This window comes from Peromyscus leucopus, chromosome 14 (assembly GCF_004664715.2).
Source record: "Peromyscus leucopus breed LL Stock chromosome 14, UCI_PerLeu_2.1, whole genome shotgun sequence".
In the NCBI taxonomy this organism is placed as follows: domain Eukaryota; kingdom Metazoa; phylum Chordata; class Mammalia; order Rodentia; family Cricetidae; genus Peromyscus; species Peromyscus leucopus.
In genome coordinates this window covers 26,187,000-26,634,683 of record NC_051075.1, presented here as the reverse complement: position 1 = coordinate 26,634,683, position 447,684 = coordinate 26,187,000, and the positions used below count along the sequence as shown (strand labels likewise).

The 447,684-nt window shown below is 38.8% G+C and overlaps 3 protein-coding genes, 1 long non-coding RNA gene and 2 pseudogenes across 9 annotated transcripts in view; 5 read left to right on the top strand and 1 right to left on the bottom strand.

Annotated features, from left to right (window-relative positions):
* The first annotated feature begins 17,061 nt into the window (after nt 1-17,061).
* Nucleotides 17,062-22,532, top strand: Foxa1 (forkhead box A1). Its single transcript, XM_028869774.2, has 2 exons — nt 17,062-17,504; nt 19,831-22,532. The coding sequence occupies exons 1-2, from the start codon at nt 17,433-17,435 to the stop codon at nt 21,160-21,162; spliced, it is 1,404 nt and encodes a 467-aa protein (XP_028725607.1). The 5' UTR covers nt 17,062-17,432; the 3' UTR covers nt 21,163-22,532.
* Nucleotides 22,533-42,121: 19,589 nt separating this feature from the next.
* LOC114693389 lies at nt 42,122-43,469 on the top strand (annotated as a pseudogene).
* A 5,191-nt stretch (nt 43,470-48,660) lies between these two features.
* On the bottom strand, nt 48,661-351,678 carry Mipol1 (mirror-image polydactyly 1). 6 transcript variants are annotated; one of them, XM_028869754.2, is made up of 11 exons: nt 273,342-273,421; nt 271,619-271,764; nt 271,324-271,459; nt 269,964-270,069; nt 254,219-254,348; nt 246,100-246,133; nt 245,670-245,840; nt 191,212-191,319; nt 150,045-150,139; nt 100,618-100,848; nt 48,661-49,600 (listed from the first exon to the last, which is right to left on the bottom strand). In XM_028869754.2, the coding sequence occupies exons 2-11, from the start codon at nt 271,636-271,638 to the stop codon at nt 49,495-49,497; spliced, it is 1,137 nt and encodes a 378-aa protein (XP_028725587.1). In that variant the 5' UTR covers nt 271,639-271,764; nt 273,342-273,421; the 3' UTR covers nt 48,661-49,494. The 6 variants fall into 6 exon arrangements, with proteins under 6 accessions (XP_028725587.1, XP_028725586.1, XP_028725580.1 ...); XM_028869747.2 differs by lacking the exon at nt 271,619-271,764 and adding an exon at nt 351,578-351,678 and having other exon boundaries at nt 48,674-49,600; nt 273,342-273,551; XM_028869748.2 differs by lacking the exon at nt 271,619-271,764 and adding an exon at nt 351,578-351,675 and having other exon boundaries at nt 48,674-49,600; nt 273,342-273,546.
* Nucleotides 351,679-351,840: 162 nt separating this feature from the next.
* Nucleotides 351,841-357,069, top strand: LOC119089053. The gene is made up of 4 exons (XR_005092900.1): nt 351,841-352,205; nt 355,770-355,869; nt 356,000-356,126; nt 356,964-357,069. It is a non-coding gene; the product is annotated as an uncharacterized LOC119089053 (long non-coding RNA).
* Nucleotides 357,070-378,445: 21,376 nt separating this feature from the next.
* Nucleotides 378,446-379,389, top strand: LOC114693412 (annotated as a pseudogene).
* A 3,715-nt stretch (nt 379,390-383,104) lies between these two features.
* Nucleotides 383,105-447,684, top strand: part of Slc25a21 (solute carrier family 25 member 21) — a 482,333-nt gene continuing 417,753 nt past the window's right edge. The window contains exon 1 of the mRNA XM_028869746.2: nt 383,105-383,265. Coding sequence (XP_028725579.1) covers nt 383,199-383,265 — 67 coding nt within the window. The 5' untranslated portion in view covers nt 383,105-383,198. The remainder of the gene's footprint in view (nt 383,266-447,684) is intronic.

The window sequence follows — 447,684 nt, the reverse complement described above, 5'->3', positions numbered from 1 at the left end:
AGTTGAACTCTGAGGCATGTGACTCAAGTTTCCGGAACTCACAGAATAATCTTAAATTTGCAACATTCAGTTTTTCTGATGTGATCCATGAAGCGACGATTGGCCTTATCTATTAAAGTTGAATGTACACATATTAATATCCAGCAACCCTGCTAGGAAGAGCAAGAAACACATAGAGAGTGTAAATTGTAAACATTTATATTTGAATTTTTTTTTTTTTAAACCTAGCCATCTTGTCTATATGGCTAAAAACTGAAACCAACCCAAATGCTCATCAAAAGGAAAATCCACAAAATAATAACCATAAAACACAATGCTTATACCAAGGAGATGAATCAAGCTCTCCCCCTTTGGGAACAGCAACACAGCAATCTCTCACACCTGCAACACTGGTCAACGAAGCTAGATACAGAAGCTAGATAGCCCATGTTGTCTGAATCCATCACATAGGGTTCAAATCCCAGATCAGGATAAACTATGGCACGTACAGATACACCCTCAGAGTACATATGACAAATAAACATGTCAAAGTGCTCTCCCTCGGAAGTCCACACAGTAGTCGTGCTGGCTAGTTTTCTGTCAACTTGACACCAGCGGGGAGTCACTGGAGAGGAAGGAGCCTCAACTGAGAAAATGACTCCGAGAGAGAGGCTGCAGGCAAGCCTGTAGGGCATTTTCTTAACTGAAAATGATTAATGGGGGAGGGTGTCCCCTGGGCTGGTGGTCCTGGGTTCTCTAAGAAAGCAGGCTGAGCAAGCCATGATGAGCAGGCCAGTAAGCAGCACCCCTCTATGGCCTCTCCATCAGCTCCTGCCTTCAGGTTCTGGCCATTTTGAGTTCCTGTCCTGACTTCTTTCCTTTCCGTAATGAACAGTGATGTGGAAGAGTAAAGCAAAATAAACCCCTTTCCTCCTCAAGTGGCTTTGGCCATGATGTTTCATCACAGCAATAGAAACCTTAACTAACACAGTAGTCATCTAGGGAAAGGGAGAGTGATGTTGATTAAGTACTTTGGGGAGGGCTGGGTTTGTAATGTTCTGTTTCTAACCTAGTTGGTAGCTAATTGGGTTTTGTGAGTGTGATAAGTCCGCAATTGCATTCTGTTTCCTCACTTACTTTTAAAGGAAGGGAAAAAAAGAAAAACCAATTTAGCATTAGTATAAATTGAAGTGCTTTTTTTTAGCACCTGGCACTTAGACTCTCAAATGTGTATTACCTACCACTCTGCTTCTACCAACCCACCCATCACAAATACTCAATGACTTCAAAGTCATCACAGATGGTCACTTCTTAAGGTCCTCTATGAAGCTCCAGACATGGGGAGGAGACAACATAAAGTGGTCCAGATGCTTGTGAGAGAAGAATGCTCTATCCTCTACAACTACGTGAGGCCAGAAACAACCCAATTGTGCAAGTATGACTCTGGCTTCTCAGGACTTGGGAGAGAAACTACCATTTCATAAAAGCAGGCAGGGTTTCTTCACCCTCATCTCTAAGATGGAGATAAGTGTAGCTCTTCACAGTTGATGGTGTCTGGTAGGAGAGATTCAGTTTTCATTAACAGGCTGACCACTGGATGTTTGACATGCTCCAGTGAGTATGGGGGCAACACAAATTGGACTGGTGGGTTTTATTTGTTTGTCTACTTTGTTTTTCTGTGGGGGGACTGCAGGAGTGGGAGGGTGGACCTGGGAGGAATGGGAAGCAAGTGTGATTGGGGTGCATTGTAGGAAATTCCCAAAGAATTAACAAAATCGTATGGTGGGGCCGGGAACGAGGCAGGTAATACTTTTACCCTGCAGGTTTATTTCACTCCCTCACAGGGTACCTTCCAAAATGATTGCTGAATGCTCACAAATGAGAAGCATTCTGCAGAAAGCGCCTCACCATCCCTGCAGTTGCATCGCATTGGTCATGTGACTCCAAATGCTCCGTGAACGCTATGTGAGCATGGCTGTACCATACGTGCAGATGCAGCCTCATTAGGACAACAGTAAATTTCTTTTCTGTGCTTACCATCTCAGCTTTCACAGCTCCCAAGTACTCAGGTGTTCACGCCACAAGAAAATACAACCCATGAGCTAAGTAGTATTATTTTCATTGAATAAGTAAGGTGGTGGTGTTCAAAAAGACAAGAATTTCACTGGAAGTCTTTAGGTGGTCCTATGGTAGGAACCTCTATTCCAAGTCCTGCTTTTACCAAAACAAAAACAGAAAGGAAAGTAGCGGGTTTGTTATTTAATCTTACTTCCTTTTCTATTGCTGTGAAAAGGCATCACAACCAAGGCAACTTATAAAAGAAAGCGTTTGATTAGGGGCTTGCTTACAGTTTCAGAGGGTGAGTCCATGACCATCACCCTGGGAGCATGGTGACAGGCAAGCGGTCATGGCACTGGAGCTGTAGCTGAGAGCTTATGTCTTATCCACAAGTTGGAGGCAGAGAGAGAGGGAGAGAGAGGGAGAGAGAGGGAGAGAGAGGGAGAGGGAGAGAGAGAGAGAGAGAGGGGGGGGGGGGTTTGAGTCAGGCCTGGACTTTTGAAGCCTCAAAGCTCACCTTCAGTGACATACCTCCTCCAACAAGGCCATACCTCCTAATCCTTCCCAAAATAGTTCTACCAACTAGGGACCAAGCATTCAAATATATGAGCCTGTGGGGACCATTTTCATTTAAACAACCACACTGATGTTAGTCACTGATCTAAAGTCTAAAGCCATTTCATATTCATTTTGCATTTTCATACTAAAATGCTAATAACCATGGGATTATCTTAAAGAGATGGAATTTGACTCTGAAGAGCAGAATAAAATTACTCAAGCATTCATTGAAATTCTATGATATAACCAGATCCTTGCTACTCACCAGTGTCTACCTACTAGTTCTTTTGTTATTTGCTTTTGGAATCACGTCTGGTTCATACACAGGAAGCCATGGGAGACTCACTATAACATCTCAGTTTCTATAATTCCAAAGTGTCACAACAGAATGGTATTCAAATTCAGTTCTCTGAGTAGAGGACTCAAGGTTTTTCATAATTAGAGCCTGCCCAAAGGTTCAAAGATTTGGAAAATAGAGGTATGTCTTTACTTTATATTCTGGACAAAAATTATTTCAAACTGGATGAAAGATTTTTGAATTGTGTAATGAAGACTTATAAGCATAGAACCACAGAAGTCATGCGGTTCTAATTCTATGTACTTAAAATAAACAAAAAATATGATGCAATTAAGAACCTGGTGAAAATCTGTAACACTTACGGCAGACATGAAATCACAGATGAGGACTTGAGGTGTAGCTCAGTGACAGAGCATTTATCTAGCATGTACAAGTTCCAGGGTTAATTTCCAGCATCATAAAATAGCCCTGTAGATGAGAAATAGACGGAGGCTCAATTTTTTTTTCAAAGCTAAAATAGTTGGGAACAGGCCATTCCACAACGAAGAAATACTGTGGCCAGTAGAAGCATATCCAACCCTAATAAACAGACATAGAAATGAAAACAGTGATTGCAAATGTTACCATCCAAATTTCAGTTAGTAGTGGAGTGTGTACGGGTTAGTATTGATCATCAACTTCACAGGAGCTAGATCAACAAGGAAGAAGGCCTCTGGACACGTCTGTGGAAGGTCGTCTAGATTAGGTTCACTGTAGGTGGCGTCATTCTGGACTGCAGAGGCAATGTGACCAGCCAGCCTCCTGCCCCTGCCACAGTGCCTTCTGCTGCCATTTCCCTACCATAATGGAATGTACCAAATTGTGAGATGGAATAAGTCCTTCCTTCCTTCCTTCCTTCCTTCCTTCCTTCCTTCCTTCCTTCCTTCATTCATTCATTCATTCAATTGCTTCTTGTCAGGTATTTTCTCACAGTAACAAGCAAAGTGCTAATACAGAGTACATGTGTAAGGGAACAGGATGACCCAGAGATTTTTAAGAGCACACTGCTAGATGTCAGGGGACAACATACCTTAAAGCCCTAATTACTTAAGTATCTTCTAACTCAGAAATTGCACCTTTATGACCCTTTTCAAAGTAGAGATGTACAAATTTTTTTAATATTGAAGGTTTTTTTCTTTTTGGTTTGTTGTTTATTTTTCAGATGGACTCTTGCTAGTTGCACAGACTGGCTTGAACCAACTCATAATCTCAAGTAAGCCTCCTATTAGCTACAGCTCTCCATGAGTCTAAAGCTGTGAGCCATCATGATTGCTGTGGAACATTGCTTTAATCATTAGTAAGCAAAACTATTGCCTTAAATCTAATACCATTGACCGGGCGGTGATGGTGCATGCCTTTAATCCCAGCACTTGGGAGGCATAGCCAGGTGGATCTCTGTGAGTTCGAGGCCAGCCTGGTCTACAGAGTGAGACCCAGGAAAGGTGCAAAGCTACACAGAGAAACCCTGTCTCAAAAAATAAAAAATAAAAAATAAATACCATTGGGACTAGAGAGATGGCTCAGCAGTTAAGAGTACTTGTTCTTGCAGAAGGCCTAGGCTTGGTTTGTGAACCAATATGTGGTTTGGTTCCCAGTGCCCACATATTGGTTCACAACAATCCATAACTCCAGGTTCTGAGAATCTGATGTCTTCTGACCCCTGTGGGTATGAAGCTGCACATGCTGCATATGATACATGCAGGCAAAAATAATCATACACATCAAGTAAAATAAATGCAAGTGTTTTTAAATTTAGTATTCTTAATGTCTAGTATGGTGTCAAATACACAGAATTCTCATTAATGGTTGCACCCAGATAATATCACCAACCTAGTATTAGTTAATACTGAATTGTTATCAAGTCATTGTAGCTAGAGTTTTTCTCTCCGCGTCCTGCCAAGCCCCGGCAGTCCCATAGCCCACTTATAAAATAAACATACAGACACTTATATTATTTAAACTGCTTGGCCATTAGCTCAGCCCTACCATTGTCTAGCTCTTACTCTTATACTCAGCCCATTTCTGTTGATCTACATGTCGCCACATGTTCCATGGCTTTACCTGCTGCCTTTACATGATGCTCCCTGGACGGCAGGCTGGTGTCTCCTCCTTCCTGCCTTCCTGTTCTCTCAATTCTCCTCTCTGCTAGTCCCGCCTATGCTTCCTGCCTGGCTACTGGCCAATCAGTGTTTTATTTATCAATCAATCATCCACAGCACTTTCCCTTTTTCTTCTTTTTTAAAAAGGAAGGTTTTAACTTTAACATAGTAAGAGCTGGGTGGTGGTGGCACACGCCTTAAATCCCAGCACTTGAGAGGCAGAGGCAAGCAGATCTCTGTGAGTTCAAGGCCAGCCTGGACTACAGAGTGAGTTCCAAGAAGGTGCAAAGCTACACAGAGAAGCCCTGTCTCGGAAAAACAAAAACAAAAACAAAAAAAAACCAAACAAACAAAACCATAGTAAAATTACATATAACAAAACAATTATCAAGCAAGAATTACAGTTATAATATTAAAGAAGATATTCTGTCTATCTTATATTTGTGATTCTAAGGTTTTATATCTAACTTATCTTTTAACATAACTGAGGAAATTATAACTATCTAGTATTCAACTACATCAAAGACCCCAGAAGGATATACTATTACCTGAGAAACGGAAGAAGGATTTAAGTAACTTTCCGGAGTCTTGTAGGGTAGACAGAGACAGCTGGTAGCCTGGACAGTCACCTAGTGTTCCTTTGTAAAGTTGGGGCATCTGTCTTAAGCCTACAGACGTAGAGTCTCTCAGTCATTTTTCTCTGTGTCCTGCAGAATGTCTGGCAGTTTTCTCTGTGAAGCAGGAACCTGAAGGACCATTTCACCAAGCAAAGTTCAGTGGTCACCTTCCTATGGGTCCTGCATGTCCAGTTGATCAAGCAGTCCAGGCAAGAAGAGTTTCTTGTCCAAATCGCTATTTTTGCCATATGGAGTGTCTTTGATGTCCATCCTCCTCTCTGAAGTAAATAGGTGCTGCCAGGAGCAGACATGTCTCATTGTCCAGAAAGTCTAAATTTTTAAAACATTTTAAATGCCATATTCTATAGGTCTTTGAAGTGTTTGAAGATTACCTACCTAGTTGAATTATATCTATGTATACCTGGAAAACAACATGACTATAAGTTTGACTATCATAGAAGACTAATTATTAATCTGTATTTCTTAATTATCTATTACAATTTAAATGAGTTACATAAACATAATACCTCAAAAGAGAATAGAAATATATATACAGTATAACAAAATTAAGTTTAAACTTGTATCAATAAACTAAAATCCATAGCAATGTAAAGATTTTAAACAAGTTGCTCTTTAAAAGTAGATTCAATAATCTACCCTTTCATCCTATCACATCTATATCAAGTCACAGGCCTGAAGAGAATTGAACTCTAAATAAAACTAAATATTGTGGAAATGAAGAAGCCAAAGATGCTCTTTCTCAATATATAAATGAGCATCTCCTATAAGCTGGACCTAGTTCATGGTTTGGTTACATTAATACAACTTTGCAGAAGCCTCAAGCCTTGCTTTACAGCAAGGTCAATTTAGCTAAGGTCAAAACAGTCTTGGATAATATTAATATTTGGTTTGGGCTTTAATTGTTTTAGCAATGATATCAAATACATTTCACCAAATTAAAGGGATGAGTATAAAGCAGATTGTTTCCAAATTTGCTCCAATGCTAAACCCAGAGGCAGCCTTGCCTTCAAGAGCACAGTCACCCTAGACACCCCCATGCCTGCCCCTCCACCTCAAGACTGAAAAGAAACAGATCGAAACTGTGTGAGTCACAATATTTAAAGGATGACACAGGACATAACTGAAGACTGGTTCTTCTCTCTCTTCAGATCTCCAGAGGAAACAATGGCCTGCTTTAAAGAAAAAGTAGGGTTGGAATAAAGAGAGTTCAAATAATTATTTGCACAACCATGGGTAGAATTAGAGAAGGTCATCCATGTCTAAAAACACTGAACGGGTATCACATTGGGATTTAGCAGAGCCTGGTGTGAGCAAGAGTGCAAGAGAGACTGCCCAGGAGGGAGAGGACTGAAAGGCAAAGCCAGGGAAGTGAGGGGAGAAACAGGAACTCTCACCTCTCTGCTCTTTCCCCAAATTTCTGTACCATTGCCCTACATCAGCCAAATCCAACGGGGAACCCCAAAGTCAGGAAAGCTACACAACATAGCCCATTACCTTCCTGGGAGTCACATCCAGAAGAATCTTTGTCCAAATGTTTCCTATATTGTTATTACCCTCCCCCATGGAAATGTACGTGCGGTGAGGGGATTTCCCCTCCCTAAGGGCCACCCTCGCACAGACTGCCTCCAGTCTTCTCCAGCAATACTGGTCACCCCTCTTACCCTGTGGTGACCTCATAGGCCAGTCTTTCCCCAGGCCCTGAACTCTGAGGTGGTTCTAACAAACTCAGCTTGTAGAGTTCAGGAACAGACCTCAGGAAGCCAGCCTATTCTTCCCCGGGGTGTCTCAGAAGTCTGGCGCCGGGTCTGATCTCAGTGTTCTTAGGTGAGATAAAAATAGCAAGCACAGAGCAGAAAGAAAACTCTGAGTAAAGCGACCCATTGAAAAGAAAAGATACAAATAAGCAGGTGTACTTGGCTGAGAATTAAGGATTTATTTTTCTTGGAGGTAGGGGCTGACATTTAGCATTCCACTTACATTTCAGTCCTCCAAAGGGGCTTTGCTGAGATGGGTGCCAAGCATGGTATAGCACTAGAGATTTTGCTGAGTGTGAGGTCAGAACCATTCTTTTTCTGAAGGTAGGTATGTAAGACAGTCGTACCGGCTTTGTAGCCTAAACATTGAGCTTTGAGAACCAATGCCTGGTTTGTGCTTAGAAAAACTAACAGCTCTCTCCCAAGTAAGCTGTAAAAACAGACGCTGCATTTAGCCAGCGATCATTGCCTCAGACTTCTGTGTACCAGCCCACTTTCTGGTACTCACCTCCCCCCATACCAACCCAAGAAAAATTAATAAACTTTGGAGATGTGCTGTTTTTCTGTTCTCCGGTGACGGAGATATTTTATCTGTCCCCGTTCCTGATTACCCGATGAAGCAGAAGTCAAAAACTTATGAGAGCCTTCACACAGAACACAGAGCCCTCCTAGCCCACCCAAGCACAGCCTGATATCTGTGTGACATGATTCCTGAAAGGCCCTCCATCCACAACTGAACTCCAGACCTTCCAAATTCCCTCAGTAGGAGGGGTTAATCATTCATGAATCTTCACCCAGCAGCAGAATCTCTGCCTGAGGAAACCCTCTTGTGTCTTGTTCTTTCCACACAGTGTATTGTTTTTCTTAATTAAGCTTTAGGACCCCACTAAGCCTTTGGTACACACAAGGTAATATTTATAATCTTTAGTATTTGAAGGATCCACCATGAGTCCAGTATTCCTGCTTCATTTCAGATGGACTTACATTCCTAGAAAGAAACCTCTTTTTTTTTTTTTTTTTTTAAAGGGAATTTAAATCAAATAGTCTCAAAGACGGCAAATAAAGATACCTTGCTATAATGACATCTTGGGTTTTGGGGATTTTAGAAACTAGCTAAGCGATACTTCTCTAGATGAATAGTAAATGGTTCCTTCTCACTCTGCCCACGGGGAGGGAAGTGGAATGAGCTAAGTAACAGGACCTAATCAATGATGTTCTCACTCAGTTCTCCCTATATTCAGGTGCTGGGGGAACCTTCAGTAAGATCAACCGGGCTTCTCTTCCATTAGCCTTCTTCTCTTTTAGAGGTGCCCCCTGAATCTCAGCCCCATTCAGGCTTTCTCCAGGGCTTACAACAGCCCAGGCGACCTTGAGATTGAGGAAGGAAGCATGCTGACACTCCCAACATCTGTCATTGATCCTGGGCTGGGACAACAATCTTCAGAACCCAGGGCAGCCAAAGCAGGGCCCTTTCTGAATGGGAGTGGAGGGAAGGGAACATGTGTTCCTCTTGCCTAGCTGGGTTCTGCACACCACAGTAGGAGATGCATAGTTGCCCATCATATCTTCATACCTTCAACCTCTTTCTTCCACAGGGTCCCTGGCAACTTGAGAAAGAGGGAGTTCCAGGTAAGATTCAGGAGACACTGAGGACCTCCTGCCCTGTCCCTACATAAGAAAGCCACTGGGGTGGCCAGCAGGGACAGCCCAGGCTGGTCACCACAAACAGAATACATGGAAGGAGAAGGAGAGATCTCCCTAGATGGTAAGCCCACATCATCTGCCTCACATCCCAGCATCCCATCCTCTCTGTGTACCTGAACCTCTGTGATGCTCTCTTCCCACCTTTCGTGGCCAGTTTCTTCTGCTGTCAGCTGGTAGGAAACGAACTCTAATATGCTGATTTTGACATTGAGAAAAGAAGGCTCACGGGGAGCCAGCGTCCTGCAGAATCTACATTGGAACCCTCAAACCGTCTCTTGTTGCAGTGACCAGCTTTGAAGACGGTGACAGTGACAAGCAGGAAGCATTTTGCCCAGAATTTACCAGGAGAGGTGGACCACAAAGCTAACTGTTCAGCAGGAAGGAAGGAAAGCTTCGGGTACCAATACTTCCAGGTAACATCCCTTTCCGCAACAACAGTCGCAACAGATGATCCCTCCCAGGTTCATAAGGGTCCCTCATTCCTGGAACAGAAACTAGTCTGTCTCTATCATGCCAGTCCCTCAACTCAGGCTTTGTTCCCTCCCACACACTGCCAAATCCAGGCCCGGTGACCAAGATCACCGTTGGGAGGAGGAGAGTACTGCCTGAGCATCTCTCTGCGTTCCTGCTGCAGACTTGAGACAGGCTGCAGACTTGAGACAGTGGCAGGGGCACGCCCCCCCCCCCCCCCATCCAGACTGCATCCCTGTACAGGCTCCTCAGACTCAGTCCGAGTGTCCTCTCCTGCTCAGTTCCTCCTTAGTCTCCCATGAGGGCGACCTGCTTTATCCCCATTCCAGCACCTGCAGGGGTTTTAGAAGGCCCAGAGCCAGTGTAAACTGACCTTCAACCCCATCACTGGGCTTTATTTATTGAAACCACTTCTCTTGGCAGGGGGTGTTGGGGGTGGTCATGGGGAGGTCAGAGGGGAGCTAAGATTCACAATAGAAGGTATTTTTTTGGCTTGGTGAGAGGAGGCAATGGGGTAAGGAGAGTGCAATCCACCCAGGCGACTGCACCTGGGAGACAAATTTACATCAGACTTGCTGGATCCTATCCCCCAATATATGGGGAATCTGGCTCTACCCAAGTTTCAAGGGGCTCTTCTTTGACTGAGCAGCACAAGATGCCTGGTAGGGATGGAGGGACCCAGGACACCAGATGTGGCTAGGGGAGTCGAAGCATCCTCAGAAGAGTCCAGAAGAGGAGATGGCCCCGCTTCTTCTCATAATGACTCTCCAAAGGCCTATTTCCATAGCAAATAAAATTTGGGGAGGGAAAATTAACTTGGGGACTCTCTGGTTGTACATCAAAAATACTCCACGGGTGTTAGACTGTTGTTTCTTTAGGAGAAGTCACTAAGAGATGATGGATGGAAGGCAGTACTTTGTAGTCTACAGGTGGAATGATGGGGGAGGCCAATGTCTGGTAGTTCCTGCTCCCTCCGCCAAGGCTCACTGAGAAGTAGGAAGAGAGAGGCTCTAGAAGGTGTGTGTCACTAGCACCCCAGACAGCAGTCAGTGCAGGGTGGAACCCAGCAAGCAGCCTGCAAGCTCTATCTAGACCCAGTGTCCCCTCAGCCTCCTCGGAACTCTGTTGCCAGATTTTTCCTCCTCACTGCGTGGGCTCGGCTTGATTTATGTGCCAGTTTAAACACATTGTTTGAAACCCGGCATTTCCTGTAATGCCCTGAGTAAAACCTTTTGCTTGATGGGAAATTGATGGGGTTTAACTTTTAATCAATACCTTCCATTGATACATGCTGCTGCCACTGCATTTTCATGGTGAGGAGAGATGAAATATTTGCTTGGTTCATACAGTGACAGACCTACATCAGCAATACGTGGGTATGATTCTCTCCACGTCCAGAGAGCTAGAAGAGGGGAGCATTTCAATGTGGTGTTATCTGGTGGTTTATTTTGAGACCCATGTAGAGCAGGTCCAAGAGCTAGAGGTCTGAAGAGCTCCCTCCTATCCATTCTGGATCCCTTTTCTAAATTCAAGAATCTCTCCCTGCCTGAAGCCAGCCGGGCCAGCCTCAGGACTTATCAATTCTGCTCCAGGCACTACTTAGGAAGGAGAACTTCAGTAGTTCCTGCCTTCTGGGATCTGCTAGACCACTGAGGGGCCATAAACAGGAGAGAAGGGGACTAGGACAATTTGTTGCACAGGAATGTTAAGAACCTACTTCCACCTATAATGGCCCCAACTGTGGCCAGACACACCCTTATTCGGATCCAGGAACGCCATGGAACCCAAATCACACCATTCGGGAAGCGCCCCAAGTCCCTGCAGATCTCACTAGCATCCCACCCAAGCAAATGGCTCCCAGGGCGCCTCTTCCTATACTTCTCTGTTTAGAAACAAACCTGCTACAAGATGAGCTAAGTGTTGCTCTGTGACCCAAAAGACAAAGAAAGATTTTAAAGCGACAAATAACTGTGTCACGGTGATATTCAAACAGCTCTAGTGTAGCTACTGGAAACAGTCGAGGTGGCCGCCCCAAATTGCCCACCAATCAAACTTTAATTTTTGACAAAGAGTGTAAGCCCCCCCCCCCCAGTCATGTCAGTAATTTAGTCTCAAAACTAGAGAAGGGGGATCAGGACACGAATGGGAAAAAGACATGCTCTTTATTGTTTTTGTAAATGTAGGATGCGATTCATTTGATTGTTTCAAAATCATCCGTTATATAGAACTATGTAAATGTGAGGATAATCGCATTTGAATAAGCAAAATTAAACCACCAGAGGGGACTAAGGGATGTGGGAAAGTTCCTGGGTGTGTGGAAAGTGGGGGGGGGGGCTCCTGTGGATTGGAGGGGGTGCAGAGCAAGCGAGGGGAAGCTTCATTCTTGGCCACTTTCTGCCCTTGGGGTAAGGATTGCGTTTAAGCCGCTACCCTCAATGCAAAAGATGAAATTCGTTGACTTTTCAGAGCCCTCAGCTTCCGGGCTGCTTCCAGTTAAGGTGGGCGTTTGTCCTGTGAAGGGTCAACCCCCCACTCTGACCAACCCTCCCCCAGCTCCTGAGCCCCTGGGCACCTGCAGAAAACGCTGGGAACTCAAAGCGCCCCACCCCACCCCACCCCAGTCTGTGGCACACAGTAGGACACTCGGCCCTCAGAGATCTCACATGGAAAAACTTGATTTTCTAACTCTTTATGTGCAATGAGCATTCTCCATGCTTCCTTTAGAAGCCTCTCTCTCTGTCTCTCTCTGTCTCTGTCTCTCTCTCTCTCTCTCTCTCTCTCTCTCTCTCTCTCTCTCTCTAATTAAAGGAACGTCCAAGGCCAGTGTGCCCCACCCACCCCTTCCCTGAGGGGCTGGCTTAGGAAAACGGAACTGGCTGGAACTTAGCAGGTCTTCCAGCTAGCTCAGCTGATGGGTATGAATAAAGTAGTAGCTAACGTTCAGGGCAAGTATTGCAACAGGACCATGGGGATCGAGGTGCAGCGGGGGTGGGGTGGGGGTTGGAGCGGGGGAGGTACAGGAGCGGAACAGTGGATGCTCCTGGAGGGATGGAGGTGACATTTTTCTCCAGGGACGGTGGGGACACTTAACTTTTCCTTCCAAGGCTGTGGATTGCCCAGAGAGGCAAGTGTTCCTTCCCAACACTTCTCATTTGAATACATGAAAATGTGAGTTGATCTTGGCAAGGTGAAGCTCTCTCACGGCCAGACTGACGGTTTTGTCGCCCGCGGGCGAGGCCAGGTGGGGAGCAGCTCCGGCTCAGACATCCGGCTGCGGACGAGCCTGGATCACGGACTCCCGGGACTTTCTGAAACCTGGCGGCAACTCAAGGAGCAAGACAACGGACAAACTCAATGCCTGGTTTTGTTTTTAGCAAAATAAGCGAAAGCCCTGAATACGCATACGTGTAGCGCAAAGGCACACCTGGACAGGTGTGCAGTCCAGAGCAGTAGGGGATCTGGTGTAGAACTGGCCAGACAAGGCCTGTCAGGTGGCCCCAGGACTCCCACCTACTGGAGATTGGAGGTCATGCTTGCAACTGATTCCTTAATGAGGATTTAATGGCGGAAGAAAGAGTAAAAGGGAAATGTGAGGGCCGAAAGAAAGGGAAAAGAGAAGCAGGGATAGAACAGGACCCCGAACGCTTGCCCTGAGCATCAGGCTGGTTTGGGTAGTAGTGACCCCCCCTGGCCGGGGTGGCCGGGCCACGAGTGACTAGGGCTAGCTGCTGAAGGCACCCGGGCGACCTCCCCAGCCTTGCGCACCTCGAACCCTCAGGGCAATGCACAAGCAAGTACAAGGGGGATGCTTCTAGCGTAGCCCTGCTGGGTGCAGCCCTAAGCTGGTCCCAGTCGGAGTCGGCTTTGAACCCAGTTAAAGACCGCAGGTCTTAGTTGCTTCGCGTCTAATTCCCCCTCGGCAGGAGGAGGACTTAAGCTTCTTATCTGGTGGGGGAGTGGGGCCTGCGGAGGAACTCGGACCACCCGGCACCGGCACCGAGCGAGCGTGGCTGGGGCCACCGCGCGGCCTTGACCTGGCGACAGTCCTGAGATGGGAGGTAGGTAGGGTCAGCCGGGAAAGGGGGGTAGACTAGGGAGATCCAGAGGGAGAGCCCTCAAGAGACTCCAGCGGGAGCACCACAGACGAGGTTACGGCTCAAAGTCCGCCCACCACTCAGTTCCGCCACACAGCAAAGGTCAGGAGCATCAAAGGCACCAGCTGGTCCCAAGACAGGGTCCTGTGCCCTTTTTTCCTCCTTTCATCCCATATCCTCTGCGTCCTTCTGTGCCGTGAATAGCTGCCAGGTCAATCTGGGAAGGGTGGGCTAAAGCAGACAACTTGGTCAGGGGACCTTGTGCCGTCGTCGACCTGGCACTGAGCTGGCCCCAAGAGCTTAGTAGGATCAGCTTCCGGGAATGACAGAGCTGCTTCCTCTTTTCAAACAGATTCAAGTAACAACTATAGCCCACCATCCTGGCCGCCCTGGCTTTGCCGCTTTAGGGTACCGGGGCGTCCTACGCTGTGGCCTACAGTCCTCACCCTGGCAAGTTCCAGCCTGGGGCATGGCAGAGGAGTCCCTTGTGGCTCACTTCTTGTGAGTTCTCTCAGTTCCCTGGAGCTGAAGGCAGGTTTACTTGCCGGGTTTTGATAAGGCATAAAGGCTTATTTGTGGAAAGATGTTAGAAATGAACAAGGTTAAGGGGGCTGGGAGTCCTTATCTGGGTGCCAACTCGCCAGCAACCTAAGAGAAGACAACAGCCAGGTCCCTCCTCCCCCCTCCACCGTGAGTGAGTGCGTGCGTGTGTGTGTGTGTGTGTGTGTGTGTGTGTGTGTGTGTGTGTGAAGGACTTGTAAAGAAGTAACTCTACTCTTTCACTTTTAAACCTGAGGGAAACCGGCCTATGAGAAGTAATCCAACTACTGCTTTTCCTTCTACGTGGCTTCAGACCGTCGACTCAGAATCAAAACTCCTGGCTGCCTGACGCCTTCTCTAGTTCAATCCAGTCTAGCCTGGCGGTGTTCCGAGAACGTACACACAGGAGGCGCTGTTTGCAGTAACTGGGTCTCGGACCCTAGACCACCAGGATCAAGGCTTTAACCCCGGCAGAATTCCACTCTGTACCACCACTCTTGGATTTTGAAGGTGCTTGCGAAAAATTTCACTGTGGTTTCACTCTAGGAAAGGCCCCCTTCTCCTTTTAAGTAGCCTCGTGGATTTGCAAAACAGACGGAAAGAAAGAACATGTGATATTTTAATCAACCCCCTTCCACGTGACAAGGTAGCGTCCTCCCCCGCCCCCGCGCCCCCCCCCTCAGGCATCAGCTTTTTATGCTCTGTATGAAGCCTTTACTAAGTTGTTACTAGCCACAGGAAATGTAAGTCACTCTAGGTGTTGTAGAAGATCCAAGAAGGCAACAGAGAACCAGTCACGGAGGAACAAGGAAGCGCCTGGCCCTGGAAGTCCCCAGGACCAGACTGAGGAAGCCCAGCATCCGTGTGCTTTATAAACCAAGGTCCTGCTGATGGTGGGAACTTTCCACAAAAGAATTACTTTCTGACACACATCCATAGACACACATTGACATAACTGTGGGGGTGACTTCCAGTCACAGGAGCAGGCTAGGCTAGGAGAGGGTGGCCTCCTCTGCTGAGTTCTAGGTAGATTCAATTCCACTCTCATGCCTTTGCTTACAACGTGATGTCTACACACACACACACACACACACACACACACACACACACACACACACACTTTTTGTTCAAAAAGGAATTGTAATCCAATGCTTTTATCTTTTTTTATTTCCTTAACTACACATCTTCACCTTCTCTGCTCCCCTGCTGATTTAAAAGATTTGTTTGGTTCAAGGATTTAACGTGATTCTCTTGCCAGATTTCAAGAAAGAAAGATTTAAAAGAACAAAGCACGGGGTGGTGGGGGGTGGGTATCTATTTGGAAGACAAGTAAAAACGCATTCCTTCAAATGAGATTAATTACCTTTAAAAAAAAAAACTTGGCAAAACAAGAATATTTTAGTCTCTTGATCACTTTAGAGTTTATTTCATTGCTTCTAAAGGAAATCTAGTAAAATCTACAGCCTGGCGCAACACACGGAGGACCACACAGTCACATTCCCTTAGAAACGTACTCGGTCGAGATACACGTTCCCCAACACATTCAGTCAGTCGCTCAGAAGTAGGCAGCTTCTCCGAACCTATCACAAACTGTCGACCCAAATCGAATCTCTTTGATTAGTCTCTTTCCGCAGGACAAGAGGACAAGCCACTACCTGGGAAGAACTGGTAGGAGGCAAAAAGGCTTTGAGTGGGGGTGAATTTTCCACAGTCGTCCCGGACCTTTTGATAGCCTGATACCCTCGCCCCTCTCCTCCAGGTTAGAGACCGGGCACTACTGTGGGCTGACTCTAGCTTCAGGCTGGTACCTCCTCTAGCGTGGCAGATGCGTTCCGGCACCCCAAGCCCTTACGCTCCCTGTTGACGCCGGTGTTTAGGGAGATGTCCCCTCCCCCTGACCTTTCTCTATCAGAAACCAGACGGTCGCCTCCAGCTCGGTCCCGGAGGCTGCAGAAGGGGGGTTGGAGGGAGGAGGAGCCCGGCCGAGAGAGAGGCAGGCCCTATCACACAAACATCTGCTCTCAGTTTCTTCCTCTTTCTGATCGCTGCAGATGACAAGGGGAGTGGAGTGGACTGAGGCGGAAAAAGAAAAAAAAAGTTATGTCATAAAAATATAAAACGGTGCTGTGACTCACCTGCTCTTAGCCGCAGGTACGAGTTTCGTGGCAGCGCCTCCGTTCTGCTAGCCAGGAGCCCAGGTCGGCCTAACGTCACCTGCTCGGCTGACTCAGATGACTGGGTTTCTAGTGACGAGGCAAAAGTGGGGCTTTTTTTCCCTTTACAAGCCCAAAGCCTGGGAAGTGGGAGCGAGGGGGGGGGGGCATCTCTCAGGGTTGAACTTTGGGTCAAGAATCGGGGTGGGGGAGCCAAGGAGCCCAGGGACCCAGAACCGAGTCGCAGTCAGGTCCAGAGGGTTAGTGAGCGCCTCTGGGAGGGAACTCGGGGTCATTCAGCGAGCATGGTCCCTGCGCTGGAGATCTGACGCCAGCGCCCGGGTCCTTCTCCCGCAGCTCTGCTGGGTCTAGAGCCCTGGCCTGTCCTCCAGGCACCGCCTATTTTTTTTTTTTTTTTTCCTTTTCCAAAGGGGGTCACACACACACACACACAGAGAGACCCAACCCGCCCCATTTTTCCTCTTTCCCTAGCCTCGGGGCTTAAACCAATTACACTGCTTTGTAAACAAAGTGAGGGCCAGGTTTGGGTGGGGGGGAGGGGGCTGGCGGGAGGGGCGCGGGGGGCGTGCGGCGCTGGCGCGGCGGGGCGGGAGGCGCGGCGGCCGGACTGGCGGGCGGCCGCCTCGCAGGTGCACCTCGGGCTTTGTAGGTGCGAGCGTCTTTGTGCGGCGGACAAATGGGGAGAGGACGAGGAGGTGGGCACTCGGGCGACGTAAGATCCACATCAGCTCAACTGCACTCGCTGCGCACAGGCCGCCCGCTCACTTCCCGCGGAGGCGCTGCCGGGCGCCGCGCTTCGCGGCCGCCTCCCGTCCCCGGCGCTGCCCCCTCCCGCCGCGCCGCCGCCGCCGCCGCCGCGCACGCCGCGCCCCGCAGCGCCCGGCTTCCTCCTCGCTGGGGTGGCGCTGGGCCCTCGAGCGCACCGGTGACCGCAGCGGCTCCGCGCCCCTCCCCCGCCGCGCGCAGCGCACCCGCCCGTCGCTCCGCACTGGGTTGGATGGTCGCGTCGGTCGGGGTGGCTCCAGGATGTTAGGGACTGTGAAGATGGAAGGGCATGAGAGCAGCGACTGGAACAGCTACTACGCGGACACGCAGGAGGTGAGAGGCGGGCAGGCGGCGGGGCGTCCCCAGAGTCGGTGTCCGGGGAGACCCCGGCGAGGTGGGCTCCTGCGGGGACTAGGGCGAGCGGGCTGGGGGGCGGCTCGACCAAGGCGCGGCTCCCAGTGTGGCCCCCCCTGCCCGGGTTTCCTTGCCAGCCCGCTGCCCGCTGGGTGCTGGCGCTTGAAGCGAGCAGAGAGTCTTAGGAAACTCTGGGCTTTGAAAACACCCGCTCCGGGAAGCACTTGCCTTTGCCCCGCGGAGAGCGGGAGCCGGAGCCTGGCCCCGGGAGCCGCGGGGGTGGCGGGCGGGCTCCCGCCGGAGTTAAAAGCAACTCCGAGAGTTGGTGTTCGCTTACTGGGCGGCCTCTCGGTCCCGCCAGTTAATTCGCCGACGTCCTTGGATAAAAACGATCTGCCGCGGAAGTTTGGCTTCTTCATGACGAACGATTTCTAAATTTTATAAAACTTATTCTTCAAAAGCCCCGTTTGCAGAAAAGTGTGACCGTTCCTCTCTAGGACCGCTGGGTGGCGCTAGTGCGAACCGAATCATTTTCCAGAACTCAGGGCCAAGAACCTGTTTCTCTTCATTGTCCCCTTGGAGGCATGTTCACGGGGTTTATTTTACATTGTGCACAAAAGCATTGCAAGGAAAATCAGGTACAGGCAGGGCCACTACCTATTAAAAATACTTTTCTAGAAACAGTTGCCGATTACCTACAAAAGTTTAATTTACCGTTATCGAAAACTCTTACTGAGAAAGCCTCGTGCGATCTTGGGGAGAGAGCTAGAAAATAAACCCCAAAGTAAAAAGTACTTTTTAAGATCTATACAGAATCTGAAAACCCCTTCATGACAGTGTATTTATTCGTCTCTGTGTTTATTTGGGAACCATGCCTTTTGGAATCTTCATATTTAAGTCTACCCATCTCTTAGGTTTTCAGAGGGAGTTACATTTGCTGATGAACATAAATTTAAGAACATCAATACTGTGTGTTAGATTACCAGAAACTCAGTTATATGTCAGGGCTCTGTATTCCCTAACCACCTAGTTGTTCTCTGGATTGCTAATGACGAGGATGCCATTTGCTGATGATTTTAATAGGAGCTCAGGCCACTTTCAGGGGTTTAATTTTGAGGCAGTCACCTCGGCCCACCAGAGAAGATCCCTATGGAAAGAGCTTTCTTACATCTCAAAGCTGGGAGTTAGAAAGCAGAATAGCGTTGAGAGAAAGTAAGTAGAGTTTGACTTGGGAATTTAAAATTATCCCAAACTACTCATGTAGTTTCAAAGCCCGGGCTTTGATATGAGCTGCAGCAAGTATCAGTTATAGGGTGTGTGTGTGTGTGTGTGTGTGTGTGTGTGTGTGTGTGTGTGTAAATTGTGTTACCAAATATTTCAGTTGTTAGAGGACTGCAAATAGGTAACAGACTTAATGCAAGGTTTTTTTAGTAGCTCCCAGAGCTGTACATGTAGCCACGTTAAAATTAAATATAGGTACCGCGTTGTCCTGCTGTGCACCTTATTTTTAATTTTGTTTTTCCAGAATTTTATTTAACTTGTGAGTTTTCTTCTTTTAAAATGTTAACATTGTTACAAGAGGTGAAAAAGCAATACTTCTAAGCATAATAACATAATAGCTAGCTTTGGCTCCAGCTCCTAAGACAAAGCCAGTTTCTGGGAGATGAGTAATTGGGATAGGGGATCATATGGGAATACAGGCGATTTACTGTATGGGTGGGAGTTTAACAGCAGCCAGCCCCATGCCTACTGCTGTGCGGCCAGAGGTGCCTGCCAGACCTCGGCAGTGTGGGCGCCTAGCTGGTGCCCCGTTTCATTCATCATCCAGCAGGCCCGTGTGGAACCTACATCACCGTAGGTGGTGAAGAAGCTCAGACATGAATTCTATTTTCTATTTTCGGAGTTTCAAAACTGGTTTGGCCCAAAGGCAGTGTGTCTAGGCTGGTCTGGGGGGGGGGTGAATACTTTGGGTATAGCCTGCCGTGGATGAAATCGAAGGGGGACCTTAGAAGCCAGCCCCTGATCCAGGCATGTAAGGCGATTACACATCTTCCCGGGGACATATTTTCTGTGAGCACTAATCTTTCCTGCCTGCAGCGCTAGGATTTCCCCCCTGCGGTGTAAGCCATCTTTGCGTGGGGAGGGACGGGCGTCGAACAGTTTGCCCTGGCTAGGGAGTTCCCGGGCTTTGCAAAAAAAAACGCTGTTCACTCGCCCCCGGGGCTCGCCCCATGGCCAGCCAAACTCCAGGGCACACGACTAACCCCGCCCTTCGGGGCCTCTTCCCTGGCTGTCTCCGCTCCAGGCCTACTCCTCTGTCCCGGTCAGCAACATGAACTCCGGCCTGGGCTCCATGAACTCCATGAACACTTACATGACCATGAACACCATGACCACGAGCGGCAACATGACACCGGCTTCCTTCAACATGTCCTACGCCAACCCGGGCCTCGGGGCCGGCCTGAGTCCCGGGGCTGTGGCCGGTATGCCCGGGGGCTCTGCAGGAACCATGAACAGCATGACGGCAGGCGTCACGGCCATGGGCGCAGCGCTGAGCCCGGGAGGCATGGGCTCCATGGGCGCGCAGCCCGCCGCCTCTATGAACGGCCTGGGCCCCTACGCGGCCGCCATGAACCCGTGCATGAGCCCCATGGCGTACGCGCCGTCCAACCTGGGCCGCAGCCGCGCGGGGGGCGGCGGCGACGCCAAGACGTTCAAGCGCAGCTACCCGCACGCCAAGCCGCCCTACTCCTACATCTCGCTCATCACCATGGCCATCCAGCAGGCGCCCAGCAAGATGCTCACGCTGAGCGAGATCTACCAGTGGATCATGGACCTCTTCCCCTACTACCGTCAAAACCAGCAGCGCTGGCAGAACTCCATCCGCCACTCGCTGTCTTTCAACGACTGTTTCGTCAAGGTGGCGCGGTCCCCGGACAAGCCCGGCAAGGGCTCCTACTGGACGCTGCACCCGGACTCCGGCAACATGTTCGAGAACGGTTGCTACCTGCGCCGTCAAAAGCGCTTCAAGTGTGAGAAGCAGCCCGGGGCCGGAGGCGGGAGCGGGGGCGCCGGCTCCAAGGGTGGCCCCGAAAGCCGCAAGGACCCCTCCGGCGGCCCAGGGAACCCCGCCGAGTCGCCCCTTCACCGGGGTGTGCACGGGAAGGCTAGCCAGCTAGAGGGCGCGCCGGCCCCCGGGCCCGCCGCCAGCCCCCAGACTCTGGACCACAGCGGGGCCACGGCGACAGGGGGCGCTTCGGAGTTGAAGTCTCCAGCCTCTTCCTCGGCGCCCCCCATAAGCTCCGGGCCAGGGGCGCTGGCATCGGTACCCCCCTCTCACCCGGCGCACGGCCTGGCGCCCCACGAATCGCAGCTGCACCTGAAAGGGGACCCCCACTACTCTTTTAACCACCCGTTCTCCATCAACAACCTCATGTCCTCCTCCGAGCAACAGCATAAGCTGGACTTCAAGGCCTACGAGCAGGCACTGCAGTACTCTACCTACGGTGCCGCCTTGCCCGCCAGCCTGCCCCTGGGCAGCGCCTCGGTGGCCACCAGGAGCCCCATCGAGCCCTCAGCCCTGGAGCCGGCCTACTACCAAGGTGTGTATTCCAGACCCGTGCTAAATACTTCCTAGCTCCCAGGACTTGGGGGTTTGTCTGCATGGCCGACCTGGTGGTAGCAGGAGAGAAAAACAAAAAACCAACAGCAAACAAAACCACACACGCCAAACCAACCACATAATAAAATCCCAACTATTTTTTATTTTTCGTGCACACTTCTCCCCGGTGCAAAGGACTGTTACTTTATTATTGTATTCAACACTCGTTGTGTGTATTATTACAAAAACAACCGACTCCATACCAACCAATCTTTTTCCCCCCTGCGGAAGTTTAATGATCCATAAATGTATATATAGAAAATCTTCCTCCTTTGCCCTCTCGCCCTTTCGCTCTCTCCCCTGTGGACACATTCTAGTCTGTGCAGGGCTTATTTAAAAAAAAGAAAATGGTCAAGTTTGTAAACTATTTGTTCGTGCTTTTTTGTTTTGTTTTGTTTTGTTGTTGTTGCCCCTCCTTATCTAAGCCCACCACACGAGTTTACAGGTCTGTGGCAATACTCTTAACTCAGTAAACATGGAAATGGAACAGGAATAAACAGAGCAGGGCCTCTTGAGAAGGCTGGAAGACAGTACTGCCATTATGCAGTGAGGTATCAGCGGGTTCCACATCAGAGCCATCTCTGTTCAGCTTACGTTTCTGATGCACTCAGATAATGGACGTCTTTAAATGAAATACATATATATTGTCTGTGGACTTAGTCATGTTCACATATGAAGACCTCCGTCCACTTTTGCATAACATGTAGAGGTAATAGGTAGGTGATAGACATACTACATTTTCAAACATTGCCTGACCGAGTTACAAGGATCCCCTCCACACTTGTCCTCTCTACCCACGTATGACCCTGAGAACCAATCCCCCCCTAACTCTGCTCCTTGCTCTGCGGAGTGCCATGGTCATGTCATTCTGAGGTCACATGTATAAAATTAGCTTTTGTGTATGTATACCATTTAAAGGATTTTTTTCCCAGGGGAAAAAAAGGAAGTATCATATTATTGAGGAGAGAGAAATGATAAGAAATGCATTTCCAAATTTTGTCCGACGTTCCCAAATCCCAAATGTGGCCATTTTAGTTGTTGCATCCAGTGTTCATGCACTTTCATAGTTGGACATAGTGTCAGTTTTAGACAAACGGGTTCATTATCATTCCTCTTTGCTTTCTCAATGTTAATTTATTGCATGGTTTATTCTTTTTCTTTACAGCTGAAATTGCTTTAATTGATGGTTAAAATGACAATTTTAAAAATGTTAATTTTTATCCATGTGATTGTAATTAAGATATTTTGATTTAAATAACAAGAATAATATGAGATTTTAATCTGTGGAATATGTTCCCAATCATTTGCAGTTAAGGAATTTAAATAAATCAAATGTTAACAACAAAGAATTTCTGTCATTTTTCCTTCATTTAAAATCCAAAAATAGATCTTTAATTAAAATCCAAAATAGATCTTCGGAATAGGGCATTTTTCAGATTCTGGAATTTAATATAAAAGACCAACAGGGATAAAATCTAAAATAAGATGGTTTCATCTACAGCTTAAATGAATTGTATAACTAGTAAAATGTAGTGAAAGAAATTCAATTAAAGTAGGTAGATAACCTGACACTATTCCAAGAACTGAGGTTTTAAAAATTCTTTATTCCCAGTAATGTTTACTTCAGTTTTTGTGTGGGGATGGGGCATGGGGGTTTTAACCCTCTTGTGTCTCTTTTTAAGTTTTTTCCTCGTTTGAAATTAAATTATTAATCCCCTATTTTTTCTAACTCAAGAAGTATCTGAATGAGAAAAAAATAGCAGCGGCGGCTGCTAAAATTAAGTTATCTATCACAGGCTCTGAACCCTCCTGTGAAAAGAGAAACAAAACTCAGCTATCGTGGTAGGTTTGGAGAGCGAGGAGGAGAGCAGTTAATTCATTCCTGCGGCGGGATGGGGGGGGGGGAGCTTTGTGAGTATTTCAGGGTAGCTGCTGTTTTGCGTTTTGTGAAGATATTTTTAAAATATTGTTTCCAAGAACTTAAACCTGATGGTTTGTTTGCCTTGTAAGAAGCTTTGAAATGCAACTTCACACCCCGTAGTTGCTTGAGATCACAAAATCATTAATCTCCTTTGATAGTAGGCTCACTTTCCAGTCCACCTATTTCTTTGTAAGACGCGTTCGGATTGACACCGACAATAAACAGCACCAGCCCAAGCCGAGGCTGGCCTGCCTGAGCTCTTGTGTGTGAACTGCATCCTCACCAGGGCTTGAACTTGGACAGCCTTTGCTTTGATCGCGGCCCTCCACAGTACAGACAAGATAAAAAGAGCCGTGCCAGTCGCTCAATTATCGCGTAATTACCTCCCCAGATGAGAGAAGGGGTGCCACGTAGCACTTGAGAAAAATCCAGAAATCCCTGCTCTGCTCTCTGCTAGCCATGAAAGGAGGAGGGAAGAGAAATTGCTGGCGTGAGTAATTTCAAAACTCAATTCGAAGAGTCCTCTAAAGGACCATCAAGCATACCCCCAAAGACGAGAAGGCTCAACAGTTACACACATAACGGGTAAACAAATGCGGGCACATTCAAACTCTTATGCAAAATAAACGCGTGATCTTCGGCCTGGGCCTTTCTCAGGCTGCCCCGAAATGAAGTCTGACTTTTGTGCAGTCCCTTCCTCCCCCAGGTTTGTGTCGGCCTCCGTTCTGGCTCCTTGACGCTCCGCAGGGTTTTCTGGGTTTGCGGGGACGGGGGTGCCTGTGGTCCTGGCCGCTCGAGTGACGGGGGATGCGGGATGAGGGAATGGAGAGCAGCGGCTCGGGCTAGGTTCCTGGGTTCCTGCGTCCCGCGCGGGCTGCTGCTCACCCGGTTCTGCGTCTACGCTCTCTGCCACCCCGGGACCACGCGCGCCTCCGGACGCAGGCGGGCTGGGGGCCCCGGGACAGATGGTTGCTGGGGACGAGGGGGCAGAGCGGACCTCGCAAGCATCCCGAGGTGACAAATGCAGTTAGTTCTTCATTGTTTGGGCATTTTCCCCTCCTACGAATAAATCTTCTCTTGAGCCACAGACCTAAAAGTCAACAAAGGAGGCCGGGCGCCGGGTCTCTCTCTGGCCCACCCCGCGGCCAGCCTGGCCGAGCCGCTCCCGCTGCGTAATCCCTTCCTCGGAAACCCGAACACACAAACGCCGGCCCGCCGACCGGGGTGCCGCGCCCGGGCCAGGAAGAAAACATCTGTGCTTCCAGGGGCGCGCAGGGACCTTCCCGAGACCGTCGCCTGCAAGCGACCTCGGCATCCTCCGCCTCCGTCCGGCTTTGGTCCCCGGGCCCCTGATTTCTCCACCGATGCTCCGGTGGCCAGAAAGGGGACGCACAGGGTGCAGTCCACTCCCGGAGCCCAGATTTTTAGGAATTTTGCTCGGTGTGGGGGAGGGGCCGGAAGCCCGGGTAGCAAAGAAGGAAAAAGCTTCCAACTGACCCAAGTGGAAAGCTCCAGGGGCCCTCTGATCCCTCCACCACGCCGCGGAGCAAACAGTAACGTAGAAACGCGTTTGGGGAGAGAGAGTGCACAGCGTCAGTGATTACTTTTCACCTCATGTTTGGAAGCTCAACTCTGAAACCTTTTTAAAACGCGATTGGAAAAAAAATAAAGCAAAAAGCCCGAGATAGATAAGGAAGTTCTGTCTATTCAGAGAAACTGAACAACTCTGAAGCATTCCCAAGCAGACGGCCGTTCTGATTTCTGGGAGATCGGCTGGGACCACATTAAATCTCAAAGACAAAATTCAGTTTCTATTGTCCCTTCGTGGCCCTCTGCACGGCAGAATAGACCGAAGGGGAATAATATGCAATGAAAACGAGCCTGTGCTAGTGAAGTCTTAACTTATGCTCTCTTTTTTCAGAAGGTGGATTTCACTGAAACTGTTAAACATTTTTCCTTGAGTCTAACCGTTTTGAACGAGCCACTACAGAAGAGGATGCCAAGAATGACAAAATTATAAAATTCTGTTGTTTTGTCATTTAAAATATTGATCTTAGTTCCATGAAAATGCTTATTAAGTTTCTTTAAAAAAAAAAAAAACTGCCGTGATCAATAGAAATTCTTTTCCTTGCAGACGAAAGTAGGAGACCTGTAGCCCAAATTAATTAACCTTTCCTCAAGATCAATTGGTGTTCTGTTGATTTAGCAGTAATATCATAGAACATTTAGCTATAATGTATTTTAATGTGACACTTCAATATGTCAAGAAGAAAAAAACCTCATTAAAAAATAAAATTGCTTGAATTGTGTGGTATGTATTTAATAAAGTTTTTAAAATTGCCTTTAAAATTAACTGCCTGTATTGTGGCTGTGTTTTGCAACTAAATGCAGCTAAGAGAATGCCCTCTCGATTCGAGATAATTGGGTGCAAAAAGAGATTATTATAAGCCACCCTGACCTAAATAGGTAATCAAATTATGCTGAAATTTGGGTATAAAAATTACCCAAATTGAAAGAGTAATTAAACCTCAAAAGAGTCTCGTGAGACTCAGAATGGAAGGGTGAAGTAGCACAGCATCCCTAGAACCGATCTGCTGCGGAGAGAGGAGGGTTTTTTTTAAAAAAGTAGCCACGTTAGCAAGTTTTATTTCTACCTACGGTTACTATTTCGTGTGTCTAAACACATTTAACAACGGATTTCTTTAAAGCGTTGCCTTCCAAATTGTTAAGTTTGGGACGTAATGGGTTCCATTGGCGATTCTCTCTCTCTCTCTCTCTCTCTCTCTCTCTCTCTCTCTCTCTCTCTCTCTCCCAGGCCAGCTCCATTCACTAAACTTTGCACAGCTGGGGTTGCAAGCCCTCACCCCCGCCCCCTATTCTCCGGCCCTTTTAGGACGCCTTCTGGGACCGGAGAATACCTAAGAAGTTCAGTCGTCACCTATAAAACACTTAAAAACTTGTCGGGGAGAGGTGGGGGTGGGGGGCGGAGTTCGTTCCTACTGCCTTTCTTCCTCACATCTCCAAACACGATGGCCGCGATTCTTACAACACACCATCTCAAGAGTGTGTAACGCTCACTTTCCCCCTGCAGCCCCCCCCCGACCCCCGCCCGAGCCAAGGCTCACAGATGCCACCTCGGGACACTTGGGAGTTCGAGAAAACTCTAAGTCAGCTTGGAATTCAGACACAGGATACCGACACTGTCCCTTAAAATCCGGGAAGTTTGAAAGGGCTGTGTGTGCTCTGGACTTTAGAACCCAGGTGAGATGCTAGTCTGTTGAAATCCGGCTCAGAACCCGGCCAGGGACACACTGCGCGGGGGAAACCTGATTCAAAGTTCTGCTGGGTGAGGTAGCCTTCTGCTTTCCCAGAGTGCTCTTAAGGATTACATCAGGTGCTCCCAACCCCTGAAGCTCAGAGAAACCACCTGGAAACCACCCCTCCACGGCAAGGCATTGGGGGGTCGGGGGGAGGATAGGGAACAATGAATTAACCAGAATCCTCCTAGGCTATTCCCCCTCTCCTCTGAAGTTGCTTCTCTAATCTCGACCCCAAGCTAAGATTTTCTTTTTCCTTCTTTCTTTCCCTTTCTCTGACCCCAAGGAGTTGCTTTTTAAAACACCAACTTAATAGGAAAATGTAAGGGTCTCTGTGGAGGTTTGTTTCGTTTGTAGATGTAATTTTAAGAGTCCTTTTCGCACGAGGGAGGAAGTAGATGCCTGGTATGGTCTGTACTTCCCAACACTAATTTTCTCTGCACTGACTAGGTGTCTGGGACGTTTAGGGGAACGTTTGTCTAGCTCTGGGTTCCACCTGGGACTCTGAGCTTCGTTCCTGGGAGGCCAGCTGTGAACTCCAACCCCATCGCCCCTGAGCCCAGCTGTGAGCCCTGGCGCCTGCCCTGTCCTCCCAAGTTTTCATCAGGTGGAGGCCGCTCCGATCTGCTGGCCTGGCCTGCACAGAGCGGTGAAGTGGGCAGGGCATTGTCCAGGTTTCCCGGCCTCTCCCCGGAGTCACACGGCCTTCTGCCGACACGCGTTCCCTTTGTGCTATGCCCGGCTAATATATTAATGGGGCGGATAACCCGGATCCTTCGGGGAGAAGGGAGGAGGTCCGTGACGGGGAGGGCCCTGGAAGGAGCCGCAGGGTTACGGTGGCCAACTCTGCGACCCAAGAGTTGTTCCGAGGAGGTCTGGGGTGGAAGGGTGAGCTCATGGGTCCAGGTGGGGCAAGTTCCCTTGGGGCAATGAAAATAAATGGCCGCAACAAGTTTTTTGTTTTTTGTTTTTTTTACAAAAGGTGACCCCAGTGCCCTGGATGCGTGAGACATTTGCAGCCCGCACACTCCTGGGGCGAGTGTCTGCCAGGAACGGCCGCTGCGTGCAGGGCGTGCAGCCCCAGTCCCCCGTGGGAACCCCTCAGCTGTCCCTTTTTGAGGTGCACGCTTTCTCATTCAGACTGGAGTTCGGGGTTCAGGAAGCAGGACTCCAATCAGCCGGGCCTGCTGCCCTCACTGAGACCCCGAAGGGTGGGTCTGTCCCCTGGAAGTTACCCTCCTCCGGGAACCCCTCTGCTACCCCACCAAATCCGTGGGGGGCACTAGGGTCTCAGCCCTGGGCAGGCCCCAGGGTCCCCGCCTCTGGGTGCTGGCCTTGGGTCCAGCCCCAGGCCCTGAGCCTCCTTCCCGCCAGGCCCACGGTCCCGCCCGCCAGACGGTGCCCGGGTGCCCTGAGACATATGCTGCCCGCAGGCCGTGCGGCCCGACGTGGTGCTCATTGCTGAGATGGTTCTCAGCCCATCAAAAGCCCGGGCTTTCTTCAGCCTTATGGGCCGCGAGGTGAACAACAATGCCCGGGCCCCTTCACTTCAAAAGCAGCGATCAGGGGGAAGGCTCCCCCAGAGAATTTTTTTCTTCTTCTTCTCCTCAGCCTTTCATTTCTAGTTTTTAAAAAAAAAGGCACCAGCAACTCCAGGGTCCGGGCAAGCCTAATGCCCTTTGATGGGGATTGAATTCATTATCTCCAATAACACAATTGTGCTTGGCCAACGAAAAGAGCAAAGCAGGGCTCTAGCCCGCCCGAGGGGCCCGGCCAGGCGGGGCGGGACAGCCAGGCGAGATCCGAGGGACCCGACCCGCACTGGGGCGCGGTCCCACCCCGCCAGTCCAGGCTGTGGCACCCCGGGGCGGGGTCGGGGCTCGGCGACGCTGCAGGACCCAGAGCGGGCAGAGGTGGGGCGGGCCCCGCAGTGCTGTGTTTACTCTGCTCCTTCTCGGCCTCCCGAGGCCACCAGCCAGCTCCAGGCATCCGGGGCGCGCCGGGCAGGGGGCCACCCAGTGGCTCCGGCTCCAAGCACCCAGCTCCCGTGGTCCTGACCGCGCCCCTCCACCCCAGAGCCCTGAGCACGCAGCCAGCCTCCCTGCCCTCTACTGAGGATCTCCTCATTGGCTTTCATGCTAGCCATCCGGGAAAGGACGCCCTGGCTGCTGGGCGGGGTGGCTGAACCCCGTGTCCCGCAGTAGACTGGAAAAGTCTGGGTTTTCTGCAAGCACTACCTCCTTGGGACACTGCCCACAACCTGTGCAGGCGCCCGCTACTCCAAGGTTCTGCTGCGGTCCCTGCTCCCTTCAGCTCTCTCCACCACTGGTTTACTTTTTTGAAGTTAAAACAGGCATCATCAATGACTGGCCGGGTGTGTGTGTGTGTGTGTGTGTGTGTGTGTGTGTGTGTGTGTGTGTGTGTGTGTATGAGAGACAGAGAGACAGAGACAGACAGAGACAGACAGAGAGACACAGACAGAGAGAGAGAGACAGAGAGAGAGACACCGACTTTGAATCCCCATCGTTTGGTTAGCTTGGTGTCTAATACACCAGTTGTGGTCATGACTGAGCTTCCAACAGGAACCCATTCTCCCAATTGGGGAAATACGTTAAAGTTTTAATTCAGTTAGATAAAGAATAATTAAAAACAGAACATAAGGTGCTTTTAAGCAACAATACTTTGTGGTGCGGATGGGTCATTTCTCACCAATTAACCATGGCTATCTCAACCTTCAAGCAAACCACAGCTAGTAGATGTACTGAGGAGTGTCCATGAGGTCCTTACATCTTCAGGTCAGTACCCACAGCAAGGAAGTAGGAAACATAGACCTGCCAGTTTGGGGTAAACTTTAAAAAGTGTGTCAGATTGAAGGCTTCCAGCTAGGCATCAGTCTCATCAGGAGACACCGGGTTCCTGTTATTTAATTGCTTTCCACATGGAGAAATCTACATAAATATAATTTTGTGAACCTCACACTACCCTTCAGTTTTTAGGTCTAACCACTTGGAGAAGAGAAGAAAAAATTTTTGTTGTTGTAGATAAAACTTAAAAGAAGCCAGTTTCTCCTTTTTTTTTTCCCTTTTGGTCCCCATAGAGTACATTACAACTCTTAAAACATTTAAACTCTTAAAACTACATTAAAACATTAACTGTCGTAGAGTGGAGTCTTTATACTTTTCATTTACTTCAAAAATAAGCCAAGTATCTACCTTGACGATACTCTGTGTATTTAATGAAGAAGCATATGGAAAATTCTCTCTCCAGCTCATGATCCTTCCGATTCAGCCTTCCTAGGGCATGGATCACAAGTACGCACTGTACACCTAGCTTAAGTTCTATTTTCTACCTGAGTTTTAAACTCCAGATATTAGAGGTTATAAAGAAAAAGTGACTTCTGGACACTTACCCTCCTTTTTTATTAACTTATTAAAGCTAGGTTTGAATCCTGGTGAGGGCTCATTTGCATGTAGTGCAGATGACTCCTTCGATCACCTTTAATAAACTGTCTTTGCAACACAGAGTGGAGGTTTAATCTTTGCCTTGAATCCTGGCATCTATTTTGCACGTGTGGGAGACCGCTGCGCTCCTTCCACAGAGGCAACAGGACAGCTCTGTGGTTTTCCCACATAAACAATCTGTCTAGTGCCAGAGCACACATCCAGGATTATGTGACTTCAGGTGAGCCAGCCATCACAGGATGGAAGAATTACTAAACAAAAGATATTCCAATTTCTATGTAGATGTCTTTGGCCATGGAATGGGATTAAGCCGGGAGAAGACGAAACATTTCAGTAAAGATGAGAATTTAGTCTTATGGGAAGTGCAGCCCCAAAGCACACTCCAGCCTGGAAGAAAAAAAACAACAACCAATTACAGGGCTATAGATACAGTAACAGGAAGCCCTTCTGTCTTCAGTTCACTCATCCTGTAAGGTCACTTCCTCCGAATGTTTGCAAAGCTGATCTAAATGGCCAGGATGGATGACTCGCACCTCTTGAGTTCATGTGTGTGATTAAACAGCTCACATTTATGGTGTAGAACATTTCTGCCAACTGATCCCCACCCCTCCTCCATATTAAAGAGAAATTGGCTGGTATTTTACGTGTGCCTCTTTTGAGTGTTCATTTTTATTGTCTCAAACTTGTTTCAGGCACCTGAAAGCTTGTCTACAGCTACTTACCCAGACAACTGAAGTGCACTTTCTTTAGTACCCACCTAAGGTTGATCTAGACAAGCATCCTCCTGGGGGGGACACCCATGAGGTAGACAAGCATGGGTTTCCCGTTCTTTATACTGACAAGGGGAAAATGAAGTAAAATTTCAATTCCTTCAAGTAGCAACAATATTCAATAATATATTCAACACCAAGAGATGCAGTCCCTTTATGAGTTAAACCATCCAAAGCTAGGTCATGCAGCCTATATACTTTTAAGGGAATGTTTGTACTGACCAGTCATTGGATGTCTGTCCTTTCTTCCCTACTCTCTCTCTCTTTTCCTTCCTTCCCTCCCTCCTTCCTTTCTTCTCTCTCTGTCTCTCTGTGTCTATCTTTCTTTCTCCCTCTCTCTCTGTCTCCCTTTGTCTTTGTCTCTGTCTCTCTCTCTCTCTCTGATGCAGTGTCTTCTTAGTTATAAGAAATTATAAGAAGTAAATTGTAGAAGCCACTCAGAGCACTGGTTCATTTAGAAGAAATATTGTCTTTTGTGCTGGGCGCATTTCACAGTATTTGTTACTATGGCTCAGAAATATGTGTGGTTTCTCAGACATAGTTTTATACAGTAAGTATTTCAAGGCAGTCCTTTAGTTCTTGAGAGGGATAAGACTTCTGCATATGGAAACTGGAACTGGGAAGATATACTATGACCTGGAGTCCTAGACTCAGAACCGGACTTTGGGTCCCCAACACATGGAAAGACTCACTTTTCTGCATAGTGGTAACCAATGGGCCATAGCAGACCAAGGATTAACTCTTCAGGCTACACCTGACTCTTGAGTTGCAACATCTCTGCTGAGTCAGGCCAGTAGAGAGGCAATGCTTGTTTCATCTAATAGTTCACAGTGATAGTTATAGTCATAACAACACTAGACTAAGTTGTAGAGGAAATTAGGAATACTGAGAAACGATCTCCATTACATTCTGTTCACCTAGTTCATCCTATATAGTAGAATAGGTGAGAGATTAAATTGAAATTACAGTCAAAGTGAAAGGTTGTGAGGCCTCTGATGACTCAAAGGACAGCATTAAGAAGCTGTAGAATAATATATAAGAATGCAAAGATACTAGCTTCCTCGAGGCAGCTGCTGAGTCCTAAGAGGGGCCAGTCCTACCCAATTCTTGATTACACCATGTAAAGGGAACTGTGAAGCACTATTAAATTCCCTGTATGCCAACCACAATTTTAAAGATATTTTTAAAGCCTTCTAAGATAAAGTAAGGTAACCCCACTCCTCCAGCCACTAGCATCTGTATTTGATGTATATTTTAAGGTATTGTATTTTTGAGATGAGGTCTCACTATATAGCTCAGGCTGTCCTCAAACCCAGAATTCTCCCACCTCACACATGCAAGTACTGGGATTATAGACATCTATCACCATGTCTAACCTCACTCAAACAATGGTGCTGTTTGTGTAATAAGCTGAGATTTTAAGAATAAGACAACTTGGGGCTGGAGAAGGCTCAGGAATAAAGAGCACTTGTTCTTGAAGAAGACCAGGGTTTGGTTCCTAGCACCCACATGGTACACAAATATACATCCAGGCAAACACTAAAACATATAAATAAAAATATTCTAAAGAAAGAGAAAGCACAACATGACTTTGATGGAGTAGAACAGAGCCCTCTCTTTAGGGCATCCTCAGCAACCAAGAGGAGAATTGGGCATTAGCAAAGCATCCCTTGAGATACAGGCAGCCAGGGGCTTGAAATATAAAAATGGTTGAACTTTATGAGGCTCTTCTCAGCTACACTCATGATCTGGTAAACTGGATTTGCAAAAAGGGGTAGCAAACAGCAATTACTGTACTGTGATTAAAAATAATGAAGTATTTTTAAGCTCAGGAGTAACTTGTTTTTAAAAGGAACAGAGCATAGAGAAAGGTGAGGGTCAGAAAGAGGAGGCCCTGAGCAAGGAAGTCCCACAGCAAAGACATCAGAAGGTATTCAGCCTCCAACAGCCTCCCAGGCCAGGGGACAGACCCAGGGAGTGAAAGATGGCACAGACGCAAATTAGTGGTGGGGGAGAGCTAGTCAGTGTGTTGAGGAAGGGCCTGGCGGCTGCGTGAAAAGATTTGGTGTCGTCATAGCAACCGGCTCAGCCCTGCTCCCCCTGAAGCCCATTCAGCTCTGAGCTGCCGGAACACGTTTTTAATTAAAGCGTATAAAAGTTGTTTTGTAAGGACTTCTCCTCATCCGATAGATTTCAAAATGGTTAATCAGGCTTCATCTCCTTTTGATGCTCCAAGAGCATGGGCTATGGCATGCACAGAAGAATGCTGCTGCTGCTGCTGCTGCTGCTGCTGCTGCTGCTGCTGCTGCTGAGTGAGTTGTCTCTTCGTCACACCTAATGCCAGGAATGAGCCAAGTATCTAGCAATTTAGACACATGCAAACAGAATTCCAGAAGACGGGGGAGCCCACTTTTTTTTTCTGGTGGTGAATGGGACTGTTGGTTTCCTTTGCTCTGGCTATGGAAGGATTCTGTCTTCCAGATGGGTATTGTCCCTTACTGATGGCTCTGGAAAATGGCATTTTCCCCCCTCTGAGAGATGCAGTTCAAAAGCCAAAATAAGGTTAAAAATTATTTGTATTAAATAATATTTAACCCAGCATAAGTATTTCAAGAAAAAGATTTGCGCTTGCACCACCCATAAAAGGATGGCGACATACTCCATTTTTCAGAGACGAAAAGGATGCCCTGGCCTGAATCCTTGGCAAGTTCATGACACACAGCGAAAGTGACACTTTGTAATTTAATACAGTGGGTGACTTAGAAGAAGACAGCATCTTCTGTGGAGGCACCAAACAATGTCTTAGCTGATAGAAACCTTTGGTTAGGATACTGTTTCTAACCTCACTGATAAAAAGATGCTTTCACCAGTGGTCTGTCCCTCCAGTTTCCCTGTTTGAACTTGCTATTTCTACTACAATACAAGCTCCATAAAATCTGGGTGGAGGAGTCCTGTCTCCTCTTCAGGGGCAACTCATCCAACAAATGATTTTTCTAAAGACCAGTACTAGATGAGGCCACTCAGTAACCACAGAGGACTCAGGGAAAAAAAAAAAAAAAAAAAAAAAAAAAAAAAACACTTTGTAATCTTTTGTGTAGGCCCAGATAAGAACAAGGTACCCTGGAAAACCATACAAAAAAGTAAACATCCCACCACCCCGAAGAATAACAATTTGTTGCAAATTATAGTCTTAGTTTCATTTTTGGTTTTTCTTTCCCAAGTTAAGGTTTTTGGAGATACCCAACTACTGCTTCCAACTCAAAGTTTCCGTTCTGAACTTTCCACCAATCACCTCCCACAAACCTCAATCCTGTATTGACACCTTCAATGGAAATGCCCGGTTTCCTTGGTGTGTAGTCTCTCTTATTTTCAACAAGCCATGAAACCAACACACTCAACTGTCAGTGGATCCCTGCTAGGGGACACGGGCAAAGTTTTTGCTCTTTTGTTTCATGGCTTGTGCTACCACAGAGCTAGCTGACAGTCCAGACTCGTGTTTTTGTTTTTTTTTTTTTTTTTTTTAAATAAGAGCTCCCAATTTATTTTTATACTTGTCTACATGGTATTTGATGGACAATCCGCATAAAGGCGTTTTTCAATAACAAGGCTCCCCTCCTCAGTTTTCACATATTTTATTCTCTTAGTCATTCAAAAATTGAAAATCGTTTTCACCCTTGAGTCACTGCTCATATATCTGCTATTAATTAGTGTGTCCTTGTCAACATTTCCCATTACCCCACCTACAACCTCACCTTAATTACTATTTGAAAGGCCACAGTTTTGGACCACAGTGCTGTTCACTATTAAAAGAGCCTCCAGCTCTTATCAGGGCTGGCACACCATTTTCTAGCCTAATAATCAGAATGAAAGCTTTCAGTGAATACAAGCAAGGCCTACGCTCTCGAGACTGAAGTTTCCACAGGAATCTGTGAGTAAGTAGCAAGAGTTCCCTCCATAGAGAAGAAAAATGCCCTTGGATGCTGCAGCATAAGACGAGAATGTATGTGTCTCTCCAAGATCACAAGACTTGTTAGAACTACACGGTGAGGTATCCTTAGAAGTTTCTAGGTATGGTTAGGAACGAAACCATGACTGCTAAAGGATAGTTAGCCCGGGGATGTCTGCCACAGATAAAGCATTTCTGTTAAGTTGGAGGATCGCATCGTTACTTTAAGCGTGTGTGAGAGACAGCCTCTCCACATCTACAGAGGGTAGAATGAGGTGCAAAGGGTAGAAATTAGTGGATCACACGATGCAATCCACAGGAAGCCAAAGGCTGAGTAGTTACTTCAGGAAATAGTGGACATCTCAACACCAAACAAATATTCAGATGAACATTTCCCTCAAGGTTTCTGCATTATTTCTTTTTATCCCATCAATTGCCTTTCTTTTCTTTTCGTTTTGTTTTTAAAACAGGGTTTCAATGTGTAACAGCCCTGGCTGTCCTAGAACTTGCTCTGTAGACCAGGCTGGCCTCAGACTCACAGAGATCGGCCTACCTCTCTATCTCCAGTGCTGGGATTAAAGGCATGTGCCACCATGCCTGACTTCTATCCACTGATTTTTAATTGCCATGGATGTTTGTTTTGAATAATATATTCTTTTTATTTCGTGTATTGCATTTTTTTTGACAAGTCAACACTCACTTGTCTTACCTCATTCTTTTCCCCAAGCAAAGCTCATTCCTTCTTGTATTATCATGATTCCAATGGAGCCCTGGGCATTAAATCCCAGGTTGTTGGTGGCTTTTTATTCGTAGAACTTAAAAGATGCTATGTCTTACTTCTGGTTTCTGTTTCCTCTGATAAGTCAGCTGATAGCCTCGCTCTTGCTCGTCTGGATTTGTATCCTTAAGTTTTTTTCCCCTCTTATTCAAGTTGCTGGTACTCTCAATATTTTTTTCATCTCTGGATCCAGTTCTGTTGACTATTTATTTCATTTTTTGCATGGACTTTTCCCCTTTTAGTGTATTCCCACTTCTTAAAACATTAAATGATGCATGCTATATATAATGAAAATTAAAGCCTGAGGTAAATAACCCGGATATGAACTCTCCTCTTTCTATCAGGCTCTTAGTTTGGAATGTTGGTCAATTTTGTCAGTATTTGAGGTGAATGGGTTTTTATTGTTGCCCTAGTAATTTTCAGTGCACAGCACACTTGAAATTCCTCCAGTGGTGGCCTGGACTGCCACTATGTGCTTAGTGTGAGGTCTGGAATGTTGAAGAAATTTTTCCTCAGTTTCCCAGCCCCTCCCTCAGATTCTAGCAGGTTCTCCAGGACAACAGAGTAGGAGTTTGTTTTCATGTTTTTACCCCTCCCACAACAGTAATGGATGTTACCAGGTGCTGGGTGAAAGCTTACTGATGGGGAATAGGAAAGGCGCCCATCAGCACTCTGGCTTGCATCACAGTCTGAAGCAGGTGGTGCTACACATCGGTCCTTGAGTGACAAATACTCTCTCCTCTCCAGAGCAGGGTCCAGGACACACATGGCCTCCCTGCCCCTCCCTAAACTCTAGAGACTCATGTATTCACACTTATTGCTGAGAGCTGTTTGGCTAGGATGTGTTTTTCTGTGTTTCCTAGTTTCTTGAGTCCGTGGCATATCTTTCATCGGTTTTGGAAATTTTCTAGGTAGTATCACTTCACATACAGAGGCTAGCTCAGATTTTTCTGAATGCCAACTCCAACCACACAGTAATAATAACCACACACAATAAACCTTCTATCACACCCCACATGTGTTTGATGTTTCATAGATTTTTTCCCCCATTCTCTTTCTTCTCTTTGACTGACTGGCACCAGTGGCCTCTCTCTCAGTTCCTGAGGCCACTTTTCAACTGGACTTTTCGATCTGGACTGAAACGGTCTATTGAAGTCCGCTTCCTCGTTGTTATTGTTATTGACACAGGCTCAAGCTGGCCTCAAACTCACGTTCCTTTTGTCTGCACCTCTCAAATGCCGAGATGAAGGCTGTCCACCATAATGTCTAAGGCCAGACATAGTAGATCTCCTGGAGCTGACGTTACAAGCAGATGTCTGACACCAAGCGTGGGGCTAGGAACCGAATTTAAGTCTTCTGCAAGAGCTGTACACGCACTCTCAAGTGTTGATCCATCTCTCTAGCCCTGAGATAGATAGAGTTGTGAGGTGAGATATAGAGTATCACTGGCTGGCCTCAAATTCTCTATGTACCTGAGAAAGGTTCTGAACTCCTAATCTTCCTGCTTCTATCTCCCAAGTGCTGGTATTACAGTGTGCAGCACTTACGCTCTGAATCGAACCCAGGGCCTCAGGCACAGTAGACAAGTACTGTACTTACTGGGCTACATCCTCAGGCCTTGATCCCCCCCCCCTTTTTTGAGTTCTAAGGTTTCCAGAAAAGTCTGTATCTGATAATTACAATATCTGTATCTATTTTTGTATCTCTTATTTTCTCTTGACTTTTAGCAGAGAAATTTATTTCCTGGCATTCTTGGATGTTTTTAGTTGAATGAAAAATATTGACTGTGGAAAAACAGTAGATTTTTAGGGGATGTTGTCTAAAGAGATTTAAACTTGCTGTGAATGAGTTTGAGACACTTACCTTGCAGTTAAGGCTGGCCTAGTTATAATTAATTTAGCCTTCCTCGCGGAGCATGGCTATTCCAAGATCTAAATAAATGCTGCATTTCTCTTTGACAAGACTTTCAATTTTCATCTCCTTTGCCTCATGGGACTAGCAACTACTTTCTTAGCCTTTTCTTTCTTGGTGTTTGTTTCTCTGAGCTTTGTGAGGTGTCTTAGCTTTTCAGGGACCAGCCAGTGGTCTAGAAACAAAAACGATACAGGAAACATTGGTAACCCTCTATAATAATTTTAGTGTTTCCACCTCATGCTATAGTTGCTGGATTTAACCCGGAACTCCGTTTTTGGTAGACCCAGCCTAGAGATTGCTACATACTAAAGAATGGTACACAACCCAATCCTTGACTCAGCAAATACCCCAGTGGGCGATCACAGCCGAAGACTCACCTCAGTGTGTCTTTGGCCTCTCTTGGGAACTCCTTGTCCCAGACACTTCAGGCTTTGTTGTATTCTACTCTGTGTGGTGTCTGAGTTTTACAGCCGTTCTCCAAGGCTGAGTCACGCTGAGTCTGCAAATGTGTTACCACCAGCCACAAAAAGCAGCTCCGTGTTCTATTCTCAAGGCACCAATTCTTGGCTATTTCTATGAAGTCCTCTTAACAACTTTGTATTCAAGCTTAAAATGCACTTTTTAAAAATCCATATTTTATGTATTTGTATATATTCAAGGTCACAGTTATGATAATATTTTATTTTTCTGTAAACTTTGGTTAATTATTTATTAAAGACCATCTGGCAATATATTGTTACACTAGAGGAGTTTAAGATCCTGGTACTATTTAATCTGGTATAATTGTGTTCCCTAAAGGACAGACAACCACGTATTTATATCGTCACTTGAGGAAACACTCACACGTACAGTGCAGCTCACTGCACAGTCCAAGTCTACAGTTTAGACAATGTTAAAAATGCAGGATCTCCAAAGATCATGGGAGCTCACGGAGGTTGAGGCAGCATCCACAGGATTGCACAGGTCTGTACCAGGTCCTCTACACACATACTATGGCTTCCAGTTCAGTGTTGTCATGGGATTTCTGAGTGTTTAAATGAAGGGGTCTCTGGTTCTTGTGCCGTCTCTTGGGCTCTTTCCTTTTTGTGTTTGTTTGCTTGTCTTGCCCAACTCCAATGTGATCATTTTTGTTTTATCATATTGTATTATATTCCCATAGAAGCCTGTTTGTCTTCTAATGAGAGACAGAAAGGGAGTGGAGCTGGATGGAAGGGGAGGTGGGGAGGAACTGGGAGGAGAAGAGGGAGAACTGTAATCAGGAGATGTGTGAGGGGAAAAAAATCTGTCTTCAATAAAAGGGAAAAAAGGAGGCGTCTCACAGAAAGGAAAAAGTTCGATAAATATGCATTTGAGTCAAATTAGGATAGTAGATGAAAGTAGATGGGAAATAACCTAGATATGATATAGTATCAGAACTCCTCTGCAAATGAGTTTTAGAGAGGTGGATAAACCCGCTGTTGAGAGCCGGGGGGGGGGGGGGGCGGCGGAGGGAATAGAATGTTCTAGAGGTGAGACAGGATGTTTTTAATTAATTCTATTTATTTATTTTGTATATATATGCGTGTGATTGTGCGTACATGCATGGATATCAGGAGTCTATATTCTCTTTCCACCATGTGCGTTCCAGGAATTTAACCAAGTTATCAGGGCTGGTGACAAAGCACCCTTGCTCACTGAGCCATCTCACCGGCCAGAGAGACGTTTTAGGATGAAGATTGCTGGCAAATATTAAGACATCGCTGGAAGATTAGAGAAGATGTAGAAGTATGCTGGTGTTAAACTTTTCCTATGTCTCCCGAGAGAGCAGAAGATGGAGAAGCAGTGTGTAACAGGATTCTGTGTTTAAAGGTGACACTTGTAGCGGGGACTGAAAACTCAAGCCACTGGAGCTTAGGGGATCATTTTGAGGAGGAAGCTGTCATACAGCCACCAGGTACTGGGGGCGCTTGATGAGAGAGACTGTGAAACTAGAAGATGTGAAAAGGAGGAAAGCAGAACTGGGAAACAAAGGCATGTATAATGCAAAGGTGCAGCTAAAACCCTTCTTCCGGGGATAAGCTCCTGCTGAAAGGATTCGTGTCCCTGACGTTGTGTAAATGGAAAGCAATTATTCACTAACACCCAGGAGAAAAAGAGGAAGCATGGCTACCATCGGCGTGCAATTGTACTATGCAATATGAAATTCCTTATTAAATCTTCTCAGAACAGTTAGAAAGTAATTTCCCCTGGAAAATTGTCTCTATCCACTCTCTCAATTTCTACCTTCACCTCTTGGCTCACTGCATCTGGCTTTTGTCTGTCATTTCAGCAGGAATCATCCTGATGAAAGTTACCAAGAACTCCTTTATTGAAACCCCGCAGGATCTCCGCTTGAACACCATCTCCTTGGGGAAGCCTTCCTTAAGCTTAGAGCACAGTAAGATCCCATCTCACTTGTTCTGCAAAGACCATCCCACTGCACGACAACTATTTACAGCTATTACTCATTCAGGACTGGATGGTATGAGGAGAGACGCTGTCTTATTTAACTTTGTATCACTAGCATCAGGTGTGCTACTGACTTAATTATTATCCATTGGTAATATGCCGGTGGTGATCTGAATGAGGCTGGCCCCCATAGGCTCATATATTTGAATACTTGGTCCCTGGATGGTGGAAGTGTTTAGAAAGGATTAGGAGGTGTGGCCTTGTTGGAGGAGGTGCATCATTGGGGCTGGGTTTTGAAGTTTCCAAAGACTCATATGATACCTAGCCCTTTCTCTCTACTTCCTATTCTTGGATCGAGATGCAACTCTCAGTTTTTCCTGCCACCTTGCCTTTGCTCTGCCATCATGGATTTTAACTATCTGAAACCATAAATCCAATGAAATACTTTCTTTTATAGGCTGCCTTGGTCATGGTGTTATTCCATAGCAATAGATGTAACTAAGAAAATTCCCCCATTACCTCTTTCTTTTAATCCTTTCTGCAAGAAATACACAAAAAATAAAACATTTCTAAATATAACAAAAACAAAAGCTGTTCAAAATATGAACAGAATAGACATTTCCTCCAAGAACATCCTTTTTTCTTATACTGTACATAAATTATTTTGTAACAAATGATTAATATATCGGTTAAGTCCTAGATGCTTTAAGGTTGGTTTTCTTATCTTCTAGTTTCTCCCACCACCACAGCTCAGCAACCAACTTTTTTTTTTAGGGGGGGTGGTTCTTTTTCAAGACATGTTCTCACTATGTAGCCCTGGTTATTCCAGAACTCACTATGTAGACCAGGATGGCCTCTACCTCACAGAGGTCAGCTTGGCTCTGCTTTATGAGTGCTGGGGTTAAAGGCAGGTGTACACCACTATGCCCAGCTCCAAACTTCTTATGATTCTGTCGTATTGTGTTCTTATTAGCTAAACACTAGGTTTGACTTTGTTATTTTATGTGACTCCTCAGAAGTTAAGAAACATATAAGTAGCAATTAAAATAAATACCTCATACAAATACTTTGGCTTATAGTTTTACCTAATGTGGCTTTATTTAGCAATGCCCCTCATGATCAGTAAGTAGTCTGGCATAGTCTAACTGGTTTGCACATCTTTGCATACTGGGATCTCAACAGGTGAGGACAACTTATCTACATTTTTCTGAACACACTCGTATGTACTTTTATTTCTTTTTCTATGGTGCTGTGATTGGACTCAGGGCTCTGTGCATGCGGGGGATTACTTTGCCACTGAACTCTACACCCTATACTCTGGATCTTAGTTTTTATTTGCCTGTTTCGTAACTACAGTTTTGCAAACACTGTAGCATTTACTAAGGTGATGCTCATGGCATTTGGAATCACCTTTGGTTCTTTCTGTCTCATTTATTTCTCTATTTCAGCAATTGCCAAACTGTTTTCTTCTCACATCTACAAAGCCCATCCTTCATCCCTTTAGTTTTGTTTGATATTTATCTTTTCACCCTTCCGCTTATAAACCCAGGACCTTGTATATGCTAGGCAAGCACTCTACCATGGAGATACTTCCTTAGCCCTTAATTTCTTTCTTGAGACAGGGATTTGCTAAGTAGCCCAGGCTGCCCTTGAGCTAATAATCCTCCTGCTCTGGCTGCTAGAGCTGTGGTTATAGGTGTGCTCCATCATAGCTGGCTTATTCTAATAGTTGTGTTATTACAAAATGCTCTTAATGCCATTTATTATTGAAACATTACTGAATGATATAATATAGATAAGCATCTTCATATGCTGGAAAGACAGTCACTGAAATTATTCTTAGAAAGATTTTAGAGCAGTGACGCAATAAAAGATATAAGGACATTCTTTTTTAAGCAAGTTTGTAGCTATGCGGTGGTGGTGCACACCTTTAATCCCAGCACTCAGGAGGCAGAGCCAGGTGGATCTCTGTGAGTTCGAGGCCATCCTGGTCTGCACAGAGAAATCCAGGACAGGCACCAAAACTACACAGAGAAACTGTGTCTTGAAACCCCCCCCTCAAAAAAAAAAGAAAGGAAGTTTGTATTAAATACATACCCAATGACATGCAAAGTTGAAGAAAACCAGTGAGAGTCTAAGAGGTAAATGTATACAAATTGTTAACTTATTGTTCCATGTGAATATATAATTTCCATGAAGAAACCTGTTCTACATTGTGAATTTAAATAACAACAACAGTATATAATCAATAACTGACAAGTAGTAGAGATAGTCTTCAATGACAGACATATAAAGAGTTGATTGGGATGGGCACAAACCAATAGCTTGTCCAATCTCTGATTCTTTCCTGCCTCAGTTTCCTCATTGTGCTTCCCAGAAGCTAGCAGAGAACTAAGCAAAGATGTTTGAACATATCCAGGTAACAGAAGATGAAAATGATGAGTCCCATGAAATATCATCAAAGACCATGGAACAGTATTGCTGTCCACTGTTGCAGCCCCGTTTTCAGGGCATGTGGCCTGCATGACAGGAATCCAGTTTCTCAGTGTATGAATGGTGTCTGGCTGGTGGAAGGAAATCTGCATCCCCCAATGTTGACTGGGGAAATCTGGTCTAGATTGTCAACTACCCAGAAGGTAACAAAAGGGAAATGGAGAGGAAAGGTGTTTCTTCAGCAGCGAAAGTAGAAGTAACCAGAAAACATCTGATTTAAGAGTGCCAGATCTCCCATGGCTAACAACCAAATAGGATCTTACAGACTATGCAGGTGCTTTGGAGATCATCCTGTGGTGCAGGACTAGGGAGATCTTAAAACTGGAAGGGTTTGACTTCTTTCAGTTTATGCAATATGAAACCCAACTGAAAACAATGCTATCAGGACATTGGCTAGAGAGCCGATGGTGTGTCTGCAAAGCCCCGATGAGCCCCTGAGGAGCAGAAAGTTGTTTGTGGGACGTTATTTAGAAGACACAGTGGCCAAAGGGCTTCGGCAGCTCTCCTGTCAGCATGGGAAAGTCGTGGATGTCTGCTGTTGTTCCCAAACCACTCAGGGCTTTGGCTTTGGCTGTGTTTACAAATGATAAGGTTGCCCAGTCTCTTTGTAGAGAGGATTTGATCGTTAAAGGAACCAGTGTGCAGTTATTCAACGCTGAACCTAAGCACAATAGCAGTAGACAGAAAGAAGTGGAAGACTGGGTGGAAATCCAGGAGGCTTTGGGAAGTCAGGGTGGGTTGGGTAACACTAGAAGGGGTGGAGCTGGCTTGGGAAATAGCCAGGGTGGTGGTACGGGTGGAGAGGTGAACTTTGGAATCCTTATCATTAATCCATTAAACCAAATTAATGATGGTTGCAGCCCCGGAGGTACCGCAGAGCAGTTGGGGTATGGTAGGCATTTTAGCTTGCCAGCAGAACCAGTCAGACTCAGAGCCAGGGCAGCACACTGATGGAGCCAAATCAGGGTTTGGGTTCTGGAGACAACTCCCACAGTGGTTATAATCACGAGGCCCCTTTCGGTTGGGGACAGCGTCAAATGCAGGGTCAGGCAGGGGTTGCAGTGGAGTTTTGGCTCAAACATGGATTCTACATCCTCTGGCTGGGGAATGTAGGCAGTGGGCTTCGGTTGGTTGGTAAGTTGGCTGGTTGGTTAGAAATGGTGAGAATTAATTTTTTCTAAGCCTGTGATAAGTATACTGTAAAATAATCTGTGCTAAGTATTTTCCAACTTGCTTCTTCAGTGTGGAGTACATTCAGCAGCATTTTTGACATTTTTCTTCAGAAAAAGGGGAAAAGCTGAAGGAATTTTGTAAGTTACGTTACACAGGGGGGCTAGAAGATTGAGTGGCTGAAAGTGAACCGCTGTCTGCCTGACCGGAAGAGACCCGACGCTTGCAGCTGACCTCAGGTCCCCCCCCCCCATGCTCTACCATCGGACTTGGGAATTCCTTGCAGGTTTGGAGTAGGAAGCATTGCTTAGAACTGGATTCTCTCCTCTTTATTTTAATTGAAACCCATCCTATGGATTTTCCTCTTGGGAATCTCTCCTTTCGGAAGAGATTGTGTTTGGTTCTACTAGCCTTGTGTAACTCATACCTTCTTTCATATACTAAAGTACAACATGAAGACTTCATTTAATTTCCGCAGTCCCTCTCATTTCAAATGCTTGTGGAAGAAGCGCTCCATGGAAAGGCGTGCTGTAAATACTCTGCCAGATAGCTCCCTCTGTCTACATGCCTCCTCACCAAAGAATCCATCATCACACAGCACAGGCTGTGTCTTCAATGGTGGCATTCCACTACTCTTTTTGAAAAACACAATATTTATTTATTCTTCTCTCATATATTACATCCTTCCTGAAGTTCCCCGTCCCTCCTCTCTCCCCTACCCCCTTCCCCCACACCCCCACCCCCATCCACTGGTCCTCTATTTCCCTTCAGAAAAGAGCAGGCCTCTCAGGGATAGCAACCAAACAAGGCGTAACAAGATACAATAAGGCTAGGCACATGCCCTCACATCAAGGCTGCATGAGACAATGCAGTAGGAGGAAAAGGGTCTCAAAAGCAGGCAGAAGAGTCAGACACAGCTCCCACTCCCACTGTTAGGACTTCCACAAGAACACCAAGCTACCCAACCATACCATATATGCAGAGGACCCAGGATGGACCCACGCAGGCTCCATGATGGTTGTTCCAGTCTCTGTGAGCCCCTATGAGACCTGGTTAATTGGTTCTGTGATCCACTACTCTATTTAACGGAGTCACGTCAACGCTATGCACACAAGGCTGTGATATGGAATGAGGAGGCTGTTCGAACTTTTGAAAGCTGCTGTGGGATTGATGGTGGTGCCCAGGCCTGAAAGGCTAGTACGAGCAAGCAAAGGAGAGAGTGCATGCAGAAACTTGATGATGCAAAAGATATATGTGCATGTTTGAGTGACAAGCACGCTAATACATTTGACGGGATGTGTTTGCCACTCAGGCCTGTGGCTTTGGTGAAAGAGAGTGCAGAGAGCAATCACAGCAGATAACGTACGGATGTTTTTTTGGCATCAAACGACATGCACATCTGTTGGAAGATTTTGAATTTTGTTCTTAGAAAACCCACTTTGGTTGCATGTGGTAAATGAAATGATCCTTGTACCCATTCCCCCTCGCCCCCACACCCTGGCAACTGCTGTCAATGCCGTGTGGTGTGTGTTTTCCATCACTGGTCTGGAAGTGTGGAAACCTGAACTGAAGCTGATGGGCTCATGACATGAAATAAGCTCCGGCTGGACTTTACAGAAGAACTTGGAAGCAGAGTTCGCCACCAGTGAGCTCAGGTTGTCTCAGAAGAGGGTGGGGGTGTTCATGGCTGTTAGCTGTGCACACAAATGCTGTTTGCTACAGTTCTCCGTCCTGGGCTTGTATGCTTTTCATAAAAGCTGTCATTGTTGGATATTCTTAAACTGGTTTTAATAAAGAAAATTGGCCGGAGCTGAGCTATGGTGGCCTTGGGTGGGGAACAATGATACTCTGATTTGGTATTACTTGGATCATTACACATTTTCTAAATGTATTAGGTACACATTCTATTTTTAACTTTCTCTCCTTTCCAAATTAAAAAAAAAAAAAGACTACCAACCTAATTTCAGCATTACCATTTAAATGAAATATATGATAATAAGGCATCTGGTCAAATGAATTTATAGATGTTTTGTTCATATTTTTTGCTAAGAAAATTTCATATTAATAACATTGAAGATAGCTATTTTGACAGGGACATAATATACACATACTTATAGTCATTTTTTTTCTAGAATAAATGACTGTCTAAACTTACATTAGAATTTGGTTTGTGATTTTTCTTTAGTATAACAAAAGTCAAGAAAGGAAAATGATTTGGATGCTTGCAGGCTTAGTGGTAGACGTTAGCAATATTAAGGAAACTAATCATTAACCTAAGCAGTATTTGTTGAAACCAAAATAGTTTCCTTACCATTTCTAAACAACTACGGAGGGTCAGCAGAGATGGAGCTTTTGATTTGGAGGATGGTTGTGGTATCTACGATGCCAGAGGCATGGGAAGCACCATAAAGGCTTTGCAAACAGTGAGGACTCAATAGCCGGCCTTTCAAATTGCACCTCTCTCTGCTTTCACTGTTAAAAAAGCTCTGTGCCTTCTGATATAATTTTTTTACATTTAATTTTCTCTTCTTTTAACAAACGTATGAACTACGCATGTATTACAATATTTGCCAGCATCTTGGAAAAGGTATACATTTTGGCGAAATAAGGACATTCTTAAATTCTTTTCCCCTTCTTCTCTTGGCTGTGCTGAGAATCAACCCAAGGGCATGCAAATGCTAGGAAAGCACTCTGCCACCGACCTGTGCCCCCCACTCCTAAAACAGCCTTCATAGCATACCTTAAAATAACAAAATGAGCCACGAAGGTGAATGAAGTGTTCAAGCATTTGTGCAACTTCAAGAACTTCACAATCAGTACTCCATAAAATGACTGACTTTTAAAGGGCAATTTTCACAATTATCTTAACTTCTCTTTTAAGGATAAACTTTAAACTCAGAGAAAGCAGTGTGGTTTGGTATTGGGAGAGTTTGAAAAAAAGAAAGAAAGAAAACCCACAAAGCAAAAGTAGCTGCATTTAGATAAGGGAGAGAAGGGTGGGACACGGAAACAATACACCAAAGTGCTTTTCTTTCACAGATCTTGGTTCAAATGAAGGTTAAATTCCAGAGGATGTGTTTTCCCCATGTGGAGCCTTAAAGGACATGCCTTTGTTTCCACCTTCCCAGAGACGATATATGCTAACACAAACAAGGCATTTCATAATAAATTTAACTTTTATAGAGTGACTAATGCCTTGTGAAGATAAGTCAGACTCTCAGTCACCTGTGCTTAATCTGGGCCGAAGAAATGATGCCAAGGACGCGCTGACAAACTCTTCCTTAGGGAAGGATGACAGCAAGCTGCCGGGGAGCCGCGAGATGCTTGGGTTTGAGCCTTTTTGGAATGCTTCTCCCTCACGGCGGCAGGCGAGCACAGTTTAGCGTTTATGTACTTTGGAAGGACAAAGAGGTTAGGTGAGCCTGCCAAAGTCTGAACCTGTTTCTGGGAACCGGTTAGTAGGTCAACTGTTATAAATTTAAGAGAAACTGAAAAGCAGTGATGGATACTGGAAACGGGGCCCACACATGGCTGTGTGGAGCCTTCACACTGTTTCCACCAGATCCCAGGTGAGATGACAGGAAGCCAGGGTCTCTCTCTAGCTCCAGACAGCCAGGTGTGGGTAGGGGCTTGAGGGGGCCATGAGATAGTGTGGAAAAAGAAAAGCTTTCCCTGCTAGGAATAGTCCACTGTTAACAGAAATAGAAATCTTTAGAATTTTGTTTGGGGGTCTCCCTGTAACAATAACTTATTAATCTGTTAACCTTCTCAAAGAAACACAAATCATGTATGTATGTATGTATGTGAATAGTGCCTTTCCTTTTTTTTTCTTTTTATCACATTATTATTCATTAACCAGAGGCATAATTCCTAAGTCTCCCATCTAGAGAAAAACAAGGTAATTTCACTCATTAAACATACACATCTTTTTTCCATCTATAAAACCTGTCAACTTCAATTGAAGAGGTCAAAATTAGTCTTATGGCAACTGGAGAGAAAGGTCAAATGGCATATTGTATCAAACATATGTGCGTATACATTAGGTAATATTTAACTTATTTTTTAAAGTTATAAATTCATCTTTGACAGGAGACTTAGGACATTTATTTAAAACTTAAAGTAAAACGGGAGCTTTTTCACTCATGAAAAAAAAAAGAGAAGTTATCAACGTAGAATAGACATATCATAGAATCAATATAAACTTGACTTTAGGTTGTATTTAAAAAAAAAAAAACTTCTGAAATACCTCTTTAGTTTTCAATCATTAACAAAGATTCTAGGGGGAATTAAGTTATTTCAGGTTATCCCACGGTACTTATTCCTTAGTGTGCCTAATTCCTTCTTGGGCTCTGGGTTAAATAAGAAGCTTCGATGCTCGCCTTCCTCTTGTTATGTTAGCCACTGACTGGTAGAAGAGAACTTTGCTGACCCTGACGGCCAAACGATAAGAACGCAGTTTCTCGGCTCACGCTGTGTCACATCAAGTTTCAAAAATTAATTAGCTTTTCGGAAAAAAACACCACAAGGGGGCAGGTGAACCCAGGCTAGCTCCTAGGTAAGAGGGTCCCAGTATCAAAGAACTTTGGTCAAAGAAGGTGGGGGATAGAATACACTGAAAATTAGAAAGAACTCTAAAGACATATTTCTTCATGAACATAGGCATTCGATTTCACACATGTAAAACTTTATTTAAAATTTACCCAAAGACATTACTTACAATATACCAAGAATACAAATGAAAGAGACCAAAGCATCATAAAACTGTCACACATAGAAAGGGCTTACTATGTTTAAGAAGGCCATTTGGCTACCTGCAGAGGACAATTACGTGAGAAGAAATGCACTTCAAGGCAACCTTAATATTGAATAATTCCATAAAGCAAAAGCAAAAATTTAAGAACTGTAACAGTATTTCCCCATCTGATTATTAAGGATTTAATTTCAGGCAATTTAAGAAAGATAAAAACTTCTAATGACAAAGGTTATTTAGAGTCTGTTTTGATTTTCATTTAGAAGTTAACATTAGCCTACCAATAGAAGGCAAAAATTGCCTCCTTGAAAGTAAGTCTCTTCTATAAATATTTTTAAGTTCACACAAGATATTCCCCATGACTGGACCTGCCTGGACTGAGTCTATCAGGTCGATCCCAGTCCTCGGGGGAGACCTTGATCTGGAGGAGGTGGGAATGGGAGGTGTGCTGGGGGGAAGGGGAGGGGGGCAGGAAGGGAGAGAACAAGGGAATCTGTGGCTATTATGTAGAACTGAATAGTATTGTAAAATAAAAAAAAAAAATTAAAAAAAAAGATATTCCCTATGAAAACCCGAATGATAATATTGTCTACAGCCAACCCATGTACACACCTACTGGGTAAAACACCCAGAATTAATACCATTTGGCAAATATGGAAATTACTGTCAGCCTTCCTTTAATATCTCTAAGACAATGTATTCAGTTACATGATACAGATCATAGACACTATTTTCTTTACAACAATTAACAAAATGAAAGGCAGAGATTGGAACAGGAAAGGGAAGTTCTCGGAGTTTCCCTCTTACTAGTAGTTTTTATTTAGTTTCTCACATCAGTTAGAGTCTTGAATGTCACTTCTGCAGCAGCTTCTCTTACTAATGATGTCACTTTCTTATTAAGACTTCTTCGGTAACTTTCTATAGTAACCATGTAAAAGTCAAGTCTTTGGTTAGAAATCTATTGTTGATGAGGTTATCCCATAACAGACTTTAGGGTAAGCTACAAATCTGCAGAACAGCAGACTCTAGGTTGAATATCCATTCTATAATATAACAATAATTTTGGTTTGATGGTTGGCCTCATAGGGCTTAACAATCAAACTATAAAGCATATTTTTTCAAGCAAAGCTTTGGATTAGAATATTAGTATTATTATTAATATATTCAAATGTTAGTCTCTATTCTCACGTCACTGAAGCACAAGTCATTTCTCTCACATACACTCATTGTTCTCTGTGTGGATAGATGTGCATATGAACAGATGCACACATACATGATATAGTCTTGTGCATACAAACATATACACATACATACATACATACATACATACATAACCCATGATGCAGTCCATCGATGGTATTTTAGAGTATTCTTTCTCTTGTTTTCACTCTGTGAATTAACCTTCTTTTCTTGGTCGTCTTCATACACATTGTCACTTCAAGGACATGAAAGTGGCTTCTGGAAGGCCTGAAAGAAAAATAATGCTTTGACTTGTCAGTTTGAGAAGTTGGGTGGCTTTTAAAAGCTGCCCAGCCCAGGGTTATTGCACACAGTAGACATTCAATAAATATTTGTTGATTTGATTTAGTCTAGGCTAAATAACCAAGTAACTGACTCTTTTTGTCATCCAATGTGTCATGGTTGAGCCTGTGTACAAATGTATTTATAAATAAATATTAATGGTCATAGTCATTGAAGATGTCCTAGAGAGGGGAACAATGTTGATCTGCAGTCTCCAGGGAATAGCAATGACTGGGATCATGTTCACAACATGCCCTGAGTAGTTATAACAGATAAAAGACATCATGAGGTCTCACTAACTTAAGCGCTGAGAAGCTGCCTGTAAACTGGGTTTGCTCCAGAGCTCTTAAGTCAATCACATTTTGATGTGTTACATTTAATTTTTTTTAAAATGAAATATTTTGATTATAAAATTTACTGAGGATACATAAATCATACAATGTTTTCTTTGGTATCTTTTCCAATGCTCTAGTCACCAAAAAAATGTTTACATATGTTTCCAGTGATAACTTAAAGGCCTTCAGGACAGGGAAAGAGAATTTCTCCCAAACTTGATGTGTACCACTGGACTGGAGGTAAGCTGTCCACTCCTGTCATTTAAAATAGCATATTGATTTATTTCCTTCTCTGGATCGCAAACAGTAAAAGTCAGTGGTGAGCATTCAACATGTTAAATTTTGGCTCAAAGGGAATTTACAACAGCAAGCCTTCCAATGAAATCTGTCAAAACATTAACCACGAGGACACAGCTTTCAGCTCTTAGCAGCAGCAGACAGGGAGGCAGTGTGGCTGACAACCTTTTCCCAGCTTTGAAAATGTCTGCTAGTGGCACACGATCAAATTCTTACATGTTCTTATTTTACCCAAATGTGAGACTTGTAAAAGAAGATGATATGTTTTACACACGTTTCCAAAGAGATGGGAGATCCTAGAATTAAAGAGATAATTCTAAGTGAAAAATAATTAGCTAAGAGAACATTAGATGTCTAACCCAAAAGCTAGAAATCCATAATGCTCTCTTGTCTGATGAACTCCAAGTTGAGAATGGATACAGTCAGTCTCTTAACGTTTTTTGCTACCTTAAGGCAAATATGATTCCCTTGGCCGTGTGCCAGCATGTGGATACTCTTTGTTAAGATAATTTTAATTTTTCACATGGTAAACAATGGCGGCATTGTTTGCTCTTCCTTGATGAGTAAAGAAGCAACATTTCCTAGAAAATTACAAACAGAACACTCCTGAAATGAATCACTCAGCAGGCAGTCACTCATAATCAGGATGGCTAACTTTGCAATGTACACAGTGGAAACAATTTCAGAACACACACTCTACTGAGAAGTTAGATACAGTTAGGACATATTTATGAGAAGAAAATACTTTTAAAACAACTTAAAGTTTCCAGTGTGGTGATGTCATAGCCACACAAAGTAATATTCTATGCTTCAATGTTTCAGAAAGCCTTTGACACAACGGACCTGCTTCTGCGGAACAGCACATACCCTAAGCCTGAGGATCTTTAACATGTTCTATGGTGGCAACTGGTGGAGACTAATTAGAGACGTAAAATTAGTAACTAAATATTCATCTTTGGAATTATAGCTTGGGGAGCAATATTCATGCTCCTCCATCCTCTCAAATATCGGCAAATGCAGCTCAGGGCTTGAAAGAATAACACATAACTAGAAACCGAAGAAAGCACATAACCCAATCCATAGTTGCAAAAACCTCAGGTATTTCTAGGGAATTGAGTGACTTTGGAACTGAAAGCAGATGCAGCAACACAGGAAGGAGCTAAGGACACCACATTGACTGATATCTGGATTTTATTCACCAGCTATTGCTAAGTTTGGATGTACTTGGTTCTGGAAAGAGATTTAGCTACTGCTCTTCTTCAGCGATGATGTAACTGGACTGCTCAGTAGTGTGGAAACTTTGTAAGAACTTTTAGAGTCAGCAAAAGGAAGCCATGGCTTCACTTCATCAGGGTAGGTTTTCAAACTTCTGATTGTTTGGACCACATTTTAACATCTACACAAGAAATCCTGGCTTAAAACAAACCAACTAAACAAAAGCCCCAAACAATAGCATCATTAGCAGCAACAAAACCTTTCAGTAGTCTTTTACTTGAAATGGACGTAGTCACCAAAAAAAAAAACCAAAAAACAAAAAACAAAAAACAAAAACCCGACAAGCTTCAGGCAGGCACTGGCTCTGATCTGTCCCAGTGCTAGACAAGCTGATGTGATAAATCTATTTTTACCATAACTGTAGACAAAGATATTGAATTTTAATCTTTCAACGTGTTTTTTTTTCCTTAGAGATGCTCATCATTCGAATGGTTCAAAAACTATTGCCAATTGAAAATTCAGGTTTTGTTGTTGAAGAAGAATGATTATCCATCAAGTATTTACCTGAGCAATGAAATGAACAAGAACGAAGCCTGACCCCCAGAAGCTTGCCTTCTAATGGGAGACAGCACAGGAATACTCAGGAGAGAGAAAACTTAATAACCACCTCAATAGAGAGCTGCAGACAGCGCCACCAGGCACACAGAACAGAAAGAAACTTGGCTGTGGGGGTGGGCTAATTAGGGAATGCTTCTTGTAGGAGGTGGCATGTAAGCGTTCTTGAAGGATGAATCAGATTTAAACAAATGAAAGCAGATTTCATTGAGTAAAGGATTAAAATGGTAAATGAATTAAATAATCAAAGTACAGCATAGGAACTCACTGGAAATATGGGCTTGGAACACAGGCTCTACCTTATTAATTTCCTCGCCACCCACATGAAAATAAACCTAGAAGGGCAGGTCTATGGATGGCCTAGACAGCTGACTCATAAGAAGACCCAATATAACAGGACCAGATAATTGTCTTAAAATTTAGACAACAATATTTGTGATATTTAAACTTTCAGCCTATAATAAATGTTTGTACAGTCTCTATAAAAGCAGGAATAACGTGATTATTCTTGGAGCTTTAAATGAAAGGCAATTTCTGACCTTCAAAAACAGTTCTATTGGCAAACGAAATTATATATTCTCATTCCTCATGACTGTTCTTTATGAAATGACCACGTTTAAAATGCAAAAAACATCTTATTTTTTGCAAAGTGACAAAACGATGAAGTAACATGGCCCTACATATTGATTAGTAATTAGTACACATTTAACTGAAGTACGATTCTTCAAAGCAGAAGCATTGTTGTGTTTGATGTCAAACTATTACTGAAACTTTCCAAGCATACTTGGATTTCTCAGCACTGTCTTTAGAACTAAGGTACGAATTACAGAAGATACTGTCTTTCCTTTTTCAATCACTTAGATTTTAGACTCAAAATATGCTTGGAAGCAAAATGAAGCCCAGAGATTTTCAACCCAGCACTTGTTCTTAGCACGTCCATGTGTGCATAATCCACATGGGTCTGAGACATTCTTTGTGACATGGTCAAGAGAATCTCTAAGCAACTAAAAAACATTGGTGGCGAAGGAAAGTGCCACATGAGACAATATACATGCCTGTTGTACCTCTCAGTTCTCACCTCTCAAATATTATGTAATCTTGGTTTCTGCATTTTATCTGAGTCTCTGTGAAAACAGTCACACACTTTGAAGCTTCTGCTAGCGTAGATGAAGTTTTGGAATGAAACTCACTTCCCAAGTTTTTCACTTTTTTTTTTTAAAAGATACATCTTGGTAAGTCAATTTTCATATGTATTTTGAAGACTTTTTATGGAGTGGCTGGACTGGGCAGGCAAGAACATCTAGATGCCATAAAGACAGATAAACCGTATAGTTGTAGCTGTAAAACCAGAACTGCTGGTGGCTGCTGGCTTCTAAGTCTTTCCTGATTAGAGCCAGTGTTAAAGTTCGTTAGCTGGAGCTTAACAACACAATGGCTGAAGGAACGGAGTTGCCACACAAGTGTTTAAATTCCACGCCGGATCCCTAGCTACAACAGAGAGGAAAGTTCAAACAACAAAAACAGAGTTGCAAGGTCTGACTTGCGTGTCATGGATACTCCTAACTCATCACCAGGCTGCTCTTGTGCAGGGCAACCAGACCCTCCCCAGCAACACGGCTAATTGAATAAGGATTTCGAAGCTTTTGGCTACCGATAAGCCAAAGTGGCACATGGCTCATAACTCAAACATTTCATTTTAGGCAGCTGTTATTTTTCCTTGCCAGGGCTAATTTGGACTCTTCAATCACTCTCTGTTCTTTAATGAAAAATTGTTTGTAGTTATTGGTGGAGACAGAGAGCTACAGTTATTGTTCTTGGAAGGTAAATAATTATTGCTCATTTTACTCATGTATACAAGTGATACTAAGTTCAGGGCATTAGCAGTACGACTCTCTCTCTCTCTCTCTCTCTCTCTCTCTCTCTCTCTCTCTCTCTCCCTCCCCTCCCCTCTCTCTTTCTCTCAAATCCAGACTATTGCTTCCCATTATGATTTACTTAGTCCCTCCTACAGTAAACTAAAAATATTGGGACAGAAAACAAAAATTATATTTTCTAATCCACCAATAACATAGTAGTAAAGAACATTTAAAGTCCTCACTCTAAGAAGAAGCAGGAATCCCAAGTGATAAGTAAAACCCAAAGGGTAGCTGTTAATGGGGTAAAGTTGAGTCTTGCTTATTATGTTATCAGGGCACAGGAGACAAAGCCTGGGACCTGCACAAAGATAGACATTTAGAATCCAAGCTATGAATGGGGACAAAAGAATATTTGCCCTACAAAATTTATGATTACAAATTAGCCTCCATGTGGATTTTTGACAAAATTAGTACCGTCTAAGTGACCCAATACATTTCAAATCAAGCTTTAGAAGTGACCCAAGGTTAACATCTGTCTCTAAGTGTCTGGGCAGGAACCTGCTGTTAACACAGCTCTTGACACAAAGCACAGAGAATAGTCACAAGTTCAAGCTCATATTAAAGAATCACCAAACACTCCAGGCCACAGGCGAAGTAACTGTAGGCAGGAGTCACAGCACAAACAGCATGAATACTTGAGGTACTCAAATGATGGGAAAACAAGTATTGAATGCATGCTGCAAAACATAGGACAACAAGGATAAAAAAAATGAGATAGCTAGACTATAAAAATTACCAAGAGGATTTGGAACTGAACAGATTGTAACTTCCAGAAATGAAAATTATAATAACACCAATTATAGACTCATTGGATTTCTGCTTCCAATCAGGACAGTCTGTGGGAGACTCACGCTCCTGCCAAGAACAACTGGAAATGCTGGTTAAACTAACGAGTATTTGCTTCAAAGTCTCAGAGAAGGGCTGAGACAAAGACAACTCAAGGGGCTGGCTAAGGCTGGGAAGGAGAGCTCAACTGTGTGGCAAACAGATGATCTGTGGTCACTTTCCCTGGAGCTCAGTGGCGGTTCTGTGAAGACTGGCTGATACCCGCTAGGAGGGACAGTAAGGCCAGTGGGGCCCCTGGAACATTCTAGACCTCAAGATGGATGCTTACACCTTTTCTAGAAACCCAGTAAAGCTAAATTCAGCAGAATTCCTAAGCGGCAGATATACAAAGGTAAAATGGAATTAAGTAAAGGAGTCTCAACCAAGATATGGCTTCCATAACATAAAGCCCCAGAGAACTACACCAAAGAGGAAAACAAAGTGTTAGAACTTTACTCAGACTGCAACCCAGTCTCAAGCTAGTGCCAAGCTTGCCTGTTTTAGGATGGTTGGCTTCTGCTTAGTCTTCTCAGTAAAGGACAAGCCCTCTCTATAGGAAGACCATGTCATCTGGAGATTCAAGATGTCTGTCACTGAATCAAAAATTAATAGGCATGCCAAGAGAAAAAAAATAGACGATAGAAAATAGACTCATAGGTAATTCGGATATTGGAGTTGGTACATTTGGATTTATAGTGATTCCATTTATATATTTATATTCACACACACGTGCTTGGTGACAAGTTCCCCTACCCCCTGAGCCTTCTTTCTGGCCCCCGTTTGGGTTTTAAAGTCACGATGACTAGTAAATTAAAAAAAAAAAAGATAGGCAAAGGGGAACAGCCAACAGGCCATCGAAGAATGCAAAAGCATACAATCTGAAGTTAAGGATTCCACAGATGGCTTTATAGCAGAAGGAAGAAATAAAACACATTTTTAAACCAGTTCTCTTTCCCCGTGGTGCAAACAAGAACGGGAGAATCTGCAGATGCCACCATGTCTGAAGTATCCTGGGAGGAAGGGGCATGCCTCTTCACCCTAAAACTCTGTTTCTAGCAGTTTGTGTCTTCGTGGGCAGCAGGCAGCAAAGGAGACATCTTTGGACGGCCGGAAGCCGAGAGTAAGTACAGGGCCAGCATGGCCCGTTTCCATTCTTCTTTTTTTTTTTTTCAAGGCAAATCGCCTCAAAAATAATTGCCCCCCCCATGCATGACACTGCTCAGGTGGCCAAGGAGCTGAGACTGGATAGGCCACGGGCATAGGAGAAAACTAAACACTGCCATTCTGCTAGAGGAACAGAGCAATAAAATGACTCCCAATGGCATTCTACTATACCCATAGATAAGAGAAAAAGAATGGTCCAGGTGGAAATAATGTATATATTATTGCTGTTGTATATGCATGAGAAGTAAATGTAGCAACAAGGCCTTGATGAAGCAGCCTTATTTTTTAAAGGTAATAATATCACAGTTTAGACAATACTGCTTCATAGAATCTTTATTCCAGACTCCTACTGTCCTGTGATGTGTGTGTGGCCTAAGTTCATGACACAGTGTTAATTACACAGTCTCTTTATTGCTGTTCTATCATGAGTCAGTACTCCAGCACAGCAGAAGTACTGCTTGCAGGTTTCTGCATCATCATCATTATTGGTATTACTATTATTATTAATCGTTATTCCTAATTTTTCCTGAGACGGGGTATAAATATGTCTTTGTACTTGAATTCTCCTGCCTCAACTTGTTGCATGCCAAGATTGCAGGCCTGAGCCATTATGCCCAGCAAATCTTTTAATTAATTAATCTTTTAATTAATTAATGTACTGCTTTACGTTTTTGTACAGGTATGTATTGCATGCTGAGAATATTCTCTGCACCCTCACCGTCCTCTTCCTCACCCATTCGCCTCCCATTGTTTCCCTCAGACAGATTATTTTCATCTCTCTGTCTCTCTCTCTCATACACGGTTTCATGTATCTATATAAAATCAATCATTTGTTTCAGAGACTGGCTTAATTCACTTAATACAACTACCTCCAGTTTCAGCCAGTTTTATTTTCAAATGTCTTAACTTCGTTCTTCTTTATGGCTCAAAAATTCCACCGTGTATATATGCCCTATTTCCTTTATCTATTCCTTATCCAATGTTGGTTTTGTAGCTCAACCATTGTGAATAGTGCTGCAATAAACACTGACGTGCAAGTGTCTGAAATGTTGACTTGGAGTCCCTGGGTAAATGTCCAGAAGTAGTATAGCTGGGTCATATGGAAGATGTATTTGGAGAAATCCCCATACTGATTTCCAAACTGGCTGGACTAGTTTAACATTCCATCAGCAATGTACATCCTCACCAGCATTTTTTTTAATTCCTTCTTCCTCCCTCCTCTGCCTCTTGTTTGTGTGTGTGTGCACTTTCGTGTGTACCCACCCTTGGAGGCATGTGGGAAGGCCAGAGGCTAACATCAAACTGCCTGACTCATTCATTTCCCTCCCTTTAAAGATGGTTTGTCTTTGAGTCAAGTTCTGTCACTGAACCTACAGATCGTTGTTTAGTTAGGCTGACTGGACAGTGAGTGTGCAAGGATCTTCCTGTGCCCATGTCACTCCAGGTGCACTCTGGGGTGGACTTCTGAACTCAGGTCCTCACGCTTGTGTGTGAACACTTTACCTACTGAGCCATCTCCCCAAACCTTGTTTTCCTAGCGACTGCCCTTTTGACTGAGGTGAGAGGGAATCTCCACAGCTTTAATTTGGATTTCTCTGGTGGCTAGTGAAGATGAACGTTTTCTTCATGTTTACTGGCCACTTGTATTTCACGTTTGATGCAAACACACACACACACACACACACACACACACACACACACACACACACACACACCAAGACAACCCTCCCATCTCCATGCTGGGATTTTGTCTGGTTTACTTTGCACAGGTCTTATGTATATCACTAGGATTTCAAATGTGCAACTGCCATACTGTGTTCTGGAAGATACTGTTTCCTTGTAAGCCATCCACCACCTCTGGCTCTCACAATCTTTCTGTAACAATCCCAGAGCCTTGGGAGGAGGGAGTGTGATACACTCATTAATAACATACTGCAGTCTCTTATTCTCTGCACCTTGACTGAGAGATGCAACAATCTATGGGTATATTGGTAAGTCATTAGAAGTGATTTTAATACTGTCTCCATTTAGCAGAATAGTAGTAGGTGCTTGCCTGGGGACTCTGGCCTGTCTAGATAATGATGTCAGATATAGATTTCATGTTATGGAGTGGGCCTTAAATCCAATCAGAGATGGTTGGTTATGCCCATGCCATTTGTGCCATTATTACACAGGTTGTTTGTTACTATACCTCTCAGAATTCATATCTGGATAAGGCTGATGATCACTTTTTTCTTCCAGTGGTTTGCATAGCACTTTCAAGTACTCTGAAAGCTAGTCAGTAAGGATGAAACCTCCAGGTCAGCACCAGCTTGATTTCTCCATGTTCTATGACTCAAGTATGTGGTATCTTCGGCAATAAAATCTTACATCCGAGTTCTTGAGGTTAATCAAGAACATTTGCAATAGTCTGTATTTTTTTTGGGGATGCCTATGGGATTTCACTGTCCAGTAACTCCAAAAGAGGTAGCACTGGGCTTTTTACTTGCCAGCCCATAATATACAGTAGGGACATCATTGTTCTGTTCTATGTAACTGCATTTAAACTCAGTGTGGAGGTTCCTCAGAAAGTTAGAAATAGATCTACTGCATGACATTGGGCTTTTCTCCATCTTATGAAGGTAATATTTCTCTTTAATATTTTATTACCATAACTTATTTTATATTTGAATAGTTTTTTTCTTCCTAAGAGTTCTAGTGACTTAGTAGGTATGCCTGGAAATTTACCTTCCATCTCCATTGCCATATTTTGTAGCAGAAACAGTGAAAACAAGTTTTTTTTGTTTTTTGTTTTTTTTTTTTTTTTGGTTTTTCTGAGACAGGGTTTCTCTGTGTAGCTTTGCGCCTTTCCTGGAGCTCACTTGGCAGCCCAGGCTGGCCTCGAACTCATAGAGATCCGCCTGGCTCTGCCTCCCGAGTGCTGGGATTAAAGGCGTGCACCACCACCGCCCGGCCACACTTTTTTTTTTTTTTATTTGTTAAATTTCATTTATTTTACATCCCAACCCCAGTTTCCCCTACCTCCTATCCTCCCATTCCCTCCTCCTTCCTCCCTTTCCTCCGCTGTCCCCCGGTCCACTCCTCCTCTGTTTCTGTTCAGGAAGGGGCAGCCTCCCATGGGTGTCAAAGCATGGCATATCAACTTGAGGTATGATTAAGCTCCTCCCCTTGTATTAAGGCTGAGCAAGGCAACACAAAAGCCAGCCAAAGTATTAAGGACAGTCCCTGCTCCCACTGCTAGGAGTCCCACAAGCAGACCAAACTACACAACTGTCATATCTATGCAGAGGGTCTAGGTTGGTCCCATGCAGGCTCCCTAGTTGTCCAGACTCTGTGAACTCCTATGAACACAGGTTAGTTGTTTCTGTGGGTTCCCTTGTGATGGCCTTGCCTCCCCTCCTGGCTCATACAATCCTTCCCGCCTTCTCTTCAACAGGATTCCCTGAGCTTGGCCCAGGGCTTGGCTTTGGGTCTCTGTATCTGTTTCCACAAGTTCCTGAATGTAGACTCTCTGATGACAATTGGGGTAGTCACCAGTCTGATCACAGGAGATGGCCAGTTCAGACTACACATCCACTGTTGCTAGGAGTCTTTGCTGGGGTCATCTAAGTAAGCAATTCTTTAAATAATTTATTCTTATTTTATGTACATTGGTGTTTTGCCTGCATGCACGTCTGTGTGAGGGTGTCAGATCTTGGAGTTACAGACAGTTGTAAGCTGCTATATGGGTGCTGGGAATTGAACCTGGGTCCTCTGGAAGAGCAGTCAGTGCTCTTAACTGCTGAGCCATCTCTCCAGCCCCTAGAAAGCAAGTTTTAAAGAAAAAGATGCATAAAAATGCATATACACTTATACACTGATCACAGATTTTGCCAAAGGAAAGGTACAAAATGCTACACAAAGAACCAAACTAGACACTTGACAGGGGCAACTCAAGAACAAAACTCTTGGCCCACAGAAGAGCTGCTGGGAGCCGCTGGCATGGTGGAAGAGGCCTGCCCTGGGATCTCAGGCACCATGGGAGCCCTGCCCATGCAGCAGCTGCAGAGAGACTTTCTGAGTGCAGTAGAACTTCAGATCCAAACAGTTTTGAGAGGCTCGTAGGGTTCCTAATACATTCGCTCATATCAACTTTTATCTTTATTAAGGAAATAATAAATAGTTTGATAGCAACTTGATCTTCTTCACTGCAATATAATTCATAATGTACATCTAGTACAATGTCTTCATTGCACACTTATAAATTTGATTAAGATCAACATGTAGGAGCTGTATTGAAACATGTAGGATTTGAGATAGGAGATTTTTATGTGAATAAAAAGTAAATACAAGTTTTACATCCTTGAGTTGGTGCATTAAAATATATCCTTGTTAATAATTGGATAATTAAACTAGTGGCTTCCAAAGCACCAGCATATTCTGAAAAGACATTAGAAAACAACAGAATCAAGAGAGCAAGTGCATTAAGGCTTCTGCAAAGGATTCTCATTAGTAAAAATCATTTTAATGATTCTTAAAAACACACATTTATCATTGTCAAACTCTCTTTATGAAACCCTACATTAAAAACAACTTCAACCTTTATGAATTTAAACTCACACTGAAGAACACAGTGAAAGAGAAAAAGCTTTTCAGAGAGGGCTGTTTCAGTAAAAGGATTACAAAACATTTGGTAACTTGAGATGCTAGTTTGGAACGTACGCTACTAGTTCAAGCTTCGACTCAACAAATGTTTAAAATATTTGAGTTTTAGAACAGTGCCAAAATAAATCACATCTTTTCTAGAGATGACATATTTAGTTAAGCATGGGCAATATAAATCTTTCAACCATTTCATGTATTTGTTTAAAAACCCCAGAAACCACATGCACTTCCAATAAAACATGCACAAGATGCTGAACTCGCCAGAGCCTAACAACTGACTTACAAATCAGTTTTAAAGAGGCGAATGTGCTTTTGTGTGTGTCTGTGGTTATGTATGCAATGTGCAAATACAGGGTTAGCTGTGAACGAGTTACCAAGAACACACTGTTTTATGTGAAAAATCAGTGTATCATTCAAATCACATGGAAGATGATTGAACATCTGTCACAGTTATTTCACCACAGAATGCCAGATGTGTAATCACCATGTGAAGGTGGCAATATCAAGAAGTTATTATGATCTCTAAAAACTGTGCACAAGGGTATTTCTATGTAACCCTTTTCATACTAAAGCTACAAGCCTCTTTTAAACCTGTTTTTATTTTGGGTGTGTGAAATGAAAACTCTATGAGTAAGTGACCCAATAAGAAGATTCTTCAGTTTATTTGGTTAATGAAATACAAAAAACAGAAGCTTAAAATATGTATTTCATGAAGTAATTTTTTTTTACTATTTTAATTACCTTAAACACAATGGCTCATTTATCAAAATCAAAGTTATTATATATTAATCACTGATTTTGTTGTAGTGCTTATATGTTGCTTGTAACCCATTACTTTGCCTATAGCTGTTTTTTTTTTTTAATCAAATATGTGCTCTACAAAGCAGAGTGCGCATGGAAATATACTCTACCATTCTATAACACTGCAGTGTTAGGTGTTTGGAACAGTCCACATTAGAAACAGTTCAGAATAACTCCTGCCTATGTTTAAGTGAGACCAAGTACATGCAAAGATGAGAATAACATCAAGGGATTTATGTGTGTAGTTCAAAACACAGAAAGAGATGCATATAATTTTTTAGATTACTAGAGAATTCCTGCATAAGTGTAAATAGGAAACCGAACAATAGTAGCAGAGATTACAGAAGTTAAAAATGTATCTTTTGAGACGTCACTTCTAATGGCTGCCCTATTTATTTTGTATTTATGGTTGTGTGTGTGCCTACTTGAGTTGTATGTGTCTTGTGTGCATACTGGTGCTCATGGAGGTCAGAGGGTGTTGGATCCCCCAGACTGGAGTTATAGGTAGTTATGAGGCACCTGACTTGGGTGCTGGGAATTAACCTTGGGTTTTCTGCAAGGGCAGTAAGCCATCCGATCACCAAGACATCTCTCTAGTGGCAGACACTGACACCTTTGCTATGCTCCAGTGGACGGCCTTCCATGAAAAGTTGCATGGGCAGCACAAATGAGGTTGCTGGGTTATTAAATTAAAAAGAAAACAAGATCCAAAGTTGGAGCAGGTAGGGATGTTGGGAAGATCTGGGAAGAGTTAGTGGTAAATGTGATTAATGGGAAATGAACAAGAATTAACAAATAATTGAAAATAAAAATATTTACCATACTATTTCTTACAGAGAGGCGGAGAGCCCTATAATTTAAGGGGGGTCAGTCCTGAGACCTCAGTCCTCAGAGCTTCCAAGAGGCTCTTCATTTGCTTCCTCATCAGAATCAATGTAATAACAATCACCAGAAAAACAATAAAAACCAATGCTAAAATCTGTAGAGCAATTATCATGTGGCTACTGGTAGAGTCAAAGAAAAAAAAAGATGTGAAATGATGATTTTGCAGATCAAGTGTTACGACCAAGAGTAGTCTTTTCTTTAAAGTCTTGCTTACTTTAAGAAGGGAGCTCCCATGTTCCTATAGGAACAGATATGGTAATGCCTAAAGCGGAAAACACTGTGGAGAGTGGCGTTCTCGGCAGTTGCCCGGCTTCTCAGGAATTGGCATCTTGGTGTTCAGTGGTTAGTCCTTTGTAAAAAACAGCGATGAGGTGGAAGACTGCTGCTGGGCATTCTCAAGTGTGCAAAATCAAGACAGAAGTTGTCTGGGCTGGCGTTGAATGCCTTGGGACACCTGTGCTGAAGAATAGTGGGTGTCGGAATTGTTCTCTGGGTTTCATTTTTTTAGTATCTTGCTCTGTACAACTGTCCAGGAACCGGTTGCTCTAAGTGACGTTTGGAAGTTGTAAAATGTTTTTATTTCACCATGTGTGTTCTAAGATTTCAGAGTAAATAACTTAAGGAAAGCGTCTGTTTCTCAAGACCAAACTGAACATTCAGCTTTACCTGTGATTACGTTAAGAGCAGTCGGGAATGGCTTTTTTCTTTACTTACCTGTATCCCCGGGTAACTTAGGAGATGCTGTGTCTTCACACAGGGCGTTGTTACGGAGCCCAAGGAAGCGACTCCAGCACTAGCTTCTGTGACTAAGTGGTTACTGGTCTATCAGAGACTGTGACACTCTGTGACCATGGAACAGATGCAGTTAGCTTACTTTTAATGCCTGCTATCATTTATCTTCTAATTCTCATAGTTTAAAAATCACTAAGAGCGTGAGTGAATTTCAAATTTGAATGCAGTGAGATGATTCTAATTATCCGTTAGCCTCATTTTACAGATTTAGTAAGGAGGAAACAGTATATCAGTGTTCTGTTTCATATTTCATTTATGACAGACAAAGGGCTTCAGAATATTCTACAGTTAAAATATACATAAAAAGGATAATTTCCAATAGCACATGGAAGAATGGTATAGCCTATCATTCTGAATATATTTATCCTGAAAACAGGAAACGATAAATAATTTAGCTCATTCTTACAGATGAATTAGGAACTTAGAAAAGTTTCTGCCTATAAAATTTTTACTAATTCAATATTTTTTGCTTGTTTCATCCTGTTCCAGGAATGGCCTTTTCAGCTATCCAATCTGTAAAACTGACAATATCCTCCACAAATATTCATAACATCTATGATGAGAAGTGGCTTATGTCTTAAATAAATTCAAAAGTGGAAACTTGAACCAAATTGCAAGAATGCTTTTTTCTAAGTCCTCATATTTGGACACTATACTTTTTGTATAATTATCTATTAGGTTCTCTTCTACCACACCAAAAATCATAATCTAAAAAATAGTAAGAATGCTAACAGGTTTGATGTCTTCTTGCCTTTTAGGCTAGACATACTGACTGGCACATGCTAATTTTCAAGCCCAAAGTGTCCCAGACTATGAGCAGAAACTTGGTTATTTCTACAGCTTAAGTGACGCTCAGATAATCACCCATACTCAACATTAAAAAAATACCAATAATATGTATACAGAAGTGCATATTAATAACCTTTTTATTGTAAACAGTGTATATTATCTATAGTGAATCAAGTGCACATTAATAATCTTTTTATTGAAAACAGTGTATATTACCTATAGTGAAACAAAACCATGCCTTGATGACTGCCATCTTAATGTACTATTAAAGCAAATTATACACTTAACTCATGGCATCTATACTTAATATTCTTCCATATTAAGAACAAAAGCTGCACACATACATTGAAGGTAGGCTACATTCTCTCATGTCTGAACTTCTCCCATCAGTTAAGAAATATACTCTATACTGAAAACGCATTTATTTGAAGTTGTGACCTAACACAGTGGATTAAGGCTTAGACAATATTTACTTTACTGCACTTCGATTCAGAAAGGGCCATATGCGAGGGTACGATCCTGACCGACTTCACACATTTTTATAGTACACCGGCAGAAAGAATCACATTAAAGGCACAAATATAAAATAGCTACAAAACAAGCTGCGGCGTTATAATTGGTAAAAGCCCATAGTTAATATATTTGGATAAATAGTTGAAGTCAGCAGCAAAGTGGTTAAACATTTGTGATTTGATTTTATCTCAGCTTGGAATGTGGTTGGAGTGTCCCACTTCTAACAACTGTTTGCTAAGTTAAGGCTTTTAGTGTTTACACAGTGTTGAATGAAGCAGCCTGGCCACCAGATGTGATTGCTTGCCCCAGACTGGGTGTTTTTCAGTCAGATCACTGTCCTCACAGCCCCTGTTCCAACCTTCTTCCTCAGGACATCCACCAGTCTTTCTAACCTAAGGACAGGCAGGGGAAAGAGAAAAAGAAAAAGAAAAGTGCAATTATTATGGAGAATATTCTGGCTGCAGTGAAGAGTACGTGCTTGTGACCAGCTCATCCCGGTAGTCATGTTAAGAAACAAGCATTGCTGTGAGTGAGAGACACACAGAGTGCTAAGAATCTGAGGTTAAAAAAAAACAGTACAGCATGAATTTTAACTCAGATTCTTGATTATGTTAGTTAGATGTCACACAAAATATACACACCACTCATCTGAATACATTTATCTACTTGCAGAAAAGTTGTGGATGAATTATCTACTAAAGACAAGATGGCCTGTCAAACAAAGAGCAGCCTCAAGCAGGTATCTGTAAGAGAACCACGTCTTTCAGTACAGACATCTAAGCAGACTGAGGTGTGTTCCTTAGCTAAATACATGGTGCATTAGTTGGTATACAGCACAGCTCTTGCACAGCAAATCACATTCTTTTTCACAGTCAGCTGATTAAAATAAAGACATGAAAGTTTTAATGTTCTAGTAGCATGGGAATAAAACATACACATGATTTGACACTGATACAATCAGACTTCCAGTGCTATATATTTTTTTAAAGTTCCTATTCTGAGTAGTACACACTAGGAGTTACCTATATACATGCTTTTTGGGTTGATTAAAAACCTGATAATTAAACTGACAACCACCTAATGTTCAGATGTGGATTCTGTAGTGTTCTTGGGCTATTATATGGAGAAAAAGCATACTCCTGTGGACCAGTCAACTCTGCTTAACAAAAGATGATGAAGTCAGAACAGTAGCTCAGTTTTTTCCTTTCCTTTTCTTTATTAGAAGCACAAAACCTCAGCCAAACCTCTCTCTTGATGTCATAGACAGAAAAACCTTCTTTATAAACGAGAACCAATGATCTTGTGTTTCCTCCACAGAGACCAGTGATCAACAGTCGTTTTTGCTCCCCTGTGCCTCATTTATATGGCCCTTCACAAATAAACAAAGCACAGAGCAAGACGCTAAAGACTGAGAACGCAGTAAGGGATGGACAATCAACTGCATGCAGCATTGGAAACCAGAGCACGTTTAGTGGATGACTACACATAGCAGGAATCCTGCTATCAGTGATGAGGGCCATGACACAAACACCCAGGAACCTGGGAGTCTTGGGTTAGAAATGTAGCTATGGTCTCAAGAGTGAAATGTAAATCTTACTCGTTTATTATTATATGTTTTTTTTTCAGCTGTATAAATTAAATGTGGATAAGGTAGAGCCACTAGAAACAGTCTAGGGGTACAAATACCTGACTTAGGCCGGGCAGTGGTGGTAGTGCTCGCCTTTAATCCCAGCACTCGGGAGGCAGAGCCAGGAGGATCTCTGTGAGTTTGAGGCCAGCCTGGTCTACAGAGTGAATTCCAGGAAAGGCACAAAGCTACACAGAGAAAATCTGTCTCAAAAAAAACCAAACAACAACAACAAAAACACCTGACTTAGACAATTCATGGAAAAATCCATTGCATTCACAGATTAGCCTGTTTTCATTGGACATTGCCAAGTGGTGAAATGGACCTACATGACAAACTCCGAAGATTTCAATTGATGGGAGTACATAAATCTTTTAAGGCAAAGCTTTATTAACTTGAATTGTGGAAGGGGGTATACCAGTTCTAGTGTGAATTAAAAATACTAAAAGTTTGTTGTTAAAATCGAGTTATGACTTAAATTAACTTCTTTTGGGGCTATATTAGGATCAAATCCAGGGTTTTGTGCACTCTAGGCAAGTGCTATATCACTGAACTAAAAGCCAAGGCCTTGAACCAACTCATAACAAATATATTCCAGGAGAAATCTTAGCAAATCATTAATAATATTTCAGGCCATTACTAACATAAAATATTGTTTTTCAGTTAATGAAATACATCCCAGCCTCATATCATTCATAATACTAAGTAGTAAGAAAAGTTCCTTATAAAAATGAAAGTAAGTCCTATGATGTATTATAATTACTATTACTATAAAACCAGACTCAGTAGGATACCAAATTGCTTGAACAAATCTATGCAGTACTTCTTTTTGGCTTTTTCTTTACAGATAACGTGTCTTACTTTTCTTCCCTCTTTATATATTTGGATATCTTGCTAAGGTAAGAGGTTAGGAGGAAATACTTAAATATCATGTTTTGCAATGTCTACCATATTTCAACAACTAGTACATCAACCACATTCTCAGCTTATCCAGGTTAAATAGTTTATGAAAATTTGATCTCAAAAATGAGAAAAATGTCACCTATTCCATTTTGTAAGAATGCTCTGACTTCTGAAACACAATGAAGCTCCTATTTCTTCTGTGGGGATGGAATACACCTGCCAATCCGAGGCTGTGCCAACAGGAAGGTTGGCATGTATGCTCAACATCTTACAGGATTTGCCTGTAGGCTAGTCTTTACCACCCTATTTTAAAAAATATCATGCAGCTCACTAAAATAGGCCCCAACTGTTTTGTATTAACCAATAACATATTCATGAGGGTTTCATGGGATAGGAAAGGGCTATAGTGGGGACTAGGAATTTTGAATCTGAAGTAACTGAAGGACTGACTGATCAAAACTCTCAGACTGGCTGTGAGGCAAATGGTGATAAATCTGGGCCTTCTTTCCTTGTTTTTATCTTAAAGACATTTCCGTTAATGTTTAGGTTACCAGAATCCTATAAATTTCAGATCACATGGTAATGGATAATCTGTTTTAGTAGGGTCATTATACCCGTTTCCTAGGTCAAATTAAAAAAGAATTTGCTGGCATATTTAACTTCTTTTAGCAAGCACACTTTGCAAAAAAGCAAATTCATGCTAATTCATTTAGAAAATAATACATGGCTAAAATCTATTATTTGTTTTAATGGAATTTCTATATAACTTGAAGACTAAATTTATAACCATTTTGGTAGAAATCCTATTTTTCCAATTGAGAATTTAATCTTTTCTTTGTAGTTATATAATTACATATGCACTATAATGAAATTAACTTTTGCATAAGATAAAAATCTGTAAGTTATTTGGCATTTTTATGTGTTTTGCTCCCATGTTTCACTATGAAGGAGTCCTGTGATATATTTTATATGTACGTAATAGTAAATGAGGAATGCCTCTGTGCCAAGAAGTCTTGAGAGGACATTTGTTCATGAATTTAATGTTCACTATGACTCTACAGAGAAGATATTATAATCAGACAGTGGAAACAAAGGCTACTGAAGGGAACTGATCAGTGCCTTGCAGCTAGCGGGTTTTGGAGTTGGGATGTAATGCTGGGCCTGACGACTGAAGTCCCTCATCTCTCCAACGTATTATGTTTGAAAAAATTACCAAAGCCCTCCCTTCTGCGTTCTGTCCGCATTGCTGTGGGATTGAATTACTATTATTAACTGGAAGTTGATTGCAACGGGATAGAGAAGAAAAGCAGAACAATTCCTCAAAATTAACTGACTTGTATCCACATAAATAGCTTGCACACAGGGGTCACTTCCCCCCTTCAGTACTAGGTTTGAGGCCAGCGAAAGCAAGGCAAATGCTCTGCAAGTGGAATACATCCCAGATTCTTTCACTTTTGAATTTAAGATGGAGTCTCACGAGTTGCTCAAGTTGGCCTCGAACTCATTCTGAAAGACCAGATACAGTAAGAATTCTTGTACTCTCATATTAATTAATATGGAAATTATGTCTAAAGTGGGACTCAAGCTAAGCCTAGTGGCACCAGCCTATAATTACAACAACTCACGAGGCTATGATTTCTGTGGTTTCTGACATTCCTAGAAGATACAATTTCACAGTAAACTCCCCGATCCTCTGGCTCTTACTAAATTTCTCTTACTATTATGACTATTTTTCTTATATTAGACTTTTAAATGGTGATCTAATTTAATTACCTCTGCTTTACGTGTGCGTGTGCGTGTACATGCATGCATGTGTGTGGAGGCTAGAGGTTGACATTGAGGTCTTCCTCCATTTTTTTCACCCTATTTTTTGAGACAAGGTCCCTCACTGAACCTGGAGCTCATTGATTCATTTAAGGTATAGAGACTGGCCAGAGATTACCTTCACCTATAGATAAGATGGCTCCTTATCCTGAAGAATATCAGTGAGTTCTACAATCTGAATGGCGTTGAACTTTAAAATTAAAAATGGCTAACACTGTAAATTTTAGAAGTTTTACCCCAATAAAAGTATCAGTGTTGGAGAGATGTCTCTGTGCTTAGGAACACTTGCTCTTGCAGTGGACCCAAGTTCAGCCCTCAGCACCTCAAATGGCTCACAACCAATGAACCTCTAGTTCCAGGGGACCTCATGCCCTCTTCTGGCACAAGCCGGCACATGCACATATACAATAAATAAACAATGAATTTAAACCATCATAGATTTGAAGGCCTTAATGAGAGCTGCATCAATGCAGATGGGAACATGGTGGATGACTGGAAAGAGATGTGAACATAGGCTCAAAAGTACTCAGTGACTTTGGAGGGAGTGAGAGTAGAGCAGGAGAGGCGAGAAGGTTAACTCCAGGTATCTAGTACTGGCGACTAGGTAAACAGTAATGTTCTGAGGCAATGTAGAGGAAATACCAGATTTCTGCTAGGAGTTCTCCCTGTGAAGATTAGTTATGTTAGATATTTGTAAATATTAGGGATTGGTGAGACACGTATGTGGGGATGTTAAGCAAAGGCTTGGATACAAGTTTGTGATGAAGATTGACTTCTGTTTAGTCAACAAATATCTTATGAGCGATTAGGAGCACGGTGAGAAAGATCACCTCATCAACACATCATTGGTGAATGTTCTATAGTGAGAGATTAAGCATAGCCATCAAATAGCATCTAGTTTGATATAGAAGTAGAGGGCAGGTCTGCAAAGGTTACTGTGGAATGCTTGAAGTAGTATTAAAAAATAAGAATAAAACAATCACCACAAAAACGGTGGAGTGGGAAGTGAGCAAGGGTGGCATATTAGTTGGGGTGACTATTGCTGTGATGAAACACCATGACCAAAATCAACTTGGAGGAGGAAACTTGGGGAGGAAAGGGTTTATTTAGCTAACACGTCTACATCATTGTTTATCATCAATGGAAGTCAGGACAGGAACTCAAATAGGGAAGGAACTTGGATGCAGGCAGGCCCTCTCCCATCAATCACTAAGAAAATGCCTTACAGTCTGATGATCTTATGGAGGCGTTTTCTCAATTAAGGTTCCCTCGTTTCAGATAACTCTACCTTGCGACAAGCTGACTTAGATTAGCTAGCGCTGATTGGCATTCCAGACAGAGGAAATAACATACGAAGGTCTAGAGATAGGAAAAACTTGGTGTGTAATAAGTACTACCAGAGGTATGGTTTGTCAGGATGATGGACTACGAGGTGGAAGACAGAAGGGCATGAGATCAACCAGGCAGGTCATGGGTAGGGTCTATTCTAGTATCCAATGAATGAAAAAGTCTAGAGCAGCTATTCTCAACCCTTTGGGGTCAAATAACCTTTTCACAGGGGTCTCATATCAGATATCCTACATATCAGATATTTACATTATGATGCATAACAGTGGCAAAATTACAGTTCTAAAGTAGCAACAAAATAATTTTATGGTTGCAGGTTACCACAACATGAGGAACTGTATTAAACGCCTGCAGCATTAGGAAAGTTGAGAACCACTGTTCTAGAGGAAGAAATAAGAAAAGGAAAGGAGGGACTGGAAGGGGGATAATCCAAGATGAAGCCAGTATACAAAATAAAAATTTGAAAAGAATTTGAGAAAGAGAGAAGTAAAACATGACATGCTGTCACAGAATAAAGTGTGAGTACTTCAAGAAGGGAGTAATTAACAGAGTGAGGTGATGGTTTAAAGAAAGTTGAAGTAGCCTAGCATGGTGGGTAGCACACACCTTTAATCTCAGCACTTGGAAGGCAGAGGTATGTGAATCTCAATGAGTTCAAGACCACCTTAGTCTACATAGCAAGTTCCAGGCCAGCCAACGCTACATAGTGAGACCCTGTCTCAAAACAACAACACACAAACACACACATACAAACAGGGTGGAAATGGAAGATGACTATTTATTTGACAGAGAAAATGTCAATCATTTGGGTATCGTTTTCAATGGTTGTCCAAGCAGGATAAAGCATAACCAGAATATTAAAAAACTGAAAAGCAAAGACAGGCTTTTATATTAAAGCTCACCCAGCAAGTAAAGAGCATTGTAGCCACTAGGGGATGTCTTAAAAAGAAGATGGGAATATATCTACGGATCATGGAAAAGGAGACCATGGGAAGATTTAAAAAATCGAAGGGAGAAAGAAGACAGGTCTCAGAGGGTGGTGTCACAGCAGGATTTGTAGGTTAATCTCTGGAAAAATGACTAGACAAGTTTTCCTTGGGGACTAACAGGAAAGAGTTGAGGCGGAAACAGCTGTGGACAATTTTGTAGGTGTGGAGGAAGATAATTGTCAGAAATCATGGCAGCTAGATTCAGTTTTCCCCATGGAGCAGGAGACACAGATTTCTGATGAAAACACAGAGGGGAAACTCTGGGAAAGAACAATAAGGGTTTAATGGAATAAGTGGGGAAATGACCATGGCTATGTAACAGGATTGCTATGTGAAGACCCATCTCTATGTGGTTAGAGACGACAGTTTTGTAGAAGACACTGGCCATTATATTAGTATAACTTTCATTTCTCCATCAGCTATGCATGTTGTGAGTGGAAGTGGGAAAGGAAAATTATGTGAATAGTTCAGATTATGACTTATATGACTTAGAAAGGCATGAGTATAAGGAGACTCAAGTGTCTTGGGAAGAAAGTGACTCAACCTAGAATCCATATTATCTAAAGAAAGCAAGTCTATAAAGTCTTGTTAGTCTAGGGAAAAATGGAGGGGCCAAGTAACTGGTGTCTGAATTTGTGTTGAGACTAAAAAGCAAGAGTAGTTGGAATAGACTGTGATAACTGTCAGAGAAGCAATGTTGCTCTCAGGATCTTTTAGAGGTAGAAAATTTCTGAGCAATGACAATATCTAGAAGGGACAAAAGAATAAGGCATGTTATTCATGTACCAAAGATTCTCAGCATACACACAAGAGGTGAAGTAGAGAGTAAGACATTAAATTGAGTATCTGAAATCCACATCAAGTGGTCAGTATTGATTAGGGACTCAGTAAAAATCACTGAGGGAAAGAGAGGAACAGACAGTGAGAGAGGGAGATGCTGTCAACCCAAGAAGGATTTTGTTTTTTAATGGATACAAAAGAGATAAAAGTATTAATAGGGAAGCAAAAGAATTCTCTCTCTCTCTGTCTCTCTGTCTCTCTCTCTTTCTCTTCTGTGTGTGTGTGTGTGTGTGTGTGTGTGTGTGTGTGTGTGTGTGTGTGTGTTTGCATGCATGAAGAGGCAAGGTTCATCTCAGCTATTGCTTCTTAGGAGTCAGCCTTCTTTCTAAAGACAGTATCTGTCAATAGGATCTGGGGCTTGCCAATTAGTCTAGGTTGGCTGGCCATTGAGTTCCAGAGGTCTTCCCGTTTTTCTTTGCCTGACCAGCACTAGGACTAAATGCATGCACCACAAGGTTCAACTTTTTGTATGGGCTGTCAAATGAGAAAAGACGTCAGAACACTCACATTTGAAGTGAAAAGGCGGGAGTGGACGCAGGTGCAAAAGTGGGCGGAGAAACCAGAGTGAATGAAGAGGAAACAAGGAGACAAAAGTAGTGAAAATTGGGAAGCTGAATACTAACTGCATGGCCACAAACTTATTTTCTGTTCGGGAGAAAAGCTGCCTCCTTGCAACTTCCCTACCCGTATTAAATCACCTGATTGATTTCCTATGTAAAGTATTGTCAAAATGTTGGCGAGTTCTCAAGCCTTCACCACGTTTCATTTTTTCCAGTCTAAAGGTTGCCCTCAAATGGCTTTATTAAAGTTAATAGATGGCTCACATTATTGACTCTCCTCTGCATGTTCATTATCATGCCTCACGTTTTAAAACATACCCAGCCTATACAATCATAGTTTGACCACTACAAAAAGAAACTGCAATGTCTGTCTCCCTAGAACTGCATGTTTATTCCTATTTATCACAGTCGTTTCCATTACTGGCTTAAATGGAGCCTAGAGGCAAAGCATTAACCCATTAATACTCCAGCCTACCTGGTGAACAAAGCCACGCCTCCACTCTGGACACATACAGTTTTCGTGTATGTGCGCTTTCTGGAGCTGGATGCTTCCTAAGTTGCCCTATTTTGACTTGAAATCACAATGAGGCCTAGTACAGCTCAAACTCTCAATCTTCCTGGATGCTGGGATTATAGGCACGCATATGATGATGTTCAGCTACAATGATTATTGTTGTATCAGCTATTTCCTGCTGTATAATAACCTCAAAGTCACTGCCTTGAAACAAAAGCTACTTTGAATTATGTCCATTTGAGGTGGGAAGTAGGCAGTTTGTCTGTGAGCCTTGCCTAAAATTACTCATGCAGCTAGGGGACCAGGCTTGACGCTTGGTCTGCTTTATCGACAGCACCCTCTCTTCCTTCTTCTCTCCTCTTTGTGGTGTGACACACACCCGTGTGCTCCCATGGGGAAGTGTCTGTGGAGGTCAGGGGTTGCTGCCAGCGTGTGCTCCACCATCGCTTCCCCACTTCACTGTTGGAGATTGGGGCTCTCACTGAGGCTGGAACGCACGGTTATCAACCAGGCTGGCCGGTCAGCAAGCCTTCAGGATCAACCCTCCACTGCCCAACACTGAGATGCCAGGCATGCACACCCCCCTGAAGGTTCCCTGTGGTGATATTGTGTTCCCCAAAATATTGTGCACCCTAATAAACTTATCTGGGGTCAGAGAACAGAACAGCCACTAGATATAGAGGCCAGAAAATGGTGGCACTCACACCTTTAATCCTAGCCTTCTGGAGGCAGAGATCCGCCTGGATCTCTGTGAGTTCAAAGCCTCACTGGAAACAGCCAGGCATGGTGACTTACACCTTTAATCCCAGGAAGTGATGTCAGAAAGCAGGAAAACCAGGAACTAGAGCTGGGTAAGCTTTTAGACTTTTGAGCAGCAGTTCAGCTGAGATCCATTTGGATGAGGACTCAGAGGCTTCCAGTCTGAGGAAACAGGATCAGCTGAGGAACTGGCAAGGTGAAGTGGCTGTGGCTTGTTCTGCTTCTCTGATCTTCCGGCATTCACACCAATACCTGGCTCCAGGTTTGTTTTTATTAATAAGACCTGCTAACAATTCATGCTACAGTTCCCCATCAAGGAAATCATTTTTATTGTGTTAATGCAGCAATGACCCATTGCGTAACTGAAATATAAGTGACTGAAAAAGCTTGTTCCACAATATTATAGTCTGGGCATTTGTTTGTACTCCCCTTATTGCCCATTATTCCAGTTGTTGGGTTGTTTTTGCCTTCTTCTTCTCTGTTAGGAAGCACAGGGCTAATATTTAGTTGTGGTTAACTTGCCCATAAACAGAAACAACAAGCAACGTACTTCAACAAAACATAACATTATTAGCTTTGACTTAAAATTATTTCTAAATAAATAATCTAAGTGAAGTATATATAATTTTGTAACCTCTACTATTCCTCATCACAAGATAATTTTATAGAAATAAAGCTTTCAATAATATTATGACTCTAGAATAATTTGAGGTCATGCTTTCCCTATATTTCACACACATGTGTGTCTCTATGTGTGTGCATGCACCAAGGTGTGTGTGTGTGTGTGTGTGTGTGTGTGTGTGTGTAGGGAAGAGGACAACTTTGTGAGTTGGTTACTTGGTTTTCTCCTCCCTCCTTTCTGTGGGCTCTAGGGATAGAACTAGGTTGTCAGGCTTCATGGCAAAAACCTTCTCCCTGCTGAGGTCACTTGCTAGCTCTAAGTTCTTATTCCTAAGTGGCTCTTCTCACTTGTTCTACACAGGTTTGTAGGGATGTTCACTGTACATATGTGTCATATGAAACCTTGTCATAATTCAAAATTGTCTGCTAAGTTGGACCATAAAGCAGTTCTCAGCCACAGAAAGTTGAGACCTGTTTAGCTGCCTATTATTCCTTTTTCATGTGGCCGTAAGATTTTTAAACATGGACAAGAACTATGCTAGATAGGAAAATATTGAGAAAGTGGCAAGAAAGCTATGTTCAGACTTCACAATTCCTGGGTCAATTTATTTAACAGGCTTTAGTTAGCTTCACTTTTAGATATAAAGTAATTCTGAGACATCGGCCCCACAATGACGCTAAATAAGAAAGGTGGATTTGAGATTAAACTCACCACAGAGAAAGCAGCACATGCACCTTCAGCAGCGCTGTCGTAGACAGGGGACATTCCTTAATTAACACCACGAATTCCCAAAGTGGACAGGGCTCCAGAGGCTACCCGCCCACTATTTTATATACAAAATAGCATTCCCTTGTTTTGTTTTTTGTTCTTTTTGAGACAGAGTCTCACTATGCAGCCCTGGCTATGCCGACCAGGCTGGCTTCAGATTCAGAGATCCACTTGCCTCTCTCTCCCGAGTGCTGGGATTAAGGTGAACACTGCTACAACTGGCTAACATTAAGTATTTCTATTTAAACTTAAACAAACTAGAGCCTCACCAAGCAATCATAATATAAATTACTATCTACTTAGATGAGTAATAAACATAATATTAGACACATCGCAATAGAACCTGGAGAGGATTAAAGCTCTACCTGCATTTATCTACTATCTCTAGAGTAACTGAATTTCAACCTTTGGATCTTCGAACAGAAACTCTTGTGATTTACCCCGGAATGAATTTTGTAAGTGAGGTGTCTAGATTGCTAACTAGCCTCCCGTTAGTCTATGGAAACAGTAACGTAGTACGCGATACCATTAGGAAAGTACTTAATAGAAGATAATGGAGTTATTTTGCTTAAGCTCCTAACTTAACATCAGAAAGTGACTGAGATAATGGAATGAATATCAGGGACATTTATTGGGCTCTTTTGTCTATCAGAGGATATGTGAACCATACTTAAGATTCCCATGGAAACCTAGCATTAGTAACAAGCCTCTGAAGCCCCTCCAAGGGAGGGGCAATGCGTGTATATTCTGTTCATTTCATGCTTACTTGGCAGAATAGGCTTTCAAAACTCATTAGGGTATTATTTATGAATAATAATTATGTTACACACATGCTGGGACTAAGGAGTAATTTTACTTACTTTCTAAATTTTAATGTCACAGATTAAAATTTTGATAATGAGCCCTTAAGTTGGCTTTAAAGCAAAAGAAAGTAAAGCATTTCACAGGCATGTTAGCATATCCTGCTCATTATCTTAGTAGTTAGAAGGCCGAGGCAGGAGGATTTCAAGTTCAATGACAGTCTTGTCTACATGGTTTGGTCCTGTCTGAGCAACAAACAATAGACAAAGAACTTAGTCAGTCACTCAATGCAAAGACATGTCGTAAATGTCTTAAGTAGTCAAAGCCTTTGAAGAATGTCATCAAGTGACAGAACAGTCATTTAAAAGAACACAGGTCAGCAGGATGAAGTTAGAAGAAGCTTTACCCCAAGAGCTAAACCAAGGTTTGTCTTTTTATATCAGGAAGCATGTGGCTAATGTGATAACAATGACGTACAGATGCTAAAAAACAGTTCTTCAGTTTAATTCCAGATTTATTCAGAGATAGAGACAGAGAAAAGAAGAGGGAGGAGGATGAGAAAGAAGAGGTAGCATGTTTTAAAAGAGAGACTGGAGTTTAAAAAAAGAACAGGCAAACATGAGACAGTAGGAGAAGCAAACTGGCAATCATTTGAACTATTTCACTAAAATTTTTTATATTTCTAAGAAGAGAAACAAGACATGCCACTGTTGCTTTTTAAAAGGGGATGATGATTGGTTCCCCCTTTTGTTCTTTATCCTAGCTTTTGTGTTTTGCCTTTACATTGCAGCTTCTGGAAGACCCACATAGACATCTGTGCAAGTTACAACTGACAGCATATAGAAAATGTTTAATTCTTTTTTAAAATACATGTGCAGGTGTATAAGTGTATGTGTGTAAGTGTGTGTGTGTGTGTGTGTGTGTTTGCCCCTGTGTGGGCATATGTGTGCACACACATGCAGAGGATAGAGGTTGCTATGGAGTAAAGTTTTTCTCATCACTCTATACATTGAGTCAGGGTCTCTCCCTGGAACACAAAGTTCCCAGATTCTGGTAGTCTAACTAGATAGCCACTAAGCCATTTATGTGCGTGCTAGGGATCTGAAATCTGATCCTCACACTCTTGTGTGGCAAGCCTTTTACCTGCTGAGATGTTTCTCTAGCTGAAAAGCTTTTTTGGTATGAAATGGACTATTTGTTGGTTGTACCAGTGTCTTATTTAAAACATCACAGCTTCATTATATTCAAAATATTTTTGTTAAAAATGCTTATTATATCATTCCATGGAGAACTGACCCTTGGCTTCAAGGGAAGCATACAGTAAATAGGATGACAAAAAAGCTTATTCATTACAGTTTGAAATATTTACAGATACTGATTCTTTCTGGAAGTTTAAAATTCCATGTCACTAGACTTAAATATTCAGTTCAGTCCTAAACTTTTTATACAAAGAGATCCATTTTTTTTAAAACATCAAAATTTAGTGAAGCATAATAACCACAACAAGGCAGATTGTTCTGAAATGTTAAGGTGCATATTTAATAGAGTATATACCTTTTAACTAGAATTCCAAAATACACATATTAAAGGAAAATGTTAGAAAGGTCTATACTGCGTGTGCTGAAAATGGATCAACTTTATAGTTTCATTCATCTCAAAATAGTGGGTATCCCAAGAACATACTACACACTGTATGTGTGTGTGCTTTATAAGAAAGAATTGTGGCAGCATATAAATACTAGCATTTCTGAGTTTTCTAAGTTATGTCCCTCCTGATTTTTGACTTTTATATGCCACTTGTAAATGTAATTTCCATTCTTTAATATCCATTCACTTCACTGCTAATACTTTTTCAGCACCATAGGTGACTTGAAATTAAATCACATACATCTTTCTTTTATGCATTAAAGTGTTAGTATTAAGGATTAATGGGCTTTGCTCTCAGTACTTAGATTATTCTTTGGTGGTTGGTGGCATGACAATGTATTAACTCTTTCAAGCTAAGACACTATTTACTAAACTTTGTGAGAATGAGGATCTTAATTATGGAATATACTAATGTTCACAATCATTCAGTGGGAGATTTATTCATATATATGTGTTTTTTTTTCCTTTTGACTTTTTTTGAGACTTAGATCACTGGTACCAGTAACAATACATAGAGATCATTAGATTGTAGAAACTTCCTTCATATTGGCAACAGAGAAAGCCTCATATATTTACAACCATTATGATTTACAGAATGTTAGAGGGACATTTTAAAATTATTCTTAATTATGCGCACATGAATGTAGTGCCTATGGAGGCCAGAGGCAAAGGATTTCCTTGGACCTGGACTTAGACACAAACTCAGGACGTCCACATGAACCTTTTACGTTCTTAACCTTTGAACCATCTCTCCAGCCCCCTGGGAAGGACATTTTATAAAGGCCATTACAAACTATTGTTATTATTCTTTAGGTTTTTGAGACAGGACCTCTCTCACTTTTCAGGCTGGCCTTGAATTCAGAGATCGACCAGCCCCTGCTGCCCCAGAGCTGGGATTAAAAGTGTACACTACCACATCTGGCAAAACATATTCTTTTATCTTAACAAGAATAATTCTTAACTAGGTACAAAGAAGATGATTTGAACTTGTCTCCTGATAGAAATCCTTAGGGATTTTCTAATACTTTATAAAGTATAATGCATGAACACTATAATTTATTGTTTTTTTCCTTAGCAATCTAAGTTCAGGCTTAGACAATATGGAATGTCTGCCTCTTCAGGTATGTGTTTGTTTCCTAAATGATGAAGAAATGGTGTCTTGAGTGAGTCACCTAGACAGCATCAATGAACAGAGGCTATAAATCTCTGCTAACAGTGCATTTGTGTCCTGTGCCTTTGAAATAGAATAATTAGTAAATTTCCCGCTATCAACTGTCTCTTTCTAAACTTTTAACTGTTCACACTGCAGCATGGTTCAGCCACTTCCTCCCAATATGAATGACATCAGCTAGGAGCTGATCTGCTGTTTGCCCAGCAGAGGAGTTACATATTGCCTTTTGAAGAATGACAACTCACGCTGCAGCCTTACATCTGGCCTGTCTTTGAATGGCTTGAGATGCAGCTCTAAAGCATAAGCTTTATGATTCAGAACAACTTTGGACATTCTGACTTTTTGCACTAAACTCCACGGAGAGTTTAATTATGTGGGAAGTGGGGTTATATAATCTAAATTGCTATCATTCTAGACAAACTCTCATGGGTATTTCTATTATTCCCTGAGAAGAATCTTTTGAAGCCTTTCCCTTCTTTGGCTGTTCAGTTTCTGGAAGCCAATTTTGATGAATTTTATATCTGCCACCTGGCAGTACTGTTCTCAAACTTAATATTTTTTCTCATAAGTTTATAAGTTAGGGTTACACAGAAAGAAAATGAAATTAGATCTTCGCACTGAACTAAAGACACTCTATTAATGGCACAGTGTTCTTCCTATCCTTCAGGGAGAGGATCTTAAAACCCTGATTTCTTTACCCTGCACATCTTTTGGGTCACTAAGTCGTATTTCCTCTGTAGTGCTTCTAATATCAATCTTTTTCTCTCGTTCTTACTACTTCTAGTCCATGCCAGAACATCATCTGTCTTCTTACACTGTACTGCTACAATCACTTCTTAGCTGGTACTTTTACTTCTAACACCAACCCGTTTTAGCTAATTTTCCAATAAAGAATAGGCTGATGTTCCTCGATCACTATGATTATCTATAATTGTAATTACATAATCATTAAAAAAGCCTCTAGAATGGTTGTTACTCCTATGACATGGAACTCAGTTCATTTGCATACTTTGAAAACTCTGGGTGATTCAGCCGAGCCTTGTCATTCCACAGGAACCTCTGTCTGGACTTTTCTGAGGTTATATCCAGACTTGGATCTCACATTATTCATATCACCACCTCTGTCCTTTCTTTTCTACTGATCCACACTCCATCTACTCCATAAGGTACATTTGCTCTCCTTGAAGGCTTTATTCTCCTGTTATCTATGTTGAAGACACAAAAGGACACTTATCACCAGCGTACTCTATGAAGTAATGAATGAATGAGGTGGAAGATATAGTATAATATGTAGATATAAGATTCTAGATTCTCTTTAACTCATTGATTTTACTTGCAGGAACTTGTGTTTTCTCCAAATATTTAGTACAGTGTGTTCAATGTAGTAGTATGTAGAAAAAAATCTCCTAAGTATTAATGTTATAAACTGTAAGCAAAGGAAATATGTCACACTTTAATAAAGCTCACAAAATTTAATACAATGATAGTACATGACATGATTTTTGTGTATGTACATGTGTATGCAGGTGCTGTCATCTGTGAGTGTACTTGTGGAGGTCAAAGGTCAACACTGGTTGTCATCCCCTATCACTATCTTATTTTTTACTTTAAATTTTATTTATTTTTAAATTTTATATGTATGGGGCTGGAGAGATAGCTCAGTCATTAAAGGCTGGGCTCACAACCAAAAATTTTATGTGTATGGATGTTTTTATGTGTGCATGTATGTATGTATGTGTACCACTTGTGTGCCCAGTGCTCATGGATCCCAGAAGAGGGTACTGTGTTCTCTGAAACAGGTTGCGAACTGCCATGTACATGCTGGTAACTGAAACCAACTTCTGAACAAGAGCAACAAGTGTTATTAAACACAGTGCCATTTCTCCAGCCCCTCTACTTTTTTCTATAGGATCTCTCACTAAACCTAGGTCTTACTGTCTAAGCTAGGCTATATATATATATATATATATATATATATATATATATATATATATGTATATGTGTGTGTGTATGCATTATTGCTATATATATGTAGGCAGTGAATGTATAGATAGTTTGAATATTTCCTCAGTACTTGTACCATGTAATAAGTAAATCCAAACTACTTATGAATATTAATGTGCATATATTACAGATTTTATAAATTAGGTCATTCTTATCATAGAAAGTATAATTTGTTTCAAAGGAGAATCAATATAAAAAATTGTCTATTTACTAAATAAAATTTTACTATTATTTAGTAAAAAGTTACATATACTGACTACAATGCCTTTTTCATATACACATCATTATAGGTTAAGTCACAATTGGTTTATAAAGTTGTATGTATTATATGAAATATTTTATAAAAAGGTGAAGCTGCTTAGCTATTTTAAGTGTTTCTAAATTTAACATTTATTGCTTTAGTGGTTTGAATGTTTAAATAAAAAATTGGTCTATCAATAAGATAATTAATGGGTGTATGGGTGGAGGTATAGTTCAGGATGAAGTGCTTGTCTAGTAGTCAAAAAGAGTACTGGTTTTGATACTTGCCACTAAAAAAAACCAAAAAACCAAAGTCCAAACTAACAAAACCCCCTTACAAACAAAAAATTAAAACACCCCTTCCCAAGTATTTACTATTTCCATAATAGTCAAGATAAATACAATGCTATAACTACTAATATAGACAACGAGAGAGCACATAAAAGAGAAACACACAGTCTCCTTTTCCTCTCTTCCTATCCTTGCTGAACTCACTACAGGTTTGGGTTGTTATCTTCCTGACAGACAGAATGAGGCTTCCAAGTCTCATTCAAAGTAACTGTTTGTCTACAAGATTTGTTTTTTTTTTTTTTTTTTTTTTTTTTTTTTTTTTTTTTTTTTTGAGACAGGGTTTCTCTGTGTAGCTTTGCACCTTTCCTGGATCTTGCTCTGTAGCCCAGGCTGGCCTCGAACTCACAGAGATCCGCCTGGCTCTGCCTCCTGAGTGCTGGGATTAAAGGCGTGCACCACCACCACCACCACCACCACCACCACCACCACCACCACCCGGCTAAGATTTATATCAACTCCATGTACTGTGTAGGTTTTACATTTCTATTTCCAAATAGCTAGACATTTATTTATTTATTTTATTTTAATTTTTATTTTATGTGCATCAGTGTTTTGCCATGGGTGTCAGGTCCCCTGGAACTGGAGCTACAGACAGTTGTCAGCTGCCATGTGGGTGCTGGGAATTGAACCTGGGTCCTTTGGAAGAGCAGTCAGTGCTCTTAACCACTGAGCTATTCCAGCCCCCATAGCTAGACATTTTACCAGAAAAATAAATTGAGGGCTATATGGTACAAAAAAGGAAGAACTGATAGTTATTCCAATAATAATGAAGGCCCCACAGCTGAGCATTTACAGCTGTCAAATCTCTTTGCACTGACTCCACACTGCCTTTTACAGCCAGGCCGATCCTCAGGTACCATTCTTAACCTGACACACTGAACCGGCCACATCTGGCATCACAGGGTTCAGCTCTTTCATTGTGTCTTGATCTTGTTTGTTTTATCCATTAAAGATATTTGCTTTGGAAGAGACAACTCACGGCTGAAGAACTATGACTAAAGAGCTTATTTGCCAAGAGAAACCAATCTGAATTTGCATTAAAGTATGAGAACAGTTATCTATTTGACTTCTAATTAATAAAAGTGATTTGGTAAAGAAGGAAGTACACAAAGCTCATGTTTACAAAATAGCCTAAGGCTTTTAAAAAGTAAGATTAAGTAATAAGAATACATCTTAAATAAGCAATGTAAATTGGTCTCAGTTACCTTAAATTACTATAATTCAACAAATATGTCTAACAACTGTAACAGAAAAGCAACTCTATTTAACACATATACACCACCACCACCACCATGACCACTATGACCACCATGATCACCACCACCACCATGACCACCACCACCACCACCAACTACAACACCAACACTAACACCACCAACAAAACCAAGGGATAGCTGAAGAGATTGTTTAGCAGTTAAAAAGTACAAACTGTTCTTGAAGAGAACCCAGTTCCCTGCAACCAGGTAGGGTGGCTCATAACTGACTATAATTCCAGCTCCAAGGGACTGGATTCCCTCCTTGGTTTCTGTAGGCACCTGCACTCATATGTATATATTCCTCTCACTATATATAGATATATACACATAATTTAAAAAATATTAAAAACCAAGGAAATGCTAATAGGTGTATAATGAAATCATTTACTAATAAAGAGTTCTAACAAATCAATAACAATTGATTCACAGTTCAATAGAAAAATGTGAAAAGGTCATCAACAGGAATTCACATAAAAAACAAAAATAGTAAAAAACAAAAACAAAAACAAAAACCCAAACAAAAACTCATAAAATTGCCAAACCTTGTTTTTTTAAGAGATGCATATTACATTGAGACAAATTTTAACCTATAGAGTTGGAAGGTTTAACAATTTACTAAATAGGGATGGAGGCTTGGGGGAAGAAGTTTTCTCTTAGATAAGTTGTTTCCATAAATTTTCAAGAGAGCAGTTTCATAATACTTCTTTTGACCCTTAAGACTTCCATTTCTTAGAATCTATTCCACAGATCTTTCATCAGAAATATAAAATACGTTTGGGCATGGCTGCTCATTTCCAGAATCATCTATAGTAGTAAATTTAAAAATACCTAATTATTTTCTCATAGAACTTGCTTTCTCATTTACAAATGGTATATGTATAGGGTGATATTTAATTCTGGTGCTAGGACTGAACTCATGGCATTCAGTATGCTGAGCATGCACTGTATTCATGAAGTATACTGTCAGCTATCAAATAGTTCCAGAGTCAATACAATCACAAGACATCTTTTTGGATTCAAGTGTTCATATATAGTTTGCCTATAACTGCTCAGAGAGAGAGAAATTTGCACAGTACACTAAGGGATTACTGACGTGTAGGTCATAGAATGTACTGAGCATACTTGGTAAACTAGAAAAACAAGCCCTGTGTTTGGCATCCTATAGCAGCAAGAGGTAGAAGATTTCAGGTCACGATCAGAAAGTTAGCCATACTCCTAAGTCCAGTAACAAAAATCATTAGGTTTTATAATAATATACTTTGTACATGGTACACTGAATGCATTTTTTCATTATGACATGGCTACAAGCCTTTGGGGGCCAAGAAGTAGAATGTGAAGGTTTGAAAGAAAATGGCCCCGAAAGAGAGTGTCAAAAATGGAAGATGTGGCCTTGTTGGGGTAGGTATAGTCTTGTTGGAGAAAGTGTGCCACTGTAGAGGTGGGCTTTGAGGTCTCATATATGCTCAAGCCATGCCCAGTGAGTCAGACTGCTGTCTGTTGCCTGCAAGATGTAGGACTCTCAGCTGCTTCTCTAGCACCATATTTACCTGCATGTCTCCAAGTTCCACCAGGATGATAATGTACTGAACCTCTGAACTCTAAGAAAGCCACTCCATTAAATGTTTTCCTTATGAGTTGCCATGGTCATGGTGTCTCTTCACAGCAATAGAAACCCTAACTAAGATAGAGGGACTGGGGTGTTGCTGTAATAGGCCTGACCATGTTTTTGTTTGGAGGAATTTGGACTTTGGTACTTTGGGCTGGGAAAGCAGTAGAATGGTTTAAGCACTGCTTACTGGGCCACAGTAGTAGGAACATGGAAGACAGTGGTGCTAAGAATTATCTGAACTGTAGGGGCCTGGATCAGGAAGTTCCAAAGGAGAACTTTAGTATATTCCTTAGAGATCATTCGAGTGATACTTTGGTGAAGTAACTGGCTGTCTTTTGCCCTTGTCCAAAGAGTCTGCCTGAGGTTGAAGTGAAGAGTTCTGGATTAATTCCATTGGCAGAGGAAATCTCAAAACAGCCCAGTTTAGACTCTGTCATGTGATTATTAGTGGTATGTCTAATGAAGATTTATAATGAAAAGGAGCAAGCTAAGCAGGGTAAATTATAAAACATGAAAAAAGAATAAAGGGGCACCAGGAAGTGGAATGGAGCTAAATCCTGTGTTCAAGGAGATAAATGGATTAAGAATCGGAATAAAGGGAGTGGTGACCTCAGGGTAAGATCTCACCTAGCTAAGTTTTCAATTTGTGCAAAGGGATTAAAGAAAGCTTAGAGCCAGGTGTGGGTGATGTGCACCTTTAATTCCAGCACTCTGAAGGCAGAGGCTGGCAGATCTCTGAGTCTGAGGTCCACCTGGTCTACAGAGCAAGTTCCAGAACAGCCAAGATTAGGCAGTGAAAGAAACCATGGAAAACAGAAAGCTGGTGAAGATATAATTGAACCAGGGGGGCATGTTCCAGCTCCAACAAGCAGTAGAACTTGGCAGCTTTGGCCATGTGGTTCAGGCTTTAGAGTCAAGGATTGAATAAGGAAAGCCACGGAGGCCAGGCATGTATCAGGGATGTCCCTGCATGGAGGCTTAGAGAGGCCATTTCATGGAGCTGTAAAGGTGAAGCCTGGATTGCCTTGGAGACCACAGGATGCTGGAGAGCCATGGGACACCTGCCAAGGAAAGCTGCTAACAAGCAGTTGAACCAGCGCAAGAGAAAGAAGTGTGTTGCAGTCAACAAAGTTGAAAGGAATTAGAGATCTGAAGAACATTTTAATATCAGACACAGAGATACAGATTTTGGAGTTTGCCCAGCTGATTTTTGGTCTTGCTTTGGTCCAGTATTTCCTCACTTTCTCTCTTGAAATGGTAGTACATATCCTGTGTCATTATATGTTGGAAGTATGTGGTCTATTTTTTTAAATTTTGATTTCATTGGGGTTTACAATTAAGAGATTATACAAATCTCAGAAGAGACTTTTAATTTTAACCTTTTAAATAAATTTGAGACTATTATAGAATATGAGGACTTTTTAAGTTTGACTGAATGCATTTTTATATTATGATATGGCTATAAACCTTTGGGTGTCAGTGAATGAAATGTGGTTTGAAATAAAATGGCTCCCAAAAGGAGAGGCACTACTGGGAGGTGTGGCCTTGTTGGAGTAGGTGCAGTCTTATTGGAGGAAGTGTGTCACTGTGGAGGCTGGCTTTGAGGTCTCATATATGCTTAAGTCACACCCAGCAAGTCAGACCACTTCCTGTTGCCTGCAAGATGTAGGACTCTCAGTTACTTCTCTAGCACCATGTCTGTCTGCATGCCACCATGTCCCACCATGATGATAATGGACTAAACCTCTGAAATGTAAGCCACCCCAATGAAATGTTTTCCTTATAAGAGTTACCATGCTCATAGTATCTCTTCATAGCAATAGAAATCCTAAGACAGTGGCCTTTATATTTTGTTAACCAACAGTATACCTAACTGGATGTAAGGCCTGCTCAACGATTTAGCTTTTCCTACATACCTGAAGACAACCTCATAGATCTAGTGAATATTAGCAACTGTATTTAAAATGTTATAAAGCAACCAATGTAAATTATCTTCTTTTCGTATGCCGAGGCAAAAGAGGTGTTTGAAACACTACCTAGAGATTCATATACTGCTATTAAAGAGATTCAGGCGTCAGGATGGCTGAGGAGTGTTGGCGAAATACTGCTAAGGTTTTTGATCATTTTAAAGCCAGAAAAGTTTCAATTAATGATGGAGGAGGCAAAACACTGATTTTCATACTGTCAAGTGAAATGCAGCAAGCTGGAGCAACTGGTTAGTTTTATTAAGGTATCTTATTAAGATGGCTTATTAAGCTCCTCACCATTGTTTTCAGAGGGCTTTAGACTGATACCAAACTTTAAAATGTAGGATTCTTTCCTTCCTAACTTTCATAAAAGTCATATATAATTAGCACTGAATGAAATTTTCTAATGTCAACATTTCAAATTTTGATTAACAGGGAATACAAATCAACCTTATTCAAGTTTAATTCAAAAGACTAGCAACATCCTTTGGGAGACTAGTAGAGATAATATATCAATGCAACTTCAAATTTCAGACTAAGCCACAGGCCTACAAAGTAAAGTAATATTCAACTTATTAAGCTGGCATGGTGACAGGCATTTTCTCTGCTGGATTTAACTTTGATTCATAAAACCATACATCCTCAAATTGAAATGAACATTTAGGGTCTAGAATGCAATTAGGATCCTTGCATTGATATATATGTTGTCTGATTTACATAGAGTCTAAAAGATGATCATAACAAAGATAAAGCAATAGTTGACAAACAAAACTGGTACAGGTACCAACCAGAATGTAGGTAGTAGTAAGTTTTCTGCTCAGCATGCATTAGAAAGTCTTGTCAAATTTTAAAGGCCAGGAAGAACCATTGATCCATCAGACCTGATCCACTGTATTTAATAACATGCAACATCATTCACTAGAAATCACAGTAAGGTAGGCTAACTCAGGAGGTTATTGCTTATTACTATTTTTGAGTAAAGATGAATTAGGTCTTTTCAGACCCCCAACAGCTGTGCTGCTTCTTCTACAGGGCTGGAACTTGTTAGGGCTGGAACTATGCCAAAGTGAATGAGACAGTGACTCCATCTTAGGGTGTAAAGAGATGCAAAACATTTCTTGCTAAACAAGACATTTTAATAAGATATTTTTAAAAGTCAAAATTAGCCGGGCAGTGGTGGCGTACGCCTTTAATCCCAGCACTCGGGAGGTAGAGGCAGGTGGATCTCTATGAGTTCGAGGCCAGCCTGGACTACCAAGTGAGTCCCAGGAAAGGCGCAAAGCTACACAGAGAAACCCTGTCTCGAACCCCCCCCCAAAAAAAAAAGTCAAAATTAATTTAAACCTCCACAATAAACACCAAATTTTACCTTGCAGATGTGCCTAACCATTAAACTTTGCAGAATGACATTACCACACAATAAAGTCACCAAAATTTTGTAAATCACCCCTTCTAGTGTTTAAATGAAGTTTATGATTTTGTGTCAGAGCTGTATTTACAAACATACAAAACATACTGAAGCTGCAGGTTGCCTGAGGCTACAGCTTAGGCATGCCTAGATACTCTAATACTGATACAGTTTCCAAGATGAAACTTTACATTGCAGTGAGTATCTTTGAAACACTAATTTTGATGAAGGTTGAGGGGGTTAGTTCTATGGATAGGGAATAAAGCTCAATGGCAGAGCACTCCATGTCTGAGCACACAGGTTCCACCCCCAGCACCACAAAAATCATACAAATAATGCCAAGCAAATCCCAAACCACATAGAATACTTAATTCACAAACATATTCATAGTACATTTTAAGAAGAAATCCCTAATTATTTTTGAAAGATACTTAATATTATAAATTTCCACGTGCTTTATTTCTGGGGATCAGGGTCTCACTATGTACTCCTGCCTCAGCCTTCCAAACACTGGGACTGCAGACCTATGCTAACCAACTCCAAAGTAACTTCCCACTAACTGCCTGGCTTACTGATTGTCTTTGCTTAGATTAATCTTACTGCAGGTTAGAAAATTCTGCATCCTACCTCCAATTAATGACTGGTATTTTTCTGTACAAAAGAAGTTTTCTTTTTAGTAACCATCTTTCTTTTCTCAGTGTCTTTTGTAGGCTATAAGATGTAAGAGTTCAACATCCTATAACTATAGTTCCCTCTCAAAAACAAATATTGTTCCAAATCTGTCAAGATTATGTCCCTCTCAATACAAGAGCATATATAAATGAAGCATAATTTGACTTCAAGCACACATGATAACCATGCTCACCTATACTTTCATTGATTCACAGTTATATTCTCAGTTTCTTTTATTGGGAAATCATTATAAGAAACTAAAATTTGGGCTACATCCATCTATGGTTGTAAAGGATCTTAGTATATAGAGCTTAGAAAAATATTTTTAATCATGAGTTCATATTGATAGTTCTAGGTCAAATTTAATGTTGTATCTTTTTCCTAATGTCCTTTATTTTTTTACAGTTAAAACCTTCCTATCTAATAATAATATTATTATTTACTGCTTACTTGATCAATCCAAAATAGAAAAAAAAAATGTTTCAAAATTTGATACCAACTATGAACAAGACTGTAAAGTTTATGTTTTCTTTTCATTCCTTTTGGACCTTAGGATATATACCCACAAGGATATGCAGAGTGTGAGGACCAAAAGTTCTTCAGGACTGGTGTGATGACTCAGAGGGGAGAGGTGTCTGCTGTGCAAGCCTGGCGACCTGAGTTTGTACCAACACCCACATAAAGGTAGAAGGAAAGAGACTCCCCAGAGTTGTTCTCTAATCTCCACATGTGTGCCAAGCATGTGTGCCTATCCTCATCATGTACTCATGCAAAACAATAAACAATTAAGAATAAAAAACAAGCCGGGCGGTGGTGGCGCACGCCTTTAATCCCAGCACTTGGGAGGCAGAGCCAGGTGGATCTCTGCGAGTTCAAGGCCAACCTGGGCTACCAAGTGAGTCCCAGGAAAGGTGCAAAGCTACACAGAGAAACCCTGTCTCGAAAAACCAAAAAAAAAAAAAAAAAAAAAAAGAATAAAAAACACTTCAGCTTATTACTTTCTCTTTGTAAGAATCTTATTAGTTTGATATTATAGTTACATATATTTATTGCTATTTTAGTTTATTTTTATGTTTGACTTTTTCTCTTACACATGTGATTTAGTTTCTGAGTATGCACAACACTGATATGGTTCTAACATTAAAAGAGTGGCAATATTTTCATTGGTTTCTGGTTACTCCTCCTATTCCCAATTATTCCAGTGTAAGTAATTTGTTTTTTTAAGTTAGCAATATGTCCTGGAAGCTACTCAGACTCAGTTTATAGACATCATTCTTATTCTTTTAATAGTTGCACTGTATTCTGCTATGAGAATTATATCATAGTTTATTCAGCTACTCTATTATTTAGGTTGTTTTTGCTTGCTACTAATGGTAGTAATTTTTGAGTTATTTTGTATTTATGGAGGTATATATTCAGGGTAGAGCCCCGGAACTAATTTTCCTCAAAGGTTAAGTGCACATGTCATTTACTGCCAAATCCTTCTCTTTGGGGTTCTGTTTTATTACTTTGCATTCTCACAAGTAATATATAAAAATGTATATAACTTTTAACTTTCACTTTCCAAGATTTATGCTTAAAAACAATCTCCTCTCTAAAGGCTAAAACATTATTATTTTATTATTTTTTCTGGATCCAAAGATGGAATTTTGAAGTTTAACATCTATATCATGGTTTGAAGGCATTCAATGACTTATATTTATAGAGCATAATTTTCTTCATTAAACTTCTATGCATATGAATATCTGATCCTTACAGCTATGCTTTGAAGTACAGCCAGAAGGTCCACCTTCCAGATGAGAATGCCGAGAGGTGACAGGGTGTTACCTGTGTTACTCAGCATGCCCAGGGCAAGCCAGGGTCCTGTCAGTCCACTGACGCCTCTATTAGATGTGAAGCTGCATTCCCTTTAACTTGTACGTCTAGTTTATCATGTATTCCTGTAACTGCTACATAAAAGACTTAGTGACCTATAGATAGTTATATCTAGTTCACAAATAGAAATAAGAAAAATAATGCTGAGTTAGGTTTACATTTTCAGCTTATTTTAGATAAATCTTCCATTGTTTGGGTTTAATTCAAGAACTTTCCAAATTTAAGACTATGCAAATCTAGTAACAAAGTTATCCCTGACAAAAATAGATAATATTTTAATATAAAGTGAGATTCTATTATATACATGCAAGTAACAAGTTAAATATGATAGATTATTCTTTATTATATAAAAATGCTCAATTTTTGAGATTTTATAATGTCAAGTGAAAATAAGCAAAAATATAATTTCAAGACTGGGTCAGCGTTTTAAGGCCTCTTATGTACTAAACAACGTCTCTTTTATATTCCCCGAAAAGGTAAGGCAGAGTTCTATTCATGTACAAAAATGTTTGACCTACTGCTTTAATAATACTGAATCATCCCCGTCAAATGGCAATATATCTATCTACTGAGTAAGCTTCATAAAAATATTAACAGATGACACTAGTCAGCACTGTAAACTGAGTCCTCAAATGGAAGTCATGAGATCAATGAGCATAAATATAAGCCCTAATTTTGTCTTATTTTCATAATGTAAACTATTCAACACAAAGTACAATCTATATGTTAAAGAGGGCATTCCTTTTTGAATTTGAAAAATAAAGACATTCGTTCCACATGTAATAGGGACTCTTTTTATCCTTTTTTTGGAGACACTGACCTGTATACAGCATCTAAAACTTAACACCACATCTTTACATTATTAAATCTTTGTTTTGATCTATTAGTATTCACCAAAGTGCCATTTTCTAAAACCGCCCACTGAATAGCCACGGCTGGAGGTAACCATCTGCAGCTTTAGCGTCTGCCTTTGAGTCAATGAAAAGAGCTTTGTGCTGTCATTGCCAAGTTTGCCTCTTGCGGTCATTAGGCATTCCCCTCAGATCGCATCAATGAAGCCGTGCTCTCTTACGCCCACGTGTTAAATTCTCTTCTCCTCATGGTTTCCTTTGCCAGTTCTACTCAAGAAGGACTACTGGGTCTTAGCCACATTCTTCTCACAGCTGTGTTAAAAAAGAGCACCAGAAAGTCTTCCTAAAACCCATATGTGTATCTGGTCAGTTCTCTGTCTGAGGGTCACCTCACACTGTGGTGTGATTATACGGAGATTCATTCTTGTTCTTGAACTGTGCCTCCCATCACTCGGGAAAGATTAGGTCTCTGACAGTCGGGAGTGGAGAACTTGGAAGGCGAATGTGAAAACACAGAACTCAACTTAAAAGGCAGATCAACTTAAAGATGTTTGAAAATATTAAATGTTGTCTGTTATTTTTATATATCTTATAAATGATAACATAAAGAGAAATCACGTATGTTTATGCATGCTTTCAGAATACTTCAAGAGAAAAAGTAAAATGTCACAATGTTCTAGAAACTATTACCAGTTTGTATATTTACCAAAATATTAAAATCATTAAGTTCTAAAATACCATTTACTGTGATTTTTTTGAATCTTAAAATTTTATTTCTAGTTAGCTGTTTATACAGAAACATTTGATAAAGCAATATAAAAGTTTCTTCATTTTACTTTAGGAACAGATGGGAAATCTGCCTCTGTTGAGTTTAAGAATATATAACAATTGGGGCTGGAGAGATGGTTTGGCGGTCAAGAATTCCCAACACGTAGGTAAGAAAACCATAAAATTCAGCTGGCATTCTATACAGTACTGTTAGAAATGTTTTGTTTTTTAATAAAAAGGATCAAGAATGAAAGTTAGGCATATAATGTGTTCCTGACTTCACCATCGAAGTTACACTGAAGCAGTAAAGACTTTTCTCTTTCTATGGATTTATTGGGAATATCTCTGTCCCAAAGGGAAGCCGTGGTTTACTCCCGAATGTTAGAATTCGAGTGAAACAGCAGCTTACCTGTGGGTTCAACTGAGTTCATATGGAAATTTTCAATGAGTGGTTAGGTATATCAGATTTTCCATGAGCCTTTATTATAGACAAACTAAACTTTGACTATGTAAAGTTTTAGACATTCTCTATACTGCTAACATATAGTATATCCAAATCATGTGTTTAAAGTAAAGGAAGCAAAGGGGAAATTCTGAGAGTTATAGCAAATGTATATGATCCATTATACCAAGCATATTAAATATAATACAGCATCATCGAAACAGGAATGATGTAGAATTAAAATCTAATTTCTACAACAGCTTCATTCCCCTCTATAGTGATTAATTTTATTAAGTAATCTTTTCCTAGAAAATTTAAAACATTTTATACATATTACTTCTATCAGCTATTAAACCAGGCTCAAGTAAGATTTTTAGTTTTATAGAAGTACACAGGAACAATGAATCCCACTTAAAGTTAAACAGTAGAAGGGTTCTGGCTGCATATAAGAACTGAATTAAAGAAGATGATGCTAGGTAGAACTTACATCCACATGTACATGTTAATGTGAAGGTCACACTTGATCCTAGGTATAAAAACTCCTGTTCCATTTTTTCTGCCTATCAACTTCTAGTCAAAACGTACATGATTATTCAAGTAGATTCTGTAATTGCCCTAGGTGACAAGTCTTGCCTCTGGCTTTTTTAAATCACTCTGGTACTAAGATTAATGAAAGAAAGAAAGAAAGAGAAAAAGAAAGAAAGAGAAAGAAAGAAAGAGGGAGAAAGAAAGACAAATGCATGCATGTGCAGATCTCTTATTTTTCAGTCTTTTGATCTTTTCTCTTTTATTCCTTTCTATTGTGCTTTCCTGACACATGTTTATCTATTTTAGCATGCAGAAATGCATATGAGCTCAATTCTAATAGACATTTCTGCATACTACTGGAACCAGCTTCAAAATGAAGGAGCAGATCAAATGTCAGGAGCAGCGCTCTAAGTCAGCTTTTTAGCCCCTGCTTTCACTCCTGTTGACTCTTTCTGAGGGCTAACTATAATGGGTCTGTCTGTCTTAGGCGGGACAGGACAGAGTCTTGGATTCAGTGAGCTGCTTTCTTACTTTTATTCCACTGGACTCTAATTCTGGGTTAGGAGCCAATCCTAATAAACCCACATTAATCCTTGCATAGTATAAAGCAGAGAGCCAGAGAATTAAAATTATGTTTCTTCTTCATGTTAAAGTCAAGAATTCCCTAAAGATTAAACTGTGGCCGGAACTCTTTAGTTAAAGAAAATAAATGAATGCAATTAAACATCTGTAGAGAATGTATATATTTCTGTACATAATGAAATTAGATCTAAAGAATTTTACTTTATTTACTTGTATGAGGAAGGTGCTCCAGCAGAAAAATATATACTGGAATTGATCATTTTAATAAAACATATACTTGTTTTACAGAGAACAAGACTGGTATGTTTGGTAAGTTAAATATGTACTCAGGTAATTTGAAAACAGGTTTTCGCCTCACAAATGCAGAATCTCACAATGTACAAAACCACACCATGTGTCTCAGATGAGAGACAGTGTATTTAGATGCTCTGCAGCATCTTGCTGTGACTTAGGAGTCATCTGAGCCCATTTCCCACATGCAAAGGACAGAAAAGTTGAATCTAATGAGATACAGACTTAGAAGGTGCTGATCTGGGTGAGAATTTGAAAAGACTGTCACTGAGGGATGCATCCTGCCAGAAAAGTTCTGAATCTCAAACACTAAACACATTTGAAGAACTACTTTAAAACTAACATCTTCTAGACTATTATCTGTGCTAGTGCATCAAAGGCAACTTTAAACATTATTTTAAATATTAATTTACACTGTATGATGAGTTGAGAATTTGTAAAATTTATTCTTTGATTCAATTCATGAGCATTCACAGTATTAATACATGTCTAATGCTGCCATGGAATTAAAATAGCCCTACCAGGAATTTATGAGAAACATATCACAGGTAAAGTTGACAAGGAAACATTGGGTTGAAGAGACCATGGAATTAAAAAAAATGTTCTCAGAGACTTTTCACATTAAGCTACTTACAAATATTTTTACATAACTATTTTTCCTTGTGGTCCAAACCAAACTCTGGAGTAAGTAGCCAAAGGAAAACACGTAGTGGAGTCATCTGATGGCAACAGCAGGCTTTCCGTTTTCCTTTTAAATCAAGAAACTGTGGAAATGCTCAGCTCCCCTTCCCAGCACCAGAGCCATCTCTCCCGCTTTATAATTCAACCTGCAAACAGATTAAGCAGCCGAGCTTGTGGAAAGCATGTTTGCTCTATGCTAAGAACCCTTGTGTGACACTATGGTGACTCCCTGACACTCTGAAGGGAACTGCACACAGCTCTTACTCATCAGCAGGGAAACCAGGCTGAGAATTCACGAGTCCTTTGTAACACCAACTTCTTCATAGAAATCAGTATTTGGCTAAGAGGCAGGAAAGACTTTGTTAGCTTTGCATGTTTTCTTTTCTTTTTCCTGTCAATATCACTCAAAAAAGGCTGTATGCTGTTTTCTAAGACAACTTTAAAAATCTATCAACTGAAATATTTTATCCTAATCTTTGATATTTTGATAACCCTATAAAAATTTAAATGACAAGAAATCATGTAAATTTTAAGCAATTGATTCTTTTTTTAAAGAAAAGGATGAAAAGAAAATTCTGAAGAGCTCATTTCCTTGAAAATACGTTTAAATGTTTAAAAAACATTCTTACATCCATTTGTCTGATTTACTTATCATATAGTTACAGCCCATGAGAGAGTCGCATTGCTATAAATCTGGTTTACAGGACAGACACTCTATGACAAAAACTATCTGAATGTAAAAATTCAGATCTCTGAGAGACAGTCTCACTTTATTATCCTGACTGTCATAACTTTTAAGTACATAAAGCTTAGGCAGGCTACGTAGAGCAAAATTTATTTTCTAAAAATTTTTTGAAATTTTGCTTTGGGCCACAAGAAGCATATGTCTGTAGACAGAATATAAAATGCTGTATACAGCATCTCTGAGTCTTAAATCCTCGTGATAAAAGAATCTTCTGTAATGGTATGTCTATTTTTCTCTTTAGTAAACAGAGAATAGAGGTGGTCCTTAGAAAAAACTATTAAAAGATCTTTTTATCACAAAGTTTCTGTGTTCTTCACGTGCTGTTTAGTTCTCTATACCTCCACAAACCTCTTCTCTGTACCACCTACCTATCGGAAACAATCTAAAGGCAAAATCATTGGGCGGTATCCATCAGATCTGCACACATTTAAAAACTGAGGCATTATATATTCAGCAAAAATCCACAGAAATATAGCGGGCTTCACCCAAAGAAATGGCTTTTCAGTTCTGGATTTTTGTATTTTAAAACTTATTTATGTTTATTTATGTGTATATGTGTATATCTCTGTGTCATGTGTATGACATAACCGTTCAGGTGTCTGCAAACTTCAGAAGAGAGTGTCAGATCTCATGGTGCTAAGTGACAGGTGGTTGTGAGCTGCCTGACATGGGAGCTGGATCTGAACTCAGGTCCTCTGGAAGAGCAGCCAGTGCTCTTAACCACTGAACCATCTACCTGCTTTGAAATTTTAGATTTTATGACAACTGGGCCAGGAACTATTTTTGGACAATGAGGTCTAACATTCATTGACTTTTTTAAAAATAAGTATTTATAGGTCATATCAAGCATGGTAATTCTATATAATTTTTCTTTCCAGAAATACTTTTAAACTTTATAAATTTCAGAAAATATTAAACTTTTTATAACTGAAAGAAAATAAAAGATAAAATTTAAATTCTTTAACAAAACTATGATCTTTCTTCACTATTAATGATGATATTAGGTCTTAAATGTAATTAAAATTGATAGAAATGGTTGGTTAGCATAAAAATTATGATTTAGTCACCAGATCCCAGCTTTTGGGGGAGTTGTGAGCAATAATGAAGGTCTCCTCCCTTCTATAAATGCACTGGGTTGGGAGAAGATTTTTATCTAGGGCCTAAAGCAATCAGAGCACACACGAAACTGCTCCATATGCTCCTGACCTGGCCAGCAATTGACTTTATTCCATTGTTCTCTCCAGTCCATTGTTAGGCTCTTCTGTTGGTGAGCACTTGTGGAATGCCTGCTTTATGGATAGCATCTGGGCAAGATTTTGGATATGGCATATGAAAATGCTGTATGCGTCTTGGGAAATTTCGGGGAGAGTAGAGTGAAAAAACATTCAAAATTATTATAACACTGAAATGACTAAAGGCTGCTAATAAGGGCACAGATTAAGAATGATGAAATGATGATGATGAAATAGAAAAAAAACCGCTCTTTTAAGATTATTTATTTATGTGTGTTGAGTGTTTTGCCTGCATGTATGTCTATGTACCATGTATGTGCCTAGTGCAGCAGAGGTCAGAGGGTGATGGGGATCTTGGGACTAGAATTACAGGTGGTTGAAAGCTGCTGTGTGTGGGAGATGAACCAAGGTCCTTCTGCAAGAAGAAATGTTCTTAACCACCGAGACACCTCTCCGGCCTAAAAGAGAAAGCTTAAAAACACCTGTCCCAGGAGGAAATAGTGTTAGAACAATGAGGAAGGCCCACATTTGGCTTCAGATGTCATGCTAAATTGTTTGCACTTTAACTTGTAGGGAGTGAAGGATACCTGAGAAATTCTTAATAGGGAAATAATATTATCTTACTTGTGTTTAAAGCACTTCATTGTGATGGTAGAAAGAAAGGCAAACTTGAGGGTACTCAAGGCAGGAAGGCTGGTTCTATGATTATTGCCACGGTCTGAGTGAAGGAATGACGAGGAGCTGAAGCGATGTGGTTAGTTAATAAAGGTGGGGTGGAGAGAATCAGGAGAGATGTAGGTGGCAGACGCTGGCGCCAAAAGGAGTGCAAAGGGTAAAAAGAGGGAAAGAGCAGGGACAGTGCCGGAACTGCTTAAGTCTATAAGCTGAGACAGAAAGCCAAGGAGAACGCGGAAGACTTGATTTGCAGGAGAGGAAACAGTATCCCGGGGAGATGAGCTGGATCTCATGAGGGCGGTGAGCACAGACACACTGATCTGGAAGTTACTGAGGAGGTGGTAGTGGTTGAAGTTATAGAAATAGATGTGTTTCTGGTAAATTTCATAGCTGTAATCTTAAAATAAACCATTATTTAGGGTTAAAGGTATACTATATTACCCCCCCCAATGGAGTAGAAACAGGTAGACAAGTATCAGAAAATGAAAATGGAATTATATAACCCCCTCCCAATGACATCAGGAAGGAATGGTATGGTATTAAAGATAAGGAGAGTTCAAATACTACAAATATTCTAAGAATTGGCTGTATTTGTAAATGTAGTGCTTACTAATCTTAGTAAGTCCTAAAATAATATTATATGATCATACATACCTTAGTATTTATATATTTCTAAGATTTTAAACACAGGCTTTCCCAACATTCATTTGACACTCAATAGATAAGATGCATCATGTAGAGTTTTAGGACTTATATGCCATAAGAACTTATATGACCAAACAATATATAGTCTAGTAGGAAAGACACATAATCATATAAAATCTATAGCTCAATAACCATATTTGGGCATATTGTAGACTGGAAGGTTTTCTAATACATTTAAAAAGAACCCCAAATACTATTGTAATATGAAGAACAGAGAGATTTTTTTCTTTCTAGGGAGATAATGATAGCTTTGTAGAGAAGATGCAATTAAACTGGTCTTGTTATATTGATGGATATGATGTTATTAATAATGTAATATTTTTAATAGTTCTGGCACTGCACTAGGTATTTATGTTACACAATTTATTCTTTACAAGAAAATAGTCCGTGAAGCCAGAATTATTGTCTAACCTCAACTAGGAACTTTTTCTTATGGGGTAAGTAATGTGCCGCAAATCTCCTAGGCAATTAGTAAGAAAGTCAGGCTTGAACTCCAGAACTATTTGATTTAACACTGAGCCCATTTTTTTTCTATGCTCAGTGCTGCACTGACTCTCATAGGATGGACAATGTTCCTCAGGAGGCTGGCAGGGAAGGCAAAGGGCTCTAAGTAGAGAGGTCAACATTTGCAAAGGCATTTGGTCTTGAAAAGGCAGAGCCCTTCTGAGGAATGAGAAAGACTGCAGTACAGAGGGAGACGACAAGAGGAGGGAATATGTAACACGCATTGTTTAACAGCTCTGCACGTCTCATTTCATCCAGTTCCTACAACACTGCTGAGGAAGGCAGGTCACTGTGACCATTAGCATGAAGTTTCAAAATGAACTCCAAGTACACACCCACTCATTTTTAATCCAAAGACTAAGTTCTGAAGTCACTATGTTACATTGCTCATCATAAATGCACATCTATACTTTTATCATGGTTGTACATCAGTTGTTTAATAAGAATATGGTTAATATGTGCCATGGGCTTTGGAATTAGGAAATGACTGTTCATCTTAAAAAGAACAGTTTTAGCCAGTACCAACAATGTAATGGACAGCAGAGGAATATACAGGTATTGCAAAATGAAAGATGATTATTGGTCATCTATTCAAGAAATTTGGTTGTGAAGGGAGAAGAGACCTCTTTCATTCAAATTTTACATTGCATATTTACATATTTTCAAAGAATTTGCCTCAGTGAGAAATTAGACTGTATAGAGCATACTAAGCCCATCCCACATAGTTCTAATCGCTCTCTTTTCAGAGGATAACCTTCCTAAAATGCCCAAGAATGCAGACTGATGTTCATGTAAGCATGATGAAGATACACACTGCCTAATTTGTAGCTAAGAAAATAAATAGAATATGTAAAAGAAATCCTGATAATACTTCAAATATGTCTTGTTGGAAATCAGAATAAAAGATTTGAGAAGTAATTTCAACATTTAGCTCTTATAAATGTCATGTTGTACTTAAAATGATCCCAGACTGGTAGCATTCCATTAAATGTGTAAAATAAAGATGACATAAGTTTGTGCATAAAACTACCCATTTTAATATATTATCTGAGAATGATGATCTTTCTCCTTTCTGGCATTCAAAAAAAAAATCTTTCTTTTAAAACATGTTAGCTGGTAAGATTTTTTTAAAATTGGTATTTCCAACATTTTTTTGAAACCTAACTGATCTCAAGGAACCATTGTTTTAGGGAATTTTAGTCATGTAGCAGTAAAGTACTTATACATTAAAAAACTTTTAAATTTATAATTATTTGTAGACTGTACAAACAGAAGTAAATCATATCATGACATCTAAGCTATTGATTGTGATTTACAATAAAATATATAATATATATATTACCCATTTATATATCACAACCTTCTTAGCTTGTTAATGCACATTGAGAATAACTAGATATATAGTGTCTGACTGACTTTGAATCTAATCTTTAAACATATAATGCACAGGACTTAATCAAAAGCTTCAAGATCCCCTGGTAATAAAGTTTAAAGTGTACAGTCCCCAAACCATTCCAAAATAGCTTTGTCCAGATTCAACCAAGTTTGGGTTATCAATTTAAATATAGTTACAGAGACGCTGGAGAAATGGTTGAGATGACTTATATCAACTAGGAAGTAAAAGGAAGTAACAATCCTTGTACATATGACTTAATATTGAAAACAAACAAGATGAGGGAAAAAAAACTGTGTTGGCAACAAGAGGTGATTAAATTTGTGAATTATGATGTGATGCTGTTCACCATACAAAAGGATGGGTTGACAAGCCCTAGTCCATAAAGCTTCCTCAGAAAACGCTGCTCCAATATTCAAGTTCCATAAATTAATAATGGATGTCTTTGCTTGGGAAAGTGTTAACATTCTGTGCACTGTTATAAGGACTGGTTGATTATGCAGATTTGTTTAAATTTTAATAAAAATGCAAAGAACTATCAAAATAAACAAATATAATTATGCACACTGAAGGCTGCACCGAATACTTCTAAAGAACAACACAAGAAAATTAATTTCTCTGTACTGGGTTTAGTGCAGCTAGAGGCCTAAGCGAACAAGGTCCCAGAAGAGCTCAATTCCAGGAACATGATAGGGAAGCTCAGTGAGTGCAGATGGTGGCAATATGACTGTCTTTGCAAATAACATCTCAAGGTGGAGTGTGTGATGATTCATAGTCTCCATGGATTCATCAAGGTCACTTATTATATACAATTTATCCCAAATATTATGGTAACAATAAGTCCCCCCAAATAGTTTTTTTGATATCAAAAAGGATGTGATATATAACCTAAAAGCTCATTTTGTTTACTTTTCCCTAAAGTATCAGTATTTTGAACAAAAACTAGGTATTGTTTAGTTTCCAAAGGAAAGTTGTTTTCCTTTGTTTTTGTTTTAAATGTTGCATGCTTTTATTCACTTACTTCTGAACTTTTTCATTGGCTGCTTGGGAGACCTCTACAGCACACTGAAGCTGTAATTCCATGTTGGCTTGCTGAGTCAGAGCATGTTCAAGTTGGGTGGCCAGTTCTTCGTTCTGCTGCTGAGTGATGGAAACAACACTCTCTCTGTTTTTCAAGGCTTCTTCATAGGTACTAAGGGCATGGTTAAACTGCTCCTTCAAGTTTTCTTCTTGAGATAATGATTTGTGTAAACTGAGAAAATATAAAAATACAAATATAAATATGTAGGCTGACAGTTCAACAATTTTAATAAAAAAAAAATCTTCATTTGAAGTCCCCACTTCTAAAAATCAATATAGAAATACTTAAATGGGGAAGTGTAAATAGTTTTTTTTAATAACATATTATTGTAATTGATCATTGTTCTGTAACTCTGCTACTAGGCCAAAAGCTAGGCAGACAACTGATTATCTGTGCTATCAAAGCACACAGAAAGATGCTGTAAAATGTTAATTTAATTATGCCAGTGTAAATATTACATTCAATTTTCTTTTAAAGGAATAGCACAGAACTAGAAAATAAAGTATCTCTAGGTAAATAAAAAGTATAATAAGCTGACAGCAAAGACGTGAGAAGAGAATGGACCCCAGTTTGGGAGATCCAGGGCCTATCAGAGCACTTAATGAGAATGAATGAGGTTTGTGCAAATACCCATCGGCCTTATACAGACGCACAGTGGAAATATGAATGAAGGTAAAATCACCAGTCAGATGACATGTATTCAGATATATATTTTTATGGTTAATGAATCTTGTGATAAATACACCTACTCATTAAGTGATATGGAGAAAGAGCATATAAATTAAGACTAAATGAATGCAGAAGAAAACGCAGACAAATAGAATCCTAAAATGCTAAAGGTCAGATCTTTGATATGTCATTACACCCACCACCTGAGGTTATTTTGAAATGGCACCAAGCACCTCACTCAATTAAATAAAGACATTTTGAAAATATAAATATTTAATAAGGGAAATTTAAAATCCACACAGGAGATGTTCTTTTTTTATTAAATAAAATCATTCCAGTATATGCATGCAAAGGAAATGCCGACTGGAGTGTTGGAAGTACAACCACTGAGCTATATGACACAAATTGACAATATGAATGAAAGCAATATAATTCTTAAAGCTGCAAAAAGCTAGACAGAGAACTTCAGCACTGGCCTAACACTGGTCTGACACTTCATCTAAAATTGTTCAGATGAAGTGATTATAAATTTCTTCTTTTCAAGTTACAGATAAGCCTTTATAGTCTCCTCACCATGGGGTAGGTATCACGTAGAAACAAAGACAGTTGACATATCAAAAGAAATCATATCAGGATTTAAATTAATCCCTAACAGTAGAGACTGTTGCTAAACTCTGGTCAATTGGTTATCCCGTGTAAAATTAGAGTGACGTGCAGATGGCTATGTGATTGGACTCTTTACATCCTAGCTCAAAAAAGCTACTCATTCAAATTGCCTCACAAACACCCAGCTTCCATCAATGTTGTTAAGCAGAAGCAGTAGCTACAGTTCTCTTTTAAAAGTTACATCACTAATATCCTGCAAAGGCATCTCATGTGTTCTGAAATAAAAAAATCTCTAAAAACAACCAATTGTGTATCTTAACTCACTAAACCTGCAAACAACCTTTGTGAATAGCTGCCTTTACTGTCTCTGTTTTTTGAGTGAAGACAATGAAACAAAGAGAGGCAGGTAATTTAATCAAGCTCATCCCCCTAGCAGAATGGACATTTGAACCCCAGTCTCCCCTCACTCCCAAGCCCAGCTGGAACACTCACACCGCTGTGCTTGAACATCTACAGAGCTCTCATTTCTATTTCAACCTTCAGCCAGTTTCTGGAACAGGAAGCTTTTCCTTCCCAGGGCAATGGCTGGCACAGCTTTCCCTCTGTGCAGCTCCTACTCAGTAGGGAAGTTTCAGTCTAAATTCTGCTTCCTCTGACAGTCTATGAGACTTTTCACACTGAATGGTTCTTATTTGTTAGTTCGTTGACAGTTTCATTAAAGCACGCAACATATTCTGATGGCTCTCTAACACACCTCCGATTTTCATCCTATCTGTATCAACCTCATTTTCTCTGACCTCTTTTCCAGATGCAAGGCCACCAAAAAAAATTTTGTTTTTGTTTTGTGACCCATTTCATTTAATCAGGGCCACCTGGTGGGGTCACTTGTGGGCACACAACTGAAGTCAGAGGCTCCCCCTCTCTGTGCCCAGAAGTGAGTGGCTACCACCCATTATTGTGCAGATCCAGTGCTGTGGATATTTGTATGCTGTGGATATCTGTATGCTGTGAATGTGTTGCTCTGACTGGTTAATAAATAAAGTGCTGATTGGCCAGTAGCCAGGCAGGAAGTATAGGTGGACAAAGAGAGAGGAGAATTCTGGGAAGTGGAAGGCTGAGTCAGGAGATGCTGTTAGCTGCCGCCGCCATGAGAAACAAGATGTAAGGATACCGGTAAGCCACGAGCCACGTGGCAAGGTATAGATTTATAGAAATGGGTTAATTTAAGATATAGGAACTAGATAGCAAGAAGCCTGCCACGGCCAAAAAGTTTATAAGTAACTATAATGTGCTTTCCCCCTTATTTTGTAGTTTACTTCTCATTGACAATACACTAATATTCCATTATTAATTGTATGGTCAAGTTTAGGTAAACATTAATTTTTTTGGGGGGGAGGGTTTCGAGACAGAGTTTCTCTGTGTAGTTTTGGTGCCTGTCCTGGATCTCGCTCTGTAGACCAGGCTGGCCTCAAACTCACAGAGATCCACCTGGCTCTGTCTCCCGAGTGCTGGGATTAAAGGCGTGCGCCACCACCGCCCAGCAGTAAATGTTAATTTTAAGGTTTACTTTATTTTATGAGAAGTACATATTCATTAAGAACTTAAAAAAATAAATGATTATTCTTCTAAGGAATTCTCCTATATGAACCCAAAGTAGGGAGAGCAACAAGTAAGGAGACTATATTCTCAGCATATGGATGTTTATAAACATCTTAGTGCTTTTTGTCTTATAGTTCTCTACCCTACATGGACATCAGGACCCCACTGTCTGGCTTTCTTCAAGCAATCCTATTGATTATAACCTCCTTCAAAAGTTATTTATTTTCAGATGCATTTTTCAGCATAGCAGAAGCATTACAACTTAATGGCCTTTAAATAGTATAGAAATAAACTGAGTTGTAGTGAGAAGAAATGATAGACAAGCAGAAGAGTCATTGAATCACTCACAGATATTCAAAGCACGTGACCAATGTCACACAGGATTGTAACTTTTCCTACTTTCTATGAAGGCAATGAAATACAATAAATAAATCGTCAAGTCATGTTTCAGTTTTGAAATTATATAAGCTTAATGATTTAAAGTTCTCAAGTATAGAAAATGAGACTTTAAAACATTACTAAGTGGGAGAGCCGGTCCTGACGTCAGAGGAGTGGGGGAGCTGCCCCTGCCCGCCACCGCCATCAGCTGCAACACCGGGGAGCGCAGGCCCTGTACTTCAGGTGGGCAGCACAACACAGCCAATCCTGTTGGCCGCGGTGTGGGTGAGCCAGCCCCGAGGTTGTGAGCACGGGCGAGCTGTCCCCATTACTCATCTGTCATGTGCCAGCACAGGTCAGGGAGACATACCTTCCCGCCCCTGTCCATCAGTGCCTGGGGCAGGTGGGAGAGCTGGCCCTGGGGTCAGAAGGGTGGAAGAGCTGCCCCTGCCTGCCACCAGCTGCGACTCTCCGGAGAGCAGGCCCTGCACCTCACCTGGGCAGCCCAATAGTGCCAACCCTGTGGGTGGAGCTGGAGGTGAGCCAGCCCTGCAGTTGTGAGCATGGGAGAACTGCCCCCGTTACTCATCTTTATGTGGCAGTGTGGGTGGTGGTGGTGGTGGGGCTGCCCCCCTCTGCCCATCAACACCTGAGGCAGGTGGGAAAGCTGGCCATGCCTTCCACCTGCTACAACACGTAGGAGCGCAGGCCCTGTACCTCAGGTGGGCAGCACAATAGAGCCAACCCTATTGGCGGTGTGGGTGAGCCAGCCCCGATACTGTGAGCATGGAAGAGCTGTCCCCATTATTCACCTGTCATGTGGGTGCACGGGCAGGAGAGAGATGCTGTCCCTCCCTCCTTTCCCATCAATGCCTGAGGCAGGTGGGAGAGCTGGCCTTGAGGTCCTAAGAGCGGGAGAGCTGTCCCTGCCCATCTGCTGCAGCACTCAGGAGAGTGGCCCCTACACCATGCTTGGGCAACACAGTAGAGCTGACTCTGAAGGTGTAGGTGTGGGAGATTCAACCCTGAAGAAGTGAAAGCAGAACTGGCCCCACCCCCTGCTCATTGCTGCAAAACGTGTAACTTGTCAAGGCAATGCAGGAGAGTTCATCCTGATGGTGAGGACAAAGGAGAGCTGGTGGGCAGACCAAGCCTGCTACTACCCAGGCCCAGAAACCAGGGTTATGGGTCAGCCCACACCAATATCCACCCCATCTGTGACCTGCTGGAGCACATGAAGGGACTGGTCCTGCAGACCCAAAGCTGCAGGATCTCTACAACCCAGGGCAACAGCAGGATGTCCAAGAAGAGACCCAGTGAGGGCCCAGCATCGATAGTGTAATAGAAACCAGAAGCCTGGAACCAGACCAATGACTCTTTGCAGTGAACACTTGCAAGTAAAGACATATGGACAAAAGAGTTGACTTCAGGACTCACTGTGTCACAGGGCCGCTTCCATGACAAGATTCCCCTCCCTACTTTTTTCTTTTTTCTCTTAAATTTTATTTGGGGTGGGGGGTGGGCTGCAAGGGCAGAGGGGTGGAAACAGAGGGACAGGAAATGAACGGGACCAAGATGCATGATGTGAAAGACACTAAGAATAAATTTTTAAAAAGTTTAAAAAATTACTAACTGTAATAGTTAATCTCAACTGTCATCTTCTCAAGATTTAGAATTATGTAGAAGACAAATTTCTGGACTTGTCTGCAGAGGTGTTTCCAGGAATATTTAACTGAAGTTGATCATCTTGAATGTAGGGAATGTAGGCAGCCATACCATACCCGTGCCCTCCTACCTGGCTTCTCTCAGCAATGAGAAGAGTAAATAGTACTCTTTTACGTTACTAAATTTTAATTCATAAGGCTTTGAAATATCTCCCAATTACTACCTTAAATACAGCGGAGGATCAAGACAGAAAAAGTCACTCAGTGGGCACTTCTCTAATAAGTGGCATGCAAAAGACTTTTTTATTTTTTTTTTTGACACAGAAGTTTGCTGTGTTTTAGACTAGTCTAGAATTTGCTATATAGTCCAGGTTGTCTGCGAACTTGCAGTTCTCCCCGGCCTGGGTTTATAGTTATGTGCTACAATGCCTTGCTGGAAAACCCTGCCCCTAAGCCCACCTTCAGTGACCTAGCAGCAGCAGGCTCTGTCATCATCATGCGACAAAATGCGACACATTTCCACTGTCACCACGAGTTGCATATTCTTACTATGTGCTCACGCTACCCTTATAAAAAGCCAGGGCCTCTCCACTCTTGCTAGGAGTCTTAGTTGGGGTCATCCTTGTGGATTCCTGGGAGTTTCCTTGGCATTGCCACCAGGTTTTTCCCTGACCCCATACTGGCTCCATCAAGATTATCTCTTTTGTTGCTCTCCCTCTCAGTCCCTCCCCCAGTTTGACCATCCCAATCCCTCATGCCCCCCCTCAGTTTACCCAGGAGATCTCACCTATTTCCCCACAGAGACAGCTGACCCAAGCTCATGGTAGCTCATGGACCCTAGACTGACAGCTAGGGAGCCTGCATGGGACCGACCTTGGCCCTCTGCATGTGGGTGACAGTTATGTAGCTTGGTCTGTTTGTGGGGCCCCTAGCAGTGGGACCAAGATCTGTCCCTGGCACATGAGTTGGCTTTTTGAACCTATTTCCTATGGTGGGATGCCTTGCACAGCAGGGAAGAGCTTGGCCCTGCCTCAACTTGTTATGACCTGCTTTGTTGACTCCCATGGGAGGCCTTACCTTTTCTGAGGAGTGGATGGGGGTGGGGAGACAGGAGGTGGGGGGGGGGAGGGAATGGGAAGAGAGGAGGGAGAGGAAACTGTCATTGTCACGTAAAATAAATTAATTTTAAAAAAAGGGCAGATACTTCTCTTTGAGCCCTATTGCCCCTTCCACCTCACTCAGAGGCAGCCTCTGCACACCCTCCCTCTCCCAATAAACCCATTGAATGAGATCTGTTGTATGGCATAATCTTTGTAGCATACCTTGGCCTAGATGCGCCAAGGTATTCTGCCACTAAATCTTAACACTCCTGGCTTCAACATCCTTTCTGTAGTGCTTTTTCTCTGTTCAGATGTTTCCTGGTTGTCTCTGTCCACAGCCCTATAATTTTCCTGAACTCTGACTCAGTACTGTTTCAGCTTAAAGTATTTGGTACTAACAGGCCCATGACCACACAACAGCATGCATTTTCATGAAATGTATGTTTACTTCAACTGGTATGCTCATCTGCTTGTCAAACTCTCAGCTGTAATGTCACACATGGGTTCAGCTGAGGTACTTGTCCATTTGCAATTTTTTTTCATTTACACCACATTTTGATGCTACTTTTCTGATGTCCTCTCTTTTCTCCATGGTGCATTATTCAAGTCCTAAGGAGAACATCTCACTTACTGCCCTACAACACACACTTAACTCTTCAGTTTGGGCTTCATTTATCTTGCAGTAACCGCTTAGTAAATGGTATGATCTATATAAACTGTTTAATTGGATAAATTGTTAGTTATCATTATGTGGCGCAATGTTATTCATTAAGTGGTGCTGTTTATCGTGTAAGAAAAGCTATGTGGCACAACAAAACTCACTAAAAGAGTTTATTGAGAGAAGGAACAGAAGGGAATGTGCTTAGGCCTATGGAAGTGGTTGTGCAAGGAGAGAGAGGAAGAAGAGTGGGAAGGAGTCTGTGACCTGCTTTTTATGAATTCCCCTCCACACATGCACATATGAGCTTACATAGCTATGCCACACACGAACATGTATTACATGATCATGCTGTGCACACATTATGTGATCATTCAGTACACGGATTATGTAGGATGTAAAGCCCTGGAATGACTAAACATCTTGCTTGACTACTGATCATGTAGCTGGGGGAATGGCCAGGGACTTCAACATAAATAGTTTGGGCTTACAATTTAGAGGTAAGGTAATATAGACTAGTAGATCCTTTGTTTAAATCTTTGTGTGAGTGCATGCAGGGTATGTATCTATGTATGTATGACAAGGGTGTGTATAAAGCATGTGTTCATTTTTATGGATGCTAGGGTATGTGTGGAGGTCAGAGGACAACTTCAAATGACTGTCCATACTTTCCCCCTTGTTTGAGACAGGGTCCCTTTGTCATTCACCACTGTGTAAGACAGGCCAGCTGGTCTTTGCTTCTCTGCTTCTCAGACTGCCAAAGAAGCACTGGTGTGCTGCTGCACCCAGCTTTGTGCAGGCTCTGGGAATTCAAATTCAGGTTCTTGAGCATACGCAGCAAGTACTTCACGCACTAAAGCACCTCCTCAGTGCAACAAGCACCTCTTGACTTGGACTGATTTAGTCCCCCCAAGGTCATTTTGCAGTGTCCAAAGACATTTCTAATTGTCAAAACCATAGCCGTGGAACAACCATTTAGTGGGAAAAAGGCCAGAGATGCTGCTAAACAGCAAAGTACAGCTCCTGGTAGCAGTTACCCATCTATTACTCCAGAGTGCTGAGTGTGATGTAGAAGAAATGATGCTGGCTTGTACTGTACAGAAGACAAAGGGTAAGTTTTAGTCTTGATTCTACAGTGTAACCCTGAGAAAATACCTTTTTCTCTGAATATTAACAAAACAATGAGAAAAATCTTGAGTTCAAAGGATCTTGAAGGGTAAAAATTCTTAGCACAAGTCCTGGCCAAGAAAAGGCATTCTTATCTGTGAAATTTTTATATGATTTCTATCTAGTTGACTTTGTAAAACATATTATGCAATACTAAGATATTTTGTAAACACTCTGTTGAAAACAATTTCTTGTTGCTACAGGTTTTTCATGAATTGGGAGAAGTAAACCAGTTTCCTCAACTTTTATTTGGCTACTGATAACATCCTTAAATAATTCTTTAAAAAAAAAAAAAAAAAGGAGGCAGGCTTAGCTTGTTTTACAGAGTAAATAAAACCAAAGCAAAGTATGAGAAACAAAGTGTGTGCTGACTTGCTGAGGGAGAGTGTTTGCCTTTACTTTCTGGTTAATTGCATTAATTATTTTTCCAAGGTCCTTTCAAGAAAACAATAGCTTATTTTACTTATTTTTGAGGAAATTAGCTTGTTCTTCAAGAGGCTTTAATTCTGACTAACATACAGAGGGAAGAACATCTATTCCGCGTGGTTAAGCTTGTGGACCAAGAGGCTTCGTGAGTAAATAAGGCAGCCTGGTGACATCATTGCTGTTCCCCCTTTGTCACAGCTGCTTTAATTTAAAGAAACACAATTATCTCTGAGGGAATATTTTTGTGTTACAGTGTAAGACAATTAATACTTTCTACTACCCAAAAACAACCAAATGGTACAGAATAACTCAACAGCACTGAACACCAGAATATACATAATACTCACAGATACACATAGCAGTAAGACACACATTACTTTCCAGCATTCCCAGAACATACACCATAATAGACAATATCCTGGACCACAAAACAAATTTAAGAAATTCAAAAGATTTAAAGCCAGATATAGTTTATTTTCTAACAAAAATGGAATGAAATCAGACATTAGTAACAGAAAGTTAATGTTACTCTAGGTTCTATTTATTATTTATTTTTTTCCTTTATTTTTATTCTTTGTGTATGTGTTTTTTGCCTGCATACATGCAGTGCCTGTGGAGGCTAGAAGAAGGCATTCATTCCCTGGAACTGGAGTTACAGGTGGTTGTGAGCCGCCATGTAGGTGCTAGGAATTGAACTGGAATTCTCTGGAAGAACAGCCACTGAACTATATTTCCAGCCCCATCACTCTAGGTTTTACAAGTTAACAGGAAAGTCACCAAATACCTGGAAACTAAACAATATATGTCTAAATAACCTCTGAACGAAACAGAAATTTCCAAGAGAAATTAAACAACACACAGAAGTTACTGGTAACAAGAGTGCAGCACACAGAAATTTGTGGGACAAAGCTCAAACAGTGCTGAGAACAAAAGTTATTGCATTCAATGCACACATTAGGAAAAACTCAGCACGCTAACCTTCCTCCTCAAGAACCTTAAACTAAAACAGTAAAACAAATGCAAAGCCACGTGGAAGGGAGTAACCAAAGCACAGAAAGCAGGCAGAAGACACCTATCACCAATGCAAGGAGATATGAAAAGATGAGAATTTACTAAGAGCAAGAACACACACCACACACAAAAGTGGCAACTTTGAAAAAGTAGGGTATTTCTCTAAAAATATTTGGCCTTTTTCCCATTCAATTACTTCATTTGAGAACAATGAGATCTCCTATCTCTGGAAATATCAAATATTTAATGCAGTGTTTTTAATTGTAGTTATCACATTATTTAAACTATATTCAGAATTAATTAATCCAGATTATCCATCTGAAAAGTCACATCCTTCATAACCATCACTCTATCTCCTGCTAAGTTCAGATTTTAAGATTCCAGTTGTAAATAATAGTATGCTGTATTATCTGTTTGTATCTAGCTTACTTCATGTACTGTAATGTCCTCTACATTCATTCATGTTGTCATCTATAAATTGAGCCATTTTACAAAACAGAACAATATCCTATTGCACATGTGTAGCACATTTTCTTTATTTATCTGCCAACCGACAGACAGTTATTTCCACTTTTTTTCTAGTTTATTTTTATTTTCGTTACCTCCATGTTGTTTTCTACAGTGGCTATAAATTACAATCCCACCCACCAACAGGTTCTGAGAAGTTGGCTCTTCTGCACATCCTTACCAGTGGTTGAGATCTTCACTCTTTCTGGAAATAATAGCCATTCAAGACATCACTTACCAACACAGTGTAGTCATTTATAGACTAACTTTAGCAACACCAGATCATACATTCTTCGCAAGCTTAGGTGAAACGTTTGCCAAGGTATATTATAGTATGAGCCATAAAACATATCTTAGCAAAATTAAAAGAACAGAGGTCATAAGATATGCTCCTAAGCCATTATGAGATTAAAATTAAAATTAATATACAAACAGGGCTGGAAAATATTTGGAAATTAGGACAACAAAACTCTGAATGCATATGGGCCAAAGGAGGGAAAAATGGAACAAAGTAAAAAATGAAAACACAATTTACCAAATTTCATGGGACACAGAAAAGTAGTGATGTGTATGCAAAAGTTTAAAAGAAAGGATGCTGATGAGCTAAATGAAGCCCAGTTAGGCTAGTATGAAGACACTGTTGAACTGTGGGTAGAGATAAGCTATGTAACGAATTTGGTCATGACATGTTTACTGAAAGATTTTGAAGGGAGGCTACTGAGATTTGCTTTAAGATTCTGCTTTGGTTATGGGGTCTTCTATAGGGCTAACCACGTTCCCACTACTTATTGGATAACATGTTTCTCTAACAGGTAAGCTTTAGCTTGTTCTTCTGAATGGAACAACTTTGGAATCTCAGCTGAATGAGATAGGAACATGCTAGAGTCCAAATCTACAACATAGAATAAAGTTCAGGAACTCATTTTTAGTTATTGGCACCAGAATACCCATGAGCATTTTTGTTGTTACACATCGGGATTCAGATTTACTAACTTCTCCAGATATTACAGTTTGGCCTAAGAGAGGATTTCTTTAGGATCCAGTTAGGAAGTCTTATTTAGCTCTATGGTTGCTGCCTTCATATCCATTTCATTTCAAGGGGCTGCAATCTGCTCTGTGCCCAATGTGTTACTGAATTTGCTAAACATTAAGACACTTTCCAAGCCTTATCTCTTTTACCTATCTGAAGCCAATTCTTCCTGGAAATGCATTCTTTCCCCACTTTGCAAGTCAATTCATGCTGGTTTCTGTTTACTTTCCCAAAGCTTCCCAGGCTCCTTGAGATGCTTCTCCTCCTCTACTTAGCCTTTGACTGTTGGTGCCTTCTCTTCTTCCCCATCTCTCTCCTATCAGCTCATTCTCACTCTTCCAGTTAGTCATCTATAACATGGCAAATTCCTCTCTGGTAAAGATGGCTGCATTGAGCACCAGATCTGCACAAATACCTTGAAGACATTGCCAACTGACTATTCTGTAAATAACTACCACATGATGTCTGGATGTGAACTCATGACCTCATTGCATACCCTTCTCAGAAGAGCTTTTTCTTCCTGTCATTTTCTACAGCACAGCCATATTTCCGTCCTTCAAACTCCAAACCAATGTGTCATCTTTAATATGTATCTCTCAAGTTACAATCTAATCAGTTATGCTGATTTACACTTAAATCCTCCCTTCACCTTTCAATTGCTTTCCCTTTTTGTCACTGCTACCTTTACATAGAATGTCTGTATAATTTTTGTAAGTGGATTACCACAATGGTTTTTCATTCCTTTCCTTGAGTGAATTTTCTAAAGCCAAGAGAGTAGTGTATACCTCCTGGATTACTCCTCAGCTCAGTTCTCATCATGCAACTATTTATCCATAAAACTTCAGTCAGGATGAGTATCTTTCAATTTCCTTAGAACCCTGAGCCCATTCTGCTTATACATGCCCCCATCTCACCTTGTATATGAGTTTCCTCAAGAAATATAACTTAAGGGCTAGAGAGATGGCTCAGCGGTTAAAAGTGCTTACTGTGTCATGAGGGATCCCATGTTTAGATCCTAGCACCTACATCAAGGGGCCGGCTAGGTGACTTTCTTATGTGATTTCAAACTGAATAGATAGTATGTATTCAGGGAAAAAAATCTCCAAAAACAAATGCCCCCCTCTATTTTAACCACTAGATATTAATCTACTACCCAAAAGTGTTTTTAGTCAATATCTATGGAATAAGTGAACTAATTCCTGATTCTCACCCCAGATCACACAGTTCTTAATTTTTGTGTCTTAATGGTTGATGAGAATCTTTGTGAAGTGTCTAAACCCTTCACATTTATTTTATACTCAGTAAGCAATATGGATTACAGGTTGGTTGCTCTGTGAGCACTAAGAGAAACCCAGGGCCTAAGATTTCAAAAACTTAAATGAAATCAAGAAAATGACACATTGAAAACCTTTTATGAGTTAGATTACCCTGGAAGACTGAGTGGGCCATTGATACAGTGTCATTGCTGGACTTCAGCAGTTTTCCGCAGTGCGGGGAACAAGCAAGCACTTTCGAAGCCTGCCTGTGGCTCGGTGTGTATTTGCTCGTTGTGAAATAATTTTTGAAGGGGTTAGTCACTGGATATTTATTGAACAGCTACACACACAGAAGTATAAAGAATAATAGCAATTAAAACAGATAAAAATCATTTATTTTTGGGGTGCTAGGAACTGAACGCAGAGCCTCCATAATGGGAAGTACGAACTCCATCGTTGAGGTACACCCACATTCCTTACCTTACAGAAGTTTCACTCACCATTTTATCTGGTACTTGGCAGAATGCTTACTAAATACCTGAAAATCAGTTAAACCCTGTTTCCTAAGGGCTGTATTCCATCTGACTCATTCTGTATTTTCTGGTGTGTGGATGGCAGTCTGTGGGAGATAAGGCATGCACGGCAGACCCCACAGAGGTGGAAGAAGGGAGGCTGAGACGTGATTTTCCTGGGGGAGGGGAACCTCAATTTTTCTCTCATTTTCCTTTATTTCTCCCATTTTATAATATTTTCACAGAAGTTTATATAATGTGCAAAATATTAGCTAGTGAGACTGAAAGCTGGTCTCTTCCAACAGATCAGAGAATGAAAGAAACAATCTTTTATTTATTTATTTTTTTTAAATATAAATTTACCTGTGGTGATTACAAAGAAACGGCTAGTTGTCATACCCAGACGGTCTCTGATTTTAGCAAATGGCACACGAGAAGTCTATGCCCTTTACTGAAAAGAAAATTAACTTCTTTTCCATTGTATTTTCAATGTATTCTTCTGTATAACTCTGGAAACTGAGACCTGACAAGGTGAGCCGAGCTTCTTGCAGACTGACTTATCTCCATGTTTTAAGGGATTATAAAGATAAAACTGAGGCTATTGTTTCTTTTAGAGCTGAGGCACCAGGCAGAGCAATTCACTGAGGTTTCTTCAAAGGGAAACACTTGCATATCACCAGTCTGATAACACTAAAACAGGACTCACAACACGCTTGTAAGTATCTGAATTCTTTAAAAAAAAAAAATTCAGCTAATCATCGGGATGAATGCCATTTACTTTTGTTTGGCTCTCCAGGGAATACTGTTTACTTTGCTTTAAAATTTATGTGAGTCATTTGGTTATATGCCTTTTTTAATTAGCTTGAAGGAAGCAATCACTGGAGAGAAAGCGGAAATCAATTCTGATCCGATATTGATAGCTACTGTGCTGTAAACTGTGTGTCCTTTCTAATTAAATGTAAACATGTTCGGTTCTAAGGTCCAGCGGCAGTGACAACGGTCACTAGGCAGGATTGCTCAAGCGCTGCTCAACTGATTGGCCTGCCCTTTCTTCCCTCCAGAGCCGTGTTTGTGCAATCACTGGTGGGGGAATGCTCGTGCTAACTGACTTTTTTTTAGGTCGTCTTCAGAGAAAAGGCTTGACAAGAATGTAGAGCACCCTGTGATACTTAAAGTTACTTATTAACTCTGTCCTTCTGATAGCTAATCAATGGCATTGCGGAGAGTCAAATTCGGTGCACTAAACCGCCCCCTTGCCTAAAGCCAAGTCTTGGTAAATATTTAATGGCTGTAAAGGTGTTTTGCTAGTTATCAAACTGATATGTTAAAGGACTCTTAAAAGCAACTTTATCTTTCCTTCCCTTCCATAAATAATTTGTTCAGCAATATAGTGTGTAGGTGTAAAAGCATTTGGATGACTGCATTTTTAGTATCTCCTTCAGAAAAAGACCCCATGAGAATTAATATAAAGGGATGTTCATTTAAATTATATACAACCCTATCGCACAAACAGAAGGGGGGGGGGAAGCACCCAACTTCTCTTTTGGTAGCATGCCAACTCAAAAAGGGAAAACAATCGGCCCTTCCCTTTACTGAGCACACAGCAGCCTGTTGAAAACCTGCTGCCCAGCTGTTCTCATAAGGCAATGGTACACCATTGCTGATCCTACAGAACTGAGACACACTCTGTAAAGCTGGGAGACACCAGGTTTTATCATTTTCTTGTTCAATATGGCAAAGGTTCAGTTTTACATCTTTATATTTTCAAATGCCCTCCAAATTTTGTGCGCCCTTATTTTAATGATTCTGGTTGGTTAGGCAGAGAGAGAGAGAGAGAGAACAAAACAAAACAACTACCAAAAAAAAAAAAAACGCCAAAAATTTCATTTTTTAAATAAGAAGAAATTTTATCAATTTAAATATTTTTAGACTACTTGGCAATTGACTAGATATTTTTTAGAAATGTGGCTGATTTCTTTAAACTTATACTCATTTCAGACATAGATTTAAAGGATGTTTAATACAACTAACAAATACTGACCTGAATTTTAATAGTCTAACTATAGAAAGTCCAAGAATTATCTTCCTAAGTATTAAATAAGAACTAGTAACTCATTATATTGAATTAATGACATTTCAAAATATACCCACATCAAAGGGTTAAGAATGGGGCTGGAGATATGGCTCAGCACTTGCTGTTCTTGCAAAGGACATGAGTTCGATTCCCAGCACCCACACGGTGGTTCACAATCATCCATAACTCCAGTTACAGAGGATCTGATACCCCTTTTCTGGCCTCCACCAGCACCAGGCATGCTTGAGGTGCACAGACATACAAGCAGGCCAAACACCCATACATATAAAATAAATAAATGAAAAAATTCAAAAGGGTTACCACTGAAAAGAAAAAAATGTATTAGAATAAACAGGTTACATTTTAGAATGAAAAAAAAAATAGTACAAATGTGCTGGATTTCAGGTGGCAACATGAGACTTAACAATCCTGACTGACCTGTTTACTTTACTTGCTCTCAGGTGGATGAGAGGAAGGTATCTATCTGCATATGGACAGTGTATGGAAGAGAAATGACTTCATCATCGGTGATGCATAGAGTGAGTTTGAGAGATGTCATCAAAAGTTCATGTGCTGTGAATTCTCCCTAAGACTCCACCAAAGGATTATTTAATAGTATTGTATACGTCAATAAAATAAAGAATTATGCACCAGTCTTAAAATGATTTCATTTTTTGTACATTGCTGATCTGAAAATATCAAAGTTTGGAAAAAAAGGAATATGGGTATAAATACTTCACATCTCCTATTTGTGGTTTGTGTCTCTTAAAGACACATCTACAGTGATTTTTATCTCTGAATGCTATAAAATATAAATGTGTTTTTTAATTCTCAAATGTTGTACAGTGATGAAGTCCCAATAAGAACTAAAGGCAGGCCAGCAGGTACATGCCTAGGGCTTCAATATAAAATAGCCACGAAAGCCAGCTGGAATAAGTTCAAAATATGATCAGGTTGCACAGGCAACCAATTAACCATGTAAATGGAAAAATATGAACTGAGTATCCTGCCAGTGAAAGAGATGAACACCTTAACAGGAAATTAAAAGTGTTTTTTCCAGGCTATGAGTCACAGTTGTACATATGTGCAAAGACAAAGAAAATTTGCCATATTGAATTAAGGGTATTTTATCAGCAAGATGAGTACTGAAACTGGAAAATACGGCATGGTGCTATAGGTGATTTGGCTCTAAGCCCTCTTTAGTATGTTTCCTCTCAGGAACTGGCTTCAGAAATTGCATAAAACAGGCACAGAAATCTATAGGTGTACACAGGAGGAACACCTAACCCAGACTGAGTGGGAGATTACAGAGGACTTCAATGAAGACATGATGTCTTGGCTGAGGGTGGAAAAGTAAGAATTCATCAAATAAGGAAAAATGAGGTATTCAAACTAAAGCAGGGCATGCATATTGTCATGGAGGTGTGAGAAATCTATTGCTAACAACTTGTAACTTTCACGGTCTTCCAAATTTGGTTATTTCTAAGGCACTTTAAATCAGTGGTTCTCAACCTATGGGCCTCAACCACTTGGGGGGCTGCATATCAGATATTTACATTATAATTTACAGCAGTAGCAAATTACAATTATGAAGTAGCAACAACATAATTTTATGGTTAGAGGTCACCACAACATGAGGAATTGTATTAAAGGGTCGAAGTGTCAGGAAGGTTGAGAACCACTGCACTAGATACTTACAAGTAGGCGAGGGAAGATTTCTTAGAAACAGAAGTGCCCTCATATCTCTAATACCAAGAAAAATCTCATCTCAGAGTTGCTGGGAAGTCTCTGGTTGAGGACATGGCATTCTCACTGACTCAGGGAGTAGCTGCAGCATACTTTCTAAACTAGTTAGTGCTAGATACTGAGCTAGGTGCTTCAGTTAAGGACAGCATGGAATAGATGAATGTGGATACTCTTGCAGAACTTAAGACTAAAGCTCACCCAGCTTTAGGAACGACCCAGATGGCAGATGCAGGTCCAGAACAAGAGGCCCTGACTGCCCACCAGTGTTCTGACAAGGCTCCAAGACACAAATTCTTTGAGTTTAAAAACTAATGTATTATTTCAAATTTTATACTACTATGGTGAGTCTTCTTTAAAAATTATTCATTGTCTGGAATAAACAGCATATCAACAAAATAAATTCTTTCATTTATAAATATATTTAAAAAGTATTAGTTGTAATTTTCAAAAAGTACTAAAATTATCTGCTTAAAAAAAACTTTAAGTAACATTGTTTTTCATAGTCCTCTGAGAGAAAATGTTAGGATGAGCCCAATTTTTTTGGTATTAAGAAAAGGCATGAGCCGGGCAGTGGTGGCACATGCCTTTAATCCCAGAGGCAGAGGCAGAGGCAGGTGGATCTCTGTGAGTTTGAGGCCAGCCTGGGCTATAGAGTGAGTTCCAGGAATGGCACAAAGCTACACAGAGAAACCCTGTCTCAGAAAACCAAACCAGCCAACCAACCAAACAAACAAACCCCCTCCAAAAAAAAAAAAAAAAAAAAAAAAAAAAGGGAAAAGAAAAAGAAAAAGAAAGAAAAGGCATGAAACCACAACATGAGATTTTTGTTGTCCTTTAATATTTCTACCTGTTTTGGTAATTACTTGCTATAAGAAATTATATTCAGGAGTGAAAAACACAACTACTATATATCTCTTCAAAACAACAAAACAATCTAAAAGACAAATTTAATTTAAATGTAACAGGGAATTTAATGTGATTTGGGGCAGATTGTTTTACCTTATAATATCTTACTGTAGCAAAAAAAATTAGGTCATTTCAATAAGCAACACTTAATTTTCTTTATGTGAGAAATCCTGTTATAATATGCTTGTTTTCTTTTGCAGAGGTCCAACCATCCTTTTGTATTGAGCTTAGCCACAATTTAGTATGAAAATGATCCAAGACTAAATTTCTTTTTCATCTGGAGAAATTATGGGCAGATATAATCCAGTAACACTTATTTAGGTTGGGAAATGTGTATATAATCTTGCTTACCATTAAAGAAAATGTCTGTTATTTGAAAGATAGATTGAATATGGAAGTAATATAACAGGAATTGAGTTTGGTTGTGTAAGGAGCTAAACTGGTAAACATCTTACTTATTTTATTTACTGTGTTTGTCCTTTTAAAATGTATGAGTTCAGAAATAAACTACAAATATTAACATAGAAGATATGGAGTTTCTTCTACACGTTCTTTATGAGGCAAAAATTCTTTAAAATGTCATCAGCTTTCTTAGTTTCATAGTTTATTAAAATACACTGAGTAACAGAATATGGGATAAATTTATTCTTCTGAAAAAATACAGAGAAATAAAATAAATTCAGTTTGGTAAATACAAATATACAATTTTGAGGTATTATTTCATCATAATGAAACCGAATTTTAGTGAAGTCATGGAATTTTCATGAAGTATCACCAACTTTCCAGAAATTCATGAATTATAATGTTTTATTGAACTATCATAGTCAAGGGATGATCATATGGCTGCACAGGCTGAAGGAAAAGATTCCTGCCTGAAGAAACTTAGAAGACACTTATATTATCAATGAAATGAAGGAAGACCAGGAAATATTACTGAGAGGGGAAAAGGAATATGAAGTTTTGTAGTCAAAATCTTTGTTCTTCCATTTAATATCTATGTGGTTTGGGGCAGATTATTTGACTGAAATTTCGATTGTTCAATAGTTGTTTATTTCACATAGTTATGCAGAGAAAATTACATTAGGAATATGAAACAAACCTGCCAAATAGAGTGCTACATGAATGTCAGCAAACACTACCATTACTCTTACTGTGGTGGACTACCTAAAAGGACTATAGAGAGGACTGAAGAGCCACTCCAAGGCTAAGAGGAAGGTTGACCTTAGAGAAGATCAAACTTGGGGAGTATACTGAAGCCTGAAGGAAGGGATCTGGAATCACGGCCATAGTCCAGGTGAGGGGCATGTGGGTCATGAGCAGAGCTGGCAACAAGCACAAGGATCTGCTTCATGGGCAAGCAGACATTGATTTGGGGGCAGCTGGATGACATACTGTGAAAATATCCTATATTGTTTACTCTAAGTCACGGCTAACTAGACTCACATTGCAGATTCTGATCAACGGCAGTTTGCAAACCTCAGGAGCTTAAGGATAGTATCCCTTTGAAACAAGATTTCTCATATCACAAACTTTAAAAAAGTCTAGGAATCTGGCCATATAAAAGATCCAGGAAAAAATGGAGTTATTATTAAATAGTGTGAACAATTAGATAACATTAAATAGCCAAGACATTTTCAATAACTTAAAGATAGTTTGCACATGTAAAGAATATTGCTTTAATTCTAATTCATTTTGCACCACTAACAAACCATGCCACTTTGTCTAACATTGTTTTACTTTTCTAGGTATGATTCTAAACCTGTAAGTAGTAAAAGGTAACAGTAAATGTCATTTTAATGCCTTTTTGATACTTATATCCATTATATGCAATGTGTACAATAATCTTCATAAGTATTTATTAAGAGAGATGAACAACTGGGGGATTTAGAGAAAGCCACCAACTGCTTTTTTCTTTTTTTATCTTTTAAACCATTTAAATTAAAACAATTCAGGCTACTAATTGCCTAACAAGAGGCAAGTGCTTATTACTTTTATACATAAGAGACAAAGAACATAGACAACAACACAAGACAATCAAATGTCTAAGGAAGCTTTTGGAATGTGTTAAACACAAGAGTTTTAATATTGTATGCACAATTTCATAATAAAGATCATCAGATGGAAATTTTCTTTCATTGGTTAATAGAATGTACATGCTAACACTTACTTTCCAACCCATTGCAGCTGCTTCTTAATACCACTGCCTGTTTTCTGAGAGGCAAGCCCATAGAAGGCCATTTAGCCTAAAACCTAAGGACTAAGGCTTACGGAAGAAAGAATGAACATCCTGCTACTTGACATTAATCACATTAACTGAGAGCACCTAGCAGACGGCTCTGGCATTACTCCTAACTGGAAGACACTGAAACTAAAGCATAGGGCTTTAAAGTTAATGGAATTGCACAACTGAAACACTCTATGTCAACTTGATAATATGCCCCTAAGTTATTGTTCATGGATAGTGCCATTTCTGTTTAGTCAAGAGTTAAAGCATGGACAGTAATTCCCTATTTTCACAATATTCTTTCTGACAATAAAGATAACAACTATGAGAACAGTTTTTAGCTGGTTAAACCTGATATACTGGTTTTGTTAATAAAAAAAATTCATGACAATTAATGAAGTAGATCTATTAAAGACAGTCCTCCAAAGCAGTACAGCTGCCACACCTACAAATGAACTCTTCATGACCTATATTATTCAGAAAGAACTGTAGTAACTTGCACTAAAATCTGTTACTCACAAAAGCTTCAAGTAAAAGCATTACTCAGAAGCTGGCAAGACACTTCAAGTCGAGAATACTTGATATGGCCACCTTTCATGAAGCTTTCACTTGCTACTCATGTTGATTTCAGCAACACATGCTTTTCTACCAAATTAAAGTTTACTAAATACAAATCTAAAATCATATTTTAGATAATTATAACTTGGCTTAGTTCCAGATTTCATATTTTGGTATTCAGTTGCAATGAAAAGAGAGATTGCTGAGTGGTCATACCTCTTTTTCTTCATGTCAAGTTCTTTCATTTGTTTGCTTGTTTTTTTTGAGACAGAGTTTCTCTGTGTAGCCCTGGCTGTCCTGAAACTTGCTTTGTAAACCAGGTTGTCATAGTACTCACAGACATCCATCTGCCTCTGAGTGTTGGGATTAAAGGCATACACCACCATGCCTGGCTTAATCTCATGTTTTTAACAGTGAAGCAGTAAGCAAAGAGAAAAGACAGAAGAACCTCTGGGTTCTGTACAACTTGCTTGAAATGTTTTGACAAATACAAATCAGTGGGACATTTATTTTATACAGTTTCTTCCTGGAAAACAATCCTGTGTCATAGAAAAGTCATGCTTTGCTTTTAAAGTTCTCTGGGTATCAATAATTACATTTCTACCATATTTATTTTGTTTTATTTAATTCTATGACTTCACTGAACTATAGTCAAATTAGTTTTTGTGAATATGAATCAGAATCCATAGAGTTAAGTTTATTGTTTAAGAATGACAGAACAACCCCCAAAGGATGTTAATTTACTGCTCATAAGGGAGTGGAATGCTGCAGAATATTCCTTTACACTGTGTGAAGATGTGTCACTGTGCCTGGTTTAATAAAGACCTGAATGGCTAATAGCTAGGCAGGAAGAGGTTAGGTGGGACTTCCAGAGACAGAGCTGACTCTGGAAAGAAAGGCAGAGCCACCAGCCAGAGATGGAGAGGTGGCAGAAGGTGCAAAATGGAAGAGAGGTAACAGCACGTTGCAAAACACAGATTAAAAAATATGGGTTAATTTAGGTTATAAGAGCTAGTTGAGACAAACCTAAGCTAAAGGCCAAGCTTTCATAATTAATAAGAAGTCTCTGTGTCATTATTTGGGAGCTGGCTGGCAGGATAGAGAAAGATTCATTAAATATGGCACCCAATATGGGCCTCAGATATCCAAACACAAGGACTGAGAAAGCTAAGAAAAGTTCTGGACAAGGAGCCAGATGTGGATTCCTAGTCCTGCAGTCTCTCAGGTGGGCCAATGCTCAGCAGTGTACAGAGACATGGCTCCCAACCGTTGCCCGTGGGCTGGAACCAACTTGTGTTAATGCAGATATATATGTTATCTTTAAAAGTTAATGTGTTTTCAGAAAAGAGGACCAGACACCAACAAAGACAAGTATCCCAGGTGATCCAGCCTCTCAGAATGCCTCTGTTGCTGTTTCCTCAAAATTTTGCATTCAGAACAACTGCAAAGCTACTAGCTGAGATGATCCAGTCTCACAAACTACTCCAGCTAAGACTTCAGATAAGCTCTACACTTTCCCATCACACAGAGACTAAACAAAAAATAATACAGCTAGCTCTCCTATGGCTTGACTATCATCCTAAATTTCTCAAAGTCTTCTAAAGATTCCATCACCCCTAGAAAACAGGTAACAGCCTAGAGAAAATGATGCCTACATTCACAAGACATGGGATGGGTAGTTTTGGTCATCCAATGGATTATGGATGTTTATCATTATTTAGGGGGTATGGTTATAAGCTGTTGTTGGCTATGGTCAGGAAAAAGGCTAAACAAAGGAGATTAGATTCAGGGATCTCTTTCTGAAGGGAAAAGGGGGTACAGTATAGAAATGATGGGATAGAAGGATAGATTATTGAGTCTACATTTGAACAACCACCAGTCTTAAATATTTTACATTGGAATGGATTTTTATATATTTACACAAATTTAAGGCTATTTTTCTAATACTGCATATATGTTACTACTCTTGTTTAAACTATTGTACATATGCAGCTCACTTAAAAATGTAATGTAAAGTTTTAGTCCTTGAAAACTATTTAGGATAATAAAAAAAAAAGACAGGTTAGTAGTTAGTCATCTATAACAATCAAACTTATAGTCATGTTAGGTATGTTTCAAGGTCAAACAGATAGATTTTAAATAGATGGTCTTTGAACACTTCTAAGACCTAAAGAATATGGCATTTAAAATGTCTTAATAACATTCAAGGATTTTCATGACAGTAAGGCATATCTGATCCCGCCAGCACCAACTTACTTTAAAAGAGGATGACAGGCATCAAAAAAACTCCATAGGGAGTTTGCTTTCATTTGTGGCAAAGTTAGCCACTGGGAAAAGAAACTGCCTTTGCCTCAACTGCTGGCAGTATGCTGTCCAAATTGGATAAGCAGGGCATTAAAGATGACAACTGTCAAACTTTGCCAAGACAAGGTATGATAGATAGTCCTTCAAAATTTGTGCTTCACAGAAAAGTCTGTCAGATATTCTATGCCCATAGGCAGAAGAAGGATGCCCCAATGTTGCAGAAGAACCTTGGTGTGACTACACAGCCAGATTTCTGTCATTTCTTCATTTTGGAAGTTGATTCTTGTTTAATCAGGTAATATTATATCCTTCTTGCATCTTTGATGGGGTTGAAGACTAGATAGTTATAGTTTTACAGTTTTCCTTGTTACCAAATTCAGAAAAGAAACTTACATAAGAGATGTAAAGTTTATGAAGTTAAAAAACACAAAAGCTTAAGTTGTTTATCTAAGAAGATGTTTTAAGGTCTAAAAAGGGATTTTTTAGGATGGTAATATAAGTTATGATAGAAAGTGGCTTAGGTATAAAATTTTGAACTCACTAAGACAGGATAGATGATATGGCACTTTCTCCGAATTTGCTAAATACAAATCAACTGGACATTGTGACTGTAATTCTTACCTGATAATTACCCTTATTGTTTATAGTTAGAGTTAAAACCTTTCCCTTTTATTTAGACATAAAAGAGGGAAATTTTACTGAATATTCCTTTACACTATGTGAAGATATGGCACTGTGACTGGTTTAATAAAGAGCTGAATGGCCAATACCTAAGCAGGAAAAGGTTAGGCAGGACTTCTGGGGACAGAGAGGACTCTGGGGAAAAGGAAGGAGGTGTTGCCAGCCAGAAACAGAGGGGAGACAGGAGGTTCAAGATGGAAGAGTGGTATATGCCATGTGACAGAACATAGATTTAAAAATATGGGTTAATTTACGTTATAAGAGCTAATTGAGACAAGCCTAACCTAAAGGCCAAGCTTCATAATTAATAAGAAGTCTCTGTGTCATTATTTGGGAGCTAACTGGTGGGATAGAAAAAGACTTGTTATAGTGGAAGATTTTGAATAGTTTCTTCTAAATCAAAAATACTTTGCTATATTTGAAACTATTATTCATTTTTAAAATAAAGCTATTTGCAAATACTCTGATATACACAAAAAGCAGAAATATTTATCTAGGGCACTTATATAAGCATCTAATAGCTGCTCCCCTCCTCATCTATAACTTTTAATTTAACACATATACCAATGTGAAAGACAATGTAAAGAAGTGATGCAGGGGCAGCAATAGGTAAATGAGGAGAAGCAGCTGTTTCCAGGGGTTAGATAAGTACATAGTACATGGCATGTTTATTTATTTATTTATTTTTAGAAATTCTTTAAAAAAATCTCCTTGTATTTTTTTTTAAAGATTTATTCATTTATTATGTGTACAGTGTTCTGCCTGCATGTATGCCTGCAGGCCAGAAGAGGGCACCAGACCTCATTACAGATGGTTGTGAGCCACCATGTTGTTGCTGGGAATTGAACTCAGGACCTTTAGAAGAACAGCTAGTGCTCTTAACTGCTGAGCTATCTCTCCAGCCCCCAAAAGGCAGGTTTATTAAGTCACTAAGATTTAAGTTTATTAAGATTACCCTTGGGAAGAGCTGCCAAGAACTCTATAGAAAATATTCTGATGAGTAAATATTCTGTAAATTTCAAAAATTAGAATAATTTGAGTAAAAGAAACACATTGTATTTCTATATTTGTTACTTAATTAGCTTGTGGATAGTTCTATTAAGTAGCGTAGTGGATTCTTAGGTAATATACAAGTTTGACAGGGTAAAAAGCTTCTGAAGTTCAGACCCTGTCATACATTTATACTAAATCAGATGTTATAAAATGCATTCAAGTTACTTAGGGTAGAAAATGTATATATTAAGTATAAGAGAAGTTGAGTTATGCATAATAGAAAAATTAATAGACCTATAAAGATAGGGGAGATATTATGTTGATTATATAAAATCAGATGCTATAAAAGAGAGCTACAAAATAAAGAGCAATTTTAGAGCATAAAAATAATAATTACTAAGTTAAAAGTTAGAGTACTTGATTATACAACTATTCATGCTGCACATATTATTTCAAATATAATGATAAACATTGAAATAAAATTGAAGACATTTTTAAGAGCACACACCAGAACTTAAAGGATTTTAACATATTAAGAAAAGATATTAATCTGTCTATGAGTTACAACTTTTGGCAATTAGGAAACCAGAAAGAAACATCAAGGGTAAAAGGGAGGGGGGCTTACAAATAATCTTAAGGAATATTGTTCAGGGATGAAAGGAGAGAATCTTCAAGTTGAAATAATCTTTAAGAACAGATCACAATAAATGAAAGAAGCATATTCCCAGACATCTTAAGAGATTTCAGAACACCAAGGTGAAATAAATTTAATATCTTCCATGAGAAAAAGTCTACAAAGGTAAATTGATTTGAATCATTGTAGAATCAGTTCAGTGTAGAATCAGCAGGAAAAGAAGAAGAGTAATATCTTAAAAGTTGTGAAAGGGATGTAATATTCAAATTAGAGTTATATATTCAGAAGCTCTGGAAGTTACTTAAGGAAGAAAGGAAGAACGAAGAAGACACAGAATCCTAGAAATGGCGACATCAACCCAGACGAGAGGAAGGAGATATCAAGGATGACAAATGTACAAGCCCACAGAGCAGGCTAGAGCTTCAGACCACAGCTAGAGCACAGGGTGGGAACGCTGAAATAATAAACAGCGAGATCCCAGCATTTAAAGGCAGTATTGTATAAGAGGTGCATGGCTGTACAGAGGCAAAGACAAATATAGGATGATTTCCAGTACTTGATGGAGTGTCAAAAATCTTTTTGTCTTGTTCCAAAGAACATTCTGTTTGGCAACGGGCTGACAAATTCAATCCAAAGGAAGACTACTGTAATTCTAGAATACTACCTGGTGAGACAGTCTCAATAGCACTGTTCCTTAGATTTCAAACCACAGCAGTGACTTGCATGTGCATTCTCCACAGGTCTGCATTTCATCACTGTTTATACTGAGAAATACAGCATTCTGAAACACAGTCTGGGTGTCTGTATGCCTTTTCAAGTATTTTGTTAATTGTTTGTAGATTTTCAAAATATGTCTTCCATTTTTAGTGGTGAAATCTACTGCACAAATTACAAACAGGGAAACTAATATAAAAATTGAAGAAGCTATCGATTCTTAGAATGTCTTTAACATGACAAAAATTGCAGCAACCTGTCTGATCAAGTACCACACATGGAATGTGTAAACTATTCCATGGGCAACAGAAAGAAGAATGTAATCTTGCCGCCATTTCCTCCTTTTTTAGCATAAACCCGAAATTGTTTTTTAAGGTTGTAAAAACTTTTTAAGGTTGTAAAAACTGACTAAGGAATTTGAAGTCATCCTCAAAAAAATATAAAAATAAATACCTCAAGAGTTTAAATATAAAGACAAACTGGAATGTGTCTCCATAGAATGTAAATGCATTCATTATATACTCATTTACAAATACTAAGTCCCCATATACACGCAAGAGTAAGTAGAATATTGATTCTGAAATTCCAGATTCCATATCTTTTAGTATGGTTTGAAGGACTCTAAGAAGGTTGCAAACTTACCCCCTCTCTTTACTCTCTTTGTGAACCCACTACAGATATTAAAAGATGGCAGCATAACAACATTACTTTTACTGTAAGGATTTATGAGCTACTAAAAAGTTAAGGGATAAAGTGGATGCTGTTAATGCTAACAGTATAGAGTTTGGCCCTTTGTAAGGAAGACTAGCAGGCATGGGAGTTACAGACAACTGGGGCCTAGCTGGGGTTTTCTTTCAGGTGCTCTGCTTGAATGTCTGAAGAGAATCACTTTGTTTCTGTTTGCTAGCTGTTCTGTTTTCTCCCCCATAAGAGAAGAATTCAAAAGTACAGAACCCCAAGAGGATTATTTTTATGAAATCAGTCATCAAAAGTTTTAACCTATGTCAATGGCCTATGTTGACTATGTCAATGGCCAAGTAGTCATTTGACCTCTTTTCTTCAGCTATCAACACCAATCTGTTGAAAAGATAGGTACCAATATTCTTTAAGTTCTTCGAGCAAAATAAAGTCACATTATATCTATTTTATTAGAAAACAGAGAGCTCACTGGAATTAAAGTATTAGAATAAATGAATAAATCATGTTGACTCTAGCTACCAGTGGGAGTAAAATGCAAATCAGTAACACCAACAAATTGTACTGAATCATCCACAGACTCGGATCAGTGTTCTGCCTCTGCTTTCTCTATTTAAGTATAACATGTTTTTATTCTCGTAGCTTGTAAGACATATGAATACAGCTGCACAAAGACATATTTGCAAAACTGTTCTGCATTTCAGCACCAGGAGAGCGCATTTGGAAGCTGTGACGAGAAGAGCTAATGGACTGATGGTGAAAGGAGGAAATGTGTCTACCTAGCACCTTTTAAAAGCTAAATCGTAATTTTCAGTTACATCAAACTGTGAGAAGCTTCCTTCGCTGAGATAGTAGCCAGAAACCAGGAGGGAGGGTAGCCAACTATTCATTACACAAACAGCTATTAACATGCATTTTCAGCCAGATACTATATTAGGTTCAGAAATCAAAAGTTCAGTGAAAAGTCCTAATCAAAGATGTTTTCCTGACAGATCTGTGAAGCTACGGCTGAGGTTATTACTTTGCATATAATTACCCAGTTGTTCTATTACTATTTCTTGAATAGTAGACTTCTGCATACAAATTGCACTGCCTTTTTTTGAAAGTATTACCAAACTGATTATATGTGTTGGATTCTCAATTCTGTTCCAATAACATGAATATCTGTCTTCTTACCAACTCCAGTGTCTTGACTAATGCCTGAGTATACTATATCTTGCAATCTGTAGTCTACTTTTCCTAACTGCTTCCTTTATCAAATTGCTTTGATAATTTTTTGGCAGTCACCTGCATTTTCATATAAATTTTCCCATTAGCCTATATTTCTACAAATAAAGTGGATGTAGATTTTTGCCTGAATCATGTGGAGTCTGGAGTCCATAGATAAGTTTGTACACAGTTGCTGTCTTGGTCACACAGAATCTTCCTTTATGGACCCTTCACAATTGCTGCCAGAACCTTTCTGTATTTTTTCAGTGTAGAGTGTTAAGTCAGTAAGATGGAATTTTATTTATTTATTTTTGTCCTTCTTTTGCTTTGAGACTTAAATCTAAATATTAAAATTTCATTTTTTTGTCTATTGCTAGCAGGTAAAAATAGTTAGCTTTCTTTTTTTGATCTGAATTAACTTATTCTAGTAGCATTAAAAAATACCTCATTATTCTCTAATGCAACTGTTCTGTTTATGAATAAAAGTGAATTTCCCTTCCATTTCCTACTCAAGAAATTATAACTTTTTATCAAACAGGGAAGTGGTGAGCTGTCTATCAACACCCCTTTCTCGTTCTTATAAAAAGTTGTTGAGACTTTTACATTAATGATGATAGCTGTGACCTTCCCCCTAGACATTTTTTTTTTATCATTTTTATCAAGCAACTGGGCAGGTTCTGAATTTTCTCCTGTGCTTTTTCTGCATTCTTTTCACTCCTTACTCTGTTAACAGTTGGAATTTACACTTATTTTCAAATGTTAAAGCACTGCCATGATGCTGTATCAGTTTTATGTATTGTTGTATTTGCTTTCTAGTCTGGGTAGAAAGTTCCAGAGCTTCTATTCACGAAGGGTATCAGCTTGTAGTTTTTGTTTTTGTTATGCTCTTGAATAGTTTTCAAAATTATTTCACCAACTGAGTTGACAAAATTCCCTACCCTATTTTCTGAAAACATTACAACTATTTTTAATCTTCCTTAAGTGGTTGACAAAACTCACTGTAACACACCTGGGACTGGAATTTCTTTGATGAGTATTTTCTGAGTTCAATCTTTGCAGCAAATGGTGCTGCTCAGGGTCTCCCTTTTATAATTTTTATTGTTTTTTTAACATACAAAGAAATGGATTTCGTTGGGAAACTTTCATATAGATGTTCTTTATCCTTAGTTGACCTCCAACTCCACCTGTCCTAGATCCCCCACTCTTGCTGCTAGCTTTCTCCCCACAAACTGTACCTTCTCTTTTTGTGACCCACACATCCCATCAACCTCTCTTGTGCACCATTCCTCTCCCTTTAGGCCTCTCCTCTTATAGCATTCTTTCTACTTTCATGTTTTACACACACACACACACACACACACACACACACACACACACACACACACTTAATTTATGTGTAGTTTCTGTAGTTAAGAAAAAGCACATGGTATTTTTCTTTTTTTGAGTCTGACTTATTTCACTTAACATAATATTCTCTAGTTCCTTCCATTTTCTGCAGTTTTTATTTTATTCAGTGACTGTACAGCTGAATAAAATTCCACTGTATGTATATATATATATCGCATTTTCTGTACCTATTCATCTGTTAAGGGACCTCTAGGATGATTCCCTATCTTGGCTATTGTGAACAGTACAGCTTTAAATAGATGTCCATGTGCAAACATCTCTGTAGTATGCTGACTTAGAATCCTTTGAATATATGACACCCAGGACTGAGTATAGCAGGGTCATATATAGGGATTCTATTTTTAGTTTTTGTGAGCAACTCTACTCCATACTGGCTCCCACAGTTTACATTCCCACCAGTACTGTATAAGGAGCACCCCCACCCCCACATCCTTGTCAGTGTTTGTTGTTATCTATTTTCTTGTTGATAGCCATTCTGACTGGACTGAGGTAGAGTATCAATGTAGTTTTAATTTTCACTTCCTTGATGACTAAGGATGTTGAACACTTTTTCAAACATTTGATGGATATTACATTGAATCATTGTTAGAGTTAGTATAGACTATCGACTTGAAGGATCTACAAAACAAGCCTTTAGCGATGCAGGTGAAGGATTATCTTGATTAGGTCATTGAAGTGGGAAGACCCACCCTAAAAGTAGGTGATTCTATCCCCTGAGGTCTTGCTGAGGTGACTTCCCTGCCAGGATAGACTATATCCTCCATCTGTGAACAAACAAACTCTTTCTCCCATAAGGTGCTTTTGCTGGGCATTTTGTCACAGCCCCAAGAAAGTGACTGATACAATGGTCTAATGACTAAACATAGTTTTTTGTTTTTTTTTTTAAACTTTATTTTATGTGCACTGGTGTTTTTTGCCATGGGTGTCAGGTCCCCTGGAACTGGAGTTACAGACAGATGTGAGCTGTCATGTGGGTGCTGGGAATTGAACCCAGGTCCTCTGGTAGAGCAGGCAGTGCTCTTAACCACTGAGCCATCTCTCCAGCCCCAACAGACAGCTCTTAAAGAAAGAACTTACTTTCTTTCCTTCTTTCCTTCTTCCCTCCCTCCCTCCCCTGTCTCTCTAGCTATGGACTTATTTCTTAGCTCTAGTCAGACTCTTTCACTAGCCTAGATGTCAGTCTTCACACCACTACCACACGGTTTTGATAAATGTGATCACTATCTCTGTAGTGAGTTTTGAAAGCAACTAGTATAACTTTGTCTGCTTTGTCTTTCTAGAGACCATTTTTAAAAGTAGAATTTCTAAAAGACAAAGAAATAACAAAACACTTGGTCTTTTTAAATCCTTTCAATTTAGAATTATTTAATGATTAGCTTTTAGTTTCCACAACCAAGTTTCTGGGAGTCTGGTAGGAATCACACTAAATCTTTAGATCAACTTAGGGATTCTACTATCTTCTTTTTCACTAATACAGATGTTTCACTGGTTTCTAATTTTGAGGTATGTCTGATGATAATATAAATGCTGTTTTTGAAATTACAGATGATTTCTACAGTTTTTATGCTGAAAATCTACCACCTTTTTTTTTTTATTAATTTGATGAAGATTTTTTTCCTGAATTTATTAGGGTTTCTGCTTATGATTGTGCCATCTGTGAATACTGAGGGTTTTAATTCTTTTCCAGTCACCCAAACTTTAATGGGCTTTTTGTTCTCAAATTCCCTGACTATGACCTCTAGTATATATGTAGCAAGGGAGGAAATCCTTGTCTTGTGTGTGATTTTAAGAGGAAAATGCCCAAGGCTCTCCTCATCAAGTGTGATGGTTACTGTGGTTTTTAGAAATGTTTCTCCCCACCCAGGCCTGGGTCACATTTTAACCTAGTCTGCTGAGTGGTTTGTTTCTGCACACAGTTTATCAAATCTTTTTCCTATATCTTCTAAGATGACCACATAAGTTTTATTCTTTGTTCTATTTAAGTTATGTATGTGGTTACTTTTTTGCATTTTCTATTATAATTTAAAAATAAGTATTGCTTAGAAGAAAAAAAATTTCAAAATACATACTTTGCACAAAATAGTTATATTATACTTATATTTATATTATTTTTCTTTCAAATACCAATTTTAATCTATTTTTCAATATCACATTAATAATAAATATCATATGATAGCTAATAAAAGGAAAATATGAAGAATGAAATGAATGATATAAGTTCTGAAATAATTTATGTTGTGGGATATTTGTACACTGTGCAAAAATGTATTGCTGTGATTGGTATAATTAAAAAGCTGAATGGCCAATGGCTAGGCAGGAAGTATAGGTGGGACTTCAGGGCAGAGAGAGGACTCTGGGAAGAAGAAGGCAGAGTTGCCAGCCAGATGCTGAGGAAGCAGCATGGGCAATGCAGAGATGAGGTAATGAGCCATGCAACAGAACATAGATGAAAATAAATGGGTCAATTTAAGTTATAAGAGCTAAGGCCGAGCTTTCATAATTAATAAATAATAAGTCTCTGTGTTGTTATTTGGGAGCTGGTAGCCCAAAGGAAAATCTGACTACAAATCATATATATATATATATATATATATATATATATATATATATATGCATAATCAAGGTTCCTACTTCCTCCCCCACTAATGATATGGAGGAATAAAGAAGATAAGTTGAAAACTTCAATCAGTTGTTAGCTACACCATGAGGATGTACCAAGAAGAATTAACCATGGAAAATTTAAAATATTAGAAACTCTTCCTAGAAACAATTATAAAATGACATTACATAACATATGAAATTTACTTTTAAATAATTCAAGAGTACAGAGGTCTGTGTGCCAATGGGTGGATGGAATGGGACTATCCGAGGGTTGATCGTTTCAGGGGAGATAATGAGTCTGTGTGAGTTTCATTCTGCCTGCTTTAGAATACACTCAAAATTACTCATGAAGAGCGCTTTGCTACTGTTGTTGAGCTGAGAATGGAAGCCAGGGCTGTGTGCATAGTAGGCAAGCACTGTACTTTTGGATTATACTCCCAGACATTCTCAAGCTGTTCAAAATTCACTTACTTTAAAAAAATTCCATTTTTATAAATTACAGGAAAATTTGGGTTAAAGACTTAAGCAATTCATCCCATGTTCCCAAAGCACCCAAGGAAGTACAGGCTTAAAAACTAAATGTTGGCACTAGAATTTCTGTGAATTCCTCTTAATTCCATGATGTGGTACAATATGCTCATTACAACCTCTTCACTTTTGCTTAAACTCAGCTTCCGGAACATAACGTTCTCTCTTAGAATCCTACTCAGTCATGTCTTAATTCCCAAACATCCCATGAAACTTCCTCTATTCCAGAGGAAAATGATCTCTCCCTTCTGCGGCTTGAGGATGTCCACTAACATCATTTAATAGTATGTGGTATTATTTGCTATTTTGAATACACCTTTTTCTTTCTGCATCATTCCAACTTCCTTGAGGATAGTGATTGCATATTGTCCTGTGACACTCACCTGTCCAAAGGCTCCTGGAGTCCTCTGCCCTTAAAAAATCATTCAGAACTGATGGGCTATTTGGTTAATGATTACTTCTTAATATGGTTACTGTTTTGTTAGTAATTGTGCTAGAACACTGATAAATCAACAAAGTAATACTATAACCTACTAATAAAAATAAAGTATTATGAGTGTGTAGATAAAATTACTGTCAGGACCAGTATTTCCTTTCTGTAGCTTGACACATGATATAACACTAGAGCTTAAAAGTTCTCAAAAGAATATTCAGGGGAAGTCTATTTATAAATCCAGACACCGACTGCGGTTATAATTTGTACAGTTTAGTTGAACACAGACAAAGACGGCTAAACTCCAAAGCAGGTCATGTTCTTTTAATGGTTTAACCCGTCTTTAAGGTCTTAGTGGTATGTTTTGTGCAATAAACATAACAAACAGAGCCAAATCAGGAAGATAGTGCTGAACTACCAGTTTTGTCTCAGGACTAATAAGAAGGAGGTACAGATAGGAAATGCTGTATAGTAGGAACCGTGAATGTCCAGGTTATCAGACAGATTACATAATAGTTATGCTTTTATCCTGGCCGTGATGGGACCTAAGCCATTTGTAAATGGGATGATATCTCACAAGGATGCAGAAGGGATAGTACCAGATAATTCTTGTACCAAACTATAAGATACAGAATAGTAGGAATTGGAAATATCAGTGGTGAAACCCATGAAAATCTTTTGATAGATTGAAAAGAATAAAAATTACTAAACTGACAATTTTCAACAGATTTCTGAGTATTAAAGTATTCCTGTGTAAAAAAAAATAACTCATGAGAATAAATTGTGAATCACAAAAAGCTAAATCTGAGTTCAGGACACCATTTTGATAAAATCTGTATCTTTTTGGCTTAAAAACTGCTCATTCTGGCTGGGTGGTGGTGGCACAGGCCTTTAATCCCAGCACCTGGGCAGAAGCAGGCAGATCTCTGAGTTCGAGGGCAGCCTGGTCTACAGAGTGAGTTTTAGGACAGCCAGGGCTACACAGAGAAACCCTGTCTCAAAAAACAAAATAAAACAAATAAATAAAATGCTCATTCTGATGAACTAATTCACTTATTTTTAAATAGCCTAGAAAGTATCTGCTTTCATTATGATGTTAAACAATTGTTTTTGATGATTTTCCTTCTTCTCTTCTATTGCTGTGACATCCTTGTAACTTTCTTTCCATCCCATGAAATGTGTATGTGTGTGCGTGTGCGCGCGAGTGTGTGCTGCAATGTGCTGACTTGTGTGCGTGTGTGAAGGTTAATGTTTGTGTGTTTCTCTGTCATTCTTCACTTTAGTTTTGAGCTAGACTCTCTCTCTGTTTTGGCCAGCATGGCTGGCCAGCAAGTCCCTGGGATCTCTGCCTGGCCCAGGGCTGGGGTTCCAGATCCACAACAAGGCATCTTGCTTTTTCACACGGGTTCTGAGGTTCTAAAATCAGGTTTACACTGTGAGCAAGCATTTTACCAAGTGAACATCTCTCTAGACTCATGGATCTTAAAGTGATTTACAATGAGAAAAAAAACAACAAAAACAACAACAAAAGACCAATTCCAGTAAAAATTTGTTTCCAAAGATTCAGTAATTCTACACTCTTGTCATAATATTACATTCAGACTCAAAAATAGTAAAAGACCAAACAGAACAAAACAAAAACACCCCTCCAGCTGTGAATTGATAGATTTTCAAGGAAAAGTTAACAATGATAATCTACATTCGATGGCAGGACCATGATCATAGCTCACTTCCTGGGTCTACACTCAGGTACTGCAGATGCATTTTCATTTGATTATTCTTTACAATGGGGCAGGATAACTAGAATTCTTATTTTACATTTCAGGAAATTGAGGCTTTGAGAGGTTAATTAATTGTCAAAGGTCATTTTCTAGAAAGAACATACACCATCTGTCTTACTGTAGTGTTAGTTCCGGATTAAAGCATTATACCATATGAAAAGAATGAATGCAAAACAACATTTTTTACCAATAAAAAGACGAGCAAACATCAACAAACATCAGCAGGCCCTGATGCTGTCTCCACAGCAGTCTAAGGTTAGAAGTGGACAGCATCCAAGAACATAGCAATTTTTACCCTGTCTCATATAATTGATGTTTTAGGAAAAATTGTTGTTCAAAATAGCTAACCAAGTGAGAGAGTAACTAGATTTTTCATGAATTAAAGTAAATTATTCAGACTAATATAGAATAAAACCAAATTTATAAATGCCTATGCTTCTGAACTTCCTGACTGTTTTACAGAGCAATTGGATGTTGTATGTTTGTTATTTCAGTCAGAACCAGGAAGTTTTAAAAACCATTTGAGTAAATGACTGGTATTTTATTAGTAGAATACTAATAGACATGAATCCTTATAAACACAAAAGGAAGAAGACATAAGGTAAATCATCTAAAACTTAAAAACATGATAGTAGGTTAAATCACAATAAATTTAAAAGTTTCATATCTTAGGTTTGGAATTTCAAGTGGAGCAAAATAACTTTTAATTTACCTGACTTAACATGATCTTTTTTTTTTTTTTGTTTGTTTGTTTGTAATTATGGGGTAACAATTATATCCATTTTGGCTAATGAGCTTTTGCTAACATCATTGTTAACTCTGTAGAGAAAGTACGATATAAAGAGAAAAACTCTATTTCATATGTAATTGAACCTGGAACATTTACACATTTAAATGTCTAACTGCAGGTAAACATTCATCCTTCTGGGAGACGATCCATGTAAAAGTGCCCCATGGCAAAACAACAGTGCAAAATCCCGGACGCCTGGCAGCACTGTGAGTCCTGCCTGGTATTACTGGACCATCACCTGCATCCTTAGTCAATATTGACTTAGCTCTTTATGATAGCAGTGGCATTAAAAAGTTTATACACACTAAGGGTAGCTTAAAGATGTCAGTTTATTATATCTTGTACTGTGTGCTACCCTTGTGACTCACTGCTTTTGAAATTAATACTCAAAATGTTCTTTAACAATTCCAATTATTAACTATCGTTTCCATTTGTCAAATATTTTAACTAGTTAATAAACATTTTAGTGCACTTATTTGTGTACACATGTTCTATAAATAAAACATAAATGAAATATTTATATTTCACATATGCTAAAACTCTAACTGTACTAAGTGAAGTTTTCCAAGGGAGAGAGGAATTGCATGTTTTCACTGTCATTTCTGGTCATAGCTCATGCTCATAGGATTGAACTTTTCATATTATTATTATTATTATCATTATTATCATTATTATTGGTTTTTCAAGACAGGGTTTCTCTGTGTAATTCTGGCTGTCTTGGAACTCACTCTGTAGTCCAGGCTGGCCTCGAACTCAAAGCTTCACCTGACTCTGCCTCACAAGTGCTGAGATTAAAGGCGTGCGGCACCATTCTTGGCTTGGAGCACTTTTCAAAAAGGCACCCTCTTCTCTAATCTGCATACTGGATGGAACAAGTTGTGATAGTTTCGCTAAATAGGCTTCTAACCTATTTATAAACTCCTTTATGATACAAATGGAAAATGGATTCTTACTTGTAAATTCATTCTGGTATATACAGTGGGGGTTTAAAACTTCATCACATTGTTAATATGAACTGTATAAAATCAGTGTAAAAAATAAGAAAGTGAAAGAAAAATATTGTGTAATATAGATAATGCTATTCTTCTTTAATAAAGAATTTTTGTAAACAAAATGGCACACTCTTCCTGTGCATGTGTTTATATGTATGTATGTATGTATACATGTGTTCACTGTGTGTGTCTTCATATTCAGTTGTGTGACTGTAAGCATGTGTATGCCATGACAGGTGCGCAGAGGTCATAGGTCAATCTTGGGTATAGGTCTTTACCTTCCATCTTGTTTAAGACAGGTGCTCTCTCTCTTCTCCTTCTCTCTCCCTCCTTCCATCTCTGCCTCCCTCTCTTGCTGCCCCTCTCTCCTGTTTTCAGGCTAGCAAGCACAGACCTCCAGGAGATTGGCAGGTCTTTGCTCCCATTTCCCTGTGAAAGTACTGAGATTACAGATATGCATCTGATTTAACGTGGCTCTGGGGATGCAAACTGAGGTCTTCATGCTTGCAGGAAAAGCATTTTAACACACCGCACCATCACCTTAGCCCTCCCTTACATTTTTCCTCATTATAAGGATTCATATTAATAAAACCCACTTTCATAGGTACTTATTTCTGTGCAGGTTATTTGTGGATAGTAATAATTTCTGAAGACTAACAAGAATCAGTGTCTTATAAGCCCATTTTTATAATTTTTTTTAATGAAAGCACTTCACTCAAATAAAAATTCAGTTCATTAGGGTAAGATGTAAAAGTTAAATATCCTTCCTATTATTTACCATACATTTCATAGGAAGTCTGTAGCCCCAGCTTCACTTCCAAGGCCACCATCTAGTCATTCCCTAAGCTCATACACATTTATCTCCCTCCCTAAAGTATGTTCAGCATCAAAGATGCACCAAAGATGCAATTCATCTATGGCAGAATATCACAATGAACAAAATAAAAAAGGTTTTTCTTGGAGAACTTACTCTAGAACAGTGAACAAAGACTATATAATCTTTGTGTCAGGGAGGCATGATCTCAAAAAAAAGAAGAGGGCAATAGCTAAAAGAGGGATGCCATGAGGGTCCAGGCTACTTCAGACAGTGTGGTCAGGAATAATTAAAGTTGAACAAAACAAACAAGCCAACTGCAGTCATCTTCTGGGTGAACTGAAACCAGAGAAAGCATGCTTAGAAATGTCTGTGATCACAGCCAAGTGTGGCTGGAGTGAGCCAAGAGTGGAAACATTAAGAACGAAGCTATAGAGATAACTAGTGGTCAGTGACTGTTCAAAAAGTCCTTTCCTATGTCAATGAGTTTGAACCTATCTCCCACTTTCTCTTCCATCAGATTCAGGGTATCTTGTGTTATGTTTAGGTCTTAATATACTTGGTGATGAGTTTTGTGTATGAAGCTAGATATGCATCAATTTCCATTCTTCTATGTGCAGTCATCCAGTTTGACCAGTACTATTTACTGAAGAATATGTCTTTTCTCCAGTGTGTATTTTTGGCTTCTTCTTAAAAACTCAGGGGTCCATTGGTCTGTGGAGTTATGTCTGGGTCTTCAATTCTATAATCATTGTCATTCAGAAGGCAAATTGTTAGACACATCATGTCCGTTTATCAAAGCAACAGCAGCAGATTGGTGACTAGGGCCTGTGACCTCCCAGCCATTAATTTTTGGCTGCGTTTATGATTCCAGATGTAATACCTTTTTATAATACTAGTTTATAATACCTTCCTTCCTGTCTAGGCACCAAATCCAAAAGTGAAGTAGTTGCTCACACCCATTGTAGGCTTGCACTATTACAGCAGTGGGAAATACTGTTTTGCCTCATTGGTATTGCTGCATAGAACCACATAACACTGTTAGGGCCCTTATCCCTCAGCAGTACCTGCTGGCATTAGGAAAGCTAGCCAGCAGTAGGAAGCTCCCTTCTTCTGTTTATCTTTAGCAATAAGGTCTTATCATCTAGATCTGGTGGCACCCAACATCAGTGGCCAATGGCTATATTGCTTTGGGACTCCTGGAGGCTTCCTGACCAAGAACTTGCAGGGAGGTAGTCTACTCCTGCCACTGAATATTTTCATTTAATGGCCGGTGGCTCCCAGGAGCAGGTTTACCCACTCATATAAAACACCCAGATCTTTAGTCAATGCCACTCGAGTTACTGCTGTGCTTCAGAATTGATTGCAATTGAAATCAGGAGAGACAGTAAAGCAGGTTCCTTCACATGGTGTAAGAAAGTCTTTTCTAATCAGACCTTACCGAGGAAGACGAAGTCCCTTGGGAAGAAGAAAACAGGCCTCTCAGGACTTAGACTGCAGTATGAGCTTTCTCCTGGTTTCAGCCTGGCTGGCTTCCCTGCAGGCTTCCAGCTCCAGGCTTCCCAGCTCCTGCAGTTGCTTGAGCCACTTCCCTTCAGTAAGTCGCTTTCCTTTCACAAGCACAGTCTTCTTTCTCCTTCCTGGAGGACACTGACAAATATACCAAGCCCCCATTCTAAGCTCCTTGTTCTGTTAGCACTCTAGCTTTTATTTTGTCAACAAATTTTATATATTTTTAACAATGTGAAGACTCGGCAAGCATTCTGGGGAATGATTCTAATTAGTCTTTTAGTAAACAGTGTTATCCTGAACACTGAACAGTCTTATTTTCTAAGACTTCTTAAAATTCCAAATTTCAAGAAAGGTTAAAAACCAAAGAATTTTGGATGATATTTTTCAAATCTGAACATTGTAAGCTCAAGAAAAAAGAGAAACCTTGACAATGGACTAGATTCATGTTATATTCAATAATTTAATTCATAAATTTTATAGTTGAACTGTCATATTTTTGCACAGATAACTACGGTATAGAGAAACTTATGAAGAAATTTTCAATCTAGTGTTAAATCTGAGTTTTTACTTATTGACACATATGTACAGAAGGCTTTCTATAATATAACGAACACAAGTACTAGTAGGGAAATTAACACACACATACACACAATTATGACACTGAGAAGCATAAAGCATATATTTAAGAGATACACTGTGAATAAATATCACAGGAGTTGTAAACAGAATAAAATCACTTCTGCTAGAAAAGAGCAGAAAAATATTAACAGGAGGGTTAGTATTTAAACTCAGTAAAAAATAACTGTATAGTGAAGGCTCAGTGAGAATAAGATAAGTAGAAGAATTAGTCAAGAATAAAGAGCTGATATAAGGAAAATATCACACTGGGAAAGCATTTGTTGTACCTATGAAGCATATTGTAAACAATTCATTTTAAGAGTGCATTTAGTAGGCAATTCCATACAACGCATTTTTTTTAAAACTATCTATTACATGGTAGGCAGCATGTCAGTAAAACAAATGCAATGTCACTGTCAAAAAGTAAATTTCTGGAGAGATGGGTCAATAGTTAAGAGCATTGCCTCATCTTCTAGAGAACCTGCGTTCAATTCCCAGCACCCATGGTGTCTCAAACTGTCTGCAACTTGAGTCCCAGGGAATCTAACCCCCCCTCTGACTTCCGTGAGCACTTTGTACAGACAAACATTCAGGCAAAGACATATACAGATAAAATAAATAAGATGTCAAAAAATTATATGATAATCTCAAAAAATAATTAGAAAAAGAAAACATGGAAACTTAAATCAAAAGCAGAGTTGGTGAAATTCATGTATATTAGGTAAAATAGTGTAGGACTTACTGTGTATATAATATACTATTGCTAAATACTACTGATGGCTGAGCCGGAGGTTGAAAAGAATGTTTCAACAATATAGAAGGGAACAAGGAGTGAAGGCAATGGAAAAGTAACAAGAAATACTTGAACAGGAAATTTCTCATGCCATCCATGGTAGAATGAAAACATGACTGGGACTGCAGGATGAGATCTAGCAAGACAGATATTTAAATTTTAAAAAATATATAAATTAACCATTGCCCACTGCAAGTAGCTACTTCCATCTGGCGAAAGCCATTAGAATCTGTAACTTTTGGGTGCTCATCCCTAAAAAGGAATATATCTTTTCCTCTCTGAGAAGATAGAACATTGAAGAAGATGGAGTAGAAAGGATGTAAAAGTCAGTGTCTGGGGAAGCATGCTGTGAAAAGTTGTCTTCTAGATGTGAAGGGCTCTTGTACTTATGAACCCATAGCAACAGTGGCTATGTGCACAAGGCTGGGTCCATCAACATTTCATTATGGAAGGGAAGCATCTCCAAGGGCTCTGCCCCTCCCCAAGGAGCTATTGGCAATTAATGATTGCTAGGATGTGAGAAATCATATTCGTCAATGGCAACCTCTGGTTGCTATGGAACAATCTTCTTGTACATTGTGAATATGTATTACTCTGATTGGTTAATAAAGAGCTGACTGGCCAATAGCTGGGCAGGTAGAGGTTAGGCAAGACTTGTTGACAAAAACAGAGAGTGGGAAACAAGGCGATGGAGAGAGGCAAGATGAACACACTGAGCTGAAAAAAAGGGTACTGCCATGTGGTAAAGCATAGATAAGAAATATGGGTTAATTTAAGACGTAAGAGCTAGTTAGTGACAACCTAAGCTATCAGCTGAGCATTTATATTAATAAGTCTCTGTGTGGTTATTTGGGATCTGGCTAGCAGTCCCTATGAAAAACTCTGCTTACACATGGCACCCACTGTTGGGCAACATATTTCCACATAAAACCTGAGGAAGTTTAAGAAAAGGTTCCAAATACACAAAAGCAGAGCCAAACATGGCTTCCTAGTCTCACACTCTCATGCCAGCCACAGTAAAGCAATGTGTCTCCCAGGAACCTGAGGGATGGAGCTAGCCATTAGCCACAATGTGCTAGTGCTATGCACTAAGCTGAGCCACACCTACGGCTGACATAGCAGTTTAAGATTTATCTCACATGATCAGAGAAAATACAGATATTCAGTAAAGACAGACCCAGATGGCAGAAACCTGTAAACAGGTTACAGCGTGTTTAAAAATATACATTAGGTTTGAGAAGGAGAAAGATCTATGCAGTCACAGAATAAAAATATTGCTTAACAATAATAAAGTCTTTTAAAAAAGGAGTAAAGTAATATAAAAATGCCATGTAAAGATGGAAAATACACAGGGAATCTGGATCCCATATGTTATTGTGTTGTCTTTAAATTTTTTGATTGCTAATGAATGAGCAATAGCTGCTAAGACACATTGGATCATGGAGGCTGCTGGATTAACCCAACCTGTATATTTTAAAAAATCTTGACTTCAAAATGGAAGTCAAAAGATATGTTGCTTTGGGAAAAAGGTTATACTTTTGTTCCCAAAGAAAATGAAAGCCTGTGGATTCATCCAAGATTGGAAATGATCAGGTTTTGATTCAGGATGACCCCTTGAAAATCCTGAATACAGACATAAAGAAATAAACCTAGAAAAATGACAAAACACATGACATATATTTTGCCTGCTCAAACATAAAACAAAAAAAAATCATCTTTGGCTAACTTGTGTACAACACACAGTCTATACTTGTATTAATGCAGATATGTATGCAGATGTAAACCTTTAAAAGTTTATGTATTTTCAGAGCAAGGGGACCAGACACCAATAAAAATGGATGCCCCAGGTGATCCAAAGTCCCAGAGTACCTCTATTGCAGTTTCCTCAGAGTTTTGCATACAAAACAGCCTTACAAACTACTCCAGCTATGACTTAACCATTATCCTGATTTCCTTAAGATTCATCCAAATGTTCAGCACCCATAGACAACAGGAAACAGTCTAGAGAAAACAATGACCATATTCCCAAAAGATGGATTATGAATGTTTGTCTTTGTTTAGGGGGGTGGTTGAAAGTTGTTACTGGTCATGGTCAAGAAAATACCATTCAAATGAGGTTAGATTCTGGAATCTCTTTCTGAAAAGAAAATAGGGGGACATAGAAATGATAGGAAAAAAGGGTAGATTGTTGAATATACTTTAATCTTAAAAGCAATTATTAGTTTCAAACTAGTTTACATTGGTATGGATTTTAGTTTATTGATACAAATTTAAAGTTATTTTTGTTATACTGTATGTATGTTTCTACCCTTGTTTGGATGTTGTACTTATACAACTCATTTAAAGATGGAATGTATAATTAAGAAATACAGGTTTGTAGTCATCTATAATAAAAAAATTATAGTCATATTATGTATATTTTCAAAGTTAAACAGCTATATTTAGAAGAAAATACTCCAAAGAACTACAGAATATGGCACTTAAAATGTTTTAATAACATAAGGCTTTTGTCAATAGTGAGACACATCTCCTCCTGGCAGTACCAATTTGCTTAAAAAAAAAAAAGAGATGAGCATCAAAGAACCTCTGTATGGAGCTTGCTTTCTTTATGGCAAAATCTAACTATTTGGGCAAAGAAACTGCCCTTGCCTCAATTGCTGACAGTATACTGTGGATCAGCAGGACACAAAAGAAAGTGACTGACAAACTTTACCAAGACATGGTAGGACAATCCTTCAAAAAACTCTACTTCTCAAAAATGTCTGTCAGATATACTATATGCCAAATATGCCTATGGGCCAAATATGGTTGTCCCAACATTACAGAACTTTGGGTGACTGTCCAGGCACCCAGATGTCCCTGTCATTAAGTAACATTACACCCTTCTGGGATCTTTGATGGAGTTAAAGATGAAACAACTAGACTTAAAGTTTTCTTTAGTTATGATAAAAGGTAAATTAGGTACAAAACTTCAAACTCACAAAGATAAGAGAGATAATAGAGTATTTTCTCTAAATTTGCCAAATACAAATGAACTCAATATTGTAACTGTAGTTCATATTGACCAGTGTTTTTGCTATATATAGATTTACTATGTTACAGTTAAAATATTACTTATTAATTAGACAAAAAAGGAAGAAATGCTGCAGAACAATCTTTTTGTACACTGTGAATATGTATTACTCTCCTTGGTTAATAAAGAGCTGACTGGGAGTTACAGACAAAAAGACACTTCAGGGAAGAAGGAGGGTGGAGTCACCAGGATATATGGACAGAAGCAAGATGAACATGCCATGCTGAAAAACAGGTACGATAAATAAGCTTCTGAAATCCTAGTTTCCTGGTGACAAACAAGAGGACCCAATTCATGTCTAGATGCTTTATTTTTCCTTCCTTTAACTGAAGAGGAATAGAGAGAAGCACTATAACATCTATAAGCACCGAAACTTAGGCCTGCCTTCCCTGAATCTAAGAGGCTCTTATTACTATGATGGCTCTTAAGCTGAGGAATGCTGCGCTGCAGGTTCACGACAGGAACATCATTACTGAGCACAGGTCCAATCCCTGCAAGTTTAAGATTCTTCCCCGATGAAACTGTTTAGACTCATACTAACTAAGCTGTTGGAAATAGATGGAGAATTTGCACAGCAATAACTAGGTTCAAATACTACACCCATGGTATCTTTATTTTCAGATCTTCCCTCTTTGGCAGCTCCTGGCTTTAGTGGAAGAGCTACCAGATCCACTGGCAAGTTTAGCGTCCTCACTGCCCCCTACCTTTATCTCTGCCAAAGGGAAGCAGGGCCAGTCTTCCCAGCATTTAAATGTTCTAAATCTCCAAATAAAAATCTCAAAAATAGATTTCTATACAAATAAAAGTCATGCTTATAGTTCCAGAAACTCTCCTCTGAACCTAAACAAAGCAAATGATTTTAAGGAAAAAAAAAAACCAAAAAAACAAAAACAAAAAAAAACAAAAAAACAAAAAAACCTTCAAGAAGTGAGTGTCACTATTTGGTAAAAGTAGGAACAAAGGATAATAAAGGTCATAGACAATTTTTACCTGCACTAAAACTAATGACTGTTCTTTCTCCAGTGTTGCTGTGCAGAGTTAGAAGCAGAAGCGGGCTTTGTGGCACACACTCCTGAGCTGCATTCTGACTTCTGGCTCTAGCCAAGTACCCTGGCTCTAAAGTTTTGTAACACGTTTTCCCAAAGGTCAAAAATTTCCTTTGAAATGAATATATATATATATATATATACACATATATGTATATATATTCATACACAATATATATTTGTCTGTGTAAATGTAAATTTATCTGAACAGCTGAAGAGGTATTTTTCTTTAAGCCTGGCTAGACACAATTAATAATTTATGAGATCTATCTGGCTATGCATCTCTCTGGAAAGTACAGGACTAGTATAAGCTTTATCCCACGAGAATTGAACTTTTCCTTTTCTTCTGTAACATAAGAAGCTTTGAGAAGTCGGATTCCTTATGAATCAGCTGCATTTCACATATGGACTTGTTAGCACCATCTATTTAAGTGTGTAAGAAATATTACTCACTTTCCTTAAATAAATTAAAATTAATTAATTCAGATTTAATTAAGTTAAATTAATGAAATTAAATCAGACTTCAATAGTCCAGAAAATTTAAACTTGGCTGTTTTAAGGAATTTCTTCTTTTTAAACGTGTAGAGCTCAGGAATGTTGCCCTTATGTCATTTAGAATAAGTGTCTGAATATCCTTGCAGAAAATTCTCTGTACAATTTTTTAAATTATGTTAAAAAACAAAGTCACAATTTTAACAGTTTTGAAGTGTTTGATTCATTGGCAGTAAGGAATACACAATGTTGCACCACTTTCCTTACTAGTATACGATTTCCAATTCTCCAGCCCCCTCTAGCCACGGATAAACCATATTCTGATTTCACTTACTTCCTGAGGGAAATGTAGAGATTTCATAATAGTTCCTTCGAGATGAGGAGAAAGGGCTTACACTAGATCACAAACACTGAGTATCTTCTTCCCCTGAATGACACTAGTCATTGAAGATTTTTTCCGTAAAGAATCAGGAGTCCTTCCTTCCTCGCCACAGTGTCAGGCTCTGTGCTCCACACCCTTCCTCTCTTCCTAGGCAGGAGTGGCAGGAACCGCACTGTTTTGTACTTTAATTTTGTCACTCCATATCAGGGCAGAGGTGAAGTAAAGAAGGAAGGGAGACAAAAGTGTGTTGCTTTATTTTGGACAATACTTTATATGTGTGCATGGTACAGTGTGTGTGTGTGTGTGTGTGTGTGTGTGTGTGTGTGCGCGCGCGCGCGCACATGTGAAAGTCTGGAGATAAAATCCAAATCCTCTTAGGCAGCCATTCAAATATACTAATACTTGTGTAACCACCATGTTTTGAATGACAAGCATGTACACTTTTGTTTTATAATCTGATGCTGTTTTTGAGAAAAAGTCCATTCAGTGGTGCCCCGAGGAGGTCAGAATTCTTCAACATGACCCCCTTCTCAGTCTTTCTCGTGAACTGCTGTGTGCAGTTCAGAAAAGGCATCATCCATCCCATGGTATAATGCACAGCACATGGGGACACTGTCATGTGCTGTTTAAACTTGCTGAAAGCAGACTCTGAGAGTGAGAAGGGCCCTCCTGTCCTAGACCCTGGCATGTTATTCCAAGTATCTCCCCAAATGTCCTCCACATACTCTTTTCTGGGACAGGCTGGGCTGCTAACTCTGTAGGAGGGAAGAAACAGAATCGGCAAAGCAGCCCACGAGTATTGTCCTTGCGAACAGCTGGAAGGTGACTCACTTCCAAAGATGTTACTGCTGCTTATCTCCTATATAAAAGTATCTGAAGTGGGAAGGCAAAGACAGCAGCTGAGCTGTGAGAAGCTCATTCATGGAGACAAATCTCAACTGTGAGGTCCAGCTGACTGCCTCAGTTTGCCCAGTATTTCTGCTGGGTGTTTGGAGGCCCCCAGTCTGATTGCTCTCTCAGCCAGGCTACCCCAGTCATCACTGCTGAATGTGGTAAATTCCGATTTGATAATATGTTGCTACTACCTGCTGCTTCAATGATGCTTACTATTTATCCCTTTACTTTTGATCGCTATATATGTAATAAACTTACTAATTCCAGACAGAAATCATAGCTCACATAGAACATTCTCTAGACTGGCCTTGCAGAACACATGGTCCAATCTGCTATCAATCAAACATCACAGAGCAATGACAGTTCAGTATGACCACAGTCAAAGACTAAAGGCAGAAATGGTTTCCTTAGGTAATGACTTGATAGCTTTGGAACTGCAGTCCACTCATGCTGTACTGGGTGAGAAGCAGCCTTTCCCCAGGCAGAGCTGATATGAAGTTACTGAGAATGCCCAGAAGACATTTGTGCAGCTGTTTACTCTTCACCTGTTCTAGCTGGACCTGCATGCACCACAGGTAAATCGCCATGCTCCCAGATGCTCACTCAGTTCCAGCTGTTGCAACATCAATACTCTACACTTTTAGTGCTCTCTATCCAGAAGGTATCATGTACCTTGAGATCTATTGCTGCTCTCACAGTCTGTGTTCATATCCTCCATCTTCTGGGCTAGCCTCATCTACTCAAGTTCCAGATCCTGTAGTTCCTTCTGTAGAGCCTTTCCCTCCTAACCTATGATAATGTGGTCTCTAGACAGTCTGAATTATCTATTCTGGAACAGTGAGTTGGGCATCCAGATGTTTTAACATACTGTTTATATACTCATCAGTCAGCAGGTGGTCCATATCTTTATGTACAGAGAAAATGCCTAACATGTCTGCAGAGCTCTCTGGATACTTCAGTGTTCCCATGGAGGCAACTTCACCAAGCAGGATAAAGTTGTTAGCACTTCCATTGGGCATCCTGGCATTGCCAGAAGCTTTCCGTGATATGTCATTGGTGTGGAGAGGCCACTGTTCTTGGGTTCTCCTGGCACCCACAGACTGAGCTATTTTGATGGATTGTTCAGGGGCTGGCTGTAGCACTGGCACATGAAGTAAACAGAAGACATCATAGAGATCTTCACTCTTGAGTCTGAAGTCTCAGTATTTTCTGGCTTCCCAGTTGCTTCTCATTTGACACCTTTTCTTCCTAGCATAGTGATACTTTTAGAAGTCACATCCTAACTTCTATTTATATGAATTTGTCTATTTTTTAGGTATCTTTTAAAAAAAATTTATAATTAATTTAATTTTACATATCAGCCACAGATTCCTCTGTCCTCCCTTCTCTCACCCCCACCCCGCCCTCCCCCCTAATCCACCCCCGATTTCCATCTCCTCCAGGGCAAGGACTCCCCTGGGGATTCAGCTCAGCCTGGTAGAGTCAGTAGAGGCAGGTCCAGTCCCCTCCTCCCTTCACCCAGGCTGAGCAAAGTGTCCCAGCATAGGCCCTAGGTTCCAAAAAGCCAGCTCATGCGCTAAGGACAGGCCTGGGGGCCTCCTAAATAGTTTAAGCTAATCAATTGTCTCACTTATCCAGAGGGCCTGATCCAGTTCCATGGGGACTCCTCAGCTATTGGTTCATAGTTCATGTGTTTCCACTAGTTTGGCTATTTGTCCCTGTGCTTTTTCCAATCATGGTCTCAATATCTCTTGCTCATACAGTCCCTCCTCTCTCTCACCAATTGGACTCCTGGAGCTCCGCCTGGAGCTTGGCGGTGGATCTTTGCATCTGCTTCCATCAGTCACTGGATGAGCGTTCTATCATGACAGTTAGGGTGTGTCTTTAAGGTAGTAACTGTTAACTCTGTTTAGAAGAGCTTACATGACTCTTAGACTTGGTAGAGTCTAAGATGGTTCTTTTAAACGCTGATCTAGTCCTTTTTACTTTCTGTTTGTCTGTGTGTCTGTGTGTGTGCCTGCAATGATGCACTTGCACAGTTGTGCCGGTGACCTGGGAGCTCAGAAGAGGATGTCACAGTGTTTGGAACTGGAGTTACAGGCCGTTGTAAGTTGTTCATTGTGGGTACTAGAAACTAAACCAGGGTTTATTATTGACTAGCTAAATTGATTCCAATGATAGCTACAGTTAAGAAAGTACAAACCCATACAAACACTGTAATATTCATTTTGCTATTCAAACAACAAAAAAATGGGATAGCAAGGTTTTTTGTTTTTTGTTTTTTTTACCATTAGGGTTTGTCTACCTGTACATACACTCTCCCTAGACACTGACCACAAGTGGAGAAGCAAATTAACCGCCCCCACACATGTGGCATCTTACAAATGTGGTACTTTTCTGTAGGTGCTGAAAAAAAGTACTATAAACCGGATGGTTATGGACACAAGAAGACTGAAATCACATGTCATGTGGGCTATTCTCTCTGTGCCAACTGTTCATCTTCCCAGACAAACTTAGTGTTTGCATTTTGGTGGCAATCTTTTGCATCATTTCTGTTACATGGCTGTCCTCTGCCTGTGTATCTTCACGATGTATTTCCTCAGTGTCTACCAGACTCAGTATATAAGTTTCCTCTTTCCTATAAAAATGCCTGTCATAGTGGATTAAGGCTCACCCAAATGACCACATTTTGACTAGTTTCCCTCCGTAATGACCACATTTCAAATAAGCTCACATTAAGAAGTTATGAAAGTTCAGCCTAGTTTTACAATTCAAACACAAAAATAACCAGCTAATGCAGATGTCATTGATACTTCTTCAAAGCAGGGTTTCTCCACCCCCCCCCCCGGGAAGATATTAGAATTCTGTTTACATGAACTGTCAATGCAGGTAACAAACACAATGCTTGAGACATCTGTGCTGTCAAAAATGACTGGTGTTTTATTCCCTAGCACTTGCAATTATATCCAGGTAGCACCCATGAACATTATTAATAAGAAGTTGCAGTTATTAATATATGCACTGCTAGGTTTGCTGCTACTTCATACATTAGTAATAAAGCGTATATATCATGATGCAATATTTTTATAATAGCAATTAATTAAAACTTATTTTGATTTAATTATATTTTAGGCATTTAACAATGTTAGTCTGAGAAAAATCCAATTAAAGTTTAACCCAGAGCCTCAATGGCTTTTCACACTTCAGACTTAAGGTAACTTTAGACTTAGCAGTCAAGAATTAAACAGGACATTATACATCAAACAATTTCTTTTACCACTGTCCATCATGAAAATACAGTATTTTAGATTTAACTCAAAATATTTCTCTCATATACCCCACAGAAACCTGAAACAAAGTATCATAAAACAATTATTTATCCTTAAAATATAGTATACTTTATTTATAACTAGTTCTAGAATAGAAATGAAATAATTTTGTTAAGCATTTTTAGTGACATTTCCATAGAAATTTCTCATGGCGTATCGTAAAAAGTGAAAGCTCATATTATATACATACATTTTGTATACATACATGTCTATCTACTTATATATCTATTTACACACATGCATGCACACATACCCATATATATGCACACACATAATTTTAGAGGTGACATTTAGATGAGCAAATACTTCAACTAACCAGGCTTTACTTAGACAACTGATTATTTAATGAGTTATGTAAATTTAATAGTATAAACTGAAATGTTACCAAATGTAGGAATGAAAGGTAAAAAATAAATATTCTAGGTAATTTAAATGCTATAAAATGCTTTAAATCCCCAGAGTTTAATCTAATTGAGAAGTTTCTTCAGCCACAATTACAGTATCAGGTACAGGAGTTTCTCAAACAATATTTACTTGAACTGAAGTATAAAATGTTTTACCTGTAGTAAACTCGTAATGTCTGTATTTCTTCTTCCAGCCTTTTGTACTGTTCAACTGCAGTTTCTCTGGCTTGCTGCATTGACAGTAATTTTGCCTGCAAATATTAGTTTTGGCATGTTAAAACACAGGATGAAGTGTGAATATGAGTTAAGTCCTTGTTAGTTTAAAATTCTAGCCATATTTTTAGCAATCACAGTTCTCCACAAAAATAGTAGAAATATATGGGTAATACATATACTAAAGATAAAATTTAGTAAATGCTTAGTAAACTTGGCTAGTTACTAAGCTTCAATCTTATTTTATCTGTATTATCAGATATGCCCTTCTGCAATGTTTAACTTTAGACACAGAATTGAGAATGTGGAACATGGGTTCAGAGAAGTGTCTAGAGTAGAGATAAGCACAATGGGCATTTCAGATACAAATTTAATGTGACTCCAATGCCTGATCTCACTAGATTTTCTTTTAACTTTATTAACAGTAAAACTCAGAAAATTCTAAGTATGTTGTCAAGCCATCTTTAATACACAAAACTATGACCTGATTCTTACAGATATAAGTTAACCTTTTCAATTCCTTTTCTTCAAGGGAAAATTTTTCCCTAAAAAGTAGATTGATGGCAGCTTTCATAGCTAGATATACTTTGCTCAAGGATATTATCTTAACATATAGGCAACTAAGTCTACAAAATATTAAATTGAGTTTATTCTAACTGATAAACCATCATCATCATACATCTTAGCAGGATCAGTGGCGTTTTCATGTATGCATATCTTGTGCGATGTTTGGAACAAGGTAAACTTTTCTATATCTTTTAGATTTATAAGTATTTTGTGGCATAAACTTTTAAGGTATTTTCTCCTAGCTTTTTTCAGTGAATTGTTATCTGTATTTTTATTTTGGTAGGGTTCAAAGTTGTAATTTTAAAATAATTTTCCATCTTCCCACCATCATTTCCACAAGTTTTAAGAAATGTTAAAAAGAGTTTAACATTACTTTAAAAATAAGGTATTAGTAAGTCAAGTTTTAGTATTATTTATTCAAAGTTCAATTTGCATGAAAATACTATGTTTCAGTTTAAATAGTCTTTGACAGTGAACATGCAATTGTTTCAAACCTTGAAAACTACACTGTCAATAATAAAAGTAATTTAAATTCTGGAGTTTTAGCATTTTGTTGAATGCATATGATTCAGTGGAATTAGTTTCTTGCATAAGAATGCAGTAAATAAGAAAAATAATAAAAACACAATTATGAGAAAATTAATTAGTGTAATGAAAATGAACACTGGATAATATAACTTTTCTATTTTAATAATGGAAAATTATAAAAGCATGCAGCAGTCTGGATATTTGCATATAAGCTTAGGAACAAGATATTAGTTTGTTTTCTATCTGGGCTAAAGAATTCTAACAGATTTATTCTGTAATTAAATTTAAGAAGTTTGAATGGTTGTTTTAGCCTTATGTATTCCATAACTATAGGGAAGATATCCCTGCAAACTAGGAAAAAACATTCAAAATAAACTCATTTCTGTTTAAAAAATTTTGTTTTTACTTATATCCTTATATATATGTTTTACCATTTATATTTTTGTACCTTTTCTACTTATAGTCTTATTTTTAGGTCAAATTTCATGAAAGTGAAACATATGACATCAAGTAAGAATACACACAGATTTTAGCAATTAGGATTATGAGTTATAATTTCCAGAAAGTTAAACTCAATGATTTCAAACATATTATACGTGTTTTTATGAGGCAGAGTAAGAACTCTTGGTAAGGTTGTTCTGTAACACATAGTGCAGCCCGTGTCTTGAACTTGAGGCAATCTTCTCTTCAGTTTTTCCATGCTGCCACTACAGGCATGAGCCACCACATCTGGTCGCTTTTGTAAACTCTGACCAATATATGTGGTCATGTGACCAGCATCACACTCAATATATAAAGTATTCCCATTACCTCCAAATGTCTCATTGCACACCAATGCGGTCACTAGCCTCCTTTTATACTTAGCCTCTGTCCCTATATCTTTGCCTTCTTAGATTATATAAAAGACATATAGCCATTAATTCTAGCTTATTTTACTTAATATACTTTGAGATTAATCTACATTATTGCATGTTCCAGTAGTTCATTCCTTTATAATCAGTGAACAATGCTACACCAAGAACCATGATGTGACTATCTATTCACCAACTGATTGATGTTTTACTTTTGTTTTAGAAGTCATTAATACAACCGCTCTAAATATCTGCATATATGTCATTTTTCTTGAGTAACTGCCTAGAAGCAGAATTTCTGGGTCCTATGGTGTGTATATTTATATAATCTGTGAAGAAATCACAACACTTGGTGATTTCACTGAAACAATCTTAGAAGGATGTTAGCTGTTAAATTCCTGTTATGGGATGAGATGGTGCCAAGTGTTGGAAGACACTATGCAGTCTATCCTTTCAAACTATCTATAGGATAATCCCCCTTATTTCCAGAGGAAACAATGAATCAAATCATCATTAGGTAACAGAATTACTGACAACCAGATTCATCATAATGCATTTTCCACATTGTGTCCCTTTATAATACCTGACATAATAATAATAAAGATTGGTAGCCTAGTGCTAATGTATATACCTGTTTTGGGTGCTGTGGTTGAAACAGGACAGCCATTTACTATATTAGAAAAGAAATACACTGTTTTAGTAAGTCTTTTCTAGCAATTTAGAATGGTAGACAAAGGCAGGATTATACTGTTCACAGAACTGAACAATATTTACTGTTGCTATTGTGGATAACAATCTTTATCTTACTTTAAAATCTTTTTATGTTTGGTTTCAATGTGTTTTTAATAGTTATAGTCTGAAATAGTTCAGCCTTCCTTTGGTATTACCAAGATCATTAATGCAAACCTCTTTTCATGACAGAGCAGAGGCAGTTGATTGTCTTCATGATATCTACTAAATAAAGGAGTATGATGTACAAATTAAATTGAGTCAGGATGCAGATTTGGGAAGCATCTGAGAGGTAACACAGTCCTCTGTTTTCATGATAAGGAAATTGTTGCTATTGCAAACATTTGGAACTTGTCCAAGGTTTCACAGCTAATTAAAAAGAAAGCTGAAACTAGAATACAAATATTCATAAAGCATTGTTTATTTTACATTACAAGACCACATTTTAATATGACATAATTTAAGAGTATGTTAATTTTTAAAATAATCATTTTTACAGAATAACCATAAATATACTGAACTCTGTTATAACTATGAAAATATCTCAAGACATCTTCTCGTGTGTCTTTAAAGATGAGTCTAGATGACTGTTCAAGCAATGACTATAGTCAGCTAGGATTTGAGCTCTCAAACTTGCAAGCAGATTAAAAACTTAGTAGATAACATGTAACTAAAATGCTGGCAAAAAATAGCCTAAAAATTAAAAACCTTTATCAAAATGATAAAACTGAGACTTCATTTACATCTCTCTCTCTTTCTCTCCCTTTCAGATACAGAATTTGTTTGCTCACTACATTGTGTAATGCTCTTTAGAGCATTTTTAGTGGTTATATTTTACCCTCATGTCATGCCTTTTGATTTACCAAAATGGAGACAACTGAGTCAGTCCTTCATGTAAAGAGAATAATATATGCACTGTTCAATGATCTATGAGGTGATCTGACATCAGAGAGAAAATAGGCAATTGTGGTAGAAACAGAAACTATAGTATTAATAACTGAAGTTGATTCTTGAGCTGGAAGCACAATTCATAGAACTGAGATAGAAAATCTAGAGAAGGGTATGCTAGAAGCACAGCCTGGTAAGGTCTGTGGAACCAGGGACCTGGGAGGCATCCTGGCTCCCTACTTGCAAGCTGTCTCAGTAGGCAACCTAATATTCCACTTTTTTCACCTCAAGGTGCTAATACTAATAAAATATAATAAAACCAATGAAATACATAAACTAGTAGCCAGCACATAGAAAATGCTTTAATGATCTATCATTGAATAAATAGTAGGAAAAAAAGTCAAATCACGAACTTGGTGAGTTAGGTGTTGAGTAGGTAGTAAATATCCACTAGACAGATGAAGAAAATAAATTTTCAGCATCACTCTGTTTTATAAGCTTAACATCTTTTGACTTAGACCAAAAGATGTTATGTCTCTGTGAAGCTGTTTGAGTTTTCTTATGATCTGAATTATCTCTACCAAGAAAACCACTGTGGACCAAGATCATACATACACACCATTTATTAATTATGTGCAATATATTAAGAATTTTAAAGAAGAAAAAGACAGCCTTGCTTTCTCAGGCACATTTTGCTCTATCCCCTTTCTTGGCTATACAGATTCTGTGCAGTGCACAGGACTCAATATTATGAAGTTTATAAAAGACTTAAAGTATAAGATGTTATTGAATTTGACATGGTAGGAAATTGAATGCTTTTGTTGAAGGGATAAATGTTATTTCTATTATTTTGGAAGTGAGGAAAATAAGAGAGAATAGCATTATTAACTGTGTGGATACTTTAGTAACAAGAAAAAGGATATAGAAAGAAATCCAAGTTTTCCAAATCATCATAATATGTTATAATTTTATACATACCCACAACAAAATGAAAATACTGCACAGCAAACAATGTTCTATGAAGTCATTTACTTATTTCTTATAATGCACCATAATGGTAGCTTCTATTACCATTTCACAAATGAGAAGATTGCTATGTAACTTACAGAATGTCAGCTGGCTACTAAGTGGTGGAACAAGAATATGAATTCAGTATTCTGTGGCGATTATTGTGTACCCCAATAAAGCTTGCCAGAGGATAAGAGGACAGAGCCAGCCACTAGATTAGAAACAGAGCCAGACAGTGGTGGCATATACCTTTAATCCTAGTACTTGGGAAGTACACATGCCTTAAATGGTTGGGCAGAGAAAGGCATATAAGGCCTGAAGAAACAGGAACTAGAAGCCTTTTCGGCTGAAGAAGCTCATTTGGCTAGAGGCCTATCGGCTGAGGCTTTTTCAGGCTGAGGAGTTTGGTGAGGTAATAGGTAGTGGCTGTGGCCTGCTCTGCTTCTCCGATCTTTCAGCTTTTACCCCAATATCTGGCTCTGTTTATTTATTTATTTATTTATTTATTTATTTATTTATTTATTTATTTATTTATTTTTTAATTAAAAGACCATCTTAGATTCAAACAACAGTACTCTGGGTTCCAAAGTCCCCTACTCCTCTTAACCACTATGCTCTAAACATTAGGCAAAATTTGGTGCTTTAAAAATCAGGTGTTTAAATGCATAGTTGTGGAGATCAAGCCCATAAATACATCTGTAGACGAATTTCTAAACAGTTTTATTAAATAAGAAACACAGAGCCAAATACAGAGGTGCAAGCCATAGAGACCAGAGCAATAGCCGCCAACTAACCTTAGCTCACCACCTCACCATAGCTTCCCAAGAAAGTGTCTTCCTGTTTAACCTGAGCCTTTATTGCCTTCCTGTTCTGCCTTCTCATTGGCTCTAAGCCCAGCCACCTCACTTCCTCGTCACTGCCTGTCCACACAGACCTCCAGGTCTCTATGGTTGGTACTGGGATTAAAGGCATGGTCACCACGATTGCCTGTGTCCTTGAACACACAGAGACTCTGCCTGCCATGTGATCAGATTAAGGGCGTGGGCTACTCCCGCCTGACTTGTGTTTATGGCTGACTATGATCTCTGGTCCCTAGGCAAGCTTTGTTTATTAACATACAAATAAAATATCACCACATATATCTACAAAGGCACTCCTGAAACTAACACTCAGGGAACATTGTGGAAGGGCCGAAAAGAGGAAAAGAACCAGAGGACCAGGGAGTTTTCTGTGAGATTGTCTCCTAGATATGTCAGAAGCGATACACATAAAGTCTCCCCAACATGACTGCCCATATGTGAACTGAACAAGGTGACAGCCATGGGCATGCCAATGGGGAACCAGGAAAATCCCAAGAGGCCTCAACCCCGCAGCAACAACTACAGGCAACTAAGGAGTGCTGAGAGTGGGAGGTGGTCTTACACAGGGAAGCCCGAACCAACTGGTTATCAACACCCAACGGTCAGCTCTGAAAAATACACACAAGTAGTGTTATACAGACTGAGCAGGTTATCACGGTATCTTTAGGAACGCATATGCATATACATAAATGCATATAACAACAAATAATGAAAAAGAGGCCATGAATTTGAAAGAGCTGTAAGGAGGGGTATATGGGAGCGTTTGGAAGAAAGAAAGGTGGAAATGATATTATTATAATCTCAAAAATAAAATAATTAAAATATGATCTTAATGATAATAAATTATATGACATAAGCGTACCTAAAGAAAGTGGAATACTTGAACAAGATTATAAGGCATTTGTGATTTTTTTTTATTCTTAAGGAACTTTTTTATTCATTTTACATACCAACCACAGATCCCCCTCTCTTCCCTCTTCCTGCCTCTCTAGCCTATCCCCCATACCCCCAAATCATCCCCCATTCCCTCTTCCAACAAGGTATGGCCTCCCACAGGAAGTCAGCACAGCCTGGTACATTCAGCAGAGGCAGGTCCAAGCCCCTCCCCCTACATCAAGGCTGTGCAAGGTGTCCCACCATAGGTAGTGGGCTCCAAAAAGGCAGTTCATGCACCAGAGATGGATTGTGATCCTATTGCCAGGGAGGCCCTTTACGCAGATCAAGCTACACAATTGTCTCACTGATGCAGAGGGCCTAGTCTAGTCCCATGGAGGCTCCTCAGCTGTTGGTCTAAAGTTCATGAGTTCCCATTAGTTGGGTTTAGTTGTCTCTGTAGGTTTCCCCATCATGATCTTGATGCCCCTTGCTCATACAATCCCTCTTCTCACTCTTCAACTGGACTCCTGGAGCTCCGCTTGGTACTTGGCTGTGGATCGCTGCATCTGTTGCCGTCAGTTACTGGATGAAGGCTCTATGATGACAGTTAGGGTACTCACTGATCTGATTACTGGGGTAGATCAGTTCAGGCACACTCTCCACTACTGCTAGTAGTCTAAGCTGGGGTCATCTTTGTGGATTCCTGGGAACTTCCCTAGCACCAGGTTTCTCCCTATCCCCATGATGTCTCCCTCTATCAAGGTATCTTTTTCATTTGAAGGTATTTCTTCCACTCCATCCCTGTTCCAGCTCGACCATCTCATTCCCTTATGTTCTCAATCCCCATCCCCTACCCTCTATTGCCCCCCCCTCATTCCCAGTTTACTCATGGAGATCTCATCTACTTCTTTCCTTTTCCCAGGGCAATTCATGTGTCCCTCTTAGGGTCCTCCTTGTTAGCTAGCTTCTCTGGAGCTGTAGGTTGTAGTCTGGTAATCCTTTGATTTACATCTAGTATCCACTTATGAGTGAGTACATACCATGTTTGTCTTTCTGAGTCTGGTTTACCTCATTCAGGATGATATTTTCTAGTTCTATCCATTTGTCTGCAAATTTCATGATGTCATTGTTTTTCTCTGCTGAGTAGTACTCCATTGTGTATATGTACCACATTTTCTTTATCCATTCTTCTTTATCCAGTTGAGGGGCATCTAGGTTATTTTAATTCACTTAACATTAGCCCACTCTACTTCCATCCATGTCTTCAGAGATCACAGGAACATATGACTGAGTAGTATTCCATTATGTATATTTACCACTTTTTATTTATTCACTCATTGGCTGATAGATATTACACATGTTTTCATGTCTTAGCTATTGCGGGTAATATCACAAAGGTGTGGGAGTGCAGATGTCTGTGACACAATGACTTCATTCCCTTTGGATACACACCCAGAAGACTGCTAGATCATGTGGCAGTTTTGTTTTTAAACTATGAGGAACCTCTACCCTGTATTTTGCACCAGTTACACTGATTTATAGTCCTGTCAGCAGTGTTCAAAGTACTTTTTCTACACACCCTTAGTGCTCATCATCCTCTGCATTTTGGATAACGTATTCTCAGCATGTATCTGATCACCAGTGATGTTGAACATCTACTGCTGATGCTTGTCTTCACTGCCAATATCTATTGCCTACTTTCCTATCAGGCTGTTTTATTAAGTGGAGTTTATTATATTTCAGATATTATTCACTTGTTCAGATGTGTAGTTTGCCTTTTAGTTTTAGTGTGGGAATTTTGTTTTTAAGCTATAAGAAATTTAAAACGTTTTGTTTTTAACCACGTATGTGCATGTTAATTCATCCTGTGAAGGGTATGTCTCTTCCTTGTATCTTTTAGATTTAATGAATCCTACTTCACGAAATACTAATTCTGGCCTTATGTTTGTTGATAATTAGACATTAGCTACATGTTTGGCCCCTGAGGCTTCTTGGCTATCCTTCTAAAAGTTATTCTTACTGACATGTACAAAATTACTGAAAATTCAGTTTCACATATAATCTAGTTATCATTTAATATGATTTGATATATAACTTGTTTACCACTCTAGTTGGTGGCATGACAGTGTGGCACTAAAAATGGCGCAGACTAAAGTCTCATGCAATAGCCAACTTTATTTGGAGTATCAGACAATTTATACTCTGAGGGTTAAGAAGAGTCACCTGAGTAAATTGTACAATCATAAGGACAAGCCACACATGACAAAAACATGTTTTTCCATAGAGGCATATAAACAAATAACAGTAGCCAGTTGAAATGAATAATCTAAAATGAACTCACTCCTATCTACTACACCTGGGAGAGACACAAAAGCACATGCCAAGAACAATTCCATGTTTTTTGAGGAAACTGAGGTCACAAGACATTTGTCTTATTGGAGTGTTCTCACAAGCACTCAAAATTCTCACAGGACTCCATTCTTAGACTGTGTTCTGACAATGATCCTCAGTGAATGTCTATTAAATAAATGAATTTTGTTCTAACCACAGCACCTATTCTTGAGGTTAATTTCCTCAAGAAAAGAATAGAATAGTGTTTTTTTAAAAAAAGCATGAGCCAGAGTGTGGGTTCCTAGGCTGGGAGTGTAGCTTAGTGGTAGAGTGAATGCTTAGCATGTAGGTTCCCAACAAAGCCTATTGTCTTCTCTCATGTCAGGATACATTCCTTTCACTAAGCTCTGGGGTGCCACCTAAGAACATGAGCACACAGAGAAAATTAAAGTCTTATTTAAACTCAAGAAGCAAACATTTCCCCAAATGACAATGTAGTCTCTTCTACATTTCAGTCATAAACATTTCTCTACATGTAGTACCTTTCTATTTAGTTAGACACTTAACCAGTAGAATTTTGTTTATTTGTTCAGGATCGTGTATGTTTTTGCATTACATCTCTTATACACTTCATCACCTGAACACCTGCTGAACTAAAATAGTCTTGCCAGCAAAAAAAAAAAAAAAAAATTGAAATTATGCAATCTGCAATTCAGTCCATGGCAAGCACCTGGGTAGAATTTCTTTTATACTTTTCAACACCAATTACTGAACAGCCTGCATAGAAATATTGCCAACTGAAAAAGCTATAGAAGCAGGGGTAACCAGGTGAACATGACTATCACCTTAGCTCAGGACCTTCCAGATTCTTACAATAAGAATCATAATCACTGTCGTGTAACTCACCAGAACATTCTCAAATTCACAAAGGGGTTGAAGGGAAAAATCAACCTGATTATGTGATTGTGTGATCTCTAATAAATATATACCTCATATTATTCAGACAGCTTATATATATGTATATATATTATGCATTACAGTTAAACATAAAATGGCTACTAAATTTTTGATATATAATTAATAAAAATTATAAAATATAAATATAAAGCTCTATTGTCAAGGCTATATTAACTCTATATTGTACTGAACCAAACCACAATTAAGGGTATTAAAGCATTAAGGTAACATACATTAATTTATAGTCCTTTTGTCTGTGAAATAGTTTTATTCTGGTGTTAAGGTCCAAGCCTACAAATCTTCTAGTCACTCATTGTAACGAACAACAAGACATCCCCAAAGCTTTCTGATTTCAATACAACTTAAAAAAAAAAATCAACTCATATTTTAAAGAATAGTAGGTAAAGCAAGATTTTGCAGATAAACTAATAGGTTTTCTTTCTAACTTCAAGTTGACATAAAGGTATTAAACTAAGTAAGCTGATGTTTTTAGGAGATAGCAACTTGTAGAGAAGGAGAGAGGGCTCGCTGCAGCTGACCTTATGCTAGTCAACATGTGCAATAGTTTAAAGAGAAATTCAGCATCTCAGTATGGAAATTGCTTTGGAGTTGTGCATGTGAAGGCAGAAAAGAATTCTATCTCTCCCCGTCTCCTTTTGGATGCTCACACAGCAGCACAGCCCAGGGCACGCTGCTGCGGATTTTAACTGTTCTATGGAACTACTCAAAATGCTTTTGATCCATTTTATCTTCTAAGTTAGCAAAGAAATGTTGCAATAAGAAACACCAACAAAGATCTGGAAAAGTTAAGCTCTGGATTACCATATTGTGTGCTCCTGCCATTCAATGCTTCATACAAAGGCAGTGGTGTTCAAAGTAAGAAAAAAAAATGTAAGAAGAGAAAAAAGGGAAACTGGTCTCAGAAAGTGCAAAGCACCAAGTAAATAATATTCTTCTACATCACTTCTTTTTCACAGATTGGATGTTAAAAGAGTTGCAGCAATTAGGCTTTTGTTAATTACCAGCTGTTGAAACAGATGTGTTGACGATCCTTATTAGTTAACAGCTGGGTGAGAAGAACAATTGATGCCCCCTAAAACCAACAGCCAGCTGCTCTTCAGTAATTATCTTCAATTAATAATACAGGTGATAACAGCAAAAAGCTCCCGTCTCTCTCTTTCAATAACTTTTGCAGATTCAATAACCGTGGCTTTATCATTACACAGTAATAGATAATACATTTATTACAATAAGTTAAGGTCGATATATTGGAGTTGCATTAACTCCACGGTAGTTTCCATTATGCAATTTCTGTAGAAGGAATCAGACAAGTGCTAAAAGTAGAAAGCAGACATTCTGTAGGCTTTTATTTATCATATTTCAAATGTCACTGCCAACTTACTTCTCCAGCACTAACAATAATAGCTAAGCACTTAAGTTCTTTGAAAAAGAGAAGCATAGCTAAAATCTGTTCTTTTTGATTTGCAGGTGTTTTCACCATCATGTTTTATATTCAGTTTCCTGAAGCAATATATTTCCTCTTGGTACGCCTAAATATCAGTGTGTTGTTCCCTGGCTTATATTTCCTAGGTGACTGGTAGAAGCAGTTTTACCAAACTGAAGATTTTATCTCAGAGCAGTAAACACCTCATGTATACAAAGCGATCAGAAAAACAAACAAGCAAGCAAGAAACCAAGAAACACACTTCAGTTTTGTAGACATCACCTTATGACATATAACATCCCAGTTTCTAATTGTAATATGAAAAGAAACATACCAATAAGTTACACCAGTAATATCACAATGATTATATAATTTACAACTACACTTTCTATTTCCTGCATTTTAGATGTTTATATTAAAACCTCACTTACTAGAAATGTAAGGCAATGATGTAAAGAAGCCAGGCAAACCATCTCAGTGCTATGAAGGTGTCTACACGAATTTACAACCATATCTATTCACTAATTAGAGACCACTTAAAGACACTGCCTTTCTGAAAACGAGGATTAGAGCTGGCTGAACACCCCTCTTTCACAAGCCTCCCTTGTGGCTCTCTTGGGTCATCACAAGCAGCTTGTTCTTCCAGAATTAAATAGAAAAGCCTGCTGATTATCAGTCCTGAGTGCCCCAGTTAGGCATCAGGACGATTAATAGAGACAGAAACTTTAAATAACATGTAAATAAATCATTCTAGCACAAGTGGCTGTACCAAAAAAAGTGAACAAGGACAAACTTTCTGAAGTAATATTATTTAGGCTGTCACCACTTGGGTTACATGGATGTCTGCCATAAAAATCATTATATAAAAACTCTCACCACATTCTATATAATTGTGGCTCCTAAAGTGAAATTGTAATACTTGTATAATTACAAATAGAGAGAAGTGGACATAGAAAAAGTTATCAATTTCTGTAAAAGTAACTTTGCAGAATACTCAATAATAAGTTTCTGTAATTAAAGGGAATCACCTAATATGTGGAAGCTAATAAAATACATTACTAGAAAAGCAAACTATTAATTTTGCTTAAAAATCTCTATTATTTTACTATTTTTCAGTTCTAAGTAAAGAGCTAATTTCTCCGCACGGTAGCAGGCAGAACAGCTCGGTGTTTTCTGCCCTGACACTGGGTAGCCAACGCTTTCCTTCCCATTGGCCAGAATACTGCAGCAGAACCCAGGTGAAGGAGCAGCCAGCCATGCCTCTCTAGTTTGTGGATGAACAGGTGTGGTCACCACTCATCAAACCCTCACTCCAACCATGAAGAGCTTCTCCTGGAGTAGAGTGTGGCACTCATCATATTCCAGATGATTCACTGAGCAGTAAAACAGTGAAACCTACTCTGAAGCCACAGTTCCTAAGTCCACTCCTGTTTAAAATCACCCGGAAGTATATGCCCTTTCTTGTCTACTAAACATGGACATCAGTACATATGTAGCAAACATCTGGCTATGACATGATTGTTCTAAAGGCTTCTTCTTAAAAAAAAAAAAAAAAAAGGATTAGGTCTAACGCAGACCAGTACCCAGGTATTCCTAGGTGCTTTTCATAACAATTTCAATGTTTTTCAGCATAAGAATTTAACTGCATGCTTTACCATCCTGAGATGGTCACCTGTATTTTCTCATTCATAATATACATCCCAAATGCTCAGCATGCCTTTCCCAACTTGGCTCACTGTCAAACTCATAAACGTCTCATTGCTAGGTCTCACACACCTTTTTTTCAACGCATCACCTTCTGCATAAATTTAGTTTTATCTGCATTTTTCCTCCTTCTTTTAAGCACACCACCTTTCTCCATGAAGCCGATATTCTCTTAATTTATACTTCTTGAGCCTATTCGTATCAGATGGACAGGTTCCCTTAGCATGGCTGCAAACTAGCATATCTGCAATAGTGATAAGAAAACAAATAGCACATCACTGGGCAGATTAGTTCTTCCACTATGGCAGGATCATTAACTGCATAGGAAAGCTTTCCAAGATCAAACAGGACCCAGTAGAGCTCACACAATCAGGGAAAAATGAGCTCCATTCTGATGCTTCCTTCTCTATTATCCTGACTTTTAAAAGTTGTATTTGTTTTACTTCTATAACAAATACTCCCCTCTTTTAGACCATCACACAGACTCCACAGGGAATTAGCTTTGGAACCACAAAGTGACCACTGAGCTTTGACTATCCATGCCAATCAGTTCCAGTCTTTGTATTTTCAAATACCAACCATGCATCTTACTTACACTGTAAAGTTAGCATTTTCTACAAAACTCACTCGTCTTCATTAATCAAACCCAGGTCTTAATGTCACTGCCTTTGCAAGTAATATCATAGTTTTCCCCAGCACCCAGTCTTAAAAACTTAAAAGTACCTTAAACATCTCCTTCATTAATCGTGTTCAGTAAGTCAACTCTTGCTACTTGACCTCAAGCTTCTCACTATTATTGTTTAGTTATTACTACCATTGTTGTTCAGAGAAGTCCCAATCTTCAACATTTCACTCACAGAATTCATTAACAGCCTCCAGTATTTCCTGCCTTCCTATGCCTGTATAATTAATTCATTGAAATTAAAATGGTTACATTTTCTTTGTCCAATCCACATCACCATGTCATACATCTTTAGGTTAAAATCTTTAGAGCTTATTAACTTTTTGCTTCACAAAAAATAATCTTTGTGGAATTTTCAAAAGCCTGTGCTATAATATCAGAGTTGTCTACAGGGTGACGAACTGTTACAGTTCAGTTTCTGTTACTGTGATAAAACACTCGGACCAAAAGTAACTTGGGAAGAAAGGGCTTATTTAGCTTGCACTTCCAGGTCCATCAGAGCAGGAACTGCAAAACCTTTGGGCGCAAAAGATGCAAGAATGCTGCTGGCTTGCTAGTAGGCTCTTGCTCAGCTAGCTTTCTTAGACAGTCTAAGAGTGCCTGCTCAGGGAAAGGTTCTGCTCACATAGTCCTGGGCCCTCCTATATCATTTAGCAAGACATTCCCCTACAGATTGCCCAGAAGCCAGGCAAAGCTGAGTGATTCCTTAATTGAGGATTCTCCACTCAGATGACTCTAGGCTATGTCAAGTTCATAGATAAAGGCAATCTAGGACACTGACATTCTTGGAACTCAACTAAAGGATGGAAATGTTCCAACTTTGGCGATGGGTCCAGAAGCATAAATCTGTGTAGTGGTCCAAAACAGAGCTTAAAAACACCAATTTTACTATCTGATGACAGAGATTATTCACTTTATGAAGTGCATCTTTTCTCCCTGAGAACCAACCACGATGATCCCTGTTAACAATCACAGTTGGTAGTTTAAAATAATGAATCATTCATTATAGTATCACTCCAAATATTCACCTTAAGGGAATTATAAATGTATAAATTAACAATCTGATTTTTGACCTTCTTTATTAACACTGTAGATGTGACTGACTATGCTTTCTAAGAGTTCAGAGCATGAGAATGATGACAGCCACATAATTCAATTATATCCAAAATGAAGGAGGGATGCAGTACATACTCAACTTGGATTTGGGGAAACAAATAAGCAAAGTGGAGCATCTTACGCAGTATGAGAAAAGAATTTGGCATTGCGCATTCCATGAGGTGACATGACAGCACATACGGAGCCTCACTCTCACACGCTGTAGTGAGACTGGCAAGTATCTCGACATCAATTCTTTTCTTTCCTTTTTTTTTGGGGGGGGGGTGAGCTCCCAAAAGTATACCACTAACACTAGCGACTAAATTAGGTTTTCCTTGAGTAAAGTTACAATACATTTACTTAGAGACTGCAACGGAAAGGGCTTTTTGAATGAACAAAAGGAAATTTTGTTAAGAGCTCTGTTGACCTTTAGCAGTATAGAGCTGATTATTTTTGCACTGAGTAATAATTATGCTGTCTATGGGCTCTCAAGTTGCAGACCAAGTTATAGCAATAAAAATGTTCTCTCTATTTATGAAGTACTTGCTTTCAAAAACTGCGACTACAAATACTCTTGCTGATAACTATGGAGGTTTTAATAAATTAGTAAAAATGACAAACAAATCAAAACAACAAAAGCCTCCAAAACTGTTGATACCTTCTCCAAATCTATACTAGAATGTTCTCAATTATTTGGAATTTTTGATGACAATACCAATGTAAGGTATTGTCTATCAGTTTCTATCCAGCCTATAAATTTCTCATTGAACTAAGTTAAAAGCTCTCATCTGCTCAATGTCTTGTATACTCCATACACAGTATTTGGCAAGTGGTGTGATTTGCTAATGTGTAATACTGAGGTTTCAATAATGGAGGTTTATAGTTACTTTTCAATTTCCAGGAATACATACACACAAAATTACTTAGTAAGGTTTTCTACTTTGTAGAAATGGAGGTAGGTAGACTTCTTAGATATACGCCTAGCAGGGTCATATGGTTAGCTTTAATTACCAACTTGACATCACCTACAGTCATCTGGGAAGGGCGTCTCAATTACTGCTTCTTGCTTACATTGGGCTGGCCTGTGAATATGTCCACAGGGAACCGCCTTAATTAAGTTAATTGATAAGTGAAGACCCAGTCCAGTGTGAGGGGCACCATCCTCTAGGCAGGAGCAGTACTGATTTGTGTAAGCATGGAGAAATCTAGCTGAGCACAAACAAGCAAACAAGTGAACATGAATGTATTCATCTCAATCTGTTCCTTTCCATGGGTGTGACATATCTCCTGTCATCCTATCGTCCCTGCTGTGTTGGATTGTAACCTGGAACTATATGCCAAAGACATCCCTTTCTGCCCCAAGTTGCTTTTTCTCAAGGTATTTTAACACAGGAACAGAAAGGAAGCGTGAACACTAATGTTGACCATGCAAGATATCAAAAGTTTGTCTTGTTCTAAAGTCAAATATTTCAAAGTATGAGAACAGAAAGAATATCCCTTTTATACCAAGAATATTTGAACATATGTTACAGCTTTATATGCTTTTCTCTAAATGTGCATGATGAGTACAGATGAAGCCATATGGAATGTATGAGAAGGACCATATAAATTGCAGTCTGTAACAAATACTCATACTGTTGAAAAACAAAGCCCTCATTTTTTAGAGAAAGTAAGACTGTTAGAAACTAAAGAAAAAGTCAAGAGCAAAGCAGAGCATAATAATTTACTAGAGTTGCTCCTCAATGTCATTAATTGGGAGGACTAAGACAATAAGAACTTATTCTCTTAGATTTCCAAAAGCAAGGTCTTGGCAGGGTTGGCCATATGTAGAAGCTTGGAGGCAAACTCTGTCCCAGGTCTCTCTCATGGCTTCTGGTAGTTACCAAGAATCTAAGGCTATCCTTTGGCTGTCAGAATCATCACTCCACCTCTGCTTCCATTGTGTAATGGTTTTCCTCCCTATGCTTTGTGTGTCTATTTTTAAATATTCTTCTTCTTTATTACAATTTAGTGTGTGTGTGTGTGTGTGTGTGTGTGTGTGTGTGTGTGTGTGTACATTGACACAGTGTGCATGTGGAAGTCATAGGACAACTTCTGTAGAGTTGGGTCTCTCCATCTTTATGTGGGTTCTGTGATCAATCTCAGGTTGTCAGTGTTTGTAGCAAGGTTACACTTATCTGTGAGTATATAGATAAATGTTTATACATTATTATTTGAGATTATGTTGGTTTAGTAAATTAGTAATTGTAGATTCTCCTCTGATAGCCACGACTTCACTAGCACTGTGTAGTTAGCTAGACTTCTAGTACCAGGCATGGTTTCCCTTTTGTTGAGAGGGTCTCAAGTCCAATTAGAGAGCCATTGGTTGCTACCAAGGTAAAAGCCACTAATGCATCCTCAAAGTTATCATGCAAAGTGGCCACAGATGTGGTTCATATAGCTATGCAAGGCTGTTGGTTACCTCCCTTCTTTGGAAGTCTGACTGGTGGCTTCTGGTACCATAAAAGTTAGTCCTCAGGGAGGGAGCATTCAGGTCAGTTTCAGCTCAGGGGTCTCTGGGCCTTGTTTCTGATGTGCCTGTTGTCTTCAGCAATAGGTAAAATTACTACTCCAACTGGCTATGTGTATGAATACATATCCCTCACGAGTTGTCTTTAGTCAACATTTCTTAGACTGATTGGTACATCTTTGGTTAGTGCCACACTTCAACTACCACCCCCTTTCTACAAATTGTCCATGTATCAAAAACCCTAGAATTTTGTTTATATTATTTAAATTTCTCATTACTTCCCCAAAGTGCGGATTTCTCCTATTGAGCTCATTCTAAACCTGTATATGTTAAATTAAACAAAAAATCTTTATGAGCATTTTATTAAATTTTCTTAAGATTTTGGTGTGCATAGATATGTGCATATATGTGGGGAGGGGCAGGTTTGTGGAGGTCAGAGAACAAATTGTAGGAATCAGTTCTCTACTTCTACCACATGGTTCCTGGAATTGAAATTGGCATGTCAGGTTTGGCCTTAGGCACCTTTACCAGCTGAGGCCAGGCTCCAATAAAAAAATTTTCTCTTCCTCTTCCTAAAGGACTTGCGACTTGTTTCTGAGATATGCTGTTTTCCTGGGTTTCTTACGACCTCTCCCGTGATGAGGCCTTTCATCACCTCTATACCAGTGTTGGAATAACACAGGCGTCGGTCCTCTTCTTCAGCTATATTCTTCTGTTAAACAACACAGAGCTATTGCTCGTAAGTAGATATGCCGACAGGAATGTGAACTCCCTGGACTGGCCTTATCTCCAGAACTCCAAACTTGTATACCTAACTTTCACCATGCTATGACTTCTTACAAGTCCAATGGTTGCACTAACATGTTCTGAAAAAGTCAGGTATATTATACTTCTTCTAAATTTCCCCAATTCAACTACTACCTTTTCTAAGCCAAAGATAAAACATTCATTCTTGACTCTCTTCTCTCAAGGTGCCCCCAGAAACTTCTCCACAAACGCTGTCAGCATCGCTACTGTATCCACCCACACAAGGCAGAACTACTTTCTCTGTCCATAAGAACCCGAGCCCCACCGACGTCTCACCTACTCTCAGCTGTCTAATTTAAACCACTATCATCTCTTGCCTAAAACAATAACCTCCCAGCAATCATCCCTACTTCAATTCTTAGCTCTCTGCAATTCTATTACACACAATAGCCAGGGATTTACAGTTTTTATCGATAGTTTCTGTTGTGGAATGTTCCTTTACACTGTGTGAAGATATGTCACTGTGATCGGTTTAATAAAAAGCTAAATGGCCAATAGCTAGGCAGGAGGTATAGTAGGGACTTCTGGGCACAGAGAGCTCCGGCTCTCTCTCTGTTTGCCAGCCAAACACACAGAGAGAGCAATACATGCAGGAGGAGAGGTCACATGGCATTGTGTAGATGAATAGAGATGGGTTGGTTTTAAGTCATAAGAACTAGAGGGACAATCCTAAGTTATAGGCCAATCTTTCATAATTAAGAATGTCTCCATGTGATTACTGGGGATAGAAAATAATTTTGTCGTACTCTGTGCCAGTGTATAGTTCCAGATATATCCAGTATGGGCTTATTTGTTCTGTCTCCTCCTCTTCTTCTTCTAGTTAAACAATGTTTGGGATTTCTCTAGAAACTCTCTCTGCCTCAGTTACAGCCTAACTTTAGGGACAGAGCATGATTAATCTTAGCCTGTCCCTATACATGGCTATCCCAATCATTTTAAAGAAAAGTGAGCAAGCCTATATGTTCTTATATATATAGCTGTCTCATCCAAATTAGCAACACTCCCCTCTGGGTTTTCTGTTTTAATTTTGATGAGTAAGTTGGCCCTTCCTTCCTGATTTAAAGTGAGAAGTGGGAAAGTCCTGTACACTTCAACTTCCCATACAACCTGGAAAGTAAGTCAGTATGTAGAAGAGAGCACATAGAGACCAGGAACAGAAGAAAGCATTTGGAGTTCTAAGTATGACTCCCCTGAAGTTAAAGACAACCACCACGACATACACAGCATGGATGAATCTTAAGTTCTACCAAAAGAGGCCAGATTACACAGGACATGATTGCAGTTATAGGATATTTTGGAAACATGCAATTTATTCATAGCTACCAAAAGCAGGCCAGGGATTACTCAATGTTAGAGGTGGAGGCACTGATAAACTGCAAAGCAGCATGAAAGAGCTTGTTGGGCTAGTAGAAAGGCTATGTTTATTATGGTGATACACACCTGTCAAAGTGTATTGAGGTACACCCCCACACACCATATATATATATATATATATGTATATATATATATATATATATAACTTATTACATGTTAGCTATACTTAAATAAAGTAGAGTGAAATAAAATCAAACAAACAAGAAGTCAGTCATCCCATGGGTTCTGTTATAGAACCTGTGTGAGTACCATAATGTTCAAGTGTCTTATATGAAATGGTGTTGTATTTGCATATCACCTATACACATCTTTCTTACACCTTAAATCACCTTTAAATTATTAGTAATATTCAAAACACTGTAAAAGCTATGTAAACAGCAGATGATATTGTTTAGGAAATAACAAGATTTAAAACTCTGTACATGTTCAGAAACAATGCAAAAGGTCTAAGTACATTCTCAGCCTGTACTTGAATTGGTCTATAATTGCTGAACCCAGGGAGGACTAACTATCCTGAAGATATTTCTTCTGGCTCTAGCTATAAGCAAATTATTAATAAAAATTTTACAAGCAAATGTATCAATACACTTTCAAAAAATAATAAAAACAGGAGGAACTGAGTTCAGATCTCCTGCACCCATATAAATTCTAGGCATGGTGGCTTGGGTCTGCAAATACCAGTAATGGGGGAACAGAGACAAGCTGGTCTCTGGAGATCACTAGCAAACTAATTTAGGTGAAACCAGTCTTGGAGAGCTCCAGGCTCAGGGAGAGACCCTGTCTCAAAAAAGGATGGAGAGCAGTAGAAGCAGACACTGATATGGATAAAAAGCCTTGGAAGATAGACATGCCGGTAAGCACATTTGTTGATACATATATATACACATATACAAATGCAAAATACATTACATAAAATCTATGTTCTAAACACAAGACCGATAGCCTCAAGGGGAAGCAAAGAGGATGCACATGCATACAGAACTAGGTTGCTAAACAGGGAAGTTAATAATGTTTCAGACAGATAGACACACTATGCACTTTGTTGGGGGAATTCTGGCTCTTACGTAACACACCAGCTCCACAGCAGTGCCTGGGGAAGTCATCACTAGGACAGAGCTGACACACCCACTGGAAACATGGCATCAGGTTCCATGGCCAAGTGAAGCAATCTCAGTTTCTGGAAATGAGCATGCTAACAGCTCTAAAATGACCTTTTCTCTCCTTTACTTCCTCATATGGGCACTTCATGAAAAAATGGAGTATCTTAAATAAATTTGTTCTTTTAAAAACATTTTTATTACATTTTATTTATATAATGGTGTATGTGTGTGTGTGTGTGTGTGTGTGTGTGTGTGTATACATACATGTCATGGTGCACATGGAGAGGTCAGAGGACAACTTATAGGAATCAGTTTTCTCTTTCTACCATGTGGAGTCTGACCGTCAAATTCAGGGTTGTCAGTCAGGGTTGGTGGCTAGCTACTTAAGCTCCCAAGACATCTCAGCCCAAGTGACTTTTTTGTTCTTGGAGCTTCAAGAATTCAAACAGTACTGGTCCATATTATACAATACCTATGCAAATCCTTGTTGATGATTGTTACTTGTTACATGGACAATTATGCATGCAAGGTGATTTATTGGTTCTTCTGTGCTAAAAGTCTTAGTATTTTTTTTTTACTAGTTTCTTTTATACTTCAGAAACAATTTCAATTTCCATTCACACAGATTCCACTTTCTCATCATACATATTATTGCATTTTACAGGTCTTTTACTGTACTATCTGTATCCAGAGTATTCCACACAATACTGATACTTACAACAAATTATTTAATTTTAAATGAACTATTATTTTGCAGCATTATAAAATTACATTAATAAAATTTACTTTAAAGTAACATATTAGCTATTTTGGTAATTGCATATTACTAGAAAAACAAAATAACTATAATTTGTTTTTCAAATCCACTTGAGATACTTAGATTAGAGCAAATACACACATATACATATACACATACATATACACACACAGCCACCATGGAATATGGACTATATTGTTAAAATACTATTTATCTTTATGATGAAAAGGTCAAATTACAACTGTCTGGGAAACAGAAGGGATTAGTTGAAGGCAGGAGGACTAAGAGGAGGTAGTATGTGTGAGGATAAAATGCTCAAATAACTTACAGGATAACCTTGTATAATAAACAAAATAAAATATTATCTTTAATGTTAATAAAGTCAATTACTGCTTTGTACTATCATTTAATACCTAACATGGTGATTTGTACTAAGCCCTTAATCAATTCAGTATTTGATTCGCTGGTTTCTCTGATCTAACACATTAATAACCTTCTAAATTATTGTCTAAGGAATTAACAGTGCTCTAAAAAATGATGACTCAGAACTACTGGAGTTCTAAACCCGGGTTTATGGATGGGCTTGGGTAGAGAATAATCTCTGGAAGCTATAGACAAATCTCTTCTTTCCCTGTCTGTCTTCCTCTGTTTCTGTCTCTGTTGTAGTAAGAGCACATAACTTTTGCACTGGCTATTTAAACTAGCTTTAGCGCAAAAAATATTAAGGAAGATCACCATGAATATGGAGAAGTAAAGATCAATTTCTTATCAAAAGACAAAATCATTAAAACGCTAATCAGGCTTTCCAGTAACTACGTCAGAGCTAATGTTTCTGCTGCAGTCAGAAGTGTAGCAGTAATGTATCACAGAATGCACACTATCAACTGACCATTGGAATAAGGATCTGGATTTAGAAATAAACAAATAAAATCATATTTATGTAACTGAAATGTCATAGCCAAGAACATCTCAAAGTGAGACAAATAAAGATTGATATAACATACAGGTGTCATGTAATTGATGAAAGATATATAAAATATTTACTTCAAAATCACATGTCTAAAATTAGTAAACACTGGCCAAACTAGAGATAGTTAAAGCACCAACTATTTTTCAAGGTATTAGGAAGCCACAAGGGAAAATCACACTGGTAGATTTATAAAATAGCTTTTTAAATACTATCAAAATCCTGTCAACACATAATAGAAAGCAAAAACCCCTTTAAAGGCTTAAAACTTACAAAATAATTAAATACATTTATATCACACTATTGTCCACCATACCACAATATTGGGCCATGCAATATTCTTGCATTTCTCACTGCAAAAAAGTGTTTGAATTTTTCAACAAATTTCTTTCAGTTGTTAAAGACACTGTTAGCACATGGTGTAAGTGAACCGTGCTTCACCAACTTTACCTAGTCAGTGAACAAAAGGCAAAATGACTGAGAAGATATTTAAAAACAAATGGCTCGTCTACAGTATAATGCGTAGATGAAATAAATCCTGTGCCCTCTTTCATGCTTACGTAACTATGCAGGGATAGAATGTATAAAATCCAAAAGGAACTAACTTCTGGCACAGCGAGGAAAGCGGAAAGTCGCGGGCGTTTTTCCCCCCTGCACTGTGAAAATGCAGCTAACAGGAACGCCTGGGCGTCCCTTTCTCAGGCCACTTTAAGGCCGAGTCTGAAAAGCTGGAAAGTAAACACAGGTGTTTTAAACTGGAGCTGCTGTCACGGACAACCGCAAACACTCTGAACGCTGATGTGGCAACGCCTCTTTCCCGCCCTCTGTGTTTTTAAAGCAATGCCCGAAAAGAAAATGTCAAATGTTTCACCTTTCAACACCTCGGAATAAGAAAGAGCTTAAAGTATTGTTTCACAAATCTCTAGTAAATAGATCATTCTATTCTGTAGTTTTAAATGTAACCAATTAAATATTAATTATATGAAATAAAAATTCTTAAAGTATTGCTACTCTCAAACTTACACTACTTTCGACCCCGTTTTATAGTCATTTCTCTAGTTTCTATGAGCAAAAACTTTGAGTGACATTTGGACTGCTTATTGTGTCATAATTTTTACGGAAAACTTCTGATGTTTTTCCTTGTGAGGGTCAGCACACAAATCAAATATTAAGGGCCATAGAAAAATTCAGAGCTTCAACTGAAATAGGTAATATCTGAGAAAAGTATGTTCTATGCACGCCTAATATTGGAGTACAAAGGATTACTTATGAAGAAAAACAGAAAATAAAGTAATTCCCCAACTTACTACAGAACAAGGGGTTCACATTCTCAAACGGGGTCAACTTTCTAACATGGAAATGTCAGCTTAGTCATTATAGTTTTATAAAAGAGCCCCCAAAAGGCGGCATAGAATTCACTGGCAATTGATGAGTTACCACGAGCTAATGAATATAGAAATAAAGCAGAATGGATTCTTCCATAATCATCAAGAAAACGGATTCTGTTGAGAGAATCTGAGTATTTATCATCTCCCAAATTAATCTTGCAAGTTACTTGGGGGGGGGGCTTTAGAGCTAACCCCAGAATTTCATAAATAATTCTCTTGTGCAATTTATACCAGAACTGTTCTACAACGTTCCTGTACTTGATTATTTGTAACAAGACAGGAGTTTCTCAATGCTCCAAGACTCTGAGAGAAAAAGCAGGAACAAAATTAAAAAAGGGGAAAAAAAAAGAGTAAGAGCTTAATCAGGGTCTACATTTCTGGAAAATTTCCTTGATACATTTTAAAACTTCTGTTCTTTTTAAAGATGTGAAGAACTGATTGATACCTGAGCTGCATGATTCTGAGAAGTAATTAACAATAAATGAGATCTGAAATCAAATAAACTTTACCATTGTGTTCAGATCCACCATGTATTGCCTCATCTCACATTTGAAGGGCATTAGATAGCATTAAGAGACAAATAATGTGAACATCAAGAAATTGAGAGTTAAGTTTGGCCGTTCTTAACGGAGTCCACTGTACGCTGCTGGTATTATAACACACACATGATACCTTCAGGCACAAAGGAGCAAGGGAAGGGCAGTGTGTCAGCCTTAGAAGTTAATTTCCTTGCTTTTGTTGGTTTATATTACCATCTAATATTACGTAAACAATCCGTTTCTAGGCAATTTATTTTTTTCCTCTGCCATGATGAGCTAAATATCTTTCAGCATATAAAAATCCAGTTTAAGACCAACAAAGGGGATGCCAATTAAAAATAAAACTCACAGAAATAGAAGATACACAACATTTGCTTAACTGGACGATTGCTATTTCTTACATTTTAACAAAGTCTCAAAAGGTGAAAGTGAAATTAAAAGAACAGAAATTATTAGTAATAGATAATCTACCTTAGAATGTTGTGAGGCTGTTAATATTCTTTTTTCATTTTTCAAAAAATCAAGAACCACCTAAAAATTTATTGATCTAGATAAAACTCAAAATAGTAGATAAAACAAAGTAGACTGAAAACCTTTAGATGTAGATTCACAAAGAGGCATTTCAGAGCTAAAACCTGACCATCCAGCAACAGAGCAAAAATACGGTGGAGAAATACACTTTTCTGTATCACTTTGATAATTAACTTTGTTAGCCTCTTAAACTAATAAAATGCAGTCACAGCAATGTTTAAAGTGAACACTATGTAACAATATCCTATTAAATGATAGCTTGTAGGAAGAAGGGTAGAATGTCTGACACCTCTTGGGAGCAAAACATCAAAACAATTCTAGACATAAAAACAGCAAGTACCAAAATGAAGTGAAGAAGGTTCATCTAAATAACCATGAGCCTCAAACGGCACCGGGAACAGTGCACTGTGTTATACTAGGAACACTTCCACGGAATGTAAAGCTACGGTGTATGACTGTGAATTATTAAGGAAGTAGAAATAAAAGATCCTATATACCACAGATCCAAGTGTAATTGTGTAAGATTCAAAGCTGAAAACAGAAGGCAAAGCTACAAGTTACCTAAACTCTCCAAAGCTGCAATTTATCAGAAACATTTTTAAAAGAATCCTGAAATATAGTCTAATAATATAGTTAATAGGAACTGAAGAACAAAAATGTTAGTAATATGCTTTTGTATCAAAAGTTAAAGATAAGCAATAAATTATTGGGTCTTAAAAAAAATCTGTATGAGTCAGTAGACAAGAGTGATTTTCCAAGATGCCTTTTTTTGTTTCAGTTAAAATTAAAATCCATGCTGTCTAATCCTTGGAGTCACTTTGTAATTAAGGGGATTTGATGAGAGACCAGGCACTGAATTAATGATAAAATTTAATATCTGTTTTAATGCATCAACATAACAGAAAAACTAACCAACACTGAACAACACAATAAAGTCATTTTGTGCTAGTTGGCATACTCCAGCTATGTCAATTATGAAGGTTAGTTTTTTTTCAAATTAAGTGTACACACTAAAGTTCTGCAGATATACTGCATCAGCAAATCAACTTTCATCTCAACATACTAAAAGAATAGAGATATGTTTGTTACTGAAAATCTCTCTAGTAAATGCATTTACATTTATTGAAAAATTTTAAATAATCTCTAATAAAGAATTCTGTATTATGTCTCAAATTAGAAATTTTTAAAAAAATCTATTTAATAATCTAAGACTTTTAAAATATATTTTAGTTTGGAAACAGTATATAATGTTTTTAAATCCATCAAATTAACTTCATTGTGTTTTAGACAACCATTGGGACTTTGCACTGTACTTTTTAAAGCATTACCATGCATACAACACAAGAGACAATTTAACATATCACTGTCCCCAGTCATTGGGGCACAAGTTGGTGTGGAATTTGGTTACCGCAAACAGCTACAACTTCCAGAGAATAAATACTCATTTGATCAGCTTCAAGTATCTCCATCCACCTTTGTTCTAAAATACCATGAGAGCATCAAAATCACACAAAATGAATAATGTTATCAAATACTAACATTGATCTATAGAGAAATCAGGTCAAAAATACATACATTGTTGGTATCTTTTTAAAACAAAAATCCATTGCTCTAAAAGAAAGTTGGGGCAATAATTCCCCCCACTTCATTTTTCAAACACAGTCTGTATTGGGCACATTTTCACAATTAGAGTAAGTATTGCAATTCAGAAGGCTTTGGTTCAGGCTTAGGCTTATTATTATGAAAATAGACGATGACTGTAATCCATACTTCTGAAGAGCACCTGTGATGTCTACTTATGAAGTAACAACCATAAACTGGACCTCTACTAGGAATTATTTTCACAATGACCCAGGCACTGTCTCCAGCAGAATATCACAGGCACCTACTCTTCCACATCTCTGTCAATGCAATACCAAAAGTCCTTAGATCAGGAAAAGAGGAGATAACAGAAGTGTTAGTGCCAGCAGGCACAGCAGATCTTCTCACATATTCCACACCTTTAGGTCAGCACTCACTGTCTTTACCTCCAGTCTGGTCAAAGACAGAGAACTGAACACACACAGGTAGGTATAAGATGGACACAGGAAGTAGGGAAATAGGTTTAGGTGATATATGGGGAGTGCCGTCCAAAGACTAGGCAATACAAAGACTGAACCAGGGTTCCAGAGCCTAACCAAAGCCGATTCACAGAACATATTGGCCTGGTGTGATTGAAATCCACGTCCTACTACAAATGTATGCCTTCATTCCTGAAAAAAGTATTGTATTCTATAAAACAGGTAACCATTTCTGTAGGAAAATTTACAATGTAATTTTTATATTTCCACTACTACTTACCAAAATAAAATATTAAATTCTACCAAATAATGGTATGAAATTCAAATCAGAAAAACAGCAAACAATTCCTGGCCAGTTCAGAATAATTAAATGGATCACAAGTACTGCATTTGTGTCATCACAGAGGGTTTCCACTGGAACTCAGGGTTGATTTTGTGACAGAGGTTACAGTTCACAAGAGGTTTAGCTGTACCTCATGGTTTTTTAGTTTTGATCACCTTGATGAATCTACATAGGTTTTTGATGATTTGGCTGTACCTGGTGCTACAATCCATGGAGCTAGTCTTCAATACAATTGTTCATTTCAGAGAACCCACAGTAAGCACTGTTGCAGCATTTCCCACACTGTATCCAGAGACTGTAAACCTGCTCCAGCTGGGAGTCTTACTAGTAATGAGGAAAAAAATTTATTCTGTGAAATGTTGTTTGTTTTTGCTCTTTTGGGGAGGAGAACAGCACCCAGCTCCCAAATAAATCACACACAGAGGCTTATTCTTAATTATAAATGCCTGGCCTTAGCTTAGCCTGTTTCTTGCCAACTTGTCTTAACTTTAAATTATTCTATCTACCTTTTGCCTCTGGGCTTTTACCTTCCTCTATTTCTGTATACCTCTCATTATTTCTTACTCTGTGGCTTGCTGTGTAGCTGGGTGGCTGACGCCTAGGCCCTCTTCCTTCTCTGGCTACTTTCTCTTCTTTCTAGATTTCTCCTCCTATTTATACTCTCTGTCTGCCAGCCCTGCCTATCCTTTCTCCTGCCTTGCTATTGGCCATTCATTTCTTTATTAGACCATCAGGTGTTTTGGACAGGCACAGTAACACAGCTTCACAGAGTTAAACAAATGCAACATGAACAAAAGTAACACACCTTAAAACAATATTCCCCAGCAGTGGAATATAAAGTTGGACATGGGAACAGAATGATGTTAGGAACCAGAACCATGGAAGATTTCCACCTCACTTGCTCAGACAAAAACATTTTTATATGTTTTGGCTCCTTTATCTTTTTTTGTAATTATTTTCAATTAATACTGTTTTCATAAAATATATTTTGGTTTTGTCTTTCTCTTCCCCCAACTCCTCCCAAATCTTCTCCACCTCCCTATTCACCAAATTTTATGTTCTGTTTCTCTCTCAAAAAATCAAATACAAAAGAAGAATGTGACAAGAAACAGAACACACACACACACACACACACACACACACACACACACCCTCAAAAACACAAAATAAAAATCAACACAAACAAGTAAAAGACCAATAAGACACAAACATGCCAAAACAAAGCAAAATGAAACAAGAAGTCCAGAAAAATATCAAGGAGTTAATTTTTTGTTGGCCAAGAGTGTGGATGACTCATTCAGTGAGACTTCCTTAAAGACAACTATTTTCCCTCTTTGTTATTGGGTATCAGTTGCAGATAGCTTCGTGGTTGGGGGTGGGACCCCATGTCCACTTCCTGGACTCAATGCTGGTCCTTCATTTGGCTTGAACCTGGGTAGGCCTCTTGCCTGCTGCCAAGGTCTCTGTGAGTCCATATGTGTATCAGTCCTAGCACGTCTCTGGAGTCATCCTCCTTTCTTTCCCTTTCTATCTGGCTGTTCAATAACTTCAGGTGGCTCAGGCCTGTTAGAGTGTATATGTCCCCGAGCCTATCTTGTGATTATTGGGTTCCCTATTAGTTTTCTAATTCAAATTTTTGCAGGAAGAATCTGGCTATCTATTTTTTCCAAACAAGGTCAACATCCCTGGCTAGCTTTGGGCTAAGCATCATATTCTAATAGCTGGGAGGATGAATAAATGAATTTGAGTAGGTGATATAAAAGACCCTGCATTTTCTCTCTCTCTTTTTTTTTTTTTGTTTTTCGAGACAGGGTTTCTCCGTGTAGCTTTGGTGTAGTTTGTAGTTTTTTCTTTCTTTTTTTTCTTTTTTAGTTTCTGGAGCTGAAATCAGAAGCAGTAGATGAATATACAAATTGGCATTTTTTATTACAACATTATGGAATAAAGTGACCTTCTAAAGCTATATTCTTTACTAAAAATGTGAAAAATCTTTTGTTTGATAAATATAGCTTAATATTTATATATAAAATACTGTTCATAGTAGTATCCAAGACTACAAAATTGTAATCAACCTATTATTCTATTATATAAAAAGAATTAAAATTAGGTATATTTATGCATTGCAACTCACACAGCATTTTAATAGAGTATTTGTAGAATATTTAAGTGTACCAGAGAATACTTATGGAGACTTAAATAGGGAAAGGAAGATATTACATTACAGGTGTGGCATCCATTCACTCCCCAGATACAGTGCATACATTTATACAATGCATATTATATGTCAATACTTTTGCAGGAGAGGAAGCCCTGCTAGATTTCAGTTGATGTGTACAGGCAGAGCTGGCCATTGGTCAATATCTTTGATTCTGTGTGTCAAACATTCAATACTATTAGTAGACTCAGATGCAAACAAAGTGAAAGAGAAGTCCTTGACATCATGGAGTATTCACTCCTATTAGGGAAATAGACTATCATAATAATAAATGATAATACACACACACACACACACACACACACACACACACACACACAGAGGCAAGCACGTTAAAGAAAAGGTGAGGAAGGTAACAAAAAAGTGCTGACAAGGGTATGTATGGACTGCAACACAAAGCAGGTTGGCCAGAGAAGGCCTTGCTGTTGCTGAAGCATTTCAAAAGATATAAAAAAGAAAGAAGCAAATTTAATGTAGGGAAAACAACACTCCTTGAAAGTGAAAACCGGAAGTACAAGGCTCTGAGATGCAAGCATGCCTGGTATGTTCCAGGAGAGTTGTATGTGTCCGGTTTCTAAAGTGAAGTATGGTAACAGAGGAGTAAAATAATCTAACTTACAGTTTAATAAGCTCATCATTAAGGCTGTGCAGAGATAAAGACAATGACAGACTGTGTTAATACTATGTTCCTCAATATATTGGGCACCCTAATAAACTTATCTGGGTTCAGAGAACAGAACAGCCACTAGATACAGAGGCCAGAAAATGGTGGCACACACACCTTTAATCCTATCACTTGGGAGGCAGAGATCTGTCCAAAGCCACACTGGAAACAGCCAGGCATGGTGACACACGCCCTTAATCCCAGGAAGTGATGGCAGGAAGCAGAAAGGTATATAAGGCATAAGGACCAGGAACTAGAGTCTGTTAAGCTTTTAGGCTTTTGAGCAGCAGTTCAGCTGAGATCCATTCATATGAGGCTTCTAGCTTGAGGAAACAAGATCGGCTGAGAAGTAGGCGAGGTGAGGTGAGAAGTAGGCGAGGTGAGGTTGGATGTGGCTGGTTCTGTTTCTCTGATCTTTGAGCGTTCACCCCAATACCTGGCTCCGGGTTTGTTTTTATTTATAAGACCTTTTAAGATTCGTGCTACAACAGACACACGTGACATTAAGAGGCTCTGCCAATAATAGAGTCAGAGGTGAAACAGTTTGGCATCTAGTTGCCATGGAGTTCATGAGCAGTATGAGAATCAGTTTGTAGACAGTAAAGTAGAATGCCCGAGAAGGAACGAGGTCAAGCCTAACTCGAAACATTTTGACCAAAGTTACTTTTAAGATAAAAAGGATGGTGTTTTTAGATGTAGCTATGAGTGAGCATATTTAGGGGGCAGGATATGAGGTTTGGATTTAGGAATGTAGCACAGTGTCTGAGCCACACTCCGAGTAAGGACTTTTATTTTGGTATATTATTTGAGGTGAAAGGTGGTCTCTTAACTGACCCCCCTCCCCAAAGTCCTTGCTTCCTAGTATTTATGTCCAATGCATTCCTCTTCCCTCTGATGTGGGCTGGACTTAGTAACTCATTTTTTAAAATAAAATTTCAATTTTTTTTAAAAGATTTATTTATTTATTATGTATACAGCATGTATGACTGCAGGCCAGAAGAGGGCACCAGATCTCATTACAGGTGGTTGTGAGCCACCATGTGGTTGCTGGGAATTGAACTCAGGTCCTTTGGAAGAGCAGCCAGTGCTCTTAACCTCTGAGCCATCTCTCCAGCCCAAATTTTCAATTTTTAAACAATTATCTTCACCAGATTGGCCTGTAGGCAAGTCTATGGAGGAATTTTCTTGGTTCATGCTTGATACTGGAGGGCCCAACCACTCATGGGTAGTACCACCCTGAGCAGGTTTCCTGGGTTATGTAAAAAGCAAGACGAGTAAACCATGGAAGCAAGCTAGTCAGTAGTACTGCTACACGGACTCTGCTTCAGTTCCTGCCTCTAAGTTCCTGCCTTGAGTTCTTCTTTTCCAAGATGTTTATTCATGGTATTTATAACAGCAATACAATGAAGGCTAACCCATAACCCTTTGCACGCACATCTTTTCTAACTGGCTGATTTATAAAAAATATTCATACATTCAGTGTGCATAGAGAGAGTTTCTTTCAAGTATAGCATGTGTTTAACTATTTTCATTCCATATCGTCTCTCTTTCCTCCTTATCCTTCTCCCATCCTACTCTTCTCCTGTTCTCCAGTCTCCTTTCTACTTTTATGCCACAGGTCCTGTGTGCACGTGTATGTCTGTGATGTATCGTTATGAAATCTAGGATTTAGAAGTGAGAGCAGGGCTCGGGAGTGTTCAGAGGGTAAACTGCCTTCCATTCAAATGTGAGAACTGGAGTGTGGATCCCCAGCACCCACGGAAATGTCAGGTGAGCCTCGGAGGCTGTGCTCTCTGCGCTTGGGGAGAAAAGATTCGGGCAAGCTAGCTAGTGATGCTAACAGAATCAGGGACCTCGGGCTTTTGGTGAGAATCTCTGCCTAGTATATATGGTGCAGAGTGATGGAGGAAGCCATGGAATATAAGCCTCTCGCCTTTGCATGCACATGCACACATGTGTACTTATACCTGCACATGACTGTGCAACTATACATGCCATACACATACACATACCACACATAAATCAAAATGAGAGAATATATGCATCATTTGTCTTTATGAATCTGCTTTATCTTGCTTACTATGATGATCTCTAGTTACTTCCATTTTCCAGCAAATGTTTTTCTTTTAAGTCAAAACATTATTATTAAGAGCTTTAAAATAAGATAACATTACACATTGAGATGATCCAAACCCCAGGTCTATTCATCTCAGTTAAGTTTTATACAGTTAGAATATACATTCTGGAGTTGTAGAGTTTCACATTGAATTGTACCTTCACTATCAACATATTTTTATGCATATATCCATCACAAAAAAGGAAAATATACACATTCTGTAGAGGGCTAATATCTAAAATAGATAAAGAACAAAAGGAAAAACGAACAAAAATGGGATGTCAAGAAAACAATTCAATTAAAAAATAAGGTGCAGATCTAAACAAAGAATTCTTTTTATTTGTAACATAATTTTTATTGATTCTTTGGGAATGCACTCCAATCCCATTCATTTCCCAGTCCCTCCATATCTGCCCTTCACACTTGTAGTGTCCCCCATCACGAAAGAAAATTAAAAATGAGATAATAAAAATAAGAATTGAAAATGCAAGAAAGAAGATTGATTAAATAAACAAAAACAAAACAAAGAAAAAACAAATAAACAAACAAAACCCATTTCACTCTTCTGTCTTTCCGGCCTCTCCATCACCTCTTCATTTGCCTCGGTGGCACTGGGAGCTGCTGTGTATCATGCGGTAGACCCTTTTGTCCAAACAGCTTTCCTTGCAAATGGTCATTATGCCATGTGTTGTTGGTCAGGTGAAAGGCCTCTGGCTTCTGGTACGCCATCAATACTGGACCCCACTAAAACTCCTCCCAGATGTCCTGCAGTTTCCCCAAGTAATAGAGATCTGGCAGCTATGGTTTGGCAGGACCAGTCCCTTCACACACTCCAGCAGGTCACAGATGGGGTAGATGCTGGGGAGTGCCCACTCAAAGACCTGGATGTGTGTCTGGGTGGTGGCTGGGTTGTTCTGAACAGGCAGCTGGGACCTCTCTCCTCAAGTGAGGGACAGAGCCAGCTCCCCAACGCCAGTGATGAGGGGTGGGACTAGCTTTCCCAAGTGCCAGAATGGTGTAGGAGGCAGGAAGCGGGCCAGCTCTACTATTATGGCTGGGCAAGCTTTCCTGTGCAAGGGTCACTGGGGTCAGTCTGTTATCCCAGGGCTGTTGATTGTCAGCACTCTGGTTGGGTGGGGAGTGGCTCTCCCCTATCGTGTGAGAGGCAAGGACAGCGTAGCATGGCCCTTATCCTTAAACACATGGCTCACATAGGCCCCTGTGGAAACACGGGCAATGGACATCAACACAGACCCCAGCTGTGGCAGGACCAGAGACCTAGACATGGCCACCTGCAGCAGCTTGGGCCCAGATGTCACTATGGCCTTAAGTAGCAGCGCAGGCCCCTCAGATTGGCATGAGCCTGGTGGCAGCATGATCAAGACTCCAATTTTGCCCCACGTGGTGGTCCAGACCTCTGGCAGTCACTTGGCTTTCAACAGGAGCAATGGACTGCAACACAGACCCAGACATGGCCCCTGGCCACAGCTTATCAACATGGCCCCTGGCAGCAGCACAGGCCATTCTGATATGGCCCCTTGGCAGCAGCATGACCCTTTGGCACCAACATGGCCTCAGATGTCAGCCCAGATTCCAGGCATCTGTCTAGCCTTTGATGGTAATGGGAACCACGGACATCAGCACAGTCCCTGGCTATGGTAGGGCCAGACTCAGACATGACCCTGGGCTACAGGTAGGGCCAAGATGTCTCCATGGCTACAAGTATAGCAGCACAGTCCATTCCAGTCTGTACGGCTCTGGTGGCAGCATGACTATCGGGCATCAACATGGCCTCAGGTGTTGGCCCATACTTCGGGCACCTGCAAAGTCAAAGGTGGCTCCACTGACATCGATGCAGACCCTGAATGCAGTAGGGCCATGGACCCAGACATGACCCTTGACAGCAGCCTGGGCTTGGTTGACACCATGGCCACTCAGATCAGCAGAGCCTCAAGTGCAGCACATCCCTCAGTACCCAACATGGCTAGAGGTGGCAGCCCAGAACCTGGGCCTCCATGTGGTCTTTGGTGGCGAAAGGGGCATGGACATCAACACAGACCCTGGCTTGAGGTAGGACCATGAACAGAGAATTCTCAAAAGAGGAAATATAACTGACTGACAAACAAAGAAATGTTCAACATCCTTAGTCAGAAGGGAATTGCAAATTAAAACTACTTTGAGATTTCATCTTAAACTAGTCAGAGTGGCTAAGATCAATAAAACAAATGACAGGTTAGAGCAAGGATGTGGAATAATGGGAACATCCATCCATTGTTGGTAGGAGTGCAAAAGTGTAGAGTCACTATGGAAATCAGTGTAGCAGTTCATTAGGAAGCTGGATATAGACTAATCTACCTCAAGATCCAGCTCTATCAGTCTTGGGCATATGCCCAAAGGATGATGCTTCATCCTACTATAGAGACACTTGCTCAACCATGTTCACTGATGCTCTATTCATATTAGCCAGAAATTAGAAATAGCCTAGATGTCCCTCAAGGGATGAATAGATAAAGAAAATGTGGTACACTTAAAAATGGAATAGTACTCAGCTGTTAAAAAAATGAAATTCACAGGTAAATGGATAGAACTGCTGTGGATATCACTCTGTATAAATAAAATGCTGATTGGCCAGTGGCCAGGCAGGAAGTATAGGTGGGACAAACAGAGAAGAGAATTCTGGGAAATGGAAGGCTGAGGCGGGGAGACACTGCCAGCCACTGCCATGACAAGCAGCATGTGAAGATGCCAGTAAGCCACAAGCTACGTGGCAAGGTATAGATTTATAGAAATGGATTAATTTAAGATATAAGAACAGTTAGCAAGAAGCCTGCCACGGCCATACAGTTTGTAAATAATATTAGTGTCTGTGTGTTTATTTTAAAAGTGGGCTGTCGGACAGCCAGAGCTCGGCGGGACCTGGAGAGAAGCTCTCCAGCTACACAGAGCTATAAAAATATCATCCTGAGTAAGATAACCCTGACCCAGAAAAAAATATAGCATGTATTCACTTATATGTGGATATTACTTTTAAGTCTTGAATAAGCAAGCTACAATCTCTATAATCACAGATATTAGGTACAGAATAAGGAACTAGTGGGGAGGAATGGATTTCCCTAGGAAGAACATGTGGTTTTGTTTTTTCTTTCTGAGACTATATGACTTCACTTAACATTACACTTTCTAAGTTCCTTCATATTTTATGACGTCATATTTTTTTTTTGTTTTGGTTTTTCGAGACAGGGTTTCTCTGTGTAGCTTTGCGCCTTTCCTGGAACTCACTCTGTAGCTCAGGCTAGCCTTCATATTTTAAAGAGCTGAACAGTATTTCATCCTACATGTTCACTATCCATTCATCCTTTGGGATGATCTCCAAGATTATTTCTATTTGTATTCATTTTCCTCCCTCAAACATCAGGCCAAGATTTGCTGTCAGATTTCTTAATGATAGCTATTCAGACTGGGATAAGGTGGGGGTATCTCAGACTAGAAATAATTTGCATTTCCTTGATAGTTAGGGTTTAAGTACTTAATGGCCATTTATGTTTCTGTTTTGAAAATTGTCTATTAGATTTGTTAGTCCATTTGCTGACTGTCAGTTTATTTCCTTGGAATTTAACTTCGGGAGTTCTTTGTAATCTCTGGATATTATTCCCTTGTCTGAAGTGTGACTGGCAAAGATTTTCTTCCATTCTGTGAACTGTTCATTTGTTCTGATGACTGGCTGTGCTAACTTTTCGTTTTCATGTAGTCCCATCAGTTGATACTTTGGGCTAGTTCCTGTGTTATTGGTATTGAGGACTTCTTACTTATCACAATAACTTAAAGAGATTTCCCCACATTTTCCTCTAGATGTTTCAACATTTCAGGCTTTAAATTAAGATCTTTGATTCATTTAGAAATAATTTTTGTACAAGTTGAAAAATATTAATTTAATTCATTTTTCTGCAGGAAGATATCCAATTTTGCTAGTATGATTTGTCTAATAGGCTGTTTTCCAATGTACATTTTTGCCTCCTTTGTCACAGATTAAATGGACATAGCTTTAACATTTTATTTTTGGGTCCTCTATTCTGTCCATTGGTCTACCTATCTGTTTTTCTGTCAGTACCGCCAGGCTGACGTTGTCACTATAGTTCTGCAGTATTATTTATGTTTGGTTATACTAATGCCTCCAGCAAAGATCCAACTCTTTGTTTGGCTAATTTTGTGTATTGTTCTTTTAATCTCTACTTCTCTGAGCTTTATCATTTCCTACCCCATCCACTGTGATTGGGATGGGCTGCTTGTTGTGTTTTGAGAACCATGAGGTACACCACCATTAGGTTATTTGATATGAGTACTTATGGCTATACATTTTCTTCTTAAGATTTCCTTGGCTGTTTCCCAGAGGTTCTGGTAAGTTGTATGTTCATTATCATCTGCTTTAAGAAATTTTAATTTTCTCCAGGTGGTGGTGTACACCTTTAATCCCAGCACTCGGGAGGCAGAGCCAGGAGGATCTCTGAGTTCAAGGCCAGCCTGGTCTATGGTCTACAGAGCAAGATGCAGGACAGACACCAAAACTACACAGAGAAACCCTGTCTCAAAAAAAATTTTTTTTAAATTTTCTTCTATGATTTCTTGGATGGCCCACTGTTATTCAAAATGTAATTTTTTATTCTCATTTTTTGGGGTTTCTATAGTTTCTCTGATGTTAATTTCTAGTTTTATTCCATGTGGCTGAACAGAACACAAGGAATTATCTATTTTTTTATTTATTCATCAAGACATGATTTATGTTCTATAATATGATTTTGGAGAAGGTTCCAGGTGCTGCTAAGAAAAAAGTCATATGGAAACCCACTACTCAGAAGCTTCCTAAAATATATCCATATATAAAAGGAGTTTAAATGGAGTTACTTTGTAATGGGAAGGATACTACAACTAGATACCACATGTTACCAAATACAAACTACAGTATCAGAAATGAGTTACCTTCTTTTGACTTGTTGCCCAAAGGTACCCCATAAGCATCCTAAAATTACAAGCTACTTCTATTGCTCTTGGCTAGCCTCCATCCAGAACTTGACAATAAGAACCTCTTCCTGTTGTCTTATGTTGAAGACATCACTTAGTTGAATTATAAACATAGAGAAATTGAGTGTGTGCTGACTGCAAAGCTTCATCCCTACTTGCATCTAGTTTTTGTAATGTTGGAAGGCTCCATGAGCAGTACCAGAGAAGAACAGTAATCCAGCTCTGAACCATTTTGAACTACATTGATGTGTGGCTTGACAAGGTATGCTCAATGCTGTAATAGTGGCGCACATGTTATGGGTTTAACCAACCACTTTCAGGCTCAATTCACAACTATCTTTGTGAAATGAAACCCATACCTGTTTCATGAGGCCAAGAAACAGTGGCTAGACAACCCATAGGCCCTAAGAGAGTACCTACTACTTCTATTTTGCTAAACAGACATAGTATTAAAATGCTCCCTCATGACTTATCAGTATACCCATAGATCAGCATGTCTCTCAGCTTTTATTAGAGAAGCTGCTTCTTGTAGATGGCAATTAACACAGAGACCCATGACTAGTCAATGTATAGAGCCTAAGAGGCTTCAGAGTGCACATCACAGCCATAAATGGGACACCTGTATTACAACCATTCTCCAAGTCACAGAAATATTGTTAGAAGAGGAAGTGTTCAGATTATAAGAGCCAGAGGTTGTGGATGATTTCAAGGAAATAGTGCTTTTCACACAACAGGGCAGTTACATACATGAACTCACAGAGACTGTGACAGCATGCACAAGACATGTATAAGTTCAAACCAGACAAAATCCCAGCACAAAGCAGGGCAATAAGTATGAAGGCCAATTCCTGACTGAGGAGCTATTGACATTTGATAGCTTCTGATTAAAGTTTATATTTATCAGTGTTAATGATGACAGTACAATCTGTAATATCGGAAATATTGCTGAGATTAAACACTTCTAAAGACAGTCACTCTTTTAAAAATGTTGTTAATGTCCATTTAGATACAAACTTAATGTTAAATCAGTTAATATCATAGTGGTACATATAAATGGACTGATAGTTTCCTATCAAATGGGTCATCCATAACTTGAATGACAAACAGAAAAACAATCACCAAATGAAAGTGAGATTTCCCCAAACAACCATTTAAAACTGTGATTTAGAATAAATAAATGTGGACCAGAGACACGGCTCAGTGGTTAAGAGCACTTGTTACTCTTAGAGAGGACTGTGGTGGTATTCTAATTGTACTGAAATGTGATTTTGATTGTATGTTAATAAATAAAGTTGCCCGGGGGTCAGAGCTATTAGAGCCATAGCAAGAGTGTGGCAGTGGTGGCACACGCCTTTAATCCCAGCACTTGGTAGAAGAGCTAGGTAGATCTCTGTGTTTTCAGGGATACAGCCAGCATTGGAGACATACACCTTTAAGACCTGGGGGGCTGTACATACAGGCAGTGATGAGGCAGTCACGTGTTTGGGTTTACAACCAATGAGAAGGCAGAACAAAAAGACTATGAAAAGACATACACACAGGAAGTAGCTCTCTTTCGGGGAGCTAGGAGCACCTCAGGAAGAAGGGTGAGATTTTAGCTCTGAGCTCTGACCTCTCGGCTTTCTCTTTTACATTGTTTCTGTGTTTCTTATTTAATAAGACGGTTGGTTACATCTACAGAGGACCTACCTGGGTTTGGTTTCTAGCTCCCACACTGAGATTCACAGCTCTGTTACTCCAGCTCCAGTGACACCATGCCCTCTTTTGGCCACCAAAGGCACTAGTTATAGACATGGTGTACATATACACACACATGCAAGCAAACACTACTACACATAAAATAAAACTAAATACATCTTTAAAAAAAAGAATAAGGAGATGTATTATGAGTGATTATATTTTTATACTGAATTTAAATTTTCCATGAAGGAATCATTTAAAAATAGACTAAAAGTCAGCATTATTCACAGCAGACATTTTTTTAAGTTTCAATTCACACAGAAGGGCCAAGTTGATGAAAATCTTCAAAAACTGATTCTTCCTCTCCTCTTTTCCAGGACTTAAATCAGCTTTAGTTAATAGATGCAACATCAAAATCAGACTTTTGAAGAAAAAACAAAGATCAAATAGAAAAGATTTTAATGCAGTATATTTCTCAGGAGTATACATGAGTTACATTTACATATTACTTTAAATGTTATAGTCTAGAGAGATTTCCATTAAACAGGTGATTCATTTTCACTTTGAACTCCCATGTGTCTTGGGTGGTCTACTTATTCCTTTCTAACTTTAATAACTTCTCAGAAGTTTGCATGTATTTCTCTCCATAAATAGCCATCGCCATTTAAATACATTTACCATAAATATGCAAAAGTGACAGAAATTTATATTATTTCTCTCTTTGACTATGTTAATAATTACTATGTCAGAATTTGTATCTTAGGTCCTGTTTTAACTTGAAACAGCCATAACATACTGTCACATGTTCTGTCCTGAGTCATGTTTGGTGGAGGATGACTTTAGAACAGTTATTTCCCATTTTGTATGTACACACATACTTTAAAAAGTTATACTTAATTGTCATAAAATTATCTATTCTTTGGGGATAATTAAAAATAATCATAGCAATCTGTAATTCTCTTATATATAGTTTTGGTCTACTTATAAATTCAATAGAAAATGGATTAATGGCAACTAATTTATAAGTCTGCCACTATGAATTCCAAAAATATTTTGTAGGAAAATCTTTTTACTAAGTTTCATACTTTGTCCAGATGAAAAACATCTTATACATTTTTCAGTGTGTGTGCGTGTGTGGGGGGTGTATGCCTGTGTGGGTGCATGTACCTGTGTGGGTGCATGTTCTTGCGTAGGAGCATGTTCTTGTGTGGGTGCATGTTTTTGTGTGGGAGCATGTTCTTGTGTGGGAGCAGGTTCTTGTGTGGGAGCATGTTCTTGTGTGGGTGTCCATGTGGAGGGAGAGATGGACATCAGATGTCCTTTCGTTGCACTATCTCATTCTTGTAGACAGAAGCTCTCTGCTCCTACAGCTCATGGACTTGGCTAGACTGGAAGCCCCAGGGACCCATTGGTCACAAATGCACATTTCAGGACCCAGTGTTTAATCTGAGTGCTGGGTATCTTACTTAAGTCCTCATCCTTTCATAACAAGGCATTTTTTGAGGTTGTTTTGTCAGTTTTGTTTTACTGTGCCTGACTCTTAAAGCTGTGATATTGACTTATAATCTAAGATAAAATTGAATTTAAGGCAACTAGCAAATCTCTTGTCGCACAATTAAAAAGACAATATTTTTGTTCCTTACAGACTAAACTTGTTAATGAGCATACAAGCACCTTGAGAGCTGAGTTATGAGTGGACAGACACTTTATTAAAAACTGTAGTAACTTAAAAGTAGAATGGAAGGTCATGGTGGCACACGCCTTTAGTCCCAGCACTCAAGAGGCAGAGGCAGGTAGATCTTCAAGTGTGAAGTCAGCCTGGTCTACACAGTATGTTTCAGGACAGCCAGTGTTGAACCCCCTCCCACCAAAGAAAAGAAAGAATGAAAAAAGAGACAGAAAAAAGTAGAATGGAAAGTCATGAGCACACTCCCCACCCAAATAGTAAGACTCATACTAGTGGGCTTTTCTCAGGATTACTGGACGTGTATTACAACAAGATAGAACACATCATAAAATGTATATGTCACGTTTCAAGCTCCAGTTGGATACATTGTCTTTCTTTCCTTTTAACATTTAAAGTCCCCCTTCAGTTCCCAAACAAATTCACATGTCCTTCAAGCAGTGTCAGTTCTCTGGGTGACAAATACTACAACACATTTAACACTGTTACAATAAATGTCGCCACAAAGAAAAGGCTGATGATTTGTTATTTCTTTTGGAGTGGTCACTTTTCATTACGTCTAAAAGGCAATAACATAAACACAGAAAATGAATATATATCAGAAGTTATTAATACACGACCACTCAAAATTCAGAAATACGCTGTTTTTTCATGTACACATACATGAAATAAAATAATACCATAACAGAAGGGTGCTGTATCTGTGTTTAAAGAAGGGGTTGTTGGCAAACAGCACAGCTCACTATTGCTGAAATGTACACAACTGATATATGCAGCACAGAAAGCTGGCACCAAGGGCTTACAACCTTCATTTGCCTGCAAGAAGGAGCAGCCATTTACCTTCAGAGCACGTTCCTGATTGTTTTCAGCAGTCGGATGTCTCGTGTTGTTTGCTGAAGTCTGCCTCTGCTCTTTCAGACGATGAAGCTCCTGGTGCAGCCGTTTGCACTGCCACAAGGGAAGAATCCCATTAAATAAAGGAGTTAGCATTTTTTTAACCACGCCATATGAATTCATGTAAATAACACCACTGTATTCTCTCAAAGACAAGGATTTCTTCTGCAACAAGAATGGTAGGTAAAAATAATTTTGAATACAAACATAACGCTCTAGAACTTCAGTAATTCAGTTACAATTTTTAATTAATTTTATTATAAATATTATATTGAAAACATTTAGCTTCATAAAATTAGGATCAAACTATATTCAAATTATTTTATTTGCTGGTCAAATATTTCCGGTTAAAAACCCACCGCTGAATAAAAAGCATGCATCTAAAATCACACTGAATTTGTAATAAACTCTAATAACGGAGTCTATGATCAACTTACATTAATCTTTTAAAAATAAAAACGTGTTAAGGGACAATCCAGATTTTTAGCTATTTAAAACATTTTTTATAACAACTGTACAGACTATAAAATGATATAGTGCAAATAAGGATGATGTGAAGTTACAACTGGACATTGCTTAAAGCAATAAAAATAAAACCTATGGTTCAGGAAAGAAATTAAGTTACTCCTCATTTTATCTACTTTAAAAATAGTATATTTGAGTGATAACCAATAAATGAGCATACTGACTTAAGATCTGGACAACATCCTTTCCAGACTATTTGACAAATGGTTACTTGCCATATTGAATAGGAAATGATTAGTTTTCATGGTACAATCAAAATGTAGCTATAATCCAAATTGGTACTTCTCTGGCCTCAATTACAATGCATCCTTGGAGTAATATACAAATCTTTTGAAAAGATAAAAAGGCTTAACAGACTCTTGGCATTTAGAATATATGATGTTGATATACACATATAAAATTTACTGTATACAGCTCATGCATGTAGAATACTCTTAGCACATTTACCAATTAAAACAACCACAAAAATCATGACATTTCAAGTTAATATTAATTTAAATTAGCTGACTGCTTTGTGAAGATAAATTCTGGGGGTTGAAGAGATGACTTGGAAGGAAAAGTACTCGCTACACAAATGGGGCTCTGAGTTCACATCACTAGAACAAACAAAAAGTCAGATTTGGTACTGTGTCAGCAATCCCGGGGCTCCTATGGCACAATGAGATGTGGAGATGGGAGCATACCCACAAGCCCGTGGGCTAGCTGGCTTATCTCAAATAAAGTAAGAAGTGAGGACTGACACCTGATGTTATCCTGAAAACTCTACATGCACACCATGACATGAGTATGCCTCTGCTCACACGAATGAACATGTAGAGATACAGATATGCACATTGTACAAACATACAAAGGTAAAATATTCTGAATATATGATGTAGTGATCAATGGTTAAGTGGCAGCTCTCTTGCATTGTGATGTTCATTCAACTGTGTGTCATGTGACAACCTAATTCACTTACCACATTTTAAAAATTATGTAAAAACTCTGTGACATCTCCTTTAATTATTATTTGTAAAGAACACATGATTACCATTACAGTTTACCTATTTTTGGTTCTTTTTTAGCTCACAAGAAATTTTGTCTCATAGTGAAAATAAAAATTATGACACGTAAGAATAAATTATAAAAAAGAATAAATTACATAAATATCATGACAGCTCTTTTCTACTATAATCATCTCCATATTTTCAATTAATTTTATAAAGAAATGATTACCAAAAAATTAAAGGCTGTATGATCTATGGAAGTTCAATGGCAAAGTAAATAATTTCTGCTGTAGAATAAAATTTTTTTTTTCATGAAGCAGAGTAATCCCAATTTGGGCTTATTTTGGATACATTATTCTCTAAGATGAAACTGAAGAAAGAAGAATGTAAGAGGAAAAGAATAATACAAGCATCAAGGGAATATTGGAAAAAAAGAGAAGCATCAAAAGTTGTCCAGCACCAGGGAACTTCACCAATGATAGCTCAACAACATGGCTGCCTAAACAAGACCTAAAGAAGTACAACACCAAGAGACATGCTAACACCGAGGGGGAAATCTCATGGCACCCCACCCCAAGATAAAGAACTACCGTCAACTAATGAGAGCAGGAGAAATAGTCTTCCCCAAGAAGGAGCCCCGGTATTGGTTATCCAATACCAAGTGGTCAGCCCAGAAATCATACACAAATGGGCAACACTCAACAGACTGAGCAGGCTGTATGTATATATTTAGGCACATGTATGTGTGTGTGCATGCACATACATACATACATGCATACACACACACATACACACAAACCCAAAACTATAACTACTTAAAAAACAGAGGCCACATTTTTGAGAGGGAACAAGTATACGTGTGAGGTGTGTGGGAGGGTATGGAATAAGCAGAAAGAAGGAAGAAAATTATGTAATTCTATTTCAATTTAAAGTTTTGTAAGATGTTGCCTGACAACACGATTTTTTTTAATTTCAGGAAATCAGAAATGACCACAAAATAAAAACTTTTACCACACACTTGAAGCAAAAACAATAATAAAAAACCACTCTTTTTTTGCTTAAAAGATGTGTTGAATTTATTTTCTTTGCTTATGCTTTAGACTTAATGTTAACCTGAGATTCACAGACAGTGAGAGCCAAATGATTGTTTTGAAATAAGTAGAGAAACAATTTAAAAGTTCTTCTACATATACAGTTGTGATTTATATTTAACTATATTGAAAATTTCTTTATACTTATTTAATCCCATATGATTTATTTATGTAATTCTGTATTTTTCAAGTTGAACATACTTCACAAAATGAAATATTCACTTATTTTCTTTTTGCTTCTTTTTTGATTTTCTAAGAGTTTTTAGTTTTAAAAATTATTGAAAAAAGATCTAAATGTTTACTCACCAGCAAGTGTTATATCATATCATTATAATATATGATTTTATGTATTTGTAAGGTAAAGATCTTAATCTTTTCATCTATGCTTCAAATTTCTTTGGCATTTAAACATTTAATTTGTAACTTAAAATATGCAGAAAGAGGCAGATAATGACATAACAGAAACTGTTGTGCCCATAAAAATGACATCAAATGAGTTATAATTTTTCAGGTAATGAAAAAATGAGACATATCTAACAAACATATTTCTCCTTGAACTTTGCCAATATTTCCTTTCTAAAGAAACACTTACTCTGAAGTACACTGTCTCTCCCTCCCTCCCTCCCTCCCTCCCTCCCTCCCTCCCTCCCTCCCTCCCTCCCTCCCTCCCTTCTTTCTTTCTTTCTTTCTTTCTTTCTTTCTTTCTTTCTTTCTCTCTCTCTCTCTCTCTCTCTCTCTCTCTCTCTCTCTCTTTCTTTCTTTCTTTCTTTCTTTCTTTCTTTCTTTCTCTTTGGATGCTGAGATGGGGTTTCTTTCTGTAGCCCTGGCTGTCGGGGAGCTCGCTCTCTAGACCAGGCTGGCCTTGAACTCAAGAGATCCATCCACTTGCCTCTGCCTCCCCAGTGCTGGGATTAAAGGTGTGCACCACCACTGCCCAGCCTTCTGAGGTGCATTTTCATTAAACCAATATTTATTAACCAATTACTTTGCTAGAAAGTTACAGATAATGACGATACATAATTTAACAAAGTAAATAAAAATATCTACACTCAAAAAGACAACAAACACAAAATATAAGGAAATGAGAGAAAAAGATGTGTGAACGAGGGTCTAAGAATGTGAAGTAGTAACGCCTGCATGTCTTTGCAAGGGGTAACTGACTGAAGCTGAAGAAACAGTGCAAGGCTCCGAGGTAGATGCTCATCTGGAGTGCCTAATACTAGAGTAAACTTTGTAGGCAGACTGATGCAAGGTTCTGAGGTAGGTGCTCATCTGGAGTGCCTAAGTACTAGAGTAAACTGTGTATGTAGACTGGTGCAAGGCTCTGAGGTAGATGCTCATCAAGGAGAACATTAGCACATGAGAACTGAGGTCCTTGTAAAGTCTACACTGAGGGAGAAAGTTGCTGGCATGCTTAGAAAAAGAAGCACCCTGATTTCCTTCATGTTAATAGAAGCTCAATCTTCCAGCTAAAGTTGGAACAGTCTAAGAGAGCCAGGGCAGAAGCAGGGGGTCTAGCTTACAGGAACAGTCTAGAAGAGGTAAGGTGAATCAGACCCAATCCAGGTGGCACTGGGCTGAGTATGAAGTAGATAAACTCTGAACACGCTTTGGAAGTATGGTCAAATGTCTTTGCCTTCTAGTACCTGTTCTTTCTAGTTTGTTTCTGGGTGTTGTGATAAGCATCATGATGAAAAAGCAACTTTATGGGAGTATGAGTGAGGTGGTGGTGGTTGTTTGGCTTTCACTTTCTGCTCCTAGTCTATCACTGAGAGAAGCAAGGGCAGGAACCTAAGCAGGAGCAGAGGAACCATGGGAACACTGCTTACTGGGATGCCTTCCATGGCTTGCTTTCTAACAAAACCCAGGACCACCTGCCTGGAAATGGCACTACCCACAGTGTGCTGGGCCTTCCCATATCAACCATTAATCACGAAACGGTTCCACAGACTTGCCTATGTGCCAATCTGATGGGGACAATTCCTCAGTTGAGTTTTCCTCCTCCTGGGTGACTCTAGATTGTGTCAAGTTGACAGAAACTAACCTGCACTGCATGTTTGGTCCTCTTGTCCCTGAGTTTGAAAGAAATGCTTATAACATATAGTTAAGAGCAGGCATTTTGGTAGATACACCAATTATATTAGGGGCATTATTTTTTATTCCTAGCCTCCCAAAAGGTCCCACTCCTCTGTAAAATTCAGTTGAATTTCATTTTTTTAAACCAACTGTGTTAATCTGATAGATTATCTCAGTTTTCTAATATAATACAATCCTTGCCATTATGAGTTCTACCTGATCATCACATATATTGGTTATGCCCATTGTGTAAATGTATGTAAATGTGGACATTTGGAAGTAAAAACTTTAATTTGGTTTATAATTTATTTCAGATTTCTGGTAAGTTTCCATGTGATAGATGCATTTGAGTTGTGCTTTCTAGTGCTGTTCCCAAAGCTGAACTTCATTCATTGCAAAAAGGAGAACTTGTTTATTTCTCTGAAACAGTTTATATAAAATAATTCAAGAGGAATTAGTAGATATGCCCCATCAAACCATTTGCATTTCTTCCCTGGATTCATTTTTTTTTTCAGAAGTACATCTTTCAAAAGTTCTGTTTGTTGGGATATTTCTTTCTCTAGAAATGTGATTATGTGGCCCCCACACTCTGCAGTAGAAAGAACTGTTGTAGTAAATGTTGCTGCTGTCAATCTCATGTAAATATGATAGCTATTGTAGCTAATGTGAGGTCATTCTGATATAATACTAATTCCTTTGTAGACTTATTTATCTGTTCTCAAGGGCTGTTCCTATTAACAATAAACTTCTGGTTATATTTAACTTTGACATTCTGTAGTTCTGGGAGATGTTTAGAATTTAGAGGTAAATTTCTTTTTACCATCTTACCATTTTGCCTAGACATGTGGTAAAGTATTCACTTACCATGTGCCAGACCGAGTTTGATACACAACACTACATATACACATGCACAATACACACACACACACACACACACACACACACACACACACACACACACACACATTCACACATACTGTCTTGAGACTTTTTGTTTCTGAAACCTGAAAAAAAAAACACAGCTGTCATCTTGGAACATTACCTTCTTCTAATTTGGAAACTTTTACTAGTCATATCTTAAAAACACTTATTTAATGTATGTGTGTGTGTGTGTGTGTGTGTGTGTGTGTGTGTGTGTGTGTGTGCGCGCACGCATGCGCGCGCGCGCACTGTGCATACATCCTGCAGTCAGAGGACAATATACAGGAGCTGGTTTTCCCTTCCACCACGTGGGTCCCAGGAACTGAACTCAGACTGTCAAGCCGTGACAGTGCTACCACTGCTCTCTGAGCCATCTCAGTAAAAACCATGTGGGTATGAATTGCAAATAACCATTGTTAACTGAGACTCCTGTTTCTATTCGCCCTGTATTCATTTACTTTAAAATTTCAATGATCATAGTTTTCATTCTTACACATTTTCTTATATGCTTTTTCAATTCTATCTTTCCCCTCATATTGTTTCCATGTTTTTCTCTCGACACAAACCATTAAGTCTCAAGTAGGTGACGACACACTTTTAATTGTTGCTCAAGGTGGACTGTGTTCTCCTGTGGTGTGCTGTTTTTGCTGTGCCCATATTCAACAGTGATTCCTTTATTGGCACTACTACCTATGAGTGGACTTGTCAGGTTTATTTGCATTCACTTCCACTAGGTGACCCAACTTTACCCACCCAGAGCAGGTTTATGTGATAATGTCCCAGTTTGTGGATTCACATGCTAAGAGTTATGCAACTTGAAATCTCTATTCTTGTATAATACAGGATGAGCCCTTTAACTTTTCAGCATAATTTTCTCCATTTTTGACCAAGAAAAATTTCCTATCATTTCTCTGAACCAGTAATTTTCAGACCAATGTTCATGTGAAATACCATGACCAAAGTTATAAGAACAAGAAAAACAAAATGAATTTTGCACAGAGATTATCCACACCAACAACTGCATGCCAGCTAAGAATATCACTGTAACCATGGCTGTTGCTGAAGCCATGAGTTATTTTTCAGGAGGCCTGTTATAGTTATAGCTGTTCCAGACAGCTTGCATCAGCCTTTGGAGACTTTAATCATGACAACCTTTAATGACCTTTGGATGACTGAATTAATCTTGCAGCTATTCTCACTCAGGCAAGGCGTGTGCAGCTCCTGGATGACTCAGGAATGACTTGTGATTGGGGTAAATGTGAGGCTTATGACTGGGACATATGTGAAACATGTCTGATGAAACAGGAACTATATAGACACAAGACTACGACTTGTAGAGCTACAGGCCTGTGGACTATCCCTGCTTGCAAAAGCCTCTTCCCAATGGTATTTTCTACTGTACTTTTTATCACAAGCACATCAGGATAAGGTAGATGCCTGAACTGCAGAAAATACACTAGAGCTTTTCATCTGATCACGTGGCAGCAGCAAAACAGTCACTGAAAAGTTACAAAGACTAACTGAAAGTTTAAATTACTCAGAGTCAGTGGCCATGAAGAACGAGAGGTAACATAATACTGGAACTCTCAGCTACTAACAGAATTCCAAAAAGCTACTGAAAGAGTTAAAAGCAAAGGACCTAGAGCTCCAAAGCTCAAGAGTTGTAAAAACTGGCTCCTAAGTATCTTAAGAATCGAGGGACCCAACACCCAAACTCAAGAGCTCTAATATTCATTGCTGGGTTCTGGGCTGTTGGCATTCAAAGCCCAGAGCAATAAGATTCTAACCAAAATATGTAGAACTGTAGGTCACTAGCTCTGACTCAAGAATTAGAGTCCAAGCTTCTGAGGTGTGAGTTTGCTGTCGTCTGAACACCTACATGAACTATAAGCCTTCAGTTTTAAGAGCCTGAAGACATAGCCTCTAGTTCTCACGGTCTACATCTGTAAGAGTGAGCTTGTATGTCTAACTCATTAATCTGGGTCTGCCATCACTAAAGGAATTGTTCTTTTCCTATTTGTGACTTCTACTCCAACAGGACAAAAGGGCTTTTGTTTTGAATCTTTGAGGGAGGGTCTTGCTATGTAGACAAAGCTATGATCCAATTCATGATCCTCCTGCCTTAGTTTTTAGGTGCTTGGCTTATACCTGTGTAGCATAAAGATGATTTCAAAATTTAAAAGACAGATAATTATGGGAAGATGAAATTGTTACAGCAATTCATGACAGTAACTTGACAAGGTCAATGATAACAAGAAAATATTAAATCTGACACTATAAATTGACATGAGAAAAGTTTACAAAGAAAGCAAAACATATAGAAGTTATGGTGAAAATTTATGAAATGAAGTAATTATACCAAACTACAAATTTCTTTTATTGATCATTATGAATTCTTAAATATTCTATCAAGTACTGTTATGATGACTATACTTTATGTTTTCTTTACTCTCTGAATGATTTGCCTTTGGTTCCTAGCAAACTATTCTGTAAAGTTGTTTCAGATTTATTAATAGCAGCTGTTCTGGTGGAAACTCCAGCTCAATCCATCTCCCCATCTCTCTCTCTCTCTTTAAACCCTGCCTCATCTCATAAAGCATTCCAAACAGGGCTCCTTCCCAGGGATGCTCAAGACCACTCTCACAGGGTATTTAAACTGCCCCCTCAGAAAACAGATGTGGTGATATACTGTGTACCCTAATAAACTTGCCAGAGGTTCAGAGGACAGAGCCAGCCATAAGATTAGACATAGAATGAGGAAGTGGTGACACATGCCTTTAATCCCAGGAAGTAATGTGGCAGGACAGAGAACGGTATATAAGGCATGAGGAAATAGGAACTCGATCTGTTGAGGCTGAGGATTTCATAGATGAAAGCTAGTGGCTGGATGTTCTGCTTCTCTAACCTTTCAGCTTTCACCCCAATATCTGGCTCTGGTTTATTTATTATAAGGCCTTTTAAGATTCATGTTACATCTGGCACCCAACGTTTGTGGCACAAAGTTTTCTGCACTGAACCACAACCATGCCTAACAGTGACTTTGAAATCTCCCAAAAGATGATGGGGCCCCACAACAACGATTCCACCAGGGAGATGATAATACCACCAAGCTGATAAACACCAACCAAAGATCGGCTGTGGACTACAAACTGCTCAGGACAATTTCAAGATGATTAGCTGAGATGATCCAGCCTCACAGACTACTTGAGCAAGTACTTGAGACAAGCCCTGCATTTTCCCATTATGCTGGACAACAAATGATATAGCTACCTCTCCAAAGACTTGACAATTAACCTCAAAATTTTCTTTTCAGGAATCCCTAAAAATGTCTTAACACCCAGACAGCAGGAAGCAATTTTAAGAACACAATGCCCCCATTCCCAAGAAGTAGGATGTGTGGTTTTTGGTCTTTCAATGGGTTAGAGATAATTGTAATTGTTTAGGATGGTTGGTTACAAGTTGTTAATTGTTAATGGTCAGGTAAAGCTAAACAAAGAAGATTAGATTCAGAGTTCTTGTTTGAAAAAAAAAAGAAAAAGAAAAAAGAGGATATAGATAAGAGGTAGATTATTGAATCTACTCTGAAAGAAAAAGATATATAAATAATAGGATAAAAGGGTAGATTACTGAATCTACTCTGAAAAGAAAAAAGGGGAACATATAGATAAGATAAAAAGGTAGATTACTGAATCTACTTTTAAAAAGCAACTACTAGTTTTAAATATTTTTATATTGCATTGGATTTTGTATATTGTATACAAATTATGTATATTGATACAAATTTGAGATGGATTTTGTTAGAAAATACTGTATTTATATGTGTATATATATGTGTGTGTATGTATATATATATATATATATATATATATATATATATATATATATATAATCTTTTTCAAGGTATTGTACCTATATAGCTCATTTAACAATGTAATGCAAGTTGCTTGTTCTTGAATGTTATTATCACCAACTAATTAGGATGTAAGAAATGCAAGTTAATAGTCATTACAATCAAACTTGTAGTCGTATTATGTATGTTTTCAAGGTTAAACAGAAATACATTTTCAATAGACAGGTCATTTTCAAACACTTCAGAGATCTATAGAATATTTCATTTAAGATGTTTTAATAACATACATTTTTTTTCTTTTTTTTAAATGACTATGAGACATGTCTTCTCCTGGCAGCACCAATCTACTTCAGAGAAGATAATGGACATCGAAGAAACTCCATATGGAGTTTACTTTCTTTGTGGCAAGTTAGCCATGGGGCAAGAAAGTATCCTTGCCTCAACTGTTGACCGTATGCTATCCAAAGTGGACAAGAAGGACACAAAAGAAAGGACTGCCAATCCTTGCCAAGACAAGGCAGGAAGGCCCTTAGGAAATCCTGCTTCACAGATGAGTTTGTCAGATATGCTAGGCCTATAGGCCAAAGATGGATGCCCCAATGTTGCACAGAAATCTTGGTGACTGTCCAGGTAGCCACCCGTTTCTGTCACTTCTCACATTTTTTGGAAGTTGCTTGCTTGCACTTCCTGCTTACTTAGGTAATATTATTTCCTTCTCGGGTCTCTGAAGGAGTTCAAGGTTAGATAGTTATAGTGTTCCTTGTTAACAAATTCAGAAAAGAAACTCACTAAAGAGGTGTAAAGTGTATAAGATTGAAAGGCTTCAAAAGATATTTTTGGTTGGTAACACAAATTAGGATAGTACGTGAATTAGGTACAACACTTTGGACTCACCAAAATAGAATGAATAATGGAGTATTTTCTCTGAATTTGTCAAATGTTAATAGACTGGACATTGTTAATGTAATTCTTGACTATATATATTGTATATACTTATTGTAGTTATTGTATGTAGTTTTTCTTATATTAGTTATAACCTTTTATTATTTTAGACAAAAAAGGGGAAATGTGATATATTGTGTACCCTAATAAACTTGCCACAGGATCAGAGGACAGAGTCAGCTACTAGATTAGACATAGAACCAGGCAGTGGTGATGTATGCCTTTAATCCCAGGAAGTAATGTGGCAGGACACAGAAAGTTATATAAGGCACGAGGAAATGAACTCACTCTCTTGAGGCTGAGGATTTCATAGAGGTAAACTAGTGGCTGGTGTTCTGCTTCTCTGATCTTTCAGCCTCCACCCCAATATCTGGCTCTGGGTTTTTTATTATAAGACCTTTTAAGATTCATGTTACAAACAGACAGGTGGTTTTTCAGTCTCTCTCCTCTCTTGGGGGCCAGAAAATCATCCAGGAACGTTTTACCTATTAAACCTGGCCTTCTTCTAATTCAGTTTCATTTGGTCTGATTTGGATTGCTGCATTGGCAGAGAGGCTTATCAGGGTGCAGAAACTTTTCAGTAGCCATTTCTCCTGCACAAACTGCTTTGGGCAACAAATCACTGTAACTACACTATTGTCAAACATCTTACCACTTGGATGACATACAACTCTTTCTATTAGAAGCAAAAATAATCTTCCAGAAAAAACAAAGTAAACTTTAGTTTCACTGTAAATTTTGCACTCTGAACTACAGATATTTAAAAGTACTTAGGACTCAATAAGCTTTTGATCCTTTACAATTTGAAAAATTGTTAAAATCACTATATCTTAAAATGATAGTCATGATAATCACAATGCTTTTCCATCAATGTGTTTAAAAAGAACTGAAAGAAGAAATAACTTGTTTTTGAACAATTAACAAAAAAATCAACAATTAGGTTTAGATAATCAGTTTTAAAAATAAAGACTAAAAGGAAAAATCATCATGTAAATCTCTGAAATTACATTTACTACTTGTGGTAAACTGAACAAGAATGGACCTCATAGGCACATATATTTGAATGCCTAATCCCCAGAGAGTGGCACTATTTGAGAAGGACTAGGAGGGGTGGTCTTGTTGGAGTAGATGTGGCCTTACTGGAGACAGTGTGTCACTGGGGGTAGGCTTTGAGGTTTCAAAAGCCCATGGCAGGCCCAGTTTTTTTCTTTTTGCCCATGGATCAAGACATAGAACTCTCAGTTACTTCTCTAGAATGTTCCCTGCCATGATGATAACGAACTAACCTTTGAAACTGTAAGCAGGCCTTCTAATTAGATGCATTCTTTTTTAAGAGTTGCCTTGGTTATGGTGTCTCAACCATAGAATAGTGACTCAAATAGAAGATGGTACCAGGAAGTGGGATACTGCCATGACAGGCCTGACCATATTGTCTGGGGAATAGGGAAGACTTTGGAACTTTGGACTAATAAATAAAAAGGTTGAATGCTTTAAGCAGGACTTGATGGGCCATAGTAGTAAAAGTGTGGAAAACAGTGGTGTTAATAATAATGTAGATTATGAAATTGTGGCTCAAGAGGTTGAACAGGGGAAGAAAATTAGTAAGTGGCCTAGAGACTAATCTTGTGATATTTTGACAAAGAATGTGGCTGCTTTCTGACCTTTCCTGAAAATCTGCCTAAAGATGATTGAAGACTTTTGGATTAATGATCTTAGCAGAAAAGATTTCAAGACAGCCTAGTTTTGACTGTGTCATGTAGTTATTAATAATCACTCTTATGCAGTCCTATAATGTAAAGAAACATGCTGGATAAAGAAAAATGCACAATGTAACAGGAGAAGAGGAATACCAGGAAACAGAGTGGCACTAAGTCCAGTGCTCAAGTAGATACAAAGATTAAAAAAAAAATCCTAATGATAAATGGAATAAAGGTGGTAGTGACTTTGGGGCAAGACCCCACCCAGTTTCCAATCTGTGAAAAGGAATTAAAGAAAAGCTTAAGTGGTGAGGGAAACCAGAGACAACGGAAAGCCAATATAAATGTAATGAACAAGGGAGACAAGTTTCAGGCCCGTCAAGCAACAGAACTTAGTAGCTTTGGCCATGTGGTTATGGGTTTTGGGTCAAGGATATAAGAACAGAGTTATGGAATCTCCCTCCTCAGCTAAGGAAAGCTGCTGAGGCCAGGCATTTGTCTGCATAGAGGCCCAGAGAGACTATTGAGTGAAGCTGTGAAGGTAAAACTTGGATTGTGCTAGAGACCTCAAAATGTTGGAGATGCCAGAGCCATGAGATATTTGCCAAGAAGAACTACAAACTGAGTATGGAACCAGCCCAAGATAAAGAAGTGTGTTGCAGTCAACAAAGCTGAAAAGAGAGAGATCTGAATAGCCCTTTCACATCAGACATAGAGATAGAGAATATGAAGTTTTCCATGCTGGGTTTTGGACTGGCTTTGAACCAGTACTTCCTCACTATGCTTCTTTTCCTCCCTTTTAGAATGGTAACACATATTCTGTGCCATTGTATATTGGAAGTATGTGATATGCTTTTTGATTTTGACTTTACAGGTGGTTACAGTTAAGAGAGTACATGAGTCTCAGAAGAGACTTTGAACTTTAGACTTTTAAATAGTGTTGAGACTGTGATAGACTATGGGGACTTTTTAAGTTTGACTGAATGCATTTTTGTCTAATGATATAAGTCTATGGTGCCAGGGAATGGAATGTGGTAGTTTGAATAAGAAGAGCCCTCATAGGCTCATATATCTGAATGTTTAGTCACCAGGAACTGGTCCTATTAGAGAAGAATAGGAGGTGTGTGTAGTGATATTTTGTATATGCTCTAATAAATAAAACCTGTCTGAAGATCAGAGGGCAAAGCCATCCACAGAGTTATCCATAGAAGCCAGGCAGTAGTGGCACACACCTTTAATCCTAGCACTCAGGGAGCAGAGGTAGATGGATCTCTGTGAGTTCAAGGCTACCCTGAACTACATGAGATTAATCAAGTCTAAAATAGAAACAGAGCCAGGAGGCGATGACTCACAACTTTAATCCCACTACTTGGCAGTCATAATCCTTTAATCCCAGCACTAGGAAGGATGAGACAGAAAGTGATATGGCTGGGCAGAGGAAGGAATACAAAGCAAGTGGAAACTAGACTCTGGGGCATACAGTCTGAGGATTCCTGGAGACAGCATCTTCCTCTTTTGGCTGAGGAGCTGGTGAGGTGAGAAGTGGCTATGGCTTGTGTCCTCTGATCTTTCAGCATTTACCTTGATATCTGGCTCTGGATTTTTATTATAAGACCAATAAGGATTTGTGCTACAGGTGTGTCCTTATTGAAGTATGTATGTGGCTGCTGGAGGAAGGGTATCACTGGGAGCAGGCTTTGAGCTTTCAAAAGACAAAGCCAGTCCCAGTGGCATTCTCCCTTCCTGCTTCCTGTGGATCTGGATGTAGAACTCTCATCTACTTCTCCAGCACTATGCCTGCCATCATGTTCCTCAAAATGATGATGATGGACTAACCTCTGAAACAGTAAGCAAGTCCCCAATTAAATGCTTTCTTTTATAAGAGTTGCCTTAGTCATGGTGCCTCTTCACAGCAACATAACAGTGAGTGAGACATAACTGATTTTCTGTATGTTTATAAATATATGTGTTATATATATATATGTATATAAAGTATAACTCAATTCCATTTGTTCAACCAATATTAACAGAACACCACTATGTAACATAAAACATGCCAGTCAAGAATACATTCACACACACACACACACACACACACACACACACACACACACACACTCATGTGAAAGTGAATAATAAGAACTTTAATAACAAAGTAACTATGGTCAATTTTAAGTACTAAATTTTTGTAGAAACAGCATAAAAGCACATTTTAAATTATGAAACAAAATGATTAGTAAGCATTATTATATTAATTGGTAAAGATTACCGAGAACAAATGATGCTGGTCTAACTGGATGTCAGTATGTAGAAAAATGCAAATAGATCCACATCTATCACCCTGAACAAAACTCAAGTCTAAGTGGATCAAAGACCTCAACATAAAACCAGATACACTGAACTGAATATAAGAGACAGTGGAGAACAGCCTTGAATGCATTGGTATAGGAGACAACTTCCTGAATAACAGCACCAATAGCACAGGCACTAAGATTGACAATTAATAAATAGGACTTAATAAAAATGAAAAGCTGGAGAGACACTGCAGCCACCGCCAGGAGAAGCAGCATGTAAAGACGCCGGTAAGCCACCAGCCACGTGGCAAGGTATAGATTTATAAAAATGGGTTAATTTAAGATAAAAGAACAGTTAGCAAGAAGCCTGCCACGGCCATACAGTTTATAAGTGATATAAGTGCCTGAGTGATTATTTTATAAGTGGATTGTGGGACTGCGGGGCTTGGGGAACCTGGAGAGAAGCCCTCCAACAACAAATGGCGCCCAACGGCTTGAGTTTCCACCTTAAACCTGAGAATATTTATAAACAATTCTAAACAGAGCCAAAACCAGGTTCCTGCTTCTTGTCTCATACAGGCAGCTAGACTCAGCAAAACGCAGGTTTCAACACTGGCGGGTTGCTGGTGTGTGTGTGTTTGACCCGCAGTATGGCGGGAATGAGGTGTCTGCCAGCGGCACATTACACTGTGTGGTAGATTTAGTCTTTACTAGTATTAAAAAAAAAAAAAAAAAAAAAAAAAAAAAGAGGTTTCTGGGCTACACGCTGCTTTGATAAAAGCGTAGACCTACTATTTCTGAGACTTGATGACTCCCAGAGCTGGTGGAAAACGTACCACCGCCATGTTGGGAAGCTGAAGTGGGCGGAGCCAGCAGCCACAGCGCCGTTTCAGGCTTAAAAGGCTACATACAGTTTAAAGCAATAAATTCTCAATAAGACTGATTCAGATGAAATAGTTTATAATGCATGTAAAAATGTACGTAGGCTTAAAATATATATATATATATATATATATATATATATATATATATATATATATACCGTTATATGAACAAGTAGTATCTAAAAATAAAGTGTTTTAAAAAAAACAGCAAAGGTAGCCTGGCGGTGGTGGCGCACGCCTTTAATCCCAGCACCCGGGAGGTAGAGGCAGGCGGATCTCTGTGAGTTCGAGGCCAGGCTGGGCTGTCAAGTGAGTTCCAGGAAAGGTGCAAAGCTATACAAGAGAAACCCTGTCTCGAAAAACCAAAAAAAAAAAAAAAAAAAACCAGCAAAGGTAATAAGCCACGTAAAGATGGCTATCACACATAAAATCTGGATTATGTTGTCTTTGATATTCGTAACTAAAGAAAAGCATTTGATTATAAAAGCTGTTCAGTTATGCCAAAATGTAAATTTTAAAGATACCTTGACTTCAAAATTTGGATATAAGGATATGTTACTTTGGAAAAGAGGTTCTGCTTTTGTTTCCACAGAAAGCCAGAGGTTGTGGATTTGTTCCAGATTAAGATACATCAGGTTTCACCAGCCAAGACCCCCTGAAAGGTCTCCGATGACACCATGGCCCAGATGATCCAACATCTAGAGCAGTTTCAAGGCAACTGGTTCACACAATACAGCCTCACGGACTACCCCATAGGCCTAAAATTTTCTTTGCGTCACCATAAGATACAGCGCCCCCCTCCAGCAAGAAGTAGTAAGAGATGCTACGCCCAAATTTCCAAATATACCAAGCTGGCTTTAGAGGTGGAATTGATAAAAAAAAAATGGTTAAGAGATTCTTGTGTCCCAAATCAGAAGAGCCCTCTGGTGTGGGACAGAGAAATAACAATATTTTTATTTAAAACAGGTTGATTATAAATGTGATCTCTTTCTAAAAAAGAAAAGGGGATATGATATAGATATATAGGAGGATATAGAGATGATAAGATAAAAGGGTAGATTAATGAACCTACTTTTAAAGAACAACTTGTTTAAAATGTTTTACATTGGTATAGATTTTAGTTTATGTTTAAAATGTTTTACATTGGTATAAATTTTAGTTTATTGATACAAACTTGAAGTTAATTTTATTATACTGTATATATATATATATATATATTTATATTCTTGTTTGAGGTATTATGTTTAAATCATTTAAAATTGTAATGGATAATTAAAAATAGATTAATAATTAGTCATCTATGATAATCATATTTGTAGCCATGTTAGTTAAGTCTTCTAGGTATGCATAGATATATTTCAGATAGATAGGTAATCTTCAAACACTTCATAGACCTAGAGAATATGGCATTTAAATAACTTAAAATTCTGTTGACGTGAGACACAATTGCTCCTGGCTGCACCAATTGATCCCGAGAGAATGTTGGGCTTCTAAGACATTTCCATTTGGAAGTTTGTCTTTTTGGCACAAAATGGCCTACTGGGCAAAGAACTGCCCTTGCCTTGATGGCTGACAGTACAAATATAATGCTGTCCTTTCTGGACAAGCGGGACACAAGGAAAGCGACCACTGTACTCTGCCAAGACAGAGTAAGATGGTCTCTCAGAATTCCTGCTTCTAAAAATGTTCTGTCAGATACTCTAGGCCTATAGCCAATTTAAATGCACCAACAATGCTGAGAAACATTAGGTGACTGTCCAGGCTGCCAGCTGTCTTGGTCTACTCTTGCAAGATTCCCGAAAGTTGCTTGCATCCATCTACCATTTCTCAGGTACCATTATGTTCCTTCTCAGGTCTTTGATGTGGTTGAAAACTAGATAGTTGTAATTTCCTCAGTTATGATAAAAGATAAGTTAGATATAAAACCTTAAACTCACAAATATAAGATAGATAGGACATCTTCTTTAATTGTAACTATAATTCTTGCTTGGTAATTGTTTTGTTATATGTAATTTTACCATGTTAAAGTTAAAACCTTCCTTTTTAAAAAAAGAAAAAAAGGGGAAGTGCTGTGGATATTGTTCTATATAAATAAAACACTGATGGCAAGTGACCAGGCAGGAAGTAGGTTGCCAGGCAGGAAGTAGGTGGGACAAGGAGAGAGGAGAATTCTGGGAAGCGGAAGGCTGAGGAGAGACACTGCAGCCACCACCAGGAGAAGCAGCATGTAAAGACGCCGGTAAGCCACCAGCCACGTGGCAAGGTATAGATGTATAAAAATGGGTTAATTTAAGATAAAAGAACAGTTAGCAAGAAGCCTGCCACGGCCATACAGTTTATAAGTGAAAAAAAAAATGAAAAGCTTTTGTAAGGTACAGGACATTATTAATATAAAAAAAGGGCAGTCTACAAAATGGGAAAAGATTTTCACAAACTCTACATCTGACAGAGGGCTAGTATCCAAAATACATAGAGAACTCAAGAAACTAGGCATCAACAAACCATTCCAATAAAAAAAAATGGGGTACAGACCTAAACCGAGAATTCTCAACTACACCGTCAGAATTGCTAAGATCAAAAACACAAGTGACAGTTCATGCTGGTGAGGATGTGAAACAAAGGGAACACTCCCACACTGCTAGTGGGAGTTCAAAGTTGTACAGACACTTTGGAAATCAATATGGCAGTTGTTCAGAACATTGGGACTCAATCTACCTAAAGACCTAGCTATATGACTCTTGGGCATATACCCAAAGGATGTTCCATCTTACCACAAGAACACTTGCTCAACTATGTTCATAGCAGCTTTATTCATAATAGACAGAATCTAGAAACCATTTATAAGTCCCTCAACTAAAGAATGGATAAAGAAAATATGGTTCATTTATACAATAAATTATTACTCAGCTGTTAAATACATGACATCATGAAATTTGCAGGCAAAGGGGTGGAAATGAATGGATCCTGAGTGAGGTAATTCAAACCCAGAAAGGCAAATGTGGTATGTACTCACTTATAAGTGGATATTAGCTGTAAAATAAAGGATAACCATGCTACAATCCACAGAGCCAGAGAGGCTAATTAGAAAGGACTGTTCAAGGAAGAACACAAAGATCTCCCTGGGAAGGAAAAATAGAAGAGATTTTTCCAGGTAGACTTGGGGCAGCCAGAGATGGGAACAGGGGTGATCAGGTGGTACGGGGGAGTGGAGGGAGAGAGTACTAGGAGAGACAACTCGAATTGGGGGGCATTTGGGGTTCACAGAGACTGAACCTACAATCAGAGATTCTGCATAAGACTGACCTAGGCCCTCCACATATGTTATGGTTGTGGTGTAGCTTGGTGTTCTTGTGGGACTCCTAACAGTGGAAGTCAGGCTGTCTCAGATTCTTGTCTGCTTTGAGGACCCTTTTCTTCCTACTGGGTTGCCTCTTTCAGCCTTGTTGAGGGTATGTGCCTGGTCTTACTGCAACTTGTTATGCCATGTTTGGTTCATATTCCTGGGAGGACTGCTCTTTTCTGAAGGAAAACAGAGGAGTGGAGCTGGAGAAGAGAGGAGAGGAAGAAAAGGACTGGGAAGAGAGGAGTGAAAGGAAACTACAGTCAGAGTGTACTATATGAGAGAAGAGTGACTATAAAATGATTAAAGGTGATACCAATACAGTTATTTTGATAGTGAAATATTCTTTCATTTAATTTTGCAAACTGTATTTATAAAGGTATTTATTTGAAAAACTGTGATTTGTATCTAATTCCAGTGTAAAATGCCACCCATGTTAGTAATGACATCAAATTAACTCCTAGTGAGCATTAGCATCAGTAATTGTCAGCTCCATGTATATCCTAAGAGGTAGACACTGTTATCTCATTTGAGGAGAAGTAGACACAAGGAGTCATATATAGCTTCTCCAGTGTCACACAACTTGAAGAAGTAGGATTAAGATTTGGGCATCAGAGTTTAATACTAACAAAGTATATATTTAACATATACAATAGTGAAAAGAATGAAAATAGCTATAATTACAAGAAATGGTATGCTTTTAAAACTAAAACGTGAATAGATACTTTTTGAAAATCTTGAAAATTAAGTTGCATTAAGCAACCAGATTTAAAATTTTTTAGTGTGGCAAAACTTCTGCTGTCTGTGTTCTACTTTCCTGACTCAGCACAAGGGCCTCTATGAAGCATGCTGAGGATCACCAAACTAATCTTTATATTCCTGGAAATCTGTAGCTTTTTTCAATATAACGGTTGTTAGAAGATGGGACAATAGGTAGTGATATTCTGACATGTCAAGAAGCTTCTACAGTTTTACTAGAGACCAAAGCAAACTTTTCCCTACCAAGACAAAAGTTATATAAGATTTTTAAAATGGACTGACCATGCCGAAATTTTCCTTTACTTACAATTGCATACTCAACGAAGGAGAAGAACATCCTCCCAGGATTTTCTAACTTTCAATGTACTTTCCCTAGTATCTGTAAAGTTGATGGTTTTATTAAATAATAATAGGAAAAAATCTGCATACATATTTTTAAACACGCTTCATTTGTGGAATGTTCCTCCAGAATTTGCCACAGTACATAAACTGATGATATTTACTAAAATTTGAGTCAGTAAATTAGCATTTTTTTTAACTAGTACCACCAATTGTGAGGAGAGAAAGTAAAGAAGTATGAAATACTCTAGATTTTCATTGCTATACATTTAGAAATGAATCTTAATAGATGCACTGCGAATACAAGACACCAAGTGAGATAAAAGTTCCATGTATCCAGCCCAGAGGTCTATTCCACTCTCGTATTTACAATACGACTAACTCCTCTCTACAGAAAAAGAAAAGCGAATGCAAACTTTCCTGCTGGTCTATTCAAGTCATGCCTGTCTGATCTAGTCTCTTGAACATCCCAATTTTCTGGCTGCTTGTTTCAACCATTTGCTTAATTCCGGTGGTGAAAAAAATGGTAGGCTGTAAAATCCAAGGAAGTAACCTAACAGGTAATAAAATAAAAAATAAATAAATGAATAAAAGAAAGAGGAAGCGGAGGAGGAGAGGAGGAGGAGAAAAGGAAAGGAGGAGGACAGGAGGAGGAGGGGGAGGAGGAGGAGGAGGAGGAGGAGAAGGAGGAGAAGGAGAAGGAGAAGGAGAAGGAGAAGGAGAAGGAGAAGGAGAAGGAGAAGGAGAAGGAGAAGGAGAAGGAGAAGGAGAAGGAGAAGGAGAAGGAGAAGGAGAAGGAGAAGGAGAAGGAGAAGGAGAAGGAGAAGGAGAAGGAGAAGGAGAAGGAGAAGGAGAAGGAGAAGGAGAAGGAGAAGGAGAAGGAGAAGGAGAAGGAGAAGGAGAAGGAGAAGAAGAAGAAGAAGAAGAAGAAGAAGAAGAAGAAGAAGAAGAAGAAGAAGAAGAAGAAGAAGAAGAAGAAGAAGAAAACTTCTAAAGACAGCTACATAGTCCCTTAGTCCCCTAGTTTGGTAATGTGTGTTGTTTTTGGAAGAGCTTGGTAGGATCTCAGTCTTCTGGGTTAGGACCACGTCTAATAAGAAAATGGAAATACCAATAGCAAGGCCAGTATACTCACTCTCAATGCATGACATGAATTATATTTCTATATATTAATTATATGCAAAGTTATTTGAGCTCATGACTGCACTCCTATCACAATATTATTAGAAACTGGTTTGTGGTAAGAAAGACTATAAGGTATATGAAAAGGGAGGAGAGAATAAGAAGGAATAGAAGAACCTGAGGCTGGGGAGGAGTGCTGTGAAATACTGCCTTCTAGACAGGACCTTACAGCAGCTGTAGTTATCTTCACAGGAACTTCACAAGATCCAGCTAGTGAAAATCCCAGCACTGATGGGGCAGGGACTTTCAGGGCCCCATACCTAGCTAAGGAGCTATTGGTGATTGGTAGCTATTGCGGAAGAATCACTGTTCCTCAGGAAAGTGGACTATACTCCTTCAGGTGGTGGCTTGTGCTCCAGTGGATGGTCACGTACCTATGTACATATGGGCAACATTATTTAGACTCAGGGGGTTATGTTTATAAGTATATATTTTATGTTTTAAATAAAACATCATGTTCTTTGAGAAGAGTCACCAGTCAAAACGAAAAACAAATTACACACACACACACACACACACACACACACACACACACACACACACACACACACCCCTGTGGACATGAAGTTGGGGAGATGTGTGGAGAGGGTCTAGAGGAAGTTGAGGGAAGTGAGAGGTGAATATCATCAAGATGCATTGTATGTGAAGGTATTTTTTAAATAATAAATTAAAAATATTTAAAAACAAAAATAAGAATGGTCAGTACATAGGATGCAAATCACCAAAGTATGTTTGTTATATATACATAGGAAAATGTCACAATTAATCTCGTTTTTGTATAAGATTCAGAAACATTGGGTTGGTATTTTCTAGTTTAGAGATGCTCAGGATAGTTCTTTTAAAATGTTCGATGTCTAAATGGACTTGAGATTATAATTACATGAGCTGGACTAAAAGTAGAAATTCCTTAATAATACCTCCTCCTAAGTTCAATAATTAAAGTAAAAATTCTAGAAGTGTTCTGAAATTTTCATTTTGATATCAATTATATCAGAAAATATTACATTTCTGTAGTTTAATATGAATAATCAGAAAGTAATTAAAATGAAGAACAATATTTTATAACTGAGATGATTAAAATAAAGATAATTATAAAATTATCACATAAATGAGGTTTGATGAAGCTTATTCATTTTCTATAATCTCTTCCATGCTGCAAAGACATTTATTTCTAAGACAATCACTTCTCTGGCTAGTGCAACTAGAAGGATGTGGTAGTCTAATTCCTTTTTATGCAGTTATAACCTTGTGCAGCTGAACTTTGCAGTTAGCTGATGGTCAGGAAAACAAAATTCAGTAAATAATACCACTGTAATGAGTTGCTTCTTAAGTAAACATAAATGCATTAAAAAAATCCACAAACAAACAAGAGACCAACCTAAATGTAAAGTTGGCAGTTGATGCACAATTGGACAGGGATGCTTCGTGTACTGTTGTAAAACACAGAGCTGAGTTCAGTATCAGTGCTCACTGGATGTTAGCCACAGGTGAATTCTTCATTAAGCTCTTCTTCAGTTATTGCATTCCTGGAACCACCGAGGCTTCCTCTTGGTTTGTAGACTTTGTTTGTTTGCCATTATAAATGTTGTAATCTCCATAGAACTGTCAGTTACTTACGTGCTCATTCTTAATTCTCTTTTTATAAAATCTGTTGCCCAAACATTGTTAAATCCTAACAGAAGCCACTCTAAGTTCTACGATTACAATGGGAGAAAAACTAAAAACTTTTTTGCAAAAACCTGACTAACAATCAGTTGAGTCTTATATAAAAAGTCATTCTCTTTGAAATCAGCCATCAGCACTCCTCAGACAAAAAGGTAACGGCAATTCAAACGTCAAATTACAGTTCAAGTTTAAAGTACAGCTTATTAGTTATATTATATAAATCCCGACATAGACAGGGAAGGGGGGCATGAAGTCCCCATACATAGCTAAAGCGCTGTTGGCATTTGATAGACGCTGGAAGGCGGATACATAGCTGTCTTCAATGGTTTGACCCCTGGTAAGTGGACCATACTCCATGGCAGGCCCCACATCCAGGAATAGTTGGTAGGTGGCTAAAACAAACTAAACTCAGCTCATTTTAAGTTAAGATAAATATAAATATGAAGTTGGGCAAGTAGAAAGATAGGGATTGGTCTTCAAGGAGTCAGTGGAGGAGGAAAAACATGATCAAAATAACTATATGAAACTCTCAAAGAAGTAATTACAACATTGTGGTAGTTTGAATAGGAATGGCCCCCACTGACTCCTGTGTTTGAGTACTTGGCCCATAGGCAGTGGCACTATTAGGAGGTGTGGCCTTGTTGGAGGAAGTGTGTCACTATGGAGGTGGTCTTTGAGGTCTCATATGCTCAAGCTAGGCCTAGTGTGACAGTTTCCTTTGCTCCTGTGGATCAAGATGTAGAACTCTCAGCTTCTTCTCCAGCACCACCTCTGCCTGCATGTTGCCATGTTTCTCACTACGATGGTAATGGACTGAACCTCTGAACTGTAAGCCAGTCTCAATTAAATGTTTTCTTTTTATCAGAGTTGTTGTGGTTGTGGTGTCTCTACACAGCAATAGAAACCATAACTATGACAAACATAATAAGAAAAAGTCACTACACTCTGGCAGACTGATAGCCAACATTTAATAATTCATGGGGTTAAAACACCCCCAAGCTTTAGATTCTGAGAAAAAAAAAAAAACATTTGAGACCATAATTCACTAAACTTCATTTTTCCACAAAATTTCTTCTCCACGAGACCATAAATCCTATTAGAGATTTATAAATATTTTCAAATTGCCATTACTGATGTCATGTCCACTTGTATCAATTACTACTACAAGTTCCTTATCCATAATTCTGTAGACTAGGCTGCCAGGTTTGTGCATTCACAGTGGGCAAGAATTCACTATGAAAATCTAAAATATACTACTTCTAGGTAGATCGATTTTTCTAGCTTCATGATAATGCATTTATGTTTAACTAGATTTCTAACCTTAAACTCCATAGAAGTTCTGTTCATTTCAAGAATCAAAACCAATTTGGTTCTCAAATTGAAGTTTGACCCTATTGGCTCACATTCATAGAGCTTAAATGTGCTATACTTAATACCGGAGAAGGAAATTAATTTCAATCTCATCCAATTCTGAACCCTATGAGCTACAATAATAACCTGTCTGAAAGATATACCCATTGGAGCAGTAGTGGAAAAATATTATGTAAGAAACCAACCACTTTTTAAAATTGGATTTAAGAACTGCTCCATTAAATGGAACAAGCCTTATGTGAGTAAGCAACCATTCTGATTAGATTCAAGGCCTATTCAATGAGATAGAACCCATGTGGCTAGATAGGTCATAGGCCCTCTGGGAAGCTTATTACTGTTATTCTGTTAAATGAACACAGAAATAAAACAATTCCTAATGATAAATGGCCACACCCATAGCTAAATGCATCACACATCCCTCAACAGAGAAGCTTCTTCTTGTAGTAAATAGTAATTGACACAGAAACTCACAATTTATACAGACAGCAAGAGATTTCACAATTCTTAGCCCTACATAGGATGTTAGTAACACCTTTATACTCAAATTTCATGGATCTGTGCAGAAGAGGGGAGATTTTTAGGTGCCAGACATGGTGGATGATTTCAAGGAAATAGAATCTTCCAGACATAGCAGGGCATATGCATTTAGGAACTCAGAGACTGACATCACGCAAAGGACCTGCACAAGTTCAAGCCAGGAAAAGCTCCAGAAGTGAGTAAGGGAAGTGGATATAAAGCAGCACCCCTGTCCAAGAAGCTAATTGCAATTGATAGCTGCTGGGAGAAGGAAAACTATCAATGTTTTCAGGAGAGAGACACCAGATACATCAACCACAAACCCAGGACAGGCTGTGTGCTAGCCAACACAAGCAATAGACATTGAACTCTCTCTGTGTGTCTCTCTGTGTCCCCTGCCTCTCTCTAATAAATAAAAAGAATATAAAGGAAGGTGGAGGAGGAGGGTCTGGGAAGGGAAACGAAAATGATCAAAAATATATTGAACAAAATTCTTAAAGAATAAATAAAAGCACTATTAAAATACATGTTCTTATAGATGGTCAAATGAGAAAATAATGGCAGGTTGTTATATTAGCCCATTGTTATCATGGGAACCAGTATATTGTGTAATTAATAGGACACTACCTATGGTTATGGATTTGACTTTCCTGAAGACGATGCTGCTGGGAAATGAAATGCTTGTGAACTCGTAGGATATTTTATCTACAACCATGGTAACCCATAAGCATTGCTTCTGCCCAAGGAACTCACTTGATAGCAAATGACGAATGACAACAAAGCTCTAGAAACTTACTGGGTTTTCCCATGTTCTCATCGGTCTCTTTTGACTCCCCTTACCCAATGACTCAACACAATCTCAATCAGCTTTACCAGAGAATTTTTGGAAATTGAAAATCGTAATATTTAGAGGAAAATGCAAACAGAATAAGTGTCTGAAGCTGTAATAAAGTGAAGGTGAAAGCCTTGACGTGCTTGACTCCAAACTTTACAGTTATCAAGTCAGTGTAAGGCTGACCTAAGTATAAACAAAGAACCATTAGAGTAGAACTGCATGTTCTGAAACAGACACGTTATAACTTCAAGAGCCATTCAGCAGGAAAAGCATCTCTCAATCAATGATGCTACAACTAGATATTCATCTGTCACACAGATTCTAAACAAATCACAAAAGGACAAATTAAATCAACCGCATAGAAGAAAATATACGACAATATATTTGGAATTTCGGAGTAAGTAAATAATTCTCACACAAGTTAGATTTGACCTTTAAAAAACAGCAACAACAAAAACAAAACAAAAATTAAAAAAAAAAAAACCAACCCAACTTCTGGTCTATGCAGATGGTTCAGCAGTAAGAACACTAGATGATCTTCCAGAAGACCCAGGTTCAATTCCCAGGACCCACATGGCAGCTCACAACTGTCTACAACACAAGGTCCAGTGGAGTCAATGTTCTATTGTGGACTCGGCGGGTACTGCATATGGTATACCAACATATAGACAGGCAAAACACCCATATGCATAAAATAAAAATAAAGGTTAAATTTTTTAAAATAAAATAAAGTGAATAGGTAAATAAAAACTAGGAGAAAAATATGACTGATACACATAAGTAACAACAGACTTCATTCAGAATCTATAATGATCTACAAATCAATAATAAAAAGTCAGATTGTAAAACTGTAAAATTGGCAAAATATTTAAAGAAATACTTCAAAAAGAAAAACATAACTAGCTAGCCAGTAAACACATAAAAATGTTCAACATCATTAGGCACTGAGAAATGCTAATTAAAAGCAGTATGACATACCACTGCACATTTACCAGCATGATTATGATTAACAACAGTGATAAGAGTATGTCGGCTAGTATATGGAGGAAGCCAAACTTAAGTAAATTATAAGTATAAAATAATAGAGTCCCTTTTGTGAAAAAGTGTATATGTTACTCAAAAATTAGTATATTTCTATTTTATGACTTAGAAATATCACTCCTAGGTATTCAACCAAGTTAAAAAAAAAAACATGCATCTACAAAAAACTCCTTGTACAGGAACTGCCCCAGATATTTTAACAGATTAACAACAGGAATGATTCAAATGAGCATTTATAAAAGATTGAATACAAATGTAATATTAAACAACAATGAACAATGTTACCTAGTAATAAAAATGAGTAAACTAATGGAAAAATAAATGAGTACACAAATATTTTGCTAACATTGAATGCTTCTGTGTACATGAAGTTCTATAAATAAAAGGTAAATCTTTAGTTTAAACAAATCAGAGAAGCTCTTTGGATTGAGCAGGGTAATGGAAAGGGATATAAATAATAAAAACCTCTTAGAATATTAAAACAGAAGTGTTCTAGATACTCATATTTGTGGTGATTTGAGTATAAACATCAAATTGCCTACTTAATAATTATGTGTTTTATTTGTGAGTGTAAATTTTATCTAAAATCAACATTGTGAAAAAATAAAAAGCAAATACTAAAAATGAAAAAATACTTTGTTTTTTTGTGTTCATTCAAAAAAACTCAGAAAACTCAAATTACATGTTTATGAGTTATATACTTATCAAAAATTTTAGAAGGAATACATTTTAAATATACATACATTACTGCATATTTTAATTTACTTTTATTAATATTGTCATAATTTTAATATACTTGGATCATAATAATGAATTAACATGCAGCTTTGGCTTTCTCAAGTGATCATAATACTGAAACAGGCTACTAGTAACAAAAGAAACCATTTTCCTTTGAATCTTTCCAAGATTTTGACATAAAATATTTAAATTAATTCCAGGAGGAGGTTTGGGAGTCTGATCTTTTGTGATCCCAGAGCTTAGCATTATGATAGATGAGTCAAGTAGCAATTAATCAAACAAACCTGTATGCAAATGCTGAGGCATAGCCACAGAGTCATTTTCCAAAGAGAGGCCTGGTGAAGGCAAGGTTTATGCTGAAGCATCCAGTTTTAGGACTACAGACAAGTACACTGCTTGACAGATTAGCATTCCTCCTGGATTATTTGCAGAAGCAGATGAGATATTTTAATTTGCTATTTGTTTCTCTAAAGATAAAACGTAATACACATATGTCTATATAATACTTTAAGATATTAAGGGAAAATTTCCTCATAACAATGGAGATACTGAATAAATACTCATGATTTGAGTATTTGAATTTTGTAAATGGGTTTATAAACACTATAAAGTAGTTTTCTCAGACTCCTACTATAAACTTCAGTGCCCTTTTCAAAATCCCATCTTTGTAAAAAAGATACTTTCAAGTCAAAATAGTTTATAATAACGATTCTGCAGTACTTAGTCACTTTTAGTATTGACCGTGTTCAACCTGAGGTCATAGGTCCCATCTACATCCCAAGCAATCTTGTCAGGTATGCTCCTCTTCGGCTGTGCTCACAAGCCCTGTTCTGGACGCAGCACTGCTTTGTGACCACACTAAATAACAGCCCTGACAGTAGAATTATACTCCTAATGCAGCTTACTGAACTTTTAAAAGTAATGTTTATGACGCTGACAAATGATGATCCTTAGGGAGATAATTGTAGTTACTGGTATTGCCAGCTTTTTAATATGGCAAGACTATGGACAGAGCTTCAGAAGTGGTATGGAGTACATAATCACCACCTGAGTGATTCACAAGCACTGCCAATAGAGGCACAGTAACAGAAAACCTAAACCTATGTGTAAAAATTAAGGAAAGTGTTGAAAGTATCATGTTACACACAAAGATTGTGGGATATACTAAATCAATGTGTGAAAAGTAATTGTGTTCATGAAAAATCAATCGGAAGACTCAGTCAGTATTCTAAATTATCAAACTCCCTTTAGCTCATCTGAATTCCTGTTAAATTATCAAGGTTTTCTTTCCTTTTTTGTGGAAAATGATGAGTTGAACAATGTCTTATAGCTAAATGAAATACTGTAGGAAAATGGCAATGCTAGATTATTGCACTATCATAAATGAAGAAAGAAAAATACTGTCACACATACTTAACTTACTTCAGGAATGAAAAAAATTACATCAGTGCAAGAAAATGGAGTTCAGAAACAGATCTATGTACATATCCACCTGTATACCTACAAAGGCTCCATTGTAAGTCACTGAACTGTAAGCAAGGAATCCAAATTTACAGCATTATAAGTATGTGGCTCTGGGTCAAACCAACTGGACATTCGTATGAAGAAATAGCATAAATGATTATACAAAAACTAACCAAAACAGTGAGATCTATATGTGAAATTTAAAGCAATCTCACATCTACAAGAAATTATAGCAGAATGTCTTCACTATTCTAAGAATTGGAAGAGTTTCTTAACCAGGCACAGAATGGACTGGTCAGGAGAGGAAAAATGATAAACTGCATTTCATTAAAATTAAATTTTGTTATAAAAGTAGCATTAAGAGAAAAAATGCAATAAAAAGACAAACTGCTAAATTCAGTAATGGGCAGATATCCTGAATAGACTAAAAGATATCAAATGACCAATGTATGTGTGAAAAGTTATTCAATATCATTAGTCACAAGGAATATACAATTTAAAGCCATAAAGAAATACAATTAAATATGCACCTGAATGTAAGACAGATAATAATACCAAGTGTTAACAAACTTGTACACTAAATTTGGGGAAATATTTGGAATTGCCTACTAAACCTAAACCTATTCTCCCCAGCTAATCATCTTCTTTGAGTACATTATACATCTCTTATAGTTAGCTGAGGAGAATGGGTTTAATTTAGTAGGCACACACTAAGAGAAATGACGCTTATATCCTATATGTATAAAAATATCTACAGGTTCAATGGGAAATAACACAAATTTCAGCCAACCAATAAATACATAAATAAATCATAGCAAAAAAGGAACACAATACCATGAAGAAGATAAAGTACTGATAAATATAACAATACAGATCAAAGACTATAGAAGGTTATTCCTTTTTCATTTTGCTTTTTAAAATAAATGTTTTGATAATTCTTTGAGAATTTAATATGTTTTGATCATATTCTCCTCCAAATTGTCTTCCTTTTAATTTCTACCAGAGAATCCCATCTCCCCACCTCACTTTGTGTATGGTTCCATTTTGTCCTTTTATTGAACATATATGTTTCTCACATAATATATCCCGGCTATGGCCTCTCCTCCCTCTTCTCCTCCCAGTTCGTCTCCACCTCCCCTCCCATCCAGATCCACTTCTTTTCTGTCTCTTGTTAAAAAACAGTCTTCTTAAGAATAATAATAAAGAAAACATAGTAAGATAAAACAACAGCTAACACATTAAAGTTGGACAAAACAGACAAACTGAAGGAAAGGATCCCAAGAGAATGCATAAGAATTAAAGATCCACTCATTCACACACTGAGGAATTCCATAAAAAAAAACAAGACACTAAACTAAAAGCCATAAGATATATGCAGAGGACCTGGTACAGATCTGTGCAGGCCCTGAGCATGCTGCCACAGTCTACGTGATGTCATTTGTATTGGGATAAGCTTTTTGTAAGATGAGTCTCTGTTTTACCTCACCCACCAAAGGCACTTTCTGAGTGGTTTAATAAAGAGCTGAAAGTCCAATAGCTAGGCAGGATTTCCAGGCAGAGATAGTAACTCTGGGAAAGAATTTGAGAGGAGAGATTCACCAGCCAGTCATGGAGGAAGCTGGATGTATGGTACTGAGGAGCAGGAATGAGCCATGTGGCAGAATGCACATTAATAGAACGGGGTTATTTGAAGTTTTAAGAGCTAGTGTAGAACAAGCCTAATCTAAGGCCAAGCTTTGATATTTAATAAGAACTCTCAGTGTCGTTATTTGAGAGCTGGTGGTCCAAAAAAAGTCCTACTATACAAATGAGATTTGACTATGTTGATTGAGGATATTGCTTTCTTGGAGTCCTCCATCCTCTAGCTCACTCTCTTTCCTCCTTCTCTTTCATGGGGTTCCCTGGACTCTGAGGGAAGGGACCTGATTGTTATTCCTTCAATGTGAAGTTTAAAATGTGAAAAATGACATCAATGACAGATGCAAAAAATATATTTCCTAAGGAATTCTGACAAGAAGATAAATAGAATTAGTTTCTGTGGATCTGGAAGCTGCTTGTATACATATACATATACATACATACATACATACATACATACACACACACACACACACACACACACACACACACACACACACACACACACATATGTAAAAAGCCAGCAATTCATTTCATTGTTACTTGTTTACTTTACTGTAAAAAGATATAGCACAATGAAAAAATACAGAAAACATTAAGCTTTCATGACCATAGCAATTGTATCTATTCATGTGTTCATTCTTGTTTATATTTCATCTCATCTTTCTGGAGTCATATTATGTTCCCATAGCCTAAATCTTCAGCAAGACGTCTTCCTCAAAAAATATCATTTTCTGTATTAGCATAGAACTTAAGCCTTTAAAAGTTTCAAATTGCCTAGAGAATAAAGTCTAAGTCTATATTCCGTAGTCCTTTATTCACCCAAAGTCTTCCTGAATAACAATTTAATAACATTTTTAAATACAATTTTTTCAGTTTTTTCAAACTAAAGGTAAATTTATTAGATATAATGTTATAGAATAATCCCAGATGACAGGTGTGCTAGAATCCCTGAATGAACTGGTACCACTCAAAGTAAAGATAATGATCCTGAAAACAAATATACCTACATGAGGTTACAGAGAGAACTTCAAAATCCATATATATAGAACTGAATGTAGAGATTACAAAAGTATGACCTTATGTAGAATAGCAATAACCAGAGCTATGAAATGTATCCCAGAATCAGGATACTTCATTCAATATACTATCCCCTTATTGACTACTTTTATAACGGCAGCATAAGGAACGTTGCAGTGTAAAAGAATAGGGTTTCTCTCTGAGCAGTTCCCCCTCTGGGAGAAACGTGCTTAATCAAGTAACTGTGGTCTGCATTTCAAAGGAGAGATAAGGGCTAGAGAGCTGACTCAGTGGTCAGGAAAACCAGCTCTTGTACAGCAGTTGTCAGCACACACATGGTGGGTCAACCACTATGCCTCAATTTCAGGGAATCTTATTCTCTCTTCTGGCCTCTTCAGGCACCAGGCACACACATGGTACACAGAAAACCACATATGCAAAACACTCCTACACTAAAAACATTCATAAAATGAAAACAATAAATCTAAATGAATTTCAAATTATATTCAATGATCCATTATTTTCACTCCGAGGTACTTTCCCTAAGGATAGAAATATGGACATAGGTAATAGTTTAGCTACACATTTTTTCCAGTTTACCAAAACAGAAAGACTATGATCACTTTCCCAGTGATAGGTTAGTTGAACAAATCTTAACACCCTCACATTGTAGAATTATGAGATGTAGAAATTATAAAAATCTAAGTGAAAACCATGATCAAAAGCAGTTGTTCAATATATATTGAAAAGAAAATGTATGTGATTATTTCTAGGGAGTGAGTTTATGGGGACTTCTCTCTTTCCGATTATATGTACTTTCTCAAGTTATCTATACTTTTTAAAAGTTTCTATTTAACAGTATAATATTTATATTAAGAAAATTGAAAGGTAATTATAATTGATAAATGGTAACATATGTTGGCAAGACAAAACGAAAAAAACACGTTTACTTTATGATATATAGAAAAGTGAATTAATAAAGTAATAAAGAAAAATAATATGAATTTTTGCAGTTGCTATAATAATGTTTAATTTTTCCTATTTTTTGTGAAGTTCTAAATATTTTAATTTGTTTTCTTTCAAGTATGACTTTCTGATAATTTAACACATTATTTTTCACCTTTTGTATATTATGTACTACATAAATTATAAGGAATAGAAAGTGAAGACAAGAGAGAGCTTAAGACGCTAGGTTATCTGACTATTTTCTTTGCTAAATGGAAATTAACTTTGATGTCACTGTCCAAGATTGTTGATTTTCTATTCATGTGGATTAGTTAATTTAGGCTGAGCTACCTAATCTCAACCTGTCCATGACCTTTGGTTCCACAAAATATCAATTGAAAAATTCCTAATTGGCCAAGGATTGTTTTAGTATGGAGTTTTGAAATGTAAAATGTGTGTCATTATGTTAACTTCTCAGATTTATGCTTTTGTACTTGTTACATAAAGAGAAAATTCTTTGTGAATTTTAGATTACTCATTTATTGCCCCTAGATGTGTTCTTTTTGCCATTTCTTTATCTGCCTTGCTGGCTATGTGATACATTCAGGATTGACTCTCCTGTAAATCTATATAGCCTTACACTAAAACAAGTTTGGAATACACTGGCTTCTTTTGCATTATATATGTGCATGTGCTGCATGCTTGGATGGTGCATGTAGATGGAAAGTAGACGGACTAAAGGAAAAAAAAAACACATGAAGAATTGGGTTTGTTAGGGATCTAGGAAGTTACATTGTGACTAAATTACAAAAAGAACTTGGGTGGCTTCCTGTGCTGGGAAGTTCATCTATGTGGGTGCATCCCCTGCAGGGGAAGCCAGAGGCTGATGCTTCACTACTTTACATTTTTGAGGCACAGTCTCCCACTAATCCTGAATTTCACTGTGTTGGCTAGAGTGGCTGGCCAGAGCCCCTGGGTGTGTCTGCCACTGCCCCACAACAAGGGAGTTCCAGAGAGCTGCTACCACACCTGACTTCTAAAAAAACAAAAACAAAACCATGGGCACTGGGAGGCAAACCAAAGTCTTCAGGCTGTACAGCAAGCACTTCACTTTCTGAGTCATCTCCCCAACCCTACTGACTTCAAGTGTTGTGTTCTCTTGATCATTACAGCTGGACACTCTAGCACTTTAAGTCAATTGAGAAACTGAGAATTATCAAACACAGACTCACCAGTTTTAATCATTAGGATCTTTCTCTCTGGAAAGACCTCTCTCCCTAGTTGCCTTCCTTACTACTTAGCATTCCTTTTCCTCTTTCCACAACAGACCTGATGGCTCATGGCTATAGTGACTGGTTCTTCTCCATTGAAGCCTCAGGCTTCTTATAATCAATTCTCTACAGAAGCTGCCCCAACAGACATGCAAATGCTGAGAGAGGAAATCAGACAATACCTGATTTTTAAAAACAAATTCACTTCTCTAATTCTCAATCATGCATTAAACTTTGCCTAGAAAATCTGGATTTTTTTTTTTTTTTTTTTTTTTGGTTATGTTCATTACATACCAAGAAAACTATTCTCAACTGGCTTTACTTTATAAACCTCAATTAATCAATCTAACATCATCACTCAGAAAAGGACAGACGACTCAACTGTATCTTCCTAATACTAAATTTATGAACTTGCCGGCACAGGAACCCACCCAAGTTCTTTTTGTACTTTACTCACAAAGTAACTTCCTAGATTCCTAACAAACCCAATTCTTCATGTGTCGTTTTTTTTTCTATAGTCCGTCTTCTTTCCATCTACATGTTTATACCAACACTCACTACTGCAATTCTCTCCCTTAAAACATCTCTGCTCACTTCTTCTTCCTACTATCTCTCATTAGAAAATGAATAAAAACTCGCCTAAGACATTACATAAACCTCTCTACTCAACATTAACCTTCTACATCCATTACAGGGAGGCAAAAATATTGTGTATATCCACTGTGTTCCCCTCCTCAGTTGCCATTTTCCTATTGAACCACACTATTTGCCTCTGTCTTGAACTAAATCTTGTAGAAGCCTTCAACATCACTCACATGACCAATTCTTTTTTCTGCTTTCCCCTCCTATGCCTTAGAAGAAAACAACCACCTCATTTCACTTCCTTGAGTATCCCTAACACTCTCATTAGTTTATTTCAGTTGACATTCTGTTTTGAAGCTCCTACTTTGCCAACTGCTAGCACATGCTACAGATGTTGGTCATGGGCTCTGTTCTTCCTCTAGATTTTTGTAGTGGCACAGATTAAATTAACTATATGCTGAGGACTCAATAGCCAAGTCCTTGGTTAATATTTATTTTTATCAATATTACTTTCCCTTATTAAATATTTTTATTCTCCCCCAAAACATCTTTCATCACAATAGCAAATATCATCAGTGTTTGAGCCCAAATAATGGAGGTCAGCCATGTCCTTCTGTTCCCTTCTGCCCAAATCCAATCTATCTTCAAAGTTCTATTCATAGAGTTTTCAAAATCTTTCCCGAATAGGTTCCCTTCTCTAGATCTGGTTTTGTTTCTCTAAGCAAGACACCGGTGTTACCTGCCATGAGACTAGTCCAACGCTTTTTCTCTTGTTAATAGCTTCTAGCTTACACACTGGTTCTCCTGCTAATGAAGACCTACTTGTAGTGGGTACCTGTTCTACCTATGTCCTTGAGGTACCAACCCCTAGGGCATGGCCTTGGGGCTAGCTTATGACTTGAGGGGCAGGTATACCTCGCTCTCTTCTCTCACTCTTGGGCCTGGACAGTGTGGACTGACTCAGGCAGCAGAAGCAGTGTGGGAGTAGCCATCAGTCTTCCAAGACTTTGCCACGATTTTGCCTATCCTGTTTAGTGAGTTGTTCTCCCCAATTTATAGCATAATAAACTCTCTAATACCGCTTTAGCAGACTCCCTTGGATTTCTCATTATATCTACTTAAAGGACAATTCAGATCTGTCCCCTGCCTGTGTCATTATTTCATCACCCGCCAACAAAATCCTCCCTTATAATACTTCACTTGAATATAAATTAGGTATTTTCATCATCAACTTAAATGTATTAGCTTCTTTGTTACAGGGTACTATTGATTACTTTCTTTCTGAAGGAATGTTATCTCTACAGTTCTTTGCATGGCTGAATCCTCTTCTTTTCAAGTCTTAGTTCATCTGTTTATCTTATCAGAGTCATGCTTTGATCACCCCATTAATTCTACCACCAACGACTGTCATGGAATATTATGTTAACTATGTAAAGATGTGTTACATTTGTTTATGCTGTATTTGTTCAATAATGTAAGGATGTGTGTTTAATTATGTAAAGATGTATTGCATTTGTTTCACCTTGTCTCCTTAAGGCACCTGATTGGTCTAATAAAGAGCTGAATGGCCAATAGCTAGGCAGAGAAAGGATAGGTGGGGCTGGTGAGCAGAGAGAATAAATAGGGAACTAAAAAGAACAAGAGAAAGAGAATGAGAAAGAGAGGGACACGCCCAGGCCTAGCCAGACAGGCAGATGTGAGAAGCAGTGGAAGATATACAGAAGGAAGAAAGTTAAAAACCCGCAGGCAAAAGGTAAAGAGAAACAGGTTAATTTAAATTAAAAGAGCTAGCCAGTAATGAGCCTAAGCTAGGCCGAGCATTCAAAACTAATAAGTCTCTGTATCATGAGCTGTATCATTTGGGAGCTGGGTGGTGGCCCAAAAGAAAGCCTTGTACAAACCACAGTCTTTCTCCATTATTTTGTTTTAATTACACCACTACCTGATAATACTTTTATTTGTTTACTCAATTCCTGTATCTCATTAGAAAATTATAAGTTCTATAAGAGTTATAACCATTTATCTTTGGATGATGATGACCATGGTATTACTGTTGAGATCCAATACAAGGCACATAATTGGCACTCAGTAGAACATGAAAATGGAAAATATTTCACCATTTTTATTTATTACACTTTGAAAGAGATAAAAAAAACTGTCCATTTATTCATCAGTCAAATAAAGCTAATTAAGAGTTCACAATTCAGTAGATATATAGTTAGTACCTATAATGTCACAGGACTATCAAAAACAAAATACACAAAAATAGTTCCAATCTCCATGGTAGAAAATATAATAGCCATAAAAAGAACTAATTATAGTATGTTATGGCAGGTGCTGTAACAGGATACAAAGTAAAGTGCAGGAAGAAGGGACAGTCATCAATATTATTTCATGTGAGAAATATTCATGGAAAAAATATTTAAATTGGTGTTAAAATAGAAGGCAGAAGGAAGACTGATCAGAGAAAGTATGCTCCAGTGACAGGGATAACCATGTTTAAAGCCAAAACAGATTTCTAAAACAGCAGGTCAGTGTGCTTTCCATGTTGATCAAATGTCTCCCTAGAGTTTTGTTTTCATTTCTGTGTTGGATTTGCTAGAGCTGAAGCTTGGTGTTTGGTATGGGCTTGTAGCTTATAGAGAGACAGATCTGGGTTATGAACTGCTTAGCTGAATTTCCTTAATTACCCTGATGATAACCCCCTGGTTTCTTTCTGCCTTTTGTACTTGTCAGCTCTAGACACAAAGGAATTGTCACTGCAGTATTTATTCTAGCCTGGGCAAAATGAAGTCACTAAATTACAAAAGAAAAAGGTGTTATTATATCCAATACAAGTAAAGTATTAACTGATTTAGAAATATTTCAGAGACTAGATAACCCAGACAGGAAAAATCAAATACTACTGGTTTAAAACAAAACAACAGAAGCCAAGTATCAATAAAATGACTCCTAATGTCATTCTGCTGTACTCCTAGATCAGTGCCTTGCTCAGCCACCATTAGAGACTAACCTAAAGTGAACCTAATTTCTCCAGATCCCCAAGGAAAAAAATGAGCTCCTGTCACTAAAGCTAAGAATCTCCACTAAGCTGGGCAGCAGTGGCACATGCCTTTAATCCCAGCACTCGGGAGGCAGAGCCAGGCAGATCTCTGTGAGTTCCAGGCCAACCTGGTCTACAGAGTGAGATCCAGGACAGGCACCAAAACTACTCGGAGAAACTCTGTCTGTTTAAAAAAACAAAAACAAAAACAAAAAACCAAAACCAGAATCTCCACCAGATGCTATGATTCTGTTGCTGCTTATTGATATCTAACATAGAGCCAACTGTGTCTCTTTGTACAACTATCAAACTACTAAAGAAATCATCAGTAACGTGGATATTTGAATATATTTGAAGTAATTTATCTGTGAAATCTTGAAACTTATACTAGTACCAATGGCTAGACATATAGAGAAGAAGGATATAGGACTGAACTGAAAATTAGCCATAAATAGATTCCTTAACTTAGTAGTTTAAGTTTAGTTTACCTTCAGGGCACTACAAAATTCTAAAGTATTAGATTCTAAAAATTCTTCTATTTAACAATCAAAATGCCTTATAAATTTGGTTCAGTGGTTTAGTTATGGGCCAAATGCATCTTCTAAAGGAAATTTGGTCTCCATGTGGCAATGTTCAGAAGGGTAAAACTTCTGAGGGATGGAGACCAATGAAAGGTTGTTAGCTCACTTTGAGACCTACTATTGGAAAAGATTAACACAGCTAGCTCTGTGGCCCACATTCATCAGAGTCCATAAGATGCAGTTGTTTTAGATAGGGCAAAGTTGGCACACGAATCTCTCAAACTTGCTGTCTAACCATGTGATCTCTTCTACAAAGTACTTCTATTACTCAAAAGATGAGGCCACCCAAACTTGAACTTGCGGTCTACAAAAAAAAACTATATGTTAATAGAACTCTATTTATTAAATACCCAGCCTCACTTATTTTGTTACAGCATCAGGAAATGGAATAGAGCATATGGAATGATAAAGTGAAAGATCCAACAAATCATCAGGAGAAATGGAAGTTCCAGCTCTTTCAACTCTAGGCATTCTGCAATTTATTTAACATACAAGCATGAACTGATCAAATAACAAAGAAGAAAGGATGAAGAGTTGGTGTGTAAGATGTCTTGTGGAGCAAATAAAATGCTAATTATAAATAATTTATTCTTTCAAAGAACGCAAGTTTTTTTCTGTACTCAGTTTGAGATAAAAGAAATATGAAAAAATTTGTTATAAATAAGAGTACAGTATAAATAACTAACTTTGATTTAAAATATAAATTGTCAAATGCATCAAATTATCACTGAATATGGCATTTTTCAGTATTTATAAGAATAATACCAGAATTTTCCTATAATTATGCAGAAGCAGTATGTTTGGAAAACATAATTATTTAAGTAGCTTTGATTCAAAGTGATATCAATTTGGTATTTTTTCCAATACTCAAAATCTAATTTAATTGTGACAAAAAATACCTACACACATGTAAAACCTATCACAGAATGGAAAGATCAAGAAGTCATCAAGAGCAGAGGAGAAAACAATAAATGTAATCTGATATCAAGGATGGATCCTGGATTAACAAGAAGACATTAATAAAAACTGGTGAAATCTGCCAGGCAGTGGTGGTGCACGCCTTTAATCCCAGCACTTGGGAAGCAGGGCCAGGTGGATCTCTGTGAGTTCAAGGCCCACCTGGGGTACAGAGTGAGTTCCAGGACAGGCACCAAAGCTACATAGAGAAACCTTGTCTCGAAAAACCAAAAACCAAACCAAACCAAAACAAAAAACCTGGTGAAATCTGAATGATGTAGAATGGAGTTATTGTATTCATGGTGCTTTCTTCTTTTTATTAATTGTACTTTTATTAATTCTTCGAGAATTTCATTTTAGGTATTTTGATTATATTAAACTCCCCCCACGCATACCTTCTCAGAACCCTCAACTCCTTACTAACCAAATTCTGAGACTTTTCCCCCTATAAAGCCAGTTAGTGTTGCCCAACTACTTTGAGATTTTTAATCTTACACCCATTAATATGGCTAAGATTAATTTAAAAAGTAACAGCACAAGCTAGTGAGGATGTAAAGGAAACACTCAACTATTACTGGTCAGACTGCAAACTTGTACAGTCACTATGACAATCAGTGTGGCAGTTCCTCAGGAAGATGGAAATCAATCTACCTTAAGACACAGCTATACCACTGTTGGACATATACTCCAAAGATGCTTCATCCTACCACATTACTTGAGGGTTACTTGTTTAAGCATGTTCATTGTTGTTATATTCATAATAGCCAGAAATTGGAAACAACCTGGATGTACCTCAACAGATGAATGGATAAAGAAAATGTGGTACATTTAAACAATAGATATTACTAAATGTTAAAAAATGAAATCATGAAATTCTTAGGTAATGGATAGAACTAGGAAAAAAGCACCCTGAGTGAAGTAACTCAGACCTAGAAAGACAAATATGGTATGTATTCACTTATATGTAGACATTAGCTGTTAAATCAATGATTGGCAAGCTACAATACACAGAACCACAGAGGGTAGAAACAAAGTAAGGGAATGTCAGGGGACAGAAGAGTTATTGATGGACTAGATGAAGGGGACTGGAACGAAAGGTCAAGTGGTGACAGTGAGGGAAGAGAATGAGGGAGGAAATACAGGAAAGACAGCTAAATTTAAGGGTCATTTGAGGGGTAGTATGGAAACCTAATACAGTAGAATCTTCCTAAAATATATACATATATGAAGATGATCTAAATGAAATTGCCAAATAATGGAGGAGACAGAGCCTCAACTGGAAATATCTTGCCACCAAATGATGCTTCCAGTATTGAGAATGGGTTACATCTAATTAATTTGCTGGCCGAAGGGCTCTCATGGGAATCCCCAAATAACCCAGACTGTTGCCAAGGCTGCTTGCTGTCCACAAATAGATAGTAGGGTCCTATTGATGAAGACAATACCTACAGAATTCATGGAACATGGATAAGTCAGTCTGGTGCCTACCCAGAGTATTCAGCCCTTTAGACTAGTGTTTTGGGTACCAGAAGGTACTCTGAATGATACCAAAGGAGAAATGTAAACCCCAATCCAGCTACAAACTCTTTGATCTACAATAGTGTCCTGAATTCAAGATATGCTAGTGCAATGGTGGCACAAAGCTTGTGGGAATAACCAACCAACAACTTATTTTCGAAGGCCCACTCCATGAGATTGAACCCATACTTGACATTGCATTGTTGACCAAGAATCTGAGACTAGATATAACCCAGTGACTTGGGGAAAACCAAATATTACTTTTTACTAAAGGAACATAGCAATAAGATGGCTCCTAATGACTACTATAATCTTGGATCATTGCCTTGCTAAGCCATCATCAGAGAAGCTGCTTCTTGCAGTAGATGGGAATAAAGACAAAGACCCACAATAGACCCACAAAGTTAGACAATATGCAGAGTAAGAGACCTTGGAACACACAGTGCATCAAATTTGTGCCCTCAGGCTTCAGGAAACCTTTTGGAAGCAGAAGTGAAAAGAGGGTAAGAGGCCATAGAGGATGGAGGACACCACGGAAAAAAAGTCTTTAAACACAACAGGACCAACACACATAGAGAATGAGGCAGCAAACACAGGTCCTGCATGAATCTATACCAGATGAACTTCTAGAGCTGAAAGGAGAAGTGAAAACATGTCCCATCCCTAACCCAGAAGCTATCTCCAATTAATAACCACTTGCAAATGAAAATTTAGTTTTATCCAAAAGGTTCTCACTGGGAAAACAAGCTTCTCTCAAGGGTTGGCCACAGAAAATAAACTGAACAGCATCTTCGGAGGTTCCTTGTCTACTAATATCATGCCAGGGCTCTTCCTTTTATCTTCTTAATTTTATCTTAAAAATGTTTTATTTTTTAACCTACAGGTCTTTTGTTTATATATTACAGATTCTAGTTTTGTATATATATATATATATTATTTTACAATATCATTCAGTTCCACATATCAGCCATGGGTTCCCCTATTCTCCCCCCTCCCACACCCTCCCCTTACCCCCAGCATACCCTCCATTCCCACCTCTTCCAGGACAAGTCCTACCCCGAGGACTGCAATCAACCTGATAGACTCAGTCCAGGGAGGTCCAGTCCCTTCCTCCCAGACTGAGCCAAGTGTCCCTGCATAAGCTCCAGGTTTCAAACAGCCAACTCATGCAATGAGCACAGGACTCGATCCCACTGCCTAGTTGCCTCCCAACCTGATCAAGCCAGTCAACTGTCTCACCTATTCAGAGGGCCTGATCCAGCTGGGGGCCCCTCAGCCTTTGGTTCATAGTTCATGTGTTTCCATTCATTTAGCTATTTTTTTTTCAATAATTGAGTAAAACTGAAATTTATTATAAGCCACAGTCGTCCTAGGGACCTCCATGCTATATATATATATATATATAGCCTCTATGGTTCTATGGGTTGTGGTCTGATTGTTCTTTATTTTATATCTAGAATCCACCTATGAGTGAGTACATACCATAACTGTCTTTCTGGGTTTGGGTTACCTCACTCAGGATGATTTTTTCTAGTTCCATCCATTTGCCTGCAAATTTCATGCTTTCATTGTTTTTCTCTGCTGAGTAGTACTCCATTGTGTATATGTACCATATTTTTTTCATCCATTCTTCCGTTGATGGGCATCTAGGTTGTTTCCAGGTTCTGGCTATTACAAATAGTGCTGCTATGAACATAGCTGAGCATGTCTTTATGTTATGAATCAGCATTCCTTGGGTATATGCCCAAGAGTGGGATGGCTGGGTCTTGAGGTAGTTCGATTCCTAATTTTCTGAGAAACCGCCATACTGATTTCCACAGTGGTTGTACAAGTTTACATTCCCACCAACAGTGGAGGAGTGTTCCCTTTGCTCTACATCCTCTCCAACATTGGTTGTCATTGGTGTTTTTGATCGTAGCCATTCTAACAGGTGTAAGGTGGTATCTCAGAGTCGATTTGATTTGCATTTCTCTGATGATTAAGGATGTTGAGCATTTCTTTAAATGTCTTTCAGCCATTTGTAGTTCTTGTTTTGTGAATTCTCTGTTTAGCTCTTTAGCCCATTTTTTAATTGGACTGTTCAGTACTTTGATGTCTAGTTTCTTGAGTTCTTTATATATTGTGGAGATCAATCCTCTTGTCAGATGTGGGGTTGGTGAAGATCTTTTCCCAATCTGTTGGCTGTCTTTTTGTCTTATTGACTGTGTCTTTTGCCCTGCAAAAGCTTCTCAATTTTGAGAGGTCCCATTTATTAATTGTTGTGCTCAGGGTCTGTGCTGTTGGTGTTTTATTTAGGAAATGGTCTCCGGTGCCAATGCATTCAAGAGTGCTTCCTATTTTCTTTTCTATTAAGTTTAGTGTAACTGTATTTATGTTTAGGTCTTTGATCCACTTGGACTTGAGTTTTGTGCATGGTGACAGATATGGATCTATTTGTAATCTTTTACATATTGACATCCAGTTATGCCAGCACCATTTGTTGAAGATACTTTGTTTTTTCCATTGTATAGTTTTGGCTCCTTTGTCAAAAACCAGGTGTTCATGTGCATGGATTAATGTCAGGGTCTTCAATTTGATTCCATTGGTCCATATGTTGGTTTTTATACCAGTACCAAGCTGTTTTTATTACTATAGCTCTATAGTAGAGTTTGAGGTCAGGGATGGTGATGCCTCCAAGGGTTGTTTTCTCGTTTAGGATTCTTTTAGCTATCCTGGGTCTTTTGTTTTTCCATATAAAGTTGAGTATTTTTCTTTCCAAGTCTGTGAAGAATTGTGTTGGGATTTTGATGGGGATTGCATTGAGTCTGTAGATTGCTTTTGGTAAGATTGCCATTTTTACTATGTTAATCCTACCTATCCAAGAGCATGGGAGATCCTTCCATTTTCTGATATCTTCTTCAATTTCTTTCTTTAGAGATTTAAAGTTCTTATCAAAAAGGTCCTTCACTTGTTTAGTTAGTGTTATCCCAAGGTATTTTATATTATTTGTGGCTATTGTAAAGGGTGATGTTTCTCTGATTTCTTTCTCAGCCCTTTTATCATTTGTGTATAGGAGGGCTACTGATTTTTTTGAGTTGATCTTGTATCCTGCCACTTTACTGAAGGAGTTTATCAGCTGAAGGAGTTCCCTGGTAGAGTTTTTGGGGTCACTTATGTATACTATCATATCATCTGCAAATAGTGAAAGTTTGACTTCTTCCTTGCCAATTTGTATCCCTTTGATCTCCTTTTGTTGTCTTATTGCTCTAGCTAGAACTTCTAGTACTATATTGAATAAATATGGGGAGAGTGGACAGCCTTATCTTGTTCCTGAATTTAGTGGTATCGCTTTGAGTTTCTCTCCATTTAATTTGATGTTTGCTGTTGGCTTGCTATAAATTGCTTTTATTATGTTTAGAAATGTTCCTTGTATTCCTGATCTTTCTAAGACCTTTATCATGAAGGGGTGTTGGATTTTGTCAAAGGCTTTTTCAGCATCTAAGGAGATGATCATGTGGTTTTTTTCTTTCAGTTTGTTTATATGGTGTATTACATTGACTGATTTTCGTATGTTGAACCATCCTTGCATCCCTGGGATGAATCCTACTTGGTCGTGATGGATGATTGTTTTGATGTATTCTTGGATTCGGTTTGCCAATATTTTGTTGAGTATTTTTTGCATCAATGTTCATGAGGGAGATTGGTCTGTAGTTCTCTTTCTTTGTTGCATCTTTGTGTGGTTTGGGTATGAGGGTAATTGTAGCCTCAAAAAAAGAGTTTGGTAGTTTTCCTTCTGTTTCTACTGTGTGGAACACTTTGAAGAGGATTGGTATTAGTTCTTCTTTGAAAGTCTGGTAGAATTCTGCACTGAAACCATCTGGTCCTGGCTTTTTTTTGGTTGGGAGACTTTTGATGACTGTTTCTATTTCTTTAGGGGTTATTGGTCTATTTAAATGGTTTATCTGGTCTTGATTTAATTTTGGTATGTGGTATTTATCCAGAAAATTGTCCATTTCTTCCTGGTTTTCCATTTTTGTGGATTATAGGTTTTTGAAGTATGATCTGATGATTCTCTGGATTTCCTCGTTGTCTGTTGTTATGTCTCCCTTTTCATTTCTGATTTTGTGAATTTGGGTGCTCTCTCTTTGCCTTTTGGTTAATTTGGCTAGGGTTTGTCTATCTTGTTGATTTTTTCAAAGAACCAACTCTTTGTTTCATTGATTTTTTTGTATTGTTTTCTTGTTTTCTATTTCGTTGATTTCAGCCCTCAATTTGATTATTTCCTGGTGTCCATTTCTCCTGGGTGAGTTTGTTTCTTTTTGTTCTAGAGCTTTCAGTTGTGCTGTTAATTCATTGGTATGCGATTGCTCCATCTTCTTTATGTGTGCATTTAGAGCTATGAATTTTCCTCTTAGCACTGCTTTCATTAGTGTCCCATAAGTTTGGGTATGTTGTAATTTCATTTTCATTGAATTCTAGGAACTCTTTAATTTCTTTCTTTATTTCTTCCTTGACCCATTGATGTTTCAGGTGGGCATTATTCAGTTTCCATGAGTTTGTGGGTTTTCTATAATTTTTGTTGTTGGTGAGGTCTAACTTTAAGGCATGGTGGTCTGATAAGATACAGGAGGTTATTCCAATTTTTTTGTATCTGTTGAGATTTGTTTTGTGTCCAAGCATGTGGTCAATTTTTGAGAAGGTTCCATGGGGTGCTGAGAAGAAAGTATATTCTTTTGTGTTAGGATGGAATATTCTGTAGATATCTATTAGGTCCATTTGAGTCATAACATCTGTTAGGTCCTTTATTTCTTTGTTAAGTTTCAGTCTGGTAGATCTATCTTTTGGTGAGAGTGGTGTGTTAAAATCTCCCACTACTAATGTGTGGGGTTTGATGTGCGTTTTAAACTTTAGTAGTGTTTCTTTTATGAATGTGGGTGCTTTTGTATTTTGAGCATAAATGTTTAGAATCGAGACTTCATCTTGGTGGATGTTTCCGGTGATAAATATGTAATGTCCATCCTGGTCTCTTTCGATTGATTTTAGTTTGAAGTCTATTTTATTAGATATTAGGATAGCTACACCAGCTTGTTTCTTAGGTCCATTTGCTTGGAAAGCCTTTTCCCAGCCCTTTACTCGGAGGTAGTGTCTGTCTTTGGAGTTAAAGTGTGTTTCTTGTATGCAGCAAATGGATGGGTCCTGTTTTCTTATCCATTCTGTTAGCCTGTGTCTTTTTATAGGTGAGTTGAGACCATTGATATTGATGGATATTAATGACCAGTGATTGTTAATTCCTGTTATTTTTTGTGGTTGTGTTGTCCTTCTGTGGTGTATGTTGGTGTGGGATTATCTATTGCTTGATTTTTCATGGATGTGTTTAGCTTCTTTGGGTTGAATTTTCCCTTCTAGTGCTTTCTGTAGGGCTGGGTTTGTGGACAGGTATTGATTAAATCTGGTTTTATCCTGGAATATTTTGTTTACTCCGCCTATGGTGATTGAGAGTTTTGCTGGGTATAATAGTCTGGGTTGGCATTCGTGGTCTCTTAGTGTCTGCATGAGGTTTGTCCATGATCTTCTAGCTTTCATAGTCTCTATTGAGTAGTCTGGTGTTATTCTGATGGGTTTGCCTTTATATGTTACTTGGTCTTTTTCCTTCGCGGCTCTTAATATTTTTTCTTTGTTCTGTGTGTTTAGTGTTTTGATTATGTGGCGAGGGGACTTTTTTTTGGATCTAGCCTATTCGGTGTTCTATAAGCTTCTTGTATCTTCATGGGTATTTCTTTCTTTAGGTTAGGAAAGTTTTCTTCTATGATTTTTGTTGAATATATTTTCTGTGCCTTTGAGTTGGTATTCTTCTCCTTCTTCTATCCCTATTATTCTTAGGTTTGGTCTTTTCATGGTGTCCCAAATTTCCTGGACATTTTGTGTTACGACTTTTTTGTCTTTAGTGTTTTCTTTGACTGACGAATCTATTTTCTCTATCGTGTCTTCAGTGTCAGAGATTCTCTGTTCCATCTCTTGCAATCGGTTGGTTATGCTTGTTTCTGTAGATCCTGTTCGTTTAGTCAGGATTTCTATTTCCAGCATTCCCTCAGCATGTGTTTTATTGTCTCAAATTCATTTTTCAGATCTTGGAATGTTTCTTTCATCTGTTTAATTGCTTTTTCTTGGCTTGATTTGATTTCTTCCCATTTTTTGTTCGTTTTTTCTTCCATTTCTTTAAGGGAGTTTTTTATTTCCTCTTTAATGGAGTTTTTCATTTCCTCTTTAAGGGAAGTTTTTATTTCCTCTTTAAGGGAGTTTTTCATTTCCTCTTTAAGGAAAGTTTTTATTTCCTCTTTAAGGTAGTTTTTCATTTCCTCTTTAAGGAAAGTTTTTATTTCCTCTTTGAGGGAATGTTTTATTTCTTCTTTAAGGGCCTCTATCATCTTCTTAAAGTCATTTTTAGGGTTGATTTCTTCTGTTTCTTCTGTCATGGTATGTTTAGGTCTTGCAGGTGTAGAATCACTAGGTTCTGATGTTGCCATATAGGTCTTTATGTTGTTGCCTGTATTTTTGCACTGGTGTCTACTCATCTCTTCCTCTGTGAGGTGCAGGTGGTGTCTGTGTCTGAGAGTGCCTCTCTTGTTCTAATTTTTAGTCTTGGTTTAGTAGGGGTTCTTGGTTAAATTGGTGCTATTGGGCTATTTCTTCAGGGGCAGCTGATTTCAGTCGGTGAATTATATACTTATGATTCTGGTGATCTGGTTTGTTGGCTGGGTAGCGCCTTCTTCTGTGTTCCCAGGTCACGTTTTGTCAACTCCTCAGCTGATCTTGTTTCTTCAGACTTCAAACTGTAGGCATCTGAATCCTCTCCCAGATGGGTTTCAGCTGAGTGGGTTAGTCTCACCAACACCTCCAAGTTGTTGGGTTTCACAGGATCAGCAGCTGGGCCCTGGGTTGTCCTCAGACGGAGTGTTCAGATTCATTCTGGTTCTGACCCACGGAGATAGCTTCTTCCCCAGGTGTTGGGGTTAGAGGCGTCCCTGTTCCAAGCTGCGTCTGCTTGTCTCCGTCCCTGGGCCTGTCTACCTCTGCTGTCTGCCACTGGGCCTGTATGTCCCTGTCAGCTGCCGCTGGGTCTGTCTGCCTCTGCGGGCCGCCACCGGGCCTGTATGTCTCTGCCGGCTGCCGCTGGGCCTGTATGTCCCTGTCGGCTGCTGCTGCCGGCCCGTCTACCTCTGCGGGCCGCCTCCACGGGCCTACCTGCGTCTGCTTGTCTCCGCCGCCGGGCCTGTCTACCTCTGTGGGCCGCCGCAGGGCCTGAATGTCCCTGTCGGCCGCTGCTGCTGGGCCCGTCTCAATTTTGTATTTTTTATGGGATTCTGGAGTGTACATTAAGAGTAGATCTCAACATCTATATCTGTATCATGCGCCTTTTCTTGGACTCTTTTTCTTGTTTGTTTTGTCCTATTTTGAAGTGTTTTTCTTTGTGTTATCTATCATACTATATTATATCATATTATTTTTTGTTATTATTCTTTAGATACCTGTTTGCTTTCTCATGAGACAGAGACAATGGATCAAGATGGAGGAAGAGAAGGTGGGAAGGAACTGTGAGGACCAGATAATTTCTTGGATATTCTTACAAAACTCAGTTTTATAACTGAAAGTAGAAATTATTTTCAAGATATTAATCTTCATTTAGGTTAGATTGTAGATGTCAACCAATTAAAATGCTGTATTTTATATAGTTTTTAAAGAAGAAATGGGCTGCAGTCTATATTTAACATGCAGTAAGCATTTATTTTTCATAAACTTAAGAAAGTAGATGATAAAATTTATAGTATTTGAGAGCTTATATTTTTTCCAAGCAAGTAAAAATAACTTCAGATATCTCTTCAACCGTAGAATGATTTAAAATTGAATAGACTGGATAGTAAACAAAAACCTCAAAAAGGTGTCTAATTTACAAATTTAATGGCAAATATTGGTCTTGCACATCTGGATTGCAAAGTTTCACTTACGGAGTTTAAAAATATGAACAGAGCCATGTGTGCTGGCATCCAACTGTACTTTCAAGGAGGTAGAAGAATCTATGTCACTTCATTACACTTCAAGTTGAGTGAGAGCTAAGCCCTAAGAACTTGTCTTAAAAAACAATAATAAAAAAAGAGTCCACAGCTTTTCTCCACCCTGAGAGTTGTACAGAGCTTGGGTATGGAGTGGAGCTGAGGACCTGAACTTAGACTAGGTAGAGAGATTATGCAGTTGTGCTGGACTCATGTGACATCATTGGAGGAACAGAGTTTTGCAGTCTTAGAGAGAGGAGACAGACATTAGAATACAGGATCTCTAAGAAAAAGTCCTCATGAATACTCAGCTCTCAGTTCAAGAGGCCTCCCCAAACTATAAGAGTGAAACTCAAGTAAACAAAGACATACCTCCAGCCACCACAGCCAGCTTAGCATCTTGGATAAGGAGAAACTATATTTATTAAAAAGAAACATTTTATGAATTAAAAAACACGTGGTTAAGTGGTAATTGTGAACAAGACAGAAGTTATATGAACTAAAAGTGAAGTAGAGAAGTGGTCTTTAAATGGAAGCACACAGTAAAAGAAAATGTGAAGGGAAAAGGGAAAGGACACAGGTCAAATGCAGTGAGGCTGAGAGATGATGAAATGGTCAGGGACATGCAAAGTTCTCTTTCTGAATGAAGTTGTGAGGTGTACCTAAGGAGAAAGAATGAAAATGTCCTAATAGAGAACTGCTAGAAGGTAAGACTGAAAAGAAACAAGAAGGTCCTTTTCTTGTTTGTTTTGTCCTATTCTGAAGTGTTTCTTCAAAAATAGTGGTCATAAAATTCAGTTCAGTTTGCAAGTTTGTATGAATTCCCCTTGTTATGCAAAGCTGTGAAAGTACAAGATTAAGTAGGCTTTGATTATTCCTGGTGGGTAAGACAAAAGAAGAGAAGAGGAAGCATGCTAACACTAAGCTATTTCTCCAGATACATGGCTGCAAAGCACAAGGTGCTGAGAAATAAATGGTAGGTGAGTGCTCAATTCTAAACAAATTATTCATGCTATCTCAGTGAGGCTCAGGCACACTATAAACAGGGAGCACAAAGAACTTAAGAGTCAGAAGCCAAGAATGTGAGAGCTCACAGAGGCTTCCTACTGAGAACTTAACTCAGGGTCAGAGAATCTGAGCTTGCTTTACCCATCAGGCTGCATAAAGAGATAATTTGGCCACAGGTGTGTTTACCAGGTGTTTGAAAGGGGCTCCACTCGGCTGTATGGTGTGCTCTGATCTTGCAAGGAGGAGAGGTCTTTTGCCTCTTCCCTTGGCATTTTATAAAAAGCCCTTTACAATAAAGGATGAGGCTGGTGGGTATTGACCCAGGTCCTCCGAAAGCAATCCTGTTTCTGTCTTTCTTTTCTTGGCTAGGTCTCTTTCTGATATATCTTAATTCCTCTGTCTTCCACCTAAGAGCACTTCAAAAGGTGGGAGCAGGTCAGAGCTGGACTCCTACAGACTCCCACAAATGGCGCCCTGAACATGGGACTTAGGTATGGAAGACAAAGAGAAGGAACACCATGGAGCAGGGGGCATGACTGGTAATGAATTAAAGGAGGTGGTGATATTCTAATCTTCAAGGGTAAAAGCAGAGTAGTTAAAGTTGGGCTTCAGCAAAATTCATAAAAAGTGTTTTGGTGAAGGAGAATATATGCTTTAGGTGTAGGAATATGGCGAAGCTTTAATATAAAGTAATTTAGAGTAGAGTAGTTCTTCCCTGAGCACAGAAACAACCTGGGATGTAGAAAGCAGCATCCAGGACTGAACAGACACTGCTAACCTGTCAATCTGAGAACAAAAAGCTGCTTCAGAGACTGAGAGCTTCAGAAACCCCCACCACATGCAGCAGCAGCCAGGCATCGGGAGCCAAGACTCGTGGGGGGATCATCAAGTTAACAGGCAGCAGACTCCCAGAGCCAGCACCAACAGTAGGGTTCTGCACACTTCCTGCCATGGCTGAGCCACCAGTCAGCCTTCTGGATGCTGGCTTGAGGCTACATGCAACCCTGACCAGCCAAGCAGCGATGCAGTAGCTCTGCTAGAGGCAAATCTCAGGGAGCATCAGTGGCTTGGAGTGCAGCAGAGTCTTCGGACCCCAGTGACCAGAGCAGGTCTGTCACCAGGAGCCAGAGTCCCCCGAGGCCAGAGCCCAGGAAGGGACACCCCCCAGATAGCCACGAGGCAGCTGGAGAGCACAGAGGGCAGTGGGAGGTGTCCCAGAGACAAAGCCTCCAGAGAAAGATGTCCCGGGCGCACACCAGGAGGGCCTGGGAACATATGCCTTTGAGTCTGTGAGTGTGCTTTTAGGGACACAGAGGTAGGCCTGGCTACCTCAAGCAACAGTGAGCAGGAAGCCCTGTGGTGGTCAGGCAGCATCCCCAAGGGCAGAACAGTGGCAGAGAAGTGGAAGGCCCAGGGAAAAACTGCTGGCTGACAGGACTTCAGGGTGGGATGAGCCCTGGTGTGGAGAGAGCAGCAGAGGTTTTGAAATCCTCCCTGCAATGAAACAGTGAAACGAATAGGATCTGAATACCTATCAGCAGTGTGCTGCAGCAGTACTCCAGGCTGAATGGCAGAGACTCACTGGAGGCCAGCCTGGGCTCCCAGCAGCAGGGTGAAGCAATTGGCTGTACAAACTCTGGGACTGGAGTGCTGGATGCAGAGCCCCTGGCAGGGCAGGTAACTAGACCTCAGGAAGCTGGAGCTCTTAACAGCTGGGTTTCCTTCAGAGCCCTGGGTGCTCATTGAGAGCCTCGGCTCATAGCAGCTGGGAGGTAGTTTGAGCCCTTGTGACATGAGGCAGTAGTGAGCCTCAGGACACAGCGTCTCTGGGCTGGCGATCCAGAGATGACAGCAGACAAGGACTGTAAAAAAAGCAGACTGGGAGCCAGCAGCTAAAGTCAGGCACCTTCTGTTTGCTGGAGGCAGTCAAATGCATGGTTCCTTTAAGAAACAGCTTCCTGGTTCAGCTGGTTGCAAGGAGAACTCTTTTGAGAGGTCTTCAGAGGCTCAGTTACTGTAACAGCCACCTTCTCCCTGTCTGTAGCAGAGTTCCTAGGGTAAGACTGCCATAAAATGCTGTTGTAACTGAAAGTGAAGTTTCAGACACTGGTGTTTGAACTGAATTGTTGCATTCAAGGAAACCGAAAAAAAAATTGGTTGTGGGTTTGTTTGTATTTTGAACTTTACAACTGGTATAAGAAAGCTTTCAGTGGAACTTTAAGATTGGTATCAGAACTGTTGTTTTGAAGTTTTCAGACTTGAGAAATAGGATAGACAGGAGTGATTCAATTGCAATGGGACAGTTTTGATTTTACTTACGAATATACACTCTTTCAACTGTGATGACTTGTGAATTATTTGTGTATGCATGTATGTTTTATTAACTGTGGTGACTCATGAACTGTTTTGTGTAAAAGTGGAATTGTTTTGTTGTAGGAATAGAGAAATTAATTTTTTTTCTACCCAGGCTCAAGATGAAGCTTAAAAAATTGTAAAGAAAGGGGGAAGTTAATATTCCTCAGTCTCTTTAATTTTTTTAAAAAAGTTTCTTGTTCTTTGAGTGGATTAGTGTTAGCCTGTGTTAATGAACCCTATGTTTTATTAGCAAGAAATGCAAAGAATTCTATTGAGAGATTGCTATTGGATGTTTGTTAAAGTTTGTAAAGTGTAAATAGTTCTATTGAGAGTTTGCTTTTGGATGTAAGTTTGTAAGAATTGTAATTATCTATAGTAATATTCATGCTAGAGTTATGTTAACCTATTAATGTTGATGAACCATGGTATGATGATGCTAAGGAGTTATAGATTTGATATGGTTGCATAAGGAATTTATTGATTTATTTGAAGCAGTTGCATCAGAGTTTACTGATTTATTTGTTGTGGTTGCATCAGGAGTTTATTGATTGATCTGAAGCAGTTGCATCAGGAGTTTACTGATTTATTTGATGTGGTTGCATCAGGAGTTTATTGATTAGTTGAAGCGGTTGCATCAGGAGTTTACTGATTTATTTGATGTGGTTGCATTAGGAATTAATTGATTTAAGAAAGGGCTTGGTGCGGCTAAGACTGCTGTAGTCATCTTAGACCCATTCAAAAATGCCATTTTATCTTTATCATCCTTTATTACTTTACTGGAAAGTGTGCCATCCATAGGGAGCAGGAGTAAAGCTATGATAATTCTGGCTACTAGTAAGCTCTTAGTGAAAAGCTGATTTGGAGTTGAATAAAGTTCAGGTCTGTACCCTCACTTTGTATTATTAAGAAAAGAGACCTGTTGGTGGTCACAGATGCTTGCTAGTGAGAACTTACTCAGGGTCAGAGAACTGAGCTTGCTTTATCGAGCAGGGCTGTGTAAGGAGATGATTTGGCCACGAGTGTGTTTACCAGGTATTTGGAAGGATCTAGATTTGGCTGTATGGTGTGCTTTGATCTTGCAAGGGGGAGGTCTTTTGCCTCTCCCCTTGGCATATTATAAAAAGCCCTTTTCAATAAAAGATAAGGCTGGTGGATGTTGACCCAGGCCTTCCCGAAGCTACCCTGTGTTTCTGTCTTTCTTTTCATCAGCTAGGTCTCTCTTTCTATCTATCATTTCTTAATTCTTCTGTCCTCCACCTAAGAGCCCATCAAAAGGTGGTACAGATTAGAGCTGGACTCTCACATACTCCCACACAAGAAGAATTGTTGTGAAATACTGTCTTGGTAAGACATAGTTGCTCCAATCAGAAACCCAAAGCAGATGTGGATGACTGAACTGGTTCGAACAAGAATGGGCTCTTTAATAATCACATATGAGAAAAGTGGATGCAGGGAGCCCTACCCCTCCCTGATGAGTTATTGACTATTGAAAGATTAAGAGAAAGAGAATACTGTGACCCCATCACATTACTCCAATGGGTAACATTTGTAACACAGATAGCCCTAGTTAAACTAACTCTTTCTCTCTCTCTCTCTCTCCACCTCTCTCCATCTCTCCAAACCTCTCTTTTTCACACACACACACACACACACACACACACACACACACCCATCATGAATTTAGAAAAGTAACTGGTGATGGGTGGTGTAAACAGGGATTGGAGGGAGAAAAGAGTAGGTAAAGGTAACAGTTATCAGAAAACATTATACATATGTATGAAAGTGTTAAATAACAAAATTAGGTGATAAAAGAAGAGAGAACTGAAATTATGTGAAAGTTGATGATAATTATGGTGAGCCAAGGAAGCTAAGATAGATAAGGTGAGAAACAGACATGAAGAATTTGGGATTAAAAAAAGTCAGTAAGATCCATTGAAACAGCACTAGTGAAATTGAGAACTTGCTGGAATAAAGCTCCGGAGAAAACGAACTAAGAAAGCTGGAGGTCCTAAATGGAGATGCTTATATTAGAGAATGGTAACAATGAGAACAGAATATGAACACAAGAAAAATGGCACACAGTAGGCAGAGGAAATAAGAGGCTGGTAATATTGACAGGAGTAGAAGGAAGAAAGAAACAGTGAAACAGATTCTGAAAAGGTCACAAAGCAAGGGCTGTAACATCATATATGTGTTAACTGCAGCCACAGGGTATATGAGCAGTGTTGTCTTGTGCATGATTTCAACGTTGTGCCTGGTAAGGACAGAAGGACAAAGACCAAAACACACTAAGGAAGAATCAGCGTGCAAGCGCAGTGGTGTAACTGTTGTGGAGGAGAACTTGAAACTCCTTAAGAGGATTGTGACAGACTCAGTGTCCTCAAAGAAAAAAAAATCAGAGTTGAATTAAAGCAAGAAGGTGTAAGTATGTTCATCAAATAATACACTAATTTTTGACCCAAAATGTGTCAACATAGGCTCTGGGAATAAAGACTAAAACAGCAACAATAACAAAAAACCCAAAAAGCAAACAAGTCTTAGCACTTACAAAACTGCAATGCAAATAAAAAATGTAATATAAAAGTGATTAATTAATGCAAGTATATTTTATTGCAGGTTAACATTTTATAAAACATTGCTTTACTAAGAAATTATTCACTAAATTATAGGATGCATATTCATAAAAGTGGTGCAGAAATTCAAATATTTTAATATATTAAAATATGGTCTTGATTATATACTACAAACTAGTGTGAATTAGATAGCAGATAAGAACAATGGAGAGAGAGTGTGTGTGAAGTGTCACAAGGAAACATATTTCTTTATATGAAAACATAAGATTCTAAGAGGGAAATAAAGACTATCTGAGCAAAATTCATGGTTTCAGGATTTTAAAACAGAGGGAAATGGCACCTGTATGCTTTTCTGGGTACAAACAGTTACCTGAGACAAAGCCGCATCCCGCTCTTCTATCACTGCATTCATTTCTTCTGCAGTTATTCTCTTTTTACACTCCTTGGTCTTGTAGATTCTATCCACAATTATAGCTCCATTCTTCTGAATAGCTATCCCAGTGTCTGCATTGTTTATTCTGCTCAGTAATTCCTGTAATGTCTACCAACACCATTATATGTTAGTCAGACATGAGGTTTTAATATATTTTATTTAATATAGGGTTTTAATTAATAGGCACATGTGAATTGTAAATTGACTGAGTGAAGTTATTGAATTTTCATATTGCAGCAAAGATGTACATTATTAGTGTGTCAATTCTTCTTTTTCCCACATCTTAGTTCTTGAAACCCACTCAATTGAACTTAAGCCTCTAAGATATAAGACTGACATCAAGAAATCTCCTCAGAGAATGGCTTACCATGTCATTTTCTTCAGGGTTAATATTTTCTAGCCTAGAAAAAAGGGACACAGAAAGCCTGATCAGTAGCATTTCCTTAGTGCAGCAAAATGAGTTCGCTTTTTAAATCTTTAGAACCTCAAGTAATTTCATTCGACTAGTCTTTAGAGTCAACCATGACACTGAACATATTAAAGTGGCACCTGCTCGACTCCGTCTTCCAATAATGCTCTCTATCTTCTGCTCTGACTTCAGACTGTTAAGTTATTAATGTTTACTGCTATATATGACTACAAGGATCAATTGTTCATATGTGTTTAGATGAAGAAAGTTCCCCAGTGATAGAAGCTCTCTTTCTCATCATGATATTTATTCCTGTTCTTTCAATTCTGATCAGAAACTATTTCCTTTCTTTTTTTGGACACTGTCACAAGTAAAAACAAAGTAAGCATTTTTTTTATTATGAAGTTTAACTATGATTCTTCAAAAGCAATGACAAATAATTACACTAAATTAAATCTGAAAATCTATTTCTGCACCTGTTATACAAACACACCAAATATACAAGCTGACCAAAATTGGACCATACTTTAGATGAGTGTTTATTTTTCTGTTTTCATATTTTATGGAATCATTCAATTGAAAGGGAAAGACATTTTTCCTCTCCATAAATGCATTTTTGAATAAGAATGATCACGTTTACTGAAATGCTTGTTAATATGGATGAACTGAGTAAATGTACTAATGGAAAAGACATTCTAAGTGATGTATTTTAGAAAGCAGAATTTAGGCAATGATTAAATTAAGTAAGTTAGAGAACAAATTGAGATGTATATTAGTAAATGACAATTATTTTTAAATTGTAATAAAGTTTACAGATAAATCTCCCTTCTTCAGAGGCCCTCTCTATATCTGCACTTTAGGGATTTAATATTTAACACAAAAAAGGATGATACTAAAAAATAATACAGACAATTGTTAATATTCCACAAAATTGTTCCAAAGTCACACTTGGGTAAATCTCATTACAATCATGGAAAAATTAGCTGTTTCTAAACATGGTGATTTAACAGAAAAACACAGAAGCAGAAAACTCTATGTCTGTACACACTGGCATACTATGACTCAAAAGTAAGACCTAGTGACTCTAATTACATACAACAGTGCCTCTCAAGCCGCTTCCATTCATATCTCCAGAAGAGCAAATATTCTTGTCTTTTATAGAGTTTCTCCAAATTCAATTACACTTTCAGACATACTACTTCATAAAGCTTGTTCGACAAAAAAAAAAAAGTAGCCACTTGTTTTGAACTCATTTCAGAAGCATAGCAGAAAAAGAGGATTCTCGCACTATGGTCACAGTGAAAGGACTTGAATATTGGTAGCATTTATCTTCACTTACTGGTTAGCTAAATAAAATTTTAAGTGGAATCACATGTGGTAAAATATCTTAGTATTAAACTTTTGTAGGTGAAATCAAACTAAAAGCAGATCACTGTCGTTTCCAGAAAAATCAGTATGAATATCTAAAATTTTCATAATTATTAAATACAAAATTAAAACGTGAAAGGATATATGATAATCAAATATTTAGATTGGTAGACTTCTGGTAATCTATAAAAGATTTTGATACTTATAATAATAAGCTTGCTGTTTTAGTTCCCACCAAATAAAAATAATAATACAGGAATGTTACCCAATTTGTATATCTGAGATAATCAACAGAACACAACATATGTGGGATTTCTATGTAATACTTGCAAGTTGTTTTGGGGTATGGCAATATGAAAAACTGTTACTTTAAGGAAAGGAAGATAAAGAGTTCAAATGTTTTAAATGAGCAGCTTCACATTTTAGAAACAGTTGAGATAACTGAATTTAGTCTAGTAATAAAATCCGCAGCTAGTAATGGACAATTTTTAAGTTAAAATTGATTTCTTATCAAACACTAAATAATTATAAAGCATGTGAACTTATTTCTTAGACTTTAAAGAATTTTGTGATCAGTCAGTCCTAAAGTAGTATGTAATGATTTTAATTTGCTAGTAAATAAACTTGAACTGTTTTTAGTGAGCCTTATGTGATAGATCTAACATGCCAAGTAGAAGTGAACAAAGATAATCACTTTGCTTTTTGTTCTCAATATTGTTCATTATCATTATTATTATTATGCATAATTAATCCGAGAAAAGCTTCAGATCTAAAAATGTGTATATGTCCATGCATGCATAATATAAACTTATAAAAGACTGCTGTCCTTATTTCTCTTTTGTGTATAAAGTCTTATGGATGTATTTATTACAGACATCAAATGTTAATGCCATAATATCTCAATTAAATTAAATAGAACAGGAATCAGTAAATTTTTTCAGCTAGGAGGCAGACACTAAATATATTTGGATTAGCTTCTAGTCTCTGTCATACCTCTGCAACCTTGCCTACCTTGCCTTTGTAGTGCTAAAACATACACAATAGGCAAGAGAATGGGTGTGGCTAGGTTTTAATAAAAGTTTCTTTACAGAAATAGGTAATAGGTTTGATGTATAACATAATCATTATCTCTTCCTGAAATAGAGTATTAAAAAGTGAGATGAGATTTTTAATGTTAATACATTAAAAGATGGAAGTCAGTAAATCTAACATAGTTTTCTGAACTGGATCATTAATTGTCTTGCTAAAGATTAAGTAAGAAATGAACAAAATTATTTTCAGAAAATTATATTTAGGCCTTCAACAAATAAACCATGCACTATATCATTTAGACTTTCTATCTTTTCAAAAGAAACAACATAAAACAACTACATAAAATATATAAGGCCTTTAGTTTTATAAAAAAAAAATCTTAGGTTGGTAAAGTTTATAGGAAGAATGTATAAAATGAAAATTTCTGGTTATATTAAAGATTTAAAGTAATAGATGATATTATATAAAATATAGCCAGTAAACAATAAACTATAACTCACTAATATAGGGCTTGTAAGTAGACAAAAGAATCTTAGCCATTTATAAACTCAAAATAATGCCTACTGCAGTCTAACTTAACATAGTTATGATAATTAGTTAAGAATTTTGCTGAAGTAAATGTTCATGGGCTCAAGTTTCAATTGATTTCCTATACCATGCAAATTCTGACTGACAACTTTGCAATCTAAGTGAAAAGCCCATGCATGAAATGTCACAATTCTTGAGTTATCCCTTGATCCATCAATATTATCTCTGTCTTTTCTGAAAGTTAGTGAAACAGTACGAAGCAGAACAATGACCTCAAATGATAAAGAGTTTGTGATCCAAAAAATATAAATAAAAACATTTGAGTCCAGTAAAACATTCTATGGGTATAAAAAATTGATTTTAAAATATATTTAGGGAGGTAAAGGTACTAGAATAACCACATGATTCTATAATAAAAAAGTTGGAGGAGTAATATATGATTTTAAGGCATAAAAGATTCAGAAATTAAGACTATATAACACTGGCAAAGAGGTAGACATACACATACACACACAAAAATGGGACAACACAATCTAGTCCACAAAGTACCCCACATGCATATAACAAAGTTATGCTCAATGGAAGTACAAAGAAAACCCTGGTGTAGTAACAGGCTTTGCATTCAGTGGTAATGGAATAAGTGAGTACCAATATAGAGAACAACAACAAAAAGGAACACACATTACTCATGCCTTCTGAAAAACTAAGAATGGCCCACATACTGTCATGGTTTGAAATGGAAATGTTTCCCATAGGCTCATGTCTTGAGTGTTGGTTCCCCCATGGTTTGCAGTGGCTGTGGAACCTGTAGGATGTGGCCTACTGGCTCAAGTAGGGCATTAGGAACAGAACTTGACAGGCTATAGTCTAGCCCTGTTCCTTATACTTTCTGAAGCCTGATCTGCAGCCAAGGGACCGCCACTGCCAAATGCTCCTACGTCATGGACTGGGCAAATCCAGCATGCCTTCCCTTTATCATCAAATACTGAAACCTACTCAACTATGGGCCAAAACAAACTCTTATTTTCTGAAGATACCTCTATCAGTTATTGCAGTCAAAGACACACAAAAGTCAGTGAAAGTCTGGTGCAGAGAAGTAGGTTTGTCACTGTGATGAACTTAACATGAGGTTCCTAGGCTTTGGGACTACTTTGTGGGAGGAGTATGCAAGAGTTTGAAGATAGAAACTACAGTGACTCAAGGATTCTGTAAGTATTATTTAATGGTTGATTCGGATAGAAATATAAAAACCATATCACTTAGAGAAATTCATGAAGTAAAATCTTAGCTTGTGAGCTTTCAGGCTAGAACAGGACTCTACTGGCAACTGAACTATATGCCATTTGTGTTACCATTGGGCAAAGAATTATGTCTAAGCAGGTCTTGAAAATCTGAGCAAAGATGAATTTAAAAACATGGGACTATTTATTTGGTAAAGAAAACATCAAGATAGCATAACATCCAGCCTATAGCATAGTCCTTGCTGTCTACTTTTAGCTAGTTTTATTGTAAGAATCATGAGCAAAAGGTAAAGGAGTTGAAAAACACAATTTGGCTAGAAAAGGAGCTCCCAGGGAAAGGGGTGGGTGGGAACATTTAAAGATACAAACAAGGTAGTAGATCAAGACAAAGTGGGCAATGTTATTAAATAGATTAGCACCATTAGAAATGCTCTGCACTTTCCACTGGAATAATAATAATATGAAATAATACAAAAAGATGGCATCCAAAAATGGAGCCTCAGGGTACTATGCTTACACTGAGCTTTCTAGAAAACTTGGGTCTCATTAAGCAGTCTTGGCTAGCCTACAACTCACTATACAAACCAGGCTGTGCACAAATTCACCAAGATCCACCTGCCTTTGCCTTTGGAATTCTGGGATTAAAGACATGCAACACCATGCCTGGGTCTCTGTAACTTTTGTTCCTACTTCAGTGCTGCATCAGTCAGAGGTCCAAGTGGGCTGGCAACAGAACTTGGTGTCTTGCACATGATGCTGGTTTTTCAGACATGCAGAATGCATGAGTTATGGGGTCCCTGAATAATGTGCAGCTATTTCCTCAGAACTGAAATATTCCCTCCTGGAGGGAGGCACAAAAGACTTGTGAAGTCAATGAGACTTACAGGATTTATAGATCCACTCCTTAAGGCTTTAAAAGCAGTAACGACTGCTAGGGAGAACAGATTCTCGGACAAACTGAATTACAAGCAAGTTGTACAGTCAGCTCTAGAGGTATAGCTTTCAGAAGTCATCACCCATGCTGGGTGGGCTGTTTAGTTATGTAGCTGCCTTTGAGCCACCCATGTTCTTTTATGCTTCTGCTTATAACCAACACCATGAAACTGATTAGTTCACTGAGCTAGATGGGTGGAATTGTTTCTTTAGTCACATCTCCTAGGAAGAGTCGTGCAACCTAGTGGTGTGGATCAAGTTTTATGAGGGAGCTTGGGAAGCTAAGACATGTGAAACTTCAGTAAACTCTTTACAATAAGCTTCTATGGAGCTCATGTGAACACCTATGAGTACAAAGTCAGTTACAACAGAGAACCCAAAATGCTGGAGATTACAGGAACATTGGAAATCTACAAAAGAAAACTGTAGGCACTGAATGGAGACAGCACAACAGAGAGGCCACATATGTTGCTGACTGCAGGACTACTGTGATGGTTAACATTGTGTAGACCTAACAGAATCTAGCATCACCTGGAAGACTAGCTTTTATGAAAGCTATGAGGGATTCTCTAGCCAGGCTTAACTGAGGTCATATGAACCAGCCTAAAGGTGCCCTACTAGTGAGCATGAGGCCTCTGGATGAGAAAAATGGAAAGCAAGGTGAGCATCAGCATTCATCTTTCTCTGCTGGCTGGCTGCCGTAAGCTCTTACCACCACACTTCTGCCGTCACAACAGACTGTAGCCTGTCAAACTGTATGTCAAATAAAGCCTTCTGTCTTTAAGTTGCTTTCTCAAGCATTTCCTTCACAGCAATGAGTAAAGTAGCTAAAACACCACAAAGATGGATCAACTCAAGCCCACTGGAATTCATATCATGAGACCATATGCCCCAGGTGCCTAACACAGAGCTTTAGAATCTAACATTTGTCCTGCTGGGTATAAGTCTTGCTTTATTCCATTCTACTCTTGCCATTCTCCTGATCCTCCCTTTTGGAATAAGAATATTTATCCTCTGCCATTGAGAACTGTAATTCTGTAACAAGTAACAACTTATATTATATAGGCCTTATTTTATCTATTTGATGGATCAGTAACTGAGTCCCAGAGACCCTGTGTAATTTGATCATACTGTAGGTAAATAGCTAGGAAGCAACAAATCTAAGCTTTGAGGACACATTGCTGGATCCAGGGCTCTTACTTTCTATACTACACTTCCTCTCAAATAAACCTGTATGTAGCAATAACATGTCTTTTATAAAATTAATTTTATAGATAAATCAATATACCACAAAGAACCTATCTTTGTAGATAACTAGGTTTATATTTAAACAGAAAAACAAAGATACAATGTTTGGAATAAGGTAGGTTTTCTTACTGGTTAATATGGAGACTGAGAATACGAAAAACAGCTAAACATTACTAGTAAATAAAGAATACAAATGAAAGCCTCAATGATATCTCGTCCCAATCAAAAACGAAAAAATAATTTAAATGAGAATGCAGAAAAATGTGAGCTCATATACTACTGGCAGGAACATAAATCAATATATAAATTATAGAGGACAATAGTAAAGAATTTTTTTAAAAAAGAACTATTATATGAACCAACTATCTACTTTTGAGTTTATATACAAAGAAAGTACAATCAATACGTCAAAGACAACTACATTCCTTTGATTAGTGTGATGTTATTCACAATAGCCAAGCTATATACTACTTGAGGTATCAACTAGCAGCCGAAAGAATAAAGAGTGTCATCGAGGCTGTTATTCAGCTTTCTGACAATGTGACTAAATGCTTGAAACAGTCAATTTAAAGGAGCCTAAGGTTTATTTTAGCCCTAATTTCAGAGGTTTCAGATCAAGGTCATAGAACTCTACTGCTGTTGAGCTCAGGTGAGGCAAGGAGCAAGCTGAAGTGGGAACTGATGCCCTTAAGGTAACAAAGAAGCCAAGACAGAGAGGGTAAGAAATTGGGGTCCTAATATTCCCCTTGGTGGCATATCCCTAGTGACCTAACTTTCTAATAATCATAGCTCTGGAAGGTTTAATCACCTCCCAATACTGCCACAGGATGGAAACCAATCCTTTAACATATAGGTGTTAGGGAGGAGACATTTAAGATCCAAAGAATATCACAGCCATAAAGAAAATGTCTGATGCCTAGGACCTATGTAGTCAAAGGGGATAATCAATTCCTAAAAGTTGCCTTCTGACCACCACACAACTGTAGCAGCATATACAAACCCATACCTACTTCACACCTTCAACTACCCTTCCCACCTCAACACAATAAATTAATAAGTATCCTTAAAATAATAAGAAATTAGGCTCACAAATAAAAATTTGAATAGTATTTCTAGAATTTCTAAATATGGTCTTATTTACCACATAGAATCAACTGAGTTACCAAAAATGCAGCTTCTTAGACTCAATTGTATTGTATCAATAACATTTTAAATTCTGCTAATGATGTCCAGACACGACAGGACTGACACACATATAATCTCACAGAGACTATGGCAGGATGCACAGGGCCTGCACAGGTTCCATCCAGACGGGCTCCAGTGCTGAGAGAGAGACACAAAGATGAGCTCCCATCCCTAACCATGGTGCACACGCAGTCAAAACACCAGTATATTAAAAAACAAACAAACAAATAAAAAACATGATACTAAGGGGAGGTGATGAGAAGAGTTACATGGGAAAGTTGGGTAAGACAACAGACACTGGCAACAGAACTCGAAAGAAGTAATCACACTGTCAGCATGGATTCCCGTTTTCTTCCTAAAGATTTGACTATCATCCTTGTCAGGCAAACCACAAGCATGCCTGTATTTTAGGAAACTATCCTAGGGTTATGAATTATCTTGATGTAATAACAAGGAGCAGTAACAGGTGACTACGTAACCACCACATACATCCACACACTTTATAATGTTGCTATGCCACACAATTTTAAGTGTATACGCACAGTTTTAGTGACATTTCCATGTGCTTCACACGTGCAACTGCTTCATCTCTCTCCTCAAGAGCTGACTGCAGTCTGCACATAATAGCTTCATCACGTTCTCGCTGTGCAAAATACACTTCTTCAACCAGAGCTACAAACGAGAGAACCCACAATCAATGAAAATAAAGGAGAAATGCACAAGTAAAAGCAAAAACTAACTCTACTACATTAAGAGGTATTTATCTAACTAAACTACTGCTAATTAATGACTTGAAGCATTTTTTTAATAACTACTACAACATAAAGATATTTGGTATGTGTAAAAGGAGAAAGTTAAATGGCTTAACTTTAAAAACAGTGTTAAAAATGAGACTCTAAATACAATTATACACGTATATGTATAGCATATGAAGAACATGTTAAGAACATTATTATTATTATTATTATTATTATTATTATTATTATTATTTGATTTTTTGAGACAGGGTTTCTCTGTGTAGTTTTGGTGCCTGTCCTGGATCTCACTCTGGCTCTGCCTCCTGAGTGCTGGGTTTATAGGCGTGCACTACCACCACCCAGGTAATAACATTATTGAAATCAAGTATATTCCTACTGTAATCTAGAAAATCTCTGGTATATTATACAAAGACATTCATATATACAAGTGCAAAAAAAAAGATAAAAATACTGACTGTGGTGTCCTCTGTAACAAGAAAAATTAAAAATCACCCAAATGTCCATCAATACAAACAGGAAAGGACACATTCAGAAAGAATTGCCACTTGGCAATTGAATTAACTATGGGAGGCAGAAAAACAGAAATGAAGTAGCAAGTTACAAACTAAAGGAACTCTCCCATTTAAGCATATGCACAACATGACAGCAGTTCAGTGAGTGTGATGGTGAATAACATTGTACATTCACACAGAACAGGAAGCACCTTTGAAGCAGATTGCATTTCGTTTGGCATCTCTTATTCTAATGAGAACTTGGATATTATCTGAAGCTGACTTTTCTTAAGTGTAATTTTTAAGACCTTGCAAATACCTTAAAATATTATAAAACGTTAAGCAATATGGCCTTAAATACCTAGATAGTTGCCGTACATTTTATTTAAAGTCAAAGCATAACAGAAACTTAAAAATATGGAAAATACCCTTTAATTTATAAAATAGTAGGCTGATGCCACAGTTGTTATAAATTAATAGAGCTGTTCAAGACAGCTATTGGTGTACTTAAATTAAAAGTGGCGGTAAAGAGAAATAACCGCCACAGTACGAACCCAGCATAACTTGTAACTACATTTCAAACACTTGTCCTTACACCCGGAGATCAGTACAGTCCTCACCCCTCATCAAAAAAAACTTCTCTGTAATGACCAATGCAGAAACCTCCAGCCAATCAAAATAAAGAGTTGTGGGTCCCAGTCTTCACTGATATAACTACAAAACAAGTCCTGCACCTAAGCTCAGGGAACACTGTGAGAGAGGGATGGAAAGATTGCAAGAAACAGAAGGACAGGGAGTTTGCTGTGAGACTGTATCTCCTGGTAATGCCCAAAGCTACACCCCCTAAAATCTCACCAATGTGGCTGCCTAAGGTTCCAAATAGCATCCTAATCTGCCACTGACATCCCAAGTACCACTGAGTCTGTTGGATCATATGCTCCAAGTAGTAAAGCAGTCTTCATGGCAGCCTTGACCTGTTGAAGAGCCTTTTCCTATTTTAGGCCCTACATAAAACTAGAAGCTTTCTGAGTCACTTGGCATATGGGTTGAATTAATATACCCAAGTAAGGAATGTTCTGTTTCCAGAATACAAATATGAACAATAAACATTTTGCTTCTTTCTTGGTGGTGGGAGGGGCCAAGTGCAATAACTTACCCTTTCCTTTAAAAAGAATATCTCTATATAGCCAATACCCTTGGACTCCTAGAAATTTGAATGAGGTCAAAGGTCTTTGAATTTTGGATGGATTTACTTCCCATGCATATGTGCACCAGCAAGGTCAAAATAGTTGCTGTCTCCTGCTCACTTGGTCCAATCGCCATAATGTCCTCAGTATAATGGATGAGTATGATATTATGTCAAAGAGATGTAAGATGAAGATCCCTGCAAACTAGGTTATGCACAGGGCTGGAGAGTTGTACCCTTGTGGTACAACTATAAAAGTATACTTCTGGACGTGCAAATTACTTCTGATAGTCTTTATGGGCAGGTACTGAGAAAAAACATTTGCTAGATCAATAGCTGCATACCATGTACCGGATATGTTAATTGGCTCAGGTAAGACACACGTCTTGTACAGTAGCTGCAATTGGATTCAACACTTGATTGAGTTTTCAGTAGAAAACTGTCATTCTACATGATCCATCTGTTTTCTGTGCAGTCCTGATAGGAGAGTTAAAGAGAAATGTGGTCCGAACCCCCTCCCATTCCTCCAGGGATGTAATGATAGTTTTGGTTCACTATTTTCCACTGGCTTCCTCTTGGCATTTCCAACCGTAACAGCCTTCGCTCTCCAGATCAGGGAACCAATGTGAGAATTCTGCCAACTTCTAAGTGTATCTATTCCAATTATTTATTCTGAAACTGGGTGGTGGTGGTGCTGCTGGAGAATCACAGGATGAGTTCTGTGACCCACTGGACCTACTGTGAGTCACACTTCAGTCGAAACTTCATTAATCACCTGATCTCCATAATCACCTGCTCTAAGTGGAGGACCCTAATGCTTCTTAGTGCCATTCAGAATTAGTGGCAATTCAGAACCTGTATCCAGCAGATCTAGGAAAGTCTGCGTTCTTTCCCCAGTGTGCACTTACCATTTTAAAAGTAAGTCATTCTGGGAAAGGATAGGAGAGAAGATAACAGCAAATCTTTCTGGTATTTTATCAAGAGCCTTCCTTGGGGGTCCTGGCAGTCCCTTCAATCAAGGGGTTGTGGGTCTGCAAACTATCTCAAGACTGGAAATTAATCAAAGATGGAGATACCCTCTTGCCATGATCCAATGTAGCTTCATTTATTTGAGAATTTTTCTGCTTACACAGATCAAACAAAAATGCAAAAGGCTTCTTATTTATTTCATTCCTGGAAACACAATGAATGATTAGCCAGTATCCCACCATAGAAACCACTTTGCCTGTGCTGCCCATTACAATAACCATACTCATCGTGTCTTTGGTGATTCAGTGTAGCTACTACACACGTGCTGGTGTAACTTCTCATGTTACAGGATGAGTGAAAGGGCCTGTTGTCTGGGCATCCCCATTGTGGAAAACTAGGTTTTGCATGGTGTACCCACTCTAGCATTCCACTTTCCCGGAGCCTTAAAGTCCCTTCATCAACACCAAAAGAAGGATACCTGTCATCTCCAGCTCCTTTTCAGTAGGCCATTTTGACAAATGCTTCAGACAACCAAGCAAATAATTTTGACACCATTTTTCAATTGTGCATACTTCCACACTAACCCTAGTATCTTCACTCCCGATCCAGTTCTATGTGCCTTTTACAATTATTCCACATCTTTAAAATCCATTCCCACACATATTCCCCAAAATTCTGGTTGAATAAATTAGCAAACTCAGAAGCTTTTTGGTGGTGTGCCACACATCCTCATGGATTACACTTTCTACTGCCCCTCTATGTCTTAATTCTGGTTATGGGTGTAGAGGCAATGACTGCTAAGCCCCGAGGGATATCAGGATTATCTTGCCTGGCATTTTCTTCAGAGAAAGTCACTGCTAGTTCTACAGACAATGGAAGATTCATTTCCTCAGGCAAAGGCAGAAAGTGTAATTCTTCAGGGGGTGTGGGAGTACATTCTGTGCTAAGGGGGGAAAGATTTCTTTGTCAGGTGATGTAGATCCACCAGAATCTGAGGGTTCTAAGTCTCAGCCTCAGAAGAGTCCTCCCACACATCTCCATCCCAAATGACAAGATCCCATTTCTTACCAATTGGGGCCTTTACTTTAACTTGAACCACTTTCTGAGGCTAGAAGTTGAATTTTCCTTGTAATTCAGACAATCTTCTGAAGGGGGTTTCACTTTCATTTTCTTTTCTTTTTTTTTTTTTTTTTTTTTTTTTTTTTTGGTTTTTTGAGGCAGGGTTTCTCTGCGTAGCTTTGCACCTTTCCTGGAACTCACTTGGTAGTCCAGGCTAGCCTTGAACTCACAGAGATCTGCCTGGCTCTGCCTCCCGAGTGCTGGGATTAAAAGCATGCACCACCACCGCCCGGCCAGTTTCATTTTCTGCTGCTTAAGCTCTATGGCTGCTAGAGAAAGGATTCTCTTCCAGAGCACACTTAGAGGACTTTAGACTGTCTATGCTCCTCTGGAGTCCTTCAATTCCATCACCGACTTCATTCTTCTCCTTTGTTACTGTATCCGGAGATGCTAGAAGTTGATTAATTTTATCACTGAGATCAACCATTCTTTTCCTTTGTCAATTTATCCAGAGAGTCTGTAACTTGCCAGCATCATTATTTTCCTTATTTTTTCACAAATTGTCAAAAGTTTTATGTATATGGTCACTAAATTCCTTCCTTCTCACAATAGGTTTCCTTCCTTCTCACAATAGGTGAATCAGGATAATCAAATGCATTTGTCTTGACAAGTTCATTAAATAGTTCACACCATGGGTTTTTTAGTGCACTCCATGATTCTAGGAGAGGCTTCAATAATTGTAGGTATCTACAAATCAAAAGCCTGTTTCAGATAGATACTTTAAAAATTCATTCTAATACTTCTGTTGCTGTAGAAACACTTCTGGTACAATAATCTACTTAGTGTTCTTTAGAGAAACAAAACTTACAGAGGGTGTGTGTGTGTGTGTGTGTGTGTGTGTGTGTGTGTGTGTGTGTACACATGTGTGTGATTTATTAGAATGTATTAAAGGGTATGGTCCAATTAGTCCGATAATGATTGTTTCCCAATGGAAAGTTCTAGTATCCGACACTTCTTCAGTACATAGGGCTGGATGTCTCAGCTGGTCTGCAGTATAAGTTGGAATTCCAAAGAAGTAGGCCTTAATACTAGCAAGGAAAGCCTCAGCTGCAGGCATTCCTTGCTGGCATATTATATATGCTCTCACCAGAAGGTGTGTCCCAGATTTAAGGTGGATCTTCACATCTCAAATGATCCAATAAAGAAAAATCCCTCACGAGTACCCACAGTTGCACGGATTATAGTTGATTCCAGATGTAGTCAAGTTGACAATCAAGATTAGTCACCAGATCCTCAGCATTCACGTTGGGCAGCTCAGAGCTGCCATTACTCCAGCTCCAGGGAGTTGATGAATCTTCTCTGGTCCTGAGGACACCTGAAAACATGTGGCATAACACACACACACACACACACACACACACACACACACACACACACACACCTTTAAACAAACATACTAAAAATAAAAATCTAGAGGATGACAGATAATCTTAAAATTTAGATATATTAAATTAGCTATTGTTACTTCGCTATGTATCAAGGAAAATGTCATGACAGAAATGAGAAATATTTTGTCTGAAAAAAAAGTGAAAACAGTTTGTAAAAATCGATGTGAAAAAGCCAAAGCACTGTCTACAGAATACATCACACTAATTAACATGTGTTAACAGCAGTTCTCAACCTCTGGGTTGCAACCTCTTTGGCTTTTTACAGGGGTTGCATATAGATATCCTGCATATCAGATATTTACATTACAATTCATAACAGTAGAAAAAATAGTTATGAAGTGTCAACAAAAATAATGTTATGGTTGGGGGGGTCACCACAACATGAAGAACTATATTAAAGGGTCCCAGCATTAGGAAGGTTAAGAACCGCTGTGTTAGAAGGCACTCTCCAATCACCTAAGCTCCCCATTTCCTCCTGCTGTGTAGCTGGCCTTATCTATATTATTCTGCTACGATGAATCAAGTCATTTGCAATTCTGACAGAAACGTCTATTCAGGAGGCAATACCCCAAAAATATTGACTTTCCCTTCTAATACTAAACAACTGCCTTCCCATAACCATAACCTTCAACAGCTTAGAAAAACAAAACACTTGTCTTATATGGTATAGAAGCAGTGTAGTATATGACAAGATATCTTGTTTATCATCACTTTCCTAAAGTTTAGCAACATTGTTTTTGTAAACATCTGAAACTGTTTTAGTCATAGTGCAAGTATATAAAAAGACAGTAATACAATCACTTGTGATTGTTTTAAAATTAGACAAAAAGTTCTTGATCAAATAAATAAAAGAAAATAGCATCCTAAACAAATAATACTTTAATTCCACCACTGTAAAAACACTTAACAGACATACTCATAATATGACTTAGTTCCAAAGCAATTACAATTTGATTTGGGGGTGGAAAAGTCAGCTTAGGAGTTAGGAGTGCTTGTTGCTCTTGCAGAGGGCCTGGGTTTGGTTCCCAACACCCATATAGTAGCTTACAATCATCCAAAAGTCCATTTCTAGGGGATCCATGTCTACTTTCTGACCCCTGTGGGCACCAGGCATGCATATGGTACACATATATTTGTGCAGGCAAAACACTCATATACATAAAATAAGCAAATCTAAAAATTTAAGTGTGATTTTAATTTTGACAATTTATATATAAAAATAATTCAAAATTCTTCCTTTTCAATATTTTATAGTGGCAGGCAAAATAAGAAATAGAGGCAAAAAGAAAACTTATTTGCAGACCACTGCAAGCAGTATACCATGATGAGACAGCTCATACAAAGTACCATGTTATTCTAATTTTTATATTATACACTACTTGCAATATGTAAGCCAGACAGGATGTAAACTAGTAATGAAATTACAAATTAGCACACAAATATCATATCACCCTAAATATTGTGGAATACTTTTAGCAAACAATATAAAATACAGATTACATTTTAAATGCCAACAGATTTCCTGCTGAAAATTTTCTATTAATACAAATAAAGTGTGACCAGATTTGTTACAAAATCTAAGTTATTTATTTAGACAAGATATTTCTATGTAGCTCAAGGTGGACTTGAATTCATGTTCCCCTGTATGAGCCAACAATACAGACAGTTCACATATTGCATGCTGTAGTTCATATTACATAATGTGGTATCTGATAATACGACTGTCTACTTATCTCTATGATTAAAGCTCAAAATGCCTATTTGGTCCTGTATGATTAACAAAACTTGGTTTAATTTTATACGACTATTTAAAAGCTAGGTATCTAGATGTGTATTTGAAGATTAACATGTAGCTATTTGAATGCCAAATTTAAAATGCTCCAAACACACATACATGCCACATTCAAAATCTGGTTATGGGACTAAAGAGATGGCTCATCTGTTAAGAGCATTTTTCTGTTCTTTTAGAGGACCAACGTTTGGTTCTCAGCATCCACATCAGCTGGTTCAAGTTCCAGGGAATCTGATGCTCTCTTCTGGCTTCTGAGAGGTCAAGCACACACAGAGTGCACAGAAATAAATGGAGACCAAACACTCATACAAATAGAATTTTTAAAAAATTAAATCTTGTAATATGAATAATAATAAATGTAGTCAAAATTAAGGCATTACTGAATGGTCATTTCAAAATACCTTTTAAGTTATATGTGAATTTGGGAGTTTATACATCACCCAATTCTTTCTAGAATTCTGTACTTTTAAGGATCAATATGCAACTCTCAAATATTTTTAGTAAAGAAAACTTAATTGTAAACACTGAGCTTTTCCAAGGTAGATGACTATTACAAAGTTCACTAGAAAATCAATATAGCATTTTAGTTGGAATTTGCTCATTAAACACCCACAGCTCTAATGCAAATTATGATGGAATGAATAAAGCAAATACGCATGCTTCTTTCTTTTTATTAAATGTAAAATCTACTGTTAATTGCATCTCGTATGTCATACAAACTTTTCTCCTTAACTATTAAATAGAAGCTTTAACAAAAGTCATTAGAGATTCTTTCTTTGACTTGAATAAATTTCAATATTTGTTCAGTAAAGGTTCACAGCAGTTAAATTACATTAACAAATATTATTAGCTACTATGTAAGCCAACCAAGTAAAATACTTATATTGTAGGTAAAACAAATCATTGGGTGTTTACAATAATATTTGGATATCTCCATTTTTAAACATGGTTATCAAATACCCTATAATTCTTACTCAAATGAGGAAGATTCAGAGAGGATCACCCTCACCCCACCACTACCAAATACTCAAATTTGTTTAGTAAGCTAATTGTTTTCTAATATGGGCAAGAGTAAATATGAAGAAGCTGAACCATACCAAGTATGAGTTTATTGAGTCAAAGCAGAGTACATATTTTCTTAGCAGAACCCAAGTCTATTGACAAACCCATATTCTACAGTTTTCAAACCACTTTTAAAACATAGTAGGGAAGAGACAGTGTACTGAAAAATATTCTAGTTTAAACACTGGATCATTATTCTGTAAGCAAGGTAATTTGAAAGATTGATATTTCTCAGAAAGAAGTATCTGTTTGTAACATCTGTGTGGTGGCTATTTAAATATAACAGGCTGGGCTAAATAGACAGACATCCACAGAATTTCTCACAATAATGCTCCACTGAAGACAATCAGCATCCCCAAATCCAAAGTAACACATATTATGTAGAAAACATCTTGTAAAAGCTAGGCCTTTATAAACAAATCTCCAATTCTCTGAATATCTACTGTTACAGTTTTACATGAGGGTCAACAACTTTTGGGGGACACAATGGTGTCCTTGCAAATGTGACAACTGCTTCATTGAAATGACCACATGAACATTCCTAACAATGGGTATAAGATGTGTTTTACATATATAATTTACCTCCCTTAGCATAAACTGTTTGTCAAAAACTTTAAAGTGGTGATTGCCTCAGGACAGAAACAAGCAAGCAAACCCCATTCCACGTTGCCTGATGCTTTTCTTGGGGGCAACACAATGCTGGCATCACATCCAGAACTGCTTTAGCAGAACACTATTACAATTTTCTAAGAGTGGATTTGATTTTTCAACATTTTATGAATTAAAAAATTATTTATTATTATTGTGTGTGCCCATTATGTTTATATGTATGCAAAGTTGTTTGTGTCACACGGTGTGTGTGGAGGTTACAGAAAATCTTTTGTGGAGTTGGCTTTCTCTTCCCACCTTTATGTGAGTTCCAGAGAAAAAGGTCAGTATTTTCTGTGGCACAACTTTTATTTTTCCACATTACCCAGTTGGGAGTGTTCACATCTGTGGATATAAAATCTACATTTTAAGCATTTATATTTTCACCAAACAGAAAAACTGGGGTTGTAAGATTCCAGACTATGTTTTTCATCCTCTTAAAAATCACAATAAAACTTCTAGGCTCTCCAGAAAAGCAAATTTACCTTCTCTACCATAGTAAAAATGAACTATCTGTATATGTGAAATAATTTAAATAAGCTTTTCAGACAAAAATCTGTATCTAAAGAGAAAAGGCACTGTGATTGCATTGCATTGTCAAATATGAGTAAGCCAGGTGTGATATATAACCATTAAGTTATATGTTAAAATATAGTAAGACAGATGAGATAGATAGATAGATAGATAGATAGATAGATAGATAGATAGATAGATAGATAGATAGATGGATAGGTGGATGATAGATTTATAAACATGAGACTTAAAAACTAAGGAGATCATTTGGCTAAAATCCAATATTGTCTTTATTTCAGTTTAATTGGAAGAGGATCTCAAATTCATCTTCTCCATGAGATATCAGGAACCTGGATTTCTCTTTGTACCAAAGGTTAATAAGAAATGTGTCTGCAAAAGTCAAACAGCATTAAATACCAAAAACTGATTATTATTCTACAGGAGTTGTTCTGTCATTCATAATCTCTCCATGCTTCAACCTTCCACAGCTAATCTTTAATGGATGACATTCAAGAAAGAAAAATAACTAACACATAAAGCAGAGGCTCTAATGTAAGCTACTAAGAAATAAAAAATAAGGCTTTTGAAGAAATACTGATATTTTAAACATTGTAAAACAGTACTGAAGAATACTGTTATATAAAAATTTTTACAGTATCTGTATTATAATAATAATAACAATACTACAAAAGAGACAATAAGCACCAGGAAATGCCACAGAAATTTTAGAATAGAGAAAAGATTAAATTGAACAACATATTTTTAAAAGTTAATAACACATCACTAACATAAAAGAAATTAGTTGATACAATCAGGGAACAGAATATTATGTCTTACTATTATCCTCAACTGAATTAAAAAAATCTTTAAAATGTTTGGAGTTTAGCTACTTTTTTTTTTTTAGTTGAAAAGAGATACTTTAAAAATGTAAATATTTGCTCTTTCAGCTATTTTTCCTCTAAAATACACATGTCAATGATGTTTTCAAATAATATTATATATGTGTATAATTTAAATAAGTGAAAATGAATAAGAAATCCTCAATAGAAACAATGAAACAAACATTTCTTAAACTTATGGGGTGGTTTCTCTAAAGCTATACATTTCTCCTTTATTTTATTTTCTTGTGGAGGTCATGTTTTTTCCCCCTGAGGTAAGTGTTTATATAACTCAGGCTAATTTTGAACTGGGATCCTCCCAAATGCTATGATTATGAGTCTATACCACCAAACCTAGTTTCTTTCTTTTCTTTTTTCAGTTTTCTTTTTATTTATTATTTGTGTCTTTCACATCATGCCTCTCAATTACACCCATCCACCCACACCACTAATAAAACAAAATAAAATTGAAGGGAGAAAAAAGGAAGGCAGGAAATATGTCATCATGGAAGCAGTAGTGTGATACAGTGAGTTCCGTAATAAACCCTTTTATTCATGCATTTTTACATGCAGGCACTCATCCCAAAGAATCATTGGTCTGGTTCGAGGTTCCTGGTCCCTGTATACTGTAGTGGGTAGCCATTCCAGCTTGGATCTGAAGTTCTGACCCCCACTGAGACTCTGGCAACCGTCCTGCCTACGAGGCGGGGGTCAGGGGAGGAGTCTGGACACCAATATCTGGCGCTCACGCTCACATGGTGGCTCTTGCCCTCAGCCTCCTCCCAGGCTGGCGGGTACCTAAACCCGCCTGCAAAGTTCCTTAGAACCAGGGAATGCCTACACGGTTCCATTTTCAAAAAAGGGAGCAGCTAGTCCGGTGGTGAAATTATTAAGGCCATTCCATGTAGTTAAAAGGAAGATTTATTTAGTGGGTAACATACAAATGAAGGGATAGGTAGGTTGTGGTGTCTGGGGAAGGTGTTCTCTGGAGCTCTGCTCAGTCAACCTCCACCATCTAGGGTCCAGGAACAGAGAGAGTGCTCGCCCATCCAGGTCAAGGATCTCCAGACTCCTCCCCTGGCCCCGCCTCATAGGCGGGACAGTTGCCAGAGTCTCAGTGGGGGTTGGAACTTCCAGATCCAAGCTGGAATGGCTACCCACTACAGTACACCATCAATGCTGGGCCCTCACTGGGACCCTTCCTAGACATCCTGTTGCTTCCCAGTGTTGTGGAGATCCTGCAGCTCTGGGTCCACAGGACCGACCACCCCACTCCATGCTCCAGCAGATCACAGATGGGGTGGATGTTGGTGTGGGCCAACACTAGAACCCTGGTTCTGGGCCTGAGTAGTTGCAGGGTTGGTCAGCCTGCCAGCTCTCGCCTGTCTCCACCACCAGGGCGAGCTCTCCAGCACTGCCCTGGCCAGTTCAGCCCTTGTAGTAAAGCAAGGGGTGAGGGCAGTTGTCCTACTTTCATGCCCTCAGGGTCGGTTCTCCTACATCTACACCTTCAGGGCCAGCTCTACTGTGTTGACCAGGAGAGGTGTAGAGGCCATTCTCCTGAGTGCTACATCTGATGAGGGGCAGGGACAGCTCTCCAGCTCTTATGACCTCATGTACTGCTCTTCCACCTGCCTGGGGCATTGATGGGAGGAGTGGGGGTGAGGACATCGCTCACCCACCCACACAGCTGCAGGACACATGAGCACTGGAGTAAGAAGTTACTCTCCCATACCTACAACTCCAGGGTTGCCTCACTCACACCTCTGTAGGCAGAACTGGCTCTATTGTGCTGCCCAAGCAAGGTACAGGGTCTGTTCTCCCGAGTGTTGCAGCTGATGGTGGGGGCCAAATCTAATTTCTTAGAGATAGTAACAAACTTTCTGAGGTTTTAAAAGTTTAAGTCTGAAAATCTGGGGAAATGAAAAGCTATGGTAGTCAAATTAAATAATAAATAATAATTAAAATAAATACAAATAAACTCTTTGTAAAACAGACTAGGTATAAAGAAACACAGAGCCACTACCTGTTATTAGATTGGGCAGCAAGTACTTATGCCTCTACTAATCTGTTATAAGCATTTTAACGTTGTCCACCTGATGAACAGCTCTAGAAGACAATGTGGTGACATTTATTGAGACCTTCTATGAGGTAAACATTTCATAAGCATTAGCCTAAAAATAAAAGCCACCTACACCAGGTTTTAACCAGTGCTGAGTTAGACTGTCATTACACATAGAAGAAAACATTGGGAAAAAAGTATGAAAGCAAAGTCTGAACACTCAACTATAACCAATATGCGTATGAAGTATTAAGACTGAAAAGTGTTTGCAAGCCAAAAAGAAATGCTTAATGGTTCAAATCTTTTTTTTTTTTTTTTTAAATGAAGCCTCAAGATACAGTTCCCGGATTTGTAATGAGCTTGCTGTTAGTTAGGCTCTAGGAAAATATCAATGACCATGAGGGAAATGACACTCCTGAAAGGTGGGAAAGGAAAGGGCAAACCATCTGCCAGTAGGCTTCACTGAGCTTCAAATGCTCCTAAGAACATAGAGAGTGATAATATCCACGCTTTGTAAGAAATGAACAGCAAAACAAAGAAAGCTAAATAACAACACACAGAAGGTTTGCCACAGTTACACAAAACCCAACTTTTTCTACTTCATTTCTCTTACTTTGGATTCACAATTTAGTAAAATGCTATGGAATATATATACGTCATTAGCATTTTTTCTTAAATCTAATCCCTTGTCTCCAAATTTTCTAACATAATTTTCAGTGTACTTCCTTTAAAGTATTGTCACAGTAAATCATTAATGGAGGTGTGGGGAGGTAAAGGCCAGAAGCTCTGTCAAGTGATTTCCATTATTGCTCTAGGTCTTACGTTTTTAAAGACAGGGTCACTCACTAGACCTGAAGCTTAGTGGATGCCAAGACTGTCTGACCAGCAAGTTCCAGGGACCTTCCTCCTATCTGTGCCCACCCAACACTAGTACTCCAGGCACATGGCCCACATCTGATTTTTTACTAGGGTCCTGGAAAATCTCAGCTTAGCTTCATTAAAAGACCAACAAATTTGTCTTTCATTTAATACATGTGCATAAAAATTGCTTCTTTTAACACAATAATGTTATAAATGCAATTTTCTTAATATTTCTTTCACTTAATTTTGAGATATAAAAGATTTTTATATACCATAAAATATTACTCAGAAAAATTTATAATTATTGTGTCACATCTCACAACATGAATGTATATCAAAATTTATTTAACAATTCCATCATTAGATTTGTTAATATTCTTATAATCAGAACTAACACAAAAACATTCTTACAAATTTTTATATTTTATATACTCAAAGAAAATGTCTAGTAGGAGGATAATTTGCCACATATTAACAAATTTTAAAGCTACAAATATTATTGCATCATATTTCTATTTCCAGCATTTAGTTTGGTGTTCATCCAGTATTTACTTTTTTTGTGGAAGCTGTTTTATAAACATTAATAGTTTCCTTACAAACATTATAATAGATACATGTATATTCATATTATACTTCACAAATAGACATTTTGAATAAAAATGTGAAGTACAGTAATAAAAACAAACATTTAGACTTCCGTGGATTATTGGTTCTTCTGTGTTACAAGAGACGAAGCATCACTAACATACAATCAGAGTCCTGCACTGCTTCTCTTTCAACTACTCTGCTGATGTAATTGCTTTTACTTCTAAGTGTTTTGCTTTGGAATGCACTTCATACATAAGAGGTAGAATATGAGTTTATTAAAACTTCATATCTATTTAGAAATGATGAAAATTTCAAGAATGAACCAGGGATAGAAGTTTTTAGAGTTTCAAATCAGTGAAAGGTTTTCCCTGTTTCTTTTTTAATCTCGAGTCCAGTGCTATGTTTCAGGGAAACTATACAACAGTTATTTTCATCAGTTAGGTGGAAATAAGACATTTAAAACACCTTGTATATAGTAAAACAATATTCTGTTATGAATGGTAAATACATGACTAATAAGAACAATTAAAATTCCTTCCACTTTTGTATATATTACTCAAAGTGTCAATCAAGAACTCTTAAATATATAACGATATATAAATATTTGAACTACATACTGAACTGTATTATTCAAAATTAAATGGTAAATATTATTGCTTAATAAGTCTCTTCAAGAGATAGGCTACTTAGTTACATTAAATCATTACTATGTCAGAACAGCCCCCACAAATATTCAACTATTTCTGTAATCCATACAGAAAGTTAATTATGCATATATTTCAAAATAAATCTTACAGTACTTTCCTAGCAATACATATAATTTTTATAAAAATTCAGGAAACTTCCCAATTGTTCTAAATTTCTACTTGTATTATTCATTTTAATGTATTATTAATTTTCTTTAAAATATATTGCTATATTTCCCTATCAAAAAGAAACAAAAAGTTTATGGTTATTTGTCATTAATAGAAAAGTTGCCATACAGAATTCAATTAGATTATTTATTTGTCCATCCATCTTAAATACATTATCACAGGAGTATTTATTTAGAATTACCATCCATATAATATTTTGAAAATAAACTGTATTAACCATCTCTCTAACCTAAAATCCCCTAATTCTTTTATATATGTAACCAAGTTAAGTAGTTTGTAAAACATAATTATAACTTGAAATTAATCATTAAATAATTTCATAAAGTATAAAATTCTTGAACAAGTAATCGCTAAAATACTTCTAAATGCTTATCTCTCATTTTACAAATGTTCACTTTTCTTAACACAGGAAAATAGTGTAAGAAAAAAAAAGCTACAATGACTATCCAGATGGAGACCACAGACTTCAGAGTCCAATGAGCCTATCTCTGACGTATAAATATGTTTGAAATTTTTCTCCATTCAAATACATGTGTACGAGTAAGATAGTCCAAAATGCAAGGCAGTCATGTACAACATTAAAATGTGGCAACCTTTCACTTTAATCTCAGGGAAAACATTATCTGTCATCATCTACATCATCAGATGTTAACTTATTAACTGCATAAAACGTTTTTTTTTTTTTATTCGAATGTCGGTCTCCATTGGTAATGAATATAGAACTATCTTAATACAAAGGAGAAGTATTTCCTCTCCAAGAGCTAAAACAATAAGTGGTATTTGAACTGCTGGTTGAAAGGTAGAGGCACTGGTAGTCATTATTTCCCCTTGTTTGTTCAGGCCCTTCCAACAAAACAAACAACCTTTTTGTGATTGGATTGACATGGTGTTAACAATGCATTTAATGCCCAAATCAGTGTGAATACAGGTAAAGCCCTCACTAATACCAGTACCAGGATGTTAAAGCCACCTATTTTCTAAGCAGCCAAAAGGGAAAAAAAGCTTCTCCTCCTTTGGCAAACAAGGCAATGAGCTAGTATCCACCAGCTCACATCCTACAATCACCTTCTAGCTTAACATGAACATTCATCTCCTACCTGCTGTCCTTTCAGCAATTTCAGCTGCTGCTGCTTTCTCGTGGAGTTCCAACTTAAGCTTTAATTTTCTCTTTTCCTTATCTTCTTTAGTCAATTTTTCTTGAAGCTAAAACAAATTAGAAAAAATTATTCTTATCTGATAAATGCCTTCCATACATAATTAATTCCAAAGTAAGATTTTGTTGTTCTTAAATCTTTGTATAGTATTAGATTTAACTGCTTAAACACACTGACTCTCAGGGAAAAAAGTTCAGGTTGCAATATATTCTCTAAGTAGTGACTACCAGAAATGATAAAAAAAATGGAAAAAATATAAGCCATATGTATTTGTATATGTGCATATAGAAATGAAACAGGACAACAGTATTGACTAAAAATACCTACTACAGACGCTGTTTCGTTCATTCCTGTGTCTTAAAGCAAAGAATTCTAAAGGGCTCTACTGGTCCTAAAAATGAAAACTGGGCTGCAGGTTTATGCTTCTTTTAGTGATTCCAATATTTTGAAAAAAAAATCAATTAAGATAATCTTAATATCAGATACATATCTGACTGTGAATACTGCCTCATATTTCATTTAAATTGACACTGTTACCTGATTCAAATTGGCACATAGTAAGTGCTAAATCAAAGTATGGCAAGTATCTCACGCTCAAACAGAATGCTTCTTTTCATTTTCTTTTTCCATTCTTCCCTGGACTCCTGTCATCTGTGTTGTTTTCCCTCAGAAACAACGTTCATGCTTCAGTCTGATTAGGCCAGACAATGAAAATATTAAAATCAGAAAACTATATAGAATTTTCAAAAGAACCCAAGAAAGTGAGCATTATTTAATAAATTATTGCAGACCAGAGGAATGTTGGGGAGGAACAAGAGGAAACAAAACATGACACATGTACATTGAGCTGGATGCATGTAATAGTATAACAGGATACAAGGTATATAACATCAATAGCAACTTTGACATTTGGTTACATATATTACCGAAGTGAAAGAATGGATAGATACTAATAAAAATGAAGAAAAGTTAACAAAGTAGCATGAAAATAACTGATAATATAACCCACATTCCATAAAATTAAAGCCACGTTTTATTACAGTGAAATTTGAATATTTGCTTTATAGCAACATAAATTACCAGAGCTTTATGGAAAATGAGTGATATTATAGAAACCAAAAGAGCTTATTTTTATAGCCAATCACTTAGCTGAACCAAATACCTGGATGGCAAGACAACACAAGCCTACTGTTGAGGCACTGAAACAGAAATAAAACTGAATAATAATGGGCAACAGAGAAAAATGAAATAGTCAACAGCTAAGACACTGTTTACAGCAATTAGACTTTTTATATTTCTATACCTTTTTATTGCTTGTTCTGAGAATTTCCAGTTCTCTTTGGAGATATGCTACTGATGTCTCTTTATTTAAGTCTGGGATAACTTGATGAGAAATCACAGGTTCATAATTCATATCATTCTTTCCACATTCCAGTATACTATAATAAAGAGAATTATTAAATAACTTATATATATATATATGATTTCACAAATGATGTAAATTTATTATTCACAATAAATATGTAAAAATATTTAAGTTTAAACTTTTTATGTAGCTAAAGTATGATTGCTATAAAACAATAAATATATCAACTTACAGATATACCAATTTATCCATGGGGAAAATAAAGTTTGTGGAAAGCACATAGTGATCCTAAAGAGACTCTGGTTAAGTATACTTGACAAAAGTGTACAGGTTTTCATTTGTAGTTCTGGTTAGGATCAACTTATATTTTTTGCTTTCCTGAAAATAGATACAATCATTTTCCCAATTTTATTAAAACAGTATCATACTCATATTTTAATTATTAAATGGAAGACATTAAAATTAATATCTATGTCCCAAAGACTTAATGGTAAACATATTCCATAAGACAGTGATGTCAACCTGTAAGCAGGTAGTATAAAGAAGAGTCGAGAACAAGACAGATTGTTTTCTGGTATTATGGTGTCAAATATGTCAACACTGGTGGATGCAGTGTTACTTAAGCCAGTCTTTGGCCCTGAGTCCTGGGATGGTCAGTGAATATAGGGCTATTACTATGCTCTCATGTTGAATGCTCTCATATTGAATTATACTATAGATCTCTCAGCAGGAACATAAGCTCTACCATTTATCTTTCTTACATGATTATAACAATGGTTATCCATGTTCCCATCATCCTTGCCTCCATACCTTAAAATATACCTCAAATTGTATTTAAGTAAGAATCCGACACTAAGGGAGAATGTAGCCGGAAGTTTTCCTGTGTCCTGACTGGTCGACAGCCACTCAGACCCAAGTAAACACACACAGGCTTATATTATTTAAAACTTCTCAGCCATTAGCTCAGGCTTATTATTGACTAACTCTTACACTTAAACTCAATCCATTCTATTAATCTATATGTCGCCACATGTTACATGGCTTTACCTGTGTGCCATTACATGTTGCTCCCTGGACGGTGGACTGGTGTCTCCTGACTCAGCCTTCCTCTTCCCAGAATTCTCCTTGCCTGTTTATCCTGCCTATACTTCCTGCCTGACTACTGGCCAATCAGTGTTTTATTAAACCAGTGTACAAAAGCATTATTCCACAGCAGAAGACCTTTAATACAGTTACTGATTTTACTGTGTATTGGTATCAACAAATATATCTTACTGAGTAATTTTGAACAGAAAAACAACTCCACAAAAAAAAAAACTTTTAAAAAACAGTGTTCTAAAAAATATGAAAAGAGAATTACGCTGTCATTTTCAAGTCTAATGTTATCTTTGTTGCATATGGTTAATTATCAAAGTAGCATAATCCCATTGATAATAAACACAGGTTTCTCCACACTGGATGACTTAATGCTACAGAATGTAATTTAATAAGAAAGACAAAAGGTAGATGGCGTACAAGGTCGCCCTAAAAGTATTCACATCATCCCAAACAAAGAACAGAGAGCTATGTAAAAAAGAAAAAAATCTTTGAACAGGTTTAAGCTTTGGTAAATAGTATCTCATATCAATTTCACAAGTATCCTTATACCCATAATGAAGAGTCACAGAAAATAATATCGAGGAGGAATCAAACTTCACTGCTTTCTTTAAACTCATCCTGTGTTGCTGCTCTCAGTTATCTAGACATATTATATCAATATTATATCAACATTATATCAATATTATATCAATATTATGGAAGTAATAGAAAGCCCTTGCAGGGTCCTGAAATTGTTTTTAAGTCAATGACACATTAAATTTATCTGACACCAAAATGAAGAAGAGGGACAATGTATTAAAGAAGAAATGTTGTTCCAATTCTTAACTTTTAGATTAAACACTGAAACCAACACTCACCTGCACTTTGTAGACGGCCCTTCATCTGGATAAGGACCGATGGCCTGTAAATTGCTGGAGATTCTCTCTGGTAGTTCCAGGTCCTCAGATGTGACTTCATTGCCTAATTCATGCATGACTTGCTCAGAATTCATAGTCAGCTGTTCATCTACTGATGCACTCTCAGTTCCCACTGAAGCCTCTTGCGCAAGACAAATGGTTGTATCTGCACTAAAACAAAAATATATGACACTTAAAAGGACAGAGCCATGTAGGAAAATTGTTGAATCAGATGAACATTCTTATGAAAACACCACACAGCTTTTAACACAGGTACTAGTTGTCCTCTACTGTAGTCGATTAAGGATGTGCAGGCCAGCATTTGTCATCCATATTTTCACTTCCCTCAACAGAAGCTATTTAAAGTAATAGCTTACAAATGAGGCTACACACTGTGACCTTGGCAGAGCAAGCCATACCTGTGCTAACTGAATCAAAGCCTCTGGGAGAAGGATCAGCTCCTTTTTTTTTTTTTTTTTTTTTTTTTCATTGCTTAAATTATTATAGTTGCTGCAAGAACCACTGGTTTAAACACACTACTCTCAAAATAGCAAGGCATAAAGATATGGCTATAATGAATCAATACTGTACAATGGAACTAAGGTTCAGACTGCCTGGGGGAAAATTACAGCCTTAATAAGTGTAGAATGCTGTACAAGTTATTTAACACAACATTTTCTTGTCTATAAAATGTAAATAAAATATCACTGACTTAACTAAGTACCTGACATACCAATAAATGTGGTTTATTTCTGTAACATAATACTATTAAAATGGATGTAAGAATAATTTTAACATTAATATCATCAAATACATACGATATATTAGAAAATATACCTTGTATGCTTAATTATATCTCAAAAATTATTTAAGTCCCATGCACTAAGCAATATTTATTTTAAAGAGATAAACTATATTTAATGGCATAGTAAAGTTTTGGAGGAAATAATATATACAAAATCAAATCTGTTATTCCTAAGATTGAAAGGCAAAACTGTTGATTGTAACATGTACTTCATTAACTCCAAAAGAAATAATTCTTCGGCCTTAAAAAGTAGTCTTAGAGATGTACAAGGAAATCTGCCAACATATAATCCTCTAGAGGCACAAAAGTAATATTAAAATACAAAGAAAATATTATACAAAAAAAGAAAGTAACTCTCATAAATCTTCATTTGATTTTTTTGGTTGTAATAACTGTAGATAATAAAAACTTCAAGTCCAGATACTATTCATATTGGTAAATGGAAGCTATATCACAAATCACTTGCTCTTGGTAAATATTTTGATTTATCTTTGTTGAAGAATGAATTAGAAGAGAGAAATGCTGTATCACAACTGCATGCTATGAAATAACCATGACATTTCAACATAATGTTATTCTGAAATCTTATATTTAAAGATTAGTTGATTTTTGAGATCGAAAAACTCTTTCATGGTTTGCTTTACAGGCGCATTGACCATTCTGTTTTCCTAGAATACCTGGCATAAGAATGGAATCCTCAAACTCTAAACGAGAGAATTTTAGGGGCACTAAGGAGATATTCTATTAGTAGTAGATTGTGTGTTATAACATGAATCACCAACCAGTATTTCACTATGATAATCCTCCATTCCAAACTTCTAGAGGAGATACAGAAGCTTACAAATAAAAGGGCATTTGGTTTCCTCCTAGATTTTAGTAGTTCTGATATTTAGAGCAATTGTAAAATAAATGCATACACTTCTGACATAGTCTTTGTAATTATTTTAACATTTTTTGTTTAATTTTATGTAAGTGTTTTGCCTGTATGTATGTATGTGCATCACTGTGTGCATAGTGCCCATGAATATCAGGAGAGGGTGTCAGATCCCACTAAAACAGAAGGTGCAGTTGTGAGCCATGATATGGGTGCTGGGAATTGAACCCTGGTACTCTGGAAGAGCAGCCATCCAGCCCCCAGTTCTGAGATTTCTTTATTTTAATTTTAACATGTTTTAAAATGTTAATAGTTTAGAGGCTATGGCAGGAGGTTTGCTAATAGTGAATTTTAGAACAGCCTGGGCTCCAGGGTAAGACCCTGGACTAACATTATGCCCCTCCCTCCAAAAAACACTCTCAAAAGTTAATATTTGAAACATTTAATATATATAAGCAACCCATACTGCATGGGTTAGCTCTATTTCTAATTTTGTTCAGTCATAAAACCTTTTAGATTCCTAATTTGAACTGTTCATCTGACATTTAGAGTCTGCTCTGCAAATCAAACTATCTATACTCTTTTATTGAGAATTTAATTTTACTTCAGAGTAAACAAGGCTGATTTATAAATCTTCCCACCTGCCTGCCTGCATTTTATTTTTTTTTTTTAAAAAAAAATCAGTTTGGCAAACACCATTTCATCAAATTAGTGCTAAAAACTGAAAAGGCTTTTGAATGTTCTTCTTTACTACATTATTCTATATAAGTATTCAACCATTCTATGGAAAATTTGATTTTTTAAATTCTATTCCTTATTCGGTATTTTGATACTCATTTATGGAAACCACATAGTCAATGTACCCTATGGCCGTGCACTGGGGAAACAAACAGAAGAGAAGAACAGACACTCTGTGAAGACTCTAGTACAATTGTGATGAGAAAATGATGTAATGATTTGAATATCTGAATGTAACCAGGACCAGGCTTGGGCTATACAACTGATTATATGGAACATCTATGGGTACTCAAGATTTATTCTCTAGGAATAGAGAGAGTTAACAAACACAGAAAATAGTCCTGTGTGTCCTGTTAACTTTGCCTACATTTCTCTCTCCTCTCTCTCCTCTCTCTCCTCTCTCTCCTCTCTCTCCTCTCTCTCTCTCTCTCTCTCTCTCTCTCTCTCTCTCTCTCTCTCTCTCTGTCTCTGTCTCTGTCTCTGTCTCTCTCCCCGTACTATGGATCTAACTATATGCCCATACATTTTTTTTCCTAAAATATTTGAGAGTACACTGCATTATGTACTTTGGCTTTTGGGTACAATTAAGGTATTAATTTAACACATTGCATTTTGCCAAATTTTACTTATCTTATCCAAATCCTTCAATAAGTACAATTTCTGACTTAATGCTCTCTCCAACTATGAGAACAGACTAGCACACAGTAAGTCTAAATTCGGTCATTATTTCCCCAGACTCTTCATCCCAGGAGAAACGGGGTTGTAAGGCGATAGTGGGATGAAGCTACTAAAAGCTTAAGCTGAACTTGTACTACCAATCAATTCTAAGAGAATTGTGTAGAAACATGAACACAAAAGCCAATAAAGTGATACAAAAGGAAAGTTGTAGGATGGTTCTGTACAGAAGCCAGTCAGTTCGAAAGATAAATATTCAACAAAAGACAGATGTCCACTCTAAACCAAGTCTTATCTCTGAGCAGACAACATTTGAAAATGAAACCCTTCTATCAAAATTCCTTCTCTCCCTCTGTCCCACATTTAAAATAGGAGCTCTCTTTAGTAATCCATATTAGTGGTTAATTAATGTCATTGTTAACTGTTCTGTCATTATGGCTAACTGATCTCATATTATTTAAATTCATCTCTCCATATGGGATTAGATAATAATCTCTTTTCATAATGCATGTCTATGAAGTCTTAGTTTCTTTATTCAACTTTAAGCAACAGGAAAATCCTTATAACTATTATCATGCCTTCATTTGCTCTTCTGTGACCATAGTTTTACATGGACATAGATACCTATCATTTCAAATGTATCTTTGAAATTTTGTTATTACTAGCTAATGTTATCACTGTTGTGCTAACTTTTCCTGCAACTACTTGAAATATTCTGGATAGCTACTACAAGTTGTTCCTCTGAAATACCATGCACTGCTATTGCCAAAGGAAGTTATGCATCTGGACAACACGAGTGGAATTGATGCTGACCTTTTGAAATCAATACCTATTGGAAGGCTAGTTACAATACAAGCGTTGAAGACCTCATCTCTCTCTAGTGGACTTAGGTACTACTTCAACAGACGATTTTCATGATTGAAAGAATTCTTATTTTACTTATGGACATATCAGTATTGCTAACAGGCTCAGTGCCAATGTGTTTAAACACTCGATTCTTCACTTTAGAAAACAAATCAAATTATGATACCATTTCCTTATCTAGAAGAGGAAGCTCTGAGATCCTTTTTGAATTCATTTTTCCAGTTACACAGAAATGTATATCTGATGTTACCCAAGAAATGAGAACTCACAGCCTAACTAAGAAGTGTATCGTGACTATCACACAGAAGTGATGAGGTGGCTAGAATCAAATAGGAATTCAGAGAAGCTGGGAAAGTCTGTTCTGTCTGGCTTTGTAAATAGTTTGTGACAACTGCTATCTGTGTAAATGGATTTGATGGTCCCCTGGGGGGGGTCAATATTGTTTACAGAGCTGTTTCCTCAGAGTGGTTGAACTAGAATCATCCCTAGGGATCCTACCAGGTTACTAAGAATAGCAATGACCTAGTCATCGGAGAGCTCAAGAATAGAAGAAGACAAGCAGATCAAAGGAATATTGGCAAATACATTAGAATAAATGAACCATTGTCTCGTTTTTAAATTTCCCCTCTTGTTTTTGAGATTCTAATCACATCATTTCTCTCTTCCCTTTCCTCCCTCCAAACTCTCTCAAATACTCCTCCTTGCTCTCTTTCAAATTCATGGTCTATTTTTTCATTAATTGTTATTGCACGTATATGTATATACATATAATTCCTAAATATAACCCACCCACTCTATATAAAGTACAGCTTAGGAGAATTCATACCTAAGATTAACTGCAACAGGCATGTGGTTACTCTGCTTCTGACACTGGCTAGCCACTTATTAACACTTCTTTAAATTCTCTTTTGAGAGAAAATGAGTAGGTAGAAATAATTATATTTAGCAACTGATTCCATAAATATAAAAATAAACCCTGTTGTTTATTGCCTTTCATTCCTATACTATCTCCAGTTTTTTTGCTATTAGATTATAAACTAGATGTAATGAAAGACCACAGTGTTCCCCATTTTAAACAGTTTTTAAAAATGACCATTAGTTTCAAAATACCAGATGAATAGTATCAACTCGGGGTTCCTAATGACATCTGCCACTTTTAAGTAATTTAAAAGTATGCGTGTATGTGTATGCATATGTCTGCCTATCTGTACAAATATTACTTATCTCAATTAGTATGTATTTCCAACTCTCTGTTTCCTTTTCTTCAGGAGTGGAGGAATAGTATCCCACATAGATGCTTACAATATGTGTTCCCCTGACACACACAAGAGAAAAAGAGAAAAGCACATCAGAAATATCACAGCAATTCCACTTAGTATGAGGTGTTCAAGACAACAGCTTACATATTTAGTAGTATAACTACCACACACTGATGGATTGTGACTTTCCAAGCAGAAACTTAATTGGGGCAATGACTCTGAAAACAGATTGCACGTTTTGAATTCTAACACCATGCATGGCCTACTGTATCATCTGTAACAAATACTGCTGTTTATTAGCTTACTTGTCGTCACTGTATAGGCTAGGCTAGGGGCTGGGAAGTCAATCAAGTTCTTGTTGTGAAAGCATGAGAACCTGGGTTCAAATACCTGGAACCCATGTAAAAGCCGGCCATGATACATGTTTGTATCCCCAGTACCAGCCAGGCAGAGACAGGAGGATCCTGAGAGCCAGCCAGGCCAAAACAGTAAGCTTTAGGTTTGATGAGAGTCCCTGTTTTAAAAAATAAGATAGAGATGAGGAGAAAAACATACCACCACCAGTCTCTAGTATCCACATGCACACTTACAAGTGAGCACCTCCTCATACATGCACACATGCACACACACACACACACACACACACACACACACACACACACACAAATATGAATGAATGAATGAATGAAGTATGCCCCAGTTGACCTTGAATTCATGACCCTACTGCCTGGCTTTCCTAGTGTGAGGATTACAGGTATGGAGCACCATACCAGGCTATTAGCAATGATTTAACCTTGATTAATTTCCCTACCAGTAAAGAACAAAATAATATCTGCGTCAAAGGGTACTTAAGATAAGTAAATTATTTAAGTTATAAAAGTTTCTTGGAAAAGTATTATCATAGAACACATACTCAATAAATGTTAGTTATTACCTTTAAATCTGCTGTTAACAGCTGCCTTCTGTATTTTTATTTCCAAATATTCCCTTGTCTTTCTGTGAAATGAGTGTCACATTCTTGATGTCAAATTCATACTTTAAATTCAAATTTTATATTAAATTTTTCTTAAATATTAAGAATGAAAGCAAAAAATGAGGTTTTTGTTCTAATATTATCCAACTTTTATATTAAAAATGTCCCGCTTGTTTTGTGTCCAGAATGTAGTTATATAGCTAAAATCAGTAGGGTTATTCTAATAAAATACATTATTACATATATATTTATTCTCTCCAAAAAATGTTATGTGAAAAAATCAGATATATTAATACATATAGTACTCCTTTAATAGAATACATATAAGATAAATAATTAGGAAATAAAATATCTAGTTCAATAAGATGCATAGAGAGAAACTACTTAAGATTAATTTTTAAATGATATGCAATAGTTCAGCACTTCTTTCAGATAAAATTTTAAAAGTAATACATTTTTAAAATTTAGAAACACACTCATAAACAAAGTCCCTGAAAGAAACAGCAATTCTATATGGAGGACATTGTTTATATATTTCTGCAAATTCAATGTAGTGACAGCAATATAGTAAGTTTAAATAAAATAAACAATTTCAGCATTCACTATATTGTACCATGACATTAATTACAATTAGGATCACTACAAGTAGAATACAGATTCCTATCACTCAGAGAGTCACAGGATTTTAGGCAATTCTTAGAACCATATTTAAATTGCAAAGTTTGTATGTGGGTACGGTATGCTTGCACTGATTTCTTATGTGGGCACCGTATGTTCACAATGACTTTATACATGGGTAATGTATGCTCATACTGACTTCACATGTGGGTCCTGCATGCCCACACAGACTTCATACATGGGCACCATATGCTCACAATGACTTTATACATGGGTACCATATGCTCATGCTGACTTTATACATGGGTACCATATGCTCACACTCACTTTATTATGTGAGCACTGTCTGCTAATACTGATTTGGGGCTTCAAAAGCCATAACATGAAAAAATTATTATTTTTAGCAGTTTCTTTGCACTTAATGCCCTTCATGGAAGCTTTCAAAAAACCTTTAGGGCTGGGCGGTGGTGGCGCACGCCTTTAATTCCAGCACTTGGGAGGCAGAGCCAGGCGGATCTCTGTGAGTTCGAGGCCAGCCTGGACTACACAGTGAGATCCAGGAAAGGTGCAAAGCTACACAGAGAAACCCTGTCTCAAAAAAAAACCCTTTAGGTTCCCATATTTAAAAAAATGAAACTATACAGTAATCTTTTTGTCTATACTTCAATTTCATCACCAAGTTAATAATAAACCTGTTGTGATTAAATACATCATAGAAAAAGAATTACATAGATGTGTTCTCTAATTTTTCTGGTCTCATCTGTATCCATCTCTAAGTATTGAGTACAAACTCTATTCCTTAAAATACATAGTTAAAACAGTGATCACATTAGATTTTTATAATATTGAAATGAATCAGTGAAAGAAAATAATGACTTCTAAAACCATCTCAAAGATATATAAACACCAAATGAGTAAAAAAAAAATGTGTATGTAAATGTGGTAGCTAACATGCACTGGTAATCACGACACTCAAGATTCTGGAGCAGAATGACTGTAAACTGGAGGCCAGCCTAGACTCCAAGTTCAAGACAAGGGCTATGGATGTAAATCAGTCAGAGAACGTTTCCCTAGAAAAACTCTCCAAACATCCCACCCAAGAAAAAAGGAAAAGAATGGGTATAAATTTTAGGTTAGCCTGGGCTACATAGTGAGGCTCACAGAAAACAAAAAGGAAACCAGAAAAGCGAAAAGAAAAAAGTACTGAATAAAACCTACTAAGCACTGAGATGGTGCCAGAAGTTAAATAGAATTTAAAGGTAAATAAAAAACTGTCTGTTCTCAGGAGAAATAGCAAAGATTAAGGGAGACAGACAACAGAGGAATAATTGTAGAGATACACAAAAGATTGGTGGCAGAATGAGTAGAGTCTCAGTGACAAGTTCTGTTGAGACCAGGACTATCCAAAGATATTCATAGCATTTAAATGTTCAGTAATCACATAAACAAGAAATAAGAAACAAGTAATAGTAACATACAAACACTGCTTCAATGTGCAATATAAAATCATTTGGAGATATTTTACATTCTTTTTATAGTCCATTTACAGCACAGCTCCCCTTAGAGTCTAGATATAGCTATATGATTCTGAAAGCTTTTAGAAGGCTTGAAGGCTTGTAAGTCTCCCACCCCAAACCTACAAAACCGTCAATAGTATTCACTGGGATACTAGAATTAGTATCAGAACAAATGCACCCTTTGAGCTCCTGTGCAGGGATATATCTGGATAAGTAAACACATCAAAAAGAAGTGCTGAGGTTATTTATCTCTGATTATGACAATCCAATGATTTGGATTCAAATCACCCCCTGGCTATTCACAGAAATTACTTTACTGGAATTTTTACTTTACTATGTAAGAGTAACTTAAGATGTTAATCCGACACTAAATTTTATAAACTTTTTGTATTATCAAGCTGAAATAGTCATGAGCACACCAATAGTTAGTCTATAGAGAAAAGTTCAAATTTACATGCAAGAACTATTTAAAATATATAAATATTCATAAAATTCTATCCTAAAATTTAAGAATTTCAGTTTTAATGTCTTTTATCTGATGTAGAAAGTGAACAGTAAAATAATATAATCAATACCTGAAAGCATAAAATAATTACATCAGAAATAAAAGCTTTGTAAAACTCATATCACCCTATTTAAAATACTAAAAATATTCTTCAAGCTGAAGTAACTATTAAAACTATCCCAAATTTGATTAATTAATGTAAGAGTAAATTTTATTCTTTTATTTTCCTTGTCATGAGCTATATAGAATTTGTAATATATTTCAAATATTTTTCAGACTTTCCCAATTTTTCTAAGAATAATTCATAAAATGTAATTAAGACATGAATGAGCTCAGTAAATTTTAAGCTTTTACAACAGCACATAAACAATCATACTTTTTGTCTTAAGTTAAATGCACAGCTATTCTAAATTCAAATTCTGAACACATTTATTAGAGACAAACTCTAGTAAGTATAAGGAGAAAAACAGATTTTCTTCCTATGTCTTTCATTTTATTCAGGAATATCTTTAGAATAAGAAAATAAAACAGAAGAAGCACCACTCAGATACCAATCGAGATTCACTGACATAAAATGTTAGTTCTAATGGATGGATGATTGTGTTTGGTCTTTTGAAACTTTGAAGTATAGGTAAGTCTTGATCACACAAATTAATAAATCCTAAAGCTGGAGTTAACAATAACCATTACACCCAAATTCTGCAGCTTAGCCCAGGCAATTTTTCAAAAGGTCAGGTTGTGAACTGGAGAAGATCAGGGAGGTCCACCGCGTAGCTTTGTTGCCAGGCATCTCTCGTCTGGATTGTTGCAGGCGTTTATTAGTATTCGTCAGCAGACTCAACAAAGCAAACAAGAAATTCAAGCACGAATAATAAAATGAAATGCTGCTATATAACCCTTTGTCATTCAGCAAATATGGGACTTTTTAGCTACATTGTTCCTAAACCTGGGTTACTACTTTAATTTTTCTCCACAGTGCTGACTGAATGAGTATGCATGTGTGTTAAATGCACAGCTCCCCTAACAACTGCAGGACTGCCATTTAATCTGTTGGTAGATGGACCATTTCCTGTGGGAACCCTGGCTATGATTTCCAGATCCACCAAATAAATCTCAGATTAAGATTCCAAATGAAACCTGCCTTTGGCAGATAAAAAATGTCAAGATGGATATAAACAGTAAAATTATAAATTATCTAGGTGTTGCATGACAAACTAATGCTCAATTTTTTTGTTGACATGTACCCAGATATCAAAACTATATGAGACATTCATCAAATGTCACACTTTCATAATACTGGAGGCATCATTAAAACTGTTTGACTAAGGACCTCAAAGTGTTTAAGCAGTAGCTCAAAAGTATATTTGTGCAAAGTAGAAGAATAAATTTACATATCAGCAGCAGCTCATAAGAGATGGGTAAATATTCTGTTTATCTCTCATTGTAATTCCGGTTACTTTAAATACAAGGTTTTAGGAAATCATTATACTCTATATGGTATTATTACATAACTTCCTATGCAAATGATGGATTTTATTCACATTTGCCATCATTAGTAAGAAAAACAAAACCATAAAAACTAAAAAGGTAGAAGGGCTATTTCTTTGATAATGCTGACTCCTGCACTAGTACCTGGCTACTTACACAAAAAGAATCCTCAGCCCTGGTTGGAGTTGACATTTTAAACTTTTAAAAGCATTAAATCCTTGAGACCTTGAGATAAAAAAAAAAAAAGAAAGAAAGAAAGAAAGAAAAGCCTCAGACCCGGAAAAGTAAATTTGTTTTTTGATAATGTGTTCATTTCAAATGACTTGGGGGAGGAGCAGAGACAAAAAAAAAAAAGGTAATAAAAGGCCAATATAGACCATCTTAGAAAGCAAATGGCCTATTAAAATGCACAGTAAGTCCCTGTTGCTCATCTCTTTTAGAATTTCAGTAGATCAAGGACTACTTCAATGACCTTTTGGGGGAGAAGGGTGGGGTCTTTGTTCTTCTTACCTGGGCTAATATAATCCTGTCCTAATCTTAAACTCCATATTAGTTGATTATAAAATATAAACAAATGAAGATTCCTGGGGAAAAAAGGATTCCACTGATATACTTATTTTTCTGTCTTTCAACTCTTAAAAACGATTGAATAAAAGTTCTTGATGTTTCCATATTTTGAACACTTTAATCTATTTAAAATATATTTTTAATTATAATTTTTTACATTTTCATTAATCTGGGAAAAATACAGAATAATTTATTCCCAACTCAAAATCTTAATATAAGCATGAAACCTTAAGGATTATGCATTAATTCTGTCTTTCTTATCAAAAATTTTTCCACTAATATATGTTGTATTATAAGAAATTAATTCTAATTACCCTAATCTTCTAGAAACTGACACAAATCTACAGCTTTTAAAAATACTTTTAGGGCAAGTGATAAAATTAATTAAAAAGCAAATACCTATTTTATGCTTCTCTTGTTTATTTTGCTACACTACCAATGTTCTAAGTAATAAATATTCCTAGTTATATTAGCCTATTGAGTTTGATGATTTCAGAACACATTAAATTAACAGCCGCAATTAAAAAAGGCTTAATTTGCACTTTTAAAAATATGAAGTTACAAAACTTACACACAACTTTCTAGGCAGCAAACATTTTATCAGTATGAAATGACTATTCTTCATTTTTACTCATTAGTATACTAATTTTCAAATACTCAAAGATTATATTTGAAAACTAGAGCAATCCAAAATCTAAACATGAAAGTTAAAATGATTCTTTAATAATTATTCTTTCTTTCACATCTTATCAGTACAATCCTCTGATCTGGCAAAGTGTTATCAATTACATCTAAAGGCTACAGACTAATTTTGGTACTACTAGATACTGAAGACAAGGTCTCATATTTACTGAGCACATGAGCTACATCCCAGCCACCTTTCAATATGTTTAATTCAATTATTGAAAACAAAAATAATCTATTTAACCAGAGTCAAAAATCTGAGGCCTGCCTTATTTAATCTTTTTCATATTATCCCAAAGAAGCAAAAACAGATTGAAAAATAGTATCTGAAATTCTCTCCAAAAGAATGTCCTACATGATATGAAACCAAGGCACCAAATGTTGGAATATTTGAGTAACTCTTCCAAAAACTCTTTTTCTACTACTAGATATTTATGCAATCTGTGAGTAGATGTACATTATACCACACAGCTTTGCCAGCTAAGGGCAATACAAAAAAAATGCCTTCAGCCAAGGAAGTCAGTCCTGCCAGGACCGTTCTATATTCAACCAGGGTAATTCAGTAACTTGCCTTAGCATCAGTTTATATAATGTACACTAATTTCTTTGACCAACAAAATGCCAGTGCACATTCAGAATTCTATATTAATGATTGTAAGAACAGGGGGTTGTAAAAACCAGAAATTCTAATTTATTAAAAATTAAAGATCTAAGAATAACATATGAAGATGTATGTTATAAATAAGGATTCTGAGAATATTCTCAAATGAAATGCAATAGCCAGAAATAAAGAAGGATTTTTTTAGTGAAGAAGACAGAATATTGTTTTTTTTAAAAAAAAAAAAACTGAAGCAAAATCTTTTTACAAGCTCAAGCAATATTTTCATGGTCTACAGTTAAACGTGAAAAAACATCTACGTTTCAAAATAGAATTGAGAGGGGGGATATATGTGTGTTTGGGTTTTGTTTTTAGAGAGATAAAGAATAAGAAGTTAGGTTGGTAAGCAGTGAGGATGCATCTGGGAGGAGTTAAGGGAGGGGAAGGAAGATGATCAAAATATAGCTTGAAATTCTCAAGAAGAATAATAAAACATTAAAAAAAGAAAAGCATTAAGTTCTCCAAGGAGAAAATTGCAACAATGGAATCGAAATATGAGCAAGGAGAACCTGGGGGAAAAATACATCTACCATTTCATCCTCATTCCTGATTATATCATTTCTATAAGCTGAAAGACCAAAAGTGTACCACGAATTTAATATGAAGAATTATATCCCCATCTGACTTTAATTTTGAGGAAAGAAGGGGCTGTTGAGAGAGGAAGACAGACATTCCTATTCTTTCAACTTTCCCCCTTACTGAGAATTTATGGGTAGGTTCATGGGTTATAACCAACGTTCCACAGTGGTCAGCACGCTTGTAGCGAAAGGTGTTGTGTACATGAGGGGGCAGGAGGTGTATGGGAACACTGTGACAGTTTCTCAATTTTGGTGTGCTCTAAAAAAAAAAAAAAAAAAAAAAAGCTATTAAAAACACTGCCAAGAAATATTTTTAAAGAACCTACTATCCCAGCTATGTGACATATTTATATCAGAAATGATGACTGTGGAAACAGTCCACAACCAACTAAAAATATGTTACCTTATAAAAATATTTTTGTAGAGAATTCCATTCTTCCACTGAGGCACAAGTAGTAACAGAATCATTCATACTAAACTTTAAAAATAAAGAACCACAGAATTGTATTAATTAAACATACTATTTTTTTAAATTTTATTTATTTATTTATTTATTTAGGAAAAGAACACACCGTACATCATTGCTCTGAAGGAAGAGTCCACATCTCCTCAGGAATTGCCAATCCTTATTGGCCATCTGCCAGAATCCTACCTCCTCTCTATCTGATATTTTAGATAGTCATGTGTAGAAGCTACTAACTCACTGTTAAGCCAAGTCCCATGGAGCTAAATAGTGAATTTAATCACATTGCAGCTCTGTTCTTTATTCAACCCCTTTAGGGCATGCATAAAATTATAAAATACAATCTTAAACTCATACTTGCAGAAATAGGCATTTAAGCCTGTATGTCAATGGTACTTGTCTGAAGGTTTTTATTACAATCAGAATTTCAATATATATAAAATTGGATTTTACCCTAAGTGAATATTATTGACTCTATATTCTATATACTTCTTTTAAAAATCAAGTTTCTAATGACATCCTGAACATTAAATACAATATAAAATTATTAAACTAATAACCATATAAAATAGTTTTTAATATGGCCTAATATTCTTGAACTTTTAACACATTGATTATTCACAGCAAGAAAGGATATCCAATTTATTTAAATGTTCCATAAAATATGTCAGCAATCTTTTATTTTGTTTCTAGCATTTCTAGCTCCTCTTTTATCACTTTAGTTAAAATGATATTTGGACACATATATAACATAAATATGAAATACACAACAAATAACTATATTTTATGTTCTGGAAATTGTAGTAGGACTTTTCCATACAGCAAATATGATATTCTTAATAGCAATGAAGAAATGTCTTTTCAATTCCCCATATGAAATGTAAGAATTATAAGACTTGCACGCAAGTGTAGGTGCATGGTAAATAAGACTTACAGCACAGAACTTCTGCTTATCTAGTTCCAAAATTTGTGTTATTTCTATCATACCATTTTATTAAAATGAATAAAATGCATTGGTTTTTCCAATGCAATTTACCTTCTTTCAAACACAGGCAACAAGAAAAGACTCAAACAAGAAAAGAAAACAACTAATTACTATTTAGCTTATTTACTTAGAATGCTTACTAGAAAGTCTTTTATTAAATGGAATTTATTTCCTACAACATAGCACAGAATGGTTAGCTATCTACAGATGTTAAAACTTTCAGTGTAAAGAAGCATCTAATCATAATGTCCAAAAAATATAATTCTTTTCTCTACCAGCTATCTTGCTGGTAGAAAGAGATGTCTTCTCTAATCAACTGCTTTCTTTTCCCTACCTTAACACAATAAATTAGTTCACAAAGTGAGATTCTACTCATAATGATCAATGTCATCTAAATGCATCACAGAGGGTTTTCTAGCATGCTTCTTTAGTTATCTACTTATAAAATGTTAATAAATCATAGTTGGAATTCCATTACAACAAACAAACTTCAGAAAAGATAAAAAGCATACATGTGCGCGCACACACACACACACACACACACACACACACACACTCACCCTTCCAAAGAGAAATATGAACTAATCAATAATAAGAGATAGATGGTAGCACAAACTCAAAGTAACAAACACAAATAAACTATTTGATTCAGTAAGAAGCAAACATAACACTTAAAAGTCATCTCCTGCCTTATTTTATTTATTAACTTATTTGCTTAAGACAAGGTCTCATGTAGCCCACGCTATCCTGAGCCCATTATGTAGCTAAGCATGACCTTGAACTGATGATTATCTTGCCACTATCTCCCAAGTGCAGGGGTTATAGGTGTGCACCACCATAACCAATTTTATTTGTTTTATAGTGGAAAAATTGGGACTATTTACTTTGTTTATTGAAAAAAAAAAAAGCAAGAACCAGAGCTTTAGATATTTTCTGGTCTAATTTTAAAGTAAGGAAGATAATTTCTGAGTTTGACTTAAATTTACTAACATGGTATTTCTAAAAACACCTTCTAAACTCCAGTCAAATGTGATATGCAGATTCTATTTGCTTGCGTAGTTTGGGTGGTGGGTTTTCACAATGTTACCAAAGTCCAAAGACTCCTGATGACTTTAAAAGACATTGAAGCTTAAAGGAAATAGTTTAAGGCTCTGGAGCCCGTGCAGGATTGGACCAAGGCAATGTGCAAGTGAAATAGCTCCTCTTTGTATAAAATGTATACTAAATATGATTCCCTAAAATATTAAAACCAAGGATAATATTGAAAAAATTCATTAAACTAAAGGGTTTTTATTAAAATGGAGAAAGAGCTCTACAATCTAAACAGAGTATAGATTCTATTTAAAGCTTCCTCAAGCTAGGTGATTCATACCATTTCTTTTTTTCAATTAGTAAAAAATACTTAAAAGATAGGAGATGTAATATGCTTCTGATATGCACTGTCGCCTTTTTTAACCTTTCTTAGGGAACACTGACCCCTAAAGGTTCTAAATTTAAATAAGTTTCACAATTTTCTAAAGGTAACTGCTACTCAGGCCTTGTTTTTTACCAATACTATATAAGCGTACACACTATGACAAGCATATCTACCTATATATAATACGTAAATGGTTTCCAAAAGATTATTGTGAAGTATAAACCCCCCCAGCTCATACGTCTGTGATAAACCACCTGAATTAGTATAAGAAATTACTTGGAATTTATACTATTCCAAATTATTATACATAAGAGACTTACAACTTCTTTAATACAGTCAAATAAGTAAGTGGATATTGGTACTATGATGCCCTACTAATACCAAAACCAGCAGGTAAGGTCCTTGTCCTTTAAACAAAGTGGCATAGAATCTGCACATGACTTATAGACAAGCCTTTCCAATACTTTAAATCCTTTATATACTGACTGTAATGCATAATGCTATACAAATAGTTGCTCCCCTGTATTCTCTAGAAAATAATATGAAAGAAATTCTGCACATGTACAATCCACACACAAGGTTTCCTCAAAATGTTTTCCATCAGCTGGCTAAATTCTTGGCTACATAATCCACAGATATGAAGGGCTGCATGTAATTGCTAAAAAGACCTAAACAGCCAACCATAAAAACTACCTGTTAGAATACATGCATAAGTTCTTCAAGACATTTTACTTCTTAAAAAACACAAAAAGAATGCTGAGAAATGGGAAGTGTTTATAAAAAGGTAAAACATCTTTATTTAAGAGGCCAGAAGACTGCATCAGAGTTCATGTAGCTGTGCTGCATCTAGTAACTGAAACTCTGTTCATTCCTTCATTCAAGGTTGGACTTCAATTACTGAAGAAAATGAGAGGATACTTTTAGATTCCTTCACCACCTATCCCATCTATCTTGGCTCACACTTTCTAAAATGTGTATAATGACAACACAGAAGCAAATGTTCATGTCTAGTACATGATCTATCTACTAAACTCTTGGATTTCAAACATTTCAGCACTATTTGTATAAGAAATTCAGTAAAAGATTGTATGTGATATGTTGCGTGTGTGTGCGCGCACGTGTGTGTAACAATAATAAAGAAAAAAGACAATAAATTTGAGGGGGAGTGAGTATGGAAGGGGCCGATGGAGGAAAGAAAAGGGGGAAGTGATGTAATTATATTTTAATTAAAATTATATTTAAAAAAAGAAATACAGAAAAGAAAGACCACTTGGGTATTCCTTATGGAATTTAAGACAATGCAAAGACATGGCTACATAAGTTTTAATTAGGCCACTTTCTTTTACAAAGGTAAAATAAGATTCAGTAAGATAATATTCATAAGAATAGGCTTTAATATCTGTGTGAGATAGAACTTTAAGCAATTTATGAATAGTACTGTGAACTTTAAGATAAAAATGACGTGTGAGAGTTCACTGGTGAAGCAATACTGAAAAGATGCTATATTTACCTGTTTGTTTCTTAATAATGTTCACTATCAATCTCATAAAAATGTTTTATTTGTATTTCTATTGTCAAAAGCTCCTATAAGATGCACATTTTCTTATTAATGTTTCAGTCCATTCTCCTCCCATAGTACATGCCTCCTACAAAAACTATTTGGCATCTATGTTTTCGGTCCTAAAGCCTTCCTTTTCAAAGACATCCAAGGTATCAGGGGTCCCTTGCTGGCTGCATAACACTTGAGAAGCACTTCCTCCATAGCTTCTATCTCTTTAGCTTTATTAACAATGATTCCATTGGCTCCTTAAAGATCTATCAGTCTCTACTGTGAACAATATAACTTTCACAACTATGTGACCTAAGACTGGAGAATGTAAATAGGAGGCACATCATTATTTGCCTTCTTATTTTATTTTGTACCTAAGTTAAGTGGAATGCCTTTTTAGCTATTCAAAATAAGAATGTTTGCTTGTTTGTTTAAATAAGAGAAGAAAATAGCCACAACAAATTAGTTCCAGTTCACATCAAAAATTCTTATCACAAACTGAAATAAAAAGAAAGTAGACCAAGAGTACAGGCACAAAACCACTATCATTACAATGAAACCATATACAAATGCAATGTATACTATCACTTTAAATAAAACTCAGCCAGTTATTAGAATCATAAACTCATCAAAAGCAGCCCAGAGTCTCAAGCAAGAAAGTAAATCACTAATGGCAGTGTAAATAGAAAGTTTTAACTATGAAAATCAAAATCAAACAAAGGAGTCAGAAAAATATTCATAAAGCACAGTACCTTTCTTTACTTCAAAACTGTATGTAGTAACTTACTCAGTGATCATCAGACTGCCCCTTAAAATAGCTGTGAGCCTTCTTTTTTTAAGTACATACTTTATAAAGATTTTATTAGAAGAAAAGGACCCCAAACCAAGAGAGAGGACTGAAGTCTTTTAGTAAGTATGCTATTTTTAGATGATAAAACTGAGATGAAAGAAAATGGATGAATAAAAACATTTAAGCTTTAAACTGTATGTACCATGTCATGTTCGAAATTATTTATTTCCTAAGAATCCCCAAATTTCAGAATTTTACTAGGATACATCTGAAGCCTCCTGCATTTTCCCTTCCCCCTCAGCATTTATCCGCCTGCCTTAATGTTTAGACTGCCATTCTGTTTGTCTGTCACTGTTTCTGCATATCTGTGTCTTCTCTCTGTCTCCTTCCCCGTGTCTGTCTGTCTGCCTGTCTGAGAGTCAGCCTTTATGCATCTTACATCTCTGCAATTGCTGTCTTTGCAGTTCTGACTCTGGGTCCTGCTGACTCTGTCCCACTTTGAGTTCCTCTGGGTGTGTCTTATTGTAGGCATGTGTCTGCTTCTCAGACTGTGTCTCAGTCTGTTCTGCACGCTTCTCTCTTGATGTGCCTTTCTCCTCAGGCCTCATGGACATGTTTGTCCACCCATCCCCAGTCTGCCACTCCGGATGTCTTTCACCTCTGCTAGTTCCTATGCTTTTCTGTGCATACGTCTGCCCCTTTCTATTTTGTGTTTCTTCCCTTGTTCTCTGTTTTACTGTGCAGCTCTGTCTCCGGGACGTGTGTCTCTCCAAATCTGGTATCTTTGCTTTTCTTCAAGCCACTATGTGTTTCTTTGCGTGCATCTCCACGTGCATATCTCTGTCTTTTGGGGTCTTGGTCAAGTATGTCCCTTCCTCTGTCTTTCTCTAACTCTGCCTCTGTATGTCTATCTCAGTCAATCATTGTTCCAGTCGCCTTCGTGCTTTTGTGTGTAGTGTTTTCTTTTTCTGTGTATCTCTTTTTTCTCCTCTTTGCAAAATCTTTTCTGTGTTTTTCTCTTTCTCTGTGAGCATGTATGATTCCTTTTGGGTATGTGCATAAGTCTCTATGTCTTTCTTTGTGTCTCCTTTGCCATAGGTCTCTTTGTGTGAGTCTCCTTTGTGTGAGTGGTGTGTGTGTGTGTGTGTGTGTGTGTGTGTGTGTGTGTGTGTGTATACATGAGTGTGTGCAAATGCAGGCATGCATGCACGAGAGTGTGTGTACTTGGTGTTTGAGGCTAACATATTGGTTAGGATGAATACACTCCAGCACATGAAGGGCTTGATATTACGATCAGGATCCCCACCTCCTGAGCAGCCTTCCATGTGCACTTCTGTCTTGTTTGCTCTGGCACTGTCTCTGCTTTTGGCTCCAAGACTGGAGCTAAAATAAAGCCAGCTCCGGATAAATAAACTTAAAACAATATATCAAAATACACCTAAGTCTTACCTTTATTTAATAGATTTATAGGATAAACAGCTTATTAAAACATGTATAGTAGGAAAATTAACTTTCAACAAGTGAAATTAAATCTTCATTCAGAAAAAAATGTTATTTTGTCACAGATATGTTTTCATAAATACAGGTTAAACTTTTACATATTCTAACTTCTTGGGTTAGAGAACATATTTGACTTACATCTTCAACTACAACCTTGCGTGTTTAACACTTTACTATTCATGCTATAAACTTTATATCTAAAACATTAAATTTATTGATTTGAATTTATTACACATATATTCATTTAAAACCTATAAAGGCAATTTAAGATTGCTAGTCTACTTTTTAATCATTAATTTATGAAATCATTGGGATTTTTTCTTCTGCATTTGTTTTAATAAATATGATAAAAGTAATGCAGGCTTTACTTCCTTGCTTTTTTTCCTTTCTTCATCCTTTCTTTTTAAAGGAGAATGAAATAAGCTATACCTCCCAGCTAGAACCTTGTGTTCTTTAAAAAGTACTCAAATAAAGCTGTAGTAAGCGTCTTCTTTTCCAATTTTCTCTAAATATGTTGATCTGGAGTTGGCAATCTTTTTCTAAGTTCCTCATTTACTTTTGGATTAGCTGAAAATATAGGAAGTTATTAATATCAAAGAAATATGTTCTAGTCAATGAAGCTATTTCCCTACATATTGCCCAAAAAGGTTAATAATAATTGCAGTATTTTAATAAGAGATTCATATAGCAAGACATGTAGAAAATACAGTCTTTAATAACCTCTAGAGTATTTTAAAGCATGTCTTACAGGCCTTAATGTGCTTAGTAATATACTATTTAAAACCATAATTTTATCCCTCTGCAATATACAGTCACTCTTCCTCATCATTTACCCAGCTAATGAATGCCAGCAATTAGTAAAATGTAATCCCATTGCACAATCATTTTAATGCTTTTAGCACTCAGAAAAGTAAACACCAAATTAATACTGCTCAAGCCATATCAGATCCTAGTTGGAAGCAAGCAATTATAGTTCAGCTCCTCAGGTGTAATTAAATGATTGGAATGATTTAGTTCCATAAATGCAAGTTAATTCATAAGCAAGCAACAAATATACTGGGAGTAATTACAAGAAACATTGACAGCCTAAGCAGGGCAATTTTTTTTTTTAATAAGCCTGATGTAGTAAAATGCTGCCCTCTCCTGGGCAGATCAGTGAATTTCTCAGAGCCAAAGATTTCCACTTTAAAAATCTTAACTTTAAAGCCTCTAGTCAATAAATAAATGGCATATTAACTTTACATTATTTTTTATCTCACAAGCCCAGATAAATGTATTATAGGTATAGTAATTTATAGAATCAATGTAATTAATTCTTTCTAAGTAAAAATCTTTGAGCCTGAGAGCCAAAATGAACTGAGCAATTTCTAAACTTTTACTGAAACCAAATCATGCTTGTATAGCACTGACTGACCTAAATGAGTCTTCTTACACCCACATGGATTGTCAATGCAGGGTGTATATCTCATAACTAAGTTATGCTTTCATAAGCTGTAAGATTTGTGTGAAAAATGTAAACTGACAATGTATTATGACTTTACATAATGGCCTAAAATTGTTTTTAAGTTTAATAATAAAGATTAAAGACTGGTAGAATTGTTATTATAAGAATAATTTCTTTAAAAATGTGTGTGTACCTCTGTTGTGTGTCTGTGCCATGTATGTGTGCATGCCTACAGAGGCCAAATGAGGGCATCTGTTGTCCTGGAGCTGGAGTTGCACGCACTTGTTATCTGCCCAGTAAGTATGCTAGGAACCAAACTCAGGACCCCCGGAAGATCAGCAAGTGCTCTTAACTCAGATCTATTTATGCAGCTCAATAAGAATTTGAAAAATAAAACATAGGAGCACTACAGCAAATGGATCTTATTTACAGAACTCCCAACTTTTTACTTTCTTATTAAAATGAAGCAGGAACCTACTTATGTTCTACTCAGATGATCCTTAATGTCACACATTTAGGAAGCTTACTTATTATATTTTAAAGATGTTATAATCAATGTTGGTGTTAAAAACATCTATTTATAATACAAACTCTAACATGTATCCCTTCGCCTTTCTGTAGAACTGAACACGTTCTAATAAAATTCTGCAATTATCACAAATGTTTGTCTTCAATAAATGCAAACACATAATGTTTACCACTACACCATTATTCTTTGGGAAGGAAAAAATTCTAAACCAATGCTCTTTAATTTGCTCTCAAATGCATTAAAATCATATTCAAAATAATTTCTTATGTAAACTATAAAAATAAATCAAAATATTAAAAAGTCCTGTCATGAAGTTTAAAATGTACAGCACATTTTCTTTGACCTTGATGTCAGAGTCTTATTTTTCAATTCATATCTTGTACACTGTAAGTTAATTGCTTTTGGAAAGTACTTATTATTCATGTAAAAATTAATGTGCCAATGTGTTTAAATCCTCTTAAATGACCATTCATGCATCTATCTTCTTTAAGTACCAATGAAATCTGTCAAAAGACATCAATGCAAAATGATCTTAAAGAAAGTTCTAATAGAGATTTTTTTCTGCTAACACGATTTTCATATTCACCAACTTTACTTAAATTCCATTAATTTTTTAAGCTACTTTTAATAAATTCACCAAGTAAAATTTTTAGGCCTCATAGTCTGTCATTTGTGTTCCAGCTGACATTATGAATATTAATAACTGTGTTATCCTGATTAAATAGGCTTCATATGAAATCCCTGTGAATCCTATAGCTCAGACATCTCATTTTTCCAACTCTTTATGAATTTGGATTCAGACATTAAACTGGGAAAATCTTAAAAAGCAGATTTAATGGCACATTTGCATATTCTTAAGCAAAAATTAGATGTTTTAGAGATCCAAACAATTAAAATATCTATATATTGTAACACAAATATATTTCTATAAACATGTAACATATTTTACTCTTCTTTTTTACAGCAAAGGTTAAGGATAATAAATACTGATTATTATCTTTAAGAACTTCATGTAACAACTTATTTTCAAAAATATTGGTTTATATTAAAAATAACTGAATGATTTTAGAGTATCCTCAGATAAATTTAGCTCCCTTATAAAAAGGTTAACTTATAGACAATACAAGTTAATTGCTTAATTATTAGTAATTTACATAAAGTTCAATAAGCAAAATAAAATTCACTTCAAACCAAAATTATAAGTTGTGCTGGAAAGAACATGCTGTTTTTGAAAAACTAATAAAATAAGCATTGTATAACATTAGTCTTTGTTAGTTAAAATCTTCTCCATCCCAAATTCTTAGCCTCATTCCTCCAAGTTATTATTAATTCTCCAAGGAATGAGTTTCATGGGAATACAAACTTGTACAACCACTTTGGAAATCAGTATGTGGTTTCTCAGAAAATTGAGAATCAATCTATCTACACCACTCTTGGGGATATACCCAAGGATTGCTCAATCATACCACAAGGACACATGCTCAACTATATTCATAGCAGCATTATTTGTAATAGCCAGAACCTGGAAGTAACCTAGATGCCCCTCATTGAAGAATAGATAAAAGAAAATATGGTACATATACACAGTGGAGTACTACTCAGCAGAGAAAAACAATGACATCATGAGGTTTGCAGGCAAATAGATGGAACTAGAAAATATCCTGAGTGAAGTAACCCAAACCCAGAAGGACAAACATGGTATGTACTCACTTGTAAGTGGATACTAGATGTGAAGTAAAGGATGGCCAGACTGCAGCCCACAGCTCCAGGGAAGCTAGCTGGTAAGGAGGACCCTAAGAAAGAAGCATGGATCTCCCAGTGATGAGAATAAAAGAAAAATAAAAAACTAGGCAAACTGTACAACCCCCTTTCTCTATAAGTACATGGAATCTCAATGTGTGATAGTTACCTACACTCACCAAAAAATGTAGATTGAAAAAATTTAAACATGCCTATACTCTCAAATGTGGTTCACCTCTGTTTGTTTATACTGAGCATTAAAACACTTCATGAAATGAAATTTGTTCAAAGACTACTCTGAAATTTCAAATTTGTCTAACATTTGACTTTTAAAATTAATGTTTTTATTTTTTTGGTTTTTTGAAACAGAGTTCCTCTGTGTAGCTTTGCGTCTTTCTTGGATCTCGCTCTGTAGACCAGGCTGGCCTCGAACTCACAAAGATCCACCTGCCTCTGCCTCCCAAGTGCTGGGATTAAAGGTGTGTGCCACCACTGCCTGGCCTAAAATTAATGTTTTTAGAGAGAGTTTTGTTTTTTTAAATGGGATTTCATTCACCAGTGTTACAGTACCCAGGATTTTAAGAAAATTATGCATACAGGTGTTTTATTTGCATGTATCACCCATTCATGCCTCAGTGCCTACTGAGGCCAGAAGATAGAGTTAGATCCCCTGAGACTGAAGTCACAGATGACATTAGCCATCATGTGGGTGCTGGGAATTGAACTCAGGACCCCTGGAGGAGCATCCACTGCCCTTAACTGATGAGCCATCTCTCCAGGCCCTTCAGGGTTCTAAAACTTATTTTTAATAAGAAATAACCTTTCTTTATAAAACAACTACATTCACAAAGGTTTTTTTTTTTTCTTCTTTTGCTGGCTTTGATTGGTTGCATATTGAACAAAATAATCTCCTCCTAATTGAATCATGAGTTTTTGTATGCTAAATCCAAGTGTCAAACTAGGAATCATCTGTGACACTACAACGTATCCAACTACAAACTTCACATTTCATGTTTTCCAGATTTAAGAATGTTGACAGTTTCTTTTTGCAAACAGTTTCATTAAATGGCCAAAGGGGAGCACCATACATTCAAGATCCAATTATCTTGTCACATGATGTAACATACATACAACATAAGCATATGGTCTACCTAGCTTTTCATCTTATTGCACAAAATTCCCTCAAATATTCACAATCCCTGGTGCATTCTTTTTCCAAAAAAATTTCTTTCAGTCAACTGCCTTCTTACAGCCACACAGCAGCAACTAGTGTTCCTCGAGCCAGGAAAGCAAGAGAAGGTTCAGAGAGAAAGCATATGGAATAAATGTGGCCTGGCTCATAGTTGCCAAAAATAGAAAATTTACTTTGGGGGGCACCCAGGCAGGGGGTATCGGGATCTGTCCCTGGTGCCTGGGCAGGCTTCTAGGAATCCGATGCCTGTGGTGTGACGCCTTGCGCAGCCTTGGTGCAGTGGGAAGGGGCTTGGACCTGCCTAGGCTCAGTGTGCTGGGCTCTGCTAACTCCTCACAGGATACCTTGATTTGGGGCATGTGGGGATGCAGGGTGGCTTGGGAGACAGGGCTAGGGGGTGGGAGGAAGTAGGAGGGAGTATCTGGGGGTGGTCTGTGGAGTGAGTAGAAAATTTCTTAATAAAGGAAAATGAAAAAAATAAAAACAAAAAAGAAAACTTACATATTATTTGACCTTACAGTTCTAAAGCTGAAGGTATTTATAAAATATGTAAATGTTTATATGTACAGAATAGTCATCAAAGCAATACATTTTCTAAGGGCAAATGCTGCTCCTCCAGTCATACACACCTAGCTAATTCTTGCCGTGATGCTCTATACTTGCTATTCCCTCTGCCTAGACTCTTCCCTAGACCTCTGAACAGTTTTTCTCCTCAGTCAGGCTAGGCTAGGAAGTCATCACTTCAGAAAGAAGTTGCCTAGCTATCTTATCTACAGATCACAAAACAAAGTTAGTTAGGTTTTATTTCTTTGTTTCTGATATATCTCAACAACATGGAGAGAAAGAGTCCCTGATTTTCTGCATCTCTTTTTCTTTGGAAGATGTGAAAAGAGCACTAGGTATGTCATGAAGATAGAGGATGGATAGAAGACAGGCAGAAATTGGAATGAGCATAAATTTCCATCAATAAAGAACTGGCCAAAGAAAATGTGATCCAATTATAACATATTAAATCTGTAAGGTTTATAACACCAACACAGAGTTAAACAGAAAATGTATGGAAGATTATTTTAACAAATATTGTTAAGCAGTTATATACTATAAACCAAATACTGTTCTAACAGATAAAAAAGAAGAACACAGATTTTCCATGGAAATATAATCTCTGTCAAAATGACACACACAAACACTGTATGGGTACATTCAAAACAGCAAAAATTTTAATCATTTATATTATTAAATAGACACAGTATTTTTCTTAAATATGGACACGCATGGGTTTATTTCATGTGAACTGTCTGCAGAAAAGGTCTTACAGTTAGAAGGAAAGATGGTAACAATCAGAGAAAGGAATGTTCACTTCATTTCATATCTGTAAGTATAATGTTTCAGTGTGTGTCTGAATTATTTTAATTTAAATTTAAATGCTTATAAGTAACTTTGTGATTTAATGGAAACCATCAAGGCATCACATTTCACCTGGGAGGGCCAACATGAATAGAAAGGTAGCTATCTTCAATGACTCTCTAACTAGCCTTTTATAATTATATTTTGTTGTAGTTATTTGCTTGCTTGGGTTAAGTATATGAAAAAGCTCAAGACAAATGAATAAATATGGTAAGGGTTTCTGGCAATTGACCAAATCTGTGTATGTCAGTCCTAGGGACTAAACCTAGGGCCTTGCACATACTAGCTAAGCACTAGCTATTAAGCTACATACTATCCATTGCTTTTTTCAGACATGCTGTCCTTAAACTCTATGGAGAGCATGATGGCCTCAAACTCAACGTCCTTTTTCCTTAGCCTCCTGAGCACTGGGATCATGGGCTCATTAAAAGGCTATGTCAACATATCTGACATAACTGTTTCTTAAAACTACATTTCTTAGTTCAACTGGGAACTATTTATAAAAGTCTCAGAATTCAGGAGTCTGTAGTTTTAAATTTTATAATGAAAATAAATTACTCTACGTTATGGCTACTTTCCTGCAACATGTAATTCCTCTTTGGTATATTGCTCTAGTCATAACAAATTTCTTTTTTAAAAAGACTATTTCCTATCACTAGAGTCATTGTAATATAGAATGTATCTGTGAGCTTGGCTGGGTCAGCTACTTGATCAAGCAATAATTTACCTGTGCTCAGAAGGATAAGTACAACATTTGAAATCAACAGACTTGGTAAAATGGACTCTCTTCCCTAACAAGAATGGGCCAAGCAGTCGGTCAGTGGAAAGTCTGATGAACAAAACAAAAAGGGTGACCTGTACAGAGAGAAGACTGCCTGCCTGCCTTCGGCCTGGAACAGCCTTCAGATTCAAATGTCAGCTTTGTTTGGGCTCAAGACTACTAGGCTTCAAACTCAGAACACCATAAAGGCTCATGGTTCTGAGGCCTGCAGATTGGGATGGAACTGTAGCACAGGCTCTTCATATTTACAGCTGACAGTAGATCTTGTGACTTGTCAGCCTTCATAAGGCATGAGCCAATTCCTTACACTAAATCAATTCACCATTCATTCATTCCTCTACCACCCACTTGCTCTGAACTACCCTAATAGTCATGAAAGGTCATCAAATTAAGAAAAAACTAAGTATCTGGTATTCTACATTTTCAAAATTTGCAAAGAAAAAGACCATACACTGATGCAGCAGCCTTCAATGCAATTATGAACAACACTTGAGAATACATGACATGCAAGGCCGATGGTTTAAAAAAATACACCAAAACTTTAAAACTAGTACTATTTTCAGAGGGCTAATCATATACCAGGATTTTATAAAATATCCTGAAACGTTTTGCCCCAAGCCAAACTAAACTAAATCACTTAATCTAGCACAGAACAGACTATAAAAACAGAGTCAGCTTATAGAATAGTTTCTCCCGGGAACAAACAGCCTGTTTTCTTAAGATCCGTGTGGGTGCCAAGTTCTGATGCAATGGCATATTCCTGCACACAAAAGCTTACATTGCCACACAACCAACTGAAGTTTTTGGCATAGCTACGATAAAAAGCATTAGAGCAAGTCAAGTCAATCTCTAATGACAATTTTTAAGCACAGCCACTTGAAATCAAGTAAAACAGCTACCAGAGAAAGCCTTCTAAAATAAATAAAAAAACTAATCATATAAAGTATCTAACTGATTCCATTTCATAATAATATATTTTCTCTAATTAAAAAATTCATTTAGTAATATTCCATAGTTTCTAAAGTTTAACTCTACATACTAATAAAGAAAGATATTAATAGAGGCATATATATGGATATATACAGTACTAACATCAACAGTTAAATTAAGTTTTGAACACTTAATAACAGTTCCATAATTCATAGTGTTTAGATAGGCAATTTCAGAAGACTACAGAACAAACCTATTTCCAACAACCAATGGTGCACACAAGCTAGGCATTTCATTCTATACAGTGTAAAGCTAGAGATAGCTTCAAAATTGTAGAATACAATTACTAGAAGCAAGTTTTAAATATACTAAAATAAATGTCAGGATTGTAGCTTGAATTTCTTATCTAGTATCAACAAGGTCACAGCCAATACCTTTCATTTTTCTGAAAAACCATAAATCTCAAGTAATTTTCGTAGTCAATTTAAACTAATAAATCTTTCCACTGATGAAAAAGTGTGTATATATATATATATATGTGTGTGTATATATATATATATATATATATATATATGATCCTAAAATAGTTATTCCACAGATAATATGATAAAAGGTTATTATTACAAAGAAAAACATAAATAAGACACCAAAATATAGAATTTTTCCTTGAAAAAGCAAGGAAGTTTAAGTATTAACACATGTTATGGTATCTCTCTTTTACCAAATTATAAAGAGTTTCTTAGGATGTAGATGTGTAGATGTACACATTCAATCAAAATTGTTCTTCAAAAGGTTTATTTTTACAAAAACTATCTCAAATTGAAAAATTAACTGAATTTAAAATATTACCTACAAAAGTAAGCAATACAATTGTATAACAGTCCAAAGTATTGAATAATTTAATCAATATATGCTATTTTAAAAATCATTTTCCTCTCCCAGGAATGTCTTTCACTTTTTAAAAAGAATGTTATATCTTTCAAGACAATTTAATTTATATGATGTGTAAATTTATGAAATATAATAATTCCTACAAACTACTTTCTTGTATTAATAACTTGACAGTTTGAGTTTTGTAAGAAAATCACTTATAAAACTACAAATAAGAAAAAAGAAAATAAGCTGGGTAGTGATGGCACACACCTTTAATCCCCACTCGGGAGGCAGAGGCAGGTGGATCTCTGAGTTTAAGGCCAGCCTGGTCTACAGAGTGTGTTCCAGGACAGTCAGGACTGTTACAGAGAAACCCTGCATCAAGAAACAAATAACAAAAAACTGAAAGAAAGGAAGAAAGAAAGAAAGAAAGAAAGAGAGAGGGAGAAAGAGAGAGAGAGAGAGAAGGAGAGAGAGAGAAAGAAAAGAAAGAAAGAAAGAAAGAAAGAAAGAAAGAAAGAGAAAATTTCATCCTGTCATAAGTACTGAAACTATTTCAAAATAAAGCAAACATTATATGCCTCCTGATGGATATATCAGTAGTGTTATTCTTGCGTAGGAAGAAAATAAGGAGAGAAAGGAGCAAGACAGGAAGAATGTGGAGATGTGAATAATAAAACAAGTTTAGTTAACCTGGCCATAAAGGATGAATGTTGATCATGGGTAAGAGGATTTTGTCAGTTTCTGGCAAAGTCTGCAATCTCTCATAACAAAGTGAATGTTTGAGTGAGTGAGTGAGTGAGTGAGTGAGTGAGTGTGTGTGGTGTGTTTAAGAACAAGAATACATAAGATTCAACAATTCCTTCCATAACCAAAAGTAAGCATTCTCATCTGTCACTTTTGAGTATTTCCTTTTATGTTAGAATATCTAATATGTGATATACACACACTATACTATATAAATACCTACCCCACATGATTTCACAACATATATCATTGGAAAGAGCCTACAAATTTCATTTTAGCAAACAGGAACTGAAAGAAAATGTTGCTAGTTGAATGTATGTATTTTTCTTAAATATCTTGGAATTACTCCTCACTTTAAATTTAACAACTAAATGTTTACGTTGTTAACAATATTTTAGTACATATGAGAAATAGGGTAGGTACACTGTCATCTTTAGCAAGCATCTCCCTCACTGTCTTAGTCACTGTGCTAGTGCTGTGAAGAGGTCATGACCATGGCAACTCATAAAGGAAAGCATTTAACTGGAGCTGGCTTATAGTTTCAGAGATTTAGTCCATTATCATCATGGCATGGAGCATGGTAGCAGGCAGGCATGGTGTTGGAGATGTAGCTAAGAGCTACATCCTGATCCAAAAGCCAAGAGACTGTGGTGCTGTGGGATGCCATTCTGTATGCTGTGAATATGTGCTGCTTTGATTGGTTGATAAATAAAATGCTGATTGGCCAGTAGCCAGGCAGGAAGTATAGGTGGGATAAGCAGACAAGGAAAATTCTGGGAAGAGGAAGGCTGAGTGAGGAGTTGCCAGCCAGACACAGAGGAAGCAAAATGACAAGGCAGAATGAGAAAAGGTAGCAAGCCACGTGGCTAAAGATAAATAAGAATTATGGGTTAATTTAAGTGTAAGAGTTAGTCAGTAATAAGCCTGAGCTAATGGCCAATCATTTACAATTAATATAAGCTTCTGAGTGATTATTTTATAAGTGCCTGAGGGGCTGTGGGAGCCAGGTGGGACCAGAAAACTTTTAACTACACTGTGGCTGGCGTGGACTCTTTAAACCTCAAAGTCTACCCCCAGTGACACACTTCCAACAAGTCCATACCTAATCCTTCTCAAATAGTGCCACTCCTTGATGACTAAGCATTCTAATATATACGCCTATAAGAGCCATTTTTATTCAAACCACCACACTCATTAATCTACTCAGAGGCCATATGCAACACTTTGGAGCAGCACCTTAATTATATATAGTGTAAGCAGCACTTTTAGGAGGTGTGGCTTTCTTAGAGTAGGTATGGCCTTGTTGGAGGAAGTGTGCCACTGTAGGGGCGGGCTTTGAGGTTTCTTATGCTCACGATAAGTGTCTCAGTGTCTCAGTCAACTTCCTGTTGCCTTCTGATCAAGATGTGACCAGCACATGTCTGCCTGTACACTGTCATGTTCCCTGTCATGATGATAAAGGACTGAACCTCTGAAAGTCACCCCAATTAAATGTTTCCTTTATATGCCATGATCATAGTGTCTCTTTATAGTAATAGAAGCCCTAACTAAGATAGGACTATATAATTCTGCTTCAAAATTTGAACCCCTTTTATCAATTAATAGTCATTAAACTTATACAAAAACCAACAACAAATCTGGACAACAAAATTAACTTATTACAATGTTTATAAAAACCAGATGTATTTGACTCACTCAGAAAGCTGATGCAGAATTGCCATGTTTAAGGCCCATAAGTTCTACTACATTCCAGGCTACAGAGTGAGGTCCTGTCACCAAAAAGCTAATAGCTGTAAGTGTACTTAGTACATTTATAAACATACATATAAATACATACGTATTATACATATTAAATTGTTTACCAAAGTAACTCCTCAGGGCAGTGATGAAGTAACTATGCCCCAAGTCTTTTACCTGGGAGAAAGGAGAAGCTGTCAAAGGTCAGGTTCTGAATCTAGTTGTAGTCTCTTTTGACTCCTTATTCAAGAGAATACAGTGACAGTTGGAGCAAGTGTTCACAGATCTTTACTGAAAGAACTGAATTCTAACTTATCAAAAGCATAATCTTTCCTTTCCCCCTTTTATCTTTTCCAATACAGATAAAAACTTGAGAGTGCTTGCTCCAGCTCTCTGGATATACCGCTCTTCCTCTTTCCCATGCAGCTGCTTACCAACCTCCATGACCTAGCTAGGCTGTTTTCTTGGACCCTAACTCAAAAGGTCTGACTCTCTCTTCCTCTTCTCCATCTGCCTCTTCCTAGCAGCCAAGATTTATAGCTTGCCGGCCCCTGGTTTGCCTCTCAAAGTCTAATAAAATAGTCCTTGAGCTTCCTTCTGAGTCCATTTTTTTATTTACATATTTTTATCAAGGTGATTAAGACCCAAGACAAGTCCCCTGAATTCCCTGGCTACAGACGCTTTCTAATAGGCTCCTCTGTTAATTATGAATTGCATATTTGAGTCACTTTCCCCTTACAGTCATGTGACCACCTCAATGCTCTCCTGTTTAGATGTTTTCTCCACCAGATAGTCTAGTTTACTGCTCTGAAGTTCTGCACTCCACAAAGTCTAAAGATAAGTCCACTGAATTGATTCTGTATTTTGTTTGTTTGTGATGCTGAGAATCAAGCCCAGGGCTTCACAGACATCAGGAAAGCACCTTAACACATATATTTCTGAATGATAAAGATGGCCACTACTCTATTTTCTAAAACATGCTATCATTTCTACCTGAAATTTCATCAGAATAGCTTTCATTATTTGGCTTATGACAACTCCTTGAGATAAGCACTTTAGCTATGATGTACTGACCCACTTAAGCACCAAATAAATTCTTTGTATCACTCTTTAAATTTCAATAATGTGACCTGATTGGTCCTACCTCTAAAATGGTTTCACTACCTCCCAATTGTGCCATGGACTGAGGACACATGGGCCTTTGTGAGGGGCACACCAAATGCAAATTGTAATACTCAGATAAAAATAAAAAAGCTAGCTAAAAAAATCTTATTATAAATTAAGGCCTGGTGAGATTTGAGAGTGATTTAAGCCTGAGATAGAAGGGACATGTATGATCTTTAAAAACTAATTTAGTATTCCTTACTGACCATGCTTTAACAGAATGATTAAAGACTGGTGGAACTATCTGGGATCGACAATGCTCTGTCTGCTGTCTAAGAATATTACTAAGTTTAGTCTTTAAGATAGAATAAAGGAATATGAATAGAGCCACAGGCAAAATAATCAACACAGAGTTTTAAAAGAACCATCTCTTAGGCAGTGCTTTTAGACCCTTGAGGCTATGACATCATGACCTCAATATGCAAGCACTTACAATATGCAAGTTCTTACTGCTGACACACGAATGAAGATGGGTAGAAACCAATGACTATACTTCAGCAGAGTCTCAAAAAGATAGCAGCAGAGATTTGAAATCTGTCTAATGTAAATGCCAATACATTACTTTTTTAAGATTATAAGCAAGCCTGTTCTGGGCCCCGTCAGAAACCGTAGCTATCATCAAAGGTCACCAAGCAATTCTGAGTTCAGAAAATTTCACCATTTCCTGGATCTGTCAATCATTCAAATAAGGCTATTACCATGGGTTGGATGTACTTTGTCCCCAAAGGGCTCATGCGTTGGAAGTTCAGTCCCAATTGTAGTGATGTGGAAAGCAACAGAACCTTTAAGAGCACCCAATGGGAGGTTTTTTTTTTTTTTTTTTTTTTTTTAGGTCATTAGGAGTCTACCTTAGGAAAGGAATGCTTATTTCCTGGCATGAAGTTTGAAAGAATAAGCCTGACTCCTCCCATTTCTTTTTGGGTTCCTATTTCACAATGATCCCTTGTTGCTCCACGTGTTCCTGACATTGTGGTGTCATCTACCATGAGGTAATAAAGCCAAGAGGATCCTATGCAGAGCTAGCACAATGCTGTCTGGAATACCAGCCTCCAAAAATGTGAGCTAAGTAAACTATTTTTCTTTTTAAGTACCCACCTTCAGTACACCTTCTGTGTTTCATTACAGTAAGAAAAACAAACTTCTATATGCATTTGACAGAGATGACTTATAACACAGACATGTGCTAGAAAGAAAGTGTAGAAGTTGCCCAAATATAGGCCAATTCACTATCTTTTTTTTTTCTCCTTCTACTTTCTCCAATTCACTATCTTAAAAAATACTGAGAGTAATGTCCAGGCTCCCTAACAGATATGGTGGCTCACGTACCTATAAATTCAGCACTCTGCTGACTGAGATACATGTCAGGGGTGGAGAGGGGGAGAAAGAAAAAGAGAGAGAAAGGGAGAGAGGAGAAAGGGAAGGAGAGAGACAGACAGAGACAAAGAGAGAGGCCATAGGACTTCCCTATACAGACTACTATCTGATATAACTACTGTGACTCACCCACACACCACAACAGACCACTTGTTGTAACAATAAGAGTTCCCTAACTGGAGTATTGAATCCAGGTGCCAAATGCCACTATTGGCCTTTTGAAATCAAGATAAGCAGTGCCACGTCTTTAAACAATCAATCATAGATAGGGTATTTACATAAAACAACTATAGGTTATAAACAACTATAGGGAATAAAGGGCTTTTTATTCCCTTTTGCTAGAGAGCCAATCTTTTATCTTTAACTACCAGCATGTCTCTGCCTACCTTGAACACAGTAATGTCTTTGAAAATTAGCTATGTACAGCTTATAGTAAGTAAAAATGTGGTGGGTGATATTAAAGGTAAATCTGTACAATAAGTCTTTAGAGAAAATCTGAACAGTCAATAGTTTTGGATCATTTGGGTAAAATCCAGCAGAAAGATCTTAGAAAACTAAATAATTTAAAAAAAAAATAGAAAAATTTACTAAAAAAAAACAAACAAACCCATATTTGTTGGCTCAGTGAAAAATTAAGGCGCTGAGATAAATGCTCAATTTATAGTCCTCAAATTGCTCACTTGAGCTAATGAAATAAGAGTACTAGGTTTCTCAATCAATGCAAAGATGGGAAAAATGATATGGAATATACAAATGCATAGGATAAGTATTGTTGAGGGCAATAGTGAACTAGAAAATCACAAGCTCTTTTTATTCCAGAGTAGTAGTTCAAAGAGGCTGCGGGGACCTTGTAAGATTTCTTAACAGGTTAAGGCATTTGCCTTCAAACCTGATAACCAAAATTCAATACCTGGTACACACAAGGTGGCGAGAATTGACTCAAACAAGTTGTTCTCTGACCTCCAACACCCACGCAGTGGTAGGTGCATGCACACACACAAATAAATATAATAGTGATTTCTTTAAGTGAACCTCTAGAGAAACAGAAGCAGTAATTAAGTTTCAAGACAAAAAAAAAAAAAAAAAAAAAAAAAGATGGATTCAGCACAGAATTCTACCAGACTTTAAAAGAACTAATGTCAATGCTTCTCAAATTATTCCACAAAACAGAAAATGGAGGAACATTTCCTATTTCTTTTTACAATGAACTGACTTTGATGGAACCCTGGACAATACCCAAAGGTTTTCAGCAATCAAAACAATTAAGAAAAATTTATCATTAAAATGGTGAAAAAGAACTTGGCCTCTTGGTACAGACCCAAGGTCCGCCTAGTTCTTACATGCCACGCCTCTTAGCCTTTCCTTATAGCCATTCTGTTGTGATGCAACCAAACCACAGAACTCATCTTTACCAGGCAACCAAAGCACCCACACTAGGCTGGGACTCAGGGACCTCAGAGCCACCACACTTGGCTGGAATTCAGGGACCCCCACAGCTGTCACAGTTGGACAGGATCCAGAGTAGGCAATAGCAACCAAAGAATGGAAAGAAAATTCACCCAACAAAAACAAGACCAGATATATAAGAAATACTTTGAAACCATAATGCCAGCTGCCTAGATCCCAGTGCAACAACACTAACATGAATAACCAAAGCAACATGTCTTCACCAGCATCTAGCAGCCCCATTGTAATGGGCCCTGAGAAAAGCTGTTTAGCTGAAACTCAAGACAAAGACTTCAAAATAGCCATGATGAATATGTTCAAGGACCCTAAAGAGAATATACGTAAATCACTTAATGAAGTCTGTCAGAACACAAACAGCTGAATGAAATAATGAAAACAATTCAAAACATAAAAGAATTAAACAAAGAAATATAATCACAAAAACAAACAAACAAAAAAACTTAAACTGAAATAAAACTGGAAGAAAAAAACTTAAGATGTCAGATAAAAAAAACCTCAAAGGTAAGCAGCATGAATTGACTAGGACACAGGGAAGAATCTCAGGTATCCAAGACAAGACAGAAGAAATGGATAGCTCAGCCAAAGAAAACATTAAATCTAAAAAAATCCCAGGCACAAAACATCCAGGAAATCTGAAGCACCACAAAAAGACCAAACCTATGATTGGCTTAGAGAAAGAAAAAAGCCAGGCACATAAAATATTTTCAACAAAATCACAGAAGAAAATTTGCCCAATCTAAAGAAAGAGGTGCCTATCAAGGTGCAAGAGGCATACAGAATATCAAATAGACAGGATCAGAAAAGAGACTTTCCACAACATATCATAATTACAACACCAAATGTACAGAACAACAAATGTGTTTTAAAAGCTTCAAGGGAAAAAGAAAAAAGCCACATATAAAGGCAGGCCCATTAGAATAATAGCTGAATTTTCAAAGGACACTCTAAAAGCCAGAAAGACCTGGAAGCTCTGAGACCACAGATGCCAGCCCAGACAACTATACCCAGCAAAACTATCAAGCACAGTTGATGGAGAATAAAAAACTTTCCCTGATAAAAAAAAAATATATAGGCAATTTTAGTCCACCAAAGGAGGAAAACTTTAGTCCAATGATACACTTCCATACAGCCAAGAATATAAAAAGAATAAAACCAAAACAGTTCATCAAAAAGAGGGGATAGGGAGACACACATCATAACAACAAAATAACAGAAGTTAATAAACTCTGCTCATTAATAGCTCAATATTAATGATTTCAATTCCCAATAAAAAGACACACACTAACAGACTGGATTTTAAAAAAAGATCCATCTTTCTGACACATCCAAGAAATACACCTACCCATCAAAGATAGACATTAATTTAGGGGGAAAGGATGAAAAAAATTATTCTAAGTAAATGCAGCTAAGAAGCAAGTAGGTATAGTTTTTTTATATTTGACAAAATAGACTCCAAAACAACACTAATCAGAATTAGATACAGACAATACATACTATTGAGAGGAGAAATCTATTGAGATGATATTACAGTTCTAAACATTTATGCACCAAACATGAAGGCATGCAAGTTCAAAATAGAAACACTACTATATAGCTAAAGTTATATATTGACCCTAACACTTTGATAGGGAGTTATTTCAATGTCCAAGCATAGTCAATAGATAAGTCACCCAGACAAATATTAAACAGAATTGCTGGAGTTAAATAATGTCATAAACCAAAAAGATCTACAGAATGTCCCACCTGAACACTAAAAATATAGTTTCTTTTCAGCAGTACACGGAACTTTCTCGAAAATTGACTACATATTAGAATACAAAGCAAGTCGCAACAAATTTAATAAAACTCAAATTAAAACCTTTTTAGAATTGAATGGAAATTAAAACATAACATGTCTAAACATATTGGACATAATTAAGGTAGTTCTAAGAAGCAAATTCATAGCACTAAGTGCCTACATCAAAAATCTAAAAATCTTATACTAATAACTTAATGACACATTTGAAAGTTCTAGTAAAACAAGAAGAAGTAATACCCCATTAAAGTAGTTGGGAAGAAATAAATTAAGGGATGAAATCAATGAAGTACAAATGAATAAATAATCAATGAAAGGAAGAGTTAGTTCTTTGATAAAATTAACAAGATTTACAAACCATTAGTCCAGTCAACCAAAAGATGGAGAGAGAAGATACAAATGAATAATATTAGAGATGTAAAGAGGGACATTACAACAAACACTGAAGAAATTCAGAAAATAGTAAGAACATATTGAAAATCTGTATTCCACCAAACTGAAAAACCTGTAAGAAATGAATTAATTTCTTGATATATATAGTCTATCAGAGTTAAAACAAGATGAAATAAACAATTTAAACAGACCAATAATCCCTGGAAAAGCAGAAGCAGTAATTAAGTTTCAAGACAAAAACAAAAAAACACAAAACAAAACAGATGGATTCAGCACAGAATTCTACCAGACTTTAAAACCACAGACTCAACAAAAAAGACAATTATAGACTAACATACCTTATGAATATAGAGCAAAAATTCTCAATGAAATACTTGCAAATCAAATCCAAGAAGACATCAAAAAGGTTATCCACCATGATCAAGTTGGCTTCATCCCAGAGATACATGAATTGTTCAACATACATAAGCTAAAAATAATCATAAAACACCACATAAACAGAATGAAAGACAAAAACTACATGGTAATCTACTTAGATGCATTAGGCCTTTGAGACAATCTAATATCTCTTCACGATAAAAGTCCTCGAGATATCAGGGATACAAGGGACATACCTCAACATAATAGAGGCAATTTACAACAATCCAACAGCCAAAATGAACCAAAATAGAGAGAAACTCAAAGCATTTCCACTAAAATCAGGAATAAGACAAGGTTGTCCACTCTCTCCATACCTACTCAATATAGAACTTGAAGTTTCAGATAGAGCAATAAGACAATTGAAGGAGATCAACAGGAAAGAAGTTGAAGTATCTTTATTTTCAGGTGATATGAACTTTTACATAAAAGACCTAAAAACTTCACCACGAAACTTCTATAGCTGATAAAGAATCAATTTCATATGGAAACACACACACACACACACACACACACACAAAAAAAAAAAAAAAAAAAAAAAACAGGATAGATATAACAATACTAAATAATAAAAGAAATATTGGAGGTATCACTATTCCAATTAGAGTTGTATTATAGAACTACATTAATTAAAAAAAAAAAGACATGATGATCAATGAAATCTAATTGAAGACCCAGATATAATTCCACAGACCTATGGACACTTGAGTTTTTGCAAAGAAGCCAAAAATACACCATGAAGAAAAGACAGAATCTTCAACAATGGTGCTGTTCAAGCTGGATAGCAGCATATAGAAGAATTAAAATAGTTCCATATCTATAATCCTGCACAAAATTTAACTCAAATGTATCAAGGCCCTCAACATAAGAACAATAGTCTGAATCTCATAGAAAAGAAAGTAGGGAACTGATTGACTTCACTGGCACAGGAAAGGACTTTCTTGAGAAGAGTAACAGTAGCACAGATATATGACCAACAATTAATAAATAGGACCTCATGAAGCTAAAAAGCTTCTGTATGGCAAAGGACACCATTTGAGCAAAAAAGCAGCCTACAGAATGGGAAAAAAAACATTAGGAATTATACATCTTATAGATGATTAGTATCTAGACTATATAAAGAACTAAAAACACTGAACATCAAAAAATAGTAATAACACCACAATTTTAAAATGGGGTATAGCACAAAACAGAGAGTTCTCAAAAAATAAAACACAAATGACTGAGAAACCTTAACAAGATGTTTAACATCTTTTGACATCAGGGAAATGCAAATTGAAACTATTTTGAGATTTCACTTTATCCCAGTCAGAGTGGCCAATATCAATAAAAAAAAAAAATATGACAGCACATGTTGGTGAGGATGCAAAGAAAGGGAATGTGTTCTTTGATGTTGGGAGTGCAAATTTGTTACAGTCACTACAGAAATCAGTGTGGTGGTTCCTCAAAAATCTACCATCTACCTTAAGATCCATTTATACCATCCCTGGGCATATACCCAAAGGACTCTACATCTTTTTATAGAGAACTTTTTCATCCACGTTCATTGCTGCTCTGAGAGTGGAAACAGTCTAGGTCTTCATGAACTGATGATAGATAATGAAAATGTAGTACATTTACACAGTGAAATATTAATTGTTAAGAAAAATGAAGTTACAAGATTTGCAGGTAAATGGATAGAGCTTCAAACGCTGAATGAGGTAAATCAGACTGAAAAAGACAAATATTACATGTTATCCCATACATATGAATGCTAGTTTTTAAGCTTTAAATATGTGTGTTTTGATCAGAATAATGACAGAGGTCAGAGACCAAGTAAGGGAAGAAAAGGAAAGGAAGGGATCTTCAAGGAAGGGAAACAGAATATAGTATTATGAAGAGATAAGCAGGGAACTAGAAGGATTAAATGGGGAAGGGAATGGTAATGTGCAAATTAAAGGAGGGAATTTGAGGCAGGACAACTAACACTAAAGGGCTTTTTGAAAAGCCATATGAATTCAGCCACTGTAGAAGCTTCCAAAAATATATACCATATGAAAGGAATTTAAATGGAGTCACCATATAAAGGGGAGAGAATGTCCCAACAAGACATCAATCCCACCAATTAAAATCTCCACTGCCAAGAATAGATTACAACTTGCTGAATCGTTAGCCAAAGGGGTCCTATAAACCCACTCCCCCAAGTTACAGACTGTTGCCAAGGCTACTGGTTACTCCAAAACCTGATGGTAAGGCCTTATTTTTGAAGATACCATTTACTTCTATTACTGAACATAGGTAAATTGAGCTGGTACCCAACTAGAAGTTCCAAACCTATTGACTAGTGTTGTAGGATATTTGTTCTCACTGACACTCCAGGACTGCCAATGAAGTTAAACCTTGAATCAGAGGGTGGAGTCAGCAAATGGTTGACTGGAATTAGTCATAGATATGTTGGAGGACTGAGGGATTTGAATAGGGAGGGAAAGGACGAGATAATGAGGGGCTTGAAGAGGTTTCACAGGCTTTTCAATTTTGGAAACGTGGTGAGTAGGGTCAGCTGATCATTCTTCTGCTGTTCTTCGGCCTTATCAGGTTTTTAATCTCAATTTGTGACTCTCAAGTTTTTATTAATACTAGAGCAATTCAAGTAAACCATGATATGGTGCCCCATGTGGGGCCTTGGAGCACTCCAGGGAGGCAGAGCAGCCACCTTTCCACCACAGCAGCAGCTTCCCCCACTCACCCCAGACCCTCCCAGCCAGTTGTGGACCTTTCTCATTGCAGTCTCATGGCATCAGTCTCTGGCTACCACCCACCCCTGGACTCAAACACTGCAAGTATCTGGGCCCCAAACAGTGCCAGAGTCAGTAGCCTACCACATGGCTCTGTCATTCAGGCGGCCCTCAAACATGGGTTCCTCTCTCATGGTGAACCCATTCCAGGGCACCCTGCCCTTCTCCCTGGGCTCCCACCAGCTTCTCCTGGACTAGTCATGACACGGGCCTCTCCTGTCTGTTTTCCCCTTGTGTCCATTTCTCAGGCCTCTTGCTCCCTCTCCCAGTGCTGCTGAAACAAGTGGCTGGACCCAGTGGAGATAGCCCAGCTTCCTGGAATACCCACAGCTCCCTTCCCAGGCCCACCTGTGTGGCCTGTCACAAGCACCTAGACTGAGCTAGTCAGGTGCCTTTCCTACCACCAGCGACTCTTGCACAGTTTCACCTTCACTGTCATCGTCAGTAGATCTGGTGAGATACCTGGGAATTCTTAAGGGGGAAATTAAGTTTTTTTAAGAAAGAGTTTTTTTCCCATGTTAAAAATGGAAAACAATATTACAGTGCAAGGAGTTAGGACTCTGTATGGTTCTACAATAGATGGTCTGAAAATGGAAAAATTAAATTAAATTAGCTGGGATTGACATAATGTTGATTATAATTATTATCAGTTTGGTAATTCATATTTTATCCTTAAGAAAGTGGTGTGATATCAGTGCCAAATATGAAAAATTAACCGATAAGATACAATCTTTAGAAAAATCTACTAACAAAACTAAGAATAATATTCACACAGAGACAGAGGAACTTAGAACAGAACCTACCACACCATTACATTATGAAACTGAAGAGGAGCGGCCCAAAGTTATTAGAAAACCAACCTAACTTATCCAGTTACCATATGAAAATGACTACCAGATCATCGTCACCCCCAAGGCTATGCAAAAGTTACCTGGGATCCTATAGAAATGTTAGATCTGAAGAGATTTAAGGAAGCAGTCTTTTCATATGATATGTATTCACCCTTTGTGAAACAGATGTTAAATTCATGGGTAACTCAGAACAGAGTTATCCCACAAGACTGGAAAGAATAAGCTACAGCAATATTGGAAGCTGGTCCTCAGTTACAATGAAAAACATGGTGGAGAGAGGAAGCTAGGGTCATAGAACAGCAAAATAGGGCTAGAGGTACTGAGATTTCCCAAGATCAGCTTCTTGGTGAAGGCCAGGATGCTGATTTGCAAAGACAGTTTACATTTGATGATCACACCTTGACCCTATGCCATATAGCAGCTTTGAATGCTTGGGACAGGGTTGAAGAATCAGGAAAGATGACTGAATCATTTACTAAAATTATACAAGGCCCAAGAGAAGCCTTCACTGATGTTTTACAGAGATTGACTTCAGCTGTAAATAGAATGGCACCAAACCCAAAAGCCAGACAAATAGTTGGATCTTTGCCTTTCAGAATGCAAAAGGGTGATTAGGGCTTTAAAGGCAAGATCAGCGCCCACAGATGAATGAATCCAAAATAAAGCTGATACTAAATCTCTCATTTATGATGATACTTTGATAGTAGAAGTGATTTCTAAAAATGTTAAGAAAAATCAAAAGGTTAGATGTTTTAACTGTGGTCATCTGAAAAGAGATTGTAGGGAAAACATTCCTAGAAACAATTTTTTTTCTGTAGATAAGGCCCCAGCCTTCTGAAATATGCAAAAAGTGTGGCAAAGGCCAGCACTGGACTAATAAATACAGACCAAGAAGGTACAGACAAGGTAACTCTCTGCCATCAGAAAACACCTTAGGGGGCCTCTCACAAATCCCAATGTCAAATTTGGTTCAATCATTCCCTGTCAACACTGGGGAAACTCCTCTAAAGAACAATGAAAAGACTTAATGCCTGTTGTTAAAAACTCTACTGCTCTGGATGACAGAACAGCTTCAGTACTTAAAACAGTTTTCAAGAGAGACCAGAAAACAAGGTACGCTGGCACCACAGTGGCACAAATGCTATGGGAGTAACCAGCCACTTTTTAAAATGAGATGCAAGGCCCACTACACGAGATGGAGCCCATTCCTGACACTTCCAAAGTGGCCAAGGACCGGAGACTAGATAGGTCATGGAAAACCTACTACTGTTATTCTACTAAAGAAGCATAACGATAAGATGGCTCCTAATGGCATATTGCTATGCCCATACATATATCAGAGCATCATTCAACTCCCATCAGAGAAGTTTCTCCTTGTAGTATATGGTAATTAACACAGAGACCCACCAACTGAACACTGCTGAAGAGTGAGAAGTTTTGGAGCATTCGGCTCTAAATGGGATGAAATGTCTATGAAAACACTGGGTAAACATAAAATAAATGAACAAACTTCAGTGATGAAAAATCAGGAAGAGTTTGCCAAAATAACTTGGAAGTTCTCAAAATACACTACTATTACCTCCAACAACAAAATACTAATACAACAGACTTGAACAGATCTATGGTGAAGATATATGCTTGGTACATTAAAAAGAGGTTCACATCACCAGCTATTAGGGAAAGCCAAATCAAAACTATGAAACATTATTCATGCATGCATGATGACTGACATAAAAAAAGAACGTTTAAAAAAAAACAAAAACAAGCCTTTGCAAAGTTGGGAAGAAAATGACAACTTATGTGTTACTGGCGGAGATATAAAATCACACAAAAAGCCAAATATCTGTGCATCTGCTCATATGAGATACTTTAAAAAGAAAATATTGTTATAGAAGTTTGTAGAATAGATGTTAGTAAGGGCTTGGAGAAGAGAAAATAAGGAATCATTATAACTGGGCGCAAAGTTTCTATTTGGGATGATGAGATGACGAGAAATTCTGGAAGCAGATGGTAGATAATGTCACTGAACTGTCTACTTAAAATTGTTTTTATGCTATTTTCTGATACATATATGAAATGAGAGTGGGATTTTATTTTTAGAACTAATGAACAGTCTTCTAACTGTAACATAGATGTACAGAGACAGAGGGAGACAGAGACAGAGATGGAGAAAGACAAAGACAGAGACAGACAGAAACTTCAAAATGAGCTCCAATCTATAGTTCCCAAATTGTGTACAAAAGGTATACCCAAACAATGGAGCAAAGTTCCTATTTCAAATCTTCGTGGGAAACAGTGACACCTATTGGACATTGTATGAACTACTACTTCAGTATTTACTACTAAGATCTAACTCCTTGCCTTGCAGTGACTTTACATCTTATAAACCTGTTTTCAGTGGCTACTGGAATAAAAAGCAAGTAACACGCTGGGAATCTCAGAAGGCAAAGTGTTTAACCTGAAATCACAAGGACCAAAGTCCAATTTCCAGAACCCACAAAAAAGTGCTACCCTGTGGCAGCAGGAGCTCATAATCCCAGGACTGGAGAAGTAGAAACAGGAAGTCCCCTGAGACTCACTGGCCAGTCTGTCTGTTTTAATGGGTAATCTTCGGGCTAATGAAAGAGCCTGCCTCCAGGGAAGTAGACAAGATCTCTAATGGTGGCATTCAAGGCTGGCCTGTGGCTTGCACGCACACGCACACACACACACACACACACACACACACACACACACACCCATACCTGCATACATGAACACACACATACACTTGAATGCACACATGCACATGCAATTACCACAGAGAAATCACTCACGAACAAAAGATGAAGGTAGCCTAGAAGCCACAAGAAAATATTACAAAGTAAGTCATCATGATAGAGACTTTAGGAACCAGAGCTTTAAGAATTCAGCAAGTGGAGAAGAGACATGGCATTCAGAATGCTTTCCTCCAAAACAAAGACTGAAACAAAACAGTAACAAGAGGCTGTGTCACTGAAGTGTTTAAAACTGAGAACCAGAGTGAAGATGGCCTTATAGCACAGCATCTTCTGTCTGATATACACATCAAACCATCACTTATTATCAAAGAAATGTAAAGAAAAAAACATTGGATCATAGCAGTCAGAAAGGGTATTGTCAATAAGACAAAAATTACAGATGCTAAAGGAAATACAGAGGAAGGAAATGTTATACACCATTGGTAAAATGCAAATTAGTGCAGCCATTATGGAAAACTAAGTGGAGGTATCTGAGAAAACAAAAAATAGATTCGCCATGTCATAGGAACTCTATCTCATATATAACTAAAGAAAAAAATCAGAGTGTTGAGACATCTGCACTCCCCCCCCCCTCACAATCTAGTAAGTTTCTCAGGAAAGAAAAGTGACTTTCTTTTAGCAGCGACACAGCACATCAGCTGTGATTCTACCTAATTCAAAAAAGTCTTTGCCCAGCTAATAAAAATGTGACTCAAGTGGCAGTCTAATTTACTGTCATTTAAGTGAACTTTGAAAGGACTGGCTGACATCGTTCTGTTGTGGGGTAACCCCCAGAGAAGACTATTCAGACACCAGTTTAAGCCAATGTAGAGTCTTTATTAGCTGACCGGTGACTGACTATACTGGGTGTTCCGGATCTCAGTGTAGCCTCGAGCCTTTCTCAAGCTGAGCTTTTAAGCACAAAACCATATCCTGGGTTGACATACTTCCTTTAACAAGAACAGTTAGCCAGAAGTGGAACTACAGAAGCCAAAAAGAAACTTCCCCAGAACCATGGACTTTGATGGATTAGGTCTTGGTTTTCCTTTCTGGCTGATGGTGCTGTCTGTTTTATGACCTGACTGGTAAGCTAAGGTCTGGGGGCCTGTTACACTTTCCTTCAAATCACCTAGATTGAAACAACAAGTGTTTTTCATAAGTTAGCATGGGTTCAGTTTTCATTTTTAAGCAAATGAGTTAGTTGTGTTTTCCTTTGAGCAGTTCTTTTCGGAAAGGTAATAAAATTATTCCTTATGGTTTAATCTATTTATTCACATTATTGTTTGCTGTTTTTTGTTTCTATTATCATTCAATTTAGTTTGTAATTTCCCTTCCTCATGTATGCCTTGAGTTGGCTGCACCGCTTATCTATGTGATGGGCAGTTCAGCATATTTGCTGGCACCTTTGATGGTGTTTTTGGCCACAAGGTATGTTTGATTTTCATCAATCATAGAATTTTCTATAACATCCCAGGGCAAACTGGTTTCATTTAGCAGTCCTATTAGTGAGGGGTCCCCTCTCAGAGACCCATGGGCCAGTGGTCTCGTTTCAGAGTTTTCAGGTTCACAGTGCAGCTTCTGGCTGGCATCCATCTTGCAGGTGGCTCTTCCACATCGAAAAGGGACCTTGGAGATGCCCTGGTGGGGTGCAGTGGGCTTGGAGGAAATCCTGTAGTCTAGGCTTTTAGGTCATTTCACTCTGCTTTTCCTGCTCAGTGGTCTCTTTGGTTGGCAGGGTGTTCCTCTCCTGCTTCTCAGTTTTCTTCAGATTGGCCTTATGGAAGCTTGTGATTCACCCATGACCAGCTTGTCTGCCGTTTTCTTACAACCTGTGGAATCTCTTTCCCATCCCAAGCTCAGGGTGCTCCCTGACTTGCATGGCTGAAGCAAGAGACAGGCACCTCTGATTTTGTTTATTCCCAGAAAAGCTTTACATGATTTGATAGAGAAATAATTGTAATACTGGCAGTTGGTCCAGTGGAATGCACCTGTAATTCCAAGCACTCAGGAGGCAATTTCAGGAAGATTGTGAGTTTAAGGCCACCTGGAGTATAACCAGACTTAGTATCAAAATGCTAAAGCAAAACAAAACTATTATGGGACTAGACTTAGTGATGGAGTAATGCTCACAAATAGTATTAGTTAGCTACATATGAGTTATAAACACTTCCTTTGTAGGTCTGGAGTTGTTCAGAGATTCACTAGTCTGGCCATTACTAAGTTCTAAACAAAGAAGAGGCTTTTATTTAGACACTAGTGTAAGGTCTAAGAGGAGGGCAGTATTCCCATATGTAGCTCCTAGCCACATATAACCTGGGTTTATAAAGGCAGAGAATATAAAGTTACATTCTGTTTACCTGCAAAATCTTGATAATCTTTGTTTACAGAAGCAGAAACAGTGATTAAACGTATAACTTATTATCTTGCATAAAACAACAGTTTTGCTAAAATTGTGGAAAACAGGCAATTACAGAAACAGCCCTTAACATTTGGTAGTCCAATTTTATTTTATAGTTCTCTCAAGCACAATAATTTAAAACTTTTAAACATAAAGTTAGCCATCAGCATATTGTTATCCATCACACTTCCTAATTTTCTTAGAGTATGTATAGCAAGTTGGGTACTGTCATGTACCATGTGCAGGAACATCTCCCTCTGCTGGTAGTGTTACCAGGTCCTTCTACAGCATGGTCTGGCAAGAGGAAACAAAGGTTTGTGAAGTTAGAACAAGGCCATTGTGAATTGTGTAACTTCCAGTCTCACTGCCACATTTACATCCTGGAAATGTTTCCAGAAAAGTCTCTATTTCTTCCCATATTAACTTAGGACAAATTGAGCTAATCTTAAATGTCCGTTAGTCCCATTATTTTGAATAATAAATGTTTTTTAATTGTTCATGCCAATTTTCAGCAAGACCATGACAATAAAGAATGTATTGTTTAATGTTTCATAATATTTTATTTCTTTGCCTCTATTTATACATACACAACCAGAGGAAATGTATTCAGATAGATAAAATTAATAAGAGATTCCATATTCCAAACCTTTAATTGAATTCTTGGCAGTTCCTTCTCTTAAAAACTAGGCAAAGCCTTGTGTACAGTAAATGTCTTCTCAGTCTTTGGTTCTTGGTTCATGGTAGAGGTTTGAGAGGGTCAACTTGCTGGTTTCATTGTTTCAAAATGTGAACCCAGTGTAAACAAATGTATCTGTCAAAGATGTTTGATGTGGCCATATTGCTTGTTATTGCAAAAATGAGCCACTAATAGAAGCAGCTGGCTTAGCTGCTCAGGTGATTATCTTGAACCATACAGGACAAATTCGTGCTTCCTCTGCCTAGTACAAGGTTGTCACACATCTCACACACCTTGCACATTTATTGAATTGAAAGAAAAGATTGATTGCCATTCTGATAAGAAGCTGCAAGACTGTTGTAAATTCTTGAAATCTGGTGATGCTTCCATCATTGATACGGTTCCAGGCAAACCAGTGTGTGTGAAGAGTCCCTTTGATTATCCCTCTCCAGTTTTTTTTTCTTCTGTTCATGATATGAGATAGACATTTGCTGTGGGTGTCATCAAAACAGAGAACAAACCAGGCATTTAATCCCAGCACTTGAAGGCAGAGGCAGGCAGATCTCTATGAGTTGGAGGGCAGCCTGGTCTACAAAGTGAGTTCCAGGACAGCCAGAGCTGTTAAACAGAAAAATGCTGTCTCAAAAAAGAAAAACAAAACAAAAAGCAGAGAACAAGAAGGTTGCTGAGCTGGCAAAAGCCTGCCTAAAAAGCTCAGAATAGTAAATGGATGTTATCTGTAACACCTGCCACCACAGGCTCAATCAGTGTGGAAGAAACTCTTTGTCTCAACTGGCCATCTAAGTTTAAACAGTGCAAGAGAGAATTATAAAAATTATGCCCCATAAAATATTCAGAACAAAAGAAAAATGTTTCATGGACCAAGTTTTATGTGTGTGGAAGTTTTAAATTACTAATTTCTAAAAATCAGTACTTTTTAATGAAACTAACTTAACCAAAAATCTGCTGTGGAATTTGATGCCCATTAAAACCACTTTTAGGAGAAAAACATTTTCTTTGTAACTGAAATATTGTGATTGTATGTATCTGTGGTGTACAGTGTAACATCCAGTACATGTATGATGTGCAATGATAGGATCTGAATAATTGGTGTATGCATCAATTCACACTTAAGTTGTTGGAACATTCAAAACCCTATTTATTAGTTATTTTGAAATGTTCAGTTGATTGTTGTTAGCCGTAGTTAGTCCACTGTGCTGTAGAACATTGAATTTAATCTTCCTATCCAGATGACATCATTTTACTGCACCTGCTAGTAATTTTCTGTCTACTTTCCTCTTGTTTTTCTAGGCCTTGCTGAACAGCCTTAATCTTTAATTCTCCAAGAACTACATTTTAGCTTCTACATATAAGTAAGAATATCCATTTTGTGACTGACTTAGTTCACTTAATTAAATTTAATTCCACCAATGATAGAACAGGATGGTTCATCCTCTTATGGTTGAATAATTTTATTTTACATACTAGGTGGATAGTGTATTTCTCTATAGATGTCTACCTTAAAGATAGAAAGCTAGCTGGGTATTTGTTACTTTTTTTTTTTTAATCCATTTATTCAGTGGGAAGCATCTACTTTGTCCCGTCTTGGCTATTAAAATAGGACTGTTTAGCTAATAAAGACTCTACATTGGCTTAAACTGGTGTCTGAATAGTCTTCTCTGGGGGTTACCCCACAACAGAACGATGTCAGCCAGTCCTTTCAAAGTTCACTTAAATGACAGTAAATTAGACTGCCACTTGAGTCACATTTTTATTAGCTGGGCAAAGACTTTTTTGAATTAGGTAGAATCACAGCTGATGTGCTGTGTCGCTGCTAAAAGAAAGTCACTTTTCTTTCCTGAGAAACTTACTAGATTGTGAGGGGGGGGGGGGGGAAACAACCAAAATGCTCTCATAGCTTACTTGTTATATAAAAGGTCTACTTTGTTCTCTACTTTATAAAAGGCATGAAATCAAATAGGAACACTATCGCAGTCAACATTCATGGATTAAGGTGGTCTCCAAAAGTCATATAATAGAGTATAGTAGCTACATATAATCCACAGATTCACTTTTGGAATTTTGGAAAAAACACACAAACTAAACTCAGTTTGAAAAAGAAATACACCTAACACGCTATACTTGACATTTGGGTAAATACACTATACTTAAATTATATCTAGGCCCCAAGCAACCATACCAACATTTGCCATGGTTATATCAACACCTGCCTCAAGAATCAAACAGCATCTGGAGAGCCTTTGAGATGGACTTAAATGATTTAAAAAAAATCCAAATGGTGTTGGGTAGTATCTCATCATGATAGAACATACTGTACCCCAAATGAGAGAGAGTAGATCATGGTCTCTTCCTGATGCCCAGTGAAAATGGAAGTTTAGGAAGAGGAAGCCACCCATGAATAAAGAAGATACCCAACTAAACTGATGGAACAATACACATTTTTTAAATGTTTTTAAGTTAAAATACAATTCATTATTTCCCCCTTCCTTTTCCTCCTTCCAGTACCTCACCTGTACCCTCTTGCTCCCAATAACAAATATATGTGTATATAATGTGTGTATTTCAGACCGTTAGTGTTATTTGTATGCACATAATTCCCGGACTGACCACTAAGCCTTAGATAACCAATTATTGGGATCATCCCTGGGGCACTACTCTTCTTGCTCTCAGCATTCCTTCGTTGTCTGTAGTTCTGTGTCTATGGGTGGGGTTCCATGAGATTTCATCTAAACATGTCTATGGGTCTCATAGTTCTCCATGTCTTGTTTGGACAGTCATGTTGTTGAGGTGGAGCTTCCCTGTTATTTCTAGGAAACACAATCTCACAGTAACTTCCTGGTTATGTGACTGTTACAATCTTTTCACCCCTCTTCTGGGATGTTTCCTGAGCCTTGGGTACTCAAGTTGTGTCGTATATGTTTATAAATGAGGTTGGTCTAAGATCACCTGTTCTCTGCATTTTGACTACTTCTGTTTCTCTGTAATGATCTGTCTGTTGCAAAGAGAAAGTTCTTTGATAAGGAGTGAGATTCATACTTATCTGAGGATATGAGGATAAATATTTAGAATTCAGTTAGGAACCCATCACAGCCCCGGAGACTGGGCAGCAGCATCTCCCCTGCCTCCCCTGCCAACCATTCCCCAAGGCACCAGTGACCACTAGAGCCACAGGCTCCACTTGCACAGACTGGAGGAAGAGGGACTCCAGGAGGCACAGGCTCCACCTGTACAGACAGGAGATAAAAATGGGTAGACAGCAGTGTAAGAATACATTCAACAACATACAGAGCAATATGGCACCACCAGAAACTAGTGGTCCTACAACAGCAAGACCTGAACATCCAATGAAAATGAAGCAGATGAAAATGACCTTAAAAATAACTTTATGAAGATGATAGAGTCCCTTAAAGGGGAAATGAAAAATACTTGCTGTGGGATGTTCTGTATGGCAAATGTGTTAATAAATAAAACACTGATCAGCCAGTAGCCAGACAGGAAGTATAGGCAGGACTAACAGAGCGGAGAATTGAGGGAATAGGAAGAGAAGAGAGAGACTGCCTGCAGCAGCTGCCAGGACAAGGAAGATGTAAAGTACCAGTAAGCCACGAGCCACGTGGCAAAGTATTAGATTAATAGAAATGGGCTGAATATAAGAGTAAGAGCTAGACAATGATAGGCCTGAGCTAATGGCCAAGCAGTTTAAGTAATATAAGCACCTGCATGTTTATTTTCTAAATGGGCTAAGGGACTACTGGGGCTTGGCAGGACCTGGAGAGAAAACTCCAGCTACCAATACCTTTAAAAAATGGAGAAGACAAACAAAAAATTGGAAGAAATCAATAAATCCCTTAAAGGAAGCCAAGAAAGCTAAGAAAAAACAAACAGGTAAAGGCATCAGTTCAAGACTTGAAAACTGAAATAGAGGCAATAAAGAAAATACAAATAGAATGCAGTTAGGAATTATGCTAGTTTAGTACATCGTTAGCAATAGGTTCTCCCCCAAGATCCATTTGCTCACTATCTCCAGGTGGATGACTAGTCTTCCAGTACCAGACATGTTTTTTTCTCCTATTGAGAAGGCCTTAAGCCCAAGTAGATAGCTGATAGTTACCACCAAGATAAAATGAGTGACACTATTGTACCCTTAGGGTTATGGTGCCATGCTGGTCATTGCTGTGGTTCACTGGCATCATAGCTGGGTAAGAATATTGGTTGCTCCCCTACCTGCCAGTAATATTAAGGCTAGTCCTCAGGGAGGAGACCTCAAAGTCAGATCCAGCTCGGACACTCTGGGTATTGCATCTGAAGTGCATGATGTCATCAATGACAGGGACTAGCCTTCAGCCACTGGGAATCAACCAAGAGCAACAGCAGTCTAGGAATCTGAGTCTCTGGGACTTCTGATCGACTCCTCAAAAGGGAGTTTCTCATGCATGGTATTTGGATTTTTGTTAGACAGTCTATGGCTTTTGGGGGAAGCATTGTCAGCCCAAGTGGGATAACTCAATTTAAAATTATGTGTATGTCTATGTATACATAGAAATATATATTGTATGTAACTCTTAGTAAATAAAGTATGGTTCCTTATGGTTTCTGCAAACATCCTTAGAGTGTTGTTTTATTCTCCTCCCTTTATCCTTCCACACTGACCTCCTTTCACCTCACTCCCATTTCACCCATTTACACATTACATGCATCCTGCTATTCTCCTCATTCATGCCCCACCTCCTCTTTACTTTCCTGTTTTCTGTGCTTACTCTAGGTTACATACTCACTTTGAAGACTTAGAGCTGGAAATCACAAATCATAATATGTGGTGTTTCTCTTTTTGGAATTGATATATTTTCTAGTTCCATCCATTTATCTGCAAGTTTCATTATTTCCTTTTTCTTTACAACTGAATGGTATCCCATAGTGTAAATGTACCATGTTTCTTTATTATCCACTCATCTGTTGAAGGGTATTTAGGTTGATTCCATTTCCTAGCTACGTGACTAGAGCGACAATGAACATGGCTGAGCAAGTACTTCTGGAGTAGACTGAGTAGGATGTTGTATCCTTTGAGCATACACAAAGGAGTGATATTGCTGGCTCATATGCTAGATTTATTTTTATGTTTTTAAAAAAAGCCCATCAACAGAAATGAGGGTTCCTCCTTCCTGCACATCTTCACCAGCATGTTGTCAGCTGTTTTGTTAGATAACTTGGCTCTCCTCTCGTAGGAAAGCCCTGCAGGCCTGCCCAGAGGCCTACAAGTAATTCTAGATTCTGTCAAGTTGAACATTACACCAGCCAAACAACAACAAAAAGTGGTTCAGAATAAAACCAAAGTAATTCAGTTACCACTAATTTTAAGAAAATAAATGTGAATGATGAAAATGTTAACAGTGAATAAAGCTGTAAATATTGAGAAAGAACTTGTATACTTTTCTCAAGACCTTTCTCTGAAACACACAAAGAACAGATTCCTCAGCAGCAGCATGTAAATGGATCAGTTAATGTGGATAAAATGACAAGATTAACAGCCCAATTGTAATACAATGATGACGCATCATTTTCCCCTGAAAAACTGATAAATTAAGTATTTGATTTAAAATAACATATATTGCAGACTCTGTCCAGAGAAACAGGTAGGCTAACCACAGATCTTCACCTCTCCCTCAGATCCTCCAATCCAATGCCCCAACCTCACCCCAGCTCTGCAGTAAACTACCTGCTAATGCACCACCTCTAGCCACCTCTATCACCAGTGGATCCCACAGATGTTCCCCTCCTAACCTCCTCCCACCCACTTGTTGCTTTATCTCAGCTCCCAACTTCAGCAGGAATCTCCTGGAAACCCCACGGGCTACTCTAATCAGTGAAGCAGATAGGGTAACTGCAGATCCCTCTCCCTCAACACCTCCAATCCAATTCTCTATTCTTATCCCCAGCTCTGCAGTAAACCTTTTTTCTGTGGTTTCTTCTCACTCTCTGGCCCTATTGCCAGGGCATAAACTAAGCAGATCCTGGTGGAACACCCTGATTTCTTCCTCCTGTGAATTCCCTCAGCCTTCTCAGCCCATTCTCATCCCTAAGTGTCAGCTTCCAATATCAAGAATCCACAGTGGCTACACCTAATCAGAACCCTAGAAGAATTTCCTGCCAGGCAACACATAACCACCACACTCTCCTAAGAACCAGAAAGGAAACAGAAACCAAGGAACAAAACACCCACCCAACAAAGACAAGATCAGACATCATCTTATATAATAAAAACTTGAAGTCTTTGAAGACCTAAACATAAAACCAGATACACTGAACCTGAGAGAAGAAAAGGTGGAGAACAGCTTTAAACTCATTGAGACAGAAGATTTTCTGAACAGAACATCATTAGCACAGGCACTCAGATCAACAATTAATAAATGGGACCTCAAGAAACTAAGAGGCTTCTGCATGGCCAAAGACATGACATTTGGACAAAGCAAAAGCCCACAGAATGGGAAAAGATTTTTGTCAACTACACAACACAGTGGGCTAGTATTCAAAACATAAAAAGAATTAAACAAAAACTAGATATTAAGAAAACAAATAATCCAATTAAAAATGGGATACAAATATAAATAGAATTCTCAATAGAGTAAACTCAAATGGCTGAGAAACACTGAAAGAAATGTTCAACATCTTTAGCTATCAGGGAAATGCAAACCAAAATCTACTTTGAGATTTAACCTTACACCTATCAGAATGGCTAAGATTAATAAAAACAAGTGACAGCTCATTCTGGTGAGGATGTGTAGTAAGGGGAACCCTCATTCATTGCTGATGGGATTGTAAACTTTTACAGCCACTATGGAAATCAGTACAGTTGTTCCTCGGGAAGATGAGAATTGTTTCTCCCTCAAGATCCAGCTATACCACACTCATTGGCATATACCCAAAGGATGCTTCATACCATCACAAAGATATTTGCTTCAATATGTTCATTGCTCCTATACTCAGCCAGAAATTAGAAACAACCTCAATGTCCCTCAACATAAGAATGGATAAAGAAAATGTGGTACATTTACAAAATGGAGTCTTACTCAGTGGTTTAAAAAAAAAATTACATCATGAAATTTTCAGGCAAATGGATGGAACTAGAAAAAAAAATCATCCTGAGTGAGGTATTTCAGACCCAGAAAGACAAGCATGGTATATGTTTGCTTATAAGTGGATATTAGCAGTTAGGTCAATGATAACCAACCCACAATCCACAGAAGTATAGAATAGGGGATTAGAGGGTACAGATAGAGTCTCATTAAGAAATGGAAATGGAACAGATAGATGGGAATGACTGGAATGGGAAGACTAAGTAGGGAAAGGAAGGGACTTAAAAGAGGGAATTACAGGGAGAAATAGCTAAAATTAAGGAGCATTTGAGGGGTAGGATGGAAACCTAATACAGTAGAAACTTTCCAAAATATATAAATATGAAGGCAATCTAAATGAACTAGTCATATAATGGGGGAGACAGTGTCCCTACTGGCCATCTCGACACCAAAAGATGCTTTCAGTAAAGGGACTGGGTTACATCTAAGTTTGTTATTGGACATGTGAATCCACAAACAATCCAGGCTACTGCCAAGACAATAGTTGTTCTCCACAAACTGACAGCAAGCCCCCAGTTCTGAAGGCAACAGCTACACAACTCATCAAACATGGAGAAATCTAGCTGGTGCATACACAGAGCCTTCACACATCCCCCCACCAACCATCCCTGTCCTAGAGTATTTTATACAGAAGGGTACTCTGCAGGCTACCGAAAGACAAATGTAAAGACCAAGCCAGCCACAAACCCTCTGAACTTCAATTCTATCCTGCCTTCAAGATATGCTAGAGCAATGGTAGCTGTTTGGGAATATTATTTTAAGGTGTGTTACTTTTGTTTAGGCTGCATTTGTTTAACTGTGAAGTTGTATTACTGTGTCTAAAATACCTGATGGTCTAATAAAGAACTGAACAGCCAATGGCAAGACAGGAGAAAAGATAGGTGGGGCTAGCAGACAGAAAGAAGATATAGAAGGTGAAATCTGGGAGGAAAAAGAAGTAGCCAGAGAAGGAGGACTCCAGGGGCCAGTCACCCAGCTACACAGCCAACCACAGGGTAAGAGTAAGATTTACAGAAGTAAGAGAATGGGAAACACCCAGAGGCTAAAGGTAGATGGGCTAATTTAAAGTTAAGGAAAGCTGGTAAGAAATAAGCCAAGTTAAGGCTGGGAATTTATACTTAATATAAGCCTCCTTGTGTGATTTATTTGAGAGCTGGTTGGTGGACCCCCAAAAGAGCAAAGAATAAAACAACCAACAGGTGGCACCAAGCTTGTGAGAGTAACCAACCAATATCTGATTTGACTTTAGGCACAATCCACAAGATGGAACCCATACTCAACAATGCTTGGGGAACCAAGAACCAGAGATTAGATAGTCCAAGGACCTAGAGTAAAACCAAATACTACTGGTCTAAAACAAACAACAAAAACATAGTGATAAATGACTCCTAATTCTACTAAACTCATAGACCAGTGCCTTGTTCAGCCATTATTAGAGAAGTTTCCTCCTACAGCAGATGGGAACAAATACAGAGACACACAGCCAAACATTAATCAAGAGTGAGAGACCTTTGAACACTCAACCCTTAATGGGATGTTTCCATCAAATTCCTCTTTTCAAAACTAAGGGAATGCCACAGAAGAGGTGATGAAAGAGTGTAGAGACAGATGGGATGGAGTACACCAAGAAAACAAGGCCCTCTATAGCAACATTATCAGAGCTCCTATGAACTCACAGAGACTGATACAGCCTGCACAGGGCCTTCACAGGTCTGCACCAGGTTCTCTGTGTATATACTATGGTTTCCAATTTATTGTTTTTATGGGACTCCTGAGTATGGGAAGTGGGTCTCTGATTCTTGCGGATTCTCTTGGCCATTTTTCCTTCTGTTGGTTTGTCTTGTTCAATTTTGTTGAGGTATTTTTTGTTTCATCTTCTATTTTATTTTATTATATTTTGTTGTTATCCCTCAGAAGTCTGCTCTTTTTCTAATGAAGGACAGAAAGGCAGTGTATCTGGTGGGAGGGGAGGAACTGGAAATGGAGAGAGAGGAAACCAGAATAAGGATATATTATGTGAGAGAAGAATCTATTTTCAACAAAAGGGGAAAATATGTTGCAGGAGTTAGAATAATGGCTCAGTGGTTAAGAGCATTCACTGTTCTTGCTGAAGACCAAGGTTCAGTTTCAAGCACCCACCAGGTGTGCATCCAGTAACTCCAGGTGCAAGAGATCCAATATACTCTCAGCAGATAACCAGGCATGCACATGATCATACATGTAGACATAACACTCGTATACATAAAATAAAAATATATTACTGTATTAAAGACCGACATTAAAGCAAATTCAAAAAAAATTTAGAAGAAAATAGAAAAGAAAAAACTTTACAAGCAAACCATTTTTAGATAGCATAAAGATCATGGTTTACATATAGAAATAATAAACAGGATCAACTAAAATTGAAAACTTTTCTTTTGCCAATAAACTATTAATATAATTAAGAGAAACATTACAAAAATAAAAGAAAACACTTGTAACATATATCTGACAAAGGACTTAAATCCAAAATAAGTACAAAGAACTATTAAAGTTGAACAATAAGAAAAGATAAAGTACTAAAGCAATTCACCAAAATGGATATAAACATGACAAATAAATTAAAGCAAAGCTATTCAACATAATCAATAATTGGAAAGTGGCTAATAAAAGGGATATTTTACTATATTCAATGAAATCATGGAAACACAGCTAGGCTTAGGATACAGCTTAATAATAGTGCTCTTTACATGTATAAGGCTACAAGTTAAACCTCCAGTGCTAAAAACAAAAGTAATAATGTCAATTTTAAGATTAAAATAAAAATATCAAATGATAACAAAGGGTGAACAACTAGAATTCCCATGCACTGATTTTGGGAATACAAAACAGAATAGCCAGTCTACAAAATGGTTTGGTGGCTTCTTAAAATGTACAAGATACAGTTGGCATATGACCTAGAAAGTCCAGTGCTGAGGATCAACCCTAGAAATGACAAACTAAGTCAACCTAAAAATACTTATTAAAAACCTTGAAACTCTAGTGTTCTCACTGCTTGAATGACTGAAAAACCTACAGTATAGGCATATGGTACAATACCCATCAATAAAATGGACTTAACTATTGATTCATGTGATAAATGATTTTCAAAACATCAAGTTCAGCAAAAGTAGCCAGCATAAGAAAAAAATACACACTTAACTTCATTTATACAACTTTCTTGTTAACGGCACAACTACAGTATTGTATCTATAGTACTAGGCAACAGATCAGTACTTAGTAACCGTGAGCACTAGGAGGATTGGAGTAGAAAGGATAGCACCAGGTGATAACTTGGGGTGGTGGACTCACTGTGTTCCGACTATAGAGGTGTCTACATGGATTTTTAATTCTTTTACAATTCATAGGACTGTATTCCAAAATTTACAGCACACATTTTAAAATAAGAGGTTCCACAAAGGGATACATGTGAAATATAACTAAAGCACTACCTGAGGCAAACTTAAATTATATCCATATGCATATATATATATATACATGTATGTATATATATGCATGTGTGTATGTATAAATGTATCGTAAATGAGAAAACAGAAAATTAACAAGTTAAATATCCATAATGAGAAACTGAAACAAAAGAAAAAAAAAGCCAAATAGAACAGAAACAACTAGGACCGGAAGTTAATTTAATCAGAAATAAATATAAGGTCTAAGGGTGTTGGTACATGTCTTTAATACAAAGACTTGGTAGGCAGAGGCAGGTGTTTGAGTTCAAGACCAACCTGGTCTACATAATGAGTCCCACACCAGCTGGGATGCAAAGGTAAGAATCTTTCTCAAACAAATGAATGGATGAATTAATTAATTAATACACCACTAAGATTAACAAAGTCAACATTTGACTCTTTTGAAGATATTGATGAACTGAGATAAAAAAATGGTCAAAAAGAACAGTCACAAACAAAACAATATGAAGAATTATAAAAATATTAACTTTATTTATGACAATGTATGTGAAATTTTGTATATAATAGATAAATCTTTAGGAAAAATAATATACAAAAAAATCACTCAGTAGATACAGAAAACTTGAATAATCATATATCCTTCAAAGAAATTCATCAGAAGTTGAAAATATCCCCAGGAAGAAGTGTATTACAAGGATTATTACTCCAACTTTATTTGGAATTATTTCCATCTTACCTAAAAACAATTTCTTTGTTTAAAATTTTTATTTTAATTTTAAATTGTGTGTGTGTGTGTGTGTGTGTGTGTGTGTGTGTGTGTGTGTGTGTGTAGTGTTTGTGCATGTGTGTACAGTGCCTGTAGAGGCCAGAAGAGGGCATCAGATCCCCTGGAACTGGAGTTGCTGGTAGTTGTAAGACGCCTGATATAAGTGCTGGGAACCGAACTCAGGTCTTCAGCAAGAGTACATGGCGCCCAACGTGGGGCTAAAGAAAGAAAAGGGCTAAAGAAAAAAAGGGAAGAAAAAAAAAGGGACTAAAGAAAAAGGACAAATGAACAGGGATAAAGGCCGGTGTTATGAAAAAAAATACTAAAGACAAAGTCCCTTAACCAAGAGACGCTCCAATAAAGTGTGATCTGAGAAGAATCCTCGCGTGGTGCTAAAGAGGATTCAGAACTCAACACACGGAGCGGTGACGTCGGTAAGTTCTCCAGGAACGGTGACGTCGGTAAACGCCCCACAGTTCCTAATTCTCTCTCTCAAATGAGCGGCAGCCGCCGGTTTGAGTTACTGGAGGGTTCCTGGCATGTGTGCTTGACCTGCAGTATGGAGGGAATGAGGCCTCTGCAAATGGCACATTAAGCTGCGTGGTGGATTTAGCCTTTGCTAGTTACAAAACAAAAAAGGTTTCTGGGCTACACGCTGCTTGGATAAAAGCACAGACCCACGATGGCTCCCAGAGCTGGTGGAAAACGTACCACCGCCATGTTGGGAAGCTGAAGGGGGCGGAGCCAGCAGCCACAGAGCTGTTTCAGGCTTAGAAGGCTACAGTTTAAAGCAATAAGTTTGCAATAAGACAGATTCAAATGGAACAAGACTTTAAATGCTTTACAATGTGTGTAAAAATGTACATAGGCTTGGAAGAGAGAGGAAAAGGAACATAGACAGTTATATAAAGAAATAGAAAGTTTAAAAAAATAAAGTCTTTAAAGAGAAAGTAAAAGTAATATAAAAAATAAGCCATGTAAAGATGGATATCACACAGAGAGTTTGGATTATATTGTCTTTGGGATTTTTAACTGCAGAAAAACATTTGATCGTAAAAGATGTTGAGTTAAACCAATATGTATATATTAAAGATATCTTGACTTTAAAATTTGGATATAAGGATGTGTTACTTTGGAAAGGAGACTCTGCTTGTGTTTCCACAGAAAGCCAGAGGCTGTGGATTTGTTCCAGATTAAGATACATCAGGTTTGACCAGCCAAGACCACCTGAAAGGTCTCCGATGACACCATGGCCCAGATGATCCAACATCTAGAATCGTTTCAAGGCAACTGGCTCAGACGATACAGCCTCACGGACTACTCCATGATCCTAAAATTTTCTATGTATCCCCATAAGATACAGCGCCCCCCTCCAGCAGGAAGTAGTTAAGAGAAGCTACGCCCAAATTCCCAAATATACCAAGCTGGCTTTGGAGATGTGTAAAAGTTAAAACCTTCCTTTTTAAAAAAAAGAAAAGGGGAAGTGCTGTGGGATTTTCTGTATGTCCTGTGGGAGCCCTTCTTGGGTTCTTTGTGGCGTTACCCAGCAGGTCCGCATAGAGGATGATTAGGACCATGGGCCTGAGTGCAGGTGTTTGAGATGGTCTGCACTTGGCTGTGCTGGGGGATGGTCTGTATGTCAAGTTGTTCTGATTGGTTAATAAATAAAACCTGATCGGCTGTGGCTAGGCAGGAAGGATAGGCGGGACTAACAGAGAGGAGAAATAAAAGGACAGGAAGGCAGAAGGACTGGCTGCAGCCGCCGCCATGACCAGCAGCATGTGAAGATGCCGGTAAGCCACCAGCCACGTGGCAAGGTACAGATTTATGGAAATGGACTAATTTAAGCTATAAGGACAGCTAGCAAGAAGCCTGCCACGGCCATACAGTTTGTATGCAATATAAGTCTTTGTGTTTACTTGGTTGGGTCTGAGCGGCTGTGGGACTGGTGGGTGACAAAGATTTGTCCTGACTGTGGGCAAGGCGGAAAACTCTAGCAACAAGTACATGTTCTTAACTGCTGAACCATCTCTGCAGCCCTTTGCCTAAAAATTTCTAAGCTAAAAATCAACAGCAAACAAGACAAAAAAAAAACCTTGGATGGTGACTATAATAGTACGTGAAATTTGAATTAGAAGAGAATATCTAACAAGCACAAGTGCAGTGATATATTATGTCCCCCAATATATCGTGCATCCTAATAAATTAATCTGGGGTCAGAGGACGGAACAGCCACTAGATAGACATAGAGGCCAGAAAATGGTGGCACACACGCCTTTAATCTTATCACTTGGGAGGCAGAGATCCATTCAGATCTCTGTGAGTTCAAAGCCACACTGGAAACAGCCAGGCATGGTGACTCGTGCCTTTAATCCCAGGAAGTGATGGCAGACAGCAGAAAGGTATATGAGGCATGAAAACCAGGAACTAGGCTGGTTAAGCTTTAAGGCATTTAGGAGCAATTCATCTTAGATTCATTAGGATGAGGACACAGAAGCATCCAGTCTGAGGAAACAGGATCAGCTGAAGAATTGGTGAGGTGAAGAAGTTGTGGCTTGTTCTGCTTCTCTGATCTTCCAGGGTTCACCCCAATACCTGGCTCCAGGTTTGCTTCTATTAATAAGAACTTTTAAGATTCGTGTTACACACAAGTGCAAAAATCACTCACAAAATAATGGCAGCAATATGGGACAAGTAATAAACTGTGGCCAAGCTATATTCATCCCACATTAGACTTAATATTTAAAAAGAAATGTGTCTACTATACTGACATTGAAAAGAAAATCAAAGAACAGAGGAATTCTGTGCAGAGAAGTATACCATCTCATAAAATGCAACATGCAGTAATCTGGAATAATCTATGCATTCCAAAGGGACAATAATCTGATAACAACAGTAGAAAAATAAAAAAAAAAAACCTCTTGGCTATTTACATTTTTTTCAACATTTATACGACACTTTGTCATTACAACAAAATAAATTCCCTTGCAGCAAATAATATGACTTTATTGAGACATATAAAAGAAAACCTAAAGAAAAGATAATAACATGCATCATGGTCATAGATTACAAAATGTCAGTTGTGTTCAAATTAAATGTAGGCAAATCATTAGGTCTCATGATCAGTGAGAGCAGATAACAGTCACCAAGGGCAACACCCTCTAATCCTGGTCCTTGGAAAAATCAGAAATATGTTTCATTTGTTACCCTTCATTAAGCATATTTTGAAAACATTTAATAATATCTACCACATGTCATTTTACTGATTTAAAATTCAGAAAATAATTCATATCGCTTTTAAGTTAATTATTTCAAAAATTTGAAATCCATGAATGTGTTTCCAAGAACTGCTGGTTCAACAGTACAAAGTGGAACTACAGAACAAAGGGACCTGTTTTTTAAGATACGGTTGGAGAGATGACTTGGCAGTTAAGAGCATGCACTTCTCTTGCAGAGGACCTAGTTCAGTTCCCAGCCCCCACATTGGGCAACCCAGGGCTGCCTGTAATTCCAGCTCCTGAGTGATCCAACAGCCCTGGCCTCCACAGGTTCTGCACTGATATGTACCTACCCACACACACAGAAACACACACACACACACACACACACACACACACACACACACACACACAGTGGTAGTGAGAAAACATTCCCATTCAGAAAGGTAAGAATGGGAGCATAGCAAAGGGAGATGAGACCAGAGCAAGACCCATAGCTAGCAGCGCAAGCACACTGAAGCAATGTACCTGTACCTGGCATCTGAGACGCTAAGGAAATCATCTGAACTCCTATGGGCTTGGGCAGCCCTGCCTTTCCAGCCTGCAGCATTCCCACCCTCTAGAGAATTAGCCCTATTCCACTGCTGAAGCTTTTTCTCAATGGGGATGTGGCATCTCTAACATTCTGAGGTCTCTACTAAAACTAAAGCTTTACCTTTACCGCTTAACCCAATGCCCGCTCAAGACCTCTTGCAAAGAATCCGATACTGCCTGCCACACACTGCCTGGCCTCAGCAGCTTTCATGAACCATGGTGCAAGTTGTCAGAATCCCTCACTCTGCTGAGTTCAGCTGTCAGCTCAAAATACATTAGTTTGGTCCCCTGGGCCAAAACTGCAATGGCCACAATGCCTTGGTGCCTACATCTGAGAAAATAATTTCCTAGACCATTGACTTTGTGCAGGAAACTCCTTCAGCAGCATAATAAATTCAGGCTTGCTGCTTTTAAATGAATTTGTGTTTTCAGTAGGTAGGGTCGTGCCTTCAGGGGTATCTTTGCCTACTGCCCCAGTGCAGTAGCTGTTTCTCTTTGGTGCTGACAACATTAACAGTTACAGCATTCTGCAACCCACACTTGCCTGTTGTATATTTAATTACCTCATACTACTTTCCTCACCAAACCTCTTCTTTCTCTTTCTTTCTGTTCTTCAGTCTCTCCTCTCTTTCCCTCACTGTAGACTTAAGTAAGAACAGTGAGCAGTAACCAAGACACAGCCTGAGGGGCTAGAGAGATGGCTTTGCAGTTAAGGGCATGCATTGCTCTTTAAGAGTACCAGAGTTCAGTTCCCAGCACTCACATGGCATCTCACAACCACCTGTAACTCTAGTTCCAGTGGATCTAACACCTCTGTCTGCTACAGGGACCCACTCACAGATACATACACATGACTAAAATGAATTAAAGGGTTAATTTAAAAAACACAGCCTGAATATTACCATTAGGGTTAAAACAGAGAGGTCAGGAATACTAAATATAAGAGGACTTGTGATGGGTTATGGGAAAGCCAAACTAAACCAGGTTAAGAGGAAGGATCTGGCCCTGTTGGGGAGGGGGAGGGGAAGCCAGTCTCAGCTGATACCAGCAGGCTCCTAAAGAGCTCTCATGGGGCACCACTACCCTTGTCCCGTGAATTTCTCAACTTTGTGAGTAGTTGTACATATTTTATACATACTTCTGCTTCTAATGTGGCTGGTTAGAGCAACATTAGATTTGTGGATAAGCACAACTTCTAAGAAAGCCTTGTGTATTCCAGGGAAAAGACTGTCATAAACTGTTCCAGGGGTGGGCAAGGGGAAGGGACTGGTGGACCAAGATTCCTAAGTCCAGATTCTGAAGGCCAGCCTTGCTGTTGCGGCTCAGTTTCCTCTGCTCTCACACTGGAGCCTCTACATTCACCTTCATCTTCACTTGCTAAAAATAAACTTCAGACTGCCTGTTCAACCTAGGTCCTGATGAGAATTCTTTTCCCTCCAGAGCATGAGAACCAAGACAGCTGCCATGGTTGGGATCAGAACGAATCCAGGTGAGCAAGTCTCCCCATAACACTGTTGTGTCTTGAAATGTCCTCTGCCAAATATATAATTGTTGCATCATTTTTGAAATGCAGTCTCACTCCAATCCTCAGGATACCAGCAGAACGCAGACAGCTTCTTTGCCAGACTGTCCCAGTTCCAGACAGTCTGTGCACCCCTCTGAAACTTCATTAGCTCAGCCATCACCATCCACATTGTTCTTGGCATTCTGGTCTCCCAAACTCCCACCACAATGGCTCATTAAGGTCTGCTTACAGCCTTCTAGAATTCTTAAACCCAAGCTCCAACCCATTCCACATTCCTCCCACAAATCAGTTCCAAGGTCTATGAACCATACAAGTTTCACCTTAGCAACAGCTCCATTTCCTAGTACCAATTTTTTTATTTGTCATGTTGCTCACTGCTGTAACCAAACACTAACAAAGAGCAACTTTTAAAAGAGAAAGCTTATCATCCAGTTTGAGAAGATACAGTCCATCAGAGAGGCTAAAGCACAGTGCAAGAAGCATGAGATGGGTGGTCACACTGCATCCACAGTCAGGAAGCTGCATGAAGAACGGATGCCTGTGCTCTGTTGGTTTTCTCCTTTTATTCAGTCCAGCACCCCAGAGCATGGGATAGTACCACCCATGTTCAGGGTAGATCTTCCCTTAGTTAAACTTTTCTGGAACTATCCTTATCTACATGTACAAAGGAGTGTTTTCAGGGTGATTCTAAACCTCATGGAGTTGACAATCAAAGAATAAACACCATCATGATGAAATCTAATCATCATTTACTCAAAGGCTGGCTGAATTAGAACCACAGCCATTCCCATGCTTACTTAACTATATTTAGGCCACCTAGGTTGTAGCCATTGTGGGCAGAAATAATAAAAATCAGTTTCAGGACTCACCCTTCAAGGCATTCAGTGAGCGCCCACTCTTCAACTCCTGCAACAGCTGGAAATTCTGCAGTGGTGGCATCTCAAGCCTATGCTCTCTGTTGTGATTTAAGCGTGCCTCCAATGGCTCATGAGCTAGAGAACTGGTTCTCAGTAAAACAGTGTTGGAAAGTGATGTGGAACCTTTACTGGGCAGAGCCTACTGGGATGTAATCGGATCACTGAGAACAATGCCCTCTGAAAGAATGGACTTCTTTGGTTCTCTCAAGAGAGTTGTTATGAAAGAACAAGCCATGGGCCTGTGTCCCAGGGTTTCTGTTGCTGCAATAAAAAACACCATGGCCAAAAGCAACTTTGGGAAGACAGTGTCTATTTCATTTTATAGTTTGTAGTCTATCATCCAGGAAAGTCAGGGCAAGAAGTGGAGGCAGAAGCTGATGCAGAGACCATGCAGAAGTGCTGCTTACTGGGTTGCTCCTCAAGATTTGCTCACCCTGCTCTCTTACCTACTCCAGGACTGTCTGCCCAGGGTGGCCCCACCCAACAGCCTGGGTCTTCTCATATCAATCACTAATTAAGAAAACACACCACAGGCTTGCCCACAGGTCAATCTCAGTTGAGGTTCCCTTTTCCCAAATGACTCCAGCTTGTGCCAAGTTTACATAAAACTAGCAGTGCAGCCGCAGGATGGCTCAGTGGGTAAAACCACTTGCCTCCAAGCCTGTCGATCTAAATTCTTTCTCCAGAACCACAAGGTGGAAGGAGAGAACTGACTTCTGTGCAAGTTGTCCTCTGACCTCCTCATGTGAAGTACGGCACATGTGGCCACATGTGCACACACTCTATAGAACAGACAAGTGTTACAACCAGACGTCTTTGTTCTGCTCCCCTACTGATTAGATGAAATAATTAACTATACTGAAAAAAAAAGTTCAATGAACTGTATAGAAAAAGAGATTATGTTAAAGACTACTCTAGAAGAAACAGACCATTTCATTTTGTTATCAAGTAGTATCAAAGAAACAGGAATAGGCAAGAAACAGACTTTCACTCAGGTTATATTAAAAACACAACAAAGTGCTACCAATGCCTTCATTTTAGTCTAGGGGCAACTAATTCGGAATCCTGACACACACACACACACACACACACCCTCCAAATTTGAAGACAGGAAATTTGTGTTGTTTTAAGCCACTACTTTGTGGATCTTCCTTACAGCTGTCACAATATGGAAAACTGAGGCACATGCCTTGTAAGCTGTCTAGACCACACTACCAAGTGTCCTCAAAGACACTTCCAGCTTCTCTTACACAACAAGTTTTAAATAATCCACAAGTTGTGTGTTAGGTGAACAAAACTCAGTCACTTCCCAGAACAAATTTAAAAATGATTCCTATGTAATCATAAAATGAGTATTTAGATATTTATCATTTTTTGTTTTGGATTTTGCTCTCCCGGAACTCACTCTGTAGACCAGGCTGGACTCAAACCCAGAGAGCCACCTGCCTCTGCCTCCAGAGTGCTGGAATTAAAGGCATGGGCCCCCACTGCCTGGCTGGTTTGTCATTTTTTAAGTCAGTTGCTTTTATCAAATCATTTCCTTTTCCGTTTTAGAAAATCAAAAATAAAATTCTAGATTTCAAAAATCAGTAAAATCTCCTAAAACAAGAAATACTGGCACATTTTTCTCCTATAGGAAAAAGGAGGAGGGGCAACTTTTTCTCTTATAAGCCAAAAAAAAAAAAAAAGACAACGTTTTCTCTTACAACCAACAGAAGCAGCCAACATCTATAATCACAAGACTTTCAAACAATGAACATTTAGCTGTACCTAACTTCCAAAAGTATAACACTTACAGGTGTATTGAACCCGGACCCACAGGCCACATGTGGCCAAGGATAACTAAGAATGGGGGTCAACAGAAAACTGTGAAACTTGAAATGATGTGAATTACTCTGGATTTTGTTGTTGTTGTTTTGTTGCTTTGAAAAAAAAAAAAGAAAGAAATGTTCTGTTCTATTCTTGAGCATGAACTTTGCTGGTGGCAATGACATTGTCTCAAGGTTAGAGAGGCCAGCAAATTAAACTTACTACATTGAATGTGGGCAAGACAAAAGGGCCGGACCTACAAACAGAACACCTTCTACCAAAATTAGGAAAAGACTACAAGGCGGCACCAGAGATTTGAACTCCTGCGTGAACACTGCATCACTCATGCAGAAGCAGAGGGGACCACGGCAGCAACACCGTGTCTATGACCCTGGAGAACCCTCAGAACCAGCAGGTAAACTCTCAGGAGACAAAGGAATAAGGTCTGAAAGCTGCACCCTTTCTATAAGAACTCTTGATACACTGGACAGACACTCCTCCAACATCATGCAGAAACTTGAAATGGAATTCATATCAGCAGAGAAGCAGTAACAACGGGGCAGGGGGCGCAATTAGAAGCTGGGGAGGGGAGGCATAATAACAAAGAGAACTTTAAAATTACTGCATTTTTACCTAAAAAACAGTAGCATACACTTTAATAAACTACTTACATTAATGATCTTCAGAACGTCATTCAGAGGATTTTAAAGGGCTAAAAAAAGTCATATTCCAATGTATTTATTCTAATCACTAAAAGGAGGATGGTTAAAAGTCAGATGACTAAAAATAAAATAATGCTGAATTTATGACTTTGTAGCAATTGATGAAAGAAAAACTAACAGAAATATAAATTTTAGGCACTTTTCACATCACTATCTCATCTAGAAAATAGTCTAGAGTACACTAAAAGGAAAATAGAAAGGGGGGATCACCAATTACATTCACTAACAAAGTAGTGATTTTAGAATTTTACTGTCTCTTTACACTTTTATTTTACACATGGACGCACGTGTGCACACACATACATACATACACACACACACACACACACACACACACACACACACACACTTAGTTTCTACAAATATTCATTTTTGCCAGAATATTGTATGATTTTCCAAACACTTAGTGTTTAATAGGTTGCTAGTTGGCACTAGCTTAGTTTTCTATTCTGAGCACTACTACAAACATCTTTTGGTGATTTTCAAAGATACCACTAATAGTAAATGTGATATACATTAAAGAGTAACTTAAAATTTTAGCCACTATATTTTAGCCATAGTAGGTATATGGTACATTCTCTTAATTTTCCTAAAATAATTCTTAAAATTATAAATACATTTTAGGAGAAAATCTGTTCAAAAACTTCAGTTAGGAAAATAATTTCTCCACTGTTTAAGATACATTTACATGTAGACTATGAGTCTGCAAAACCAAATAATTAGTAATTAGCATGATGGAATAATTTTAAATGAGATTGTAATTCTAAATGAGTAGCAAACAAAACACAACCCTTTAAAGATAATACATGGACTTTAACTGAAAAGAAGATCAAAATTAATAATTAGAACGGAATACAGACAATAGAAATTAAGATGCTGAAATTCTAAACCCAGATTTTATCATTAAAGAATTATAAAAAAAACTGAAAGAATATTTTTGTACATTAACTTCCAAGGCTTCAATTCATTTACCCAAATGAATTACAATAATCCTGCCCACTGTGCCAGCTCATGCCAGTGAATAAAATGTTCTGCTTTGGAATGTTGTAAGTTATAACAGAGCTCCCATGCTGGCAATAAGCTGTTGGACATAAATTAAGGAAGTAGCTTCAATTTACATTAAAATTTGAAGACAATAAAAGTATTAAAATACTAATCAGTTTTAAGACATGCTGCTTGACAGTCTGTCAGAAAATTCATTGCAAGAAATTTAAATTTAATTTAGATTATATTCTAATTGAAACAATGTAAAACACCATTTTAACACTCTGATGTAAATAACATATGTGAGAAATTACAATCAAAATTCTATCTAAGAAAGTAAAACAATAATGCAAAAATGTTTCCATTTATGTGATGAGTACTTAAATGCTTGTACCTTGTGCTTCAGCATAAAATCATAGCATTTTGGGCCACACTTGAGAATACATAAACAACAAAACATACACAGATGAAAACAGTGTACAAATTACCATTTTTAAACTATATACTGCTCAGAATAAGGCAGCAGAGTAGGAAAAGGGCTGTAAACAATCAAAATAATATATAAATCAGACAAAGTAAAATTAAACATACTACTCAAACTAAAAACGTATACATTAAAGCATTCAATTCACTAACTGGACATAAGAATCCTAAATATGTTCAGCTATAACAAACATCAAACATTTATGGTGAAAACTGATCAAAGAGGCTGGAAAGGCAGCTTGGCAGTTAAGAGCACTAGCTGAGTGTCTGAGTGTTTCTAGTTAGGTTTGCTGCAACCAAACACCATGACCAAACAGCAAGTTGGGAAGGAAAGGGTTTATTTGGCCTACACTTCCACATTGCTGTTCATCACTGAAGGAAGTCAGGACAGGAACTCAAGCAGGGATGGAACCTGGAGGCAGGAGCTGATGCAGAAGCCATAGCGAAATGCTGCTTACTGGTTTGTTCTGTATGGCTTGCTCAGTCTGCTTTCTTATAGAACCCAGGACCACTATCCCAGAGGTGTCCCCACCCACCACGGGCTGGGCCCTCCCCCAATAATCACTAATTGAGAAAATGCCTTACAGCTGGATCTCATGGATGCATTTCCTCAACTGATGCTCTTTCCTCTCCAATGACTCTAACTTATGTCAAGTTGACACACAAAACCAGCCAATATACTGAGCAATCTTGGGGATCAGAGTTTGGATTCCATAACCCACATAAAGCAAGGTGTCCTGGTACATGCCCATAGCTGAAGCCCCAAGGTGGATGGAGAAAAAAGGACAGTTTAGTTTTGCTGATCTTCCTAGCAGAGTAAAAAGAAGGCCCAGGATCAGGGAAGGACACTGCCACAAAAGAATATATGGAGAGCAATAAAGGACACCTGACACACAGGTGTGTGCATGCACACACATACAAGCACTCAAACGAATAAAATCATACACACAAAAAAAAAAACCCAACATATATATGTATAAACAAAAACAACATACACACATATGTTGTTTTTACTTTTTCAAGACAGAGTTTCTCTCTGTATGCCCTGGCTGTCCTAGAACTCACTCTGTAGACCAGGCTAGCCTCAAACTCAGAGATCCACCTGCTTCTGCCTTTGAGTGCTGGGATTAGAGGTGTGCACTACCAGTCATAACTATTTTTTTAATTTATAACTTAGAGAAAAAACAAAGGCATAACTATAACTGAAAGGCTCACCATATCTCTTAGAAAACAAGAAAGTAAGTACTCAAATGAATCATGCTGTGGGATGTCTTTCTGTATGCTGTGAATATGTGTTGCTCTGATTGGTTGATAAATAAAGCTGCATTGGCCTATGGCAGGGCAGGATGGAGCCAGGCCAGAAAATCCAATAGAGATAGTCAAAGGAGAAAGGAGAGTAGAGAGAGACGCCAACCAACATCCAAGGAGCAGCAAGATGCCAGCAGACCAGTAACGCCATGGACACGTGGCAACTTATAGATTAATAGAAATGGATTAAGTTATAAGAGCTAGCTAGCAAGAAGCTTGTTTGTAATTAATGTAAGCCTCTGAGTGATTATTTTTTAAGTGGCTGCAGGCCCACGGGGCCGGGCAGGACTGCAGGCCGGTTGGGACCAGAGAAACTTACACTACAGAATCAAGTTATAGAAAAGCTAAAACTACGAATGATAAAGACCAAACTTTATTTTAGAATCCTCCACTCAATTTGGCTTCACCCTTCAGCCCTCTGTGTTTGTCTCTGCACAGTTTAGTTTTAACAAGAATCTTGCTTACACAGTTCTGAGGCTTTCTCATCTTAAAAATCTCACAACCCTGGTTTGCCTTGGAGAATCCTGGTCAGTGGGTTTACTCAGAATTCCTGGCAGACTGATATTTTCATCCACTGACCCTGCTCCTTGGTTCCTTGGCTCTAACTCCCCTTGTCCTTGCTCTGTTTGAAATGGAGCCTGACTCTACACTTTCCTTTCTTCCTTTTCCCATTGCAGTGGCCACCAAATCAAAATTGCTAGCCACTTTACTGTCCAGTTGGCTTTTTAATATTGTTGTGTTTTGACTCCTAAATGTCTCCCTGAAGGCAAATGTACTAGGGGCTTGGTTGCTACCTAATGGAGCTTTAAAGGGTGAACGAGTCATGAGATCTCTTAGCGGAAGGGCCTGAATGGAGGAAGTAGGTCACTCAGGGCACCTTTGCAGGGCTGATCTTGTCCCCAGACTCTCCTCTCAGCCTCTGGGCTTTCCAGCTGCTATCATGTTGGCAGCTGTACTTTATTCTAACTGCCTCCAGCAATGGAGACAGTAACCATGGACTGAAGCCATGAGTCAAAATAAATAACTCTTTGTTTTTCTTAGGTATTTTTCTTAGGTATTTTCTTAGGTGACACAAACAACTGACTGGCAGGAATATCCACCAACTTGATCTAAGTGGCATTTACAAGGAAAAAAAAATGTACAGAATCTTTCAAGTACATGCACCACACTTAACAAAATAGATCCTATTCTGACCCACCAAACAGGCCTAACCTGAATATATTTGTCAGAACTAAAATCATAAAACCAGGTATTTTAGAACTAAAGTAAACTAGAAATCAGTAACAGAAAGATCTAGAAAAAGCCTTCAACAAACATGTGGTTAAAAAAAAGTTAAAGTTAAATCTTAAAATATTTTCAAATAGATAAAAATGGTAACATGATGTATTAAAACTTGTGAGATGTATGTAATAAATGTGAGCAAAATCTACAGCACTAAGTTCATATATTCAAAAAAGAAAAGTCTCATCAATACTTGAGCCTCCAACAATAAAAAGGGATGTAGGTCTTTTCTTATCTGAGAGAGGTAAGTCCCAAGGCACAAGAGGATGCCTGAACCACAAGCAGTACTGAACATCATATATATTGCAGTTTACTATACATACTTAGTTGTGTATGAATGAGCTTTAATTAAAATTAAGCACATTCAATCCAGAGCACTAAAAAAATATTGGGTACAGTAAAATATTGACAGAACTAGTAATAAATGATACAGATGAATCAGAATTATATACTATAATCAAGTTTCTTCTATACCCTCCACTTTCTTAAACCAACATAATCTCTAAGTGCATTCTAAATATGTCCTTGTACCCACTGAGCCGTACAGTGCTCTCACCCTTCATCAAGGAAATTTCTCTGCAACACAGACCAGTACAGAATACAACCAACCAAAGAGTTGTTGAGCTCAGTCTCAACAGATACATCTACAATACTCCTGTCCCTAAGGCTCAGGAAACATTGGGGAAGGTCAGGGAGGAATGATTTAAGAGCCAAAGGAACATGGAGATTGCAGTGAAATTGTGTCTCCTAGACATGTCAGAAATGATACCTATCAAGTTTCACCTTGACATAGCTGCCTAAACATGGCCTGAATGAGGATGACACCAGTAGCCATGCTAACACGGATCACAGGGGGCTCAAGAGGCTTCAACACTATACAAAGAACTACAGAAAACAAAGGAATACTGAGAGTGGGAAAACCAGTATTCCCCAGGGACGAGCACACCAACTGGTCATCCAATACCAAATGGACACATGCACACACAAGGAATATTAGACAGACTGAGTCGGTTTATTTATTTATAAGGCATGTGTGTGTGTGTGTGTGTGTGTGTGTGTGTGTGTGTGTATGTGCGCGCGCGCGACAAAGAGGCAATAAATTTGAGAGTGAAGTTGGGGATATGGGAGAGTTCAGAAGGAAAAAGAGAAGGGGCAATTGGTGTACTTATTATAATTTTATATTTGTATATAATTCTTAATAATTTTTGGTTTTTCAAGACAGGGTTTCTCTGTGTAGCTTTGGAACCTGTCCTGGATCTCACTCTGTAGCCCAGGCTGGCCTCGAACTCACAGAGATCTGCCTGCCTCTGCCTCCCAAGTGCTGGGATTAAAGGTGTGCACCACCACTACCCAGCTAATTATTTTTTAAGTTAATTTAACACATAAATTATTTTTTAAGCTTTTCACTTAATGTTTTCTAGTGTTCATCTCAGGCAACAAACTTTATCAAACAAAACTATAGTTAAAGGTGCTGGGGGAACTATCATGTTTTTAAAATGATTAAAAATAACATTTTTTAAATTTTAAAACTTCACAGTTTATATAATGTAGACAAAAAAAAAAAAAAAAAAACTCTCCTTTAAAAGCAAGCAATGAATACCAGATCAATAAAAAGATAGAAAGCCAGAAGAGTCTGTGTCTCTTAACAAAATCAAAATCATAATGTCAAAAGTCTAACAAAGAAAATTTGGGGTCCAAGGATTATAAAATCTCTTAAATAGCCTTAGTTGCCTGGATGTCTTTCTTGGGAGAATCTCTGATCTGAACTGCTTGTTCTCTGGCCTGCCTTGCAGTTGCCATTCACAGAACACTGTCTCAAGCTTTTCCTGGGCTTCATTACTCTGACATTTCGGAGGTTTTTGTTTTGTTGTTGATTTGTTTTGGTGCTTTATTTTAATAGAACATAACTTCTAGAACTTTCAGAGGTTTGCTGTCTAGAAGTGTCTTTATTCTGCATCCACCGTCCACTCTTCAGATCCCTGATTTTCTGCTATAGGTTTGGGGTCTGAAAAGTCTTGTCCTTCAAAACTGTCAAGTGGCTGAAACACTGTGTTGCAGCAGCTGATCTTGCTAGCAAGAAGACTGATGGCAGCATACTCAATTTCCTTGTTGTTGTTTTGAAAGCCCATTTTTATGTTCACTCTGAAAACATTCAGGACTTTCTTTTTTATCCTTGGTGTTAGCAACTTTTACAAATAAATGCCAATGCTAAGGTTTCTCTTGTTTTAACTACGAGCTCAGAAAAAAAGAGACAGAATACAGTACAGCTAGTTTCCAATGAAGGTTGTTTGTATGAAAGGAGGCTGCCTTAAAAAGTTTACATGAAATACTTACACTTTATAAAAAGTATGCCATTTAGATGAAAAAAAAGAATGCCCCCAAACATGGATTAGAGCTTTAAATATGCAAACTTTTTGAGTTCACAATTCTATTTGTAGAAATCTAACCTCTCACAAAAGGTAAAATGCATATGTACAAGAATATAAGCTGCAGTGCTGCTTAAAATATTTTTAAAAATTAGAGTACAGGCACATACCACTGCCCATGTAAGGGGCAGATAATGAAAGTTACAGTCTTGACAGTAAGCAGTAAAAGAATGCTAAAGTATTATAATATAATAGACTACAAAAAGTACACTAAAAAATAAAAATGGGGAGATGATGTACTTATAGTTAATATAACATTTATTGAGTTATTTAGTGAAGTAGATTATATTTGTACATTATAATCATTGTATATTATGTTAACATTAAAAGTATTGTACATGGAATGTAGAATTCTAAAAAGATGTTCTTTGACATCTGATGGGCTACTTCCCGATAAATATATCAAAAATGCATTCAATACACCTAAGCCGTCGAATATCCAGCTTAATACAATGTACCAAAGACCAGCAGTTGTTGTTTCTCCTGATACCACCTAAGACTGCAGCTTACTGCTACCACCCAGCGTCATGAATAATATCCCACCATATCTACCCCTAGCCTGAATAAAGACTGAAATTACAATGACTCTGAGATATCATTTCTACCGAATACCTATCAGTTTCTCACCACCCAAAGCCAAAAGATCTTCCTTCAGATGAAAGACTGCAAGCCAGAGATAGTATATACTATTTCTTTCAACTTCTCACCAAGAAACACTATTTCAAAATAAAAAGGTTTTTTTTAAAAAAAAAAAAATCAGACTAAGCTTTAAAACAAAAAGATGAACTGAGTCACTGATAAAAGAGGATGTCTCACTCATAGGAAAATAGATAAGCCATAAACTAGTGTACTTTGAATAGCATGACCTCAAAAAATAGGTGTGTGTGTGTGTGTGTGTGTGTGTGTGTGTGTGTGTGTGTGTCCAGGGAGAAACAGACTCATTACAAAAGGAGCTTTAACATATAGGAAATTGTCAGCAATTATCACTACTAAAACACAGAAATTCATAGATATGCAAATCATTAATGAAAGAGAATTGAGCAACAGCATTAATAGGACACACATAAAACAATCCATCCACTGATGAAGATGAATCCATTTCACAGGTACAGACATGTTTTGTAAACAGCCATACACAAATGAGTAACAAGTTTTAAGGATTATTCCTTTGTTCAGAAAAATGTCCATATGTTTCATATACTTATCTCTAGACGCATTATATTTCACAAAGTTGTTTAAGTTATCATCATTTTTTTCCATTTTTAAAAATTCAGTAGCAAAATCTTCAACATAAAACTACAAAGAAGCCCTGTGCAGTGGTGCCCGCCTTTAATCCCAGAACTTGGGAGGCAGGAAGATCACTCTGAGTTCAAGGACAGACTGGTCTAAAGAGCAACTTCTAAGGCATCCAAGACTAAATAGAGACTGCCAAACCAAAAAAAAAAACAAAGAAGAGATATTGGCATGTTTCAAGCAAAAACAATGAAATTCAAGATTATATAGACTGTAGTAAAATGAACCTTGTTACAGTCTAGTTATTTCTCAAACTTATAAATCCAAGAATAAAGAAAGCAATACCAATGTGTGTATACAAATCATCTAGTGGAAAATTGTAAATTTATGAGACTACACCACCTACCTATATATATTCAAAATAGAATAAAATGCAAAAGAATATTCTCAGTTTCAGCAATACCAGAACCAGGTTATTGCTCTAAACAACTGCTAAAAGCAGTTCTATGGCAAATCTGTCCCATTAGTCAACCATTTTAGTGAAGGGCCAAATCAGCTATCCCTTTAAAGCAATAATTCATGTTGCCAGATTAGAAACTTAAAACACAAAACAACAAAGCTATAACCCCAAACAAAAATGGGGTATATGGTCATGATTAAATTATTTCAAGACATAAAATTAATTACTCCCAAACATATTAAAGTAAACAAGTTAAGTGCAGTGGCCCATAGCTGGAGGCTCAGCTACTTGGTAGGCGAAGGCAGGAAGATGGCTTGGAGCCAAGGGTTCAGGGCCAGCCAGAGCCGCACAGGGAGACCTTGTTTCTTTAAAATAATAATGATAATAAAAATAACAACAACAAAAGACTCCAGGCATGGTAGTGCGCATCTGTAACACCAGCATATAACTCTCCGGAGCCAGAAGAAGGAGAATCAAGACCTAAGGACATCCTCGGCTACTTAACTAGTTTGAGGCTAACCTAGAGGACAAGAGATCCAGTTTAAAACAACAACAACAACCAAAAAAAAAAAAAAAAAAAAAAAACCTAAAATGTAGTTCTGCTTTTTAAACTCTTACAAAGAGCTATTTCTTTCACTATTGTTTTTCTGAATTTAATAAGTAGTACATTTGCCACTTATTGCTGCCTTACAGATTATCTCAGAATTTATATTAAGTGCTTATACAAACCCTTACTGTGTCTGAAGGTGTGGCCTACCTTAAATCTGTGTTTATTTATCAAGTTATCAATATCACACTGATAGACTACCCCTAAATGTCTCAACCTATTTCTAATACGTATTAAATTCACTTCTAAAGAACTACCTAGAAACAGAACGTGTCTGCTGCAAACGTTAACCAAGATAATAGGCACGAAAAAGCCCTAGTAGTACTGAGCAGCCATTTTTAAATACAGCAGGGGTGGCCCACAGCACAAATCCAGTCCAGGTACTCAGGCAAAATAATTACCCAGGAGGCCATTAGGCTGTAATGGCTCTAGCCCCTTGGATTCCTATGTAAGTAAACTCAAATCCATTGATTACTATTGGAAAGAGGGCAGAAGTGGAGTCTTCTGGGATGCAATTACTATTATGCTATTTTTTTAATGTAACCTTTTTTTTATGTATGTTGGTATTTTGCCTACATGTATGTCTTGGCACTGCAAGCAATACACAGTGCATACAAGCATGCTAGGAGAGCAGAAGGAGGCATCGGATTTCCTGGGACTAGAGTTAAAGAAGGATGTGCGCACCATGTAGGTGCAGGAAATCAAACTGGGTGCTGTGCTCTTAACGGCCGATCTCTCTTGCCATCTTATTATGTTCCTTCTTGATCTTGATACTAGACAGAAGAGTATACATTATGAAAATGCAATGAGTTGGACACATGGCTTAAACATTTTACAATTACCACACAAAGATTTTTATTTCATACTCTGTGTCTTTGAAGAAAAATTGTTTGTCTCCTATTCATTATTTGTTTTGACATCATTACTTCCATCTAATGAAACAATTTATATTATCTCACTTTTTAAAAGTAAGCCTCAATTAATTTTATTGGCATACTATTATTACATAGGATGTGATCTAGTTTGGTTTCTATTGCTTTGATAAATTCCTGACTAAAAGCAACTTGTGGGGAGTCAGGGAAGGAGGAACCATCACCCAGAGAAGCTCCCAAAGGAGATCAAGGTTGGAACCTGGAAGCAGGAACCGAAGCAGAGACCAGGGAGTGACCCTGCTTCCTGGCTTGCTCTCCATGGCTTTTTTGTTTGTTTGTTTTTCGAGACAAGGTTTCTCTGTAGCTTTCCTGTTACTCACTTTGTAGACCAGGCTCGAACTCACAGAGATCCGCCTGCCTCTGCCTCCAGAGCACTGGAATTAAATGCGTGCGCCGCCGCCGCCGCCGCCGCCGCCGCCACCACCCGGCCCTTGGCTTGCTTTCTTATACAACTGTGGACCACCTGCTCAGAGGTGATATCGCCCACAGTGATCTGGGCCCTCCCAAATCAATCATTAATCAAGAAAATGTCCACAGAAATGCCCACAGGACAATCTGGTGGAGGCACTTGCTGGCAAACTGACAAAATAAATAACTCATACAGGATGACAGCCTATGTAATGATTACGTAACTGTCATTTTGGGTGAAATCCTTTCCAGATAGAAGACACTTTGCAAAGTGAGTAACTTGTGCCAGTAGGTGAAAGCTGTCCTTCCTTACCTCTTTCTACGACCACTGGGAGTTAACTCACATAAAAATGCTCGAAGGAGCCCAAAAGACCTGTTTCTCTTAGAAAGGCGTTTCTTGAGACCACCCTCGTCTGGCCTGCTATCTAGAGGTTTACGCAGCAGCTCCTTCCAGAGAACTTCAAGTACTTCACCAATACCAGTGGGTGGTGTCATCCTCCAGTTAGAAAAGCGGGCTCTGGGATGTGGTGAACCCGGAGTTTGCATCCACCCCTTGGCACGCACCCGCGCGCGCTGAGCCACCCAGGGAGTTGCGCTCGCACTTCCAAGGGTGAGAACTGTATACATGGCTTAAGTGTCCCGCAAGGGCATAGAGGGGATCCGCGGTCCAGCCAGGACTGAAACCCTAACCCGCCAAGAGGAAAAACAACAGACACTTTTGAACCCACGTTCGGCCCCTTAACTTTGGGGAGACCGTGCGGGAACCTGAGGAGCAGGAGCTGTGTGTCACCTGAGAACACCGCGCCGCGCCGCGCCGCGCGGGCCGTCGAGAGTGGCCGGCCCGCTCCGGGGCCAATCCGGTGCAACCCTCCGGCGGCATCCCCCAGGGGCTGCGGCCGGAAGTCCGGAGGCGGCGGCAGCCCACCCGGAGCTCCTCTCTCCTTCCCCCACCCTCCCGGGCCACGCCGTTACCTGAGGAGCCGCGGGAAGGCTCCGCGCCCACTCCGCCGGCGCGGTGGCTCGGGCTGGAGGCGCAGCCAATCGCCGCGCGCCCGCTGCGCGCGCCCCTGAGTGGCCAAAAAGGGGCGGGGCCGAGCGGGCGGGAGCGAGCGCGCCGCCGCCGGGCCCACGGGGTGGGGGTGGGGGGCGGACGGGGCTGAGCGCACCGGGCATGCGCCAGCGCGCTGGCGACCTGGGGGCGGGGCTTCCGGCCAGCTTGCAGGTCGCAGGGAAAGCTGAGAGGAGCTGGGGAGGACTGCGGGTCCCAGGTCGCCTCCTCTGGGGAGTAGCGGACTGCTGTCCAGACCAACTCCTGTCTGGCTAGAGGAGGGGAGACGTGTGGTGCGTGTGCTCGGCCTCACGTGGACGATCTTCACTGGGCAGAACTGTGGTTTCCTTCAGTGGGGTGTGGTTTGCGGGTTAAGGGAGGAAGGATGTGCTGCGAAGTGAGACCTCCTGGATGCTGGCCAAAGAACTTGTCAGAAGAGCTTTAAATCTGGTGATAGTTTTTACTTCGGGACTAGGAAGAGTGTATTCTAGACTACGCGCGTTCTCAAAATGTTCAGTCTCAGGATTTAAAAGAACAACCTGAACGCCAAGGGTAATTTTTTTTTTTTCGGAGTGTAGGGGTAACAAGGAATTTTATCTGAACTGATATAACTGGTAATGATTCAAGTATTTCCTTTGAGAGCGAGAGAGAAAGAAGTGATGTCTCTATTGCCCAATCTGATGCAGAATTCCTGCCCCCTGCTTTAGCCTAGTTCTGAGGACTTCAGGCCACTTAACACTGGCAGTTTAGTATTGAGTTTCAAAGTTACTTTAATTTAAATAAAGTTACTTAATATTCTCTGAGTCTTTACTGAGTGAATAGTAGGTGTCAGGTACTCTTCTGGATGTTGGGATCATAATATTATCAATAATAGTAATTTTTCCAACCCCAGCAGAGAATAAACATAAACTTTGGTGATAACCACCAAAGTTAGTAAACAAAGTAAAAAGAACTTATTAGTAAGTGCTAAAAGGGTGTGAAGTTTGGGGGGAAAAAAAGATGAGAGAACTGGATTAAATTATTTGGAGCGAATAGAGTATAATATTCAAAAAAGTTTCATTATTTATGTAACCAATAATTGTCCTAGATCTCGCTCTGTAGAACAGGCTGGCCTCAAACTCGCAGAGATCTGCCTGGCTCTGCCTCAGGAATGCTGGGATTAAAGGCGTGCGCCACTGCCACCCGGAATCTAAAAATGCATTTTTAGTTTATTTATTTATTGCTTTACATTACTCAGGGTTGAATCAGATTTTTATAGACATAAAATACCATTTAAAAATATGGTTATGTTGGTAATAATCATGTTTGTAATCATAAACCTTTGAAGAATGATCATAAATTTCAAGACAGCCTGGGATACATAGCAAAACAGAGTTTCAAAAAAAGAGGTGGAACAAATTTCTTAATCACCAGCCCTTGTTGTTGTATAATATTAGTTAAAGATGTATTACATTTGTTTATGCTGTGGAACATTTGTTTTAGTGATGCAAAGATGTGTTGCATTCTTTTACTTTGCATTTGTTTAACTCTGTGAAGCTGTGTTACTTTGTCTAAAACATCTGATTGGTCTAATAAATACCTGAATGACCAATAGCAAGGCAGGAGAAAGGATAGGCAGGGCAGGCAGGCAGAGAGAATAAACAGAAGAAAAAGAAATCAAGGAGCAGGGGGGGAAAAAGGAGGCAGCCACACAGCCACACAGCCAGACACGGAATAAGAAGAAAAGATATACAGAAATAGAGAAAGGTTAAAGTCCAAAGGCAAAAGGTAAATGGGATAATTTAAGAAAAGCTGGCAAGAAACAAGCCAAGCTAAGGCCGGGCATTCATAAAGAATAAACCTTGGTGTGATTCATTTGGGAGCTCAGTGGCAGCCCCGCCCCCAAAGAGTAAAGAGTAAAAAACAACCAACAACACCCTGCAAAATGAAAAATCAAATTGTATACTTCCAATATACAATAGTGTTCCAAAAAGTATAAGATAGCAAGAGAAAAAAATCATATCAAAGCAACACTGAAATTCAGCACAGCAGACACAAAATCTTGAAGTTCCACATTCAGCTGTTGAAATTGGTTGGGCTCCAAAGCCTTGCACAACCCTGTGGGCCCTAGCTCTACTGCCTATTACATGTGTGGACTCCCTTATGGGCTGGCTCCCTTCCATGCGTGGAGCATCTCCAATATCATCTTCCCAGCTCCATGCAACAGCCTCTCAGGCCCTCTTCATAGAATCTTGCTGCTGCTACATGTTGCCTGGCCCCCTCAGCCTTCTGGAACCTTAGCACAAACCTCCACAACCCCCTTCACTCTTGCATCGTTCATGCCTGCAAGTCGGTACCACTTGGACAAAGCTTCTTGGCCACCTTGAAATAGAGTTACAGTGGCCGCTGTGTACCTTTAAAGCTGGATCTCAGAAAACACCTTAATGGGCACCTGTTATTTTGCAGAGAAGCCCCTTCATTGGCATTCTCAATTCACACTCTTTCTATTCAGGTGAATTTGGATATTCATAAGGTGGGGCCTTTGATGGATGGGGTCTTGCCCACAGGACACCTTTCCTATTGTCCCAGAGAAGAGTAGATTTCTCTTTAGTTGTCACTAATCTCTTTAATGAACACAGCTGCTTTCCTAGCAGCCTTCTTGTCTGCAACTTTAAACTTGCTCAGAAAAATGGCACATTTTTTTCATATCTTTGTGTTCCACTTCCTGCTCTTTCTCACTGTAGTCCTGGATAAGAGCAGTGAGGAGTAATCATGACATAGGCCTTTTCAGCTGTGATGAAAGAGCCAGCGAAAGCAAATTAAGGAAGGCTTTATTTGGGCCAATAGTCTATATAACAATCAATCGACATGAGTCTATTAAATGAGTAATAAATTTATTAAGATATAAATTGAGTAAATACACTCACAAATACAGAATGGAATAGACAGCTGAAGTTGTCCTGTGATCTGACTGGGAGTGAATCCACCACGAAGGCAGGAGCAGGGAGAAGGGGCATGTATAAAATACTCCTCCAGAACTTTCTCTCTCATGTCCCCTTTCCCTGCTTATAAGAGGTCATGGACAACAGCAGGAAGCACTGCCTCCTTGGGGCCATATAGCCCAAGGCGACGGGCAGAGCAAATACCACTACAGTCTAAGAAAAGATACTGTCCATCATGGTGATGATGCCATGGTGACAGGATGGTCAAGTGACTGGTCACACTGCATCCACAGTCTGGAAGTCGAGAACAAATGGAAAATGGGGCTGGGCTATACAAACAATGCCAAGTGACAGATTTCCTCTAGCAAAGGTTCACTTCCCAGAAGTTCCACAACCTCCAAAAAAAGCATCCAACTGGGCATAGTCAAGATCAAAGTCTAGGCATCTCTAACAAGCCAGGCTCAGCCACCTATCCTTAATAGGCCAGTTAGACAAGTAATAATAAAAGAGAGGGAAATGTATTCAATATGGACAGAATGGGAAGACAAACATAGAGATCCAAGCATCTCTCCCTATCCCCCAAGTCCATCTTCAGGGCCCTAACTAGAGGCAAAAGATTTGCATAACTGAACTCAAAGTGTAGTTCTGCCCTTCAAACTTCAAACTCTTCTGCAAGGTGGATTGCTAAGTTGTCAAGACTGCGTGAAATCACTTTCCAGGGTCAAGATCTCCCCCTAGCTGGTGCAAGGGTTCTAGCCTTTGTCTTGTATGAGACTTCTGGAAAAATTGCAAAGTCTCAGGCTCCGTTGCCTCAGTAGTCTGACAGCCAAAAGGAAGAGCAAAGGTATCTCTTTAGGATATCTCCATTCCTGCCAGGACTTTAACAGGACAAAGTGTTTAAGTATATGAGCCAATAGAAGACATTTCTCATTCAAACCATAGCAAGTGTGATGAGTGAGTTACTTGGGGAATATCTAAAGGGAGTTTGCCAGCAGTAAAATTTCAGTTCATATGTAGTGATGTGTTCTGGACTGGAATGAAGATAAAGATATGAAAGTAACATAGAGTAAAGATAATAGCTGCTATTAAAATGTCCAAAGCAAGTCTCATGACTTTCTAAACATCATGATACATACCCCTTTTATAAAACACTTCTCTAAGGCATCATGACTCATTTAATACTTTTTTTTCACAGTTAAGGATCTAACCTGGATCATACATGTCAGAAGAGTATAAAACGACTCAGCCACCACAACTCCCATGTACATTACTTGCCAGGAGGGACGTGATGCATGGTACTAGAAATCTACCCAACTTCCCAAAGCTAGTGAGAACATGGATCTAAGAGGATAACCTATTACTTCTACTTCACTGAACCAGCATGATTCCTAACTACATTCTAATTACTCATCTTTATATCCACAGATAAGTGCAGATTTCACCCTTCATCAAAGAAGCTTCTCTTTGCAGCAGACTGATTTAAAGACAAGCTCTCACTGCATAGTCCAGACTGGACTTAAAACTTTTTCCTTCTATCCTAGCCTTCCAGGTGGTAAGTGTACAGGCATGCACCACCATGCTAGGCTCTAGGCTTCTTAAAGCAATTTTAAGCTTACAGAAACTTGAACAGATTGTAGAGAATTATTTCCTTAAGTTTCCCGTATTATTAAGATCTAGTGAAAATGACTGATACATTTGCCCCTATAGGCTCATATATTTAAAATGCTTAGTCATTAGAGAGTGGCACTGCTTGAGAGGGATTAGGAGGTGTGGCCTTGTTGGAGGAAGTGTGTCACTGGGGGTGGGCTTTGAGTCTTCAAAAGCTCAAGCCAGGCCCAGTGTCTCTCTCTTCCTGCTGCCTGCGGATCCAGATGTAGAACTCTCAGCTGCCTGCATGCTGCCATGTTCCCTGCCATGAGGGCAATGAACTAAGCCATTGAAACTGGAAGCAAGCTCCAATTAAATGCTTGCTTTTTGTAGGCGTTGCCATGGTCACGGTGTCTCTTCATAGCACCAGAACACCAAGACCTGTTATTAACTACAGTCCATAGTTTACCTAAGTTGTGTGATGTATGCCCATTCATAGTGCAGCTCCATGGCATCTGTTAATGCACCATATCATGTGCCCACTATCACAATATTAGAAATTTTATCCCCCTAACATTTCCCAGTGTGTCCCTTCTTTATCCTTCTCTCCCTTCTCCTGAACCTCTGAAAACTACTGATCCTTAACATCACCTTAATTTTTGCCTTTTCCCAAGTATAGTGCAGGTGTAATCACAAATGCATAGCCTTGTTAGACTAGTTTCTTCACTGAGCAATATTCATCTGAGATTCTGTAGAAGCTTTAACTTTCTGTATTTTATTTTCCTTTTGGTCTTTGAGACAGGGTCTCGTGTATCCCGAATGGCCTCTGCCTTAATGTATTGCTAGCGATGTCCTTGAACTCCTCATCTCCTGCACCAGCCTCCCAAGTCTCTGGATTACAGGAATGTACCACCCAAGTCTCTGGGATTTTCATTTATTTTCAATGCTTGATAGTTTATCTTGTATTATTTTTAATGATGTTGTGCAGTATGATATAAAACAATTTGTTTTTCCACCCACCTACTGAAGGACATCTTAACTGGATCCGGGTTTGGACAATTATGAATAAAATTCCTGTAGACATCTGTCTGCAATATATAGAAATAAGGGTCTGATTAATCTGGGTAATTAAAAAGGTGCAAAATTGCTGGGTCACTTGAATAGATTTCATTTCGTAAAAAGCTGTCATGCTGCCTTCAGAAATGGCTGTAATGTTCCTATCTTCGTCAGCAGTTAAGAATTGTTTCCCACTTTTAAAAGCATTTGTTGCCGATAGCTTGAATTGGGACCAGAATGGAGAGGGTTAAAATAAGACAGAACATTGAGACATTCATCAAACAGAGCCTTGAAAATGCCATAAGTTTGATTTTGTTCTTAGTGCAACTGAAAACTACTGCAGGCTTTTTAACAGGAAATTTAAGTCATTAGGAAAATATGGTGAATAATGAGTGGAGAACTATCTAGAAGCTTTTCAAGTAATTCAAGCAAACTATAATATGCCTCAACTAATATGATGACAGGAGAGAAGTTGATCAAACTAAGATGTATTTTAAAGGTAAAATTCATAGTATGTGCCACTGGCAAGATGCGAAGAGATTAGAAGATCTCTTCTAGTCAGACATAACTGTTGTGTTTTTAAAAAGAACCATTGGGTGGATTGTGATGTCATTTCAGAAATAGATGTAGGGAAAGGAAAGGGTCTGAGAGATTTCTATAATAAGTTATGATAAGTATAGCTGAGCTTTGGACTGCCAGCCCCTAAATAATGACAGAGACTTTTTATTAATTATGAAAGCTTGGCCTTAGCTTAGGCTTGTTCCCAACTAACTTTTAAAACTTAGCCCATTTGTATTAATCTATGTTCTGCCACGTGGTTTGTTACCTCTCCTCAGTACCATACATCCAACTTCCTCTGCATCTGGCTTGCAAATCTCTCCCACCTAAGATTCCTTCCTAGAGTCCCCATCTCTGCCCAGAAGTCCCACCTATCCTCTCCTGCCTAGCTATTGGATGTTTAGCTCTTTATTAAACCAATTTTTAATTAAACCAATCAGAAGCAAGTGAAATAAAACAGACACATTTTCTCACAGTGTACAAAAAGATTATTCCAATGGCCAAATTCAATAGATTTTTATCTTTACTTATACCAAAGTAAGAATGTTAATACATATAATTGGTTGTTTAATCCGGGGGCTCAGAAGGTACTTAGATGTTTCCTTCTACATCTGGAAACAAGATTGTAGAGTCTCCAGCATTGGGTATTGGTTTTAACTTGGGGCTTAGATGGGGTCACTTGAAAAGAAAATACTTATAAACAAAAGAGCATAGACACAATCCCTAGAGGATTCCAGTCTCATTAAAGACTACCTATTAGGAAAGGGCCAACAGAGAAGACCAATATTAGATTATTAAGGAAGAAGAAGTCCAGAAAAGTATAGTGTCATAGAAGCCAAAGGAATACAAGGCTGAAAGGAAGGAAATGAGTTTCAAATATTAGTGAAGAATTTAGCCAAATGAAGTCAGAGAAGTAACCTTTGGACTTGGCAGCACAGCAGTGGTTGTTGGCATTTATTTCAGTGAATTGTCCTGATAAATAATCACTGTAAATATATGGGAGGTAACTTGGGTGATGGTAGGGTAGAGATGATACAGTACACAGTAGATTTTCTAAGTTACAGACATTGCATCTGGTTTTGCCTGTATACAGAACTCCAGTTTTGTTGTGGGTGACAATTTCTTGCTCTAAAGAAAGAGAAAGTACTCTGCCCTTTAACTCAAAATGAGCCTTGTCATTTCTTATTACTCTTGGGGTTCTTTGCTAGTGAATGGATTGTAAGTGAAAGCCAAGTGGAGGGCTACTAAAATAAATAATCTAAACAAATCTGTAGCCAGCAATGAAATTAAAGCAGTAATAAAAAAAAATCCCCATTAAAATATTCTAGAACTAGATAATTTTCCAAGCTTCAAAAGAACTAAAACCAATACTACTAAGATTATTCTGTAAAACAGAAAATGAACAAATGCTTCTAAATGCTTTATGAACCCAGTGTTACCCTGTAACAAAAACCAATAAAGAAACAACAAAATCTGCAGACTGATGCCTCCAATGAACACAGAGGCAAACATTTTAAGTAAAATACCTGCAATCAAAATTCCAGATCACATCAAACAAATCATTAAGTACGATCAAGGTGACTTTGTTTCAGTGATTTGACACAAATAAATCAGTAATTTATCACATAGATGCACTCAAAGACAGAAATCACATGATTATCTCCATAGATGCAGAAAAGGCCTTTGTCAAAATCCAGCATTCCTTCATGATAAAATCTTTTGAGAGGCTAAGGAAGAAGGGGACATATCACAACATAACAAAAACTATATATGATGGATCTATAGCAACCACATGTTAAATAGAGAAAAACCCAAACATTCTCACTGGGGTTGGGAACAAGACAGAGGTGTTCACTCTCTCCATTCTAATTCAATATAGTGCTTGATGCTTTAGTTAAATCAATAAGACAAGAGACTAAATGATTAAAAATAGAAAAAGTAGAAGTCAACATATCTGTTTTCAAATGAAAGGACTTTATAAATGAGAAACCCAAAACACTCTGTAACAACACTTTCATCAGGATACAAAATTAATATATAACACAAAAATCAGTAACCTTCCTTGGCATGGCATGGTGGCATATGCCTTTAATTCCATCACTTGGGAGGCAGAGGAGTGAATCTCTGTGAGATCAAGGCTAGCTTGATCTACAAAGCCAGTTTCAGGCCAACCAGAGTTATACAGACCCTTCCCCACACATCAAGATATAGATATATAGATATAGATACACACATAAGTCTTACATCAGGGCAATGCTGATCTAGGTGGCCTGTGCTGCCACCAGGGCCATGGTGACATCCGGACCCAGCCCGCTGCAGAGAGCTATGCTTGAGTCTGTGTTCCTGCTATCGCTTCGATCTGTGGTGATGTCCATGGCCCACGTTACCACAGGGGGGTCACAGGAACCAGGTGTGTTGAAATCTGAGGGCTGTGCTCAGCCAGCCAGCCCTCACTGGCCCTGTGATAGCTGGCCATGCCTCTCACTGGACACTTCAACAGGAGAACTGGTCCCAGTGGCGTGAGACTAGGAGAGTTGGCTCTGCCCTTCACCTGAGGGGGTTGGTTCAATGGCCCAGACCAACCAGCTCAGCTACCACCCAGACCCACATCTTAGGCCTTGATTTGGCCCACCCTGACATCTACTTCATCTATGACTTGCTGGACTTTGTGTAGAGACTGGTCCTGCAGAACAATCACCACAGGATCTCCATGTCTCCGGGCAACAGCAGGATATCCCAGAGGAGTTTCAGTGAGGGTCCAGTGATGATGGGGTGCCAGAGGCCTTGAAGCAGACCAATGAGTCATTACAATGAACATTTTGTGAGAGGGGTTGACTAGACAGAAGGGTATGCTGGGTGACATCATCATCCTGATGCCACTAGGATGAATGAAGAGGTGTTGGAAGCAAGGTGGGGGTATTTTTTGTTTGTCTTGTTTTGTTTTTATTCAATTTTGGGAGATTCTTTTTGGGGGGGCATGCTGCAGTAGTAAGGGGTGGATATGAAGGGACTGGGACATAAGCAGGATTGGGGTAAATGATGTAAAATTTCCAGAGAATTGTGTCAAAAAATATTAAAAAATAATAATAACAATGCAGGAAGAATCATCATACCTTATTTCAAGTTATATTATATAGCAATAGTAATTAAAACAGCGTGGTATTGGCAAAAAACAGACATATCAATGGAGTAGAATTGAGTACATAGATATAAATCCAAGCAGCTGCTCTGAAACAGTTTCAGCTGTCAACTTCACACAAACCTAGAGTCACTGGTTGGAGGGAACATGAACTGAAGAATAGTTTTGATTATATTGGCCTGTAGCCATATCAGTGTGGCATTTTCTTAACAGCTAAATGATATAGAAGGGCTTAGCCCACTGTGGGTGGTGCCAGCTCTAGGTATATGGGCCTAGGTTGTATAAGAAAGCTAACTGAACAAGACAATAATCAGCATTTCTCTATGCTTCAAGCTCCTGCCTTGACTCCTTTCAGTTGGACTATAAGCCAAAATAAAAATCCTTTCTTCCCCAAGTTGCATTTGGTTATGGTATTTATCGCAGCAACTGAAATAAAAGTAGGACAGAAATCTACCTGATTTTTGACAAAGATGCCAAAGATTCATATTCAAGAAAAGACAGCATCTTCAACAAACTTTGCTTTAAAAAACTGCATATCAACATGCAGAAAAATGCAACTAGATCTTTATATTTCACCCTGCACACAATCCATTTCCAAATGGATCAAGGACCTCAACCTAAGACCTGCTATTGAGAAACTACTAGAGAAAAAAGTAGGAAGTGCCCTTAAGTGCATAAAGGTAAGGAAGGACTTTCTGAGGGACTGTGGAAGTTCAGGGAAATAGAACCAACAATCAACAAGTAGGTAGGATCTCATGAAACTAAAAGGCTTCTGTACAGAAAACCAAAACTGACTGAAGCGGTAGCCCACAGGATGGTAGAAAATCTTTAACAGTTATACATTTGACAGAGGATTGGTCCCTAGAATACATAAAGAACTCAAGAAACTAAATACCAAGAAGACAACCCAATTTAAAAATGGGCGAGGAAACTGAACAGAAAGTTCTCAAAAGAAGAAACACAAACAGCTAGTAAATACTTAAGTGTTCAAAATCTCTAGCCATCTGGAAATGCAGATTACAACTTTTCCCAGTATTTCACCTCATCACACGCAGGATGACCATCATCAAGAAAACAAATGACAGCGTGTATTGGCATAAATATGGGAAAAGAAGTTGCAGCCATTTTGGAAATTAGCTTTGGGGGTCTCTTATAAATCTAGAAACAGAACTACCATATTGTACCAGGCTTTTTCTTTTGGGCCACCAACCAGCTCCCAAATCATGACATAGAGACTTATTATTAGTTTTGAACACTCGGCCTTAGCTTAGCTCTTTTCTGGCTGGCTCTTTTAACTTTAACCTGTTTCTCTTTATCTACTTTTGGCCTCGGGGCTTTTTCCTTTTCTTTCTGTAGATCTTACTTTCACTGCTTCTGGTGTCTGCTGGCCGGCACTTGCCTGGCTTCTGGCCCCGGGCGTCTCCTTTGTTCTCTCCTCTCTTCCCCTCTCATTCTTCCTCTCTTTCTTCTTCTTTTTTAAGCCTCAGTTTCTCCTCCTATTTATTCTTTCTGCTTGCTGGCCCCACCTATCCTTTCTCTGCCTCCCTATTGGTCATTCAGCTCTTTATTAGACAAATCAGATGTCTTCAGCAGGCAAGGTGAAACAGATGCAACATATCTTTACATAATTAAACACACATCCTTACATCACTAAACAAATGCAGCATAAACGAAAGTGACACATCTTTGCCTAGTTAAAATGATATTCTACAACACCATTTGACTTATCTGTAGAACTCAAAGGACACTGTATTCTCCTACAGAGCTCATCTGTGTTCATTTCTGCACTATTCATAATAGCTAGGAAATGGAGAAGCCTAGATAGCACCAACAGGTGAACAGATATTCAAATGGTACATATATACAATGGAATTTTATTCAACTATAAAAATAAAATCATAAATTTGCAAGAAAATGGATGGAACCAAGTAAGTAAACTCTGAGTGAGGTAACAAGGTCCAGAAAGTCAAATGCCACATATTCTTATATGTGGATCACAAATTCTAGTTTTTAAAATTGTCTAAATTGGAATGTCTATAGAAGACCTGGAAGCAAGAAGAAAAAAAAAATGAATGGCAAGGGGGTCAGGAGCAGAGGCCTGAAGGCTGATGGAGACTGCAGAACATATGTGCTATGAAAATAAAAGGAGGGAACGTGAGGTGTGGTAAGGGAGAAATAGGTGCGGGAGTGTGGGAGAGAAGGTAAGGTATATGGGAATGGTTAACCAAAACTGAGGCTTGATGAGGAAGTCACATAGGAACCCACTGTGTGTGTGTGCTCTTTTTTCCCCTTATAATCCTTTAATTGATTCCTTGGGAATTTCATATCATGCACCCCAAGCCCACTCATTTCCCAGATCTTCCATGTCCACCCTCCACCCTTGTAGCATCCCCCAGGGGGAAAAAAAAAACAAATAACATTTCGCTCCTTAGTCTTCCCTGCCTCTCCATCACATATCCACTCCTTGTAGTGGCCTTGGGAGCTGAGGTGAGTCACACAGCAGACCCTTCTGGCCAGACTGCTTTAACTTGCAAATGTTCATTGCAATGACTTGTTGGTCTCATTGGCAATGACTTCAAGGCCTCTGGCTTCTGGTACACCATCATCCCCCGACCCTCACTGAAACTTCTCTCCGACATCCGGCTGTTGCTCTGGTCATGGAAATCATGCAGCTATGGTTCCACAGACCCAGTCCCTTCCTGCACAACAGCAGGTCATAGATGTTAGTGGGCCAACTCAAAAGCCCTGGATTGGGCCTGGGGCGGGGTAGCCAAATTGGTCGATCTGGGCCTCCACTGGAACTGTCCTCCTCAGGCAAGGGTCAGGGCCAGGTCTCGGGGGCCTACACCATTGGGGCCAACAACCCTGTTGTCAGAGCCAGCAAGTGGTGGAGGGAGCAGCTTTTCCTGCTGAGGCAGCAGGACTAGTTCTCCCATGGTCTCCAATGGCAACAGGACCCACAGATATCAACACACATCCTAGCTGAGGTAGGACCGCCAACCCAGACATGGGCCTTGGCAGCAGCTCAAACCCACACATCGCCATGACCCAGGGTGGCAGTACAAGACACTCAGATTGGTAGGGTCCCAGTGACAGAATGGCCCTCAGACACCAACGTGGCGGCTTAGACCCCAGACATCTGCGTGGCCTTTGGTGGTAACACGGGCCATGGACATCATCACAGACCCTGACTGTAGTTGGGCCACGGACCCAGACATGACCCTTGGCTTAGGTCCGGATGTCACCATGGCCTTGGGGGTAGCATCGGGCACTCAGATTAGTATGGCCCTGGCAGCAGTATGGCCCTCAGACATCAACATGACCTCAGGTGGTAGACCAGACCACAAGCATCCATACGGCCTTCTCTGGCAACATGGGCCACAGACATCAACACAGACCCCAGTTGCAGTAGGGCCATGGACCCAGACATGAACCTTGGTGGCACACAGGCCCAGGCATTACTTGACCCTGGGTGGCAGTGTAGACCACCTATTGCAGCCTATTCCTCACTGCCATTATGTCTTCAGTTCCGCCTCTCTCCACAGTGCACTAACCACTGTGCTTCACCTTCTCTCCCATTTCTCCACCACATACTTGTAGTGGTGATGGCCAGGGGCATGGGCACTGGGCAAGCCTGTGGCTGGCTTCCCAACCCACTGTGTTTTAAGTTAACTTTAATAACATGATTTTAAAGACTTTGAGTGGAGGCACCATGCATGGATTGATAATGTCAATCCTCGAAGCAATGGGTTAAATGAAAATCCTAATGCCAGATGTGAGACACCACCCTAGGAGTCGATGACCAAGAAGGCTTTGTGGGGCTCCAAAACTACACAGGTTATAGCCATTACCATTGGTTGACCATCAGAACTACATAGTGCGATCCTATTATTGAAGATACTCTTCGGTAACAGAATACAGGAAAACCATGCTGTAACTGAGCTGCACGTTTCCTGCCCACCAGCAGGTAACTGGGGAGAAAAGTCAGAAACTGTTGTCCCTAGCTTTAAACCTTGCATGCTATAATACCAACATGCCAGGCAAGAGGTGCTCACTGGTAAAACAGTAACGTGATTGTTTGTGGGACAATTGTACTGGTTTTCTCTTGCTGTGACAAAACACCATGACCAAGGCAACTTATATAATCAAGAGTTTATTTGGGCATATGGCTCTAGAGGGATAAGAGCCCATGATGACAGAGTGGAGCCATGACAGTAAGCAGGACGGTGACTGAAACAGTATATAAGCATGAAACAGAGATGAAATTGGAAGTGCTGGGAGCTTTTTAAATCTCAGATCCTGCCCCCAGTAGCATACTTCCTCCAACAAGGCTACATCATGTAAATCTACCCAAACACTAAATGAGGACCAAGTGTTCAAATGCCTGAGACTATGGAGAAACATGTCTCATTCAAGCCACCACAAGCACCAACTGATTTTTATTGGACCTGAGGCCTGCTCCAGTGGTAGGCAGGTGTTCACACCTAGTGCTATAAACCTGTTCAAAGGCCTGTGGCTGACGAAGTGATGTGAACTAGGGGCAAACCTACCTCTATTGCTTTGCTAAATGGACATGTTAAACTGTCTCCTAAATATTTAGGTAGATACCCAAATACTAGTGCTTTGATCAAAGAACCTTCTCTCTGCAATGAATGGCAGTTAATACAGATTGATAGCTGGTCAAGATACTGGGAACAAGTCACCACTGAGTGTTCAGCGTTAAATAGAGTACCACTATCACCTCCTTTAAGGTTCAGAGAAGATCATAGAACAGGAAGTAGAAAGAATGGGAGTGTTGAATGGTAGAGAAGCAGCTATAAAACACTGCTGTGGTTTGAATAAAAATGGCCCCAAAAGGTTAATAGGGCGTGGTACTATTAGGAGGCGTGGCTTTGTGGGAGTAGATGTGGTCTCGTTGGAAGAAGTATGTCACTAGAGGCTGGCTTTAAGGTCTCAGATGCTCAAGCCACACTCAGTGTGGCATTCTCTTCTTGCTGCCTGTGGATGAAGCTCCTTCTCAGGATCTCAGCTCCTTCTCCAGCATCATGTCTGCCTATGCTTTCCACCATAACAACAATGGACTAAACCTCTGAACTGTAAGCCACCACCCCCAATGAAATGTGTTCCTTTATAAGAGTTACTGTGGTCATGGTGTCCCTTCTCAGCAATAGAATCCTAACTAAGACAAATGTCTGATGTACATTGCTGGGCCATGGCACCCACTAACTCATGACCACTGGGATTGCCTACATAGGGCACTTAACTGAGCCAGTGACCATTCAGTCATAGATGGGGGAGGGTTCATGGGTCTCACCCTACTCGAGGGAGCTAAAAGCTGTCAAGGGCTGGTGGAGGAGAGGAGGACATTGTCATCAGTGACATAGCCACTGGTTAGTTACTCAAGCTCCATATCTGTGCCCATACAAGTGGCCCCGATTAAACCCAGTGAGTCACAAAGCAAAATCAAAAACCAGAAAGATGCAAAAGGCGGTAGGGAGGAGGAGGAATGTGGCTGATGGTGGTGGAAGGACAGAAGTGAAGGGACATGTGTAACCAGAATGTAATATGTACAATTTCATGCATATGTGGATCTATGTCTGTCATCTGTCTGCCTTCCTTGCTATCTGTCTACACAGTGCAGTCCATCTCCAGCTTCTGACTCACGTGGTCTGGAGTGGAGTAGGAAGTGGAAGTTGGTATCTAAATTCATTTATCCAGAAAAAAAATGTGTATACAGTACACAAGGGATTGGGGGAAGGCTTTTGTTTTATTGATATTATCAGTTAAGACATTAGAGTATGCTTGTGAGTTGATGGGCCTCATCTAATAAAAAAAAATGAGAAACCAGTGATATAAGATTACCTATTATCCATTATGATTAGGAGAGAAGGGGACAAGAATAATTAAATGTGAGAAGAAATGGCTATTTTTCATTATATTGAAGTGAAATTTGGATAACCAAAGACGGCCATCCTAAAGTGAACAATTAGTGCCATTTCGTCCATTCAGTGTTGTGGAGCCACCATCTCTATCCAGCTCCCAAGTTACTTCTTCAACCCTCTGTGTATTATCAGAATCAAACGAGTCACTTGTTTCAAACTGTACTGAAATAGAAAAAGAAAACCATTAGTTGGGAATGAGGGGCCCCATGCACATGTTATGATAAAAAAACTGTTGCGGAAACTCCTGAGGGCTCTTTCATTCATAAGCTTGTAACAACTTTTCCCAAAAGCTTTCCATTCTGAGGTTTCTTGCAGGAGTCAAGGACGGCTAGCCTAATATACAAGATCACTTGCCTAATAACGCGGTCTCTGTTCATGAACTGTTTCAGAACAAATAGTACCTACTGCTCTCTTCTGCCTTCACAAATTTCCTCTTACCTCTGCCTCCTTGCATTGATTCTTGGTCCCCGATGGCCTGTGTATCCCAGATTATAACCCTCTTGTTTACTCCCAAATAAACTCATTGCCTTTAGAAACACTCTGTTATTCAGGTAGACGGCCAAGAATAAACCAGGTACCCACTCAGCAGCCATGTTGTATTCGACTCTTCTCTTTACTCTCACTTCACCACATCCACCAATCTGCTTTCTGACTGGGATGCATGGATATTTCAAATAAGTGGAATTATACAATATGTGACTATGTGTGTCTGAATGAAACAGGATTTTATAATAATAACCAGTTTCCCCATTATAACAGGAGAAAAATCCAAGAGTGGGAATCCGTGTCTGGAAAGATACGATGATTTGGAGGAGAGGAGACTAGGCAATGCTGATTGCTTCTGTCAGACCTATGAATAATGAAAAGGACAACGTTAATCAACAAGGATAAGTGTTTAATGAAATGGAGGTGAGGGGTTGTGAGGAAATTTGAAGTGGTGAATTGGTGATCTCCAAGAGTGGTAAGAGACTCGATTAATCAAATGTATATGATACGGGGAGAAGTTGTGTTTCAAGAGGATTCTGAAGTTTAGGACAGCAGTAGAAAGAGGTAAGTGCAGAGAATTGATTATAATGATAGATCTGTTGCTAGGTTAAGAAGAATAAGGAGGATAGGTAGATATTGAGAACTATCCGAGTTTGTGTATTAAGACACTTGAAACTGAAGAGTGTAATTCTGAAAAGTATTAGAAGTACAAAGGTGACATTCAAAGTTGGAATGTTTAAAATCAGTATTTTGGAGATGTTGTTGATGACAAAGTCCATATAGAAAAAGCCAAAAAGTAGGCTAAGGGTCGGGGAGATGGCTTACTCAGGAAAGTGCTTCTTATACAAGCATGAGGAACCAAGTTAGTTTCCCTAGCATCCATGTGCAAAGCTGTGCAAAGCAGTTTGTTCCAGCAAAATCCTAGCACTGAGGAGGTAGAGACATATGGATCCTTGCAGCTCATTGGCTAGCTAGTCTTGCTAAATCAGTAAACCCTGGGTTCAGTAACAGACCCTGTCTCAACAAGGTGGAGAGTTACAAAAGAAGACACCCAGCATTGACCTCTGACCTCTAGGCATGTGATCACACCCCAAACCATGTTGTTTTAAGTTCATGGTTCATTTCTGTTATTGCACAAGATACCCCGACAAAAAGTGACTAAGGGAGGAAGGGCTTATTTTAGCTCAAAATATCAAGGTATGGTCTGTGACTGTGGAGGAGTCATAGAGGCAGAGCCAGAGCCAGGGAGAACTAGAGGCAGCTGCACACACCACGTCCACAGTAAAGAGCAGAGAGAAACAAGGGTGAGAGCAAAGACCCAGTGAACAAAACAGCAGGAAGCCTTCCATGTATTTTCACCTGGGCTGCCACCAGAGGCTTCGCCCTGCATTTAGGGCAGGTCTTCTTATGGGTCAAGACAGTTCCCCACGGACATGTCCACAGGCCGACCTGGTCTAGACAGTCACTCATTAAAGCTCTCTTCCCACATGATTCTAGGTTGTTTCAAGTTGAGAGTTAAAGCCAGCTGCCAAACATGTACACAGATACACTCTACACACAACACACAGATACACTACACACACAACACACAGACACTCTACACACACAACACACAGATACACTACACACACACAGATGTAGGCCAAGAGAAGATCACTGGAGCTGAGGGGGTGTGTCTTGGGAGACAATTCTTTATGTGTCTCTAGCATCTCTGCATGTGTTAGGACAACTGTTGTTCTGGACTGGATTGGTTTGTTTGTTTGTTTTTCTTTTTCTTTCTTTCTTTTTTTTTTTAGACATTGTGTAGTCAAATATGGCAAGTATCGTGTTTCACTCCAGTGTAGGGGGCAGACACATATCTTGGTGGCACAATAAAGGTAACATCTTCCTCTGGGGAAAAGGTTGTGAAGCTGCAGATATATTCCCTGTTAGGTTTGGAACCTCAGTTCTGACAAACCTGTTATGTATGCACCATGTGCATGGGATTGCATCGTCAGTGTCTCCAGGGAAGCTGAGGGAGGAAAAGCCGACATGATGAGATGCTCAAGCTCAGATGCTGATTGTGTCATAAGTAGTAAAGTTATTGCTATCTGCCTGCCCCCAGGGATCTCAGACTTTCTGCCAAAATCTATGAAGCTATAGCAGGCTAAAATTTCAGTTAAATGGGAAGAATGTGTTTAATAGATTTTCACGCAACATGGTGAAGCTAGTTAATAACAGTGAGTTTTATGTTTTTAAAATTTCTAAGGAAATATGTTTTAAAAATAGAAACGTTAAAAGTATGTGCAGAAATAAATGTGCTAAGTAGTCTGATTAAGCCATTCCACGATGTATATATTTCAATACAACATATACATGATAAATATACAAAAATTGTCGATTAAAATGTTTATGGAAAAGCCAACTTGAAGAAATGGATATGGTTTTGAAGTGAGAATGGAGTTTGATAATATGGGAGATAGAGAGTTTTCACTCCAGAAGGTAGTAAGAAAACAAGAGTCTTCTAGTTTAGTTAGAGCAAGACAGTGAAGGGAAAATCCAGAGACAATATAATTAAAATATTGAAAATATAAGAGTTTGTTGACAATAAACACAAATATGAGGAAAATTTGGGAGTGAGAAGACTGTTCTGATTTTGAAAGACTTGGAGATGTAAGTCAGGATGAATTTAAGAGTGAAATAATACTGAAGGATAACAAGGATGTTAGAGTCAGGGGCAGAATCTTAGAGTATGGAATCTTATCTAAGTTCAATTTGGGTTTCTAGTGAGGTTGAGAATGTAAAACAGGCATGGGTACAGACAGTATGGATTCAGTGAATAAGTCTAGACTACAGGTAAGATATGTCAATCAGTACATGCAATTCTAAGGAAAACCATGGAACTGGGTAGCCAAAAGAATGTCTAGTAGGTAACAAGAGAAGAGGGTAAGGACTGGAACTTCAGCATTTACTGGCCAGGTAAAGAAGGATAAGCCTGGGCCAGCGAGATACACAGAATTGAAAGGCACGGCCCAAGAGATAAGCAGAGAAACCAAAATGCTATGCATTGAAGGAGAGGAAACAGTGTGTGCTCCCACTCTGGCTTCCCACAGCAGGGGAAGAAACACATCAGTCTCAACCACATGTCAGGAGGAGACCTTGACAAAAAGAGACTAGGATACGCTTACAATTCCCCTAAGTATCAAACCCAGTTGGAAAATTAGGTGTGACTGGTCAGCTTTGGAGGCTAAGTGTAAGTTCTCACTCTCTCATCTCAGCAGCCTTTACATAGGCACTATCATGAGAGGAGGTCTCTTGTTTGAGACTGAACTACCCTGAGGGCCTGAAAATACAAACTAGCCACAAGTCAGAGAACCTAGTGACAGCCACAGCCTCTGAGTGGGAGGCAGAGTTCAGGCAGTAAGACCTTATGAAGGGAAATATGGATGGTGGCCCTGCCCTCTGGAGTAAGAAGCAAACTCCACCAACCTGAGGATCATATGGAGACCAAGAGCCTGGAATCTACAGGCATGGGCTTCCAGGCCTGATGTGCCTCTCTGCCTCATGGTTTACTGCTAGGGCCAAAGACTCTGAAGCTCAGTCCAGGTACTTAGATTCACAACCTCAACCCTCTTACAGGCCATTGAATGAAGAGTAGGAAATGAGAGGAAAGGTGGATTTTTTTCCAGCTTAGCACTCAGCACTTTGCCTTTTCCAGTCTCGAGTGCACTTGAGATACATCCCTTGTCCTGGACATGAGCCAACCCAAAGCACACTCTGGAGCAAGTGAGAAACTGCCCAGCCCAGGGGAGGCAAGCTAAGTGTTGAATGCAGAAAAGGGAGGTTCCAAAACTGTAGCAGCCCTGACCCTTCTGGGCTGGGCACGGTCCTGAGAGGGAAGAGAAAAGATTCCATCTTTTCCTTTCATCCACTCCACTTGGCAGACTCGAATAAAGGAGCTGGTCCACTACTTTACCATTTGAAAAATTACATTTTTATGTGTTATGATCCTTATCATATATATATATATATATATATATATATATCATTGCTTTTATTTTATCTTAAATCTTTGTGTTTGTAGTTTATTCTGCTTTATAAATATTTAATTTTTAGTGCATTTTTCTTTACTGTACAATCAATTTTTTTTCCATCTCCTGGGTTTTCTCTCCTTCTTCTTGCTGTGTTTTGGTAGTTAGTAGTTTTCACTAATTTTGATTGTCTTTCTCTCTGGTCTGTTCTGATCTGGTCTGGTCTAGTCTAGTCTAGTCTGGTGTGTTGCTGTGACAGCAGCTTCTTTTCTCCTCTCACAAAACTTCTGGAGAGTTGTGCCGTCATGAAAAGGGCACTTATCAAGAAGACCTCCAAATCAATGCCCATCCCAATATATACACAACTTATAACACAGAAACATGAAAAGTCAAGGTGACATGAGTCATCCTAAAAAAACACAGACAAAATCCCTCAATTACTGAATAACAAAAAAAATGCTGAAATAGTTAAAACCCTTGAATTCAAAAGCCTACCTTAAAAAAAAAAATGAGATCTGTCTGCCTCTGCTTCCCAAGTGCTAGGATTAAAGGTGTGCTGTGCTACCACCACCTGGTTCCCAAAAGCCTCCTCTTAAAAATGAACAATGGCTTTAGGAAATATGGTTTGGATGTAAAGAAGGAAAGAAAAGAAAGAAGGAAGGAAAGAAGGAAGGAAGGAAGGACAAACCACTAACCATGCCTGCAAACTTTGAGAACTCTGGGACAGAGTGAAAAGACAAAAGAAGAATTCGTGGTGTTTTCCTTACTTTTCATAATAAATACATGACAAAGCTGCTTACAAGAAAGGGGACTTGTTACGGCTAACAGTTTGCAAGGTATGCAGTCCACCAAGACAGTAAAGACATGGTAGTTCATGACTCCATGGCTGTGGGAATTTGTGGCCGCACATCACGTTGGTAACTGGGAAGCAAAGATGGAGAATGGGGCCAGAAGAGAGGCTCAGCTGTAACCTACAAGACTCGGCCTTCAGTGACTCAGTTTCTCTTATTAGGTCCTACCTCTAAAAGGCTCCATGACTTCCTAGAACAGTGCTACCAGTTGGGGATGAAATGGCCAGATGCATGAAACTATAGAGCGTCACTTAGACCATAATACATGGGATAAAAAAGATGCTGAGTTAAGAACTAATGCATAGTGTGCCCATTCAATGAGATTACACCAGAAATTTCCTCGAATCTAGAGAACACAATGAGCATCCAAGCATGAGGTAGTTTGAATGAGAATGGACCTGAGAGGCTCATATATTTGCATGCTTGGAACTGTTTGGGAAGGATTAAAAAGTGTGGCCTTATTAGAGGTGTGTCACTGGCAAGGAGGTCTCAAAAGCCCAAACTATTCCCAATAAGACTTCTCTACCTCATGGTTGTTTCTTAAGATGTAAGTTCTCCAAGGCTTATATGGACCCACAGAGACTGAAGCAGCATGCAAAGGCCTGCACAGGTCTGCACCAGGTCCTCTGCATGTATATTATGGCTTCCAGTTTGGTGTTTTTCTGGGATTCCTGAGTGTGCAAATGAGGGAGTTTCTGGTTCTTGTGTCTTCTCTTGGGCTCTTTTCCTTCTGTTGGTTTGTCTTGTCCAACTCCAGTATGATGAGTCTTGTCTTAGCTTATTATATTTTATTTTGTAATATTTTATTATCTCGTAGAAATCTGTTCTTTTCTGATGAGAGACAGAAAAAGGGGTGGATTTGGATGAGAGGGGAGGTGGGAAGGAACTGGTGGGAATAGAGGGAGATGAAGAGTAATCAGAACATATTATGTGAGGTAATGATTTATTTTCAATAAAAAGTGTGTGTGTCTGGGGGGCGATGTAAGCTCTCAACTGCTGTTCCGGGGCTGTGTTTGCCTGTCTGCTTCCATGTTCTCTGTCATGACACTCACCATGTGAAGCTGTAAACCCCCAATAAATGATTCCTCTTATAAGTTGCCTTGGTCATGGTGTTTTGTCGGGGCAATTGGAAAGTAACTAAGACAAAGAACAAGAGACATTTAGAATCCCATGTAGGCATGACCAAAACAGAACCTCTCCACTATACGTTAGAGTCAAAATGCTAAGACACATAAATAATGTCAAAAATCGTGAAAGGAAATGCTAACTTGTAAGCGTCAGACCTCTCAGCAGAAAGTTCAAAAACTGGGAAAGCATACAATGGCATATTCCAAGCTCTGTGAGTAAATACATTCTGACATTAATATAACCTAAAAAATAATCTTTCAAAATTGATGGAGAATCTCCAAAGACAATCAACTAAAGCAATTCATGACCATCACATTCACTTTGCAGAAGATACTTAAAAGGAATCCAACACACAGAAATCATCCCAATAAATGCAGAAAAGGCCTTTGACAGAGTCACACTTCCCTTCATGATAAAGTTCTGGAGAAACTAGGAATGGAAGAAACTGATTTAACATAAGGGCTAAATATTACAGACATGTGGCCTACATTATACTAAATGGGAAAAATTGAAAACATTTTTTTTTCTAAAATCAGTAATGAGAGAGGCGGTCCACTTCCCCTCCCTTTATTCAATATAGTTTTTGAAATCTCAGAATAAGGCAAGAGAAAGAAATAAGTGAGGTATGAGCAGTAAGAAACCACATCATCACAATTTGCAAGTTGTAAGTGTTACAGCTCTGAGGGGAAAAGGTTTCCCCAATGCAAGGATTTCAGCTCTGAAGGGAAAGGCCCTGGCAATCAGGATCCAAGGAATACCACAGTCACACCACACATCAAACCTCAGGCAAGAGATTTATTAGGAAAGACAGAGGAGGGTGGCTGCCTCTGCTTGGGAGAGAAGCAACAAGGACTGAGCGGGAGGCAGGCTTTATATAGGGTTTCTTGGGTGAGGATGGCTTGGGATGGGTGGGGTTTTATGCCCTAATCTTGGGACAAGCTCAGGGATTGGTGGGATTTTGTAATTTTGTGGCCTGATATTTGAGTTGTATTTTTTTTTTTCCTGTAAGGACTAGAAATGGCTCTTATGGCCTTACTATAAGACTGCAGGCATATAACCCAATACTTAAAAGGCCTTTAAACTCTACCAGAAAACTTTTAGATCTAATAAATGGTTTTAGCAAAGTACCTGATTATAAAAATCAAGATAAAAAATCATTAGCATAAGATGTTCTATATACCAAAATGAACATACTGAAGAAGAAAATCAGGAAGATAATCACACTTCACAATAACTTTAAAAATACCTAGGTTATAAGTTTTCTGCCCCCCATAATAAATTTCTCCACCAATGCAGTAAGCCAGATTAAGTCAAATTGAAAATACAACAACAGGTTTATTTGAGAAAAGCAACTCTCAGGTGAGTTCTTCAGTCCCAGAGATTGAGGCTGGAGAAGCTGTGCCCCTAAACTGAAGCAGGAGACTTTATAGGTTGTAAGCAAGGGATGGTGATGTGTCTGGCAAAATCTGGATTTGTACTCAAGTATGGTCAAAAGCTGAATGGTTGAGCTGGGATTTGGTCTGCTGGCAGCAACAGGGGAGGAAGTTGCAACAATTGCCATAATGCAGAACTGGGCTTTTTGGCGTCTTTTCTTTGTTAGGAGACTCTCTGAGTGAGTGGCGTTTGGAGAGAGAGAGAAAGAGAGAGACAGAGACAGAGACAGACAGACACACAGAGAGACACAGAGAGAGAGGGAGAGAGAGAGGACTTTCTGGATAGTGCAGGGGTAAGCTAGAGGTTCTGATGGAAAACTAGGGGTGCCAATGGTTGTACACACATTTAATCCTAGCCGTCCATGTTGGTCAGCTGAGAACCACCCATATTCCAGAACCAGACACTGCCCCACCTCCACCCTGACTTCAGTGACTCAGTGCCAGCAGCCCTTCATCATTAACAGCCAATATGACATGTTTCTACTGTCACCATGGTCTTGTATTTTCCTTGTGCACATGTTCCTTACCTCCTATAAAGCCCAAACCACCATGGCCTGGTTTCTTTTTTCTATCCCCACTCAGAGACAGACTTCCCCATCCCTCAATAAATCTCTTGTGTAAGGTTTATTGTGTGATATGATTGTTGCTTGAGAGCTTCTCTCCAGATCCCACCAAGCCCCGCAGTCCCACAACCCACGTATAAAATAATCACTCAGACACTTATATTACTTGTAAACTGTATGGCCATGGCAGGCTTCTTGCTAACTGTTCTTATATCTTAAATTAACCCATTTCTATAAATCTATACCTTGCCATGCGTGGCTTACCGGCATCTTTACATGCTGCTTGTCCTGGCAGTGGCTGACACTGTCTCTCCCTCCTTTTTCCTGTTCTCTCAATTCTCCTCTCTCCTTGTCCCGCCTATACTTTCTGCCTGGTCACTGGCCAATATTTTATTTATATAGAGCGATATCCACAGCATATGATTCTGTGGCATTTCTGGGCTCTCTGATTACCAGGATACCCTTTTGCCAAAAAATCCTTTCAGTCAGAAGCAGAGGCAGGCAGATCTCCATGGCTAACCTGGTCTACATCATGAGTTCAGAGCCAGTCAAAGCTACAACGAGACTGTCTCAAAACAAATTCCTAAATACCTAGGAATAAACCTCATCAAAATGATTACCAATGAGGGTGTTTCCAGAAAGGTTTAACTATACCTCCTTATTCTTCTTGGCAATAAGATTTTGTTTGCTTGTTTGGTTTGGTTTGGTTTGGTTTGGTTTGGTTTGGTTTTTCAAGACAAGATTTCATTGTGTAGCTCTAGCTGTCCTGGAACTCACTCTGTAGACCAGGCTAGTCTTGAACTCACAGAGATCCACCTGCCTCTGCTTTCCAAGTGTGTCACCGTTGTCCAGTGGCAATCAGATTTTTATAATTTTAATTTTTATACCCTTACAAAAGGCATAAAGGCACAAAATTCTTCAGAATAGATAGTGTCATATAATAATCATCAGTGGACCAGGAACTCTATAAGATCTGCATCAGGAAAGCAGCTAAAATGAACAGAACACATGTAAATGTGCAGATTTTCTGTTCTCTGAATCAGAGTTTCTCATCAAAAGTGCTGTTGGCAGATAATTATTTGTTGAAGGCTTTACACATGTAACAGCATCCCTGGCCACTATCTAGTAGATGCCAAGAGGGGTATAAATACCCTCCCTGTTTGTAATATTAAAATTTGTCTTCAGATATTATTACCTAATATAGCCAAATGGGCAAAATCACCCCTGACTGAGAATTGCTACTTTAATTAAAGAACAAATATAATAGTAAAATCTACTTAAATTTTTTTGGAATCCTGGAGTGAAAGACCAAGGAGAGAACTTAATTTCATATTAACAGTTTCTTATTTACAAAGGAGATTGATATGTGAAGGGATTGAGGCCTTTACCAAAACTACCAATATATTTAAGGCATGGCAGTCATATCAGACATGGCATTTTAAAACTGGCAGTCTAGGCTGGTACACTGCCTATAAATGGAATCAAGGATGATGGTACAGTAGCCATTATGATCCTTTCAGGTGCTATCAACCATCTCTAAGCCATATCATGGCTCCTTGGAACTCCTAAAAATAGAAACCAAAGTCCTAGTTCAAAGATCACAATGATTAGTCTTCATGGTTACTTTGCTCCTAATGCCTTTCTCATTCATCCTCATCTTAAGACACTGGGTTTCTTGACATCTCTTTGAGCATCCCAAGCATCCCCTTCTTATCATGTGTTCTTTTCCTTTAGATATCGCTGTGTTTTGGCTTCTTCATTTTGTTCACGCCTTTGAACAGGTATTACCTTAGCAGGAGGGTTTTCTCTGCATAAAGTAACATGGTTGCTCAATTTTCTTGTACTGAGCGGCCTTCGGTAATACAGAAAGGTGTAGTAGGCTTGGTTTCTAGTGTGACCTCTTTTCTTGGTTACCAAAGTCACCTTTTCATTATGTGTTCTCCCGGCTTTTCTTAGAGACAAGGAGAAAAGAGACAGGAAAGAGAAGGGAGAAGAGTGGAAGAGGAAAATGAGGAAGAAAGGGAGAGGGAGAGGAGAATCTAGTGCCTATTACAAACATACCAAAACTATTGGATTGGTTCCCAGGTCCCTATTATCTTGCTTAGCTTTAATTATCTCTTAAAATAGCCTTCTCAAAACAATTACATTTGTGTTAGGACTATAAAATATGAGTGGGCAGCCCAATTCAACTTATAAGCAGGTTCATGTCTATCATTAAATTCAAGAAAATTTTGGCCATTTCTTATTAAAATCTTTCATTTTCTCTCTATATTTTCTTAGAACTTCTATGATGAATGTCTTCATACTTGATGGTACCCAATAGGACCCTTAGATTCTATTCAGTTTTATTTTTATTTTGTTTTATTTTTGTGTTACCCAGCGTCCTGGTTAGTTTTTTTTGTCAACTTGACACAAACTTGAGTCATCTGGGAAGAAGTATCCTCAACCAAATCGCATCCATCATATAAACCGCTGGGCATGTATGTGGAGCACCTTCTTGATTAATGATTGATATGAGAGCGCTTACCTCACTGTGGGTGGCACTTCCTCTGGGAAAATGGTCCAGGGCTGTAAAAGGTAGCTTAGCAAGCCAGGGGAAGCAAGTCAGTAAGCAATGCTCTTCTGTGGTCTGTGTTTCCCTTCAATACCTTCAGACTCCTGCCTTATGTTTACTTGATGGATGGACTATGAAGGGTAAGATGAAATAAACCTTTTCTTCCCAAAGTTGCTTTTGGTCATGGAATTTATCACAGCAATAGAAACCAAACTAGAACAGAAAATGGAAACAGGGACATGGAATATTGCTGTGAGAATCATGATCATGTTTCTTTTTGTGAAGATTGTGGCGATTTGGTGTAGATAAAGTCTTTGAGTCCTCAGAACTTAATGGACTCGTATGGGAGCCTGGAAAGGACAAATGTTAAGAGAAGTGCAAACAAGGGTGACCTGGCCTGCGAAGTTTCAGAGGGAAGCAAAATTCTATCAGGGCCACCATTCACGGGGTGCTTTGGATTAAGAATCTGTAGAAGTGGGACTCTTGGGAAGATGGCGTCCTTATCCTGGCCACAAGTTGACTGGAGGAAACTTTGACCACAAGCCCTATGCTCCAAGGCCCTCTTTCCCCCTTAACTCTGCACTCGGATGTCTGACTGCCTAGAGCCTGTATGCACTGTGGGGCACCCCAGGACCAGGAGATGATGGGTCCGAGGCCCCTAGGCCGGGGCCCCAGAACTCCCTCCTCCATCAGGACCCGTCTTTCCCACTTCATTTCCAAATTCTGTATACAGCACCTGCTAAATAACCGTATTCCGATGCAGAAGAATACGTGAGGCCTCAGGCTTGCATTGACATTGTGATAAGGCACGTGGTCCGATCACCAGCCACTATGACGTCCAGGACTGATTCTGCATTGGGCTATCCAAGAAGGGGGCTGAGGGATGAGTGGCTGGACAAAGAGACATCACCTCTGCTCTTGGGGCCCCAGCGTACCCCATGGAGCTTCAGGGACATTCTGAGCCAACATCCAACCTCCTGTGTGGACAGCAGCCAGACACCTTCAGAAGAATGCCACTCAGCAGCTGTCCACCGTCTCCTTCCTGCTCTTTGCTGACAGGTATCATCTTTGTGGCCTTCCTGCTACTGCCGCTGAAGAACGAACTTGGCATCCAGCTGCCCCCAATCCTGCACGTGTCCCTGGGACAGAAGCTGGTGGCAGCTTACATCTTAGGCCTCCTCACCATGGTGTTCCTCCGGATCTGAGCTCTCAGCTGAACCCACCCCACCCCACCCATCCACCCTCTCCTCTGAGGGCAGGGACCTGAAGCAGACACTGCCATGTTTGCACCCGGCCCCTTCTCTCTCCTTTCAGTTGCCCACCCATCAGTTGCCAGCCTCCTCCTTCTCCTCAGCACACACCCTGGGATTTATACTCATTTTCTAAGTTGAACAAAACACATGAGAAAAAAATCTGTAGAAGCAAAACCTTTGCTGGAATAATTGGTGGTGGTGGTTAGCTGGGGCTGATGAATCAATTGTGATTATTAAAAGACCAGGAACTATTGAGGTGAACTCTTCTGGGAAGTATCCTCAGGGTCCGCACATGAAAACTGAGGCCAAAGGGTACCAAGGCTGCATCTCCAGCCGGCAGCCAAGTTTGGTAAGATGTGAGAGTCTCCACGTGGCATTGGTTTTGGTGTCTGTTGTGGTATTAACATAGCAGGTTTGAAGTTTAAAAAGAAAGGTTATTCATTAACAGCAATGTAGTTTTCAACAACACCGAGGTTGTGGCGGTGGCAGACAAAGGCTAATTCTGTAATTTGCAACCAAGATCAGGAGAATGAATAATTTAAAAAGATAAGCTTGATACTTCAGGAGCTTTGTTCTGAGTCTTAGTACATTTTAACATTATTTACAATAACAGTGTAAATATGATGAATTGTTGAAGGCATCTGAAAACAGGAGGTCAAACAAATGTTACTAGTTTTGCCTTTCTAAATCTTCTATCACTCCAAAATCACTTCCGGGTGCATTTAGCTGCAGACAAAGATGTATTCAGTCATCGGCGACCTTAACTCAGTGGGCACTTGTTGGCTCTGATGGGCCTTTTACAGAACCCCAAGCTCTATAGTGCTATAATATTGGGGGCCTATCTCAGTTGCTGTAGAATTCTAAGTCTGGATTCTATGCTGCGTTATTAGATCTTACATAAATTTACTCAGAGAATTTTCTTAGCCAAAGAGGTTAAGAGAGTGTGTGTGTGTGTGTGTGGGGGGGGGGGGTGTCAGTGTGACCGCAAATCCATACTTACCTTCTGAGAGCAGGATTCTTATTCATGAACATAATAGCATCAATAAACTACCTTTAAACAGTGACTTGAAAGTATTAGTCTGAAATAATCCAGGGAGATCAAAGTTTACATTGCAAAAGGGTAGGAGCTCTTCCACTAGATTATGCAATCCACTATGAGGAGATGTTTAGTGTTAAAATTGTTAGTGCTAGGAAAATGCTGAACTTAAGGTTTTTGAGTGACTGCGTAGTTCGATTGAGTGGGCACCTTGGGATTTACTAGTCATGACTTTTTTCTTTTTTAATTCTGTATTTGGGGCCTGTGAAATGGTTCAGTGGTAAACGCAACTGCTCCAGCCTTCTGATCTGAGTTTGCTGAGTTGGATCACTGGATTCTCATGGTGGAAGGAGAAAACCAACTTCTACAAGTTGTTTTGGCCTGCATGTGCTGCAGTATGCACGCATCCACACAATGCTCACACAATAAATACAAAAGGGTTTTGTGTTGACTCTTTAAAAGTTTTTATTTTACATATGAATAGAATGAATTTGGGGGAGATCGTTATTTTTAATGTCCTGTGTGATGGAATGTGTTTGGCCTGTGGTTACTCCTAGTATCATCTTCAAAAAAAACTTGCAATTTCTGCTTATACATTGTATAAGACCTCATATTTAATTAGTTAAAAAAAAAAAAAAAAGTAGTTCTCACAAGCTTTTAGTTAGCTGGCCAACAGAAGAAGGAGTGAGGAGAGGGCGAGGCAGGGGAGAAAACTCTATTTTTGGTAAACATTCTAACTTTTTGACATTAAGATTTTTATTTTTTACTAGTTCTTTTGAGATTTTAATATAACTACATTATATCTCTTTCCTTTTCCTCCCTCCAAGCTCTTCCTTTAAATTCATGTCTTTTCTTCATTGCTGTAACATGTTCGTATCATGTCAGTATAATGCTACTCGTATATATGCATGTATGTTTTCAGGGCTGACCATCTGGTACTGGTGAACATTTTCAAACTGGGCAATTTTCAAAAGGAGAAGCTATTTCTGTGTATCTTAATCGTGTAAGCTGCAAGTTTTCCCAATTCCTCAGACTACACAAGTTTTCTAGTCAGGCACACAACTTGTGTGTGAACCTGTGGTGTTGTGTATGTGTGTGTGTGTGTGTGAGCAGGTACATACCTGTAACAAGAGTGTGTGGTGGCCAGAGGTTATTGTGAGGTATCAATTGTTTTCCATTTTGTCTTTTGAGACAAGGTCTCGAACTGAACCTGGAATTCACCGATTTGGCTAGACCTACCACCTAGACAGCTCCAGGGATCCACCAGTCTCTGCCTGGTGCTGGGGGTCTGGACCTAGGTCCTCACGCTTGCAATGGTAAGCACTTTACTGGCTGGGCCATTGTTAATCCCAATGGCAAGAATGAGACCACTGCCACCATTTGAGCCAATTTGAAGCAAGCTTGATTTTTTTTTTTATTGGAGTGCACGCAAGAGCTGACCAGTGACTGCCTCCTAAGTCCGATTAAAGAAAGCAGCCCTGAATCCATTTCTTGGGCCTCTTTTAAGGAGTAAAATCATGAATAGTTTTATGGAAGAGAGGCAATGAGGCAATAATGCAATACAGAAAAATAAAAATAAAAAAAAATCATGTGGTCACCACGTGATTAGGAAGGATTCAGGGAGGGCATGGAAGGGTCAAGGAGGGCTAGGGAGGGTCAGGGTATTCTCAAAAACAAGTCAAGGTCATGGGTTGGGGGAGGTCAGGTTCCAGGAAACAGAGAGCAACTCAGCCCTTTCAGTGAGTAGAAGCTTATTTTTAACAATACAGCATAATGGCTCCTGCCTTCAACATGGAGTCAGGCAGGTTCCTCACCATGCCCCAGCCTCACTATCACCAACGTTCTTTAATGGCTCAAAGAAATGAAAATAAAGTCTAAAGAAATACTTTGTATATTTGACTTGATTGTATTATTATATTAAATTGCACATATTCCAAGTTTTTTGACAGCGAACGATGGCAATTTATATGGCACAAAATACATACATTTAATATCAAACACTGTATTTTAGAAATAGTAGCAACAGGGTTTCCACAGCCTCCCAGTTCTTATCATCTCCGTCCTGTCAGGGGTGTGGTGAGCTCAGCGTTCTAAAATATCAGAATCCTGCGTTTCTCTTATATTGCAACAGGCAGCTTGTGGTTTACTAACAGGTATTAACTGGTAGTTTTGTTTTGCCAGTTATCCTAAAGGGCTAGTATGAGTAATTACACATTTTGTAAAAAGAAATAACTAGGTTATTAATGTCCCTCTTTCAGGTCGGCCTTAACGTTTCTAACTATAGAGAACACAGGCTTCTAGGCCCTAACCCCACAGAACCTAGCTTGGTGACACACTGTCAAATTGTGCTTCCTGTGTGGTGCCTAGTGAACCTGTACAACATTTGAATAGCAAGGCTTTCATTTATGACTTTTAAGTAAAACTCAGTTTAGGCATGAGATAAAATTTCCAAAACCACTTTCTTGGCAAAATTACTATGATAGCACGTCTTTAGTCGGAATCTGCTGTGATTTTGTCGCTGCGGCCTTCAATTTCTGGATCACTAACTTGGAGAAATTTATTCACTCTTCCCTTCTTTGGAACTGGACTGCAATCTAGCCTTCCAGGAGGGCAAGGGTCGCCCGCGGCTGCTGCTGCTGCTGCTGCTGCTGCTGCAGCTGCTGCTGCTTCGCTGTCCTTATCTCAGGCGGCCCCTGCAGCTAAACAAACTCTGCTGGAGGTCTTGATAGGCAAAGTTGTGAGCCCCTATCTAGGAGCTCAAGCCAACTCTCTCCAACCCCCACTTGCCTGTGTTCCCCTCCAGCGCCGCTGAAAGCGCAGCCTCGGGCAGCGCTGGGCAGGTTCGGAGCCCCCTCCGGCGACCTCTCGGCGAGCCCCGTGCCCGAACCGCCGTCTTTAGCTGGACCGCGGCCGCCCAGGGAAGAAGAGTCGAGCCCGAGGACCGACCCGGCCCGGTCTCCATCGGCAGCGGCGGCTTTCAGCGGAGCTCGATCCCGCAACTCGGCCACCCGGTCCTCCAGCCGCGAAGATGTCGGCCTCCAACGTCAGCTTGCTGCGCGAGACTTCCCGGCAGGTCGTGGCCGGAGGGGCTGCAGGTAAGGCGGCCAGCTCCCCGAGCGCCAGCCGCTCCCCCACCGCACCACCCTGCAACGTCCCTAAGCCTGGCTGGCCTTCCAGCGAAGTTTTGGGGGCGTCCTCCTCAATCTTCCACCCAGTTAGCGAAGAGCAGAGGAGGCGAGCAGCCGGTGGTGGCGGCCCGAGTCCTCTTTGGGGCGCAGTCCTCACTTAGCAGCTTTGCTCCCGGGGTCCTCCTGCTTTTCTCTGTTTCTGTAGCATGAAAGGCGTCGCCAGTCCCTGAAACTTACTGGGACTTCGAGGAAGCTTCCCACGCCCCACTTTTTCGTCTTCCTTTAGTCAGCTGTTTTTACTTGAAAAGGATCCAGTTCCGTCTTAACTTTTTTTTTTAGCAATTTTCTTCCAAGCTCCAAGCGAGAGAGGATCGTTAACATAAATCTTGCCTCTCTTCACAGGGATTCTTACTGGATACTGTTTTCTGGGGGGTATATGCATGCCATAAATAGGTATATTAAAATTAAACGCGCCCGCTAACATATATGAACACCTTTGATGTCATTGACTCACATTAATTTGTGGAGAGCTATGTGGGGGGTGGGGGTGGGGGAGGGGAGGCTTTACAAAAAGCTGTTAAAACCTGTCTTTGCAATAATTACTGTCAAATGCAGCTGGGGGAAGTTGCTCATCATCAAGTTATGTGCACACATTTTGAAGATACTGTAAGTTGGTTGGAAACTTGATCTCATATACCACGATGCATTTTAATTATAAATATATCATTTAATTACCATAATTAACTTAGGCTATAACAATTTTATAAGTGTAGATATTCTTTTTAATACATTTTATTACAGTAACAATGGTAAATAATATTAAGATTGACTAGACGATGGCCAATACTTACTTTGATTAGTAACATTTGTTTTCAAGCAAATTTGAACTTTTAAATAATGGATTCCTTCAAATTATGACTAGTTATATGTCATGAACTGGCTGCATCTCAGAGGTACCATAAGCATCCACATAGGTCACTTAGAATCTGCATATTTTCTTAAGATGATATAGTTAAGAAAACGAGATATTTGCTTTTATATGTATATATGTATATATTTTATATGTATATATGTATGTGTGTACATACATATATGTACTTGATTCCAATTCTGTGATCCTGAGCAAAGAACACTCAGCTAGACCAGAGGGAAAGTGAGGTTGGCTAAGCATCATAAACTATGCCCAGCGACTTACAGGCATTGCTGTTGGTTTGTATAATCACAGTGTTAGGCATAGTTAAACTCAATGTCAAAAAGCAGACCAAACTCTCATCCTATTTATGCTAAATCTTCTTGGATAAGCATTTGGCACAGATGTCTTAATGCCATCATATATCCCCATCAATGTAAATGGGAATTAATCAGTTAATATGAATAAATGTTAAGCCATTTATAAGATAAATTTAAAATAGGCTGGTTGATTTATACAGTTTATATTATGGTGTTCTTGATACATAAGAAGGATAATTAATACTTTCATCATCCTTAAAGTCATACTTTCTTTTTGGCCTTTAAAAGCATATTAATAAAATTGTATATTTAATGAAACTGTAATAATACAGGTTGATCCTATTACTTGTACTACAGCAAGGGCCAGAAAGAAAAAAAAAAAAAAAAAAAAAAAAAAACACCTATGAGAGGTAGAATTTTTATAGAAATAAGGTGCATTTGAATCTCTGACACTAGACTTCTGATACTAACATCTGTCTCTTTCTGAGTGTTATAATCATCTTCTAGTTGCAGAGGTCAAAAATATATTCTAAAAGAATGTTCTCTTGAGGATAAAAGTAAAGAAACTGGAGAAGTTTATTAGGAAGATACAAATGTCTCATGGCATTCAAGGTCTAGTGTCATTTCTCGGAGAGACTGGAACACTCAGGAGAATGTGACATTTCTTCATCTCATCTATGCCAGGTGGCCCAATATCCTCCAGGCAAGGAGAATAGTGGCTAATCCTAGTGCTACTAGTAACTCCCTACTGGGTGTTACTATGGTTTGCCATGCTTCCAAAAATATTGACTGGGAAAAAAATAGGCAAGCCCAAATGGATTGAGATTGTTTGCTAGTCAAACAGGCAATCAAGTCAAATCTTTATGGCATTAGTTCCAACTGTGTAGTTCGAGTTCCAGATAAGAGTGTACAAAGGAGACCACTAGACGGAGTATCTGGTCTCTGCGGCTGATGGTTTCCTTCTAAACAATAGCCAAAGTGTTTTATAGACTTTAGCTGCAATTGAAAACTGTTACCAAAATAGGAGCGAGATGGAAAGTCTTGTGTAAAACTAAGATGATGGATAAGAAGCTATATCTAGCATCTTTCCACTAGAGAAGGAGAAAAACTACCCTTCAGCAGCTTACCAGGTTAGGATGCTTATCTCCCATCCCCCTTTAATGTGTGTGGGTATCTTGCCTTCATGCATGTCTGAGCACTGTGTGTGTGTGTGTGTGTGTGTGTGTGTAACTTGAGTTACAGGTGGTTATGAGCCACCAAGTGGGAATCGAATTCTCCTCTGGAAGATCTTCATCACCGAATTATTTCTCTAGCCCTTATCTTCTTTTTAACAAGGGGCAATCTCGGCCTTCTGCCAAGCAGACTGGTGTGCCATGCCAGCTGCCTTATGTGGAGATGTACAAGGCTGCAAGGGTGCCAACCTGACAGAGATATTTCCTGAGGTCATCTTAGGGCCTGGAGAAGTTTTGTTTCTCACAGTTAACTGCTATTTTGAGTTTTTCATTCCATTGGTTAGAATTTGGTGTCCAACAGCTTCCAAATATTCATGCTCTTGAAAGACATTTCTGGAGCAGGGATGGGGGTTGTTTTTAATTCAAAATAGGGGTAAATTCCAAATTACCCAATGTTGATAGGAACTCACCTCTATCAATTAACTATAGCCTATCCCCATTGGATGGCAGTACATGTGGCTTGGGGAATTTCAGAGGAAAGCTAGAAAAACTAGATACACCATGGAAAGGGTAATATGTTTATTTTACAATATATCTCTCTTTTACTATGTGATGTCTTGTGCTGTTTGCCTTTAAAAGACTAAAGGTATTGATGATTAGCAGTTTCTTAGCATGCATCTAAAGCCTAGTTTAGGGCTTATAGTTATAGCCAGATCTTGTAGTTATATCTAGTTATTGCTACCAGAAGTAACTTTGTCTTACGTGGTACAGGTTGTACTCAAGCAAGTCAATATGCACTGGATTTTTAAACAATTAATTTTAGTTTTAGGGGTTTTTTGTGTGTGTGTGTTTATGCACAAATGGATGTACCCACAGAAGCTAGAAGTTTGATTCTCTGGATCTGGAGTTGCAGGTAACTGTAAACTGCCCTTCATGGGAGCTTAGACCTGAACCTTGGTCCTGTGCAAGAGCAGCAAGTACTCTCAACTTCATCTTTCCAGCCCTTGTATTAATTTTTTTTATGGAATAATCTGTGCTCTCGGGCTTTCTGTCTTATGCACATGGTCATTCTCCTTAACCTGTCATAGGACTTTTCTATATAAACCTCAGAACCTTTGGGCTGCGAGAGCCTGCCAGATGTCCTCATAAAGGGAACTCCTAAGTTGTGTCCACACAGAATCCTCTTTCATGGCACCAACTATAAGGCCTTCCTCCTGCTTCCCAGGGTCTTATTTCTGGCTCTCCAAGTCTAACTCTTTTTCGGAAGGCCTCCAGACTCGTTTCTCTCCATGGATGGCAAACACGATACCTCTGCCAGAGGACACTGATTTCTTTCCCAACCCTCCAGCTAGTGATTTCTTCCTGCCGTGGGCAGCCTACCCCTGGTGCCCTGTAGGTGTGCCTGACTTTCACATCTTTATCAATTACTTTATTTTATTTTGTGCCTTTCCCACAAGTTCATTGCTTTTATACAAACTATTCTTCAAATCTATGTTCTTAGCTTCAAATACTAGCATAATGTTGAAGTGTGTGAGTCCTAGAAGTCAATGATGAGAACTCAAGGTCCAGCATTGCAGAATGGATAAAGATGAGGGTCAGAAATCATCTTTGTTACTCAGAGCATTTCCTGTGGATGAACAGCAAGAAATATGATGTCAGCTGGGTCTGGTGACACTCACCTTTAATCTCAACACTTGGGAAGCTGAGGAAGGCTACTCTTTGTTGAGTTATAGGCCAGCGTGGTCTATATAGTGAGGATCTATCTAAAAAGCAAACAATAAACAAATAAATACAGTGGCATCTGGAAATTTGTTTAAAATGTTGGACTTTGGGCTTCTTCCAAGTATGATACATCAGAATCTATATTTTTAGGTAGGCTGCAGGTTATTGGCTTTTTTTTTTTTTTTTTTTTGGTTTTTCGAGACAGGGTTTCTCTGTGTAGCTTTGCGCCTTTCCTGGAACTCACTTGGTAGCCCAGGCTGGCCTCGAACTCACAAAGATCCGCCTGCCTCTGCCTCCCGAGTGCTGGGATTAAAGGCGTGCGCCACCACCGCCCAGCTAGGTTATTGGCTTTTTAAAGTACTCTGGTTAGAACTTTGAGCAAATGTACTCCACAGAGTGGCAGGGTTCAAGCCATATGGCAGACAGTGCCAAGTAAAATGTTTTTGGCTTTCACTGTGGTTCAGAGTGGACATGGAGGTGAGAAGAGAATGAATTCTGTAGCCCTTATAACGTTCTCTCTTGTTAGCTTTCAGGCATATTTTCCATCTTTCTTATATACATTTCATTTGGTTTCTGCTAAATAAGCTGCCAATACCTTTATTTCCAATGCCTGGCATGTGTTCCTGTCATTTTTCTCTGTTGCAATATTAAGCATTCCCCAAAATCTGGCTTGAGAATTTTTTCCCATAAAAATTTTGCAAGCGTTTTCCTCTCTAAGTTCTTCCACCTTCTCATTAACATGTGAATAATGCAAATATTAAACTACTAATGTCCATTGAGTGTTAAATGCCAATCAATTCTAGGCTAATGCCTATTGAATATTAAAATGCCAGTCAGTTTTAGGCTAATGCCTTGCCTTAGTTTACATTGCTGTTACTGTGATGAAACACCATGACCAAAAGCAATTTGGGGAGGAAAGGTTTTATTTAGCTTACTAAATAGTCTGTAACTGAAGGAAGTCAGGACAGGAAGTCAAGCAGGGCAGGAACCTGGAGGCAGGAGCAGATGCAGAGGCCATAGAGAGGTGCTGCTTATTGACTTGTTCCCCATGGCTTGCTCAGCCTGCTTTCTTATAGAACTGAGGACCACCAACCCAGGGATGGCACCAGCCTCAATGGGCTGGGCCCTCTCCCATCAGTCACTAATTAAGAAAATGTTCACCGGGCGGTGGTGGCGCACGCCTTTAATCCCAGCACTCGGGAGGCAGAGGCAGGCGGATCTCTGTGAGTTCGAGGCCAGCCTGGTCTACCAAGTGAGTTCCAGGAAAGGCGCAAAGCTACACAGAGAAACCCTGTCTCGAAAAACCAAAAAAAAAAAAAAAAAAAAGAAAGAAAGAAAGAAAGAAAATGTTCTACAGGCATTTTCTTAATTAGGGTTCCCTCCTCTCAGGTGACTCTAACCTATGTCAAGTTAACATACATTAACTAGGGCATGCCTGTTGAGTATTATATGCTAGTCAGTTCTAGGCTAATGCCCATTGGGTATTCATTGCCACTTAGTCCTAAGCATCACAGGAATTAATATCTTTAATCTCATAGCTCCACAAGGCAGACAACATAATTCCTATTCCAGAAGGACACAGAGAATAAGTAACATGCCTCTGGTTACACAATCATGCAACAATTTTTACAGGAAATTAGGGATTGAGGAAGGACTGAGGGAGTATTGACATTCTCATTGCTAGACATGTGTACTCTCCCTTACTCTCTGTAGCTCATAGTAGTTCACATTTCTTTAAACTCTTTTATTTACAAATACAATTCTTTTAATGTGTTCACTAAATAATATGCTTATCTAGAGGAAACAAGTGTCACTTTTATCCAAAGTAAAAAATCTAGTTATTTCAATGCCAATCCATCTAGGTCCTCCACATTTTGGACTGAAAAGGGCTTTGGACAAAGGAGCAAGTAGCCCATACTCAACATTCGAGTACCCTGAAGCACTGCCTTCTTCTTCTTCTTCTTCTTCTTCTTCTTCTTCTTCTTCTTCTTCTTCTTCTTCTTCTTCTTCTTCTTCTTCTCCTCCTCCTCCTCCTCCTCCTCCTCCTCCTCCTCCTCCTCCTCCTCCTCCTCCTCCTCCTCCTCCTTTTCTTCTCCTTCTTCTTCTTCTTGTACTTCTTCTTGTTTGTCATCGTCCTCCTCCTCTTCTTCCTCCTCCTTATTCTTTTCCTGCTTAAAAAGCTACCTATGACGACCAGCAAGTATGACAACAACAGTGGCCGAATTCCGCACACTGGAATCCTGAGCTTAAAAACCCCATTTTCACATCACCAGGCTCTAGGAGGCTTCACTGTCATTCACATGGACAGATCATACTTGGATCTAGCTAGGATTATTGACTCACTTCAGGTAACCCTCCTCCTCTTCTTCTAAAGATTTATTTTATTACTGTTTTCAGTTATGTGCATGTGTGTGCTCCATGTGTGGGTATGTGCATATGAATGCATGAATGCCAGTACCCTCTGAGGCCAGAGACCTGGGGTTTGCCCAATTTGGGTTCTGGAGCTTGAGCTCAGGTCTACTGCAAGAGCAGTTTGTTCTTTTAACTGCTGAGTCATCTCCCCAGCTCCGCCTCTTTTTCCTTAAGGACTAGTTTGTGCCCTTCTACATGCTCTGAAGCCCATGGTGTTCTTCTTTGTTCTTTCTTTCTTTCTTTCTTTTTTTTTTTTTTTTCCATTTTACGTATGATCTATCCACTCAGATGCTTATTTTCCCCAAACTCTCCCGAAGCTTTGGCACCCAAATTCAGAATCTCCTGAGGGCTCTGATGAAGTGGATCTGGTTTCCTGGGATATCTTTCTGTTAGTAAGGCCTCTCCAGTTGACTTGTAAGTTTTCCACTAGACTGTGCACACACTGAATCCCATTCATATTGGCAAACCTAGGGCCCTTCTGCAGTCTCTCAGAAATTTCCTCTTTTCAAGTCTTCCAGTCCTACCCATAATACCCTAGAGCCTGTTCTTCTCCTACAGGGTCTCCTACAGGGTCAATCAGTCTGACACTGATTCTCCAACCGTTTTGTCCACTCCTCTTTATTCCCAGCCTCATCCTTTCCCTTTGTGATGTAGAGGCATACACCCCAGGTGTTCATCAATTTCTGTATTCTACTTTGTACATCTTCCTGGAAGCCATTGCTTTGTTTGAAATTAACTGTTTGATCAGATTATTCTGGGGAAAAAAAAGATTTTCTGACTTTGTGCTAAATATAGTTCAAGTACTTTGAGAATTGTAATCTCATTAACAACTTTCAGCAAATGAGAGTGAAGTGTCAGACCCTTCTGGGGAGGAGAAACCTGGGGTTCACGGACAGGCCTCTAAGAGATTAATTCTGAGAGCATATACAATTGTTCCTTATTCTAAAAGGAAGAGAGTACAAGATTTCCAACCAAAATGGTTAAAAGATATAGAATCATTTCAAATCGTCATTTAAAAAATCCTGGATCTTCCATACTTTAAATGCTTCGTTTTCATAATATTTTTCCTTTTTTTTTTAACCCTATCATAATGGTTTAAATATACTTAAAGGCGATGCATTAATGATACATACACCCGAAGTCTTCTGGATTTTAATTTGTAGTAGGTAATAAAAGGGCCAATACACCAGGGGGTAATCAAGGTGAAATTTTTGATCAAGGAAATTTCTTTCTCAGAATGAGTGCACAGGGGGCACACATGTGATTTGGATAAATGACACCTTTGGAAATTCAGGATTTGAGGAACAGTAATTGTTGGATAATAAATAGCAGGTTGTAGTGAAACAGGTGAGCCGCGGTGACACATCAAAGGGGGACTGGAGCCCATTATCTGGATAATTAGGGAGGAAAAACAATCCCCCTTTATTTTCACCACAGAGGAGGAAGCAGCTCTGTTGCTCAAATTAATTATAAAATACCTTTAAAGGGTGTGTGTTCATTAAATGTAGTCTTGTCTCGCTAAGAAAAATCTCGTCTTCAGAATATGAATTAAAGAACAAAACGGGAGTTGCATAATTACATTTCAAAAAATACTTGTTTTATTCTTGTCAATGATATTTGAAAAGTTTTGATGCTGCCGCTAGGTGGGTACATGATTCGGTTGACATAAAACAACTTCCCCCAATGTTTTAGAGATAGGCCGCTAGACCAATCCTTCCAGCCCTTCCACTAACGTGACTACAGTAACTCAGAGTATTTAAAATTCTGTTTCAGAGGTAACACAGTAGAGGCTGAGAAATGTTTGTGACCTACATGAAGGAGTAAATAACAGAGGCTAACTCACAGAGCAATCATTTACTCTTAGGTGCCTCTTCCAAGAGAGACATCGTCACAGATTCCAATCATTTTTAAGACTGACGCCTGCAACAGTGCTTGGAACAATGTTTTGTTTCAACTATTTAGTAAGCGATGTAAAAAGTATCTTGGGGTCTAAAATCTGTCACTTCTTGGTGAGAGGCTTAGCAACTTAATATTTCAGGACTCCAAACTGAAAAGAAATGTTACAAATCATATCTTTAAACTTTTTATTACATTTTAGTTTGTCTACTGTGTGTATGTACATGTGTGTGGCTACATGTGCCATGGCATCATGGAGTACTGAGAGGACAACTTGCAGTTGTCAGGATTCCCTGTTACTTGAGTCCAAAGGATCAAATCCAGGTCACCCACCACTCTTGTCCTTCAGCCACCGAGCCACTTGCTGGCCCATTTTCAGACATCTTTATGGTTTAAGTGATGTCTCTTTAAATGTAAATGAATAAATGAGTGAATGAAAGGAATGGGATCATGAAACTCCTAAGGAATTTCCTACTACATTTAGGCTGATTTTTTTTTCTTTGTGGTGGTATTTGAACTGCATGTTAGGCCAGCACTCTATCATTGAACTATATCTCTAGTCTTTAAATTGATTTTTCTTATGGATTTTTTTAATCCCTTTGCTTTCATTTTTACATTGGTATTATATCTAAACTGGGAATTTGTTATTTTTCAAGTAATTAGAATATGTAAATTGTAGTGTCAATTATTAGTGAATCTTGATCTGATCATAATTTCTATGTCTCTTAAATACTTTTGTTTGTTTGTTTTTGAGGCAGAGTTTCTCAGTGTAGCTTTGGCTGTCCTGGAACTCCTTCTGTAGACCAGGCTGGCTTTGAGCTCACAGAGATCCACCTGCCTCTGCCTCCCTAGTGCTGGGGTTAAAGGCATGCACCACCACACCCAGCTTAAATATTTTTGAAGATCATGAGTTTTGGTTGTTATTTAGAGGCTTTTATTAGCTTGCTACTGCTGCCAAAAAAATGTCACAGGAAGTTATCCTTTCAAAATACTTGGGGCGCTAAGTCTAAAATCAAAGTTGTTAAGGCAGGCACCAAAGGAGAATCTGTATGCCCCTCTTAGTTTCCAACAATCCTTGGTATTTTTTAGTGGTAGATATGTTAGGCTAGTGTTTGAATCCATCCTCACATGACATCCTCTTCCTACTAGTATCTGTGTTTATGTCCAGATTTTCCAGGGTTCTTATAAATTCCATTCTAATCCTGTATGTCCTCATTTTAATTTGCAAAGATTTATCCACAAAGGCTGTATTTTCAAATAAGGTCACATTCATAGACACCAAGGATTAGCACTTAAACATATCTCCCCATCCCCTTGTGTACATGTATATATGCATGTATGTGTGTGGTATATGTGTACACGTGTGGGGGTACCATCACCCCTTCATGAGTGTGGAGACCAGAGTTTGACCCTGGTGTCTTCCTCTATCACCCTCAAACCTTAACTTTTAAGACAGGTTCTCTAACTGAACCCGATGGCAGTTTTGGCTAGATGGTCAGTGATTGTTTCTCCCAAGTCCCCTTCCCAATGTGCTGGGGTTACAGAAAAGTACCTTACTCCAACCAGTTTTTTCATGGATTCTGGGGATCCAAATTCAGGTCCTCATAGTTGCTCGACACTTTACCTGCTGAGCCAACTCCCCAGCCCCTAGGTACATCTTGTATAGGGATATAGATAGCCTCATAACTCCCTTATTGTGTTTCTCACCTGTGGTTTTATGGTCTTTTTTCTTCCATTATCAACCTCTCTGAAAGTTTTCTCACTTGATTTTCAACTTCCTATAATTGGTGTATCTATTTTTTGCTGAAAATTTTACCTGTCATTTTTTATTCTCAACTTTATCTCATAGTGGTAGAAGTTCACATATTTTATAATTTTTCTTCTTACAGTTGTTCTTGAGGTTTGTTTACAACCTCTTCTGTTTGTTCATTCATTTGTTTGCACAGAGTCTCTCTCAGTCTGTAGCTGGGGTGTCCAGCCTCTCACTATGCACCAGGCTGGCTTTGAGTTCTCAGCAGTTCTGTGGGCTCTGTCTCCAGAGAATCAGTTTTTGGGACTACATGCAGCTTTTGAGTCCTTCATGGTCTCTGTAGCATGAATCTTAAATGGCTTATTAATAAAAACAAACCCAAGCCAGGTATTGGGGTGAATGCTGGAAGATCAGAGAAGCAGAACAAGCCACAGCCTCCTCACCTCGCCAGTTCCTCAGCTGATCCTGTTTCCTCAGACTGGAAGCCTCTGAGTCCTCATCCAAAATGAATCTCAGCTGAACTGCTGCTCAAAGCCTAAAAGCTTAACCAGGCTTTAGTTCCTCATCCTCATGCCTTAAATACCTTTCTGCTTTCTGCCATCAGTTCCTGGGATTAAAGGCGTGAGTCACCATGCCTGACTGTTTCCAATGTGGCCTTGAACTCACAGAGATCCAGATGGATCTTTGCCTCCCAAGTGATAGGATTAAAGGCGTTTGTGCCACCATTTCCTGGCCTCTATATCTAGTGGCTGTTCTGTTCTCTGACCCCAGATAAGTTTATTAGGATGCACAATATATTGGGGAACACAATATCACCACAGGTCTCCTTTGCTGACTATCCACAGGCTTGTCTGTTGTCTCCCCGACAAAGGTCATCAGCCCTCCGACTGACCTGCAACTATTTGCAGTGACTCCCAGGTCTGCCTCTGCAACCTCATTGTTCCCTGAAGAGACACACTTCTTTTATTTTTTTAAGATGTAGTATTTGTTCTTTGAGAATTTCACGCATGCATACAGTGTATTTTGAACATCTGCCACTAGTCTTCCCCATGACTCTTCCCAGATCACCCTCCACTTCCTACCCACTCCCGTCTCCTGTCTTCTTTTTAAGAATAACCCGATGAGTCCAATTTGTGTTGCGAACTGGCCATGAGTATATTTTCTTTAAAGCCACACCCTTAAAGAAAACTGTCTCTTCCTTCCCCAGAGGCTAACATCTGTTCAGGGCTCCTCAGCTAGGTTTGGGGGCTTATAAGCCACTCCCATCCATCTGTAAGTTTACAAAGTCCCATTGCTAATAAACACAGTAGAAATAACATGAGGTTGATACTCAGCTGGGCTGTAGTGATTTCCAAAGACAGTCAGGAAACATGCTTTGAAATTACTAGACCTTCAAATGCCATTTTCTCTTTGTTGTATAGTTGAACCCATTGCTATTTTGATTTCAGTCATATTCATTCTTTTTGTTGACCAAAGAAGTCATAAATGGATTTTCTTGCATGTTTACTTAGGTTGGGTACATATTTTGTAGCTATGAGGTCAATAAGCATGATAAAATCAATAAGAACTGATAAGACAAATATTATCTTCTTGAGTGCTGATAACACTTACTGTTTACTGTATTTAAAGTGTTTTACTTGGCTTAAATTGTCTATATTAAATTTTGATTTCTTAAAGATGAGGAAAGTTAATCTCAGTGAAATTAAGTTGCTTGCTCAAGATTAGTGACGAAGCATGAAACCCAAATGCTGTGTTCTCTCCCTCCCTATCTCGATTTTTTATTTTCATTTTCAAAACTTGTTCTCTCAGCCACTACTCCACATTATTTATGGTACAGATTGGGAAATAATGTAAGCAGCCCCATGGATAGCATTGCCTTTTTGCTCATTGGGTTAAGAATCCAGAGCTGCTTTGGGAAGTTGAGTACTGGTGATCATATCATACAGAGCCTGGGGGTGGTGCAGTAGGCTATTCCTCGTCTTTACAGGTTCTTTAGATAGCAGACCTAGCTCAAGTGAGAGATTCTTCTTGCACAGCATGGATCTCGACATTAATAGGCATCGCTTTTCTGTCATCCTTTACATATGCTTGGTTAAGAATATCCTAGCCTTAGTTACCATATGTTAATGGCACCTATATCTTACCAAATAAGGGACATGAGTGATCAACTTACTGATGCAAGAGCATAGCCACAGAACCCAGTGGAGCTTATCTATGAAAAAGGTAGGGGTTTTAAGTTGTTTGTAGTGGATGTATCTTCAGCCTTTTCTTCTGAATGAGTAGCCACTTTGGGTTAGATGCAAGAGTGGATTTAGCTTAGTGCATATAAAAACTGTAGAATTGTAAGGTGACTACATGTCCTCTTTTTCTGTGTGTTTTAACAGAGTTAGATGACATCTACAGTGAAATTATGCCCACAAAGAGTTCTATAAGATGAATACATTAGGGAGAGGAAAGATGCCTAGCAGCATGCTAATATTTCTTCATCAGTTACCAATATTCAACTATAGAAAAGTGTTGAGTGTTGTTGTTGTTGATGCTGTTATTATTTTGGAAAATTGTTGTAGAGAAATATTAAAGCACTCTGTAATATGTTAATATAATCTTCAGAGATTTGAGGGTGGTCAGGGTTATATCTGAACTTCCTGGGCTAGTTATATATAGTTAGGGCTAGTGTATCATAGTGGCATCCCCATCAGAAACTTAAACTAAACCTTCTCTACTTATGCAGGCCTATAGATGGCGCTGTCTTCCTATAACTTAGATGAATTGGGTAAGAAAAAATAAACTACAGGTAGACTTAGATCTAGGGTGCTTAACTTCTGATTAGACTCTATCACCAAGCATTTGGAACAGATTCCTTGCACAAATCTAGAAGATTCTGTAGTTGAAAAATACAGAGGACTATACTTTAGAATTAGAATTTTTCTTTTAACTGTGATTTTCAGTTATATATGGAAAAATAGGCTAGATGTAGTAATAGAGATGGAGGAAACTATTTCTATTTGCTATGATATTTATCTTTATGGTAGTCTTTCTTTGGGATTTAGAGTCCTAGATCAAACAAAAATTGTTGCTAAATTTAGATAAATATATTTATTGTTTTTAAGATGTTATATATTACTGATAGAAACTGCTGGATTCTGCAATCTGGTTGGTTCTCTAGGATTATTATGGCTAAAGTGTGTATTATGGTAATAGTATTTATAAACTTCTGTCAGCCAGAGCAGGAGTACCAAGTAAATAGCTGTTTTATTTTTGTGTCTGAGTCAGCTGTTGTTTTAATGCAGTGGCATTTAACAAAAGAAATTGGAGCAATGTATGAATAATATATTGTCCTTAAATATAAATTTCAAATACAAAAAAATTAGATGGATCCATACTGGGTTGTATATTTGATTTGTTAGTAAGAAACATTCAAGGTTGGTTTCTGTAAACATACTTTTAGCCACATGATGGCAGTGCAACTTTCTTATGGCTTCAAAAAAAGGTTTTTAATCTAATGACTATGAAATTGAGCTTTTTCATTCTTTCTTAGTGAGAAATGTATGCAGGTAAGAATTTTAGGACAGTTGTAATGAGGATGCTGAAAGTGCATCATAAAAGAAGTAGAAGGGACTGGTTAGTGACTTTTTATTGTGTTTTTAAAATGAAGCAGTTTTTAGTTGTAATAAGAAATCCTACTTGTCAAAGTTGGGAGTGTTACGGCACCAAAGCGGTAAGTCGATTGGTAACTTTCCTCAGAGAGGAAGATGCTTTCACCGCGTTTGTTGAGAAGCATCCGGCAGATGTTGCTTGGGATTAGAAACTCAACAGAGAGAAAGGCAAGAAAATTAAGACAAAAGTAAAGACCCTGGCATCTAAGATTTTTTTTTTAATGTCTATATCTTCTGTAGGTAGAAGTTTCCATCTGCCTTGTCAATAGCTATAATCTAATATCACATGTACTTAAAATGTTTTCATAGCTATACTTACAAAATGTGAACTACATAACGTCCAGTATTGCTCTTCATCATTATGTGTAGTACATAATGTCCAATATTGCTTTTCACCATTACTTTAGTTTTTGTTTTTCCTGCCATTCATTGAAAACCCTGCATTGTAAAGATCCTGTAAAGAGAAGTTGACTGTTATGTAGAGATCATATTTTCTTTATTTTGTGTGTCCAGGATAGCAAGTGGTTGGACTGTAGTTCTCACTCAATGAATATAGTGTTTTCCATAGAGCACTAAAATCCCACTGAGACTTACTTTGCTTATGTATCCTCGTCTGTCCAAAATGCATATGGCAGCAGTAAAGGAAATGACTTCTGGTGGCCAACTACTCAGAGCTCTCTCAAAACATCCTCTTTTACTAATGGAGGGAATGTTTCTTGAGGGAAGAGCATTTTTTTTTTTCTTTTGGTACAACTCTGAAAACTTTCGGTTTTGGACCTGGGGCATATATCTAAATGGGAGTGACTCTGTGCTAGCCAGTGTGGTTTGCTCTAACACAGTAGCTCTCAACCTTCCTAATGCTGTGACCTTTTATACAATTCTTCAGGATGTGGTAACCCCAAGCATAAAATTATTTTTGTTGTCATTTTATAATTGTAATTTTGTAAATGCTATGAATCGTAATATAAATATCTGATATGCAGGATATCTTATATGCAACCCCATGTGAAAGGGTTGTTCAATTCCAAAGGGTTCATGACCCACAGGTTGAGAACAACTGCTCTAACAGACTATCTGATATACCATCCATAAAGAGTACACAGTTGTTTGTGTGCAAATATACAAAGAAATATTCTATTGTAAACTCAGTTTTCTACATTTCATTACTTGCATAATTAGAAATGGATCACACATTTTTATAAAGTCCTTTTTAGGAGATGGATCTTGTATCTTGGTTACACTGAGCTCAAGCAATTCCCCTCCCTCCCGAGTAGCTGTAAGTAAAGGTTTGCACCCAGCTCTGGAGAACCATTTTATGAGCAGGTTGAGTCTTTAGAAATCATCACAAAGGCCAGGTGTTGTGGTGCATGCCTTTAATCCCAGCACAGGAAGATCTCTGTGAGTTTGAGGCCAGTCTGGTCTACATAGCAAGTTCCAGGCCAGCTAGGGTTCTATAGTAAGCTCTGGATCAACAAAGCAAAACCTGAATCAATAGACGTAAACAAATGATAGAAACCAGGGCAGTAATCAATGAACTGCTGACAAAGAGCAACACAAATAGCCAGTGAAACTAAGAGGTGATTCTTTGAAAAGGGATTCAGTTACTATTTGTAATAGGAACATAGATGTGTGTGTGTGTGTGTGTGTGTGTGTGTGTGTGTGTGTGTGTGTGTGTGTGTGTTATAGGTGCATGTGTGTGTGTGTTATAGTGCCTTAAATATGTAGGCATTCTTACAGGAACATATTGCCTAGGTTAATATCAGGATGCTTTTCTCTTTAGAACATGCTGTGTTAATTTGTCCACTTTTGAAGACCTGCATTAGAAGTGAAATACCACTAATTGGAGCTTTTAGCTTTGTAGTATTTAGGATTCCTAACCCTAAATGTAGACTGCTTTACCGTTCTAAAGTTAGATTCCAGAGGGATTTTATAAGGTCTCATGTGAGACCAGTGAGATAGATTTGTTCATACATAGCATTATCCAGTGGCTTTTTGACAGTGAGATGGGAAGGTGCCAGCAGCCAGGAGCAAAAGGGTACCTGGCAGAGCCAGGGGACTGTTTAAATGGGACCTCACTTTTAGAGGGCTTCATAAATTTAAACTTTCGGCAATTCTCCCAATTATGCCTGGACATAAAGTGACTCTTTTCCTTGTGTGGGTTAAAAGTGTGACTACATGCTGGCACTCCTCACAAAGTCCTTGCCTATACCTTTTATCTTTGCTTTAATATTTACTGTTAATTAGTGTGCTAATTATTATGTTTCATTACAATTTTTTTTATAAGGAATTTATTTTGCTGATCCTCCTCTTTTCCTCCTTGGCCATGTCCCCCCCCTGCCCCCACTTTGTACCTTTCACTTTAAAATAGCCTCTGTTACACTTTTATGTCAGGTGTTCTTTTACCCTACCCACTATTTAAGCATATCTTTCTCCCTCTGGTCTCTTTCTGATGACATGACCTCCCACCCCTCACACACATACATTTGGAGATAGGATTCCCATAGAAGAGAGAACCTGCAGTATTTATCTTTCTGGGTGTGGGTTGTTTCTCTTAGTTTAAGATTTTCTAGACCCATTTATCTAGTTTCCTGAAAGTTTCATAATTTTTCTTTATAGCTGAATAAAATTCCATTGTGTATATGTACTACACATTTCATTATGTATTCATCTGTTGATGGCCATGCAGGCTGCTTCCATTCCCCTGCCCTCATGAAGTGTCTTCTCTACAGACAACATCTACTTAATCTTTAGTATCTTATTCTTGCTTTGGAATTACATGGTTTTCCTAAAATTTACATAATTGACAATTTTTGAGAAAATTATAGGGGCTGAGCAATGAAACAAGTACAATTAAGATCCACATAGAAGATATAAGGTACCGGCATCTAGAAGAATCCATGCCATAGTGAGCTTTTTTTCTCAAGGACAGTGGTGGAAAGACAGGGATACAGTGTAGGGATTCTGAGACTCTACCACAGTAACTATAGTAACTGTGCGCTTTGAGTATGAAGCTTACCACTTCAGTACTTCATAAAACAGGGATACAATGCAGTCTACTTCATATGGCTGCTAGCAGGACCCTAGAATCGACATGTGTGAAATGTTTAGAACTGTACATCAACCTACAAGTGTCTGGGTGTCTTTTAACATTTTCCTTTAAAATTTTACAAATGAGGGCTTTATATGAATATGTACCTATACACAAACTATGATTCGGAATTTACTATATAAAATGTATTTTTTTTTTTTTGCTTTAGTGTCTAGAAAATTAACCTTATTTCACTGAACTCAAAATTCTGTTTCCTTCTCAAAGTTGGAGATCATTAACATTAATCTTTGTGTTTTTCACCAGGCAAGGTGCACTTTTTATTTCCCCAATGGAGACATTACGTTGCTTCTGGAGACATCTAAGTCCCACAGTGGGTCAACAGGAGTAGTTCTTTTTAAATTTTACTTTAAATCAACACATGATGGTTACATGTACTTATGGGGTAAAGTACTTAATTCATATTGTCATAGTTACTCTACTAAATATTTAGGGTCCCTCTCCCAAGACCATTTTGTTTTAACAAGGAAAGGAATTTATGTTTCTAGATATGATATTATTTTTATTGTCCATAATACCTTTTGAGATGTTAAAATTATCTAATATTATTCTGAATACATTTTTCAATCATTATTAATCAAGGTGATGAATAAAAACCTTGCCTTTCTTGAGGTGAATTATTCCGGTATCCCCGTAGTGAAAGTGATTTCTCAAATGGCAGCTCCTTATAGAGTCTCTCTTTCCTCTAATCCTAGCATTATTAATCAAGCTGTAATCTGGTGGCTTTCCTTCTCTCAGTGACGCTCGTTTTTCAGTCCTTCAGCCCTAAGAGTCAGTGCTCCAAGTGTTGGTCCCACATTTTTCGCCAAGCCGTTCCACGCTTTTCTCACTTTTTAAATGCCGTTTGACTCTCATTAATGACTTATGTAACGGTAAGAAAGGTTTTATTGTTGTTATTCATGTGTGCGCGCACGTGTGTGTGTGTGTGTGTGTGTGTGTGTGTGTGTGTGTGTGTGTGTGTGTGTAAGAACGCCATGGTGTATGTACCATGGCACATGTGTATATGTCAGAAAACAGCTTAGTGGAGTCATTCCTCTCCTACCTTTATTTACATGGGTGCTGAGCATTGAACTCAGCTCAGCAGGCTTCAGGTAAGTGTCTTTATGCACTCGGTCATTTTACTTACTTATTTTTCTTTATTTTTTATGTTTCTATAGATTTATTTTATTTTATGTGTGTGAACATTTTGCCTGCATGTATGTATGTGCCCCACATGAGTGCCTGGTGCCTGTGGGGGTCAGAAGAGGGGTTGGATCCCCTAGAACTGTGCTTACAGATGGTTGCAGGTCACCTTTGGGTGCTAGGAACCAAACCTCTGCAAGAGCAGCAAGGCCTCTCTAACCTGTGGATCCACTTCTCCGACCTCTCCTAATCTAACTTTTTAAATCCTCAATATCATTTTTCTAGAAAATAGTAGCTAAGTTAATAAATTTGACTAATTGTGCATTGTTTCAGGTGGATAATAGGTCAAATATTTATATCAAATTAATCTTTTTTTAGTCTTCTATAAAAAACTATGGTTTTCTTATAGGTAAAATTTAAGCTATGACAGAAAAATAAGAAAAAAAAAAGACATTTTAAAGCCAAGTATAGAATAAATTGGTCCTGTCTGTCTTATCGCCCAAATGCTGGAAAAAGTATGACTGGTGTCCTCGATGCCAGCCCCAAAGCTAGTGCTCATGAAGTTATCCAATGCCTTCTCCTCCTTTCATTCGAATCTCTCCCATATAAGCAACTCACTCTCTCTCTCTCTCTCTCTCTCTCTCTCTCTCTCTCTCTCTCTCTCTCTCTTTCTCTCTCTCTCTCTCTCTCCTCCCTCCCTTCCTCATGTACACAACTCCAACACATAAATAGATGCATTAAAATATTTTCTGTCTGGGCTTCAGGCAGCTTTCTTATTGTTTACCTTGCCAACATGACTTTGTTACTGTGTCCATAAGCTGATTTTCAAGTCTTTTTAGAATTAATACCCCTGAATATCTCTGAATTCATTCAGGAAGCATTCTTGAGTGTTCTGTATATGCCAAACCTTGTGCTAACAGGTTCGGTGGCTGTTTTCATTTTAACCATGCGGAGTGTGCTGTGTAGAAAGGGCGGTAACAGTTAGCTGAGCCTGCTGGCCAGAAGGCCTGTGCTCAGTTCACCAAGCTTCACTAAAATTTGATATTTTGCTTTTGGAAGCTTGGTTAGAAGCATTGCCTGAAAATAGTGCCAACTCCCCCCCCCCACAACCCCCGTTCTGTCCAAACTTTTTTTTAACTTGCAAAGGAATCTGAGTGTGTAAAACTTTCCATTATAAGCCACCTGTAAACTTAAAACAGTCAAACTGTTTTTTCAGCTGCCTACAGCTCTGTTTCTCATAGGACTAACCCTGACAGATAAAGATGGCTTTCCCCGGAGATGGCCTGTTGTTGGCTATTCTGTCACCACTACTCCCCTGATTCACAGGGAACACAGAAAATGCAGTTTACAGATGCAATCATATGCTGACTAGCAACTAAAATAATAATAGTCAAATAATGATTTCATTGTTCCTTCGTATCCATGACAACTGGGAGGTACGCAGTCAGACTTGACACTGCTTGGGATTTGTTCTTTGCCTTAGATACTACTGTTTTGAGAAAATTTGCAATTCATTCTGACATTCAAGCTGAAGAGACCCCTGACCCCCTGACATTTCTAATGTCTGGTTTACTATAGTGGTTTTAGATCCCTGGAGGTAATTCTCTCTTTTAAAAAAAATTATTTCCTTTTATGTGCATTGGTGTTTTGCCTGAATTCATGTCTGTATGAGGGTGTTGGATCCCCAGGAACTGGATTTACAGACAGTTGTGAGCTGCCATGTGGGTGCTGGGAATTGAACCCGGGTCCTCTGGAAGAGCAGCCAGTGCTCTTAACTTCTGAGCCAGCTCTCCAGCGCCCCTGGAGATAATTCTTTTGTCCCTTATATTGACAAGCATTCGTCTTTTTAATGTTCTACCTCCTGGCTGTTTGTACTTTGAAGGTTATTGGTGATAAAGTCACCATATTGGAACTGGACAGAGTTCCATGGATTCTACCCCATCCAGTTAATACCAGTTAAATTCTTAGACAGTTTTTTTTGAGTATTTCTTACCTTTATGTCCTTACTCAGAAAATAGTGATAATAGCAGAATCTTTCTCATAAGTTGTTGTTAAGTTAAATCAGATAATGCACATAATATATATATCCCACCATTTGGCCAAACAGCCACATGAGCAATGAATGCTTAATGTTCCTGCCAATACTCCCCCCAAAATGTTCTTAGACTGAACACTTGAGAATCAGTTAGGTAACTTTAAAAGATACTGATGCCAAGGCCACACCCCAGACCAGCTCAGTCAATCTCCAAGGATTGGATTAAGTACTTACGTTTTTTTAAATTACTCCATCTGATTCCAGTGTGCAGCCAAAGTTGAGCAATACTGTGTTTGAGGGTGAGGCCTATGTCATATTAATATGCTCTGAAAAAATGCACATAAAAAATTTACTAATGTTTATATTTTGATAAGAAAGTGGTTAAGATGTAGAAAAATGCAAGAAATGATGCATATTTTGTATTTTTTGTTGGGGGGGGGGCTTTTGAGCAATTGAATGTGCAACCGGTTCTTGTTTTTCTTCCTCTTTCTCTAGAGACAGGGTCTTATTTTGTAGTCCACATTGGCCTGGGATATGTAGCCTCATCTCAAAGTCATGATGATCCCAAGTGCTAAGACAATAGGTATGCACCACTACATCTAGGCAGTTTCTAATTCCTTGACTGCATCTTCAAGTGAATTCTATTCTATTTTATCACCGTGTTTTAGTAGGCATGTTAGTGACTTCAATTTTAAATTTCTCCAAGAGTTTTTTCTTTTTAAAAACAAACATTTATTCTAACACTTCATATTTGCTTTTCTGGATAACAGTTTTGAACTGATCATATCACAGGCAGTCATTATCATCATTACAGCTGCTCACTGTGGCTAGTTTTATTGTTACTTCTTTGCAATATGCTGCCACTCAGTTCTGACCAGCACAATGAGGGTAAAAGTCAAGGGTGAGCATCATTTTTTAGGTGGGGAAACTAAAGCAATTTAATAGTAAACAGCTCAGCAGAAGCAGAGTGAAAACTTTGGGTCTTAAACAGGGGTTCCTTTCATGACCTCAAGAACTCGTGCAAATGTGTCGAATCAAGTTCTAGTTATGCTTATCCAAGGAAACCCACAGTTCTTGCATTAAGGAGTTCTATACATGGTGCTCTGAATGCACTAGAAAGCTTACTGCTTGGATACATCAAGGCAGAATATGCAATTTGAAATTGCCATGGCCAACGCTAGCGATGCCGTGATATAAGAAGGAGAAGAAATGAGACGATGACATGGTTCAGAAGGCCATCACTGCCACTGTTTAAGGTTATTTTGCGATAGCCCCCTAAATGCAAGGTGAATCTAGCTGTTTTTGAAGCTGGATTATCTGGTGATTATTCAGTATATTTTATTTAGAGAATGTTAAATTTCATTGTCTTTAGCTTTTCAACTGCTTATATTCACTTTAATTCTGGTAGAAACTGTTTTAACAATTAGGCATTTGATGTGCTTTTTAAATAAAAAAATATTCTATTATTTTATGTATAATATATGAGCATTTCACTTGTGTTTATGTATGTGTAGCAAATTCATGCCTGGAGCCTGCAGAAGGCAGAAGAGGATGTTGGATCTCCTGTTACTGAAGTTACAATTACATGACAATGAGTTGCCATGTGGATGCTGGAAATTGAACCCTGGTCCTCTGGAAAAGTAGCCAGTGCTCTTAACCTCTGAGACAACTCTCCAGACTCCGTTGGTTTACTTTTAATGTTAACTTACCTCAAATATTTAGCTGAATCTGGGCACTCATACTTTATATAATTGTATATTATTATTATTATTATTATTATTATTATTATAGTATATATATATATATATATATATATATTACATTTTTACAATAAGATGTAGTTAATTTCATTTAAAACCACCCACTTTTGCTGATTGTAAACCCTTGGAATGAATCTAGTGCCTTAATTGTCTTTTGTAATTAGCTGTATTCTTTTCATTGGAAGCACAGAGCAAGGTGCCAATAGATAGGGCTTTTTCAATTCTTTTTGAGAGTCCACTGTTTCTTAGGAAGCTATAAAGGGAAAATTTCTGAGTTTTGGAATTTTTTTCTTGGACATTTTCTGATCAGAAATATGTAGTTAAATTGATCTCTATGAGTAAAATTTTATCAGGTACTGTTGAAAAGTTAAAACATATTATCAAGCAACAAATAAATGAAATACCTCTTACTCGTGTCTGAAACTATTTTTGCTTGATGTCAATAAAGTTTAAATTAGTTCAGACTTTTCTTATTACAATAAATGTTTCCTTTTTAAAATGCATGATAATCATAATCAAGACAAAATTTGTCCTGTTATTTATTTTCAAAATGATTGTACATGTTTAGCAGACTTTTGATTTAAATCCTCAGTGATATATTGAAGACAGATGTTTAGATGACCTCATGTTTAAAGTACTGTTATATTTGGACACGAGATTAAATTTTCCTTAAAATCTCTCCTTATAAGCTAAACTCTATGGCAGAATACACAAACTAATCAATGATTTTCAGCGGGTTAGTGCAATTCCTATATTTTCAATAAAATTTTTATCTTTTATGGAATTCCACATAGTACAAAAGAGCTGATTATGAAACAGCTGTTTACAAATGAAAATATTGTTTTTGGCTGGCCAGCTAAATGGGAAACAGATTTGAAAAGTTCCAAGAATTTGAATGCAAATTTACCATATCATTTATACTGAACCAAAGAACATTGGTAAGATTGCAACATAATTTGTAAAAAATTCAGTTGAAGACTGTTTTGTAGTATATAAATATGAACATTGAAATTTTTTTTTTTTAATTTTCAAAGCTATTTCTTTCTGTGTGAAAATCAATGTAGAACTTGTAGGTAGTATATGCCAAAGTCTTTTTTAAAGGAACTAATGAACTGTTTTTTTAACATTTCAGTGAAGAGAAATTAGCAGATGGATCTATTAGTGTATAGACAATCAGATGAAATGAAATAAACTATAAATGATTGCTCAAATAGTCAATGTGTATGAGAAAGTGTTTTTAAGCAAGAGCTATTTAAGTATTAGCAAATTGTCACTTTTATCAGCAACTATAGACCAAAAAATGACATTTCTGTGCAAATTTTTATTTTTGAAAGGTGATTAACATTGAAAATATTCACATTTTCTCTTTAAAAATTTTTATCAGTAAATTTTGTTCCTTCACAATTTTATGCATATACAGTATGTATTTGTTTCCTCTTTCCCAGCTAGTCTTCCATTTCCCTCACTCCCCTCTAGCCACCCTCCCTACAAGTCTCTTCCCCACTTTCTACTGTTGCTGATAGTTTTGCCTTTTTTAATAATTCCTGTAGTAGGAATCCTATCAGAACGTAGGTTTTTCATTAAGCAGTGTGCATTTAAAGTCTTCCATAGCTCACTTGTTAATTTCTTTTTGTCTTTGGATAATATTTTGTTGTATAGGACATACAGCAACTGGATTATTCATCCACCTGTTGAAACACATCTAGCTACTTCTAAGTTTTATCAACAATCAATAAAGCCTCTGTGAACATTTGTGTGCAGGGTTTTGTGTGAATATGTTTTAAACTCGCTTGAATGAATATCTAAGGAAATGGTTGATTGCTGGGTTGTTAAAATATTGTTAAATGAACTTAATTGTAATATCTCTGGTATTTAGAAGTAAAAAAAATATTTATTTAATATTAGGAGAAGGATAACAGTTTCCTGTATTCACAAAGCTCAATTCTGGATAAGTAGCTACTGTCTATTTTTTCCTAGGTCTGAAAGGCTATTCAGATTCATGGCTTTTCACCACTTTGGTAAAATCATTATAATTGATATTTTTTTTGTGTGTTAATTGATTATTTTATTTTATTTTATTTTTTTTTCAATTCCTTTTTTTTATTATTATTATTTTATAACACCATTCAGTTCAACATAATAGCCACAGATTCCCCTGTTCTCCCCCTCTTGCCCACCCCTCCCCCAGCCCACCCCCCATTCCCACCTCCTCCAGATCAAGGTCTCCCCCGAGGACCAGGGTCGACCTGGTAGACTCAGTCCAGGCAGGTCCATTCCCCCGCTCCCAGACCGAGCCAAGTGTCCCTGCATAAGTCCCAGGATTCAAACAGCCAACTCATGCAACGAGCCCAGGACCTGGCACCAATGCACAGCTGCCTCCCAAACAGATCAAGCCAAATGACTGTCTCACGCATTCAGGGGGCCTGATCCAGTTGGGGGCCCCTCAGCCTTTGGTTCATAGATCCTGTGCTTCCATTCATTTGGTTATTTGTCCCGGTGCTTTATCCAACCTTGGCTTCAACAATTCTCGCTCATATAAACCCTCTTCTTTCTCACTAATTAGACTCCCAGTGCTCCACCAGGGGCCCAGCCATGGATGTCTGCATTCAGATTCCTCAGTCCTTGGATGGGGTTTATGGCACCACTATCTGGGTGTCTGGCCATCCCATCACCAGAGTAGGTCAGTTCCTGTGGTCTCGCGACCATTGCCAGCAGTCTTTTGCGGGGGTATCTTTGTGGATCTCCGTGGGCCTCCCTAGCTCTCTGCTTCCTCCCCTTCTCACCTTCTCTTGTGGTCTTCATTTACCATAGTCTCCTATTCCTTGTTCTCCCTCTCTTTTCTTGATCCAGCAAGGATCTCCCACTCTCTTTCCCTCGACCGTCGCCCTTCATTGTTCCCACTCATGACCAGGCTGTTCATGTAGATCTCGTCCATTTCTCCGTGTCTTTTTTTGGGGTCCCGTTTTCCAGGTAGCCTCACTGGTGATGTGAGTAGCAGTCCAATCATCTTTGTTCCACATCTAGCATCTTCCTTTGAGTGAGTACATACCATATTTGTCTTTCTGAGTCTGGGTTACCTCACTCAGGATGATTTTTTCTAGATCCATCCATTTGCCTGCAAACCGTATGATGTCATTTTTTTTCTCTGCTGAGTAGTATTCCATTGTGTATATGTGCCACAATTTATTTATCCATTCTTCAGTTGAAGGGCATCTAGGTTGTTCCCAGGTTTTGGCTATTACAAACAATGCTGATATGAACATAGCTGAGCAAGTGCTCTTGTGGTATGATTGAGCATTTCTTGGGTATATGCCCAGGAGTGGTATAGCTGGATCTTGGGGGAGATTGATACCCAATTTTCTAAGAAAGCGCCATATTGATTTCCAAAGTGGTTGTACAAGCTTGCATTCCCACCAGCAGTGGAGGAGAGTTCCCCTAGTTCCACATCCTCTCCAGCATAAAGTGTCTTCAGTGTTTTTGATCTTAGCCACTCTGACAGGCGTAAGGTGGTATCTCAGAGTTGTCTTGATTTGCATTTCCCTGATGATTAGGGATGTTGAGCAATTCCTTAAATGTCTTTCAGCCATTTGGGTTTCCTCTGTTGAGAATTCTCTGTTTAGTTCTAAAGCCCATTTCTTAATTGGACTGTTGGTCCTTTTGATGTCTAATGAGTATTTTAAAAGAAATTAGCAGACATAGCATAAAAAAAAATGACTTCTAAGGTTAGGAGACTAGATACTAGTTTTTTCAAGGTTGGCTTGTTTCTAAGTTACCTGTAGTAGGATTGAATTCTGTGTTTGACATCATTTAAAACCTTAGATTAAGCTGGGTTTTGGTTAATGCTAGGGAAAAATCCTAGCATTCTTAAAGATATGACTTGAGGATTGGGGATGGGGGTTTTGGTTTACATAATTTAAGCCTGCTTGAGATATCTACATAGTGAAACTGTCTCAAAAACAAAGTGGAATAAAACATTTTTTGTTGAGAGGTGTATCCTTCAATCCCCACTAACAATGAAGGAACATATATACTAAGATAGAGGACATTAATGCAGATATTCAAGATCAATCAGCTACTGAACTATCACTTGATGGTCATGAGTTATTGACATTAGAGTATGATCATAGCAGTTCATTCATTCAGGTGCCATTGTAAAATTAGAGCAGACCAGATTTTGAGAGACTTGTTAATGATGAATTAATAATAATAAAATAATGATAATTATTAATTTTATAAATACAGAAAATGAGAAGGTTAAGTGGCTTTTGCACATGTAGTCAGTGATAGCCTTCAAACTGATTATTCAAAACCTCATGCAAAATTGTAAGAACATACCATCTTTACTATTCAACAAATTGTTAAATCATGTGCAGAAACAGAAGTAAATATTGTCTGATCCATGATATGGGTCCTATAGGATTCACACTTAAAAATACTTATACGCATAGTGAAGGTGATCCAAAAGGGACAGAAATTATAGAAACAGTAGAAATATTAAGCTTGACTTTGAGGCTCCTTTTAAAGGAAATTTATCTGTAAACTCCCTGTTTGTAGATTTTTTTTTTTAAAGCGTCTTTCTGGAATATATGATTTTCAAGTTCAGAACACAAAATATAATAAAGAGCTTGGCGCCGAACAAAGACAAATATTCTGTCGGCACACTTGCTTTGTAATCACAGCTCCGCCATTAAGGACTTCAGGATCATCATTTTATCAAGGCCACTCAAAATTCTAGAATTACTTGAAATGTTTTTCACATGTTTTTTCACATAAAGTTGGACATGATGATTATAGAGACTTATTGTCAATTTCTTTGTTATTATTTATTAAGCATCATCTAGGTCTCCTAAGTATTGGTTATAATAAATATGATATTGATTATCCCTGCCTGTTCTGTTGCGTATGTCTCTCCCTGAAACTATCCCTAACCGTCAGGGCCAGTATATTTCTGATCATCATGATTCTGGTTTCATATCGTGCCTTAGGGATTCTATTGCTGTGAAGAGACACCATGACTATGGCATCTCTTATAAAGGAAAACATTTAACTGGGGTTGGCTTACAGTTCAGAGGTTTAGTCCATTACTGTCATGGTGGGAAGCATGATGGCATGCAGGCAGACGTGGTGCTGGAGAGATGGCTGAGAGTTCTACATCTTGATCCACAGGCACCAGCAGCAACTGTGTGCCACACTGAGTGAAGCTTGAGCAAAGGAGACCTCAAAGCCCAACCACACAGTGACACACTTCCTCCAACAAGGCCACACTTCCTCCAACAAAATCACAATTCCTAATAGCGCCACTCTCTTTCGGGGGCATTTTCTTTCAAACCACCACATGTAGTTTTTTTTTTTTTTTTTTTTTTGACAAGATAACAATTGTTGTTGAGCTTCCTGAGTCATTGTCTGATGCCCTTCATTTAACAAACGCTGTGTGCGGAGAATCTCTTGAGCATGGCACAGGAAGATAGCACAGAATATGGAGGGTCTGGGGGTTGGAGAATCCCACTAGTAATTTGAGGTCCAAATGAGGATAGGAATATTTTTTTCTGAGGAAGTAAAGAATTGTGTCAGGTGTGAGTAGGAACCTGAGGGAAGGTGGGGTTCATATTCTTAGAAGGATGAGTGAAAACCCTGGGAAGGGCCTTTGTGAAAGAGAAAGATGACTTGTTTTGAAAAAAAAAAAACAAAAAAATACCACTTGGATTTGGCAGTTGATTAGATATTTGGGGAGTTAACTGAGAAAGAGCCTAACAGATCTTGGGTGCTATAGAATTCTGATATTATTCATTATGATAGGGAATATCAGAAGAAGGTCTGGGGATTAAGTAGTTACATTTCATGTGTCTGAAGTTTAATTTATCCACTAAGTAGCTGGAAATTTGGTAGGTTGTCCAGGATTCAATCATTCACTGTGTGGGTGATTCCCATACAGTGTCTGTATGTGTTTGTGTGTCTCTGTGCACTGGGTGGGGTATGTGTGTGTGTTGTGATGTGTTTGTATGTGTTGAGGTCTGGCCCTCTGTGTTGGTGTGTGTGTCTGTGTGTTGGGATCCCCTGAAGATATTTTAAAACTCTAATTAAACCATCTCCTTACCAAATTCCTGCTAGACAATGATGAATGTCCCCATTTTCTGGCAGCACCCATTACAGAAGTGATGAACATTCTGAGGCTGTCCTTAAAGTCATCTGCCATAAGACCATATGGTTATCTTCTAAGAAATCTATCCATGTGTTCCCTTACTACAACACTCCAAGCATCCCCATGGGATACACCTCACTTAAAAAAACAGTTTGAAAACCTGATTCTGTTGGGGAAAAAAAAAGATTTGCAGTTGGAGAAACTAGAAGACCATGTTAGGACCTTTCTAAACTGCAAGGATAAAGGAGGGGGTGACTATTTAAGTTTTTTCTACCTTTAAATTCTTAACCTATCCATTTGTCCTCTCTCAACTTTCCCAACTTTCCTGTTATTTGCTAAGGCAGAACCAGGCTGCCTGGCTTCAATCCCAGTTCCTCCATTCATTAACAGGTAACATTATCAAGTTCTACTCACCAACCATGGAAGGCTCACATTCCTGAGTTTTGGGGTTAATGAAAACAGTAGTTTCATGGGCTTGTTGTGAAGGTTACATGAGTCAATGCAAAAAGTGTGTCTTAAGCATAGCATTCAATTATTTTTTATGTGTTGAAGATAACATTAGCTCACTCTTTTCCTAACTTCCTTATCGTTTTTTCTAAGTTCTTTTCTAGCAAAATAATATTCTTACTGTCTCCATGATTTAGGACTGGAGAAAGTAAAAAGGCTACTATGGAAATAAAAAATAATTGACCTTTCTCCCTTTAAAATATTGTAGAAGTGAGCCAAAAAAAAAAAAAAAAGTGAGCTGATCATAGAAATAGCTAGCTACTATCAGGATAAATGACACTGACTTTCTTTTTTCTTTTTTTTTTATTATTAAGAGATTTTCTATTCATTTTACATACCAACCATAGATTCCCCTGTCCTCCCTCCTCCTGCCCCCCAGCCTTTCCCCCCAACACACCTCCCATTTCCACCTCCTCCAGGCAAGGTCTTCCATGGGGATTCAGCAGAGCCTGGTACATTCAGTTGAGGCAGGTCCAGGCCCCTCCTCCCTGCACCAAGGCTGCACAAAGTGTCCCACCATAGGCACTGGGCTCAAAAATGCCAGCTCATGCACCAGGGACGGGTCCGGAACTCACTGCCTGCCTGGGGTCCCCCTAAACATTTCAAGCTAAACAACTGTCTTGTCTATGCAGAGGGCCTAGTCCAGTACCATGGGGGCTCCTCAGCTATTGGTCCACAGTTCATGGGTTCCCATTAGTTTGCTATGCATCTCTGTACATGACACTGACTTTTCTAAGCCTAAATAGAGGTGCCCAAACAAAGTGAGTTCTAGTTTGTGAGTCTCTTCCTGAGACTTTGTAAACCCCAAAGCTAATCCGATCTCTCAATACAAAACTGTATTGTAACCTAGCACGCTGATTCTTTCTGAATCTCTGACTTTCTGCTTGTGCTCGTATTTTGCTTCTTTTCTCTCTCCTCCTCTAAGATAGCTTTGTGACAGCCTGCCAGTCTATGTTCTAATCCGAACAGTGTTTTTCATCTTCGGCTGTTCATTAGAATCATCTGGAGAGTTAGGAAAGACATCTCAAGTACCAGGTCAGGTCTGACACTAATTACATCCGAGTCTCAAGTGTCAGTACTTTAAAACCTCTGCAGGTAATTCCACCACCGAGCAGGGAAGGTTTGGACCACTGGTTTTAACTAGCTACCTAGTCCCTGTGGTTAACACAGGCAGTCAATCACCCCCTTTAGAATTTACATTCGTGTGAATGGTACTGGAAAGGAGCTGTGAGTCATTTTTACCTCACTGCAGGCAGACTACTGCTTGCTGATGCAGACAGAGCTGTGCCTCTCTGCTGACTCCTTGCCTATAGCTGCTGACTGACAGCTGGATTAGTTAGTTTTAGATAGTCAAACAGAAAATGTCCTGCTTGGTATGTAAGCAGTGATCTTGGATTAATGCCATATCAAAAATGTTTACAAAGGAGCCTCATTAAAAAAAAAAAAATCAGCACAACAGCATGTGTCTGGCCCAGTGACAAATTCCTGTTTTGTTGCTTTTTTTTTTTTTCATAAAAATCCCCAGATTCTGAAGTTATTCTCTATTACTCTTTGTTGAGGGACAGGGACATTTAGCTATTTTATATTAAAAAAGTCTAACATGCATACATAAATTAGCACAAATCATAAGTGTAGAGATTGCTAAATTATGCAGAATATATTAACTTGTATAGCTACAATTCTGGTTAAGAAACAGTAGCATCAGAGTAGGAGAGCAAGGAAAGAGATACCATAATAAATGAAGACATCATGGGAATAGGGAGAAACAGAGTGTTAGGGAAGTTCCCAGGAATCCACAAGGATGACCCCACCTTAGACTACTGGCAATAGTAGAGAGCATGCCTGAACTAGCCTACTCTGGTGATCGGATGGTTGAATATCCTGTCATCATAGAACCCTCATCCAGTGAATGATGAAAGCAGATGCAGAGATCCACAGCCAGGTGCCAGGCTGAGCTTCAGGAGTCCAATTGATGAGAAAGAGGAGGGATTCTATGAGCGAGGGACATGGAGATCATGATGGGAAAATGTACATAGAAGGCCAGCCAAACTAGTGGAAATGCATGAACTGTGGACCAATAGCTGAGGAACCCCCATGGTACTGGACTAGGCCCTCTGGATAGGCGAGACAGTTGTTTAGCTTGAAATGTTTAGGGGGACCCCAGACAGGCAGTGAGATCGGGGCCCATCCCTGGTACATGAGCTATTTTTTTGGAGCCTAGTGCCTATGGTGGGACACTTTGTGCAGCCTTGGTGCAGGGAGGAGGGGCCTGGACCTGCCTCAACTGAATGTACCAGGCTCTGCTGACTCCTCATGGGAGGCCTTGCCTTGGAGGAGGTGGGAATGGGGGGTGTGTTCGGGGGGAAAGGCTGGAGGGCAGGAGGAGAGAGGACAGGGGAATCTGTGGTTGGTATGTAAAATGAATAGAAATCTCTTAATAATAATTAACAAAATAAAGAAAGAGTAGCATTAGTAGCCTAGACTCCCTCCTCGTCTCTTCCTCCTCTTATGGCCTTCTCCTTCCTCCACAGCAGTAGGAAATGTAACTATGCCTTTTTGTTCTTAGTGGTGTGTCCTTTTAACCTTTTCAATGAAGTATATTTTGCTTGTCCATTAGAAGAAAAGCCTTTTACAGTGTGGCCAAAGCCATCCTCTCTTTTTCTATTGTTATTTTCCCCATCTGGTTAGAATTCACATCCACATTGCATTGTCGCCTCATCTAATCACACAGAAGAATGTCTCTAGAGTATGTGCACTGTAAACGACTTCATTTTCTGAAATACAACTGCCAGGCTCTTAATGAGAAGCCACCAAATCTTTCTTGGCTATAAGTCACCTTTGAAACCTTCATTTCTGAGAATCATGTAGTACATGCTTTTTGCTGTATGTTCTTTTTGAGACAGGGTTTCTCTGTGTAGCTTTGTGCCTTTCCTGGAACTTGCTTTGGAGACCAGGCTGGCCTCGAACTCACAGAGATTCGCCTGCCTCTGCCTCCCGAGTGCTGGGATTAAAGGCGTGCGCCACCACCGCCCGGCTGCTGTATGTTCTTGAAGGTAATTTCCCTTTATTTTTGTTTATATAAGAGTTTTTGTCATATTTATATCTGCATAATATACTTTATTGCTTGTATCCATACTTCTGCTTTAAGCACCAACATGTTGCTTAGGCTAATTATAATTAGAAAAGCTAAAAACAGTCAAGACAGAATTTGAATGCTAACATAGGGCAGACATATTATCTATCTCCAAAGAAGTGTGTCAGGATGTCTCTCTGCCCATTGCTTTCAGTCTGGTACACAATGAGTCCAGATTACTTTAATAGCAGGACTCAGATTTATTTTCATTCTTTGTAATTTTTGTAGAATTATGACTGATATTGAGTTCTTCTTTATCTTAAAAGTCTTTTAATAGTTATTAAGCAATGCCAAAGACATTGGCATTAAGAAAATTATTAACTCTTAAAACATTTAGAGATTCTATTTCAGGCAAGAAATTAGTTATGCAATAAAATAAACACAAATATTCTCATCTCCTGTCCCCTCCCTTCTATCACCCCCCTCAGTTTACCCAGGAGATCTCATCTATTTCCCCTTCCTAGGGCTATCCATGCACTAAGATCTATTCCTGGTGCATGAGCTGGCTTTTTGGAGCCCATTCCCTATGGTCGGATGCCCTGCTCAGCCTTGATGCAGGGGGGAGGGGCTTGTTCCTACCCCAACTTGATGTGCCAGGCTTTGGGAGACCTTAACCTTTCTGAGGAGTGGATGGGGGTGAGGTGGAGGGAAGGTGGGGAGGGAGCAGGTGGAGAAGAGGGAGGGGGAGCTGTGGTTGGTATGCAAAATGAATAAAAAATTTAAAATAAAAAATTAAAAAAATCAGAAAAAAGATAAACACAAATAAATATATACTAAATAGAATAATTTTAAATGATGATTAGGTTATAAGAACTTTGAGACTCTGTAATATAATTTTTTTTTGAGAGAAGATCTTACTATATAACCCTGGCTAGCCTGAAATTTGCTATGTAGACCATGGTGGCCTTGAACTCACAGAGGCCCACCTACCTCCACCTCCGGAGTGCTTGTATTAAAGGTGTGCCCCGTAGGCCTAGCCCAATACTATACATTTAAAGGACGCTAACTGTATTTTGAGAACTATTTGCTTTCTAGGTGAACCATTTTTATTTAATTTTCTACTTTAAAATTATCCATTACAATATTTTATATATTGATGAATGAATATGGGACCTGGAGAAATTCACAGCTTTCATTTATTCCACATCAATTTTTTTTATTATCTTGAGGCTTATTATGTTTTTTTCTTCCAAAGTGGAGACTGCTGGTGGTGTGAAATATACTTCATAGTCATGTAGGGACAATCTGAAAAGGAACCGTGGTTAGTTGGGATAATTGCTGAAGGGGAGTGATAAGTTTTTCATGTTTTGATCCAAGAAAGTAGACAATGTAACTCTCTTCCACAGAGAGATCAGGATAGTAGTCTCTTCAGACTAGGTTCTTACCTGCCACTGTGTGGAGTAGATCACCAGTTTGATCTCTGGCTGTGAATCCAAGAAAGTGGTGTTTATGAGACCTTGGGGTAATGCTGTCATTTTGTGAGTGTTATGAAGTCAATGTTGGATGAGGTGTTGGGAGTTTCTTTAAATAGAAGCAATGGTTTTCTGCATCTTATTCTTCTAAACTAGCATCTTCCAGTAAAACATTCTGCATTCATGGAAATATTGTATATTCATGGAAATACCATTCAATATACTAGCCACATGTCACTGAAGAGTACTTAAAATGTGGCCAAGGGATTTCAGAAAATAAAATTGTGTTTTTATCTCATTTTAATGAACTTAAGTCATCACATGTGGCAAGTAACCACTGTTTTGGACAGTACCATTTAGATTATGCCTTTGTGCTTAAAATTCAGAATGATAGAGCATATTGATTAGAATATTCATATCAGGGCTGGGGATTCTTTTGTCTTAACACATCAAAATGATATTATCTAAAGGAACTCACGATTCACGTCCACAGATAAATTTCCAGAGTAGCAGAGTTTTGATTTAAGACCAAAGAAATTCATTGCCTCACATTTCTTGAGGCTGGAGGTCCAAAATAACTGCCTTGGAAGGGGCTGGTCCTGGAGGCACCAAGAAAGACTGGCTGTTCTTATTCTTCCCTGCCTTTTGTGCTCACCCAATTTCTAGACTTTCTGTGACCTAAGCCAGTGTAATGTAAACATATCTCAAAAAATTAACATTGATTAATTTTAAGGAGACTTTTAAAGGCATTTCTAATTTATAGGGACGGCTGCATTTAGTACACACTAAACAGGAAGCCAGGCTTCCGGCTGTCTAATATACGCTAGCCTGGCTTGCAGAAGTTTCCTTTTTTGAATATCATGTCCTGTCTGTTAGAGTCACACTCGCATTTGACCTCTCTCAGTCCCCATAGTTTTAGTGGTCTCTCTTCTTATGGCATCAGGATGTGGCTTTTACTGATTGTCAGTGTATCCCATCTTTACGGAACAAGTTCCACCAGCACCCCAAACTGAGTACAGAATTACATTGGGTGAAATCTGCTTCTAGCTTCCCAACCAGGATTCTAGTTTTGAGCTCTCCACCTATCAGTTTATATTTTTGAGGGTAAGATGATGATAGTGAGCCAGAGAGCTGATTTTGTTGCTCTTAAAGTTTTATGTTGAATTTAACAGAGGGTGTAAGATTTTAGGTTTATATATGAATAGCAACATCAGACTTATTTTGTCTCTTCTCTGCTATTGGTAATTGTCCCCTGCTCTTTCAAGTTCTCATTGTGTGTGAAAAGCAATGCACATCAAAGACAGAGATCTGGATACAGTGGTGATAAAAACTGAGATTATCTGGAATGCGTTGTGCCCACTGAGTTAAAGTTAAAGCCATGAGAATTTTCAGTCAGATGGTATCTGTCCCAAAGCACTTAAGTCTTGCCTTCATAGAGACGGCTGATGAATAGAAATCTGCAATGTTGGAATCAGACATTCTCTTATTAGAATCCTGTTTTTGTCACAGCATGGTTGTGTGTCCTCAGGTTCATTTCCCAAGTGCTTTGTGTCTTTTTTTTAAAAAAAATCTACTTTACAATGTTGATAGGATTGTGTTTTGTCTGAGACCTAGTTGTCACTCAGTAAACAGGGGTTACTATCATACCCTTATTCTGTATTAGTGTGCAAAAGTTCTCACTTTCCTTCTCTCCACTTTTATCTCACAGGAGACGAGTGTTCTCAGAACCAGGGTAGGGTTGGACAAGCAATATTTCCATGTTATTGTAGAAAACCATGTTTTAGTTGTTTTCAGGAGACCCTAGCCATTTTATTTCAAGTACAATTAGTTCTGTGGTCATCTTCTTAAGCAGTTGCTAACAGTCAAAATACAGTTGATTAACTCCCAGTGAAAGCTGTTGGAGAACCCTAAGAACTGAATTATTGACAGTCTTGGGTTCTGTATGCAAGGGTGACTAATGTCTTGGGAAGCTCCGTGAAGGCAGGGAGGTGACTGATGTGGTGAATGCAAATCTGGGCCCTGTGTCTAGCAGTTACTTTGTAAATGACATTAAATTGAATCCAACTGTTACTCTCACATAGTTTCTGCTGTAATTGAACCTAATAATCATACAGAAATCAATGCGACACTGCCCTTATTTTTATGATACATTGTATTTGATGTATACTTTTTACAAAAATGTAAAATGGTCTTGCATAGTCTTCCTTGTTTATAAGTTATTTTCAATATCTCAAAAAGTATAGCATGAAATGGACAGTAGCAATTGTAATCTGGTGTCATACACAGGAAATGAATGATAAATGGTAAGTGTATAATTGAATGAATTACACAAAAGAATCTCTTTCCTTAGCATTGAAAAAGATCAAATTCTTGTCAGTGGTTCTGGTAAAGCACCAGGGCTGCCCGACCTGACTGGTGGTTTTGTAATGGTGTGTTGTTAACTTAATGTGAGTGAGTTGCCAGTGTGTAACAGTTAGCACAGCTAAAGTTCATCCTAGACCTTGTTAATTCCTGGTTGTGACATACAAACAGCACATGTGGAGAAAGGAAAGGTACTAGCCAGGTCATAGTGGAGCAGTGCCCTGACTTATGATTAAAATAAAAGATCAGGCAGGCAATCTTCTAGTCACTTTCTAGTTCATTGCCCCAGGTAGCACATTCAAAAAATTCTGTTTCCTCCCTACAGTGAATAAATGGATAAAAGAATAAGTGAAAGAATCTACTTAAGAATCCCTCTCTCTCTCTGTGTGTGTGTGTGTGTGTGTGTGTGCGCGCGCGCGCGCGCGCGCGCGCGCGCACACACACACACACACACACACACACACACACACACACACTTATGCACATGTATTTGCATCTGCATGTGTTACCACAGCCTACATGTAGAGATTAGAGGATGGCTATGAGACTTGGTTTTCTCCATCTGGGTGGGATTGAACTCAGGTAATCAGGCTTAGTGGCAAGCACCTCTGCCCTCTGAACCACCTCGTCAGTTACAGCTCTTGAATCTTTGTTGTGTATAGGATTAAAAGAAGATGCAATATAAAGCTTTGAGACCATGTATGATCCATATCTCTGAAATGATTATGTCATTCAGTGGTCCAACCATAATTGGAAAATATTATGACTTCTAATTTGTGTGAGAAATGGAAGGCTTCTTTTGAATTGTTACATTTTTTTTGTAGTTTTTTTTAATACATGCTCAATACAATGATATCTGGGTATGATAGTTGGGCAGCCTTAAAAGTAGCTAACACTGTATATCCCAGTTGACTCTTCCACACTGTACTGGACCATAAACTCATAAATGTATTTGATTGATACACAGACTTGGAGTCATTTGAAACAGAAAAGAAGGATTTCTGACCGTTGTAATCATCCACGGGAGACTACTGGCCGTAGCTCACTTTAGTGGCTTGAATCGGGAATGTACCCACAGGCTCATGCTTTGACCATGGATTCCTAGCCTACAGTATTACTTTAAAACTTGTGCCTTTAGGAAGTGTGGCCTGGCTGGTGGAAGTAGGTCACTAGGGACTGACCTTTGAAGACTAGAGCCTCCCCTGGTTCTGGCAGTGGCTTCTGTTTCCTGGTCGCAGCATAAACCACCCCATTGGCAAAGGAAAACTCATCACCATTTAGAGCTGGAATTGCTCTGAGACTGTGTCCCAGATGGATCTCAAGCCCTTAGGTTGTTTTTGGCGGTTGTCTCAGTCCCAGCAATGCATCCCTACTCAAACAGAGCACTATGAATCATAACTCATAAAGTAACATTTTAGCATTTTCCAGTTGCCAGAAAATATTAGTACGCCTTTGAGTTAATTATTATGTGGAAGTAGTAGTTAAGACTTGAATAGCTGGTTTTCTGCTTCAGAACCTAATCATAATCACTTTTTCTTGAAAAGATCACTTGCAGTCCTACCATCAGCTGCAAGTTACCTTCAATTATTACTCTTCCAAACAACACAGCTGAATAAAATCTAACCAATTGTAAAAACAGAGAAGTTGGGGGATTCACATGGGTTTTGGTTTGTTTTCCCCTCCTTCCCTTTGTTTTCTCTAAACTCGTATTTGAATCCAGAAGCACAAGACCTAGAGATCCCACTTTTCTGTGCAGAAAACACACTCTTAGCTAGTGGCACACTAGAGGCTTAGAGCCTGTGGGTTTTGGATCGTTGAAGAATACTTTCGGAGAGAGGAGCAGAGGGAGAGCAGAAGAAACTAGAAGTTGTGTGGGTGGGAAGGTGGGAGGATCTAGCATGATGTGGGGGAGGGGAAAACATGATCAAAATAGACTGTATGAAAGAAATTTATTAACATTGAACCACAATGGTATTTTGGTCAGTATGTGGCTTTCTAATATCAATGCATTCACAGATGGTAGTTATGTTCTTGTCACATCAGTGTTTAAACAAGGAAATGATTTCATTCCCCAATTTGATACACATGGAAACTGATGCTCTGAGTTGTTACGGGCTAAGGGTACCTAGAGAAACACCAGTGTCAGAGACGTGGTGGCCTGGTATCCACCGATCCATAGACTCTCCCAGCTGAATGGCAACCATTTAGATCCCAGGCTCTTGTTTCTCTACACTTGCACATGTGACATTTCCAGTCACAGAAGGTCTTCCTGATACTTTCAGCTTAGAAATCAGATTCTCAAGGTCAAGAAGAAAAGCGTAATGGCACAGGCATGGTATCAGGATTAGATTTTTGCCTCTACTACAGGTAACTACAGTTCATAGGGAAAATCCACCCAGTGGTGAATGTGCCTTGTGGATGTACCTTGAGGGGTCAGTCATAGGTCTACAGTCACAGGGCTCAGGACAGAAGTCTTCAGGCAAGGAGCTGTGGCGTAGAACATTCATTTACCATTCAAGGTCCTAGGTCTGTGCTCACTGCAGAAAAAATAAAAAGGAAATAATTTAAAGAAAATATTAGTTTATAACCAATGTAGCTTAATTTGGAAAATAGAGAAAACCATAATGAAGAAAATCTAAATTGGTTATTTTCCTACCAGCCAGTGATAAGTCATGATTATTTTGGCATATTTCTTATAGCTTTTAGATTGTGTGTTTATAAATATGTTTATAGTATTATTACATACACTTTTATACAATTATATTACATTATAATGGTGTTTCTGTCATTTTTATATTATAAGTATAAACCTATTTTTTAAATTACGTTTTTAGAATTTTTAGAAGTTTATGGGTATTGTATTTACATTATTTTTCTCTGCTCCTCTTCCTTCCAAGTCCTCCTACATCCTTCTCTACCACCTCTTCAAATTCATGACCTTTGTTCTTTCATGATTATTACCTTACGCGTGCACACACATACACACACACACACACACACACACACACACACACACACACACACACTGTACCCAGCTGAGCCTACTGGCTCCATGTTATTCATACCTATATTTTTAGGGCTTACCACTTGTTATTGGCTAGCCAATTAGGGGTTTCATCTCTGGAGAAGACTGATTCTCCCTTTCTCAGCAGTCATTAATTGCCTGTAGCTCTTCATTTAGAAGTGGGGCACCATGAGATTGTCCCAGTCTTGTTTAGACTGCTATCTTATTGAGATTTTCATAAGTGCATTGAGTGTATTATTATAGAGATTTCAAGAGAGCAGCTTCCCTGTCATATGTAGATGACACTATCTCAAAGCAGGCTTCCTGGGCCTTTGACCCTTACAATCTTTCTACCTCTTTCACAGTGTTCCCTGAATGACAGGATCTCACTGTGCAGATCTGGCCAGCCTGGAGCTCATTATGTAGACCAGACTGGGTTTGAGCTCACAGAGACCCACTTTGTATTAAAGGGCAGTCAAGGTGTGTGCTACTATGGCTGGCTTAAATCTGACTTTTAAGTGAAGTATTCCTTTATTGACACACACATCCCCCCATTTGACTATATTATGGCTTTTTCCATTTTTTTTTAACGATGAAATAGTAAAATTGGGTAGCTCAGGTGGAGGGAATCTCTCATCAGGCAGTAGCATAGGCGACAGTTTGCAATGCTTTTTCCTTGTTTTAAAAATTGTTTTACGACAGAGAAAGTCATTCTTTGTCTGAGCATTCCTGTCTTATCAGTTATAGGTTCTTGTTTTCATTTAGCTGTTGCTGAGTGAAACTGAGGAATAAGACAGACAATTAGTCCAAAGTACACTCACCAGGCTTGGCTCCATTTCAGCGTTGCTACTCTCTACTTCCTGACCCTGGGGATTATATTACCCCAAGAAATAACTTGGAACATTTTGTAATAATCTTTATATTTTCTTTTTTCTAAGTGCTGAAGTTTTTAGTTACTAAAATGCTTTAGAAAACAACCAACTTACATTTTTAACATTCTTTTCACAAATAATAATAATATAATTTCCTGATAGCCATGAATAGAAAAACCTAAAGACTCACAGCACATGCTTTATCCCAGAATTATTCTCTAGAGAAGCACATGTCTGTTTGATGCTAGGTTTTAAACAAGAAGGCATAGTAACAAACTGTTACCGGGTATGTATAGACCTATATACATAAACATACAAATAGGCTTTTTACAAATTATTGTTATTATTATTTATTTATTCTATGTGGTTTTTTGAATCATTTATCTTGGTCCCATTCAATCCTCATCCCTTCACATCAGCCCTCTGCCCCTGCATACACCCCCCCCAATAAAACAAAATTCAAGAGAAAAAAAATAATATAAGAAAATTTAAAAAAAAAAGGAAGGAATTAAAAATCTCATCATGGAAGCTGCAGTGTGACCCAACAAGTCATGCTGTATACTCCTTGGTCCATACATCTCTACTTGCAAGTGTTCATTGCAAGGAGTCACTGGTTCCAGGCTCCTGATCTCCACTACACATTCTATGTTGGGCCCTCACTGGGACTCTTCCCGGACATCCCACTGCTGCCCTATGTTGTAGAGACCCTACAGCTTTGGGTCTGTGGGTCAGGTCCCTTCAGTTGCTCCAGCAGATCTTAGATGGGGTGAATATTGGGACAGGTCAAGTCATAACCCTAGGTCTGTGCAGATGTACGGTTGTAGGGTTGGTCTGCCAGATGGAAAATGTGGACAGCTCTCCCTTGCTCATGATTTGGGGGGTGGCTCACCTACAACTCCACTGACAAGGTTGAATCTGTTGTGCTGCTCTCATGGTTTGCAGGGCCTGCTTCCCCAAGTCTCGCAGGTGGTGGGGATCCGGGACAGCTCTCCCACTCTAATGACCACAGGGCCAGCTCTCCCACCTGCCCCAGGCACTGGTGGGCGGGGTGCGGAGCTTTGTTTCCCCATCTATGCTGCCACAGGACAGATGAGAAATGGGGCAGCTGACCCATACTCACATCTTTGGGGCTGGCTCACTCACACCTGCACTAACAGGGTTGGCTCTATTGTGGCACTCTGTTGAGGTGCAGGGACTACTCTCCTGAGTGTTGCAGCTGTTGGGGATCAGGAAAAGCTCTCTTGCTCTTTTGACCCCAAGGCCAGGTCTCCCACATGCCTCAGGCATTGATAGAGTATGTGGGGGGGGGCTTCTTTGCCCTGCCCATGCCACCACAAGACAGATGAGAAATGGGGGCAGCTCTCCCATGCTCACAACTTTGGGATTGGTTCACCCACACCTGCACCAACAGAGAGCAGACTGTGTGGTCATAAGAGTGGCAAAACTATCCCTGACCCCCACCAGCTGCAACACTAGGGAGAACAGGCCCTGCACCTTGCCAGAGAAGAACAACGAATTAACTTTCAAAGGAGGAATTTAGGCCATTTTGAAGTTAGTGATACTTTAATGGTTGACATTTGAGGGAAATGCCTTCTGAATTATTGGGTCAAGAAAGTTGGTAAAACATTTGGACTACTACTAGTATTGGGCAAAGGAGAGAAGGATGCAGACCTTCTGATGAAGTGTCCCAGATACATAAAAACAGACTTAAATTTCCTCTTGCACTATCTAAACTGCATAGGATTCATGTAGTGTAGTCATCACACTATAATATGTAATTTATCTATCTGCCTACATTATGAAGCTGCTCTGATTGTGTACTAGGTTGCACTTTGGTTCCTCCTGCAAAGATGTGACTAATGTATGTGACTCTGTCTAATTTCCTCACAAAGCAAGCAGCACTAGACAGAGTACTCAAATGAATTATGACCATTTTGGTCTGCCTAGAACATGGCTGGCTCATGGTCACTGTCATTGTTTTCTTTAGAATTAAAAAAAAGGAAGGAACATGCTACCATCAAGTCCCATTCCTCTCAGCACTCTAGACCAGGTTTAGGTAGTTTGTTCCCCCAAATGAGGAAATTTAGGTATGAATCTTGTCTTGTGCAGCTTGGGTCCTGGAGCCCTGACTAGGGGTAGGAGGGAATGGAGAAGGGACAGACTCACAGAAACATGTACACAAAGCTGGGGTCAGATAGAGTGCACACACTTTGATGAAGCAGCACCTAGTAGGACCACACCTGGAACCTTGATGTTTATTGCATACAGCCTAGGGGGAAGGGCTAGCTAGGTGCCGCAGGAGGTCCCTGAGCAGTCCCAGGCTGTAAACACTGGGAGGGAACCCCAGCTATTAGTTTTCATATGCACTGCTAACCTCTCTCACTTGGACCCCAGAGGAGAGCTTTGCCATTCCTCTGAGCCTCACTTGGGTGAGACTTTGCCGCTACCAAGGGGCTGAGACATTGGAGTCCTTGACATGGCTGTGCTGTGCCCATTTCAACAATACACATTCAATCAGAACTTTGCTCAGGGTTTGCTATCTTCCCCCACAGCAGCTCATTCCTGTAGTCCTATCACTCAGGAGACTAAGACAGGAAGATTACAATACTTAGGAGGCTAACCTGTGCTATGTTGTGATTTCCTGGCTAGTCTGGGCTACAAAGTGAGACCATGCCTCAAAAACAAACAAACAAACAAACAAACAAATAGAATTTAAGTAGGAAAATCTACTTCAGAAATGTGTCTTGATAGATGCATAGCTGATTAACCAGGTATAATGAAAAAGACTTAAGTTGTTCTATTATATATCTATCATATTCTATCATCTATCTATATATTACCTATTTCTTTTTGAGACAAGGTCTCATATTCGGCTTTGGTTGACCTGTAATTCTCTATATGGACTGGGTTGACCTCCAAGTCACAGAGATGCACTTGCTCCTACCTCCCAGTATCATCTATTATTTTTTAAAGTAGATTATATAGTGTGAACTTTGAAGCCTTGACTTACTTAGCAGATGGACCAGGGTAGAGTTCTGGCCTTTGGCAAATAGACTTTGGCAAACCCTTTACCTTCCAGTTTTACCACCTATAAAATGATGTGGATAATTTGTGCCGCAAAAGACTTGTGCATATGGAATACGAGAGTACAGAAAAGCACATGTATGATACATGAAACTTGCTATATCCTCTAGCAATGTTTGCTAATATTAGATTTGTTTCTCCTTCAGTGAGCATCTTGGAAAACAGTGAACCACAGATATGAGAGGCTTATTAAACCTTGGTATAAATTTGCTCAGTGAGTGTATTGTTGATTAAATGTTGACATCAGAAGCCAGATAATTGTCCCTCTGGATACGCCCCTGCGGTGCTTTGCTGTTTTCTTGTATTTGTATTGTCCTTGCTTTGATCCCTTTGTACCTTGCTTTTGTGTTTCTGATGGGAAGATTTTAGAGAGGATATCAGTGGAATGGAAGATACATTAAAAGGTTCACAAAGACCTGGAAGTCATTCTTAGGATATTTAGTGGGGATTAGAACATGTAGGAATTATAACATGAGAAATAGATTAGACTTTGGCATAATATTGGAATGCATGATTAGGACCTGTAGGTAAGAGTTACAAAATGGTCTAACATAAGGAAGGGCTTATTATCAATTAGAGGAATTAAACATGGAAAAAAAGAATGATCAGTCATCAGTGAGATACTCTCAGGGGTTTGAAAACCCAATAGAGCATCCTCATTGTTCTGAAGATAAGCAAAGTGATTGGTTTCTCAAGAAAGGAAAGCATAAGAGTAAGGGGAGAGAGTTGCTGCTGTTATGAGGGGCCAGAACGTTTCCTTCCATCTCTTCTCTGGGCTTGGAAGACACTTGGTGAAGGGTGTAATTTTGTGATGGTTCATGAAAGAAGGAAGAATTACCCCATGAGCTGAGGTGGCTGACAAGGGAAGGAATCATCTCTGTCATGTATTTCCCATGGCATTTGATAAAGTTAGCACTGTTTGGTTACAGCAAATTGGTCGTTTATACCTATGTATTGTTGACTTGTATGTGCCCCTCTCGCTATATGTCTCCCTCATCTCCTTTACATTGACGTGCTGTTATATTTCCACAAATAGATCAATGAGATTATGAGCACTAAATTAATTTAGCTGTGTTCACTCAATCTATAATAGTTCAGAAGAAAATCCATTCCTCATCATGTAATCACGAAAAGAAAGAATATCATAAATGATAGCCTTCACTTTTCAGCATTTTCAAGCTATATATAGGAATAAGTGGGGTTGTTACACTTGTTGACCAGCATAACTACTGTGGAATTTTTAAGAAGGTTGAAAATCACTTTTAAAGGGTGCATGGTCACTTCTGCTTTGCTCTTTGGGCATTTCCTTAGGTCAGTTAAGGTTAAAAGACCTCACCCATAAAATGTTTTGCAAAGAAATGTTTATTTGGCCCATTTATTAGCTTCAGACTGTCCTGACTTAAATGAGGGACCTTCACCGCACTCACATAGCCCTTCTCAGTTTTGTTTTTTAAAAGAAGTGACAAAGGGGTATCTATGGCAATGCTTGTACTAATTAGAACAATTTCATTCCTCAAGGTTCAGAATACATACTCTTCTATTGTTTTATGTGAAGTTACCTCTGTGTAATGTTCTTCCATTGTTGAACCTTTTGATGAGAATACTTTTAATTTACAAATGCCAAGAAGAGGCACAAGAAAATTTTTTTTGTTGCTTTTTTGAGACAGATTTTCTCTGTGTAACAGCCCTGGCTGTCCTGGAGCTCACTTTGTAGACCAGGCTGACCTCAAATTCACAGATATCTGTCTGCCTCTGCCTCCTGAGTGCTGGAATTAAAGGTGTGTGCCACCACCGCCCAGCCTTATTTAAATTTCTTTTATGTGTATGAAACTCCCATTTCTTAATGCTTTTCTTGGACTACCTGTTTCCACATAGTTGAGCACTGTGCCTGTTAATGTGCTTCATAGACAGCAGACAGACTGCAGTGGGGGTGCATTTCTATTCAAGGAGCAGGTGAAGTGGGCAGAGCAGTGCAGTGGTGGTGATGGGTCTCTCACCCACCTTCTGATCTGCAGAGGTTGGCTTCATGCTTACTGTTCTTTCTTTTCTTATAAAGCAGGAAGGGTCAAAAGCTGCTGCTGCTGCTGCTGCTGCTGCTGCTGCTGCTGCTGCTGCTGCTTCAGAGAACTAAAGGCATGGTTGATGAATACAAAGTCAGCCCCGCGGTCATTTTACAATATACATTGGGTATTTTTTTTTTTCCTCTTTAAACTAAGTTTATAATACCTTTCCAAGATAGATTCTTTTGAGTGACATCAATTGCATGTAAATATATGTTTTTCATTAAAAAGCCTGAGCCCAAATTGTTTATAGCAGTCTCATTAAAATTGGAGGTGGTGGGTGAGGAGGTAATTTGCTTCAGTAACTTTCATATAAAGATTGCCAGTTATTAGTGGAAAAGGAAGCTCCCTCTAAGCTTGATTTCATTTCAAACCTTAAGAAAAAATTAAGTTTTGAATTACTAAATTTAAAAACTGTGAAACATTATATTATATTTTGTGGTTAAACTTTAATATAATTCTTAGGATTTATATGAAATGTCTTTTGATAGATTCCCAGAAATGTTTCTTATTTTCTGTTTTCTGTATATCTAAGCACTGACTCTCCCATGACTAGTGTCAGAGCACTGACTCCCTTATGTTTATGTCTTTGGCAAGAGTCGCTATGCATTGCTTTTTTTCCCTTCCTTGAATCTAAACCTCTGAGGGTGTGGCTTTCGGTGTATCACCAGAGCAAAGAGGCTATTATGTCAGCAGCTATCATGATAATATTGTTTTCTCAGGGTTTGCTCATAGATTGCTCCTTACCAGAGGGAGGAAACATGTTCTGTTGAGCAGGGACAGGGTAAATCCTACAAATCCTACTCTGGAATGGAGAAGCACCTCACCTGGGCCTCTGATTCTCTCAGTCAGAGTATCTGGGCATTCCTTTTTTTTTTTTTTTTTTCTGAGGATGGCTGCTGTTTAGGATGAGCAATTATAAATTAGTGGCTCTGTTCTTTAGCAAAATTATATCACTCAAAGATGTAGTAAAAATAAATGTGTTGCTCCAGTATATTTCTGCTAACCAAATGTCTATTTTGCAATTTTCAACACTGTGTTGTTCTATTCATGAGGTTTTGACTTTTGAGTCCGATAAGGTTACTCTGAGTCACACACTTAAGGATGTTACAGTCAACAGATTAAGTACAAACCTATTGTACATACAATTCGGTAAAGTACATAATACTTGATAATATCTATGTTTCTGGCTTATGTATTTACTTTGTTATGCATCTTATTATTATTTTGGGATTTTGGGGAATTTTGGATTATAGTCTTGTTTTGTAATCTGGACTGGCCTAGAAATTACTGTGTAGCCCAGGATGGCCTCAAATTCACGATCCTCTCAACTCATTCTCCCAAGCGCTGGGATTATAGGCCTGTGTTACCATATCTGACTATATTGTTAGTTTTGAACTTACTGCTTCTACTAAAAAAAGTTTAGTATAAGATACCGTGACATTCTGTATCACCAGCAGCCCCATATAGCCCATGTTTATCATGTTTTTTTTTTTTATTGTATCAAGTGTCCACATCAAGCAGTGGACTTATGAACTGTGCAGGCTTGTGTAAGTACACATCTTGATGCTGACACAACTGAATTACCCACTGTCTTCATCCACTCTTACCCTCATCATGAAACTAGTGATTGTAATTCCTCAGGAGTCACTTTCTCTCTCAACCTCAGCTCTTACTTCCCACCATCCTCACCTTTTTTGGCACAATGGGCTCTTCTCTTTTTACCAAATCTTTCTTAGGAAGGAAATTAAGACTACATGAGGATAACCATATATTTTGTGACTGAAGAGGGAGTTTTTAATAATTATTCTGAAACAATAGACATAAACTGACACTGCCCATGAACTTGTCACTGTACCTGGAAAAACAAAACAAAACAAAACAAAAAAAAAACAAAAAACAGAAGCTGTGATCTAATTGTTGACCATACCATACAATTTTGTCTTTGTGGGCGAGATTTGGATTTTAATAGAGCTGAAGGTGTTAAATTAAAAAAAAATAATTTCTAACAATTTTCAAGAATCAATAGTAAGTTAAGGAAACCCCCAGAGTCAGAAATGAATAGAGCAGCCTTAAAATAAAGATAGGTTAATGATTTATTTTGCTTAAACTTAAAGCTGGCTTTGTATAATGCCTTAGTAGTCACCTCAACACTTAAATATAATTAAAATAAGAAAAAATAAGACAATAATAGTATAAACGAGTTATCTCTGTATTTCCCCTTTGGGGGAGTAGACACACATAAATTAGTCATTATAGTTTAAAAATATTTGTTTATTCAATAAACCTTATATGCACCATCTTTAGTGGCTGGCCCATCCTTCCAAAATGGCAAATATAAAAAATGAATCATTTGGTTGCTGAGATTGCTTCGTGTACTTCTGCATTTCAGGAGGAGATGGCAGTATTGAGCCTCCACTCTGATGCACCGCTATTTGAAGGAACTTAAAATTCTTGGTAGAGAGAAGTGTCATTTTAGTTAAGCTCAGTTCATCTCCTGGGATTTCATTTTTGACTCTCTTCCACCCCCTCCATATCTTCCCATGGAGAATGAGAGACTGCTCTAATGTACCTTTTATTAAATCTGTTATACAAGGATACTATTAAATTACTTATTCTCATTTGTAGACATCTAAGAATGTCGGCTTAAGGGACATATAGGAAACAACTTCTAAAATGAAAAGAGGGCCAGTTCTAAAATGCAGAAGTATGTTTATGATGTGAGTATTTTCCTAAGGCTTTGACAGGAAGAATTCACTTTACATTCCCAGTGCACAAAACACTTTACTGGTCCACATAATACAGTAAATACATTTGTTCTCTGGGAATACACTGTTCAAGTTTTTTTCTCTATGAGGGAAGGGGAGCACCAGGCTACTGCTAAGAAAGAGACTTTCCCCAGGACTGATGCTTGAACAACCGTTTAGATGAAAAGAGAGATTCTTCACTCCCTTTCTCCTCCACTGTCCTGCTTGCATCCCAAACTTAAAAGAAAAAAAAAAAGGTGATTCATGTATCTTTTAACTGTGTGTTGAAAAAATAAAATGAGTATCATTGTTAATATTAAAAAGGGATTAAGCAGTGCAATTTTTTAAAGCTGTACACTATGGGGGAAGTAGAACACTACCAAGTCTGAGTGAGTCGTTTGTAAAAGTGTAAGCCAAGATTACCAAGTTAAGCTGTAGTGTCGAAGGCTCTGGATAGCAGCTGGAATGGCACCCAATTCTGCAAGGTTGTATTGGAAAGAGCTGTCCCTGCCATCCTTAAAATACACAAGAAAAATATTTTAACAGGTGAGATTATGAGGTTTTTCCAGGCAATTAAATAACATACAAAAATATGTTCAGTTGTTTGGTTTGATTATCATAGACAGTAGGATTTTCTCCTGTCCTTTAACTTTACATGTTTAAAATTATTGTTGAAATGTTATGTGACAAATAATTTATGGATTTAACTAAGTCAGCAATTCCGTTGGGTTTCCAGCATAAGGGGAGGACCCAACAACAACATCTTCATTTCATATTGTTTTGATAAATTTAATGACATTTTTTTTTTAACCAAAAGGAAATTTTGTCTCAGCTGGACTCTTTCACTGCAGGTTTTAATCGCAAACATTCAAGATGAGAACATAGCTATTTTTTTTTATTAAAAGGATATGTTCTGGTTAGTTTGGAAAGGTCTGATGAGCTAAGGCTTCCAACAGCATGTCCAAGACCTTAAAATGTAGTGTTGAAGTAAGAAAAAATAGCGTACATTTTCTAGTATGCATGCATCTTAAATGTTGCGAGAGGCATATATGGTGACTCTATAGGCATTGTCAGGGATCTCTTACCTCCCTACAACTCCACCCAATAGTAAGTCAATTAAAATTAGATTGTGTGCCTTTGTTAGAGGTGTAGACAGCCAGTACCAAGCTTATCTTGAGATGGCAGGTGGAAGCCAGAGACTGTAGTTTTTATCATATGCTATAATAATTGAAGTATGCTGTCTTACATGTAATATGTAGTCTATAATGTTTACTGAGTATGTCCCTGTTCAATAGTATTCAGTCTCTCTCTCTCTCTCTCTCTCTCTCTCTCTCTCTCTCTCTCTCTCTCTCTATCTATCTATCTATCTCTCTCTCTCCTCCGTGTGTGCATGTATCTCATACTTGGATTGAATTCATGGCCTCATGCACACCAGATGAGTGATCTATTGGCTAAGCTGCAACCCTAGCCCACTTCCTCCTTGAAATACTTTTTTCCTTAAGACAATTATGAGTATATTTTTTTGTGGATGTATATGTGTACATGAATGTGGGTGCCCTTGAAGGCCAGCAGAGGATGCTGGATCCCCTGGAGCTGGATCCCCTGGAAACTGAACTTATGTCCTCTGGTTGAGCAGTATACACTCTTAACCACTGAGTTGTGTCTCTATCCCTTCTTCAAATTTTCTCATCCTCTGTGTGTTCTCTTGTACAAGTTCTGTTTTCTGCAATGAAATAACAATATGAACTTCTCTTAATATTTCTTTTAACGCTCAGGTTATTGATATTCAACTTTTCACTGTAGTTTTAAAGTGGAAGAAATACTTGAAATCTTTAAATACTTTGGCTGAAGCGCTGAACTGTTATTATAATTACAGTAACCGAAGCATTCATTGGTTTTCAGCTCAGTTAAAATACTGCAGTCTTGCAATGTGTGAAACCTTACGCGAGCATAGAATGAAGTCATTAAATGTAATGTCTTGGCCATGCCTTAAGCTGTCTTACTATTTTCTAGTCCTGTTGGCTGAATGCTGTCATCTGCGTAATCTCCTTAATTATTCCTTCTGCAGCTTACATAGGAAGACAGTGAAGCCCGGTCCTCCCCTAACCCCGGTGGGCTTCTCAGAGGAGCTGACCACTGGGAAGAACATGCCGTGCACTTGAATCTGTTAGTTTCTGCAATAGGTAAATAAGCCCTGAAGAGAGCCCTTAAAATTTTCAGCTATGAGACTGAAAAATTGCAAGTTTTCTCTTTTCCAGCCTATCAATATTTCCTGAACTTTCCATGTAGGACTGGGGGAGACTTCATGTACTTTCCCTGCTGTTGTGTGATTTGTAAGGAAGATAAACTCCATTTGTTTTTCTTTTCTTTTTTTTATTTGATTCATTCAAATGTTCATCAGTCTCCTCTAGAAACTGGTGATGTGGAGAACTGACAACGGCCTGTCCTGTTTTCAATCCTTTGTAGCATCAATTCTTGGCAAACTTCAGTGGGACCTTGGCAAGACTGTCCTCCGAGACCTGGGCTTCATTATGATATATAAAGAGTCACCTCTCTTAGCCAGGATTGTCTGGATATAGCCCCAGGGAAAAGACGCCAGAGAGTCTAGGACACTTGGTCTTAAAGACACTCTCCTTGATTGAGTGGTCAGAGAATGTGTATTAGCCAAAGGCTTGATGATATGCTGGTATCTGTCCATCCCACATTTGGAGCAGGAAGCTGTTCTGGATAACAGCTTCACCATTCCAGCTTCCTTTGAGCCAGAACAATTACTATGTTCTGCTGAAGTGCCTGTTGTACTTAGACGACTCAAATGACATAACTTTACCTAACCCTTTTCAGCGTACCATAGAAACTTGATTCGTGCAAAGGAAGCAAACACTGAAATTCTTATTTTTAAAAAGAACGAAATCCAACAATACATGCCCCCTAACCGGGGCTTTGGTCAAGTTGACTCTCACTTCTGTATGGTGACAATGAAAACAAACCGTCATGAAGTATTGATAATGTGAAATTAAGCAGATTGTTTACTCACTCTTAAAAATAGCATGTTTTATTAGAACAACCTCAGAGGACCATTAAAGAAAATGATTTAAGAATTTGGACAGCAATAAATAATAGAGTCTAGTAAAACTAGATTTTTTTTATCTTTAAAGCGTCTAATATACTTAGTCTATTTAGAAAACAAACACATTTAATTGTTTCCATCTCTTAACTATGTCTAGTGGGTTCAGTTTTTAGTTGCTGCGCAAATAAGTTGGTCCTAGTTCCATTGTTTTATTTCAAACATCATTTCAAATTAGGACTTAATGTGGTTTGAACATTTGGCCAGAGTAGTCTATTCTGCTTTTGTCTAAGGGTGGTTGATTGCATGTATCTTTTCCAGCTTACAAATGCCAATATACATAGAAGAAGGCAAACCCAGCCCTGAGACCATTTGTCATCACACATTGATTGTGACTCTTTGTTTTATTATGGCACACAGGAGGAAAGCAAAGGCCTGAGGAAAAATGGAATGTCAAGATCCTACACATTTTTGCTACGTCATAATGTTTACCTATTTTTTATGTGCTATTAATGGCTCTCTACATAGTTTGTTAAAATATGTGTGTCCTTTTCAATGTTGAACTAACAGCTTTCAGATACCGAAGTAGCAAATATCCACAAGAATGAAATACACTGAAAGAGAGAAGTTATATTAGTTCCTGTTCTCCTCACTGTGACAAATTCAACTTGAGGAAGGGTTAATTTTGGCTTCCAAGTTTAAGGGGCTGCAGTCCCCTCATGGTGTGGGAGGCACGGCAGTGGGAGTGGGAGGTGGGTGGTTATACTGTGTTAGTACCCGGGAAACAGAAAGCAGTGAATGCTGGTGCCCAGCTGGCTTTCTCATTTCTCTCCTTTTTATCCTGGCCAGGGACCCAGCCCACGAATGGTGCTTCCCACGTGGAGGGTAGACATTCGCTTCTCAGTTAATCCTCTCTAGAAATGCCTTCACAGATATATCCAGACCCGTGTCTCCTAGGTGATTCCAAATCCAGTCAAGTTGACAATGAAGATTAGCCATTTCAAGGCATAAGTTTTTAATTTAAGAACTGTGTGTGATATTCTCCAAATTACTAGAGAAAGCTTCCGAGGAAAGACATCAATTCCAATGATTAAAATATAGTTGTTTGTGCACACTTACATAGGCTGTGTGTGCAGAGTCTGTGCACATCATCCGGATGTGCATAGTCTTTATAATTCATTCTGTCCCCCTCTATTTTATTGCCCTGAGGCATGAAATTAAAGAGTAAAGAGTGTAGTTGTAGTTCATGTTTAATAAATTGCATACCAAAGTCAGCCGCTAAATAAAATATGCAGGTAGAGCTATATGTCATAAGAAAAAGGTAATTTTGGCTGTGCGTGGTGGGAAACCAGGAGATACCCATAGTACTGAGCAACTATAATGCATGATTTCAGATTCCTGCTAAACTTTCTTTGGACCTTTGTAATCTGACCTGCCTGAAATCTCCACAGAAACCCTCAAAGTCACTTTACAAAGCTTTCTTAGTGTGACCTGATACTCTAAAACCTGATCTAGAGTTAAGACTCCCTTGGGATTTTAACCCTTGTAACAAAGAGGCAGAGACCCTTAATGACTGCTGTCTCTTTGTATCTGTTCCTTTTACTTTTTTGGGTTGCTTTACATTTTAAAGGAATTAATTAGGAAGGAAAAAAATACCCTGTACTTGTTAGGGTGTAATCTAAGCTCCTGTTCCAAAGAGACCCTAAAATGTAGTGAGTCAGAAAAGGAAGAAGGCATTTAGGAGTTTCTGCCATAATTCAGGGAATCCATATTACTTCTAATATTATCTGCCTTCTCTAGAATATGATTCTCAGTTGCGTAATAAAAGGTGAATTATGTCACTATATCCTCATCCCAGCCTGAGTTGCAAGGGGGAGAGGAAACATCCTTCTTACCAATGTTATGACTAGAAATCAATTAGAACACTACCTTTCCCATACACTGGCTGGAGCTTGTCAGGAGACCACATTTTAAATAACAAAAGACTTTCTTTTGGGATATCTTAGTTATTTGTATGGCTAAAAGTGAAGGATACCTCACTGCTGAAAAGAAGGAAGAAAGCAAGCAAGGAAGGGAGGCAGGCAGAGGAGAGGGAGGGAGAGAGGGAGGGGAGGGAGGGAGAGGGGGAGGGAAGGGAGGGAGGTGGACAACTATCTGAAGACAGTTTGTGGACTCTGCTAGGCACTGTAAAATGTCTGATTTTCCTTCACTTCTTTTCCTTTTATCACTCCCTCACTATTCTTTCATCTGTTTGCTTAGAAGTTTGTTTGTTTGTTTGTTTGTTTGGACAATATCTCTCTATGGTTCTCTAGCTGTCCTGGAACTCTATATAGACCAAACTGGCCTCAAACTCAGACAGCTCTGCCTGTCTTTGCCTCCCAAGTGCTGGGATCAAGGCTGCTATGGCTATAGTGTGCTTGGGATTTTTATGCATACATCAGTCATCTTTGGGTCTCTTTAGAGAACAATGAACCAGAATAGATAATAAGTAAGACATTTATTAAAGATAAATTTGTTCTTCATAATTGATTTTGTTATTTGACTCTCTGGTTTTCAATTTACATGTGAATAACAGTAAAACAATGGACATTTTCTAGAACAAGGCTCTAGTAAGTAGAATGTAATAGTATTAAGATAGGGATTTCACTTCCTCCCTCCTTTTCCCCACTCCTAAACTCTTTACTTGAGCCTCAGATGGTCTTTAGGAATTAATGTCCTTTGATTCTCTTTGCTGTCTACCTGGACTACCAGAAATGGCCTTGGGTGCTGTGGCTTGCAGTCCAGAGCAGGGAAGGATGCATGCTGGGCATGGTTGGGGGATGGAAGAGGGCATGGTAGTGGGGATAGAAGAGGGCATGGTAGGGGGGATGGAAGAGGGCATGGTAGGGGGGATGGAAGAGGGCATGGTTGGGGGATGGAAGAGGGCATGGTAGGGGGGATGGAAGAGGAAGATGGCTGATGACATTTGAAACCCTGCTCTCCTTTCAGCTACAGCACGGTCACTACATTGGTTTCTCAGGCTCATTTCATTAGTAAATTTCGTTCAGGAAATGATTCTTATCCTACGGAAAGTTTGAAGTCTTTCAATGGAAGCCAGCACCAAACTTTAGGGAACAGATGTGAATATTCAAAAGTTTAAAAAAAATACATCTTATTCTTGGGCTAGATTTTCTTCCCACTGTAATGTATGTTAAATTTCTCTACAAGATCCTTCTATTAGTGATCCCATTGTCATTGTTTAAAAGCTAATTGGTGTGTGTTTTACTTTTTGGAACTATATAGTGGTCTGGCATAGAAGAAACCAAACAAATTCTTCCAATAGTTTACAGTCTCTTTGAAACCAAGTAATATGTAACTGATAGTCCAAGCTTAATTATGAATACTGTATTTAATCATTAATATATATGGTTGCATGGAAGTAACCCCCGCCCCCCCCCCCCCCGCCAAAAAAAAAACCCCACATTGCTATGGATTTAACTGATAAGAATTGTTTACAATGTGGTAAAGTCCCTCAAATAACTGAGTCATGATTATGGGGCATGTTATGAGGGTAGAGTTGACTTTGTGTCAAGGGGAAGTGGCCTGAAGAAAAATAGATGAGAAATTACATTATCACTCCCTCTTCTGTTCCCTTCGGTCCTCAGAGGCAGCTGCTGCATTTTATCTTTATCCTAACCTCATGTCTGTCATTCTGATTTTCCTTCTGTGAAACCGGAGACCATGAACACACCTTGGAAGAACTTGTCTAGTTATTCCCTGCTTCAAGTAGATGTGCTTAGGTAGATTGGAGTGATGCCCACCTGTTTTCTGTAAGCCTATTAGGTAATTTAGGTAAATAGCAGAGTTGCCTTCATTTTAGTATCTTGTTTTGCATTAAATAATAAAACAAGTGCTCTAGGGACTAGTTTTCTGGCTAACTCATGCTTGTGCAAGCCACTGAAACCTCCTAACATAGAACATAAGTCACAGAAATTCAGAGGAAATGAGCTGTGTGGTTCCCAAGAGTATGATTAGAGCACTTGACATAGCATTCACAAACTATTGCTTTACCACAATTAGACATTTTTTTCACAGGTATGAAAATGGTTTTCATGGAAAGCACAGGTCAATGTAAAGTCAGAATACTATGATGTTGTAAAGACTAACCATAAACTAGTTTTAATAATAATGTAATATTTCACTTTTATTATGTACATACATATTTAGTTAAGCTATGATTTTGCTATGGCATGAAATCTCAAATGATGTTAATAATGTCACATCTCAGAGAAACATAGTTTGTACTTATTCCTCATTAAATGGTATTTAATTATTTCTTCATAACATCCTTTGGTTACCCACAGGAAAAAGTAGTCAACTATTTGACAGTTTCATAATGTAAAGAAAGATGCAGAGGTCCCCAGATATATTTAACTTATTCCATTATTTCCCACACTGAGATGTCTCAGTAACTATGACAAAACACAGACCTAAAACAGCCAATTGGCTCCCTTGCTGCTGGGCTGTTAATAAGCAGAGCTAGAACCAGCACACAGGTTACCTCACTGTGTAGAACTATTTGCTTTCAAAGCCTTTCTCTATGACAGGTAAAGAGAAAATGGAATTTCGAAAGGCTAAAAATGCATTTATGTATTTTGGCTTTATGTATCTTTGGCTTTCATTCTATTGACTAAGAGGTCATATCTCATTGGAGTAAGAAATGAAAGGCAATGCTACAAACCAGGCACTTCATGCTTCATACGACAATGGTTCCTACCTTTCTGGTTCCTTTGCTTCATTATGGTTTTTCTTGTTGTCCCAGGGCTTATTGCTTAATTGAAAGCTCTTGGTTCAGTTATTTAACCTTGCTAGCTTCCATTTCTCAGTGAATTAGGGATGGTGGTGATAATTCATGGTTATTTATATGGACTGAATGGACAATATGTGTGTAATAGTGTCTAGTATTTAGTATGTATCATATGTATTTAGTCAACAAAATATGAATACTGATGGCAATTATTACTTTTTAATATAGGAAAAGTTTAAAGAACACTGTATTCAAAGGGTACTTTTCTGTATCAGTTCTTGAAATGTTGCCTATATTGCTTTAAGTGGTCAATCCTGCAGTTACTAATACCTAGGTTTGAGTGACATATTCTTTTTGAGACTTATTTTTATTACGTGTGTGTATACACATATGAGAGAGAGAGAGAGAGAGAGAGAGAGAGAGAGAGAGAGAGAAGAAAGAGAGGAATATGAATTACGAGAATGACTTGCGACTGCTTCTGGGACTACTAGTGTGCAAGAGTTCATAAATCAAACAGATCACAAATCAGTGAGAAGGGTAGTCTCATGGACTTCTAAATCGTTAGTGGTTAGTGTGGCAGTGAAGATTGAGTACACAAGTGCTCAAGTCAGTTTTCCCTGGAGTAGACCCAGGTTTGGTAACCTCTAACCTGTGTGATCCTGAGCAAGATAACTGTTTCTCTATACCTTAATATCCTTATCTGCAAATGTGGTTGTGTGTGTGTGTGTGTGTGTGTGTGTGTGTGTGTGTGTGTGTGTGCATGTGGGTACTCACCTGAGTGTGTGTGCCTGTGCATACAAAATACTTTCCTTATTTGTTTTCTGTGCACATTTGATTTCATAGTGCATAAAAATCTCATATTAAACGGATTGGGGATTTAGCTCAGTGGTAGAGCGCTTGCCTAGCAAGCGCAAGGCCCTGGGTTCAGTCCTCAGCTCAAAAAACAAAACAAACAAACAAAAAAAACTACTTTTGCCGGGCGGTGGTGGCGCACGCCTTTAATCCCAGCACTCGGGAGGCAGAGCCAGGCGGATCTCTGTGAGTTCGAGGCCAGCCTGGGCTACCAAGTGAGCTCCAGGAAAGGCGCAAAGCTACGCAGAGAAACCTTGTCTCGAAAAACCAAAAAAAAAAAAAATCTCATATTAGAGTTGCTCAGTATGTAATGTGAGTTAAGTTTGTGCTATGAGCCATAGAAAGTTATTTTTGTATTATTTTTATTAAAACTTAAAATGTTTGCTAATGAAATAGCTTTTGGAAAAACTAAAATATATTTTGATAAATTATTCATTGCTTTAAACCTTTACACTTGTTTTATTTCCCTGTCATAGTTCATTCATGGTTTATTTGGTAATTTGTAAACAACAGAATTTTATTGCTTCTAGTTCTGGAGGTTGAGAAGGCTGTAGTCAATGAACCAATGGATTTATGGACTGGTCAGGCTTCCTAATAGATGCCATAATCTTCTTGCATCCTCAAGATGGAAATGACAAGCATATTCTCTCCCTTAGGTCTCTTTTTATAAGGGTAATGATACCATTTATGAGGACTCCACCCTCATGACTTAATCACCTCCCCAGGGACCTCAAATTCTTACTATTTGGAGCACAAAGATATTCAGGCCATAATGTTCCTCACGAAGTGTTCATTTGAAAGAATATTGCCTAACTAAACAGTGACTATTTAAATTTTCAATGTCAACATTTCTCTGTGTTACTATTCTAATAGTAGAATTCAATTATTTCAGGACCCCCTTTTGGTCTGTTTCTAGTTGGAGGAATTGATCATCACCTTTATGACTGCCTACACTGGCTGCAGAGATGTTCCATGTAAAGATTCTGAAATGCACTCCTATCTGAATGTGTACCATCCTCCTTCTAAGCTAGTGGTCAAGCTTTTAAGTTGATAAAACTAAAAGGTTTGAGTTAGGGTTAGTTCTGGCTTGCCTTGTAAAGAATCTGAGTGGGTGCTAAAGAACTTGAGAGTACCCTGGAAGATAACAAGAGTTTGCTAAGTGCTTTATTGTTGAGGGGTGTTATGGGAGATGCATCTGCTCTCTTTGGACATCCATGTATATTCGCTGAACATCTCAGAATGTAGTTCTCGTTTTTTTTTTTTTTTTCTGTATTAGAAGCTAGACTTCAAATGTTCAGTGGAAAGCAATATGTTTATATCCTCCTAATAATAGATATTTGCTTTTTAATTAAGTTAATAAAATTATAAAAATACAGATCATATTTGGATATCTAATTCATCTCAACAACTTATAATAAGTGGACTTTGATATGAGGTCAGTCAGGGAATACTTGTCTGTCACTGTCTCCATTGTGATATTTAGGGTATTGGGGCGGTCAAATTATTATTATTATTATTATTATTATTATTATTATTATTTTATTTTTTGGTTTTTTGAGACAGGGTTTCTCTACGTAGCTTTGAGCCTTTCCTGGAGCTCACTTGGTAGCCCAGGCTGGCCTCGAACTCACAGAGATCTGCCTGGCTCTGCCTCCCGAGTGCTGGGATTAAAGGCATGAGCCACCACCACCCAGCCAAGGGGGCGGTCAAATTAGCATGAAGAGCCTGATTGGCTATTTAGAAAGCCAGGCAAGGTGATGTGAATTTCGAAGTAAGAATAATGAAAGAGCCTGAGTCTTAGAAGTATTTGAAAAACAATTCTGTCTCCTGTGAGCTCCGTGATGTCGGGATAGTGACTCAGTTTCTCCAAGCCTTCATTTCTTCCATAAACACGGAACGTGATCCTGCCCACTAAAGTAGTCAGATGAAGTATCACTTTATACAGAGCTAGAAACATAGTGGTGCTCTGTGGTGACTATTTTTATTCTGAAACCAAATCCAGACCATGCTTTGGATTTTTCCTAAGTCCCTTATAGAAGCTTCTGTAGTATTTAGAATTCATCAGTCAGTCCAGCAACCAGGACCGGTTTAGAAGGCAAAAATCAAAGGCCTCAGCTGCCTATAATTTAGTGTAATATCTTCAAATCCCTTACCCTTTTGGGGGGAGGAAGAGATAGGTACGCCTCCCCTCTGCCTCTTTCCTCCCTCCTTCCCTCCCTCTCTCCCTCCCTCCTTTATTTCCTCTGACATTTTAGGATAAAACATTCATTACTTCCAGCAGCACCTTAAATTTGCATTCCTAACCAGTGTGGTACTGTCTTCTAACCTTCTTTGACTGTTTTCATAAATATTGCTGAAATCTATATTGTGTCACTAAATATTACTGTTTGACTTTGATGGACACTGTACCTGGTTTAGAAGATGACCAAGATGGTTAAAATGGTGGTATCTGGTTCTAAAGTCATTTGATCTATTTTCTATCCTCTGGTTGGACAAACTGGACCCTTCCTACTCTTTTTTTTTCAGCGTTCCTAGGAATAATAATGTCATAGCTCTAGGAGGTAAAAGAGCGAGACTTCCCAGGGAAATAGGAAAAGTTCCAGAAGTAAGAAGTATGTGCTCTTTACATAAAAAAAAAAAAACTTTAAAGTTTTCTATATTGAGTACTGTAATCCACTTATAATAAACTTAGATTAATTTTCAATAATTTAATAAACTAAGGACCTCATGACATTTTTGGCCAATGACAGGGTACAAATGACAGTGGTATATCATGGAACCAAAATGGAGCTAAGAAATTCTTATGTCACATCATAGCTGTTGCAATATCATGGAGCAAAGTGTCACTCATACTCATGGCAAGGCTGATATAAATAAACTTAACTGTGCTTCAGCTCAGAAAATCAACAGTATGTACAATTATGTATACTATATAATATTTGATCATAATAATAATAATGAACAACTATGTTACTGATTTATATATTTACTATGCTACATTTTTAGTTTACATATTCCTTACATTTTGTTTTTAAAATCTTAACTTTGGAATAGCCTTAGGCAGGTCCTTTAGGAATTATTTCAGAAAACGTATTTGTTATAGGAGATGATAGTTCCATGCATGTTATTGTCCCTAAAGACATCCCAGTAGAACAAAATAGATGTGTTGGGATGGAAGACAATAGTATTGATAATCTTGACCTTGCACAAGCCTAGGTTAATGTGTATGCTATGTTTTATTTAAAAAAAGTTTAAGATGTAGAAAAAAGCATTAAAATAGAAAAAAGTGGAACTCGACATGCAACTCAGTGGTGGAATATGGGCTTTAAAATCAGAGAGGTTTATTCCAGCGCTGAGAAAAGAAATGGAATTTTAAAGAATCAAGATGTAAAGAGGGGAAACATTTTTGTACATTGACTTGTTTTAAGCTAAGTATTATTAGAAATTAATCACAAGTTAAGAGATGAAGACTTCATAAAGCACTACACAAAAACATAACATTTATTTATTACAAAAGGACAAAAACATTTCATTATTAATTTAGTGCAGCCTAAAAGCAGTGTTGTAAAGTCTAACATTCACAGTTAGTTATACATCAGTTGCTTTCTAACTATCTCAGAGAAAAGTCCAGATAAGCAACAGTTGTTCATGGTCAGTGCATTGTACAAGTGCACCAATTTTAACTTTTATACTATATTTTCGTAGCTTTTATATGTGTAGATGTTTTTATTTTATTCACAATAATTAACACTGAACCTGTATCTTATGAATGAAAGGCAAGATCTATATTCTCAGTTCCTTACATATGTTTTGATACGTGTCTACTCACAACTGTGTTAAAACTGCCAGCAGTGTTTAATACAGTAACATGTAGTACAAGTGTGTAGTCCAGAAGCAGTAGCCAGATAGGCAGTGATAGCACATGCCTTTAATCCTAGCATTCCAGAGGCAGAAATCCATGTGTTCAAGGATACAGCCAAGCATGGTGACTCATGCCTTTAATCTCAGAAATCGAGCCTTTAATCCCAGGGAGTGGTGGTAGAAAGCAGAAAGGCACGAGGACCAGAAACTAGAAGCATTTGGCCTGGTTAAGCATTTAGCTGCTTAAGCTTTCAGGCTTCTTGCAACAATTCAGCTGAGACCTATTCTGGATGAGGACTCAGAGGCCTCCAGTCTGAGGAAACAAGACCAGCTGAGGATCTGGCGAGGTGAGCTAGCTGTGGCTTGTTCTGGTTCTCTGATCTTCCAGTTCACCCCAATACCTGGCTCAGGTTTGATTTTATTAATAAGATCTTTTAAGATTCATGCTACAACATTGTGATAGATGTTAGATGCTTTTCACTGGTAACCTTAGCCCAGGTTCTCAGAATGTTCCGCAGCCATGGTCTTACTCCCATGATGACTTTCTGGCTTTAGTCTCCTAAGGGCTTGTGTGCTCACACAGTCAGGCAAGCCGGCTCTGGAAAAGTAAGAAGGAGGGAAGTAGGAATCTACTTATTTTAACCCACCTTATCCCCAGTGCTCAGAATGAGAAGTGCACCAATGAAAGACATTTCCACCTCAACCTGAAGCAAGACCAATTTGAATTGACATGTGCCTATTAAGCATTTACCTGGGCTGGATTCTAGGAGGATAAAGAAGAATATGGCACGTACTGTGGACTTAAGGGCTCATAGTCAAAAGTGGCATGACAAGTATGATTATGTTGAAGTGTAGGAGGTGTGACAAAGGATGTGAAGGACAGTGAAAAGAGAGGAAGCCTTCAGAGAGGAGGTGGCACTTGCCTTGGGTTGGATAGAGATTACCAGGGAGCCACAGGACCCGAGGACTTGTCCACGAAGCCTGCACCTATGGGAATTGGAGTGCCACCTGTCCCCTGCTAAAGCATTAAAAAAGTGCAGTGCAGGATTTGTAGTTGTTCAGGCCTAGACTTTTCGTGATCACGTGATTTGGGGTAAATTAGTTTCCCAGAGCTTTTGGTTCCAAATCTGGAAATGTAGGAAAAAGACTGTTCACTTCATTCTGTGTGAAGGCTGAAGATCATGTGAGGCTTCCAGCAGAGAGCCTGGAACTGCTGGTCAACAGCAAATGGTAACTAACTCTTCGGTATGTGACTAAGAAGAGGTAGTTTACATGGTCTTGGCAAGGTCTACCAAATGAACAAGGAATGGGAAGACAGTGAAGACCCATCCTTCCGGAGTTCAAATTTCATCTTCGGCTCCCCAGCAGAGACTGAGAGTAAGAGCCCCTAAGAAGACTCTGGAGGATTATTGATACCAGTGGCTGTTACAGCGGAACATTTTGATGTATTAAGTGTAAACTACTCAGAAGCATGTGGATTAATTTCCTTCTAGCAATGCATGGCTTAAATGGTAAGGGGAAAGAAACCTGTCAACAGGGCGCTCCTTGATTAGGAATGGATCGATGGTCACCCCAGTGGCATTTTAAGTAGACACATAGAAAAGGGTAAGAAATGGCTCCCTATGGGAAGGCAAGGAGGAAGAGGAGCAGGGAAAGGATACAGCATGATTTTGCCTGACAAATGATCACAAATCATGTGACCTCCACAGGTTTAAAATATTCAAGACCCATTAAATCAACCATGTGAAATCCTGGTTAGAAAAGAGTCATCCTTTTTATGAAGATTAAGAGATAATATCCTGGAAAACTAAACACCTTTTGTAAGAAAAATTGCTTGAAAAGGAAAGATTGGACTATCTTATTTTATAGGCATGAAGGAGAACTGTAATTAAGGGAGATTAACTGAGGCCAGTCTGGTGGCACATGCCATTAACCCCAGCATGTGGGAGGCAGAGTCAGGCAGATCTCTGTGAGTTCAAGGCCAGCCAGCCTGGTCTAAAAAGTGAGGTCCAGGACAGGCACGGATATGTAATGAGGGCCTATCTCAAAACAAAACAAAACAAAACCAAAGAAACAAAAAAGAAAAAGAAATAAAAGGAAATTACCTGGCCTATTTAACATTCCCCTTAGGAGGTAGTAGCATAGCTTTTACTAGGAACTACCTCCATGAAGAATTCCATAATCAAGGATACAACTTTACCTGATCAAGGAGAGATGCATCCTGAGTGGAGTGGGGGCAGTGACAGGGTTTCAGCCAATGTCTGTTGACCACAATTTGCTAAGTCCATAATGCTGCTTACATTGAACCAGGTGTTCTAACTACAAAGGTAACAAACACTCTGTTCTAGTTTGAGGTTTCTGTGCTTCCAGCCCATCAGCACTTGGCCCTGTTGCTTTGGACATAGAGTGAAGCAGTCTATTTTGTCGGACTTTGCGGTGAAACAAAGCTGTCTACCTTCTGGCTGGTAGTAAAAGAAACAGAAAACATGGTTCCAGAATCCTCTTCTAGGACACCCTAATGTGACCCCAATGTTCCAAAACCTCCCATTAAGCTCCATTTCAAAGTGGTTATCACCTTCTAATAGTGTTGGGGACTAATTCTTTAACACATGGGCATTTGGGGAACATTTTAGATAGAAGCTAAGCACCAAGCATGCTGCAATAAACACCCTGTAATGAGGTCTGTTCATCTAGATACCCACGTGCTTATGTGTATGCATCTGGGGGCATGCCTGTAATTGAACATGCTTGTGTCTATGTGTGAGTATAATTTTATTTATTTGTAGAATGATTCATAGGAGGGAGACTTATAGATCAAATGTATTTGTTCTAATGTCCTGATAGATGTTTCCAAGTTCCCTTCTAAATTTTGCTTCTAGTAAGAAGAACTGGAATGTTTATGTATCTTCCTATTCTTATCAAACTGGTCACTATAAAATGTTTTGGTTTCTTTCATACTAAAAGCATCACGTTAGCTGGGTAGTAATAAGCTCTATTTATTTTCAAGCTTAGTGTACAAGATTGGACTAAGCAATCTCTAATCTTGAGATTCTTCTGCCTCAGTTTCCCAGTTCTGGGATTTCAGGCTTGTGCTTTCATGGTTGGCTGTTTTATTTGTTTGTTTTTTTTTTCTTCCTGGGCTAACATCATCTGTTGAGCAGAGAGCCTGATCTGAGCATGACTACCTAGGAAATATGGCCTAACTCTGTTTCAGAAAGAAATGTTTAAAATGTAAATTGCACAACTGACTCATTGTTATGATACAGGATTGTTTTTTAAGGTGTAGGACATTTTAGTATGAAGCTAATAACATATTGCAGTCATAGAAAAATAACTGAGATAGAAATACACATTCAGACATGCATGATCCTTATATGTCATTTTTTTCATGGGATCAAGTGGAATCCTCAAGATTACTAGAGTATCACAAAACATTTCCAAAAACTTGCAAAACAGAAAGTATGAGTTCATTCCAGATGATTTGGTTTATTTAAATTTTTTAGTAAGATGAACTGATCCCTCATTTCCATCTCCTTAAACATGAATTTGTGATTGATGTATAATAATTGCATATATTATTGGTTATGGTGTGATATTTCAATACAAGTATACAATGTGTACTGATCAGGACAATGTACTAACTATAGCCTGTTACCTCCTATTTGGAGCCTTTGAGGTCTTCTCATAGTTGTACATAAAATGTTTATTTTATGGGGAGAAATGGGTAGAATTTCATTACTTTGGAAGAAGAGAAATTCCTAGTAAGTCTCTTGTTTGTTAAGGAAACTGTAGATTATTTTTCAACTTCCCATTATCCCCTCGGTTCTTCTCTACTGTGCTCACCTGTGAGTCCTCTCTCATCCATCCATCCTCCAAACAGTAGGTGTGGCTGTTTTGAAAAGGACCTCTTTCTTATGTAAAAGGGATTGTGTCTGCAATGGGGTAATTCCCAAAGCAGTCTGCAACCTGTCAGTTGTTCTGAGGTTAGGCAACTGCAGTTCCTATGTGTTATAATGGAATCTTGCATGCACAAATAGCAAAGGCTTCTAAACCCCTCACAAAGCAAGGGAGGGCCGGGCATCAGCTTCAGAAAGCTGGCTTGTTGATTTTTATTTACAAAGGAAGCTACAGTAACATTGAGTTCTATTCAGTTTCTCTATTCCGTAGATGGAAAGAGCTGGAGATTTCTAAAAGAATCTCTATTATTCTACTTTTTATATTACATGTGAGATGTAAACATATTATTTTTGTAATTTTATATGATAAAACAGATGGTTCTTGATTGGCTGTATTAAGATTTTAGTGTTTGGTGACACAGGTTTTATAATGTAAAGTAAGAAACTTCTTAATTAAGGAAAGTGTGATAAGTAAATAACTTCTTAATCAAGATAACTATGATGAGAACTTTGTGTTCATGAGTGTGCAGCAAGGTGACGGTAGTCATCTTGGCAAATCATTCTGTGATTACATTGGTACACGGTTTACTAGTCCATTGAGAAACTGTTCCCCACTCTGCTAAACAAAGTCAATGTGTCTGTCAATGGCTACTGTGTACAAGTCATGATGACAGGAAATAAAGTATCAAGTGAACAAAAGATAATGAAATCTTCCCCCTCCCGTGTGTGTACCCACACATGTGCCCG

Coding starts and splice junctions, on each gene's coding strand:
- Foxa1 (XM_028869774.2), top strand. CDS start 17,433: ATGTTAGGGACTGTGAAGATGGAAGGGCATGAGAGCAGCGACTGGAAC. Junction 17,505..19,830: donor ACTACGCGGACACGCAGGAG/GTGAGAGGCGGG, acceptor TCTCCGCTCCAG/GCCTACTCCTCTGTCCCGGT.
- Mipol1 (XM_028869747.2), bottom strand. CDS start 273,475: ATGAATTCTGAGCAAGTCATGCATGAATTAGGCAATGAAGTCACATCT. Junction 271,460..273,341: donor GGGCCGTCTACAAAGTGCAG/GTGAGTGTTGGT, acceptor TCTTTATTATAG/TATACTGGAATGTGGAAAGA. Junction 100,849..150,044: donor ACATTACGAGTTTACTACAG/GTAAAACATTTT, acceptor ATATTTTCTCAG/TTTACACAAATCATTATCTC.